Source organism: Cavia porcellus, unplaced genomic scaffold (assembly GCF_034190915.1).
Source record: "Cavia porcellus strain 051 isolate PalLab524CR breed Dunkin Hartley unplaced genomic scaffold, mCavPor4.1 scaffold_25, whole genome shotgun sequence".
NCBI classification, from domain to species: domain Eukaryota; kingdom Metazoa; phylum Chordata; class Mammalia; order Rodentia; family Caviidae; genus Cavia; species Cavia porcellus.
In genome coordinates, this window is record NW_026947508.1 from 6558239 (window position 1) to 7038146 (window position 479908).

Consider the following 479908-nt stretch of genomic DNA (forward strand, 5'->3'; position numbering starts at 1 on the left):
TTGTTTCTAATTCCAAATTTGGGGCTAGATGTGGTAGGCAGACCCCCTTTTAATCTTTAAATATAGTTCTGAATACAATTACATTTCTATGCAGCACCGAAACATCACATCCTGGTAACGGGGCATTCTTGCGCTATTAACATCTGAGTTAAATCTCCTTCCCGTCTGTCTTCTATTGCGGACAGTTAGGAAGTAGAAGATGAAAGTGATCAACATCATTTGTGAATTATGTGTATTTCCTTGTGCTGTACTGGAATGGGTTTTGCTCCTGGTGGTTTTGCACGTGTGAATACCAGGTTGTCTGGTAGCCCGGCTTTCACCAAAAACCCCTTTCAAGGCACGGTCCCAGCACAGAGCACAGGCCCCGTGTGGACAGCGAGGCTGTCTGGGGGATCAGAAATGAGTTCATTGTCTGGGGCTCCTGCTGAGGAGGCTGACCTGTCTCTTAAGCGACCTGAGGAGCAGAAGCCAGCAGAGAGAGAGCTGGACAGGTCCAAACAAACAATTTGCTTGGTGTTAGGCTCCCTCCAAGCCACCAACTCTGACACCACTGAATTTGTACTTTCCAGGCGTCAGCCCTGCAACCGAACATGAGAAAGCATCCCCGCCCCTACCGCCTCACGAGGTCCTGCAGCTGCCTAGGAGGACGACGTACATTGTCCCCTAGCCCGGAACTTTGACTCCAGAGTCAGGGACTGTGTCCCTGTGTCACTCTTGTCTTTATGCCCAAGCCAGCCAGTGTGGTTCGGCTGTAACCTCCCCGGTTGGATGTGGGGCCTCTCCAACCCAGGAACTCGGCATCATCCCAGAATAAAGGACTCCAAGGCCAGCGGAAGAGGACCTGGGCCCGTGTGACAGTCACACAGGGCGCCTCACTTACCCACGCACCGGAAGTAGTTCTCCACCGTCCAGAGCACTGCGGTAGCAGACTCAGCAAACTCCAGGCTCAGGTCCACGCTGTAGAAAGCCTGCTTTCCCGGGGCTCCTCCCGGCTCTTGGCACGGCTGTAAGTGCGTGGGATTAACTGCGAGTGTATTCCGTGTATTCGGTGCCTTGCAGCTGCCCTCCGTGGCACCAGTGCAGCCCTCTGCACTGCATAAGTGACCCAGACCCTTCCCAGCCACCCTTACGGAGCTGCTCTCCATAGCTCTGATTCCCCAAAGAAAAGGGCTCCGAAAGGGCAGGAAGCAATGTCACCCAGCATGCTGACCTGGACCTGGAGCAGTGCGGCCCCCGGTATGCGGACCACCAAGAAATCCCTGCTCTCCGTCACTGCGAAGGTGCCAACCTGGTGAACTCGGAGGGATTTGAGGCTCAGGGCTTCCTCAAAGTGGAAACCTCTTTTGACCAGGCCCAGGCTCTTCCTTGGGATGTGGACTAAGACCTCCGAGCCTGGCTGGGATGACACTGGAACAGGAAGCACATTCAATGCACACAAAGATACACTACAGCATGGCGAGGGGTGAGGAGGTGGCAGGGCACTGACCAAGGGCCTGTGGCCACCACTGTATACCACTGGGGTTGGAGACAGTGGATTCCTTGCTGTTTGGGGATCACTGCTGGGGCTTGAATTTAGCAGTGTGGATGAAGAAGGGAAGAAAAATAACCATCCAGAAGCACCTGGGAGATGCTGCTGTTCTAGAAGGCCCGTGAAAAGCAGATGCAGGAGCAGCTGCCCCTAGGGACCCACAGGAATGTCTCTGTAAGACTTCAGTTTCGGGGCCTAACTCAGCGTCCCGTCCGTTACCAAAGCTGCTCTTAGGAAACACGGCTCCTATCAGCTGTTTACACTGTAGCAAGAATTCCATTGTGTCAGCCCTCTCACGGGGACATTTTAAGGCAGCTCTGCAGTTGCTAAGGGAAAGCATTTGCCTCCAAATAAAGCAACTTCAAATGTCACGTACAGGGAAGGAGACGTCCGTGAACTCAGCAAGGCCATCCCTGTTGCCGAAAACTCCCCAGAGCCCCGGTGCTGAAGCTTGGTCTGTGATAAAATTCTACACAAATGTGAAGGGTTGGTCATCTCCAATCTACCCACACCGGGTGAAGACTTTGATCCACCTAACTTTGCATACTGAATTCTTTAGAATCTCAAATCCCTGAGGGAAGAAGTGGGCTTCTGGATTTCTGGCTTTTTTGTGTTCCACAAGGTGCATGGTAATGGGGTCACCCCAAGGTGAAGGAGATCAGCATCACATATGTGATCTGAAGCAAGGGGTCTCGCTGCCACCAGTACCCTGAGGCCCGCAGGGGCTCTGATGGAGGCTGCAGACCCTCTCTGGCTTTGTCCTCAGAGCCCGTGGGGCCTCCCACCCAAGAATCCCCCCGGCCCCACATCCCTCAGGAGATAACTGTTTCTCAAGCACCCCCGGCACACGGCACAGCCCAGGCACACGCACACACTCCTGAACTTTCTCTTTGTCTCAAATATTTCAGGAGTTCAAAGCCAAGGGTGGGCTAACAAGAGGAGAGAGGGGGATAAGATGTCTAGGGAAGAGAGGGAACCAGAGGGGACAGAGCGACAGAGTCAGAGAGGCAGGTGTCGGGGCGCTCCTGGGCCTTACCCGGTGGGCACACAGCCTCTAGGGAATAGGCACAGTGACTGCTCACCAGCCAGAGCGGCAGGAGCTGCACAGAGTTGTTCAGCACCTGGGGAGACAGGAGGGTCCCCGTGACTGCTTGCCTTCCCCCCAACCTCCTACCTAGTCTCTGGGCCAAACCCCCAAATGTTATGGAGCCCAGGTCAGGTTGATCGCTCCAGTGCAACCAGGAAATATTATTTAGCTGGATATTTTTAGCAAGAAGTGAGCTGGGAGCAAATGTCATGTGAGCCGTCTTCTCTTACACGGCAACTTTGGGCTATTTAAAGAGACGGTAATTACGCTCCTGCCACCATGATCAGGACGCGTTGAATACATGATTGCGGGAGCCCCTCAGCTGCCGAGCGGAGCGCTTTACGCTAATGGGGCCCAATTTTCAAGGCTGTTGCCTAAATCTGTCCAGTGCCACAGGTGGACATTTGAATTGGCACCGGAGGGGTGGCAGAGCGCTCATCTAGGGGCCAGGCTGCAGAGCCCCCTCTCCGCCCAGCCCGGCAGGGGCTGCTGCTTCCTACTGACCTGCTGTCCCTGAAGAAGGTCTTGTCTTGGGCTTTGGATGGTGACCATGGTGGCACTGATGTCCACATACAACCCCATCAGACTGGCATCCTCCAGAGAGGCCACCAGCTCCCCTTGAAGGGACAGCAGCCAGGGAGTCTGGAGAAACAGGACAGATGCACCAACCACATGGCCCAGGGCACACTGATGCCAGGAGTCAAGGAAAATGGAGACTTGGCGGGGCGGCGGGGGGACACCCAGGAAGATGACAAGGCCATGGAGAGTCCGGGCCGGCCCAGGGGCCAGCGCAGCAGCCACTCAGGAATCCCTGCAGACTGTACCCCGCTCCCTGGTGCTAGGGGAGCAGGTGCCTCTGTACCCTGACAGGAATCTCCGCCAGTCAGCTGTGGCCTGGTGCTGGTCACCACTCTTTAGTGGGACATTAGCCAGCAGGGCCTTTAATGAAGGTGACAGTGATGTGGCAAAGGGACAGGGAGGGACCTGGCCCCCCATCCCAGGACTGCAGCCCAGCTCCTCCCAGAGGCTGGGAAACACCTAGGACCAGAAAAAAGACGGGCTGACACCGTGCCAGGCAGAAGCAGGTGGCCTTGCAAAGGAAGGGCTCCTGCCACCGCAGACTTTGCCTAGAGAACCTCCACTCGGGAGGACTCCAGAGGCTTCCAGCCCAGCCTCTGCCCTGGCTGGACCCCGTGCTCGGTGACCTCAGGTGTCCTCAGGCACTGCCTGGAGGCCACCACGGGAAGCTTCCAATATCAGCCGCCGAGATCCAGAAAGGTTGGCGCTGCCCACAGCAAGACAGGGGAATCAAAACCTCCCCCACAGAGCATCCCCGAGCGCTGAGCCAGACAGAACCTTCCGGAAGGTTGCCCCGGCCCCACCTACCTGTGTACCGTCGCACATCGGGGGCAGAGGCCGGGAGACCTGCAGAACAGAGGGGCCAAGGTGGCAGGCACGCGTTTGTGCTGAGAACACCAGTGCTGGCAATCACCCCAGCAGGAGGCTGGCCAAAGCCAGGCAGCTGGGTGTTTGCTCATTAAGACAAGAAAATCATTTATGTTCTGGGACTCAAGTGTCAACAGAGCTGGGGCAATGTGGCCGCCGCCTCAGCTGCTGCCCTGGGCTGGGCCAAGGGGGCAACTGGGACATCAGGCACAGCTGGCACAGCCAAGGGTGGGTGTGAATGGCACAGATGGAGGGAGGGGTCCCCAGGCTTCCTCCAGGGCCTCCCATCTCCTCCCGTTCTGGGTTCACCCACTTCTTCCCGCCTTTTTCTTTCTACGAGATCCAGAAACAAAGGCCAGAAAGGGTGTCTGTGCCCACCCAGGGCATCGCACTTAGGTGCCCACCATGCTGGACTTCTGGGATTGAGTCCCCGTGTGGACTCACAGTGCTGAGCCCAGGACAGTCCAGGTCACATCAGGGCAGCCGCCCTGTCGGGTGACACCGTGTTCTGTCTCCCCGGCCCCCGCCGTGGCCAGTGCTCCTCCTGGCTCTCCACGCTCACCCCCAGGTGCCTTTGCTGCAGCCCTGGGCTGGGCGGGGAGGCTGAGGCACAGGACAGCGTCGCAGAGGAAGTCCCAGGTCACCCAGCCCTCTCCGGGCTCCGGGGCCGCTGTTCCCTGGCCCCGCAGAGCCCCCCGCCTACTGCCAGGCTTGAGACAACTTAGGGAAGCCCTGCAGCTGCCTTGTTCTCGAGGATGCCACCTTCACCTGGTGGGCAGAGGAGGTGCCTCAGGAGAGGGTAAGAGGGCTTGGTATTTCTGGGGTCCCCCAGGAAAGCACTCCTCTTGGCCCTCACCCCCAGGCCACAGCGGCAGGAAAGCAGGGCAGCCCCGGAGCTAGACTCTAAGAAAGGGGGCAGTGATTGTGCCAAGAGAAAGGAGAGATGGCCAGGTGCCCCTTCAGCCCCCACACAAGGCTATATTTAGGGCCTGCGGAGGAGCGCAGGACCTGGGCGGCCTTGGCCGGGAGCACACGCTCATCACCGCACCGAGTTTACGGGTGCCCCTGGGCACACTTAACCCAGGGCAATGAATAGTTATTGCTCGGCCTCCCGCTCGGGGCCTGTGGGCACACTTAAGCGAGCTGGCGGATCGCTGAGAGCAGGGTACACCCTTGGGCACCCTGCGCCATCGGCGGGGAAAGGCAGAGTATTAAATATCTCTGTGCCCTGTGCCCACAGCTGCGTTTAGCCAAGGGCAAGGCCGGCGAAACAGCTTTAATTAAAACTTAATGCAAGTTCAAGTTGCAGCAACGCAGACGGGGCTGCGGAAGTCACTGGGAATGAATCAGGACGAGGGTCCCCGAGCAGGGCAGCGGTGCAGGGAGGTGGGGTGGGCGGCAAGACCCTGTCCTCTACGCTGCCCACTTCTCTGTGACTGTCCCCGGAGCCCCGCGGATTCCCACACCTCGGCTGGGGGAGGACGGTGCTCATTAGGGTTCCCGGTGGCAAAGGCAGGTGGACAGCGACAGAGCAGCTGCCTGGCCCGATTCTGCCCAGCAAGCGTTCGGACCTCGGCCGCGCTGGCCCCCTAGCGACAGCTCTCAGAATTACAGGCCCGCTGCGGAGGGCCGGCGGCTGGCCAGCCCGGGAGGGGCACACAGATGGCCCCTCAGAGGTAACGCTCGAGGATCAGCGGCCTCTATACACGCAGGTGGGCAGAGATGGCGCCTCGGCCTCAGCCCCTGCTCCTGCAGTTCGAGAGCAACCTGGGCTCAAGGGGAGACAGCACCGGTCTCGATGTGGTCATTCCAGGGGACACATCACCTTTGAATATCTAGACCGGACTGAGAAAATAAATCTACACGCCTTTCTGGAGGCAAGGGTCTCTATTCTTGTCAAGTCTGTCCCTGTAGCAGCACCCTGATTGCAGCACATAGTGGGTCCATAAGTGTTTGTTGAATGACTGGTGGTTGTCACCAGCAGCCTTTTCACGGCAACCGCCGCTCATTTCTCCTTTCCTCTCCTCTTCCTTCTTCCTTCCTTTCTTGTACCGTCAGACTAAAACACCACGTTCTGAATTTTGTTTGCTCCTTTTTTTAAGTGCTTGCGGTCCAACCCAGAGTCCTGCACATGCTAGGCAAGTGGTTTACCCTGAGTCAACCTTTTAAAATGAGGAAATTTCATGTGTAACTACAGATCTCCTGTTTCTTTTTTATTTTTTTCCTCCAAGGCTGAGAGACATCCCTGGGCCTTATTTATTTACTGTTGTTCATTTATTTATTTTTATTATAAGATAGGATACCCCCGAGTCCCTAAATTGCCCAGGCTAGGCCTGATGCTTCTATTCCTTTACTTTTTTCCTGTCTTTTTACCTTTTTTGGGACAGGGTCTTGCTACGCAGTTCGGGCTGGCCTTGAGCTCATTTTGTAGCCAAGCCTGGTCTCAAATTTGCAATGATTCCCCTGCCTCAGCCTCCCGAGTGCTGGGGTTACAGCCATATCCAACCCCACATCTAAATTCCTGTGTCTCTTAAAAAGCTGGCGACGCAGGCACGGGGCAGAAGCCGAGCGGCACTGCTCCTTGTGGGACCACGGTTCGAGGCTGAGGCTGCCCCGGCCTCGCCGCAGGCCCCGCCATGCTGGTGGGTTCACAGCCCAGCTCGGCCGCCTGACCGCCGCAGACCCAGGCAGACCTCATCTCCTCTTGGCTCCTTCTGCAGCCGGATGGCGGCACCACCACCGCCTCCTCCCCGGACAGCCTGCCATCATGTCTCAGTCCTCTTTGCTCCACAGAAGCCTGGTGGACTTTGGCATGCAGCCAGCGCCCGTGGACATCTGCACCTCCAGCTGCCACCTCTGCGCTGCCACATCCCGAGGCTCAGGAGCCACAGCCACACCCTGGGCCTTTGGGGAGGAGCCCAGCCCGGACACCCTCTGAGCCCGTTACCCGGATGGATGTGGGGCCACACTGCACGCGCTGTCGGCCCAGCCTGGGCACGGTCGCTGGACACTTCATTATGTGGCCTTCGCTCCGCTGCAGCCCCTTCACCCCTCTGCGAAGTATTCTGATTTCCAACCTGTAATTTTCTTTCTGCAAATAAAGCACAAGTCATCCAGGCCAATGAAAGAAGGAAGCAGCTAATGGGGCTGCGACTATAGGTCAGGGACGGTGGCGGCAGTGTGATGGGCCTGGACGGGCTGGGGCTCATGGAACAGGGATGAGAAGAGAGACCTGGCCGGGCAGGATGAGGAGCCTGGTCCGGCCTCTGGGATCCGGCAACTCGGCCCCCATCAGGGAAGCCCTCCCTGTCCAGGGAGGACAGTGGAGGACTCAGGAAGGTCACCCTGAACTTCCAAGTCCCTTAACATTAGCAAACACTGGCTCAGCCCCCCTGTCCTTCGGCCCTCATGAAGGACCCAGGAGAGGGCCTCTGACTCCCATTTGACAGATGGGGCTGTGGAGGCTCAGCGGAAGTCAGTGACTGAAACAAGGCAGGCGGTCACTCCGAGTCCGGACACAGCGCCTGTGTGCTCCTCCCTGAGCTCTGCGTGCTTTGCAGACATCAAGCCGAGGAGTCCTCCCAGGTGCCCACGCTGGCCTCCTCCGGCCCCGGGAAAGCCAGGCGTGAACTCTGTGGGCACTGACATGGGTATGGACTGGGGTGGGGGGCCGGAGGGGGACGAGGACAAGAGGAGGAGGAGAAAGGGGGGCTGTCAGGCCCCCCAGGAGGGGCCTCAGCCCTTCGGGGAAAACAGGGCTCGGCCTAGCAGAAGACAAAGTGGTGACCCACAGTGGAAACAGAGGAGAGACAGAACAGGGGTGCGGGGCCTTTGTAAGGTGGAGCAACATGGTTCCGAATGTGGAACCATGTTGCTCCTGCAAAGGTGACCGAATCCTGGGGTCCTGCGAGGAGACGAGGGACCCGTGCAGGTGGGGGGTGCTGCAACCCCTCCGCACCGTCTGGCCCTTCCTGATGGCCAGCTGAGCGCCTGCTGGGTGCAGGCTCCCTGGCAGGAGACGGTGTGCCCTGGCACGGAAGATGCTTCTCTAGAGCCACCGCTGAGTCCCCCGAAGGCCAGGGCACCACTTGTGGGGCTGCGGGAGGCTCTGGGGTCCAGCCCAGTTAAGTGTCCCAGACGCACCTCTTTCCGCATGAAGCAGGCCGAGTATCGAGCTCGGAAAATGAAGTCACCGGCCGGCGTGGGATGCAAGAAGTAGCCACATTGGGCAAGAAGAGGATTCAGGTGACTGGGGACCCTCCAGGTGCCTGAGGTAAGAAAAAGACAGGCCCGAGGTGGAGCAGGGGAGGCTACATTCAACCTCCGGGGTCCCCACCGGTTCCCCACCTTTCTGATCTTCTCTCCCACTTCTCTGAACTTCCTTCCTTTGTTCCTGTCTGCTGTGTCCCAAACATCCCAGGCCCATTGCTGCCTCAGGGCCTTTGCACTGCCTATGCCCACTACCTGAATTTCTTTCATTCACTTTTCCTTCCTTCAAGGAAGGAATCAAACAAATTAGGGATCAAACACAAGACTCTGCACGTATCAGGCAAGCCCTCTACCACAGAGCTACATCCCAACCCTCTATTTTTAGTTTATTTTGCAACACAGTATGGGCCTGGGATAGAACTCAGCACCCAAGTGCCTGCCTGCCAAGCACAAGGTCCTGAGTTCAATTCCCAGTGCAAAAAAAAATAATAATAAAGTAAAATAAACCACAATCTGGCTACATTGCCCGGGCTGACTCCTACCTCAGCTCCAGAGTGGCTGGGATTACAGGTGTGTGCCACCATGCCAGGCTCGCCTGGATATCTGCACGGTTCACTCAACCTTTACAAAAGTCGCCTGCCTGAAGTTGGCATGCTGACCCACATCTGTAATCTTAGCACTCAGGAGGCTGAGGCAGGACAATCACCGTGAATTCAAGTCCAAGTTGAACTACATAATGTCTCAAAAAAAGAAGAAGTCACCTCCAGGAAGCCCACCCCGGCCACCTTCTTGTCCCCGTCACTTATTACCTGCCCAGTCTCCCATCTAAATGACTTCAGATTATAACGATCTTTTTTTTTTCCTTCTTCCCCAGCGTCCGCTCTGGGCGCCAGGAGTATTTGTCTGTTTTGTTCCCTCTGCATCCTACGACTAAGCCATGTCTGGCATATTTGTTGGATGAATGAAATATAAAAAGGGATCTCACTGAGAGAGCGATTGCGGGCAGTTTTATCATCTTCTTTGGATTTCCTCTGGTTCCCGTAATTATCTTGTAGTGCTTTTGTCATGGTTTTGTACAAAGCCCTTTCTTTCAAAGCCACAGTTTCATTTCCAAACCCTGCACCGAGTGGCGAGGGGAGATGAATTTGCTGCCGCAGACAGCGGCCGGGGCGGCCGTGGAGGACTCTCTGGTGACAGCTTCCCCTTTCCAGGCGCTGCCGTGCAGCTATCTTTAGCAGGAGATCAAGGCCGTGCCTGGGGCAGAGGCGCCCGGAAAGGAGCTCGCTGGGGAAATACAGCTGAGGCTGGATGTGCAAATTGACCCGGATCAGTTTAGTTTTGCGCTCACGTTTGCACTTTGTAAATATTTGCCTGGCTTCCCGCTGCTCACACCTGCTCGCTGTCCCTTCCAGTCTGTGGAAGGCGGCAGCACCGACCGTCACTCCTCCATCCCCACCTGGTGCCACCAGCTCCAGAGCCACAGGTGTCCCTGACAGCGCCTAAAACTAATGGCCCGTGGCTGGCTGCTGTGACTAATTCTCTGATTATTGACTTTATGATTTTACGCTTAAAACTTCTTGATAATAACACAGAAATGCTTAATGGGCTCTATCCAAAGCCATAAAAATTACTTATTGAACACGCGTTTTAAAACTATTAATCTATTGTTTTCCATTAATAATGGCTCTCCAAAGAACAGGGACAGTTTAATGTCTCCTCACCATTTCTCCTGGAAAAGGGGCCTTTTAGTACACAAATGCCACTCCAAGGTGTCGAGACTGGCTGGCCGGTTGAGCGGCCACTGACCCTCCCAAGATAGATTCAGGCCACACCAGACCCAAACGGTGCCATAAGAATTTCCAGACCGTGCTGGGCATAGTGGCCCTCACCTGTAATCCCAGCCCTCAAGAGGCTGAGGCAGGAGGGTTACCTCGGGTTCAAGGCCACCCTGGGCTATGTAGTGAGTTCAAGTCCAGCCCAAACTACATAGCAAGAACCCATCTTAAAACATCAAAACTCCAGAATGAACACAGTCCCTGGGTGGTTTTGCTAGACTTTGGGAGAAACAGGAAAGTCTCTCTCCTCAATTTCTCTCCTGCTGCACAAAGGAGAAGAAAAATTCTGAGAATTCACTTTTCAGCCTCCCAGATGGAAAACAGGAAGTGGGCCAGTGGTTCCAGAAGTTTCCAGAAGGTTCTGGGTAATCTCCTCATGAGGTCTGCCCTCTTTTCCTGTAGGCAAACTCTTGACTGAGGGTTTCAGAAAGTAACACTGGGCCCTTGGCTATTTTAGGGGTGCCATTCTCCCCTTTCTTCCCATCCATTTCTTTCCCTGGGAGGTTGAGGTTTTAGAGCATATCGCCCCAGATGGGAGCTTCTCTCCAGGCCTTAGCCGTCTGTTCCTGCAGGCCTGTGTATCACACGTGTCCTAAACATCAGCGGTGTCCCCGCTACACCAGCTGGAGACGAGGAATGCGTGGGCTGCCAGCTCCTTCTGGTGGCAGGGGCCCAGGTGACAGTGTGTGACCCACGAGGCTGCCCATGTGGAGAGCTGGAAAGCCCCGGGGAGGGGGCCTGAGCGGATCTGAGGCAGGAAGAGCCCCGCAGAGGAGGTGTGGGAGGAGCATCCGGGCATGCAGAGGCAACGCCAAGGGCCTGGGGCAGGCACGGGCGGCTCTTCCCGGACAATGGCTGTCCCTTACCTGGCAGCTGCAAGGTTCTGCCCAGCCACCGCCTCAAACCTTCCACGTGGCTCCTGGGGATCGGCAGGGTCATGTAGTCTGAGAAGCACTCCACCTTGGCTGTCGGACAGGAAGGCACTCTCAGCACTGTGTTTACAGGGGACGCTGGGACCGGGGGATGGAACCGTAAGGGTGGACACTGAGGGAGCACCTGGGCTGAGTCCCCTGTGTTGTGTGTGTGTGTGTGTGTGTGTGTGTGTGTGTGTGTGTGTGTGAGTGTGCGCACACTTTTCTTACATTATGAGGATGGTGGTGGTGGCGATGGCGATGGCGGTGATCTGACACTGATGATGGTCGTGCCTGTGATAGTGACACTTTACAGCATGATACGAAGCCTGAATGAGCTCCTGTGTCTAAAAGCCTTCACAGGTGCTCAGCACAGAGCTTGTGCCTCAGGATGACAGCTCTTGTCATGATGCTAGCTAACTTCACACAGAGAGAGAGAAGACTTGTCCTGGTCACAGAGCAGCAGGACCGAGGCCCTAAACGCTGCCTCGCCTGCCAGCTCATCACATAACCAGATAGATTAGAAACAGGGAAACTGAGTGATGACGCAGTGCCTATGACCCGAGTTGGTACTAACCCTGATACCACGGTCTGCTGCCAATCTGCACATTCCACACCCAATATCGTTCTGGAGTGGGGGCGTGCGGGTTGAGACAAAGTCTTGTTTTATAGTTCAGGCTGGCCGTGAACTCATTGTGTAGCCCAAGCAGGCCTCAAATTCACAGCAATCCTCCTGCCTCAGCCTCCCAAGTGCTGCATGATTACAGGCATGTACCACCCCCTCAGTTACCCAGTGCAATTTAAAAGATGTGAATAGCTGGGCATGCTGGCACAGCGCTTGGAGGCTGCTGTGCAGGAGGGTTGCTGTGAGTTCGAAGCCAGCCTGGGCTACAAAGTGAGTTCAAGGCCAGCCTGAACTGTGTAGTGAAACCCTGCCTCTAAAAGACAAGCAAACAAAGGAAAGGTCTGGACTTGACCCTTAAAAGCGGGGTGAGGTGGACAGCTCATCCTCGAAGCTCTGCAGCTGAGCTGAAGACTCCAGGCCAAGGTGGAGGCTCCACCCCCGGCCCTGCCAGGCCCCAGTCCATTCTCAACACACAGGGAGCTTCAGATGGCAACAACAGTGTGGCAGCCCCTCCTCAGAACCTTCAGTGGTTCCCCACCGTCCGTGCAGCCCCCCACCCCGTGGCTCTGTCCTCTGCCACCTCCACACTTCAGCTAAAGCGTTCTTTCCCACCTCACGGCCTCTGCATATGCTGTTCCAATTTCCTGAAACACCATTCCCAATGTGGGGGGGCTGCTCAGGGAGGTGGATACTCAGGGCTCAGATGTGGGGTGCAGCCATGTGACCAGGGTGAGTCCTCTCCCCTCTCCAAGGCCCCCACTACTCCCTCTTCTGCAAGATGGAACCCTTTGGCCCTGCCAGCCACGAAGACCATGGTAACCCCTGGGATGTTCTGCCAGTAAGAGTGACTTTGTTTACCCCGGGCGGCAGCATCATGATGCAGGCAGGAGGCCCCTGCACCTTGGGGCTCGGCTCAGCCCTGCGGTGCTCAGCCACTCCTAACCCAGACACCGAGGCTTAACGAGCGCCAGTCTATGTGAACCTCACACGTCAAGCTGGGCGAAGTCTGCCCTGTCCTCTGGAGGGGCTCAGGCCGGCCCCCTAGCAGCTGCCCCCGGGCACGCATTTCCTGTAGTGATTTTAATCTGTAGCCTTCCACTGGATGAACCATAAGCCTGAGCGTAACCCTTTTCAGAGGCCCGTGAGTCTCAGGTGAATTAATAAACCTGAGGGTAGCCAGGCGCACACCTGTGATCCCCGTTCCCCAGGAGACTGAGAAGATGCATATAATACCTGTATTTTATGTACATATTATTTCTTTTAGCATCGCACGCTAGGGAGACGGTAGGATGCTTTGCCATGTGCGCCTGATTTATTTCACTTCTGAGTACACTCTCAAGTTACATCCACGAACCTACAAAAGCCTCGAGTTTACCCTTCCAGATAGCTGAGTACCACTCCGTTGTATAAAAATACCACGTCTGTGTAATCCACTCCTCAGTTATGGGCATCTGGGTTGTTTCCAAGATCTGGCTGTTCCATGCCGGGAGGCTGCACACGGGCGCATACGCCGCCTGGCACCTCTCCTGGCGGGGATGTGAGCTGTGGAGGGAAGCTTCATGGCGGGCAGGCACCTGTCACTCCTCAGTGTCGCTGCAGGGTGGCTCTGAAGACACCGGGCCTCAACTGCCTCGGCAGAAGCCTACTCTGCTGCTGCAGGGCTGCAGGCTCCTCACTCACCCCGCAGGACCCCGGCCACAAATCCCCTGGACCTGACCTGGCCGGACACATGGCACGCCGGGTCTGCCCTGTTCTTGTGTGGCTCGGGTTTGAGCTTCACCTCCGCCTCTTATTTTATTTATTCTGAGTCAGGGTCTCCCTGAATCGCTAAATTGTCAAGCTGAGCTCAGGTTTGCCACCCTCCTGCCTCAGCCTCCAGAGTGCTGGACGCATAGCCCTGCACCACCACACCCAGCCCAACCCTATTCTGCCGCGGCCACCCACGTGCGCACAGCCTCTGAGCCCCAGAAACCCATCTCCTCGCTGGGAGGAGGACAGCCGACAGCAGGCTAGTGTTCCGGCTTGGTAACACTCCTCACTGCCGAGGTCACCGTGTCACCCAGCAGGTTGGTTACAGGTCCACACGGCCGGGAACGCCCAAGGCCTGACACCAGTGCCAAAGCGTGAGTTACCTGTCGAAACTCCAGGCGCAGGGCGTGGTCTGTCCCCACCTGCCCTGAGGAGGAGGATGTGTGGGCACACCAGGTGCTGAATGCAGGCGACACAGATGGCCCTGCAGGGGAGAGGGGCGGGGCGTGCATAGCTCAGCGGCTGCCCGGTCTACCTTCATACAGTCAATCGGTTGTAATTCATTCCATCAAATATCTGTATTTCCCCCCAGACTGAACAGTACGCATGCTAGGCAGGTGCTGCACCTCTGAGCCATATCTCCTGCCCCAATTTAGACATTTTTTAGCACTTTCCATAATGTGTAGTGCCCGAGGCACAGAAACAGCAACCACAAACCGGTAAGGAAATAAATGTGTGCCCGGGTTGGTGGTGCACAGCTGTCAGCCCAGCGCTCGGGAGGCTGAGGCAGGAGGATCATCGGGGGTTCAAGGCCAGCCTGTGCTGCACAGCGAGACATTATCAAGAAAGATGAAAGAAAGAAAGGAAGGAAGGAAGGAGGGAGGAAGGGAGGGAGGGAGGGAGGGAAGGAAAAGGAGGGCAGAGCAGCGTATCTGGAGATGAGAGGCGCTGGGAAAAGGAAACCCAGTGAGGTGCAGAGTCTGAGCCGGAGAGGAGGGCGAGACTGATGCTAAAAGACAATTTTCAAAAAAAGCTAACATCGTGTTTCTCATACAGATTTTTTTCTTTTTAAAAAAATGAGCCTCTGTTAAAGGTTTTATTAACTCATTATTAATGAGGAGCAGGCAGATGGCACGAGCAGTTCAGAGGAGAAAGAGCAGATACTTTTCCGCAGCGGCAATGTTGGAATGAATTTGCAAATAGACTTGGAACCGGCTTCCTCCCAGTGGAGCGGCCCGCGTGCCCGCCCCACGCGGTTTGTCTTCCTGTCCCCAGCAGGTGCCTTCTCCCTTGCCCCAGCACTGCAGACTGGCCCCAGGGCAGAGACGAGAGCTGGACCGCAAGACAGCAGCTGGTTGCCATCACAGGGAGCGAGGGCCTGACTTACTTCAGCCTTCTTAGGGGCGGTGAACCATCGCTGAGAGGTGATATGGGGCCACAGTAGGACGTCGAGGAGTTTCCTTCCCAGATCTGGGGAGGCGCATGCCACACAGTGGGACCCCCAAGTGCGGGGATAGTTCCATGAATTTAAGGAGCAGCAGCAGCCACAACAAAGATCAGTGGAGCCACAGTCGGTGGAAAAGGACAAGTAGTGGACATGGGGTAAGAGAGTGGAGACGGGCATGTGCCAGAATCAGGAGGGGCATGGAGCCCTGGTGCAGCTGGGGTTTTACCACAAAAATGATGAGAAATCTAAGCCCCGAAGGGGCGGGATCTCATATTTAAGTAGGGTCCTTCTGTCACTAGGGTTTGCAGCTACTTAGAAATAACTACAGAAGCCTGGTGTGGCGGCGCACACCCGCAATCCCAGCATATGGGAGGCTGAGGCAGGAGGATCAAGTTCAAGACCAAATTTAGCTCAGTGGTATAAGTGCCTGCCTTGCAAGCGCGTGGTCAGGTGTTTGGTCCCCAGTACCGATTAAAAAAAAAAAGTTCAAGACCAACCTGGGCTACAAAGTGTGCTCAAAGCCAGCCTGAACTGCACAGGGAGACTGTCTCAAAAGGACAAAAAACAAACAAACAAACAAACAAACGACACAGAGCTGCAGCACAGCGTGCAGCACAGCACTGACGCAGGTGACACCACAGGCCTAGCTCCAGCTCTGCAAGAGGATAGAACCAAGTGGCAGGCGGTGTGGCTCAGTGCAGCGTCTGCTCAGCACACGGGGGAGCTGGGGTTCCAGCCACAGGACCAAAGCAACAGACAAAGGAGCCGGGTGTGTGTGGCCGTGCACACCTGTAACCCCAGCACTCTGGGCGGCCGAGGCAGCGGGATGGCGGTTTGAGCACAGCCTGAGTGACCGAGTGACTTAGGGAGATCTCATCTCAAAAATTAAGATAATAATAATCTCCTGGAGACCAAACTGTTACATGACACAAAGCAGACACAGAAGTTGAAGTTTTTTTTTTGTTTTTTGTTTTTTTTTTTGTCTTTTTCCTTTTTATCGGTACCGGGGTTCGAACTCACGACTGCCTGCTTGCAAGGCAGGCGCTTATGCCACTGAGCTAAATCCCCAGCCCCAGAAGTTGAAGTATTGCGTGACTTCCCTTCCATGAGAAACCCAAAGTATAAATAAATTAAGGAACGAAATAAAAGATAAATAAGAAGCAGGGAAGTAGGTCTTTTGCAAATGGGAAGGGGACTGAGAGATGGAGGGAGGGAGGGGAGGAAGGAGAGGAATTAAGATGTGATGTGATAAGTGCCTGCCTTGCAAGCAGGCGGTCATGAGTTCGATCCCCGGTACAGGGGGCGGGAGAAGCTGGCCGGGAGCATTTGGGAATCTGGGAAGTGGGTCTAAATTTAGGGGAGGAAGACAATAACAAGCACTGATCGGGAAGACGCATCTGCAGTACTCACGGGGGGCGGGGTGCTTTGGAACGAGGATGAGCCTTAAAGCCAGGTGTGGTGGCAGATGCTCATCACCCCAGCACTTGGGAGGCTGAGGCGGGAGGTTGTCAGGGATTCAAGGCCAGCCTGCACAGTGAGTTCCAGGCCAGCCTGGGCTGCACAGAGAGACTGTCTCAGATGACAAACAAAAAATGATGTCTCTTGCACATGAGTCGATGGAGGAAGATGTGAAACCCTTTAAAGTGGCCCCAAATGACTAGGTTTCTTCAGTGAAAACCTGGATATGGTCTAGTGGGCTCTTAGGTTTATCTGATTCAATGTATCGCTGAGCAGCTATTTTGTAACTGTAGAACACTGTCCTGATAATAATGCCAACAATTCTACCCAGAAAGACATTAAACAAATGAACTCTCTGACGCACCTTCAGGGTTTGTTGGTTTAGTGTGGGGTTTTTGTGGCACTTCGGGGGCTGAATCAGGGCCTTACGTGGGATAACTCTCGTGCTAACCTGCATCTTCAGCCCGAGAATGCAACCTTTTTTAAAGTTATATTTCACAAAGTGGGAGAGCACGACATTCCCACCAAAGGCTGCGGTCACCGAGCCCTCAGCTCCTGGCTCGCCCTAAGGCTGAGCCTGGGGAAGGTCACTTGCCAAGGCCCACGGCTGCCCCATAATGGGTTTGGCTAAGAGGGACAGAGCCATTTCATCCGCCTGGAATCTGAGCCGAGCCCACAGCCTTAGTGCCGAGAGGAGCCGGGGGCCGCGTGGCACCTGTGCTGTGTCCACTGCCTCTGGACGGCAGGCTGGGGACCTTCTCCCAGGACACAGCCTGGTCTCCAATCCCTGCTCCTCCTGGCTCTGCTGCTGGAGGCTGCACCTCAGTCCCTGCCAATAATTAGTCAATTTGCAATACACAGCTGTGGCTGGGGCAACTGGTTTGCAGGAAGGCTCTCCAAGGGCGAATAAACCTGGGACCACGGCAGGGACAGACAGCGGGACACTCAGCACCATCCCTGGGCAGCTCTATAAAGAAAGTGCTCTGCCTCAGCCTCGCTAGGCACCAGGAGGCTCCCCCTCCTCCCGCATCTGCTCCTGAATCCTCCTCCAGCCTCTATTAGGAGCAACCCATCCTTCCCAGCCCTGGGGTAGACACTGTGTCCCCAAGGACGGCACCTGGGAGAAGTTAAGCAAGTCCTTGGCACAGGACCGGGCCTCCTCCTTCTCTGTCCCCTGACCCACTCAGCTCCTCCGTGGGTTCCTTGTGCACAGATGTGCAGAGTTCATAAAACAGAGACAGAGGTCCTCAGTGAATGTCCCCAGGGCAACAGCTGACCTTCAAGCTGGCTTCCGCCCCCAGGAGCTTGTCAAAGGCTTTCTTTCCTTCTCTCTTATTGGGGTTTGAACCCAGGGCCTTCACACTGAGCTACAGCCCCAGCCCTTTCAGGATCTCACAAGTTGCCTAGGCTGGGCTCCAATTTAGGATCCTCCTGCCTCAGCCTCCCACGGTGCTGGGATTACTCAGTGTATTCCTCCTGTTGGACCTGAGCTGGGGAAGGGAGCCTGCTGTTCCAAGGCTGAGGACAGTGAAGTTTCCTCCTTATCTTTCCCATTCACTGGACTCTTGTCACCTGAAAACTCCTTCAAATCATCACCTCCTGTTTACTTGAACCCTAACCTCCTTGAAGGACTCTGTTGGGACAGACAAAGACTCTTCTGTTTTCTCCCAGCCTTCTGGGAAGCTTCACAAGATGTCACACAAGCGTCACAACACCTATTCTAGAACAATGGCCCTGGAGAAGGTGGCAGTGACCCTGGCTAGTCCTCCCCAAGGAGGTCAGTGCTTGGCAAAGCCCTACAGGCCTGACCAGGCTCACCCATCAGCTCCTCTTCCCTCCAAGACAGAGGTTCCTGGGTGCTGATGGGAAATACCTGGTTTCTGCTCTGAGCACGTGGGAAGCGATGGTCAGCTCTTGCCCAGGTTCCCAAGGCCCAGAGTGACCTGGCTAAGAGCCACTCACCAGATGACTGCGGGGGACGCCTGCATCCTCAGGCTTGCTGGCTCTCTCCTGCGGTGCCAAACGCATCAATGAACGGTTGGTTTGTCCCCTGCCCCTCCAACTGCAGGAGTCTCACTCAGGTGGCAGAAAGCCCAGGGAGCTCAACTCCTCCCCGCCCTTCCATGAGGTTAATTGCTTTACCCTTAGGAGCTCAGGACCAGAAGGCTGATCAAAGGGGATGCACCATGGGGTGCAATGAGCCGCCCCACCTTGGGGTCAAAGGGAGTCTGGGAGGGGCCTCAGCCTGGGCAGGAGAAGGCTGCCTCTTTGGGGACCAGGAAAGACACAGAGATGCCGGGCTTAACTGGGAGGGACAGTCGGCTGCTGACCAGGCTTTCCAGATGCCTCCAGCAGAAGTCGAATTTTGCTGGCTGGACTTAGTGACACGCCCCTGCGATCCTAACATTCTGGGAAGCTGAGGCAGGAGGATCACAAAGTCAAACCCCAGCATAGGCAACTGCATGACTTCTTAGAAAGACCTGTCTCAAAATTTAAAAATAAAATAAAATAATAAAAAAGGGCCAAGGATGAAGCTCAGTGTAAAAGACCCAGATTCAATCCTTAGTGCCAAAAATAAAAAATAAAAAAGCTAGTTGACACTCAAAGCAAAGCTGCACGATACAGGTAAGAAGAAACCAACCAGATAGAGGTCAGGAAGAGGCCGGCCCGGGTCCTCCTCTACCAGCTCACACAAACCCTTCGCCTTCTGTGACCCCTGTTATGAGCCGAGTTGTGGCCCCCAAATTCCTATGTGGAGGTCCCGGCCTCAGCACGCCAGGGCACAGCTGGATTTGGATTGAAGGGCGGTGGGGAGTAACTAAATTAGAAACCGGCTGCTGGGGGGCGCCAACCCTGGTGTCCTCGTGAGAAGACAGGGGTACCCAGGGAGCATGGTCTCGTGGGGACCCCGGGAGAAGACGCCCTTGGAAAGCCAGGAGAGGGGTCTTGGGGGCCACCAGCCTGGGGACTTTGATCTTGGGCTTCCAGGTTCAGCACAGAGACAATACCTGGTGCCAAAGCCACTCCGCCACTGCCACTGCCACCTCGGGATCTTGTTAAAGCAAAACACCCCGCAAATGAACGGGAAGTTGGGAGCAGCTGGCTCCGAACAGCCCTTGAGAGAGAAAAAACTTTTTCTTTTCTCCCGCAGCTGCAACTTGGGTCCCCGTGTGGTGTGGGAAGCTGTTTCTCCGTGTCATTCACACACTCACAGGAGGTCTTTGTCACACCAACCTGCAACAAACACAAGCAGAACACACAGCTGGTTAAACCCACTTCGGGGGTCTCACACAGGGACGCAAGGCCAGGACAAAGGTCCTCAGTCCAGCGAGCCTGCAGGACCCCCGAGACCACTTGTAAAGCCTCAAAAACAGAGGAGGAGACAGATCAAAAAGCAGATTTTTCAGGGCTGGGGATTTAGCAAGCGCGTGGTCATGAGTTTGATCCCTGGTAACGATAAAAAAAAAAAAAAAAAAAAGCAGATTTTCTCCCCTAGTTTGGCAACTTTTTTCCCAGGCACTGAGCTACATACCAGCTCGTTTCTAATTTTTTTAATTTTGAAGCAGGGTCTCGCTGGGCTCTCATTTGCCATTCTCCTGCCTCAGCCTCCTACAGTGCCGGATTAAAGTGTGTGCTATCACACTCAGCTTCTATTTTGGCAATTTAAACCCCATTACACACACACACACACAGTAGGGCCTCCTGTCTTTATTGTTAGGAAAGCACTTTTTTCCAGGTGGTTTCAGTCAAGTTCAAATTTCACTTCTCCATTTGGGAACGCTGCTCCTTCCCAGACTGCTTTTACTCAACAGCTTTGAGCGTTGGCCAAGTCACAGCCCCACACGGCTTTCACCACAGCTTTATTTATTAACGCCCTCCCTCTCTGCAAATGACAAATGGTGAAATCCTTGCTAAACCAAATACTCTGCTTCCCACGGAGCTGGTTTTTCAAAAGCAGAAACCACTGACCCACTCACTGGCCTCCTTCGATACTTTGAGGTCAAGGATTCATCAATGAATTTTCAAAAAAAGATTCATTCTAGTCGCCAAGCTTGCCAGGCATTTGGAATTCCTCCACCTCTGAGGGACTCGGCACTATCTGCGCCACCACAGGGACCGACCCGAGCCTTTGCCTGCTGGGTCCGGCTCCTGTTGCTACACACAGCAGGCAGCTAAATGCGTCTTGGCCTGAGAAGCAGGAAATGAAGGTGACACAGAAACAAGGCTTCTTGCCTGCTCCGTGAGCTCAGTTTCCCCCAGGCCAGCGAGGGAGGTGCACCCCCGGAGCAGACAGCAAACCTGGCCGGTGTTTCTGCTGCTGAGAGCTGCATTTGTTGACAATGCCCCAAGTCACGCAGGGCTCTGAGCGCTTGACCGAGAGTCTCAGAGTTTTTCCTGAGGTCCACCCTCCAGGGCACAGGAGAATTCAGGGGCTTCCGGATCTTAGATGGGGAAAAAAAAAATCATATCTTTATTTTCACTAATTTTCTAACTGAAATTCAGCATTTGGTTCCGTTCTGAATATAATCAGTATGCCACAGGGCTACTGTGATTGTCCCCAGTAGAAACCACGGGTCGTTCCGTGTCCCGTGACTGTTGCTACAGAGATCTCAGATATCTTCTACATTCCTCATAATTTTGTTTTGCAGTACTGGAGATTGAACCCAGGACCTTCACACTGAACTACATCTTCAATATTCCCCCTTTTTTGGGAGGAGCTGTTTTGGTTTGGTTTGATTTGATTTGGTTTTTGGATTTTTTAAGACAGAGTCTCACTGTGTGGTACAGACCAGCCTTGAACTTACTTACGTAGGCCAGGCTGGCCTCAAACTCACAGCGATCCTCCTGTCTCAGCTTCTCAAGGGCTGAGATTATGGTCCTTCACCACCACACCAAGTGACCCCCCAATTTGAAACAGAGTCTCATTGTGTTGTTCAGGTGGCCTTGAATTCGCTGTAAACCCAGGCTGGCTTCAAACTCACTGAGATCCTCCTGCCTCGGCCTCCCAAGTGCTGGGATTACTGCATGTGCCACCATGCCCAGCTACAATTAGCTGGTCTTATTGCTCTCTACTCTTGGGGAAGAAGGCTCATGAAAAGGGAAAAGGGATACAAGAGGATGCTGTCAGAGAGCTGTAGTATGTCCCAGAGTCTCCTGTGACACCAGGTCTCAGAACTCAGCTTTTCCAGAGGGAAATTTTGCTCCATGAAGGCAAGCCCAGGACCCCCACGCTGGTGACACATGCAGCTGCACAGTAACTTTGCCCAGGACCTGGAGGTCACTGCCCTCTTGCTGCTATTGAAAACTGAGGGGAAGCCGAGTCCATTCAGGTGTGGGGTGTAGCCTGGAGGCCTCACTCCTGCTGTCTCAGGGGCGCTGTAGCAGGCAGGGGACCAGGGAGTCCTCCTGCCGCCCTCTCACACCTGGGGGTCCCCTTGGCTCTCACGGTTGTCTCCCTAGAGCACCCGGTGGATGCTGCCTGGGGAAGGGTGTGGAGTCAGGCCTGGTCCTTCCTATACACACTGACCCTGCCTGTGATTCTAGTACTGTACCTGGGAGGCAGAGGCAGGAGCGTCGCTGTGAATTTGAGACCAGCCTGGGTCTGAGGCGAGATTGAGTTACATGGCAAGACTCTGTCTTTAAACAAATAGACAAACAAAACAGAGTAGCTAATTCTGATGAGAATCTTGGTGCTGGCCCCTGTAGTTCTCCCAGAATCCTCCAGCCAGGGGCTGTTATTGGAGGAGAAAGCCCAGCTCCAAGTCGGAGTGATGGACCGGGAGGCCTGTGGGGGGCGAGGCGCCTAAACTTCACCTCAGGAGGTCTGGGCGAGGCTCCCCATGCCAAGATCTGCCTGACCCCCACTTCTAGAACACAGGCCCGGAGCTGGCTGTGGGAGGGTATCAACTGTGTCAGCAACAGGGCTTCTTTCGCCTTGTTTAGGAAAAAAAAAAAAAAAAACACCACTAGATTGATTTCAAGAAGCAAATTAACAGGTAGGAGCCTGGATCCTAGAAAGATTCAAACCTAGCCGACACCAGAGAGATGCAAATCAAAATGACATTAAGGGTGCATTTTACACTCATCAGAAGGGCAGAAATCAGAGCCGTGCAAATGAGGGAGGCGGGGTGCTGGCAGAGGGCACTGCAAGGTGGGAGAAACTGAGGGGAGGGTGCGGGCCCCCGGTGCAGGTGTCCTGAGCTCCCTGAGGGGAGGACTGTGGCCCCTTGGCTGAGCCCTGGTCTCTAGGCTGATGGAGCCCAAGGACCCGGGGGCACGTGAGGGACACCGTTGTGCAGCAGTGAGAAGCTACAGCCTGCCAGCCACGGTGGAGCACTCCTGTGATCCCAGCTCTCTAGGAGGCTGAGGCACGAGGGTTATAAGTTTAAGCCTCGCCTGGGCAATTTAGTGACTTAGTAAGACTCAGTCTCAAAATATAAAATAAAAAAGTGTTAGCAATGTAGCGCAGTGCAAATTCCTGGGTTCAAGCCCCAAAACACATGCACAAAAGAGAAGAAAGTCAGCCTAGGCAGGGGTTGGCCAAGTTTTCCGTAAAAAAACAGACAGTGGAACTGGGGTTATAGCTCAGTGACAAAAGCACCTGCCTGGCAAGCATGAGGTCATGAGTTCGATCCCCGGTACCAAAAAACCCCAAACCAGACGGTACATCTTTCAGGCTTTGCAGACTACAGTGTGAGGGTCGCCCTCAATGATACGCAAATGAGTGAAAGTAGCTGTGTTGGGGCTGGGGATTTAGCTCAGCGGCATAAGCGCCTGCCTTGCAAGCAGGCAGTCGTGAGTTCGATCCCCGGTACCGATAAAAAAAAAAAAAAAGAAAGAAAGAAAGAAAGTAGCTGTGTTGTGATAAAGCTCTCTCCCCCGCTTCCCTTCTTTCTTTCAACAGAGTCTCCCTAGAGAGCCCAGGCTGGCCTTGAACTCAGGGAAATCCTTCTGCCTCAGCCTCCCAAGTGCTGGGATCCCAGGCTTGGGCTACCATGCCTGGCTAAGCTTTATTTATAGACACACACACACACACACACACACACACCCCAATTTGGTTTTGGTGACACTGAGGATGGAAACCAGAGCTTCACACATGTGAGCACACGCTCTCCTGCTGAGCTACACTCCCAGCCCCAAATCTCTTCATCAGTTCATAACAATTGTGGATATTTATGGGACACGGTGTGATAATCTGATGCATGTATACAATGTGTAATAATCAGGTCAGGCGATCAGCATTTCCATCCTCAGTTACCAGTTACCTCAGTTACCAGCTCGGTATTGGGAGCCTTTGCAATCTTCTTTCCTTTTGTTTTTTATTTTGAAGGTAGTAAAAAAACAACGGAACAAAGCCCAGGTGACACTGGTACAGGACTTCAGAGCAGGTTACTGGGATCACAGTAATAGATGCCATGGCGTATCTCGTTATCTTCACGATAGTTGTCCTTTCAATCAGGTATAGCAAAAATCAAACCCAAAAGAGAACATTATAAAACCATCAAAACAGAATATTGAATAGAGCAAAACAATTGATCAGAACAAAGCAAACAGTGAAAACAATATTTGTCTTCAAAGAGAAGGTGAAAGGGATCCCCCACGTCTGCTATGTTGCATACGGTCACCCTCCCAAGAGGTGCTCCGACATCTGGCCCCGGGGGGAGGGACGGGATGTTGGATTCTCAGCCAGCGCATTGGTAGGCTCATGGCTGCTCACCAGGAAGGAAAGCACGTTTTTTTCTTGCTCAGCACCCTAAGTTCCTGTACTCTTTTCTAGTTCTTTATAAAATAAAAAATATAGCCAACTGGGTCTCATAGTGTAGCCCTATAATTCCCCGAACTCAGGAGGCTGATGCAGGACGTTTGCCGAGAGTTCAAGGGTAACCCGGAACACACAGTGAGATCCTGTCTCAAAACACTAAAAAAAAAATAACACAGTGTACTGTTGTAGACGGTGGTTACCGCGTGCTGTTATAGAACACCGTATTTTGGTTCCTGTCCTCCAGTCTCCCTGTTCCTCCTCCCCTTTCCAACCTGTAGTAATCACTATGTAAGTGAGACCCTGTCTCAGGCCTCCCTTCTCCCCCCCAAAAAAGAGGAAGAGACAAGGGAGAGTTTGGGGCGGCCTAGGCTACATAGTGAGATTTTGATCAGAAAACGAGACAAAAAAATTTATGCTACTAACACGGAAGGAAGTGATGGGGTGGGTTGGTAACCAGTAAGGTTGGTTCCAAGACTTAAGAGTTCATAATAAGGAACCACAGGATATTACCAAAATCTCAGTGTGTGGGCTCCGCCTTCCTGTTTGAAAATTGTGATGCATGATAAAAGCGTCCTCTTTCCTGAAAGGTTCTGTCTTGAGAGGATGGGTCTGGAGTCCAACATATGTCTTACTGTGGGTATTTTGCATCATGTTTGTTCCAAGGTAGCAAGTCACCGGGCATGGTAGCACACACCTGGTACCCTAGTCCTTGGGAGGCTGAGGCAGGTGGATTGCCACGAGTTCTAGGCTGACTTGGGCTCCATAACTAGACCTTCAAAAAACTCAATATGATTGAGTCTCAAAAAACAAATAAAATTAAACAATAGCAAAAACATAAATGTAGCAAGTAGTACGTTATAGATTAAAATTTCCACAAGTTTTAATAAAAGAAAAAAAAACCTCCTGAAGTCCAATTTGGGCCCTCAAATTATAGTTTGCTGAGCTCTAGACAAATTTTAAAAATACACAGAGTGCAGGGAAGGGAGGCTGAGGCAGAAGGATCCCCAAAATCTGAGGCCGATTTGGGCTCTGCAGTGATTTCAGGGCCACCTGAGCCCCATAGTGAAACCCTGACTCAAAAACTAAAAAAAAAATTTTAAAAGACAACTTGATAATTAAAAATGCTAATGCTTGTAGCCTAATGGAAAGTATTCGATAAAAATCCAGAAGTTCTTTTTCTGGGTGGGGAGGGGTGTGGGTAGGCCAGCTCAAGACCTCACAGGAGGCAGGTGCTGCCCCATGGAGCTAAGTCCCTGGCCCAGGACTTCAATGAGTTTGTTTGTTGCAGTACTGGAGACTTCCCACTGAGCTATCTTCACAGCTCTTTTTGTGTTTGTTTTAATTTTGAGCCTGGGACTTGCTAACTAGGCTCACACTTGCAATCCTCCTGCCTCAGGCCCTCAGAGTCCTGGGGCTATAGGAGTGTACAGGTACACCTGGCTTCTCTTGACTATTTTATTTATAATGAAAAAATTCATTTGTCACCCTTGGAGGTGATACGACCTCAGCCTATGCTGAAAATTGTCAAAAGATTAGGCGTATAGGGCTGAGTATGGTGCTGCTGACTGTAAACCCAGTGCTCAGGAAGCTGAGGCAGGAGGATTGCCAGAAGTTCAAGGCCAGCCTGGGCTGTCTAATGAGACCTGACTCAAAAACCCAATGAATAAACAAAAAAATAAATAAAACAAAAACGTTTAGGCATTTAAGAGTGCGTGCAATTCATCTCCAGTAGATGAGAGTAAATTTACAAAAGAATGTTGAACAAGAACATTGTTAAAATTCACCTTCTTATAACCCCCAGGGAAGACAGTAAAATACAGACCACCAAGAGATGCTAAAGCCATCAGGTGAAAGATAAACATAGATCTTTAGATCTAACTTCTGGTTATATGTGGGAAAAGGGTGGACAGAGAAACATACTAATACCCCAGAGGACAATCAGGTGAGCAACATTCTGTAAACTACCCCACCCTCTTCAGAAACTCCGGATCTGTAGAGCATGTTGCCACGCACCTATAATTCCACCTATAACTGGGAGGCTGAGGCAGAAGGATCTTGAACTTGAGGCCAGCCTGGGCTACAAGGCAAATTCAAGGCCAGCCTGGATTACAGGTCAACACCCTGTTTAAAAAAAAAAAAAAAAGAAAGAAATCTTGGAAAGATTATTCAGATTTAAAAAGACTTACAAGACATAATAAGCAAATACAATGCATGAGATTTAATTGGATCCTGGTTCGATGAAACAGCTATAAAGAAAACATTTTGGGGAACAATTATAGAAATCTGAATGCAGACCAGAGAGTAGATGATAATAAGAAATAACCTCATTTCCCCTTAGGTACCCTGGTGGTGGTGTGAGAGAGGAAGCCTCTGTTCTTGGCCCTTAGAACATACGCCTGGGTTCAGCAGGCCCATCCCTTACTTTGCTACTGTAAATTTGTACTTCAGCATAATATACCCAGTTGTGCATCTTAGTACCTTTCCCTGAGGGACACAGGAAGGGGTCCAGGGGCTGGGGATTTAGCTCAGCGGCATAAGTGCCTGCCTTGTAAGCAGGCAGTCATGAGTTCGATCCCCTGGTACCGATAAAAAGGAAAAAGACAAAAAAAAAAAAAAAAAAAAAAAAACAGGAAGGGGTCCAGGTGTTTACCTGTTGGGAGCCGCAGCCCCGAGCCCGGTCGCCTTACTTGGCGGACGTGAGGCCTGTAGGAAAGAGCAAAGCCTGAGTTAGATTACCCCTCCCATCGAGCACGTTAGTTTCCTGCTTACCGTAAACAACCCGCTCAATAATATGTTAGCCAATCAGCTTGCCTTGCTTACTTTAACATGATTGGACACTGTATCCGTATATATACTGGTGCCACCCCTGGGGGGAAGTAGAAGCCCGGAAGGAGCCGCGGAGAGCGGACCGGTAGAGGCTTCGGAGCGAAGCACGGAAGGAGCCGCGGGGAGCGGACCAGAGGAGGCTTCGGCTGGGAGCGATCCCAGGGCAGGCTGTACGGAGAGAAAATAAAAGGTTGTCCACTGCCAGACTTTGTCGTGTGTCCTTCCTGCCGGCCGGGAACGACATCGACATTTACCCACTTGGTGTGATGAATGGCAAGGAGGGCACATGTGCAAAAGTGTCAAAACAGGATTTGGACTCACCTTTGTGCTCCCGCTAGTTGGTTTTGTGAATGTTTACCTGAGCATCACAGAGGGTCCACTAGACCCACACCACTCCAGGATTTATTATTTTAAAAAAAGAGGCTTTCTTCAATTTTTTCTGGTAGAAGTATCCCAGTTCATTACAATGGCATGGAAAAAACCAGCTTTAGAAGTTTTGGAGGAAGTCAAAAGTGAATCATCAGATTACTCATGCATGGATAACGAAGATGGTCCAGTAGGTAAAACATGTGCTTCCGTAACAGAGACCGAGTGGGTGGAGGAGGAGGAGGAGGAGGACAATGGATTTGATGCTGGCCACGTGAGCCAAAGTCTCCGTGACAGCGAACAGGAGGAGGGACTCACTGATACATACACAGGGAATGCAGGCCTCCTTGGTTCAGATGACAAAGGAAGCAGCTTGGTGAGCGTATACTTGGCTAAGCAGAATGTTGCAAAATGGCCATGCAACCAAATGGAATGACCCAATGTTAGAGCAGGTCTGAGCTCTTGGCAGGGGTGGAACCTACTGGACAGAAGACCAGCGCTGCCGTTCAGTGCTGGACATTGTGACAAATGAGCTTGTGCTATGAAATACACAACGGCTGAAAGGCAAGGACAATGGTCAGTATGCACCAATAGCCATAATCGAAAATGTGTTTCTCATGACACCTCACTGGCTGAATTGCAAGCGTTCGTAGGTCTGCTGTACTTAGCAGATTTCTCAGGGTGATCTCAGGGAAGTAAAAGACTTATGGAAAAGCGATAGGTCAAAATACAGCATAAAAATTTATGCCCCTGTGGATACGAAGACTTATTATGCTTTCAATTCAGACATTTATCTTGGAACTCGGCCATCAAGTCCCTTAAGACGAATGATGTTGTGAGCAGATTGGGGATCCCCTCTCCCAAACTAAGTGGAGTGTGCCACTGGTTACCAGGTCCCAACCGAGGTTACATTTGCCGGCAGAGCAGGACTTGGCCAGCACAGGAGCTGTATAGAGCGACAAAGCAGAAATCCCAAACAAAATGTTGCAATTTCAAAACACAGAATCATACAGAAAAACGTTCGGATTTCTTGGCCTTGTATATGGCCAGGAAAAATAAACTGGTGATGCTGATGCCAACACTGCACCACGATGGAAATATTGATAAAGAAACCTGCAAGAAAGGGATGCCTGAGATGGAAAGTTACAACAACAACACAGGTGGAGCCGATGCTGTTGATGAGTTATGCAGTGACTGTGACGTCACTTGAAACACAAAGCGCTGGCCAATGATTGCGTTTTACCAATCTTCCATACGTGTGCTATAAAGAGTTGATAATATACAGAAACAAATAACGTGCAAAATATTACGGAGAAATTCTCTTAGAGGATTGGGACTGCAGCTCATAAGAGATCGTTTATAGGAGAAGAAAAACAAAATGCTTCTGCCCAGGGAACCACGCAAAAAAAAATTGGGGAGCACATTGGTGAGCTGACAGGTGAACGGGCAGGGGCAGCACCACAGAGACCTCCATGACAAGAGGAAAACCGCTCACAAGAAAGCTCAGGAAAGCAAAACACACGAGTTCTCAGTGGAAGAGACGCTTTCCATCTGGAGCACGAATTTGTCATGTGTGATGCCTGCCTCAGGTGTGATGGGTGAAGCAGAGCTTATTTCTGTGGGAGGGCTCTATTGGTATTTTCATTGTAGTTAATATAGTTTATACCTGATTATTTTTCAGGTTTTATAAGCAAGTACACAGCTAATGTGAAAATGATGTCAATCCTACTTGCGAAACACACATTAAGAATTTTATAATTTGATATTGTTCATATTACACACCACAAAAAGTAATAAGAATCTCCTGAAAAAATGCTAAGACTGCTAACGTGTCAAGTATGTGCTACAAAGAGACCAGGAAAGCAAAACACACGCGCTGTCGTGTAAGCAATGAGTGTCTATGGAAAGTGTTGTGTCGTCTGTAAACTACCTGAGGTGTGATAATTGAAGTAAAGGGCTTTTATTTTTTTTTTTTTGCAGAGTGCTATTGGTATTTTCATTGTAGCTCGTATGGGAATTCATTTCTGATGTTTTTTTTCAGATTTGCACACCAAAAACTCGTTGATGATGAAAATTTTGATGTTTTTGTAAACACTAAATATTAAAAATTCAATACTTGGGGCTGGGGATTTAGCTCAGCGGCGTAAGCACCTGCCTGGCAAGTGCAAGGTCGTGAGTTTGATCCCCAGTACCAAAAATTTAAATTTTAAAAAAACTGGGAATGTAGTTCAGTGAAAAAGCTCTAGAGTTCAGTACCAAAAGGAAAAAGTCATCATTGTATCTAAGTGGTGGCTATGATGATGTTCATTAAACTTTTGCTTTGACTTTTTTTCCCACATTTGAAATTTAAAAATTAAAAAAGATGGTGCCGGGGATTTAGCTCAGTGGCACAAGCACCTGCCTGGCAAGCATGAGGTCATGAATTTGATCCCCGGTACCAAAAACTAAAAACAAAAAGCTGAGCTCAGTGGCCCATGTCTGTCATTCTCGTTGCTTGGGAGGCCGAGGCAGGAAAATCACTTGAGCCAGGAGTTTGAGACTGCCTGGGCCACATAACGGGATTCCGTGCTGAAAAACAGGGCAAGAAAAGGAAGTTAAAATAGGAAGAAAATGTTCAGCTGCACCTCGTGGTGCCTGCCGATAACAGGAGCACTCGGGGCACTGAGGCAGGAGAGTCTCTCGGAGTTCAAGGCCAGCCTGAACCACGCAGTGAGGTCACGGCCAGCTTAGAATATGCAGAAAGAAAGAAAGAAAGAAAGAAAGAAAGAAAGAAAGAGGTGTTCAAATGGGAAGGAGAACAAGGAGGGAGGTGGGGAAAGGGAATAAATTTTAAAAAAAGGAAAAAATGGAAACAAAGCTTTCCTAAATAGGAAGGGGAGAGGGATTGAAGGGGAGATAATGGGGAAAAAGAAGAAGCAAAGTATACTATACACAAGTACGAATTCCCTATGATGAATGTGACCATTGTGTACATGAAAAGTGTATCATTATGTTAATTGTGCAAAGGAAAAGTAAAAAGTGTTGAAGTCATTATGGAATTAGCCACACAGGGTGGCACATGCCTGTAATCCCGGCACGAGGTAGGCTGATGCAGGAGGATCACCATAAATTCAAGGCCAGCTACACAGTGAGACTCTGTCTCAAAAAGAAAGGAAGGAAAAAAAGAAGAAGAAAAAAAAAAAAAAAAAGAAACAGAAAGCGAGAAAGAAAATTATGACACTAAAAAATTGCTGTTTTGCAACCATTAAAAAGTAATAATTAAGTGGCTCACGCCTGTAATCCCCGCACTCAGGAGGCTGAGGCAGGAGGATCGTTGTGAGTTCGAGACCAGCCTGGGCTACAAAGTGAGCTCAAGGCCAGCCTGAATTGCATAGCAAGACCCCGTCTCAAAAACAGACAAAAAAAAAAGTAATAATTAGGCAAGACTCATTATCAGAGCCTAAGGCTACTGGGTAAATTTCTGAAGATAATGAAAATATTTACAATCTCAGTGTGTCTACCCAGAGATAGTCAGTTCCAAAAGGCTACCATGGAGATTTTACTGTGAAGAACCCCAGCAGACCCCCAGGAGATCGGGGTTAACATCTCTGTGTATGCACAGGGACCCAGTGTGGCTTCATTGGTCTTCTGTTCAAGTGTTTATAACGTGAATCAATTCTCTGGCAACATCAGGTGAGCCAAATTAAGGGACATTCCACAATGCAGGCCAGAGACCCTCAAAAATGGCAGTGTAACCGGGCATGTTGGTGTACACCTGTAATGTCAGCTTCTCAGGAGGCTGAGGCGGGAGCCCAGGCAAGTGGAGCCCAGGCCAGGTAATAATTTAGGAAGATCTGCCTCAACCCCCCACTTCCCAAAACCCAAAAACCAGGAGAGCAGGAAGAGGGAAGGGTGTCTTTAGCACAGATCCTGTGTATCTTTAGCACAGCACCAGGTAAGGTGTAAAAGCTCAGCCAACTTTTTTTGTTTAATAAATGCTTAGAAGAGGGGAGATGGGGCTGACTAGATGCTTTCTGATCTTCTGACAATCCTCAGGCTAGATGTGTAAGGGATACAAATAACTTCTGGCAATCAGAGCTGTGATTTCAAGCCAAAATCCGGAGATAAACTAAGACCGGACCTGGAGGTTCTGCGGTCCAGCCTCCCTCCGGCCTCATTCTCCTCCTGATTGAGTTATTTGCCTTCAGGAAGGCATTTTCTGGGCTTCCCAACTTGCCTGGAAGTGTGTGTGTGTGTGTGTGTGTTTTATTGGGAATTGAACCCTTGTTCATGTCAGGGAAGTGCTCTAATCAGTGAACTACATCTCCAGCTCTCTTTAAAATGTTGAGTCAAGGTCTCACTAAATTGCCCTGGTCTGGCCTGGAACTTGGAATCTACCTGCCTCAGCCTCCCGAGTGGCTGGAATTAAAGGCATGTGTCACTACACCTGACTTGTCTGAGAATGTCCAGGGGGGGAAGGAGAGGCTTCAGGAACTGCCCTCAGGTGACCTCTCCCCAGCTTCTACACGCCCGGCTCTGCTCAGGTGCCCTAAATGTCCCAGGCTGGAGCTTGTCACAGAAAGTGGCCAGGGAGTTGGGCAGACTGCAAGTAGGGTCTGATAGGCCTGGGACAGCATGTTATGGACTGGCTGACACTTTTGATCAAGTGTCTGACTTCAAGCCAGTTCCACCGGTGGCTCTGGATCTCAATCTCTTCTTCTACAAAATATAAACCAGGTGTGGTGACCCATGCCTGTAATCCTAGCAGCCTGTAATCCCAGCACTCCTAAGGCTGAGATAAGAGGTTCACCCTAAGCCTGGGCTATGTAATGAAATCAAGGCTAGCCTGAACTACATAGGGAGACCCTGTCCCCGCCACCAAAAAAAAAAAAAAAAAACCTAAAAAAGTGGATAAAACTGACTCCTACGACCAGGAAGCCCTGGTTTCCAATCCTGCTCCACTATTTACTATCTTGAGAGCTTCAAACTGTTGCTTGGTCTCTGTGCCTAACAAGAGCTTACAGGTTTGCTGGGTGGATGAGTTAATTCAGAAACGTTGAGTACTTAGTCTATGTGACCCTTAGCTACGTAAATACATTCATGGATTGTTATTACTAGAGGGCTGGCCTGGAATATGCTAGTATTCTGCGCTTTAGGATTTGCTATTTAACTTCGTGCCTCAGTTTCTTCACCCGTAGCATGAGGATAGGTTCAGTAGTAACAGCCACACAGACTGTGGAGCCACCGAATACGTGAGCACTTCGAAAGCACCTGACACGTGGTAGTGCTACTACTGCTGCTATTCAAAATAGTTTTGCTTCCAGGTGTGGAGGTGGGATTGAGGAAGAAAGAGACGCATCCGGAGGAGTTTTTCAGTTAGAGACCCTGGCTTCCCGCTCGCGCCCAATCAGCGGGCTCGGGGAGAGCCCCGCCCCCGCATCGCCCCGCCCCTTCCCGCCCCCGCTGACCTGCCCTAATCTCGCGTATTTTCAAAATGCGCGAGCTCGGCCGGGAGCCGGGGCCGGCCGTTGGTTGGGTGAAACTATCTGTTACATTGGGTAGGGGGAGTTAAGAGCCTACGCATCCTCATTTTTCGCATCTTTAGCTTGCAAGTCCCACGTTCTGGTCTTCATGTAGCCTTACAGTTCTCTCTATATGTTCAGACTCCCAGAAGGGAGCTTCACAGATTGAGGAGACGGTCCCTGTTCCTCTGCGCGGCGGCCTCCCCCTCTGGATGGGAAACCAGTGGTAGGGGACGACGGCAGGCGGGGGGAAGAGGCGGCCCTAGCGCCATTTTGTGGGAACGAAGTGGCACCAGGGCTGTTCTGAGATCCCTCAGTGCTACCGTTTCCCTGTCGCGCTTTTTAGCAGCAGCCTAGAGGGTGAGTCGCGGGCGCTCCTCACTGAGACGCCCTAGGTGCGTCGGTTCTCGCACTGGGGACAGCCTAAGGCAGACGGAGCGGCTTCGGCCTCCGCCCGGGTAAGGGAGCCTTGGAGTCCGGCCTGGCTCGCGCGGCGGCGTTGCTGGGGCTAGGCGCGGGGCGGCGGCCGGCGCTGGAGCGGGGGCGCGGGGTCGTGGAGGCTCGGGGCCCGGCCGCGCTTCTGCCTTGCGGACTTCGCATCCCAAGCAGAGCGCGCCCAGTCGGGCCCTGGCCCCTCGGCGCTGCCCCGGGCCGCCCTGAGAACTCCTCCCTCGGCGGTCGCGCACGGGCTGCTGGGAGGTGGCGGTCCCCTTCGCGGGGACCTGTGGCCGCTGTCCGGCGGCCCCAAATGAGGAAGTGCCCCTCTTCTCTTGGCTCCCTGTTCCTCTTTCTACTCGTGTACTTTTTATATTACTAGTGCATGTTTGCAGATGCAATTTGCACTCGTTTTGGGGAGTGGTTTCATGTACATACCACAACTTCTTTTTTTTTTCTTTTTTTTACGGCCCCTTCCCATCCTCCTCCAATTCCCCAATGCCAGTTTTCATTCCTGTTCATACGATTAACCTAAAGGCGTGGCGTATAATGTTTACATTAATTTAACCGAGTTTATTCCCTGCTCTTCCTTAAAGAGATCTAGATAGACCCAGTCACAGTCTGTGACCAGGTTAGGGTTTCCCTGCTGCTCGGGATTATTTACTTTTGTGGTTGGAATTAAAGGGTTGCTTGTTTGCTATGGTTTTTTTGGACGTGGTAACCAGAGTGCCCAGGGAGATTTGGTTACGGTTGACAGCATTAAAGCCCTCAGTAAATACGTGTTGAATGAGTGAACTTAGTGAGACGTCACTTTTGATTAAGAAATCAGTATCCTTTGCCTTGGACTCTTCCTTTTTCAGAGACCAAAAAATGTAAGAATTCAGATGGCAAGAATTTTTTTTCTGATCTTGGATGAGGAGAGGGAAGAATGAGTGAAGAAAGGGAAGTAAAAATGGTCAGGATGTGATACATACCAGCTCCCCAAGACTGTAATTATTATGTATTGTAACCAGTGCAAAACATTTACATTTTTTCTCTGAAATTATCAGGTGACTTAAAGGAGACAGTTACTTTGACATGCCTGTTAATTATTCATCACTTTCTCTTCAGGAGAAGATAAAAGATGTCTGAATATATTCGGGTAACAGAAGATGAGAATGATGAACCCATTGAAATACCATCAGAAGATGATGGAACAGTGCTGCTGTCCACAGTTACAGCCCAGTTTCCAGGGGCATGTGGGCTGCGCTACAGGAATCCAGTGTCTCAGTGCATGAGGGGCGTCCGCCTAGTGGAAGGAATTCTACATGCCCCAGATGCCGGCTGGGGAAATCTGGTATATGTTGTCAACTATCCCAAAGGTTTGTTATTATTTGGCTTTGTGGTAAAGGTGTGTATGGTTGGGTTTGTGTCATAGTTCATGGCCTCGTTTCAAGGCAGAATAGCTCCTACTACCCAAGTAATTCCGTGAACTTTAATGTTAGACTGTTCACAAGACAACCTAGTGGTTCCCAGTTGATGGAAGTTGAAAGTTTTAAAGAGAAATGTATGTATTGAATAAATTATCTCAACAAACATTGCCAAATTAATATCAAATTTAGGAAATCACTAAGAATGCCTTGTGCTTATATCAGTCTGTAAATAGATTGTTTTGGAGTGTCCCACTATATTGATTTCCTTGCAGTGTCCTTGCAGTCTTAGTCACTAATTAACAACTTTTTTCTCTTAAAATGAACACGATGGTACCCCAAGTCCTCAGTAGTGTAGAAGGCTGGGAATGTGGCTCAGTGGTAGAGCATTTGCGTAGCATGTGTGACGCACTGTCAAAAAAAATCTTCAGTAGTATAATTCTTGTTAAAATTTTAATGTTTTGCTCTTTTTGTGCTGCCTCTTTTTTTTTTTTTTAAGACAGTAGGAAATCTGTAGTAGTTATTTTATTGTATATTGTTGTCCTTTAAATAGTTGCTCAACCTTAGGTTTGTAAAGTCAATTGAATAATACAGTTCCTTGCAATCAGTTGATTGCTGGGTGGGGCTAGGGGCTGTGCTACTTAGTTTCCTTCCTTGTTCTCCTCCATCTGTGCCTCGGCTGGCTCACAGGTGAGCTTGCCTTTTTTTTTTGTCTTTTTTGAGACAGGGTCTCTATGCAGTTCAGGCTGGCCTTGAGTTCACTTTGTAGCCCAGGCTGGTCTTGAACTCGCAACAATTCTCCTGCCTCAGCCTCCTGAGTGCTGGGATTACAGGCTGAGCCACCACGCCCAGCCTTAGTTTGCTTCTTTATTCTCCCCAATCTATGATCCATCTGGCTCATAGGAAGGGGCATAACTTTCTTTCTAATTTTCCCCGATCTGTGCTGCAGCTGGCTTTCAGTAAGTGGCTGAGCGTCCTTCCTTGTTCTGCCCCATCCAATCTTTGCTTCTGTGCTGCCTGTTACTGTTGACATGCTAAGTCTAAGAAAAGACCATGAAGGTTTAATTTTGTCTGTTTTTCAAGACAGCATCTCCCTATTACCAGTTTTCCTGGGATGGGCTTATATTGTTTTATTTTTGCTTTGCTTGCTTGCTTGCTTGTTTTTGAGACAGTCTAGCTGTGTAGTTCAGGCTGGCCTTGAACTATGTAGCCTAAGCTGACCTTCAACTAGAAGGTCCTATCTTAATCTTCCTCCTCACAGTTTATTGATGTGCACCTCCCTCTGCCTGGCTTCCATGTGCTATTTCTTAAACCATTGGCTATAGATTAATATTTATCCCTATGAGGTGACTCTGGCTGGAGAAGTAGTTAGTTGATCTGATTGCAGAGAGGAAGAGACTCCCTAGGGCCACAGCACACAGTTCCTGAAATGCATGGCTAAAGTTTACAGCTGGCCTGCGGGGCAGCGGCCGGGCAGGGTCAGAAACGGGCTCTCCTTAGATCCGCTCGCTCCAGCCCCTGTTCTCTGCTGTCCAGATGGCTCGCTCAGATTAGGTCAAAATGCGTCACATAGCACACTGCCCGTCCCCTGACATGAGTGCCTGTACAGATGTGTTTCCTCTTACACCTTGAGTTAAGAATAAAAGACCAGGGGTTCCTCAGCTGTGGGCTGCTTCCTGAGGCTTTCTCGCCCTGAGGAGCCTTGGCAGGACAGCCCCTCTGGGCCTCTTGGAGTTTGGACTGGACTTCGATTCCGAGTAATCTCTCATTCCCTGTGCTGCCACAGTCCTGTACAGCAACAAGTTGGTGCCCCCTGGTAGGTCTTTAGTGAAGCTCAGCATAGAGGACTGACCTCCTAAAGCCTGGAAAAGGAACAAGGGTGTCTGACTCTTCATCCTGGTAAGGGGACCTGGCCACGGAAGAGCCTGGCAGTCCGCGGCAAGGTCAGAGGCCAGGTTTTTTCAACTCAGGCTGCAGCCGTCCAGTGGCTGAGTGGGGTAGTGTCTCTCTGTACTCTTTTTTTCTTTTTTTCCTTAACTTTTGGCTTTGTTGTCTAACTTGTGTTACTATCATGGGCCAAATTCCAAAGAAGAAAAGGCAGTGCTGTTACCTCCTTTGCCCCCTTTGGGAGCCTCATTTGCTCTTCCACTTCCTCCTGTCATGGGGGCCCTCCTTTTTCATTTTAGATCCTCTATGGAGAAATTCCTAAAAGAGACCTAATGCTGATGGGGAGGAAGGAGCATAACCACTGTTAGGGGCTAGGGATCCTCACCATGAGCATCACCCCTACCTATTGTTTGAGGAGTTTAGAAACAGTATTGCTGTGAATGGCTTGCAGAGCCCTTTTACAAAGTGGATCCCAGAATCAGTTGACCACAGCTATGAAATGACCTTGAGATTGGAGATTTCTGATGAATTTTGCTCACTATCACTCAGTTCAGCATTTGGTTACAGGAATGCAGGGATATGGCACATACCTTGTCTATTGATAATTTATTTATTTTTTTTTTTTTTTTTCTATTGATAATTTAAACACCAGTGTACCCATCGGAGTTCAAATTCCCCGCTCAAGGGCGGGCACCTGTGCCGACCTTCAGGCTCAGTCACAAATGAATGCTTAGATCTTTCCTCGGGTTGTGTTGCCCTTAAGGCATGAGCAGAAGGCCCAGATTTAATCCCCCACAAGATTCTTGGTGCTATTAGATAAGGACCCATTGGAGTTTATATGGATTCTATAAATCATTTATAGAACACCATTGTGCGAAAGGTTGATAATCCTCAAGCCACAGATGTGCTTCCTCTCCAGTTAGCTATGCAGATTGTCAAAAGGTTTTGGCTTCTCTTAAAGGGAAAATGTTTAAATATTGTGGAAATGGTTAGGGCTTGTCAGAATGTAGGGATGGAATCCTATAAAGCCCAAGTTCTTGCCATTACTTTGCAGCCCCAGAAATGTTGTAACTTTGGCAACAAGGGTCACTTTCAAAAGCATTGTAGAAAGGAAAAAAAAACTACAAAAGCATTGTAGAAACAGAGAAGCAAAGCCAAAATGAAGTCCAGAATGTAGAAAAGGAAATCATTTGGCTAATCAGTGTCCCTCTAAATGTAACATAGATGGATAACCCTTCTTAAGAAATGGGGAAAAGGGCACACTTTCAGCACCCCTATGCAAGCAGGAAGCCAGTCATAGAGTGTTTACACCTGGAGATGGAAGCTGACCCAAAGCCACCACAGCCCCGTTAAAAGACACGTCACAAAGCCAAAAGTGAGTAGCACTGGTAGTGCCAGGCTTGCTCTCACCCTAGTGGAGGATGTGATGTTAAATGAGGCTGGCAGAGTCAGTCTTAGCCAGTGACATTTAAGGGCCTTTGTCATCAGGCCTGTGGGTCTGATCATGGCAGATCCAGTTATTATAGCAAGCGAGTCCAAGTTATTTCTGGTTTAATTGATTCAGAGTGTATGGACAAATGAAACTGAAGCAAGTTTAGGATATCACATTCTCCCCAAAGGAACCCAGCTTGTTCAACAACTTCTTTTTCTTCTGATTTTCACAGTACAGAACTAGGAAAATATGGATTGGGTGGTATAGAAGTCTTTTGAGCTACTAAACCATCTTCCGGAGCTGATGGTCCTATCTTTGCAAGCAGACTGGCCAAAAGCCTGGCCAATGGTTTCATTTTGGGGCTTGGCATTCAAAAACACTATACCAGCGCGTGTTTGCCTTTAATTTGCATCAGCCTGAAGAGACAAAATGCAATTATAGACCCTTTCATTCTTGATTTGCCTATAACCCTTTGGGGAAGGGATCTGCTTTCCCAGTGAAATATATACATCAGTATCTCTAAACCAAATTTACCTTAACAGCCAGTGCCATACTCCTACCTGTCAAGCTCCAGCGGGTTCCAGGGTCATCTGTTTGGGTGAGGCAGTGGCCTCTAAAAGAGGAGAAATTTAAGCTTGTATATTAGTGAAAACACAGCTACATGCTGACCATATTGAGCCCTTCTGTATCCCTTGGAACATGCCAGTTTTTTACATACCAAAAATATCAAACATAGAGGTTTGTGCATGACCTCTGTCAAGTGAATGCCCACATAATCCCTGTGGGAGCCCTACAACCTGGAATCGCTAACCCTGCTCTTATCTCTCAAACTTAACCATAATTGTAGATTGTAAAGATTATTTCTCTCCATAACGAAGATAGAAAAATGTACCTTCTGTCTCCCTATTATTCAAGAGCCCTTCTCCAAAATAGCAATGAAAAATTCTACCCCAAAACATGATATATATCCCTAGGATATGTCAGGATTTCATAGATTGTGTTCTAAACCCTCATGATATTCCCGGATGGTCTTACATCATTGCCTAGATGATATTTTGCTTGCACAAACCAGACTCAACTGTTCTTTCTTAACTTTTTACTCATACTCAGGCTGCAGGGTTACAAGTAGCCCCCGAAAAGCTTTTTAAAAAACTATCCCTTAGAAATACCTTGATTATCTTACAAACCAAAGAACTATTTGGCCTTTATGATTATCCTTTAACATGTCTTCTAAACTTTAATTCCAACCCCTACCCCCTTTTTTTGGAGACAGGGTCTCACTCTAAATTCTTTACAGGAGCTCCTAGCTTTGCCCCTCTGTGGGGACTCCCACTTACAGCTTACAGAACTTGTTTGACACCTCAAAGGAGAACCCTGATCTTCTCCAGTACACTGCTACCTCAAGCTAAACATTCAAAAACTGGCACAAATTGAGGCTTGGCTTCACCTTGGACAGCTTAATTCAGATAGACCTGAATAAAACTGTTCATCTGAAACCTCATAGTCCTGTTGTGCTCAGACCAATTCTGCCCATCTTTCAGAATTTTGGAGTGGGTTTTTCAACCTCACCATCCTAAAAAGAAACCTTGTACACAATTTGAATATAAAGAGTTCTTTGCCTTACAAGAGGAGACACTGATCTACACATTGATCAAACCACTTTGATAATGGTTGTTAGGTTTCACTGAAACATGTTTTTATGCTGTCCTTCAGTAATCTGAAATCATGTGGGTCATTTTGGCAGCAGAGCTTCTCAGAATTGTCTTTTCCTCACAATAAAGTCACTACCTTCTGCCCTATCCTCCACGCTGATGCTGCAGGCACTCATGGTCATCTTGGGTAGCGTGGGTCAGTCCAGCAGGGGTGAGTTTGTATGGAAAGGACACTGTTCTGGGAGACATTTCCTTACTGTCCCAGCATTCCTCCACAACAGAGTGGGAACTTGCCACTGCCCTGCTGCTTTCCGGTACTCCCACATTGTCCTGATATCATTGCTGACTCCCTTCTGTTGTAGGGAGCTTGCAGGTTATTGAAGCTGCCCTTTTTCATAATGCTAATGGTGAAATCCTCTTCACATGTTCAGATACTGTGCAACACCCTCTTAGGTCATTCACATGCTTGCACTGTAACCTCCCTGCAGGGCAGCACTCATGCTGGCACTGGTGGTTTCCCACCTCTTTAGAGGAGGCTCTTGCTTCACACCAATTTTTTTCTTACCAAAGGGCTAAAGTGCGTATTTGTTCCTTTAATCTTGTACATAAACAGGCCCAAGAAATTAATGTCACCTTCCTACTGTCAGAAATGATCTGCTCCTCAAGTAGATGTGATCCCTGTGGTTTAAAAACCAATGAAATTTGGCAAATGGGTATAATTCAACTATGGTATTTTTGGCATACGTACTCCAGTGCATGAACTTGATTTGTTTTACAGTTTTGGAGAAGATGGTCAGTATGTGTTTGTCACCTGATGTGGAGTTTGTGAATGGTAGCAAAATTTTGTCAAATACTTTTGTTTGTGAACAGAACCATTCATGACCTGAGGAATACATTGATGCTTCTTTACAGTTGGGTGAAGCACGTTAAATGCCAATGACTTTTACGCTTTTCTAACATGGGATCACCCTCACAAAGTAAAACGTAGTGGCCTTCTAACTGTTGAGACTTTCAACTCTGGCATAGTAAACATGGCATAGTAAACATGTCGGATATGCCTCATAGTCCTTCAGGTCAGACAGTGACAGGATAGCCTAATGAGTTCCTTAAGATTCGATTATTAAGACAAAAGGGAGAATATGATGGAGAAACTTCCCTCACAAAAACAAGTATGTAAATCACTGTTTACTTTAAATGTTTTAAATAGTGATTCCAACAACACCACAGTAATGAAAAACGTTTCATACTCAGTAAAGACAGCAAAGCAATTGGTCCTTTACCCTGCCCCATTGTTGGGAGCACAGTGGCTGGGCCCAGCAGAATTATGGACCCGGGGGAGGGGATATGCATCTGTTTTGTCACCCACAGGCCCTTCCCAGGTTCCCGAAAAGACTGTTCCTCTGTATTATGTGGGACCGGCTGGCAAGCAGCCTCATCCCCAAGCTGCAGAAGATGGCGCCTCCACTCTGGGAACAGGCAACAAGAGAAGGAAAAACAGTGTGCTACCATCCACCACACGAGCATCAGGACCCACCTGGGGAGAGATTAAACAGCTCACTGCTCAAGCTGAACAAATCCTGCAGAGCACTGGCGCACCTCACACGCTAGAAAACTTCTTTCTGGCAATGATAGCACAAGTCACCTATAACTCTAAGTTGGCAAAGGTAAAAGGGGTCCTTTTTATTCTGATTCTGCTTAGCTGTACACTGAAAGGCAGTGGCATGGTGTGTCAGGCACATATGCCTACACCTCCTGTGCTTGATGTCACTGGAGAAGACCCAAGGCTCCCCTGATTTCTGAGAGTACCACATCCTCCTGGCCCTCTAAGGGATTTTGGTAGGGATTGTGGCCAGTCTGCAGACTCTAAGTGACCTGCATTTACTACCACGTGAATGGTACTTTTTTGGATGAAGGTTTCCCCCTCTGTCTGTTCTTTGATGTCACTATTAGTTCTTACTGTGTGCCCTCTTGTCCCACGTGGTATATGAATCATATTTTTATTGTGCTGAGCCACACTAAGAGGGTCTTTATGAGTACCCCCTAAGTCCTCTGTCTGGTAGACACCTTCCAGCGTCCCTGTGTATTCTCGTCTGTGGGTGCCAGTAAGAGATGGCCTAGACGGAGTAGACTAAACATTGACATGGATTTCTCCATTATTTGTCTTGCTTCTAACTAGAAAATTGGGGACCTTATAATTTGATGGCATTGGAGTCTAATTCAGCCTGGAATTATGCTTTGCCTTTTATTTATGGTGGCAGCCACCTTCCTCTAGTGTTGGGCTTACTGGACTCCTACCATACCTCTCATCGGGTGCCCTACCTTTTCCCTGTGAAATCCTAGCATGCCTAGCCATTCTCATCTTGCCTCGAACTGTCCAAATTAGCCACTATTAGCAAGTGAGTAGCACTCACATGGATTGCTCATGGTGCCTCTGAGCGTGTCCTCTCTGTACTTCATGTCCATGCATTTTAGCTCTTGCCAATCGGAGACCCAGGATAATTGAATATAGCTGCTTTAACCACCAAAACAGTCCCTGAATCCCCTCCCCCCCACATGCCACCTGGTTGATTCCTCGTTACAAATACTTCTCAACTGAATGTTACACATATTGTGGTATTCAAGACAGCGAGACAGAGCGTGGCTCCCTGCCAGTCACTCAAGTGAGAAATTCCACTCTCAAACAAATCACCTTAACACTTGAATGTGCTGGATAAAAATACTTTCTGAGTATTTTGATTGCAGCTCTCATAGTGGCTACTGCATTGGCCCCAGAACATTACCTCAGAATTACTGACCCAAACTAACATTGAGAAGAGATCCTGTGAAGACTTGGCACCTTTGAGGCAGCTGTCAACAGCCCAGTGGGCACAGTAGTTGTGATACCAGGTGTTGCTCAGTGAGCGTTGGTCTATTCGTTTCAGTCATTCTAAACCTTGGGAGGAGGTCCAGAGCCTTCTCCTTCTCCATGGTGCTTTTCATACAAATCTAGATGGGGAAATGCTCTTGGTCTCAACCTTTGCAATTGAATTCTTTTGGATTTTTAGGGTCTTAACTGTAGTTCAGGCCGGCCTTGAAATCCTGTATAGTCCAGGTTGGCCTCAAGTTCGTGGCAGTCCTCCTGGTTCAGCCTCCTGCGTACTAAGATGGCAGACCTGTGCTACTATACAAGTACATTTAGATTCTGACACTTAGTGGAATGATTTTTTTTCTGCTCTTTCTTGCAGCCCTGAGAGTGTGCTCTGTAAGCTGTTCAATGGACCTTCCATGCAGAAGCCATGATGATCTTCCTATACCCAGCTCAATATCCCTCACCCTGTACTCTGCTTTCTGTTCAGTCTGGACAAAAACAAAAACGGGAAATTATGGGACGACTCTGGCTGGAGAAGTAGTTAGTTGATCTGATTGCAGAGAGGAAGAGACTCCCTAGGGCCACAGCACACAGTTCCTGAGATGCACGGCTAAAGTTTACAGCTGGCCTGCGGGGCAGCGGCCGGGCAGGGTCAGAAACGGGCTCTCCTTAGATCCGCTCGCTCCAGCCCCTGTTCTCTGCTGTCCAGATGGCTCGCTCAGATTAGGTCAAAATGCGTCACATAGCACACTGCCCATCCCCTGACATGAGTGCCTGTACAGATGTGTTTCCTCTTACACCTTGAGTTAAGAATAAAAGACCAGGGGTTCCTCAGCTGTGGGCTGCTTCCTGAGGCTTTCTCGCCCTGAGGAGCCTTGGCAGGACAGCCCCTCTGGGCCTCTTGGAGTTTGGACTGGACTTTGATTCCGAGTAATCTCTCATCCTCTGCGCCACTATGATTGGATACAGCGACATACTCCAATTTTTAAGATTTTTTTTTCTGGTCCTATGGTAATATGGAACCTAGAGCATTGGGAACACTAAGCAAGTATTCTTACAAAAATAATGTGTTTATTATTGAAAATTTGGGGAAAAAATTTGTATCACCCTTAAATCCGTGTGTCACAAATAAAAATTGTGGGTAGTCTTTAAGTTATACAAGAGCATTCCAATAATTAAGCAGTTATGTTTAATGGCTACTGTACTAAAATGTCGTTTTTGTGAGATGGGTAACGAGGGCAAACCCGAGGGTACTCTACCACTGAGCTACGTCCTAAGCCTGCATTTTTTCAGATGTCTAAGTTACTAGTTTGATGTCAAGTGTGGCAGTGCTCCTGCCTTCACCTCTTAAGTAACAGACTGCAAGCGTGTGCCACCATGCCCAGATGAAAAATTTCTTCTCCTCTGGAGAAGGGACACAGTTGACTATAATGTCAGAGGTTACAGAGCCGGAATTGGAAATCCAAAACTGCACCAGAAAATACGTGGGGCACTCAGGCCTTCGTTGTGTTCTTGTGAGGTATCGTGGCTCCTTGCCAAGTTAGTGCCTGTTCTCAAGAGTCTCCGCTTCTCGTTTCTAAATGTAGGGAATAATGTTTTTAAAGGAGTAATAAATGAAGATATTAAAAGACTCGTGCTCATTTTGTTTAGATAACAAAAGGAAAATGGATGAGACAGATGCTTCATCAGCGGTTAAAGTGAAAAGAGCAGTCCAGAAAACATCAGATTTGATAGTGTTGGGTCTTCCATGGAAAACTACTGAGCAAGATCTAAAAGAATATTTTAGTACCTTCGGAGAAGTCCTTATGGTGCAGGTAAATTTTACGTCATAGCAGTTGTGCCTGCCCGTGAGTAAGCACCGAGCCTTCCATGACTTCATTGAGCCTGTCCTCCGTGTTCAGGAGAGGAGTTGGAATGGTTGTTGCACAGTATTTGGAGAGAATACTGGAAAGTCGGTTTGACTGCATAAACACTGAGGTTGAAAGATAAGATTATCGCATGCAGGCTTAAGAGAAGGCGTCACCTTTTATAAGTCGGCTTAATATATCACTACTGTAAATGTGATCTAGATTTCCACTGGGTGCTTTTTTTTGTCAGGGTCTTACAGTGGCTCGGGTGGTGTAAGACTGGGTGTAGGAAGTGCTGTGATTACCACTCTGGGTGCCTCCTGTTGTTTTTCCTTGAATACTAAAGTTCTATTCAGTTGCTGTATGCAGTTGAAGCCTTTCCAATTCTATGTCAGGAAATTGATTTGTGATGTGTGTAGTGTTAGTAGAGTAATTTTATTCATGTCTTACAGGTCAAGAAAGATCTTAAAACCGGTCATTCAAAAGGGTTTGGCTTTGTTCGTTTTACGGAATATGAAACCCAGGTGAAAGTCATGTCACAACGACATATGATAGATGGGCGATGGTGTGACTGTAAACTTCCTAATTCTAAGGTACGTTGTTCCTTTTTATACTGTGGAAATTTTGCTGACAAACTTCTTAGGAGATACTAAAATAAAACATAACACTTAGGAAGCACAGTGGCATAATGTATTTGTGAAGCCTTTGATTTGTTTTTCTAGGGCCTTACTGCGTGCTGAATATTTTATGTTGATTTGAAATATTTAGTTTCTTACTCTCCCAAACTAAAACTCGGGTGTTTTGTTTCTTGCAGTGCTTGTGGTTGAACTTTTGCACACTATCTAGTGCACTACCACTTCAGCCACCGCCACCCACCCAAACTTCCTTGCATTCCTTTATTTCTGTTCACAGTTTGTTCCACAGTTATCTGTTAGAACAAAAAGGTGATCACAATCCGTTAATTCCAACCAGGCACGGTGGCACATGCCTATAATCTCAGCCCACTAGGAGACTGAAGAAAATCACAGTTCAGGGGGCTGGGGATTTAGCTCAGCGGCATAAGCACCTGCCTGGCAAGCAGGCCGTTGTGAGTTTGATCCCCGGTACCAATAAAAAAGAAAGAAAGAAAGAAAATCACAGTTCAAACCCAGCCTGGGCTACATGGTGACTGATTTAGCAAGACTCTGTTACAAAATAAGTTTTTAAACAGGAATGAGGGTTTAGCTTAGCATACCTTGGTTTTAACCTCTTAATACGCACTCACCAAAAAGGCCTGTTGTAAATAAAGGCCTAACTTGTTCCAAGGAGGCAGATAAGACTTGCTTAGTTGGAGCCTCACCGTGCTTGAATCTGGAGAACTTTTTAGTCTTTTTGATCTAAAGAAAGTGTACACCCTGTACTAGGGATTGAACCTGGGAGCGCTAAGCTACATCCCTCGTGGTGCCACCCCACACACAAACATGTCATAGTACCTCAGTGAGTTTGTCTGCTGGATCCTCCTGCCGTGGCCTCCTGAGTAAGGATTACAGGGATGTGTCACCGTGCCCTTCTTTAGAATGCTTCTGAAATTTAAAACTTCTTTATTAAAGGCCTACAAGATAGAGAAGTACAGATAAGAGTATGCGTGCTTCTTAGTGATTCACCCACTGTACGTGATAGATTCAGGGACTCCCTCCCGTGATGCTGTTTGTGTTGTTCATAATTTCCGATGTTTCTCCTTCCTTTTGGCGTGATCAGCAAAGCCCCGATGAGCCTTTGAGGAGCAGAAAGGTGTTCGTTGGGCGTTGTACGGACGACATGACTGCTGATGAGCTGCGGCAGTTCTTCAGTCAGTACGGAGAGGTGGTGGATGTCTTCATCCCCAAGCCGTTCAGGGCTTTTGCCTTTGTTACCTTTGCAGACGATCAGGTATTTTTCTTAGTCATTTGTCTCAGCTAATTAGGCAGTTTCTCTTGAACTTTTCCCATCCAGCTTTTCAAACCTTGTCATTTTGGCTAAGTATTCTTTCCTTTTTTGGCTAAGTTTTCTGACCTTGTAAGGTACAGGGTATGTGGGCCCGTATTTGTGGGGTACTCTTGATACATGTTTTTCAGGATGAGGCTTTTGGAGTGTCACGGATCTTTAGAAAAGGAACAGAAGTTTTACTGTTAATGTTACCAAAGCTAACGGTCATGTTGGAAGTTTAAATGAAATGAGCATTCACTGCTTTATTTTTCCTCCAAATTATGCTTAAACGCTAGGTCTTGTTGCTATTTTAGTACATCAATCAGTGGTTTAACCTTTTGTTTACACCCTTATTTCTTGCAGGTTGCCCAATCTCTTTGTGGAGAGGACTTGATCATTAAAGGAATCAGCGTGCACATATCCAATGCTGAACCTAAGCACAGTAGCAATAGACAGTTAGAAAGAAGTGGAAGATTTGGTGGTAATCCAGGTGGCTTTGGGAATCAGGGTGGGTTTGGAAACAGAGGGGGTGGAGCTGGCCTGGGAAACAATCAGGGTAGCAACATGGGTGGAGGGATGAATTTCGGGGCTTTCAGCATTAACCCAGCCATGATGGCTGCAGCCCAGGCGGCGCTGCAGAGCAGTTGGGGTATGATGGGCATGCTGGCCAGTCAGCAGAACCAGTCAGGCCCGTCGGGTAATAACCAAAGTCAAGGCAACATGCAGAGGGAGCCAAATCAGGCTTTCGGGTCCGGGAATAACTCTTACAGTGGTTCTAATTCTGGTGCTGCAATTGGCTGGGGGTCAGCATCGAATGCAGGCTCAGGCAGTGGTTTTAATGGAGGCTTTGGCTCAAGCATGGATTCCAAGTCTTCGGGCTGGGGAATGTAGACGGTGGGTTATGGGGAGTTGGTACAGAAAGGTGGGGATTTTTCTAAACTCATGGTAAGTATATTGTAAAATACATATGTACTAAGACTTTTCAGAATTGGTTTGTTCAGTGTGGAGTATATTCAGCAGTATTTTTGACATTTTTCTTTAGAGAAAAGAAAAGCTAAAGGAATTTTATAAGTTTTGTTACATAAAGGGTTGAAATATTGAGTGGTGGCTGAAAGTGAACTGCTGTTTGCCTGATTGGTAAACCAAGACACTACAATTGGTATCAAAAGGTTTCTCCTGTAATATTTTATCCCTGAACTTGTTATGTGAATTCTTTGCATGTTCAAAGTGTTAGCCATTGATTAGAAATACATTCTTTCTCCTTTTTAATTTGAGCCCCACCATATAGATTTTTTCCTTAGGAAATCTCCTTTTGGGAGATCATGCTGTCACCGTGTTTGGTTCTTTTGGTTTTGTTTTAGCACTTGTCTCCCCTCACATACAAAAGTACAATATGAAGCCTTCATTTAATCTCTGCAGTTCATCTCATTTCAAATGTTTATGGAAGAAGCACTTCATTGAAAGTAGTGCTGTAAATATTCCGCCATAGGATTACTTCTGTCTACATGCTTTCTCATTCAAGAACTCGTCATCACACTGCACGGGCCGCGTCTTTGACGGTGGGTGTCCCATTTTTATCCGCTACTCTTTATTTCATGGAGTCGTATCAACGCTGTGAACGCAAGGCTGTGATATGGAACCAGAAGGCTGTTTGAACTTTTGAAACCTTGTGTGGATTGATGGTGGTGCCGAGGCATGAAAGGCTAGTATGAGCGAGGAAAGGAGAGCGCGTGCAGAGACTTGGTGGTGCATAATGGATATTTTTTAACTGGCAAGCTGTGTCTCTCAATCCTGTGGCTTTGGTGAGAGTGTGCAGAGAGCAATGATAGCAAATAATGTACGAATGTTTTTGCATTCAAGGGACATCCACATCTGTTGGAAGACTTTGAGTTATGTTCTTAGATACCCACATTAGTTGAATGTGTTAAGTGAAATGATACTTGTACTTCCCTCCCCTTTGTCAACTGCTGTGAATGTGTATGGTGTGTGTTCTCCTCTGTTACTGACTTGTAAGTGTGGTAACGTGAACTGAAGCTGATGGGTTGAGAACATGGACTGAGCTTGTGATGTGCTTTGCAGGAGTACTTGGAAGCAGAGTTCACCAGTGAGCTCAGGTGTCTCAAAGAAGGGTGGAAGTTCTCATGTCTGTTAGCTCCCCATAAGAATGCTGTTTGCTGCAGTTCTGTGTCCTGTGCTTGGATGCTTTTATAAGAGTTGTCAATGTTGGAAATTCTTAAATAAAACTGATTTAAATAATATGTGTCTTTGTTTTGCAGCCCTGAATGCAAAGAATTCATAGCAGTTAATTCCCCTTTTTTGACCCTTTTGAGATGGAACTTTCATAAAGTTTCTTGGCAGTAGTTTATTTTGCTTCAAATAAACTTATTTGAAAAGTTGTCTCAAGTCAAATGGATTCATCACCTGTCATGCATTGACACCTGATACCCAGACTTAATTGCTATTTGTTCTTGCATTGTCCAAAGTGAAGTTTTTTCCTTTTTCTTTTTTTAAATCTAGTTTTGAATAAGTCTGGGTGACCACACGTAAAATGGTAAGCAGTACCCTCTAGCGTTTTCTTAGTGCCTCTGTGCATTTGGGTGATGTTCTGTTTACATGGCCTGTGTGAATCTCCATTGGGAAATCATGCCTTCTAAAAATATTCTCATTTGGAAGAGTGGGCAAACAGTGTTGATCATTTTCAAATGCTTTGTAGCAAAGCATATCAATAAAAAAGGGACCATAAGTATCTTTCTGCTGGGATCTGAAAAGTGGAATTAATTGCAATAGGGATAAAGTAGAAGAAACCACAAATTACCTTGTGCCTGAAGTCCATTAAGAAGCCCGATAGCTTTAAGAACGAGAAGGGTGGGTCGTCTGTCTGCAGAAGTGTTAAGTGGGCTTTGCCTTCCAAGGGGGAGGTATAGTAATGTTGGATAAACTCGCTTGCAGGACTCAGATCAGACTCATGATGCGTTGTTAAGATGTAAAAGCAATAAATTGGTTCTCTGTTGTACTGTATATATATATGTGTGTAACCACTGTGAGAACTGAGGAGTTTGTTTTCTAACTGGAAGGCTGTGCCTGCTCTTGTGTTGGTAGTTTATCTGATGCCCTTACCTACTTAAATTATGGTAAATAGGTTTGTCATTTTGCAAGTTGCGTGTTTTAAACATTTATAAACAAAGTCATTCTTTTGACCTGTGATTGCCACATTGTTTTGCTATTCAGTTTCTTCTGTAAAAGGATCTTGAGTTGTTCTAATATTTTTTTTTTTCCTGCATCTAAATCTGCATGATTTCCAAACCCTGTACCATCTGAATTTTGCATTTTAGCACTTGCACTGTTACTCAGCAGCAGTAACATGGTAACACTTAAAATGGTATTCGGGGACCTCCAAAGACTAAACTGACAAGCCGTCAAGGAGCCCAGGGGTAAGTTAACTCGTCAATGGCATGGTTTTAATCCCTTATTTACACTTGTTAAAAGTAGTTATTGGTCACACAAGGCTTTGATGAACATGTTGTGGTACTACATACCCATGGCTACTTATTCTGCCCTTAAAAAATTTTGGAGTTTAGAAGTATTTAAACTATTGGGCAAAGATTTGTTTTTGAAAGTCTTATTTGGTCATCTAAATGAATTCATTCTAAAAAAAATTTTTTTTTGAACCACAGTTGAATAAAAAGTTATGTTGCCACCACAGTTTAGTGTCTGGAGTCTTACTGGAAAAAACTTTCTTTTTCATGTGTGACAGTTACCTTTAAAAAGTTAATCTCAAGCAATTGTACTTTATATACACAAGAGAAATTAGACCTAAAACTTAGATTGAATTTTTATATATAATTACACTGTTTAGACTGAAACTCTATGAAAGGTTTACTGTTGAAACTCTTTAGGGACTAATAACCAACTAAAATCAAGTGAGATTCTAATGAATAGTATTAGGAAGAAGTAGGATGTTAGCTCCTGAGTAGCTGATTGGTGTGTGGTGCTTAGAACTGTCCTGCTGTTGCACGCTGGGGAGGTGGCTCTGCGCTGGGCGGGAGCTCTGCGCATCCTGTGGCTGTGGGTGGGCGTGTCCGCTGTTGGGCTTACCTTTGCCCTAGTACTTCATGCTCACTAAGCAGAAGGAAATCTCCAGATTGTTTCTAATAGTACCAGGTGGTTTTGGTTTTGCTGTGGGGCTTACTGGGAATCAAGCCATTTGTTTTAGTATATTTTATCATGTAAAAATAGTAGATTTCAGTCTGAAACACCAGTTTTTAGGCTGTGTCCAGTTCCCAGAAACATCTTTCCAGCTAAGTTAAATTCTTAGCACTGGGCTTAGTAAATCAAAGATTATGGGTGCTTTTAAGCTTTTTGAAATACGTTACCAAGTTGTCATTTATTAAGTTTGTATTGTCTTTGACAGTGTCCATGTTCTTTTGTCTGTTTGACAAGTGAAAAATGCTTTGCTTTTACTTTATTTTTTATTTGTCGGCAGTCTGAGGATTACACCAGGAGTCGCCCTCCTTTTTTGTTTTTGTTTTGGAGACAGGGTCTCACCATGGAATCTAGACTGGCCTGGGCTCCCTTACGTAGCTCAGGCTGGCCTTTAACTCATTGTGATCCTCCTGTCTCAGCCTCAGTGCTGGGATTACGGGTAGGCACCACCGTGCCCAGCATTCTTTCCTGACATTTTTTTGAGACAGGGTCTTGATAGGTTGTCCAAGGTAGAACTCAAACTTGGACTCCTGCCTCTTCAGTGCTAGGATTACAGGTTTGTGCCACTTTGCCCAGGTGTGGCATTTGTTTGTTTTTGTTGTTTGGTACCAGGAATTGAGGGACCTTGTGCTTGTCAGGCTGGCACTAATGCCGCTGAGCCCTGTGGCAGTGTTGGTTTTTGACATGGAAATTGGTGTGCTAATTCCTGAGCTAAGGAATTAATGTTTGCAATCCCACCACCTCAGAGTAAATTCTCAGATATTCCTGCACGTAGTACTGCTGTAATGTGTAAAGCGCTCTTAGAGATCGGTGAAGAACAGAAAGTGGAGCGTGGGTGTGCGGAAATGCCAGCGGTCACTCGGCGATGCAGCCTCGCGAGTGAGGCTGCACTGGCGAGGAGAGACAAGGATCACGGTGGTGATCGTGCGCCCCGGAGAGCAGCGCGGGTACGTGGGGGCGGAGAGCAGTGTTGATAGTTCTTGGGTTACACTGCCGCTGAACCTTTCACAGGTTCTTCTAAAATTCAGGAATCACTTACTGATTCAGACATGTAAACTAGAAGTTACTAATTATGTCTTTGATCCAGGGAATATAGTTAATGACTTTGGTGTATACCCCATACTGATCTGCTGCCCCGCATGTATTGGAGCCCCAGGACACAATCCCGCCCACAAACCATCTCTGTGTCTCATTGTCTAGAAACACTAATGCCCCTCCACTGTCGCCTCCACAGCTGTCCTTGCCCCCGGCTTCTAAGCCAGCGCACAGCATGTTGGCGGTCACTGTTCCCCCTGGGTGCTGCCGCTTGTCGTACACAGCAGTACATTTTTGGTGATCCACAATGGGCAGGTCCACAAACATTAGGTTTCTAGCAGGAAAACCTCTTTGGGTTAATCCCCATCCAGATGCAGTTCCAATGTCATTTGTCTTCATCAGGGATTCCGCTTCTTTTCTTGGCAGACAAATTGGCATGATGTTGCTGTTGATTACAACTTTATTCTTCAGTTTAATCAGTGCTATGTCATTGTCGAAACCAGCGTTGTGAATGTAACCTTCGTGGATAAACACAGCCTCGGCCCAGGCCCGTGTGTAATGAGGTGATAGTCTCTGCAGGGTGCCCATTCGAATGTCCAGGGAGGGTGCGTCATCTTTTTGCCCATAGACAGCATGAGCAGCTGTTAGGATCCAGTCATCAAATAAAAGTGCACCTGCTGCTGTAGTTTGGCCTAGTAGCAGGACTTGCCACGGAAAGTCACCAGGTTTTGCATTCTGCCCTCCAAATATACGTCCTCTGGTAGTAAGGTTCGATAGTCCACAGACTGGGAAAAGAAAAGATCACAGCTCAGTGATTTTTTTTTTTTTTTTTTTTTTTTTTTTTTTTTTTTTTTTTTCTTTTTGAGACAGGGGCTCACTGTTCAGTTTGGGCTGGGCTTGAGTTCACTTTGTAACCCTTCTCGAACTCGAAAGGATCCTCCTTCCTCAACCTCCTGGGATTACAAGTGTGCACCACCATGCCCAGCACTCAATGATTTTTTTTCTCACAAGTATTCTGCTCTGGCGGTGTGGGTATTTAGTCAACCAAAAATTACACCCCTTAAATTGGGTGGCCTCCATCCAGATAAGTGTGTCATCATTCAAGATCACATAAATGCATTTGGTATTTCTTACTCTTTAGAAAATGAATGAAAATTATCTCACAAAAATTACTTTGGCCCAAAACAGTTTTGAGTGCCCAGCTTGAGGTTAATACATAGAGCAGATGGGCATGCTCATGCTCAGGGCGGTGCGCTTACGGAGGCAAATGGACAGCACCCACCGCCACCACTTTTCTTCTGGACACTGGGTTATTTACATGAAGGTCTGGGAAAGTAGCAACTACAACGACGGTCCCTGAGGATTTGCAGAGTTACTTTCACGTTTGATCATACACACACAGAAATGAGAATGTTGCAGTTGTAGCCAGGACCCTTCAGGTTAAGGAATTCGTAATTTTGGACTGGTTTTGGTTCTTTGTGTATTTTGGTGATAGGTTCTCACTACATAGTTCAGGCTGACTTTAAATTCACAATGTAGGCTGGGCTTGAACTTGCATCAATCCTTCTGCCTCAGTCTCCTGAGTGCAGGGATTATCAGCATGTCCCACCATGCCTGGTTTTTGGTTCAAACACTGAAATGTCACTGTGTCCTTATTGCAAACTTAATTACACTCATTAATGGAGCATGTGTGTTTCCTGTTGTGGCAGTATACGTGCATTAAAACTTACAAACTTCAGCCAAGTATAGGTTTAAAAAAACTAAGCCAAATAGCACAGGAGTAATGAATATATTATTACTTTTAGTTTTTTTTTTTTAATCATTCTCAGCTGTTATTGTTGGAGCCAATTTGGGTAGAAAAAAATTTAAGTACTATTAAAAGGCATATTGCATTAATGTTTAAAAACCTAGATGTCATTGAAAACAATTGCTTAGGGAAATAATGAAGTTATTAGCTTTGGGTTTTAATAATAGCATTTTTACAGAGAAGAAAAGTAACTCAACAGAAGAACTGTTTATAAATGTATACATGGTTCGAGATAATTTTAAAAATCATTTAATTTTTTATGCTTGCCTAGTTACAAGGTCAGAAATAATCAAATGACTAAGGGCAGTCAGCACCTCCCAGCCTCTCCACACGGAAGGGGGTAATGAGAACGTGATCTCCGGGAATAATAACTTGGCCTGAGAGCCGAGCGCGCGAGGTAGGGGCCTGCCTCCCTGCCGCAGCGAAAGCTCCGCCTGTCGCCTCCCCCCCCCCCCCCCCCCCCCGTCAGTGCCGAATCTGTTGTGTGAATGTGTCCATTACCAGGCTCACAGACGGGCAGCGATTTTCCTCCTTGGGAGCTTGTCCAGAATCCGTCAGCCTCACACACATACTCACCTGCAAACCGTCGGATAAGCAAAACTGTAACTGCGTGTGCGGGTGCTGTCATGCGCGCGAATCCCCCTGGAAAAATGTTGATTCTCGGGCACCGGTGGGAGGTGAAGGTGCGTGGGAACCGTTTTACATGATTTCATAAATAGGAAGTCTGCATTACCATGTTTGCTTGCGAAGTGGAAACCTTTTAGATGTGTAACTTGAATATGTATCAAGATCTCAAGTGCTTAATGATAAGGTTTTGACTTGTTAAATTAAACCATTTGGAATATATTGTGTGTTTGTAGTAGTCATTTACTAGATAAGATCTGTTTTCAATTCTCACAAATTAACACCGAAGTCACTGTAGCTATAACATTCACTCAGTGGATGGGAGGAGCGCCTGTTAATCCTTTGTCCGTGTAGGCAGAAGTGTTTATTTTCAGGCCCCAAAGGCTCAGTGTGCAGGCGTCACCGGCCCCGTGTTAAAGCCCTGCTCACTTGCTCACCGTCACTGCCTCTCAGGGTGTAGAAGGGGGCTCTGCAGCCGTACTGGATCACCGCCGTGTAGGTGGTCACGTCGGGGCCTGTGATGTACTCCACTTGGCCGTTGGGTAGATCGTCAGGAGGGCCACAGTCAACAACTAGACAGGAAAGGGGGGGCGAGGGAGGGTCGCTTCGTCCCTGTGGGGCTCACCCTGGGCTGCCAGCATGCACGAGGCCCCGGCCCCCACCCCGCACTGCAGAGCAGCGAGCAGCGACCGAGCGGCACAGCCGAGCCTCATCCTGGTTCTCCTGCACACCGGACGTTCATTTCACCTCTAGGCAGGAGGTGGCGATCATTTTGGTGTGATTAAAGGGCCTTGCCCATCCTCATTCCACTAGATGGCTGGTGACAAGTGGGCGTCCCCCGAGGAAAAGGGTAGGATGTTCTCCCGAAGGAGGGGGCAGAATTTGAAAGATAGGGTGCTTAAGTCCCAGCACACTGGGAGGCTGAGGCAGGAGTACGGCCTGTTCTCAAAAGAACTAGCTGGAGATGCAGCAAGTGTGAAGGCCTCGAGGTCAGCTCTGGGAGCCAGAGGACCCCGTGCAGTTCTTAGCGCTCACGGAGCTAAAAGGGTCCAGGCCGCTACACACTGCAGGCTGCCGTTCTTTGCTACTGATAGGAAAAGGGGAACCCTCGAAGGCTGTGCAGTGGAGCCGCCACGCAGAAGAAAGCAGGTCTGGCTCCACGGGAGCTGGGCTGGAGGACTCTGTTCCTGAAGTCCTTTTCCTGAGTGGGGCCTTCAGAGAGCCGAAGCAGAGGGAGTGTGTTGATTGCACCTCCCTAGCAGGGGTCTGGACTGGAACTCGGCTCGCGTGAAATAGTTCCTGGCAGGAAAGCGGTCTTCAACACAGGCAAGCACGGGCTGGCTGGCTGGCTGGGTTTTGAGAGGGATCTTGCTGTGTAACCCAAGCTGGCCCTGCGTTCATTGCAGCGAGCCTCCTGCCCCAGCCTCCTGAGTGCTGGAATGCAAGCGTGCACCACCAAGCCCGACTGCTGTGGGTTTTCCTTAGGTGGTCTCAGAAACCCGGTGCAGTGCCTGGCCCTGGGGGAGCTCGCCTCCCCCAGCCTGCCTTCTTGCCAGAACTGCCAGACAATGCAGGAGGGGTGTCTGTCACAGGTGCACAGCTGAAACTGGAGAATTGGGGTTCCCCGTCACAGGTCCTGCACTGTGTGGGCGCCCGCTCCTGCTTACAGTAAGTCCCTGACAGGAATGTTACCGAGTTGCGAGCTTCCACAGAGATGAACGGGCCTCGCGTTACGAACACACATAGAAGCAAACAAGTTGCAGAAATAGCTCACGTGTCTGCTGGCCACTGTCAGCAGTGTGCGGCTGTGCACTCGGCAGCAGCGATGTGGGGGAGACGCTCGCTGTCGGGGTTACAAACCAAGCTGACTTACGACTGTTCTCCAGGAACAGAACTTGTTCAAAGTCAGAGACTCACTGTACTCTTGCTTTTCTAGTGCTGGGACTTGGGCCCGGGGAGCCCTAACCTACATCCACAAGTGGGCCTTTTTATCTTTAGACAATAACTTGCCCAGGGTGACAATGAACTTGGGATCCTCTTGCTTCAGCCTCCCAGGTAGCCAGGATTACCAGCATGCTCCATCACCAGCCTTTACTGTTCCATGACTAAAGGAATTAGTCTCATCGGCGGAGTGAAAACTTACAAAGCCTAAGCAAAGAAAATTCCACTAGGAACTTGCCAGGGAAAAGCCCTGCACAGCCTGTGCATCATGAAGTCAGGCGAGCATGCATAGCCACAGGCTGCCACGGCTGGGGGTGGGGCCGGGCAAGCAGGGTGTAACCCGTCCGCTTGCTTGTGGTACTAGGGATGGAACCCCGGGCTGCTTTACCACTGAGCTACCCCGCAGCCCCTTTTTAAAAAAAAAAAAAGTGTCCTGTAAAGTTTGAGATAAGGTCTACCAGGTCGGCAAGGCCCGGCTTGATTCTTTAAATAATGCACACGATCCTTAGTTCACAACGTGGTCGTTCCTGCCACTAACCTGGTTCGTGCAGAGGTGTATGTGTGTGGCGCTTACACACTCAGCACAAGCCACCCTCGCAACGTGGCACATGCCCACGCTCGCACACACAGTGTCTCACGGAGGGATACACACCAAAGCAGTGGTGGTGACTGCACTCTCCTAGGGTGGCGAGGTGACAATTAAAATGTATGTTTGCCTTTTTTTTTTTTTTTTTTTTTTGAGACAGGGTCCTGTTCGTTCTGACCTCGAGCTCAGGGCTATTTTCCTGCCTCAGCCTCCTGAGGGCTGGCATCAGAGTCGTGCCATCACACCAAGCCCTGTTTTCCATCTTTTCCAAGGAGACTACTTGTGTGGGTGGAAAAGATTTCCAGCGCACACTCCTGCTTTCCCGGGGAGCTTGGCTCTACTCTGCCCCGAGGACGCTGAGATGTGGAGGAAGAGAGCACATGGGACTTCCAGCCCTGGTAAATGGAGCCGCTTGGGGGCAGGGGCAGAGGGGGGCCAGGCAGCGACAGAAGCGCCAGGGTGGCAGCAGCGAGGGAGTGGTCACCGCGGGCCGGCCGTACTGCTGCACTCCGGCACTGGTCGGTCCCAGGAGCCGTCCTTTTGGCAGACCGCAGCAAAGGATTTCAGGGGCCGGGAGCCCTAAACGGATTCAGAAAGTTAACTCGTTCCATCAAGTCCCTCTCCAGAACCGGGCTCCCACCGCGCTTCCCGTGGCACTGCTACACGTGGGTCCCAAAGAGGGTGACGGCCACCAACTAGCCTCTGTGTCTGCGGGCACTCAGGAAGCCAGGACCTGGACACGCCCCAGCCAGCCCGGTGCAGAGCGATATCGGCCCGTTTGCTGCCCGAAGCCCAGCTGGTTTGGGCCACCCGTTACGTAGGTCAGCTGGCAAAGCGCCCTGGCACTTTCGGGATCAAAACTGCTCTTGGCAGCAATTTTGCTGCTTTTCACCGTGACCCAGGAACATGTCAGGTTTCAGGGTTCCTGCCTGTGCCCCGCTCGTTCTTTATAGAGTGCAGAGGGTGCGGGGTAGGTTTGGTAGAAGCCGTGCTGCATCAGCCTGCTTCTCTGTGGCCAGGGCCCTGAGCCAGAGGAAGCCACCAAAAATGCTCCGTGAGCATTTCCCATGTCTTCATCAGTTTTTTTGCTAATAGTGATTTATAGGAAAATTTTTTCTGATCCTGGTGGTAAGACCTTAGTACTATTATTATTACTATTTTGAGACAGGGTCTTGCTCAGTCACTGACTTGCCCAAGCTGGACTTGAACTCAAGATCCTCTTGTTTCAGCCCCCCAGAGTGCTGGGACTGGATGCATGCACTGCCATGCCCTGCTACAGAGAAACTATTCTCACTTCCTGAAAGTGTTTCTTTTTCTAAATTCAAACATTAAAAAATGAAAGAATATGATGGCGGCATTAGATTTATGCTTTAAAAGGAATCAAGATTTTTTTTTTTTAACTTGAGAATCTGAGCACATTTGCAATGGAAGGAGTTACGGTCGAGAGCCTGGCCAAAAAGTTTGCAAGGTGGGAAATTATTTTCCTGTTCTTGACCCTCCACAGGTCTGCGGACTGCATAGCCAGCTATCACTTCAATGTTATTACTTTTTACCTCTGGGATTCAGTGACAATTTTGAACAACATAAAGAGGACACGTTAATCTCTTACCTGTGCCCCCGAAGCAACGTGCTAAGCATTTTTAAAATTATCCTCCCTCTCCCTCAACAGCGATCACTATTTATAACTTTGCAGAACACACTCTTTCCCAAGGCCATCTCAGTTTTTGTGAGCCCAGGAGCTGTTTGGGGGAAGGGCACCAGGTGACCAGGGGGAGGCCTGTAATTGAACCCAAGGTGCTCTCCAAGCTCGCTGAAGAGGGTACTGTGCTGGAACCTGCCTTTCTGTTTCAGCTGCTGGAACGCGTGAACAGACGGAAAAGTTGCCCGTTTTAATCATACCGACTTCTACAACACGACGACAAGAAATAAAAAGGGCCCGGGGCCTGCGCTGGAGCGCGCTGGTACCGAGCATGCCTACACTAGTGCACCGAGGTCCTGGGCTCTGGAACCAGCATCAGAGTCTTGCTTTACAATTTTTTTAAAACAGAACCGATCTTTCCTTATTTCTTTGCTTTTTACCATTGAAAGTCTGGCGAGAAGCACCGTGCCTCCCCCCACCCCGTCCAGCAGAAACTCTGCACAGGAACACGACTCTGCGCCATTTGTTCCGTGGTCACTCACGTGTAGAAGCTCGTAGCCGACCTCGCAGACCACGGAGAAGCTGTCCCGGAAGACGTACTCGTCTTGCACGGGCGAAATGCGGCCGTTAGGTGGCGCCATCGGGTTGGGACACGGCTGCGCTGCGGAGAGCAAAGCAGGCCTTTTGGTTTGGACGTAGCCCGGGGCAGCCAGGGCTGGGCTGGCAAATCTGAAGTTCTTGGTTTGTGAATGAAACACTAGGAGAAGAGACCCTTGCACAAGTGCAGTGGCGTTGCTAACCCGGAAGGCAGGTTAACCTCAGCTGCTTCGGCTGGGACTCAGATGCGGGCAGCTGCAAAAGGCAGGTTTGCTGGAAGGTACAAGGCCTGAAAGCCAGAGCGAGGCTTCAAGGGAAAGAGGGAGACGCGGGAGAGGCACAGGTCTTGCAGTCAGAGGGCGTAGCTGCGTGGCTGAGTGGCAGAGCTCGAGGCCCTGGGTTCGATCCCCAGCATGAGAAAAAGAAGCCCCAGGCCGTGCTGGGCTGAGGACGGAGTGAGGGACGGCAGTGACGCTTCCCAGCGCCTTGCCGGACACCGCGTGGCACAGGGAGATGCCCAGGTCCAGACGCAGGAAACTGAAGATCCAGACAGACCCTGGGAGCCTGCAGCTTCCCCTCACCAGCGCCCCCACAGTGTGCAGGCCTCTGGGGAGACACTTCTGCTCTGGCCCCTTCCCGTGAGTCACCCCACATCTTTCTCCCCTGGGGTGGGGAAGCAACTTGCAGGCACAGCCTTGGTGGGAGTTTTGTGGGGGCCCCAGAGGACGGAACCAAGGCCAGGGTGGGGAGCAGCCTGAGAGGGAATTTGTGAGTCCCACACAGAGCCCCTGACCTGCTGTACCAGCCCCCTGCACCTGGACTCCCCGAACAGTGACGCCTCTGAGCTCATGCAGGGCTCTTCCCTCAGTCTGGAACACCCTTCCCTGCTCCACACCTGCTCGTCCTCTAGATCCAGCTTCGGGGCACCAGCTCCCCACAGGCTGTGCTTGCCACAGAGGTGGCTGTGGTGTGGTAACTCCCCCCCCCCGCTGGACTGGGGGCACAGGCCGTGGGGACGGTGGCTTCAGTGTTTCACATCCCTGTTACGCCTCCATGGGAAGGGAAGATGGGCGGTGGATGGATGGATGGACGGATGGACGGATGGGTGGAGGGATGAGCTGACGGAGAAGGGGTGCGTGGACCGGTGGGTGGTGGTGGATGGATGTCTCCATCTCCTGGGCACTGCGGGAGAGGCAGAGGCTCCTTCCCGCGTCTGTGCTCACCTGTGCTAGTGTAGTGGATCTTCCAGCCTGTGTTGTCCCCTGAGTCATCCGTGACAAAAGTGACATTCACCGTGTTGCTCTTTGTTTCGATCCTGCGGGGTGCCGTCTCCCCACACAGTGGGCCAGACTTCCCTGTGCCTGTTTGGATCTGAACCCCGAGGGCCCAAAGCTCTAGCACGCGCTGCCAGGCCCGGGCTGGGTGAGAGGGAGCCCCTCGGCGGCCCCTGTCTCCATGTGGAACCTGGTGGGGACCTCGCAGAGAGGCTGAGGGGCCCCGTAGGGTGCTGCGAGACGAGAGGACAGAGCCAGCGCCATACCTGGAGGGAGTCATAGGGACACTGGGTTTCGGGGTGCCACTCTACATCGAAGGGTCCCACGAAGTCCAGGACGACACTGAACCCCTCCTCCAGGCGGATGTGGTAAGTGCAGCTGGAGAGCTTGGGGTAGGGTCCTGGGTATTCGGGGCTGCTGAACTCCCCCGACCGCGCAGTGAAGACCTGGTCCGAGCACAGGGCTGGCGGGAGGAGGACAGGATGGTGGGGCTCACTCCCACCTGTCACCTTCTCTGTAAGCAGCAGGGGGCTGCTGCTGGGGACCGGGGCTTGTGGGCAGGACATCCTGGGGGTACCTGTGTCCTGACCTGCCATGCAGTCAGCCCCCGAGCCTTTGATACAGCCCCACTGCCCACCAAGGGCTGAGGGACTGAGAGGGTCGGGTCCTCTTGCTTGGGGGCTTTGGCTAAAGGGAGGGAGGCGCTGGACATAAAGGTTTCTGGCCGGGGACACAGCTCAGAGGTGGAGCTCATGCTTTACATGCACAAGGCTGGGGCTTGATTCTCAGCGTCACAATAAAGGAAAAAAAAATAGCTCCCCAGGGTCTCTGCCACCAGCAGAGTGGAGGACAGGGACACCCTGCGTCTGTGGCAGTCCAGAGGTGAAGGGAGGTGGGAGGGAGGGCCTGCCAGGTGAACTCACACAGGAGGAGGAGCAGGGTCCCCATGACCCCCGGGGGTTTGGGAAAGGGAGGAGGTGGCTCCTGGGGCCCAGGGTCCTTTCTGCTCCAGCCCGCCCCAGTGATTCCTGTTGCTGCATGGATAAGGGGTGTCCTTGGGTTCCTGGGGTGCTGTCTACCAGGGCCTCTGGGGCTCTTCCTGGGGATGGGCTTGGCACAGCAGTAGGAAGCTGGGTTCCACCCGCAAGGTGAGGGGGTGAGTGTGGCAGCCGAGGCCTGCAGGCTGCGAGGTCCTGCGGTGCCCAGGGAGTGGCCCCTGTGCAGTGGGGAGCCCAGAGTCCATCAGGGTGACACCTGCCAGGTCTCTCGGCCCCAGCCAGCTCTGAACCGAGCTGCTCCAAGAGTGCGCAGAGCTCAGTCTTTGGGGACCAGCAGGGCGCAGGAGCACTAGGTCCCATGTGAGCCCCATCTCAAGGGGGGCGGGGGACCCTCAGGCTGCTGAGAGAAGGAGCTGGGGTCCTCTGAGTCTTCCCCGACCTCCCATAGAGACAACAGGCGTGGTGCCGGGCCAGGTTTATTGGTGGGTGGAGGCAGGACAGTGGGGGGACCCCATGGGCAGCCAGGGTCTCTCCTGACTCAGTTGCAGCCCGCGGTGGCCCTGGCTTCTGACCCTTGGGCCAGGGCAAGCTGGAGTCAGGCAGATCAGGGGCTCTGCTCTGGAAGAGATAGGGGTCAGGGGACACCAAGCAGGGACACAGGTCAGGGCCAGTTCCCTGGGACACGGGCAGTCCAGGCGCCTGGTGGGGCTGCAGTGAGGGGCCAGTGTCCTGAGGCCGGGGCAGGTGGCTCCGAGCACAGCCTCCCCCTGTGTTCCCTGGGTGGGGGCAGGTGGGTCCCCCTCACCTGAGCAGGTGCGCTTATTCTGGTGTAGGACGTAGCCTGCCCGGCAGGAGCAGTAGAAGCCACCCAGGTAGTTGTGACAGTAGTGGTCGCAGGGCGGTGACTCCTCTGGGGACACCTGGCATTCGTCGATGTCTGGGAGAGAAGTGGGCAGGGAGTCAGGAGGAAGGGGCTGGACAGAAGCTGGCCTGGCCTGGGACTCTGGGGCCCTATGGTCTCAGTGGTGCTGGGCCGAGCCCCCTGGTCCTGGGATCCAGAGACAGAAGCACTCCTCTGTTTGCCTTTGTTTTTTAGGCATGGTCTCCCTGTGTAGGGAACACCGGCCTAGAATTTAAAATCCTCCTGCCGCAGCCTCCTGCGTGCTGGAATTACAGGCGTGCACCGCCACACCTGGTACAAGCACCTTTTTTAAACCAATGAGAGACCGACTGCCCTTCCTGAAACCACCAGCCGGTGAAGGAGCCGAGCAAGGTGCTGCGTGGCTCTTAGCCCACCACTCGGGAGGCTGAGGCAGGAGGGTCTTGAACTGAGGCTCTCCAGGGCTGCAGAGCAGGACTTTGCAGAGCAGGATAAGCAACAGAAAGAGAGCCTGCTGCCCCGGTCAGGCCTGGGCAGAGCTCAGGCTGGGGACCTCGCCTTGTCCCATGGTGCCGGGCCGTGGCCTTAGGCCTGAATCTCCAGAGGTGGGGGACCGAGCATGTGGTGGCCAGGGAGCCACCCAGCTGCAGACGGTGCGGCTCACCTTCGGCTGCATAGAAGGCTTCGAAGCCCTTGAACGGCTTCTCGTTGGAGTAGTCGGAGCGGAAGGTGATGTCCAGGCTGGGGCCCGGTGAGTAGAAGGTGTCATTGCCGGGTGCCCGCTCGGTGTCCGTGCTCTGGTGCCCACACAGTGTGGCCAGCACCTTGGTCCCCGAGCTCAGCTGTGGGGTCGGAGGTCACGGGGGGAAGGCAGGGCCCAGGCCCGTCCGGATGGGATGTCCCCAGCCCAGGAGGATTGGGAGGACCCCCCACCCCTCCCCGGCCCCTAGAGTCCGGCAGAGGTGGCACCTGGACGTAGTCGTACTCGCACAGGTAGGACAGCTCCAGATCGAAGTGGGTAAAGTAGAGGCGCAGGCGGTAGCCGGGGGGCGCGGCCAGGGCCCAGTGGCGCTCCTGGTGGTCTGCGTACTCACCCGGGAAGCCAGGGGACGCCAGGCGCCCAAACAGGGGCTCAGGCCACTTGGGGCCCATGGAGGCAGCCGCTGCCGAGCCCCACAGCAGCCCCAGGGGGACGAGCAGCCCGAGGGGTGACACGGTGGGCGCTGCCACCTGCCCCATGGCGAGCCGTCCAGAGGGCCTTGTGACTCTGAAGTGGCTCCTCACCTTTGCTCTGTTTGTCCAGCCCTGGCCCTGCCCCCTGGTTCTGGGAACGGACCCCGTGACTTCCTCCTGGCCCACTTCCGGGCAGGGCCAGGTCACTCCAGGACCAGGAGTGGCAGCAGCGTGGGGACAGTCTGGGGACGCGCCTGGATGTGCCTGTGCTGCCCTGCTCTTCGAGCTTCCTCCCCTAAAGTGGCCTGCGAGGTCAGAGGGAGCTGGGTCCCTCGGTGAGGTGGACAGCAAGGGCTCCTGGCGGAGATGTAGCCAGTACCAGTCGGGGTCTCCTCTCCATCACCCCAACTCCCCAGGGCCTAGGAAGAGAACGCAGGCGGCTGTGAGGATGGACGGCAGCGAGAGCGACTGTCCGTTGCCTGGAGAGAGGATCTTGCTATGTAGTCCAGGCTGGTCTTGAAGTTGAGGTGATCCTCCTGCCTCAGCCTCCCGAATGCTGGGATGGATGGGAAGGACGGATGGGTAGGTGGGAATAACGATCCCCTGGCCAGCAGTTCCCTTCCCTTCCTGGAAGGGAACCAGGCACTGGTGGCACTAGGTCCTTCTGGAAGTGGTTAAGGAACAGACCACCCCTCCTTCCTGCAGCTTGGAGATGTCTTCCTTGGAGATGTCTTATATAAAACATAAAACAGAGGCTCCCAGGCCCTGCTGGGGACAGGGGCGTTGCTGAGAGCCCAGCTGCCTCCCTGCCCGGCTCCTGGCACCCACCCGCCAGCTCTGCGGCTTTAGCTCAGTTTTGGGTGCTGGCTGAATCCAGGGCCTCATACTGAGCCACCTCTGGGCTTCACTAAGTCATCACGCTGCGTAACACACTGCCTGGCGCATCCAAGGCCTTGGGTTCCGGCCCCAGCAGCCCCTTTCTCCCGAGAGAGTGTCCAAAGTCAAACTGAAAAGTCACTCATGCCTTCCGAGGAAAGTGTGGTGCAGAGCCGGGCACTGCCTCCACCCCCAAGAGCGCTCTGCCCTGGAGGCTGAGGCAGGCAGAGCGTCCCAGGTCTGAGTTCAACCTGCAGAAGGGAGCAACTCTGTGTCAAAAAACATTGGGGGGAGGGTAAGTTGCTGGGGTTTGAACCCAGAGCTTTGCACTGAGCCTCATCCCAAACCATTCTTTTGGCCCTGGGTATTGAACTCAGGACCTCACAGGCAGGTACCAGGCAGGCACTGTGCCACTGAGCTAAATTCCTGACCACAAACCCTTTTATTGATTGATTGACTGATTTGTTCCTTTTGGCGCTAGGGATTGAACTCATGACCCGTGCGCTTGCCAGGCAGGTGCTGGCCAAATCCCCACCCTGATTATACTTTTTTTTTGAGACAGGGTCTTGCTATGGAGTTCAGGCAGGCTTTGAACTCACTAGGTAGTCCAGGTTGGCCACAAACGCATGCAGTTCCTTCACTTCAATCTCCCAAGTGGGATTATGGGCAGGTGGCACCACACCCAGCTTGACTGATTTTTGAGACAAGGTATCACTAAGTCACTGCATTGCCTGGGTTGGGTTTAAACTTGTTACCCTCCTGCATCGGCCTCCCACAGTGTTGGGACTGCAGCAATGCACCCTGAGTCCAGCCTCAAAAGACATTTTTTTCTGTAATCCCAGCACTCAGGAGGCTGAGGCAGGAGGATTGCCATGAGTTTGAAGGCAGCCTGCACTATATAGCCAGCCAGATCCTATTTCAAAAAACTACAATAAATAAACAGCATTTAAAGGGGTTTGGGATGCAGTGTAGTAATAGAGAGCTTGCATAAAGCCCTGGGTGTAATCCTTAGCACAAAAACAAGAAGAGCAGGGTATTATTATTATTATTATTATTTATTGTCTTTTTGAGACATAGTTTTGCTTTTGCAGTACAGGCTGGCCTTGAACTCACTTTGTAGCCCAGGCTGGTCTTGAACTTGTAATGATCCTCCTGTCTCAGCCTCCCAAGTGCTGGGATTACAGGTGTGAGCCACCACGCCTGGCCAGGATATTATTATTATTATTATTATTATTTTTGTCTTTTTCGTTTTTATCGGTACCGGGGATCGAACTCATGACTGCCTGCTTGCAAGGCAGGCAGCTTATGCTGCTGAGGGATTTAGCTCACCGGTATAAGCACCTGCCTTGCAAGCAGGCAGTCGTGAGTTCGATCCCTGGTACCGATAAAAACAAAACAGACAAAAAAAAAAAAAAAAAAAAACTATTCAAACTGAGGATTTTGATGCTCTCCTGTCTCTCAGCACTTTGGGAGGCTGAGGCAGGGAGATCACAAGTTCAAACTCATACCAAGACCTTGACGGGGGTGGGGGTGGGGGTGGGGAAGCACTTAGAGAACAGCAAAAAAGTCTCAAAAACTGAATATGTTAAACATGAAGTCTAAAAAATGTTTGAGAGGTACAACTGAAGAAATTTTCCAGAAGACAGATAACAAGAGAAAAGGACACGTGAACCTAAATAAAGACAGGCCTTCAGGGGTGGCAGTGCGGCTCAGTGGCGAGCGCCCAACTTGCACACCCGAGGGCCTGGGTTCCATCCCCAGCACTGGGAAAAAATCAGAGCGTGTTCAAGGGTTGGTCCAGCAAACACTGGATGCCTCTGAGGAAGCCTGACAAGTGGAAGTTTTAGAGACAATAGTGAGGACAGTTACGTCAGATCCTCGGAAACAGCAATCCCCGGCCACAGTGATTAATAAGCATGGCGTCAGCGTGAGCTGGAGAGTTGGCTTCTGGCCGGATATCCTGCGCTGAGTGCTTTCTGTGTAAACTTGCGGTGGCCCCATATTCGACTTGTGGTTTTGGCAGAGGGTTTGTGACAGTCGCTGTTAGGCAATCGTGTGTAAGAACCCTTCTTTGGTTTTGAGACAGGGTCTTGCTACGGAGCCCAGCTGGCCTAGAATTCTTGGGGACCCTCCTGCCTCAGCTTCCTGAGTCCCGGGATTATAGGCATGCACCACCATGCCTGGCACACATGACAGATTTTAGAAACCTTACTTTTGCTAGGTGTGGTTGTTAAAGACAGCTAAATTAGGAAAAGATATTACAGGCAGTCAGACAGGGGTGGGCCCTCAAGGGAGTCAGTGCAGAAGATGAGAACACAGCACATTGCAACGATGGCTGGAGGCTCAGCTATTGAGGGCCAGGCCTCAAGACCAGGGCGGGACGACCAGGCCTCCCTGCCTCCTCAGGGACAGGCAATATACTGCAATTGTCATCAGCTGGCCTAATAAATCTAGCCGGACATCAGTCACCCAGGTTGCGTGACCAGGACCTCCTGGCACATCTCTTCCAAAAACGGTCCTGGTTCTTTCTCTGCACACTTGCAACATGACCTAAGCACTGCTGGTCTTACTGGCTGGTCACAGCTTTGCCCTGCCTTGTACCCACTCGTGATTTTGTACCCACCTTGTGGTTTTGCTCTGTAGAACTTCTAAGTGGGGACCATGGCAACCACTGGATTCCCTCCCGTCTCTCAGGGTCTTTCTCTATAAAGTTTCCTGTCTGGACCACCGCTGTTCCTTACGGTTCATTTTTCAATCATGGGGAACACAGATTTGGTGTCTGGGACACGTAGCAGGTTAGGAGCCCCACTGTGTCCCTTACATCATGGAGAGGTCCTGTGGCAGGGTAAACTGCACAGCGAGGCTGCCCCACTCCAGAAAATTAAACACACAAAAGCTACCTCCCTGTCTTAGAGCAGCTGTTGTGGTCCTCACTACACCCAGAGAAGGGAAGCAAGAAGGGAAGACCTGGCTCCCGCTCAGCCGGGCAGCACAGCGTCCTGGACAGGTCACCCGCTTGCTGAGCAGAGGTTCACGGAGAAGCATCAGGCCAGGTGAAGCCTGTGATCCCAGCGCTCAGGAGACTGAGGCGGGAGGCTCAGAGTTGGAGGCCACCCTGGGCTGCAGTGACATCCTGCCTCAAAATAGTAAAGTTAAATAAAATAGGCTTCAGAGAGCTGGTGAAGAGTTCGGGTATAATCTGTGATTAATTTATTGAAAGCTAGGAAGATGAAACGACGAACACTCCAAGCCAGGACTGAATCCTGGAAGGCGGCCGCTGGGCAGCGGACACAAGTGGCCGTGGCCATGCAGCATGACAGTGTGAACCAAGTCACCAGCAGAGCCGGACTTGCTCACGGGTGGGCGAGGGGTGCAGGATGGGGGTGGAGCTAAACCCTCACTTTCTGGCAGAAAGGGCACAATAGGGACAGATGCAGCCCCTCAGGATGTGTGACCTCAGCGCAGGTGGCTGGAGCGGGCAGACACCAGCAGAGCAACTGCCGACCAAATCCTGAACCCTCTGCCCGGGAGGCAGGTCAGACTCCACAGCTGGCCCGAGTCATGTGGCTGAGAGGCAAGCGCCACAATGCCCCCTCCGCTCATTTTTGCCAGGGTGGTGGCGGTGGTGTTGAACCTGGGGCCTCTGCACTGAGCAGTTCCCAGAGCTTCTCAACATTCTGACAGTGTCGGCGAATACTCAGGCTGGGTTTGAGCTTGTGATCCTCCTGCTGCCTCAGCCTCCCAAGGAACTGGGATTGCAGAGTCAGCTCCCTCCCACAGGCTGCAAACCAGGACTTCCTGTCCCCTCCTGGGGCCTGAGCGCTCGCTAGGACAGCTCACGGGACCCTGGGAAACATGTTTACGGGCAGAGAAGGGCACAGGACAGGCACAGGATGCAGAGGCTGAGCCTCAGCGGCCGGGCCGGAGATCTCTGTGCAAAAGTACTCAGCAAGGTGAGGCAAAGGATGGGTATTTTTTGTGTGCTGGGGACGGAACTCACACCTGCACACTTACCACGCAGGTGCTTATGCCACTGAGCTAAGCCCCCAGCCTTTTTTTTCTTGAGGATAGACATTTCAAGGCCAGCAGTTCAGGGTGGCCTTAAGCTCACTTCGTAGCCAGCTTGCAATGATGCTCCTGCCTCAGCATCCCGGAGTGCTAGGATGCCCAGCTGGCTCAGCCTGGGGATTTACCAAGACGCCACCTTGAGGTGGAAATGCAGCAGGGCTGGACAGAGCTGTGCAGAAGCCCCGAGTTTTGCTATGGTGCGCACACACTCCCACGCACAAAGCTGCTTCTGTGTCAGTGGACCAGGTCACATCTGCACCATGGCCATCAGGACAGGGGCCCAGGACCACGCTCCCACGATGACCTTGCCATGTCTCTAGCCAAAGCTTTCTGGGAAGGCTCACTGTTCCTGCCTGGAAGATGGGCTGCTGGGCAGAGCCGAGTGGCCCAGGTCAGAGTGAGTGGGGGGCAGAGCCAGCCCAAGGCCCCCAGGCTGCCTCTACCTTCTGAGGTGACCCCTGACTGGGAACCCACTGTGCACCCTTCTGCTGGCTGTGCCCAGGGTGATGCCAGGACTGGGAGCCGTGGCAGCCCCGGGGTGGGGACCCTAGAAGGGCAGCCTCAGAAGGGTTGCATGGCTGGGCAGGCAGGCATCACCTACACGGTGATAACAGCACCTTCCTCAGTGGCTGGGGAGACGGAACCAAGGTTCACACCTGCAGCACATGGCACTGTTGGACTGAGACAAGGGGCATCCCGAGACTCCCTGTGCGCAGGGGCCAGGCCCTGCAGCCAGGCAGCTTTAGGACCTGCTGAAGTGCAGATCCCAGCCTGCCACCTACTGCCAAGGCTGCCCTCAGAGGGACTGGCCGAGCTCTTTGTCCCTGTGGCCAGGGACAAAGGGCTGAGGTACCTGGGCAGCAATGAGCAGAGGGCCAGCAGCTGCACCTGGCCTCCCCTCTCACTGCTCCTGGAGGCCCAGAACCAGCCCAAGTCTGAGAGTTCGAGGGGCTTCCTGTGGTCCTGAGCCAGGCGTAGCTGGAGCCCTTCCCTCCCATCTGCGCTGGGCCAGGGTACAACACTGAGCCAGTGTGCAAGGTCCAGGGACAGGGCGGGAGACACCTGGGAGACACCTGGAGTGGTGAGGCTGCAGGTTCAGCACCTTGGAGAGGGAACAGCCCTGAGCCCGGAGCACAGAGCTGGCTGCAGGCCTGAGCTCTCAGCAACTCCAGGGGACATGATGCGCGTGCGTGCGTGCCTCTGTCTGGACTCAGCAGAGCCCACTGCCTCCCAAGCTCCAGCCACACTCCAGCAGGCCCCAGGGACAGGGCTCTGGCCACACCATGGCCCCCCGGATGCTGTGTAAGGGCTCACTTCTCAGCCTCAATGGGCCCTGCAACACTGCCCTGGCCTGAGGGCACCAGGGGTGAGTGGCCACTTGGTTCTCAGGACAGATTAAGGTGACTGCTGTGTCCCTCTGGGCCCAAGGTCCAGGGCTGGCCCAGTGGGGCAGGAGGGGGGGCCATGCAGACCCTCACACCCTACACCCTGGTGATGGCTCAGGTGGCTCCTGCTGGGACCAGCGAAGGCCAGAGGACACGATGGTGAGCTTTGTTATAAATACGTGTTTGCTGAGGGGTGAGGGGCAGACGGTGCTGTACAGAGCTGGTACGGTTGGGTGTGGGGCACACGCAGAGCCGCCCAGCAGGGCTGGCAGGCGGCATCCTGGGGCCTGTCACACACGGCCGGCGGTGAGAGCTGAAGGGGTCGGTCCTGGCTGGGGGCCCGCCATCCCCTGAGGCTCCCCGGTCCAGCCCGAGGTCTCGGACAGTGGCACGGTGCGGCACCAGGGCTCAGCTTGCATCGTTCAGGGCCTGGCGGGACAGGAGGGCGGTGAGGAGGACGCTCCGGCCCCTGGGGGCCGAGCTGGCAGGGGAGCCCCGGGGCCGCCACACACCTTGCGGGCGAACTCGGGCAGCACGAAGGCGGCGCGGTGCACCTCGGCGTTGTAGTACCTCAGCTGCCGCTGCTCCACCTGCGCCTGCGTCAGCTGCTGGACGGGCTCCCGGAAGTTGGTGTTCTGGGGACCCGGGACGGGGTGGCATCAGGCAGGGCCGTCCGTGCCCGCCGTGCCCTGCCCCCTGGCAGCACCCAGCTCACCGGGTTCTTGCTGCACAGCATGAAGCCGATCTGGCCGCTGGGGTAGGTGGGGATGGTGCAGTAGGCGTAGCTCACCACGGGGAACAAGGACCGGCAGAACTGCCGCATCGACTTGATGAGGTCCAGGTGCAGCCACTGGCACTCACCTGGGGGCGGGCGGGCGGGCGGTGGCAGCACATGAGCCTCAGCTTCGGGCCGGTCACCTGCCCGCCCGCCCGCCCGCCCGGTGCTCACCCTGGCAGCAGAGGACGCCGTCCTCCTTCAGCGCCGTCTTCATGAGCTGGTAATAGGACTCCTTGAAGAGGCTCTCGGCAGGGCCTGCAGGGAGGGGATGATGAACGCGTCCCGGCGGGGACCTCAGGGACCAGCATCGCCCCTACACGGACACACGGCTGCCAAGCCCCGGCCATCCCCACCCCACCCCGCTGCATGCCCATGCTGGCTGGTGGGAGCAGAGCACACAGGGAGAGAAGGCAAACAGGCTCCAAAGGCCACGACCGCACCATGCTCCTGGGCACCCACGCTGATTTTCTTTTTCCCCTCTGCTGTTTTTGAGACAGGGTCTAGTTCTGTAGCCCAGACTGGCCTCCAACTCACAGCGACATGCCTGCCTCAGCCTCCCGAGCAGAGGGACACAGGTGTCCACCACCACACCACACTCCCATCTGTGGACTCGGGGCTGTGGCCTGGTATGGACCCTTCTGTCCCGAGTCTTGCTGGAGGCGGGGGCGCAGCTCTGGGTTGGGGGCCCCCTTCCTCTGCCCCGGAGAGCAGGCCCAGGGAGGCAGGCAGCCCCCGCTCACCCACGGGGTCCGAGGAGTCCGTGATGATGATGTCGAAGGCGTCCCGGTTCTGTTTCATGAACTCGAAGCCGTCGCCCACATGCAAGGTCAGCTTCGGGCTGGAGTAGCCGACGGCCATGCTTGGCAGGAACTTCTTAGAGACTTGGATGACGTCCTGGGGAGGGCACGGAGGACGAGGCTGGACCATGAGGGTCAGGGTCTCTCCTGGGGCCTGTGCCCCTTCCCTCCACTCTTCCCGGGGTGGCGGGAATGGAAGCCAGGGCCTTGCGCAGGACAGGCGAGCAGTCTGCGTCCTGTGCCGCCTGCCTCGTCCTTGAAAGTCTGCTGCTCCTCTCAAGCCTTCCTGAGTCACCTTGTGATTATGTCCTCAAATTTGGATCATCTCCTCCAAGGGCAGATGGATCTGTCTGCCCCCGTAACCCCCAGTCCCTTGACCAACACCTGCCACAGTAAACACGCCCTAAAAATGCTTAGGTGAGATAGGTGTGGGGCCAACGCCTGCAATTCCAGGTCCCTTGGAGGATGAGGCAGCAGCACAAGTTTGAGCTCAGCCCAGATAACTAAGTGATTTGGTGAGATCTTGTCTCAAAAAGTAAACTCAGGGCTTCCCCCTGAACTGCATCCTTGGGCCTTAACTCCCACTTACTGGGGAGAAAACTATCTTAGTGTAAAGGTAGATATTTTAGCAGTTGGAAATGTCCCTAAACCCTCCCTGGAGCTTAAAGCTAGTCGCTTTTTCTTACCAGGACCAGTGCCCACCTGCATTACATGCATGCTGGGCCTTCCACCATCCTGCTGTCCTGCTGGACTCTCCCAACGCTGTTTTTTCTTTGGAAAACTGCAGACTGCACCCAGAGCCTTTGTACACCTCCCTGGCCACTCCTCTATCCCCCCCTTTTTTTAAGTTTTCAGGTAATACCTTAATAAAACCAGACTGGGCTTGAATTTTTGATCTTCCTGCCTCAGCCTCCCAGAGTGCTGAGATTATAGGCCTGTACCACCTCACTGGGCTTCAGCACTGGTTTTTCAGATGAGCAGACAGACACCCAGGAGAGTCAAGCAGCTTGCCTCAGGTGCACGGGACAGGCAGGACAGGGCAGGATAGGGCAGGGCAGGGCAGGGCAGGGCTGGGCTGGGCTGTGCCCAGCCCTTGGCAGCAGGGCCACAGGCCTGGCACTCACCTCATCAATTTCGCACTGGACCACAGACTCCACCGAGGGGTGCTTCACCACCTCACGCAAGACACCCCCGTCTCCACCGCCGATGATCAGCACCTGAGGTGGGGACAGTCAGGTGCAGGTCCTGCCTGCCGCGAGCAGATCCCTCCCTAGGAGCCACCTGGGGCGATGCTGTCTCCCATCCCCAGCTTCCGGCCTGCTTACTTCGTTCTCGTCTCTCAGAGTAAAGACCTAGCCTGGGTTCCCTCTTCCTGGGAGCCCCTCCCCGGGCTGCTGGGCTTCCGGCCTGGCCGAGGAGAGGCTGTCAGGCCTCCCCTGGTTGGGACGGCTCCGCCAGGGTCGACCCTCGCCCCAAGTCCCTGCCAGCTCTGGCAGTCACCTGGCTGAGCCTGGCGGGTGCGCGGTACCTTGCGGGGATTGGGGTGGCTGCACAGCGGCAGGTTGGCGATCATCTCTTGGTAGGAGAACTCGTCCCGCTCCGTGCACTGGATGACGCCATCTAGCACCAGCACGTTGCCGTAGGTCTTGCTGCGGAGTGACAGTAGGGGACCTGGGTCCTTCGGAGTGGGGGGGACACACCGTGCCCCGCCCGGGATGGGGAGACGGGGTGACACGTGGCGGGAACCGGGGTGGGGCCCGGGGTCTCCGGCTGACGTGTCCAGGACTGACACGTGGAGCGCGGCGCACACTGCGGCCCAGCCCACGGCGCGGGGTGCAGGCGGCTCGGCCCCAATGTTTGCCGGGCCTGGTTCGCGGGAACCGGTGACAGCTGTGCCGCGGAAGCGTGCGGAGAGCGGCGTGCGGGGTCCAGCCGGGGAGGGCGCGGCCCGCGGGGTCAGGGGGCGCGGGCCGGGCGGTACCTGCGGAAGACGAGGATGTCCTGGTACCGAGAGCGCTGGTGGTGGAGCAGCTGCTCCACCTGCAGCGACAGGGCCTGGCCGGGCCACAGGCTGCATGTCTCGCGGAACCAGCCCTCGCGGATGGCGGCGGGACCGGGCGCAGTGGGGCCGTCGAGACCGGACTCCATGGCGGGCGGGCGGGCGGGCGGCGCGGGGTGCAGACCCGGGACTGCAGGCCGCGCGGAGCCGCAGCACAACGGGACCTGCTCCGCCAGCCGCCCGCGCCGCAACCTAACTAGGCCGGCGGGGCGGGACATGAAGGAGGGGCGGAGCCTCGGCTCTCCAATAGCGGCCAGGGAGCGCGCTTGCGTCGACTCGGCGGCGCGGCTTTTCCGGACGCTCATTGGCCACCGGACGGCAGCGAGGCGTCGATTGGCTGGGGCGTGCCGTCTGTCGGCGGCAGCAGGGTAGTGCGGACCGCGCGTGGGGCCACGTGGGGGCCCCCGGCGGCCGGGTTCCGGAGCGTATCGCGACGTCGGAAGGGGCCGCAGTGCCCACCTCCGGCGGTCGCACACCGGGTTCTGCTCCCTAGCTGGGATCCGAGGCGTGGAGAGCAGCCGTTGTGACCCGGCGAGGGGCTGCGGGTGGCTGCAGAGGAAGCGTGGTGACGTTGCGTCGGGCGCTGGCACGCGTTGGCCGGGCTGCAGAAGCGGGCCGCGGGCAGAACGTATCCCGCGCCGGCCTCGGACCGGGCTCCTCTGTGACCTGAACAAATTGCGTGGTTGGTCGGGGCGCGACGAGGACTTTTATTTCCCCGAGCGGGCGGCTGTGGAATAAGAAAGTTTTTTTGTAAACGAGTTCCTAAGTTTACCGGCAGCCGCTAGGAAGAGGCCCGCACATGCCCGTTCAGCACCAGAAAGACCGATTTTTTTCTTTTGACAGACTGCGCCTTGAGGAGTGGGCGGGAAATGTGCGGTTATGAAAATGTCAAGGAACTTTTCCGAGCCCCATTACGCAGTGCTAATTACAGAATGTGAAATATTAATTGCTAATCGCGCTACATGCAGTTGGAATGCCAAGGAAGGTGAAGCTGCGGAAGCTATTGGCGACAGTGGCAGGGAGGTTTCTGACGGTTCACAGCCTCACCTGGAGCAGAGGCTGCAGTGTGAGTGATTGGCAGGTGCAGCTGCCAGCCGGCTTGTAGGTGTCCTGGCTGATGGGAAGCTTTACTTATTTATTTATTTATTGAGACAGGGTCTCGCTATGCAATTCAGGCTGGCCTTGAGCTCACTTTGTAGCCCAGGCTGGTCTTGAATTCGCAATGAGAGTGCTGAGATTACAGGCGTGAGCCATCACGCTTGGTAAGCACCATTTAAAGAGTTGAGGTGGCTAGAGTATTGCTAGAAAATAGCTCCCTTGGAGTTGGGTCGCTGGGACCAGGGATGGTTCTCTAAAGGACCGCGGAGCGGCCAACTTGAGGGGCGTTGCGCAGTCCGGTTCGTACAGCTGGACCCGTCCAGGCCCTTAGGTCAAGGTGTTTGCCTCGTGCTCTAAACCGGACTGGAAGCCCCTTCCAGGGCTGGGGATGGCAACAGGGCAGGCCATTGTGATGGCTGAGGCCAGTGCCTTGTGGATCAGCTGTCTTGGCTTGCCTTCACCTTAGCGCCTGGCTACGTGGCGTCCTTTGGAGAAGCCCGGCCTTGGCTTACAGTGACAACGTGGCAGGCGTCACAGTACCTTTTCAGGTTCAGGAAAACAGCCCCAACAAAGACCAGCAAAAACATCCTGGGATGTACACTAACACAAGCCCAGAAATGCCAACCCAGCTTCAGATCATGAGAGGAAAAGTTGATTTTGCTGTAAGAAGCCTCCTAGCACTGCAAGATCAAAAGTCAGGAGGGCAGGAGCCTGGGTGCAGCATGAAAGGCTCCCCTGGATTTGAAGCGGTGCAGCTGGGGCCTCCATTGATGAAGCCCTGCAGGATGGGGCAGATGCCCAAGAGCAGTTTCCGTAAAGTGGAGGAGCAGAGGGTGATGGACTCAGCCAAGGTGAAGGTTTCAGTGGGACTGCCAGGTGTGGCTGTGTCCCTGGAGAGACCTGCTAGGCCCTCCTGTGAGCCCAGCAGGCAGGGGCGGAGTGGGAGCAGACCTGGTTGAAAGCCCTCACTGGCTGGGTGCTGCACTGATAGCAGCGAGCTGCCTCCCACCACCCACCCGGGAGCCCTGCGGGCTGCGGGTCCCGTGCAGCCTGGGCCTCCCCGGCTTAGCCCGTGAGCGGCTCTGAGTGGTGCAGGCACAGCTGGCCTCCCCGCACTGCTGGTCCTGGGTCAGGTGCTCCCAGCAACCCCTCTATGCTTCCATCTCCTGGGTGCCTGCCATGGGCCAGGGACACGGGACTGAGGTCTTCAGGTTGCCAACTTGATGTTGCAGAAAGGAGCGTTTATAAGACCTCATCTGAGCTGAGAATAGTAGCACACTCCTGTGATCCCAGCACTCTGGGAAGCTGGGGCAAGAGGCTCACAGATCCCAACCCAGCTTAGGCAACTGAGCAACTTAGTGAGACCCCGTTCTGAAATGTAATAAAAACAAAAGGTAACCGTGAAGGCCCTGGGTTCAATCCCCAGCACCACAGAAACAAAACCCCAAACCCAAATGCTCACAAAAATCAAACCCCAAGACAGCTTTTAAATAAAGCACAAGGATTTGCTTTAGTTCTGAGAAGCTTCACTCCTGGTCAGTGAGGCTCTGTGCGTGGTCCAGCTCTGCGGCTACTCCTGCCTGGCTGTTCAGGGTGGGGCAAGGCCAGTTTGACCAGACCTAGCGACCTCAGCAGCCAGGGTCATACACAGCTGGCCCTCCCGGGTGTGGTGCTGGTTTCCTCTGTGCTAACGGTACCTCCCTGGGGCAGGACTGCCGTGTCTCTGTGTGCACGCCGTGTAACCACTGTTCTCTCTCCTGCAGTCCTAAGGATGTGTGGCCGCATGTGTCCACCAGCGAGCCGCAGCCTAGGGCCAGTGTTTCGTGTTTTCTAATCAGCAAAGAACAGTTTGCCTTTTACAGGACGAGATAGGGAGCAGGGCCAGAACAAGCTGTGCACAGCCGCCGCGCCTGGTGCTGGCTCCTCCCCGCCGCTACAAGCTAGCTGAGGTCAGGGAGCCTGGAGCCCTAGATGCAGGCCGCGCACCTCTCCTGCAGTCCTCTAGAAAGCACAGGGGGCCCTCATCGAAGACCGTTACCTGACTGGGCGGGGGCCTGTCCTCCCCGACACAGCTGTGGTGGTGGCGAAAGACAAGCCCAGACCAGCTTTCTTCAGGAGGGGTTCGTTTTAATGATTTAAAAATCCGTCCGTACAAAACCAGCAGCACACGGGCGCCTCCAGGCCCGGTCGGTCCCGAGGTCCTACGGCACTATCTCTTCGGCCAGTTGTGCCTGAAGCCTCTGTGGGAACAGCACAAGATGAGTTATTCCCTGCCTGTGGCGGCGGCTTGCTCAGGGTCTGGAGGACCAAGCTGGACACTGGGGGTCAGGCCAGCGGCAGGGCCCGGCCAGGGGGTGGCGCAGTGCAGTGGCCTGCGGCGGTGCACAGCAGAGCAGCGTCTCCTGCGTGCCTGGGGCAGGCTCCACCTGGCTGCCCAGGTGTGAGCCTTTCATGCCTTCTGCTGCAACCTTCTTTAGCAACAATGACAACCCACACTGTTTGTTTTCTCATTCCTAAGGAACCGGCAGGCCTTCCAGGGAAACTGCACACCTGTGTGCTGTGAGGGACCCAGGAAACTACAGCATGAGGAAAGAGCTCGGGGATTTGATCTGCGACACAGTGCGTGGCCATGTGGTACATGGCTCAGAGCAAATCTGGTCCCCTCCCGAGGTTTCAGAATAAGAGGGTCTCTTCTGTGCTGCTGTACCCTGACGTGAGGGCGGCCCGCTGAGACCACGCACCTGTCCGACTTCCCGGTCGGGAAGGACACGCTTTTGGCCCCCGCTGACTGTTTGGGTTTTTTGGCTGCAGCGCATTTCTGAAACGAGAAGCCCCACGAAGCCGCTGAGAACCAGGCGGAAAGCCCCTGGGCTTCAGCTGCAGGGCCAGGAAGGGAACCCTGGAGTCACCCTGCAGAGGGAGTCACACAGGAGCAAGGCAGGCCTCGGCGGGGCTGGGAGCAGAGCGAGGCGCAGCTGCCCTCCGGCCCCAGCTGCATCTCCTACCTTGCCAGCTGCCGTCTGCTTGTTCGGGTCAAACTGGGAGGAAGGTCTGGATTTGCCATCTCCTGAAAGGTAAGCACAGGCCCGGAGGCCAGGGCCCTTGAGGTGACGCACAGCTGGCTCACAGTGTGACAGGAGCCCCACCCTGTGCCGTGACCCGCATTTCCGTTCGTCCTAGCCTCTCTGAGTAGCCGAGGCCAGGTCATCTCGCACAGGTGGCTGCTGAGGGCAGGTGACCACTTTCACATCAAGCAGCTCCACCGCCAGTGTGAGAGACCCGGCCCGACGCGCTGCCCGGGATGAGGGCCCCCGTGTGGACTGTCCTGACTGGCACCCTCAGGTCTCCACAGGCTGTGCCACTCTGCGGGCTGAGCCAGGGGTACCACGTGTGCCTGCAGGGCAGCCGGGCTCCCTGGCTGCAGCCCCAGGACTGGCCTCCAGGTGTTTGGCGATTTCAACACACAAGATCTTTGTGCTGGGGGTGCAGCACGGACGTTTCTAGGCAGTGACAAGGAAGGGGCCGAACCCACTGGCCATACAGCGGCCAGGGCCCTGTCCGTTCATCGGTGGGTGCCCGTGCTCTCCTGGCCCGTGGCCCCTCGGACAGTTCCTCACCAGTGAAAGCCTTGAAGTCCGACTGGCTGTAGTCATAAGGCGTGAACTCTTTCTCGGGTGGAGCCGGGGCCTTTGGCTTCCTGGCAGTCTTGAGTCGTTTCTCCTGCTTCTGCTCTGTGGCCCTCGGGTCACTTGTGGTTCGCTCCCTTTTCTTGGCGGCGTTTTCCAGCTGCAGGGAGTGTGGCCAGGGAGGGAAGCGCAGGGGCGCGTGAGAGGACGAGGCCCTGCTGCCTCCAGCACAGACAGAACTTGGTCTGAAAGGCTTGGGGTAACTGGGGCTGGATTGTGGGGGTTTGCGGATACTGTGTAACTGGAGGAATGCAGGGAGGGGCCGCGGCCTGGAGGCGGACATTCCGTTCTGCCTGCCCCCGTGGACCGCACACAGCAGCCGCAGGGCTGTACAAGCCTGTCCAGTGCTTCTGTGCGTGGCCGATGGTGCCGCCCTCCACCTGCAGGGCCGTGTTCAGATTCGGGGCATCACATGAGGGAGGCCTGTGTCACCTGAGCGTCATAAACTACAGTGTACAGAGGGGCTGGGGCCCAGCAAGCTGCAATTCAGGACAATCATGTGGCCGGTACCAGCTGGCCCAGTTCCTAACTGGATAGAGACAGCAGCCACTTAAAACAGCAGGGTTAGCAGGGTGCCCTCGTGTGGCCTGGCACTCCAGAGACAGAGGCAGGATGATTACTGGGCGAGTAAGGTCAGCTTGGGCTTCAGTGAGTCCCTGCCCCAGAAAACCCTGGGAACTCCTAAGCCTTCTGGCGAGGTGAGGATAAAGTGACCCCAGGGCACAGTGGCACAGGAAACGGGGGCTCTGCCTGGTGCTGCCATGCCAGTTAACAAACAGCAGAAGATAGTGTCAGGGAGAGACCCTCGAGGGCAGGGCAGGGTCAGCGAGGGCAGGGGAGGGGCAGAGGCTGGGTGGGGACAGTGAACTGGAGCCTGTGGGTGAGCTCTCCGCTAGGACAGTCCAGGAGTCCCGGACGTGGATGGAAGGAAACCAGCACGCACCACGGCCTGCTGTCGCACGGAGATGGCCTGCCCTGCGGTGGCTTTGTACTCTTCCTTTGCCTGCTCCCGGGCGGCTGCAAGGCAGAAGTGTCCATGGAACAGGCGCCGGCGCCCGGCACCTCTACCTCGACTTGGGCTCCTGCCCCACTCATCCTCTGCCGCAGGCTGTCTGGGTTCAGGACCGCCTGCACAAGGCTGACCTTGACTGTCACCTGTGGCTGCTCAGGACCCAACCCTCTGGCCGGGCCCCCTCCCCTCTCATCTGCGACACCCAGCTCCGTGCGGCTCCCGCTTCGGGAGGGGCTCTGCTCAACGTCATGCTGACCAGCCGCTTCCTCAGCACCACCTGGGGACAGTGGTCACAGCCCGCCCAGGCGCTCCGCACCCCTCTGCCGGCACCCCTCCCTTGGCTTCACGGCACAGGGCACAGTCCACCGCGCCCAGCAGGGGCCGAGCCCCACCGCCAGGGCGGCTCCTGCTGACTCTTGCCCGCAGTCCAGCGGCGCCGTCAGCAAGCGCTGCCCTGTATCAAGCACGCTGCCTTCGCAGGGAAGTCACGGCCACCTGTCTGCTCCGCCGCCTTCTTCTTGGCAGTTTCTTTAGCTTCTTTCTGTACTTGTACCTGGCTGGCCAGCTTCCAACGGTTGCTGATCTGCAATGCAAACAGAACAAAAACCTCCAGAGCTCTGCCACCCAGCCGCTCCTGAACGTGACCGGGCAGCAGAGGGCTCGAGGGCCACCTGCTCCAGACCTAAGGACACAAGAGCAAATCTGCTGGCTTCGTTTCTAAGACCCTCCGAGGAGAGCAAAGTACAGCGGTATTCTGGGCCCTGGGCCGGAGGCTCCCCCTGCCACTCCAGCCCCTCTGGAAACGGGGGACCCCGGCGCCACTGGCCCCTTCCTTTAGGAGACGGGGAGGCTGGGTGTGGTGACAGCGGCCTGGAGCAGGAAGCACGCAAGCAAGAAGCCTGGAGGTTGGGGCCCAGCCCAGGCAATTCAGCTGCCCGGTGAGACCTGCTCAGGGCAAAAAAAAGTAATAAAAGGGAGCGGCTCAGCCCCCACCAGCACTGCCAACTAAGAATAAAACCCAGAGGAGGGGATGGGCCCGGCTGGGGACTGCCCAGGGCACAGGGTCAGTGACAGCAGCCGGGGCTCCAGGCAGGACCTGCCCAGGCGGTGCGCTTCTCTGGCACCCACGCAGAACCGAGGCAGTGGAGGACACGGGCGACCCGCAAGGAGCGGGGAAGGACCAACAGCTGCCAGGTGCCTCCGGAGTGGCGGGGGGAGGCAGACCCTCAGCAACAGGGCCCGGGCCTGCCACGGTGTCGCTGAGTGACACCATACTTGCCACACTTGTCACCACCCTTCCTACGGAGAGGAGGGAGGCTTCCTGTCGCCATGCTGGCTCCCAGAACCAGGCAGAGACCAGGGTGAGGGCATTCGCATTCCCAGAGCTGCTGAAGGATGGAAGACCAGGTTCCAAACCTGGGCTGTCGGGGCCGGGTGTGATGTGCCTGCCCTAACCCCTGTGTTTGGAGGCCAGCCTGGGATACACAGTTCAAAAGCCAGCCTCAACTACATAGCAGGACCCTGCCTCAAAAAAACAAAATGAGGGGGCTGGGGGTTTAGCTCAGTGGCATAAGCGCCTGCCTTGCAAGTGTGTGGTCATGAGTTCAATCCCTGGTACCGATAAAAAGGAAAAAGACCAAAAAAAAAAAAAAAAAACCCCAAACAAAACGATATAAAACAAAACACTCAAACTGGTGGCTCGAGTTGCTCTGAGGTGACACACAGCAGAAACATATCAAGTCATGCATGTAGGGTTTGTGTACTGTATCACATAGAAACAAACCTCAATTAAAAACACAGAACAAACCTTTCTCTCCCGCATGCTGGGGATGGACCCCACATAGCCAGGCCCCAAACCTGTCTCCTGCGAGGCTTCCCAGCGCTCCTGGGAGCCTGGCCCAGGCCCTGCCCTTCCCTTAGTGTTGAAGGGGCCTTCTTTTGTGGTCAGGGGCCAGAGGGTCCCCACATGCAGCCTGGCTAAGGCAGGCACCTGGCTCAAAGAAGCAGGACGCCCCCCAGCACGTCACTCGTAGACAGGGTGTGGCGCCCACTTACCTCGTAGATTTTCGAGGAGGGATCGAACTTCGCTGCCTGGGAGATGTGGGCCCGGTGCTCTAGCGAAGGCAGGAACTGCACAAGGGACGCCAGGAAACAGCTGAGAGGTGCGCTGGGACCCTCGGTCGGGGCCCTCAGATGGCTGACCTGAGTCCCCCCTGGATGCCAGAGATGGGGGACCCACAGGACCCGCGCTAGCCCTCTGTAGAGCCCCATGGCCCCGCTGCAGCTACTCACCATCCTGAATGGGTTCTCAAAGGACTCCATGATGTTCCGGGCCCTTTTCTGTGCGGCTGTTAATGGAGTGTTTCCATTTTCCTCGGCACTGGGTTCCTGCAGGGACAGTCACGATCATGTGGTGACATCAGCATGCAGGCCAGGCCAGGAAGAGTAATGCTGACAGCAGTGGCTACGCTCTCTTAAACTCTGCTGGGGACAAGGTCCCTGCCTGTGAGCACACAGAGGGGTGCAGTGTGCACCTGCCAGTGCCGCCGCGCCGCGCCCTCGCCCTCTGACAGCCGCTCACGAGGCTTGCACAGGCCGTGCAGGTCTTTCACAGCCTTTTGGTTAATGTGGCAGCACAGGGATTTAAATGAGGTCTGCTTGAGGTCTTAACTGATGCCGGAAATTTAACAGTATAAATCTTTCTGGGGAATGAATGGAATTATGTAATGAATGTCCTTCCCTAAAATCTGCAAGGTGCTTTGCTTAACCTGTAGTGTCACTTTGTAACAGCCCAGACAGAGCACAGTCCCTCAGACGGAACACAGCACGGTTTATGCCTCTAGTCTGTACTAAGGCCCTCAGCCGCTACACCTCCTGAAGGCTCTGTTAACCCTGCGCTCACGAGGCTGAGGCAAGAAGACTGCAAGTTAGAGTTCAGCCTGGGCAACTCGGCATCTTGGTAAGACCCGGTCTCACAGTAAATAAAAAGGGCTGGGGTGTAGCCCAGCGCTAAGGCTCTGGGTTCAATCCCCAGTACCAGCAATAGGGAAACAAACCCTCACACCCTAAAGCTCCTACATGCTGCTGCTGCTGGTGACTGACCCCAGGGCTGCCCACGTTCTGGGCAGGCGCTCAGCCACTGACTGTCCCAGCCCGGGGTATCTGTTTCTGCAGTGCTGGGGACTGAGGCCAGGGCTAGGCATGTTGCAGCACTGAGCTAGCTCCCCATCTTTTCTCACGAACTGCTGCAACAAGACCCCATCTAAATTTAAGTGATTAAGTCGGAAGAGAGCATGAAGGGAGCAAGCAGGTGCATCCTGCAGGCGGCATCCCATGCCCCTGGCCTTACCACAACGTGGAATATACGGCTGTGATTGTAATCCTATTAACTTCTGTACTGCTGCTTTTGAAGACCACATGCTTCTGGCGTTGGGGTTTGACCTCACATTTTTATTTTTACCTTGAGACAAGGACTAAGGTACCCAGGCTGGCCTCGAACTTGTAATCTTCCTGCCTCAGCCTCCTAAATAGTGGGATTATTAGCCTGGCATCATGCAGCTCTATCATCTGGGCACTGAGCGCACTGGACACCGCTCCTCTCTCAGATGGGTAACACTCTTGTTTCTCCGCTCTTTCTGAGAATCACCTCCCCGCTCCCTGGCTGTCCGGAGTCCTTGGACCTTCATCTGTGCGCTCTCCCTTCATCTGCTTGCTTCAGCACGAAGCCATCCCGCCCAGGGTGCACTCAGGCCTTCTTTTGGCAAGGAGTCGAGAGGTTCGATCCCTGGTAGCCCAAGGGGGACCGACGGGAAGGCGGCCCCGTGCACATCCCAGGAGCCTGGCCCAGCCCGAGTGAACCATGCAGGTTCTCTGGGAAGGGCACAGTCACTAACAGTCGTGACTGCTGTCACCTCTTCTGGGGACAGGCAACAAGGCTCTGCCCACTCCCCACTGCCAGCACTGGCAGGCTACTTCCTAAGTGGTTCAAGCACAGAAAGGCATCCTAGTGTCCCCTTTCCCAGGCACCTGGAGGGGCGCTGGCTGCAGGCAGCAGACAGAGACGCGCTGCTCCTGCTGAGCCCCACGAAGGACCAACCCGCTGCTGCAGCTACCGCCTCACCCTGCACGCTCCTCCCTCCAAGCGACATCCCTGGAAGACTCCTCCACACACAGGGCTCAGCAGAGGAGCCTCCCGAGTGCTCGCTTCTCCACACCACTCCCCATGCTGTCAAGGTGTGTGCAACCCTCCAGCCAGAGGCCTTGTCCCGCTGTGGTCTGGGGCCAGCAAGCACGCCACTGAGCTGCAGTCCAGGCCTCGGCCTGCTGGCTAACCCGACAGACAGGGCCCAGGGTCTGTCTCTGCACTCCAGTGGGCTTCCCCACACTCACATCAAACACGGTGATGACAGCTGTGGCGAGAAGGCACTGGGTGTCCAGCAGAGTCTCCTCTCTCAGGTCAGCAAAGAGGCTTGCCTGCTTCCACGCTGGCACCGGCCCTGGGGGTGCGGGGATCAGCGAACTCAGGGCTGCAAGTTGTCAGCACAGGCAGGGGCCTGCCTTCTTGTGTGTCCATAGGGAGGCCCCCATCTTACCGGCAGTTGGGGTGACTGGGTAGCTGTCCGGAGGGGCATGGGAACAGTCGTGAGGTCCAAAGAGAACATTCTCCAACCTCTGTATTAGAGAGGAGCCAGTGGGCCACATGTGAAACTTGCATGCAGGCCACGAGTGCTCGGCCAGTGAGGCCAGCCTGGCTGGCAGGTCTGTCTGTGCCAGCTCTGACCCCCCACCCCTCAAGGGGACAGCAGGTGACACTGTACCTCAATATCCGGCAGCGGTCCGCTCTTCTTCACCCCGGCTGCAGTCTCAGACTAAGGAAAAAGGAGGCGGCAGAGGGAGTCTGTGCCAATTCGGTGACACACTGTTCCCCTGCAGACTGCATCTCGCCATGGGGAGCACCTCAGGGGCCCGAGACACCCTTTCCTCCCATCCTGGTCTCACTTCCGCAGCTGGCACGATATCTGTGCTCAGTCAGACACGCGCCGTGAGTGACAACCCGGAGGACTGCAGAGCCAGGGCCCACAGCTGCGGACTCTACCTGAACAATCCGCATGGCTACGGAGGGCCGGGCCTTGCTTTGCCGGGAGGGGAAGGGACTCCTCACTTCCTTGTACCAGAGCTGCCCCTCAGCCCCGGAAGTCCTGCCAGCACTGCTGTCTGTCTGACAGACGACAGATGTCTTTATGATCACACGACTCTCTAAGACACCCAGGCTTAAACTTACAGGGATCCGCCTGCTGTGGGCCCCCTGCTGTGGTGCTGGAGTTACAAGCATGCCCCACAATGCCTGGTTCTCACAGCACTCTTTGATTTTGGTTTCTGGGTCAATAACCTTTCAAAAAATTGTTAGCATGCCTTACCACCTACTAATACGGCTACTGAGCCGAACTACCTGGACTATTCATGAGCTCTGTGCATGAGGGGAGGTATTTAAAACTGTTGTAACAAGGGCTAAAGACATAACTCAGAGGCACAGCACCTACCTAGCAAGTGCAAGGTCCTGGGTTCAATCCCCGGCAGAACCTGCCCTGCAAAAGAACTGCCCTACTACAACACAAACCACGTAAACATTTATTTTATGGAATAAAAATGTTGCCTAATTGCATAATGGGGAAGTGAAGCCAACTAAGATATTTAAACAAAACAAAAAGATCTCAATGAAAGCACGCACACCTAGCACTAACGGCTGCACTGCCCACGCAGGTACCCACTTGTGGCCTCCCCATGCGTTACCCAGACACACATCTGCGTTTTCAGGGACCTGCCCCACTTTCACCTCAACTTGCCCAGACGTCGGCATCTCCTTCGCAAAGCCAGCCCTTTCTGAATTCCTGTCTCTGTCTGTGGTTCTCACAGCTTCCCTTTCCCCTAGGCCTTAAATTTGGAATGAGCTGGTGGGGCACGCTGGCACACGCCTGTAATCCCAGCAGCCCAGGGGAACTGTGAATTCAAGCCCTGCCCGGGCAAGCTAGCCAGACTCTGTCTTACAAACCAGGCTGGGGAAACTGTTTGGTGTTCAACGCTCAGCACCACAACACTAAGCCAAACCAAGTACGCCAAGTGGTCCTGGCCCCGCCTTCATCCCCCAAACTGGTCCGCTGCTGGGTGATGCCTCAGCAGCACTTAGTGCGCAGAGCCAGATGGCAGCCCTTGCCACCATCCGCGTCCAAGGCCCGCTTCTGATGCTCGCGGTACCGTCCCTTCCATTCTGTGACCACCATGTGCCCCGGCCACTTGCTTCCCTCGTGGACTGCCGACAGGCTCGGAGGCAGCCTCGCTGCATCTCACTCTGTCACGTGAACTGCTCTGTGGCAACAGCTCACTGGCCCAGTTACCAGATGTTCACACTTGCTGCCGGACCATCAACGACAAGGTCATAAAATAGGAAGGGTACGTTTTCGCCCCTGCCCACCATAAAGAAAATGAAGGCCCTTGGTCTAACCCCGGGACCACAGGCGCACACAAAGCTGATGGAGACCCACTCACTGGATTCCCCAATTCCTGCCTTCTCTGGGTTGTTTAGGTTGGACAGCAGCTCACGGACACAGGACACCATGAGTACTAGGCTGCTGGTCAGGGCCTTGGAGCGGGAGGGCTTACCTTGAGCAGGGGCATCTCTCGAGCCTGCTGGATTAGAAGGTGCATTTCATTGATCTGCTGCCGCACAAGAGGTGGAACCGGGTTGCAGCAAGCGATGATGCCCTGAGGTTCCCTGAGGACAAGCACACACCCACCTCACCACAGAAGCACGGCCCACAGGACTGAGCTCCTGAGAGGCTCAAGTACCATCGCAAGTGTGAGCTCAACCCAGGAATGTAGTGACTTGGTGAGATTCTGTTTCAAAACATGTAACAAAACAAAGAGGGCTGGGGATGCAGCTCAGTGTGAAGGCCTGCGTTCAGACCCAGAGGCGGGAGGCAGACAAGGAGTACGGCCCGGACAGTCAGAGCCCCACGGCCAAGCTGCAGGCCCGGGGCGCCACTGCGCGTGAGCTCTCGCTGCCCGGCTCTCAGCCTGACTCCAGCAGGCGGCCCCGGGGCCCGAAGACTGCAGATGCGCTTCCTGCCTATGCTTCAACTCACGTCCTAAAATGCTGACAACCCCAGGGCTCCGCTTGGAAGAAAGCACAGATGACAGGGTCGGGAGACTGACACTGAACTCGACTGATTAAGGCAGTCACTAGGACCTGCCCTTTGAAGGTGTCACTGCTCACACAGCAGTCCTCAGGCTACCATCTGGGACTCTTTGGGCTCCCACCTTCTGAGCCCGGAGGGCTGACACAGCCTGAGCAGGTCTGCAGGATGGGAGAGCTAGGATGGAGGTCGGACTCACTTGGGCAGCTCCTCAGCTATCTTGAGCATCATGTGGTTTGGCAGAACATATCTGGAACCAAACACAACAGCATCACGTGACGCTCAGCCAGCAAGTTCCATTCCGTGTCCCATTCCATTGTGGGGACAGCAGGCTTCGCGTCCACAGGGAAAGCGTCCCTTTCCCATTAGTCCCTTACCCGTAGCTCTCGTCCTCCCTGCGCGCTGTTTTGTCCCTCCAGGCAAACAGCAGCTGGAAAGCTGTCAGCTGCTGTGAGTTGAGATGCTTCTTTTGCTTCCGGTACAGTTCAAGATAGGACTCGTCTGTGAAGATAGGCTTGACAAATTTCTGCAGAACGCAAAGAACATCTGAGATCAGTGGAATCAAAATTGTGCCCGGGTTCTTGAGAACATTTGGCTCTCGTCACAGACCTAAGGAGTGAAGTGAGAGCCAGTGCCTAGTCAGACATGGCGAGCCTGCGTGCCAGCCTGCGTGCCCGCCTGCGGTGGCCCTGAGGCTGTACCTTGAGGCAGATGTCCCTGCTCCGCTGCCACACCACCTGCAGCTGGACAGGCTGCTCGTTGCCGCGCTCCCACAGGTCCAGCCTCATCTTGTCATAGATGTACAGCAGGTAGTGGGTGTCGTCCCGGGCGTAGCTGAGCATTTCCTCTGGCAGCGGCCTAAAATCCCAGGCCGGGACACGGTTTCAGTGACTGTCCCCCAGACAGCAGTTGCACTTGTGTACCTGTAGTCGCTAGGACCTTCTGGAGCCCTCTGACCTCAGTAATTCTTTCCCAGTTAGTGCTGTGGCTGCAGGAGCATTTATATACTACACCACTACTGCAGTGGCTGGCGGAGGGGGAGGCAGGATGACGATGTGGTTAGAATAAGACCATTGCAGTCGGGGCTGGGGATTTAGCTCAGCAGCGTAAGCGCCTGCCTTGCAAGTACCTGGTCATGACCCCTACCTAAAAAAAAAAAAAAAAAAAAAAAAAAAAAAAAAAAGACCACTGCAGTCCCGGGAGTGACTCTTAGATCCGTTCATCTATTCCTGGGTAGGTTCCTAACCTAAGTGTTACTGGCTTCCCCTGACACCGTGACAGGCACTTCACTGGCTGTTGTGAGGATGACACAGGAAACACCCCTGAAGAACCCAGTCCAAGAGAAGGGCTTGCTAGCTGGGACTGATTTTCAGGTAAGTAATACATTGTCGTCTTGTAGTTGGCCTCCCTCTACGTCCCCAGTTCTAGAGGTTAAACCTAGAACATGCTGAGTGATGTCCCCATCCCTTTAAAATTTTTAAAATTTTGAGACAAGGTCTCTCTAAGTTGACCAGAATGGGATAGAATTGTGATCTTCCTGCCTCAGCCTCCCAAGCAGCTGGGATTTCAAGTGCATCTGGCTATATTATACAGTTCCTCTTATTTTTATTATCATTAGCAGTTCTGAGCACTGAAGCTAGGCTTTTCACATTCAGCTACATCTCCAACCCCTTCAAAATGTTTTTATTTTATTTTTTTTGATACCGGGGATCAAACTCATGACCTAGCATTTGCCAGGCAGGCGCTTACACCACTAAGCTAAATCCCCGGCCCTAATGTTTTATTTTAATACAGGGTCTCACTAAGTCACAAAATTGCCCAGGCTGGGCTTGAACTCATGAACCTACGGCTGCAACCTCCTACAATGCTGGGATTACAGGCGTGTGCCACCCCATCTAGCTTGCTTATATTTCTATTTAGAAACCCTGGCTCGAAGAGATGGAGAAAAGCCCGTGTTCACACGACACCGCAGCCCAGGGAGGAAGCCAGGCCCTGAAGGTGCTCAGAGGGCAAGGCCTCCTGAGAATGTGACCAGCCTGTGCGACAGCAGACATGAATGCCACACTCAAGTCCCAGTGCACCCTCGGTTTCCCCCACAGGCGAGGACCCTGCCAGAGCTGGGTGGCCCACACACTGGACATGGCGCACCTTCCCAGAAGGCCGAGTACAACCATCAGCCCCACGTGAGCTCCGCACGACCATCCTAAAATTTCCTACCACTTCTGAGCCGCAGAGAGCACTAGCGCCACTCGTGCCCGTGCCCGGGTCTCCATGCTGGGAGATTACAGGACTGCCGGGCTTTCTTCTGCAACCCACACTCCCACATCGAGTGCAACTGACCGGACCCTCCAGTCTGCCAGCTGGTACTGCTTGTTGGACTCCACCCCGCAGTAGAGCCTCAGCAGGTGGTCGAGCGAGTGCCTGCCTAGGTTGAGAAGGCGTGCGGCCTGGTGGGTGTCAAACATGTTCACCACGTACAGCCCGAAGTCCTTCTGCAGCCACTCGATGTCAGAATCGGCACCGTGGAAGACCTGAAAGGACACCAGAGCCAGGTGGTACTGCGCAGGAGAAGGCGCCCGCCTCTGAGCTAACTCTGCCCCAGCTCACCCGAGCACTAGAAATGGAGGCGTGAGAGTGAGAAGTACACGGTCTTAAATGTTTCTTTTAATCTGGACCATAGCCTTCATCTGACCTCCTAAGTGCATATTGTTAAGGCCTCATGTCTGGGGAGGCAGTGCCATCCGCCCGAGGAGTGGCCACAAGCCCAAGCAACCCTCACGGCGGCAGTGGTCAGTGTGGTGACTTAACAGGTTTCCGGCGGTAAGGGTTAGGGTAAGGGCTGTACCGTGGCTGTTCCTACAGCGTTTAGAGACCAGCCCTAGTGTGTGGAACTTAGGGTAGATGGTAAGATCCTCCCGGCTCTACAGGTCTGGGTGAGAAGCAGGAGCCGTGTACTGCTGGGTTTGTGGCCCTGCCTCACGAGCAGGGGCTGGGAAGGGCTGGCTGACCTTCACGATGGCGGGGTTGGTGAGGCTCTCGTTGAGAATGTACATCTCGCTGCGGAGCTCCAGGGTGTCCACAAGGAAGTCTTCTGTGCGGGTGGAAATCTGCATCAGGCAGGTCAGGCCCAGGAAGCTTCTGTAGGAGTGGTGCTAGCGCGGGTACAGGAGGGGGTGGGAAAGGACATCACTAGGCTTTCCGTGACTGACCCGGAGGAGTCAGCCAGAGACCGGCTACACGGGGAACTACTAACAGAAACAGGTTAGTCACCCTTTTACACTTCTCAGGTAGGGAACTCAGAGCAAAGGCACAATTTCCAGGTCAACTGCGAGATACCTCCAAGTCCACAGCAAACTCTTCACAGCGCAGCAGCTTCTCGTTGAGTTCCACGAGTTCATCCAGGGAGGACACAAAGTGGCAGGGAGTTTCTTCTACAGGTCTGTACAGCTGCAGCACCAAAGTACATCACAGTGAGAGAAAGGCGACATTCACCCCCCCCCCCCCAAGTACACGGTGAGTCCCAGGCCGTTCTACTTTAAAGACACTCCACAAGTGTGTCCAAAGTCACAGCGAGTAAGCTACCGATTTCCTTCTTCAGGCTCCCTGGATAACCTCCAACCCCGGCCGGGGTGCTAACCTGGGGCTGCGGCTTCTGAAGCACTGACTCAGATGGAGTAAAGTGATCCAGTTCATACTGGTAAGGATGTGCAAACCTGATCGAAGAAATAAACAGACATCTTAATTGCATGATTCACAGGAAAAACAATTACCTGATCCAGTTTGTAAAAATAAGTGAGGAAAAACGGCTATTCTGCAAATCTCTTTATAGTATAAAGCATCACTACTGCAATGTTTATTTGAATGTGTCAAATAAATCAGCTGAAATCTGACTACGCCTGCAGTATAATAATTAGTCTATTCATCTAGAGACACTGAACACCCAGACAGCATTTTAAAGTTCTTTTTTAGATTTTTGTACCGGGGATTGAATTCACGACCTGGTGCTTGCCCGGCAGGTGCTTACATTGCTGAGCTAAATCCCAGGCCTTTTTTTTTTAGTTCTGAGACAGTGTTGTTCTATAGTTCACTGTGACCTTGAACTCACTATGCAGCCAGGCTGGCCTCAGACTTGCAGCAGTCCTTCTGCCTCAGCCTCCCGAGTGCTGGGATCATAAGCAAGTGCCACCACGGCTGGCCTGTGTTTGGTTTTTTTGAGAGAGGGTCTCCCTGAGATTCCGACTGGCCTGGAACTCTGGGGCCCTCCTGCTCAGCCTCCCGAGTGCTGGGATTCTTCACCAGTCTCTGAGTACCGGTGTGCTTCACCAGGCCTGCAGCTTTATAAACACTGGAATGGTTATTTGCAAAACTCCATGGCTGGTGCTGTGACTAACATAAAAATGATAAAGTAAGCCAGGCGTGGTGGTGCCCATCTACAATCCTAACACTCAGGAGGCTGAAGCAGGAGAACTGCCATGAGTTCAAGGCCAGCGCAGACTACAAAGTGAGTTCAAGGCCAGCTTGAACCATATAGTGAAACCCTACCTCAAAGAAGACCAAACAACAAACAAACAAAAAAAAGATACAGTGAGTTGGGCACAGAGTGCTCACCTGTAATGCCAGCACTTGGAAGGATCATTGTGAGGTAAAGGCCAGCCTGAACTACATAGCAAAACTCTGTCTTAAAAAAAAAAAAGATAAAAATGTCTAATGCTTGTGGTTTAGCGTATCAAATTTGTTAGGTTAGCAACACTAGTACAAATAATTCAGTTGGTCAGGAGCTACATGCTTTTTTTCTGTCCCTCTCTCCTTTATTTTCATAAAACCCTGTCTGAACCGGGTGCACTGGGGCATGCCTATTGCCCAGCACTCTAGGAGGCCGAGCCAGGAGAATTACAAGCTGGGGCGTGAGCAACTTGAGACCCTCTCTCAAAAAATGAAAATGTGCTTGGGATGTCAGAATAACGCAGAAGTCCTGAGTTCAATCTCCAGCACCACTAAAAGAGGAAAAACAACACACAAGCCCAATCCTGCCTCTTCAGTGAGTTCCAGGAGGGCGGCCCCTCTTCCACTGCCTTTCCTTTCCTAGCACTTGGCTGGCGGCATTTCGAGCTGAGCCAGGCTGAAGGAATGGATGCGCACACGGACGGACCAAGTGGGGAAACAGCCCCTCCGAGCAGTTCTCATCCGCCTGCACTGCTACTGAAGCCCCCTTTACTTTACCCGTGGTTCTGGGTGGCAAACCCAGGGCCCTGCACATGCTAAGCATACGTCCTGCCCACCCCAGTCTGCGTGTCTGTTTTAAGCAGTTTTTCCAGGATGCTTATGCTGCAGTGGAAAACCCTCTTCCTGTTGAATTTGTTAGTGAGCACCTCCTCCTGCCTGAGTTCCCACCTGAGCAGAAAGGCAGAGAAGCAGCATCAGAAGGTGGGTTTCGGAGAACTGGGGTCACACTTCTAGTGCTGTGGGAAGCGAGCACCTCTAACTGTGTTCTCACAGCGACAGAACGGGGACAGGCCGCCTGCCACCTCTGGGAACCGCTGTGAGGGTCACTCGAGATAGTGCTGTGTGGGCCGCCTGAGAGCCCCGCAGGAGGCTCAACCAGACCCAGGTGAGGAGGAGGTGAAATCCGCTGCTCCCCAGCTCCGTTGTGCACACGTGAGTGCAGATGGGATTGGAAAGGGGGAGAAAGCTGAGACACAGGCAGACACTCACATATCCTGCTCGATCTGCTGAGTCCGCTGCTGATGGATGAAATCCGCCAGGGCAGGGGGCACATCCAAGTCCTCAGGCCGGTCCTGGGGGCGTTCCCGCCTCTCCTTGGAGAGAACTGGAGACCCAAGCAAGGGGTGGAAATACATGGAGAAAGGACCGCACACCTTCCTGCCTTTTCTCCTCTAAGACAGGAAGTGGCAGAGACCTCCCCCGTTCAGGCTGGCGGCAGGACTCAAACTCAAACACAAGCAAGGTAGCACTGCTTACCCTGAGGGAGGGGCTTCTGGGCGTTGGGCTTGATGAAGATTTTAGGAAGAAATGGCGTGTTGGAATTGTCAATCTTCTCTCGGAACTTGAGCTGAGGCCGGATGATATTTTTTGCATGAAGCAGCCGGAAAGTTTCGGATTTGGCTTTTTTGCCATATTCGCCTGCCTAGGATCAATGTATACAAACACTCTTTAACACAGTAACCTGATGAATTAGAAAAGCAAACTGAATTTGTTTTCCAAGGAGACAACAGCCTCATTGCTAAGCTGCTCCCTGACTTGGAGAGCGCTGTGTTTATGAGAAGAGGTCAGAGCAGGCAGTGGCCAGTTGTGTCCAGGAGGTGAAAAAAGAAATGCAAATCACAACGGGCCGAAGCTCTGCTGCGGCGCTCACAACAGGGCTCTCGTGAGCCTGAAAGCCCCTCACCTTCCGGTTCCAGCTGGACACTATCGTTTTGGGGACCTGGAGGCCTGCGGGGAGGACAGGCTGCTGGTGCTTATTCAGCCCTGCGGCTTCGTCCAGTAAAATACCCTAAAAGGAGAGGAACCATTAGGAATGCGGCTCCGTGATAGAGCTCCTGGCCAGCAACACACAAGACCCCAGGATCCACTCCCGGCACTGGGGAAACCAAAGCGGTACAGTATCTGTAACGGAAGGGAGGTGTCCTGATGAGTCTACAGAGTATCAGTTTGGGCACTGCCTAGGGAAGTGCCCACAGGTGACAGATGGCAGCCCAGTGGGACTTGAAATCAGATGACAGGAGAGACCACTGAAAGAACATGCTGGGCATCAGACTAGGGCGAGGTGACTCCGTGAGACAGAAGGGCACAATCTCCCCACCTCCAGGACTGTCCCTGGGGGAAGGTGATTTATTCTGCAGGACTGCTGTGTAACTGTCACCGAGGCTTGGCTCTGGAGTCAGGAGTAAGCTGGCCATAAGTCAGGCAGGGTAATATACTACTCCTTCCGCCCTTAGGGCGGGGCCGGCAGCCTGCGTGTGAGTAACAGGAAGGATACACACAGAGCTGGCAGCTCAGGAAGTTGGTGTGTGAGCACAACCCTTAGGCTGGCTTCACCAGGAAGTAATTTTTTCTTCTTTTTTTGAAACAGCATCTTGTTATGTAGTTCAGGCTGGTCCTGATTCACTATGTAGCTAGGCTGGCCTTGAACTTGCAGCAATTCTCCTGCCTCAGCCTCCTGAGTGCTAGGATTACAGACGTGTGCCACAACACCCAGCTTTTGTTTTTAAGAACACTGAATTTTTTAACTATCTGAAGTGTAACTATACCCATATACACGTGTGTGTATATATATGGCTTAAGAGCAGGGATATTTTGAAGACAACTGTAGTTACTTTTAAGCAAAAAGATGCAGCCTTCAGTAGGGAATGTTATGACTGGTAAGAAATGTTAATAAACTAATTTCCTTTTTATTTTCTAAACTGCTTGATGATGCTCCAGTGACACAACCTGTTAGCGTGTGGAAACTGCCAGGGTTTCTCTGTACATTTTAATATAAAAAGATCTTTCCTCATCTGTTCATGTAAGTGTAGGTGAAATACTCACCACTCTCTCCAGAATCACATCATTGGTATCGACCAGTAAATCGAACTTGTCCTCCAACTCCGTCACTTTACTTCGGTCCTTAATGTTACTGCGACACCCGTGATACTGCATGACCCTACTCATGCTGGGAAAGGGAAACCAAGGTCAGTCTGGGCACCTTTATTACATTTGTTGACAGTATGGGAGAAAACGCAAACGGCTGGCTCAGGCCACTCCCGATATTTTTTGACCAAACTAATGAAACCTGTTTGCTTATAGCAACCTTTAGAAACCAATGTGCTTAGCACACCCAAGGCCCCAGCTCCATGCCCAGCACCAAAACCGAATGCTGCCTCCGTGGCCACGGCAGGGATGACTGTGAACAACAACAGACATGATTTGCGATTTTAAGTTTTTAAAAATAAGTAAGTAGGCAGGGTATGATGGTACACAGTGGTTCCAGCACTCGGGAGGCTGAGGCAGGAGGACTGTTGGGAGTTTGAGGCCAGCCTGGGCTACATAAGTGAGTTCAAGACCAGCCTGCGCTACACACTGAGACTCTGTCTCAAAAAAACCAAACCAAAACAAAAAAAAAGTAATCCCGCTGTGTGACCTTGTGCAATTCACATTTTACTAAGACTTGACTCATCTGTTAACTGAAGGGTGAAATTACCTCAAAGCTTCTTTAAATTCTAAAAATATGACACCATGTAAAAAATGGACTCTGCACTTCCCCCTAGTACCAGGGACTGAACCCACAGCTCTGTACTGAGCTACATCTGAGACCTTTTTTATTCTGAGGGAAGATTTCATTAAATGTCCACACTGAGCTCAAACTCTGGGTCTTCCTGCCTTAGCCTCCAGGAGGGCTGGGATTACAGGGCGCAGCACCATGCCCAGCTGCATTCCTCATGTAAGAGCTTCTCTAACTCTGTCATGTAACAGTTAAACAATCAATGTCTATGTATTTTCTGTCCAAATACTTTTATTTTCCTTTGTTTTGGCTTTTTGAGATAGGATCTTGCTATACAGTTCAGACCGGTCTTGAACTCATAGCAATCCTCCTGTCTCAGCCTCCTGAGTACTGCAGGAATACATCACCCCGAGACCACCTTTCCTCCCTCTCTCCCTTCCTTCCTTCCTTCCTTCCTTCCTTCCTTCCTTCCTTCCCTTTTTTGGTACTGGGTATTGAACTCACAATCTCATGCTTACCAGGTTTCAAAATAAAGTAAGAAAAGGGATGGGCTATACTTCAGTGGTAGAACCACTGCCTAGCATGTTTGAGGCCTTGGGTTCAATTCCACATGGCAAAAAAGGATTTTTTGCTGATAAATGCAAACACCAATGTATTTTTTAAAAAATTAAAAATTTGGGCTGGGGATTTAGCTCAGCGGCATAAGCGCCTGCCTTGCAAGCAGGCAGTCGATCCCCAGTACTGGTTAAAAAGGAAAAAGACAAAAAAAAAAAAAAAAAATTAAAAATTTACCAAGTAATATTTTCCTAACAATAATCTACTGCTTCATTTTCACATTTTCTTGTTCTTTTTTTTTTTTTTTTTTTTTTTTTTCTTTTTCATTTTTACCGGTACTGGGGATCGAACTCACGACCGCCTGCTTGCAAGGCAGGTGCTTATGTCGCTGAGCTAAATCCCCAGCCCCACATTTTCTTGTTCTTTATGGCACAGAAAATTACGACTGTGGAAAAACAAATTTCAGGAAAAATTATTCACCTCCATTTTTATTTCTTTCACTAACACAAGAAAAGGATCCGTAATACTTACCACTGCAGCAACCTGTCTCCTTGGGTTTCACAAAATGCCTGGAAGCCAGGAAAACTTCGGTAAAAGTCATACTCGTCACCAAACTGTGGCAGGCCCCCAGACGCTTTGGTGACTGCCACCACTGACCCAAGAGCAAACTGTTAAAACCAAGAAAAGATGGCATGTTTCAAACATGGGTCTTCATTCAGTAAATCACTGTCTTGAAGCCCATTATGCTGAGCATACAGCATATGTAATGCTGGATAATAAGGAACTCTATTCATCTGTCCAATGTCTTTCAATTCTCATCCGCAAGCTCTTTCTGGTCCTGAGGATTCAATGCTGAGTGCAAACCCAAGTTTGGGGCTTACATTCTTGGTAGAGTGGGGAAAGAGAAAACAAGCACAGACTACAATCCTGTGTCCCTTAGCAACCAGCACATGTTCTGAGAAATGCATCCTTAAGTGATTTGAAATCAGGTGAACACAGACGGTACATGTACCAAAATGGTTATGACATCATTGGCCATATGATCTTGTGGGACCAGCAACCTCTATGTGGTCTCTCGTTAACCAAAAACATCACTATGCAGTGCCTGACTACACAATACGACCAACATTTAAAGTGACCTGAATTCAAATCTGGGCTCTACCTAAGAACTCAAGACTCCATAGTGCTGAGAATTAAGTCCGGGGCCTCATGCATGCTAGGCAAAGTAATCCACCACTTGAGCTACATCTTCAGTTTTGAACTGATATTTTCAGTAAGCTGTTTAATTTCTTAGGACTTTAGTTTTTGCCTCTGAAAAAAGGGTGTAATATAAACTGCATAACACTGTGGCATTTCAATAAGGAAGCTGAATCACTTAGAAAGGTGCCTGTGACAGGAATGCTACTACTGTAACTCAAGTTCAGATCTTTGAGCTCTCTACAGAAATCTATTGTACCTTTGTGATTTTTTAAAAGTATTTTTTAAATTAAGAAAAACTTTTTTTGGGTACCGGGGATCAAAACCTTTGTGATTTTCGTGCACTTTTTTTTTTTTTTTTTTTTTGGTGAATTGGCTTGCACTTGCCAGGCAGGTGCTTATGCTGCTGAGCTAAATCCCTAGCCCCTGATTTTCATCTTAACACACATCTAAAAAGAATATGAGCATACTCTAAATACTTCAGATGACCAATTTATAATAGTGGACTCAGCTAATACCAAGTAGTTCTCTATTTAAACTGTGAGGCCACGAGAAAAACCAGAAGTAGCCTTCATTATAAAAGATGGCCGTTCACCCACAGGCCAAGTGACAGCATAGTCAGTTTTGTGAATGTTTCCCAAGAGCTGGGCATGGTGGTCCACACCTATAATTCCAACACTTGGGAGGCTGAGACAGGAGGATCTCTGAGAGTTTAAGGCCAGCCTGAACTGCATAGTGAAATCGTGTCACACCCCCCCCCAAAAAAAACCCAAACATTCCTCAGTTAAATGTTTCCCAAGGTGGGGGAACATGAAAAGAGAGGTAGGCAATTAAGTCATGTACAGTAACGTGGTGGCACAAAAGCATGAATATCTCTGCAATCACGGGTGACAGCTTGTTCACAAACTACTCAAAGTCAACTGAATACTACAACTGAGATACAATGTGAGTGGAGTTTTCAGAAATTTCTCACCGCTATTTATTTTTTGGGCTGGGTCTCCCTATGCAGTTCAGGCTGGCCTTGAACTTAAACCATGTAAAGGCTGGCCTTGAACTCACAGTAATGCTCCGGCCTCTGTCTTCCTAGTGCTGGGATTACAAGTCTGTGCCACCACGCCAGACTAAAGCTCGATTTACATTTGTTCATAATCTACGTCTTGCAAATAATTTAAATGCACCCTTAGAGTTTCAGCGAGGTAGTGATAAATGTGCTTTGACGCCTGGAGGGCAGGCACTCGGTGGCAGTGGTGGCAGGTGATGTTTAACCCAGAGGCCCAGAGGACCGGACTCCAGAGAGAAGCAGAGCTATTTTAGCGGGAAGGGCGCCGGCCAGACCCGGAGAGCATGAAGCAGCCGATCCCTGTTGACAGTTGGCAGGCACGCTCGTCGGAGATGAGGATGCTACAGCTGGGCACAAGCGGCGCCAAGGAAGCCCACCCCAGGACGCGGAGCGGCGGTCTTCACTGGAGGCTGCGCTGTCCTCGCCGGCGGCGGGGGTCCCCGAGCGCCAGTTCCGCGCGGTGGCCACCCTCGCCCTCGGCCGGGCCCAAGCTTTTGGGGTGAGCGGCGGCCGCCGAAGCCCCGATGCTCCCGGCCAGGCGGGGCCCTGGTGTCCCCGAGAACGAACTTACCTTCACGAAGCTGTCTGCGTCGGGGAAGCCCGGCAGTACCATCTCGCCGTCCGGTTTGGTGGCGCTGGGCACCGCCTGGCTCTTAAGCTCCTGGGGACTGGGGGCCGCCATCTTTCCGGCCCGCGCGGCTCTTCTCGCGAGAGTCTGAGGATCGCGCATGTGCGAGCCGCCGGGGCAGGAAGTGTAGTGAGCTGCGCAGCGGCTGCCTTACGTCTTCGTAGCCAGGTGTGGCGGCACACGCCTGTAATCCCAGCATTTGGGTGGCTAAGGCCGGAGGATCGCCGCGAGTGCCACGTCAGCTTGCGATCCAAAGTGAGTTCAAGACAAGCCTGAACAGGGGCTGGGGATTTAGCTCAGCGGCATAAGCACCTGCCTTGCAAGCAGGCGGTCGTGAGTTCGATCCCCGGTACCGATAAAAACGAAAAAGACAAAAAAAAAAAAAAAAAAAAAAGACAAAAAAAAAAAAAAAAAGACAAGCCTGAACTACATAGCAAGACCGTCTCAAGAAAACCTTTAAAAAAAAATCTGCAGCAATCTTGTGCGTCATCCTCCAATCCCGTGGGCAGGGATGGGAGGGCTCCTGTTTCCAAAAAGTCAAAACAAACGGAAATATTTGTTAGCAAGTAGGCGTGGCCCACAAGAATATTGAAAAATTACTTAAATAACTGAGAGGCATTTCCTTTGGAAGGATATGTTAGGCACGCCTTCTCTTTTGAAGGAACCCGCGGGTGGTAGAGCCCAACGTGTGTGAAGCCCTGGGTTCCATCCTCTGCATTGTGAAACACAAACTTCATGTTTAACCAATCAGCTATTCTCTACCTACCCCTTGGGGTTGACCCTACGGGGTGCTTACTCCCAGCTCCTCTGTTTCTTCTGCCTAAGTTTTTTTTCACTTGACACCAGTTGTTTTTCTTTCTTTCCTTTTTTTTTTTTTTTTTTTTTGGTACCAGGGATCGAACTCCTGCCTGCCAGGGAGGTGCTGTGTCCCTGAGCTGTACACCAGTTGTTTCCAAACACATGACTGTGTCAGAGCTTTGTGGTCATGGAACTGTGCAGGCCCTGCTGGACTTTTGAGCCTTCTGTTCCTGTTCTGTTCCCACTATTTCTTTTACTCCCCACTGGCCACTGAAACAGACATGCTGAATTGCAAAGTGTGGCCACAGGACACTGCCTGTGAGTCTGGGTAGGTGGGGACACCGCTGCCATAGACACCACGATGCTAACCTCAGTGCTGGGGCTTTCTTTGCTGCAGAGAATGTCCCTACCAGCTGCAGCTGACACCCCACCCTCCCACCCTGGGACCCTAAGTCCAGCCCATTGGTGGGTGCCCACCAGGGCAGCTCTTCTCCTCACTCCACAGGGCGGGGCTCAGCTCACTCTCCTGCTGGGCAGGCTCCGCTCTGCCTGGCTCAGGACCCCCAAAAAGGACTGTGACCCACACTGAGCATCTTTATGCCCTTCAGTCCCTAGTACCAAGTACTTAATAATCTTAAAGGAATAAATGCTCCCGTTACTATTTTTTACACTGCTGAGAATCAAGTCCATGGCCCTGTGCATTCAAGCCAAGTCTTGCTGAGCTGCACCCCTGGCCCAGGAGTTCCTTTTTGAGCTAATAATAATTATTATTATTATTTTGTCTTTTTTGAGAGGGGGTCTCACTATGCAGTTCAGGCTGGCCTTGAGCTCACTTTGCAGCCCAGGCTGGTCTCGAACTCGCAATGATCCTCCCACCTCAGCCTCCTGAGTGCTGGGATTACAGGCGTGAGCCACCAGGCCCGGCCAGAACTAATAATTATTAATAAAAAGGCACTCATATAAGTTTTTAAAATTCTGATGTCATTTATTGGCACAAAAATTGTTCAGGTACAACGTGTTGTCTACGTGTGGCTACACGGTATACTTTGTGCATTTAGCCAGATACTCTTTGCTCGATACCCAACGTGCCTAACCTGTCGCTCTGTGTTCAGCACCTCCGGGAGGGCGGCTGTGTGTGGAGCCCCTGCTCTCGGCACACATGCTCAGCCCTCACCGGGACACTGCCATGTCCCCTTAGTTCCTGTGTTGGCCAGGGCAGTTCAGGGCTCGGGCTGAAGTGTGAGCCACGGCATCACTGGGTCAGGTAATGACAGAGCGTGGCCACTGTCTTGGTCCACCCTGCGAATGCTGCCACTGCCGCAGTGGAGACCAGTGAGGTAACAGCGTGGACGGGTGGTGACATCAGCTCCTTCAGCCTCTTTCCGGCCAGGATCCTGAGGGACACATCCCCTTCCAGCCTACCTGACATGCCGTCTGCTGCTGCCACACTGACACTGAGAGGGGCGACCTGGTCATTTTTCCACCAGCAGACGCTCACCTCGAGGTCTGTGAGCAAAGTCAAAACCCGTATGTGTGGTTGTGGCTCTCCTGTTCCCAAAGTCAGCGGCTTGATCTGTGGGACGACTGTGTTTCTCTGGGGATCAAATCAAGCCTGTGTTTCTGACAAAATCTTCTTCAACAGCAGCTAGAAGGTTGGTTCAAGTCAACTGTCAAATACAGTAGTTCTTTTCCTTTACATCTCAAGATATGTGACAAAGTTGAACTCTCTGTCCATGGTTTCATTTCAGTGGAAGCATAGACCAAAATAGAAAGGCCGTGGAGAGACCCCTCAGCACGCCGGGGCTGCTGTTACCAGAAGGGACACCTAGGAAGGCGGACAGCAAAGAAACACTTAGTCGTCTGAGACTCTTGTGAGAACGGAGACCAAGGTCTGACCTCCCTGGGCACTTCCCGAGCTCTTCTCCAACAAATGCCTAATCTTGTGGAACACACAAGAGCTCCCGTCTGGGGTGATGCCACCCTGTCCCCAGGGATGCGTCCCTGCACCATTGCTCAGGCTGGTGCCTCTACGCATGCATCGGACAATCTATCTCGGCTACTTCTGCACTCACTCCCAGATCACGCATCTAAGGCTTTCATCTTCTCTGTCACTGCCCTGGCTTCTTTCTCCCTGCCCTTCCTGTATCTCTGCAGTGACGGCAAAAATCCAGCAGAAATCAGGGGTGGTGGCGCACACCTGTAATCCTGCACTCTGAGGCCGAGGCAGGAGGATCGCTGTGAGTTTAAGGCCAGCCTTGGTTACATTGTGAATTCAAGGCCGGCCTGAATTATATAGTGAGGCTCTGTCTCAAACAAAACAAACAGAAACAAAACAAAAAACCCCAGAAAACCAAAGCACCAGCAGAACCCTTCATGAGCAAATAGCCTGGACTCTTCTAAACACTGCTCTAAACGGAATCTGAACTTACCTCCAAACAGAAACCCCAAGAGAATGTGCAGTGAATATAAACTTCTCAAGAGGTTTGAACCTGCGAACCCTGAACTGCCCGTTATGGCTACTTGTTTCAATTTTTCTCGTGTTCTCTTGTGTTTAGAGCCTTGGGTGGGGTGCTCAATGATTTATTTTGCGGTGGGATTACATGTAGGGGTGCTTTACCACTGAGCCACATTCTAACCCTTTTAATTTACTTTTATTATTTTATTTTTGGTACCAGGAATCAAACTCAGGACCCTTGCGCTTGCCAGGCAGGTCTGTGCCACTGAGCTAAGTCCCCGGCCCTTTTAATTTATTTTGCGACAGAGCCTCAGTTGCCCATACTGGCCTTGAACTGTCAGTCTCCTGCCTCAGCCTCAGAGCTGCTGGGGTTGCAGGTGGCTCCCAGCGCTCACTGCGGTTCTAACCGTTTCTTTGTGATGCCCACTCACCAGCCGATGTAACACTGGCAGAGGTTCTCATGGGATGTGGCTTGTTTGATGAGCAGCTCCACTTGTGTTGGGACGTCCAAGGTATCGTCATGTGAGAAGTCCCGGCCTGGGGGGAGAACAGGAACACGGACTGTCAGCTGAGCCGGCACACGGCCACGGCCACGGCTCGGAGCTGAGGGGGGCTCTGGCTTCCCTGCCCAACCCCGTCCTCCCTCCTGACGAAGGCAGTCAGGGTGGGGTGCTCCTTCTTGCACCTTTTTCCCTCTCTCCGCCCTGTGGCATCTGAAGACAAGCGACAGTGTCCGGTCAGACGTGCTCTGCCATTGTGCCAAGAGGACAGAAGGCAGATGGACTTGGCTGGCACTGGAACCCATCAGCTCACCCACGAGTGCAGAAGGATTCAGTTAACTCTGGGTGGTGCCAGTGCCTTCAGCAAGAGGAGGCGGAGGTGCCCCGGTGCTGGCTCCAGGGGGCTCGGCAGCCGCAGGGCGCGGCTCAGGACTGAGCCTGCCGTGGACAGGACTGCTCTAAGCTCTGGGTCCCTTCCCACACACAGCACACTCACCGGTGAGCTTGTCTCGAACCCTGTTGATGATCTGAATAGCCTTCTTATTTAGGGCTTCTGGTTTCACCAAGCCGTCTCCAACTGTAACACGCACAGGAGCAAAAGTCATGGTAAGAACTGGATCACCACGGTGGGCTCAGTGCCACTACTGTCCACGCTGAGCAGCTCTTCCCTGGTGGTCATCTGTGTCCTCGGAGTATAACCAGGGATTCAGAGACCTCCCCTCTGAAAGGTGGTTCTGGGCTGGGTGTGGTGGCTCACACCTGTAATCCCAGCACTTGGGAGGCTGAGGCAGGAGGATTGCTGTAAGTTCAAGGCCAGCTTATGCTACAAAGTGAATTCAAGGCCAGCCTGAATGGCATAGTGAAACCCTGCCTCAAAAGACAAAAAAATAAAATCAAAGGTGGTCCTGTGGCCTCAGCTTGTCACCCTCTCATGGGGCCACACCACTGCTGTCTTCTTAGCGAGCAGGTCCCTTGCAGTTCCCCTGAGGGTGAACTTACTGAACGAGTGAATAGATTCTGGCACCGTGGTCCCCGTTTTCTTATGAGCTGGTTCCCCAAGTTCCACACCATCCAAAATTTCTAGGGGGAAAATTATCATTTAGGAGAAGTTCAAACGCCAAGACGCCGTTGCTGGCATGAGAGTCTGACTGCCCCAGTCCTGCTCCCTTAGCACCTGCACTGTCTGCCACTGAAGGGAAGGAAAGCGAAACTTTTTTTTGGTACCTGGAATCAAACTCAGGACCTTGTGCTTGCCAGGCAGGCACTGTGCTGCTGAGCTATATCCCTAGCCCAAAAGCAAACTTTCATGCTGCAGATAATGTATTTGCAAGTTTTTAAATCTGCAAAGCCATTTTCAAACAGGAGTCACTCTTATCAAAGACTACGGTGCCTAGCAGAATCAAAGTGGATTTTTCAGTGAGTAAAGAATGTTCTGGTGTAAAAGCCTGGCGGTTAAACCTGCATCTCCAGCTATTCAGAGGCGGAGGCGGGATGAATGAGTCCAGGACTCTGGGGGCAGCCCGGGCAACCCCAAGATCTCTCACCACTTTTTATTTATTTATTTTTTTGGCCATGTGAGGATGAACCAGGGCCTCAAGCACGTTAGGCAGGTGCTTACCACGGAGCTGCACCTCTAGCCCCAAGATTCGGTGTCTGTCTTAAAGAAGTTCTGACACAAAGAAAAGGCCTGTGACAAGTATACTTGGTTGAACATAGAGTGATGGTTGTATAAAGAAAATCCGCCTCACAGTGGGGCACACGTGATTGGGCGCCCCCCTCTGGAGAGTCTGTGTGCTGACTCAGGTAGAGTAGGTCCTCCACTGCTTACGGCTTCCGACAGAGGCGCACCGGGAGCCAGATCCTGGGGTCCGCTCAACACTGACCCGTGGCCACAGACCTCCCAAGCAAGGGTTGTGAACGGTGCTTTCGTTAGTGGCCCAGGCACTTCACTTTTAGGTTACGTGAAAACCACCAAGGGGTGCCCCCAGCAACCCTGACTCCCGGCACGCTGCCAGCAGCGATAGGGCTCGCCCAGTGATGGCCTTAGGAGGTGGACAGTGCACAAAGACCAGCCAGCAGCGGAGGGCTCAGTGGCCTGGGGACCCAGGGCACAGTGCTGTGGGCTTCTGCCACTGTGTCCTGGGCTGGGCCCGTGGGCGCACTGTGCAGTAGGCATGACCCTGAGTTCAATCCTGGGATGAGGGTGGAGATGACGACCTTGCATAGCCTGTCACAGTGTCCCACAGTCCCTGCCTGTGCCCGTGTGGCCCTGGAACCCAGGAAGCAGCCTCCGGATGCCTCATCCAGACAGGTACGGTGATGCTAAGAGACAGTAAACGTCCAGTCCAAGTGCCCCTTAATTGCCGTTTGGCATAAAAGCGCTTCCTGAGTTCTGAGTCGGTGCTCTTCTCCCACACCGCAGCACACACAGGTGCCTGACCCTGCGGTTGGGCTGTTCTTCCTGTTATCCTCAGCCAGGGGCTGAACCCTGGGCTGCCTGCGTGCTGGGCAAGCACGCGGCCCAGCCCAGGTCTCTTTCTGCGATCAGGTCAGTTCTAAAGGGAATTCTGTACTTCTGCAGGGTGACCTCTGTGCCTTACACACTGTTTCTTGGCTTTGAGTCAGCATCTGGCTTAGTTCAGTAACTGGACGCACATATTCTGTAAACATCTGTAGAGAACATTTACCGTCTTCTACCCAGCAGCATTTCCTCTGTGAGCTGTGTAGGATGTCGGAGGTTAGGGGGAGGAGGGCGACACTTCTGAGAGCTTTAATTAACAACGAGATGTCACTCCCGGGGAACAATGTCTCCCCGGGTGCTGCCCTGTGAAGGATGCTCCTCAAGATAACATTTTATGTGGTCTCAGGGCTCCTTCCAGCAAGATATCCTCTTTTGCCACTTCCCCTTTCCTGTTTCTGAGCTATTTGAAAGGCAGAGGGGTGGGATGCGGCTCCGTGGGGCAGTGTTTGCCGCTGTGTGCCAGGGCCAGGCTTCAATCCCCAGGACCCCAGAACAGTGAAATGCTCGAGGACAGAGGCAAAGTCTGCCCAGACAACGAAAGGGCAGGCTAGACATGGCTGATACTCAGACATACCCTGCACTGTCTTTTTGTAGACAGGTTTATGGTCAGATGGTTTGATAAAACTTTTGGAGCTTGAAGTATCCACTCCATCCTGCCAGACTGTGAATAAAAGCGTATTTTGGTACGTAGGCCTCAGTGTTTCGGGCCATGTTCTGAAGTTCAGCGTAGCCTCTCTGCCAGGCTGTTACCACCAAGAACCCGGAGGAAAACACGGGTATGGTGCTTCCTTCCTGCCCGGCAGCCAGAGCACTTCCCTTGGCTCCCGAGCACTCAAGGCTCCTACGCCTGCGTCCGTCCTAAGTGCACTCTAGCCCGGCTGTCTCCCTGGGATGCAGCACCCACCTACTGACTGGCCTGCAGAGTAGGAGTCTGTCCTTGTCCGGGATCTCTTGTTGCCTTTGGTATTTGCTAGGGAAAAAAAGAAATGCTATTAAAAAGTACTTCAGCTTTTCACTCGAAAGAAACCTGGTAGATAATGATACTTCACTGCAAGCATGAAATGTAATTTTTCCAAAAGCTGTACCCCTGAAGAGCGAAAAAAGCCATGCTGCTCAGGAGTACTCAGGTCTGCTCTGCGGACCCAGGGTTTAGACCAGTGATGGTGAACCTTTCAGAGCTTTCAACATGGTTGAAAAGAGCCCTCTGGGGCTGGGGATTTAGCTCAGCGGCATAAGCACCTGCCTTGCAAGCAGGCAGTCAGGAGTTTGATCCCTGGTACCGATAAAAAGGAAAAAGACAAAAAAAAAAAAAAAAAGCAAAGAGCCCTGTGTGGCATGCGTGCCACAGGTTCGCCACCGCTGATTTAGGCAATGTAATGAATAACATAGGATAGAAGTCTAATTTAACTGTGGTGGAGCAGAAGCTGCTTGTTTACAAACAGTAGATGAAGACATTGCTGTCTCAAACTTAAACTGTGTGTATTCTTGTTAAAATTCCAGTTTAGGTCCACCTATTTGGGACCCCTCCTAGAAATCCAGAAACTATTCTCTTCTTATTTCCAATAAAACTCTCTAACAAAAAAAAAAAAAAAAAAAAAAAAAAAAAATCCAGTTTAGTATTTATTATGAACCACAGACAAATAGTTACTAGGGTAGTTTATCCTGAAAGCTATCTTAATTAAGTCAACGGTGGGAGTTTATGTCCTACCTAATAAAAATACCTGAGATTCCTCTCCAGCCGCGGTGCTGCTGTGGGAATGCAAAGCGGCAGCGGGCAGGCGTCTCGGGCCCTGCTGCGAGGCAGCGGGCTGCTGGAACCTGGTGCTGACCTCTGTAGGGAAGGGCGCAAGCACGGCCCCGCACCACAGGGGATACTCACTGTCCATCAGCCTCCAGTTTAGCAAGGGGTCATAGACAAAGGCTTCCAGCACAGCCATGACGCTGTCCTTGTGTTCCCGAAGCACTTCCATCACGGTGTGGCAGGTGATTCTGTAGTTCCCATCCAGACCTGTTACCTGGGGAAGGCACAGAGCCACACGCCCTGGGATTTACCAACTGTGGTGCCTCGGCTCCTTGTGACCAGCAGCAAGAGAGAACCTGAAATCTGCACTCAGCTGGGACCCTCGTGGCAGGAGGCAGAGCAGGGCCTGAGACCTGGTCTGCTGTGAGGAGTAAGGTTTCTAAAACACTCCTGGAACAGTGGGAAAACCGGGGAGCTGCCACAGACACTGCATAGGGATTCTGGGGAACAACCAATTCTATCAGGCAAGCCTGTCCTCAGGGAAGCTAGCTGCTGTGTTGGCCCCGTGTCAAAGCAGCTTGTCTCCAATGCCCGCTCACCTCCATAGCATTGGTCAACATTCTTGTCAGTCTAAAGGGAATCTTCTCTGGAAACTTTTCTCTGGTCATAGCAACCTGCAGAGTAAGCAAGGGCAGACCAAACCTGTGGTTAAGTGTCTCCTTTAGCTAAAGCGAGCTGAAGACAGGCGGCTGCCCCCGTACCTCTCACAGTGATTCACACAACAGCACAGAAAGAAGTGCTTCAGTTCAGGAGAGGACTTGCAATTTGAAAAATGATTTTAAGAAACAAAAGAAATGAGAGAAGAAACAAGAACAAGCGTGCATGGCCTAGGCCCTGGGCTCGAATGCAGCGTGGAGCATGGGAATTCATCAGAGCATGGGAATTCATCGGCTCGGGTAGGTTATGTGCAGAGCAGGCCTTGCTGGGGAGTCAGGGTCCAACTACAAGCGCGGGCTTCATGGAGAGACTGACTGTCCATCTTGCAGGCAGGAAAGGTGGGGAGGGGAGGGCCTTTGGGCTCATGTTTGCCTAAACTATCAGAGGAGAGTGTGCTTTTGGTGGGTTCCTGGAATGTGTGCTCCCTGCAGAGCAGCCCCGGAGATCTGCAGCGCGTGCTCACCTCAAAGCAGTCCCCGAAGTCGATGTGCAGGATCTTCCCACTGAGCCGGTCGAGCATCAGGTTGGACGGGTGCCTGAGAAGAGGCAGACAGCCAGGGTTACCAGGGCAGCACTGGGGAATGAATCTGGGCTTGGACACTGGGCAAATGATAGCCCAGAGGTCAGCTTGCCCCACTCACAGTTGTGAATTGAAGTTGTTTTTAATTTTTTGGCACTGGGAATCAAACTCAGGCCTTCGCCCTTGCCAGGCAGGCGCCACTGCTGAGTTATATTCCCAGCCACCTGTGGGATGGAATCTCACATGCTGCAAAGGCCAGTCATGAACTCATATCAAGCAACACTCCTGCCTCAGCCTCTGGAGTGCAGGGACTACAGCCTCATGATGCCACCCAAGACCCTCAGCTGTTACTTGTGGTGACGGTCTTGTCCCGGCCTTCTGGTTGCTGGCATTACAGGTACGTGCTACCACGGGTGGCTGCTGAAATGAGGGTTTACCTGTGGGAGTCACAGGTCACCCCACCATCCAAGAGCTGGCTTTGCCTAGGACCTGGGTCACATGATAGCTTTTGGGGGTTACAAGGCTCTGTCACTGCTGTGGAGCAACTGTCACGGAGTCGCCTCTTTGAATCCCTGACCGATCGAGCAGCAGCGTCTGGCTTCTGTCATCAGGGATCCCACATGCCATCTGTCCTGAGACAGGCTCGGTTCAGTCACCAAGTTGCCCAGGCTGGGCTTGGGCTTGTGATGCATCTGCCTCAGGCCCCCAGAGTGCTGGGAGTACAAATAGGCACCCCCTCACCTGGCTAGGCTTTTGTTTATAAAGCAAAAATTTACTATTTTTAGAGAGTGAAGTTATTAAATTATTTTTACTCTCAGTCGCATGAGATAATTTCAAAAGAAAAACTGTGAATATCAGAGGACCAGTTTTCTGTATTTTATTTATTATTATTATTTTTTGGGTACTAGGGATTGAACTCATGACCTCCTGCTTGTCAAGCAGCTGCTAAGCTATATCCCCCGCCCTTTTTTTTCTTTTTTTTGGGGGGGGACAGGGTCTCACTATGTAGTTCAGGCCGGTCTTGAACACACAATGGAGTGCACACCAGACTTGAACTGATCATGGTCCTCCTGCCTCCACTTCCCAAGTGTGGGGATTATAGCCACGCACAATCATGACTGTTTTCTTTATGTTCTTGTGAGTCAATTTCTGAATATTTCTAAATTATTTTTTTAGCCAGGGTGCAGGGGCACACATCTGTAATTACAGCACTCAGGAGGCTGAGGCAAGAGGATTGCCATGAGTTCCAGGCTAGCCTGGGCTACAAAGTGAGTTCAAGATCAGCCTGAACCATATAGTGAAACCCTGCTTTAAAAAAGATGACAACAAAACCAAAACCAAAAATCTAAATTTTTTTTCACTCACCATACTTGGGTAAAATTATGCAAGAGTGCCATAAGGATCTATTTTGGTTGGTTTCAATTGAAGAAATAAAATTAATCTTTTTATCTTTGCACAGTGGGGACTGCAAAGTTGTTTGTGTTAGTTTGTTTTGTTGAGACAGGGTCTTGACAGGCCGTTCGTTCATGCTGGCCTTGACCTTACTCACATAGGCCAGGCTGGCCTCAGACTCTTGGCTCCTCCTGCCTTAACCTCTCCAGTGCCAGGATTACAGGAGTGGGGCACCACACCCATCTAAAAAATGCTTTTTAAATCAATAAAGTCAATCTGTTTCAACATGATTTTCAAAACACTGAATTGACTTATGAAGAAAGCACTGCCCTTAAACTAGGGTTTTTATCCCCTAAGAAAAGGTCCTCTGTATCGTCCAGGCTGGCTTCACACTTGTGACCCTTCTGCCTCAGCTTTCTGAGTGCTGGGTTACAAGTATGTGCCACTGTGCCCCGCTTAGGTACATGTTTTATTAGTGTGTATCAATTTTGTAAAATAAGGGGCTTCAATATGGTATTTCCCTTCACGCATGTAACACAGTTTGATCATCTCTTCCCTGCTCTCATCCCCCCATTTACTCCCTAAACTACAGCTTTGTTGCCTTCTATTATTCTGCCAGCACCGATAATAAAAGCCTAAGGTTGAGGCCGTGAAAGAGGCTTAGAGCACAAAACACAATATACAGTCCTGGGCATGGTAGTGCATACCTAAAATCCCAGCACTTGGGAGGCTGAGGCAGAAGGATCACCAAGTGTTTGAGGTCAGCCTGAACTATATATAGTGAGACCCTATCTCAAAAAAGAAAACAAAACAACCAACTACAAAAAACAAATAAACAAACAAACAATATATATATTTATCAGAGGTCATGAACTTCACTGGAAAACAAAGTGAAACCATTAAAAGAAACTACAAAGAAAAAAAAAAGACTAAAACAAATAGATTCACTCACCTATCTCCCAGGCCCAAAATATATCCAACCATGGACATGACTGCTAACGAACGAGTATAATTGGTTCTTCGGTCAAACCATACCTACAACACAGGCACACGCGTGAGCCAGGCTCTGGCCACCCAGCTGTCCCCTAGGCCATTGTTATGTTCCATGAACCACCAGCTAGGATGTGTAATGGGACAAACGCCCCTTTCATAATTATACTCCCAGCACTCGGGAGGCTGAGGCAGGAGGATCGTTGCAAGTTGAAGACCAACCTGGGCTACAAAGTGGCCCAAGGCCAGCCTGAACTGCATAGGGAGAGCCTGTCTCAAAACAACAACAAAAAGAATCCATGTAATTTGAATGTGCTGGGTTTAGATGATCAAAAAACTTTTCTCAGCAGTGTAAAGACTTGAGTAAAGGAAAATATGTATTCAGAACCAGGCATGCCTGTAATCAGCACTGGGAGGCTGAGGCAGGAGGATCACTGCGAGTTCAAGACCAGCCTGAACCACATAGTGAGACCCTCAAAAAAGAAAGAAAGGAAGAAAATATCTGTTTCAGAATATCCACTTGATTTTGAAGATGTAATATCCTCCCAAATTACCTGACAGTCTTACTGCAGTGCCAATAAAAGCCCAGTGGCTCTGTTTTAGGGATCCTAATGTGGAAGGAAACACGCAGGCACAGAGCCCCGTGCGAAGGCTCGCACTGCTGCCTGCTGCCTGAGGGGAAATGGCACAGAGAGCAGCGACAGAACAGAAGCCCCAGAAACACCCGAGGGCGCAGAAGGATTTAGTGCACAACGAAAATGCAATCTTTTCAGTGCTGGGGAAAGGGTAAGTCACTTGGTAAATAGTGTGGTGATAACGATTTATATTTAAAAAATTTACTTATGTCTGAGTCTTAAATTCTAATTTGGGTTAGGATTAAATGTTTAAGAAGTCTTATAATTATGTTTAAAAAATATACATAAAGGTACATAAGCTTGAGGTGGAAGGGCCTTTCTGAATGCAAACCAAAGGCAGAAACTTGAAAATTTGGTGTTTTCTTTTAGTTCAGTTGTTTTTTGGAGACGAGGTCTTGCTTGCAGTCCGGCCTGACTTTGACTTGCAGTGCTCCTGCCTCAACCTCTTGCACACTGTGATTACAGGTGTGCACCGCCACCCCTGCTGGGACCTTCTTTTTGAAAAATCTATTCTGCTGGGTGCGGTGGGACACACCTGTAATCCTAGCACTTGGGAGACTGGGACACAGGATTGGTGCAAATTTGAGGCAAGACCACATCTCAAAAAGAAAAAGTCTATTTCAAAAACATTAACATAATTAAAAAACCCCAAGTGAACATGAAATATACATCACATACAAAAAAAAAAACTATCAGTAATATACAAAGGATGTAAGTATTATCACAAACAGGAGGACATGGAACTGCTCACTCTCACGTGCCAAACCACAAAGCCACTCCTTGTTTTGTCATGAAGGAGCCTACCCACAAGGTCATCGCCCCATCAGTCACCCTACCTCCGAGCTGGGGCTCTTCAGCCACAGCAGCTTGGCCAGGTCATCACCCGCTGTGTTGTTGACAGCATGCTCGAACACCTCCACCTTCTGCATCAGCGTCAGGTGGTCATAGTCCGGAGCCATCTGCGTCACAACACAACCACGCAGTCAGAGCAGCTACAATCTAGGAGGAAACAGGCTCGGGGACAGGGAGAGCTGGGTTCTAACTTTGCCAAAGGACACAGCCGAAAGGACAAGAGAAATAAGAACACCGTGGTGGCCACGCTAACTGATGACCACGGGCACTCCCGGAGCACAGGGGAGTGGCTCCAGGACGCGCCTCCTGGTGTGGGGAATGCAAGGTTTGGGGTAACACACAGTTTTCTTTCCTGCCTCTTACAGGTCTCCCAGCAAGGTTCCCTAATTCGTCGTGCACATCAGGCTGATGTATCTCTGCAGGCTCCTCTGAGGTGACGGGACTTAATTTCTGGGCTTTACCGCCCTGCAGCGCCTTAGCGAAGGTCATCTGCTTTAGGGTTCACTCACTACGCCTTCTTCAACAGCAATCCCCTCACAGGTTTGTCAGCGATGCACACACATGGGTAGACGGGAAAAGCAGCCCTGTGCGGGTCCCTGCTGGTGCGTGGCCTCCGGGCCACTGCGGGGTTGGGACTGGCGGCTGGTCACGTACTCGCAGCATGATGCGATGCTCGATGTTGAGGAGGATCTTCTTCTTCTCGCGGTAGTCCCGGATGAGTGCGTGCAGCGTGTCACAGTGCGGCACCCAGCCGATGAGGCCCGAGTTAGTCGACAAAGGGATGACGGCGTACCTCTGGATGCTGGGTCACGGGACAGCAGCGGGAAAGGGAGAGCACACCTGTGGTCAGCTTGGGACACAGCAGACTGGCCCTGGCTGCAGCGAGGCGTGCAGTGTGTTAGTCTTGGGGACAATGAAGCTCCTCAGAGGGAAGGTGCCTGGGCCACGTGGAAGCCAGGACTTTCCAGCTTGCCTGACGTGCCCAGCTCAGGGGAAGCCCTGAGTGACTACCTCCGAGGCTAAGATAACCTCTCAGTGTGATGCCCACGGTCTCTCATTGTGTGTGTGTGTGGGGCGGGTACTGTGGATGAACTCATGACCTTGCTTGCCAGGCAGGCACTGTCCTACTGAGCTAAATCCCAGCCCTATGCATGGCCTTAATGTGAAGAGGTTCAGTGGTGCCGAGCACAGGAAAAGTTCGTCTGGGCCTCCATCCCACAAGGGGTAAAACACACCAAATCTGCACACTCTCCAGTCTAATTTCAAACCGCGCCCTTTCAGAGTCTTTGGAGATTACTAAAGGAATTTCCCATTGTGGCCACCCTAAAAATTCTGGAGAATTTTTTCTGTGTTAGGTACCTGGGTACTGAGAGCTTCCTGCCAGGTACCTACTTTTCTAACTGATTTGCTAAAGGCATGATTACACAGACAGCTATAGGCAAAACAAGACAGCCGACTCCTTGAAGCTTCACCACCTGCACAGCCTTTGAATACCTGAGGTTTTTGCGGAGGGACGTTGGGTCGTTGGCCAGGAGGGTGTTGACCAGGCCAAACAACTGCATCACTCGCTCATCCTGCCGCAGGTCTTCATGGCCTTTCAGGAGGAAGACAAACTCATGGCCGTTGCTGCCTGCAAGGAATTGTGGGAGCGGTGAGAGCAGAGCAGAGATTCTCCCACTGTTGGCTGGGGCTGCCTGTGCATGTCAAGGGTCCCGGGGCCTAGGAACAGCACACCTAACAAGTGTCCCACAGATAGAAAAACCTTTACCTAGAACTGAGGGAAAAGAGTAGCTCTGCCTTTCATGGTCCCTCATGACCAAAACTGTTCAAATAAAAATAAAGAAGCTATTTCTGAGGACCAGGAACAGTCATGCGCAGAGGTTCTCGCAGTCTCCCCTCCCCGATACTCTGTCTTGTCTCCAGAACCCTAACCCAGCAGCCACACCACTGCGGCCCAGCCGGACGGACCATGAGGGCCGGGCAGCAGGTCCGAGGCAGGAAGAAGGGGAGGTCAGGATATCTGTGCCCCACTTGCCCTGGCCACAGTTATAGCAGCGCCATGTCCCTCCTCTCTACCTGGACGGCCTCCTTCCAGGGGCCCCCTTGCCCTTGAAGGCCAGGGGAAACTTGCCAACGGGCTCGTTCCTGGGAGCTCCTGCCAGTTCTCCTAACTCTGCTCACTACTTCATTAAACTTCTTTAATTAGCCACCCTGCCAGCGGGGTGTAGGACAGCACGCCTGGGATCCCAGCACTCTGGTAGGCTGAGGCTGGAGGACTGAAAGTCTGAGCCTGTTCTGGGCATCTTAGTGAGACCTGTGTCAAAATAAAAAATAGGGGGCTGGGGATTTAGCTCAGCGGCGTAAGTGCCTGCCTTGCAAGCAGGCAGTCGTGAATTCGATCCCCGGTACTGACAAAAAAATAAAAAATAAAAAAAAAATAAATAAAATAAACAGGCTGCAGTAGCTCAGCCCCTGGGTTCCAACCCCAGTAATGGAAAACAACAAAACACCTGAGAACCTGAGAGACCAGGTTTGTGTGTTGGAAGACGTTGACGCCGGGGGACTATTACCTGGGCACCACAATTAATTGGCACTGGTGAGCAACTACTATGCTTAAGGAACAGCATTATTAAGGGCACGAAACCACAAGATGTCACCAGAGCACCCTGGTCTCCCTCAACCATCCCATGGAAGTAACAACGACCCTTAAGACAAATCCCCGAGGTAGTTTTTAACAACTCCCATTGGAGAATTCATTTCTATTTTAATTTTTTCATTTCATATAATCAGTTCCCACAAGGAGAGACTGCAGTGGTACAGGACTGTGTGAGAGCCCCGAAGCTCACGCATCACAGCAGCCTTTCACCCCCACATCTGTGCACCCCCACCGCTCATCACACAGCCACCGCTTCTCTTCCCCAACACAGCTCCGAGCAAACTAGGGGAGACTGCTCAGCCAGCATGGGAGGGAGAAGCAGGCGGCAGGTGCATGGTGCCCTTACCCATGAGAGTCAACTTCCGGGGTCTCTGCTTGGACGTGATGACTTGCAAAGATGGGGCGATGGACTGAATGCGAATGATTGGCTGGTTGGGGTCGTATGTTCCTGGTACAGCCAATTCAAGGTCCCGGCACATCAGAAGTTTGGGGGAAACATACTGCAGCTCTAAGGAAGTGAGCTGTGAATAATTACCAAATGATTACATTTCCTGCCTCCAGGGAGGAATTTCAATGCAGTTTAACTATTTTTTTTTTTTTTTTTTTTGTCTTTTTGAGACGGGGTCTTGCTATGCAGTTCAGGCTGGCCTTGAGCTCACTTTGTAGCCCAGGCTGGACTCGAACTCGCAAAGATCCTCCTGCCTCAGCCTCCTGAGTGTTGGGATTACAGGTGTGAGCCACCATGCCCGGCCACTTTAACTATTTTTCCTTTTTTTTAATCGGTACCGGGGATCGAACTCACGACCATGCACTTGCAAAGCAGGCACTTATGCCGCTGAGCTAAATCCCCAGACCCAGTTTAACTATTTTTCAATGGATTGCTCTAAGTGGTTACTTGTCCCAAAACCTGTGGGGAGGAATGGAACCGGATTCTTAGAAGGAAAGGCAGGAAGTCCACAGGCAGTAACAGAAAGGACTATGCTGACACTGAAGACCCTACCTGGGGCAGCTGCTTCGAGATCCGTCTGAACACGTGGTAGTAGAGGTCCCAGGCTTGAGTGAGGTCCTTGACATTCCCTGATTTCATGTACTTCCGGCACCACTCCTGAGCCTCCATCAAATCTCGGCCATATGCCTAAGAGTGAAAGCAGGGCAAATGTGCAAGTCGTCAAACACGGCCACCAAGGCAGGAGGCTAAATCCCTGGGGAGGCCCCGGCAGGAAACCTGGTGAGCAGGAGCAGCCATGCAGCCACCAGTCCTGGGGCTCCCAGACCACGGGGCTGCCTCGTTAGGCCAGGGGAAGCGGGAGGGAAGACGAGATGAACGCCTGAGGAAGCCTTGATTTTCTAGTACAATTTCAGGAGGTAGCTGAGTGGTAAAGCTTTGCCTGGTGCATGCAAGGCCCTGGGTTCAATCTTTAGCACGGTACAAGGAGACACCAAAAAAACCAGTTACAAAACCAAACCAAAATAAAAAGCAATTCAGGAGGGTTCCTTTTTGTGTGTATACCGGGGATCAAACTCAAAACAACCTCATGTTTGCCAAGCGGCACTTATGCTTCTTATAATTAATGAAAAGTACATTTCTAGTGTTTTTAATTCTATGATCTCCGTTGGGGGGTGTTTCACCAAAGATGGGAGAAAGATTAGAGGAAAGCAGGCTGATGAAGGCCCTGGTGGTACCCCTGGGTCCACCCGCCCCCTACCTGATTAAAGGACGTTTCCTTCAGCGTCTGGGGGCCCCGTTCCATCATCGCATGCAGGGGCTCCAGCACCTCAAACATGCCTTTCACATTCCTCTCCCCGAAGTACAAACGAGACGCCTCTTCCAGGCCTTCGTGCCACATCTCGTGCCAGAGGATGGCCACGCGGATCAGCTCCTCACTCACCTGGATCAGAGGGGCAGGAGGAGGAGAACTAGTGTGTGAGTTACACTCGGGGGACTCCTTGGCGGCCAGTGGGAGTGCGAGGAGTGCCGTGAGGAAGGGACGTCTCCCCAGAGCCTCGGGCGAGGCCACGCTGGCCCCACACTCACCATCATGGCCTGCTGGACCAGGGTGTTACTGTGCTCACACATGTTCTTCAGAATCTTGTTGGCCGCATTGTGACGGGCTGTCGTGGTAGACTTAGAAGCCACCGTCAAGGGGTAGATGAGGGCCTGAAGAAACAGCAATGTTCCAAAGGGCCGTGTGTTTCAAAGGGCCGTGTGAAAGAAGCCCACCCTGAGTTCCTGGAAGGACGGCAAAAGGGGTGGCGGGACCACATGAGTTCCCTGGGCAGGAAACACTGTCTTGGAGGGGACTCTTTGCAGGAGACCCCTCCTGGGCCGCTGGGACCGTGTCCTGGGCTGGGGTGGAGTGCCCGGCTCCCCATTCCTGCACTGTGTGTCTCAAAGGCTGCCCATCAAATCAAAGGTTAAGTGGCTCCAGATAAAGGCACCAGGCTTACCACGTACCTGGGGGTGGTACCGACCAATGTCAGTCAGAAGCTGGTGGATGAGCCGTCCGACCAAGGGCCTGGGTGTATCTATTCTTGCGATGAGCTGAGGAATAACCTAGTATTTAAAAAGATACAGTAAGCAGCATGCAAACAACTCTAGTTATTCTTCGAAAGATCAATCTGTGCAACTGGTTTGGGCCCTGAAACGATGCATTCCCTCCAGATTGCTAAAGGAACTGAGGAGAACACGGAGCCTGAGCTCTGCTTCCCTACCACTGTGAAACGTACACTGCCTTGGTGCGTGGCCCACAGCTTGATTCCTGGGGCACACTGACCCCACCAGGGAGGGGAACAAGCGGCCTCACCTGTAACCACGTATCAATCTGGATGGCTTTCACCCCTTCCACCAAGGCTTCATTGACATCCGGCCAGTGACCATAATCAAACCACAAGGTAAGGACTCTGGACAGAAAATGAGAAAGTCAGAAAGAAAATTCAGTTTCCCAGCTTTTGTCTGTTTTCATCTTTAAGGTTCTGGAGAAGAGAAACAGCAGCTGTCATGCATGGCAGAGGTCCTGACCGATCCATTAGGACCGCTACCAACGAGTGAGTGCTCCTTCCCAGTTCAGACAAGCCCCTGCCACCAAAGGGCACAGCAATCTGCACACCGGGACTAGTTGCCTGCAGAGCAGGGGCACTGAGCCGGTCAGAGACCAGAAAGGAGGGGCCGTCCTGATCACCTCCGGCCTCCTGGCTAGGGGGCTTGGGCTGTTGAGACCTCTCAAAGCTGCAGAGCGACTTTAGAAACACTACGACAGGGCCAGGATGTAGCTCACTGGCCTGGCGCCTACATGGCAAGTGTAAGGCCCCAGGTTTGATTCCCGGTACCAAAAACAAAAAACAAAGCAAAACAAAAAACCTCACTGTGACAAGCAGATGATAGTTATTCCTGACAAGACAGACCACACACGGAGAGCTCAGGCTCCGCCTTACGCTGTGGGTCTCTCGTGGCGGAGCGGAGTGGGGGTCTGGCCCGCAATCACCCCTCCAGGCAGGCTGAGAAAGGCCTGCAGGCTGAGCTCGGGGTGCTGACGGGGTGGGAAGGGGAAGAGCCGCATGCGCAGCTTCTGGGTCCTGCCCTGACGTGGCCCCCAGGGTTTCCTCTTCCTCTTCCCTCATACCTGAGAGTGTCCTGGAGGTTGTTGCCCCGAGACAAGGAGATAGAACGGAAGAAGCCTTGGACGGCGGGGACGGTGTAGAGCAAGAGGGTTTTGGACAAGTCCTGTTGGAACAGAGGTGTTAGCCGACATTCGTGCCTCGGCCTTCTTTATCTTCCCTGCTTTATTTTCTGTGGGGACTGAGCCAGGAACCTTACGCACGCGAGGCAGCCACTCCATCCCCCAGGCCTCTGCCTCACCGTTCTTACTTGTGGAATGGGAAGTGGGCACAGTTACAGACTAAGAGCACCTGCTTCAAAGGGCAGGGTTGGTTTTTTTTGAGACAGGGTCTTGCAGTTTTCCAGGCTGGCCTCAAACTCACAATGATTCCTTGACTCAGCCTCCTGAGTGCTGGGACTGCAGATGGTGCCACCATGCCCGGCTCCAAGGGGCAGTTCTGAGTGTTACACCACATATGTACTAAAAGCACTCAATAAATGGCAACTGAGTCACAACTGCCACTGTCCTGGGACGAGGGTGGCTTCCTGGAAGGGTGGCAGGAGGAGGGGGTTACTCTCTGGGCCGCTGCTTGCCAGGTGCACTCTGCACTGACAGCTTATGGGGAGCAGGAAGGGAAGAGAACAATGCAAGGCCCAGAGGACCCCCGAGGCTCCTGCCGGGGAGTGGCCTGGCCGACAGGGGGGCCGCCCACACCCTGCTACAACGCATTAGGAGGATGTGCTCATCAAGTGGGAAGCCGAGGCGCCTGCTTAGCCTAGCTGGCAACTCCTGGTTACAGGGAGCCAGCTCTGCAGCCCTGGACCCCGCAGTGGCAAACGGTATGCATCTGCACTGCAGAGTGAAGGGTCACCAGTATTGCACTGCTCTGCACGGGCCGTTCTTCCTGAGGCAGAGGGCACGTACCTCAGTGACCTTCTTCTGCAGAGGGGATGGGGTGGGGCTGTTCTCTGTGCTCTCGGCTTCACTCTCACTGTTGCTGCCCTCGGTGCTGGCGGTGGCAGTGGCAGTGGCAGCAGTGGTGGCAGCAGTGGTGGCGCTGGTGATGTTGGCGCCGCTGGCATGCCGCAGTTTCTTCTTCTCATCGCGGGCTTGGTTCTGATGTTTGTAGTGGAGCACAGCTTCGAAATTCATCACTGCCCATGCATGCCAGGCCTGGGAGGGACAGAGCCAAGGGCAGACACCAGGGCTGTGACCACGGCAGCTCAGAGGGGAGCGACGCTGTGCTGAGGAAGAGCCGGGACTGGCCCTGCTCTGCGGTCAGCAGGGTGAGACTTTCTAGAGGGAAGAACGGGAAGAGACCAGAATGGAAAGCGCCGAGCACCAGGCCACACCAGAGAAGGGATCCGCTCACGGCCTAGGCACACTCCAGAGCGGGTGGGGGAAGGACAGCAGAGAGCTGGGACAGATGACAGAGGCGCAGGCGTGCCTGGCAGGGGGCCCCACTTTATCTGTAGGAAAGCAGCCTTCCTGGGATTTAAAGTGTGTGGCACAGATTATCTAGAAAGCAGAAGTTATGGGCACATAGCCAGCTGTCATGGCGTGTCGGCAGAGTGATGGCAAGTCCTAACAGGTGAGAGTGGGCGACAGAAGGCAGAGACAACAAGGACAGTGAGGGAGGGTGAGCGGGTGGCCTGGCAGAGAACCAGCAACCAGTGGCCGCTCGAGGGGAGAAGGCCTGCCTGGCGCGTACCTGGACACAGGGGGACTGCCCACACCTCTGAGGTTTGGAGTGGCGGTGACTCACTGTGCACACTGTGTGCAGAGTTTGATTTGGGGCATGGGAACTTTGCACTGAGAGCAGGACATCAGGTAATTGACTAATGGCTGGACTTTCTGCGTAACTAGGAAATCCCCTTGTATGCCTTGCTAAAGACCAGCTACACGATGTGTCCAGTGTCACCTTCCCATCTAAGCAGCACAGATTGTCATAACTGCCCTTTACTGGATAAGTAAGAACCGTGGGACAGCCCAGTGCCATCTTCCCTACCTTCAGCTACCCAGCGAGAGCCCCTCACACGAGCACCAGGCGCTGGGTACGAGCTGGGATCGAGGAACCGAGACCAGCTGCGTTCGGAAGCCCTCAGTGCTGAGACTGCCGGCAGCAGACGGCATCCAGCCCAAGGCACCCGTGCTGGGAAAGGCTTTGACCAGCGAAAACGGAAGTCCCTGAAAGCAGGTTTTTTTTTTGGTGCTCTGCTTCTTTTGCAAAAGCTAAGTGAAGAAAAGTAACTCTGGTCTGGCAGGAGTGCCTGCCAATCAAGGGTTTGCTGGGCTCGTTTTCCAGTTTTGGAAGGGGAACGGTCTCTGACTATGCCCTTGTCACAAAATGGGTGTACTTCAGATTAACACCAAGCAGGCTGAAATGAGTAAGCTTTTTATTGTAAAGGCTCCTGTGGTTTTCAGATGCAAGTTTCATGCCAGAGGGATGAATTAATCAAGTATTAGCAAGATAAGCGGACTCTGGAAAGGTATCACTGATGTCTGCTATGCTGAGCGGCTGTTACTGGGAGGCCCCTCAGCAGAGACAGGAGGATGTGTGCTCTCTCTGATGACCCCTGCCGGCCAGTCCCACCTTTTGTGTATTTTCTATATTTCTTTTTGAAAAATTTCCTGTACTGTAACAGGATGTTACCTAGATCTTTCCAATAAAAACAAAGGAAGTTAACTTCTGAGCCAAGGAGGCACCAGAGACGGAGATCTGAAAGGAGCTGGGAAGACACAGATGCCCAAGGGAAGGTAAAGATCCAGACATCAACTCTGAGTCCAGACGCTCTGAGGAAAACAAGCAGCGCACAGGCTGCAGAATAATGGGAAGCAGTGTTTCTCCAACGAGAGGGCCAACTGCCCCGCATCAGTGAAGCAGAAGGAAAAGCGAGGGCCCCAGGACCGCAGGCGCAGGGCTGCAGCAGCAGAAAGGCCGCGGCGTCGCCCGACTCACCTTGTACCAGCTGCGGTCGTGCTCGGTGGCGGCGCTGTAGTACTGCAGCACCTTGGGGATGGTGCTCTCGTTGATGCCCTGCAGGTTCAGCTGCCACTCCCCAAGCTTCAGGAAACACCTGAGCAAAGGACAGAGCCCATGTTACTCCTTCCTCGAAGGGCCGCCGAAGCTGGACAGTGTGTGTGTCGGGGTGCTAAGGCTGTCTGTGCAGCGTGGGGAACCCGCAGGCTGCAGGAGGAAGGCAGGGCCTGGGGAAACATTTCTAAGGTATTGTCTTTCCTTTCTTTCTGGGAGTTACTTTTCGTAGTGGATGCGGTCTGGCTCCTCCCTTACCCTTCTCCCCTCCACCATGTACAGGGATAACATTAACAGCTAACACCCACCAGCCTCGGCTGGACTCCAGGAGCTGCTACGAACACCTGGTGCTCTGGAGCTTCCTGCTATCTCACACCACCTTCTATCTGATGAGGAAACTGAGGCACACAGGTGAAGCAACTTGTCTAAATCAGACTTATTTACACATCAGCTTGGCAGTGTATTTGGCACTGGAAAATGAGCTGAACCGCAAACCAGACACCAGGAGGAAGAGAGCACAGGGGTGCTTCTGAACTGCTAACCCCTGGCAAGACCAAAGGCGGGGATGGTGGAGCGGACAGCCCAGTGGCTGCCTGGAACACGGTGAGGGACATCATAATTAATCCCCTGCCCCTGCCCTAGAGCCCTGGGCTTCCTCTGCCATGGAAGCTGGCGCAGCCTCACCGGGCCATGAGCTTGTGCAGTTCTTGCTTGTGCTGCTGGTCCTCTGTGGCGACGGCGTGCTGGGCCTGCTGCTGCACCGTCTGCACGAAGTGCTGCATGTGCTGGAAAGCGTCGATCTGGAGCAGGGCAGAGGCACAGAGTCACCGTGGGTGTGACTGCCTGTCTAGCTAAGTCATGGAGAAGTCACAAGCGTGGCTACCTGACATGATTCATGAGAAGCGATGTGAAGAAGGGCTTTACAATTTTTTTTTTTTTATCAGTACCGGGGATCGAACTCACAACCGCATGCTTGCAAGGCAGGCATTTATGCCACTGAGCTAAATCCCTGGCCCAAGAAGGGCTTATTTCACTGCCTGTGTACTGCTGCAAGGAAATCAGGGCTATGGGGAACTGCTTCCAACCAGTAAAACTTTAGTATATGTTGGCAACACGATGGCACCATGGACATTCCAGCATAGCAAAAACAAATGTTTAAAATCAGATAGTTGGTTGTGGTGTCATACATCTGTAATCCCAGCACCTGAGAGGCTGAGGCAGGAGGATAGCAAGTTTGAGCCCAGCTCGCGTAACTTAGGAGACCATATCTCAAAAACACAAACAAACCCAAAGCCCTAACAACAGGACTGGCCGGGGATGTGGCTCAGTGATGAACAGCTTAGATGCAACAACTTCAGAGCACCCCAGCAGCTAGATCTCCGACCCGGTGCAGTCTGGTACAAGGTGAGCAGTGGTCATCTGTGTTAGGAGCAGATGGTTACACTCAGGAAGCGCACACAGTGTCATGGAGGGAAGCCCTGGGCCAGCCTGCCACATCCCCGGTACTCGGGGCCCACAGGGCTTTTAGAGGACTTTCAGGAAGGAGACTGAGTACACAAACACCTAAAGCTCAAGGGGAAAAATGGCAAAAAACCTAAATCCTCTAACACAGGGAAGGGAATCTTCACATGAGAAGACATGGAAAAAGGGCGATGTGCTCTCTGCTGCAGAAAGAGAGGGGAAGAAGTCAGCACTCCAACTAATTAACAGGTCTCTATGGTCAACTGCAGAAGACTTTTAAAAAATAGAAACCTGCTGTGAAGACCCTGAAGGAAAATGAAACTCCTTAGCTTGCAGGACAAAACCAACCTCAGATACTTTTCTTTCTTTTTATTTTTTGATATTTTGACACACCAGTTAAGCTGCTCAGGCTGGTCTCAAACTTGCAATCGACCTGCCTCGGTCTCCTGCGTACTAGGATACAAGTGTGCGCTACCACACCCAGCATGTAAGCATTTAACTGGCATCAAGAGATAGGGCTTGACTCAGAGCTGGGATGGCATAATAAACTCTCCTCAGGCCACTAATCCATGCGTGAGGATGGCGCAGACACGCCACGTCCCACAGCAAACACAGCATCTGTCTCCTACAGGCGTCTGTCCTCACAGCTCCATAGCTCACCAGCAGCTCTGACAACTCCAAGTATGGGGTGCTGGGTATTCATGGAGCGTGAAGCCGCCTTCGGTTGCCCCACACGGAAGAACTCTGTCTTTCTACTCTGGCATGAGGCAACTCATGTTCAAGGAATTGAAAATACTCTATTTGAAACTTTTCTCCATTCCCAACAAGAGAAAAGGAAGAAAGTGAATCTTCTTGCCAACGAAGGACTCATCATTTGGAAAAAAGGACTTCTCTCTCCCAGGCCCACAGAGCTGGGGATGGGGCCCTGCACTCTGGCTGTGAGTACTGTGCTGGGTACATGGGCAGCGATGACCTGCCTGCCAGGGCGCTCTCACGGAAGGCCCAGCCTGTCTCTAGATTCCATGGCTCCCACCTCTGAAAAGACCCTAAGAACATCCACGGCTGAGGCCTTCCTGCAGGATGTGCTCTGCGTTCCCCCACTTTCCTTTGTCTCAGATGAGGCAGGGAACATGGTCCTTGCTTATAGTGCAGAAGACACAGCTCAGACAGTGACTGCTCAGCAGCACACTTAGTACGGTATTTTCTCTGAGACGTTCCCAAACAAGGAAGATGTGGCGCCTCTAGCTCTGGGCTTGAGGTCCAAGCACCTACTGTTAAAGGCTCCCAAAGTTTTCAATCCCACCAGCATCTCGGCTCCTAAGAAAAAGAGCCCATTCTGCAGAGGTGCTGGGCTGTGGTCCTGGGCTGAGATACCACCCAGGAGGCTCCCTCTGCAGGCTCCACACAGAAGGAACCAGACAACACTGGCGTTCAGGGCCTTCAGCCGGGCTTTGGCTCAGAAACGCCCTGACCTGGGAGCTCACAGGGACTGAAAAACAAAACAATAAAAACAAACAGAATCCCTGATGCGCACCTGGGTCATCAGTGATGAGGTAAACCCCAGTCACAGGCCAAGCGCCTGGGGCAGGGCTGCTGATCCACTTTGGGTGGTACTGAAAGCCACCCTGTGTCGACCACCTACAAAACAAGTCCCAAGTCCCTATCCAAGGACTTTCAAGGATGCCCTTCCAGACAGAACTTCTATTTCAATGCCCGTCTTTTTTCTTTTCTTAGTCTTTTTTCCCCCATTAAAGAATTGAACCTAGGGCTGGGGATTTAGCTCAGCCACGTAAGCACCTGACTGGCAAGTGCGAGGTTTAAGTTCAATCCCTGGTACCAAAAAAAAGAGAACCGAACCTAGGGGTGCTCAATCACTGCGCCACACACTCAGCCCTTTAAAAGCTTTTTTGAAACAGGGTCCAAATTGCTTACTAAATTGGATTTGAATGTGTAACCCCTGCCTCAGCCTCCCAAGTACAGTGCCTGGTTTTCACTCTCACAGCTTGCACACCACCGTGGGGACCACAGCCACAGCTGGGACTCATGGGGAGCCAAAGCAGGCAGGAGTTTACCTTCAGGGCCTACGTTTTGATAATTACTACAATCACCCAGAGAGACTGTTTAAAAAAGCGAAACAAAACCAGAGAGCCACATCTGTTTCTCAAGGGCTTGTTTGTAAATAAAGAGGAATTCTACTTCGGCAGGAATTCTCTCCTTATTTCACCCTGCACAACGCTCTTGCTTTTGAATCTAAACTGTTGATAGGAAAGGAGACCAGAAGGCTGAGAAAACCAAATTGCTCTTGTAAAAGTTTTAGTCTGTTTTTACAAATATGTTCTTTTCTTTTTCTTATTTTTTCCGGCACTGGGGATGGAGCCCAGGCCCATCTCATCTGCCCACTGAGCTACATCCCCAGCCTGCTTATTTTGAATTTTGACACCACGTTCTGCTAAGTTTCCTCGACTAGGCTTGAATTTGAGATTCTTCAGCCTCAGTTTTTCAGAGTACTGAGATTATAGTACTGCGGCCCACGCCTGGCTGTGTATATGCTATCTTTGTGAACGCTCTGTTTTAAGGGGTGGTAACTGAACCTTTTCCAGATCCCAGCACTGTCTAGAAACCAATAAATCTAAGCACAATCATGCTCATTGGTTTGATCATGCGTGCATGTGCCTCTCCTTGACTGAGTCACCCTGCCGTGGTGGGCAGACAGTTTGGGGACCGTCTTCCTTCTGCAGTGCAAGCAGGTTAGGTGAGCACTCTGGAAAGGTGGTCTCTGCTGGACGGACATGGGTACAGACCTTCCGTGCACTCTTCCACATGTTTTTCATGTAGGCATAGGTCACCTGAGGGTGAACTGTGGGCAGAGGATGGTCAAGTTGCCGAGATGGATCAACACCCAGGAGCAACACCAAGGTTTTGTGAGCAAGAGCCTTAAAAACAAGAGCAGGCAGGTTATCGACAGGGCTGGACAGGAACCCCACCCTGCCACGAGCGGGGTCACTCGGCTACTCACCAGCCTGCCGCTCTTGCCACACAGGCTTGCGTACTTGAGCCACGTCCTCATGTCCTCATGAGGGTTGACCACAAGGGACCGCACCATTAGGATTTTCTGCCAGTCCTCCACGATCCGTTGGCAGCCCTGGAACAGTCAAAGGAGGGTTAGACAGGTCGTCTGCTCTATGTGAATTCCCCACAGAGAAATCCACTGCAGTAAAAGGCCATTCACCAACACAGCCGCCAAGGGTCTCTCAGGGGCTCTGAGGGAAACACCTCCTAGGGACTTCTCAGCAGCCCTCTGAGAAGCAGAGGTCAGGGGGCCTAGAGGTTACGTTCAGCTCTGCCACTTAGGATGTGACTTTGGGCAAATTACTTAATGTCTCTGCGACTGATCTATAAAGCAGAATAAAATAGTAACTTCTCAGGGCTATGCGGGGGATTCAGTGAGTGTAGTTACGCCAGATTCTTAGACTCATTCATCTTCATTTCTATTTGTCTCAAGTCAAAACTACATAGAGTAGGGAAAGTGCTTCATTAATTTATACACATGAACTCTTTGCAACTGGAGAAACTAGAGTGAATTAACTAGCAAAGGGGCAGGCTAGTTTTATATCACAATTCCTAAAAGGAAAGTGCACATCCTTTTCTTCCTTGCTCATACGAAGCTGGACTTGGTTTCCGAGATGTCCCCTTGTGGGGGAAGTTTATGGAGCTGTCCTCCAGAGAAGTCAAAGTGTAGTACCCGGCACCTCAGGCTTGCAGATGTGTGAGGTGAGTCTGAGCCAGGCACAGGAGCCCTAGGCAAGGCCGAGCGCGGCTCAGGCTGGCCTCCCACATGGCCCTGGGCAGACGCGGGCTGGGGATTTTAATTTAAATGACTCGGCCGCAGGGTGGCAGCCTTCCAGCCCAGGTGGCATTGGCCTTTTCCCATCAAGCCGCCCATGAGTGCCAACTTTCCACAGGAGCATAATGTTTTATTTTCAGCCTCAAATAACAGTTTTCTGACCCATGAAGTGTGACAACAATGATTTGGAGAATTAGAAAAACAGAAAAAAGTACATTGAGTGACTGTTTTGGTCTCACCAACGGTTCATTTCTCCCAGATGCTCAAACAATTTGGCTTCTTGTAAGCCCAAAAGCATCTTAACTGGCTTAACACAGAAAACTCACAAAAAGTTTAAGGTGGTGACAGTGTCTTGAACTCAGTTAGGTTCAGGTATGAGCCTCCTTCCCAGGACTCATGCAGCCCGCCCCTTCCAGCTCTATTTATAAGGCTTGCTGGTCAGAATGTCCAAAGACTCATTGGGTCTCCAATTTGGAAACCCTTTACCCCATTACCGGCACTTAAAAAAACCAGGGTGTGTACCAGTCTAATGGGAAATGCTTGCCTTGTGGAACCCTTTCTGGTGCCCAGTAGACAATTTCCATCAAAACATTCTCTGGGCACTTTCCAGTCCCTAATAAAACATGCAGAGGACTGTATGTGCTCAGTGCAGAGCCATGAGTGACTGTATCTGCTCCCTGTGTCCTCCTGGCCAGCGGAATGTTCCTGAGCTGCTGAGCCCGGAACGCGGCCTCCTGAAAAGCCTGGCAGGGCACACCTCCGGCGTCCGGGAGATGGGATTTAGAGCTGGATGGGGATTTAGCCAAGAGGAAATGGCTTATAACAGAGAGGTGACTGAGAAGCAGAAAGACCAGTGGCTTTCTTTTTACTTGGGGAACTTTAGCTTGGGGGCTAAACCCAGGGTCTTATACCTGCTAGACAAAGTATTTGCCCCCTAGCTCCACCCCTAGGCGGCTTTCTCCCTTTGCACATCGATCTCCTTCTCCTACTCAAGGGTGGTGAGGACTTCTGTCCTTTCTCAGACTGCTCTGACTACAGACCCAGATTTGCAGTTGACAGCTCCTCATGCTTTGGTGATCACAATGTGACACAGAACGTCTGACAGGGTCTTAAAAAGTTTCTCTACCAGGGGACTCCACAGAGGGAAATACCTAAATAGAGGTGCTGTCTGTCACCTGCAAAACTGGTAAATGACATCAGCCAACCCTGTTTAACAAGCTGAGTGCTGGGGGCCCATGAGCGTGTTCAGAGCAGTATTCCCAGCTTTGGTGGTACCCTGGAGTCTTCAAAGGGGCTGAAGACCCCAATCTGGGTCCACCTGTAGAAATGGCTGCAGATTTAACTGGCTACAGAGTGGCCTGGGCATCAGGATTTTTAAAAGCTCGCTAGGCCATTTTATTGCATAGCTGAGGGTGAGAACTACCAGTTGTGAGGTTCAGATTTCCAACTGCCTGGTGACAAGTGTCACTTATTAAACACATTATGTTGTTCCTAGAGAAGAGATGCAGTGACCGGACAGTTGGTGATTCTCTCGCATCTGAAGCTGAGGTGCCTGGTGTGCAGAGGAGGTATGAAAGTGACGAGTGGGAGCTCAAAGGTGGGGGCAAGGCACACAGCGCCCGGCAAGGCAGGGAGAACGGGGCTGTCTCCTAGGCTCACCTGCAGTCTCTCCCACCAGATCTGGCGGATGATCTCTCGTCGCTCGGGGACAAGTTTGTACTGGATAACCTCCTCCAGCTCGGACAGCATATGGCAAGAAACCATGGCCTGGTGAAGTAAATCACATTCCAACCTAATTACGAACACTCCAAAAGACAGAGCGGATTCAAAGCCTCCCTTTGTGTTATCTGCTGTGCCAAGGAAACAGGCACGTTTCCAGCAGCCCTAAACTCACAAAGGTCACCATGCGGAATACCGGGCACTCACCCCATACGCCCGACTGTAGCTCTCTCCTGCCATGGCAGTCAACTCAGCATCTAGCAGGTCCCTGGCCTTGTCGATGCACTAGGAGAGAAACAAAGGATCTGGCACAGGGCTCCGGGTTCTGGAGCCCAAGGTCCTTTTAGGGCTTCGCAACAAGCCAACTCGCTGCAGAACTTCATCTTACTAAATCCCAGTAATGCACAAAAACTCACCAAAGAGGGAAAGAAACCTTTTCCAAGTCTAAATGACTCAAGAGAGTACTATTCAGTTTCTCATCAAAGAAACGTATGGTATTTAAAAGCTTAAACTCAGCCAGGCACAGAGGTGCACGCCTGTAATCCCAGCACTCGGGAAGCTGATGCAGGAGAACTGCTGCAAATTTGAGACCAGCGTGGACTACAAAGTGAGCTCAAGGCCAGCCTGAACTGCACAGTGAGACCCTGTCTCAAAAAATAAAAACACCCCCAAAAACCAACCAAACAAAAACCAACAATGCTTAAACCCATCGTGGGCGATGAGGGAGAAGACAGCCCTGGGCCCTGCCTTCACTTAGCATGGCGCTAAGGGAGTGCCGTGATGACCCAAGAAGCTACTCCCAGGGCCATCACAGTTTTCCTGCTCAGCACGCAGCACATGGATGTGCTGGCACCCTCCTAGCATGTTCTGCACACCAAGGCCATTCTAATAAGCTCACAGAGCCCGGCGGACAGAGCTTCTGTGACAGGTATCACGTGCTCGGCGTCAGTAGCCCATGCACAATGCCTCACCTTTGCCGGAAGGTCTGGGTCTATGCAGACTTTACCTGCTGTGCCAAGGAGAAGAGGTCCTGATGTAACGCCAGAACGGCTCTGTAAAACGCCCCATCGTGGGTGTCCCGAGGTATCATACAGGTGTACTCTTCCATACTGTCCCACTGACCTAGGCACACACACGAGAGAGCAGAGCAGGCACTTTCATCAGCCTGGGGCACAGACAAGCCGAATGCCCCAGAGCCTCACGTACCCAGATCCGGCAGGGACCTCTCTAGCCTGTGGGAGTCGACTAGCCACATCTCCACTTACACAGGACTCACTGGCGCCTGTGGAGCACCACAAGGAGGAGAAAATGCAGGCAAAGCTGCATACCAGATGCTTTTAACCCAGGGAACTCACGCAGGCTCTCTTGATGAGAGGCAATCTGTCCTTCCCTATCAGTGCCGTGCCTCGCAGCTGAGTGGTGCACTGGGTGGGACATTACTTTTCCTCTCCACATGGCCTTGACACAGACAGGGGACAGGACTGGACAAACAGTTTGCCCAGTTCACTCTGACAGCATCTTTGCATCAGGAGGGAGGAGGTAAATTTTTTTTTTTGGTCTTTTTCCTTTTTATCGGTACCGGGGATCGAATTCACGACTGCCTGCTTGCAAGGCAGGCACTTATGCCACTGAGCTAAATCCCCAGCCCCAAGGAGGTAAATTTTAAGAGGCTCTTTTGTAACAGAAGGTGGGCTGGGTTACAGCACTGGGAGAACGGCTGTGAGGGAGACGAGGCCTTCCTTTCCCCTGGTGTGGTGAGCACGTGTGACCGTGAGGACTCCAAGGCCGTGTGCAGTAGAGGCATCGGCCTCATTAGCTACAAACCACAAGGCTGTTGATTTTACAAGGCATTTCCCTTCCTTTCTCTCCGGCCCAGTGCTCATCCATTCTCGGTGCCTCTGGGCAAAAGCAAATAGCAAAGCATGACTCTCAGGAAGCAATTTGTTTTGAAAGATGTTTGGGATTCGGCCCAGAGCTGATGACAGGAAAGGCTGTAAGCTCTGTGACTCAGGAGGGAGAGCTGGAGGTGGGAGCTTGGCTCATGTCCCTCTGGCCTCTGCAGGTGCAGCTTTCACCTGGCGCATCCCACATACCCTTTCTGCTCTTATCTGAGTGACCCCAGCACTCAGGAGGCTGAGGCAAGAGAACTGTGCCTTCAAGGACTACACAGTGAGATCGGTCTCAAAAAAAAAAAAAAAAGGATTACCTCTGAGACTCTGACTGAGATAGAAAAGTACCGCCAAGCCTCTCCTCTAGGCCTGGTGCCAGAACGCTACACATCTCAGGGACTGAGGGGAGGTCTCTGGGATGTGAGGGCGGTGAGTGAGGGCCAGACAGCAAGGCGAGCAGGAAAACGGTCACGGTGTTTGTAACTGTGAAGGGCAAGGAAAGGGGAAGGGCAGATGGGGCTTGCTGGACTCTCTTCATTTCTTTATGTATTGGGAAAGCCGCATTATAAACATTCAGAAAGACAAGAAGCCGGCAGTGGAGGCACAGGCTTGTAATCCCAGCCTGCTGGGAGGCAGGAGAATTGCTTAGAGAATTCAGTGACTTAGCAGTCGCTAACACCTTGTCTCAAAATTAAAAACTAAATAAAAAGGGTTGGGGATGTAGCTTAGTGTGAAGGCCCCGAGTTCAGGCCCCAGCACCTAAAAGAAAGGAGAAGGGAAGGGTCAAGGGAGGAGGGAAGGAGGGAAGGGGGGGAGGAGAGGGGGAGAATGTCTTCTCTCTACTCCCGTGTGGATAAAGGCATGATGGGTGGAGCCGACCGTGAGCTGGACTCAAAGCACACAAAGCAGAGCTACTGCCTGACAGTGGGGTCAAAATACCAGCCTGGGAAGGCCCACCTCTAGAGAAAATGTGACCAGTATTTTATTGATGACAGAAACAAACTCTGCTGTGGTATAGGAGGGCCCTGATCCCATGAAACTCACAGGGCAGGTGAATGCACCCACATCCTGGGGAGTGTGTGACAGTGCACCCCAACTCCTGTTTATCTGGCTCTTCCCCTGTACTCTTCCTACTTAGGCAGTGAACATAAGGGAAATGCTTCCCTGAGTTCCAAGAGGCTGCAGAACTGCCCAGGATGTCCACAGTGTCTCCCCACTGTGAGTGTGCGGGAACGGAGTTTCTCACCACAACTCAGGCTTGATGCTTGCTCACTATTTTCCCTGCCTCCCCACAAGCATCCACCTCCATGCAGGTCCAAAAAATAGGTTAGTACCATCATGCAGAAAGGATGGAAGGCGGGGAAGCTGGTGATTCACAGTTCTGCAGACTCACATCGCCCCCTAGCTCCTGGGAGGCAAGCCCCGACCTGGCTCTCCCCTCGAGGACTGGGGCACCCCAGGCAAGCCTCACCTAAGCCCCATGCAGCTGCAGCAGCCATCCGGGCCATCTTGGCTTGGGTCTCGTCATTCACCAGCGTCCATTTTTCACAGCACTGCTGGTGGAGCTGCCCCCTGGAGGAGAATGATCTGGTCAGGTTAACTGAAATTACCACCAGTCTTCTGCTCCGGCCCCTCGGCTCAGCTGCGGGCTGTAGAGGGGCTGGGAGGCTTTAAATAAAATTCCCAGTCTCCTGGGTCATAAAACAGTGAAGTGAATGGGCTAGTTCATGTCCTGGAGCTCCTAATTTGCCTAGAGTGAGTTGAGCAGCGGTAGGGACAGTGCCTAACTCCGTGTGATATGCAACATCCTGAACATCTGGTCCTTTCATGAATATTAAATAACTTCTCTCCCAGGCCAATGAACCCTTTGGCAGGTCCACAGAAAAAGCTGCAGAGACACAGCTGGACATTCTGGGCTCAAAGCTATAGGAAGAACGTGCTCTTTAAAGCACTGCATGAACTGTTTTAGACTCAGATAAAACTCAAATGAAATCTGTTTGTAGAGAAGAAATGCTCTACGATGGTCACATGTACCAGAAATCTAGAAAATGCTGCTTATTCTCAGAATTTTGTACAATTACCCACAGTGTGACAGGTAAGGGGTATATCTGGATGTAGGTGTCCAGAGACCACAACACACAAAACAAGTAGAACAGATACTTGCTTTTGATGTCAAAACTGCTGCTCTCCTTAAGACCTGAGGGTGTAGTTCAGTATAGAGAGCTTGCCTGCCAAGTGTGAGGGCCTGGGTTTGACCACTAGTTCTGCCAAAAAATAATAAGAAAAAAAAAGCAGGCAAGCAAGCAAAACACTGTTGTCCATCTATATCCTACTCATGAATTAAAGGAAATATTCCCTGCTACTCTGCAAAAGAAAAGCCCTGACTTCACAAGAACTTCAAAACGCAGCTGGGTAGGTGGGTGAGGTAGCACACACCTCCAGTTACCTAGTGGTTGAGACAGGATTACAAATTCAAGGCTCGCCTGGGCAATTTAGCAAGTTCCCTGTCTCTTAAAAAAGAGCCAAGCATGGTGACACACATTTGTACTCCCAGCATTCTGAGGCAGGAGGATCACAAATTCATGCCTAGCCTGGACAATTTAGTGATGCAGCAAAACCCGATGAGAAAGAAAAGATAAGAAGGAAGGAAGGAAGGAAGGAAGGAAGGAAGGAAGGAAGGAAGGAAGAAAGAAAGAAAGAAAGAAAAAGAGAAAGAAAGAAAGAAAGAAAGAAAGAAAGAAAGAAAGAAAGAAAGAAAGAAAGAAAAAAAGAAAGAAAGAAAGGGCTGGAGAGTAACTCAGCCCTCGCTGGGTTCCATCCTCAGTAGAGGAGGGGTAGGGGAAGCAGCTAGGGGAGTCCCTAATGTTCCTGCTTTTGCAAAGACAGGCTGCATGGTGTTTTAACTTGGCACCGGAAATGGAGTCAAGAGAAACAGCCTGAGTTCCAGGGGGCCTAGGCTGGAACTTCATGGGGCATGAAATGCACAGTATGCAATGACATGAGCAGAATGAGGACTGAAGTCAATCACTGCTGAAGGGATCACGGCTGAGCCCACCGAGAAGCGCACTGGGGACCACGTCCATGTGCTCAGGCCACCTGAGCATCCGGACCCGGCAGACAGTAACTCATCACCTCCTGCACTTGCTCAGGACAGCAGGGACAGAGTCTTCGGTTTGCACACGGCAGAGAACAAAAGGAGGCAGCGGGCAGCTCCTGTGCTCTGTGCACTTACTGAGGCCCAGTAACTTCCTTAGAAAGACTCATCCTGGGCCCTGCCAGGGACTGGTTCAGCGCACAGCTCTCCAGCTACCAATGCGTCAGAAGCCCCTGGGGCAGAGCAGAGTGGCTCCATCAGATGGCATGGTTGAATCCTGAGGTTTCTGGGTTTTGTTACTGAGACAGGGTCTCCCTATGCAATTCAGGCTGGCTTTGCATTCACTTTGTAGTCCAGGGTGGCCTCAAACTCATAGTGATCCTCCTGCCTCAGCCTAAGTGCTGGGAATACACAGGTTCACCACTATACCTGGCTAAGAATGCACATTTCTACTAAGTTTCTATGTGACATCAAAGCTGCTGGTCAAGAGGCCACAGTGTAAGAACCTCAGGCTCATCTGTCAGGTTTTTGTTGGGAGAGTCTTGCCTACAAACTCTGGGGGTCTCCTGGAAACAGGAGAGAAAGTGATGTGGTATCCAAGTGGTCCTTTGAAGTCTGCAGTTCAAATTTTCATGGCTGGTGTCACAAGCAAAGTCAGCTCCCTCTACTCGTTGGTCAGGACCACTTATTTCTATGCCTTGGGGGCCAGGAATTTAGCTCAGTAGCATAAGCCCCTGCCTGAATTCCATCCCTGATGCCAAAAAAAAAAAAAAAAAAAAAAAAAAGAAAGAAAGAAAGAAAGAAAGAAAGAAAAGAAAAGAAAATAAAAGAATCTATGTCTTGGATCTTGAGATGTAGCTTTTCCTCATCACGTGACAGGAAGCAAGCTGAGTGATTAAATTCTATGCTCAATTACCCAAGTGATAGGGCAGGGAACAGTGCAGGAGCAGTACTTCAGAAAGGTGAGCCCTGACAGTGCCAGACACTACACTCACCACGGCTGTGAACGGCTGTCAGAGCCCAGGGAGACACAGAGGCTCCCGTCTCCCACAAACATGTGGTACAATAAAGAATTCAGCTGTCTTGATTCTAACATGGGGAGGGGGATGTTGCAAATAATTGAGGATGGGATTGTGGGGCAACAGCTAGGCTACGGGTTCTCAGTCTCCTGCTGATGCTTGCTGACCGGGAAGACCGTGCTAAGGCCTCTGGACCAGGAGCAGCGGCAGGAAGCTCAGCGAAGTCTTTGTTTGGAATGCTTTCCTGGCTGGCTGCCTCTGCTCGCAGCACTGCGGAATCTGCTCTCAAAGGTCCAGAGGTGCTGCTGGAGTGGGCTAGGATGGGGTTCACCTGAGTTCACCTTGGCTGGGGTGCAGCTGCACGGGCCACGGGCTGGGGGCCGTAGCTGCTAGCAGGCAGATGAGCATGGGGCAAGGAGAGGCTCAACTCACTGGGAACCCCAGTGCCACCTCCAGTGAACACGTGTTGGGGGGGGGAAGCTCAAGATATATGCGCAAAGCAAAAGAAATTTAGAAATTGCACTCTATACAGAACTGAGTGAATAAACCATACTAAACCCGCACGTGACTGGGAGAGGAATTCTGCTTCTTTCATCTCTTTTCTCTTTCAGTCTCACGTTCTTAAAGCCCTTGGTCAGCATCACTAGCCACTTACACTTTATAGGTAATTATCAAGCTGGAACAAACCCAGAGCTCAGAGGTATCCGGGCTAAGAACGGCACAGCTGCGAGACGGGTGTCCCTGGGCTCTTGGGAGCCCTCAGGCAAGCTGCGTCAACCCTGTGAGCCTCAGTTTCCTCAACTGCAACACAAGCGCACCAGAGGAAATCACATCTCGAGTCTATTCCACCCACCCAAGCCATCCCAGGCAGGGAAAGCGGTCATCTTTCATTCAAAAAGGGAGAGTGAACCGAAGGAGAGGGCCAGGAGCGGTAGTAAGGAGAAGAAGCGGTGGGGAGGATGTAAAAACTTAGGAAAGGGCAGAAGAGGAGGAAGACAATCCAGGGACCTGAACAAACGCGTGCAGGGCTCGGAAATGGTGAATAATTAATTTGACTGAATCTCAGACAGAGATCAAGTCTGCCCACCAGAAATGGGCAGAGGAGTGGGCTGCAGTCACAGCGTGAAAGGTTCTGAAGCCAGGCCACGACACTTACACAAACCCAGGGTCACGGGGAAGCCCTGAGGCACTGCAGGGCGGGTTGCGGCTGCCTTTTACGAGGCACCTTGTCTCACCTTTCTCTTTAACAAGACATGGCCGCAAACTCTATGTTTTATCTTTTAACGTGACAGCACATTTTAGAGTAGGAAAATTGTTTTTAAAAAATGTGCTCCTTGCTTTGAGCGGGGCTGTCCAGCCACCTTCCCATGGGGTCAGAAATGCTGTGTGCTGTCTAAGGCCACAGCCACTGTCCACGTGTGGTTCCAGCACTTGTGTGCCCAGTGTGATAAGGAAGCAAATTTTTACTTCTATTTAATTTTAAAATATATATGCAGCGTGGCGCTACCTACTGGACAGTGCAGTGTTTGACACTCGCTGGACTCGGAATGAAGCAGGCTTGCTAGGACAGCCTCCCTCAGTTTATTGACAAGAATGAATGTGGGATGCTGATGTTTGCAATAAGCAAACATAACACTTTTGAATCTTCTTAATGGTTAAACTGGACAATTAGGTTGGTTTCAAATAGTTTTACACTATCTGCATCAAAGTCTGTTTGTGCCTCTGTGTTTGTGTGACTCAACGTCCATTACAGCTTCCTCTTTGCCAATTCCAGGAATCACACTTTGTGGGTAAGCACTGGATTGCCGACCTGTGTTCCTAGGCCTTAACTTGAGTTCTTTTTTCTTTTCTTCCTAGCCCTTTTTTCTTTTGTTACGATGCTCAGGATTGAACTCAGCCTCGCACATGGCAGTGCTCTCTAAATCACACTGCAGCCCCCTTTAATTTTGGGAATTAGTAGTAATTCCATATTGAGAAATAAAAGCAACAGTCAATTTACCAAAAGAATGTCTAATTTGAGACAAAAACAATGTGTACTGAAAGATCATTCTTTTAGATACCCTACTTTTTGTTCAATAATATTCTTTTTTTTCCTTTTTTGGTACCAGGGATTGAACTCACAACTGTGCGCCTGCAAGGCAGGTGCTTATGCTGCCGAGCTCAATCCCCAGCCCTATTCTTTAAACTTCTCTAGCTATAGAATTTCTAAACAAATGTTTGCCTCTATTAAAGCTATAGACTGGCCTATCCTATTTTAACTATTCAAAAAAAAAAAAAAAAAAAAGCCATCGCAGCTGGGGACCAGGCTGGGGCCACCCTTTCCTCCGGGCCCCCTAACAGCCTCCAGAGCCAGGCCTGCGGGCAGGCAGGCAGTACGACGCTGCTCCTTCCTGAAATGTCCGTTTCCCCTCCTTCTCCTCTGCCCACCTTCAAGCTTCCCCCCAGGAAGCACCTCGAGGCCACTCTGCCCCACTCGGGCTCGCGGCACGGGGTGCTCCCCGTCTGCAGGCCTCTCAGCCTTCACAGCCCCCTGCTCCTGTGTCCGGCCCGTGAGCCTCAGCCTGTCTACCCTTGATCGTGGCACAGTGCTGTGCAAGTAGAAAGGAGACTCTGAAAAAGGTGAGGCAACCTGCAGAGGGCAGTCACTGTTCCTCTTTCCCAAAAGCACTAGCAACGGCTGGGGACTTAGCTCAGTGGCACAGTGCTCGCCTGGCAAGCACGAGGTCCTGCGTTCGATTCCTGGTGCCTAAATAAATAAATGCACTAGCAAGAGCTAATTTAAAGAAAGTCAAGGTTTCAGAGTAAGCATATGAGACCTTCACTAGGTCAGTCAAGAGCAGATGGAAGGTATAGGCGCAGCTCCAAAGAGTACGTCCGTGAGTGGCCTGTCCCAAGCACTATGAAGTTTAAGTTAAAAAAAAATGCCTCGCTGTTTAACAGCGGAGACAGGGCAGGGCTAAAAAGAACCAAAGTGAGACATGATTCCTGCTAAAACATCCAGTGAAGCACAGGAGAGCCGCCTCTCAGCACTCACCACTCCCCCAAGGCTTCCAGGCAGCGCATGCGGCCCAGCATCAGCTCCGGGTCATCCTTGTTGGTGTCCATCTTCTTGTCATAGGCCACAAGAGCGTCCTCCCACTCATGCAGTTTCTCATACCACGTGGCCTGGATCTCCTGCCAAGTGGAAAAGAAAGGGGACTGCTGTGTGGCACAGAGAACCCGGGCCATGCTGCAAATCCACACAGCTTTGCTCAGGTGCTCAGCTGGTGACGTGACACCTCACCTGTCATAATACACCTGAGGCTGGGACTGAAGTAAAAAGAACTTCAGGGCTGGGATGCAGCTTGGTGATACAGTACCTGCCTGGCATGGACAAAAGCCCTGGGTTCTATTCCGACCAGAGCAAACAAACCAAAACAAAATCCCAAAAAGCAAAGAATTTTGGACATCTGGAGGTGAACTGGTTGGTGGAGGTGGAAACGCTGATTCCTGAGTGTGCTGATGGAACACCAGATCCTGGGATATTCTGAGGACAAGTGCCAGCCATGCTCCACCCCCATCACTGTCTACCTAGATACAAGGGTCACCAGAACCTCGGCATGTGCAGACACAAGGACAGGGAAATCACTAAGGGACAAAGGGCCTGAGCAGAGCTCCTCCACGAGTGCAAGGCCCCTGCTGCTCGGCTACGTGGCAGAGATGGCAGCTGCTTTCCTGATGGGGCCAGGCCACAGCTGCACATTGGCTGGAGGCAAACAGCTCTTCTGAAAGCTTCTGATTCTCAGGATTCTTAATGCATTTTTTTAAGGAAATAATAATTTAAAGTATGATAGAACATTACGACTTCAAATTCTCTGGTAAACCTTTCCTTCCTCCTAGTCTCCTGTCCAGTGTTCTCTCCTGTGTAGCACTTGGCAGCTTTAGCACTGCTGGGGCCAAACGAGAGATTCCATTGCCCTGGCAGACACAGTGCCACGCTGATGGCGAGTGTCGTCCATGTGAGGAAGAGGTGCCAGTCTGGGAGCTAAGAGAGCGGGGCTCTCCACACTGACCTGGAGACTAGGTTATGTGCTTCTGTCTGGGCTTCTTTATCCGCTCAGTAAGTGCCTACTTCTCTACCAGGCAGGGAAGTGGCTCTCCAAGGGGTTCTTTTTATTAAACAACAGAGTAATTCCCAGGTGGAATTCGTGTGACATTGCGAGGGCCTGCATTAGTTTCTGCATGACCCTCCTCCCTCCCTAAATCAAACTGATGTTTGTGTGGCACATTTGCTAGTGACGGCGCTGCTGTACCTGGAAGAACCTTCCCTTCCGAACCCTGGTGAGGAGTCACAGGCAGCCTGCACCTCCTCCTCGTTTGTTTTGGTAGTGCCAATGCCCCTTGCTGCCCCTGCTCTAACGGGCCACAGCAGCCTTTCTCCAGCGCCATAGGGTAGGCTCAAGAGCTCTGTCTGGCTCTATGCAAGGCAAAGGGTTGCGGCTTCCTTTTCTAAGCCTCTCTCTTAAGCTGAAACAAGAAAGAGCAAACTGGGGCCCGGGGTTTAGCTTAGCGACGTAAGAAAGAGAAAACAAAGAAGGCACCACAGAAGGCTGTTAGATGAAAAGTAGCACCGGGAAACTGCCCACGCCGGAATTGGATGCGAGCAGCCAGAGCCCAATGCGCGCACAGCCCGTGGACCAGCAGAAGGTTGCGGGAGCCGCATATACAGCAGGTCAAGCAGGGGGCAGGATATTCTGAATTGCAATGGATTGCAGAAACTGTAAGGTTTAAGCAATGAATCACACAAAATTCTAATGAGATTGCTGTTACATAAATTGTGCTGAGAAAGCACAGGCTCAGCCAAGAAAAAGCAAACCATTGTCAAGCTTAATATGATTCAGCTACCTAAATATAACAGAAAATCCACCATGGGTTAGCAATAATCCCGGAGCTAATGGCCACCTCTGGACGCTGAAGGTGGAGGAACTTCCATGTGGGCCTGGCATGCTAAGTACTGGGGTATAAGCCATCTGCTGGCAGATCACCTGCCACCAGATGTGTGTGGGGCCTTGTGCCAATCAGCACTCGCTGCAGGCTGAGCTCTAAGGACATCGAAGCAGAGTACAGCCTGGTCCACGTGGATGCCTCTCAATGCTCCCTCCGCCTGCTCTCTGTGCTCTGCAAGCAAGGACTGTGGTAAAGACGGAGAAGACGTAGCGCCATTCTTTTATCATCTAGAGTGCTGTCATGATCCCGTTACAGGCAGCATGTGTGAAAATGCACAAGGTTGTCTCGGAAGTTTCAGTTCAGTTTACTCGTCACTGTATGAGGCAGCATGCTGGCGGACATGTGAAAACCCGTGAGGTCTGCACAGTTTTCTTAATTCCAGTTCTCTGGCTCTTAATTAAGGCAAGTCAACAAAAGCGACTGGCTCTTCACCACACAGAGAGCAGAGTCTTGACCTTCCAGGAACTGAATGATAAACTGATTAAGTTGATCTCTTATATTTGGAGGTGAAGTACCCTCTCATCTCGAAGGGAATGGGAATGTTTTCCTACTTGTAGGGTAAAGATGACACCAAAGAACAGCTATGTAAGCAATAATGAAGTAGAAGCCCCTTCACTACCAGGCAGAAATGAGTACACCCTTTCTCTGGGGAACTGGCCATGGTTTGCTCCACAGTGCACACTCAGTGCGAGCCACGAGCCAGATCCCACACCACCTGCCACAGGAGACAGGACGATAACACAGGTCAGGTTAAATGATGGGCTTTGACACCAGACTGTCCTGGGCCACGTCTTGGTGCCACCACTTATTTGCCCTGTCAGCTTAGACAGGTTCGTAACCTTCTGGAACGACCGCTGCCGCCTCTGTAAAATGGGTCACAATGGCACGGTCACCACTGCATCGTGTCGCCGAGAGGACTGCATGAGACCAAGCGCACAGGCACTTAGCAGAGGGCCAGGCACATGCTGAGAGCTCGACACACGGCAGCAATTACTGGTTATTAGATTCCGCCCTCCCGCCTGTGAGCTCAGGGCATGCACACTCCCTACGGTCACTATCTTCTTCCATCTTAAGATACAGGCAAGTCAGCGCTGGTTTTTTTTTGTCTTTTTCCTTTTTATCGCTACCGGGGATGGAACTCACGACTGCCTGCTTGCAAGGCAGGCGCTTATGCCGCTGAGCTAAACCTCCAGCCCCTCAGCGCTGGTTTGTTACCAGCTGGGAAAGATAGGCAAGTAACCTTCTCAGGGTCTTGGCTGAGGGTCTGTTTGGCCAGGTCCCTCTTCTGAAAGGAAAAGGAGGCACTTACCAGCTCTCCAAAGTGTTTCATGGCATATTCTAACACCCCGGCGGCGGCCTCGGGCTGCTGCAGCTTATTATTAATGCTGAGGGAACAAAAGGGAGAAGAGGTTACACTCAAGGTGCCCGAGGGTGGGCAGTGTGGCGGTCATGTGCGGTCAGCGGCCAGCAGTGCACTGGGATGAGACGCAGGCACGGTATCAATCAGCTCTCAGCATGCAGAGAGCTGCGTGTGAATGATTTCATTTGCAAAAAGAGTTTTGACCCCCTCCCCTGTTTTGGGGACAGTAAAATCAATGTAGTATTTGGTGCTCTGAAGTCCTTCGCCACCAAGTACAGACCTGTTTCTTCTCAGACACTGCCACCTGTCTGTCCATCCGTTCTTCCTTCCTTTTTTCCTTGACACATGCTAGGCAAGTGCTCTACCACCAGGCTGCATCCCCAGCCCCCTTTTAAAACTGTAAACACTGGATCCAAAACCTTTCCTGCTGCAGTATGACGCAAGATCCAAATGAACTTATAACCCGTGATTCTCCTCATGAGCTGCCTTCAGCTAAGCAGATGACTGTAACCTCACAGCAGTAACACAGCAGTGGACCACGCACGTCAGAGATGAATCTGCGGCCGACTGCTCTCCTGGCAGAGCCTGTTCCTTCAAATCCAGCTGACCCCCTGGTCCCTCTATGGGGACGGACCACTTACTTCTGCGGCAGGAAGCTCTGTCCTCAGACCAGCCTCTGGGACAGAGGTGCTCTTCACGAGGACACTCTTGCTGTGCTGACGCCATGTGCAGGCTGCATGGGGCCTACGGGGTGGGGGACTATGACCACTCAGGAGGAGCTGTGCAGTGTCACTGCAGGCCTGGTGCCTGGGGGTGGTTAATAGAGAGGTGACAGGAGGCCCAGAAAGGGGAGAGCTATGGGGCTTAGACCTTTCCTTGTTCTAAGAGGACCTTGTGCAGTTAAAACCAACACTAAATACAGCCCGAGTTACGGAAGGCAGGGAAAGGGGGAGCGTGAAGGAGCAGGCTTGAGTCACCTCACAACAGGGCCTGCAACTGCTCACTGGGAGGGGGCTCGCCAAAAATGTGACACACAGCTTGGGAAGCTGGGCTGAGTCAACGAGCAGGGATCCAGTGTGCTGCCCTGAGGACCAGCGGTCTACTTGAAGTAATTTCTAAGTAGTTTTGGGAAATTCCAAGATTTGGGTTCAGTGTGGTAATATGGAAAAAGATTGCTGTAACAAATATTATTTTTTAAAATCCAATTCTATCACATTTTTCCTAATAAAATTGAGAAGAAATGGCCCAGAAGTCTGACGAATGAGGGATGTTACCACTGTGGAAGTGATGACCCGATGCCTCACGCCTACGAAGTGCATGTCAGGCTTCCCGAGTCGTTACTCCTCTGGCCTCGCTCGTCCTTGCAAGTGACGAGGAAAAGACCCTCCTTACTAATGGGGAAACTGAGGCCAGAGGTGGCCGTGACTTTTCCCAAGGCCACAGCTCAACAGGGATGGTCCCCAAGGAATCCAGCTCTGATGTGTCTGTTAAGAAGTGGCAGGTGACTTGGCTTTGGGTCTGGAGTCAAAGGCCTGAGCTTGCATCTCCAGGGGCTGAATTTTGCCATTTATAAACCAGTCACCTTTTTTGAATTTTAAATTCCTCATCTATAAAGTGTGGCTAACACAACCTCCTTCAGGGAACTAAATGGAACACCAGCTATGCACATGGTCAGTAGGTCCCTGAAAATACTAAGCAGGTCCTTCATCTCCTTGTCCAAGGGGAAGGAAATACATACACCTATGGCTGAATCTGAAGCCCACCCCAGGATTCAAATCTTCCTGAATAGGCTGTTAAAGCGTCAGGCGCAGGCTCTGCAGTCAGAGGTGAAGGTCTCTGTACAACATTCCCTTTCTTTGCTTACAAGGGTTAGATAGGAGACCTCTAGGGGGGGAACTGACTGAGTGGACCCATCAATGCTTCTTATACTGGTCCTAAGCAAAACAATAAACAGGAGTGTTCTCCATCAGTTGGTCTGTCATAGAACTCAAATATTTGAAATCTCAAAGGGAAATCATAGCATTCCAGTTTTCTTGAAGAAGTTTCTCTAAGCTGAGACTGAAAAGCAAATTTAAAGTCACGGACTCCACCACATGCTCACTGTGAAGTTGGTGCTAATGTCCCCTAGCCCCATCAGCCCTGTTCTGGACTCCAGACTGCTCACAAAGGTGAACTGTATTGATAATTGACATTACTAGATATGGATTTGTCATTAGCTAGTCCCTTGAATTCAGATAAAGACTTTGTAAGCGTAAGAAAATAGGAAAAAAGAAAGTCAGCGCAGTCCATGTACATGTAGTCGTGTGCTCTGTATCATGTTCAGTGGGCTCCTGGGAGGGCCTTCCGAGGACTGTATTCTTGGCAGGAAAGTAAAACTGTTCTGATGACGAAGATACAGTGCTCTCTGCCTGGCCAGAATAAAGGAACGCTAAGAAACAGACATACAAACCAGTTCTCACAACTATCTTCCAACCTTGTGTTTTGGAACACATTCTATTTCCAAGAACAGAATATAAACATTACCAAATATAAACATTACCCAAGCTTGACTCATTTTGAGGATAAACAACATAAAACTAAAACCAGATAAGAGATTCTACCTAATCTACTATCATGAATTATGCATAAAAAAGAATTTAACAACAACTGATCAAAATTAGGAAATAGTGATTCAAGATCAAAGGAGAACTCCAAATACTTCCATGGCTTTGATATATTTCTCTACAGACAGACCAGCATAGCACTGCAAATTAAGAATGAAACCTCAGCTGGGCTTGGGGGGACCTGCCTGTAATCCCAGGCAAGGCTGGAGGATCACAAGTTTGCTGGCAGCCTGGGCTACAGTGAGTTCCAGGGCACCCTGACTACACAGTGAGACCCTGTCTCAAAGTACAGAACCTTCCTAATATATTTTGAGTCCTTTGAGAGAAGGAATACATCATCCTTATCATGCCCCCTTCGGAGTGTGTACAGCCAAAGGGGCTGCGGCAGAGCTCAGCATGAACAGAAGGGAGCAGCAGGCTGCCACAGTGACGGGGCTGCTGACCGGGGTTCTGGTGACTGCCGCAGGCCTGGAGGTCCTCTTGAGACCCATGAGCAGCTCCTGTCTAGCAGTAACAATGGTCACTAAAAAACTGCAACTCCGACTGCACAGACTAAAACATCCCAGAGAACGGGTGAGCTCAGTGTGAGAATTAAATTCTTGGCCTGGCTTTGAGGGCCTTAAGAAAAGAAATAATTCTCACCTATCAAGTCTGGTTTGGGACCTTGATATTCACTTTTGGCTCTCCATCGTGGGAGGCAATGAATGGAGATACAAGGCCAAGAGCTGTTCACGCTGTATGTGGCCAGCCCTGTGTCCACTGCTCCTAACTAGAATCTCAACACCGGAACTGGACAGGTACTGATATCCTACCTTACGTGGCAAGACACTAGGCCCTAAGGCTACTGGATGTCACTAAAACCTTACCACTTAAACAGTATGTGAGGTAATAGCAAAGGGCACACTGCAAGCTCTCAGTGTTCTACTCTGGACGCAGCCGGGCACCCAACGGAGCTGTGAACAGTCCTGGCGGGAGAGAGACCTTCCAAATAGCCACCTCCATAACTTGCTGTGCAGGAGAAAGGCGTCCTCCTGGCCTTCGGACGCTGTGGCTAACCTTCCTTCCCAGGCCCAGCTCCCACACCACACTTGCTGTTTCCTTCCCAAGGCCCTTACGGCCTCCCTCACCAGCTGGCCTGCCACCCTGCTGCCAGGCTGAGCTGGTGCAGGATGCGCACGGCTCTGCGGAAGTGCAGGGTGCCTGCTGTTAGGGTCCCGCTTGTATGCGAGTGACAAGCTGAGCCTTTGAAATACTCCCCCTTTACACTCAGTCGTGGTTTTACGAGACCGAAGGGAGACTGCATGTTCAACGTGTGTGAAGAAGTCACCTTTGCTCACAGACCCCAAGTCTCATTTTTTACAGGGCAGCTGGGAGTTGTGGAAACACTCCCTGTGCGTCCCTCTGCCTTTCTGTTAACAGTGGGGGCTTACAGAGGACAAGCTGCTCAGAGCGCCAGCCCAGCAATGCAGGAGCACACAGGCCCCAGGTCACAGGTCGGGTGCAAAAGACCTGGCAGGAAACAGGTTTACAGAGACCGGGAGTGGGCAGCTACAGGCGTCCGATGACAGTGTGCAGAAATGACAGGTGTCACCCAGAGTTCCTGTCTCCATTCCCCCTGGGCGGTGCCCAGAAGGAGAAGGGGCTGCAGTGCACGACCTAATCCAGGTAATGTTACGTGATTATGAGTCTACAGGGCAAACACGAACTGCCCAAAGAGGAGAGACGAAGAGACAGGAGGGTGAAACAGGAAATCCGCAGGGAAGCGGCACGCTCATTTGCCCCAAAATGACGGCGATTTGCTGTAGTAGGGACTAAACCCAGGGCCACTGTGATAACTAAAGCCCCTCCCCTATTTTGAGGCAGGATCTCCCTAAGTTCCTAAACTGCCCAGACTGGGCTCCACCTTTTCAGCCTCCCGGGTACTGGATTATAGGTGCTTAGCACCACGCCTGGCTCCAGAATTGTATTTTTACCAAAGTAGGCTGAGTTGAAGAGTTGAAAGTTGGGAAAATTCTCGGTAACTGACGAAGATACTTTTCCAAGTTGGTCAGGATGAATAGTAAGGAGCTGCCTCAGCTCCCCCAAAGACAGCAGATTACAGTGAGCAGCTTTCTCCTCCCTGCTCAGAAGTCTGCTCTCGGCGGCGGGAGAGGGCGCAGGCCGTGTGAGTGGCTCAGGTGTGTGGGGGGCTGGACGCCCTGTTGATGGCAGCTAAGAAGCAGAGCTGGGAGCCAGACGTGTTGGCTTCTGTGATCCCCCTGCCCCTCCAAGCTGTCCCTAAGTGCTTTTCATGGGCACCTAGAGAAACAAGGGACTGACTGACTGGGAACGCTGGTCACCAGCTGCTTGAGGCCTCAGTGCTGACCCACAGCACTGCAGTCCCAATGCCATTCCTGCCACCTGGAGGACACCACAGTCCCCTGAAGGGGGTCTTCGTTGCTCACCGCTCCCCAAGCTCTGGACTGCAGGCAATACCATGGTCATTGGCTGGGTGGCTCCTCCGGCATGGCCTGTTAGGTTGCTGTCCTCATCCTAGCCTTGGTGACACGAGGTCTGTCACCCTGAACTCCAGTCGGGTGCAAGGTCCCCAGGCCATCAGTCCAGGGAGCAGCCGGCCACCTCTAGGGAGGGCCCACGCCTTCCCAGTGCTGCCTCCCATCAGGAACTGATGAAAACGTCCCGGCCAGCCTCTGGCCTCCTGCATGGCACCGGGCCCCCTTCCTCGGGGCTATTCCTAGTGCGGCCACCGTCTGCGCTCCTCTGGCTCCCTGGCCAGAAGAATTCTTTGCATTCTCTTGGTGCTTGGCTGGTGATGCCTGCACCGCAGTTGGCAGGGACTGTGGTAGTCCTGTGTGAGGCACCCTGGTCAGCCATGACGACACCTCACAGGACACTGCTGGGTCCCCACCGCCATCTCAGGCACAGCAGGGACTGCTTTCCCGGCGCTGAAGCTTAGCTCCGTGTCCAAAGCAAGACTGAAAACAGAAGCACCTGATGCCTGCACAGAAAACCAGGATGAGCTGGGCTCGACGGGGCCCTGATGTCTTCATCAGGCAGCTCGTGTGGAAGTCTGGGAACGCCAGCATATGGCGGCCTCTTTCTGAACAGGGGAATTTAGCAGCAGCAAAGCAGAAGGCAAAGTGAAAACATCTAAAATGTGAAGGGGACAGGAAGGAAGGTGTAAGAGGGAGGCGAAAGGCCAGAGTAAGGGGGCTGAGGGCAGCACCCCAGATCTGGCAGCAGCAAAAGTTGGGGAAAGTGGCTTTAGGCCTTTTCTATACTCTAAGAAAGAGAAGGCTGGTCCCACTGAGGGGTTTAAAACTGGGCCGCTTGCAGCTCTTGGGATCTAAGTCACCAAGATTAAAAAAAGGCATTTGGTGCCCGAGAGGTGGCTGCCTTTAACTCCTAACAGGTTCCTAATGTCTCAGACCCAGTGTGGCCTTAGGAAAAAAGAGCTCCTACTCTGTCCTCTTCCTTCCCTTTGGGGACAGTTTCAATAGCGTTTATGATAGTACCTACAGGACACCCTACATCTGCACTGGACAAGGTGTGGGCCCTTAAAGAATAAAAAAAGTACGGTACACCTAACTTAAGAGGGGGCAAAAAAATATGCTGCCTTTTCAAGATTGGTAAGGAAAAGTATGTCATCTTCCTTTTTTAATTAAGAAAAATCTGGGGCCTGGCATGCCAGTGAATGCCTGTAATCCCAGTTACTTGGAAAGCTAAAGCAGGAGAATTACAAATTCAAAGTCAGACTGGGCAACTTAGTAAGACCTTGCCTCGAAATACAAAGGGTTGGAGACACAGCTTAGTGGTAGAAAGCTTACACGGCATGTGTGATACAGTGGTTTGACCCCCAGTGGCATCAAAAGAAAAACAAGAAAAGAGGAATTCACTATAACATAACCATAATCTCCGAATCATTCTACCTGTTCATACTCTGTAATTAAACACATATTTTATACTTAGTGATGAACACAAATATATTTTGAATTTTATGTTCTGCTCTTTCACTGGCTGTGAGCGGCGCCTGCAGGATCCCAGGCCACACGGGTGCTGCTCCCGAGCTCCCACCCGGCACTCTGTCTGTTCCATGGGTGATCTGTCCCGTGCAAGCTTAGAGTGGGCCCAGAGTAAGTGTTTTCCGCCCCACCTCCAGGAACGCTGGCTGGACACAGGCTCCAGGCGCCCACGGCAGGACCCAGCAGGAAGCAGCGAGGTGCAGGCCCCAGTGTCAAAGCACACGGTCTGCGCTGGCCTGCCTTCTGACTGAGGGACCTGTCAGGGGTGCTGTAGAAATGATGACTGGCTGTCACATTTCCAAGGCTCTGGCTGATTTAGGGAGCCATCGGCAGGCGCATCGCTCCCAGCGTGTCAGCTAGTTAATTACTTCCAACTTTATCTTTCTTGTCAACACTTCTTGACAAATTGGCCATTATCTTTTTATTCTACAACACTGAGCACTGCTGCTTTGCTGGTGCTGCCTGGAGGATTTTCTCCCTTTTCTGCTTCCCCCCATCCAGAGCGGGATGAAGAGCTCTGGGAGGGACTATCAGAAAGAAGAAGCTGTCAGGAAAATGAGCAAAGGGGCGAAGGCTGGCAGACAGCACAGAGCTAATTTTCACCTACCTTGACTCACAGCAGAATGGGTAATTTGGGGGAGAAATGCTCATTTCTTGGATCCTGAATTTTTAAGAGCTCCTACTCAGTCTATTATGTGGATGAAGTTGAGAAACAAAAATGAAATGAGCTGGCACCTCAGGACCTGGCAGCTTCTAGCTCTCCAACTAACTGTATAAGCAGATGTGAGCTGGCCCGCCCCTGCAGTAAGGAGTCGGGCCGCGACGTAGGAATGCTGATGCCCACTATGGAACGGAAGAGAGAAAAATTATGCCTCCCTCCTCGGTAAGGAAAAACCTTACGGAAGAGCAGCATGACACACTCTAATTAGATTACCAGGATTCATAGGCAATGAGAGTCCAGAAGAAGGTGGAGGGACCAGTGGTGTCACCACTGACACACTGCCTTGTCACGGGGATGAATGTCAGAGGAAGCCGGGAGGCAGAGCCCGGCACTTGCTGTATTTCACTGATTCTAAGGTGCACACTCTTCATTCTTTAGCACCTCTAAAATTAGGATGCAGCATACAGCGGGAGGCTGCAACACTCTCCAACAGTTTCACTGCCAGCTGATCTCCTCCCTACCCTGAGCTTCATAAAAAGCAAAGCAGTTCCTCTAACTCACTGTAAGAGCAGCCAGTGAATCTCTAGGCATTCCTGAGGGTTGCTAGATGTGGAAGAAAAGCGAAGGTTTACTACTGACAGCAGAAGCTTCTTCTCCCTTTGCATGGCCCTGCACTGCATAGAGCACCCGTCCCTCTGGGTCCTTACGGACAGCCAGCTTTCTGTCTGGAAAAGCTGCACTGGGTGTCTAAGATGCGCTCCAAAGGCCCACAGTATACTGTGAGACCCTGGGGTGTCTCTAGAAAGTCAGAAGTGAGGTTATGGTCTCCTGATGCCTCAGCCTCATGTAAGGGGCTGAATCTAAAAGGGCACAGAAGAGACAGCCCATAGCCCGTGCTTCTGCTCCACAGGTGTCCTCTGTTCCCCAACTCCTGGCTGTGTGGGTCGCTGGTTCCGATGCTGGGGAAGGAAGCATGGTACACACACACACACTCTAACCCAGAGCTCCAGTCCAACCTTTCACGGGTTTTTTTCCCCACAAGGACACAGGCTCCCCGAGGCTCTATGGCACCTTGCAGTCAGCATGACTCTCTGAAGAGCACATCCCCACCTTTCTCATGGAGTGGTTTTTCTTCCAGCACAGGTGTGGAACCTCTTCCACACCTGCCTTTTCTGGAAGCCAGGAGACAACTATATTTCTGGCAGCACACACGACCGCCTTGGAGGCCCATGATCACAATGAAGACGTCTGTAGAGGGGGCTCTGTCCGCCCAGCCTGCCCCTCGGCTGCAGACTGGGAAGCGCAGCCACCCTGGCTGGCAACTTGTTGCTCAGCATGACTGGCACGCAGCTTCTGACATTCTTAAAGAATGACAGACCTGTTTTCCAGTTGCAGTGTCTCAGTCAGAGCGGCAGTGCAGCCCCAAGAGAAGCCCTGCAGGTCACGAACTGGTAATCTCGTCCCGCAACCCCTGACAGAATTCTCGTCTCTGGCTAAGAGTGATTTACTGAAACTGCAGTGTAATGGGATCGGGTTCCCCTTTGGGCCAGACAAGATGTCTTAGGTTCCTGGGTAAATTATGGGCAGTACAGCTGCCCAGGGAGAAGGCTGCTTTATGGGGAAATGTCACTTTCTTTGTCCTTTCCTCAGCGTTAGCAGCTGCGTGTGGACCCCAGGCTGACGCGGGCTGCAGTAGTCAGATGAGGCACATACATACGCCTCTAGAATGCGCAGGAGCGGCCGACCCTGCCTGAAAAGCTCTGCAGTCTCCCGTCAGTCTCCGCAATCTCCGAGAGGATAGAGGAGTGAGGCCAGGCTGGGGCTAACCAATGGTCTCAGCTCTTCTGTTCCCACTTTCTTTGATTCTATGACTAACACCAAAAGATTAACAACAGAGTTAAAGCAGGAAAGAACATGGTGACTGCACCATGACAAAACACTGGAAGTTACCACGGAGACAGGCTCTGAGTTTCTGGAGTAGGTAGAAGAAGACTTTCCACGTGGAGTTCCCCTTTCACTCGACCAGTTCCAGGGAAGTATCTGGAGTGGGCTTTGTCCTGAGTGCCAGGCAGAGCGGTGCTGCAAGCAGACGGGACCTGTGTTTTCAGTCTCGTTATTAGTTCAGGCTGGACTCGAACTCACTATGTAGCCAACCTGGCCTCAAACTCATTTAATCGTCCCCCTCAGCCTCCTGAGCGCTGGGTTGCAGGCGCGTGCCACCATGCCCACTAATTAATCCCCATTTTTATGGGCACTCTGCTCACTGAAAGGCAGAGGGAGGGATTAGAAGCTCTGAAGAAGGAAACCACTGGAGACTCCGGTATACTTCATGACATCGTCTGTGACCTCAGCTGTGCCCAAAGTAAGAGCTAATTTTTCCTTTAAGACATTCACAATCAGGGGTTAGGGCTATAGCTCAGTGGCATAAATGCGTACCTGGCAAGCACAAGGTCATGAGTTCCATTCTGAGTACCCAAAAAAGAAATTCAGATCAGAGAGTTGTGGATGTTTTAGAAATCAGGTAATCATCTAGCATGGGAAATACCCTTTAGTTATTTTTCTCAGAACTTGAGGAGATTTATTGCTACTTAAGAAACTTAAACCATTAAAGAAAATCTTCAAATAGGAAAAGCTTCTGTCTCCAAATTATCCCTTATGTTAGAAATAAATTTCCAGAAAATAAATGTCAAAGACCAGACCCTCATGCTGAGATGGATGCTTCTGATCCAAACTCACAAACTCTCTCCCACTTTTCCTAAAAAATGATGTGACATCGGTTGCAAATATGAATGATTCATTTTCTTCCAAATACGAAAACATTCCTTTTTGGGTTAGCAAAACAGCAACAGGGAGGAACAAATAAAAGCTGGCTGGGACCCCACGGTGCTGCAGGAGCCCCAGGGTCGTGTGGGTTATTTACGCATCTGCACGGTGTGTGGCATTTCCATGACCTGCAGTTTAAGCACAGTGCAGATCCCCACAGGGTCCAGCGGGCTCTGCAGGATGCTAACCAGCAGGACTAGGTTCTCCTCACAGAATCAACACCATGAAGCTAATGACGACTCGGCACTCAGCTGGGCTAGACATTTACAAAGAGAGAGCAGGGACCCAGAGACCACGCAACTCAACAGTCTCCGAGCAGAACAACAAGCTGCTGTTGAGTGCTAGCAATATCCCTACCCGAGGACACAAAGGAAACGAGCGATGCTAAGGAGACAAACCCCAGTCCACCTGAGCCCCTCCTGCTTTTCCACTGAAAAACAAAACTTGTTTGGTAATTCCAGATGTCTGCACAGCAATCACTAACCCAGGAGCCAGAGGCCCTGACTGGAAAAGGGCTCTGGGGGATTAAGGCCGGGAAGCTCTGCTGGACGCCAGGCTTGCGTGGGCAGGGACCATGCTGGGTATCAACAGACACGCACCTGCCCTGATGGTTTCTGACATGGAAATGGCCACCATGTTCCAGAGACAGAGCCTCTGTTTTAAGGACTCAGAGACCTCTGTGCACAGTCTTAGTAAGGAGCTCATCTTTAGGATATCTGTGGAAATTCCATGTTTTTGCTTTTTTTTGTCTTTTTGAGACAGGGTCTCGCTCGCTATGCAGTTCAGGCTGGCCTTGAGCTCACTTTGTAGCCCAGGCTGGTCTTGAACTCACAACGATCCTCCTGCCTCAGCCTCCCGAGTCTGGGATTACAGGCACGAGCCACCATGCCCAGCTTTGCATTTGTTTTTAAAATAGCAGTGTCCTCAGAGTATATGACAAATTGTGACATCCCTGTTTTTTAGATACAAAGTCATACTAGGTGGAAGGACACTAATTTCATATTGCACAGAAAGAGGCAATGAAACTCCGATCTGTCAGGTAACAGGGTCTTCCCCTCACACTTCAGTGTGTATATATTTCAAGTCTGGCCCACGGGCCGAGGGTGGGCTGCTCTCCACTCTGCATAGACACTGACGAATGTGGGTGACCGATCCTAGCTCCACTTCAGCAAGCTGAATTTTCATCTCTTCTGTAATTTTCTGACACTTTGTTGTCGAATATCAAGTGTGAAGCTCATGCTGGCCTGCTCTTTGTGCAAGGAGAAACTATGTGAAAGAAAGATGGGGACACAGCGCCTGGGCATCCCCTTCTGGCTCCCTGAGAGACTTGCTCTACCTGCCTATTTCTAGCACTTTTCTACGCTGGAAAATTCAAGTATGAGACCGTGTTATGCCCAGGTTGAATAAGGACTTTGTAAAACACTGAATGAGGCCCTCACAAAGGACCATCCAGCTAGTTAGAAGTATATTCAGCAGGATGCCAGATTGAACCCGGGGCTCGTATAAACTGCATGGACTACATTAACAGGTCTCTGTCAATCTCCGTGTTCCCATTTCCCTTTCTCCCGCCTCACCTTCATCCCACGGTTATATAACCTGGAGTCTGGAAATTCCTGTGATCCTGCCTGCTTGATGATACAGCTGAGCCAGTGGCTGGCAGGGGCATAATCTAATAGGCGAAACGGGAACACAAATTCAGTGCTCTTGTCTCAGCTCAGAGACGGAACAGACAAGGAAAGAAAGCCGCCCTGTCTCCCTCCTCCCCTCCTCTGGCCAAAGTTTATGCTGACTTCACCCAACAGGCACCTGACCCTCCCAGATGAGGTGGGAGGGGCGAAAGCCATGTGCAGGGCCATGGCAGGGGCGGAGGTGCCGGCACAGACAATATTTAAGATGCTGTCTTTGGAGAGCACTCAGGCTTGAGAAGCAAATCAACAGGGCATCCATTAAGCTCAACTTTCAGAAACTCAAGCTTTGAGGAAGGCTAAGGAAGAGCAAGGAAAGCAAGAAGTCAGAGGCGTGAGGCCACCCAGAGTGGGCAGAGGCTTGCCACAGCTCCACAGACCTCTGCCAGGCACAGCCAGACTCTCCTGAAGGACGATCGCCCTGACCCAGGCCCACAGAAGATGCTGACAAAGACCCTCTCCACTGTGACCTGGCTCAGTGTTTTCACCTTGGCCTTTGTCAGTCACCCAGTGTGGCTGCAAAAGCTCCCTAAGCGCAAGGCACCTGCACAGGCCAAAGTGGCCACCTGCTGCGAGGAGGTGAATGAGCTCAAGGCCCAGGTGGCTAACCTTAGTGGTCTACTGAGCGAACTGAGCCAGAAGCAGGAGAAGGACTGGGTCAGCGTGGTCATGCAGGTGATGGAGCTGGAGAGCACCAGCAAGCGCCTGGAGTCGCGGCTCACAGATGCCGAGAGCAAGTACTCAGAGATGAACAACCAGCTGGACATCATGCAGCTGCAAGCCGCGCAGACGCTCACGCAGACCTCGGCAGGTAAGGGCGCACGCGTCTGCACACCAATCATCAGTCCTGATGGATGCCAAAGGCACCGCAGCACTGCTTCAGATTCCCTGCCCCCCAGAATGGTTTTGGGGGCTCCTCCAGGCGTCCAGGCCTCTTACCAAAGGCTTTCCTTTCTAATGTTCTGTAAATCTGCCCACTACCTCCACAGTCCCTCATTCAAACAGTTTCACCAAACTGGGAAGGGACTAATTCCCCCCGTGGGCCCTGGGCCATATGGGCATGGCCAAAGTCATGAGCAAGTCACAGAGGTGGGTGGGGTTCCCATCTTTCTTCATACTTCTTACTGAACCCCTAACTAGAAGCAGGAATGGACACAAAACCATGATACCTGTTGCTCTGCTCACAAAGTTTTGTCCAAAAATAGTTCTTGGTGTCCCTAAAATGTGGCAGGAAAAGGCACTATGGGATTGTGTGTCCTGTCTCTGAAAACCAAACTCTGCTGCCTGGTGAGAATTAAGTGTGGAGACACTGCCCAGGGCCATCTGAAGAAGCCCTTTGCGCCAGCAAAGGATGGGCTCCTCAAGTCTGATATTTCCATTTGCCCCATGGTGTCAAGTGAAATTCTCCCAAGAAACCTAAGAAATAAGCAAGTGTAGAGCTGAAATATGGATTTTTAATGGCCAAAAATAACGTACATTTAATGTTTTCTTTTGCAAAATAACTTTGAGTTGCTGGTTAGCTTGGCACAGATGGGCCAACATGCATTTGGTTTAGAGATAAATTTGGTCTTCTGAAATGATCAAGGAATTAGTTGAAAAAGCATATCCTACAGATATGTCATTTCTTGCTAATATTAAAAACTATTGGCTGTGTTATAAAACAAATCAAGAGCAAAGCCATGAGCAGCTTCTAATCAGTGTCAGTGGGTGCTCCCTTTCAATCGAAGTAGAAAGGTATTCTTGGGCCTGTTTCCAGACAAATGAGCCCGGATTTGGCCTGGGAGATGAAACCAGACACGGGAAAGGCTGGGCCAGCTGGAGAAATCTGACTGTGCCACTGCCAGCGCCTCTGAGCAGGGCAGCTCCGAATGGCCCCCACAGGAGTCTCCTGGGGAGGACGCAGCCTCCTGCCCAGCCTGTCGCTCTTCCTGCCCAGGGTATTGTGCCTTGTTTTTCTCCCGTGCCCAGGGCTGTGTCGCCTCTGTACTCTCCAAGTCGGCAGCCTGATGGAGTAAACAGTGTGAGACTCACCTGCAGAGTGCAGAGGCTCAAGCGAGTGTGCCCCACTCCCCTAGCCCCTGATCGCTCTGCAAGGGAATCAAGGCACTTTGGACGATTTTCACGGTGGCACTGTTACCCTCTGCCATCTTTGTGCTTTTCTGTAAGACCCCAGATTAGTGGGGCCCAAGGAAAAAAATTCTAACGCAGGTAGGGCATAAGGCATCTCCTAGACTGGAAGCATTTTCTGATTCCTCCTGGAAAAGGCTCTTTTTTACAACCTGGTTTGCTGTTTAGTGCAGGAAGAAAACCCAACATAAAGCAGTAGCCCCAACAGCAGCAAAGGAAGCGTTTAAATTAATTCCAGAGGGGAAACGGGAAAATCTCCTTTCCTTATCTCGGGGGAAGACCTCAAAGGGTTCTTCCCATTTTTGGTTTGAGGATCTAGCACTGTCAGGTTAGGGCAGGGGGAAGGTAAGATCGCAGTGTCCATCTCCCTTCAGTAGGGCGCCAGTTGCAGTAGCCACTACTTCTGAGAGACAACAGAAACCAAGGAACAACAAACAGGCCCCTGAGATCCTCAGACATGTCCTGTAAGAGGCACCTGTCCAAGAAGTCCCAAGCTGCTCACATGGGCATGTGGCACGTGGCTCTCACACGCCAGACATTTCTAGAACTCACAGCCCCAAACTAGAGCAGGCTAATTGATTTTGACTCAACTACCGGTTTGTCCCATGTCCGGGGGGGGGGGGCGGGGGGGGCCCTCTCCTACTCTCTGCACGCCCACCCCCCAGAGAAGCCAAACATGTCCTCATTTATCTCCTTATGACCATTTCTCCAAATCCCAAGACAGCCTGGACAGACTGCCTGGGGCCGGGGTAGAGAGGAAGCCTCAGTCTTCAGTCGTTCAGCTCGGACGCAGTCTCTGCTCACCCCGCGCATGCTCTGTTTGCAGATGCCATCTATGACTGCTCTTCCCTCTACCAGAAGAACTACCACATCTCTGGGGTGTACAAGCTTCCTCCAGACGAGTTCCTGGGTAGTCCCGAGCTGGAGGTGAGCTCACTGCAGCCCACTCACTGCTGATGTTCTGCGGCCAGCACTCCATCCCTTAAGACATGAGGACCAGTCATGGGGCCAGTCATGGTCTACAGAGAGGAAACTCAGAGGAGCTGTGCAAACACTCGGTTTATGGGTTCCTACTCCCCAAAGCTGTGCATCTGTGTGGTCCCTTCACATCATTACCAATCAAACACCAGACCCTCTAACACAGATCAGATAATTCTTACAACACCACATCACTAGTTTAAAGCTTTGGCACTGTTCTAGAGTAGCTATTCTCTGGGAAGGGGGGCGGAATGTGAAGTGGGCATACTGGAAATACCCGGGCTGCCCCTCCAAGCTACATTATATGTATTTCCCCAACTCCAATTGGGCCAGTTCTCCTAAGCAAACCCACAGGCGCTGGCTCTCCAGTGACCCAGAGTGACTACAGGAGTACACACACGGCTGCCCTGTGGGGACAGGAGGAACCTGTCCTCCAGCCCTTGCCATCTGCCCTGACCGGAGACCTCTTTCTGCTGCAGGTGTTCTGTGACATGGAGACTTCGGGTGGAGGCTGGACCATCATCCAGAGACGGAGGAGTGGCCTTGTCCCCTTCTACCAAGACTGGAAGCAGTACAAGCAAGGCTTTGGCAGCATCCGTGGGGACTTCTGGCTGGGTAACGAGCACATCCACAGGCTCACCAGACAGCCCACCCGGCTCCGTGTGGAACTGGAGGTGAGCTCGGGGCCTGGGCCTGGAATTGATGCAGGTCTGCTACATGTGACAGCGCAGGCCTCTGTGGCTGACACCCCAATCTATACATTATAGATCTGCCTGTAGAGTCACTCTGGGGCTCTTAGTGAATTTGAGGTTGTAGCACAGATTAGAAAGAGGTTTTTGGATTTCTCTGCAGGAGGAGGTGCAGGACGAGGCAAACCCTGGCTGGGCCAACGCAAACCCAACAGGCAGCTGTCTCTGCTCAGGCCTGGGGCATAAGGGCTTTACACGCAAATCTCAGGGATACTCGTCAGCACCCTCCAGGGGGCGTTAGCATCCTCATGTTGCAAGTCCGATATTTCTGAGGGGGATTAGCAAATGGCGGTACCTACCCCTCAGCCAGGGCAGTGAGCAACACAGAAAGGTGAATCGCGCTACATGGCTAATACGGCAGAAGTCTGAGCAGGACCCCTGTGTGCTGCTCCCCAGCTAATATGGTAAACTACAGGCGACGAGCAATAGCAGCCTGCCACCTCCCTCCCGCCTGTAAACAGGTGTTTGGCTGAGGGCGGGGGAGGAGGGCCGGTGTGTGAAAGGGAGCCCTCTGCGGCCCCCACGGCTCCGTTTCTCTGCCAGGACTGGGAGGGCGAGGTGCGCTACGCTGAGTACAGCCGCTTCGCCGTGGCCAACGAGATGAACAGCTACCGCCTCTCCCTGGGGAACTACAGCGGGGACATGGGGAACAATGCCCTCCTCTATCACAACAACACGGCCTTCAGCACCAAGGACAAGGACAACGACAACTGCTTGGACAAGTGTGCACAGCTGCGCAAAGGTGAGATCCAGAGGGTGGGCAATGGGAGGTGTAACGAGCCCGTGACCTCAGTCAGGGCCACGCAGCTGTGTCCTTCCTGCTGTGGGCTCCAGCTGCTTCGCTGCGGCTATGGAGGGCAGGGCGCCCTCTCAGCTTACCAGCCGTGTTCTCTGTTTCTGACGCCAGGTGGGTACTGGTACAACTGCTGCACGGACTCCAACCTCAATGGGGTGTACTACCGCCAGGGCAACCACAAGGAGCACCTGGATGGCATCACCTGGTACGGCTGGCACGGTGCCAGCTACTCCCTCAAGCGGGTGGAGATGAAAATCCGCCCGGAAGGCTTCAGGCCCTGAAAGGAGGCTGCTGCAGGGCAGGGCTGCTGCAAGGGGGCGCCCGGTGTGGGGCAGGGAGAGGCAGGAGGAAGGCCTGCACGCTCCAAGGAGAGGGGAGCCCTCTGAGAAGCATAAAATATTTTAGCACGTGGGCTGCCGAAGCCAGCACATGCGCACAGTAACACCAAGGACGTCCCATAAACGGGATGAAGTACCTAAAGCCAGCGGTTCCTGCCACACCTGCTCCGGGGCTGAGCTGAGCGGGGCCACTCTGCCCCTCACCCCTGACGAAGCACCTGTTTATTCATCTTCTCTAAGCTATGTGAGGGTGGACAGCAAACACCTTTGCTAAAGAGGACTACACTATCTTGATTCCCAAAAGTGAGGCCTTGAGTGTTACAGAAAGGAGCCAAAAAGTGGGTGGAAGTGGAGAGGAAATTTTGCTTTTAAATCAAATGAAATCACATTTAGCCTACATGTTTTTTAAAAACACAAAAACTGTCAGGCTGGAGATGAGCTGCTGGAGTCTGCTGGGGAGACTCCAGGCCCTGGGCCTGGAGATCAGACCCGGGGAGCATCATGGGGCCACGTGGCCAGGAAACAGCACCCAGAGGTGCAGCAGGGACCATTGGGGGCAGCGGGGCGGAGGGCAGAGCGCTTGGAGCTCACGGGCCGAACCCAGGCAGCAGGGTTATTCACTTTGTAAGAAAGGAGCCCGGTGGCTTCCCTTTTATCTTGTCTATAAGAGATGGCCGAAAACTGAAGACAGGCAGTGCCAGGGTTAACAATTCCCTCTGTAAGTAAGCATCTTGCTTTGTACAAATAGAATGTTGCAGTGTGAGACCGAAATGTTAAAGGTCTCCTACCGGCACCATCCTACGTAAGACTTGAGTATTTTCTTTAATTCTTCTCATTACCACTTATAGTGTTGTAAAAAGTTCAAACAAACCAGAGTCTGTGGTGACAAGGAGACTCGGAGCTTGTTTCAGGCTTCAGAGACACCAAGCAGGAGCAAAAAGCCAAGAAAAGAAGAGCGCCAACAGGCAGCTGCCCCGGCGAGGTCCGAGCCAGGCCGCTCACTAACCCCACGCAGGCCAGTCACCGCGTCGCTTTAAAATGCTTTGCAAATGTTGCCCTGTTTTCTACTTAAAAACAAAGTAAAGATTATCTTTAACACAAGAGATGTCAAGTGGTTCTGACCTCTGGAAGCCCATGGGCGCACGCGCACACACACACACGCTCGTCAGTGTAAGGCACGCCACTCCTCTCCCAGCTCGGCCTGTTGTGCCCACAGCCCTCTGGTTATCGGGAGCCTACTTCAGCGTACAAACAAGGACCTCAAAGGCTTCAAAGCCATAAAGTGACTAAGAAAAACCTCACTGGACTAGGGCTTCCCCGAGAAAGACACTCGAGCAGGGGCTTCCTCAAGCAGGCGGGAGGATCGGGGCGCTCACCCCACACTGCTGGGAGAAATGGTCACAAGTGGGGAGCAAGAGGCCCATGGCAGAAACAGCAAATGTGTCCCATCTCCCGGAGGGCTTTAGGTTCCACCCAGCCCTGGTGGTCTCCTTCACCCTGAACCCAGGGACTGCTGCACGTGAGCCCGGCCTTTTGTTTTGTTCTGAGGTGGTCTCACAATGTAGAGCAGGCTGACTTTGAACTCATGGCAATCCCCCTGCCTCAGCCTGAGTGCTGGGATTACAGGCGCGTGCCATCACGCCTGGCACTCGGCCCTTTTTATTTTTCATTTTGAGATAGGATCTTGTTCAACTGCCCAGGCAGGCCTCAAACCCATGATCCTCCTGCCTCTGCCTCCCATACATTTGAAATTACAGACAACAGTTTATTTGAACAGTATTTTGGGAGAAACTTCTCAGAGAAAAGGGCAGAAGGAAAAGAGAAAGCGGTTGCACAGAACGTCCAGCCGCTCTCCCTGCGGAGGTGTGCATGCCGTGGCACCGTATTTCCCAAGCGCCTGTTCTGGCGCAGGCTGACAGTGGGTACTAATGATCTGGCCCACAGACTCTGAGCTGCGAGAGGACATCACCAGGAATCAACAGCACAGCTCGGTATCCCCTGGAGGCAAAGACCTCTGTTCTGACCAGGCCTTTAAGATCCTCCTCGTGAGAAGGAGGCACACAAAGGAACAGATATGTCCACCTGCGGGAGCACCAGCCTACTTTTTATTTTTAGTTTTGCAGTCTGCGTCAGAAACATTTTTTAAAGGGGGACTACAATCAGGGTTTGGGCAGTGAGATATCCACCTCTAATCAGACCCTGTGGTCTACTTGGGGTGGAAGAAGAGGGCCCAGCGGGCCTCTGGCTGACCAGGCAAAGGCCGCACAGTTTTGCAGGTGTGTACATTTCCTAATAATCCAGCCTCTCAATCCACTATCCCCCTAGGATGAACTGTGCTTCCGATGCCTGTGAGCTCTGAGGACAGCGGCGGCACTGTTTCTACTGTCTCAGTGTTGGGATTTCATACGTCCCGGAGCAGGCAGGAAGACAAGCGGACTGAGCCAGAAGCCAGGGAACAATACTGTCAGCAGAGCACAATTTTAAAGATCAAAAACAAAAAGCAAGAAATGGCTACACAAAGACATTTTTCTGTAGGGAGTACTCAACTGTTTCAAGAAGAAATGAAGGTAGCTGCCTTAAGTATAGCAACCTTTAAAAGAGTAAGCGGTAAAGGGAACATCAGAGGAGGAAAAATAAAACAGCGCAGCGGGGAGGTGGGGCTTAGCAATCACAGCGGGCACCTGTCTGCAGCCTCCTGGCGAGGGCAGGACTGCAGCTCTGAGCTCTCCAGAGCTTCCGTGAGGAGCACAATCCAATCTGTGACTGAAAAGCCACACTCCCAACACCAGACCAAAGCAGAGGCTCTCAGCTGGTCATACAGCCCCTTCTGGGGCTGGGCCTCACACTGAGATGAACCAGCTCAGTGAGCCTCGGGTGCTTAGAGCAAGCATGAAGTTAAAAAAAAAAAAAAAAAAAAAAAAAGTGGCCGAGCGTGGTAGCTCACGCCTGTAATCCCAGCACTCGGGAGGCTGAGGTGGGAGGATCGTTGCAAGTTCCAGACTAACCTGGACTACAAAGTGAGCTCAAGGCCAGCCTAAACTGCATAGCGAGACCCTGTCTCAAAAACACACACACAAAAAAGCCACAATTACATTTGTAGAGAGTTTTGTTTTTCTGAGACAGGGTTTCACTAGGTAGTTCAAACTGGTCTTGAATTCACTACGGAGCCCACAGTGGCCTTAAACTCACAGTAATCCTCCAGTCTCAGCCTGCCGAGTGCTGAGATTATAGGTGTGCAGCACTATGCCTGGGCTTGCAGAGAATTTTGATGACTTATGATCAGTTATATTGGCTTAAGACTAAGTGATGTTTTTATGAGCTTTTCTAGGACTGTACTTCTATCTACTAACAAACCTGCATTAACTTTAATGCCTCTATGACTGCCTCAAATATGGGGAAGACCAAGAGTGGGCTGGGGGAGCCTTCAGATGATGGGCCTTGAACAGAAGAGGGTCAGCAAGGACACTAATGCACAAACCTAGTTATCCAGCAGTGATGTTAGTTTCAAGTTAGCACATTTACTATTAGTTAGCACATGAACTTGTGCTGCCTAAGTCAGAGACAGGAGGAAGAGACATGGGTCTCCTCCGCCCCTGCTGTGTCTAATCTGACACTGAGGCATGCCTCAGTGGGTAGCATCTCTCCCTGTATGGCAGGTTAGGATCAGCACTGTTCAATGCCAATGTGTTTGGGCAGAAACGTGGTTTCATTGCTACTTTTTGGGTTACTTGTTAAAAAGAACACTTTTTAGCATCTGCTCAAAGGCGGAACCAGCAGAGAATATGGCTATTTGATTATCTGCTCAAACAGAGGAAGCACCGTGCTCAGCAGGCTCTGTGAGCCAACTGAGGGACTTATTAGCAGCTGGCTCTTCCCAAGTGTCTGCAATGAATTGATCGATGGTGTCAGCGTTTCCAGGAAGATAATGAGATTCAGAGTTAATATCCTCTGATAATCATTAGGGAATAAGAACAGTTTTCTATGAGCTAAAGCTAATGTTCTGGGCTGCTTTGAATCTCACAACAGCAGAAAATTTATTAAACAACCTCTTTACTCCATACCCAGAAGACTCAAAGCCATCGTGTGAGGGGACAGAATGCAACCCAATCCAGGGGCAAGCCCACCAGATCTCAGCCTTTGCTCTCCTTTTTATACTCATAGAACTCCACAGGAAGACAAGGCACCAACAGGGTTAGTTGCCAGGACAACCTAATCCTGCCCCGAGAGCAGCATGTCACTCAGACAGCACGGTTCTCTCTCCTAAGTTCCCGTGCTGCTAGGCTTGCTCAGCTCCTAGGCCAGGGCCACTGGGATAAGAAGGCATGGGCTGGCAAGCAGGGAGGGCTCAAGTCTGCGCAGTCAACAGAAGTAACAGTAAGGGACTACTGGGGAGAGCCATCTGCCACCGCATGTCACTGCAGAGTGCTGGCCAGGTGGCAGGCTTCACACCAGAAGTCTCTACGTGAAGCCAGTGCGGTGGCACCAGGAGAAGAGAGGTCACTCTGGATGGAGCAGAAGATAAAAAGGTTCAGGCCTACCTGATGAGGGACTCTAGGATGGCGGGCGTGGGACCCTTCTGGAACTCCAGCTCTTTGTAGTGCAGTGCTTTGGCATACGCGCGGCACTTGGCAGCTCTCTCACCCAGCAGGACAATGCCATTATCATCTCTCAATGGCAAGGGCCCCTAGAGGACAGCAGAATACCACAGCATAGGAAAATGGCAGATGGGACAAACAAGAGGGGGCCGTGAGGGTGCTTCCCCCTCCACCTGCTGGCACCTTGTCGGCCTCCATCTGGACACAGGCAGAGTCTCACCTTGTCACTGTGCTCCATGAACTCAGCCAGGTTTAAGAGGGTCTGCGTGACTTCAGCGATATCCTGAGAGGTGAGGGCCAGTTCGATGCTTCTGATGAGCTCATCCTGCTGGTCTTCATTCAATTCCGACCAACAGGACACAAACGCAGCATTGAAGAGGTCCCTGCAGGCACAGGAAGGACAGAAAAGGGTGGGATCCGCGCCCCTTGCACCCTCTCCTCTCCGCAGCGGCCTCTGGTTATACAGACCAGGGCTGTCCTGCGGAGCTTGCTAGACAAGATCTAAACCCTACCTGAAGGGTGCGCCAGCCACTGGTCACTAAGCATGTGGGCCGTGGCGAGTGGAAGTGAACAACTGACGCTTTACAGTGTATTTAGTTTTTTTTTTTTTTTTTTAAATCGGTACCGGGGATCGAACTCACGACCGCCTGCTTGCAAGGCAGGCGCTTATGCTGCTGAGCTAAATCCCCAGCCCCACACTGTATTTAGTTTTAATTAAGTTAAAATAACTGCACATGGCTAATGACGACTGTACTTTACACACTGTGGGGCGACCGTGGGAAGGTGGGATGGCAGAAGAGGGGAAGTATCGCATCTCCACGGTGTATTGCCTGGCAGTTCCTGTGCCAGTTCTTTAAAGCGGAGGGGACAAACAGGAAGGGGACTGGTAACATAGCTGGCATTAACACATTCAGAAAATCATGTTCAAATGATTCCTTTTTTAAAGAGCAGCACCCAAATTCCTAAGAGATGGCAAAGACAGCACCTGTTATCTAAATTTAGTTGAATAATGATTAAAAAATGACAATACTGTTTAAGAAATTAGAAGCATTAACACATCCAGCTTTTTCTCTCCCTCCTCCCTCCCTGTATCATATGTGTGTGTGTGTGTGTGTGTGTGTGTGTGTGTGTGTGTGTGATATCACAGACTGAACCCAAGGCTCTGAGCACAGTAGGCAAGCGTTCTATTTGAGTATACAGTAATGCCTCAGTTATGAACACTTCTGTTCACAATTTGCAGCAAAATTTTGCTTCTGTTTGCACACCCTGCATCAGGTGACAAACACGACCACAGCTCTTCCCCTACACAAAGACAAATGCAGCCATCTTTTCCAAAATCATAAAACACATTAAGTTTGTAAACTAAGGTACCACAGTACTTTGAGTCCCAACTCTACAAGCACTAAAAGATTCTGAGCCCATCTCAAATAACTGGAGCCCTACAAAGACCTGGAAATAGAGACGCCATCTCTGAGCTCACACAACTACTTGACTCACAGGGACGAACACATTCGCCATCCCTAACATCTCACTTTAATCTTGTCACCTGCCCTGCTGGTGACCGTGGGGGCATGGAGGTGGAAACAGCAGGACACGCCTGTAGTGGATGGGTTTAATATTTGATGCCTCTGCATTTACTTTTGTTCCACATCAAATAGTTACATTGGGGGTGGGGAGTTTAGTTCAGGGCGTTATACTTTCCTAGCATGTGTGAGGGCCTGGGTTTGAACCCCAGCACCACAAAAAAGGCTACATTAGACCAATGTGTAAAAATTTAGAATCCAATGGAAAACCCCTCAGTTCACCTACTTAAGTCTTTCTATGACTCTGGTTACAAACTGAGCCAGACAAGAACTGAATCAGATTCAGTGATGAGGTTCAATGTTGAACCTTGGAGGGAACTTTGATCCGGTTCTCATTCAACCCAGTTTGTGACCAGAATCACGGAAAGAAGCTTGTGAACAGAGCTACCACTACACAGGCTGTCAGCTGGCCACACACAGCTGCACACTGGGCACACAGGGACGTCCTGGAAGGGCCTTTGAAAGTGTTAAAGCACACTTGAGGCCAGGTGTGGTGGCACATGTCTGCAATCCTAGCACTTAGGAGGCTGAGGCAGGAGGATTCCAAGTGTGAGGTTAGCATGGGGCTCCAGAGTTCAAGGCCACTCCAGGCTACAGAAGAACCAGATCATGCTCTCCAGGCCATGGTGTCCTGAGCTATCACCACTGCCAAACACACACAGAAACCAGCTCCGCTAATGAAAGTGAAGGAGACGCCTTCCTTTCTGCTTCTTGCTAATGAAAAGGGTTGCTCACTAATTAAATCACCGTTTTATGTCTCATTATAAACAATAAATATCTATGGCAGAAAATTTTTTAAAATAGGGAAAAGAATAAAGTAGAAAGTAATCACTCCTTCAGCCACCCTACTCCTCGGCAGTCACCACTGCTGGATTACTTCATAGTCATTACCCAGCCACATACAGTAGCACCGGAAGTCATAAATATGCCATTTCATATTTCATTCTATTTATTTACATTAGACTGTAAGTCACAGGCATCAGGAATTTCTGTAAACCAAGGGCCGCGATGCTACCTCAGCAGCAGGCAGCACACATGGGTTTGATCCTCAGCATAATGAAAAAAAAGGAGTTTTTATAAACCGAATCTTTAATGTCTATTTAAGATTTACTGTTTAGAGCAGGCATGGTAGTGCATACCTATAATCCCAGTACTCTGCGAGACTGAGGCAGGAGGATTCCAAGCTCAAGCCCAGCCTGGGCAACTTAGTGAGACCCTGCCTCAAGATAAAAAAGAGGGCTAGGGACATAGATCAGTATGGAGATCGTGGACTCAATTCCTAGTAGCAAAGGGGGTGAAATTTAAAATGATTATCTTCCTTGCTATCCAAGCTTGGGCAGAGGTCAGTCCTGGCCTGTACACTTCTGGGTATCATAGCACGCTAGGATTTCCTTTAATACCAGTAAAGCTTGCCTGTGTGACAATTTGATAGACTTGCTGCCACGCACACTCAGTTTCATGGAAGACCACCCACGTGCACAGCCAAGTCAAGTGTCAAAAAACCTATCTGGTAACCCATGCAGTGGCGCATGCCTGTAATCACAACACTCAGGGGCTGAAGCAGCCGAGTCTGAGGCCAGCCTAGAATACATAGTGAGTTCAAGGCCAGGCTGCACTACAAAGTAAAACTCAGTCTCAACAAATTAAAAAAACCCAATACAGCCCCCCCCCCACACACACAAAACAAACCAAAAACCAAAACTTATCTGGGGCTTGCCTGAGGCCTGGGTTCAAACCCTGACACCAAAAACAGATTTTTTTCGACAAATTCTATTTTCCAAAGATGTTTACTGTAGTATCTTCTGTTTCTTCTGCCTTCTACAGTCTTGCCACTGCCCTAGCAAGAGGCGGCGTTTAGGTCTCCTTCCCTCGTGCCTGAGGGCCTTTGCACCCGCTGTGACAACTGAGTAAGGCAGAGGTAACACTATGCGGACGGACTTCCAAGGCGGTCACAGAAGTCCCTACCTGTACTTCCTTGCCTTGAGGGACACGTGCGAGTGCAGACACCTGCTGGGGAAAGCCCCAGAGGCCACGCAGTAACTCCGGCCTCTGCCGGAGCTGGGATCCCAGTCAGGGCCCCAGGCCTCCAGACAGGCCAGCACCCCGGCTCCGGTGGCTTCTCTAGCCCCACGTGAGCCACCTTCGCTGACCGGCTGGGGCGCACAGGCAAGTTGTCCTTGCAAGTTCTCCCAACTGCTGATTTACGAGCAAAACCCACGACAGTTTCGTTCATTTTTGTCGAAATGGATTGTCACTAAGTCTTAAACTTGTGTGATCCTCCTGCCTCAAATTCCAGCTGAGTGGGACCACAGGTGCACGCCACCGTCCCCAGCACACTTTTGTGAAACCTGTTCTGTGTTATGTTCACAGTGCTGGGGACGGGAGCCAGGCCTGACCTGCTAGGCGGGTGCGCTACCACGGGCCTATCTCCCTACGGACTGATGTCTTATTGTAACGTAGCAAAACAGCATCAGGCATCCTTAGGACTGGAAATAAGTTACAGTCACCTATTATATACCTGTTTTCATGGCTGTAAATAACTTTGTGATGAAAAGTGTGGACCCAAACCTACTAAGGAAAGGAACTGACTTGTGGTCTGCGAGGTTAGGATGGATGCTTTTCTTACAAGTTTATTCAATCGTCTTTTTCTTTTCTGTTTTCATTTCACAAGTTAGCAAAATTATACATACTAGCCCTTTTACTACTGTCTCTGAAAAACTACCTATCATCCTCTCTGCACTTATCCCAAAGAGAGGCGGGCAGAGGGCGCCTGCCCCGTACCTGGCCATTGGGTTATAGGCCTGCGCGAGGGCCCAGCAGGAGCGCAGCGAGGGGGAGGAGGAGTCCTTCAGCAGCTCCAGGCTCAGCCGTCTCAGCCACTCCAGCCAGTCATCTTTGGAGACCCTTCTGGCAGCTCCCCAGGCCTGTGACCCCACGGGTAACAATGGAAAACCATTAGCGTCAAGGACCACTTAAAGGCCCTCATCTATTTAATGATTATTCTACTTTGATTTGTAAAATTATACCTCTTAGGACCAAATTCCTCCAGAGCACAGGTATAAACCAAGAATGCAGTTTAACTAAAAGGTATAAAGTCTCTGGAATACAGCACACTATAGAAAAGGCCTGTACTACAGCTGGCTTGTGCTGGACTCTGACCATCAGCAAAGCAGAGATCTACAGAAACAGAGTGTATCTGAAAAGTCTGGTGGCCTCCAGCACTGTGTGAAGGGAGCTGGGTCCTGTATAACTGGGCCAGTCACCACCTCACCCACAGTGAGGGTCGCCCAGAAGAGGGAAATGTCAGGCCCATCAATCATGTTATGACTGGTGAGCAATGAGCTCAAAGCCATGGAGCTGTGGTGAACAAGAAAGGAGCGGACAGACTTCTCCTTCTTCCAAACTCAAGAGCACTACCTTCCCTGGCCCCACTGAGGTGCAGGCCTGTAATCCGAGCACTCAGAGGCTGAGTCCGAGGATCAAATGTTTGAGCTGAGGAAAAGGAATCCAGTGATTTAGTGAGACCCTGTCTCAAAAAAACAAAAAAAGCATTGAGTATTACTGGGGCAACTTAGGCAGTGGCTGCAAGGACCAGGCTCTCAAGAGGAAGAGGGTGGCCCAGTGCGGTGGCCAACAGGCCTGGAGCTCAGTAGCTGGGATTTAAATCCCAGCTGTTTAATGTGCTGGCCTCCGAGCCTCATGAGTTACACAGCTCCTCTACACCTGGTTTCTGCACCAGTAGAGTGAGAACCACAGCTTCTGCTTCAGGGTGGCTTAGGACTTGGTGAGTTAGCAAGGAAACAATGAACTGTAACAGCGCTTAGAACAGGAGTCATGAGGGCCTGTTCTTCTGAGGTTGGATCCTGGCCCGCACACCCAGCAGCTGCAATGTGCTGGGTAAACTACAGGTGTGCCGCATCTGGGCTTCAGGCTCTCACGGGAGGACAAGGTATCCAGAGGGCCCCCCGGAACAGACGAACAGAGTCTGGTGGAGAGCACCACAGGACATCTAAGCGAGCTGGCCTAGCTGACCTACTAAGTCCCTAACTTCTGAAATATGTTCTTCAAAGACTTTTCCAGCAGAACAGTCATGTCATTCTTCCCTAAACTGGGGAAATGATCTAAGTAGGAGCAGAAATTCTCAAACTCTAAATCAGGGAAAACATCAAGAGTGTGCAAAGACCACCAGGTGCTACATCCCCCGACCCACAGCGACATGACCATCATCTCCGGGATAAACCGCAGATGTGGGGCTGCTGCTAGGTACCAGTGAATGATACTGTATCCGATTAGCGTTTTAGTCAGCACTGAAGGTACGATTATAAGACACAGCAAAAAATTACTGCTTGACTTTATAGAGACTTTCTATGACTATAATTCTGGAAGGAAAAATCAAACTAGATAGCACTTCCTGACTCTGAAACCTTGCTCTGCTTGGTGACATAGAAACAAGTCCTTTTCTGTCCACAGATTTCTGGTTTCCCCACACAGCTGGTCTGTGCACAACTGCACTGTGTTACACAGCACCAAGCAAACGCCGATGTCTTTCTAACGAGGTAAGGTTGGGTGGAGGTAATGCAGACTGAGTTATTCCGCACCGGGATAGGAAAGCTGGCTGTGGGGTCAGACTACCTAGGTCAAAACCTGGCTCCATCATGTGCTTCTGGGTGAGGAACTGGGCACATGACTTAACTCCCACTTCCTCAAAGTCCACAGCTATAAAATGTGGACCACAATTGATTACTAGCAAGATTAACAGTAAATGACTAGTCAGATGCGATAACACAAGCCTGCAATCTCAGCTGCTGGGGAGACTGAGGCAGTAGTAACGCAATTTCAAGACCAGTTTGGGCAATTTACCAAGACTTGGTCTCAAAAAAAAAAGTAATGACTAATTACGTAAAGTAATCACAGCACTGCCTGACCCACGGAAAGCCATCAGAACTGTCAGCGGCTGCTACTGCTACCATTACATTACCATGGCTACTGTTTGATAAACGGCAGTAAAGAAGTCTTTAAAACCAAGTTTTAAAGGACCACCGCACACTACGGCAGCAAACAGGCCACACCACCTGTGGACCTTTCCTGCCTCTGCTTTAGTTCTCCAGGTTCTGCACCGACAGTGGCTATCCACCCAATGCTCACTGACTCGGCCCGGGGGCAAGGCCACCTGTGCAGGACCCAGCTGCCCCGCTGCAAAGGGCAGCTGCAGAGTCGCAGACTGTCAAGCTGCTGACGCTGGAGGGAACGCCCAGGGCCGCTCACAAATGGTGTTGATGTCTTCTAACTGAGGTGGGAAACTTGTTTTTGAAAGCTAGTTAAAAGTGATAAATACATGCATATGTGGAAGCACAATTTGCTTTTTAATGAAATGAATCCAAAAGTCAACTGGGAAGGATTTTGCCTAGGGCTTTAAAAATTGATCTGTTCTTTCAGGTTAAGGTCACCTAGAGAGTCCTTGTCTTTTTTGGTAAGGTTTATGCTTATTTTTCAAGTCCTGGGTAGAAATCAAACCTCTGTAAAGCATCAGACACACTGGCACACAGCTGAGGTCTCAGCTACTTGGCAAGAGTTGCTTGATCGCTTGAACCCAAGAGTTCAGGGCCAGCAATGGGGCATTGTAACAAGACCCTAATTCAAAACAAAAAGCAAGCAAAATAAGAAAAACTTTCTGGAAGCAAACTAAATTACCGGGGAATTTCCTAACGCAGAGAAAACAAAGCTCCAAAGCAGGGAGGACAGCTGCCTGGAAGAACATTCCGAACCCAGCAGGCGTGAACATCTGGGTGCAATTGTACATCTGGCCACTTTGCCCTGACCCTCCCTAAAGTGTGAGGTGTTGGCATCATGGCTTAGCAACGGCTTGGGAATGCCAGGGAGCTGAAGTGAAGACGGAAACCATGCTGAAATCCAAAGTGAGGACAGCGGACAGTCTCTAGAGACGCTGCATGTGGAAAATAAGTCAGCCAGAGCCTGTTTTAAAAGTTGGTGAAGCAACTATGAGGCTTTGAACTGCTCAGGTGGCGGGCTGGGGGCATATAAAGGCTGCTCAGACCTGTGGCTTCTGTCACAGAGCTCAGTACTGACAAAGGTCTAGAACCTTCCTCTCAGAAGCAGCACATGACCAGGGCGCTTGTTGGGATGCACAGTGTCAGGTCTGATCTCAGACAGCCTACATCGGAGTCAGCATTTTAATACGGGCCCCAGCAACTGGTAAGCCTGGGGAGCCCGAGAAGTTTGAACAGCACAGACTGAAGCACTGTAGTGATCAGTAGGAGGCTCACTAGCTTTGTTCTATTGATGTAAAAAATGAGAATGTTACATCTGAGCACGGTGGCACACACCTGTAATCCCAACACCCTGGGAGGCTGAGGCGGGAGGATCACAAGTGCAAGCCCAGCCTGGGTAACTCAGCAATTTAGAGAAAATCAGACTCAAAATAAAAAGTAAAAAGGGCTGGGATATATGTCAGTGTGAAAGTCCTGGGTTCAATCCACCAAAACCATAACAAATAAATAAATAAGGCTAGAGATGTAGCTGAGCGCCATGTACTTGCCTGGCATGTGTCAGGCTGCGTCCAATCTCCAGTACCAAAAAAGACAGAGAGAGGGAGGGGATGAGGGAGAATGAGAACCTTATTTCCAAAAAAGGTTCTACTGTCAAAGCTGCAAGGAAACATCAAAAGACACTTTTGTTCTCTACTTTTTCTCTATTAAAAACATTGTAAGTCAGACACCCAGAAAAAGATAAAATGGCCTAAGTTGATTTTATGGTATCTAGATTTTTGGAAAAATGTTGGGGCTGGCTGCTGGTTTGCTTAAATATGCGGTAGCAAAGCTAAATGTCTTGAATGAGATAGGAGAACAAACTGTTCTTCCCAAGTCCCCTGGAAGCCCTGGACCTGCCTTTTGGAGGTTGATGGTGCTGACGTGCAGTTTCTTCATGGGTCCCGTTTCAACTGGTCCACTGGCCAGTGCATCCCCCTGGCCACTCCTCAGCATCCGGTGCTGGTAAATCAGCGGGTCCTCCTCTTCATCAGCCAGGGTATATCCCTGCAAGCAGAGGTTTACAGAAAACAGCTCCAGGAATGTTCTGAGCTCAGAAAGCACGCACAAACCTCACGAGGGTCAGCCCTCCAGGACAGCCAAAATTTCAGTGAGCAGGGAAGACAAACTAAGACTAAGGATAAAAGTGGGGAAGTGTTTTGCAACAAGGGTGGCAAACAGCCTGCCACCTGCTTTTGTACCCTGAGAGCTATGAATGGTTTTTACTTATCGAACGGCTGAACAGTACCGAAAGACTTTGCCATTCAGGATGACACTGGGAGACTCAAGTCTCAACGTGCATTATCCAGTTTTATGGACTGCAGCCAGGCTCGCTGGCTTCCTTCAGAATGCAGCGGAGCTCTGCAGGTGCAACAGAGACCACCAGGCCTGCAGCACTGAAAGAACTCACTGTATTTTTCAAGGAAGTTCGCCAGAGCGAAAAAGCCACACACGTTCCTCAGCTAAGAGGACAGGAATACCAAGAGGAGAGAGTGCAGAGGACCCCAAGCAGAGCGGAAGTGCACTGACCTTGACAATTCTGCAGATGAGCACATCGTAGCGCTGGTGGTTGATTCGGTGACGCACCAGTACTTTGTTCACCATTGGAATGAAAATTTGGTACTGTGTGGGGCAGAGGAGAGATCAGGGAGTGGAAAGCAGGAAACGGCTGTCATGCACCTGCAGCGCAGCCAGTCCTCTGGGATGCTGGCTGGCTTGGTGCTGTTCTGAGGAACCCATGTTCACCACCCTGGCTAGAATCCTGTTCTGGTCCCCATCGTCTTCCATCTGGCTTCTTTGTTTTATTTTGTTTCTCGAGACAAGGTCTCACTATGTGATCCAGGCGGGCCTTAACTCACTGGCAATTGATCTTCCTGCCTCAGCCTCCCAAGTGCTGATAACTAAATGCCTGGTCCCATTTGGCCTCTCAGGTCTCTGCTTCCATCATGGCTTATTTTTCCATACAGGATTGAGAGTAATCATGCGACAATATTGAGTCCAGTGCATCTTTTCTATGTTAGCATCCTCCAAGGACTTGCAGTCTTGCATCATCAAGCACTCAGGATGGCCCACCACAGTGGGCTACTCATACACCTCAGTGTGGCAGTGGGCATCTGTATGCCCCAGAGGGCTGAGGAAACCAGACAAGCTGGGCTCCACAGCCCAGGCTTCTGATCCAGGAGATGCTGGGCAAGTTCTGGGCTCTGCATCCTGAGTGAGTTACGGACATGAGGAGGGCAATTTTGCTCCTCCAGGGGTCACATAGAAGGAAGACCCACGCTCTGCCTCACAGGAGCTAGTCTCTCCCTTACGTCACCCTGCCCTATCTTTATGACCTTAGCTCTAAGCCCTCCTCCCTGTTCATTCAAGTCGCACTGTTCAACAAACTTCTCACACCTGCGTGCACGTGGGCATTCTGCTCCTTCTGTCTGCAGACGGTCTCTAGGCCTGGCTGCGTCCGTGGGTCTCTGCTCACACAGCATCTCCCCAGAGGGTGCTCCCTAGCTACCCTGCTGCACCTGCACCATAACCCTTACAGTGTCTGGTTACTCTGTGGCATTGGAATAGAAGCACTACAAGAACACGGGCTTGGATTATTGTGCTCTCTTCAGCCTACGCAGGGAGCTTAACAAATACCTGATGGACCAATGAAGACAAACAACAGAAAAGCAAACAGCTCCATATTCCCTGATGGGGCCTGAGCCCTACAGACTAACAAAGGGAGAAGCTCACAGTCTTCCCGCATGAGACCGAAAGCAACCGTTTGCTTGGGCCTCCTGTCTTACCTTCTTTCCCAGCTGAAAGACAAGTGAAGACAGGGTGTCCATGGCTGTAGAACGCAGTTCTGGGCTCTGATCCAGGGTTCGAACAATTGGGTGAATGATCCGGGAGGCATAGTCCGTGAAATCCAGGGACTCGGTCAGGCGATCCACCGTCTCCAACGCTGCCCTGCAACAACCAAGAGCATATAGGAACCACGACACACAAACAGTCCGCGGCAGAGGCAGCTGGCTGAGGAAACAGGAAGCAGTTCTAAGGTGCTGCAGGTAACATGGGCCGCCACGTACTCCAGGGGGGCCAGCAAAAGCAAGATTTCTACAAATCTAAGGAATTTCTGCCCTTAAATAATGGGAATTTAAAAAAAATTAAGCAAACACAAAGATATCCTGGCAACTTAAAAAATGACATCTTTAGCCAGGCTCAGTGGCATACATCTATAATGCCAGCACGTGGGACGCTGAGGCAAGAGGATTATTGCCAATTTGAGGTCAGCCTGGAGTACATAGCTAGACTCTGCCTCAAAACAAAAACAAAAACAAAAAAGAAAATATCGTATTCAACAAAACACTAAAAGCTACTTAACAGTTGCGGATCCCAAGGTAGGTGCTTACTTTCGGGATGGGAGTGGGACTTCAGGGGCATCAAACAGCTTCACGATCGGAGGCAACAACAAGTGCAGGTAGTCGTCCAGGTTGGCACCAAACAGCTGGATTGCTGCCAGCAGCTGCAAAGGGAACGAGGGCGCTGAACAGTTGGCTAGGCAGCACCCAGCCAAGGGGTGGCAGGCAGAGTGTGGGTCACTCCCAGCTTGTGGGGACTCTGAAAGGCGCTCTCAGAACGGCCTTGAGTCTGTTCCTCTCCGCTCATGTGCTTACATCCTAATCTCCTTTCTCTGTGCTTATTTCAATGGATCAGCACCAGTTGCTGGATATCAGAGCAAACTGGCCTGGGATATAAAGCAACGTACTAAATCTAATCCACTAAAGAAGACAAAACATACTGAAATCAAGAGGAGCCTGCAAACGTCACATGGAATACAAATCGCACGCATCGGTATCAGTCTTCTTGGGATTGGCAGTGGGGAGCAGACATCAACTCGAGACTCAGAACAGGCGCCCCCTGGCTGACCACCCTGGACCCCACGACAGGAGGAGCCGGGCTGCTCACCTTGATAGAGACGCTGCGGCCCGGGCTGTTGTCGTGCATGAAGACGCGCAGCATGTGCGGGATCAGCTGGGGCAGGTAGAGCTTAAACTCGCCCCCAAGCGCTACCACGATTTGCTCGATGAGAAGGATGATCGTGCTCTGGATTGAGGTGTTCATGACCCAGAACTCCTATGAAAGGGGAGGCACAGAAAGGGTGCCAAGTGTCCCTCTACTGAACGGTGAACCAAGAAACACAGATGGGCAATGAGCAAAACTGGAGTGAGAGCGGTGGGCCAGGTAACCCCGGCCGCCCTCCTCACGGGCCCTCGGAGCCCCGTGTCGCAGCCACGCAGGGTGAAGGGAACTGCGCTTCCCCAGGGGCGGGCTCCTCACTCCCCTGGGCTTTGCTCTCCCTGCACCCTCTACCCAGAATTCCACTTCTTGCTCAGCTCAGCCCACCTGGCTGTCCAGCCCTGGCTCATGGCTCCCCTCATCCTGCTCCACCAACGTCCACTCTGGGTCCCTTTGCACTCCACCTCCCTAGGACCTGTGATCCTCAATTTGCTTAATATTCATCATACGATAGGCTATTTATGGGCAAGAAACTGCCCTGACTCATCTTCATATCCTCAGGATCTAGCATGTGGCATCCGCTAGCCATTCAAACACATTTGCAGAGTGAACAGATGCCTAACCGTGAGTCACTCAGAGAGCCTGGAGGTGGAGTAGGGCAGCTGGTCTACTTTGGTACCACCCGATCTCTACTCCAGGGCTACCAAGGTGTCCTGGCATTCGGGATTTACCTTTTGCTAGAGACTATCTGAAACCTGTTCTCTCCACTCCATCCATCAGCCCTGGATAGTGCCTCAACAAAATGAGCATTTTTCACATCCATGTAATTATAACCTATAAAAATTACTAAAATAAAAACCTGGCCAATGGACAGAGCCTGCCTTCAAACTGTAAGACAAAGTGGCCTGGGCCTCAGACTCCAAGAAAAACTGTCATTTCTAATCAACTGAAAGAGACAGGCACCTTCTGGAGATGACACAGGGCTCAGGGCTCCTAGATAATTAAGAACAGAAGTCAGTAAAGCCAGGACAATTTCCCAGATGGAAGGCTTTACACAAGGGTAAAGTATTTTTATTTAAAAAAATTTTAAGGTGTTAACAATTTAGAGAGTACAGACCAAATTAGAAGATGCTGGTAAAATTTATTCTCTCTCTGCTGGGAGAGAAATACTCGCTCTGAAAAAGCTATGTTCACTCTACATAAAAAGTGCTGCCAAAGAACTCCGCAGATCTCCATGGTTCCCTCTGCTTGGCCACCCTCGGGCTCCAGAGGAAGCCCGCCAGTCTCCCAGTGCAGTCCCACGGCTCCTCGCAGGGGCCCTCCGCTCAAAGGCCAGCAGCCTGCCGGGGACATCAGCAGCGCACTGCTCAGACTAGTCCCCTCTCAGGCTCCAGGGAGCTCGTTAAAATGCTCAGATCAACAGCCAAGGGAGGCGCTCCCGCTGCACCTTCTCCGTCCGGGATAGAATGAAATCCGCACTTGGCAGGTGAGGCTGCTGCCTCAAAGCCCCGCGTTTTAGTGATCCATCCTTCTCTCAGGAAACGTCTGACTTCCTGCCCCGACTGCACTGATTCCCTCCCCAGGCTCATCCATCCCGCTCTCAGAACCCGGCCTAAACCTTCCTTGCACAGAGGCCTCTGCTGTGGGAGGGGGAACAGCTGCTTTAATGATTTATACACGTAGGAGTTTTCAGTTCTGAGAGCCAGCGCTGGGAAGCTCCAGTTGGGACTTTGGCCATTTAGATCTGGGCCTGCGGTGTCCTCCAAGCTAACTACGAAAGTCTGGGATGGGAGAACACGGATCAGCTCTCTAAGGACACAGCCATCTCTACTCTACAAAGCCATCTTCCCAACAAAGCCATGAAAATTACACACAACAGCAGGAAAAACAGCAGGGCCATCAGTGGTGTCTTCCAGCACCTGCCTCTGCAAATCATACAGTCTGGCCCTGTGCCCTCTCTCACATGCCAAAGCAGCCAGAAGGTGACACTCGTGCTTTTGGAGGCAGCAGGGCAGAGCGTTCCCTTGTTCCTGAGAAAAGTCTGCAGTATGACAACCCCAGTCCCTTCCCCAGGCCAGTTTCATGGGCAGTAAGGGGAGGCTTTCTAGGGTACAGAAGAGCACTGTTACAGTATCAAAGTGTAATTGCTTTGTTGCGTGAGGCAAATAACAGTATTTCTGGCAGAACGATGACTTCAGGACTGCTCGGGCGACTCCATTCCCTGCTCTCACACCTGACAGCCAGGAGCAACGGCCCTTCCTCTTCCTCCTCCCAACCCAGGGGGCTACTTTGCTCCACTTTTTACATTCACGCTATAACAGCCCACGATGATCCGTGAAACACGTCTGAATTACCCAAACCTGCCTGAGCGTCCCTGGCCCTGAGCACGGCTAAGCAGGCCAGGCCTCACTTCTACTCACTCGCATGAGGGTGACGATCTCATCCATGTAAGGTCTGATGTGGCTCTTCACGAAGGACACCAACATGCCCAGCTGCTGGAACAGAAACTGAAAAGGACAGCAGGTCAGTGCGCTGGCAGGTGTGGACCCAGAACTCCCCGGCTCCCCCAGGTCCATGCGCAAGAAAGGAGGCAACTGTGCAGTCAGTCTGCAGCCCGCACCACCTGCGGACAGACTGAAACGTGCTCTGAAGACTCGGACTGCAGCCCTGCGTGGCAGTGGGCGGCTTTACACATCCGGTCTGCCGCGGCAGTGGTCCTGGCCCAGGCCAGCTGTTTAGAGCCACTCTGTCAACCTTTAGCTTTGTGACCTTCCCGTACCCCACCTCTGCACACTTGTTCTGAGTGTCACGTGGGACACACAGGTCAAGCACTAGAGCTAGAGCAGGGGCCTGAACACTGTGACTGTCATCCAGGATTGAAGGGTGTCTGGAGTCACTAGAAATGGGCGTGGGATTTGTAACCTTTTGCCTTAATTTATTGTAACTCATTTGCTGAAATAAATATAGATGTGTTTGTGGGGGGTACCCAGGCCTGAATTCACATGCTCCATCACTGAGTGAAGTTCAGCCACCTTCCAGGTTTTCTTGGTTTGTTTTGTTTTACTTTTGGTACTGTGAATTGAACTCAGGACCCTGTGCTTGCCAGGCAGGCAATTATGCCACTGAGCTACATACCCGGCCCCTTTCCATTTCTTTGAGTTAGGATCTCATTAAGTTGCTAAACTGCCCAGGCTGGGCTCAAACTTGTGATCTTCTTGCCTCAGCCTCCCAGAGTGCTGGAATTACGAGTGCGCCACACACCCGACTAATATAACCAACTCTTGATTATGGCTGTTACAGCTCATTAGAGTAATTGACTCAATTAAGCCTTGTGTCTCTACGAAATTATCAGCCAAAATAGCAAGCTTATTGGTGAAGGCGCGGATAAGGAAATCCTACTTAGGTTGGTGCTTTGTAACGGGAAGGGGGTTGCCATCCACTAAGTTAATGTGGTATCGGATAAGGCGCTCGGGCGAGGGAAGTCCCAGCCACTGTCCAGGTTAAGTTCCTGTCCTCAGGACTGGGGACACAGCGCAGTGCGGCGCTTGCCTAGGGTTCAGCGTGGGAGCCCTGGGCTCGGTCCCCGGTGCTGCAAAAGCCTTGTCTTCCAGGTTTACCTTCTAAGCCCTGCCTACCATTTCTACAGTTCTCTATGCCTTTGCCTCTCTTCACTAAAGACAATTCAGGATAAACACATGTTTTTACACCTACCCACATTTTGAAGTCTGGTCAGTGGGAGACAGAGTACTGTTTTACACAGTGAGTAATGAACTCTGGTGCTCATTACCTGACGAGGTGAGCTGCACATGAAGAAGCGGGATACGTACGGAACTGAGCTCAGCGGCAGGCTGGACTCTTTTGACATTGTTGTTTTCCCAGGCGGGGTCTTGCCATATATCCCAAAATGGCCTCTAACTCACAGCAACTCTCCTGCCTCAGCCTCCCAAGGGCTGGGATTACAGGCGTGAAGCAGCATGCCCAGCCTGTGGACCACTGTCTCAGAGTAACGGGGAGACATGTTCTAACTGCCTAAGGCAGTGAGAGCAGGGGCCACGGCACACCTGGCCCCTGGGGAGGCTCACCCTTCCTCCCCGCCTCCTGGGCCTCCTCACCCAAGCACTGCTGCTACCTTTTATGAAACTGTCCCAACCAAAGGATATGACAGAAACCAAGGGACACCAGACTACACATAATGGCTCTTCAGCTAAATGTGTTACGTGGGACTTGAAAGAAAGTAGTGAACTTGAACTGGAGGAAATGCAGAGCCCTGGGGTGGTCAGGAAGAACCAGGAGACAAGGCGGGCGTCAGACCCCTGGTCCCTGCTGCCATCTGGTCAGACACAAGCAGGAGCTCTGCTGGGCTGGGTCCTACGGGGTGGCCACGTAAGGACACAGACAGCAAGCACCGCACTCATAAGGCAGCGTCCTGAAGCCACTTTTCTTCTCTCTTAAATTCTTCCGCAAGCCTCTGCTCTGTTTAAATCCTGAAGGCTAGCATTTCAAAAGAACAGGTTTATTGCTGAAATATATGGTGGACTAGACCTGCTCCCAAGCCCTGCCCCTGCTGCAAAAAGCTTACAGTTAATGCACAGAAGGCAACAAATATGATTATTAGACTTTAGACCGGCACTCTATTGCATACAGTTAGACCTTCAATGTCTAGTCAGAATTCTGGAAGAATACAGGATAGAAGGACAGTATTAGAAGAAAGAAAAAGAAAAAACAGATGAGGAAAGAAGGAAAACAATGGAAACAAAGCTTCTGTAAATAAGGGAAACGCAGTTGAAGGAGAAAAAAGGAATCAAGTTATGTTATATACAGGTATGAATTCCCTACGATGAATGTGATCAATATGTGTACCTAAAATGTACTGATAATTAAATTTAAAAAAATAGATGAGAATTTCTTAAGAATTGGTAAAACATATCAATCCTAAAGTTTCAAGAGACCCAAAGCCTCAAGATACACAAAGGAATTTCACATCTAGACACAGAACAGTGAAACTGGGACACCAAAAGCAGTGAGACCTATTTTAGAAAAAGCTAGAGAAAAACAAGGGATTAAGAAAAAAGGAACCTTCGTTTCTTAACATAACAAATAAGAAGCCAGAAGGCGGTGGGCTAAGAGGTCCGGCTGGAGCAGAACCCAGAGTCAGAGCCTCAGCTGCAAGAAAAACGGCCTGAAATAAAAGACTTTTTCAGAAAAAAAAAAGTTTGTTTCAACAAACGCTCACAAGAGGAATCTGCCTTAGGAAGAAGGCAAATGCGTCCAGGACTAAGCTCTGAGATGCCGACGGCAGGGTGAGAACAGAAACCACGCGTGCCAGTGAGTGTAAACACAGTGCACACCACACTGGTGAGCATGTTTCATGTGTGGTAAAAAAAAAAGTAGAAGGCCAGAACCTGGGGTCTACAGGGGAGAAGATGGCTTGGGAAATTGCTGTGGTCTGTTTCCTGAGGCGGGATCTTTCTATGTAGGCCCAAATGGCCTCAAAGTCACAGCAACTCTCCCACTAAGCCTCCCAAGGGCTGGGATTATATATCCCTAGAAAGACAATGACTAATTTTACACTTAAATTAGGTAAGCAAATCAAAATTTTAAGGGTAAAAAAGATGAAGTTGGATCTATTCCACATACTGGGACATAGTCCAAAGTCTAATATAGAAAGTGAAACCCATCAAGTACAAGAAGAAAAACAGGTGAGCCTGGCGTGGTGGAGTATGCCTGTGCATGCTCACAATCCTAGCACTCGAGAGGCTGAGGCAGGAGGATGGCAAGTTTGAGTCCAGTCTGCAACTTAGCAATCTAGTGAGACTTGTCTCAAAAATAAAAAAACTAGAAACTAAACAAAAACCCAGCCAGGTGATTTGAGAAAATTAGAAAATTATATTGTGACCCAAACAGTACCCGTAATTACAGAAACATATATCAGATATACAAAGTGTGGTAGAGAAATATGGTATATCCTTAAATTTTTAAAAAACTTTACTGTGGTAAAAAACACATTGCTATTAATCCTCCCAATATTCTTCCTCACTTTCAAAATTTATCCTTCACTCGTTCACTGTCTAAAGTAATTCTAGAAGACTTCTTTCATGTGTCTGGTGGCACTGTTTGGCCGCCCTCATGTTACCTTTCCTGATCACCTTGATTTTGCGGGGCGCCAGACCCAGTGACGGGGGTGGGCGAGGGCTCCCCGCAGGGTTTTCACGAGCCTGCCTGTTGTGGGCTGGCACTCCCCAACAGCATTGGCCATATTTTTTACCACACCTTGGAAAGACTCACAAAAGAGGGCTCCCACAGTGGCAAGAATGACGAGATGATTATGGTCAAGAGGAGGACTGATAGGGGCTGGGGATTTAGCTCAGCGGCAAAAGCACCTGCCTCGCAAGCTGGCAGTTGTGAGTTCGATCCCTGGTACTGATAAAAACGAAAAAGACCAAAAAAAAAAAAGGGGGAGGGGACTGACGGCAATGTGTCTTTTCCTGTAACAATTTTTAAAAATTTAGTCATTCACTGACATACCTGATCACCCTGTGCACATACACGTTTATAACAATGAACGGAGGTGGGGTGGGGTGTGTGATGGTAGTTTCTAGGGTCTTGATTCATTATGTTGAAAACCTGAGACACTGATGAGTAAGGTAAAGAATGTGCATAAATGCCTTTGCTGCATGATCTATACTTTCAACCTAAATACTTGAGTACATAAAATTCTTGACACTGCACACTCTTCTTTTCTGTTTTTAGAACTGAAAATCGAATTCAGGCCCTTGAGCTCACCAGGCAGGCGCTTGTGCCGCTGAGCTACATCCCCAGCTCTCTCATAAAATTCTTAATAGGTGGTTCTAGCTGCTAAACCCCAAAAGGAACAGAATTCAAAAAAATCTCCATTTTGTGGTCACTAATCAAACAAGGGTCCCAGGAAACAACCACCTCCGAGCTCTGAAACACTCAGGGGAAGGGGTGACAGGGTCTCTGCAGTGGCCCATCAGGATCACAATGTGTGACCACCTGACTGCCCTTCACACGGGAAGCAGGGGATCATCCAGAACACACGTGTCCCCTGAGTGCTGGAGTAGTAGGCATACAATGCCACCGAGTAGGTATTTCTTAATAAAGGAATGGAATCTAGATTCACTCTAGCTTACAGCAAGTTAGGACAGTGTAAAGATACAGTCAGCCAAATCCTGAATGGGAACCTGGAACAGTGATGTGAACCTTTCAGAACTTTCAATGAAATAGCCCTGTGCAGCACGCATACCACAGGGTCACCACTGCTGCTCTACAGCACAAGCCACCTAATTTCTCTTGCCAACACGTCATTTAAAAAATGTGCAAGTGGGAAATAGGGAATTATATTAATCAGATGCCACATGCAGACTTTATGTGCATTCTGATTAGAATAAAACAAATTATCTACTTTATGATTGAGATAATTGCATTATAAAATGTTTTTAAAAATTAAAAGTGTCCCACGAATAGAGGCAAAAGATTGAAAAAAGAAACACCTCAATAAAGCTCAAGAATACCGAAAAGACAAAGCAGGACAAGAAGCACTAAACAAAATGGTAGCCAGGCATGGTGGTGCACGCTTGTCATCTCAGCACTTGAAGGCTGAGGCAGGAAGACTGCTGGGAGTTCAAGGCCAGCCTGAACCACATAATGAGACCCTGTTTAAAGAAAAAAAAAAAGAGATGGTAGAAGTAAACCCAAGTGTACTAGCAATTACAATAAATCTAACTGGACCAAATGACGGTTTTAAAATTGTATTAAAAAATTAAACAACTGAAAACTCATGCATACACATCATACATGCATGTATCTAAGAGTTCCAGTAATACTTTACAAACAACTCTAATGCTTGCCATTAGAAGATACAGGCAACTGATAGAGAACTGCTTAAAAACATGTAATCTAGCTGTAGTATACTCAGATTCATCCAAAACAAAGTCACAAGACAGTTAAAAAACAAAAACCATACATTCTTCCCCCAAACACTGGTATGGCTATATTCATATTAGGTAAATAGAGGAGGAGCTCAAGTTTAAGGCCAGCATGGGCAATGCAGGGAGACCTTCTTCCTCAAAAAAGGGTCATCTCACAATGACGAAAAATTCAATTTATCAAGAAGAGATAATTTTAAATTTGCATGCACCTAATAATATAACCTCAAAAATATATAAACAAAATAGACCAAACTATAAAAAATTAATAAATTTACCACTAGAGGATATTTAATCCACATCTCTCCATAATCAACAGATTACTAATTAACAGATTAAGCCAAAACCCCAAAATAACAAGGACACAGAGGATATGAACATAGTAACTAATAAATTCAATCTAACGACATACGGAGGACCCTGTGCATAACATTAGCAAACACGCACAGTTCCCAAGTACACAGGAAATTTAGGAAAATTGATCAAACACTAGACCATTACAGCAGTTTCAGTGAACATCAAAGAATCATAACCACAATGCAATTGAGTTAGAAATCAGTATCACAAAGAGAAATTGAAAACCTTCTAAGTTTGCAAATAAAATTCTCACTCCTAAGTAACTTAAGGGTGAAGCTAAGACCACAATAAACGATAGAAAATATTGGCTCCTGAACAATAATGGAAATACACTATTATTCAACAGTGAAAGAAGAAAATACTACTGACACGTGACACAGCAGGAGTAAATTCAAAAGCACTTCGTCAAGTGAGAAAGTCACACACAGAAGAAAACGTCCTCTACGATCCCAAATATTCGAAATGTTCATTGATGCAAACCTACAGCAGCGGAAAGCAGAGCGGCTCGCGCCACAGACGGCGGGAAGAAGAAAACAGGCAGCGGTTCCGGCTGCGGTGACAGAAATCTTCTAAAATTAGATTGTTAGTAATGATTGCTCAATATTGTACATGTGTTTAAAATCAATGAATTTTACGTTAAGGAAAGGTAAATCTATGATATGTAACTTTTACCTCAATCAAGTTTTTTAAAAGTTTGGAATGAAGCTTATAGTCCCAAAAGACTTCATTAGAAAAGATTGACATTTAATGACCTGATGTTTCCATAAAAGTTTTTTTTAAAGCAGAACAAAGAAAATGTGAGAAAATAATAAAGAGCGGGTTAATGAAATAGAAAACAAAGATACAAGAGAAAACAAAGGCAAAAGTTGATTCTCTGAAAAAAAAATTTCTGGCAAGAAATTAAGATATAAAGGAATAGTGTGCTATTCCTTTGTTAGCTTCATGACAATAAATTTTATCACAGATAAAATCAATAGTTCTGTAAAACAAGAAAAGCTAAGCAGATCTTTGAGCCTGTTAAAACCTACAGATAATTATGTTTGCGAACATAGTTGCAAAAATTCTAAATTATCAGATATAAAATCAATACTAAAAGTACACGATAACCAAGATGGTTTACATGCATCAAAGTGACACGATCTGTGAGCACACGGAGGGAGGAATCATCTCCTCAGAGGACGAGCTGTGTCCCAGGAGCTCTAAGAAGGCTGGCATGCACCTGTAATCCCCGCTACTTGGGAGGCTGAGGCAAGAGAAGCCCAAGCTTGAAGCCAGCCCGAGCAACTCAGGGAGAGCCGATCTCAAATAAAAGATAAAAAAGGGACGGAATGTAGCTCAGTGCAAAGGCCCAGGGCTTTATCCTCAGTACAATGAAAATTTAAAAATAAAAACATAATACAACTGGGGGTCTAACTGTGGTACGGTGCTTGCCCAGCGTATGTGAGGCCCTGGACTAAACCTCCTGGACTGCAAAGAAACAACACAGCCAACAGCAAGGTTAAGCTGTTCACTGCAGCTGCGTCTAACCAGCACTGGGACGGAGGCCCACGGTGTGCAGATTAGAGATCTGACAGGACAATGAAAACATCACACCACCTTTCTCCGTTTGCCCTTTGGTTAGACTATGAGACCACCTAGAGGGACAGTCTGGGAGAACTTATCCTAAATTATTATAACTGACATCAACTCAATGAGGTTGACAGGCACAAGTGTGCCATTTAAAATGAGCTGCAGGCCAGGTGTGGCGAGCCACAGTCCCTGACAGTTGGGAAGCTGAGGAAAGAGGATCCTTTAAGCCAGTGAGTTTCAGAGCAGCCGTGCAACACAGCAAGATCTTCCATTTTTAAAAAAATTATACTTCTGTATTCCAGACTCCAAGTCAGAAAACAGAATCTCTAAAAACATACTGTCTCCTCTCATGCACACCTTTCAGGTGCCCCAGGGGAGGAACCAGGAACTGGACTGAACCAACCATACACCTGCGAGTTGGGGGAGGGAAGGCACTGGGCTCAGCGGCCGGCAGAGGGCAGTTGTGGGGAGCTGAGGCCCAGGCCCAGGGCAGAGAGCAGAGCAGGATGGCGCTGGATGGACTTACTTCCCGGATGGCCCCGTCACAGACCCGGATGACATTAAGGAATGTAGGCATGACCTGGGGCAGGAACTGCACACACTTGAGCCCCAGGGACTTGAAGATGAAGGTGATGGCCTGGACAACCATGGTGTGATGGTGAGAGAGGGACTGGTCCCGGAAGATCCGCATCAGGGCCACCATGGACACGGCGGGGTAGAATTCATCCAGGGGCAGGTTTCCCATGTTGACCAGCATTTCACTGGTGCTGTAATCAGCTAGGACCAAGGGATAAGGTGAGTCATAAACTATTCTGGCATGATTCTCACATTAGGCAGGGCACGGTTAACAGCAAACAAAAACTCTCCTCAAGGTCACTAGCGTCCATCTGGTTCTCCCTCATCTGTTCTGGCCTCCCTGGGAGGACGAGCTCTGTTAGGAGCGCTGAACGGGCCCACCGGCTGAGACCAAACGCGCTTTGGCTTTTCTATGACCCAAACCACCGAAGCCTGAAAAGTACACTATGGGTTTTCCTTTAAATTGCTATGTTAAACTTAGCTTTGCACCACTTATAGTTCACAACTTTGTAGCTAAAACCATCAATAAAAATAATTACTTCCCCAAATGAAAGTAAAGGGAATTAAATTAGGCAAACATCTGTTTTGCAGCTGCCTGACCCCCTAGGGAGTTCAGATGAGCTAGCAGGCAAACGCTCCCTGACCGAAACAAGAGGATCTCAAGGTCTCCGCCTGGGAGTATGAACAGGAGGACAGAGAGGATCAGAGCAGGTCAAGAGAGGCCTGCTGGGGCCCAAGGAAGGCAGGACCCAGGCTTGGGTTCCACTCCTGACCACCTAGTGGACAACGTCAAAGGCACACTTCTCTAACACTCAGAAGAATGAATTAACTAACCATAGGTCAAACGCTCAAGGCATTTAGAAACAAATTATTTTCTTTTGAGAAAATAACATTGTGCTAGCATAGGTGGGACAGCCACTGTGGAGCCTTCACTTTGAGAACCAGGAGTGCCCTGGGGGACAGGGAGCAACCCAGGAGACTTGCTTATGTCCCACCCCTCGCCCCACTTTCTCAGACTACTGGTCAGTAACGAGGGGGTTCTGGGGCCAGATCTTACATAGGAAAGAAGAGCCCTGGATTTCTGAGAGCTAGGAGTTTTTCTATGCCCTGAGGCTTGCTTCAGGGCTCCCTATTAAGGTACACACAGTTTAATTATATTCTTTTCATTCTGTGGTGGGGGGAGCTACAGGAATAAAATCATCAAAGAGTGAGAGATGGTCGGAGGTGATGAGGCTATAATTCTTATCTTTTTTACTGACACCAAGGAAAGGTACAGACTCAGCCTGGACAGACGGGAGATGACTTCTCATTCAGAAGTTGCTAATGAGCCAGCATCCTGTAATTTTGCTATCCAGCCCAACACTTTCTCTAAGCATGGCCAGTAAGAGCCCTGAGTTAAACTTGGCAAGACTCTCTTGGTTCCCCCGACTTACAGGAGTCCTGACTTGACTTGGATTCAGACAGGCTGACAGCAGAGGCATCCCGGGACTGGTCAATCATGCCGATGTTCACTTTGTGCTTGTAGGGATCCAAAGCCCCTAACAGTCCTAACACACGGATAGCCTGATCGGAAAGGGGAGAAACACAATGTTTATCACACCATCTGGTTATGACGGGTTGCACAGAGACCCCTTTCATGTTCCGTAACCCCCAGTCGTCCCCAGCGGCCAGCCACACGAGCAACATGGAGAAGGAAGCCGAGCCTGTCCACTCCACGGCCTTCTCTCTCCGCTCACTTAGCGAAGTCTCTAAGGACCAGGTTCCCATGCTCCCTACCTCTCTCCGCGTGCCCTGGTTCTGCTCAGTCTTCAGAAAATTCAGCAGCACCTCTAGCAAGGTGGGGTACTTCCTGTAGGGCTCCACCACATAGCCAGTGCTGGCCACCAGTTGCCCCAGGGTCCACAAAGCCACCTGGACAGGCAAAAGACCACATGGTTCCCCAGGCCAGTAGGGAGAAAGACAGCATGGTTGTCTTCCTCATGTCAAGACTGTCAGGGGTTATTTAAGAAAAGACGTGTCTTACAGACAGTGACTATGAACAGAAACCCTGAGAACTGCCGCATGAAAACATGGCCTGTCAAGTGCCAACCTACAATCGCTGGGTCACGAGGAAGAATACCCTCGACTTTCTGAGAGGAAATACAAAGTTCTTTCATACCCCAAGTGGTTAACAGGAGACTCACAAGGAAATTAAAATTACTCTTAATTTTAGCCCAGCCGTCCAGTAATGTCCAATGACAGGGACTCGCGAGCTGGAGTTACTGGTCCTTGAGGTCTAGAGCCCCGGCTTTCTCTCTCCCTCCAGGAGCCTGATGCGTGGCTCTGATCAGATCACGGATGTGCGTTCTTTGGCACAGAGGACACGGCCTTGCTCGGCCCTGATTCTACTAACTTCAGGTCAAGATGACAGCTAACTTTGGTTCCAAGTTATTCTTCTGTTTACTTATTCAACAAATACTGTCAAGGACCTATCCTGTGCATGCGTTGGCTGGGCACAGTGACCTGAACAGAAGACCTAGGTCCTGGCTTCTGGGGTCTGTCCTGTTCCGTTCGCCAGCAGTGGCACTCACCTGCCTTTTGGCCAACAGAGAGGAATCCTGGAGCATGTCCATGATGATAATGAAAAGCTCATCAACCCACTTCCTCATTTCCAGACCACTAACCTGAGAGGAGAGAGGGAGGCGGGAGGTTAGAAATGATGGCGTTTAAGAAGTATTCTAACTTCCGCCAAGGTCAGAGTTTCTTTCCACACTGCAGGAAAAGCAGGTGTCACCTTACCTGGGCCAGTTCTCCTATTGTGGCCAGGACATTATTGATCACGCCAGGGTTCGGATCAGGGTCTGGATCTTTCAGTTTCAAAATTAAAGCCTACAGAAAGAAGGAATGGGAAAAGGAACACAGATTAGAATCTATGTGACATATTTCTTTTATTTAAGTAAAATTTCCCCAACAGGATTAATGACAAATAAATTAGTTTTAGGTTTTATGAATCTAGGACTTTCCTAAAATGTGGATCCCCAAACTTTCCTTCATTGAGTACCAGTTTAATACCTGGAGAGCTGGGGAACACCGTGACTTCAAGACACTTTCCGTCCCTCCTTTAAACTGCATCTCTACGGTCAATCACCTAGATCCCCAACTGTGTTAGAAGAACTTCCTGACTGGAATGCACTCAGACTGGAAGCTTGCTTCAGATTTGAAGACTCACTGTCCCTCCTGAGTGGGAGCTATTCTTCTCTCCCAGCACATTTAATGCTGTGCCTGAAGCATCCTATCTTGTCTGCTAGGGAGAGAGAACACCCTCCTGCAACTGGTGAGATTCTGGCACCCTTTCACTAGCTCCAAGAGCTGGGTGCAACTTTTAAAACGATCTCTGTTCAGTGTACCAGTGAACCAGTGCCACCTCCTAACCTCACGGAGACAGGACATCAGCACAGATTGTCGGTCTCCATCCAGTGTGTGTTACCTTCAGAATAGGCTCCATGTAGGGGCGGATGAGTCGGGGGGCATTGGAGACCAGGTGCCCCAGCATGCGGGCACTCTGTTCCTTGATTCTCCCGATGCCACTGTGCTCCAGCTCTGTCAAAATCTGTAGGGGAGAAAGGCTAACTGTGGTAGAGGGTGTTGCAGAGCGACTGTGTGTCAACACAGAAAATGTGTCAGAGAACTAGGGGAAGGAACCAGACAGCCCGGCGGACTGAATCACTGCTAGGCATTCAACAGCAAAGGACATAGTGCAGGAACACAGTAGGCTCGGAGACAGCTGTGCTGGAAGTGGTTTGAAACCAGCTCCTCCTCCTTCTACGACAGCGCCCAGAGGTTCCACAGTCCTCTCAAAAGCATGGCTTTCACCAGTGCAGCACAGGCACATAAAGCGGATTAGGGTTTGCCTAGAGGAGGAATGAAGAGAAGGCTCCCTGGGAGAAAACTCTGCGTGCGGACAGCAAATCAGTCGGAGGAGCAAGAAATCCTGACACAAGAATCGAAGTACATTTAGAACAGTCGTGAGGCTGAGAGAAAGGCCGACGCTCCGTAGCTGTTTAGGGCGCATCTAGATAAGTCCAGAGTTAAGGACTGCGCCAATACAGTCCCCTTGGGCCTCACTGAGCAGAAAGAACGCCTGTGTTCTGACGGGCGCCTGTGAACACCAGCGCAACGGCACACCTGTTCATGGCACACAGACAGAGCTAATTTGCTAGAGACAGGCTTACAGCCCGCTGAAGTCGCCAGAAGGAATCTGGGTGTCGAGAATGTGAACATCACAAAGCCCAGGTTAACCTGGCTTCCTGGAGCAGGCGTCTACAGGGCACCAGTATATTTTTATCTTTGCTTACTGATTTAATAACCCTGATTTTCTGGATCCTGTTGACAGCCTGTTGTTGCTCAGTCATAGGGGTGGCAGCAAAGAAAGGGCTGCCGGCAAGGAACCGCGCCCCAGGAGCAGAGCCCAGTCGGGGGGGGGGGGGGGGTGAAGGCCAGGCCCGAGGCCAGACCCGCAGCACCCTGACCAGCAGCAATGCCTCCCAGCAACCAAAGCCTTGAGAAAAGGCCACAGGCTTTCCCAACACCCCAAGCTGCACTACTTCATTCAAGAAAATCATTATCAAACTTAATTTTTAGCACTGAAGATGGAACCCAGGGATGCTCCCCAGCTGAGCTACATCCCCAGTCCACCTCCCTTCTTAAAACTTTTTATGTTGAGACAGGGTGTTGCTAAATTGCCCAAGATGGGCTTGAACTTGTAATCCTCCTGCCTAAAAATGAAAAACAAAAACAAAAAAGTTAAAATTTAGAGTTTCAAGGGCTAAACCCAGTATATAATAAATTCATTCAATGGCTCCTTAGAATCAGAAAAATGGGGCGTCCTGATAGCTGACTGCCAGCTCGAGGGGACAAGCGCCACGTCTGACCTACTCCCTGGGCACTTCCAGCACCAGCAGTCCTGGAGCATAGCGGAGCTCGGAAGCCAAGACAAGAAGCACTCTGACCTCTTCACCAAGAGATGCTGCAATACCAAGCTCATTAGCACAGTTTGCATTCAAAGGCTCAATGACGATTTCTTTCCTTCCCAAGGCTTTCGATATCTTTAAAAGACTTTGCCGCCCTAACATGGGCCAGCAGTTGAAAAATAAAATACTGGGCCAAAAACTAACTACCAACATAAATATAATTTTTTAATTTGTTGATTCAAAACATTTGCAGCCACTGTTAACCATGAAAATTATGTATCTAGTGTAAGTTATATGTATTAACGATTATCTATTCTTAAATTCTCTTTTTTTTTTTTTGGTATCGGAAATCAAACTCAGGGCCTAGCACTTGCCAGGCAGGTGCTGTGACACTCATGTGTATCCCCGGGCCTTAAGTTCTTTTATATTACAAGAATTGTATATTTTAAAAGAAGCCCTGGAAGACGGTCAGGAAGTGACGGCAAAGTGGGGACAGGGGATGACTGTGTCAGCTGTAGAGGCCCAGGAGAGGTAGATGGAAATAACTTGAGGCATGAAGGACTAGAGCAGAACCCCACTGACACTGAGCCAGCTTTCAGCAGGAACCGAACATCCTACTAGATCTAGAAGCAAGCAGGGCGTGGTGGCTCACGCCTGTAATCCCAGCACTCGGGAGGCTGAGGCAGGAGGATCCTTGGAGTTCGAGACCAGCCCGGGCTACAAAGGCCAACTTGACCTGCATAGTGAAAACCCGGTCTTAAAAAGGATGAGGAAAAAAAAAGCAGCAGCAGCAGCAGCAATGGCAACCTATCTCCTCCAGGCTACCGGGTAACCTGGCATGTCCTTATCTAAGAATGCAAGCTGGGGACCCCAGAGCAAGGACAATGACTATGGAAAAACCGCTGAGCCACATCCACATGTGTTAAGGCTAAGAACCACGGTCCCTGCGCTTGAGCCAGTGTGGTAAGAGGGGCAAGAGAGGAGGAGGGCAGATGCCAAAGCCTGGCACCACCTAGTAAGCGGGCACACAAGGAGGCCAGGAAAAGGGATTACTGGTGCCTTGCCAGGAAGAAGAAAGAGCTGCGTGACAGGTTGGCCTAGTGTCACATGGACAAGCCTCCTGAGCTGCCAGCCTCAGAACTGCAGCTGCAAGGCTAGGAAACAGGCGGACCCTGGCAGCCAAATGTGGCTTCATTCAGCAGGCACCGCAGTCTCTCTCCTCTTCCCCGTCCTCAGCTCTCCCTGTCCACAAAGGGCCCAGTGGGAGTCCTCCCCCGCCTGGCTGGGGGCCTGGAGGTCTCACCGCCGCCCGTTACCTGGATGAGCATCTTGCGCAGGAAGGGCATGACGAAGGCCGGGTTCATGCTGCTGAGCCTGCCCACGGTGCAGATGGCCAGCTCCCGGATCTCAAACACCTGATCGTTCAGGGCCACAAACAGCGCCTGCAAATTCTCTGCCTGGGCCAGGTGTGCATCAAAGCGCTCATCCAGGGACGCCAACACACAGTAGCGGATGTCGGGGTCTACAAAAGCAAGAGAGCCTTTGAAGCCATCGCTCCAGTCCTTTCCCAGCCTGCTGGGTGGCTTCCAGATCCCTTTCTCTCATCTAATGTCTTTTTCATCTCTTTGCACAGGACAGAAGGCAAAAGAATTAAAGACAGGGTATCTTATCTTAGAGTACGTGGACATCAGCTTTTATGGTCTATTTTTTTTGAGACAGCATCTACCTATGTAATTCAGGCTGGCTTTGAACTCACTACGTAGCCCTCGCTGGTCTTTAGCTCACAGCAATCCTCGTGCCTCAGCCTCCTGAGCACTGGCATTACAGGCATGCGATACCACACCTGCTGAACATCAGCTTTTTGAGGGTGAAGCTCTATAGAGAGGTCATATAATAAAACTGGCTGCTTCCCACTGCCCTGAACCTTCACTCCCTGTCATGACTGCTGTCTAGCTGTCCCCACAAGGCCTCATGCACCTTTAGACGGGGCTCTTTCAGAGGCAGCTAAATCTAGAGTGTGATGAACTCTTGGTTCAGTGCTGGCATTAAGGGTGGGTGACGCCCGCTTAGTCCACTGATTAGATTTGGCATCGCCCTGATCCCAGCAGTCTGGATAAAAGGGCAGAAAGAGGCTTGTTTCCCTCTCCCTTGCAGCTTTTGCTGTCTTCCACCACCATGAACGGCTGTCCCTGTCATGTGCCACCCTGCCTTGGAACCAGCTGAAGATGGACCGAAACCTCTGCAAACGGTAAGCTAAATAAACCTTTCCTCCTTTAACTTTGGGTGTCGGGGTATTTTTTCTCAGCAATGAGACACTCTACATCAGTCCGTAAACTTTACCGGGGTCGGTTATCCCAACCACGAGCAGCTTGCTGAGCACGTCGGCCACCACCTGCACTGCGGTCTGGCTCACCACGTGAGCGTGGCCGCTGATGAGGTGGATGGAGGGGGTGAGCAGGCGGGAGCAGGTGCGGGCGGCCTCCATGCGGATCTCCTTGTGCTCACTGTTCAGGAAATGATCCGCACAGTGGCGGACAAACTGGGTCAGGGAGTGGCCTGCATCCAAAACCAAAGAGAACAGGATAAACCCTGCTGCTCCAGCCAGGCAGGGCAGTAATTTGCTAGCTGGATTTTTCATTTGGTAGCTACTTGTTCATTTTCAACGAGGTGTTGATGGAACTTCAAACTCTTAACAGATGCCTTTCGGCAGCAAAAAGGCAGAAGGGGAGGATGAGGGGGACAGGGAGAGAAAAAAGCCACCTACTTCTCACACTTCCAAACCCTTTCTAAATCCCATTCAAAGAAATTTTTTTTTTTTTTGGTACCAGGGATCGAACTCATGACTTCATGCTTGCCAGGCAGGCGCTTATGCCACTGAGCTGTATCCCCAGTCCCAAACAATATATTTTTTGACCCAAACTCAAAACAATTCTAGATCAAGTTAACCTCATCCATTTTAGTTCTCAGTTTTAAACACCAAAAAGTGTCTGATGTAGACACTATTGATTAGGGATAAGTTATCGTAGGTATTAATCCACTTAAAAGGAGGAACTGTGCAAGAAGACCACAGGTGGCTTTAAATCTCCAGACAGCAGCGGGGTGTGGTGCGCATGCCCATAATTCCAGCACCTAGGAAGCCGAGGCAGAAGGATCGTTTGTAGTCAGCCTGGGACACATGGGAGTTTCAAAGCCAGCCTGAATTACACAGTGAGACTGTCTCAGAAAAACAAGGCAGAAGTCTCCAGGCTGCAGTTTGGGCTTTTTGTACTTGCTTATTTCCCAGCAGTCGTGACCAGCCTTAGTTATGCATCTTAAATTTCAAAAGTATCCATTTTTGCTCTCAAAATAGATCTCCCTTGTATGTTAATGTAGCTTTTTTTTTTTTTTGGTCTGTTTGAGACAGGGTCTCTCTATGCAGTTCAGGCTGGCCTTGAGCTCACTTTGTAGCCCAAGCTGGTCTTGAACTTGCAATGATCCTCCTGCCTCAGCCTCCTGACTACTGGGATTATAAGTATGTGCCACCACACCTGGTCTCAGTGTGGCTTTACCTACAGTTTAGAACTCCAAACTGAACTACATCATGTAACACTCTTGGACGTCACACCACCCTGGGAATGGAAACACCCTAAATCCTAGCTTATGCATTTTAAAGTATTAGATACCTCCTCAGCTAGAGGGAAGTGGGAAGCATCTCTGAAGTATTGTTTCCTTAGATCAATGCATACTTTCCCTGAACACCATCTGCCCCCAAACTCAGCATGAACAGAGAAGCAAGCAGCAGGCATTAACTGTGGAAAGAGCTTGGGAAGGAGGTGCCTACAGAATCCATGCCTGTCCTGAAGACACTGGGGAGATCCAGGAATCCTAGGTCCCCCATCCCTCTTCCCAGATGCCCAGTGTTAATCACTATCTTGGCAAGAGTCACTACAATCTCTTACCTTCAAATTCAAAGCTGCCAAGAGTTCGGAGGGCAAGAGTGATGCTGCCCACATCACTGGCCTCAGGGAGGGTGGCAAGGCCAGGGGAGGCCAGCTGGTGGGCCAGGCCCTTGGGCATGCCCGGGTGCCGGAGGGGTTTGTGCATAAGGACCAGGGACAGCATCTTCAGCAGCCCATCCTGGATGTCCTTCTTCAGCTGGGGAATCTGGCGGCTCAGGTCGTAGAGCACTGCGGTGAGGGCAGGGCTGAGGGGAAGGAGAGTGGTCACATGTGCGCCAGGGCAGGCTGCCCCTGCAGGGCTGGGGAACAAACAGCCCTTCCTGCCCAGCAAGGGGGTCTCAGGCCTCTCCACTGCTTGGTCTTTAAAGAATAAAGGGTGCTACAAAATAGTCATGAGGGGAACCCTCTTAGCATGGTCCCAGACGTCAGGCCCATCTGTGTCTAGTCTTTACCACAGGAGAAACCTGCTGATGTAATTCAGCCACTAGAGGAGGCTGAATCTCACCAATGTTAGAAAAAGATCAAGAACACCATCCTTGTTTAACTGATGAAGAACTAAAGCTTAGGGACTTAATTTCTATAAAACTATAGCTACAAACATTTATTAAATACTTCCTATAAACCCAGTTACATGAACTCTTTCGTTTAATCCTGAACACTACCCCACACGACAGGATTTTCTTTCTTTTTTTTTGTCTTTTTCGTTTTTATCAGTACCAGGGATGGAACCCACGACTGCCTGCTTACAAGGCAGGTGCTTATGCCGCTGAGCTAAATCCCCAGCCCCCAGGATTTTCTATCATGCCCACTTTCCAGATGAGAAATCAAGGCTCAAAGAAATAACTTAATCAAAACTGCAGAGCTAGGGCTGGGGATTTAGCTCAGTGGCATAAGCGCCTGCCTTGCAAGTGCATGGCCATGAGTTTGATCCCCGATACTGGGGGAAAAAAAAAAAAAAACTGCAGAGCTAGCCAGTGATGAGACTGGAATTCAAAATGAGCCCGTGTGTTCAGTCTGAGCTCTCCAGTCTCCAAATCAATATGCGAGCAGCCACACCTCGCTCCTCCAATGCGGTCACATCACTGTGGGCGACCTTGAGCTCAGTGAGACAGGACAGGCTTGGCTTTCTGTCACCCACCTCAGTCCCACTGCCAGCATGGGCTCCAGCAGCTCCTTGATGTCCTGCTGGATGCCTGGCCCCATTGCTCGCGCCAGCATGCTGATGCACGTGAACACTGTGGCATCCACCTGCATTGCCTTCTGCCTCCTGCACAGAAACAGAGTGGCTGGGTTAGACACAGTGACATTCTGTGATGTCCTACCAGGAGACCACCTTGGGCCAAGTAGGCAGGTTGCTCAGGCAGGGCCAGCACTGGTGGGAGCACAGGTCCTCCTTTAGAGACGTGCATGTTTATAACGACCGTCCAGCAGATGGCAGTAATGTGTCTCAGCTGTCTGCGAAAGGGCCCCTTTCTGAATTCAGACCGAAGTGCTACGTGAGGGACAGTGTACCTCTGACCAAGGTCCCCACTTAGGAAGCAAACTGGGCAATGCGCTCATCAGGGCTGAGAGGGCAACGCACAGCCATCACACTGCAAAGAAGCCCTTCTTCCCCTGATGAGATGGCTGGGCTGAGGGTGGTGGCGCCTCATTAGCTCCCCAGAGCAGTCCTTACCAGTAACACAGAGAAATATACACAACACTCAGCCCTGTTAACACTGACTTCCTAGCCTGAGCCAGGACACACTGGCCTCTCAATCTGGAAGGTGCTGACGGTTTTCTCATGTTTTATTCACTGAGAGGCTAAAGAGATGGAATAACTTCAACTTTAGTGATCAGGGTAAAGACACCCTGCGAGGTCCCTTTAGTTTGGGTCAACGATTCCTGCTTTAGTTCCAGCAAAAGCAGACCGCTGAGTGTCTGAAGGGTCCCTGTACACGTTAATGTTGAAAAGTCTTGGCACCCGACATGCCCTCAGGTCTTCAGCTTCCCCAAACATTTTCCCTGTCGTCATAAGGGAAGCGGGGAAGGGCAGAGGCTAGAAGCCAGCTGAGGACGTGCGGTTCCTCATGCAGTCTGCTATGCCGAAGCGTGAGGAAGCAGGGCTGGGCGTAAGCTCCATGGGGCTGGGCTGGAGCATCCCTGCTCTCCACTCGAGTGGAACGGAAGGAGAGGTCCCAACAGAGACACTCACTTGTGGGCAAAGTCCTTAGGAGGCAGCGCTGCTCGGATGATGTCCAGCACACGAGGCAGGTAGACCTTAAACTCTGACCTCACAGCCACAGAAAGCAGTCCCAGGGCTTGGAAAGCTGCAGTACGCTCCTTCTCCTTCTTGACACAGCTCAGGACATGGTTCATGGTATCCTGAAGGTACTGGGTATCTAAAAAGACAGATGAGTCAAGGTCAGAGCTCCCACAGAACACACAAATAATAGGAACAAATCAGCCAAGTATGGTAGTGTGCGCCTCTAATTCCAGCCGTTCAGGAGGCTGAGGCAGGAGGACTGTGAGACTGAGGACAGCTGGGCAATTAGCGAACCCTGTCTTAAAATAAAAAGGGCTGGGGGTGCTGCTCAATGATAGAGTACCCCTGGGTTCAGCAACACTGCCAAAGAAAAAAGGAAGAGAAGGAGAAGGAAGAGGAGGAGGGGAGATAAAGCCTTTTGGGAAAGATGTTAAGAGTTTACAGGATGTGCTTTAACGGATGTCATACGCTAGATGATCACTCCCTAGATATGTCTTTTGGAAATATGAGAAATATTTTGTGCTTCCCTTTAAAAACAATCCCCAAACTTACAAGGCCTCCCAACGAGTATCACATGATTATTCCATTAGGGTTGCTTCTCAGGAAAAGATAGAAATATATGAAATACATGTTTAGTCAGGTGTGGTGGCACATGCCTGTAATCCCAGGAGGCTCAGGCAGAAAGGCCCAAAGTTCAAGGCCTGCCTGGGCAATTTATCAAGAACCCATTTCAAAATTTTAAAAGGGCTGGGCGTGTAGCTCAGTGGTAGAACACCCCTATGTTCAAGCCCCAGTACTACAGAAGAAAAGAAGGGAGAGAGAGTGGGTTAAAAATGTAGCTGGTTTAAAAACAAAGGTATTGTCTAAATTATTTTGGTTTTGTATTATAATGAAGTTTAAAGGCACATGGTATACAATTTGCAACTAGGCCATTCCAGTCAGCTCAGGCCTGGAAATCACTCTGCTATTACCTAGAGGTTTTTGCTACACTTACAGTAAAGAGAGTGAGATTTAGTTTGCAATTTGGAAAGCCACACGTGTACACCAGCATGCCCCGAACAGGAGCGTTTCTCCCCTCCAGGCTGGTGCTCCCTGCTTCCTGTCCCCCTCGCGTCCCTTCTTGCCCACCCACACCTACGAACACTTATGTGACCGTGCGGGAGCCAAGGTCACACATCCACTGGGACGGCACCGGTGCGGAGGACTCCAGAACACACTCGGACAGTGCGCCAGACTCCCACCCAGCACATTCCTGCCTTTGCTCCTACGGAAGTGTCTCCTCCCACAGCCGTGGGCACACGGCAGGGCACACGCTGGGGCTGGGGAACAGAGGACCGAGCAGGGTAGAGCACACAATCAGTTCGATCCAACAGGGGAAATGAGTTCCTTACGTATATGGGTTGCATTTCTGCAGGAAAAGCTTGAGTCCAGATTATAATTCCCTTTTCTGGATTTAGCATCCTAAGTACAGGACAGGAATCTGACACTGAAGATTCCAACCCGGTCTTAGGTTCAAGCACTGACTTCGCACTGAAAGGTTTACACAAATGGCTCTTAGGTTCAAGCACTGACTTCGCACTGAAAGGTTTACACAAATGGCTCTTAGGTAATGAAGCATGGGAGGGGGGGTCTCCCCAGTCTAAACTCTGACATGTTATTTATTTATTTTTTTTTTAGCTTTTTCGTTTTTTTTTACCGGTACCAGGAATCGAACCCACGACTGCCTGCTTTCGAGGCAGGCGCTTATGCCACTGAGCTAAATCCCCAGCCCCTCTGACATGTTATTTAATAAAACAATAAACCCACATCAAAAGGACGGACCCAGGGGCCCTCTTGGTATCCTGCTGCTGTGCAGCCTTCTGAATGTTTCACGGTAACTGCTTCCACAACGTGCCAGGCTTTGATCAAATTTGGCCTAGTTATTAGTTCCTTTTGAACTACAGACTTGCAACCAAGATCATTTAAAGTGCTGCTGAGCAGGGGCAGGTCTGGCCGTTAAGAGCTGCTGGGTACCAGTTGGGAAGAATGGAAAACTGAAAAAAAAAAAAACTCCAGGTGACTTCCATTCTGTCACCTGTCCCTTGTCCAGTGATTTTATGTGACTGTCTCGTCTTTACCTAACATGGTCTGCTCCTTACACTCAGCCTGCTTAACAGCTCGCCAGGGGCTTCTCCCGTGACTTCATCTGGGCTGGGTGCTGTGAAGTGAATCTGTGCCAGGGAATGGTCGAGGGAATGCCTTCCCCTTGGGTGCCTGCTTCTCATTTGGTCCTGAATGCTTAGTAAGCACCATGGTGAAGTACAAAGATGTGTGAGATGGGGATGTCCCACACTCACCGAGTGCGACAAGAAGACATTAAATATGAACAGACAACTGGATATAACGCACGCTTCTACCTCATTTCCACAATAGGCTTGAAGAAGCTCCAGGAGGCACTAATAATGCAAGAATGGTTTCCACATATTGGTGCCCACTCTGCCACGCACTAGAGTAGGAACTCAGACAATCATGCCATGCATTGGACAGGCAGGGACTGTAATTGTAATTTTACAAGTCACAAAGTGGGGGCCAAGGAAGAGCAAATAACGTGTCCGAAACCTTGCAATTAAGGACTCAGGGAGGACTCACCCTAGATCTGATGCCAACACCCTTCTACACTGCAATGTTGCAGAGAACATTTGCAGCCGGAGCAATCTAGGCCTGGTCATGGGGAAGCAGGCAGCTGACTGGGCCAGATTCCACAGCTGTAATTCCCACTGCCACTGAGGACAGGCGAGAACATGGGAGTCCACAGCACAGTCTGCCTCTGGAACACCAGGCCTCCCTTCCTACTGGTGGCGAGGCAGCTGGGCGGTCACAGTGGCGGCGGCAGAAAGGTCACTGCCCCGCAGGCTGCTGTTGCACAGGCTCTGCCTGAAACTGCCCTCCTCGGGTCTCCACCTATGTACCCATTCACTGCCACACACACTGTGCTTGGCCTGGACCTGCCCCCCTCCCTTCCCACTCTGCGTGTCCTGTCTGACACCTCAGATGTTAACTGAAAACTACGCACACTGCAAAGAATCCAGACCCTGCACGTGCGGTCCTCGCAGTGTGAGACACAGTGTCCTGGATTTTCCTCAGACATCCTCACCTGTGAAGGCGGAAGGTCGGAATGCGGCCAGGCGGGGCAACAAATTAAGGATTGTCATTTGGATCAGCGAGTTCTTGCTGTTCCTGCATTTCAGCACCCACTGGCACACCTGGGGGAGGAAGGAGAACGGGTTGGCAGAGGAACCCAAGTGGGGAGCCCAGGGCGGGTGGAGGGACGCTGGCATTCACCTGGTCAAACTTCTCCTCCATCAGGTCCCGGCAACACCGGCTCTCCACCAGGGTGGGCTTGGCTGGGCTGGGGGAAGCCCCGAATCCCATGAGGCCCTGGTGCGAGCTGTACCCCAGCAGCCCCACCAGGGCGTTGGACTGCTGGGGCTGCACGGCCTGGAAACTGGTGAAGGGGGTGATGTGGCGAGGCTTCGTCCCGAAGCCCATGAGGTCCTTGCAGTACTTGTCGTGCACCAGCTGCTGCTGCGTGATCTCTTCCATTTCTTCTCTCAGACGCTACACGGGAGGAAGGAGGGGAAAAAAAAATAAAATCAACTTTACTTCCAGCTAACATTCGGCCAGGGCACTGCAGAGTGTACAGAACACTACTGTGCTTCACCTTGAGGTCTACTGGTCCCCAGCCTGGCAGGGGACCTGGTTTTGTTCTACAGCGGGCAGGAGAGCACCCCCACTGAACAATGAGGAAGCTGCATGGGGGCTGCAGCTGCCGGGAGCTCCGGCCTCCCTGCCAGGTGTCTATAGACCTAAGACCATGGCACGAGGGGGTGGCAGCCCCGTGCCAGCATCATCGTGTTAGGGAAATCCTGGTCTCTATCTTATCTCAGAACCCTAGCCCACAGGAGGGCAAGCTGCCTGGAGAACTGTGTCACCCTTTTCCCAAGGACGGCTTAATAACCCATCTTCCCACTAAGAAAAGCCTGAAACAGTCTTCTAAGCTTCCAAACATTTGGGTGGGTTTTTTTGTTTTGTTTTTTGGTGTTTTTTTGATGCTGGGGATCCAACTCACAACCTTGCATTTGCCGAGCAGGCACTTACGCCCCTGAGCTAAACCCCCAGCCCCCCAAACATTTGTTGACACACACGTACATTTTTCAGGAAGTCCTGCCCACCAGTCTCACCAATGTTACCAATGGCTTTCGGCCGCTAAATCCAAAGTTTCTGCCCTCATCTCATGGGACACATTCAGTGTTGCACCCCGCTGCTCTCTGCTCCCCCTGGAGACCCTTTCATTCGCGGCCTTCTCGACCCCAGCCTCTGGCTGCTTCTTCTCATCTCCCTCGGCTCCTCTTCATGTCCTGACCCCAGACTCACAGAGCCAGCTTTTCCCCCACCACACTGACTGCTTTGATTCTAAACCAGTTTTGTGACTTGAAACAACATCTATCTGCTAGTGACTCCTAAATCTGTGACCCTGTTGCCAGCCAACTCATACATTGAACAAGCAGCTCAAACCTAACGTTTTAGCCAGGTGTGGTGGTGCACATTTGAAATACCAGCACTCGGGGGGCTGAGGCAGGAGAACTACTGCAAGTTCAAGGCCAGCTTGGGCTACAAGATGAGTTCAAGGCCAGCCTGAACTGCATAGTGAGACCCTGTCTCAATGAAAGCAAAAAAAAAACCAAAACACATGTTCACAACCAAATCCTGACCTCGCCTCCAAACCTGCCTCCTCCATGTCAGCCTTTCTCTCCTAGCACATGGCAACTGCATCCTTCTGGCACTCAGACCAAACATCCTCACTGCCCCTTCTCGCCTCTCACTTCCCACCCATCGGCAAATCCGCGGGCCTGTGACCCGGCTGTATCAGCCCCATAGCACGCTCTTCCCCAGGCACTGGGGTGGCTTCCTGCCTATCCCGTCACGCCTGTGCTCAATGCTTGTCTGCACACATGCTGTGCCCCGGCCCTGCCCTGCCCTGCCCTGCCCTGCTGGTCTTCACGGCGCTGTTCACTGTATCACTGATCACAACAGGTTTTTCCTTATTTGAGTACGGGTCGCCTCCGCCTGCCAACATGGGACCTGCTTTGTTCAGTGCTGCCTTAGTCTGGCTCACAGAACATGTTCCAGATGCACAGTAGGTGCTCATTTGGAGAATGAATGAACACATCATGAAATTATAATTTTTACGTTTGAGTAGGTCCTCATGATTAAAGAAGCACCTTTCTGAGAACTACTTCACTTTTTTTTTTATTTTTGTCTTTTTCCTTTTTATCGGTACCAGGGATCGAACTCACTGCCTGCTTGCAAGACAGGCACTTATGCCGCTGAGCTAAATCCCCAGCCCCAAACTACTTCACTTAAATCTGATATGCTACGGTGTTAGGTGAGGTCATCCTGTCTTACTGGGAGGAAACAAAGCTGCCTGGGCTACAGCGGAAAGCACCATTTCAGTCTCAGGGAAGAAACTTCTGAGCATGGCAGCTTACAGGACGCTCACCAGGCAGACAGTGCTGAGCTGGGCACTTCATATACATTTAGGAGACCCCTAACAGCCCAACAAGGTGGGAGAGGGCCCTATGAAAAGGGAGAAAAGTGTGGCTAACGGGGTAGTCACCTGCCCGAGGCACACAGTGTACAGAGCAGGAGCAACGGGGACAAATGCCTCTCCATGTTGGGTGCACTGCCCCACCTCCAGAGCACAGCCCTGAGCAACGAGTGCTGCATCTGTTCAAGCAGAAGATGACCTGGGAAGAAATGCCACACTCAGGGGTCCTCGCAGAGGTCTCACAGGTGGAGCTCGGCCTCTCAGGCATTCTGAATCAGCCATCTCAGACCCTGCACTGCCACCCCAGTGAAGCCACCACTGTGCCCGCCTAGACTAGTGCTATAGCTTCCTGCGGCAACTATGACAATGCCACCTGGAACCAGAGCCCCGCTGCCCGGAGGCCTGGCTGCTGCTGACAGCTTGGCACCATGCACGAGGATGCTGCCACCCAGTGTCACTTCCCTCTCTTGTTCCCTCAAGGTCAGAGGCGCATTGCATGCTCAGCTCCCGGCTTCTCTCCCAGACCATCTCCTTCACCTTCGCAAGCTAACAGAACCTCAGTCCTCACACCCACTCCCACCTCGCCATGAGCTGTCCCCCAGCAGCCCTGGCTGTTGGAAACACAGGACGCCACACCAGTCCCCTGCGTGTGCAGCTCTGGTGCTTGGCCCTGCAGTCGGAGTGAACACTGGGGTTCACTGGGAACCCCCGAGGCCTGTTCACTCGCCCTCTCCCCCTCCCCCTGGCCGAGTGCCGCAGCTACAGCTCTCCTCTCTCCAGTTCAGCGTGTAAAGCTCTCTTCCACCCAGAGCCTCTGCCTAGTACTCAGCCCTGGTTAGCCACAAGGCAGCCCCTTGGGTCACATGGGTCTCACTCAGTGGCGCCACCTCAAGGGGTCCTGCCCTGACTCTCCATCTACCCACCTCTACCCCAAACACCCCCAATATTTTTCCTTGTTTTATTTCCTTCCGGGAACCGTTGCCACCTGCTGACTTGTTTCCTGTCCGTTTCCCCCTGCACACTAGCAACACCACGGGACAGGATCCCTCCATGCCTGCTCCGAGGGCACCTGCGGGCCTGGGCTCCCTCCGTGGCTTCTCACCTCTCCCTCCATGCTGCTGATGCGGACCAGCTCGTTGAGGATCAGCAAGGCGCCGTGGATGCGATCATCCCGATTCATGCCCTTCTCTTTGGCCAAGGTCTCGTCAAACCCTTTCTCTGCTTCTTCAAAGGTGTGCTGTGCCGAGAGACAGAGTGCCCTGATTACCCGCGGTCAAGGCGAGAGAGAACACGGGCCGAGCCTGCCCACCCCGGGTTCTGAGGCGTCACGGTGCCTGCTTGGTCTCCTGGGCAGCTTTAACAATGCTACCGAGCCCTCCTGTTCAGTTCCCCTGCAGCTCTCACAACAAGCCCGTCAGGCAGATATCACCACCATCTCTACTCATTAGCTAGACAGGACAGGCTGAAAGAATTAAGTGACTTGTCTAACACCACGTGGCCGGAAGAGAACCCAGGTCTCTCATCCCAGTATTCCAGGCTCCCATTAGGACACACACCTCATTCCTGAGTTCCGCAAGCAGCAGCCATCCGCACAGGACTCAGGATGCTAAATCAGTACTGACTGTATTTTACTGATTCTGAGACATCTATTTTTTCACGTTCTAACACCTCTGAAAGCAGACATCTGTGACTTGTTAATAAGAAAGTACTGGCTCACAGTTTAAGGGACATTTCTCCCTCTTAGTGATACATGGAACAACGGTGAGCTATCAACAGATCTTTAACCAAATGCAATAAAGTAACCGCTGATTCATACCAAACATGTAAAAAAATTAGTGAAGGCCAAAACCAACATGACACTAAGCCTCTGGAGCCAGGGATTGCTGCTACCCTTTAGACCAAGGGATTCTCTAAGCAAATGTGCGCTGCTGGCAGTGGGGAGGGAGCCAGGTCCTCACCCGGTACCACTGGGGCTTCTGCATCTCCTTGGGCTCCCGCTGGGTGGTGAGAATCAGACAGGCGCGAAGAGCGGCCACAGCTCCCTCCCGGATGGCCTGCTTGGGGTCCCACACGGCCACAAAAATGTTGTCAAAGAAGGGTTGCACTTGCTGGAAGAAGAAGGTGGGGACACTGATGGCCAGCTCGCGGAGGACCAGGACCTGGGAGAGACAGGCACAGTAAGAACAAGGTTTCTTCTCTCAGGAGGGCAGATTCCTGTCATCCCACAGCAGCCGCACAGGAGGAGGAGGAAGGCTCCTCGCCTGTCTATCTCAGACAGCCCGGGGCCAGATCACACATCTGGGTGTGCAGCACGCTAGGCTATGTACACAGCAGCGAAGGTGGAAGGGCAGACCTGTCTGATGCGTTCTGTGCCACTACACTGCAGCCGAGAACCAGGCCTAAAAGATAGCTTGTGTTCTATGCGTGTTTCTGGAGTGCAGAAACACATTTAACATTCAATCTTGTTATTTTCATTTCACAGAGGAAGACGCTAAAAGCTGGAGACTGCCAAGTTAAAGAGCTGTAAGTGGCAAAGCCAAGACTCAACCCAGAGCCCGAGTGCTGCTTCCTCCTCCCCATAGCGCCTCCTGCAGGGGCAGCGGACTATAAAGCATCAGCGGCGCTTCTTTTTCTTCTTTACTGTTTGTCTGAGGCAGGGTCTCACTGTGTAGTTTAGGCTGCTGTTGAACTCACTATGTGGCCCAGAACAGCCTCGATCGAACTCACAGTAACTCTGCTTCAGCCTCCGAGTGCTGGGATTACAGGTGCGCACCACCACACCCAGCTTGAGCTCATGTCTCCACGCCCTCCTGTCCCGCTCCTAAATCCTCTCCCTTACAGAGACCCTATCCCAGCTCACAGCCCGGAACCCTGGCCCCCCAGACCAGCATCTGACAGGGACAAGCCCCGGAAGGAAGAAGGGGGACCCCAGCACAGCACCAGGCTCCCTGCTGGCACTCACGGCTGCGTGTCTCCGGCCTTCGTTGCGGTCAGCACCCAGCCACTCCAGGGCTCGCTTCACCTCAAACTCCACGTATTCAGCAGTGAAAGTGTCCCCTGCCATGGCAAGACGCCCAATGGCCTTGGATGCCATTTCCATGACAACTGGGTCATTGGAGGGGAGCAGGTTACGAAGGTAGTTGGCAAACCTGCCGATACGTGTGGCATTCCCACCTTCTACTCCTATGAGGCTGGCTGCAAGAGAGAGGCGGAAGATGAGGACGGCACACGCGGCGGCCAGGAAGGTGTCTTGAATGAGAGCCTGGCAATGACACTTCTGTTCTACTTTGCCTACTTCTCCACATAATCAAGTTACTTTTCTTTTTTTAAATCGGTACCAGGGATCGAACTCACAACTCCCTGCCTACAAGGCAGGTGCTTAAGCCGCTGAGCTAAATCCCCAGCCCCTTTTTCTTTCCTTTTGAGACAGGGTCTCACTAGGTAGCCCAGGCTGGGGCCAAATTCACAGTAATCCCCCAATTCCTTCCTGAGAGCTCGGATTCCAGGAATGTACCACCATGCCTGACATGCTTCTCAGTTTAATCAATAGATATGTCAGAAACCTGCATAAAGCAAAATCACCTCACTTTAGTTTACATAGCTGTGTTTTCCCTACAAAAGAAAAAAAAAAAGAAAGCATACTTGGGTTAAATTCACAGTGCATTTATGAGTAGTATTTAGGAGCTGAAAATGACATTTACAAACTGTCCCCAATTCCACCAGCCCACATGCAAGCCCCGCGATGCCAAACCCTGCTCTACTTCGGAACCACAGCCTGCAAAATGGAATGTAGAGTATCGGAAAGAAAGCAGCTACTTAGCTCTGGAAAACTGTCTGCCTCTAAAAAGTCACTTAATGGCTCTAAGACTCAGTTTCCACGTCTAAAAATAATTGTTTTACTTTTTTTTTTTTTTTTTTTTTTTTTAGTATTGGTGACTTTGCAATGAGCTACATTCCCAGCCCATTTTTTACGTTGCTAGGTCACTAAGTGGCCCAAGTTGGGTTCAAACTTGTAGTCCACCTGCCACAGCCTCTCAGAGCGCTGGGATTGCAGGCATGCATGAGCACGCATGGCCTGTTATGCCTTTAACCCAGGACTGCTGCTGACTCACATCAGAACAAATGCACTGAGAGCTACCGGCTCCCGAGGATTCTTTCATGTGCGCGCACACGTACACCAAGAATCACACTCATGCATACCGAGAATCACACTCAGGACCTTGCGCTTGCCAGGCAGGTGCTGTGCTGCTGAGCTAAATCCCCAGTCCTTCTGATGAGTCTTTTTTTTGTTTTCTTGGTTTTTGGTGCCAGGGATCAAATTCACAACTTTGTGCTTACAGGCAGGTGCTTACAGGCCTGAGCTAAATCCCCAGCCTCCTGAAGAGTCTTGAAACAAAGATGGACTTGTAAGAGGCAGATAAGGGACACAATAGATATGACGGTGTGGCCCTTTATTCCTAGTTGTTATGGTTACCTGAGATCGTCCTTACCGATGGCCAAGATGCCACCTTTCCTCTCATTGGCATCGGAGCTAGAAACCAATTCAAAAATGTGATGGTTCAGCTGATCATAGAATCGAGTAGACTCCTCTTGACTCATCTGCAAAAGAGACACACTCAGGACGATTTCTAATGGCTCCTTGCTGGTGGTGGCAGTGGCGGGGGGCGGGAGGCACCTCAGGATTAGGAATCGAGAGGCAGCAGGTATAGCTCCAATCAAAGACAAAGCTACTGCCTGTTTCCATAATTCCAAAGTGTACAGCAGCAGAGCTCACAACACAGCCACTTAACAACTACAGTACTTACTAACTCTACTCCAGAGCAGACAAAGTGCTGTCTCAGGCTTTTCCTAGGACCAGGGACACAAGGATGGACAGGCCAGTGTCTCTCCCTTAAGTCTACTATTTAGAAGGTCTCCAGACACCAATCCTCCAAACACAACCCCATGACTGTTATCAGACAGAAAAAACTGGGGGGCTGGCGCACAGTGGAGATGAAAAGGAAAAAATTAAGAGAACAGCTGAGACTATGCTAACTCCTAAAATGTGACCACAAAGATGAGAAACAAAACAGAAATGCACAGCCACTGCAAAGCAACCTATGCCTTCTACAGACATGAGAAGATGTGTGCATTCTAAAAATCAAGCCCTCATTTAGCTGTCCAAAGGAATGTAAACCAGATATGGCACAGTTAGCTCAGACGTCCCCCAGTGGCTAGCCCCAGATCACGTAAGCACCTCGCGAAGCTCCATGGTGACATAGTGCTGGAGCTCCTTTGCAGCTTTGGCCCTGGTCTCCTCATTCCGGCTCTTCAGACCACTGGCAAACTGCTGCAGGACGCTCACGTTGCTGGAGGTGGCGGCAGCTGTGGTGGCAGCGGCGGGTCCTGTTCCCAGCATCTTGCCCTGAGGTTCTTTTGGAGAGAAGCTCTGTTTAGTATTTTGGGTAAAACATTACTGCGATACATTTACAGCCCTGGATCTTCAACACACATGGATCTCCACTCATCTCAGTCAAGCTGAGCAATCTCACTGGGAAGTCACAGGAAGTCTAGATTCATTCAATGATGACTGATATTGAAAACAGTCAGAGAGCTAGAGAGTCAAACTGTGGGCTGTGAAGCTAGATTGCTCAGGTTTTAATATTCCACAGTTGCATACTGTGAGCAAGAAAATTAAAAATCCTTACCTTCCTCAACTACAACAGGAGGATCCCAGTAACCTGTGGACTGAGGTGAGGTTGAAATGAACTGATGTAAGTTTGAAAATGTTTATATAGTATGGGGTACAGGTAAGTTCTCAATCACTGCTAGCTATTAATTACTGTAACTACCAGTATGTAACAGCTATGCCAGGCACCAGAGGTAGGAAAGTAGGGAGAGAATTAAAATGATTAAGACTGTTCCTTTCCTTGAGGAGCTCGACTTAAAGGGGGAGGTTTTTATTCTTCAGCATTGTGTAATCTAGACATATAATATAAACCACTGATATAATTTTAAATTTGCTCATAGCCATATTCAAGAAGATAAAAAGTCAGGTATGGTGGTGCATGCCTATAATCCCAGCATTCAAGAGGCTGAGGCAGGAGGATTGCAGTGAGTTTGATGGCAGCCTGGGCTACATAGTGAGTTCAAGCCCAGTCTGGAACATAGAGCAAGAAACCTGTCTCAAAAAACCATAAAAAGATTTTAAAAGAGGAAATTAATATATCTTATTGAATCCAATATATTCAAAAGATCATTCTACATATATCATTTAAAAAACTGATATATTGTCTTTTAGGGGCACAGTACTGGGGATTGAACCCAGGGCCTCAATCTTTCAGGTAACTGGGATTTTGGACATGCATTACCACCCCCAGCTAGTGTGCATTTTATATCTACAGCAATCTCAGATAGACAAGTCACACTTAAAATAGTCGACAGGAACATGCGGCTGCTAGTTACTGTTCTGGGCAGTACAGCTTTTTTGAATATTAATATAATCAGTCCTCCATATCTGTGGCTTCTGTACAACTGTTGAAAGAAAATATTTTGAGGGAAAAAATCTTTATACTGAACATATACAGACTCATCATTATTTGCTAAACAATACAGTAACTACTTACATAATATTTACATTGTATTAAGTATCACAAATAATCTAGAGATGACTGAAAGGACACAAGAAGACCTTTGTAGGTTATATCCAAGTTTTATAGCCAATTTACATGAGGAATTTAAGCATCTGCAGGTTTTGGTATAGGAGGCAAGACCTGGATTTTGCGGGGGTGGGGGGGTGGGGGGGTGGTTAGTTTTCTGAGACAAGGTCTTCCTGCATAGTTCAGGCAGGCCTTCAACTTGCTATGCATCCCAGGTTGGCCTCAAACTGGCAGTGATCCTCCTGGCTCAGCCACCCAAGTGTCAGGATCACAGGCATATGCCTCAATGCCCAGCTAGAGTCCTGAAACAAGTCTTCCACAGATATTAAGGGGTGCCTGTACTTCAAATATGAGCTACAAAGAGATCACTTCGTTCCTGAGATCATGAACTTCCTGTGTATTATTCCTTTCCTCAATGAGCCTAAGATACACAGGAAACAGGAATAGAGACAACCACCATAAAGTGGCCATAAAAGGGTTCAACTCACACTGCGAGTATGTTCAGAACACACTAAAAAACCAACTTCCCAAAACTCTTTTTTATGAATGAATTCGTGACAGTGGCATTAAACCAAGGAATAACTGGTTAGAAAAGTTTTAAATACTCCAGTGCTGAGAAAAACACGAAAGGGAAATGCCTCTTAGGAAGAGGAAACCAGAGATTCCCGTAGGAAAACTCCGTGTGCCTGTGTGTGTGTTTGTGTGTGCGTAGGACAGAAGGAGGCCGAAACAGGCCACCTATCTCCTTCAGGCTGAATTCAATGCAACCACTGGAAACCAAATATCCTGAGGGAGTTGCTAACAGCTTAAGGAAGTTAAAGCTGGGTGGCTCAAACCAGGGCCGTGGGCGTGGGACAGGCAGAGAAAGCGAACCCCAAGGATGGAAGCGAGCTCAGCCCCAGGCACTGGGTCTCTGCGAGGTCCCAAGGTGGAGCGCCGCCCAGTGTGGCGCCTTCGAGACGGGTCCACTATTACTAGGTGGCCCAGATAAAGGAAGGGGTGACTGTGACGGGGACGGGAGACCCCAAGGCGCCACAGCAGTTCGGGCGCCGAGGGGCTGGCCTTTAAGGTACCTAGGTCGCACGGCCAGCTGAAGGCCTGGGCGGGCCCCTGCGCTCGCGGGAGGTGGGCGTCACCTCTCGAGTGGGCGTCGCGGGCTCATCGGCGCCCAGGTCGTGGGACCGGTACCGCGGGGACACCACGTTCCAGACTGGCGGCTTCCCCGGGGTCCTCCCACCACGGACCAGGCTGCCCGTGAGTCTGGACATTCCGCCGCCTTGGAGGGGTCGGTGCCAGCTCCTAGACTCACCGTGCGGCTTCGGCCAACGCCTCAGCTGCCGCAGCCAGCGCCTTTACCACCGCTTCAGGGCCCCGGCCCCACCGCCCGCTTTCCCCGCTGTCCTCTAAGCCGGGCGGGAGATAGGGCGGGCTCCGAGACCTGAGGACCAATCACTGGACGTACTAAAAAGATGGACTGGAGGACAGACCAATAGTAGTGAAGGAGAAGTGAAGCTTTGGGACCCGGCTTCTCCAGAAGGCGGGGACTGTTCAAATAGACAAACCACGCGGCCAGTGGCAGGCGAAATAAGGCTTGCGTCCATTAGGGAGACCCAATCGGTCGTGAGTTGACTTCAGTCACTTCCACGCACACATCCGGTGCTACGCCACTATGATTCCCCGCAGCATCTGGGCGGTCCGCTGTCTGGGTACCCAGAATTGAGACCAGGAACGGTGAGCGTAGGTTTTTTGCGCCTGCTGTGATTCGACCGCGGTCTAGGCCTCGCTGGCACCTTCTAATTGTTGCTGAGAAAGTGTGCAGCAGTGGTCCGTGATTTTAATTTTGCATCTGAAATTATTTCTATTTGCATCTGAAAATGGGTAGCCTTCCCCAAAATTAGCTCAGGAGCTCATTTTTCGAGAAACCATCGCTGTATTTTAAATAAAAGAGCTACTTATAAATAAAACATTTCAAAGCAGCATCTTTAAAAAAAATCTTCCAGAAAATGAATAGCAAAATAGAATTTAGTTATGTCTCTGTTTTTACTACAGCGCAACTGTTATAATAACTGCAAACAATAAACATTGGACACTCCTAAATCTTGCATTAGGAATCTGAATAAAATATGATGTGGTCTTATTAAGGAAGCATATGTAGCCAGTAGTAACGATAATGTAAGGGAATATTTAAGAAATAAAAGAATATTTAAGAAAAGATTTGCAATTTGTTAAAAAGTTGAAAACTTTAAAAAATACAAGTGTACAACATAAGTATAACCCTTTAAAATATTTATACATTTATCATCTATTTAAATGCACAAAATATGAGATTTTAGAAAGACATTTTTCTTTAAATATTGTCATTGGTTACTAATACAATAAAAACAATGAGTTAAAATTTTACAGGTTTAAACTACCAATTTAGAGAGACCTCATAATAATTGGTAGTGCCTAACAACATACTTCAAGAGTTTGCTTTGCAGTAATGGGGATTGAAAGGTGTGAACTATATCTCGGGGCATTTATATGTATTTATTTATTGGTACCTGGGATCAAACTCACAACCTCACACTTAACAGTCAAGGGCTTGAGCCACTCAGCTAAGTACCTGGCCCTATTTTTATTTCTTTTTAAGGGAGTAAAACAGAACAGTAAAATAAAACAGTGATAGGACAGTGGGAAATTTGCAATTGTTACTACATTGCATACTGTTATCGTCTGACTAGTCGCTCAGACTGCTGGGCCCAGGCCTGCAGAGTCAGTCAAACAAGGTAAATGTCAGGTTGCTTCCCTACTTCAGTTAATAGCTGTCAGCCTGTGTCATGTCCGGTTCTTTGGGGAGGATGTGGCTTCCTTGCTGCTTCTCCCTGGCCAGCCTGGCCTCTGCTGGCACACAGGAGGCTGAACGGCTTCCTTGCTGCCTCTCCCCAGCCGGCAGGGCCTCTTAGGCCATTTATTTTGAGGCAAAGTTTTGATAAATTACAGCTTCAATATCTGTGTCTCCAGCTCTATTCTGTGGTATTGGGGACTGAACTCAGGGCCTTGGCACTGATATACAGTCGCAGCCCTTTTTTATTTTTTATTTTGAGACAGTCTTACCAAATTGCCCAGGCTGGGCTCCAGCTGATGATCCTGCTGCTTCAGCCTCTCTGAGTGCTGGGATTACAGGCATGGGTCACCACCTCTAACATTTATATCGTTAATCATTAAAATTTTTCTAAGCCTAAAGTTATAACTCAGTGGTAGAGCACTTGCCTAGGTCAGACACCTGGTACGCCCCCGTCCAAAAAGTAGTATATTCATTATCCAAGTCTCAAGGGCATTATATTTATTCACTCCTATCCCTTCACTACTTATTTTGTTTCATGTGTATCTCTAGTGCTTCTCTATGTAAATAAAAGCGAATATAAAAAATATTTTTATTTTCCTTTTTGTTATACTACATATATTGTTCTGCATTTTAAAAAATTTAACGTAATTTGGAGGTCTTTCTATATTCCTATACAGAGAGCTTCCTTGTTCTTTTGTTTTTGTGATAGCTACACAGTATTTCATCACGTAATTGAGCCATAATTTCTATTCCCAGCCCTCTGTTAATGGACTCTTTATAAATAATAATATATAATACTCTTTATTGTAAATAGAATTGTATAGAGCTGATTCTTACAGTATGCATTTGTATTATGTGGTCTTAGTATGACTGCACTTGGCCAATGAGTGCAGTTCAGACCCAAATGTTGGTTGTTATTTTCTTTTATGTTAATCAAGAGCGAAGTGAAACAATCAAAGGATATAGGACTTGGCTATTTTGTTAATACCATGAACAACAAATTTGCTGAACTAATAACTTCCCAAGCCTGGAGAAAGGATTCCTGCAAATGCTTAGCGCTATTAACAATGTCCTGAGCTGATGCACCTTTAGTTTCATCCCAATTATTAACATTTTCTTTGCCATCATCTCAAATCCAGACAGCACTAGAGCATTTGCTGATTTGAAGGCTATAAATATTTATCCCATCATGGCAGATTTCCAGCTACTGACAGGTGTCACTGAATGAAAAGTTAGGAAGCCAAGAGCACATTTTTTTTTTTTTTTTGGTCTTTTTCCTTTTTATTGGTACCGGGGATCGAACTCAAGATCGCCTGCTTCCAAGGTAGGCGCTTATGCCACTGAGCTAAATCCCCAGCCCCACCAAGAGCACATCTTTGTAGGGTACAACCAGCCCTCTTATTTGGACAGTTGAATTTATGATTTTTAAGCTTTGTGTTGGTGCACAACCCACACGATCATTTTGTTTTTCACTTTCACAGCACTGTAAGTTACATGAGCCATTCAACACTTTATGGTAAAATAGGCTTTGGGTTGGATGATTTTGCCCTACTTGCTCTGAGCGTTAAACACAGGCAAAGCTAAACTCAGGAGGCTACATATATTAATGCACTTTGAGGCACAATATATTCACTGTAGGGTGGATTTATTGGAGTAACCTTCCCAAAACAAGTCCAGCAGCATCTGTATTTCCACAGCAGATACAACAGACATCATCTGAGTAGTCTCTGCACACAGAAAGGGCTCAATAACTAATTGCTACGTGAATAAATTAGTGAATTCTAGCTGCTAGTGATGGATGCATGCTGCAATCCCAGCACCCTGGAAAGCTGAGGCAGGAGGATTGCAAACTGGAGCCAAGCCTGGGCAACTTCGAAAGATTTTGTCTCAGAAAAGAAAAAAAGACTGGGGATGTACTCAGTGCATACAGATCCCAGGAACGCGCACACGCACACACACACACACACACACACACACACACACACACACAGGCACCCACGCATAAAATTAATGATAATCTTGTGCCTGGTAAATCGCAAAGAACCCCGCCTTAGGGTTCTTGTTGGTATGCTAAATAAAGCTTTTCCCAAGAAGACTCTGAGAAGCTGCACAGCGCTGGGGCTGAAGCCCTAGGTCCAGGGGCGGGGTCCTGATGCGTGACCACGCCCACGAGGTCCCGCCCCTCACCAAAAGTCCCGCCCCTGGCCCCGCCTCTCCCTCAGGCAGTGCTGGGTGCGGCCCTGCCCTCGCCGTAGCCTGTGTTTCCGGGCGGCCTCCTGAGGCCGGCGCACAATATGGCAGCCTGTGGGAGGTGGCCGAGCTTGAGTATTGAATTCTAGCGTGGGGCTGGGAGTGGAGGCGGTTTTCATTCACTCCCCACCCAGGTGCCGGGCTGTTGGGGCGGCGCCGCCGGGCCTCTGGAGGTGTGAGGCTGGCTAGGTGCGGTTCCGGTCCCCACCGCCTCCCTAGCCCTGCCCTGGGGTGGAACCTAAGAAAGGTCAGGCCCCGCCGCCCAGCCTATCCTTGCTTCGGGGCGGTCTCTGTGAGTGGCTCGCTTTTAGAACAGACTTTCGCCACGTGCGGGTTCCATGGCTGCTTTGCAGTCAGCCGGGGAGAGGATTAACATCCAGGCGGGAGAGACAGCCAAGGTCGGTGACATGAATTCGCTGGGGAATGACTGGCCGGAGTCCGACAGGCCTCCCCAGCGCTCCCGCAGGCAAAAATGCGCTTCCTACGTGCTGGCCCTGAGGCCCTGGAGCTTCAGTGCCTCGCTCACCCCCGTAGCCCTGGGCAGCGCCTTGGCGTACAGATCCCAGGGCGTCCTGGATCCTAGGCTGCTGGTGGGTTGTGCCGTCGCTGTCCTGGCTGTGCACGGGGCCGGCAATTTGGTCAACACTTACTATGACTTTTCTAAGGGCATTGACCACAAGAAGAGTGATGACAGGACGCTGGTGGACCGAATCTTGGAGCCCCAGGACGTTGTTCGGTTCGGAGTCTTCCTTTACACCTTGGGCTGCGTCTGTGCTGCTTGCCTGTACTGTCTGTCCTCTCTGAAATTGGAGCACTTGGCTCTCATCTACTTTGGAGGACTGTCTGGCTCTTTTCTCTACACGGGAGGTAAGAACTGGCCTGTTTTCCTGTGCTGCGGGTCTCAGTTACATATGCAGGAAACTGCCGCTTCACTCAAGAATCCTAAAAATGTCAAAGCCCTTTCCAAAGTTAGGCCACTTTTCCTAAAATCTGTGATGTGTAGGCAGCAGATGTTCTGAAAACTGTTGTGAAGATGCTGCTGGCTTGGTTATCTATGTTGGATGCGACTCAAATACATGTTAGAGGCATTTTTATTTATTTATTTTTACAGACTTGAAGTGATTTTTATTAAATCAGAAGTTAGATGTGCAAAAAATGTAAAGCATTGCCACTTCCATTTGTGGAAAACATGGTGGTAGTGAGTGCAGGGTTTCCCAAGGTTTCCACTGTGCCTTCACTTACATGAAGCAAGCTGAGAACTTAAGACTTAAGTGCTTGAGAAGCAGGACGTAACCTGGCACTGTGGGAGGCTGAGGCAGGAGAGTTGCAAGTTCAAGCCAAGCCTGGCAGCTTAGTGAGACCCCGTCTCAAAGTAAAATTGGGGTCGGCTATGAGAATGCAGCTCAAAGCAAAGGTTTAGGGTTCATTTTCTAGTCTTTAAAAAAAAATTACTTGCGCTTCAAGATGAGGAAACAGAGGCACATAGCCATAAACAACAGCAAAAAGGAGGCAGAGGGTTAAGGAACTCACTAGCTGTCCAAAGCACGGTCTCCTGGCCCCTAAAGCAGTGATGGAACCTTTCAGAGCTTTCCTTGATACAGCCTGTTGTAGAATGCGTGCCACAGGTTTGCCCTACTCAGTTTTCCTGTATACTGTGCAGTGGTCTGACAAGCACTTATACTCAAACTTGACTGATCACCTATCAGTTATCAGCTTTATCTTTGAATAAAACCAATTATTACTAGTGTGAGCAGAGCCCTCACTATATTTCTATGGGAAGGAACCACACACACAGTTATCTTTGTTTCAGTTCATGAGTATGCCAGTTTTATGTGAATTGTTACATATATTTCATGTGCAATTTATTCATTTGAAAACAGCACTAGTTTTGTTTGGAAACCACTATGTCTTTGAAAATGATGGAAAGCTGGGGTGGTGCTTATAATTCCAGCACTTGGGAGGCTGAGGCAGGAGAATCACTGTGAGTTCAAGGCCAGCCTGAACTGTAGAGCTAGACCCTATCTCAAAAATGAAAAAAAGGGGCTGGGGATTTAGCTCAGCCGCATAAGTGCCTGCCTTGCAAGCAGGCAGTCGTGAGTTCAATCCCTGGTACCAATAAAAAGGAAAAAGACAAAAAAAAAAAAAAAGTGGAAAAAGTCAAATTTGTTTTGAGAAATTTCAACTTGGCAGGACTTTCTTTTTGAGGTGCTAGAGATTAAGGCCAATGCCAAGAGCTGTACTCCTACCATTTAATTGACCTGCCCGTTCCCAGTGCCTTAATTTTCTTGTAGGGGTCAATGGGCACCAAGCTGAGAGGCCCACTGACACTGGTGAAGGTATCTGGGGGTGACAAAAGAATGTACACATCTGAGTAATTCTTGGATGATTCCAGGCTTTGATATTGGAGGTTTCCAGGACTGTTGTGAAGCCATGCTGGGCGGGGCATGCCTGTAGTCCCACACTCTGGGAGGCTGAGGCAGGTAGATGGACCACGTACTCCAGCCCAGCCTGGGAACTTAGCGGGACCCTGAAAAGGTCCTGGTAGTCCATGTGTGACTTTAGTTGTTCTGTGGCGGCTACGTTGATAATCTGAATTTATCGAAAATGTTTACCTTTCATGATCCTCTTGACTTTGAGGAAGAGCAAGAATTTGCAACATTAGATCCAGCAATGTAGAAAATCACATTTTTAACAGGAATCACTGTATCCAGTGATGCATGACACAGACTTGTCATAATGGAAGATAAAACCGCCTGCCCATTTCTTAGGCTATTTTTTTTTCACACATCATTTCTCAAATGCTGTAATAAGCTCTTCTAATATTCAGGATTCCTGGTTACAAGCTCAACTCCCACAACCTCATCAAGGTCAGAAATCACAGGCTCATCTTTACACTGGATCCTGACTAATTTACTTTCCTCTCACAGGGCCAGTTGGATAATTTCCACTGAGAACTCTGAACCTTGGTCTCAGGAGCATAATCACTGACCCAAGTTTCTGCCCCCTCATGACGTTTACTAAAATCTGACGTGGCACAAGTGCGCAGCTCAAGGAAGTTACTGATGGGTGTTGCTTTTGTTCAGCAGTCAGATACGTGAGACGGATTTGATACTCAGCTCATGCTCACATCTGTTAAAATGCTCTGAATGGAACTGACCTTCGCATCCTCTGAAATGTCACTGAACTGTCTCTTTGATCCAATTATTTCACTTATTCTTTCAACCTTTTTTTTTTTTGTACACTTCTGATGTTGAAGGACATTCTTTTTGTCTTCAACTGACTCACAAACATTACAACATTGCTCACACCACTCGCAAACCGTCTCCATGGTCACTGCACCTTGACCATACACTAATTTTAACATTTGATGAGTCTCTGTAGCAGCTTTTTGCAGGTTGAAGCAAAATTCCACATTAATGGGGCTGGGGATTTAGCTCAGCGGCATAAGCACCTGCCTTGCAAGCAGGCGGTCATGAGTTCAATCCCCAGTACCGACAAAAAAAAAAAATTCCACATTAATGCACTATTCATGATCTAGTATTTGCAACAGAGTAGAAAATACCTCTCAGCAGCTCACAACCCACTGAGACCCCCGGGTTAAAAAGCTGTCACACTGTTGCTGAGGTTTAAGCTGCCGTTTGTGTTGAGGGTCCCTCCCTCTCTCTTCCATGGCTCTCGGCAGAAGCATCCCCTGTATTTTTAAACACATCCCACATGTGAATGGCCACATCCAGTGATGCTTTTCTAAGTTATCTGGAATCTTCAAAAAACTCAACGAGAAGCAGAAATGGGAGATACCCTTTCTCCGAAAGATCCACGTAGGGGCATTTTTTAAAATCTAGTTTTTTTTTTTTTCTTGTTAACCATATTTTATAATGCCATAGCTTCAAGTTTCAGTGGAATTAAATCTGAAGAGATTAAAATGGCTGTTAAATTTTTTGTTTTGCTTTGTTTTCTGAGGCAGGGTCTTGAAGTTCAGGCTGGTTTTGAACTCAATATGTAGCTTGGCCCAGCCTCAAACTCACTTCGAACCCCGTACCTCAGCCTCCCCAGGCCGGGATTACAGGTATATACTTCCGTGCTCTGCACCGTAGCTGTTAGCTTTCTAGGGCACTGTTAGCTTGCTAGGGCACATGGTGTAGCAGCTGGTTAAGGTGATGGCGAGGGTTAAGCCCTACTTACTGAGTAACCGTTGTGTACGGAGCACTGTTCTGTGTGCACACAGCAGACACAGACCTTGCCCTGTAATCCCAGCACCTGGGAGGCTGAGGAAGGATTAGGAGTGCAAAGCCAGCTTGAGCAACACAGCAAAGTGTCTCAAAAAATCCAATAAAATGATCGCAAAAAGTATAGTGCGGTAAACACATAAAGCACTAACATGGTCTTGTTTTATGTTACTGTTATAGGACCATCATATACTTGTTCCCTCATCGACCGCGGTACCCATTTTGCAGTGTATCACTGTATTTCAGAGTGAGGATTGTGATGGGGGCGGGGGAATGGACCGTAGAGAAGGGGGTTCGGGGGACTGTTTGTGAGTAGTTTGGTCACGGTAGGCCTCATGGGAAAGGTAATGCTTTGAGCTGGTCTGAAGGAGGTAAGAGATGGTGGACAAAGGTAGGCCCAGGAAAAGGGAAGAGTAGGGAACCCAGTGTCGGGCGGAAATGGACCTCGAGGACATGAGGGACAGTGAGGACCCTGGTGTGTGAGCGAGGAAGACAGTAGCGGGAAGCCCAGCGAGAGGACAGCCTGGGGCGGGGAGGGAGCACCCCATGAATGAGGCAGGCCTCACAGCCCACCCACTGGACCTCGCTCTGAGGAGGAAGACATGTGGGAGGGGACTGTGTTTTAACCAGTCACTGGCTGAGGTTTGAGGTGAAGGATAGAGGGCAGGGACGGGCCAAGATGACCAGGTCAGTATCCAGCGTGGTGTGGGCTCGGGTGAGGGTGGCAGGAGGGGTACGGCGTCGGGCTCAGGCTGCATCTGGAGGTCGGCAGGGTTTGCGACGGGTCGAATGTGAGCAGAGAAGCAGGACGAGCATAACCGAAAGTTTCCGTCTGGACACTGGACGGGTACAGCTGATGCCATCATGTGAGACGGAGAAAGGTGGGCAGAAGAGATTTGGGGCGGATCAGGAGATCGACTTGGAGCATCTCAGTGTCTGTTAGAGCTCCAGAGACGGCAGATGGTTAGCTGGATGTAGACAGATGCTGAGTTCAGGGGGCCACAGAGAGAGCTCAAAGGCTGAGGAGGACCAGGACTAAGCCCTGTGCCCTCCAGCTTACGAGGTGGTAGACATGAGGAGGACCAGGTAGGTACAGGGCGCTGTGGGTGAGCACCCAGAGGGGCGGGAGGAAGATCCAGAAACTGTAATGTTCTGGCAGTGAGCTGTAAATCTGGGACAATTTAAAAGTTCGGTAGCTGAGCGTGGTGGTTTACATCTCTAATCCCATACTCAGGAGGCTGAGGCAGGAAGACTGCTGTGAGTTTGGGGACAGCCTGGGTAACATAATGAATTCAAGGCCAGCCTGAACTACATAGTAAGATCCTATTTTAAACCAAAAAAAAGAAAAAGTTTTTTTAAATAAAGGAAATCAATAGATGAATAGGGTGCTAAAATAGAAAGTGTAAGATGCTAGTGGTAAACAAGCCATCTGTGTTTTAAATCACTTCCTGTTTCTGTAACAAAATACCTGAGGATAAATTTAGAAGAAGAAAGGTTTACTTGGCTCTTGGTTTTAGAGGTTTCAGTCCATGCTCAATTGACTTGTGGCCTTTTGGCCTCTAGCAAGACAGTCATGGAATGTGTGGTGGAGAGTCTGTTTACTTTAGGGCTGGGAATGGAAGAGTAAGGAAAAGGCTTTAAGGGTGCACCCCCAGTGACTGGAAGACCTACTGCGCCCCTCATACTGAAGGCTGGGACCCCGGCACCCTCTCTGTGTAGGTGACATTCGCACTAAGACTTGAAGGATAGGGAACTGGTCCTTCGGTAGAATTCGAAGCTAACTGTGGCGCTGAGTCCTTTGGGTTGAAGGGCCAACAAATGCAGATGTCCTGGGGAGGGGAGGGCTTGGCATGGTCTGGATCCAGAGGCCGCGAGAGCCCCTGGGATAGGACTGAGAGGGCGCAGGGGCGGATCGTTCCCATCAGCCGGCTCCTGCCGGCTCCTCCCTACTCCCCAGCCAACAAGGCTGTCTGTGGACCTCTTTTCTTTGTCTCCCCTTATTCTCTTGGCAGTGTTAGCCAGTCTCGGGGCTTCAGATTATTAAGTTGGCAACCCTCAAAGTCCAGACCCATCCAACTTGGTTTTGCGGGGAGGGAGCCAGGTCGGAAGCCGAGACTTGTGCTTACGGCGCACGAGCTTTGCCACTGAGTGTTCGCCTATCCAGCCCTTACCCACCTTTCTACTTGGTAACTTCTAGAGGTTTCGAAGGCACCTCAGGCTTACACAACTCAGGTCACATTCCGGATCTTCTGCCCCCACACTCCTGCCCTGTTCATGGCTTTCCCATTTCTTTCAGTGCTGGGGATCAGACTCGGCGCCCTGAGCATGCCAGGCAGGCCCTCTACCGCTGAGGTAGAGGTACCCTTTGCTCCCCCTTTGCTCTACCGCTGAGCCTCACCCCAGCCACTGCCTCCTTCTAGTTCTTCAAACCCAGAGTCAGCCTCCTCCTGGGGTCTTCTCACGCTCACCCCGCTCAGCAGCAAATCCTGCTTTCCTTCGGAGTACCTTCGGGACCCCTGACTGCGTCTGTTTGGAAGGCTCTTGCCCCGTCTGGCTGGAGGCTTCACTCTGACTTCTTCCCCCTTTGCTCAGGTGCCACCTGTGCCATGAGGCCTCGCCCTCTCCCTTGCTGGCATCACACGCCTTCCCCTGCATCCTTCCACCCTGTCCCGCTCCTCTTCTCTGCTTTATTTTCTGCACAGCACAGACTGCCCTCTGCTGCACCTGTGCCGGGTAAAAGGGCGGTGATTTGGGCAGTGATTGCCCGAGCCCTGAGCTCCCTGTGCTCAGGGATGCTTCTCTCTTTGTTCTCAGCTGACCCCGCAGTGCCCAGGCAGTGGCTGGTCGGTGGTGGTTCAAATACTCACGAATGAACACACTGGAAATGTGAAGCAGAGCAGCGATACACTCACATCTAGCTTCCGCGTGGATTCGTTACGCCTGTTCTAGAACATCGTACAGATGGAACTGTTTGCTGAGTGCCATATTTATTTCCCTCCAAACGCTTATGTCTGGCTTCCTTTGCACAGCATGATGTTTTCAAAACGTATCAAGTTGTTATGTGTGTCAGTAACTCCTTTTTACTGCTGAATAGCACTCCGTTGATGAATATACCACATTTTATTCTCCCGTGCAGGGACCTGTGTGTAGTTTGGCTATTTCTCTTGGGTCAATGCCTAGAAATGGAGCTGTCAGGGCACAGGATAGGTGATATTTCATTTTCTGCGAAACTGCCAGACCATTTTTGGAAGTGGTGATACTATTTCACATTCCCACCAGCAATAAATGAGCGTTCCAGTGGCTCCGCATCCTTGCCAACGCTTTGATTTATGTCTTCGCAGATTAATTCTGGCTGCTGTGTGGATGAGAGGCTGAGTGTTTCACCGAGCTGCTCATTCAGAAAATGGTGTTAAGGGGTTGGTATGTCTGGAAGGAAACTCCTGTGTGGAATGGGAAAGAAATTCACATATATGTTATATACACACATATATATGTTTTAAAAATTTATTTTTGGTACTGGGGATTGAGCCCCAGGCTTTCAAACTGATCTATATCTCTGGCCTTTTTTTTTTTTTTCATGTTGAGGCAAAATTGAGCTAAAGTGTCCTGGCTGGGCTTTAACTTGCAATCCTCCTACCTCAACCTTCCAAAATGCTAGGATTATAGCATCAAAAGAATGATAGAGCCCTTGGGGAGAGAGCTGTGTACCACCATGCCCTGTCCAGCCACATTTGTTTCGTTTTGTTCTGAGACAGAGTCTCGCTATGTAGTTCAGACTGGCTGAACTTACTATGTAGCCCAGGCTGACCTTGAACTCAGGATGACTCTCCTGCCTCAGCCTCGTGAGTACTGGAATTACAGCGTGGGCCAGCAGTAAGGCTAGGCTGCATTTCTGAATCACTTAGGTGGGCCGGGGGTTTAGCTCAGCGGCATAAGCACCTGAGTTCAATCCCAGGTACAAAAGAAAAAAGAAAAAAAAGAAACTGAATCACTTAGGCAACAGCTCTCTCCCCAAGGGCTTTTATTTTCTTTTTTTTCCCAGTGCCAGATAATCTCAAGAAGGTCATCAAATCTTTGTCTCCTTGAGTGCGTTTATGCTTGTTTTGGCATAGGACCTATTTAAGGTGGGGACCTGCATCTCTGTCCCACTTCACTGAAGCCAGTTTTTTGCAGTGATAAGAAGAGGTGTTCTTGGAGGATCTAGCCAAAGGTCAAGGCTGTCTTGTGTGTGTTTGCTTCCACACCAGAGCTCTGACTTTGGCTTGGGGAGTAGGAAATAAGCCAAAGAAGGGCAGCAGCTTGTTGTGGAGCTTGCTAGAACTGGCTGGGCGTATTCTGGCTGGAATCGTCACTGGGCAGGGAGTCCCCTACACGAGGGCCATATTGCAAGGGATTTCATTTTACTAATTCAAACCTGGAGCTGGCGTCCACTTGGAGAAACTTCCTGCTGAAGGCAGGTTGTCAGACAGCCAGGTGATGGTGAGCTGGGGGCTCAAGGCATAGGCCTCGCTCGCTGGCGTTTGGGGAGATTGGAGGCCGTGCCAGTGGTGCCCTTCTTGTGGATGCTTCTTTCTGAAGAAGCCAGCGGGGTCTTTTCAGTTCAGTGCACCTGGCTGCTACTGGGCAGGTAAACCTGGCCTCAGTCTTGGTCCTTGGCTCCTGTGATTTTTCAGACCGTTGTCACTATTTTAGAGTGATTAAAATGTGACTGGTCGGGGCTGAGGATTTAGCTCAGCGGCATACGTGCCTGCCTTGGAAGCAGGCAGTCGTAAGTTCGATCCCTGGTACCGTAAAAAGGAAAAAGACAAAAAAAAAAAAAAAAGATGTGACTGGTCACCTGAGAGCGCTCTTTGTGTTTGAACCCTGAGGCACCTTGTGGAACCCTTGTTTGAACCCTAGGCACCTCCTGTTGGGGGGCACCTCTCACCTATCCTGCCCGGAAACCATTCAGGAGAGGGTGTCTTCCGGGCATCCAGTGCCCTGACTTGGACTTGCGAACTGACTGAGGCAGGATGGCGTGGCTTTGGGAACAGAAGGCAGCAGCAGGTTTGAAAGATGTGGGCTGGACAGGTTTTGAAGGAAGGCAGCGGGCAGGAGTGGATGTCAGGGCTGGCTTCATCTAAACTTCCTGGGAACCAAGAGGGCAAGTGTGCTCATTTGCTGGCCTGGCTGTTTTACTCATACATGGGTGAAAGTTTCTTTACGTGGCGTTCAGGGACCTTGAACTGTCCCTACGATTCACTGGGGGTGTAGAGGAGGGGTGGGAAGGGGGCTGGGTGGACACCCCGTGGAGGGCGGATCTGACCGAGTCTCACAGGCTGGAGAAAGGGGAATTCAGGACTGGGTTGCAGGGCCTTTTTGCTCCACTGAACTGGGTGATGGGAGCCAGTGGGCTTTGCTGCGGAAGTTTGTTTTGGGTCCCAGTAGGCAGGCACTGGTGGGTGTGAATCCGCGCAGGTGGATTCTGAGACCTAACCGGGTTTCTCTCAGTCCTGGTGTCACTGGGGGCAAAGTCAGAGTTTGCGCTGGGGGACCGGATGAGTGCCTGCCACCCTCGCAGTCTGCGCCTGCCAGATGTGGCCCATCTTTGCTGCTGAGCAGCCCCCCATTTCAGCCATTGCTCTCACACCCCCTCTCTGGGTTTTCTGGCCGCAGGCATTGGATTCAAGTATGTGGCCCTGGGAGACCTCGTCATCCTCATCACTTTTGGCCCGCTGGCCGTGATGTTCGCCTACGCTGTCCAGGTGGGGTCGCTGGCAGTCTTCCCTCTGGTCTATGCCATCCCCCTGGCCCTCAGCACCGAGGCAATCCTCCATTCCAACAACTCCAGGGACATGGAGTCCGACCGGGAGGCCGGCATCGTCACGCTGGCCATCCTCATTGGCCCCACCTGCTCCTACGTGCTCTACAACACCCTGCTCTTCCTGCCCTACCTGATCTTCAGCATCCTGGCCACACACTGCAGTATCAGTCTGGCGCTGCCCCTGCTCACCATCCCCATGGCCTTCTCCCTGGAGAGGCAGTTCCGCAGCCAGGCCTTCAACAAACTGCCCCAGAGGACGGCCAAGCTTAACCTCCTACTGGGCCTTTTCTACGTCTTTGGCATCATCCTGGCCCCGGCGGGCAGTCTGCCCAAGCTCTGAGGGCACCGGCAGCTCCCTGCGTAGCAGCACTCCCCGCCTCCCTGGACTGAACTGAAGCCAGAGCTCCCATGAGGGAATGTGACGTGGCAGGGTGAGTCCCGTGGGCGCGAATCCTGCCTTTTATATTATTATTATGTTCTCTTTTTTTGGTACTGGGGATTGAACTCACAACCTCGCGTTTGCCAGGCAGAGGTTGAGCCGCTGAGCTGTATCCCCAGCCCCATTATTGTGTTCTTCAAGATCATCTGCTCTATTTCTGTTTTTCCATGATACGAAGAATCTTGAAACCACTCTGCAACCAGAAGGAACTGGATGCACGGGCCTCGTTTTATTTCTAATTTCCACTAGAGGGTGTTGTCAGGCCACTTTAGAGTGGAGTGGCCCCAGTGCCTGCTTGTTCCAGGCAGAATGTCTGGGGACTGTCCTCAAGTGTCACAGAGGAGCCACCAGTTGGCCTCCTGTTCTGAAGGAGCCATAGCGCGGTGTCATCCTGATGTTTTGGCCGAGTGGGCAAAAGTGGTCCTTGGTCCTGGGCCCCGTTACTCAGCACGGTGCCCTGGCAGATGCCGCCCCGAGAGGAAGCACCGGGCTTCTGCCGAGTTGTGATTCGGACCCCTGTGCCCTGCCTCTCCTTGCCCTTTTGCCGCAGTTGAGTGTCAGGTCACCCTGGGAGGAAGAAAACCCCACCCTGGAGGCAGCTGAGAGGACCACTTGCTTTTGGGTAGAAATGAGCGGAGGAGCGGTCTTCTGTTTGTGGGATCCGCTAGGCTGACGAGAAGCAGCCCGGCCCTTTCAGTAACGGTCAGGAGCCCCGAAGTCACAGGGGCACTGCTGTCCTCGAGGCCGCTTACAGTCCACAGGGCCGTTTCCTCCCAGCCGCCTGTCCTGGTGCTCCCCTCTGTCCACCCTGCGCCTGTGTCCCTCTGCCCTGTTCCCACGTGTGCTTCCTGTCATGGACACATCCACTTCCCACAGAGCCACCGAGTGGGCAGTGCAGAAACCCGGGGACGTACCAGCCAGGGCGACAGCCCCGCCAGTGGAGAAACCATAGTTGGCCTTGGAAACGGCCGTGCAGTATGGGCTGTGCCCTCGCTGGGCTGTGCCTTATGTGGACAGCTGAAGCCCTCGGCGAGGCTACACCCCGTGGGCGCAGCCTTGAGCGCACTGCTTTCCTCTGTGACGTCTGGGCTCCGACGGCTCAGCTGCTTGTGGCCCAGGACTGAACAGATGGTGTGATCGCCCTCCGTCTACTTCCTGTTGTGAGTGGCCGTCCCGGGGCGTGTTTCAAGGTCTTGGCCCACAGAACATGACATAAGAGCTCATTATTAGTCCTTCGTGTTCACGCCCCTTATGATTTGGCTCCTCAAGTTAGAACTGGTCAGCTTAACCTGAGAAAAGCAGTTGGAAATTACAAAAATTCCTCTAAATTGGAGTAATTTGTCCACCAGAGAGCAAGGCTCCGGGAATGATATTCAGAGCCCTGAAACCAAGTAAAGAAGACCAAACCTCCTGTCCTGCCCTTCTTCTGGCACCACTGCTCTTTCCTGCCAGGCTCGTGGCTCTTTGGTGCTCACGGGGGTCCTGCCTCTGGCCTCTGCTGGGAGCTGGCCACTCTCCTGTGGGGCTCGCCTGGAGGCTGGCCGAGCAGGGCCTCCCGCGTCCACTAGCCAGGCCTCCTCGAGGCTGCTTCCCTCAGAATCACCAGTCAGCGGCTACACGGGCTCCTGTGCAAATTTTAATGCGTATTTTTATATGAAATGATTCCAAAGGCCATATTTGATGCCAGGTTTTATATACAGGACACCATGATTTGTATTAGACCTCTGATTTCATGATTTCATGAAGGTTTTCTGTAGACTTGTTAATTAAAATATATATAAATACATATATATCATCAGTGGTCTGGTTTCCAGTTCTTCTTTGCTTCCCTCCTCTTGTGGTCGGATTGTGAACTCCGATGCATAAACCCACAGGACACTAGGGCAAGGACACCTGGCCATTCTGTGTGGGAGAGAGGTGCCTGAGCTCTGGTGATGGACTTGGGTATGGCTCGGCCGGATTTGAAGGCCTTTAGGAAGGCCACTCAGAGGCAGGCAGCGTCAGGCCACCTTGGCCTCTTTTCCTTCTTCCTGCCTGTGTTTTTCTTTCTTCTGATAGGGTCACTGTGCTGATAGATTGAGAACAAGGAGCAGATTGAGTACATCTGAGTTTCGGCTGGGCGCCTGACAGTATGTCCTTACGAACAGGGCAGAGATCTGTGGCGTGGATAGCAGTCCTTAGATAAATCCCCGGAGATGAATGAGCTGTGGCAGAGTGACAGCCAGCGAGGCAGGGAGCCTCCAGGCACGCAGGAGCTCTGCCCTCTGCCCTTGGCCAAGTGAGATTCGGCACCTTTTATTAAGGATGGGAATGAGGCAGCCCCAATTGCAGGCTTCATGAACCTTGGAGGAAGAGCTTATAAAATGACTGGCAATTAGGACGCTCATAAATCAGAAGGCTGCTTTGACAGGTCAGAGGGAAACAGCGAGCAGGAATAAATATAAAGTGGTATTCTTATGTTTCCAAAATCAGCAGTGTGCTTGAGAGGGGAGCCACTGGGGCTGGGGATTTAGCTCAGCGGCATAAGCACCTGCCTTGCAAGCAGGCGGTCGTGAGTATGGTCTCCGGTAATGGAAAAAAGAGGGGAGCTACTACTATGTGTGACAGCTCACTTTCTTTTCTCTGTCTGTCTGTCTGTTTGTCTCTCTCTCTCTTTTTGAGACAGGGTCTGGCTCTGTAGCCCAGGCTGGCCTTGAACTCACAATCCTATCAGCCTCCCAAGTACTGGGATTACCAGCATGCACTACCACACCTGGCTGTGTTCTTTTATTTCTGGAGTCAAATTTATTTGGCTGCTTTCTGGGGAGTCACTAGACATTAACCCTGCATCACCTTTTGGGTGTCCTCCCACCCCTCTGCTGTCCCCCAGGATCTGGGCTTCTGGGTCCAGAGGCCAGGGGTTTGGGCTGGGCTCTTGTTCCTTGCATTCATCACCTGGGATCTGCCCTTGTCTGACACTGCTGCCCTTGAAGGGTTCAGAAGGCCCCCTCCTGCTGACAGATGCTGTGGGCCTGCAGGGCACCTGTCCCTGCCACCCCCTTTTTTCTCTGTCAGTCCTAGCGAACTGCTCTTTGCTCTGTGATCGCCCCCACCTACCTCTCCTATTTAAAGCGTTACCTTTCTTCTCTACCCTTAGCTGTTCCTTTGCACAAAATCCCACCCAGAGGACACTGGAAGCCCACTGCTGGCCTCTTCACCACCCGGAGGGGAAAGAAGTCGTGGACACATCACACTAAATGGTCATCTTCCTGACTTCTCTGTTCCTTCTGTGCTAACACCAGAACCTTGTCTCTGCCTGGCCCATAGCTCAGCTGGAGGCCATAATGACCCCTATGAAGGTTAATGTCATCTGAGGCAGGTGAATAGGAGATCTGTGCGGAACAAGCATCCCCACACATGGGCTAGGAAGGGGCTGGTCCTGGGCACCCGCCTCCTGCTTTTCCTGTTTCTGGACAAAGTCAATCAAGAACACACCATGGATAGGATGTACTCGGACTTCAGGAAGGCGTTTAGTAATACGGTGAAATGCGGAATGGGTGAAAATACAATTAGGGGCGATGATTTCTACGTGTGCGAGTGTGCGTGTGCATATGCAGGTTGCTCTGGGAACAGTTGCAGCAGAGATTTTACATTTCTCAGTGTGGGAATCACATTTCGAAGATGCGATTAGCAGGCTGGATCTTGTCCAGAAAGCCGTTGGCAGACTGTGGGGCGCATTAGACCACGTCTGCATGGAAAGCAGATCCACAAAAGAGCCGTCTTGGGTAGAAAAGGATTGGGTTCTGTGCGTATGTGTGTGTGATTTCAAAGACAAAATATAGACGCAATAGATAAAAGTTACGTGGCCCCAGTTTAAGCTCTGGGTCAGGAAGAACAACATCCCGGTAGGTGGTGAGTTCCCAGGAACTGGGGCAGCGTCCTTGTCAGAGCACTGAAGGGAAGAGTCACAGTGGTTGTGCTTGGATGAAAAGACCGTGAAGGGTCATCCAGTCCTTCATGCAGTTGTTCTGTTTGTTCTCAGAGCTGCCCATAGGGGACAGGAGGACACAATACCAGCGGCTTGTTGACATTCCTTCCCCTGGGTTTCAGATTGCTGTCTGCTCCTTTCCACGGGGCATAGCTGCCACTGATACTCCTTTCTTGGTTAAAAAAAAAAAATTATATATATATATGAACAAACACACACGCACGTGCTCACACATTCCCGGTTGATTCCGCCCTCCAGAGCCCTTGGAGTGAGGTGGATGACAGCTCCTTCCCCAGGCCTGCCACCACTCCGCTGCTAATGGACTGTCAGCTTCTTTCATTACCGGCTCCAGACTGCGCAGGCTGGTGTAACAGTAGTGCCTCTGGCCAGAACCTGCGCTTGGGTCTCAGCCAGTTGACATTTGCAATTTGCCCTTTTTCAAATTGGGACAGTCCTCCCGTGGAGAGCCACTAAGCCAGGAGGCCACATAGTGGGGTAAACTCAGCCGGTGACCGGGGCTGAGCCTGGGCTCCTCAGGAAGCTCACAGACCATGGGGGACCTGTGGGAGCTCTGCTTGGGCACTGTGAGGGGCTTGGTCATGGGCTCCCAATCAGGCCTGGGGGTGGGAGGTGGCAGGAAGTTGGCCTGGGCCTGGGCTTGATGAGTTTGCATGGGGTGTGATTCAAGGGAGTGCCCCAGAGTCCACACTCCTGGGCTCCTGCCGCTGGCATCACTCCCTCAGGAGGACTCGGAATTGCCCACCGAGGAGCCACAAGTGGGTTTAACTGGAAAGGGATGTCGGCGGCACAGTGTGTGTTCTGTGTCTGTTCCTCGGTGTGTTTATTGTGGTTTCCCTCAGCGGGCGGGAGGGAGGGCTGCAGTAGCAAACATGCTCTGCTTCCCATGGGATCTCAGCACTGGCGCAGTCCCTCTGTGACTGAGCCCTCGGCTGCTGCTAAGTGACTCAGTGGCATGGGAGTGGCTCGGATCCGTGGGGCTCCTGAGGGGGTGAGAGCTCGGCTGACGCTTCACATGGCTGGTGGCCCTGAGCAGTCAGGACGAGTGATTCCACTTGGGATCTTAAGATTTTTCTGAGATCCTGTGCCCATTCCTGGTACTCGGAAGCCTCTAAATAATTAAGTATTGGATGAATGACACAGTGACAGTCATAAAGATGTCGTTCATCGCCTGCTCACCGTGTGCCAGGCACTGTTGTAAAGTTTAAGTACATTCTTTTAATGCTCATAGTGACCCCATGAATAGGGTAATGAGGTGTCTTTTTGAAAGACAGGAAGCTGAGGATCAGGGAGAGATTAATCTCATCCAGGGACTCCCTGGTAGTAAGCGACACAACCGTGCCTCAAATTTGGGCCTGTTTCAGTGCGAGTTCTGCTTCTCGGGTCAGTGCTTTGTGCATTTTGCCATGCAGTGCCTTGCACACGATGACTCGATCTGTTGGTCCATCCTTGGGAGTGGGAGGGCTCAAGGCGCGTGCCCAAGGGGGGCTTCAGAAGAATCAAAAGCCCTGCATGGCCTCACAGTCAGCTAAGGCTCTCAGAAGGCAAGGCTCCTAGAGTTGCTCCCAAATGTGTGGCTGCCCACTATGGCCTCAAGGTGGCCCAGGACCTGGCCTGGGGACAAGGTTCCATTAGGGTGGGCCAGCTGCCTCCTGGCTGGCACCTTCCAAGGTGGGAAATGGGAACCTGAGATCTGGTGGAAGAGGCCTGCAGGTGGGAGGAGAGGGAGTGTCGTAAGGCCCCTGTGCCATTTTCTGTCCTAACTCTGCTCTGCTGCATCCCAGTGTTCAAAGTGAGCTCCCCCATCTCTGTGGCCTGCTCCCCCAACCCAGGAGACCAGCTGTAGGGGGCTCCTGAAGCACCGTTGTCTGACCTGCTCTGGCTGTGGGGCTGAAGTCCCCAGTCAGTCTGCCCATCTTGGGCTGTGGACACTGCTGCCCACCCACAGTGACAGAGAGGCAGGTGTGTCCTCGGGTTACAGGTGTACCCCGTCCTCGTCTGCCTGCCTTTGGGAGCCTCTTCTCTTCCAGGTCTGGCCCAGTCACCAGATCCCAGGGCCGTACCACAGTGTGGGTGGGGCAGCCCAGCCTGACTCCTAGCAACTGGTCGGCAGCTCTGTCCAGGTGAAAGCCTGTGCACTGGGGGATACTGGACAGAGCCACTTCCCACCTTCAGTGTGAGCAGGACCTGGAGCTGGTTCTCATGTGAGTGCTGGGGACACTGAGACTCCCCCATGGGTTGCTGGGGACTTGGAATAAGAGAGAGGACTCGGGTGCGTGTCAGATGGAGAATAAGCACCAGCAGCCTCCGTGTGTTGAGGGTGGGTGGAGACAGGAAGGCTTCCAGGAAGAGGTGACAGCAGGGATCGAGGATTCCAGGAAGAAGTGGCCACGGGGGTGATGGTTCCGCTGGAAACCAAGGTGCTGGTGGGCCCCTGTCCCTGACCACCCCGCTGGAGAAAGCCCTGACTGCTGCCTGAGAGACAGCCAGAGCACTGAGGCAGGTGTGCCAAGGGCATTCCTGCCCCTCCAAGGTCAGAGCCTGGTAAGAATCAGCACCCTGATGCATCCTTGCTGAGGAACAAACAGGAGGGGCTGGCAGGGCTGCCCATACCTAATCCAGATGAACGGCCTGGGAGCTGAGGCCCAGGGAGCGCTGACGGGCGGCAGAGGTGCTGAGCCCTCAGCTCCCGCTGGTCAGAGGAGTCCCTGCGCCATGTGCACTGAGGCCAAGGGGAGCGTGGCTTAGGGGCTGCCATCACCCAGGGGCTTCTGGCTGGGAGCCTGCTGCATCCCAGGAAGACTTGAGGTGCACCGCATGGACCCCACCTGAGCAAGCAGAGAGGGGCTACCCAATGCCATCCAGAGCTGAGGGAGAGGCACAGAGGGCTGCCTATGCGTGTGTGTGTGTGTGTGTGTGTGTGTGTGTGTGTGTGTGTGTGTGTGTAAGTGATTGGTTTCTCTATGCTCCAGTGTTCAGACCCAGATGAGTCACTCCCTGTGACTGTCACCTAGCCTTTGATCTCCCCAGCGCCATTGTGTGAGGCTGCAAAATCAATCACAGGTTCACTGTGCAAGTATGTTATGGGCCCTCGACCAGGCTCTGAGGCATAAATGGTGACCAAGACCTGGCCCTGTTTCCAGGGAAAGACAGACAAGCAGGCACTCACTGTCTAGTGGGCTCCAGGAGCTTGATTGTCGAAGAGCAGAGAGCTTGGGCTTAGTTTATGGGACCTCCCTAAGCTCTGGCTCCTCCTGTGTGCCTTGCGGGGTAATTCTGAGGTTTAAATGACATAGCTAGATGTGGTGACACATGCTTGTAATCCCAGCCCTCGGGAAGCTGAGGCAGGGGGATTGCCATGAGCTCAAGGCCATTCTGGGCTACATAGAGAGACTTTATCTCAGGAAAACAAAAAAGAATCCCTTCTTTTCTCTTCTTGCTGATGGATGTGTTAGAATGCAACTATTTTTGTATAACTTCAGACTTCCCTACTAAAGGGCAGAGGATCAGGGTTGAGATGAGATGTTCCATACCGTTCTTAGCACAGGGCCTGGTATCTTCATTCATGCAGGCAACGAAGATTTACTGAGCATCTGATAAGTAGCAGGAGCTGTGTTAAAAACTAAAAACACCCTGGGAGGCTAAAGCAGGAGGGTCACAAGTTGGAACCCAACATGGGCAGCGTAGAGGCTTAGCCAGATCCTGCCTCAAAAGATTAAAAAAAAGACTGGGATGTAGCTCGGTGTGACAGCCCTGGGTTCAGTCCCTGGTCCTACAAAGACAGCAAAACCAACAAGAAGGTGCCGTCACCGTGGAGCTCATCAGATAGTGAGGGAGACACAGAAGGAGAGAAACAACTATTTGTGTGGAGACTTGTGCTGCGGGTGGGATGTTTGGGGGCCCTGCATTCCTGTGGAACCCTGATCCTCCAGTGTGGTGACAGCAGGAGGTGGTGCCTTGGGTAGGGTTTGGGTCTGGCCCTCCAAAACAGAGCCCTCAACAATGAGATTCCCGGTGGATGCGTTTTGAAATTTTTAGTTTTTTTTTTTTCTTTTTATCCTTGTAATAAAATGGATTTGGGGGGGAAAGGGATTAGTAATAATAAATTAAAGAATGTGATTAGTGCTCCTAGTACACAAAAGACCTCAGGGGGCTGCCCTAACTCTGTCACCACACGGCCACAGGTGCCATCTATGAACCAGGAGAAAGTTAGCCCTCACCACACACCAAGCTGGCCTCAGGCGTGGACTTCCACTCAGGCAAGCTGGAGAAACACATTTCTGTTACGTGGAAGTCACCTGCAGGGTGCTGCCGGGTGTGTGGAAGCCTGGGGGGTCTGCTCCAGCACCGCCCCGGGTTACACGCAGAAATGGAAAGGCCGCTCATTTGGAGCCTTTCTTTCAGGAGAGCCAGGTCCATTTTTGCTGACTTTGGAGTCCCAGTTGGGTGACTTGAAAAGTTGGGGTGCTGGCCTTGGCCAGAGCTGGTCAAGGCGGCTTCTCATCAGATGCTCCTCGGGGGGCCTGATGGGGCAGGCGGTGAGGGAGGGGCCTAGGGGGTCTCTGGCTTCAGGGCAGCGTCTCCTTGGGTTGTGGTCAGAGTTCAACGCAGGAAAACCATCTAGAAAACCCCAGAAGTCCACTTCACCAGCGCTGTTGGTGTATTTTTAAAAACTCGTCCCTCTGCACGTGTGTGCCCAGGTATGTGTGTCCGTGTGGGCCTGCAGGTGCCCTGGCCCTGGCCCTGGCAGTGACCCTGGTCGGTGAGTAGACACTGAAAATCACCAGGACCCAAGGCAGCCAGCCACACCTTGTAAAACAATCTCAATGACCAGACAACCAATCTCCGTGCGGTTCCGGAGAGGATGAAAGGGAACCACAGGGGCCGGGAGGAAATGGTAGCTTAGGGGGCTCCCTGCAGGGAGGGAGGGCTGGGAGATCCAGGACCTTCTTTACCTTGGACAAGGACCGTCCTTTCCTCGGAGGGAGGTGGCGCCAGCGGGGTTGGGGAGTGGAGACAAGCTGATCCCTCAGGCGTGGCAGAGCGCCGTGTAATCTATGACCCCCTAGCCGGTGGCTGCGGCTGAGCAGACTCCGGGTCCCCAGGAGGCCCTGCCCGGGACCCAACTGCCCGCCCAGGGTGGGGGGTGACAGCAGCTCCCCCAGGCCGCCTGCACATTTTGATGACAGCCACTGTGCTGAGATCTGGGCACACTTGGGGTTCGCCGTCCCTTCTCTGTGGCTCTCTCTCAAGGCCGCCCCATGTCCTGGGACGTCTGTGTGTGGCTCGCATCACAGGCTGAGGAGTTAGGTAACTCCCTCAAGGTCTCGCAGTGCAGGGGCAGCTCCACCAAGACCGCTCGCTTCTCATTCCACACGCAGTGTCTGCGGGGTTAGAAGTCATTTTCATTTTCACCTTCATGTGAAGTGGGAAGGGGAGGCATGATGGATTTTTTTTAGAAAAAATCTCATTTTCGATCTAAATCTCTTAAAATGTGAAGGGAGCCCCAGCCACCGCCTCTTGCCATTGTCCTCTCCCGTTCTCTTCCCTCCTCCTGAATTCTGGGGTTCCCCAGCTACCCCTGCAGCCTGTCTCAGGAGGAGAGGAGGTCGGAAGGGGCCTAGTGGTCCCACCTCAGGGGTGCAGAGGAGAGACACTGGGAAGGAGGTTCCTGCAGGCCAGAGGGGGGAAGAGGAAGCCGGCTCCCCAAAGCTGCCAAGAGTCCCCAGTTCTGACAGCTCCACCACAGCCAGGGAAGACCAGAGGGTGCGGGGGCCATGGGCTTCCCGGGAGCCCTCCCACCCCGAGATGAGCCCTCTAGGAACCACGAAGAGCACCCTCCTCTACCAAGTACCTCACACCGGGGAGCAGGCGCTACGGAATATTCTACTCAGATAGAATTCTCATCTCCATCGTGGCTTTGACCCCCTCCCCGTGGGCTTTGGGTGCCGTGACGGTTCCTCAAAGCTCCTCAGAGGGACAAAGCTCCCATTCCCACAGAAAGGCGAAGACCTGTCCCTGCTGGAGTGAACTGCCCGGCTGGATCAAAGCTGTGGAAGCCACATCGAGGTGCTGACACTGGCTAATAAATCTGTCCCTTCGCTTCTGCTTTTGTCCCTGCTCAGTTCTTTGTCTGGAACATGAAGAACTGGGACAGTGACCCCCCCCCATACACACACACAACAGCAGCCTGTAGAAGAAGCCAGCTCAGCTGTCCCTGAGATCTGGAGTCAGCTTTAGGTGACAGCGGCTGTAGATGGAGTCACCTACAGAAGCCCACGCTGCAGTGGCTCACCACCCTTGTGCTCACCTCCTCTGCCATCTGGCCTGAACCAGGGTCACGAAAGTGGGTTGTCACCGCTGAGACTCACAGCAATTCCATGATGGAGCTTTAAGAACTCCCATTTTATAGATAAGGAAACTGAGGCTCTTTCAGCAAGTTAACACCTTGCCGTTTCCAGACACAGCAACCCAAGGCCACAGGGCTGGTGGCAGAGGAAACTGCTCTTCTGACTGCTGGCCCGGTCTCCTCCTAAACCAGCGTTCTGTGGTGTGGACCGGGGCCTGATAGGGGGTTGGAGCCTTGTGAAGGCAGGACTGAGGCTGGGGGACTTGTGGCTCCTGGTTCTTCCTGAAACCAGGGCTGGCCCTCCAGAGATAAAGATACAAGCCAGAGGCTGCCCGATCTGCCTGGGCTGGCAGGCGTGCTCAAGATTCTCCCGGGGTGAGGATGACCCGCTGTTGGGAGATAATCTCCCTGAGAACTGAGGAGTGCCAGTTGCTGCTGTCTGGGCTCCAGCGCTCCACCCCTAGATCAGCACTGTCACCAGCTTGTTGGAAAAACAGATGTTATTGTCCTCTGTTCCTGTCCCTTTGTCCCTCATAGGCGCTTAAGTGCAGGAAGAGGAAAGAAAAATGGAGATAGAACCTCGGCTCTTTCTGGAAGTGGGAGGGGAAGTGTGTGGGTCTGCAGGACTTGGGGCTTGGGACAGGGTGGGTACAGAGAGGACCCCCTCCTGCCCTGAGGGCTCCTGGCACAGCCGTGGGAGAGGCTGTCCTGTCTGGATGCATGTGGCTGGGGGACTTCAGATCGTCACCCAGATCGGACCCCAAGCTGACTTCAAGGGAGAGGTGCTGGTCCCTCTGGCCTTCCACCTGGACTCCTGGAGGATTGGAAGGGTGAAGGGCATTCATTCATTCATTCACTGACTAAGGACGATCAGTACCGACAGCAGGGTGGTGGTTTGCAGGTAGAAGCCTTTCCTGGAAAGACAGTCCATCCTCTTGCTTCAGGTCAGCATGGCTATGATTTAGTGGGAGCTGAGGCCGGCCTGCCCCTAAATAGCTTTGCATCAACCTGCCTCGGTCCCGAAGCGTCCACCATTAGTCAGCCTCGGAATGAAGGCACTGTATTTCCCAACAGTCCTTGCTAAAATACTAGCACATAACTAAGGAGGTTTTCACAGAGGGGGAAAAAAAATAAAAGAATCCGCCTGTCACCACGGGGGACAGAGGGTCAGGATCTGAAAGGGATGCTATGAAAGACGGGTACAATTTGACGGAAGAAAACTGAGCAACAGCTGGCCTGTGGGCCACTGCCCTGGCAGGGGGGCCTGAGGGGCCGTGAATGAGGGTCTTGGAGCTGTGCTTAGGGGGACCGGACTGGCTGCCCCCTCCTGCTTTGAGAGAGCAGGGTGAATACAGCTGGCAAAGAACGGGCCCAGCTTCCCTGGGCCTGGCTGGAGGGGTGTGTGTGTGTGCGCGCACACACACGTAACTGACCCTCAAAACTGTCCCCGGGTACCTCCCTGCGTAGCTCAGAGGGGCAGAAGGGCGGCCCAGCATCCTCCCTCACCCGCGCCCTGCTGCCGCGTCACCCCACACCCTGGCTGAGCTGGGGTAGCCCGGGAAGTATGCAGACCCCTGGTCAGGCGTTTCCCAGGCAGAAGGTGCCCTGGTCCACCTGGAGAATTCTGAGGGGTACAGGGGCCCCTGTCCAGCCTCCCTTTCCTTGAGGAGGTAACTACTGGGGGAGGAGCCCACCAGGCAGAGATGCCCTTGTAACCCCTCGCTGCTTAACATTCAGAAGCTGTTCCACCTTCACGTAGCGGAGTGCCTGAAAAAGTCACAGCACGAGGCACATTAGCATTCACCTTAAATGATTTCCATAAAGACAATTATTATGAGCTGTGATAATTCCAGAGGGCAGGCGGGCTTCGGACTGCCGGAGCCAAAGGGGTGAGGAGAGGTGGATCCCTGTGGCCCTCCCTCCTGCTCCAGGAAGCACTGCGGGAGCACTTGCTGTCCCCACCAGCAAGCCTGATGGCGCCATCCAACGACCTGCTCCACACTCCTGAGACACGAGGGCTTCCATAAAGGCCGGGAGAAAAGGGAAGGAGCCTGGCGAGGCGCCTACCAGCCTGGCTGAGCCCTGGGCGGCCCTGTCTTCTCCTCCGCTCTTGGTCACATCCACCCACACTTGTCCATTCATGGCTCTGTAGAACCGAGGGCTTTGACCAAGGTGGACATGCAAGGACAGGATGGGGGAGCCCGCAAGTCCACTCCCTTTACCCTTGCAGGGACTCCTTATCCAACAGCCCTGTGCTGGATCACAGCTTACATCTGGGGCCTGGGCCGCAGGCTTCTTAACACACACTCCCTGCACGTACCGTGTGCTGTGAGATTAATCCGAGGCATCAGGAGAGAGGGCAGTAGGGGCCCTCACTGGGGAGCTCAAGCAGGGGCTGTGGACACCGATTGAACAGGTACACGTGCTCGTGGAGGTTCACCAGAGGATACCCCTTCAGTCCGTGCACTCTGCTGGATGTACATGCCACCAAAATGCAAAGTTCACCCCGAAGCCCGCCGTGAAGCAGAGACAGCTCCTGCTGCTGAAATATCACTGACGCTGAACGAGCGCCCTGAGCATGGGCTGGCACGGACAGGAGAATCGTGGGTAGTCCGTGCTGCTTTCTACCTGGACCTGAGGTCAGCGTGTTCTGATCCCCTTTTCCTTCCTGCCCCTTAGCTCGCGGTTGGATGGGGTCACTGCGATAACATTTCCCTCCTGCTTGCATGAGAACCAAGAACAGTCTTGAAGAACAGAACCTCCCTGTCTGCATACGAAGGATCCAAAAAGAAACTGCCCAAGGCAGGAGGCCCCAGAATCCCAGGCTGGTTATCATGGTGCCCTGTTTGGAAGAGCCCCTGCCACTGGGTTCACTCCCCAGCCATGTGCTCTCAGCCTGCTCTTTTTGTATAGAGGTAAAGTCTCCTTCCCTGTCCATTGCACCCAGATTGGTCTTTTGACTTATTGTGATCAGCAAGAAACAGCAAAGGGGTTACTGCCGCAGCCTCTTGGGACTCCTGAGACTGCTGTGCCATGGACTGCCTGCCCCACCCCCCTAAAGGACGAGAAGCCATGTGAAGTGCAGACGAGCCACCCCCACGGCTCCCTGGACCCCCTGCCTTGACCCACATCAAACACTGCATGTAAGTGAAGCCGATTTGAGACCTTCAGCCACCCCAGCCACCAGCTGGCTTCAGTGAGCCCAGCCTAATGGCCCGTGGGTAGGACCTGGGGTAAATAAACTGTTGCCAACCTAAGCCTTTGAGTCTTGGGCGGCTGTCGTGCAGCAGTTGGTAACTGAGAGTTACCAGCACCCTCACCTGAGCACCCTGGGTCAGTGCCACCTCCCTGCAGGACAGGACTGTGCCTTTGAGGGCTCTGTCCGTTCTTCCTACCTGGAAGCCTGAGAAGCAACTTCCTTCCCAAGCTCTGTTTCTTTTGCTTGTCCCCACCAGTTTCCAGAGCTGGCATGGCAGTGCCCATTGCTCTTTATTAGTTTAATATATGTTGAAGCCTCCGAATAGATGGTGGGGCCCAGGTAGAGCAGATGAAATGTGCCTGAGTTCTGGGGATGATTGATAATGAGGAGGGACTGGAAAATCAATTGTGTTAATTCCTGGTCTGTCACTGGGGCTGAGAATTAATGAGAAAATCTGTCTAACTTAATGGTATTTACACATTATACAGAGTGTGATAAAACTGTCTCAGCTGCTCCCTGGCATTCCAATTACACAGGGCTGGCGTGGGCGGGGCGGGCAGGATGAGCAGTCCGGGACCTGGGCCGGGCGTCTGCAGCCGCGCTCTCCTGAGTGGGTCCTGGGCCTCTCGTGGATCTAACTGCCGTGGCTGGGTCCTGTGGGCTGGGCCGGTGGCAGTGTCTCAGAGGCTGGCGGAAGAGCACATTCCGAGCCCACTTCCAGGATAACAACTCTGGAAGCCAGGGCAGCTGGACCATGGCCAAGGAGGGCTCGAACTTATGTGTCGGGGAGTCCTTGGTTCGGGGACACAGATAATCCTCCTGACCCCCAGACCCCTACTCAGAGGGGTCAGTACCAACTTGGCCCCACAGCGTGTCCTCTGGACCAGCACCATGGGAGGCTGCCTTGAAAAAGCATCCCAGAAACTGCTGGAAGAATTTGCCTTGAGGCCTCAGGCTTGCTTCCTTGAAACCGCAGGCTGGATCTTGTCCTGAGCAGGGTCCGCAGAAAGGTGGTGTGACAGCCAGCCTTCAGGTGGCCCCAGACATACCCAGCTCCTGGCACTCACACCCTCATGTGGCCTCTCCTGCTGCACTGGCGATTTGGGTGCCCATGAAAGATCACAGAAATAACTGGGTGGCTTCGGGGGTAGGTCAGAAGGCAGTGGGCAGCTCTGTGGGTGAGCCCGATCCTGGGGAGCCCCATGTGGGGGACTAAGTAAGAGCTCCTGTCAGCAGGCAGCTCCTCGTGGATGGACCACCTTGCAGGCAGAGCCTGGGGCCCTGGCACCCCAAGGGCCCCTGAGCTGACCTGTGCCCAAGTTCCCGCCCTGTAGAAGTGTTAGTAGCTACAGTTGGGGGTCATTTGCTATGTGGAGGGAGGTGGGCGGGGCCAGGCGACCTCACCCTGCAGCGTGGCACTCCTGGAAGATACCTGGGTGTCTTCCTCCACTTCTGCAGCAGTTTCTATCTAAGCCCACTTCTGTGTTTTGTCCCTTCTTGCTCTTCCTCCTCTGTGCCTTACCTGTGCTGCTTGTTCTGCTGGGAATGCCCTTCACCGCTTCCCCCTCTGTGTCTGTTCTTCCTGATATGAACTCCTATTCAGTCTTCAGGATCCACCTCAAACATGCCCTCCTCTGTGAAGGCTTTCCCAGGTTGTGTGGGGGAGTTTGGGTTCTTTTCTTTGGCACCCTTGTGATAGTCTGTCTATTCCTTAGGGAGCACTGGAGAGCAGCCTATGTGTGAGCTCTCCAGATTGGTCAGGAGTTTAGAACTTCATCAAGTCTGCCCTTTCCCTGTGAGCTCTGGCTCCCAGGACGTGCGCAGTGTGAGGATGCCGTGGCGTTCCTCTCTCCTGCGGTCCCAGAGCTTCCCTGGCTCCGGGGTGAGGGGCCCTCCGGAGGTCCCTGCCGCACCATTTTCCTGAAGCCTCCCAAGCCCGCTGCTTCCTGTGCCTGACAGGCAGCCCTCCAGGGTCCCCCTGCCCCCATCCCGAGCCTGGAGGCCGATGGGTAGCACTCAGACAAATTTGGTTTCTAAAAGAGGTTTAAAGGTCTTTTCCCAGGGACGCCGAGCTCATTCCTTCCAGCTATGTCTCCGAAGTGCCACGGCAGCCATTCAGATTCCAAATGCCCCGAACAAGTGCGGCTAACGTCTTTATTGCACAGAATGAATTTGTTACGTGGGGATTCTCAGCCCTGAAAGATGGCTTCATGTCCTGATGTCACCCGGCTTCCCAGCCTGGCCAGTGCCCAGAGCTGGACAGTGCTTTGCTGGCCTGTTTTCTGAGAGGAATGCTAAGGGGCTGCAGGCACCTGAGGTCAGATAGGTCTCCAGCAGGCTGCAGCCCTCTGGCCTGCGCTTCGTGAATATTTTGCAGGTTCAGTGATACCAAGTCATTTATCTGAGGTCGCACAGCCGGAAATGGCAGGACTGGGATTTGCTTCCAGGTCTACCTGACTTCAAGACCCTGCCCTTGACCATTGGGCCACACTGCCTAGACCTGCTGAGTCCCTGCTTGGCTGCTTGGGTAACGAGGTCCCCATGACTTAGTCCCCCCAGGAGCCTTTTAGGGTTCTAGCAGGGTTGAGCCAGAAGTTGAGGGAAACGACAGTCTGGGACCGAGGTTCCTGAGTCTGTGGTCCCCAGGCTGCTCCAGCTCCCAGAATCCAATCCGGGATCCTGAGACTCGCTGTTTAGCCAAATCCTACTTCTGTCAGAGGCAGAGGGAGGACAGGCTTGTGGGCTGTGGCTGTGGGGCTTTATCTCTTGAAACTCTGCAGTGCATGTGGGAACCTGTGAACCAAGGGCGGAGAAAGAAGATTAAAGAGAGAAAGGATTAAAATCTACAGGGCTTTCTGCTCCGCAGAGCCTCTCGCAGAAGCCACTGAGCGATCTCTATTACACAGCCTGGCAGCCACCGGCCCCCACCCCCGCCTTCAGACCCTGGAAAGCGGAGAGGGCAAGGCACAAGGGAGAAAGGGCAGGGCAAATGCAGGACGGAAACCCAGAAGTGTAGGAAGTCACCTGGGCATCTTCCATGAGGACCACGCTGCAGGGCGAGGTCACCCTGCCCCGCCCACCTTCTTCTTCCCCACCTGTATCAGCTCACTATTGCCACATAACAAATTAGCCCTGAATCTAGCAGCTAAGAGCAGCGATGCACAGCTCTTCCTGCCAGTTTCTGTTGGCCATGAACTCAGGAAGGGGTTAGCTCAGAGGTTGGGGTCTCCCACAGAGCATGAGGCAGAGTTACCCAGGTTCTATAGCTCTGAAGTCACTTTCAGTCCTGAAGACTGGCTGTCACTGCGCACAGCTTCCCCCACACTGCCAAGAATCACTGTTGGTAGCTGGGCTACCAGGGCAGCAGTACTTAGGGAGGCTGAGGCAGGAGGATCGCAAGTTTGAATCCCACCTGGGCAGTTTAGTGAGACCCTGTCTCAGTGTCCCTGGCTCTTTTTTCAGAAATGGCAGCTTTTGTGTGGAAAGGCAGACTTTCACTGCCTGCCCACCCCAAACTCTGCCACCCCCACCCCATCCTGCTGTACCCCTTTATTGTTTCATCTTTCATCTCCAAAGAGGGTGCTACCAACAGGGGTTGGGGTGCTGGGAATAAGAGCCCACCTTCTCAGAGCGCTCACTATACTCACTCTTTGTAGCTGCTTTATGAGGCAATGCCCCCATTTTACAGATGAGGAAACTGATGCATAGCAGGAGCTTGCTGAAGCCACAGAGCTCTTAAACGGCAGAGCAAGGGGCTGAGGCGCAGTGATCCTACTCCAGAGCCCAGGCTCCCAGCCTTAAATCTACTGCATCTCTGTTACAGAGCTAAATTGCCATGTCACGGGGAAGCCATACTCTTCAGATCGAGGGGTTCAGAGTATAGCAGAAAGAGGATAGACACTTGGAAGTCTTTCTGGGGGGCTCAGGTTAGGAGGACAGCTTTGTCCTGAGAGTGCTCAGAAAATGGGGACTCCCGGGCTGCAGCGATGGTGACCAGAGGGCCAGAGTGCTGTGGTCATTCTCCAGAATGGTGTTACTACTTCCGTAGTGAATTTCCTGCTTCTCCACTGTTTAGGGTCTCCACTCACCTCGCTTGCGGCTGTCACCTGCATCGTGCCCAGACTCTTCGGGGTGGTGTCTCCTGGGCCTGAGGACCCTGCCAGCCTGGACTCCCTCCTCCCTGAGTGTGGCGTGGCTGCAGGCTGGGGTGGGACAGCACGGGGAGCTGGGAGGCGGCAGCGTGCACACGCTTTCTTCCTCCTCCGAGAGGAGGTATTAAAATGATCCACCTTTGAGGTTTGCTGTCGGCTTCAAAGCCCCACAGCCGCTCTGCAGATGACGGGCTCTAACAGCGGCTTAAAAGGGGGTTTATCAGTAGAACCTGGAGCTCGGGAACTCATAAACCTTGCATTAGTTTTACACTGATGATGGCTCAAGTGTAGGAAGAAGGTTTGGGCTCGAAGATGGATGTCTCCACGAAGCATCATCTCTCGAAATTAGGGAAACGGAGGGAGCTGCTTTACAGGATTTCCCAGCCGCTTGCTAGGGAGCTCTGCTTTCTTGCTCCCGTCCTGAGCTGTCACCAGGACCTGAGCCTCATTTCCTGCGATGGAAACGTGTAGAAGGCTCAGAGAGGGGCCTCCAACGCTGCCCCTTCCCTTGGCACCTCCGAGCTGGGGCCTGCTTCTCTGGGCTTCTTGCCTGCCTTGTTATCTACAGAAGGAGCAGGGAACAGGTTTCTGGAGGATGTTTCTGTGGGAGAAAGACACAGAAGCCAGAGCAGCGGCAGGTGCCCCCCAAAGAGGGGAGCCTTTTGCTTGTTACTGAGAATAATATTAACAACATCATTTGGTGCCCACCGTGCGGACATTGGTTGTGTAGATTCCCATCATTTGGAACATTTTGTAGGTGCCAGGTACTTCATTGGTTTATCTTTTTATCATTCATACCAGCACGCAAGCAGCCTCTTTTTTTTTTTTTTCCACTGGTAGTGGGGATTGAACTCATGACTGTGTGCTTGCGAGGCAGGTGCTTATTCTGCTGAGCTAAATCCCCAGCCTGAGAGCGTCCTCTTTTTGACTTGCCCTCATCGGTCGCCTTCCCCACTTGGCTACTCCCTTAACCCTGAGGCAGGAAGATTGCAAGAGTGAGGCCTGCTGGCTACAACGCCAGTTCAAGGCTAATCTACAAGACCTTGGCTCACCTCCACCCCTAAAAAAAAGGAACCAAGAAAAAGTGAGACGTGGAGAATCAGCGTCAGCCCTCCTTGCACATGGCTCAGAGCTCTGGGGGAAGCCTGGCTCTGCCGAAGGTGGGATGGTGTCCACATCTGGGCTTCCTTGGAGCCTCGTGATACTGCAGAAGCCAACGTGGCAAATGTTGCTTGTTCCCATTTTGTAGATGTGGAAACTCACCCCTGGCACCTCCTCACCCTGAGCCTCAGTCGCAGCTGTAAACGGTCCACGCTGGCTGGCCGGCTGGCTGTGGGGCCTGGCTTGCGGCTGGAGTCCACGGCCAGCAGACAGCTCAGCTGGCTCGAAGGGTCCCTGAAGGCTGTCTCCCGGTCGGATGTCAGGCTGCTCCTCTTCTGGGGGCAGGGGTTGGGGCAGGTGCTTCCCTTCTGCTTTGCTCCCGGTCTCAGAGCTCCTGCCTCAGCCCCTCTCCCCCGGTGTCTCCGGGGCTGCCCTAAAAGCCCAGACAGACCAATTACAAGGAGCAGCAGAGGGAAGAGCAGTGCTGGGGACCTGGCAGAGTCACCTCAGGACACAGCCGTGTGCCCGCCGGCACCAGCAGGCTCCCTGACAAACCAAAGCCTTTCAGTTTCCTTCCCCTCCCCTTCGCTTGCCCCTGGAGAATAAACCAGCCAGGCAGCAGGCGGTGAGCAAGGAAGCCAGCAGCCAGAGGTGAGCCTCCTCCGAGCCCACGGAACTGGCTCTGCAAGAGCCGGGCCCTGGCTGGCACACAGCCTCCCAAGAGCACTGTTACCCAGGAATAATATGCATGCAGATTTATTTCCTCACCGCTGGGCTTCCAGCTGAAGTGCCTGTTTGGCTCTGCCCTGCGCTGGCAGGAGGAAAGCCTGGCATGAAGGTTTCAGCAAAGCTGTGAAGATTTAGGTTTTTGGGCTGCTGAGTGCCTACTGTGCCCAAGAAGCAGCCGGGACTTCCACGGCTCAAGACTTCCTGCATGCCTATGTGTGGATTGAGCCCGGGCCTTTGGGCTGAGCTACAGCCTCATTTCTTTTTAATTGTTTTAAATTTTAAGACAAGGTTTCATTAAGTCACTAAATTGCCTAGGTTCGTATCAAACTTGCAATCCTCCTGCCTCAGCCTTCCAGAGTGCTGGGATTACAGAGGGGCACCACCACATCCAGCTAGGTCCAAGATTCTTGTTCCTAGTCTCTAGAGGAGTGTCTGACCAGTAATAACGCTCCAAGCTGACATGGACACTGCATTTATTTTCCCTGGGATGATTTACATAGGAACTCGTTCAATTCTCTCAATAACCCTGTGAAGTAGATACTGCTCTTCGTCTCCATTTTACAGATGAGGACACTGAGGCCCGGTGGAGTCGAGGAATTGCAGGGGTTGTCAGGGATGAGGGAAGATCTAGAAATCAGGTCTGGTTGTCTGAACACAAGCCTGGTCTCCATAAACCACAGAGCTGTTCTTGGATGCCTTTCCTGTTCATGAAGCGGTGAGGCGCGGAGGGGCTGGGACAGACACCTGAGGATGTGGAACAAGGCAGAGACTTGGCTGTGGGTCCTGATCCGGAGATTCAGTGACAAGCTCCAGACCCCTCATGTCAGCGGCTGGGGCAGAAAAGTGATTTTACTGCCTTGCATGCTGGGAGTCCTGGTGTGGGTCTCGGGAATCAAACAATGTCACCAGGGCTTAGTTTCTCTTTTGGCCCTGCTCACCAGTAGCTTTTTGTCCTCGTGGCAGGAAGGGGGCACAGAAGTTGTCAACTTGGTCACTGCTCAAAGGGCGCCTGCTGAGACACCAGGTAGAGCTGAAAAACACCAAGTGCTCTGCTTGCGAGCTGTGCTTGCCAAGCTCTGTGCCTTGGTACATGACAGCCGTGACCCGGAGGGACATTTTTCATCTGCCGGGAGGAATCCCCGTTCCTTTACATACAGGAGACACTGTACAGGAGAGAATGGTAATCCAGGCTCCCGAGGCCAGGACCCCATCCCAACGCCTGGCAGATTCATCCCATCTACACATGAATATTTACAGAACCGCTATTCACGGAGTAATGCTGCAGACTCCCTGCCCTCCTGAAGGTTACATTCCATGAAAGCAGGGATTGGATTTGATTGGGCCTATGTTCATGCTTGAACCAATCATTGTTGCCAGAGGAGTGAGTGTATACTATGATTGGCCTAGCAAGGCCAGGGTCCCACCCATTTGATTAACTGACTCATCAGGACCAATTGGAACAGCTGAGGGCTTGGCTGCAGCAATCACTGCTGAGTGGGACCCTTAGGGAAACCATGATCCTCCCTTTCCTTGGCCAATAACTTTCCTTCAGGCCTTAGGAGACCCCTGGGCCCCAGAACACTTTCGGGAGAGGAACTGGGGTATCCGCAAAGAGCTCGGTCATTGGTTTATCACAGGTGGATCTCCCTCCTGTCCTGCAAGAGCGGGGTCAGAAGTGCCAGCATAACTTTCGGTTAGATGGCCCCACAGCTGTGAGGTGTAGGGCATTTTCCCATCTTGCTGGGCACACTGATTCCAAAGCACCCAAGCAGAGCCCACCATGCCCTGAACCAGAAAGGCGCACCCCACGCAGAGAGCACTGCCTGCACAGCCTCTCACCTGCCCAGCCTGGGGCATCATGGAGCCTCGATTTCCATCTCCCGATCCCTGGCCCTCCCGTGCCTGGAGGTCCCACCCGCCTCCTGCAGCCCTGTGCTGTGTCTCCTGGCTTCTCACGTCCGGTAGCAGCTTCCAGTTTCCCAAGTACTTCCAGGAAGTGTTGTTACCCTCAGTGGGTGGGTATCATCCGCTCCCTGGGGCTGTCCTTTGTCCTCGGGCATCACTGTCCGTGCTGCCCGAGGTCAAGCCCCAGGGCCTGGCTGCCTCTGGAGGGAGTCCCAACCTGGCCATGTGTCTGGGGCTGGGGAACAGGGCAGGAGTGGCCCTGGGATGCTCTGCTGACTGTGTGACCAGACCTAGGCACCCAGGACCTTCTAGTCTGTGAGCTCAGCATTTCACTGTTAAAACGCAGCTCTCTGCCTGTGGAGAGGAGGAGGCACATGCTTCACCTTGACCCCTCCGCTCACCTTTGTGGCTCAAGCCCAGCCCAGTGGAGGTCAGCAGAGCAGGTGTGACTCAGGCAGGCCAGCAGCTGGCTTCCCATTCCTCATTCACTGATCCAGTCAGGCAACGAAGATTTATTGAGCACCTACTTTCTACCAAACGCTGGGCTAAGCCTTGGGGATACTGTGGTCATCCCATAGGCTCTGCTCTCATGAAGCTTTCAATCTTATGGGCAGAGAGAGATGTACAAACATACAGTTGTAATGCTGCGTTTTAACATCTAGATGCAAAAGAGACCCCTCCCAATATCTATCTGGGGTTGGAAACAGAAGGCTGCCCGGTAGATGACATCCAAGCTGAGACCTAAAGATCCGAGGAAGAGCCAGGCAAAGCACAAAGTGTTTTGTGGGCAGAGGCGAGAGGACATTCATTCATCCAGTAATCATTCATTTAACAAATACTTTCCGGCCCCCACTACCTGTCAGGGCCTGTGTTCTGGACCCCGGGGCTGCTACACTGGCGATCCGGGCGGACAAAGGCCCTGGCTCACTGCGTGCAAGTGCTGGCGGAGCGTGGCCATTTGGGGAATCAAAGATGTTTGCAGGCCACCAGGAGATAGGACAAGGCGGTGGCCTCTCTCTTGCGAGAGTCCCCAGGTCTCAGCCTCCGTCCTCCTCCTGCGAGCCTGGCAGAGCCCCAAGCCTTCTCATGCCAGCCAGCTGTGGAGGTCACGAGGGGAGCTTGTGCTGTGTGTTAATAGCCAGGCCAAAGGCCTGTGGGCAGCGGTGCTAATTACAGTGACGAATGGCTTTAATTTACTTGGAAAGAGTAATTCGCATCACTGTGTAGTGACAGCGTGGCTCCAGCGGCTGCCCCCGCCCTCCTGTCTGGTGCCACCCAAGTCTTCAAAATCTCTCCGTGGGTCTTGGTCGTCTGGTCTCCTGGAGCCCAGCACCTTGACAGCCCATCCCCATGTCTGTGTGGGTCTCCCTGCCGCTCCCTGGGTCTGAAGGAGCCTTCACTACTCATGAGATGTGGGGCTGTGGCTGGTCAGGGCAGGGAGACCTTCCTGTCCCACTGAGTCACCTCTGCTGAAGCCTGTTGGGGTCTGTGCCTAGACCCCCAATCTCCCAAACAGGTGCACGGCAAAGGCTCAAAGGGATGAGACAGGCGGCATGATCTTCAGGGCTGCAGGAGGAGTGAAGTCCTTGGCAGAGCCCGGAACTCTGCCAGCCGCCCGCTGACTGACGCTGGGCGGCCCGTATTTACCCAGAACAAGCCAGGAGCTGAGTGGACAATGGCGGAAACCTGAGCGGGACCTCGGGAGGGGCTCAGGGACCCCTCAGAGCAACAGATGATGCTAAGTAAGGAAAACTATCCAGGACGTCTCCCGGTGGCCTCAGCTGTGGCCTGTCTTGCCCCCTGAGGTGTCCCTCGTTCTCAGTTCAGCCATGTCCAGGCCACGCCACAGCCCCTGCACGTGTATTCAGCCTCAGTGGCTCCAACAGAAGGACAGGGAACTCCTGATCCCTGGCTCTTGCCTCCTGCAGCCCTCGCCTCTAGCCAAAGTTATTTTGTGTGGCCGTTGCCTTCTGACCACCTTCCGACTCTGGAGCAGGACAGGGACCTTCCCGGGCTGTGTGGTGAGCGAATGGTTGGCTCTCACCCTCCACCCCGTGTGCCTCCATCCTCGTAACAAGGTGCATTTGGGTTTTGTGCTTTCCTCCCCCAGACCTTGAGCTTCTTTCTTTCTTTCCTCCCAGGCAGTGTCAGTAGGTGACAGGTGGCCAGTGTCTTCATTCTGCAGCCAGGGAAATGCAAGGCCACCTGCACAAGGCTGACTGGCTTCGAGGCCTGGCTGGCTGAGTCCAAGGTTGTCACACTGAAGCAAGGACATGGAGAACAGAGTGCTCCTGCTCTGGTGGCCACAGAAACCGGAGCCCTGGCTTTTAGGGCTGGTGGAAGCCTCCGACATGAGCCTCCCTGATTGCTGCCATCTCCCTGGTTCTCCCCGGAGGAGGGAGCAGGGAGTGACAGTCTTCCTGAAGTCTATACCCAGGGACGCTCCCTCTGCACCCAGACTGCTCCCCATAGGGCCATTGGGTGGGGAGCAGGGGCAGCTTCTCAGAAGTTCGCTCCGTCTGCCAGGCCCGATCTGGCGCACTCCCCAGACACCCTGGTCTCTCCTGGCACTGGGATCACCTTACTCAAGCCTGGCCCTGGCCTTGGGGAAGATGTGGTGTTTGCTTTGGCCACGCTGCCCTGTTGCATGCTTGCTGGGGCGGGCAGCCCCTGGGCAGCATGTCCTTGGGAGCTCTTTGCTCAGCAAGCTGAGTGTGAACTCTGCTGGGTGCAGAGCACAGGGGGTGGGGGTTGTTTTTGTTTTTGTTTTGTGTGGGGTGGAGTAGGCTGTGTTTTTTATTTATTCTTTTTGCAGGGGAGAAAAAGAGTACTCCGTGTACCAGTCCTTCAGCCCAATTAGGACAACAGGGATAATCAGGGAGGGAAGAGGCACTGTGACCAGACAGGGGAGGCAGTGAGCTAGGGGACCAGACTGTCACCGAGAGCAGTGGCCTCAGCTGTGTCATTGGCTGTTTAGGAGGAGGCAGCTCACATCTCTCCGAGCTCTGGTTCCTCTACTTACAATGTGGGAGAGGAAGGGACCCCCGGTCCTCTAACCCAGTCCTTTCCCTGTCTGGCTGAAGGATTAGCAGGTGGAGTCTTTTTTTCCTCGGTAGAGAAAAACCAAAGTCTCTCTGGTTCTGAGAATTAATTCCCAGCCAGGGGCACAGCCTAGAATGGGGCAGAGTGGTCCATGGGTTCTCAGGGGACGCCCAGCTTTTGCTAGAGGTGCTGGGGCCAGAGCCGGATGAGTTCTCATGACCAGCAAGTTGGTCCCCATCCCGGATCAGACCAGACACTGCGGTAATTGACACCTGCTGTGGGGGAGCAGGTGGCTTAATCAGTATGCAAGGCCGCTGTTGCAAAGTGCCTGAGAAAAACTTATTAATTTTCCCTCTACAAAGACCGAGAGTTCAACAGTAATCACAGTATCAAGTCCTAATAATAATAATTAAAAAATGCCGCCATTGGAAATAGTGGTTGGGACTCTGGAGAGTTCAGCGGGGAAGGATTGTATTAAGATAAAGGAGATTATAACCCTGGGGACATTAAAGGTTGTCATTGTCTAGTAAATCACATGGGGGGGGGGCTCTGCACTGCTACATTCCAGTGCGGGAGCTGGGACCAGGTGTGACCTCGCACCTGCCACCTGCATACTCTGCCTCCCTCTTGGAAACAGGTGGCTGGGGACAAACTCAGGACCAAGGTGCCCCTGCAGCCCAACCTGGCCTGAGGAGTAGGTGGGGACTGGGTACAGATTCTGCAGGACGGAGACCGGTGCTCTCAGCTGGATTCTTACAGAACGGGCTGACAGGGAGGCCCTGAAGCATTTGTCTTAGCCGAGTAAGGTGGTACACTCCTGTAATGCCAGCCCTCTGGGGAGGCTGAGACAGGAAGATTGCAAATTTGAGCCCAGACTGGGCAATTTAGTGACTTATTAAGAACTCATCAAAAATAAAATAAAATAAAAGGGCTGGGAATGTAGGTTAGTGTGAAGGTCCTGAGTTTAATCCCCAGTATTGAAAGAAACAAAGAACAAAAACCATGTGCCCAGCAGAAGATTTCTCTGGGAAACAGGTGGTGATTCCAGGTCTCTTGAGCTGCTGGCATCTTCGCAATAAGATGGAGTCCAGGGCTGAAGCCCTGCCCCGCCTGCCAGACAAGGCTGATCGGTGTCCCAACTGTCAGAGGGGGTCCCCCTCCTTGGGGACTTGCTTGGGGACTTGCAGTGAGGCATTGCTGAGACAAGCCACACGTCCACAGGGACAGACCCCCATGGCCCAGGCAGCTCTTGCCAAGCACTGATTGCTGAGTGCGGTGCAGGGCAAAGCCAGCGGGTGGAGTCCCTCTTATTTAGCATCTTCATTTGAGCCACAAGAGAAGTTGCGCCAGCCCTGAAGATGTGGTTGGATTTGAAAGTGCTACTGGCCCGGACCGGAAGACACAAGTTGTCAGTGACTGAGAGAGAGTTTATAATGGGCGTCCTTTGTCGTTATCGAGGGGCGGTGCAGCCTGCAGTGGCTCTTCTGTGTCTTAGCTGTGCGTCTGTATGCACATTTGTCTGTTTCTCTGTGCACTCACTTTGTTATTACAGAATGGTGGTAGGGGTATCCAGCCCATATGGTGGTGAGGATCAATTACAGCCTGTGCCTAAAGAGCTGTAAATGATAAAGACTCCCTTCTCTGGTGTCCTCTTTGCCCTGTCTAAAGTCACACAGTGAGTAGAGGCCCAAACTCCCAGCCGTCGCTGCTCCCTGCTGTCTGTCCCTCCACCAGTGCTGGGTGGTAGCTCAGAGCTTGGCCCCGGGCGGGAGAGCCTGGGGTTTTAATCTGTACTTCCCCCGCTCTGGGCTTCCTGCCTATAAACTGGACAGTCCCTCATCCAGGAGTGACTCTCCCACAGAGCAGCCAGGGCAGCAGCGTCCCGGGGGTCTGTGCGCCCCGACTCTGCCTGGGACTGCTCTGGAGTCGTCCAGCGGACGCTGAGAGGAGGCGAGAGGGTGCTAAGGGGAACGTGGCCGTGTGGAGATGAACATGGGGCGGTGAAGTCGCTGAGGTGGTGGCTTTGCCAATTAATATGCCCAGGTGGTGGGAATGTTTTAAAGTCTGCTAATCTCAGCAGCAGAGATAAATTCTGGGCATGGGAGCTCACAGAGGAGGGCAAAGGTGGGTGGCTCGGGGATGGAGGTGCCAGGTAGCCCGACTCAGAGGTCGGCTTCCCAGGGGAGGGTGGCCAGCAAGGTTGTCCCAAGGCTCTGTGCCCACCAGGAGACCCAAGGCAGAAACTGGTAGGAAGTGGGGACCCAGGGCTCAGTGCGGTGCTCAGCCGGGCTGGAACCTTCTGGAAGTGGGGTCCTTGTCTGCACTGTGTGGAGTAGACAGCAGAGGCTGCAGCTGGGGGGCTGCAGGGAGTGAGCTTGAATAACGGGGGGTGGGAAGTAGGGGGTGGCACCTGTGGCCTCTGCACTTTTCTTTCAGGAGGGAAAGATGCCTGTCACCAAGCTGGTGGCGTGGGGCGCCCCACAGAGGAGGTGAGCTCTGGGCCTCTTCTAACCAGCATCCAGGCGGCCTTTGGGACTCAAAGAGCAAGCAGGGCAGAGACGGCAGCCTGTCCTTCCAGGGGACTTCGGGAGCCTCCGTTTGGGCAAAGTGGATTCTCTGCTGCCTCATACTGCCAGTGGCCAGGCTGGGGGCCAGAGGAGGGCTTCACCTCTCCACCCTCCTGCCCGCCGTCTCATTGCCCAGCACCAAGGCCTGTGTCGCCCAGCTTCTCCCTGAGCTCTCCACTCAGCCTTTCCCTGTTGGCTCGTATCCGCCCCCAGGTAGGGGAGCCCATCCTCAGTGGCCATGTCCCTCCCGTCTCCCCCAGAGGCCCAGAGCTGAGAGTCCGTGCCTGTGAAGCCAGCCAAGATGAAAAGGCTTTCCAAGTGCCCAGCGTAGTTATTAATAATGTCTCTGGGCTCTGAATGCCTCTTTAATTCCTCTGCTTAAGCCACTCTGGAATCCATAACACTTGCCCCTTCGCCTGTGGTGATTCCACTCCCTTAATGGCCTTTTATGAAGGGACCTTATTGAAAGCTTCTCCCCAGCCTGAGTAAATCATGTCCTCCGGGCCATCCTTGCCTGCAGTTTTATTAACTTCTTACAAGAAGTCAGAGGAACCTGAGGGAGGCCAGTGTTTCCTTTTGTTCTGTCCTGCATGGTCCCAGCATTGCCCTTCAGCTGGCTGGGGTCACGGAGGAGGCGGCCGGGAACCTCGGAAATCAAGGGCACTGGCTGGTTACCTGATGCATTAGGAGTGAGCGTGGCACTTGGTGGCAGGGAAGCAGAATCAGAACCGGGCACTGGGCCCGGTACTGGGAACTGGCTGGAACGGAGGACACAGGAATGCAGGCTGTTAGTAGCCGGGGAGACTGCAGGGAGGTGGGCCATGTGGAAACTCTGTACTTTCTCTTCAGTTTCTCTATAAAGCTACAACATTCTACAAAAAAATGTTAATTTTAAAAAGGCAAAGGAGACCCCAGAACCTACAAGTGCCAGAAGAGAATCAAGAGATTTCTCCCCCCCCCGTATCTGGGAAATCAAAGGTGCACAGCTTTGGAATGGGGTTCAAGGGGCCTAGGAGGGGAGCAGATGGGAGCCGGGGAGGAGAGGGGATAGGGGATGGGTGTCCGGGGAGGAGGAGGGGGCTTCTTAAGGAATCCTGGACTGTCTCTGCCGCCAGCTCCCTGGGATTTACGCATGGAGGTCCCACAGAGGATTATGTCAGATTTCGCCCAACCCTGAACTCTCAAAAGTGCCAGCTTCTCTCAGGCTGGTCAGGGGAGGTCAGGAACTCAGGAGCTCTGCAGGGCCACGATGCATGTTTGTGACCACAGCACAACGCAGTGGGAAGGGCTGAGGGTCCCACAGGCATCTCCAGCCTCTGCACTGCTGACCGCAGAAGTTTTGCAAGTTAGTCTGGAGCTAGGAAGAGGACCCCACCACCACCATGCGTGGCTCTGGGAGGAGCTGCCATCCCTGAGTCCCACCAACCAGGCCATTGAAAGAGGAACCTGAGGGCCCCTCTCCTGCTCCCGCTCTGGGAAGTGGACTGAGCACCAGATCAGGAGTCCAGAGCAAGCTCCTCCCACCTCCCCTCGATGGGTTCCAGCCCTGCTTCTGACTGTGGCCAGGAGAAAGCAGCCCCAGCTAGGTGTGGGGGTGCACATCTGTAATCCTAGCACTCTGGGAGGCTAGGGCCGGAGGATCGCAAGGCAGAGCCCAGCCTGGACAAATTAGCCACAGTGAGACCCTGTCTCAATCAGCCAATCAACCTATAATTGATTCATTAGAAGGCTAGGGACACACAGTTCAGGGGGTAGGACCTGGCTTCAGTCCCCAATACCTGTAACAACATGGCTTCACCCTGTACCCCACCCCCCCATACATTCTCCCACATTAGATCTGGAGGCTAGTCTGACCCTCACCTCTTCCCCTGTCAGGGGTGGCACCAGCTGGTGCCAAGCCCTGGAACGGGGCTTTGCAGGGTACGCCTCACAGTGCCCCATCTGAATACAGCCCTCCTCTGCTTCCTGTCCCCTGCTCTGAGCAAGAGTCTGTTTGCTTATTTACATCACCGGTCCCCTCTCTGAGCCCCTGTGGATGGCGTTGACTTCAGCTGTTTTGACTTTGTGGTGGGGCAAAGCACAGCCTTATGATCATTTGGGATTTCACCTGCAGAGCAGTGTCAGCAAAGCACGGGACAGTCCACCTTTATTATAAAAAGGGCATTGTGCAGATGATCCTGCCCGGCCGTCAGCCAGCGTGTCAGCCTGTGACTGTTCCCAGCATGCCTAAGGCAGGCCCGGCCCGGCCATGTTTCTCGGTTGGCTCTGTTGATCATTTCCAGCTGACAACATTTCCAGCTTGCAAGTAAGGCTTGATGGCGCTGCGGTCCATCGGGGGTTGAGGAGCACGTGTGCGTTCCTGCTGTTTCCTACAGCAGCTCCGGATGCACTCCAAGGCCGGCACGCAGTGGATGTCGTTAAATAGCTGTTGAATGGGCGAAGGACTCAATCAGGTGAACAGGCTTGGAGGTGTCCGTCATTTCCCCAGCATCACGCAGCTCGAATCAGGTGGAGCTGCAGTTCATACCCAGCTCCCCTGCGCTGCCCGGTGTCGCTTGAAGATGCCGGAAGGAGCCAGTCTCAAGCTGAACCCTGTACCCGTCTCTTGCCCATGTGTTGGGACAAAATATCGGGGGCACACACACCCTACAGGAGAAAGGTTTCGGTCCAGGATCAGCTGGCTGCAAGGCACAAACATGGCAGAAGGGCGGAGGAAAGCTGCCCATCTTATGGCAGCCAGAAAGCAGGGAGAGGGAGAGGAGCACACCCCAGGTTACAGCCCAGTGACCCACTCATCTGGGGTCCCTAGCCATGAACTCATCTGTGGTTAGTCCCCTAGGAGCACAGCGCCCTGTGACCTTCCCAAAGCCCCGCCTCGGACACGGGAGCTTTCAGAGGAGTTTGAGCCCCAAACTAACAGCACAGATGCTGAGGACAGCTCCAGCCCTAGGGCCTTTGTGCTGCTGCCCCTGTAACACGGATTAAACTTCCCAGGGCATTGGGGCAGGTCGGAGTCGGTCTGGGGTGTGACCCTGGCTGGGGCACCCCCTCGGTGGCCTGGGCTCTCTCTTCTTCCCTGCTGGTAACCGCTGGCTGATCCGGTGGGCATGGACCACAGGTCAGCTCCTCAGCCCTGCTCAGAGGGAGCAAGCAGGGCAGGACAGTGCTTCCGCCTGCACTATCATCCATACTCGGGCAGGAGAGACCCTGAATCTCTACCCCCACCAGGCCTGTCCTGTGTTCAGTGGCTTCCGTTCTGCTCACAGATCTCTCTTCTGGACCTAACAAGATCCGCCCCTTCTTCCAGATCCTTCTCATCTGGAGACACCCTCCCGTGACCCCTGACCTCTGACCCTTTTGCCCCGTGCAGCCCAACCTCTGCCCAACCCTCCTCCCCTCCCCCACGCTGGGGATGGAGCCCAGAGCCCTGTTCTCACAGCTGGCACGTGCTGTCATCACAGCTCCTCAAGGTCCAGGTCTCAGTTCCACCGTCACCTCTTAGCCCTTTCCTGACACCTCCGCCCTGTTTTTCTCCTGCATTATCCTCATTCCTGAGTCTAAATCCAAGATTACCTCAGTTTCTTATAATGTATTCATTTCATGTCTGTCTCCCACCAGAATGTCAGGCAGCTCCAAGAGAGCAGGGACAGTGTTTGTCCTCTGCTCTGACCCCGGGATCCTGACTGGTGCATGCCTCAGAGTGGGTGCCCAATACACGTTTGTTGAATGAATGAATGAGTGAATGAACAGACGAATGCTTCATCTCATGATCTCAGGGACTTCCGGGGGCCTCCCGGCTGGGCAGTTCCTTGCCTCCTGTTCCAAGGCTCTGATGTGCCAATCCTGGGGAGGGAGGAGAAAGGGGGATGAGGTCACTCCCAGCCTGTGCTGAGCCTTGGGGTGACAGCCACTTGGAGGGAGATGGATGCACCTGCCCAGGGCAGCTGCCCCAGGAAGCAGCTTCCTATTAATAACAGCAGTAGCACCTGTCAGGGGCAGGAGTCAGCACACCGGAGACAGAAAGGCGCCCCCTCCACACTGAGCTGGAGCTCCCGATGGGGAAACGGTGCCCTGCTTTTAGGAAACAGTGTTGCTTTTTATTGGCATGACTGCTCAGTGGGTCTGGGGCAGGTCCCATGCATGAGGACTTCTGCCCTAGCTGGGTAGACCTGCCAGTCCCCAGCAGGTGCAGAAGGGTGTCCCCTCCCATCTCTCACCTTGACAGACAGGGCAGAGTCTGGGCCCTAAGGCTGCAGAGAAGTTCCCAGACTCCGCTTGCTCCTGCCTCTGGGGTGGTTACTGGGGACAAACCTAAAATGAGTTTGGGGGTGGGGAAATACAGGTGTGCGGCTGCACAGTGGCTGTTCCAGGTGGGGGCAGCGGGCCCATCCAGATGCTCCTGCCGCCTGGCTTAGCCTGGAGCTGGGGGCGGGGTGGTGGCGGACAGGGTTCTGAGGAGCTGGCAGAGCCTTGACAGGAGAAAGTGGAGCTGTTCTCTGTCCGGCAAGAAGCCCTGTCACACTGTTATTTTTAGGGAAAATGGCTGCTTGCCACCTGCTGGGACACCTTCTGCTCGCTGAACCCTGTGCCTCCCTGCAGCAGCCAGGGACACCCCCACATACACACTGCGCCCCACACCCCACTGTGCTCAGGTCTGGCACTCCAGCTGACCCACATACCACGGCCTGCCTGGAGCCTCACCCACCCCTCCAGCCCCTGCCCAGCCCTGCCTGTCTTTGTCCCTAAGCTAAGTCCTGAACCCCAGCCCTGAGCCCTTTGGTCCAGGCCTGTCTACACTGCATGATCCTGGGATATGCTAGCTCTCCAGGCGCTTTCCAACGACCCCAGCACATCCGCTCCGGCCTTACCCACGAGCCCCTCCCTGCCCCCAAAGCTCAGCCCAGCTTCCTAGTCCCTGGTATCCTCTGAGGGAAGCCCCGAGGGAGCTCAGCATTGGGGCTGGCATTGACCTGGAGTCTTCCTGCCAGTTGCATCCGAGCCGATAGAGAGCGCCATGACCAGGTCCCTAACACCCGTGCATCTGCGGCTGGCGGGACACCGTACACTGTGCGAGAGCCATGTCGCGCTCCTGCAAGGGGTGGCCCTGGGGTTCTTGGGTAGCCACCTCTGTGCTGGATGGGGTTCAGGGTGACTCCGCGAGGCCCCGAGTGTGACTGTTAGCACTCGCCCTGCTTTCCGTCCATCCCCCACGCAGGCCACTTCCCAGGACCTTGGAGCACAAGCCCAAGGCAGTACCCATCTCCTGGGCCGCTTCCCTGCCTCAGGCCCTGGGCTGAGCCCATACCTCCTGACCTCACCAGGTGGCCTGCCCACATCGTGCACAGGTCAGGCACACACCCTGCATAGAGGGTGCATGTGGTCCAGCTTGGTGCAGAGTTACAGCCCATGAAGCCTACTTAGCGCTCGAGTCACGCTCCTCCCACCCAGTGTGCAGGCTCAGGCGCTGCTATCTCCCCTCTGGCCTCCAGGGGGCGCGCCGCCCTCCCCGCCGGAGCCTTTCCCGGAGTAGTCCCAGCCCAGGCTCCCAACAAGCAGGTGGGAACTTTGCTTTATATTTAGACTGATTTATTATTGAAACGACTTGAATCCGTTTCAAAGTAAGTGAAATGCGAAGAGATCTTCAGCTCCAGGCTCATAAATCAAGGGAAACACAAAGAAAGGGGGAAACAAAGAAATCACAGCGGCTTGGAAAGAGACGGGCTTGTGTGGCCCGCATAGGAGAGCGCAGAGCCTGAGATCTGAGAGCTGGAGCCCAGAGCGGGCCCTGGAGTGAATCTCCTCTCCAGCGGCTGGGGAGCTCGGCCCAGGAGCTGTCCCTCCCCCTGCCGCCGTACTGGGTGAGAGGCTGGACTCTCTATAGCTTGGGGTGGATGACATCTGGACCTCTGTCCTTGTCCATGTTCCAGGCTTTCTGGCAACAGAAGGTGGGGATGTCTCGGTGGGATGTGTTCTAGAACTGGACACAGGGGCAGGGTCTCTGGATCCTGGTATCAGTGGACAGATGTGATTGTCGGTGTGGCTGGGAGGTCATGAGGCTGCTCAGAGCCCTGCTTTGTGTGTCCCTGTGCGTGCGTGCGAGCGTGCATGTGTGTATGTGCATGTGTGTGCCCAAGCGTCCAGCCAGGCCTGGCCTGGAATATCAAATCCAACCCAGATAAAAGGGAACTGCTGGCTGCCAGCTCTGTTACCCTGCAAGCTGGGCTGCTTCGCCCTGGTGCCCGGCTGCCCGCAGCTCTTAGCAACATGGAGGCTCCCTCTGCCGCCCCATAGCAGCACCTGCCCAGGCCACCCGCCTCCTGCCTCAGGACACAGGACCACTCCTGGGGCAGGGTGTCCCTCAGAGATGTAGGCCAATTGCCAGCTGCAAGGGACAGCTTGCCAGCACAGCCTGGGGGTGGAGCCCATGCCAGGACAGCAAGGACAGAGCACATCACGAAGGGTGGCAGATGCCAGGGGCAGAGGCAGAGAATCTGCCCAGCAACACCCAGGAGGTCAGAGGGAGGCAGCGCCCCATAGCCCAGGCAGGAAATCCAGGGGGTGCAGCTGTGCGACACCCACAGGTCAGAGGGACACGGCTGACGTCTCTGGTGGTGGTGGCGATCAGTGGCAGGAAAGGTGCTTCCAAGCTCGTGGCAAGCTGGCTCATTTGTGATTTCACCCAGGTCCTCTACCAGATCTGCAAAAAACCCACTAAACATCGCTCACCGTCTGTCATTTTCATTTTGCTTTTGTCTTCAGAATAAAGAGAACCAGAAACTCCTGAGGAGGTTTTTACACATCCGAATCTCAGTCTCTCCGCCCTTTCTTCATGACTCTGCCTCTGTCTTTGTCTCCTGGCCCTGCTGCAGGTCGGTGGCCGCCCACCTGGAGGTCCGGGTCTCTGCCACTCCCACGTGAGCCTCAGCTGCGCCTGAGTCTCCCACTTCCGCCTGCCTGGGCTCCAACAGCCTGCAGATGGACAGAATCCATAAATCACCGTGGCAAGGGGCCCTGGGCAGGGCAGGGCCAGGCCGGTGAGGCACTGACCCTGCACCTGCCTGGGAGTCGGGGTTCCATCCATGGGGCCCAGGGCTGCTCTCCCTGCCTGGTTCAGCAAAGCATCTGGGCTGCGGTGCCAGGGTTCCAGGCTCTCTCGGGTGAGTGTTGTCCAGTTCCACAGAAGGCGGGACAAGAAGAAATAAGCTGAAGCTAAAGCCAGTCGGATCGAGAGGAGGCCAGAGGAAGAACTTAGTGGCATGAGAACCAGTGCTCAAAGGAGAAGGCCCTTGGCTAGGAGAGAGGACAGCTGGGCGGACTGTCTGTGGGGTACACACAGGGCTGCCTGGAGGTGGGTGGACAAGGCTGTCCTCTGGGGACAGGAGTCTTTGCGTTGTCCCAGGGGATGGTGGAGTCAAGGGAGCACAGACGTCACCAGCCGCTTTGGACCCCTGAGCCTCCCTCTGCCAGGCTGTGTGATTTTGACCAAGACGCTCCGGCTGGCTGGTCTCCACCTGGCAAGCAGGATCTGTGCTTCTTCACCGATATCATGAGGTCTGGAGGGCTTGGCAAGGACTCGCCATCAAGCTGTCATTATCTGGCAGGACACTCAACCTACACCTCTGTGTCTGCAGCTGTAAGATCAAACACTTAGCTCTCGCTCATCCAGAACCCAGCCATCAGGCCCCTGATGTGTGCCAGGCTCAGCCGAGGCACCAGAGAGCAGCAGTTCACATGGCAGACACGATCCTGTCCTCAGGGAGCTCACATTCTAAAGGAGATGAGAGAGACAAACAGCAGACAGATGGGCTCTGAGAGATGCTAAAGGTGGGGTGCAGGGATGGGGTGGGAGAGGCTGCTGAGATGATGACAGGTGAACAGAGAACTTGATGACATGGAGGAGTGAGCTGCTCAGGTGTAGGGAAGGAACACAAGGCACCCGGCACAGCTGGTGCAAAGGCCCTGAGGCAAGCACTTGCAAGGTGAGTTTGAAGAGCAGCAGGGAGGTGTGTGGATGGATGGAAGAGGAACAGGAGGCTGGTTAGAGAGACTGTTGAGGAGGAAACGGGTAGTTCAGGTAAGTGCTTCATCTATCTGCAGGAAATCCAGTGTCCTGCAGAACAGTTCACCTGCAGGGGATGCTATTTGGTCACAACATTCTGGACCTTGAACTTCCAGCTGCGTCTACCTGTTCGGGGCCTGGAGACCGGCAAGCCTCCGGCATCATCCGCTTAGAGCTGCCTATTTCTGCCCTGTCTCTGATCCATGGCAGTCAGCCATGGCTTTTCAATGCAAAAACATTCTTTGTTGCTATAAATGGAGAGGAGTTTAATGCCTGCAATCTCGTCCCAGCCCACAGCTTTATCTTTGTTTTGTAAATGTGACAGTGAGCTCCCGGAGAGTCTATGGTTGCTGGCAGGACGCAGGCCATATGGTGCAGCGGAGAGGGATTGTGTTGACCCCTGCTTTGTGAGCAGTTTTGGACATGTGTGAGTTTCAAAATGAGTGACAGTCCTGGGGTCTTTCCCCTGAAGGCCATTGCCAGGGGTATTCGGAATGCCAAGGTGAACATGTAGCCTGTACACCCCTGCCTCCCTGACTGCAGCTGTGGCAGACATCACTGATCAATCACAGAGCTCCCTCATGCTGAGCACAGATGTAGCTTCAGTTCTGGAAAGCCAACATGGGGACGGTTTTATAAGAGGCAACGTTTGCCAGCTCAGCTGCAAGAACAAGTTGTCCTATGGACGACTCCTTGGGGGGTGGGGGGGCAGCAACAATAGCCTGATGTCTGGACTTGGAACCCTGTCCTTGACCCTTGGTAGCGCTCTCTGCCTGATTATAAATGCGCCGTTACTCTGGCACCTGAAACAAACTCGGTACAGCCCCGAGAGCTGGCTTCTGCTCGCTGCGTCACTTGTCTGGCCTGCAGGTGCTCAGAGCGGTCTGGTGTTTGATCCCTGGCAGGATTTGTTCCGGCTGCCAGCTATGGATCAGGCCCACGACTGGTGACCCACACAAGAGCTGGAGCCAGTCCCTTCCTGGGCTCCGGCGTGCAGGTCAGCTCGGTGATCGGAAAAGCTGCGTGCTGCACAGCCATGGGGCCGGGGACATAGCTCAGCAGCACAGAGCCGGCCTGGCAAGCACAAGGTCGTGAGTTCGATTCCCAGAACCAAAAAAGCAATCTGACGGAATTGAGATGGGTCTGAAAGCACAGGAAAGGATGGAGTGGGGAGAAGAGAGAGAGGAGGGAGGGGGGTCCCCTCTTTTCCTGTCCATGCCTTGCACTGGGGTCCTGAGGGTAGGTGTAGACTGGATACAGACCCTCGATTACGTCAGCCTCTTGTAAGAGCGGAGTAAGGAGCAGAGCCAGAGACTCGGTCCCACTCCCCGCCTCTCATCTCCATCTACCAATGAGCATCCCACTGCCCTGCAGCCTGGGCACTCCCAGCAGCTCCCCGCCCTGTCCCCTGTCCCCTGTCCCCTGTCGCAGTCAGCACCTGAGCTTCCAGCCAGGACCTGGCATTTCAGCCTCACTGTGGACTTTCTCAATTGGGTGTTCTCTCCAGCGGGGAGCTGAAGAGTGGATTCCTAGGAGCCCTGAATCTTTTTCTCCTGTCGCCTCCCCTCCCCTCCCCTCCCCTGCTCTCCTCTCCCCTCCCCTCCCCTCGTCTCCTCTTCTCTCCTCTCCTCTCTCCTTCCCTTCCGCCATCTCTCTCTTTCTTCCAGTGCTGGGGTTGAACCCAGGAGTGCTGAACTACACCCCCAGCTCTTTCTATTTTTTACCTTGAGACAGCGTCTTGTACGTTGCCTAGCTTGGTTCTGAACTTGAGACCTCCCACCTCAGCTTCCCGAGTGCTGACACCAGGCGGCCACTGCTGTATCTGCCCCCCCTCCGCCCCGTGAATCCTAAGAGTGTCAGCTCCCCGGGCTTAGTGTGAGCGCAGAACAGGAGGTAGTGTGTCCGATGGCTGTCTGTGTCGCCTACATCTAGGGAACTGCCCTTTCAGAATCTTCCTCTGATGCCACTGTGAGAGGGCCAGGGAGGTCCTGAGAGCAGTTCCCTGCCTTCCTGAAGAACAGGCCTGCCCTTGGCCTGGAGGGCCCCTCACCAGGAGGACAGGATGGGCAGGATAGCAACAAGCCCAGCAGCTTCCTGCCCCTGGCCACCACCAGGAATGTGCAACCAGCAATCTGCGCCCATGAGGGGGTGCCCAGGGCAAGGTTTCAACTCTGCCACTGCCACCAACACATGGAGTGACCTCAGGAAGTCAACAAGCTGGGCCTGGGGCTCAGGGCTCAGAGGACAGTGGCAGGGCACAGGTCAGGGAAGCAGGGGCCCCCACTGGCTCTCCAGTTGGCACCCAGTGTTTATGGAGCACTGTCCTCTACCAGACAGCTACCAAATAAGACTAGCACAATCTCGGGTCCCAGCCACTTCATTTGAGCGGAGAATACTGTCGGCTCCCTGTTCCTCCTAGACACCTTTGAGACCAGATGTGTTTCAGATGCTGAAAATTTTTTCTCAGGTTTTAGAAACATAATGTTCCCTGTATTTATGCTCTGCTCCAACATATCCACACCCCTGCAGGAAGTACATCTGGGTGACGCAGGTGACCCAGGCTCTCAGGCCAGCCCGGCTCCGGCTGTGCTGCCAAGCCTTCCTGCTCTTCAGAGCTTGGGGCATTGGCATCCTGGAGAAGGGACGAGGGACTGTCCATGCTGAGCTCTGGGCAGCACTGGGCCAAGCACTTTGGTTAGAGGAAGATATTACACTGTCCTCAAGCCCTGTGAGGTCGGTTCTATTTCTGTGCTCTTAACTTCACAGGGGAGGAGCTCCAGGCACAGGGAGGGGCAGTAACGAGCCCAGGACACCCAGCCAGTCAGGGGCCAGCTTGGGTTTAATCACGTGAGTGCGGAAGGCTGCCCTGGTCACACAGTTCACAGCCCGGGGCAGGGTGAGGGGCAGTGAGCTAGGATCCTCACCGCAGGGCAGAATTAGAGACGGGGCAGGAATGCCGGTCCCCAAAGCCTAGAGGAAGGGCCTCGAGTCGCTGCTCGATCTCCTCCCTCCCAGCTGGCCAGCACTGGTGAGCAGCCTTGGGGCGCTGAGAATGCACAAGCTGCTTCCCTGCCCGAGCCAGGCCCCTGCTGCCAGCGGAAATCTTTATCGCGATGGTTTTTATTTGGGACTTGTGTGTGTGTGTGTGCCTGGGTGCGTGCGAGCGAGCGCCCAAGCAGGCACATCTGGGACCCGAGTGGCCGCCGGTAACTCCGCGAATGTGGCTCATGAATATTCCACAGCGGTGCCTGCCACACTTTGCTGTCATCGATTATTTATACGTGAAATAATGAAAGCTTCATAAATAATGAAAGTGCCTGCGTCCCAGCTGGGTCTCTGCTTCCTCCGCCTGGCCCAGGTGAGGATGCGGCCCTGCGAGACCAGCATGGCCCCGGGGGTGGCCGTGGCCTTCATAGACCACCGTCTCCCCGGGGAGAGAGGCGTGCGTGGCTCAGGAGCATGCGTGCATGTGTGCGCGTGCACCTGAGTGTGTGCACCTGCTTGTGTGTGTGCGTGTGCATGTTCTCACCTGCCCACCCGGCTGTGCAGCCAGGGCTGTCTGCACCGGGAGCTGGACAGGATCATTCTGGTAGGCGGAGAGAAAAGCTTGCTTTTCTCCCAGGCCGGGGAAACAGAACACACCGCCTCGCTGAGCCCAGCGCCCACCTTGCCACGGTGGGAGGCCTTTCCTCTCTGCGTGTGACCTCTCCACATACACCGCAGCTCACGGGACTAGGAAACCTCAGACTCACCTTGTCCCCCGCTCCTGTGCCACGCAGACTGTGTCTCAGTCTTTAGAGGGGACATCGGCTGGGGGGGCAGGGAGGAGGTATGCCCGGTGGAGTGGAGCCAGGAGGGAAGGGGAGACCCACCCGCTTCTTCACTGCCCAGAAAGCCTTGCACGACAGCGGCTGCCAATGACAGCTTCTACCTCCAGCCGGCTGTCACCTCCGGGGTGGGCACAGGGCTCTGGTGACCGCTGGTGACCGCGTGTGCAGTTTGTCTGGGCCGGGAGAGGAGGAAGTGTGTGTTCATTGAGTGCGACATGAACTTGTTCACAGGAATTAAAAACTCAGGGAGGTTTTCCTAAAAGGAATTACAGTAGACATTTTTATTGCTGGTTCAACAGAACCACTTAGGGGAGCGACTGGGAAGTTTTTTAAATTAAATTTTTTCATTTCAAGATAATTATAGATTCACCTTCAGTTGTAAGAAATAAAAATAGAGAAAGAGCTCGTGTTTCCATCACCTAGAGTTTCCCAACACTGACGCCATGCAAACCTGTGGCATAATATCATGCCAAGAAACCGATAATAGAATCCACTGACCTTTGTCAATTTTCTTTCTTTCTTTCATTTATTTTGACATTGTCTGAGGTAGGATATTGCTATGTACTTCAGGCTGGTCTTGAATTCACTATGAAGCCCGGGCTGGCCTCAAGTGGTCCTCCTGCCTCAGCCTCCTGAGTGCTAGGATTACAGGCCTGCACCACCACGCCCAGCTGTTCTTGTTTCCTGTGCACGTGTGTGTGTGTGTGTGTGTGTGTGTGTGTGTGTGTGTTTATTACATGTGTAGGTTTGTGTGTCACGATGCAGAACGGTTCCTTCAGCCAAAGACCTCTGTGCTGTCCTCTCGTACCCCTCCTATGCTGGACCTCACCCCATACACCCCAATCCATCTCTGACCTTGACTGCCACCAGTCTGTTCTCCACCTCCACAGTTTTGCCATTTTGAGAACGCTGCGTAAGTGGGCCGTGCAGTTTGTAAACTTCTGGGGCTGGCTTTATTTGCTTCGGCATAATTCCCTTACAACTCTTCCTGATTGTTACCCATACTTTCTCTTTGTTTCCCGGTGAGGATATACTCCACCGTGTGGCTGTATTCTGCGCGTGGACGGCCCACAAGTCCGCTTACCCAATCACCCCGGAAGGATGTCTGGGTGGTTTCCTGTTAGAGCTATTATAAATAAACCTCCTCTGGGGTGCTTTTTAAAAACCCAGCTAGCCAGGCATGGTGGTGCACACCTGTTATCTCAACACTTGGGAGGCTGAGGCAGGAGGATTCCTGCAAGTTCACGGCCAGCCTGGTCTATGTAGTGAGTTCAAAGCTGGCCTGAAATATATAGCAAGACCCTGTCTCAGAACAACAAAACAAAACAAAGCTTAGCTGTCCAGATCACACCTGGGTGGTTCTGGCTCAACTGAGGGTGGGTCCAGGGTTGGACCTGGAAATATGTAAGAATATTTGAGCTCTCACGGACCGGGGTAGAATGGAGAGCTGGAGGCAACAGAGGTGGGCTTTGATACCCACCACACCCCGGAGGCATAGAACAAAAATATGTGTGTGACACTAAAGCTATGTGCCTTGTGCATACGGTCCCAGGTTCTCAGGGTTATTTCTGTCGTCGTTGTCTACGGGCAGAAGAGGGAATTTGGGTTTGAAGGGAAAGTTCTGGCCTGGATTGTGGAGGATGTGTGTGTCTCGCTGCTCTTTCTCTTTGTCCTGTCTCATGGCTATCTTACAACAGGCCTCAGTTTCTCCATCTGCAAATTGGGAACTGCAGTTTACTGCCCATCCTTCCTTTCCACCCTCCCTTCCTCTCTTCCCTCCCTTCTTTGCAGACTGAACCCAGGGCCTTCTCACCGAACCACATTCCAAGCCCTTTAAAAAGAAAATATTTTTTTAGAGACAGGGTCTTCCTAAATTGTCCAGGCTGAGCTCAAACTTGAGATCCTCCTGCCTCAGCCTCCCAAAGTGCAGAGATGACAGGCGTGCACCACAGTGCCTGGCCCTTGTGCTTATCTCTGAGAGAGAAACATTTGCCTCAATGAAGCTCTTGAGATTCCTCCAGCACAAAGGCCTCCTGGGGGTTGGGAACACCCTGGCACAGCTGCTCCCTGCTAGTGGCTCCCTCTGCAGCGACTCAGGTGTGAGAGTGTGTCACTGTCCTCTGGCTTTAGTGAAAAGGAGGCCCAGCCCTGGTCGTCCTGCCCTCGCCCTAGGGTCTCTCTCCCTGGGGAAAGGATGTGGGAGCCCTGCTGCTTCCAGACCTGGGCTGGAATTATTTAATGCCAAATCGGTGAGAGCGTCGGCAGCTTAACTGCTAGAGGAGTGATTCACGGCCCCTCGCCAGGCAGCCGCATCTCCTCCCTATCCCCGCGGCCACCCCGAAAGAGAAAGCAGATAAATTACTGTCACTGCTTTTTATGGTACATATAATCTGGTGGCAACATGGCGCCTCGACTCATCTCAAAGTCATTTACGATGAATTATTCATTTGCCTGAAAAAAGTCTCCACGCAGAGGGGACAGAGCCTCTCTCCTGCCCGGCTCTGGGGAGGCACCCTGATGCAGGCGATGCAGGGTCCCCACGTCCCCTCTGGGCCTGAGTCTGGGGTATGGCACAGGGCACAGGGGCTGGGTCCCAGCTGCTGGTGCCCAGGAGCCTCTTCTGCTCCCGGGGGCAGCGGGGTCCTGCAGAGTCTCTGTACCCTGCCCACTCGGGGCCGAGGGTCACGGGTCCTTGCTCACGGCGGTGACCCTTCCTGTGCTGACCCTTCCTCGGTTTCCTTCTGTAATATTTATCATCTGCATGTCTCTGCCCCTGCGCCAGGACTGTGTAGCAGACGGTGCTACAGTAACAAACACCCTCCTGGTTTCTTTCTTCTTCTTCTTCTTCTTCTTCCGTGCTGGGGATCGAATCCAGGCCTGCTACAGGCTGAGCACAGAGCCATCCCCGGCCTGGCCCGGCCTCCTCATTCCCAGGTCCCCACCCAGAGGCCTGCCCCTGCCGGGCCGGGGATGCAGCTCAGGGGCACAGCGCCTGCCTGGCAGTATGAGGTCCTGAGTTCGAGTCCCAGCACCAAAAACACAAAAACAAAACAAAAAATATCTCTGTCCCCCTCAATCTGGGAAGCAGTCCTCAGCCTAGAACTTTCTGTCACATGCCCTTCCTCTCAGAGAATCCACTCAGGAACCACATCTGTCTTTTTTTTTTTCTTTTTTTGAGGCAGGGTCTTGCTGTGTAGCTCAGGCTGGCCTTGAACTCACTTGGCAGCTCACGCTGGGGTCATACTTGTGATCCTCCGGCCTTGGCGTGCCGAGTGCTAGAATCACAGGTGTGTACCACCATGCCTGGTGACACCCATGACTTCTGCTTCCATGTGAGGGGCCAAAGCTGGCCACGTGGCCACACCTAACTCCGAGGGGGAGGAGAGCGCCACTGCTGTACCCTGAAGGAGGGACAAGCAGACGCGTGATCACCCTGAACATAGCTTGTTGCAGACACCACATCAGGCCCCGGAAGGCAACGGCAGGAGGGCCCTGTCTTTTCTCTGTGAACTTGGGGTACGGAGCACAGCAGATGGGAAAGGCAGGTGCACAGGAGCCGCTCCAGGATGCGGTGTGTGGGCGTCCGGGGGCAGGTGACCGGGACCTGGCATCTAGGGATCCAACCCCGGGGGCCCCCCAATGGTGAGAAGTGAGCTCATTTTTCCCAGCCTCAGCTTCTCCCGTCACTTGGGGGTGGCAGAGGCGTGACATTGGTACCTGCCGTGGGTGCCACCCGTGGGAAGTGCCTGAGCTGGGAAGGCGAGGTGTCAGCTGCTTTGCTGTGAATTCATGAGCAGGCTTTTCTCAGGTACCAGCCGTCCCTGGGAGTGGCCCCCTCCCTCCAGTCAGGGCTCAGCCCGAAAGGTCTGGCTTTCGGGGAGCTCCTCAAAGGGGCTCCTGAACTCTGTGAAGACAGAGCTATTCCTCTGGAGCACTCAGGAGTGGGCTGGGCAGGGGTGCCTCCCAAAGGCGGCCTGGGGGTGATAAGCGCCCCTCACCTGCTGATGCGGCCCCAGCGCCAGCTGGCTCTGAGGCCTCTGAGGCTCTGTGGGTTATTCTCTTATTCAGTGCGTACTTGTGGAGAGCTGGAACGTGTGAGTACAGTGCTGGCCTTTGTCACCGCACATGAGCAAAGGGACCAGCACCCCAGCAGCAGGACAGCTTACTCTGCAGGGAGGTGATACCTGAGAGTGTGACCCCAGGGCCTTTGCACTAAGCTGCTCTTGCAATACCACTTTTAAATTTTGAGATGGGATCTTGCTAAGGTGCCCAGCACAAGGCTGGGCTTGAACTTGTGATGCTCAGGCCCCCAGAGGGCTGGGATTACAGGCATGCACCATCACACCGGGCACAATCACTTCGCAGTGGACACTGTTGGTCGACCAGGTGCCCTGGGGTTCCTTTACCCTTTCCGTGTGTCCACGCCTCAGCTCCTGTGGGCTTCACCTCTTGAGCTGCTGCCTGGTGACTCTTCAGAGGCTGCCCCAGGCTATCTGAGCTGGTGGCCCAGGCACAGAGCACCGGAAGGGCTCGGTCTCCATCTGTCTCCTGCCAGCGGCAGCCTGGAGCCAGTGAGTGCTGGAGAGTGAGCCCCACCTTGCAGTGGCTCTTGGGTGCACGGGGGCCAGGCAGAGACTCCGCGCTGTCCTTTCCTGTGTCTTGCTGTCCTGTCCGCACCACTCCTCCGTCGGTGTCTTCCTGGCCATTTCCATGCATCAACAGCAGCGGAATCTCCCTCAGATTTGCTTCTCCAGGGCGCCTTGCTCAGATATCTGCCTGAACCCCACCCTTCCTTCCTCCCCGGCCATGCTGGTTTTGTCCCTGAGACCCTTCCCCTTCCCATGCAACTGCTTAGTCTGACTGCTCATATTTACCTTGCTCTGGGCTCAGGGAGCAGAGAGCAGGTGACCGAGACATGGCCAAGGACATAGGATGGGATATCCATTGGTGCTTCTGCGAATGGTTTTCTTAAAATGATACACAAGAGGTGAATCTGTTTCCCCCTACTGTTCACACAACTGCATGTGATGGCTGGAACCCTGGCAGCCACACTGAGAAAATAAATCTGACTAGCTAGTCCAACTAGCTCAAAAGGGAAAGGTCCCGTGCAGGTGACACTGACGTGGCTCAGGATTCACCAGCCCGGGGCACCTTACCCAGAATGCACTGTTCTCTAAAACAATAAATCCCCTATTTGGCAAAACCATTTTGATTCAGATCTGTTGCTGTTTGTAACTGACAATATCCCAACGAATGTAGTACTTTTTGAGACGGAGTCTCGAAGTTCAGGCTGGCTTTGAAGCCACTACCGAGCCCAGGCCGGCCTCGATCTCATGGTGATTCACCAGCCTCAGTCTCCTGAGTGCTGGGATTACAGGTGTGTGCCACCACGCCTGGCCCCAGTGGGCACAGTTTAAAATCCGAGGAGTTTGCCCTGTAGGACAGGATGCCACTGGGTGGATCCCACTGGGTTTATTCCGTGACTTTGGGATGAATTACATTCAATCACGCGGCACAGACAGATGAAAGAAAAGGCTGCAGAGAAACAGCGAAACTAACAACATGAGTCACTGAGCAAATCAAACTGAAGCCAGGTGAGAACTTCACGTTATTCTCCGCATGTCCATTGTGGTCTCTTTGCAGACTCTGTAAACCTCATTTCCTTCATTGCTATGGCCACTAGGAAGCTCAGAGTTGGGGCCGAGGCCCTTCTCACTTACTGTGAGTCCTGACTGTGTAGCATGCATGTCCGTGCCAACGGAATGCACACTCTTTGCCTCACTCTCCCTTTGCCCTAAGTGCATCTGTTTTGATTCTGCTGGGTTCTGTGTATTTCTGTAGTTTTGCTTCTGTTGATCACCAACCCACCCGTCTCCTGAAGCTGCTTGGAACCTCTTGGGCGGCTGCTAAGTGACTCAGGAGAGCTCCCCAGGCCCCTGGCAGGCTGGAGGGGGAAGCTGGGAAAGGGTTTTTCTCTGCAGCTCCCAGGAGGGCTTTACTGACTTCCTTTGAACTGCCGCCAAGGCTCTGTTGTCACCCAGTGTCCCCTTCTCTGGGCTACAGAGACTGATGGTTCTACCCCAATCTCCCAAATCCCAGGCATGGCCAAGGGAGTGGAAAATCCTTTGAAATTCCCAATAAATAAATAAAAATAACTTCGAGGCCTTGTCACCATGGAGACCAAGGCTTGGTTGGTCTCCATGGTGACCCTCGGGCAGGCTCTCTGCCTGAAATGATGGGCGTCCCTGAGAAAGAGGGGCCAAGAGGTGCAGAGCAGGACTGCGCCCACGGGATGAGAGCCGTGTCGTGTCCGGGTCAAGAGCAAGGGAGGGGAGCCAAGGGGACTGCGCTGCTTTCTGGAACTCTCTTGCCCTGGCAAGCTGCTGCTATTTCCTGCACAATGTTTGGAGAAGCTCTGGCGCCTTCCCCTCTGTGCCCTGTGCCCCTGCGGCCGAGAGGGGACCTGGGAGGCCTCCTCCTCCGTCGCAGAGCTGCCACGGAGTCTCCATGCCAACGGCAGCCCCTCCTTGGCTAGGACCTCAGAGAGTTGCCCGGGGTAACCAGACTCCTTTGCCCCAGTTCCTCGCCAACCAAACCTCCTCGGCCCTTCCCCCTCAGTGATGGGCGGGTGGGTAGACGGGTCACCATGGAGACCCGGAGACCCGGATCCCCTCCCACTGCCCCTTTCCAGAGCCCCTGTCTCAAGATGGCCATTGGGAGGGGGCCTGGGGACCAGGGATCTGCGGTACGAGGGGACAAGTTCCGGAGACCTCTCTCTGCTGTTCAAGGGCCAGGTGTCCCTGAAGCCACCTCCGTGGGACATCCTGGTCGCTGCGGGGCTGTCTGCCGCAGGTCGGAGGTCAGGAGTGTGGGCTCTCTGGGTGTCACCCTTTCCTGTTGTTCCCCAAGATCCCGAGCCAGAAACACCATGGCCCTGCTCAGCTCCAAGAACAGTTCAGGTGCTTAACGAGCAAGCGTTTATTTTCTGAGCAGACAGTTACATGATTAGTTGTTATTTTATCTTGCTAATGAAAATACATAAAAAACAAAATGGCCAATTAGCGAGGCCATTCATCGCTTGGTCTGGCTGTTTCTTTCTGGCTGGGAGGCCAAGCTGGGGCGGAGTGGGGGTGGCCCGGAGCCGCCTGCCGCACTGAGGTCCCTTCTCTCTCACCCCACCTGCCTCCAGCCTTCTGTCCCTGCCTGGTGATGTCAGCGTGCGGCGACCCCTGCTGTCGCTCCCCTCAGGGGCTTCTTTCCTCCCCAACCTGCTAGACTCGCTTGTTCTCTCTGCCCACCTCCATCTCTCACATCTGGTAAAACACCCCATTTTCTCCCCTTGCCCCCAGTCAGCCTTCCACGGGTCCCCACATTCATTTGAATCTATGAATCCCTCTTCACCCAGAAGCCCGCCCCGTGAGTGTCCGCGTCTTCCTGTGTGCTCAGACTGCCGGGCTGCCTGGAGCCTGGAGCTCTCACACAGTGTGACAGTGCCTAGGCCTGGGCGAGCGCTCGGGGCAGGGGACGAGCCAGCCATCAGACCCCCTCTGAGCGTGCCAAGTTGTCCCCTGCTGCCCGCAGAGCAGGATCACTGTGTTCTGTTTATGACTGCTGAGCTAAAGACAGACAGACACATGGCAGCCCCAGCAGCATCTGAAAGGGACCCCCAGCTGTGGTCCCTGCAGGGTGCTGGCCAGTGGGCAGGCTCCCACAGTGTCATTTCACTGGTTCTCGCTACACAAAGTGGCTGGGTCCCAGGGGATTGGTGGTGGCCCCCAGCAGCGAAAAGAAACAAAAGAAAACAGACCATAATATGCTCCCCCCCCCCAGAAGAGCAGGAAGCAGAGGGGCTGGGAGAGGATGGAGGGAGAAGCCAGCAAAGTGGCTTCGTGGGTGAAGCCTCAGGGCAGAAACCAGAGCACCGGAAAGCCACACGAGCCTGGGCTAACGTGTCCCAGTTATGTCCCCTGGCAGCCAGCGGGGAGCAGTTCTCTCACGCCTCAGCTTTGAGCTTCCCCAGGGACATTTCCTGCTGAGTGACATCACTGTGAGCATGGTTTCAGCCTCCGGCTTCCTGTCCTCTAATGTGGACTCAACGGTGATGATTTCACTCAGGGCTGTTATAAGAATAAGTGGGCAAGCAGATGCCGCAGGGCTTAGCACAGCACGCACACGCTGTGAGAGCTCAAATGGTAGTTATTATCACCGCGTGGCTCCTGGTCAGATCTCCTACCCACCCACCCCTCTACCCATCCACTCACCCCTCCACCCATCCACCCACCCATCTACCTAAGCACCTATCCAGCCACCCATCCGCCCACCCACTCATCCACTCACCCATCCATCCACCCATCCATCCATCCACTTATCCATCCATCCATCCACCCATCCACCCATCCATCCATCCAGTCACCCATCCATGGATCCATCCACCCATCTAACAGTCCATCCGCCCACCCCTCCATTCACTCACCCACCCATCCATCTTCCATTTATTTACCAAACTTTGATTGCCAAGTACCTGGCACAGAGGTGAGAGAGACCTAGGCCCCGAAACAAGGGGCTTGAGATGGACGCACAGACCTGTAGGCAATGAGGCAAGCGAGATGCTGAAGCAGAGCCCAGCGCAGGGCACAGGGTGCCCAGGTGGGTGGCCAGTTCTCCTTGCACAGGAGGGACAGAGGCTTGCAGCTGACCCACAGGCACCCCAGCGTTAGTGGCCCTCTGCAGGCAGGGGTGATGGGGGCTCTTCTCTCCACTGGCGCCATGGCTTCTGCAGGCTGTCAAAGCTTTGGCTCATTACTTGGAAGCAGGGCGCAGAGTTTATGAACCCCAAACTGGAGGGTGTTGCGTGTGGAGGATTTGTCGGCTGCACAGGACAGCAGGGTTGCCATGAACTACACACAGAGCGTGGGAGTTGTATCTGTGTGGTGTGAGGGAAGGGATGAGGTGACACATTCCCATAGCAACACACAGAGATGCACACACTCACACGCTCACACTCACACACACACAGTCCCCACACGCCGCCTTGCTCCCGATGCCTGGGATCTCACAGCCACCCTTTCACCCATTCTCTGCTGAATCCATCTGGCTCCCTGCCCACCTGCAAGGAATGGTCGAAATATAGGGGGAAAGTTTAAATTTGAAGAATGTATCACCGCGAAAGACCCCTTCCCATTAACTGCTCTCACCTCCCGCTTAGCCCACTGTTCCTACTACCCTTTTTCAAGTCCTCTTTTGTGAGTATCTTTACATGGGGTGATCAAAAACCTGGTAACTGCTGTCCCGGGCCACCCAATGGGAAAGCAGGCTGGTAAAGACACCACGGCGGGCCTCATCACCATAGTCACTGGGTCTGTTGTGGTGCAACTTCTGGCTCTTCCCCGAAGTCAGAGTGACCAGGAAGGGGAAACATTTTAAATCAACACAGGACGCAGAGGCAGCAGCCGCAGCCGCCACCTAAACACATGCCTGAAAGTACGCTTTGAATGCATTTCACACTTACACCAAGCATCGACTGGGCACCTCCGAGGCACCACGCCCTGTGCAGGCCTGGAGCTCCGGAAATGAACAAAGCCTCATTCCTCAGCTGGACTCGCCCTCAGCTGGAGAAGAGGACCACGCACAGGCTGTGGGATGGGCCTGGCCGAGGCTGCCTGACTTAGCCGAGGTTTGCTTTGAGGAGCGAGAGGACAGGAAAGGCTTCCCGGAGGTGGTGACTCCTCAGATGGGCATCAAGGTTTGAGTAGGAGCCGGCTTTGCACAGGGGCTGCGAGGACAGGGAGGAGACTGCAGGCCCTGGAGGCCTGGGAACGGTGCTGTCAGGTGCCCCGTGGCCGTCACTCCTTTCTGGGGTACCATGGAAGGTGGGGGCCGGTGGGGCGGCGCCGAGCCCTGTGTAGTATAAACAGCATGGTTAGAACACAAGAGCGTGGAGGGCCACTTCCCTGGGTGCCATGAGAGAGCACAAGGCTGGGGAAAAGGGAGAGAGGACCTGCCACCCGCAGTGTCTGGGTCCCCCATGTGCTGCTCGGACCCTTAACTGGAACTGCTCAGTGACACTACAGTCTTTGTGCCTTTGCTAGCGGGCGAGCTCCCTGAGCAGGGCCCAGTTCCGGAGTTTTCTGTTTTTTTATTTGAAACAAGGTCTTGCTAAATTACTACGTTGTCTAGGCTGGGTTGGAACTTGCGATCCTCCTGCCTCAGCCTCCCGAGTGCTGGTATTATAAGCATGTGCCCTTGTGCCGGGGAGAAAGCAGTTTCTCTTAATCAGCTCTTCAGGCTGCAGGTTTTGTCGAGTCTGCACCTGGGTGTGCCGAGGTTCCTCTCAGTCTCCAGTATCCTGTTGGTGGGGCAGAAGTCATTAGCATTAATCGGCGGGCTTGGCTGCTCTGTACATCTGGGGACAGATGTGGGGCTGCCACAGGGTGAGGGGACGGAGGGGGAGAGGATGTGGGATTAGGAGCAAGTGGGGCAGTCAGGGGCGTACAGGTGATCGGACAAGTCAGCCCCAAACCTTGTCTTCAGCCACCAAGGCTGGTATCTCATGTCGCGTGAGCTGGGAGGATGGGGGTCCCCTGCTCAGCACAGTGACGCAAGAGCCAGAGCCAAGCCCCGGGCCGCTTAGACCTCTGTCGTGTTGTGGCTGTCACACCTGGAGCTGGGGCTCTTCACTAACCCAGGCACAGAGGGATTAGGGCGGGTTCAGTGACAGCCCTTTGGCCACAAGTCACTGGGTCTTTCCTGCCATCAGGGCTCTGAAACCGCAGAGGAGGGTGGCACCTTGGTGGCCGGGACTGATCCACTGAGTGAAGAAGCACCACCAAGGTGCGGAGCAGAGAGTGGGCGACATTAGTGCCTGTCCCCTTCTCAGGCAGCCCTGGCCCAAGGTGCCTAGCAGCTGCAGGAGCCGTCCCTCCCACGGGGCTGTGCCAGCCATGGGCCAACTGTCACCACCGGGATTACATTTCAGAAACTCATTTAGAGAGAGACGAGCTGGGCCCAGGGGGGCCGTATCTCTGCATCCTTGTCCTTGGGAGGCGGAGAGGGGAGACGGGGAGGAGAGAAGGTGGGGCCTGGGAGGGACCTCAGGCTGCAGAAAGCAATCAGCGGAGAGAGGGAGAGAAATGACTTTTTCTCCATTTGTCTGTTCCCTGTTCCCTAGCGGGCTCCGGAGAGATGGGCTGAGGGCCTGGGCGGTGTGGCTGTGGCCGGGGAACCCCACTGGGATGTCACCCAGGACCTGGGGTGGGGACACAAGGGCCGGGTTGGACCCCTGGGTCCTCCCTGGAAGCCTTCGAGGCCCTGTGCTGTGACATCTTCCTGCCGATTGTCACCGGTGGCTTGATCTTCCCTGCTCCATCCCCAAAGTGCCAGCATAAGCTGCACCTGGTCCTCTTCATGGGCGTCCATCCCCGCCCAAAGCAGAGCCTGTGACGGGGACGGGCAGGGTCAGGGCAACTCAAGGGACAGGAAGAGACGGGAATCTGAGTGTGTCTCCCTGGCTTGAGGGCTGCCCTGGGCTCACTGCCCTGATTTCCAGCTGCCTTTGGAGGCCTCTGATCTGTAAGACGTGGCAGGGGAAGCTGCAGGCCACATCTGGGGTCCTGGGGTTGCCACAGTGGGTCCCCCAGGAGAGCGGCAATGGGAGCAGTGCTGGAGGAGTGTGCCTGGGGCTCCCCTGACTGATAGATGTTCCTCTGCCACTTTTTCTGTTCCCCACTCTTCCCTCAGGTGGTGGCTCCCGCACACAGGGACCCTGACTTTTCTCTCTGTGGCCCCAGTGTCTCGCCCAGAGGCCACCAGGTGGCGTAGCTCCAGAAACACACATCATGGGGAAAGCCAGAGGCGGGCCAGGGTCCGGATGTGTGCAGAGATGTGACCTTAGAAGGTTTCCCACCTGCTGGTCACCTATGGAGGCAAGTACAGGACACCCAGGAAACTCACTGAGATGTAACCTCCTGCAGCCCATCTCTGGCTCTGCGGGGCTCTCAAAGCACCCATGCCCAGTTGGCCTTGGCATGTGGAGAAAATGCCCCCCAAGCAAGAGCAGGGGTTGTAAGGGCCAAGGAATCTCTAGAAGGGTACAGTGGGGATCTGGGAGTTCTGGTTTGCATCCTGTCTCTTCCATACAAGGTCTCTCCTGATCCCTTTGGAGAATCACTCTGTGTTTCTGGAAGCACTGTCAATCACATTATATGAGGGACTCAAATAGCCACAGTGATTGGCCCAGGAATGGGCACATGACCCAAGCTGGGCCAATCAGAATTCTTCTTGGAGCATACACTCATTTTCCCTTTTGAACTTTGAGTGGGATGGTGGTTCTCAAGCCAGTGGGGTGGCTTCTGAGGTGAGTGGCCACCCAGGTAGCAGGTCAAGGGGACCAAGCTCTCAGGGGGCAGCTCCAGGTGTCTGGTGGCCCATCACTCCTGGATGGACCCAGGCGGAAGGCTTGTCCTGCTACCTGGAAGCCCCACCAGGGCAGCTGGCTTCCCAGGATGCTGATGGCAGCTGTGGGCTCCTGGGCCTTTTTAGCATGTCATCCTGACTGCTTGCCTGTCCCAGTTTAGGTGGTCTGGCTGCCTTAAACAAAACCTGCCTGCCTCCAACAGAGCCATCCTGGGGACTGTTTATTACCATGCCAGACAGCAATGGAGGGCCAGTGGCAAGTAGAAAGGTTCGATTTGCAGGGAACCACTGTGTAAATTCTACTTTTCTGGTTCCATCACTCGCCTCTGACACCACGGGTTTGGGCCTGGTTGAAGCACTGGCCACTGGCTGCCTGCATTGGCTCCTCCTGCGATCTCAAGGCCACCCTGTTCCCTAGACCTCCTCATGGGTGCTCCCCTGGCCTTCGAGCATTCCCTCCCTCAGGACCTGGTCACAGCGTGTGTGCAAGTGGAAATTCTCCAGCAGCCACATCAGAAAAGTAAAAAGAAACAGGTGACATTAATTTCATAATGTATTTTATTTACTCTGCTATATCTAAGCCATGAATCATTTCAATGTGTGAGAGCTGGTGTTAGAAATGACTAACAAGATACTTTGCATTCTGTTTTTTGCACTAAATTTACAGCGCCCCTCCATTTGGGTCACTATGTTTGGGAGTCACATGGGGCTGGTGGCCTCAGCTTTACAGATGCTTCTTTTCTGGCCATGAGCAAATTTTTTCAAATTATTCAGCTCTGCTTTTGGGTCCTGATTCTCACATGAAATCTGGTTGAAAGCAGCCAGTAGGACTCACCCACCAGATTAATTAGTCTCCAGCCTTAATGTCAGGCTCCTATGAAGTCTCAGGACATGAGGAAAATGAAAACAAACTCTCTGACAGCGTGCAACACACTCGGTCTCTGTTCCACCTCCCGACGAGATCCTGGCTCCCAACTGGAACCTGCCCAGCCCGGCCTTTACTGTCCACTTTCCTACTGGCCTTCTGCTCTCCACCCAGTGTCACTCTGAAACATTTCTAACATCTTCTCCAAACCTTTTCAAACTCCTTCTGCAAACCATACCCAAAAGTTTCTAAACCACACAATCGGGTCAATCATAATCAACAACCCCACTCCTGGTCACAATTTCCTAACTAGTCTCTTTCCCGTCGCTGCAGCCCAACATCTCCAGCTTAAAGGAAGAGAAGCTCATTTTGGCTCACGGTTTGAGTGCTTTCAGTCCATGGTCAGCTGACTGCAAGGCAGGATGCAAGACAGGGGAACAGGGATTGCCAAATGGTGGCCAGGGAGCAGACAAAGAAGGGCGGGGCTGGGGACAAGAATGCAGTCCTCCAAATCACGTCCTAGTGATCTGCCCTTCCAAACAGGCCTGACTTCTGAATGTGAGACTTTTGGGGGCAGATTTTTTATTTCAACTGTAACAAACACTTTCCATAATGAACATATTCACTTCTTAGAACGGCCTGTGCTAGATTTAGTGTTGACTGCCAATTCTCTACCCCTTGACTTAGAATTATGCCCCAACTTTCCTGCAATGTCAAAAGCTTGCTCTTGAGTAGGAGAGTATATTTTCCCGTCTGTTACACACTGAATTGTGTCCTCCCAAAATCTCCATGTGGAAGCTCTGGCCTCCAATGTGACTCCATTTGGAGATAAAGCCCTAACGGAAGTAATTGAGGTTGAGGTAATTATGGTGGGGCCTCCTATTAGTCAACTTTCTGTTACTATAGCAAATAACTGGGATCATAGACTTATATAAAGAGAAAAGGTTATTTGGCCTGTGGTGAGGCAGCACATCATAGTGGGAGGGCTTGGAAGAGTGAACACCAATCATTTCATGGCCAAGGAGCTAGAAAGAGGTTGAGGAGGGAAACAAAGCCCTGCTGCCTCCTCGTGAGCTAAAGACCTCCCGCGAGTCCCCGGTTTTTAAAGATTCTTCCACCTCGCCACACAGCCATCGTAGGGACTAAGTCTTTAGTACCATGCCAGACAGCACAAGGAGTGCCAGTGTCAGGGAGTAAATAGTGTTTACCAGCAGATGAGATCAGGGTACGCTATCAGGAGGGACTGTGGGTGCGTTTTCAAGACAGGAATCACGTAGGCACGGGAGGCCGGTGTGTCTATGAGGAGCAGGACACGGAGAGGGTGCAGAGTGGTGGCTCTGGAGACCTCAGGGTCAGCCTCCTCCGGGCTCCTGATTCGCATCAGTCCTTGAGCACGTGGCTGTTTCTGAAGTTCTACCAGACTTGTAAACTGTCAGGGCCTCGCCCAGGCCTCACAAAGGCCCTGCAAGCTTAGATAAGGATACCCGAGTGCTTTGAGCTTTGGGGAAGCCGCAGCACTGGCTCACTGGGAGGAAAGAGGGTTGGTTTTGTTTGTTTGTTTGTTTTTTTAACTTTTTATCAGTACTGGGGATCGAACTCACAACCACCTGCTTGCAAGGCAGGTGCTTATGCTGCTGAGCTAAATCCCCAGCCCCCAGAAAGAGGGTTTTTGTCTTCATTTTTATCTTGTGCCTTTCCTAGTCAGCTTCCCATAATGCTCTTGTCTGCCTGTGTGTTTGGGGCAGAACTAGGCTTCTCGGCGGAGAAATGGAGCCCTTCTGTCACCACACTGATCACACCAGGCTTTGTGGGCACTTGAGGTTTGTACTCTAGTGGACCCTAATCCAGTAGTATGGGTGGTCTCACAAGAAGGGGGAGAGCCACGAGGAGTGGACATTCAGAGGACCAGGAATATAGCCCTCACTGCCATCTGTCCCTCACTGCAATAAACTACTTCTGTTTTAACCCATACACCCACTGTATTTTTGACCACTATATATACTTTAGTGCTGGGGATGGAACGCAAGGCGAAGGGCCGATATTGAGAAGCAGGTGGCACGAGCCTCCTGGAAAGGCAGAAGGAGATGTGAAGAAGAGGAACAAAGCAGCATTATTCATAGAAAACATTCATCCTCACTGTAGTGTGCATCAGAATGCTATTCCTTTTTATGGCTGAGTAATATTCCATTGTCTGGAGCTATGTTTTTTGTTGTTGTTGTTTTGGGTTTTTTGCACTGGGAAGTGAATACAGGGCCTTTACACTGGACTGGATCCCTGATTTTTTTAATTTAATGTCTATTTTGAGGTCAAGAAGGTATTACTAAGTAGTTAAATTACCCAGGCTGGGCTCCAAATTGTGACCCTCCAGCCTCAGCCTCCCAGAAGACTGGATTATAGGCCTGCACCAGCACTTCCCGTTAGACCTCACACTTGGTTTACTCATTTATCTACTGATAGGCGCTTGGGCTGAGTCCCGCTTCTGATTCTTGGGATCACTGTTCCCGTATTAATTTGTTGTGTGCCTGGGTTTAGTCACTTCTACTCTTTGAAGCTATTTTTCCCCTCATGTTATTAAAATGTTGGTTTCTTTTGATTTGCTAGATTTACAAAGCCAGGCGGACAGCTGGCGGCTCTGAAAGATGAAACAGAGAGCCTTGCGAAGGGCTGGGGTGCGACGGGGAGCGGAGGAAAAAAGACGCGGTGGAGGAGGAGCAGCGGCGATGGCCCGGCCCAGGCTGGCCCGTCCATCTGATGAGTGAGGCGGGGCTCAGGGGCGAAGCCAGAGACTCATCCATGTCTCAGAATAAAAGGTGGGATGTAGCTCAGTGTGAAGGCCCAAGATTCAATTTCCAGGACTGTGCTAAAAATTAAAAAATGAGATTTATTTCTGGCAATTCTGGAGGCTGGGACGTCCGATATCATATGTGCCGATCAGAAGGTGGCGAGGGTGTCTCAGGGCCAGAAGGTGGGGAGGGGAGGAGGCCAGCTGAGGTCTCCCCAGTTTTTACAGCCATGAATCCCATTCTGGGGGCCCCACCCTCTTGATCCCGTCTGACCTTGAGGATCCCCAGAAGTCCTCTCCCAGTACCATCAGTAGATGAGTTCAGGGGTTATGTTCCTGAGCTGTGAAATTTGGGGGCACACCATAGCAGCACCCTGCCTGGTTCTCCACACAGTCTCAGGGGGACAGGTGTACCGGGTGATGAATGCTGTGTCCCGGGTGTGAAGAAAGGCTGTACAGAAGGTGGGCGTCCCCCCACCAGGGTGTTTAATAACTGCTGTCACTTACAGATCCGCTTGTCTATAGCCAGTCTTATCCTGGTTAATCTTCATCCCCACCTGAATAGGTATGGCCACCTTTCCTGGAGACCATTTTACAGAAGAGGAAACTGAGGCTTGGAAGCCAAAGACCACACTGGAGGAAGAGTGGATGGTGACTTGAACTCAGCCTGCTCCATCAAGAGTGCGAGGGAGCTTCGGCATTTTGGTATTTCTGGAACAGAGGCACAGGCAGCCGCTTTGGTCCCCACAGGCTCCTTCTGTCCCCCCAAGGAAGATGCCAAAGGCTGTGGGGGGCAGGGCTGTGGGGAGCGATGGTCCCTGGGCTCCCCCAGTCTTGCCATCTCCTTGGGCAACCATGTCCACAAGCCCTTCCCTTCCTGTGTGCCTTGTAGGAAGTGAAGCAGCGCTGGACAGGGGTCAGCGGCATCTGCTGGGTCACCTGAGCCAGCAGATTTCAGCCATTGCTTGGTCCTGCTCCATTTGCTCTCCAGACAAAAGCCGGAACTCAGAATGGCCTGAGGGAGAATTGCACATGTCCGTCTGTGCACCTCTGTCCTGTCCCCTTAGGTGGCTGACAATCCGGAGTGCATACTAGACCCGCAGCCACCCGAGGGCAGGGCAGGGGTCTTGGAGGGGTTCCTCCAGAGTGTGGCCAGGCCCCGCCCACTCGGCAGGGATTCCATGCTCACTGATCAGAGACTGTGGGAGCACCTGTCACGCTGCAGGGTGCAGAGGCTCAGAAGAAGCCCCAGGAGTTCTGGGATGGAGGCGATAGCCTGTCCCTGGCCTCTGCTGCTCTTATTCGTGGCAATGACTTAGTGAGTAACCACCACGTCACTGGGCAGCCACACCCTGTGCGCTGGTCCATGTGGTCCCCATGTGCCTTCTGGCTCTCTCACATCGGCATCATTCCCATTTTGCAGATGGGTAAGCAAAGCCCAGAGGAGTTTCCCCTCCCTTCTACCTCCCCCCACCCCCCAGCCCCCTCTGCTCTGCCTTGGAGCCAGCCCAGCATGGACAGCAACCCTGAACCAAAACAAGCCCCTCCACCTTGCTCAAGGCCTGTAGCTGGCAGAGTCAGAGTTTAACCCTTCTCGGCTGGATGCTTCTGACTCCTGGCACCTCCATTGCCAGCTCATGGGGACTGCCTCAGAACCCGGCAGCCACAGCCTCCCTCCCTCGGGCTTCCCGCGGTGGATTCCCCGTGATTTGGTCATGTCATACTCCAGACTGCACTGGCTCTCAAGGATGCTGGTAATTACACAGGCAGGTGTCATCTTCAGAGGCCGCCAGGCTCAGTGCCCTGACCCAGGAGGAACCACGGAAGTTGCCCTTCTGCCCATCCCTCTAGGGGTCAGCGAGAGAAGCCAGATGTGGAAACAGATCGGTGGGGCTAGGAGCCAAGCTCCCACTGGGCAAGGAGGAGCCTGCTCTGATGTCCTGGTCACTCCTGCTGTCCTCAGCGTGGGCCGAGGTGAACCTGCTGGCCCGTGGAGAGAGAGAGAAGACAGAGTTCCGTTTCTAAACCACTGGCAAGTGAAAGAGCCCTTGTCACTGCAGGGGCTGTAGGTCCCCTTAGAGAGAAGTCACTTTCTCTGGGACAAAGCACCCAACAGCCACAGTTTAAAGGAAGAGGCTTGTTTTGATTCATGGTTGCAGTTTGTGGTCAGCTGGCTCCAAGGCAGGAACAGGAGGGGAGAGGGGGCTGGTGAGGGAAACAGCTCCCTGTATGTCAGCCGGGAAGCAGAATGTGAAGGGAGGAGCCAGGGACAAGAACATAGCGTCCAGGTCACAGCCCCAGTGACCCGCCCCTTCCCACAGGCTCCACCTGCAAACGTGAGAATTTGGGGGAACTTTAGATCTAAACCATAACAGAACCTCAACTCACCCAAGGTGGGTTCTTTGTTTTTTTTTTAATGTCAGGAATCAAACCCAGGACTGTGTGCTTGCCAGGCAGGCGTTGTGCTGGTGAGCTACATGCTGGTCCCTCCCAGGGGAGTTCTTGCCTATCCTGACATAGAATCCTTTAGGATGCACCAGTGAGAGACAAAGAACACAGGTGCTCGAGTCCTGAGGTGTTTTGCAGCCTGGGGCTAGGGCCACTCATGTCTTTTTGGGGTGTTTTCAAGACAGATGATCCAGGATGCTTATGCTTTGGGTTATTTGTTATTTAATTAGCATCTGTCAAGTTACCCATTAGTGCTAAAAACTGACTTTGTCAACCAGGTTAAAACCTGAACTGCTGGCCTTTGTTTGAAGTTTAGGGGGACAGAGCCAATTACTAGTGCTGTTGCTTTGAAGGTGGGATTTGTGGATTGCCAGGATCAGAAGAAAAAGCCCAAGTCTATGGACTTTTTCTACCTTCAAGACTTAGGAATTTAGGAGCCTAGAGAAAAAGCATAGGCTTTGTGGTAAAGGAGGCACAGTGACCTTGAGTGTCTGATTATGTCTCGAAGCTACAATTTTCTCAAAGCTACAATTTTTAAAATCTTGTCTTCTTCCCACCTATCTGGAGTCCTTCTGTGTGACTCAGACTCCCACATCACCCCGGAAAATTCCTAAACTAGCCCTTCTTGTCTGTTTCAAAATCCCATTTAACAGATGCAGTCCTGGAGGCTGAGCTTGGAGGGTTCATGGCTCACGGTACCCAGGTTTGCCTTCAGAGGGAAATCTGGGTGTTGTTTTGAACTACAGTCGTACACAGCTGGTATATCTTGGAGGTGTGGTTTTGGGGTCTGTGTCCAGTCCCTGGCACTGTTCCCCTGTCCTGCTCTGTGCCTATTGTGACCTGATTGTCTTTGCCCCACCATGCCCTGCTGCCATGCCTCTCTCTGCGCTGGAGCAGCTGACCAGGGACTGTATCACCTGAAACCAGGAGCAAATTAAACCTCTCTTCCTTTAAGCTGGAGGTGTTAATGACTGTGTTCCAGCCATAGGAAAACGACCAATACACGCTGTGCGGGTGTTCATGCTGTCCCTAGGGAGTGATTTGGGCTGGAGGATGCAGAAGGGCTTACGCTGGCTGATATCATGTTTGAGAGACTTGGAGACACAGTCATTAAGGACTGCAGAGTCAGACAGTGATCACTGGGGGCCACCGATGCCCTGCAGAAGGGCTGAAATGCTGAGGGCGATTAATCACAATTTAAGTGAAGTGTGAAATCCAGATGGCCTCCTTGGCAGTGCGTATCAAGAGACTCTCGTCTCTTGTGGCTTGAAGACAGAAAAAACTGAGGCTCAGGCCCAGAACTTAATTATAAGCGGAGTTACAGAGAAGTTGGATTCCTGATTCTGGCGAGTCTGCTCCTCCAAGGTCAGAGCCTTTGGGTAAGGGTGGGACGCTGCCATTCGACATGTCAGTGACATCTGAGCTGATGCATTTGAGAACCTCGCAGCCCTACACTGTCCTAAACCCTCTGGGGCTGCAGTCATGGTCCACTCCCATTACAGGCAAGTGCTTCTGCCTGCTTGGTGATGCAGGAGCCCCTGACTTGCAAGAGAGCATGAGCCCATCTCAGCCGGTACCTTGACCTCCAGTTCTGTCCTCACCAGCAGCCACTAAAGTTGTCACAACACGATCCAGCTTTGTCAAGGGAAGAAAGGAACATGCTATGCCTTAGAGGCTTCAGGACCCAGCCACCACTCTGGGCAGAGAGTAAAAGGGTGTGCATGGGACCAGCTCACAAGGATGGGGATCAAAGGCAACAGAAGCTGGGCGGGGCGGTTCATCATCGAGGGCGCATCCTCCAGGACACAGGGGTTCAACACCCTGGAGGGCCCCGGGAGGTGGTGCCCACTGGCTGTCAGGGCGGCCTTTGGGAAGCTTGGAAAAATTCAGGGCTCATCTCAAATGAACTCAAAGTGCCAGAACTGGGGTGGCAGATGGTGGAGGGAGGAATCAAAGGGCTCAGAGAAACAGGTACACCATGATGGATATAATATAAAAAGCCAGATATCGGCCTGCTTAACTGAGCTCCAGGGAAGGGCTGGGGGAATATGTAAGTGGCAGCCCGGATGAAAAGCCTGCGGAGGGCCGTGTTCCATAAGCAAGGCCTGACGGGAGGAGATGCTGTGGTAGCACCGTCTCCACGGTAGCAATAAGACAGACGTGGTCCTGAGATAAGAGAGCCCGGTAGGGGAATTTAAACTCTATTAGCAAGGTGGCAAAAATTACTGTAAGGAGCGGAAGGGTCAGAGCGACAAGCAGGGAGCCTACAGAAAGCTCTAGAAACGGTCACGTGGTGTTCCCAGGGGCAGGTAGATAGCTGACAAAGAGTAGTGTGTCCTTTACATGGGTGGGAGAAGTCAAAGATGGGCGATTAGAAGGTCGTATCAGCTGCCCCAGGAAAAGGCTGTGGTCCCTTTGGAGCTAGAGCTCGGAGCCAGAAGGCAAGGCTGGATTCCCCAAGAAGGAGCCCGTAACCCGTGGCGAGTCTGTGTGGGAACAGTGACCCTGGCCTCCTGCAAAGGGACCTGCAGCCAGGTGCCCAGCGAAAGGAGAACGTTTCTAAGACTGAGGGACACAGGGTCTAAGACGACATTCATACATAAAGACCTGCAGCGTCCTCATGACTTCCATTACACCAGAAGCCGATGGGAGTCGGGAAATAAACAGAATCTGGCCAGGCTCGGACCACCGTGGATCCTGAGCCCACGAGCACATTCCATTTCCTGGTGGAAGTCCCTGATACGGTCTCCCATCCCCATCAAGTGCAAAGCACAGTCAACCAACCTTCCAACGTCACATAACAGAGAGATGGCAGCAGAAATTAGAATCCCCTTTATTTATCTCATATGGGTGGTGCTGAGGATTAAACCCAGGGCCTGGCACATACCGGGCAAGTGCTCTACCACGGTGCTATAGCCCCAGCCTCAGGGTCAAACTTTAGATACCCACGAGGCATGGATAGTTGTCTTTGCCTTCTTGTTTGCTAGTTTGATCCTTACTCCCCCCCCCCCCAAAAAAAAAGCATCGGCTGATGTCTGGAAGCCGAGAGTAGATGTTTGATTGCTGCTTAGCAGGGGTTTCAGCCATGGCTGCTGTGTGGCCTGAAGCATCTCTGCCAAGGTTGAGAAGCCCTAGACTGAAGCGGGCTGGACCATCTTGTGTCCCACGGAGCATCGCGCTGGTCCAGCTCATCTGCACCTTCATATTCATCGACGGATGAGAAGAGACCAGCACTTGGAGGCCTCCCTGAGGAAGACGTGCTTCAGGGGCCGGGACCAAACAGCAGTGACGTTCTAGGGGCGCAGTGGTCATAGGCATGTTGGGGGCCCCTCTCTCAGAGGACAAGATGAATTCTTGCATTGAACCTCCCAGGAGGCGGAAGGAAGCACAGCGTCTGTGAGTCTCTCTTGAGGGTTTTTCAGGCAATATTTTCCACACTTGACAAATGCGACTGCAAGACATTTTCCCGAGTGACATGCCCAAAGCAGGGGAGAGCTCGGCAGCCGCCCCAGGCTGTGGGACCAACAGTCTGGCGACTGGGGTCACGTGACCCAGCCAGCTCAGATTGACAGACGGCTCTGTGGCGGGAACAGACAGTGTGAGTTTATGGCAAGCCCTGAGCAGAGAGTAACAAGTTAGATCCCTGGAGTTCTGGAATAAGGCCAGGCCATCTGGAGCGGAAAATTATGCACAGTGTGGAAAACAGCTTTGGAGGCCTTCTGGGCCTTGATGGAGCTGGAGCCTGGGTTCAGCCCAATGGGGACAGCTTGGAGGTGACACCCTGTGAGCATAGACTGCCAGCCTCCAGGACATGACTCTCACTTGGTCCCCGAGACACTCACCCAAACTCATGACCTGTATGATGCTTTGTCCTCAGGAGGCAGATACATGGGTGTGGCACCTGTCACTCTCGGGGATCCCTCAGGAACCTTGTTCCTGTCCCTGAGACAGTAAGCTCCTCATGTCTAAGCTCTGCCCTGCTCCCCAGATTGGAAACACTTTCACCAGGGCACAGAGTAGAAGGCCCCTTGAAAGTCAGCCTGCAGTGCCACCTGGTCACTTCAGATGCCTGGGACCCAACAACCGGCAGGCCAGAAGGGAATCGCCACGTTGGCAGCGATCCTGTCCTGGCTGGCTGGCAGGAGAGAGAGGGTTGTAATTACACAGTGAGGGCGGGGGAGAGGCCAGTTTTAGTGTCCTTGTGACCCGTGAGGGAGGGAGTCACTTGGGGTTTTCTTGTTTTTGACAGTAAATAGGTAAGAGCAGCAGCCGGGGCTGAGCAGCATGGGGCCCAGGACCACTAGGGATGAGGGTCTCAGGGGTCCCACTAAGTAAAGCTGCTAGACCAGCTGGGGTCAAGGGGAGTGTCCTGGGGGCAATAGAGGAGGACACAAGGGCACCAGTCTTGGGACAAAAGACAGCATCAAGGAGCTGGGATTCAAGTCCCCTGCTGTCTCCTTTTTAAGGTTTTAGAGGGCAAGAGATCAGCCAGAATCCCGAAGGGCTGGCTCTGATGCCGCAAATCCCAGAGGGATCAGGGTGGACACTGTGGGAACTGCAGTCACCCATTCCCAGGGGTCCAAGATGCTTGTCCCCAAGCTGCTAAGAGTGCTGGCTGTGGATAACTCCATCTAAGTTCCTTCCCCACAGCGTCTGTCTGCCAGAGGGAGTTGTCTTGCCTTACAACAAGGGCACCCTGACCTGGGGACCCATCAGCATGGGGTGCAAGCTTCCAGCTCCTCTGCCTGGACTCCAGATGGACCCGAAAGGCCACTTAGCTCCAGGTCTCCCTGTGTGATAGGTGGAGGCCTCTCTTGCAGGTGCCTTGTTGTTGGGGTCTGCACCTAGACCCCCAGGCTCCCAAACAGGTACACAGCAAAGGCTCAAAGGGATGAGACCCGCGGCAGGGTCTTCAGGGCTGCAGGAGGAGTGAAGTCCTCGGCAGAGTCCGGAACTCTGCCAGCCGCCAGCTGACTGACGCTGGGCGGCCCGTATTTACCCAGAACAAGCCAGGAGCTGAGTGGACAATGGCGGAGACCTGAGCGGGACCTCGGGAGGGGCTCAGGGACCCCTCAGAGCAACAGACGATGCTAACTAAGGAAAACTATCCAGAACGTCTCCCGGTGGCCCCAGCTGTGGCCCATCTTGCCCCCTGAGGTGTTCTTCGTTCTCAATTCAATCTTGCCCAGGCCACAGACCTGCAGGTATATTCAGCTCAACTGCCCCAGCCCCTTGTGTTCAGCCTCCGCCCTGCCTGACCCTGCTTCCCAGACCCCGCTGGCGTTGCTGCTGTGATGGGACTTTCCCCCTAATCAACCTCCTGCGTGTAGGTCTTTGTTCCCTCGAAGCCAGCCTCAGAGAGGGCTTGTTTTGCTGGTCACTCGAGTAGCAGGGTTGTTCAGAGAAACAGAACCAAAAGCACGTACGCAGACACAGAAATTCATTACAAGGAGTGGGAGCTGAGAAATCCCACACGCTGCCCTTTGCAGGGGGAGGCAGGGAAACCCGTGGTGCAGCTCCAGTCCCGCTCTGGAGTCTCGGAACCCAAGGTTGTCCAGGTCCAGCAGAGGGCAGCTCTGCCCCGGGCACGTTGGCGTAAAAACTTACGCATCACACTGGCCGCTGGAATTGCGTGAGGCTGAGTCCTGGTGGTCACCTCGGGACCCAGACCAAAGAGGTCCATGGGTAGCTCCAGGGCTGTTGACCTTCTGCATCCTCTTGTGTGGACTGGGAATGAGCGTGGAATTTAGGTGGGTGGGGAGGAAGTGTGGGGGCCACAGATGGACAGTGCAGTCCAAGCACGGGGACGGGAAATTCAGGGGTGACTGTAGACCTCCGCTCCCCTCCTAGCTTCCAGACCACAGAGCGGTACATCAGCGAAGCTTGTTTTGTTCATAAAAGGAACCGCCCCTGGCTTCATTTATGGGGCTCCCCTCTAGCACATCTAGTGTGGATCAGTATGGTGACATACGGAAGGGGGTGGCAATGGGCGTCCCCCCATTTCCATCTTCCTCCTGGGTGCTCACAGGAGCAATACGAGGTCACTACTGCCATAATCATCTTCTTATGCAAGGGGAAACTGAGGTTCAGAGAGGGTGAGTGACGGGAAAGTGACAGAGGAGGCAGCAGAAGCAGGCACAAACTCAAGTCTGTGTGACCCAGAGGAGGCCCGGGGTGCTCTGGGAGCCCCCAGAGAAGGGTGGGATGGCTCTGGGTCCTCTTCTTGATCCGTCTGTGACATGCTGTCTCCTTCCCGGAAGAGGATGTTGCCCCAAGTCCAGTTCCGGGGTCTGATGAGGAAGACAGGTAGGAGGTCTCCGAGTGGGGTCCTGGGGCCCCAGCCCCTCCCCGCCTCCATCCCACCATCCATCCCTGGGCCTGTCTGCCTCTTGGGCTCTCCTGCCCTGGCAGTTGGAGCCAGTATGTGGCCTCAGAAACTCCTGGTCACTCCCTTCACTGAGCTTGCTAGGTGCCATTGAAGGGATCCAATTCTGTGAAATTCCAGATGGACCCACGTTCGTTAGTTCAGTATTCTGCGGGGAGGTGACCTCATGGCTCGTGGACTGTGTGACTGGGCAGAGAAGCCAACCCCGCTGAGCTTTACTTAGGGCGCCTCCTCTGGGAGTGGCGCATTAATTGGTGGACCCAGGAAAGCATATTCAGCTCTCACCTCTGTGTGTGTCTCTCTGTACCCCCGTTTCCACCGTCTCCTCCCACATGACTCAGGTGACTCCAGGCAGAAGGAACCTTCACTGATATTTCCAAAGAAATCTCCCTCGGCCTAGATGGCGCATCTCCCAGTTGCTGGGGCCCTTCTGTCCGCCCCTTTGGTGGCCTGTGCCCAGCCTCTCCTCCTCCCCTGCCCCTCTGCCCTTTCCTCCTCTCCCCACTCTCCCAGGCCTCTGCTCCTCTTAGGTCCTCCTCCACTCCCGGCCACCCGGGCGCCTCTCGGTTTCCAGCGTGCAGTTTGTTGTTGCTACTTTTGATTAAATTCCCCGTTTCTTTCCCAGATTATTTCCCCAGAGTCGCCCGGCTTGCTTGGAGCCAGGAGGATGCAGAGGTAGCTAAACCTGCGGGGCCAGGCTGAGCATCAGGCCATCCTGGATTGGGGGGCACCCCACGTCTTCCTGCCCTGTATTGGTGTTGGGGTGGGGGCCACTGAGCTGATGTGTGATCGTGGACCTTCTCCAACTTGTACTGGTTTCCTAGTGTCACAGTCTCATGAGTCCTGTCCTGTGTCATTTGCTTGTTCTGCCCAAAGTGCCGTAAAGGCACTATCGGGGTACGGCTCGGACAGCCCAGGCCACCTGCACTTTCCTTGCCAGCTCCTGCTCCGGGCTCCCCCAGATTTGAGACTGCTTCAGCCTCTCTTCCAATTGTCCTTCACGGCCTTCCTCCCCCTGCAGGATGGAAGGTCCCCACATGGGCCAGCAGGACAGAGCCAAGGCCTAGAACAGGGTGTCCTGTGGTCCAGCCTCACTGTCCCTCTGAGCAGCTGTGTGGCCTTGGGAAGTCTCATGATCTCTGGGTATGGAACATTTTTTGGCCAAGTTGGGTCTGTCTTTCTTTGGTACCAGGGATCAAACTCAGGGCCTCACATTTGCCAGGTAGGCCCTGTGCCACTGAGCTTCATCCCCAGCCCCCCTTTGTGGCCAAGTTGAAAAGCATCTAAAAAGACCCAGACAGGAACCCTCTCCACTTCCTTGCTGTGGATCCTGGGCTGGTTCATTGGCCACCTCCAGTCTCAAATTCCAGAGCCTCCCCCTTGGGGCTGGTGCCAACCCTCAGCACGGTGTGTACCATGACTGCCACTGACCCGGAGTGAGGGAGGGTCGCAGGACTCCTCAAGGAGTCAAGTGCAGATTGTGGGAGGTGGGTTTACAGGAGCAACCTGGGTGCCAACCTTGTGGAGGTGCCTTTGCTATTTAGCCCACCGGGGCTGGTGCCTTCGAACGTAGTGTCTTTACAGGGCAGAGCAGAGAGCAAGGGAACAGGAGGAGAGGAGGGAGAAGGAGACCGAAGGAAAAAACAGCTGTGCTGCGTGAGGCGGCCCATAAGTGCGAGTGTCATGACACCAAGGGACATTTCCAGCAGAGGAGCCAAATCCTCAGTTTTCTGAAGCGTCAGCCTCCTGCAGACCCGGGCTCTTGGCTCTTTCCTCCAGGGCCAGCCGAGGGGGTGTGGCTTGGCTGGTGGCCAGCCTGCCCCTCCCCCACATCGGCCACTGCTCCGAACTGAACTCCTGTAAATCTACTCGGGGTTTCTGGCATGAGTAGTGTGGATAGAGTGATTCTCAAAGGAAAGCTCTATAAATATTCAGAGCGGTTAGCACCGAAAAGCTCCAGAGCCCAGCACCTGGTAGAGTTGACTTACAGTGTCCAGCATCCAGTGGAGCTGACCTAGTGTCCGGCATGACAGCGGCAGCTGGCATCCAGCCTTACCCGGTGGCACCCAGCACTGCCCAGTGTCATTCGGTGAGGTCAGGATTGTAGGTAGAGTTATACTTTGCCGATTTATGGTTTCCGTCTGAATCAAGCCAAAGAATCCCAGGCCGACTGGAACTACCTGCACCCCAAACCTGCACTACACTTGCTCCCCACCATTAGGTGCCAGGGGAGGGCCTCCCTCTCCTGGTGGAGCCTGGGAAGGGGACGTGGCACGGTACGCCACACCCCATCTCCTATGCCCAAAGACCAAGTATGCCTGCCCAGGTGGGAGAGGGTGGGAGAGACCCCACCCCCAGCCATCCCTGGCTGCAGAAATACCCAGAAACATTGGGAAAGATCTGGAATCGTTTGAGTCCTCTTTGAAGAATCTTTTCTTCCAAGTGTTTGAGATTTTGAACATTTCAAACCTATAGAAAAGTTGAAAGCACAGTCCCTTGTATGTCTGTCCGTCCTTCACACAGATTTACCCACTGCTGGCGCGGGTGCCTTTCAGTTTCTCTCTTTTCTTTCTTCTGATCGTTTGAAAGTAGGTTGCAGCTATCAGACTCCGGGCTCCCAAATCATCAGCGCGGATCCCCGCGCAGAAGGACTGTCTGTCTCCCACATAAGCACAAAGAAGTAATTATCAGACTCAAGGACTCGAACACAGATCTGATAACGGTATCTGTTGTGCGGTTCGTATTCAGATTTCTCCAATTGTTCCAGAACCCTCTGGTGTAGCTGTTTTATCCCCTTGCAGATCCACTTAGGCTCGAGCGCTTTGCATTTAATTATCACGGTCCTTTAGCTTTCTTTAATCTTGCCTTTTGGTCTTTCTTGTAATTGACACTTTGAAGAGTCCATATCAGACATCTTGTAAAATGCCCCACAACCTGAATACATCTGATTGTTTCCTGCGGTTCCATTCAGTTGAAGTTTCTAGTGGGAATGCCAAGTAGGGTGCCGTGTCTAGGTTATTGCATTAAGGAAAGAGGCCTGCAGTGCCGGTTTGTCTTATTTTTGGTGACCTTACATTTGATCAGGTGGTTAAGGCGCTGTGTGCTGTATTTCTCCCTTGCAAAGTTATCTTTTCTTTTTTTCTTTCCTGTAAGTAGTAAGTCATCTTCACTGCATCTGCGGAAGAACTTGTCTGGGTCACTTTCTTGTGCTGAGAGTTTTGTCTCCTGGAACACCGGAGCTCCTGCCGGGATGTGGCTTCTATACACGGCTATGTGCTGGTCCAAGCGGGCGGCTTCAGGGGTGTGACAGTCAAGGGCCATCCTCGGTGACCTATCCTGGCCCCTTTGGATCGACCCTTTCTTTTGTGGTCTTTGACTGCAGAACAAGTGTCTCCGATCAGAGAACTAGCCTTTCGCTTACTGGTCCCAGTAAATTAGCTGGCGGATTGCTAGGAGTGTGTGTGTGTGTGTGTGTGTGTGTGTGTGTGTGTGTGCGCACATGCATGTGCACATGCATGTGCACGACATTTAGGGGCTTAGGACTTAGAGGCAGCACATTCCCCATCCCAGGAGCTGCAGGGTGCTGGGTTCCAGCCCTGGTTTCCATGGCAATGGGCAACCTCCTTCTGCAGTCTGCCTCCGTCTGGACCAGCTGACAATGGTGAGGCCAGGGACAATGGGACAGAGCCTGGAGATGAGGACGGAGCCCAGACAGACCCGCACTGAGTATCTTGCTGAGGAAAAGCACCAGGTGGCCCATGGGCGTCTCGGAGATGAGAACTTTGGAAAGAGTTCCGCTCACTGTTCTGTAGGGTGGATTTTTCCAGGGACCCCAGGGACCCCTCACTTACTGCAAGATGGACTCTTCCATTGGGAAGGGTCTGTGATAACACTGAGGACAGCGGTGGAGCCCAGCACCTCTCTTGTGAGTTTGACGCATGTTAAGCAGATTCAGGTCCTTATTTCTTGATCTGTTTCACAAGCAATCTTGACCTGTTTCCATGAATAATCTGTCTTGCTCCATATCCAGTCCCTTGAGGTGGCTGCTAATATTTTGCACACTTTATGGATATAGGATCTGAGGCTCAGAGGACTTTACCAGGATCACACGGCTGGTGAGATGTGAAATAGTGTGGTATAACCACAAAGGGCACAAGATACAGAGACTGGCAGGCTGGGCTCAAAGCCTGGCCGTTCACTCACAGCTGGTGATGTGAGCCAGAGTCACGGAGGGCTCCAGGGCCGGGACCTGCTATCCTCTGTCCAAGCTCGCCTGTTCCAGAACTGTCCTCAGCCCAATCAAAGCTCTCATGGGAACTTACTGTGACTAAGTTCTGGCTGCTGAAGTGTCTGCATAAGTGTCATATGAACTTCCAGAAAACCTTTTTTAAAGAGCATGGCCATTCATTTTTGTCTCTCCTCTTTCCCTTCCTTCTTCCTGCTGCCTAGATTGTAGCTGCAATAGATGGAGCATCAGCAACCTTCTTAAGCTAAGAGGTGACTTCCAGGATGGTGGAACAGAAACAGGAAGAAGCGTGGGTCCCTGAAGACCTGGTAGGAAGATCTTACCAGCCCTCTGAGGGCTACATCCGGACTTTGATGTGTAGGACACAAACACTTGTGGGTGTGAGTCACTAGATCATGGGGCCTGGTGCTGGCTTGAGTGCTAGGCTGTGTAAATTAAATTGGTCAAGTGATTGACTACAGTGAGGAAACAGCGTATCTGAGGACCCTGACTCCTGCCCATCCACCTCCCAGGACACCTGGAGTGAGGTCACCAGAAGGTGTGACAGCAGAATTGCTAGTCACGCGCTGCGGTGTGGCTGGCACTGGACAGAGCAGAGCCTGCTGTATCCATCTGCCCACCACAGGCTGCCCCTCTCTCCTAGGCCACCAGGGTGCTCATGTAGCCAGCCTCAGTGTCCCTCTTCCTCCGGACACGCTGCATGGAGCACAGAGGACAGAGCATGGTGGGTAGATCCAGCCCCCAAGCCTTGCTGCCTGGATGCAGTAGACACCTGTCCCGTCTTCCCTGCCTTTCCTAACGACGGTGTACCTGCCTGTTTTATGTGTCAGAGGTCACTCCTGCTGCCTCTGAAGGTGACATGCCCTGTCTAGGGCCAAGGGCTGTGAATAGGGACAGGGAGAGGCACCTTCCTTTCTGGTAAAAAAGGACAAAGGCCCTTACTGCAGGCACCGGAGGGCTGCAGAAGAGTGCAACTTCCCTCCGAGGCAGGCAGAGAAACTGAGGGCTTTTGTTAGGTTTGACAGGGGGAGGAGTTGGAAGGGGCGGGAAGAATGACGTATTGACAGCTGATTGGGGGATGTTGGCGCATGCGCAAAATCGGGACGTTCAATTTTGGTCTGAAAGAACGTGGAAGTCAACATGGGGAGGGACTCGCTGTCTGTCCCTCCAGGGTCCATGCCAAGTTGGGCAGGCGCCATGCTGAGCCTGGCAGGGCTTCACACGGGCAAACCCATCAGTCCCTTCTCCAACCCCACATGCCCTGTCCCAGTGGACAGGCTGGCTTGGCTAAATGATTTTTCTCACCCCGCTTCCTCCCGTGAGGGCCACCTGTCCTGATGGGAGGGCTGGACTTGGGGGCAGGACAGGAGGGTACTTGGGACTTGGTAGCCCAGAGGTGCCCATGAAGTACCTGAGTCAGGAGAGCCCTGGCTCCGCTCCTCCAGTGTAAGGCTGGCCGAACACCTGCTCTTGGCCCCGCTGATTAGAGGCCACCCAGGCTTTGTGACTTAATTTCTCTTTTTCTAATTGGCCATGGTAGTGAGGGGGACGCCTCTAATCTGCCAGGTCATATTTCTTCTCTTAAAAGCATCACAGGCCTGTGATCCTTCTGGGGTACAGCTTCCACCCCAGGGACTGCAGTGACCAGAACCTAGCAGGACCAGTGACAGCATGCGTGGCAGTGAAGGGCCTTGGAGCCGGGAGGGCGGTGCTGAGGTGTCCCTGGGTGGTGGTGGGGGGACAGAGCCAAGGGGTGACTGCGATGGATGGTCCAGGGCTGTGACTGTTTTCCTCGGGCCGCTCCCCACCTCCCCACCTCTCCTCATCCTGAGGACTCCAGCGCCTTCTCCAGGCCAGCTCGGGACACCGCCGGCGGTCTCCTGGGCATCCTGGGAGAGCCACATGGCTCCCTGCTGACAGCCAAGACATGGATGCCACCAGCCATGGCGCCACCTGCTCAGAGGGCTTTGTGCCTGTTTGTGTGCCCAGTGGCGGCCTCTGTCCCCAGTGCCACCTTTGGGGATTACTCAGGAGCTTCACAGGGGCCCCTTGCTGAGCTTCATGTGGTTGTCATCTGTCTCTGCCTTCTGAGCACAGCCAGACACCTCCTCCTGACGGGGACAGATAGATGCTATCCCCACATTTTGTGCTCAGAGTGCCTCCACTGCCCAGGCCTGGGCTCCCCAGCATCCTGGGCTTCCTGTCAAAGGTCCCCAGTCAGCTCTCCAAGCAGAACAGCTCCAAACTCAGTAGCGCCTTTGTGTCACCCCAGCCTCTGTTAGCTCAGCAGACAGCGTCCCCACTTCCAAGGTGCTCAGCCCCAAAACCTCGAACTTGTTGCTTGGATGACTGCCTGCTGTGGCCTCTCCTGAGAAATCCTGTCAGCTCTGATTCAAGAGCTAACAGACTCCAAAAAAAAAAAAAAAAAAGAGATAACAGACTCCAGCTACTTCTTACCAGGTCGGTGTCTGCCCAGGATGTGTTGGAGCCACCACCTTCTGCTCTCCTGCTTCCCTGGGCTCTCAGCTGTTCATTAAATCCAACAAATGTGTCCTACCTCAGGGCCTTTGCACCTGCTGCGCCCTCTGCTCTTCCTCTAGGTAGCTGCATGGCTCACTCCTGCCTTCTCTGTTCAAATTTTCGCACCACCCGCATCAGCATCCCCCACTGCATCTGCTACGGTTTGGATGTGTTTGTTCCCCAAAGGAGCAGGTGCCAGACTGTCTGTCACAGTGTTACTCTGCTCTCTCCCCTGTAGTCCCTTTGGAGCTCTGCCCTGCATTTGTTCCCCAGTCCTCGCCCATGCACCTAGGTGGTGTTTAGTCAGCAGTTTAATTTCCACTAAGTATAAATTAGTGAGAATAAAATAACAAATTCTGTTTCTCACCGTGTCAAGGGCAGCCACATGATCTCTAGTTTACAGGCAGGGAAATGGGCAGAGAGTCTAGTGATTTCTTTTCAATAGCTTGATTGAGATACAATTTACATACCGCCTAACACGCACAGTTTGGTGGTTTTCAGATGTTCACAGCTGTGCAGCATCGCTGTGGGCAGTTCTGGCTTTTCTCACCTTCTCCAAGGAGTCCTTCCCCGTCCTGCCTGAGCCCTGTCTCGGCTCCGCGCAGTCACTAATCTACTTTCTGTCTCTGTGGATTTCCTGTTCTGGATATTTCATATATATGGAAATCGCACCATCTCCGGAATTCTGTGACTGATTTACTTCACGAGTGCCCCAGATTTTACAACTCTGTGATCTCGTTATTAAATAACCAGTGGTGAGACCCACACTCTCAAGTGTATTAGACAGAAATGGTAGGAAATACTTGGGAGACGGCTGGGAGCGAGCTGTGAGATAGGCAGCAGGGTCCTGGGTTCCAGGTCAGGCCCTTAGATTCTAGTCCTGCCTGTGCCTTTGCTGTGTGACTCCTCCAGGCAGCAAGCTCTCCCAACCCTCAGTGCTTGTCCAAGTTACACAGCAACAGACAGAGAGGGTCCACAGCAGGGGCTGCTCTTCCTGTGGGACGGACTTGGGAGAGCGCCAGGTCCGGCCCCCAGTGGGCACTCGGAGGTGGCCACAGCTGGTCCTGCAGTGGCTCTGGCACTCCCACGGCCATCTGCCCCAAGGCTTCTGTAATGGTTGATACATTGTGTCAGCTTGAGTTTAGAAGCTTAACTAAATAACTAGCAGTCCCTAGGGTGCAGAGGACAGTTCTGGGACGGCTGTTTACACTCCGGGATGTTGGAATGGTTGATTCATCTGTCAGCTTGAGAAGTTTAGAAGTTTAAGTGACTCAGCAGGGAGCCAGGTCTGCACTGTGTAAACACCCTCAGCCTGTGCGAGATGGAGACACAGTCATGTGAGTGCTGCGCCTGCCCTAGGGCGGGTAGCCTGCATACCGTGTAAGGCAGGAAAAGAGGCTCCTTTCCTCATGTTGTTTTTTGTGCTTCTGCTGTGTTTTGCTGCCTTGAACTGTTGCCCCTCACCACGCCACCCCGCCTTGGAGCCAGCTGATTATGGACTGAAACCTCCACAGACTGTGAGCTCAATAAACCTTTCCTTCCTTAACTTTGGGTGTCAGGTATTTTGTCCTAGCAATGAGAGAAAAGTCACCAAGATGGCCCCTTTGTTTCTTTAGCTAGTTTCTTGCAAACTTCAGGGAAGCATGGTCAGGAGCACTGACTGGGTTCCAGCTTGGCCTCACCTGCTGCTGCTAACCTCCACGGAGAGGCCCGGGACCTCTCGTCGGAAAAATGGAAGGATGTGCCCATGTGTGTCACAGAGCTGCTGGGGATGACATTTGACAAGGCACAGAGCAGACAGACAGCAGGTGCCTGAGAAGCGTCTGTGCCATCTCAGGGGCAAGAAGTCTTTGAATAAAACGGGGAGCTGGGGAAAGGGCACGGCAGGCACTCTGGCCCTGGGCCCTGGAGCCACAGCCCGCGACTCCTGTGTGGGGACAGGGACCCTGTGGGGGGGGCAGAGTGGAGACAACTACTTGTTTATTCTCTCGTTCTCTGCTTGGAACACTGTGGTCCCCTGCCTGGACCATCCATCTCAGTGGGAGCCTTTGCTGAAATTTATCGTCCTGTTCCTACTGACTACAGACTGTGGGAAGGTAAAAAATGTCCTTTTTGAGGCCATAAACTATAAAACGGAACCCAATTTCTCTCCAGGGTAAGAATCATTATGTTTGACAATGGCTGTAAACTGTGTAACGGTGAAGGGCAGGAGAGGCGTGGGGAAGAGGAGGAGGGGAACGCGGTCCCAGAGTGGGCCTGGGAGGGGCCCCCGGGGCGAGGATGCGCAGGGACCCGAAGCTCTCCGCGCAGATCAGCACACGTTTATCAGGCCCGGCAGGAAGAGATGCTAAGCAGGGTGCCTTACCTTCTATCTCTGACAGGTTAGAGAGAGAATAAACATGCGCCCAATTGAAGTGAACTGAATTGAATTCAATTGAATTGTAAGAGATTTAGATTTTTTTTTATCAGTACCGAGGATGGAAGAGATTTAGATCTTCTTCAGGGAGTATCGAGAAACTCACTTTTAAGCAGGAGTGATGGCACATGCCTGGAATCCCTGCCTTCCAGGAGGCTGATGCGGGAGACCACAGGTTTAACCCCATCCCAGGCAATTCAGCAACTTAGCAAGACCCTGTTTGAAAAATATGTTTTTAAAGGGGCCGCAGCTCAGTGCGAAGGTCCTAGCTTAGATTGCCACTGTGGAAAGAAAGGAAGCAGGAGAAGAAGGAAGGAAGGAATCAAATGTAGTCAGTGCACACATGTGCTGGTAATTTTGGTGCACAGATCTGAAGTGTGATAATTTTCCTATGCACACATCTGTGTACCCAGCACCGAGATCAAGACGTAGAGCTTGTGTAGCACTCGGGAACCTTCCCTCATGTCCCCCTCCCCCCAGTCCTCTCTGTCCTTTAATTCCCGCTGCCGGGCCGTACAGTGAGCACCTGTTTGGGTTTCCCCTTCTTTCACGCACCATCATCAGTAAGACTCACTCATGGGCTGTGTGTACCAACCACTCATCTTCGTGGCTGTGTGGTATTCCACGGCAGGAATAGATCTCAACAGCTGTCTCCTGGCTGTGGTTAGTGGACATCGTGATTTGGGGCTTTGACTACTCGTTAAGCTGCAGTGAAGGCTCTGGTACGCGTATGCATGGAGGATCGACATGATTCTGTTGGCTTTTTAGAAAAGACTTTGTCCCTCTAACTTCCTTTTTGAGACATTTTTTTTAAGGGGAACTTTTAGGTTCACAGGAAAATTAAGAAGGCACTGAGACTCCGCATGCTCCTTGGCCCACACAGGGCGATCCGTTTGTAACTTTACCTTTAAAATGCTCTCAGCTCTGCGTGTGCACCCCTCCCGCCCCAGGACCACCCCTGACCTTACGGTTTCCATCCTGTGGCTTTTCAGAATGGTTGGGTTCTTTTCTGTAGTCACATGCATCTGAGGTTCCCCTGTCTCCTCCTCAGGACTCCGGCTGGTTTATTTTTAGCGCTGAATAATATTCCTTTGTCTGGATGTACCACAGCACATCCACTCATCTGAAGGACATCTTGGTTCCTTTCAAAGTTCTGACAGTCATGCAGGAACTTGCTATAAACAGCCATGTGCGGCTTTTTGTGCAGTTATACAATTTCAGTCCATCTGGACCAATCCCAAGGCGTGCGACGGCTGGATTTATGCGAAGAGAGTATTTGATTTTATGAGAACTTGCTTGCTAGCTGCCGAGGCACTGTTCCATTTTGCATCTCCACCCCCCCACCCCCGCCAGCAGAGGGAAATTTCTTGTTGCCTTAATCCTGGCCAGTGCTGGTGTCCTGTGCTTTGGCCATTCCAGTAGATGTGCAGTGGTATCATATCACTGTGTCACTGCTCTAACCCTGCTTTGAAAGATTTTATATTTATCTTTCAAAGAAGATACTTATGCAGTGTGGCCGGGTGATTGCATTCATGACCCTTGTCTTCCAGTGCCCCGCACTGACGCTGGGCTCGGCCATGTGCCCTGCTTTGGCCAACGGGATAGCAGCATATCACATGCAAGACACTGCTTAGAAACACTGCATCCCCTGGCCTTTTCCCCTCCTGGACCCCGCCACTGCCACGGGGACCTCCCAGGCCATCTCAGCCCAGGATGTTGAGGCCCATGAAGGAGAGCTGTGCTGTACAAGGAAGGGTCCCCCAAACCTCTGGGGTTTAGCCCACCTACCAGATGCTGATAGACCCCAAGCAAGCCCAGCTCTGGGCAATACCATGGGCTGGCAAGAGACTGTAAATAGGTCTCATTTTAAGTTTGTGGGTGGTTTGCTATTGATACCACCATAAGTGCCCACTTATCCCCTACGTAGGGTTCACTCTGTCAGGTCTGCTTCACTGCTCCGTGTGGACTTCATTCCTGGAAACACTGTAAATTCACCAACATCAGGATGTCTCTGCACGACACCCTTAAGCATCTGTCTCCCAAGGACACCCTCTTACATAACCCTAGCAGCGTGATCACATCAACACACAAAACAGCGCTACAATAATATAATCTAATACCGAGAACATATTCAAACTTCCCCCAAGCAGCCCAAAGCAGCCTTTATGGCTGCTTTATGCATTGTTCTGGATCCAGCTGTCATTGGGATCATCCCAGGACACTGCCTACTTCCACGAGACTCCTGGCAGCTGTGGGGAAGCGCAGACCAACATCCAGCCGGGAGAACCAAGGCGGCCCAGAGAGCGCCAGCCAGCACTGCCACTTCCCCGCTGCGTGTCCGGGTGACATGGGAAGGGGAGCTCCCCGTGCTGGGGGGCCGTGTCTACAGAAGGAGCACGTCACCAGCCCCAGGACAGAGTCACTGTGAGATTCGGGCGATCACGGCACGTAGGGGTGTTTATATTGTAGGTCACTGTGCTGGTATTTGTCATAGGGATGGTTACTGCTCTTTGTATCTGGGGATCTGTTTCCACTCTAGTTGGGAAGCCGGCCAGGGTTTAGATGGCTGCTCTCGGAACCCCCGTTAGACTGAGGGAGATGCTGGTTTGGGGCCGGAAAGTGCTGAGCTTGGAGTCAGGGAGTCTGACCCAGCCTCGAGGTGACTCTAGCTGGCTGCACGACCCTTGCTGAGGCTCTCTGGCCCCCATTTCCCCCTTCTCTCCGTTGCTTCCTCTTTTTCTTCCAGTGGTGTTGATTGACAGGGTCCCTTCATTCTGTCTTTCCCTATGAATGTGGAAGTTACAATAAACGCTGTTTCTATTCTGTTAGAGTCACCCCAGAATTTAACAAGTCCATTCAGCTCATCACTGTCCCCGGCGATCCTGCCTTTCCCCTCCTCCTGCACACCCCCATCCACCCTGGCCACATCCCTTCCACCTCGTATGCAGTGTGCCTATTCTGTCTTGTTCATTTGCCCTAATGCCTTAAACCAAACGTATCAAACAGTGTCCTCACTGGTCAGCCTTTCTTTGTCCACTCTCTTAGCATCTCTGACCTTCTAGCTGGGATCATATCCCTTCTTCCTGAAATGTATTTCTCAGAATTTCCTTTAGCAAGGGCCCTGGTTGTAAACTGACACTTTGTTTGTCCAAAAAACATCTTTATTTTTCTCTCATTCTTGAAAAAGAGTTTCAGAACATAACAGCATTCTCTGTGACAGTGATTTCCTCTTGGCTTTTTGAAGGTGTTATTCTCCCATCTTCTGGCTTCTGGAGCTTCTTTGAGATCCCCACTATCTGTCTATTTGACATTTCTTTTTAGATAACATCTCTTTTATCTCTGGCCACTTCTAAGACTTTCTCTTTGTCTATGACACAGTAGTTTGGCCATGGTGAGTGTGAGTGGAAATTTCTTTTTATTTAGCCTGCTCGGGTTTACTGAGCTTTCTGAATTTGAGGGCTGGAGCTTTTCACCAGTTCTGGGAGCCTTAGCTCTCCTCTCTGAACTCGATCCTCGCCTACCCTGATGCCTCCTCGGGCTGCCTGGTGACACACACACCAGGCCCCTCCTTTTGCCCGCATCTCGCTCGATTTTGCCTTGTAGTCTGCATTGCTTTGTCTCTCTCCACTGCCTCCGAGAAACGCATTTTTATCTCCTTTCCAGTTCACCAATTCTCTTCTCGGCCGTGTCTCATGATCTGTCTAATCCTAATTAGTTCATGTTAAGTCTTTCATTTCCGTGATGATACGTCTCCCTTGTAGATACTCTATTTGATCCTTGGTGAAGGCAGCCAGTCATCTCCCTTACTCTCGTTTTCCCTTGTCATACTTTTGATTCCCACTTCTCCAGCCAGAATACTTACATGTGCATTTTGTATCCTGTGCCTCAAAGTCCAGCGTTTGCCTCTTGGCAGGTCAGGCTGGTGGGGTTGTGGCTGCTGACTGTCGCTCAGAGCTGCTTGGTTCCGATGTGTTTCTGATGGCGCACCCAGCTGGGGGAAGGCTGGAGAAGGCCGGGTGGGGGCTCTTGGAGCCTGCTTTCTGGGCTCCATCTGAGGCATCAGGTACCAAGGAAACGGCTAGAGAGGAGAAGAGGACCCTCCTTGGAGCCGGCTTTCTGGGCCCAGATCTGCCCTCTGAGTTCAGCGTTAGCCCAGGACCAGGCTGCCCAGCATTAAATACAACAAGAAAAGGTAACAGGTAACTTGGCTTCCACACAAATCCCGGAATACAAGGGGGGTGGGGAGGGGTCTTCTGCAATCCTTGGCTGACCCAACCCTAATTACCGTGTCCTTAACTATGCAGACTTGACACCCCCACCCATTTGGACACTGTGATAATTCCTCTAAGGGCCATCAAAGGTCAAAAACTACACTGCCCAATGAGGGAGGCTGAGTCAAGCCAGTCCTTGGCAGGAGTTCTAATTCAGACTGAACTTTCAATCCCAGCCCAAGTCCTAAGACTTGAAGCCCCTGGGTCTGTGAGCCTTTCTCTCTGCCTGTTGCCATCCTGGGGGGCAGATCTCGGCTTTTCTCTTTCTAATAAACTGTCAATATTGCTGGTACCCTCGGGTGCCCAGCTCAGCTCTTTGTTTAGAACCTCAAGAATATGGACAAGACGCCCAACCCGGAACACGCCGACTGCATGCGTCTTGGAAGTCGTTTTCTACGGGATCCTTGGGGACTGGGTCAGGGGATGCTGCCTGAGACAGACCTGAGTGTACTCCCGCCAGGGGTCACTGCCCGTATTCTGCTTACAGCTTTCTAGGCCACGTGAGTAGAAGGGATTCTGGTGCTGAACTCACAAGGGACAGCGTCTGGTTGCGTTTCTCACAGAGGGCAAATTATGTTTTCCTGTTTCTTTCCTTGGGTCTTTTTTTTTCCTGTTCCTTTTTCCCTGCCCACCGGAGCCCAGCCGAGCTTTTCTCAGATCCTGTGTGGAGATTTTGCGACGTGCAGATGGGGGATGTGCCCTCCTGCCTTGTGCATCTTGCCCATCTAATGTGGCACATTAACGCCCAGGCTTCGGGGTGACCAGATGGCCCCGGGGAGGTGCCGGCTCCAGTGCCAGCTTATTCTCGTCTCTGGAATCGCATCTCTTGCCCTCTCCGACTGCTGAAGCTTTTCTTTACTGTCCCACCGGCCTGGCCAGGCGTTCAAAAGCATCCAGCAATTTCAGGTGTCCCTGGATTGGCACCCCAGAGGTCAGCTGTGCAGCCTGTTTTCTTTCTGCTTCATTTGTCCACAGAGTTGTGCCACGGACGCTTCCTCCAGAACCCACTGGGCCCCAAGTTCTGGCTTCAGCTAAAGGGAAAAAGGGAGCCTTGGATGCAGCCCTGGCTCTCGGGAGCCCCCCACAGATAAGGGTCCTTCAAAAGTGACCGCAGCTGGGCCCGGTTTTGTAGGCCTTACAGCACTCTGAGAGCCTGAGGAAGTTCAAGTCCAACCTGGGCAATTTGTGGAGACCTTGCCTCAAACTAAAAATAGAGCCAAGGGGATAGCTCGGAAGGAAGGTCCTGAGTTCAATTCCCAGTACTTAAAAATAAAATGAAAAGTGACTGGATGACATTTGGAGCCCTCTCGGGAGACCAGACCATCGGGCTCAGGATGTGGGGTCTCAGCCTCGGTTAGGGGGGCCTGTCCCCACCCCTGCACCTCGGCCTTGGGGACAGCCCTTCCTTGGCAGCCACCTGTGTACCTGGCACGATGAGGGGTCTCACGGCATCCTCCGTGAGGCATCAGGATGGGTGGAGTGATGGAGGCGCCCTCAGAAGGGGACCCCCAAAACAGAAGACAGGAGCTGATTAAGGGGAAGGGACTGGACCTTGCCCACCTAGGAAGGCAGAGCCAGGCCCCTGCCAGCCTTGGGCATTCTACACCAACAGCCATGTACTGTGTGTGAGCCCTCGTGTGCACATGTGTACATGCACACGTACACACACACGTGCACATGACTGGGCTCTTCCTTAGGGAACACTGGGTCTGCCTAGGTCACCTCTCTGTCCTTGTACACTTCGCACAGAGCCTGCCTCTCAGGCGTACACAGCTGTCGATAGTTAAATGTCCTTAATTAATTAACTGATATAAACTCATCTGCAGTGTGACTCTATGCCAAGGGAACTTATTACTAGCAGCAGTGAAACCCCCCTCATGGCTCCCATCCCTTCTCCCCCGCCAAGGTGGCCGCAGTTAGCAGTTTGGTGCGCCCCCTACCGATGGTCCTCCAGAACCTATGCACTGGGCCTCCCAGGGCACCTGCCCGTGTGCACACATCCCTCTCTGGTGCACACATGTGCACACATCCCTCTCTGGTGCACATATGTGCACACTCACACAGGATGCTAAGGGCTCCTCCACATCTCACTTGGCTTGGGTGCCCACAGATCTGGAAGGCCCCTCCTCCAAGCCCTCCCACAGGCCTGGGCTCAGCAGGAGTTTGGAGCAGGAGGGCAGATGATGCAGAAGGGGAGAAGGGGCCAGGGCAGGGATGGGAAGAGGCTGTGGGGGTTGGGAATCCTGGGAGAAGGATCCCCAAAGAGCAGGGCAGGTAATCAGAACTCCTCCCCTTCCTTTTCCCCTTCCTTCTCCTCTCCCTCCTCCCCTGCTTGCTCCTCCCCCTGTTCCTCCTTCCTTCTCTCCATCTTCCTCTCCCTGCCCATCTCCCGCCCAACAGGACCCGGGCTCTCATCTCCTGTCCTGAGATCAGAACCCTGCATGGAGGTCTCGTGTGCTCTGAAGTCTTGTCATGTCTCTGTTTAATGAAGTTTAATTACCTTCCAAGATTCAATGAATAATTATAAATCTTTTCAAGATGCAATCACACGGGCTCATGCTTCATTAGCGGTGGAAAATCAATTGTAATTCGTGTAATTCCTCTCTTCTGGAGATCAGTCTGTTTGTACACGTGCCCGCCTTCTTCCCCGCTTGGTCTCCCCGGGAAGTACATCTGATTCCTGGCTTTCTCTTTCCCAGGGGTGAGCTGGAGGGGTGCAGAGACTCTCTCCAAGGCTGTGGGAAGCGGGGCACTTTCTAAACTTTTCAGGGGGTCACAGATCCCTCTGAACATCCAAAGTAGCTGTTGGCACCCCTCAAAAGGTGCACACCCCAATGTCTTGTGACATTCAGGGTGTTGACGAGCTCCTTTCCCAGGATTTCTGGCATCCTGGAGGGTCCTGGAGGTGACTCAGAAGTGACGAATCTGCTTCTTAGTGGCGTGGGATACTCCTTTCTGTCTGAGAAACCGGGCTCCGCTGGGGTTGGGTCCATCTGGAGTCTGACCTAAGGGACTTGGTGGCCCGGGCTTTTGAGACAGCAGAGGCCCTGGTGCAGGGCGGCACTGCAGAGCTGCATCTTCGCTGAGCCGTTAGCTGCAGCCCCTCAGGCCAGCGCAACCTCCCTGCAGCTAAGACTTCGTGTCCTGGCTCTTGCTGGTACCAAGGTGCCCAGTTGTGGGGATGGCACTCCGTCAAGGCCAGAGCACTGGGAAGTCCTCACCTAATTAGCCAGACCCACAGACAAGCGGAGGACAGCGGGACATCTGGCCCTCAGGACCCCTCACGAACCTCACGCTTCGGCTCCAGGTTCTTCCCCAGGACTTCAGCTCTGAGTGCCCCAGGGCGCTGTTGGGGCAGAACTCGGTGCCATAGGGGAACCACCCGCCAGAAGTGCCTATTTCGATTTAAATTAAAATCAGAGAAAATGAAACGGTTCCGCAGCTGAGTCCACTCATTTCCAGTGTGCGACAGCTTCACAAGCTGGTGGCTTCCACTGGTCAGCACGGATGCAAAACATTCCCACCAGGGCAGGAAGCCTTCCGGACAGAGCAGGGTGGAGTCCCACCCCGAGCCATCCCCGAGTTAAACATCTCTGCATGGCGCGCTAACTTCCTACCACGGCTGTAACAAATGACCCAGTAGTGGCTCAGTGCACCAACTCTATCGCCCTGCATTTCGGGGGTCACGAGTCTCTGTGGGTTTTGCTGTTCTAACATTAGGGTGTTGTCTGCCTTTCTGGGACGACAGGGGGGAATCTTTTTGCTTTTCTGTATGCCTCAGCCCATTCTCCTGGTGCCTGTCTTCCAGGCCAGCAGGGCCATGTGTGTCTGGCCACAGCCTGGACAGGTCCTCCCATGCACTGGCCCACCTGGGAAATCCAGATAATCGCTCATCTTGAGATCCTTAATTGCATCCACACTCTGGCCACAGAAGGGAACCCAGTCCCAGGACTGGGTGTGATTCTGCCTACCGTAGGGCCCACACACCTATTTTTTCCAGATGGGAGCCTGGCGATCCAGCAAGGAGAAGGGACTTCTCCAAGGTCATTCAGAGTGTCCTGGGCCCTGCGGTGTCCTCCCAGACCCCTACGAGCTGCCCACAGTTCACCTTAGCAAGCTCCTGGAGCACTGTCCTGGGCCACACGGATCAAGATCACTCCCTCCCATCCACCCCATACAGGAAACGGCCTCTTTCCCCTGACTGCTTGAGGGGCAGGCTCGGCTCCTGGCTTCTCCCTTGGGCCTGGCCAGCTGTCCTCTCTGCCTGTGTAGTGGGTGGAAATCAAGTCCCTGAGCCACCATCTGTGGCACCGTGGGCTCAGTGGGTCCTAAGCCTCAGTCACCAGAGGTCACTTCCAGCTCCCTGAAAATCTCAGGCCCTTTAGAACTCCATGCCTGCACCCCTCTGGTCCTGACACTTGGGCCACCTTTCCTGGGGAGGTCAGGGTCCCAGGCTGCACTGTCTCGGGAGGGGCAGGACCTGGCCCTCGGTGGCCGGGAGCATTTTGCCTGCACAGGGCTCAGCCAGAGTCTGCAATCATTCCTGACCCTATGATGCCCCAGGTCTCCCTGGGAGCTCCTCTTCCCATGGGCGCAACACCATGCACCTTGCAGGGAGGCCATGGGGACAGCACAGAGTGTGCCAGGAGACCCACTGGGTGCTGAGCTGATGTACACGCATTCTGATGTGATGGTGATGCCCTGCATCTAAGATTGGTGCCAGGCCTTGTTCTGCATCCACTGTGCCACAGCGGCAATCAGGTGCCTGTATCCCCATTTTACAGATGAGGAGGTGGAGGCACAGAGAGGTTAGGTACCCTGCCCAGCACCACAGAGCAGGAGAAGATGGAGCTGTCTGTCTGTACAGCCCAGGCTTGTCATCTTCACAAGGCCACACTGACTCCTCTTTCATGTCACTTCCCTGGCACTCCCTAAGTGTCCCCGGTGTCCCCTGGACCTCAGACCTGCCAGCCTGAAGCTGAATCCTCAAGTATCTGTCTGGCCCTGGGGTCTGGGCGTGGCCTTTCTTGCTCTGGGGTCTGGTGGGTCTACTGGCAGGACAGCTTATGGGTTGTTGATGAGGCACACACTCTGAGTGTCAGTCATCAGAACCTATCTGGATTTGCAGGACAGAATCTAGAAGCTTCCCAGAACCCTCTTTACAGGGAAATGTGGGGAGCAGCACACGCCTGTAATCCCAGCACTCTGGGAAGCTGAGGCAGAAGGGTCTCTAGTCTCTGGGTAATTTAGTATGACTGGCAGAAAGTACATAATGCACAAAGGCCTGGGGATGTGGCGCGGTGCAGAGGCCCTGGGTTTAAACCCCCAGTGCTCGAAGTGGCTACCCGTCTGTGCGTTTTGTCGTGGTGACAGGAAGTTTATACACAGCGTTCCGTTTTTCTCTTTTGTAGTAGCTGGGATTGAACCCGGCCACAGCCCTGCTGCTCTTTGTCTTCTGTTCTGACCAATTTGGCCAGGCTGGGCTGGGCTGGACTTGCGATGCCCCTGCCTCAGCCTCCCGGAGTGCTGGGCCTGCAGGTCGGTGTCACCGTGCCTGGCTGACACATGGTTGCTGCCACGCGGTCCCTGCAGGTCCGGAACCCACATGCGGAAGTGGCGTCTGGCTCTGGACTCCCTTCAGCATCTGGGCACGGTCTCCTTCAGGCTCCGAGTCTCTGGATTTGTCTGCCCTGCGCCTCCCCCCATTCCTGGCCTGTGACACCAAGTGTGGCATGGCTGGAATTCAGTCCTGTGGGCTCTGCCTCTCTTTCCGAGTGTGACAGTGGACAGGCCACCGGATTCTCTGACCCTCATGACTGTCATCCATGAAGCTGGAGGAATCGACCCCGGCCCAGAATTTGTTGTGGGGGTGAGCAGGGTCCTGCGAGGCAAAGGCCCTGCCTGGAGCCCCTGGGGCCTGCACACAGGTGGCACTAGCTGAACGGTGTCCTCCATCACCGCCTCCTCCTCCGTGCCCTTCCCTCCTCCCAGCCTGGCCTGTGGGTTACCTGGAGGGAGCTTGGAATGAGGCTGGAACCATCTTCAAGCCACCGAGGGGCTGCCCCCCACAGGAAGCCCTCCTGCCCACCCTGGCTTATTTCTGGTGCTGGGCTCCTTGGTGTGGCAGCCCCAAGTGGCAGCTCGGCCGGTCCCCCGGAGTGCAGGGCAGCTGCGGTCTGCTCCAGCAGCTGGCCACTGATAATTACCACGCAGCAGCCCTCGTGAGCCATTTGCTTTGAAAAAAAAAGGCAAATGCAGCAGATTTAATGTTCCCTCGCTAATAAGGTCACTGCCACTCAGCCCTGCTTCCTCGCAGGGAAGAAGGGGCACCCTTCCCGGGAACAGCGCAGCCCCCCGGCGTCTCCTTGGCGGAGCCGCTGCGGGCCACAGCGATCAGGGCAATTATGAGCGATCGCGTTGCAATTTGATGGTGATGCCCACTGACTGCCCTTACGTGCCGGACTTTATTAGACTCCGGAGGAGCTGGGGGCAGGGATCGAACTGCTGATTATGAGGACAGTTGGCCCCTCCGGAGCTCTTCCCGCCGTCCTGGGCTGCATGATCAGAAAACTCAGACCCTCCGCTGACCGCCTGGCGTCCACGCCCTCAGCCTACACCCGCCCACTGCGCCTGCGCAGGATGTTCCCACGGTGCAGACACAGGGGACCCGCGCTGCAGCCCGGGGGTCCTGCTCCCCGGGGACACTGTCATCACCTCTGCCCTCTTCCTGTCCTCTTCCTACTGGGGTGGCCATTGTCTCCTCTTGCTCTTCTGAGGCGTCATCTGTTCTGCTCTCCACCGGCCGCTCCCAGCACCCCTGTCCCCCGAGTCCTCCTTCCGCGCCATGCTGTCACGTTGCCCCGTGGCTCTGCCCTCCAGGAGGTCCCGTGCTTGCCGTCCTAGGTCCTTTGCTCCCAGGAATTGTCCACCCCATTGGGCTCCCCGGGTCCCCCGCATGGGTCCACCGTCTCTGGTACTGTCCAGGTCACTGGTGGCTCCTTAATGTCCTGTGCCACACCCTGTCCCCTCCCAGCGTCCAGGACTCCTCTTCTTCTTTTGAGGCTGGTTGTTCTTTCTCTGTCTCTTTGTATCAGCGTGACCTTTAAACACCGTGGGCCCCTGGGCACCGTCCTTGGCCTCCTGGTCTCTTCCCAAACTCGCTCCCTAAATGATCTCCACACTCGGAGCTTCAGCACTGCTGACATCTGATGAGCTCAGGTTCCTGTCTTCAGCCCGCATGGTCCCCCTCAGCCTCCCAGAGTGCCGGGATTATAGGAATGCACCACCACGCCCGGCCTGCTCACCTTTCTTGGGTACCTGCTGCATGCACAGTGCATGCTGGGTGCTGGGGAAACAGCGATACACAAGGCCTGGGCTGTGGGCAGAGCTGGCTTTGTGATTCCGCTGGGTGTGGGGACTGCTGCTGGCACGACACGGTTTCCTGTGACTTCCACTGTCCCTATCGCGATGCCAGCTCTGCCCCAGCTGTGGGACAGCCGAGTTCCTAGAGGTTGGGGCCAGACCCCAAAGTTCTCTTTAGCTACAGAAGCTCACACCACGGATGTAGGCACTAAAGGTCAGAGAGGGGCAGGAAGTTGCCTGAGGTCACACAGCAGTTAGATAGAAGTGGGACTTAACTCCTCTGCAGTCCTAATCACAGCCGCACTCAACGTTTACTGAGTGCTTTTTTCTGTGTCCAGCGCAGTTTGCCTGTCAACAGCTCTGCCAACAAAATGTTGGGGTACCAACCTCCCCATCCCTGCTTAGGCATGGGGTGCCAAGGCCTGGAGAGGCCAGAGAACCTGCTCTGGGTCCTTTACAGTGACCCATGCCAGTCACCCCAGCTTCACTCTTAACCACCGAATCTCCCTGCCCCTAGCCAGCCCTCACCTGGGGCTCCAGTGTGGCTCTGGTGGGCGGGGAGGGAGGCGGGAAGCCCTGAACTCTTCAGCAGAGAGGCAACAGTGATAATCAGACTCTTGGAAAGGCCTAAGCCCTTCCCACACCGGGGGCTCGCTTTCTGCTGGCAGGGATTGACTGGGTGGGCTTAGCTAGGGGGTGCGTGTGTACGTGTGTGTGTGTGTGTGTGTGTGTGTGTGTGTGTGTGTACCTGTGTGTGTGCATGTGCGTGTGTGTACCCATGTGTGTGTGCGTGTGTACCCATGTATGCATGCTTGTGTATATCCAGGTGTGCATGCATGTGTACCTGTGTGTGCGTGCGTGCGTGTGTGTACCCATGTGTGCATTTGTGTTGCAAGTGCTAAAAAGCAGGGCTGGGGGCTGAGGGGTACCTGTTCTCCCCCTGTTCCTGTCTCTCCCCGGCTCCCGCCCATCCCCAGCCTCGTGTCAGCAGTCACCAAGGCCATCCCAGGCCCAGCTAGGCACACGCGTGTGCACCACCTGCTGCGGGCTGGACTCACCACTGGCCCCCACGCCATGTTCCATTTCTCCTCCGCCCATCAGCTGGGCCTCCCCAGGGCCCCGTCTCCGCGGCTGTTTCATGGAAGGTGTCAGCTCCCCGCTCCTCTCGCTGGCCTGATGTAGTTATTAGGAACAGCTACAAGATGAGACAGAACGCCCGACATGGAGCCCGGGGCCGGGCCCCCGCAGCAGCTGCCGGGCACGTGTAATCCCTCCTTCCCTGTGTCGCCGAGACAGGCGCTGCTCCTGCCGTCACCTCCTATTTAGAGCTGCATGATCACTGGGACGCGTATTTGGAAACAATTAAAAATAAGCCGTCAGCAGGTGGCTAATGCTGCTCAGGCGGCGTTGACAATATTAATCCAGAGGAGGAGGAGAGGGTGGGAGGCAGAGCCCAAGGCGGCAGTGGAGGCTGCTGGTCTTCATCCGAGAGGGCCTGGCCTGGGCCTGGGGCCTGGGGCTGGAGGAGGTGGAAGTGGCCTGGGCAGCTCCCTGGGGACCAAGGGCCCTGGCAGGGGGGACTGAGTCACTTCTGAGCGGTCTCCCTTGTTCCCCCTGCATGTGGCCCTCGGATACAAGGAGAAGACAGCCCCTGTCCTGCCCTTGACCAGCTCCCTGGTCCCCTCTGCCCTGGAACACAGCTCGCAGAACATCATGTCCACCTGAATGTGTGCTTTGTGAACACCAGGGTTTAAATCATCACTCTGCTTCCTGTTGTTCTGGGGGCCTCACCTGAGCACTTTCCTTCCCTTCCCCAGCTCTTCCTTCTCTCCAGAAACACCTGAGTCTCAGCCTTGGCCTGGCCTCATCAGCTCTGTGATTCTGAGCAAGCCTCAGTTTCTCTGTCTGCAGAATGGGTACATCAGTGCCTATGCTCTCTGGTTCTTATGTGCATGAAACATAGGCAGCAATGTGATGCAGAGCTGTGTGCTTCCTACTGAGCCCCGCATGTGGACCCCTGTCTGGCTCAGTCCCTTGTCATCCCTTTTCTGTGCTCTGTCCTGTACAGTGAGCTGTGGAGTGCAGGCCTGTCCTGGGGTGTCTGTCTCCCATAGTGCTTACCCAGGGCTGGCTTGGTAATGGACAAAGCCTCCTGACACTTCCGTCCGCCTCAGCCTTCCTGACTCAGCTGTGCCCAGTGCAGTGGCCAGGGACCCCCGTAGGACCCGGAGCAGCTTGCAGCTTCTCTGCACTTGGGTGCCTGCGGGAGGCTGTGAGCCCACACAGTGTCGGCAGGTGACTCCTAACGGGGCTGCAGGGACAGCTTTCCACCCATGTGGGAGGTGGAAAGAGCAGGGTGGGGAGGCCGGAGATGGGAAGCCAGGGTCAGCTGGGCCACATTTCAGGGGGACCCCTCCTGCCGCTCCGGCTTCCTGTGGCCCTCAGGGTTCCCTGCCTTGTGGCCACCTCCCCCTGTGTCTTCTGGTGGCCTTCTCTTCCCTGCATCTGTGTCTTCTCTGGAATGTCTACCTCTCTTTTATAGGGATTCAGGGCCCATTCAGCTAACCCAGGGTGATGTCGCCTAAAGATCATTAATTTAATTACATCTAAAAGATCCTGTAATGATATAGATCTAACATGTCTCCTCAATTCTCCTGTGTTCAGAAATGAGGCTTTTGCAAGGGGATTGGATCAGGGGGCCACCATGCTTGCCCATAAATGGATCCATTGATGAGCTGGTAGGTGCATGAGCTGTTAGGAGGCGGGGCCTGGTGGGAGGAGGTGAGAGCGGGCTGTGACTCCCCCCAGCTCCTCCCTTGTGTCTCTGCTGCCAGACTGCACGAGACAAGCACTTTCTCCTGCCGTGCCATTCCTGCCTTGCAGTCAACTAGCCATGAACTGAACCGTCTAAAACCGTAAGCCAAGTACAGCTCTCTGGCTTAAATCGTGGATGTCAGGTATTTTGTCCTCACGATGAGAAGTTAGCTGACACAGGCCGCCCTAGTGGCATCTGACCATCGCTCCTGTCATTCTCCTCTGTGTTGCTCTGTTTTGCTTGTTCATTCCTCCCACCATTCAAATGAAGCTCCACAAGGGCAGGGGTTCGGTCTGCTTTCTTCACTGACCTACCCTGAGGTCTAAAATAGAGCCTCGGCACACAGCAGGTGCTCAGCAAACACGTGTCACATAGAGGTGTGGAGAGGCCAGGTGCTGTGCCGTGCTGGGGGGACATGGTGGCCGGGGAAGCGTCACCCTGTGTCCTCAGAGCTCGCTGCGTGGCCCGGAGGCCGTGGCCCCCAGTAGCCGCCTTGCCCTGCTCCTCGGGTGCAGAACAGCAGCAACAGGGAGCTGAGAGATGAACTTTCACCCACTTGGAAAATTGGTTGGGAGCCACTTGTGGGTGCCCAGCCCTGCGACTACAGCGGGGTCCTCTCAGGAAATGAGAGGTGACCCAGGAGGGGCATAGCCCTGCGGCCAGCAGCACATCACAGTGGCTCGGCAAAGATTTGTTGAACGAATGAGTCACCTCTGCCTCTACTCTGGAACATTATAGTGGGGCCAGTCAGGGGCAGGCCTGCATGCGCTGGCCCAAGGCACAATCCCTGCCCTGCAACCCCAGCATGCCTGAGTGTGGGGTCCGGGGTCTATGGTAAGTCCCTCCCTGCCCTGGGTGTGTGATGGGACTGGGGCACACCAGGAGAAAACTCACTGATACTCGGCTCAGGGTCATCAGCTGAGGTCCCTGCTGGGGGTGCTTCCGGCCCCTGTCCAGCTCACACCCTTGGGCCTTGCTGACCTCCATTGCCCAGGCCATGATAGAGGTGGTCTGGCTGCAGCGTACCCATCCCTGTCCACGAAGGCCCTGGAACCGTCCCATACAGTGACGGAAACACCAGCCCAAGTTCACGAAGGGCTAAGCCTCTCACCCAGGCATGCACGGGTCACCAGGTCACCTGCCATCCTCTCTGCCTCCTGCAGCTCGAACCTGGCCCCGTGCCTGCTGCTGCCCACCTGCCTGCCAGGGGCAGCTCCCACAGCTCCCGGAGGCTTGGGGAGCCCATGCCAGCCCCCTGGAGAGAAGAGCAAACGGCTGAGGCAAGGCCACCGAGCTCCCCGAGGCTGCTTGTGCCTGGCAATATTTTCTGTCCCTTCCCAGGCTCCAGGTCAACACTGCTGCCCAGGAAACTTGAGACAGACCCATTTCTCAGGAGATCCCTGGGCTCACAAAGAAGGCGAGCACAGCCAAGGGCGCTCTGGCACCCGCAGCAGGGGCTGGGGGACCCCCTCAGGCCCGAGTGTGACGCAGGAAGTCAAGTCTAAGGTCCTTCTGGCTTCTTAGCAGCAGGCGGGCTTGCTCCGGCCGGCCTCGGGTGGTGGCTTGGGTGTCACACTCAGCTTGCCACTGCCACCTCCCGTCATCTGTCCTGCTCCCGAGGGAGGCCGGGCGCTGTGTCTCCTACAGGCAGGATGTGAAGGACACACTGCCCACCGCCTGGCCGCTGCAGCCCGGCACACTCGTCAAAGGCAGTAATTGTCGGGAGAAATTTGCTAGCTGAGTAAAATAAAGAGCCTTGGAGGGGGCGGGTGTCGGAGCTGCCGATAAGATGCTGTTTATATGGACTTTCATTCCCTAGATTGAGCGGAGAACAGAGGTTTTTTTTTTTTTTCCTTGTCATCTGAGCCAAAGCCTTTTTGTCCCAGGCAGGCCAGCATGAGTGTGAGAGAGATTGGCGGGGCTGCAGCCAGGGCTGGGGAGGGGCTGGCGGAGGGTCCTGAGCTGCTGCGTGAAGCCCCAGGGCTCTCCTGCAGCCCAGAGCTTTGGACCCGTGGGCCCTAGCTGTGCCCCTCCCACCAGGCTGCAGAATCAGGGCCAGGCCAGGCCGCCCCAAGGACTTGGCTTCCCCACCTCCCGCCAGGGCATGAGAGATGTCGCAGGGAGTTCTCTACTGGACCCCCATAGCTCTCTGGTTTTCCATCTTGCTGGTCTCCTCTTTCTATGTGATTCGGTTTAGGGACTGAGGCTCCGGGTCACAAAAGCAATGAGCACAAAGGGAAAAATGGATGGAGCTGCCTGCGGTCCCCTTGCTGGCTGTGGTCTGTCTCCTTTCGTGTTTGCAAACATGGGTTCCTGCCGAGCCGGCTTCTCTGAGAGCCGCCTTTCCCACCGCCTGACGCCGGCTATGAACATCTTCTCCAAAGCCTCATCCGTCCGCCTCCAGCTGGCCCGTGGGGTCCCACATGGCGCGGCTGTGATTTCTCACTCAGTGACTGGGAACATTCAACCCAACAGCGGGACTGTGAAGCCGGCCGGCGTGCATACACAGAGCTCCCCGCTACGAATCCCAGCCGCGTCTTTAGACCTCAGAGCTGGTCTTGGGTAGCGGGTGAGACACATCACTTACGCACTCTGCAGGCGATCGGGAGAGGGTGCGTGGACCCCTTGTGAACAATCGTGGGTGCCCGGGCTGGGAGGGGCTGGCTGGGGGTCCAGCGGTGTGTGGCGGGGTTCGGGGCGGGCTAGGTCTGGACCACAGTCCCTCCTCTCCTGCTCACCCCTTGCATGACCTGGGGCGGGTCAACGTTAGCGCCATCCACAGGGACATCAGGGAGGAGGCAGGACACACTCAAGGGCAGTTTGGGGGCTGAGCTGGAAAAGATGCAGGCCTCACGGGACGCCAGGGTCACCCGGGGTGGCGCTGGGAGGGAGCGTGGAAGGGAGCAGGAGGCTCCCCAGGCAGAAGTCTCCAGAAATGGATGTGGGGGCGACTGAGAGGCAGTCTCTTCCACCTGTGACCAGGATCCAGCAAGAGCAGACTCTGCGGTGAGCTTGGGAAATCCCACTGAGCACAGTCCAGTCTGGCACTGCTGAAGGAGCTTTCTAGAATCAGTCAGGCCCTGCTTGATGGCTTCCATGTCCCTCAGACTCAGACTCCTGACAATGGTCCAAAGACCCTCAAGATTTAGCCTCTTCCATCCCATTTTGTAGCTCTTTCCTCTTCCAAGCCCCAGCCCTGGTGTTTTCTTTGCTGATCCTGGAACACAACACAATCCTACCTCAGGGCCTTTGCACCGGCTGTTGCCATTGTTGAGATGGATCTTTCACTAGACCTTTGTATGGCTGCGTCCAGCCCATTACTCAGATATGTGCTACCATGTAGCTCCTCCTAAGGCCAAGTAGCCATCAAGTTCTTTTCTTTTTGCCTCACTTTTCACCCTTTCAGATGTTCTTAATTTTATAGTTGTATACATGTTTGTCATCTGTCTCTTTTCCTGGCTAAATGATACCATGCTCTTGGAACAGAACCCGGTACGTAGCAGGTGCTCAGTAAATAGCCTACAGCAGGTGCACAATAAGTACCCATTGTCTAAATGAACAAAGATGGGATTCTGCTTGAATCTTTGAGAAATTTCTGTTGTTAGAATGGACACACAGGAAATGGAGAGGATTCATTTTCCTGTTCCAGGGCCAATCAATTGATAGAGGCTTCTTGGAGCAGCACCAGGTTGAGAAAGGTATGAGGTCACAGAAAACTCTGTGGATTAGTAATGTCTACCACGGACACAGTAATAGGCAAGGCTTTGTGTGCCATGTATCTGCTGCACTTGGATTAGCCTGAAGGACCCTGGAAATAAGATGGGGCCTCTTTGGTTTCCTTTGAGGGTTTAGTATCCAATGCAGCTGGGTGCTTGGTTGTGGCAAATGCTGGCTGACTGGCCAATGGAGAATTCTTTAACTTGAGGCCCAGCCTCCTGAAGAGATCGGACAGAACATCTAAGCCAATGGCTTTCAAGTTTTTAGAAAAATCTGCCATGTTTTCTTCAAAGGCCAATTTACTTGAAGCCTGCTATATGAGGAGATGAAAGCAAAATCTCTCTGGCTGAAGGGGCTTGGGGCCTAGAGCCCCACCTGCCTGTACTCTGGTCCCCAAAGACATCCCTGAGACATCTTCCAGGAATCCGGTGGCTCCCTAGGACCCAGCATGAGAACCAGAGATGAGAAACCCGGGGTCCCAAGAGGAAATGACTTGTCCAGTGTCACCCTGGGGTGGCCTTAACTATGGAGGGCTTTGAAGCCAGACAGCACAGGTCTCATGTCCCTGGGGCCGCTGGACAGCTGAACAGCCTTTGCAAGCAGGCCCTGCAAGGGGCCACGGGGCCCTCCCTGGCACAGCCTTGGCAGGGGGCAGCGGCTTCTGCTCTGTTTATGCTGTTCTCGGAGCCCCGAGGCTCAGCATCAGAAAACAGCTTCCTCTCCCCGGCTGCGCTTTATTAATTAAAGCATTTCCCCTCTTTGGTAGCAGCTGCTTCGAAAGCTTGGCAAATGTTTAATTTATTCCGAGCCGCCCCCTCCTCGACTCCCCCAGTAGCTCGCTGCCTCAAAGCGTGCTCTGTTCCTGGGAAACCCGCCCAGTGGCAGCGGCAGGGTGAGCCCCGGTTCCCTACTTCTGTGGCATTTGTGTTGCAGCTGAAGAGCCCACAGGGAAGAGTGGGGCTGGGTGCGCTCCAGGTTCAGAAACTTGAGGTGCATCAAAGGCCGATTCCTTGAATGACTATGTGGGAATTTAAGGATCATCTTCAGAACCATTTAGAGTCAAAAAAGGAGGACTTTGCTTACCCAGTGATGCTAATTAGAGGCTTTGGCTTCCCAAGTTACGTGGTTGGGATGCTGCTGGCACGCAGCTTTCTCTGGGAGGAGGCCTGAACCCCATCCCCTTCACAGCTGCAGTCAGCAGGATAGAAGGACCTGTCGCCCAGTGTCTGACCACGAGCTGCCATGGACCAGTGACGGGTGATCCCTCCCTGAGGAACACCAGGTCCCCCCAGGCCTGAAGCTGGGTTCACAGAGCCCAGCCCACTGGTCCTGGACCCTCTTCCCAAGGGCATTTGAGAGCTCCCTCCCAATTCATGGCACCTCCTAACCAACCCAAGGTGTCCCTAAGCCTGCTGGGCTGGCCCCGTGGCCCTCAGTCAGGGAGGCCAGCGAGTGGCGGACACACTCACAGCATGAATGGAGCTCATCAGAGGTCTCAGAGCTGGTGCCCAGCTGGGCAGCATCACCACGGAGCACCTGCCAGTGTAGACGCCGGGCACAGTGGGCTACCACCATTTTCCAGAGTCCTCACATCCCTCCAAGGGGCAGGTGCCACTTCACAGATGAGTCAATTGAGGCAGGCCAAGCCTGTGTGCTTGCTTGATTGGTCGTTAAGAATGACAGGTCTCCATCCAGGCCGCAGGACACCAGCCCAACAGGGTGGCCCACACTTGCCATTCCTGGGCAGCACCCTGCCAGGTGAGAGGGCTCAGGCAGACTGGGCTCGAGCACATGTGGCCCAGGGCAGGTCACCAACTTCTTTCTGCCATGCGGGTTTTCCATCTGCCTCGTGAAGATTGGGTCTGTGCTTGCTCTCAAAGCTCACCGTGAGGACTCTTCTATTTGAAGAGCAAACATTCGTGGTCCAGACAGGTCCTGGCCTGGCCTAGGGAGTCGATGGTGTGGTGTTCGAGAAAGCCAAGAGGAAGTTCAGGACAGGAAGGGTCCTGCGAGTGCTGGTCCCCCACCCCGTGAGCTGCCAGGGTCACAGTGTCTAATGAGGGGGGGGGGGCAGAGTGGGTCTCACGGTGGGGGACAGGGCTGACCAGAGGGTGAGGCAGGGGTGTCTGTCCCCGAGGTCCTTCTGCAGACCCGGGCTGTCCTCGGAGTCTACAGGACGGGCAGTTAGTGCATGGGGTGTTACCCGCACAGCCGAGCACAGGCAGGGCCTGTCATGAGTTTGGTATTCCTTTAGAAGTCTTCCTTCTGCAGGCAGGCATGGTGGGGCCGTTGCAGTCTTTGGAGAAGCGGCCTTCTTGCTCCTGGATACAAACATCGCCTAATTAGATGCTTGTCTCTTAGTAGTCTGTAGTAGTCTCGGGAACTTCTTTCCGTCCTCCTGCCAGGAGTCGCTCCTGGGGCTGACTCCCCAGTGGGGAGGACCGGGAAGGGGTGAGTAAGGTGGGAGGAGAGAGGAGGGCGTCAGAGGAGACAGACGGAGCACCATTGGTGGGTGCAGCTGGGTTCACAGAGCCCAGCCCACTGGAGTGAGAGTCACTCAGCGCCCCTCCCTGGAGGCCCCGCCTGGCTCCCTCCTGGGAAGTGCTGCACAAGCTTCGAGAAGAAGCAGTTATTTTGGGTGGCAGTGTGACTGGGAGCTTGGAAAGCAGGAAATTGAGTGGTGATTAAGGTTGTAATAAGTTGACAACATCAAATATCATTACCCCTAGAACATGCAAATGATCACGGCTTTACCGGGATTTGCCATGCAAATGCCAATTAGCAGGGAAGGTATTTGCCTTGCTGGGGGGGGGCCTGCTTTCCTTCCCAGGCCCTCTACTGTCTCTGCAAGAGGGGAAACAAGCCAGAGGTGACCCTGCTGGGAAAGTCACCTGCATGGGCAGAGGAGGGGCAGGGCTCAGCCACCAGGGAGGGCGACCTTTGGCCTCCAGGAAGGTGCCAGACAAGTCCAGGCTTAGAACTCGCTGACCCGGGCTCCACCTTCCATTACCGGCCTCAAGGCTGCCGGGGACTTCTTGGACCAGGTAGTGACCAGTGACCATGCTGTGTCCTCACCCCAGTGGCCTTTGAGGCCTAGGGAGCCTGAACTATCAGAAACTCATCTCCTGAGGCTGGGGCTGCATAGGCCAGGGCACCTTCGGGGGGAAGAGCCTGTCATGAGAGCCACAGGACAATCTGGGGGCTGTGGTCTGTGTCCCCGCGCTGCTGTGCCTTGGAGGTGATCTCTGAAGGGTCTGGACGGAGCAGGGAAGAGCTGGAAATGAGTCCCTGGTGCTTCCTTCTCTTGGCCGGACCTTTATCCCTGTCCCACACACCTGGCACATGCAGCAGCTGGCGGAGACAGCAGGTGACAGGGTGCGCGATATCAGCCTGGTGGCCTAGGCCACCACAGAGTGAGCTTGCTCTTTTTATGGTGGCACGAGACATCGCGCAGAGTTTGGGCTGAGGCTCAGGTGGAAGGAGAGAAAGGAGGTGCTGGGTGGGAAGGAAGGTGAGAGATGAGATGTGGAAATCGGGGGTCCCAGCACCTGCCCACCCTTCCTAACCACCCAGCTACCCAGCCCTGACCCATTATCCCGTCCTCCAAAGCACACACCACCATGTCACCCAGCCATCAACATGACCCACCCTCAAGTCTACCAGCTTGTCACCTACACATCACTCAGCCCATCTGTCCACCTCCAGCCCAGAGCAACTCCGCAATCTGCCACCCACACCGCAGCCCAGGTCACAAGCACCGTCCCTCACCTGTCACCTTCTACTGTGACAGCTGTGACTCAGGGTCCTGGACTTTGGCATGAGGGTGGCGGTCCCATGTGAGAGCTGCTGGCATCGCGGGCTAATAATGCCTGGCACCGAGGGGTTGAGCCCTGGGCCCAGCACCTGCCAGTGCCCACATGCAAATCTGCAAGGGAAGAGACGGCTGTTCCGGGGCGGGGGGTGGGGGGTCTCCTCTTGTCCCACTCCATCCTGCCTCAGAGGAAGACCCACATGGAAAGCTGGGTGCCCCCACTGCTCAGCAGGGAGCGTGTCTCATTCCCAACAGCCCTACACCTGCTGCTGCGGCCACAGCCCCAGAGAGCTGGCCTCGGTCGGGCAGCGGGAGCAGTGTGCGTGAGTCTGTCTGTCTTTCTGCCTCCAGAGACTGCGGCTCACCCCGGGGGCTGCAGAGGGAAGGGAGGGCTTCCCACAGCGCCAGTCCAGCCAGGGGCCTTCCGCGGCTTCTAGGCAGTGACCTCAAGAGATACTTTTGATCGTCTGGATCCAGGTCTTATTAATGCACCAAATCCCTTAAATTCCCGGGGATTTGCTCGGATGTCTAAGGCCGGCCCCCGCCCCCACTCCTGGCGGTGCCTCAACCCCTCACCTGATGATCGGGTTGGGGTGCCCAGCTCAGGGCCCAGGCCGGGCGGGGCTGAGCGGGGCCCTTAGTGCAGCCACCCAGCTGGCGGAGCTATTACAAGGCCCTGTGCAATTTCACGCCCTGTTTCCTCCCTCCTTGGGCTGCTGTTTCCGCTCTGTTTGTCCAAAATGAACAGAGATGGAGTGAAACGAATTAGCTGCTCCCCGCTGCCCCCCTTTGCCTCTGGCTGCTGTCTTTGTGCTCTCTCCCCCCACTGCCCAGGGCTCTTAGGCGGGCCTCTGCTCTGCGCCCCCAATTCCATTTCTCTCTGTTTCATTAAAATCTGCATCTCTGAGCTGGTGGGTGCCTCGGTCCCAGCTCGTTGGAGGCTGAGGCTGGAAGATCTCATGAATCTAACAGTTTGAGACCATCAATAAACAAATGAGTGAAAGTCCACAGCTGCCCCTGGCACTTTCCCAGTCGCTCGTGCCACTGCCTAACAAATATTCCCTAGGCAGTGCACCAGGCAGGTGCCCTGTCATTCCTGGCCTCTCCCTGCGCCACCCCGCCTGGACAGGGGGTTCCTGTGCTTTGCTCAGAGCCCATTGTTTGCTGGGCAGGAGGGGCTACAGTCCCACTGGCCTAGAGTGTCCATTTCTGTCCCCATCCGGGTAGTTATGGCCAGACCGTGGCCCCAACACGCGCCCCTCGGTGTCAGGTGAAGCCGGCCCCGGGTAGTAACCCCAGCCTACCTGACCTGACCCAGCCACTGGCCAGCGAGGCCTTTGCGTCAGTGCCCAGCTCTTCTTTTCTGAAGACGGTGCTGCCTCCGAGTGCTGAGTCCCTGCACCCCAGTCCATGCGGCCACTGTGGCTGGTGGCAGGAAGGAGGCCGAGGTCCAGCCAGCGCCCAGCCTCTCCGCGGGCCCTGCATCCTCTCACCTCTGCTGGCAGGAGATCGAGCTAGGACCCGTGAGGAGGAGGCTTCCGGGGCCACCTTGGCCACTGAGTGGAACAAAGGGATGGCTGGTGTGCAAAAAAGGGACGTCCCAGGGCTGAAGAGATGGAGAACCAGGGGCACTGGAGGGACAGAGATGGGACACAGAAAGACAGAGGTCAGGAGACGGAGAGAGATGGAGAAGGAGAGACAGAGGGAGAAAGAGAGAGAGAGACAGCAACGGAGACAGAGACAGAGATGGAGAGACTTTATAGCCCACATTGGCCTTGAACTCAGAGAGATCCTCCTACCTCAGCCTCCCAAGTGCTGGGATTACAGGAGCATGCCATCAGGCCTGGCTTGCAGGAACCTCTAAAGTCACATACTATATCTCTCCTGCAGAGGTGAATCAGGGGGACTTCTGTCCCTGGCAATCACAGTGTCTCAGTGTGACCCTGTTTCCTCCGCACCAACAGGGAATGTAGGCTGGCGCCAGCTCACAGGGCCCCTCACCGTCCCCCTGTCCTCTCTGCCCCATCCACACCCCAGCCTGCATGTCTCCCCACCTGGGGGCCTGGTCTGGCAGCAGCTTGCCTCTGCTGACCTTAGTGGGCAGTCAGCTCTGTGGTGTCACTGAGTCCTGCCTGTGCCATGTGCCAGGCCCAGGGCTTCATCTGCTTCTTCCACAGCCCCGGGACATTGGCATCATCCCTGTCGCTTATGGACTAGAACAGGCTCTAGCTGGTGAAGGAAGAGGAGGAGATTCGATTTACATCCTCATTCAGACTCTAGAACCTTCTTTATTGTCCAAATTCAGCTGTTTCTGAAGGCGTCACAAGGTCCTCCTCTTAGGACCCACTGTGTGAATCCCTATCTGAACTACTTCCTTGTTTTGAGACTGGGTCTCACTGTGTAGCCAGACTGACCTCCAGCTCACAGCAGTTCTCCTGCCTCAGCCTCCCCAGTGCTGGGATTACAGGCATGGGCCACCACGCCCAGCATGAGCCACCTCTTGCTTCCCTGCATGGACAGCAAAACGGAGTTTGACACATGCAATCATCAAGATAGACAGAAGGTAGGATGGTCCCTGATCCTGCCCTGGTCGCCAACACCTGGGCTAGCTTGTGGCCATGCTTGTGACTCCAGGCTGCATGGAGAAGTTTCCCAACTCAATGCGGGTGCTGGCGAGTTGGGAACATCAGAACCCCGGCTGAGCCCAGCAAGGCCTGTGACTCTGGAGCCACCCTCTGGCAGGGGAGTCTTCATTTCCGGAGTAAGGGCACTTTCGGCAGTGACCAGGTCCTCGCCAAGGAGATCCGTGTTTGGGCAGAACAGGGGACGCCGAGCGCCTCCACCCAGGTGTCCCCTTCTCCCAGAGCAAGAGCAGCGGGCTCCTGGGTCCCCGTGCTTAGCTCTGGAGTTTTGTTTAACCTTTCTCATTTCTAGACATTCCAAATTCTAAACCACGCGTGGCCAACTCAGTCCTCCCAGGCCCAGAGGCACAAAGACAAAGTGTGGGCTGTGGGGGGCTCAGTGGAGAACAGCGAGCCCCCCAGTGGAGAACCTGCCATTCCTGGGGGACAGCACCCTGCCCAGTGCCGGTCACCACGTGGGCGGGCGCCAGCATGACAGAGTTTCCTCCTTGCTCAGGAGAAATGACAGACACGGGTTTTCATACAAATGTACTTTTTGTCAAACTATGTTTCAGGCCGGTGCTTTAAAACAGACCCTGTCGGCTGTCCATTGGGATCACTGTTCTAAACACCCCGAGTCTTAAATCTCTGGAACTCTCCAGAGTGCCAGGATCCCTGCTCATGGGCTGGGGTGGATCATGGGCTGAGACTATTTCTGAACCGCCGCCTTGGACAGGAGGAGTGGTGGCCACACTCTGACATTAATATTTAAACCACAAACAGAGTTGGCTAGCGTGGTAACGCCATCCCTGAAGGCTTCAGACTCGTTTAAGTTTTATCCTTGTGAGACCTAATTATCGTCAGCAATGAATCCTGGCCGACTGCAGGATTAGGGCCAGGAAAGAGGCAGGTGGATTACGGCGCTGGGATGCAGGGAGGCTGGAGGGTGAGGCTGATGCCCGCTGGGCACTCGGACATCTGAGAAATGGCTCAGCTGGGCAGTGGCTCAGCTGTGTCCTCCAGCCAAGCCCTGATGCTTCCTCCAGGAGGACCAGGCCACCTATGGCTCGTACTCTAGAAATCCATGGTGATCTCTCCTCCCTGTACACCTCCTGGTACTGGGCATTAAATCCAGTTTTAGTGTGTGCCAGGCAAGTGCTCTGCCCCGAGCTACAGCCCCAACATGTTTCATTTTTAGCTTGGGGCCAGGGTCTCTTTAAGCTGCCCAGCCTGGCCTCAGGCTTGGTATCCTCCTGCCTGAGCCCATGTAACTGGGATTGCCAGGTGTGCCCCACAGTGCTGGGCCAGCCTCTGACCTCTGAACTCTGACCCCTTGGTCCAGCTTCCTGAGAAACCCTCCAGTCCATCTGGGGAGACCCCAAGGGGGAAACTGGCAATTTGTGCTTTCCGTGTTTGTTTAGAAAGAAAAAAGCACCTTGTGTTGGATCCGTGAGGGGGAGAACAGGTGTATGCTGGGCAGAGGAGGCTGCCGGTCCCAGAGAATGGCTTCCAGAAGCTTCCATGACCCCCACCTTCTGCTGGATTGGTGGGTGGCATTGGACTGACGAGGCTTCTGCCTTGGTCACCAGATGGCAGCTGGGCCAAGGCTGGGACTCAGGGCCATGTGGCTGCCAAGCCAGGAGCCCTGGGGGACACAGTCCGCCTTATTTGTGGTCACTTGTCACCTGGGGAAGGCGTGGGGTTCAGGGGCCAAGGACTGAGGTCCGGAGCCCCGAGCAGGTGCCAAGGCTGATTTCCCAGGAGCAGGGCAAATGCACTGGGGTCCGTGTCCATCACAGCCCCTACCACCCCCCGACCCCCCCAGGCCTCTCCCATGCCCCAGGGCCTTGCTCCATGCCTGCAATGCTGCCCCCTCACACCCTGGAGAAAGGCAGGCTGTAAATTTCCTCAGTTCGTCTCGGGGAAAGAAAGGCCCAAGATCAGTGCCCTCGGAGGAATCTTCTAGAGGAACGAGGGCGCGGTAACTCAGCCAGGCCCTCCTTGGTGGCTCGGAGCTGTGAGCTGCAGCGGGGGTCACGGAGAGCTCTCAAGTCACCAGGCTGGGGGCTGAGCCTTCTGTGTGCCTGGACTTCTGAAGGCTTGGGGACCAGAACCTGAGAATGAAATCACATCACTGAGGACAGCAGACGGGGAGCTTCCCTCCAAAGCCTGCTTCCCTCTGAGCCAGGAAGAGGCTGTAAGAGCCTGAAGGAACAGCGCCTGCCCCATTCCTTGCTGGTGGCCCGGGGCACCTCCGGGCAGACAGGGCACAAACCCTCTGCACAGCAGTTCCCAGAGGCGCACCGTGCTTACCGGGAGCTGTGTGCAGGCTGGGTAGCATCGGTCACAGCGGCAGAGGGACAGGAGGTCACGTGATGCCTGTAAATGGGCACAGGTTAGAGAGACACTTCTGGCTGGCTGCATTAGGATGCAGTTAGGGGACAGGGGAGGTGGCCCACGGGCAAGTGGGGTCAGCACCAGGCTTCTCTGCCACAGAGACACAGAAGGACCTGGAAGAGTGCAGCCCTGAAGAGGGGAGGACAGATGCCACCTGACCCATTCGATGAGATGCCCAGAGTGGTCAGTCAGGGCCATGGGGACAGGAAGTAGCAGAGAGGCGGCCAGAGCTTGGGGGCAGGGCGAGGCGGCTGGTGTTTCACAAGGGCAGACAACGGTGATGCCAACGGGATTTAACGCCACTGCCCCGAACACTCAGAAATGGTTGGAATGGTAAATCTGACATTGTGTGCAGTTTACCACAATAAAAAGAAGAAAGTTAATCTTTGGTTCTGTTTGAATTTTTTAAAAATCACATACTTTATTGGTGCATTTTTCGGTTTTTTTTTTTTTTTTTTTTTGTCTTTTTGAGACAGGGTCTTACTATGCAGTTCAGGCTGGTCTTGAGCTCACTTTGTAGCCCAGGCTGGTCTCAAACTCCCAACGATCTTCCTGCCTCAGCCTCCAGAGTGCTGGGATTACAGAGGTGAGCCACCATGCTTGGTTTTATGTTTTTAAAAGCATACTTAAAACAGTCATGGCACGGAGATACTGCCCCAGCCACACTCGGCACAGCCCAGCTGGGCCGGGGGGCAGGAGAGACAGACAGGCCAGAGTCCCATGGTGGGTTTGACACCAGCACTCACAGTCCTGGCTCTCACAGTGTTTGCCGGGTGAGCTGGGACAGCTTCAGGCTTTAATCGGCGTCTCCCTGGCACAAGGAAGACCATGCCCCATCCCGCCCTAGCTGCCCTCTGACTTTCTGACCTCAATTAGCCAGTTGTTAGGCCATGCTGAGCAGGACGGAGGTCAGCGGGCAGCAGTCTGGCAGGCAGAGCATCCTCGGGATGGCTGCAGCGGCCCCTGCATTGGGGTCTGAGCGGCCCTGTAATGAGAGCAGAGCTCGGGCTGTGCCAGAAGCAGTTCCCCTGCTGCCCAAAGCAGCAACTGTGGTTCAAATGAGGCCATGAGCAGCGCACACAGCACCTTTGCACAAAGTGGGTACAACAGTCAAGCCTCATGCTGCTGCTGGGTAAGTCATCTCCATAGCAAAGAAGGGGTGTCCAGGGCCCTGAGAGTCAGAGAAGGCGCTGTACCCCCAGGCTGGAGTGTGGTCCCTGGGAGATATGAGCCAGATGGGGACAAGGGCAGGTTTTTCCCCCAGAGAAGCCCGAGAGCAGAGACTGGGAGAGGGGAGAGGGGGAGGGGAGGAAAGAGGGGAAAAATCACCAGCCGCACAGGAAAGGAGGCAGGGGAAGGCCCAGAGAGACCCCTGGTGGGGGGGAGGGCCAGGGCGGGAGCCGTTATTGCTGCCAGGGTCTTTGCTGGGGACAGTGGGCAGTTTCCACTGGAACTCCAGGAAGCCTAAGAAAGAGGAAGTGCAGGAGGGAAGAGCGGGCCGGGCGCTGGGCCCAGGGAGCCAGGTGGGACAGGGGCTGGCTTAGAGGGTGGCTCTGAACTTGACTCTGGATTCAAGATCACCGTCTGAGAAGTGGGACGGGGACCCCCCACATCCCTCGGGTGCCACCGCTGGTGTCCCGTGTGCAGCTCGGCCCGTCTGTCACCTCTTGCCCTGCTTTCTTCACGGCCGCTTTCCCCGCCTTCCCGGGTCCATCCGTTCACAGGAGATGGGCCTCACATTCCCTGAGAAGGCTTCAGACCGGAGCAAGAGTTAATTGCGAGGGGGAGACACTGTCCCTTGGGCTGTGGTTAGGCGATGCAATGACAGACAGATGGACGCTGGGTTCCTGCTCCACCCTGGGCCTGGCTGCCTTTGACCTCCTGACGTCCGTCATGCACTGCAAGGTCTTGTGTCAGATCCACAGCTGACCTCAGCCCCGCGTGTAGACCCAGTGCATCACGGGGGGATAAAGTCGAGCCCTGCCCAGGAGGCCCAGGCAGCACCCCGGCCCCTTCCTGCTGATCGACACCCTCACGAACGAGGGCAGGGCTGCCAGCTCGGTGCACTGAGATCACAAACTCCGAATGATCAGGAGACTCATGCCACCAACGGGCAGCCCTATCGCAAACCTCATCTCTGCCACCTGTGTCACGCCCTGGCTGGGCCACTTTGCATGGAGCTGGTCACCATCATCTTATGGATGAGAAAACAAAGCTCCAAGCATCGGACAGCTCATCCAGGGCCACTGTTACAGGGATTGTCTCACTCCCTGGTCCAACTGCCCCGTCCCTGAGGCCTGAAAGAAGCTGGGCATATCTGGCCCATCAAGAAAAGAGTGCATTTGGGGGCTGGGGATTTAGCTCGGCGGCATAAGCGCCTGCCTTGTAAGCAGGCAGTCGTGAGTTCGATCCCCGGTACCGATAAAAACGAAAAAGACAAAAAAAAAAAAAAAAAAAAAAAAAGAATGCGTTTGCCAGATTCTCCCCAAGACCGCAGCCAAATGATCATCACATCCCCAGCCCACCCCTGCCCTCCGGTCACGCCTGCTCCGTCCCAGCCCCAGCCGGCTTCTGTCTTCCCTCTGATGTGGAAAGAGATTTGGTAGGCAACAGACAGCAGTCTAGGTTCCCGGCGGCTGCCGCTGTGACCTTGGGCGAGCCACTCCCCTTTTCTGGCCTCAGTTTCCTCATCCATAACCTGGGGGTCCGGCCTCCCCTCGACTGGATTAGTGAACTTGGGTGCTTGGAAGGAAACTGACCAGCAGGTCCTCTGGCCTGAGCATGGGTAATGGCTGAGAAACTTCAAGGCCAGGCTGTGCGTGGTGAGAGGGGAGAAGGGGACACGCTGAGGGGCCCTCAACGCTGCCCTCTGGGAGGTGAGTTCGCACAGACCACACTCGAGGACCAGTCATTTTGGACACAGAGGAGGCCCAGTGGGCCCGGAGGAGAAACGTGAGCTCAGCTCAGTGCGGCCACCAATTTCCCCGAGCAGGCCTCTCCCCATCTGCTGTCCAGGCCTCCGTCGGGGCTCTGCCTGCCCTGCCCGCCCAGGCCCACACCCAGGCAGAGCCTGCGGGCAGCAGAGCCATTCGTGCCCAGCCCGCACGCGCCCTTGAGTGGCAGTGCCCAGGATGGAGCGAGCACCCCACAGGACAGTGACAGGGAAGGACCCGGCGACCTTACCCAGAGCATCGCAGGCTGCGGAGCCTTAATTTATTTAATCAATTCCGGCCCCTGGGCTGGGAAAGGAACCGTAGGATATTAAATCTGTCGCTCTCGACAATCTGTCACAGGGATGTCAGCGCGCATGGATTCTCCTCCCCCGCCTTTATTAACTGTCTCCTCTGAGGCTGGCGGCTCTGCCAGTGCCAGGCTGGGCCCTGCTGGGATCAGGGAGCAGATTGCAGGCAGAGGGAGGGGTAGGGGGTGCCCGGCAGGGGCGGGAGGACCTTTCAGGGGACAATTATAACAAGAAAACTTGTGGAGGTGCAGGCTGGGACCCCGGGATCGTTTGTAATCTGTGCTTTTCCATTTGCGAATGAGGACGCAGAGTTAGAGAGCAGCAGGGAACTGGCTCCATCGCGCAGCCCGTCAGGGGCAGGGTTGGAGCTACAATCCAGGATTCCCGATGCCAAGCAGGGTTGCTTTTATTCATTTAATCAACATATTTTCCTTGAATAACTACCAAGCAGTGATAAAAAATTTACCCCTCAGTGGTTGCCACATTAGGATTCTCTGGCAGCAGTGACAAATAGTCATTGTTTAGTGACTTAAACAACACAATTACACGGGGCACCATGGTACACAACTGTGATCCTACCTACTTGGGAAGCTGAGGCAGGAGGATTTCATGTCCAGACTAGCCTGGGCAATTTAATAAGATCTTGTCTGAGCACAAAAATTTGAAAAGGTCTGGGGGTGTAGTTCAGAATAGGAACACAAGCCTAGAACCCATGTTCAGTCCCCAGCATCAACACATAAGTAGATAAATCACAAAAGTTTTACCCAGAAGGTGTAGAGGTCAGAAGTCTGAAGTGAGTCTTGCTGGCCTAACATCAAGGTGTCAGTGGGACCCGGCTCCTCCTAGAGGCACCAGGGGAGAATCTGTCTCAGTAGGTTGGCCATTTACTACCTTGGTTTGTGGGCCTTTCCAAGTTCAAGCCAGCAAGGCTGATCAAGCCTCACATCGGACGCCGACTCCCTGCCTCTCTGTTCCTTTGTGATCACAGTGGCCTATCCAGATTATCTCCCCTCCTTGAGGTCAGCTGATCACTGACCTTAATTCCACAGGCAACTAGGATCCCCCTTTACCACTCTATCCACAGCTGCTGGTGATGAGGGCACACTCTGGACAGAGTTCTGCCCACATCCCGATACCTCCCACACCAGCGGCAAGCGCCTCACTTCATGTTTTTGACAACTCTGGGATGTAGTGCTCAGCCCATTATGCAGGTGAGAAAACTGAGCTCGCAGAAGCAGAGACTTGCAAAGTCATAGAATGGTATTGCTGGGACACAGATTCGGGGGCCCTGGATCCCAGAGGCCAAGCTCCTTTGACCACAGCCATCCAGGCAGGGGCAGCCTCGAATGGCCCGGCGTGGATCCAGGTGAGGAGGGTGAGATCCCGCAAGGATCTGCCCCAGCCTTGGCCCAAGAAACCACACTTTTGAAAAAGAAGAACCGAACATCTCCCCGGACTTTGGGAGACCCTTTTCTACTCTAAATAATCAAGCATCCTCCCCGCTCCCTCTCCCATCTCACTCTCCCTCGGAAGATTTATTTGCTCATAAAATTGAAGGCCTTCTTCTTTGGCACCATTTTCTGTTTGGCTTAGACAAATATTTAGCAGCAGACCTGACCTTAATTTCCTTAAATATCAGGGGGGTGAAAGATGGGGTGCCTGGGAGGACAACAGGCAGGACATGTGCTCTGAGTAGGGACAAGGACTGAGACGTGTACCCCTTTCCTTAGTGGGGACCACTTCTCCCCATGACCGTCCAGGTCCCGCTCCTGGGACAACTGGCCAGTGTCCCCTCCACCAAGGCTGCCAGAAGAGGAAGGTGCCCGTGGCGGGGTTCCAGCCACTCCGTGCCTGAAGGAGTGGCAGGGAGGTTACAGAGGCGTCGTTGAGCCCCACCACATCCTGAGGGCTGCCCTGGGGTACAGTGGGACTGCTCATGGGTAGAAGGTGAGGCAGGAGTGGCCAGCAAAAGGCGCTCGTGTGGGGCTGGTGGGGACTCCTGTGTTCCCTGTCCCACACACTCATCCATCAACTCCTTTAATTCATTGATTCATTGCAAAATGTCCAGTCCTGTGTTGGCCTCGGCAATCAGAAACCCAAGACCAGCGCAGCTCCTGGGAGCTCAGTGAGAGGCGTCCGTAAGGATGCGTTAAACAGGTTCCCTGCAAACGACTGGGCATCGTAAGGAGGACGAGGGTGTGCAGGAAGTGGAGCGGCCCGCCTGGGCCCTGTCCCCAGCTCTGCATCTTGTCCCTCCTTCCTGAGCTGTCCTGCCCTTTTACACTGTCTGTGGGTGGACGTGGGGCGCCAGGGTCCTCACAGCCACCCGAGTGGACACTCCCGTCGTCTCCTCCAGCAGCAGCGACACCAGCTACTACGCCTGGCGTTTTATGAGCATCGTCTCATTCTATTTTCCCTGCGGCCCCATGGGGGACAGCGTGATCTCTGCTTCACAGAAACTGAGGTCAAGAGAGGGAAAGTCACATCCCCAAGGTCACCCAAGCTGTGGGCACACTCCAGGCCAGGCCAGGCTCAGCCAGTGCAAAGGCCCTGGGTGGGAGGGAGCAGGGGATGGCAAGTGGCCAGTGCAGCCGGGATGTGCAGGGGTTGGGGGAGAGGTCGCACCCCGGGGTACAGAGCTGGTACATACGCACCCAGCCCTCACCCAGACCCGGAGCCCGCCCTTCCCTCCTGTAAAATAGCAGCTCCCTGCTCTCTGATCCCTCCCTCTGCCTCACCCAATGTCCCTACTGAATGTCCCGACTGCCTGCCGTTCAGCATCTCCAAGTCCCTGCTGTGACATCACTCTGCAGTGACTCTAGGTCTGAGTCTACATTTAGAGCCCAGATCCAGGTTTAGTGTGTGGTGAGGAGCTGCTTTGGGATTCAGGACGGCTGCTTCTAGATGTCGCCTCACAAGACAGAAGAGGTAAGATGTCTCTCCTGAGCTTGAGTAAGAGCGGTGATTCCCCGTGCGAGGACTCCATCCGCTTTTGCTCCGAGTTTCTGTCTAGGTAACAGTGTCTGCCTCAACTTTGTGCCGTGAAGATCTGACCAGCAAGCACGAGCAGCCCTAGCAGGGCGTGGGGGCCTCAGTAGATGGTGAGTGTGTGTTGATTCCCTCTTGGTTGTGGGGTGAATTGTGTACCCCAGGAAGCTGTGCGGGAGTCCGGGGTGCCCAGGAACTGTGAATGGGATGGTGTTTGGAAACAGGGCCTTTGCAGATGCACCCAGAGAGAGCACGCCATGCGGTGATGGAGACAGAGGGTGAAGAGGCACAGCCACAGGCCTGGGACGCCAAGCGCTGCCACTAGCAGAGGCTGGAGAGAGACACGGGACAGATTCTGCCCCAGAGCCTCTGGGAGCAGCATCCCTGTCCATACCTGCTTCCGGGCTCGTGGCCTACAGGAAACTCCTAGAAAAACTCACAGGAGCCAATTTCCGTGGCAGCTCCAGGAAATAAGTGCAGTCTTGTTGCAGGGCACAGTGCTGGGTACACAGTGCACCCCCAAAGCCCTGCTTCTTTTAGTCTCCTTGATGCCCGCCCCCCTTTCGCCATCTCCCCGCACCTGTGCTCCCTGTCCTCCTCCTTGGATTCTGGGGGCTGGGGGGTGACTTGGCCAGGGCAGGCGGCCAGAGCAGTCCCTGGTTCCCAGACGAGGCTTGCAACACCTCATTACCAGGCGGATATAACGCATTTTCACCCATGGACAGCACTGAAAGCCAGGCCTTCACGGGCCTAATGGATGGGGAGAAGCTGCTGTGGACGCCCCCACCCTCTCTCTCCCTGGCCTGGGAAGCTCTGAGGCGCCCAGAGAAGCTGGCACGCAGCAGGCTGAACAGCTGAGGCGCGAGATAAACCCTGCCAGAGCGCCGGCCCGCTGGTCCTGGAGCAAACATCAGGAAATGAATGGGTCTTCCAGAGGACGCGCCGTGCTGGCCCCCGACTCCGCTGGACGCCTCCCCCTCCGCCCTGCCTGCTGCCACCTCCCCGCTCCTGGGCTTTGTTCCCTTCCTCCTTTGTTTCCTGATTGTGGTAAACATGATTCATGCCAATCCAGCCGGGCCCTGTCACCAGCCCAAGGCCAGCTGTAGATCTCAGCAGTGAACCACAGGGCGCCAGGGCTGGGGCTCACGAGGGCTCGGGAGCAAGGGCCCAGCCGGAGGGCTAAGGCAGGTACAGACACGGTGATGCAGGGTCCTGGGCTGATAGCGGTGTCAGAGTCGTGATCGTGGTCGGACCCTGCAGTCCCAGCCAGCTTCCTGAGACAGCCTGGATGACACCCCTGTACCCGTAGCAGCTTAAACAGAAAAATGTGCCCTCCAGTTCTGGGGGCCGGAAGACAACAATGAAGGTGCCAGGAGCGCCTTGCTTGGTCTAAAGCACAAGGCAAAGTTTCTTCCTTGTCTCTTGTGGCATCTGGTGGTGGCCGGCAATTCTCAGGGCCCCAGCGCTGCCTTGCCCCCAGTCTCTGTCCCCACCCTCACACGGCCTGTCCCCACTTGTCTGTGCCCCCAGCAGACCTGCTCCTCCCTGGGTCTCTCTCCTCTTCCACGGACACCTGTCACCGCAGGTTAAGGGCCACCGACTCCAGCGTGACCTCATTTTAACTAATTACATTTGAAATGATCCCGTCTCCAAGTACAGTCACATGCATCGGCTCTAGGGTTTAGCAACTGGACGTATCTCGTTTTGGAGGACACTTGTCAGTCCCTAATAGTCCCCAAGCCTCCTGATGGCCTGGCCCTGCAATCGTGCCTCAGTGCCCAGCACACTTCTGGTCTCTGACCTTGCTGGGCACTTGGAAGGCCCTACACAGGGCATAGTTTTCCTCTTCTCTCTTCTGTTCCTCTTTCCTGGATGCCTGGCTCCCATCTACCTGTCCACTTGCCTCCAGTCCATGAATGACCCATTGTCCATCAAAATGAAGTCCCCCTGGCCTAGGCTCACTGAGTGGTCTATGCTCATATCTCACCCACTTTTTACTCCCGCTCAAACTTCAGCCCTGGACACCTGGCCACCAAGTGGGCAGGAGCTGTGTTTCTCCCCTGCATCTGCAGCATGGATGCCCACAAGTGCCCACTGAATGAATTCTAGAGTGAAGGGCACCAGCCAGTGCTTATGGAGCATTTACCATATCCTAACCCCAGGCCCCGTTCTAAGCCCCCTGTGTGGGCTAATTCATGTTGTGCCCGACCCCCAAATGAAGTTGGCGCTCGATAAACAATCTGAACCCTGAGTGCCCCTGTCCACGGACTGACAAGCTGCAGAGGCTGAGCCTGGCATCCAGGGAAGGGCCGCACGGCTGGGCAGCAGAGAGGGCTCCGTAGGCCCTGGGCACTTCCACCACAGGTCAGAGGAGAGGACCTGAGCCCAGTGCTGTGGGCTCACTCTCCTCGTGATGGAGACGGCTACAGGGGAGGCGGTGCCAGGCACACAGAGTGGGTCCAAAATGCCAGCGAGCAGTTGGGAGTGGCCCTATGCCCCCGTCTGTCCTGCCCTTCCTCCCTCTGCGGGGTGATGGCCAAAGCTTTGGTCTCCTTTGCCTTGACTTGACTCACTCAAATTTTAACAAATTTTTTAAAGAATTCAGGAAAAGGCAGATAAACAGCTCTTCAGAATCATGACTCCATAATCCAGGGTGCAATCTGTTCCACAGTCACTCCGGGCAGTGGGAGGGAGGGCGCCTCACAAAGGCACTGTGCAAATCCCAGGGGAGGTGGGAGCCAGGTCTCCAGATGGCTCTCCTTTCTCCACAAGTGACAGTGTGTCTCGGATGGGGGCTGTGCCACCCCCGGGCTCAGTGGGCTCTGGGGCGAAACCTCTACCTGCCAAGGCAAGAGCCTTGGGGAGCCAAGCCGGGGACAGGGCTGCAGCTGTTGTCCCGGAGCCAGCGTCCTGGATAAGGCTGGGTGCTCCCACAGTGGCCGTGGGAACATCTGGGCTCAGGGTCAGCTCTAGTTCTCCCACCTGCTGGCTGTGTGACTCAGTTTCTCCAACTGTACCATGGGTAACAGCAGTGTCTATCTAGCGTGGTATGGATGGGTGGCAGTGTGCAGCGCCACCTCTGGCCAGGATGGGTGTGAGCACAGGAATGGCTGCCGGTGGGAGGCGGTGCACCCCCGGAGCCTGTGTGTCAGCTCAGCTTTTGCAGAGGAAGAACCTGAACCCTGTGGGTGGGTGGGGAGGCAAAGGCACCAAAGGCCACTTCCTGCAGCTGCCTGGAGCCGAGGTGATGGGGCTGAAGAGCACATGAGGTTCTCACCCAGGGCCTGGCACTCGGCGTGCACGCGGTCCACAGCCTGCTCTCCAGGACCCGCTCTGCAGCTCTGAGGTGCTGCACCCACAGCCCCCAGCCCTGAGCCCAGTGCTTAGTGGGTCAGCAATCTCCATCCCGCTCACAGGGACCTGCATATACTAGGTGCTCTATAAATGCTCTTTCCCCCAAAGAACACTATGTGCCTAACGCACAGCCCACTTACCCAGGAAGGGATGCGTGGCTCAGGCCAGCGTACACCAGGGGCTTTCTCCCGCTTCTCTCCCTGAATGGCAGGGTCTGTGTCTTCACCTGGGTCCCCCACTGCATCCGCCCGCACCTCCATGGCTGGATAAGCAGCAGGCGTACAGGCCAAGTGGACTGAATGGACCCCAGCCCTACTCCTCCCTAGCCAGGATGGCACAGTGAGTGGGGGGCGCGCTGGCCAGCGGGGAGAGGGCAGCCGCCTTGTGTCCTTGAACTCGACCCAATGTGTGGGCTCAGTTACAGACCTAGTGCTGACAGCCAGCCCTCAGGCTCAGCCATCTGACTGCAGTTACCGCTCTCTAACCTGCTCGGCCCCTCTTCTCCTTACTGCTTCCCTGGGAAGGAGCCAGCCAGATGGGCTTTGTAGGGCACCCTGTGCCTGCCAGGTCCTGCCCCTCGCAGTCCATCCCAAGGCCAGTGCTGGACTCTGATGGAGATTGGCAAGCGAGAAGCCGGCCAATGTGCCACTTGGATGAGGTGTCCTGAGCAAGAGAGTCCTGGAGCCCAGGAGCTGTACTGGACACTGGGAGTCCACCTTCTTCACTGAAATGCGTTGTCTTAAAAAAAAAACTCCCTGCCTGGCTTGGAGCTCGGGACTCAGGATCCTGGTGCTCCCTGATCTCCAGGGGCTGAGCTGCATTGGGGCCAGCGGTGGGGAGCCAGCTGGCAAAGGGGGCGATCAGGAGCACAGAAGACAGAGGGCACAGGCTGGGCAAAGGTATGGGTGGTCACTGGCCCACTGTCACATTTCCCCTGTGCATGCATCAGCTTCTCCACTTGGGAAAGTGACCAAGTGCTGGCTCCGAGGCCCTGAGCCTATGCCTGCCACTGAAGTAAGAAGGTGATTCTCAGAGACTGTGACGTGGCTGGAGCTTTTGTCCCTGAACCACACAGGAGGCTGCATTCCCAGAGAGGGGCCACTCAGGAGGCTCCCACCCAATGCAAGGCTGTGTGGTGATGGATTAGCAATGTCTGCCAGGGGAACAGGATAGAGGGAGGAGTGCTGACCTGCTTCCTTACATCTCCCCCGTTTTACACTCATGGGGACTGAAGCCAGAGGGGACCAGGCACTCATCTAAGGATTCTCAGAGCCGGGGGAGGATGCAGAATCTCCCTTGACCCTAAGCTCTTCCATGTACCAGTGTTTCTCAAACTTGAACCTGCACCAGGATCACCCCAGTGAGTTTCTGATTTCCAGATATGCAGCTCTAATGAGCTTCAAGGGCTCGTTGCTGCTGCTGCTGGTCTAGGGAAGTGACCTGGAGAATTCCTTACTCTACACTGACCCAGGTGCAGAGAACCTTCATCTTCTTCCTTTTTTTTTTTTTTCATCTTCTTCCTTTTAAAAAAAAATTATCAGTATATGTTTGCCACACATGATAGATATATTCATTACAGGGAAGTGGTATATATACACATTGCATTTTTTTTTTTGTCTTTTTCTTTTTTATCGGTACCAGGGATCGAACTCACGACCGCCTGCTTGCAAGCCAGGCGCTTATGCCGCTGAGCTAAATCCCTGTAGGGAATCTGCATTTTTAACGCACAGCCAGGAGTGAGGCAGTGATGCTGGGCTGGGGACCAGACTCTGAGAAGCGAGGTCCCAGAGCGGGGAGGGTTGCTGTGTTACTTCCTGAGCTGGGCATACTGCAAGGTATTCAAGTCAGCAGTGAATGGTTTGTGCTAATTTTTGCAAACCTTCCCTTTGGTTCCCCTGCTCCAAGCACGTATCCCTGCTGCAACGTTCCCATCCTCGCCGAGCCCTGACTTGGGAGGGGGACGTGTGGGGCCACTCCAGAGCTTGCTGTCCAAGCACGGCCCCCAGAAGCCCCACACTGCTCTGCCAGGCAGGCGCCAAGCACACGAGCCATCACCGCTCATTCCCTTCTTCTCCGTTCTGGTCTTTAGCAAACAGTGTCCGATATGATAGATTTCTTGTTTGCAAACGCAGCCTCCAGGCTGGAAATAGACATCTCCCTCTCTCTTCTTGAATTCCGCTCATTCCCCTGTCATTTTGCCCACCATCCCTTCTTGTCAGTTGTCCATGAGGTATTTTAGGTAATTCATGCATTGATTGAGCACCTACTGTGTGCAAGGGGAATGATCATTTCCCTATGACCTTGGGCAAGTCATGTGAGGGTCAGGACCTTACTTAAACAACCTGTGGTCCTCAGAATTAGCTCACGCCTGGCAGATGGTAAGCTCCAAACTGGTATCCACTGAATGAATGAACTCATGAACTCGCGGAGCCTGGGTTTCCTTACCTGCCTGATACGGTGGTAAAGCTTGGCTCATGAGTGGGGTGTGGTGCGTCGTTACTGGGGAGACCTCTGGGCTCCAGATGAATAGCCCAAAGCCAGGATATATAGAAGTAACAGGTCATGGAATAACTAACTGGAAGCTGGGTCCGTCACACCTGGGAGCCTCCATTCAGGGCAAGAACCTTTTGCCTTTGGAGGAAGAGTGGCAGGGCCAGAGCAAAGCTGGGTCCAGGAACTGAGGCCAGCAGGGCTCCAGGGGCTGGAGGGAGCACAGCCAGCCGCAGCCCTGGCCTTGGAGAAGGAAGCGGCCCAGGAGCCAGGTCAGCCATTGGCACGTCTGATGTGGTCTGTGCAGGTGAGGAAGCCGGGGCGAGGTGTGAGCCTTCATGTCTGTTCTGAGCAGCCAGTCAGGGAGGGTGGGCGGCAGCACCGAGGCGGTCTGGCAGCTGGCTCAGAGGAGTCCAGTCTCGTTCTCCACACCCCGGGGATTAGGCTGGAGATAGAGGTAATCTCTAAGGATTTCAACGCTCTACAATATAGCAAATTTATGATTCTACACATTTTTAACTCAAGATACCCAAAGTTTTATGATTACAAAATTATGTAATCAGGGTTCTTTCAATTGCAAGTGACAGGAAACTTGTTCTTCCTGGCTTTATAGCCAGAGAGAAGTCCAGGAATTAAGACCTCAGGTATAGCTTGATCCAGGAGCACAAGCCTCGACTCTCCCTGTTCCTCGGTTCATGATGTCTTGGGATGGATGTCGTGGTAGGATGGTTGTAGATAACACAAAACCTATAACCCTTCAGGTTCAAGTTTTATGGGAAAATACAGTCTCCTTCCTAACAGTTTGACGAAAACTTCATGACTGAATTCCCATTTGCATGGGTTGCTATGAGGACCAGTCACCATGGTCACGGGGTCCCTGCCTGGCTTTAGCCTGAGTCGGGGTTGCTCCCTGTTCTAAGTCAGTGGCTGGCAATCCAAGGGGTTCTCCACCGGAAACAGGAGAGCCTCCACTGCAGACTCAGAACGGGGATTGTGGGTGGTGCTGGAGGACGGTGGGATGAAGGAAAATCCCCTCGATTCCTGCCTCCCCAGGGTCAAACCAAACAGCGCCCCTCCACTCCTGGGGGTCCCCTCTGCCTTTCCTCTCCCTTGCTGTTCTGCAACCTGCACGGCCAAGCTTGAGGTGGGGACAGCGGAGCGTGAGTCCAAGGCCCTGCAAGCAGCAGCTGAGGGAGGAGGCGGGGAGGCCGTGCCTAGGGCTTTGGGGCCCAGCGGGCTCACCTCAAACCGAAGCAGGAAGATGGAGGCACAAATGCAGGCCGCAAGCCTGAAGCGTTGGTCCCGGTCCTTTGCTCTCCTGGGGCAGCATCTGCAGGCACACGCTGGCCAAGGCCACGCAGGGAACGGAACCTATTTCCTCGCCTCTCCAATTTGGCCTCGGCCAGGGGGTTTGCTTGGGCCAAGGAGACGGGGAGCGGATGCAGGGAGAGAAGAGGCTCGAGCTGCGCTGCGTGGTCCCGCTCGCCCCCGCGCTGCTATTAGAGCGGGAAAGGAAGTAGCCAAGGTGGCTTTGACCCCTCTGTGACACCCGCAGCCTGCGGCACAGCCCCGGGAGCTGGAGACCTGGATGCAAAATACACGTCCTGCTGTCCAGGGTCACTGGGGCGGTGAAGAGGCTCACCCTGCAGCACCGCGGAGGCACAGGCTGACCTCCGGGGACTGGAGGCTCTGCTGTCCATTAGCCCAGCCCTGCACCGGGGCTGTGCAGCCCCCAGGGCGGGGAGTTGGAAACCTGGGTTCTGTAGTCCCCACCGGCACCACAGGATCCTGGGAAGGTCGTGCTTTACAGCAACCTTAGTAGTCTCATCTCCAAAACGAGGCCGTCTGCCTCCAACCTCTGGCCTTTGAGAGCTGCATGGCCCTCCAAGATCACAATCTGCCTGTCCCTTGGTCTGGGAAGTGGACGCCCCGAGAGACTTCCTGTGCCTTCACAATTACATGTGGTGGACTCCACGGAGCACAGGTCACCCTGTGATCCCACAGAAGCTGAAGTGGGAAGTCCTCTGGGAGCTGGGAGGAGGCGGGGTCACGGACCCTGGGGTGGGGGCGGGGTCCTGCTACACAGCAAGCAGAGAGGCGTCAGCAGCCAGCAGACAAGCAGCCGGGACTGAGAAGAGAAAAGGGGAGGCATGCATGGAGGAGGGGGCTGCTGGGGGGGAGGTGGGAGCTGTCAGATGAAGGGGTCTGGGGAAGTCACAAAGGAGGAGAGAAGCTGGAGAGTCCTGTCCGGGTCAGCGCTGTGTCCTGTGGGGCAGTGGGTGCGGGCCTGGAATGCTTGGAGCAGCCAACCTGTTCCAGGGGACAGCAAGAGGGGGCGGGCTTCCTGGGCCCCCCAACACCTCCTACCAGATCCTGGAAGAAAGCAAGGTCTGGATTCAGACTCTGTAGCCCCCACATCCTGGGGACCCTGCACAGCGGGCAGGTTTGGAGGTTAGAAAGACCAACCGGGCTACAATGCTTTGAACTGAGGAGTCAGTGGAAAGGGTGAGCTCCAGCTAAGGCAGGTGACGAGGGGGAGTGTGAGGGTGTGAAGGTGGGTTTTTCCCGAGTCACTGTGTTGGAGGGCACTGGCTGAGCCACAGACGGAGCCCACAGACCCCTTCCTCCTCTCACCTCTCAGACATGGCTGCAGAGGGGGATGCATTGGCCGGGACTCAGTCAGACCTGGCTGAAACATCTCCTCCACAAACTAGCTGTGTGACAGTGGCTTAACCTTTCTGTGACATCTTTTGTAAAACAAGGACTTTAATATCCACCTTATGAGGATGTAGCGAGATTAAATGTAACGACAGCTGGCATTTACTGAGCAGTTACACCTGCATGCTGATCTTGCCACTCCCTATGCACCCCAGATTCCTCAGCCCAGCCCCCGGAGGTAGGCACAGCTCTGAGCCCATTTCACAGATGAGGAAACCGATGCACAGCATGGTTCGGTGATTGCCCAAAGTCACAAAATCAGAAGCGACTTGGCTTTCAATACACTTGAGTCTGCCTGACTCCAACGGCTGACCTCTGGACCACCAGCTTCGTACACCCCTTCATTATTCATGGGATTTAAAGTGATTGCAATCATAGCCCGCAGTGGACAGGGGACATCTCCGTGTCCAGAACCCACTCGTGGTGATCTCATTGCATTTTCCTGCTTTCACATAATATCGAACACCTGATGGGCCTGGGCACCCAGTGCACAGAGGAGGAGCCGGGTGGTGCAGTCTGGGTGGGGAGGTGGCGTCAGCTTGACAACACCTCTGCCAAGAAGCCCACCCGAGCTGAAAGGGGGCATGCGTGGTGCAGTGCACAGGAAGTCAGCTGGGACTTACAAACACCTCCCTGAGCTACATTTCCTTGTCTGTTAAAGGTGATTATTCTCCAAGGGTGGCTGTGAGGTTAGAGGAGACGGTGCCTGGAGAATGTCAGCCAGGGTTCGCCCCACAGTAAGTGCTCAAAGATGTTTTCTGTGGTCTTTATCAAGGGAAGGCAAATGTGTAAGGGGGGAAGGGGGGAAGGTTTGCAAAGCATGGGGAGAAACAGAACGGCAAATGAGGAGGAGAAGAGGAGGACGAGGGGGAGAGGAGGAAGAAAAGAGTAAGTGGAAGCAGAAGAGACGAAATAGGAGGAGGAGGAGGAGGTGCCACTTGCCCGGCTCCCGGGCACAGACCGCCGTGCGGGCCTGGGCTGCTCCCCCATGTGGCCGGTAAGGCTGCTTGTGCATTGCTTCTGCATTCTGCTGCCACGTCTGCCAGATGTGGCCCTGGTTGCCAGCAAGAGCAGCTGTCCCTCGATGGGCTCATCTGCAAAATGAAGACCTGGGATGCTGGGAAGGACACAGAAGCTCAGGCAGAAGGACGGTGCACCAAGGAGGTGACCACGCCATCGAGATCACCTTCCTAGACCTCGGTCTCCTCGTTGGTGACGAGAGGCTAGGAGCTGACCTGACCGCACCTGGCAGTCTGACTCTGTGACACGCAGCCAGAAGCCTTGGCCCCTGCACCTAGTGCTGGACAGAGCAGGGAGCGTTGCCCTGCCCTGATACCCATCTGGTCTCCAAGGAGGAGCCTTACACCACAAAGCCAATTTCCACTTGCAGTGGGAGCTCTGCCTCGGTAGTGAGCTCTGCAGGGGGAACCGGGGAGATGAGTTTGGTTGTCTCTGATACCTCTGATGAGATCTGAGGACCACAGGCAGGAGCACAGAGAACCGGTGACAATTTCCGTTTATCAGGTAGCAAGGCGAATGGGACCTCCCTGGACTCAGGCAAACCTCGGTTCAACTCCTCCCCATCAGTGACTGTCTGTGACCCCATCTGAGCCCCTTCACTCCCTGACCCTTACAGTGTTCCATCTGCAGAATTCGAGGCAGTAGAATGTGCCGCCTGGGTTCATTCCCAGCACTCGCCTGCTGGCGACCTGAAGCACCTTCCTGAAGCTGAGTCTCGTTGCCCTCATACGGAAGTGAGGACAATGGCGGACTCAGCTGGATTGTGAGTTTGGATGAAACGGGCCTACACAAAGCCTGGCATCATACAGCTAGCATCCCTTGCTGCTCAAAAGGGTTTTAACTGCCCAGACCCCGACACTCTGCCTGCCAGCCCTTTGTTCCAGCTTGGGGGCCCTGACCGCAGTGTTTCTGGCACAGAGCATCCTCTGCCCTGCCCTCTGAGACAGGCAGGCGTAGGAGCTGGCGCCAGGCGGCCTGTCTGAGCCACATAGATCCTGCTGGGGAACTGCCAGAAAAACTCTCTCTGGTGATCAGGGTTCAAGCTGACCTGACTGCTGGCATCGGTGGACTAGCCAGGCTGGCAGGAGTGGTGAGGAGCTTCCAGTTTGTGCCAGGACACCAGGGCCAGAGGGAGCAGGGGAGGGTGGGGGAGATGGGGCTGGAGTTCCACATTGCTCTGACAGCTCGTGTACCTGTGCACCTGAGCCTTGGGCATTCTTGGGGAAGGGGAGGTACGGCGAGACCTGTGCAAGACCCCCTAAAGGCCCTGGCAGCCCCACCAGGCACTCAGGAGCCAGGGGGACCCTGCCCAGGTCACTCACTCTAACATTGTACCCTCCCCAAGCTTTCAGCTCAAGAGTCCGCCTGACTCTCATCTCTACTCTCTGCTAACTGGACTGGGCACTGGCCACTGGCCATCGTCCTGCCCAAAAGCGAGGCCCACACTGGGGTCTCATCTCCAGGGTCTCCCAGGACTTCTGAATGACAAGACTTTTGTTTTCTATCTTGACAAAGGGAATGTGATTTCTTTAGAACCAAGAGTCATGAAGTTGGCTTAACTATTTATGTACCTGGTCTCATGTCCTTTTGGTCAGTTTGCCACCACCTCTGCCATCTGACTCCGTGAAACCCTGGGATCCCGTAACCCCCCGGGCTCCTTACACAGCCCACTGTCCTCACTCTCCTGGGAGATCCCAGTCTGGGAGCCAATCTATTCTTACATCCTCACTTGACGGGAGGACAAGTGGAGAAACGGATCGGGGACAGAAAGGTATCAAGACCCGAGGACGGGAGAGCGAATCTCAGGTAGGCAGCCAGCTGTCCGGCCGCTCGTGTGTCTCCTCCTCCTCCACCCCACGCTTCTGTGGGCTCGTGGAATCTCCCTGCGGGTCTCTTTCTGGGTGGACACAAGCACGGTCACTCTGCACCACTCACCACGCCGTTTGTGTCCCCCATGGAGAGGTGTGGCCTCCGTCCCCAGGTGACAGGTAAGGAAATAAGCCCAGCGATGGGAAATGCTTTTCTCCAAACCATAAAGTTAGTATGTGACTGAGTTGGGATTAAACTCTAACTGTCAGGGGCATTTCTGACCTCCTCTGTAATGACAGTCCTCAAGAAACCCCCATACTCTCAACCTGGAGTCTGATCTCTCCCACGCAGAGGGACGGTCCTCGGTTAATGTCACCTTGTCCACATCTTTGGCGGGGCCTTGCTCCTCTGGGCTAGTGCCTTGACCCTTACAACAGAGAATGTGAGCCAGCGTTGACTTTTACTCCTGATGATCTCAGCGATATTTGGTCTTCTGCAGATATTGGGGTGAGAGCAAAGGCCGCTGGATACACAGATGGAGGCCAGAGGGCCACCTCCTCGGGAGAGGAGTGTGCACATTAAGCTGTAATTGGCTTCCCCTTTTAGAGCCTGGACGTCTGCAGGCCCGGGCGCTGGGGCTAATTGTTGCAGGCGATTAATAACTTGGATTCCGTTCACCCTGGCGCAGGCTGCCGCTTCCTTGGAGGAGGCGGGCGAGGCTGGGAAAGGAGAGCTGGGCCCAGGCTGCATGCAGAATGCCGGAGGAGGTGAGAGGGGAGGGCTGCCCATCTGTCGAGCCTCCCCCGGGGCCCGGCTACAGCGCCCCTAGCCCAGCCTAGCTGTCGCTCTTCCTCAAATTTCTCTCCCTTTGGAATTATTTGCCCCTGTATCCTCTCCCCCCACCCCGTGAGCTCACTGCACAGAGCTTCAGGAAGACAAGAGGGGCAGGGAAGGAAATGACGGGGTTTAAAGCTTCTGGAGCTCGGGAGGCCTGGCATCCCAGCCAAGCTCTTTTATAGCTTGCTATGTGACCTGAACTCAGAAACCCACTTATCATGAACTTGGACACATGTCCTGCTTTTGTATCTATTGTGTCACAGGAAGTACAAGCAACCCTAGAAACCACTGGCACATGACTGAGCATTCTGCCATCTGTCTTTCTAAGTCTGTATAATTATAATTATGCAGAGAACTTCTGATCAAACTGGTACTACGAATGCACCCCACCTCTGCAGAAAAGAGGATTCTAAGTGTATTTGAGCCAGTGATCTTTATTACTCCCGTTCTGCAGATGTGGAAACTGAGTCCCAAAGAAACAAAAGGACCTGGCCTAGGTCATACAGTTGATAAAAGACATACATAAAAGTCAGCTCTGGTTTCCTCACTCCTGAAATCTTTGCCACTCACCCCTGCTCGCCTGGCTCTACCCACTGGCTCCCCAGAGAAGGTGAGACTGGAGATGGAGATTAAAACCTTCAGAGCTGGTATTTGAGCAGATGGAGGAGGGAACCACTTAGAAAAATGGTCATTCTATTCGCCAGCGCTGGGACCATGTCTTCATCTGCCGTATTTTTAAAGATAAATACTCCCAACCCTTCCCATAAGCTCAACCTCAGTGCTTAGCCATCTGGTTGGGGAGAGGGATTGATTCACACACGACCCCCCACGGGAGGCAAAGGGGAGTACTGTCCTCAGCTCCTGCACAGCAGGTGCTAACGATACACAGAAAACGCTAATATTCACGCAAAACTTAGCGTGCACCAGGCATTGGGCTAAGTCCTGCTGTTTTACACAGAGCTGGTCTCATTTAATGAGATCCTTATTACCACGACTATGAGGCAGGTACTTTTCCTGTGCCCATTTCACAGATGAGACAACTGGGGCTTGGCGAGGTGAAGCAGAGACCCAGGGGCTGAGCTTGGAAGCCCTGCTCTCACATAGCTGGGGAGGAGACAAAGGGAGAAATGGAGGCACAGGAGAAGGGCTGTCAATTAGTTGTGAAGGCAGAGGGCAAGGGAAGTCACTTCCTGGAGCCATGAGGCACGTGAATCAGACCCGGGAAGAAGTGCCGTCCGTGAGGCATTCAGCTGGCCGCTGGAGTCAGTTCCGATGGTCACCTGGAGGTGACAGGGCTCAAAGTGCCTGGCTGAGTCCAGCATTCCCGGGCTCTGGAATGAGGTTTTGTAGGCTGAGCTGGCAGTGGGGTGGGGGGAACCCCAGGAGGATTCTCGTGGTTTTCTACACCCACGTGGCTGCCACAGCCAGCTCCCCTTTACGAGAGGGGGCGGGCTATTTCAAAGGCCTGGTTCCATTTGCATTTTTTATTTTTTTGAGACAAGGTCTCACTAAGCATTTCAGGCTGGTCTCAAGCTCACTTTGTAGATCAGACTGGTCTCAACTTGCAATAACTTTCCTGCCTCGGCCTCCCAAGTGCTGGGATGATAGTCACGGTCACGCCTGCCATTTGCATTTTTAAAACCCTGTTGATAGCCTGGGAAAATCCTTCTTAAATTCTTGGATACCAAGCTCCAACCCCACACCTACTCAATGAGTCTCTGCACCCTCCCTTCAAAGAAGGCCCCTTACCAGAGGCAGAGCAAGCCGCTCCCCTCTGGTCATTTAGGGCTCCCCAGGAGCCAGGGAAGACTCTCATTGGAGTGTGCCAAGGTAGCCACAGCCTGGGCAGCTGGCAGCAGGTCAGGCCCCCCTGGAAGGGGATCAGGGCCCTGATCAAGTCCACTAAAAGACTCCCCCATGGGAGTGGGGCTGGATCCCCAGGCACGGGCTGATGTTGGCACAGCACCACAAGGCCATGAACGAGGTGTCCAAGGAACAGCGTGAGTGCCTTGGGGAACTCTCAGGAGGTCCCGGAAGCAGCCTGAGAGCCCACTGAAATGAATAAGCCATTCACCCAGCGAAGCCAACCCTTTGCTCTCAGCTGGGCTTGGGAACACTTTGTGTCTCCCCATTGCTCTTTTAATAAATCTCCCCCTTGTTCCCCTCCCCCCACCCTCCCTCATGGCCCTTCTTTCTCTGCCTTCCTCTGGGGTATGGGATCTTCTGGATTCCAGTGTCATATCTGTGCTCTGCTTTGGGGTAGCAACACTATACCCTCCACCCTTGGCCTCTCTCTCTTCCTCTCCCTCCTTCTTTTGTAGCTCAGAATGGCACCCTTCATGCCAAGCACTGCCCCAGCCCCAGTGTCTTCAAAGCTGGATGAAGCCCAGGGGAAGTCTGCTGATAGACTTGGCCAGGCTGGCGATGGCTCCCCTGACAGTTGGAGCACATGGAAGTGAGTGCCAGGGCAGGGACACGTGCTCGGGCCATTTGCTTCTGCATAGATGAGCTCTCGAGGCACCCTGGGTCATAAATACCAATGTGTCTGCCTGCCAGCCAGCCGGTGAACAGCTCCAGGGACCATGCACCAAGGGACAGAGCCCGGGCTGCAGGTGAGCAGCAGAGCCAAAGCTCACAGGCACTCTGTGGCAACCCCACCTCAGTTTCTCTTTTAAAAATAAGGGCTGGGGGTTGGAAGAGGGGCTAGCATGGGCTGAGCCCCTGTGGGTGAGGATGGACCTTTGTGCCGTGTTTCACCACTGTCCTGTCTCCTCTCTCTCTGTGAGCTGGAAGCTTCCCTTACACAGAGATTAGGTCTCGCCCATCTCTGTCTCCCCATCCGCCCAGGCTCGGATGCTACGGGATCATTTCCTGGCTCCCCTCACCCAGCAGTGGCCTCTCCAGCACTAACGCCTCTCCTTCCTGCAGCCAGGAGCTGACAGCCAGTGCCTTCTGAGGTGGGTCCCTTTGGCTCGCCCTGGGTGATGCCAGTGCCAATGCTTCCCGAGCCCTGATGGGGAGGAATGGGCCACATCACGGGCCTTGGCTCCCAGGACACTTCTCCTTCGGGTCCTCCAGCCAGGGGTGTCGGGCAGACCGTGGGCAGCTGCTGGAGTGACGCCCGGCCCCAGTGGCTGGCAGGGCTTCCAGGGAAGCCAGAGAGGTGAATGGAGAAGGAGGGAGGAAGAGACGGCGCCAAGAGCCTGGGCTTGGCAGCTCCCTCAGGAGGGCACTCGGGGATGCCCTCGAGTCCAGAAGGCTGGTGACCTGCCAACGCCGGGCAGATGGGCTGAGGGGTGCAAAGCGGAGCAGGGAAGCGGGAGCGCAGGCGCCTGGGGGCGGGGTAGGGGGCATGGCCAGGACAGTTTGCAGAGGTGGGGACTGACCCCCAGGGGTCGCTGCGCCGCGCTCAGCCCCTCCCGCGGGCTCCGGTAGCTGGACTGTACCACTGCGCGGTTCGTACGGGGGAAGCAGCACCTGGAGCGGGGCCCGGCGTGGGGCTCCGGGGGCTACAGCGCTCTGAGGAGCGCAGGTCCTCGCCGGCCGGTGACGCGAGATCCGGGGGTGCGGAGACCCGAGGCGCCTGTGCCTGCGGGGCGGCGCTGCTTCCGAGCCTGTCCGGGATCCCCCCCGCACCCCATGGTAAGAGCCGGGACCCAAACAAAGGCGGGCGGCGAATAAAAGGCGGCGGAGTCGCGGAGCGCCGGGCTGCGAGCCGAGGACCGGGATCCGCAGGGAGCTGTCCGCGGTGCGCGCGCCGGAGCGGAGCGGGGCTCGCCGGCCTCCGAGGCTCCGAGGATATCGCTCCTGCGACAAGTCTGCGGAGGGCACACGAGTGCGCGGCGAGGTGGCCGCGGCCCTGGGTCCCTCGCGCTCGCGGCTCAGTGCGGCTCGGCCGGCCGAGGTGAGTCCGGCCGCGGGGCGCCATCGGGTCTCGGGCCGGGGGTGCAGCGCGCGCGGAGGAGCAGGGAACGGGTCCCCGCGCGCGGGCCTGAGAGGCCCGGGTGAAGTTCCCGGGCTCCTTCGCCAACCCTTGGGAGCGTGGCGGAGCGCCGAGCCCGGAGATTGGTCCCCCGGGGTGGGCCCCAGCTTGAACCAACTCCCGGTGGGGACAGCGCAGCCTCTGTGCGCCTGGGAGCGGGGGGGGGGGGACCTTAGATGCCTCGAAACCGCCAGGCTCGCGACCCCGGCCCCTTGCTGATCGGGCGGGTAAATGTGTGGGTCCATAAAAGTTGAGCGTCCTTCTGAATCCGTCCCCCGAGGGCTGTGGGCTGGGCTTGAGCAGAGGGAGGAGACGGGAAAGATTAATGACCTCTTCTCCACCCACCCCTTTCTCTGCGGGATCTGTCCAGAGTCCTGTGGCCCAAGGGACTTGGCTGCTAGCACAGTCGGTTGGGCGCACGGGAGCTCTGAGACCCGGGCAGGCGATGGAAGCTGAGCCCAGGAGGGTCCTCGGGCTCTGCGGAGAACGCTAGTGGGATGCAGGTGCGGTGGGCGGCGGGGGAGACCAGGGTTAAGAGAAGATTCCCAGCGAGAGCATCTCTGTCCCGAGAGCTAACGCTGCCTCTGGGAGAACTTTTCCCAACTCCCCCGGGGAGGCCCGCAGCCAGCTGGGAAGGCGTCTCTTTGGCCGGCTTCCTCTCCACCGCCGCCCTCTACTCCTCGGCCGGCGCCAGTTTCCCGCGATCCCTTCTGTGGCTCCACCCGGTTCCCTGTGGGCGTGCGCCCCGGGTCAGCACCGCGGACAGCGTAGGGGGCCGCCTCAGTGCACAGTAGCCCATGCTGGCGCCAGCCAACCCGCGTGCCCACAGGCCCACAGTGCACGCGTACTCACATCCATCCACGCGCGCGCGCACACACACACACGCACACCCCATCTACAAACCAGTTGCAAACATTCCATGCATGCAATCATAGTCCACTCGCGCAAAATACACAGCCACCCACAGCCTCCGGAGACGCAGATGCCAGGTTCTCCTGCACGTGGACTCCGGCGGATCTGTCCAGTGTGTGGACCCGGGAAGCACCTCACACCAGATCCTCATGACGCTGCTCTCTTTGGGCAATGAGGAAGCTTCAGACTCCAGAGACCATTCTGCAGGGCTCCCTCTGATCCCTATGACTCACAGAGAACACTCATGCTGCGCTGGAGCGCGGGGGGGGGGGGGGGGGGCATGCGCGGGCGCGCACGCGCGCGCACACACACACACACACACACACACACACACACGCACACACACGTAGTCCTCCTCCTAAGGGGCATGCAGCGGGACAGACGCCCAAACAACAGCTCCTTCAAGGCAGCTGCCCAAAGGAGGGAGGAGGTTGTGGCTCCAAGCAGCTCTGGGCAGGCGCCCAGCGCAGCGGACAGGCGCCTCGTCTACTTCTGATGCGAAGCTCAGAGCCCATTTTGCTCGGCTGCCTGCCCCTGTGTCTGCCACCGCGGCTGCATCCTCTGCTTGCACTGTCCCTCTGCTCTTCTTCCTCCCCTCTTTGTCTCCCTCCCCCCCATTTGGGGTCTTTCCAGGTGGTTCCCCAGCTGCCTGCACTTCTGTTCCCAGTTTCCTGAGCCTTCATCTGACCGTCCTCACCCCGGTGCTGGCACAGCTGGCCCCAGGGCAGCTGACTCCGTTCTCCCCCACTTGCCTCTCTGCCTGCAGACTTGACACCTTTATTCCTGTCTCTGGCACCCTGACCTTTCCCAGTCCCTGACCTCAGTAGCTCTGGCCTTCTTTCCCAGGGACTCTTCTAGGACTGGATGCCCCAGAGCCCCCACAGTCTCTCCAGGGGATCACTGCAAGCCCCAACCCCTGGAGATGTGGCCTTTAAAGAATCTTGTGCCCATGCCATGGCTTGCCCCTTGACACTCTCCTGCTGTTGCCACGAATTCCAAAAAATGGGTAGAAAGAGGCACAGACCTGGTGGGGAAAGGACCTCAGGTTTCCAGTGCAGCCTTGGGCGGACTACTTCCCTTCCCTGAGCTCCAGCCCACCCATGTGTGAAGGACAGGCCTGGCTGAGTTGACCTGTGGGGTGGGGTCCCTTTTGGGCCCCAGTAATCTGGAACATTGACTCTGTAGTGAGCCTCTTGATTTGGGTAGGATTGAAGACCACACGCATAACTCCAGATGTCATAGAACCCACTGCTTCCTTAAGAGCACCCATCACTGCTGAAATCATCCTGTTCTCTACGCTAGGGATATTCAGATGATTTCCTTAATAGGACCATAAAGAGCAAATAATTTTCCTAGGGTGACACTGCTGAAGTGCAGTCTCCATGGAGGCAGACAATATCTTCTGTGTGAACCGTCGATTCTTCTGGTAGATGCTTGGTAGTGACTAAGGAATGCGTGGAGAGCGGAAGCTAAAGTCAGCTCTCTGAGCTGAAGGTCCTTGGGACCGTGATCTAAGCCCTTCTCTCTGGCAGTTTAGACGGCTTTCTGGTATCCCCGGTCCCCACCCCCACACCTAGTCACCCAAAGGCAGGTAAGACGGTCTGAGATAAGATCCTCCTAAGAGAGAGACTCAGTTTCCCCAGAGAAGGGCTGGTAAAGTGAAGCCTTGGAGATCCCACCAGGGAAGGGGCTTAGAAATTAACCCCTGGTCCCTAAGGCTCTGCCAAGCACACAGCTCATGAGGCGTTCGTTGGTTGTTGGCTAGGGTCTGTGCTAGGGGAGAAAACATTAATTATCGCAGTATGGCCTGGTGGCTTCTCACAGCCCCGTGAGCTGTGAGCTGCACAAGTGGCCTCTGCAGATGAGCAAATCGAGATGTCAGAAGCAGAAGTGGTTTTCTGAAGGAAATTCCCAGCCCGCTATTGGTCATGATGATACGATAAGCACCCCAAAAATGGTGGTCTGGTGATGGCAGCTGGGGTCATTGGTCAAACTATTACTGGTGCAGATAATGACATTAGCGTTATTTTAATTGAAAGCTCAGTGATTTGTATGTTTGGTCCCCTTCCTCCTTTTTGAAATGGTTCCCTCACCTGAACCCCATTTGTACTCCTGTCTGCACCCAAATGTGGAGAAACTGAGGTGCTATCAGGGAGGCAGAGGGTCAGATTGTCCATCTTCTAGGCAAAGAGGAAGGCCTTTGCTACTGGGGATCCTCCTCCCACTGCCCATCCCCTCCTCCACCAAAGCCTGTTTCCAGCCAGAGGAGCCCAGAGAGATGTCAAAGTCTGTCAAAACACCCTTCCAAGCTGGATTCCAAAGTGCCAGGGCTCAGGGAAAATAAATAAAGAGAGCAGTGTCGGCCCAAAATAGAACCATGCACCGGAGCACAGATCTGTACGGTTTCCACAAGCTGCGTCTCCCGTGAAGGGAGTGCAGCTCATGCTCCAGCTGCTTGACAAAGGCCAGAGGCAGGGACACTGCCCAGACTGGTGCCGGAAGGCGACAGAACCTCCCTCAGTAAGCTCACTCCTTGCCGGGCCTCCAGGAGACCAGATGGCTGTGATCCACTGCTGCCCCGAGGGTGGTGAACACTGTTAGTCCAAGCTCCCTGTCCCCACCTCATGACCAGCTGAGGGACTACGTGTGTCGTGTGCCAGGCATTCACACCAGTCTTCTCATGTAAGCCTTGCAGACATCTCATGGCATAAGAATTGTCATCCTCACCGAGTGCATGGAAAAACAGGGTTCAGAGGAGCGGAAGGATTTGCCTAACGTCACACAGCTGGTGGAGCCAGGTTCAGAGTCTGACCTGATTGAAGCAGAAGTCCCCACTTTTGACCGGAGCCGCGGGAGACAGGAGACCAAACTCGAGCAGGATCAGCTCTCAAACTTTATTACGTACAGCGAACCGGACCTAACAAGGTCCGCCACCCTCAACGTTGGTTCCTCTTCCGCCGTTGGGGGCAAGAACAACCTCTTATAAGGGGAAGCAGTATCCAATCACAGAGAAGCGCGCCTAACAAGCTGATAGGCTAGCGTCACGGGTAACTGGGCAGATATGACAATTTGGCGGGCTTGTTCAGGCCGGGAAGAACCCGGAAGCAGGAAATGGGCGCCATCATAGGCGGCTTCCCACACACTTTGACAATACCCAGCTTCATTTCTAGCTATTCATTCGTTCATTCAGTATTTTTTATCAGGGAGCCACCATGAGATGGTTGCAGAGAATGCTCATACCTCCTCCAGCAGAGTTGAGGATGAGGGTTAGCACTGTCGCCTGAGTTTGTCTCCCCCATGGCCTGGCTCGGGTGTCCAGGCTTCTGAGCTGGGGCTGGGCTGGGCTGGATGCCTCACGTTGGCATCTCACCCTCTGTCCATAACCCTGAGAGCCTGACCTGTCTCCTGGAACCTGCCCCCAAACCGTGGTGAAGATTGCACTTTGGAAAACAGTTTAACTCTGAAGAGGCCAGAGCTGTGAGATGCCTCTGCAGTGGGGAAGTGGCCAGTGAGCTGGCCAGCATCACACAGCACGCGGGCGCCCCACCGGCGAAGAGCCCGACCTGGTGCGGTGGTAGACCTGAGATGTCCCTTCCAAGGGTGGAGGTGAAATGCTGTCCCTGTCCCTCTCGGGTCCTCTCTTGCATGTCCCCTCTGGCATGAACCACAGCTCCCCCCGCCCCGTCATGGTGATGGTCAGTAACGGTAGCAAACACAGGACAAGAGCCACATGCTTAGCGCTGACGTCACCCCCAACCTCCCCAAAGCAGGCAGGTGTTTTTATTCCTTTGCACAGTGGTTGTGGGGGAGGACTGAGACGAGGGAGGTTGAGTCACCTGCCCAAGGTCACACAGCTAGAAGAGGGCAGGTGGAGACCTTGCCAGCAGCTTCAGCCTAGGCTCGAGGAAAAGCAAGGCTTGGACCCAAAGCCAAGGGGGTGGAGGAGCTGACGGGCAGCCCCAGGCTATTTATATAACACCTCCAGCCTCATTGTGCTCGCTGGCATGGGTGCAGCAGCATCTGTGTCTGTGCCAAATCCTGGAAGGAGGAAGCCCGGTTTAGCGGCTTGGGAGCAGCCACTGGAGGACACTGTGGAGCTCAGGTGTGGGAATGTCTGCCGCAGACCCGGGGAGAGACGCCACCAGGGAAACAGCGCTGTGTGCAGCCCTGTGAGCCCGCGGTTCTGACATCTCATCTCCTCCTTCGATTCTTCCTTCCCGGGGAACCAGCCTGGGCACCTGGCAGTTTGGCACTGGCTGTTAATGGTCTTGGTGTGTGCAGCAAGCAGAGCTCTGGGGGATGAGGAGCTGGTGGGGCCAACAGGAAGGCTCTGTTGTGCATTTAGAGGCTCGCAGGTGCCATGCAGGTGCCTCAGAGAGGGCTCCCTTGGGAACCAGGCAGTGACATCCTGGCAAGTGGGTTCCCAGGGCCTTAAACCTTGTCTTGCAGGAAAAGTCCTCTCTTGAGAGTCCCATCCAGGCATCTGCCTGAGCAGCCCTACTGTGTGCCAGGAACTGGGCGTGTGAAGTGGAGGAGGCTGTCGCTGTCCTAGCAGAGGTGACAGAGGATGAGTGACAGCTCCTCTTGGTCCCCAGCTGCAAGTGGAAGGGGACCCCACTAATGTCTGGGGCCAAGAGGACGTGATCCAGGGAAGCGATGACTCCAGGGCTCCCGTGGTGTGGCCCCAGTACAATGCGACACACTTCTCTTTGTGTGGCCAAAGCAGGTACGGCAGGGAAGGCTCACCCCCGCCCTGCCATCTGCTCAAGGTGTCCACCACACGCTGGCACCTGGACAGAGCTTCCTTTGCCAAAGCTTGTTAAGAGAGGTGACGTGCCTGCCACGGGAAGCCATCTCTGTCGTGAGGGAGAAGGTGGCGATCTGCTGTGCTTCAGAGAAAGTGGCTTAGGCAGAGCTGGGGGGGGGGTGTGCCAAATGGTCCTTCTGAGGTCCTTCTGAAAATGATGACCTGCCCCTTTTGAATATTGGCTCCCTGGGCTTAGAGTCAAAGAGATATTATCACACTCCGTCCCTCCATCTGCCTGCCAAGGGGGTGGTGTTAGTGCCCCCATCATAAGGCTGGGAAAGATAAAATGCAGACAGACCAAGACCCGGCCAGACAGGATTGAAGCCCAGTCCAGCCGGCCACAGGTGTCACGAGCATGATGGTGAAGGCCTACGTGTCCTAAAGGATGACTATCATTGAAACCAAAGTAGCATTTGAATCGTTTGATAATCTGGATAATTTGTACCTGTGGACTTGGGTTCTGTCCTGGGTGACGGGGACTGGCCATTTGCTTCTCAACTGGTGAGCAACCAGAGAGATCGTTTCTCAGCTGTCCAGATGTGGGCAGCATCTGGCAGGCTGGCAGGCTTTGCTGGCTTCTGTCCAGATGTTTCCCCTTTTCATCTTGGGTAGACACAGCTGGGACTTGATCCCTGTGGATGGGACTGCATGTGGGGTTTCCTGGGTGAAGTGTTCCTGGTGTTAAGTGTTGCCTCGAGACTTCCCAGAGGCAGGATGCTGGTTCTGGTTCCTCCCTGCAGTCCAGACCTAAAAGACATTAGGCTGAGCTGAGAGGAAATCGGGCTTTGGGAAATTATCAGCCAGCCCAGTAGATGACCCCTACTGGCCTCGAGGGGGATAACCGGACACTGAGCTGAGTGGGTGCTAGTCCCTGTAAGGCCCTGACTTTCCCACCGGGGTCTTCCCAAGGGAGACTCAGAGCAAAGAGTAACAGAGTAACAGAGCCGTGAATCTGTGATGAACAGGGACGTGTCAGCCAAGAGGCGTGTGTGGGCATTAGAGAGCCTGAGAATGGATCTGGGAACAGAGTTCATGGAACCTTCAGGAAGAAGTGTCCAAGACATCAAAATGTTAAGACTAGAATGACTGGATAGAGTGGCAGTTCTTATTTTATGTTGTAAGCACCCACGAGGGAGTGAAGGGAGGCGTGGGCAGGTGGGAAGGTGATTTCATGGATCGATGTGTGCGTGTCTGGATAGATGAGTGCATGGGTGGTTGGCTGGGTGGATGCGTGGCGGTTAGATGGATAGGCGCACGGATGGATGGGTGATGAATTCACTAACAGGGCTGAGGGACTCTGACGGTCAGGACTTTGATTTGGCAAAGGCCTCACTCCAAGTACTGACTAAGAAAAGGCCTTGTTCCTGTGCTGACCCCAATCTTGAAAGAGTGTCCCTCACCCTGGAAGAAGCTGAGGAGCTACCCTGCTCCTTAGTGGAGGCCTGTGGGTATGAGAAGCTTGGGAAGGAGGAGCTTTGGCCCTGGACTGAGCTCCCGGATGTGTCCCCTTTTGGAGGGACGGTGGGGAAGAGGCAGCTGAGGCCTGGGCTGATGGCGGAGGCCTCCCCAGCTCAGGGTCACACTCTTCTCCCTTCCTGGAGCCAGAGTTGCGCCAGAGCTGTGTCTAGACTGTGGCCAGGATGCCTTGGGGACCGGTGCCGAGTGGACGTGTGCGTGGGCATGCGTGCACACAAACCAGTGGGGTTCGGGCGAGCTGACTCCAGGACCGAGCGTTTTCAAACATATAAGATTCAAATAAACCTAATCTAGTGAGAAGAGTACTGAGCTTATCAGAAGTCAAGTTCAAATAAATCTTTTACTTCTCCAGCCTCTATTTTCGTGTTTGCAAATTGGAAATCGTTCTAGGAGTAGACACCCTCGGAGAAAAGGGCTGCGGGCGGGAAGTTGCTGCAGAGCTGCGATATCACTCAGTCCCTGGGTTGAAAGGATCAGGGACAGGAGAAGAAATGGCCCTGGTTGGGCACGCGGGGCCTGAGGCTGCCTCCGCTAACTCGGCACAGAGGCTCTCATCTGGCGCTGGCTTTCCCAGCGCAGCAGCAGGTGGGGTGCCGCTTCCTCAGGGGCAGAGGGATTTGCCCTCAGGTTCTCTCTCCCTGCGTGACCAGGGGCGGTTTGAGCAGGGTGAGCCTTAGGTGCCCTTTTAATCATGTAGCTGTACCGGCTTGCCCTCCAGCGTCTCCCCAGGAGGAAAGGGGCCGAAAGAGTCCTGTGGCCTACTGGACTACAGGGCTGTGTGGAATGGGCAGTGAGGGTGGCATTGCAGTCCCTGAGGGCTCCCCCAGAGCTAGCAAGTGGCAAATGTTCCCTGGCTGTGTCCCAGGGAGGCTGGTGGCACCCAGCACAGCGCTCTTGGCTACTTGTTTGTTTGTGCTATCTGGCAGATGCCACAGCAGGACCCTCATGTGCCACCCCCCCCCGACCCAAAAGCTTCTGTGCAGGGTGAAGGATGCCCTCCCCAGCACCCAGCTTCCCTTCCTCTGCGGGAGGATTGGGGCAACTCTTCCTGCCGCCGTCTGGCAGGTGGAAGAACCCAGAGATGCTGAGTGACTTGTTCTAAGTCACACTGCTGGCTGGTGGCAGGGCAAACCGCACTCTGCACCCCTGAGCCACCCATCTGCTTGCTTCCTGTCCCTTGCTTGAGCTGGGAGCTCACAGACAGAGCAAGCAGGAGCCAGAGATTCAAGGCGAATTGTTTTACATATTTGCTAATCGAGTCTCCAAGAGAGAGAAGGGCCCTGAGCTCATCAGCCAGGAAGGAATCCAATTTGGCTTTTATAGCCATGGTTATTGGTCATATATTGTGAGATCTTTTTATTTTTTATTAACCCAGCAGTCTGGGGGCTGGGAGCTGGACCGGCTACTGGGCCTCATGAGTCCCCTGGGCTCCATAGCCGCAGTCTGCAGCCCTGTATGTCCAGGCCAGGACATGGGACTGAGGGTGGAGAGATGGGGTTGGAGGGGTAGCCTGGGTGGGTGGGCCAAGGCACACGGGGAAGGAGGCTTGTTTTGTGACCCGTCAGGCCGGGCATCCGGAGCCTGCTCGTTCCCAGGTTCTTTATGCATTACTGGTTTTATTAAGCTTTTATTGTCCTTTTTCCCTGTACTGTGGAGGCTGCTGTGAGAATCCAGGAGCCAGGGCCCCTGGGCCTCAAAGCCTGTGTCTTGCAGGAGGTGGGAGGTGGGAGGTGGGCGGGGTGGGGCCGGAGCTGGGGGGTGGGGAGGGCTGGAAATACTTTTAGCATGTAGGCTAAGAGGATGGACCCTGGCTGTGGCCCAGCCTCACCCCTGCCAGCAGCCCTGTGGAGCTGAGTTTGGAGTCTAGAGGACCCGCATCGGGAAAGTACCTAGCACATTGGGTGCACAGTAGGTCGTGGTAAAGGTGGGCTTTCTGCCCGAGTCCCTGGCACCCTTTGGCCTTCTTTTTCCTTTCCTGAAGAGCTGCTTAGCATCCTAGGTGGCCTGTCTGCGTCCCCATCCCTGGTCACAGAGTCATTCTTCTAGCCCATATGCCACCATTTTCCCCCTCCATGGCTGGGAGGAGAGATGCTGTGAAAAGTGAGCCCTGGCTGGAATCTGAAGAGGCTGAGTCTGACCCCAAAGCTCCCAGAGGGCACGTAGCCCTGCAGGGTGTGTGTGAGGAGGGGATGGTAGATGTCATCTTCTACTGGAGGGAGCTGGGGAGCGTGACCAGGGCCACAGGGTGACGTCCTGAGCCATCTGCACCAAATCACCTAGGAAAGTGGGCCCCAGCCCTAAGCGTGATCTGGCCCTGAAATCTGCATTTTAAGGAGTAGCTCTGACTCACCTTAAAGGTCAGGGACCTCTGTGGCAGAGAAGCGGAGTCCCTTCCAGCCAGCGGTGGACCTGCCCTCAAGCAGGGGCCAGATTTGGGCTTTTGCTCCCTGAGAAGTTTGTGATAATCACACTAGATGCATGGTCCCACCAGGGCGGGAGGAATCGCTGTCTGCTTTACAGATGGGGACAGTGAGGCATGTGGGTTTGACCAGGTCTGGCCACATTCTACACTGTCTGGCTCACCACCCCCATCTCTCCCTCCCCCAATCAGGCCCTACAACCTCTTAGTGTCGGGGGACCAAGTCACCCCTCATCCTGCTGAGCCCCTGTAGGCAACATGCTGCGGTGCCCACTGCACTGCTGCAAGATCCCCCCGCCCCCGGCTGCCTGGGACGCTCCCCCAACTGATGTATGCCCGCAGCAGAGCTTGTTTGGCTGATGCATGTTGAGCTGTCGGGCTTCCTCACCAGCTGTCAGCCCGGAGAGGCCAGCCGTCCCTCATCCCGGGCTTCTCCAGCCCCCAGGCCTCCAGCTTCAGCAGACCTGCAGCCCAGCCCCGTGCAGTCCCTTCCCTCCCTGCTCCACCTGGGCTCCTGGACCTTCCGTGCAGAGCGGAAGAGCCGTGTGCCTCCCTCCGGCTTCCCTGCTGACAAATAGATGATGTTCCCTGACAGGAGGGGGCACGGGTGCCTCCCTCAGCTGCAGCCACAGAGCCAGCCATGCCCGGGGCTGGGCAGGGAGGATGGGGGTGGTAGGTGCAGGGCGTTCTTGCTGGGAAGAGGCTGAGACCAGGGCTCACCCCTTCCTCTGTGGGTCTAGAGAGAATTCCTTGGCTTCCAAGCTGTTTCCATTTCCATCTGAGATCCCGAGCGGGACCTGGGACTTCTTGAGATGACTCTAACCACCAGTTGCTAGGATGCGGCTCCCCACTTCATCCCTACGTTCTCTCTGGGATGCTTCATGCCCTCCTGTAGTAGGTTCTACAAGGAAACAGACCCACTGACTTATGATGCAGTGTAGGATGTTGAGAAGTCCCAAGATGTACAGCTGGCAGATTGGAGACCCAAGAGAGCTAATGTTTTTAGTTCCAAAGATCTGAGGACCAGGGGCCAGTGGACCACGTTCTAGGCCACAAGCCACGGGCTCAAGACCCAAGAGGATCCAGTGTTTCAGCTTGAGTCAAAGGCCAGGAAGGACCAGCACTGCAGCTCCCACGGTCCGTGGAAAGTTTCTTTGTCTCAGCCTTTCCTCTGCGGTCAGCTCCTGAGAGGACAGGCCGGAGCCCGGCCACAGGACAAGGGTGTATGCTTCACTCAGGCTGCTCATTCAGCTGTGGCATGTCCTTCCAAAGCACCCTTTGGACTCACCCAGGATCCCGTATAATCCAAATACTAGGCACCCTGTGACGTAAAGCATCGTGAACTTAAAGCATCAGTGAAATTACGCATCATACTCACGCTCCCACGACTGCTGGCTACTCACTTTCCGTCATGCCCTGGGTCGTCACCTGCTGGACGCAGAATTGCTGAGACCTGGGTGATTTCATGCCTCATGGGGATGGCACAGACTTGCCAGACAGCAATAGGTTCCTCCATCCTGGACATTCCAGTTCAGTCCTCCAGTACCTCAAGAGCTGCTGGAAATTCAGAAAGATTCTGGGTTTGGGGGACAGGAGAGGTGAGACTTACACTATGGTTCTACCATCTTAGCTGTGTGGCCACGAGAGAGTTGGTTAACCTCTCTGATTTTGATTTTATGGAAGAATTTTCTTTCATAGAATGGAGATGCTCAAACACCAGCCTTGCAAAGCTGCTGTGAGGGTGACAGATGGTAGATAAAGCACACTGGCCACGTGGTGGGTGCTAGGTGTCACACTGTGATGATCCCCAGGGGTGTCGGTTGCTGCACCGAGCTCACTGGGCTTTGGGGATCAAACTCTCACCCAGTGTTATTTTGCAGTAATTCTGCCATCTTGCTCCTGACATTTCTGCAAGTCTCATGGCCTGAGACTGAGTAGTGAAGTCTCGGGGAAGGGTTTGGGATTCTGGGTGAGAGACACAGAGCCAGGATGGGCATCTGGAGGATGGCAGATCCTCAGGAGATGGAGGACTTAGGACAGAGAGGACTTCCTCCCTCTCATCACCACCTCGGATGACTGGAATTCCACAGTGTAACCGGGGGGCAGAGGCCCAGCATCCCCCATCCTCCAGCACATCACGGGTAAATGGAGTTGTTCAACTCAAAATACTTCACTGGAGGCTTCTGTCCAAATCCCTCAACCCAATGGGAAGAAAATCAAAGACCCCAAGGTGTTCCAAGACCTGAGCTGAACCAGGGAGGCAACACACCCCAAGTCAGGAAGAAAACCCTGATGAGCTCTTAATTGCTGTTAAATTATATATACGTATACGTATTTTAAGTTGAATCTGCATGTCTGATGTGAGTTTTTGATTACATTTTAATAGTCTGGCTGGGATGGAGGAATGGAGGAGGAAGAGTCTGGCATCCTTTTCCGAAGGAGGGAATATAAACCGGGCACCAGAGAGGCTCTGGCTAGGGCCACATCTGGGGCAGCCACTCGGGAAAAGAACGATGTCCCCGTGACCTGGGTGGTATTGAACCACCGCCCACCAGAGCCCCATCTGTCCGGATGGGCCAGTCCCTGTGCCTGGTGACTTCAAGAATGTTAAGAATAGCTTTCCTGTTTTGGCTCTCAGGATCCACGTGCTGTCTTCTCCCTGGGCCCGGTCACAGCCCCCCTAGAATCTGGTGCTGGAGGAAGATGCCAGCCCAGAGCCCCGGCCCTGCCTCTGCAGTACCACCTTGCATATTCCGCCCTCCTCCCCACTGGGTCTCCGAAGCCCTGTGTGTGCAGCGAGGGCATTGGACTGGATAGGCCTCAAGTCCCTTTTGGGTCCGATGGGCCATGATCTGCTTCCGGCTCTTTCCAGACCCCTCTCCCATGTCGGGACCAGGAGGCGCCACCGTCCTTGGCCTGCTGATGCTGTCTCCACATCTTCCTCCTGCTCCACCCCAGGACTCTCTCCTTGGACTTTCTCCGCAGAGGACAGGATCCTCCTCCCGTGCCCGTTATAGTAACTCCTCCAAGAGGAGAAGGCTGCTAGCAAATCCCTTCTACACACACATTCTATTTTTAAATAACATTTATTTCTGATTTTCAAAGTAAGTCTGTACCTGATCATTGCAGGAAAATTGGAAACAGACAAGTATAAAAGAAAAATGAAAATCACCCATAATCCTTCCAAACAGCGATAACCACTACTAATGGGTTTTATTTAAATACACACATACTTTTTTTTCTTCCTGTCACAGCTGTAGATGCAGCTTCAGGCCACCCCAAGACTGGCCTTGAAGCTGGGTGAAGTTCTGGCTCCCCAGGCCTGCTGTTCCATGGCAGGCCCACTTGGGTTTGTGGGCCCTGGGCACCCCCAGAGTTTAAATTATGACTCTGTGTGTGTGTGTGTGTGTGTGTGTGTGTGTGTGTGTGTGTAAGAAGGAGACAGACACAGAGGCAGCATAGAAGAGAAGCAGGAAAGACAGAAGTACAGAGAGAGACAGATGGCGGGACAGAGGCGCAAAGGGTAGGAATCTCAGCCCACCCGCACCGAGACCGGCGCCCTCCCTGCGTGGCTGTGCGGCAGCGCTGCCCTCCTTCCTAACATGGAGCAGCTGGGGCGCCTCGCTAAGCTAATCCGTTCCCATCACTCGAGAAAGGAAAGTGTATTTATAATCTGTTTGCCTGCCTGCAGGAGCCCGTGGTTGCAGCTGGGGCACAGTAACAGAGCCCTTCGTGGGGGGCTGGGGGCCTCCGAGATGACACCTGCCCTTTTTGACCCGTGGACTGGGGAGAGACGATGCTGGGAGTCTGGGGCTTCCTGCAGACCGGGGAGTGTCACAGCAGGTTGGGAACAGGCCCGCCTGCCACCTTCGCACTTGGAGATGAAGGAAACAGGACCCTAAGAGCATACCAGGACTCCACAGCAAGTTGCACAGAGGCGGGCTGGGGGATGTGTCAGGACCTGATGTGGTGAGACTCCCCACATGGCAGCTTTGCATTTTGGGGGTGTATATACTAGAGAAACAGATACAGCACAAGATATACAAATATTCAAGACTCTCCAGGGGCCGGCTGCAGAGTCGATGAGGACGCATGCAGAGGGTGTCAGGACCTGGAGGCGGAAGAGTCAATGCCAGAAGCCCGAAGGATCCGCACCAGAAGCCAGAGAGTCTGTGCTGGAAGCCAGGAGATGACATCCAAGGTGAAGCGGAGACTGGAGCTCCTCTTCCTCTGAAGAAGGGAACGGATCCATCCTTCCCCATTTCCCCTGTGCCATCCAGGCCATGGGCCCGGGTGTGGGATCCTGAGCTAACTTAGTTGCTCTTCTCTTCCTTGACTTGATACAATCGATTATCGGCCATCGCAGGGGTGACTGAGAAGGCAGGCACGAGGGTGACAGGCTGAGAACTCATCGGGACACCTCATATGCTTCCAGATTCCTCCAAACCCAGAGGAGCTGGCCCCTGTGTGACACTGTCCCTTCTGTCCAGGGACGAGTTTTGAGGGTGCCTAACCCAAGATCATTGGACTCCTTTCCTTCATTCCACACCTACCTGCCAAGCATTGCCCCCCCCCCCAGGTTTTGTTTTCTGGTACTGGGGATTGAACTCAGGACCTTTGCATTCAATTATATCCACAGCCCTTTTTATTTTAAGTTTCTCCATAAATTACCAAATTGCCCAGGCTGGGCTAGAACTTGTGACCCTCCCGCCTCAGCCTCCCAGAATGCTGAGATTACAGGTGTGCACCACCACACCCAGCTCCCAGGAGTTTTTAAGACCACATCCTGCTCCTTTGGAGCTCTGGTCCTCTGGCTGTGGCACTCACTGGAAGATGGCATGGCTGTGCCTAAGGTGCTGCTCATGGGAGTCCCCGCAGGTGCTTCTGCAGGGCCTGACACTGCTCACATGGACCAGGGCTCCTCGCAGCCGCCCCAGACACTGCTGCTGTGTGCCCGCTGCAGTGATGTGTGCTCCACAGCTCAGGAGGGGACTCCGCGGTACCTAGGTCCTAGATCCTGCCTACCAGGGCTGAGGCCACCCACAGGTGGCATCACTTATGTGGTCACACCCCGGGTGGTTGACAATGGCTGTCGGCAGGGATGCTGCAGGTGGTCTCCGCACAGGCTTCCCCACAGCTTGGCACAGGGTTCCACGCCTCGGTGCCTCCAGAAAGCCCGCATCTCTCTTTACTCCCTATTCTTGAGGTCTTGGGGCACCACACCAGCTGTAGACTTACCCTGCCCACCCAGATCGGAGGAGAAATGCACAAAAATCTTGGCAGGAAATAGCATGTGACACGGGAGACATGGGCATAGCATCTTTGGAAAAAGTAATCTGCTGTGTGAATCCCTTTGGAGTTTATAGCCTTTGGAAGCAGAAGTAGAAGAGAGAAGCATAAATGCTACCCTTCCTCATGCATAGACCTGCCAGGCACACCACATTCAGTCTACTAGCTACACCAGCCTTCCAACATGGGTACTGTTGTCCCCCTTTTACAGATAGGAAGACTGAGGCTCAGAAAGTTTACACTGCCTGCCTTAAATCACACTGGAGGGATTTGTATCCAAGTCTGCTTACCTCCAAAACCATAGCCCTTAACATCCTGCTGCCCTCCTTTCCCAAAGGAATTTTACCCCTAGGTGAAGTGTGGTAAGGGAGGTAAGAAGCTTAGGGAGCTGGAGGTGGGGGTGCGCCCTGAGATCTGGGAAGCCTTCCTGGCAGAAGTGATGCTGACCAAAGCCTTGAAAGATGAATTAGATTTGGCAGAATCTGGAGAAGTAGCAGTAGGGTACTCACATTGCCCAGGGAAGGTTGCTGTGACCTGGACTCCTGACCTTTGACCCCTCAAACACTGACACCTAGATTATGCTCCCTACAGGCAGGCGGAAGTGGGGGCTAGATGGGTGCAGTGGGTCCCTGGAGAAGTGGCCCCTGCCTCTCTTGCACCCTGTCACCATCAGCTTCCTGCCTCAGGGAGGAGCCTCCCACCCCTGGCCTTCCCTTTGGCGATGGGCTGAGCCTGAGCTGCCTCCTGCGCTAAGCTACACTGAGCATCCTGCCTCTGTCCCCTCCATCCCCGTTCCCTGTGCAGGCGCTCACTGGCAGGCTGGTGGGCTCGCCTTGGGGCACTGTAAATAGGAAGTTAATTATCTCATTGATAAGACTCTTGCAAATCACAGGGGCAGTCCCTGCCCTTCCAGGCCTGTCTTTCAAGTGCAGCCCTCTCTCACCCGCCCTGGGAAACCCCTTTTAGCCACTGTCTCTCTCTTGTTTTTTGTTCCCCTCCTTGCATCTGTCTCTGTCCATCCCCCAGCTACCCCACTCTCATCTGTCTCTCTCCTCTGTCCATCTGTCCCTGTCCCGCATCTCTGCGATGACTGTCCCTGTTCCCTGCCTCCCTTCTGCCTCTCTTCCTCACTTTCTCTGGACAGCAGCCCCCTCTCTTCCAGGACAGACCGTCTAATTGAAATGGAGCACCCCAGAGCATGTTAATAGGAAAGGCAGCATTAATTAGCCAGCTCTGGCATAATTAGCTCCCTCCTCTCACTGCCTGGCATCTAACTGGATAATAAGCCTCTCTCTGTCCAAACAGAAGGCAGGCAGGACAAGGGGATAGGCCATGCTGGAGATGCCAGAAGGTGTCCTGTCTTTGGGCCACCCCACTGGGGTCCTCAGACTGCCTGGCCCTGCCCTCTCCTGCCAGGATCCCCCTGCTGCTTGAGCTCAAATCTCAGATGCCCGGCCCCTGCCCATGCCCAAAGGTTTGACGTTACTAGAGCTGAATATTAAGTGGTCTGAGTCCAACAGGGGCTGCAGCTGCAGCGTCCAGAAGGGGAGGGGAGCTACTGAGGGCTGGAGGCAAGCTCGGACTGGCACCTCGCCCTGGCACAGCCCCCTGCGCAAAGGCTGAGCACGTTACAGTCCCCAAAGGGGGAGAAAGAAATCTGCTTCTGTGGCAGCCAGTACCTAATGTACTGGAGACGTAAGGCACCTCTACCTTCGACCCCACGATTGCACAGGGAGAGAATGGCCACCTCCACACTGCCAGGACCCAAATGCAAGTCTGTTACATTCCAAATTCCATGCCCTGTTCCTTCTGCACGATATCTACTTCCTGAAGGTACTCTACAGCTGCTCACTGAATAAAAACAGTTGCCGTGGAATAACAGTGGCCTTGACTTCTAAAGTGAGAATGCAGCACACACTGGAAAGTCATCTGTAGCAAATTCTCAACTATTTCTTACAAGGGCAAAAACAGTTGTGTGTGTGTGTGTGTTTGCAATTGGGCTGTCATGCTGCTTCTGTGGCCTTGAAAAGCCAGTATCTAGTTGGGGGAGGGGATGGGCAAATACCAGGATTTCTCTTTCAGTTTGGTGCACACGTGGTCCAATTTAGTAGCGTTTGGTGCTTGTGTGGTGCCGTCCCAGCACTATGTTAGTGTTTGTTAGAATGGGCAGCGTTGGCCGCCAGGGTTGGTGCCACAGGCTCCTCCCTGCTCTCTCTCCAGGCTGTGACCCTTTCCCTCTCCTGTAGGTTATGGACTCAGAGGATGACCCCTTGCTGCAGGACTTGTGGCTAGAGGAAGAGCAGGAGGAGGAAGAAGCCACAGGGGAGCCCGTTAGGGGGGCCCAGATGTCAGGGCCCCGGCCCCGGGCAGGCGGCCAGTGTTGCTGGCGGCGCTGGACTCTTCCGTCCCGGCCCCCAGACTCTGGTTTCTGGAGCACCCTGGGCTGGGCCTTCACCAACCCGTGCTGCGCCGGGCTAGTGCTCTTTCTGGGCTGCAGCATCCCCATGGCCTTGTCGGCTTTCATGTTCCTCTATTACCCACCGCTGGACATTGACATCTCTTACAACGCCTTTGAGATCCGCAACCACGAGGCCTCCCAACGCTTCGACGCCCTAGCGTTGGCGCTCAAATCTCAGTTTGGATCCTGGGGTCGCAACCGGCGGGACTTGGCAGACTTTACATCTGAGACGCTTCAGCGCCTCATCTCGGAGCAACTACAGCAGCTCCATCTCGGAAATCGCTCGCGCCAGGCTTCCAGAGCTCCGCGCGCTGTCCCGGCGGCCACCTGGAACACCTATGTAAGGCAAAAGCCAATAGCCAATCAGGGTGGGCGTCTTAGGCGTGAGGCCCCGCCCCCGAAGGATCTAGCAGCCAACCAGAGTGGCCCTTCAGAGGATCCGCCCACGGGCAACAGTGGGCGGTACCAGCCTAGTGTTCCGCCCCCCACGACTGCAGCGACCAATCAGAGCCGTGCCCGCCGGGGCGCCTCGCGCTGGGACTACTCAAGGGCCTATGTGAGCGCCAACACCCAGACCCATGCGCACTGGCGCATCGAGCTTATCTTCCTTGCTCGCGGTGACGCGGAGCGCAATATTTTCACCAGTGAGAGACTGGTCACGATCCACGAGATTGAGCGCAAGATCATGGACCACCCGGGTTTCCGGGAGTTCTGCTGGAAGCCCCACGAGGTGCTCAAAGACCTGCCCCTCGGCTCCTACTCCTACTGCTCCCCGCCCAGCTCGCTCATGACCTACTTCTTCCCTACCGAGAGGGGCGGCAAGATCTACTATGATGGCATGGGCCAGGACCTGGCGGACATCCGGGGTAAGCAGACCCGGGTGTATGAGGGAAAGCGTGGGGTGGGGATTGGGCACATGGTCAGCTAGTGGAAGAACCCGGGACCTGGTAGGAGGGAGATACGGGAGAGACTGGGGTTGAAGGAGGACGGGTTAGTTGCGGGTACATGACAGATGGGACTTGGGGGAATGATGGGTCAGGGTCAGAGAACAGTTGTGGGAGCTGGGACAAGGTTCGGTGACCTTTTAGGGGAGGACGTGTGCAGGGCAGAACCCTAGAAACCGGATACAGAAAGTGGAGGTACAGAAGCGCAGAGACCGGGACTCAGGTGGGGTTCAAACTGGAATGAAAGTTTAAATGTAGAAACTGGAAAGCTGTAGGTTCTTTAAACTATCCCTCTGCCCCAGTGAGGAGCCTCAGGCAGCCTGAGTGGGAGTTTCCAAGCACCTTCGTTAGGGATAAGGTGGTGGGAAAGGGTGGCACTGAGCTCTCTGGGCCCTCCCGTGCCCCTGCAGGCTCCCTAGAGCTGGCCATGACTCACCCGGAGTTCTACTGGTACGTGGATGAGGGCCTCTCCGCTGACAATCTGAAGAGCTCCCTGCTGCGCAGTGAGATCCTGTTTGGGGCGCCTCTGCCCAACTACTACTCAGTGGACGACCGCTGGGAGGAGCAGCGGGCCAAGTTTCAGAGCTTCGTGGTCACCTACGTGGCCATGCTGGCCAAGCAGTCCACTAGGTAGGAAGTGCAGCCCTGCCCCAGGTGCCCGCCCCTGTGGGTACCAGAACAGAGTTGACTGTGGCTTAGATGCCTCTTCTTCATGATCTCCTTATCCACAGTGTTTCCCCTAGGAAATCTTTCTTCCCAATCAAGGCCAGAGCCAGGTAAAGCCACACTTTCCATCCTGAGAAGCGAAAGGCCCCTTTTTTTGATCAGTGCTAATAGCAACTATGATAACTTTAAGGGAAGTTGGGGTGGGGGATATAGCTCAGTGGCACAGTGCCTGCCTGGCCAAAAAAACAAGCATTAAAGGGAGGTTCGTAATTCCCCAGCTCTCACCTTGGTGTGCTTGAATATTGATTTTCTCCTGAGGTGGAGAAATCTTTCTTGAGATCTTTCTGGAAAAATGTTTGCTCAAGGAGAAAGTATTTTCTCTGCCTCTAATGTCCAGGGAAGCACTGGACAAGTCACTTCATTTCCCTTGGCATCAATGTCCCTACTGGTGGAATGGGGACCATGAAACCCGATAACCTCGTGGAAGAGATGAGCTAACAGGTGCTTTGGGAGGTTGCATCTGGGAACACAGTCCGGTCATCCCCTCCGGGACAGTCCGGCTGGGTTATAACTGCAATGTGTTCCAGTCCTAGCCCTGACAGGCTGGCCCAGGAGAGATCATTCTGCCTGAAATACCCTCATCCCCTTCACTGCTCATCCATTATTCTGAACAACCGCTATCATAATCCCAGCCGTTTACCGAGCACTTATGCTAGACTTACGCTAGATTCACAGCCCTTTCTATACCCCCTATCATTCAACTTCAACCCCAGCCCAAGGAGATGGTTGCTATTATGATGATCTCTGCATGAGCACTGAGGTACAGCACAATTAAATTGTCCAAAACTGTCGAGCTCATCAGTGGTGGAATGGGATTCATGCAGGCTTTCTAATCCTGAGCCCTCACCCACTGAGTTTTTCTGCCAGTTGATGCATTAGGAGCCTTCACCCTGTCCTGCTTCTTTGACGGTAAATGCCTGTTTACCCATTAAGACCCAGCTTTGGGTTGTTTTTCCCCGAGGCTGGATTAAATGCTCACCCTTCCTGTGTTCACTGCCCCCTCCTACTCTAAGAGAGACAAGGAAGAGCACACACAGATGCTGGAGCTAGATGTCTCTGGGGTGAGATCCCAGTTATGCCTTTCTTAGTTGTGGACATTTCTGTGAGCAGTGTTGCTCCTCCGTGCTACAGTTTCATCCTAGCATTTGTCATGCTGTATTTTAGCCGTAACTCGGAGAGCAGGCCTTAAATCAGCAACAGCAGCATTACCTGCAGGATTGGTAGGAGTGCAGAATCACACAACCCTTCCCAGGCCCGCAGAACCTCCAAGCTGTTTGTTTGCAAGTTAAAGATTGAGACGGGCCTGGTTTAGAATGTGAGTTTGTTGAGATCTGGGATTGTTTCTGGCTCATTTCCATAGGTCTCGACTCAGTACAGCTCCAGGTACCCGTAGCCAGGATTTATCTGGTAATGGATGGGTAGAGGTGCCTCAGGGAGAGACAGCTGAGAGGCTCTGATGGTGGAGGGATCTTCAAGGTTTTAGATATTGGCGATTATTTCTGCCTTAAATGTTCAGCTTCTGAAGCAACATCTCTGCCCTTAGGAAAAAAAAAAGCCAGTCTTTCCGTTTTCCTTCTCCTGGAGCTTCCTAACAGTAGTGACAGCCAGGGCCCTTAGGGATTGGATGTTAATGCTGCCTTCTGGAGTAACACAGTCTTTTTTTATTATCCTATTATCAATGGCCCAGGAGATGGCAACACATTCTTGACTTAATATAAAATAATCCAAGTTATTGTTTTTATATTTCTCTGATAATGCTAGAATCCTAGGTCACTTTCTCTGCATTTATTCTTGTTCAACCTGTTGTATTTTTGTTGCATGTGTCTTAATCTGATATACACCGGAAACCCCAAAAGACATTGTGTGATTGTAGATAGTCTATTTATTTGTTTTTATTCTCATATTTACCTTTCTTACTGTTCTTCGTCATTTTGTACAATTTTACACTTCCCTCTGGGATCATTTTCCTTGTGTCTGAAAAATTCTCTTTAGAATTTTTTAGTGCAGGGTTGCTGCTGATGAGCTCTGTTTTATTTGCCTAGAGAGCATTTTTATTTCTGCTTTTGAAGTCTGTTTCTGCTGTACTGAGTTACAGATTGACAGTCATTTTCTTTTAATATTTTAAAGACGTCCCAGTGTCTTCTGACTCCCATCATCTCTGTTGAAAAATCAGTGGAGAATCTTCCTGTTGCTGTTTTAAATGATTATCTTTTTTACTCTAGTTTAAGACTTCTGTGTCTTCAGGCTCACCAGTCTTGGTATGAGGAATGTTGGTGTAGTTTTCTTTGTATTTCTTCTGCCTGAGTCACAGAATATTTTGAGCCTCTAAGCTGATTGTAATCACTTTTAGAAACTTGTGTCATTTCAAGTATTACTTCTCTCTTGTTCTTGGTAACTTTTTAGGACTCGCCTGTCAACGTTCTTTTCTAGGTGTTATCTATTTTTTTCTAGCTTTTGGTTTAAGTGTTCCAGATCACTAATCCTGTACTTTATGGGTCTAATCTATCATTTAATGTCTGTGGATTTTTTGTTGCTAATGGCTTTGTCTTTTTGTCAAAAATTTCCACTTGGTTCTTTGTTCCAGATCTGCATCACTGCTGAAATTTTTCATATTTTGCTTGTATGGACATAGCCTCTTCTCTGTTCTTAAGAATACCAATTATAGTTGCTTTAAATTTCTTTTCAGGTAGCTTTGCCATATGAGTTAACCTGTGGATTTTTTTCTGTGGTCTGTTCTCTCACCTGTTTTTTGGCCATGTTTTCCTGCCTGTGGTAGTTTTTATTGCATATTGAACATTTTTATGAAAAACAGAGATCTAAGTGATGTTCTTTCCTCCACAGCAGTTTATCCTTCCCTGCTCTCAGTTGGTAGCTGTGTGAGTAATCTCCTTCACTAATCAGTGACTACAGCGGTCAAGGATGTTTCGTAGACCTAAAAGTTCTCAGTGTACCTGTAGTTTGTTGTGGTTCTCCAGCATTTTACCTGAAAGCCTGGGGTATTTTGCAGAGTCCTCTCCCATGATACGTCACAAACTTACTTTTTATTTCTCAAAGCTACTTATAAAACTCCACTCTGCTTTTTTTTTCCTGAGACTTTCTGCTTAGGTATTTTTAGCCACATGCCACATGCAACCTCGTCTTTCCAACAGAAGTGTTGAGGGGAAAACTAGCTGTGTGTCCTGCTAGTTTCCGTGTCTCTGCCCAAATCTTTGCTGATTTATTTGACTCACAGCTATGATTTTTCATCCTTTTCCCATGTTCAGAAGCAGCAGATGCCTCCAGGGTTAAATGACCACGCAAGGACAGCTTCCCTTTCTTTTTTTTTTTTTTTTTTTTTTGTATTTTTACCGGTATCGGGGATCGAACTCACGACCACAGGCTTATGAGGCAGGCATTCATGTTGCTGAGCTAAATCCCCAGCCCCTAGCTTCCCTTTCTTAGATTCTTCACTTCCTGGAGACTTAGCCTCCCAGTGCTTAGTACTTCAACAGCTCTGCTGTCATGACACAAATGATTTCTGAGTTTTAGCTGACTTTTTGGTAACATCACTCCTCAAGTTCTGTATCCTCAGATTCAATAAATCATGGCTTGAAAATGTTAAGGAAAAACGTATTGTACTGAACATGTGCACACTTTTCTTGTTGTTCCCTAACTAATTCACCCTAATAATTATTTACATAGTGTTTATAAGTTCTTAGGCATTGTAAGTGATCTGCAGATGATACAATGGTGTAAAGTATATGGAAAAATAGAAGTAGTTTATATGCAGAAATGACACCATTTTATACAAAGGCATTGAGAGCCATGGATTTTAGTACTAGGGGAAGTTCTGGTCCAATGCTCCATTAATAGGAAGTGACAACTGTGGTTCTAGACACAGATGCTGACCTTCCGTGAGCTGTCCTTTTCTACTTGAAAGTAAACGTTTGGGCTTGTGTATTTTTATAGCTGACAGCTAAGACAAGACTTGGAACCTGGACAGCGCTCTATAAAGCTTCACAAATTAATGGGTAAATGAATAATGATTGATTTAACTCGCAGTTTTCTACTCGAATGAAAGAACAATTAAGCTGTTTAATTCAACAAAGTGAGTAATCCAGAGATCTTTTCTACTTGGCTTTTGTATGTCTTGTTCACGCTTTTACAACCTTATTGAGGTATAATCAACACACAACCAACTGCAAATACTTAGCTTTACAATTTTATTAGATTTGACACATGTACATACCACCACACTGTCAATGCAATCACGACCGTGAACATACCCAGCTGGTGCAGTGGTACACGTCTGCAATCCCAGCTCTGATTGAGAGGTTGAGGCAGGAAGATCACAAGTGCAGACCTAGTGTGGGCAACTTAGCAAGACTGTCTCAAAAGTTTAAAAACTTAGGAGCTGGGGATTTAGCCCAGCGGCATAAGCGCCTGCCTTGCAAGCAGGCAGTTGTGAGTTTGATCCCTGGTACCGGTAAAAAGGAAAAAGACAAAAAAAAAAAGGTTTAAAAACTTAAAAAAGGGGACTCCATGCCTACCATATACAAGGCTCTGGGTTCAGTCTGCAGGAACACACACACACACACACACACACACAAGATCGTATCCATCATCTCCACGTTCCCTCCTGTCACCCTGTAATGGCTCATCTTCCCTCCCCGTACCCACCCTAAGCTGCCACTCTCAGTTTTCTTTCATTATATGTTGCTTGTCATTTTCTACAGTTTAGTGTCCTTGGCATGATGCAGCATGTACTTTTGATTGGCCTCTTTTATTCCACCTAATTACTTTGATGTGGTTGCACGTAGCAATGGCTTACTTTTATTCTTTTTAAATTCTGAATATATTCCATTATATGGTGATGCTGTGTTTTGTTCACCTGTTGGTGGCTAGCTGGGCTGTTTCCAGGTTTAGCTATTATGGATAAACCTGCAGAGAACATTCACACACAAGCCTTTGTGTGGACATGTGATTTCATTTTTCTTAGGGACCTAGAAATGAAATAAGTCATAGAGTAGATACATGTTCAGCACTCTAAGAACCTGCAAACTCGTTTCCAAGTTGGTTGTTTTAGTTTGTATTCCCAGTAGTAGTATATGACAGTAACATGTATGCATGCTAAAGCGTGGATCAGTGTAACACATCGTAGGTATTCTGTTAGATATATAACATACAATAGTGTCTTGCTGGTTGCAGTTTGTGCTTTCCTAATTACTAGTGATGCCGAATATTTTTTACAGGCTCATTTACATCCATATATCTTCTTTGGTGAACTGTCTTTACAAATTTTTAAATCATTTTTATGTATGAGTCAGATTAAATTCAGTTAGATACTTTCTTTTTTTGAGTCAGATTAAATTCAAGGCCTTCACACTGAACCACATCTCAACCCTCTTTTTGTGTTTTTTGTTTCGAGACAAGGTCTTGCCAGGTTGCTAAAATGCCCAGGCTGAGTTCAAACTTGTGGTCCTCTTGTTTCAGCTTTGAATTTTCTCATGCTGGATTTACAGGATTTACAGGATGCACCACCTTGCCTGGCTGTCTGGGCCTGTTTTTAAATCGAGTTTTACAGTTAGTAAAACTATCATTTCAGGTTAATCTTTTTATATAGTACAAGATATGCACTGAGGCTTATTATTGTTATATGAATATTATAAGTATTTCAGTAGCATTTGTTGAAAATACTATTCTCTTTCTACTGAATTTCCTTTATACCTTAGATGTACCTTGTCATCTATGTGTGAATTCATTCTGGACTTTCTGTTCTGTTGATCTGTTTCCATCTGCACGCTATAATAACATGACCTTGATTAGTATAACTTTATATAAGCTCTTGAAATCAATGTTAGTCCTCCAACTTTGTTCTTTTTTTGAAATTGTTTTAGTTATTTTAGGCCCTTCGTATTTTCATATGAATTTTAGAATCAGCTTAGTTCTACTAAAAAAAAAAAAAAGAACAGAAGTCTGCTGGGATCTTGGAGATGATTGTGTGTAATCCCTAGATCAATTTGAAAAGTGATATCTTAATAATGAGTCTTTGGACACATGACCATTGTGTATCTGACATTTTTGTCAGGTTATCCCTAAGCATTTAATACTTTTATGTTATTGTAAATGTAAATTTTAATTTCAGCTTCAACCTGTTAATTCTTACTATGTAGGAATATAATTTATTTAGAGTTGTACAACCTGGCTAATTTATTTACAGTTCTAGTGGGTTTCTTGTTTGTTTTGCTTTGTTTTTGCTTTTGTAGATTCCTTTGGGCTTTTTTACATAGAATCGTGTCTTCTGCTCTTGCTTTCTGACTTAGATGCTTCTTATTACTTTTCTTGTCTGATTGTGCTCGCCGGCACCTCCAGGACCATGTTGAATGAACTAAGCTTTGATGATTCAAGTCCTTTATGGAATTGCTCATTTCATTTGTATTAAAAATTTTGATATAAAACATTCATAATATTCTATCTTCTCAATATTTGTAGAAACTAGTGATTTCACCGCTGGCGTGTGTGTTTTCTGGTTTTGTTTTGTTTTCCCTTTTTACCGTCTTCTCATTTTTATCAATCTTCTCAGAACACTACATTTTTATTTAACGTTTTTCCTCTGTTGCGTTTGTTTCATTGATTTTTACTCTAATCTTCAGTGTTTCCTTTCTTCTGCCTACGTTGCACTTAATTTCCTCTTGTTCTGCTGTCTTAAAGCAGAAGCTCACCTTGGTGATTTGAAGCCTTTCTTACATTTATTTATTTGGCTGGTTGGTTTTTCTGGTGCTGGCGATTGACCCCAGGCCTTGGGCACAGTATGAAAACTCTACCACACAGCCACATCCCCAGCCCTCTTTTGTTCTAGTATAGATATTTAGTGCTATAAAATTTCCTCTAAGAAGAACTGCTCTAACACTTCCCACAAATTTTGTGTTTTCATTTTCATTCAGTTAAAAATATTTCCTGTTTCTCCCTTTAAGCTCTTCATTGACTCGTGTGCTATTTAAAGCGTGTTGTAAAGTTTCCAGATATTTGCGTGTTTTCCCGATGCCTGTCATGTGTCTCCTTCCCTGCCTCTGTCTCTCTTGCTCATGCTGATGCTAAATTGAATTTCATCGCGGTCAGAAAACATACTGCGTGTGATTTAAGTCCTTTTCCATTTATGCAGTCTGGTTTTATGGTCCGTTTTAAGGCCTGTCCTGCCAAGTGTTCCCTGTGCCCTTGGGAAGAGTGTATTGGTCTCTCATTTGGTGGAGTGGTCTATTCGTGTTAAGCAGATTGAGTTGATTGTGTTACTCGAGTATTCCAGATTCTTACTGGCTTTGTCTTATTGTTCTAGCAGTTATTATAAGAAGGGTATTGAAATGTTCAGTTATAATTGTGGATTTATCTGTTCAGTTTTTCTGTGCTTTCAGCTTTTGCTTCATGTATGAAAAACCTCTGTTATTAGGTGCACAAACATTAAAACTGCTGTATTCTTTTGACGCAGTGACCTATTTATAATTTGGAAATTACCTTCTTTATCCCTGGTAATATTCTTTGCACTAAAATATGTCACAACCTAATCACTCTTTTGATAATATTAGCATGGTATATCTTTTTTTCTTCTCTACTTTCAATCAATTTCTATCTTTATAGTCAAAGTGATATTCTCAGACCTGGGGATGTAGCTTAGTAATAGAACACTTGCCTAGCATGTGCAAAGCCATCAGTTTAATCCCCAACACTAACTTAATTAATTCAAGTTTAGTCTTCATTTTTAAAAGTCTGACAGTCTCTGCTTTTTAGTTGATGTGTTTCTGTTTATTCCTGGAGCTTTTTGTTCCTTTATGTAAATTCACGTTTTGGCTGGACTTCCTTTAACTTTGTGTGTGTGTGTGTGTGTGTGTGTGTGTGTGTGTGTGTGCCAGGAGCCAAACTCTGGGCCTTACACTTGCCAGGCAGGCGCTATGCCACTGAGCCACACCCCCGGCCCAACATTTTTTGTAGTGAGGGTTTCCTAGAGATTATTTCAACTTTGATATATCTGGAAAAAAATATTTTGCCCTTGTTTATGTTGGCTAGATCTAGAATTTGGGGATGTTTTCCCAGAATCTAAAATACCGCTCCAGTATTTTCTCACTTGCATTGCTCCCGTGAGAAGTCCGCCACTGGCCTTACCTTTGTGCCTCCGTCTGATAAGTCTCTTTTTCCCAGACTGCCTTTAAGACTTTTCTCTTGGCCCACATTTTGAACAATTCAATTACGACGTGCATCTTTGTGCTTTGATCCCTGTCCTCTTTCTGTGTCCTCCCTCCTGCCAGCAAAGTCCAGGTCCTCTATGGCGGGACCGACCTCTTTGACTATGAGGTGCGCAGGACCTTCAACAACGACATGCTCTTGGCCTTCATCAGCAGCAGCTGCATTGCCGCCCTTGTCTACATCCTCACCTCCTGCTCAGGTAAGCCCTGCTGAGCCCGTGGAGCGGCCCCCTTCTCTCCTTCCAGTGCGCTCCTGTCTAGAAAGCCTGCATTCGGAAGGATGTCAGCATAGTCTGAAATACGGCTGGACAGAGCTGGCCACAGGGCAGCAGGGGTTGCTCACGGATCACCCTACAGTGCTAGGCAAGCAGGCCTGGAGGCGGTTCTTGAGAGGCGCCTCCCAGGACCTTTTATCTTTGGCCGTTTTTCCCATTGCTAACCTTGTACTGATGAGCTGGACTCTGTTACAGATTAATCGGCAGCCTGTTTAGATCCCCAGTCAGCTGCCCTTACCCTCCAGTTTACTTCCCACCTCCACCGCCCTCCCTGGGCACCCTAGCAGCTCCTTACTGGTTTCTGCATGTACTTGGCACATTCTGTTGCTCGAGTGAACAAGATAAAGTAATGCCTTTAAAAATGGAAAAGCCACTCAGCCATCCATGCAGCAAACCCTAATTGGACACCAACCACACACCTGGTGCTTCAGGACCAGGATCCAGCAGTGACCGTAACACAGTTCCTTCCCGTGGAACTGCTGGCCACTTGCAGGTGGCAGACGCTGCACACATACTGGTCACAGTTCCCTGCTTGTAGTAAATGTAAGTTCTCAAAGATGAGGTGCCATGGGCGCTCTCAGAAGTGGCTTCGTGTGCCACTCAGACTTCCGGGCTGGCTCCTTCCTTTGGAAAGCTGAGGACTGCTCTAGGCCTGTGCCAGAGGGTGCCCAGGCTGGCTCGGGGAATGAAGGGGTCTGTGTTCTGCATAAATCCGCCCCGCAGCAGGGCCCGTGCCCCTTCCTTCCCGCAGTGTTCCTGTCCTTCTTCGGGATTGCCAGCATCGGCCTCAGCTGCCTGGTGGCACTCTTCCTGTACCATGTGGTCTTTGGCATCCAGTACTTGGGCATCCTCAACGGTGTGGCTGCCTTTGTGATAGTGGGCATCGGTGAGTTACCTCCTGGACATCAGAGCTCAGAGGGGTTAGCGAGGAAATGGGGGAAGGCTGAGGAGGCGTAGGCAGGAGGGTGAGATCTGGGAAGGGGCGGCGGCTGCTCAGGTGGGTTTGTCCACGTCGTGAGCTGCGCAGCTGGCTCTCTTGGTGTGTGACCTCGCGGGCTCCTGCAGGTGTGGATGATGTGTTCGTGTTCATCAACACGTACCGCCAGGCCGTGCACCTGGAGGACCCACAGCTGCGCATGATCCATACCATCCAGACGGCGGGCAAGGCCACCTTCTTCACCTCCCTGACCACGGCCGCTGCCTATGCTGCCAACGTATTCTCCCAGGTCAGAGCCGCCCTTGCTCCGAGCTGCTCCCCGCCTCTGTGATCCCCAGTTCCTCTGCCCACCCTGCTGTGGCCACTCCAGGTACCTGCTGGGCCTCCTCAGAGCCCAGTTTGATGCCGTCACCGTCACCAAAGCCTAACAAGAAGGAAAGGATAGTAAAATGATATTATTAACTCTCCCTTTACCCTTGGCATGGATAGTTTCCAAAACTCCTTCACATCTAACCTTTCCTACTCAAGGATTTATTACAGTACCATCCCAATTTTCTAGTACAAAAACGGGCCAGAGAGCTAAAGAGACTTCCTCAAGGTCACTCAGCCAGCAGATAGGAACCTGGCCTCATCTCCTGCCCCTGGCCATTTGCTCCTCTTTTTCCACCTCCTCTCACTGACGTTGGCCTCTGGCTGTGGCTCAAGAAAACGGCTGCGTGTGGGCTGGGTCCTTGGTACTGAAAAAATCGGACACACAGTGGGCCAGCCCTCATCTCTGAGATGTTTGTGACCCGAGCCCAGCAGCCCACCGGGAAAGCATTGGGTGCTGAGACGATCCAGGCCTGTCTTGGGGAGCTACCCCCAGGAAACAGGCAGGGCGGGTTCAGGTCCTGCTGTGTGACTCTGGGCAGGTTCTCAGCCCCCATCTCGCTTGCTCACACGTGGATTATTCTGCCAATCACGGTGCAGGTATTCCACAACAGTGCATGCTTGTCTGCTCATTGGTCCCATGTCCTTCCCACTGGCACATCCCTGGGGAGGTCCATGTGGTCCCCAGGCTCCTTGCTTCTGTCATGCGGTGTCATCCTCTCCCTTTCCCCTGAAAACACACCTTCTGGTCAGCCTGGTCAAGCAGGATGTATCTTCCCTGTCCCCATTCCTTTCAAGTGACGCCCACCCATGAGCCCCATCTCTGGTCAGGGTGGGGAGAGTGCATCCTCGCTGCAGTGCTGCAGCTTCTGGTGGTGCCCTGGGCCCATGCTGGGGTCCAGCAGCCCTGGCCTCCCCGTCCTGCCTCAGTCTGGAGCAGCCTGGGGTTCCTGAGCATCCCTGGCCACAGAGGGGCCTGGGCCTGAGCAGCCCCTCCCCTTCCCGCCTCCAGATCCCGGCCGTGCACGACTTCGGGCTCTTCATGGCGCTCATTGTGTCCTGCTGCTGGCTGGCCGTGCTCTTTACCATGCCCGCCGCGCTGGGCCTCTGGAGCCTCTACCTGGCGCCGCTGGAGGGCTCCTGCCGGGCTAGGTGAGCCGGGTCGCTGCTGCTCAGAAAAGCGGGCTGCTTGCTCAAGGTTGCCTGCTGGGTAGGCGGCAGAGCCGGGGCTTGACCCAGGAACACCTGGTGCGGGCTCTCGTGCTCTCTGCCTCAGGCGACATCCTTGGCTTCTTGGTGGTGGAGATGAGACGGCCCCTCTCCCTGGGCAGCCCCAAATGCAGCGGGCCATGTGTGGGGATGGATGGGCCCAGAGTTGTTGCTGGAGGTCAAGAGAGGCAGCCTGGAAGAGGGGCAGCGGGCAGTCGAGTGGGTCAGACCTGGCTGCCCACCTGGGGCTGGGGGAGCAAGGGCCTTCGAGGAGCTCAGACTTGGGCCTGCGGCAGGCTCCTTCAGGACACCACGTATAGTGGTACAGGCTGGGCACCGTGTGAGGCTGGCCTGGCCAGGCTCGGCTGCCTGCACCATTCAGAGGGGTTATTTCTAGAACAGTCTCATGACGCAGAGTGTTTTGGGAGAAGGGCACTTTTTTATTCTCTCCAGAAAGACCCCCGCCTGGGCCCACCTTGCCAGTAGTCCTAAGACACGGAGGCCTCTGGGTTGCCTTTTCTGTGAAGAGGGTGTCATCACTGCGGGTGTTGGTGTTGTCCTTGGCCCCTGAGTGACCTCTCAGTCCCAGCGCTCACTCTTGTCCCCTCCTGTCTCTGTAGCTGCCACCAGAAGTGTGGCCGCAAGAGCTCCTTGCACTTCCCGGGGGATGTGTTTGCCACCGCTGAGCGGGCTGGGGACAGCCCTGCCCAGGGCCCCATACCCTACCTGGATGACGACATCCCCCTGCTGCATGTGGACGAGGAGCCCGGTGAGAGCTGGCCTCCAGCGCCCTGCATGGGGCTTCCTCGGAGAGGGTGCAGACCAGGCTGGCTTGTCACCACCTCTGACCAGCTGCCGCACTACCCCTGCAGTGTCACTGGAGCTGGGAGATGTGTCCCTCGTGTCTGTGCCCGCCCTTGGCCTGCAGCCAGCCCCCGACACAGACAGCCGGGGCCAGCTTCTCGGACAGCTGCAGGAACTGCTACACCACTGGGTCCTGTGGTCAGCAGTCAAGAGCCGCTGGGTCATCGTGGGTGAGTGCATGCCCCTGGGCCACCCCTGCACCCCTCTCCACCCCAGGACAGGGAGGACAGTGATCTGAGAGCCCTGGGCCAGGGCCTCCCTCTGCACGTCACCTTCTTCCTGTGGAGACAGAGCTGGCCCTGACCGCCCAGGCCGTCGCTTAGTGAGCACCTGCTGTATACCCATCCTGCTGCTGGGCAGCAGAGCAGAGTGCAAGGGCTGAGTCTGGAGACCAGTTTGAGGGACTGGAACCCCAGTCTGCTCTGGGCCGTCTGTGACCCTGTCTAAGCCAGCCTGGCGCTGGGCTTCCTGTTCTGTAGCGGAGGACAGAGAACAGTACTGTGGCTCAGAGGTCACCTTCAGCTAGCACACAGGACGCTTGGCTTCTGGGCGCGACACGCAGACTGTGCCCAGTAAGGGTTTGGTGCATCGTCATCTGCTGTGGTGTCAGAGCCGGGTCTCCCGGAGCTGCTGCTGTGTGCTCAAGACACTGACTGGTCCCAGTCCAGGAAGCAGGGCAGAGGGCGCTGGGGGCAAAATACAGCCCCTAAGGACCCAGCTGCCACCCCAACAGCGTCCGCAGCCAGGGCTGAGCCTTTTAACATACTTTCGGGGCCACTTAGGATCTAAGCCGGAGCTATCAGCTCGTAGCTTCTAATCAGACCCCCCTGGCATCTCGGCTCCTGGACGGAGCAGGCTGGGCCATGTGGACCCTCCCTGGTCCCCAGCACAGTGTCATCCTCCGCAGGGCTCTTCGTGTCCACCCTCATCCTGTCCCTGGTGTTCGCCAGCCGGCTCCGCCCTGCCAGCCGAGCACCACTGCTCTTCCGGCCCGATACGAACATCCAGGTGCTGCTGGACCTCAAGTACAACCTGAGCGCCGAGGGCATCTCCTGCATCACCTGTTCAGGTGAGGGTCCAGTGAGCAGCGCTCCCGACCACTGTGTGACTGCAGGCCGCTGTGTCCCCACATTCCGGTAATCAAATACCCCTGGGTTCGTGCTGCATACTGGCTCTGGGGAAACAGGCAGAAGAGACCAGCTTCCGCTGCTAGGGACAGGCCATTGTAACAGAAGGTTCGGGCTCTGGAGGAAGACAGGGGGCCTTGGGGCAGGATATCATAGAGGGCTTCCTGGTGGAGGCGGCATCTGCCCTGAGACTGGAAGTTCAAGGCCAAGAGGGGAGGGGACAAGAGCTGGACAGGACCAGCCATGTGATGGTGTGGTGGGATCCAGAGGCGAGAGGCGTTCTGGGTGATGTGACTTGCAGAGCGCGTGGCAGGCGGGAATGGGGATGGCAAGGAGGAGGCCTGAGCCCCATGGGCCCCCTCCCCCGTGTGGCCGCCAGAAGGGCTTCAGCTTGGACAGGGCAGCCTCGGCCTTCGCTCCTGCCCTGGGCGGGTCACTCACCACCCTCGTCCAACGCTTCAGGGGGTCGACAGTGATGGTCTCCCAGATTGCACTGAGGGCTGGCACTTTGAACATGGAAGGAGTCTGTCGTCTGAGACACACAGAAGCCGTGTTCCTGCACCCGAGCCTGAGCAGGCCGTCTCCTACCACCTCTGCGGGGTCGGGGCTGAGCTGTTTTCCCAACTCAGGGCCAACTTGAGGGGCGACTTCCTGTTCCGTTCTTGGCCCTGCAGGTGGGAGGTTCGGCCTTGTTCAGCTGACAGGGAGAGAGACTCAGAGGAGACAGGCGGGGTGCCTGCCTCCAGGTCCCCTCAAGATGGGCCTGGCCAGGGTCAAAATCCACCCTCCCATGTGTTTGTCAGTTCAGCCAAGACCCTTCGGTCCCTGACACCCCTGGCCCCCGAGCCCGGCCAGGGAAGCCTGCTGGCCCTGATGCGGTGGGGGACAGGTCTGTTCCAGGAGAAGCCTCACAGCCTGCAGAGCAACATCGGGACATCGCTGGAGAAAAGGAAGCGAGGCTCTGGGGCTCCCTGGGCCGGCCGACCTGAGGCCACCCCACAGGGTAAGGACTGGGGACAGGTATGCGGACCTGCAGGGCAGGGCAGGGTGTGAAATTCATCCTGATTCTCCCACAGGCTTGAGCACCTAAGTTCCCGGGACCACTGGGAGCTGGACGTGTGGGGGACTTGGGGCCCCATCGTAGCAGCTGCCCCAGGCCTGAGCACTGGGCTTTCCTTACTGTGGCTCAGCCTGGCCCGGAGTGCCCAGGAACCTGCCACCCCGAGCGTCTGGAGGGGCGCCTGAGCCCTGGAGGCTGGCTGAGCCCTGCAGGGGTGGCCATCAGGACAAGGGAGATGCCGCGGGAAGGACCATCTATGGGCAGTTCCATTGCATCCCTGCCACCCTGTGGCACTGTCGCCATGTCTGCCCTGCCCTCCGTGGTCATTACCGCCAGTCCAAGGCCCGGGCTTCCCTCATCGGTGCACAGAGCTGACGTGGGGCTGCTCCCGAGCACACAGGCTGTCCAGGTGACTGTCCGCTCCTCTCCATCCTGTTTGTCCCCAGACATGGCAAGCACTGTGTACATCTCCAAGGTGAAGAATAAAGGTCGCCCAGCTGTCTACAGGCTGTCCCTCAATGCCAGCACACCCGCCCCGTGGCAGGCCGTGGCCCCTGGGGACGGAGAGGTGCCCTCCTTCCAGGTAAGCTCGGGCTGTCGTCAAGTGAGCCGTTGCCGTCGCCACTGCTGCCACTGAGAAGGGCACCTCAGTGCCACCCTGGTGGGCATGGGCCACACTGGAGGGGGAGCCAGGGTCCTTAGGCAGCAGTGCCAGCCTTTTTGGATCCAGGAACTGGTTTAGGAGAAGACAGTTTTCCACAGACCCAGGAGGGGAAGATAATTTCCGTCCAGATGCTTCAAGCCCGTTGAATTCAGTGCACGCTTTATTTCTGTTGTTGTGACATTAGATTCTCACAGGGAGGCACTACCTGTGACCCTCGCACACGGGTGCCTGTAGGGTCTGCTCCGATGAGAATCTAACGCCCGCTGGTCTGTGAGGAGGCTGCATGCAGGCAATGGATGGAGCCAGGGGCCGGGGCCGGGCTGGCTACCCTGTCCTCAAGGATGGGGCGGCCACTAGCAGAGCAGGACACGCCCAGCCCCTTGTCATCCAGGCCTGTCACAGCCACCTGCAGAGTGGCAGCAGCCAGGAGTTCCAGATCAGCCTGGTCTGGGTTCGAGTCCTGGCTCTGCCTTGCACAGCCTCTCTGTCTCTGGGCAGATTACCTCATCTCTCTGAGCCTCAGTTTCCGCTTCTGGGGAATGGGGATATAAACAGCACCAGCTGGCCTCGCTGGAGGGTATGGTGCACACGGGGACACGACAGATGCCCGGCAGGTAGAGGCCATCAGCGTGTCTTCATGTTCTTGGCAGCAGCTGCAGCACCCTAAGGAGCTCCCCAGGACAGCCCAGATCCCTCTTTCCCTTCACAGGGACCCTGTGTTCCTTGAACATGTCACACCCTGGGTGACGGCCACACATGCCCCCCACCGGTTCAAGGTCTATGTTTCTCTTGCTGTTCCAAGTTGCCCTTCACTGCATGACCTCTGCCCGAGAGTCTCCTACAGCCCCACGGGTGGCTGCCACCTGAGTCCTCACCCGGGCTGTGGCACAGGTGTCACCTCCCCTACTGCCCTGTCGTGCCTGGCCCCCTCCTGGGTGCCCTCCTCTTCCCTGCCTTTCGTCTTCTGAATGTCTCAATTGTCTAAACCCAGCCCTGGCCAGAATCAGGTCAGGTCTCTGCCCATCCTAACTCCCAGAGGAGAGGGACCTGCGCGTGCCACTCACCGCTGTGTCCTTAGAGCCTGACCCTTTGCCTGGCACAGAGTTGATGCCCAGCGAGCATTTGGTGAAGGAAGAAATGAGGCTCAGAAGGAGGAAAGGATTTGCCCAGTTTGCAGACTCAAACCCAGGCGCCCTCAGCCTCTGCCCAGAGCGCTGACCCCACTCTGGGCTGGGGCAGGTGGGATCAAGCGAGGAGGGAGGGGACCGACCCGAGGCCTGGCGGGCCAAGGCCGCCTCCCCGAGTCACGTGTCTTGTCTCTGTCGATCCACTGCTTAGGTGTATAGAGCGCCTTTTGGTGACTTCACCAAGAAGCTGACCGCTTGTATGTCTACAGTAGGGCTGGTCCAGGCCGCGAGCCCCGCCCGCAAGTGGATGCTGACGACCTTGGCCTGTGACGCCAGGCGGGGCTGGAAGTTTGACTTCAGCTTTTACGTGGCCGCCCAGGAGCAGCAGCACACCCGGTAACAGCCTCGCGGATGGTGGCGCTGAGCTCTCTCCTCTCTCCCTCCCTCCGTCTCTCTCCTTCTCTCTCTGTTTCACATGACAGATGCCACCAGGCACTTTCAGGAAGCTGCTGTCCATCTCCACGTACTTCTTCAGACGTCTTTGTGCCCAGGGCTGGGGCGGGTGACACTGGCAAAGGGGACAGGCCCGTCATCTGCCCACCCACTCCCCTGCTGTCCCCCACAAGGGCTGTGCTGCCCGTGTCACCCTGTACTCAGGGTTCCACCCCCAGGCCTTTGCATGTGCCGTCTCTTTGGCCCAGAATGCTCTTCCAGTTCCCATGGGGTTGGCTTCCCAAGATTCAGGCATCACCCAAACCTCACCTCCTGGGAGAGGCCGCCCCGAGCAGAGCTCCCTCATCCAGAATCACCTGCCCGAGAGCATCGTCCACTGCTCCCCCTGGCCCTGTCACAGTTGTGACCTGTCTGTCCCCAGAACTGGTCCCCATCCTGCAGAGCACGTTTGCCCCTTATGTGTCCCCAGCACTTGGGCAGGAGCTGGCACCCAGCAGGCCCTCGGTGAACCCTTGCCCAGTGAGGAAGCAAGTTCCTTCCGCACTTCCTCCGAGGGTGGACCCACGCTCTACCTGTTGTTTAATGTGGAAAGTGTCCCTGTCCTCTGGGCTGCAGTACAGTGAGGGGCTGTGTCACACTCACCATTGGTCTTTTCACTGGCTCCGTGTGGGGCTGGGGGACAGGGATGAGCCACACACATGCGGCTGCTGCCTGTGGGCACCCACGGGAGACGGGCAGCTAACGAGTGAACAGCAGTATGAACACAGCACCGTGCGTGCTAGGGGAGAGACACACGGGACACACGGGGCCCAGGGCGTCTGACGAGACTGGCTTCAGGCCGTCAGGGTCCCACACAAGGTCCCTGAACGTGGAGGGTAGAGGAGACAGCTTGCGGTCAGGGTGGCTGAGATGGCTCGGACCACGTCCCTTCCAGGGCTGGGCAGGCTCTGCACACGTGCAGGGCGGCCTGAGCTGCCTGGGTGAGTGTGAAACTTTCTAGAAAGAGCCCTGAGCTCCATCAGGTCCGGCAGTCTAGCCTGCTTGCCATGGAGCCCTTTTTCAGACAGCTTCTAATTGAGCTCAGGCTGGGATCTGCACCCTTGTGCCACCCCCGCCCCACCCCCACCAGGGGGCAATCCGAGCACGCGGCTTCCCCTCCCCGGGCAGGCTGGGATGAGATGGGTCTGTAGGCCCTGGCACTGCTTGCAGCCTCAGCCCCGCCTCCCTTGCCTCCCACAGGAAGCTGTACTTTGCCCAATCCCACAAGCCCCCCTTCCACGGGCGCGTGTGCACGGCACCCCCCGGCTGCCTGCTCAGCTCCAGCCCTGACGGGCCAACCAAAGGCTTCTTCTACGTGCCCAGCGAGAAAGGTACCCACAGACCACTCCTGTGGGGCTGGGGACCCGGGGAACCCGGCCTGCCCTCCTTACAGCCCTGGCTCCTGCTGCAGTGCCCAGGGCCCGCCCCTCGGCCACATTTGGCTTCAACCCCTGCGTGAACACGGGCTGCGGGAAGCCGGCGGTGCGGCCTCTGGTGGACACCGGGGCCATGGTCTTCGTGGTCTTTGGCATTCTTGGCATCAACCGCACCCACCAGCTGGACAACCACGTCCTTGGAGAGCCGGTACGCTGGCCGCCAGCCCAGCCCCTCACAACCCAGACAGACGGGATGCTGGAGAGCCCTGTCCAAGCCCCGATGCTCAGGCAGGGCTGACTCAGACTCTCCTGGGAGCCCGGGGCCCCTGAGGGGTGGGACAGAGAGGCGGGGTACACACAGAGAACCCCTGCCTCGTCCTGCGCCTGGAGGGTGGGCAGCTTCACCCTGCCCTTCCTCCATGCTCCCCGCCCCACAGTGTCCCCTTGGCTCTGGGACTGAGCTCGGGGCAGAAGCTCCGGAAACCATGGGTTAAGCCAGGACCATCGACTAGTACTGAGGCTTCGTGGTACACGAGCCCAGGGACATGCCGGCCACAGTCGAGCCAGGGGCACAGGACGGCCACTGTGGCCTTGGTCAGGGGCAGGGTGGGGAAAGGAAGGTGGATCTGCCCGTGCTGAGAGCAGGAACCCACCCTGGAGGGGAGGAGGGCAGGTGCTGCTGGCCCAGGAGGCTGTAGCCGCCCCAAGGGAGGAAAGGCAGGGGCCCAGCAATGGGGAAAGGTGCTGTGTGGGGGGCAGAGCGAGATGGACAGGGTCGGCGGGCGACCGTGTGATACTGATGGCTGTAGCCGGGAGCCACTGGAGGCTCTGACCGGGCTGGGTGGTGGAGGTGGAGCCCTGGACCGAGTCCCCGACTCACTGAGGAGCCCGGGCCATCTGTGTCTCCTTCGGAAAGGGCAGCGTCATCTACGACAGCAGCTTTGACCTCTTCAAAGAAATCGGGCACCTGTGTCACCTCTGCAAGGCCATCGCTGGCAACTCAGAGCTGGTGAAGCCCGGCGGGGCCCAGTGCCTGCCCTCAGGTGCGTAGATGTGGTCCGGGAACCCAGAGCCGGGGCTCATGGCCCTGCAGACGGGGTACTGCAGGGAGGGTTCGGAAGTCGGGCCTGGGGCTGAGCCCTCGGGGCTGTCCTTGGAGAGCCCCGAATGTCACCGTCCACCCCGCCCGCTCCTCACCAGCACCCCTGTCCCCGTCCCCAAAGGCTACAGCATCTCCACCTTCCTGCGGATGCTGCACCCAGCGTGCAAGGAGCTGCCTGAGCCCAACCTTCTGCCCGGGCAGCTGTCCCACGGGGCGGTGGGCGTCAAGGAGGGCCGCGTGCAGTGGATCTCCATGGCCTTCGAGTCGGTGAGCCCGAGCACCCCGCTGGGCGCCACACACAGTGACTGTCTTGAACTGGTGCCACCTCAGAGTCGCAAGGGGCACTGAGGACTTTGCCCGGGGACGCAGGGTTAGTGGGTGCCAGCATCAAGTGACAGACAGTCCTGCCCTGGACTGCAGAGCTCCACCCTTCCTGCCCCAGGCCACTAGCCCACACCCCTGTCCCCGCTGACCAGGTTTGTGTCATGAACAGCCACCAAGCTGGAGGCTGCTGGAGCCTGGGGCGCTGCCCCTGCCACTGTGAGGTCAAGGTCAAGGCCACAGATGTGCTGGGCCTCACCGGTGGCCACAGAGGACTTGTCAGAGCAGCCGCCTACATGTCCCCCCCCCCCCCGCCTCCTATGTCACCTCTGGACACTCGAGTGCCATGGAGGGGCAGGCACACTCACATGCACTCACACACGCGTGCACCCCTCAGACCTGGGCCCTGAGGCTTGGTAAGGGTCCAGCCCAGACCTCCCCGGAACCGAAGGAGCTCAGTGTCCTCACGCAAGTCACCTGTCGCCCTGACCCCAAGTGCCTCACCTGCAGAACAGGTCTGAAGGCCCCTCCCCACAAGCACAGGAAATAAAGGGGGTGCTCAAGGGGTGAGAAGACTGGTGATCAGATGACAAGCAGCAGGCAGTGATGCCTCTCTCCAGCCCTCCCTTCTAGGCAGGGGAGCCTCTGGGCATTGGACAGAAGCACCCCAAGACCCTCGCACCTCTCTTGAGCCCCATGCTAACACAGAGGCCAGGACAGAGCCCCAGACAGCCTGTCCTGTACAGTTGTCTGTTCATTTACTGAGGCAAAACAGGTATTATCAGACCGACCAACCTACGTGGCCAGTTTTTAACATGGTTCAGTGACACAAAGAACTCTCTGGTGACCGTCATCGCCGTCCACCCCTAAGGCTTTTCCTCTTCCCCAGCTGAAACTGTCCCATCTCTCCTCCCAGCCCCGGTACCCCAGTTCCACACTCTCTGTATTTACTCTAAATATTTCACACAGCTGGAACCACAGAGACTCGTCCTGTTCATCAACCTCAAGTACCCAGGTCACTCTGGGCTCATGGCACCCAGGGCAGGGCGTCCACCTCCACGCTGACCCCAGCAATGCTCACAGACGCACACAGACACACATACGCACACATGGGAGGCTGGTTCATGTTTAGCCAGGGCAGAGCTCTCTCTGCTGTGCGGGTGGGGAGCGCAGGGGCTTCTGGGAGCTGAAGTGGCTTTTCCACTGGGAAAGGTCAGGGCCATCCGTCCTGCCACTGTGAGACTCAGGTGCTGTGTCCAGAGGCCAGAGCGGCTCTCGGGCTGGGTCATTGCTCAGTCCCATAGTCCACGGGCTCTGTAGGGGCCCAGCGTGGGAGGGCAGGCAGGCCACAGCCCTGCCTTCTCACCAGCCCTGTCTCTGCAGACCACCTACAAGGGCAAGTCCTCCTTCCAGACCTACTCGGACTACCTGCGCTGGGAGAGCTTTCTCCAGCAGCAACTGCAGGCCCTCCCGGAGAGCTCAGCCCTGCACCACGGCTTCCAGACCTGCGAGCACTGGAAACAGATCTTCATGGAGATCATAGGTGAGCACAGGAAGGGCGGGCACGGGGCGGGCTGGGGCGGTCTCCTGGAGCCGTGCTCTTGTCACTAGTCCTGGCCAAGGGCCTGGGAGACATCACATAGCAGCTGGCACCTTATCAGAGGCCAGGGCTGGGTCCACCCTGCTTAGAGGCTTCTGGCCACATAGTCTGGTCTTGAATTTGGCCACCTACAAGGTAACAGTCGTGCCCATGGGCAGCTGGTGTTATAGGCCCTTTTGAGCTGCCAGATCTCGTGTTAGCTCTTGAATTTCAAGTGAGCCCCTTCGGTGGGAGAGGGCTGGTCCTGTCACTGGACAAAGCTCACATGGCCTACAGTAGCACCACTGGCTGTGGCCGCCCATCTGTGAACTCCTGCAATGTCGAGGCCAGGGGCCGGGGGCCACAGGCTCCTCGCCCTGCAGCCCCTAAGGGCACCCTCTCCCTTCCCAGGAGTGCAGAGCGCCCTGTACGGCCTGGTCCTCTCCCTGCTCATCTGTGTGGCCGCGGTGGCCGTGTTCACCACCCATATCCTGCTCCTGCTGCCCGTGCTTCTGAGCATCCTAGGTAGGTGGGTGAGGGGGTGACGGGCTGGACCAGGGGAGCAGGAACAGGCAGGGTCTCCCTGTTGGCCTCGGGTCAGCCAGTTGCTCTCATGACCGCCTCCACCCAGGCAAGCAGTCCCTTGGGGACCTGTACCTCTAGAGGAAGCAGGTGTCCCTCTGGAGCAGCGTTCAGCTCGGTACTGCAATTGTCCCCTCCCTCCAGCCCGGGCTCTTGCCTTTCCTGCCACCCAGGGTGGAGGCTTAGCTGTAGCTGTGCCCACTCCCCAGGGGCGCTCCAGGGTCTTGCGGCAGGGCCGGTCCCAGCTGCCACCCGCCACCCCGCAGGCATCGTCTGCCTGGTGGTGACCATCATGTACTGGAGTGGCTGGGAGCTGGGCGCCGTGGAAGCCATCTCGCTGTCCATCCTGGTGGGCTCCTCCGTGGATTACTGCGTGCACCTGGTGGAGGGCTACCTGCTGGCTGGAGAGAACCTGCCCCCCCACCAGGCCGAGGTGAGCACCCTCCTTCTCCCCCAGGACAGCTGTGTCCTAAGCAGGCCGTGTTCTAGGACTGGGGGCTCCCAGTGCTGGCCTGCATGGCCCTGAGACCCACATACTGCCCATGCAGCTGGAGGGCACTTTGGGGCTCCAGCCTGGATCTCCCCAGTGGACAGAGGCCCTTCCTGCCCTTCCAGCTGGGCCCCAAGGCCACAAACTCCCTTCCAGCTCTCTCTGGCTCATGGACTCAGCTAAAACCAGCTCAGGCCTGGTGAAGTTGTTCGTGCATTTGCTTTTTTTCCTAGGTTGAGATTGAATTGGTTTCAAGACATTCATAAACATGTAAAAACGAAGTTATATATTAATTACTTTCAGCCAAAAGAACAAATTGAGCCAAGTGTGGTACCACGCACCTATCATCCCACCTACCAGGAGGCTGAGGCAGGAGGATCACAAATTCAAGGCCAACTTAGAGAGGACCTGCCTCAAAATATATATAAAGGGCTGGGGGTGTAGCTCAGAATGCTTGCCTAGCATGCAGAAGGCCTGGGATTCCATCCCCGGAACCACCAAAAAAATGTTCAAACCAGGACCCCCATTTCTGCAGATCCCCTAGCCCCTGACAGCGTCACTGCACCCGTGAAGTCACTCGGCTGTCATTCACTTAGATGGCAGGAATCGGGGCCTGGGGACGGGCTGGCCTTGGGTGGGAGGGTCCCCCAGTGGGCGGAGCTTCAGCTGTTACTCTGCCGTCCCAGGACCCCTGCGCACAGCGCCAGTGGCGGACACTGGAGGCCGTGCGGCACGTGGGCGTGGCCATCGTGTCCAGCGCCCTCACCACCGTCATCGCCACCGTGCCGCTCTTCTTCTGCATCATCGCCCCCTTCGCCAAATTCGGCAAGATCGTGGCACTCAACACGGGCGTGTCCATCCTCTACACGCTCACCGTCAGCACTGCCCTGCTGGGCGTCATGGCCCCCGGCTCCTTCACCCGGACCAGGACTTCCTTCCTCAAGGCCCTGGGCGCTGTGCTGCTGGCGGGGGCCCTGGGGCTGGGCACCTGCCTCGCGCTCCTCCACAGTGGCTATAAGATCCCCTTGCCCAGTGGGGCAGCCCTATAGCCCCGCTGGGTCCTGACTGATGCACCTCGGCCTGGAGGGTAGGGCCCAGCCCGCCCAGAGACCCTGGAGTCCCAGCCTGGCCACCCTGGAGTCCACACCACGTGCCTACATTGTAGGCGTCACAGCTAGAGCTGAGCTGGGGCTGATGGCAGCTGCCACCATGCCCAGCTGAGCCTCAGGCAGCCTTGCTAGGCTCTGTCCACAGTGCCCCGGTCCAGCCCTCCTCCTGTGCCCAGTCACCAGGGGGCAGGTGATCACCTTGGGGGCTCTCCCCTCACATGTCCAGTGCTCACAGCCTGCAGGAGTAGGGGTTTTGAGTGCCCCATTCTACAGACGTGGAAACTGAGGCACCGGGGAGCACAGTGACGGTCCTGGGGCTGGATTAGCACAGAGCCAGCAGTGCCACCAAGGCCAGACTTCTGCAGGAAGAGCACAGAAGGTTCAAGTGGGGACCTCACGTGTCTGCTCCTTGTCCTCTCCCCTCATCTTTGGCCACTGCTGGGTGACACCTGCATCCTCTGTAGGCCGTTTGTTGCAGGCCATGAGGGCAGGGGCACCAGCCTGGGGTTGTGCATGTCCCAGTCCTGGCCCCGAGCTGGGGCTGCCTCCCGAGGCCCTCCTGGGCTGAGGTTCAGCATGACTTTCCGCACAAGCCCAAGCCCCATCTCCCCTGACGCGGCTCCGAGGGTGATTTGTGGGGGCAGCCTGGTGGGGAGAGCTGGCAGGGCCCGGCGCCCGCTCATGGCAGATGGTTCCTATTAAAGCGAAATGAAACTGCAGACCGCCGCTGTTAACACGAGCATTTGAAGCTCGCTGGCTCCATCCCATTCGTCACACCGAAAGAGCTGCGTGCTCGCCGTGCCCGCCCGAGCCTCAGACGGAGCTGGCCTGGCCCTGGACGCACTCGGAGGGGGCGTGTGTCCAGGCCTCCTGGGAACAAGGTTGCGTGTGTCCCGGGGACCTCTGCCCTGGGAGGAGGGCCCAGCTGGCTCATCGGGTGGGCCGTTCATGAGCCTCCTGAATGCCTGGCTGTCTTTCTTGGGAGTACCTGATGCCCTCTGAGTGTTGTGGCACTGGACACTGAGCTGGGCCTAATCCCTGAAGGTGAGAAAGGAAGCTAGAGTGGTCTCCAGGACAGATGTGCACCACTGTCCCCACCTTCTGCCCGCCTGGTGGGGAGCAGTGCTTGGTGTTCGTTGAAGGAATATCAGACCTACGGACCCACCCTCTATGGCGAGGAAATCAAACAAGCCATTAGCGGTACCCCCTGGCACCCAGCACTGGGTCCTCTTCTCTGGGTTGGTTTTTGTTCTCTAGCTGCCAGGATAAAGCACCAGCTGTTGGCTCACAGCAGAAGTGGGTCCTCTCCCAGTTCGGAGGCTGCATCTCCGAAATGAAGGTGTTGGCAGGGCCGGTTCCTTCTGGAGGTTCTGGGCCTCTCCTGCCTCTGCTGGTGGCACCATCGGCTCGAGGAGACGGCACTGTAGACTGCCCTCACCTTCGCATCCGTCCTGATTCTCTCCACAGCTGCTTCGTTATGATAGGGACCTCAGCCACGCTGGGTCAGGTCCCACCCTATTTCATTTTAGCCTGGTCAGCAGCAAAGACCATGTTTCTGAACAACTCGCGTCCAGCAGTGCCAGGGTCAGAGCTTAGGTGTCCTTTGGGGGAGGGGATGTCCTTTATTGCGCAGCAGATTCGAGGCACAGTCACACCCGTCCCACACGTGGGGAAGCCAAGGCCCCGAGGTGCTGACTTGCCTGGATGTGCAGCTAGGCACTTGGGAAGCCATGCTTGGTCTCCGGTGTACATAGCCACTCACTACAATCGTCACCAAGGCTGGCCCAGGGATGTAGCTCAGTGGCACAGCATCCTCCTGGCAAACACGAGGTTGTGAGTTCGATTGCTGGTACCAAAAAAAATCATCGTGAATGGTAGTTACAGGGGGGTCTAAGGCTGGCGGTGACAAGGAGAAGCCTGTTCTCCAAATGCCCCTTGTGTTTGTGAAAGGCTGTAGGGTGGTTTTCCCTGACCTCTCCCTGCAGAGTGCGGAGCTTATGGGAGGAGGCATGGGGAGCTGGGAGGGGCCTGCAAACTGACAGGGCACCCAGAAAGAGCTTGGAGAAAGGGCTGTTGTCTCAAGGCCTTGTCCGAGACAGCTCTGCTGCAGAAGTGGGTCCTTGTGCATATCATTTGCATGCAGCCTGCGTGAAGCTGCTCCGTAAACTGCCCTCTCCTGGCTCATTCACTTTTAAGGACAGCTCTGTCTCCTTCCCTCTGGCTTCTACCTTTTCCGTGCCATGGCGGGTTGGGGGATTAGGCGGTCAGAAGTGGAGGAGCCCACACCATCTGCCACTGCCCCCCCTCCAGGGTGGCCAGGGCTCCCTGGCAGCTGCTGTGACCCTCAGGACTCCTGAATATTGGGTGCCCTTTGGGACACAGCAAGGGGACACTGCTCAACTTCCCATCTGCATCCCCCCACCTGGGCACGCGTGTCCTTGTCTCTCAGGCCCTGAGAGGGGACTGCTCTGTCCCACTCCCCACATCCCAGAGCAGGATGAGCCAAGCCTGGGGGAAGGACCCAAGTGACAACTGGGCACTCCAGGGAACTCTGGCCACACAGCTGGCTGCCTCCTCACCTGCGGAGAGGTCAGCCATCATCTGGTTAGTGACAGTTGATGCCACAGAGTCCCAGAGGCACCAACTCCCACGCAGAGAAGCTTGACCTTCGATTGCTGCGGCTGCGGTCCTAATGAGCTTTGCCAAGCTTAATGAGATGCTCTGTGCTCCCCGGGGTACAGCAGCCAGCCGGGATGTGAGTGCCAAGGTGGCACGGCCCTGCGGGGGGGAGGGGCTGGGTGCGCTAGGGAAGCCCAGGGAGTGGACCCGCTGCCTGTCACCAGGAGATGTCCGAGAAAGGCAGTTTTTCTGGGTCCCATCTTGCTGGGCCCTGTCCGTCACTCTCGGGGACCCTCAGCCTGCCAGGGGGAGGGCCTTGTGTTGTTGCTGCCGCTAAGGCTGAAGCCGCAGAGCCAAGCTATGTTCCTGTCCTCCTCCTCGGTTGCCATGAGCCTTGAGAAAGGATGGGGCTGTGCCCACCCCAAGCCTGGGGAAGCGGACATTTACCCTGAAGAGATTGGAGAGACGGTAAAGGGGTGTTAAAGGCAGAAGGCCCTTTCCTACCTGGTTGGTAGGAAGCTGGGTTTGCCGGGGTGGTGCAGGGAAACAGCTTCTCTCGTGCGGTGCCCATGGGACCCTAACTGGTTCAGCCGCGGACGGAGACTCAGCAGTCACTACCACAGTGACCATGGCATGGCCCTTGTGACTCAGCAGTCCAGCTTCTGAGGACTCAGCCTGCAGGTGGCCAAGAACAGAAGCTGCTTACTGAAGACTTGTGGGATAGCACAGAACTGCAGTCCCCAAATGTCCCTCGGCTCAGGGACCCATAAAGTGACAGCCCACTCAGACAGTGAGGTACTCTGCAGCCATGAATGGCTAACGAGGGAGTTTTCCTTGTGCCAAGATGGAGAAATTGCCAAGGTGCATTAACTGGGGGAGAAGAGCTTGGACAGCCGTGTAAAATACGCTCGATGGGCTGGGGATTTAGCTCAGCGGCATAAGAGCCTGCCTTGCAAGCAGGCAGTCGTGAGTTCAATCCCCAGTACTGATAAAAAGGAAAAAGACAACAACAACAACAAAAAATACGCTCGATGACGCATTTAGGAAGAAACCTGCAGGCAGAAGAATCTATATTCATTTTTGCTTGTATATCCATAAAGTCACTCTGAAGAAAATACAAGAAAAATGTGAAGCATGGTCGTGTGTGTGTCGCGGGTCTGCAGGGGCGGGGCGGGGCGGGAGCCTGTCCAGTGGCAGCGCGCAGCCAGGGAGGCCTTTGTCCTAACTGCGGGGGTGTGTGTGGAGCAGCAGCGGTGACTGCTTAGAACTTTCCATGAGACACACAGCCCGAGATGCTGTCGGCAGCAGGGGAGGGAGGTGGCTGTCATTTGCTCCTTGGAAAGCTCACCCTGGAGGGGAGCAGGGGGTGGGGGGAGAGAAGGGCTGCACCCCCAAATATCAGCTCCGAGCCCTCAGCACCAGAGCTGCTGGGAGCAGCACTTCTCTGAATACCTTTTCTGAGCAGAGACTCTTACGTCGAGGGCCCTCAGAGCCAGAGACTGGCTTTGCCCAGGGCCGAAGTCGGGCCCTCGGCTGGCGAGCAGGCAGGGGGGTGCTTAGAACCCGGGGGACAGGAGGCTGGAGCTGGCTCCGTAGCCCCCTGCTGCGATGGCACACACAGAGCTGCCCCCGCCACATGCTTGGGCGAGTCACGGATCTGTCTTTTCCTGTTTGCTCATCCATTAAATAGAACAGTACTGCCCGTGCACGGTGATGGCATTTTAATGAGATGACGCTTGTCCGGGCCTTGGCCACAGAGATGCCTGCTGTCCTCACCACCATCTTCAAACAGGTTTCTCCTGACCCAGGGTGGCGTGTGTGTGCTTGGAGTCGAACGCTCTTCAGTAAACACAGATGGTGTCCTTTTCCATTAGGCGGAATGCGTTCTTGTCCTATTGAGAGTGGGTCTGCACAGGGGAACCTTGTCGCCCCCTGCGATTTGGCAATTGTGAAGCAAGCAAAGGCTTGAAAAGGGCCATGTCAAAACTGCCCCTCTGTTTCTGTCCCCCCAGGGGGAGGACATGTCCCCATGTCCCCTAGTTTCAAAAGGTCAAGGACCCATGGAACTGCCTTCACTTCTGGAATCATCCTAGCATAGACCAGCCAACCCCCAGTTGACAAGAGTTGATTGTATGCAGCCATTGCTCTTGTGCATGCTTGTTATGCAGCACTGTTGTAGCAGTAGCTGACTGACACTTGCCTGTCACCTCCAGCATATGAGGTGAAGCTTCACAGTGCCTTCAGAGACCTGCAGGGCCTCACTGACTATGCCCCATTTTCATCTCATGCCTCAGCATCCACTCTGCACCTCAGGGCTCCACTGAACCCAATTTCCAGCAGCTTCGTGTGGCTTCTCCCCCCTCTGCCTCCTGTGTTCCTGCACCTGCTCCTCCTCATCCTTCAGGACTCGGCTTGCTTCCTTCCTTTGTGAGTGCCCACCTGTGAAATGAGGATGATCTAGGCAGGGCGTGGTGGCACACGCCTGTAATCCCAGCATTCGGGAGGCTGAGGCAGGAGAGTTGCCTCGAGTTTGAGGCCAGCTTTGGCTACATAGTGAGTTCAAGGCCAGCTTGGTCTCCACGGGGAAACCCTGTCTCAAAAAGACAAAAAAAGAAAGAAAGAAAGAATCTCATCAGCACTGAGCAGAGGGGCCCCCCAGCTGAGGGGAATGTGTTATGATGGTGCCTTTGATCTTCTGCCCTTCCCCTCCTGCTCCTCATCCACGTTCCCTGCCTGTGAGTGTTTTTGCAGAACGTGACACCTGTCCTGTCCCCGGTTGGGGTTGCCATGGCAGCTATGCGACCTTGCACATGCCTTCTAATCCAGTTTATCCAGTTCCATCTGCTTAACAAACCCCTTCAAGGCCCAGTCTCTCAAAACAGTCTTGTGTCCATCTCATAATTCATTTGGGTCCCAAAATTAAGCTGGGCTCATCCGGGTCATCTTTCTGATGCTGGCGGAACTCCCGCATATAAGCTGCAGCCGGCTGTCTGCAGGTTAGCTGGTACCTCTGCTTTGGGGGGCCTTGGCTGTCGGTCAGGGAAACTGGGGTCACAGGGCCGAGTATCGCTTGCCTTGCATGGGCTAGCTTGGGCTTGTTCGCAGTGTTGGGGTGCCTAGGGAATGTGTGACAGTTCATATTCAATATGCGGTGTCCCCAAAAAAGGATATGTTGAAGTCCTAACCTTTGAGGTCTCAGAATGTGACCTTACTTAGAAATATGATTTTTACAGACTTGATCAAGTTAAGATGAGGTCATTAGAGAGGGCCCTAGTCCAGTGTGACTAGTGTTACGAGCTGACCTGCCCCTCCTCGTGTTGGTCACTATCTTATCCTGGAGGAAAAGTACAGTATCTGCCACCCACAGAGGAGTGGTGGAAAGGAGGGAACATTTGGCTCGCGGTGACAGTGGGTCCAGTCAAGGTGGCCAGCCTTAGGGCAGAAACAGAGTGATGAGAGGGGCTGGTGGAGGAAAGCTTTTCAACCTTTGATACTTGGAAGCAGAGAGAGAAGGCAGGTGACAGGGACAAGAATACACCCTTTCAGTTCACACCAGCTCTTGGGACCAGGTCTTGCCTCCTAACAGCGTGTTCAGTTATGAACTCATCGGTGGGTGAATCCATCGAGTCTAGCGCTCCGTGGTCCAACCCTTCCTGCATCCCCACCTCTGAGCATGTGAGACTTTCGGGGGGACATTCTAGTTATCACACGCACTCCCACCCCAAATCCCTGTGTCAAAGGTCTAACTCCTGGTACCTCAGGTTAGTGACTGTTGGGGGAAGAGGGCTTGAAAAAGCTGATAAGAGGCCATCAGGGTGGCCCTGAACCAGTCCAGATGCTGTCCTCATAAGAAGACATCAGGACACACGTGATGCCGAGGGCACGGAAGCCCAGAGGGACTGTGTGAGGACACAGGCGGAAACAGCCGCATGCCAGCCCAGGGGAGAACGCAGCTCCGGCAGCACCGTGATCTTGGACTTCAGTCTCCAGAGCTGTGGGAAAATAAATCTCGGTCACCAGTTATGCCATTTTGTCACTGCAGCCCAAGGGAACCAAGACCCAGGCCTAGCATCAGAACTGGCACCTCTGTCATGTTGTGGTGTCACTGTGGCCCCGGGTCAGCCCAGGTTCCAGTAGTCGGGGCAGCCCCTACCTCCCACCAAGAGGGACCCCATAATCATGTTGCAGAGGGCAGCGGTCACAGGGAGAGGACTGTGGTGGCCACTCAGAGAACTTCACCTGTCGAATGGGGCGGAGGGTTTGTCTCCGTCAGTATTGCAGTGGGGGCTTTAGGAAGCCCTGGCACAGAGCAGGGCACATACGGCTCCATAAAAGCAGGTGATAACTTGCCTGGGTGGATGTCTTTGAGGGCAGGTTTCTCTAGCACAGTGCCAGGCCTGGGACACAAGCTCTGGAAGAGTCTAACAACTTCTGATTGGTTGGATACAGAGATCCTTTCCTGCCCAAAAGGGCCCACCCAGTGCCACTTCAGTCTGAAGATGAAGGTGTCCCATCCACAGGGAGAAAGCTGTCACTGCAGACAGCAGCATGGCTCCCCAGACACCTGGCGTGGGGAACATACGAGCCCTCGGCCACCAACACTCACTCTGGGAAGCTTCTCCCCGTGCCATGCTCCTGTTTCGTAGCCCAGACAGGGGCAGTGACCCACAGAGACGAGGGCACGGCCACCTCCCTGCTGCGAGGCAGGAGGCGGCAGCTTAGGAGGTCAGCTCTTCAGGGCTCCCTGCTCTGTCCCCTCCTGCTCCTCAATCCACTCCTGTCACCAAGCCAGGGGTGGGTCAGGGCTGCTAGCTCCTCCCAGCATCTTTCTCTGCCCTGTCTCAGATTCAGAAGATCTGAAGTTTGCAAGCTCGGCCCACAGGCAGGAAGATGGAGATTCCTTTCACAAGAGCGACGACCACAGGGAGAGGGAAGGCCACCCACACTCACAATGGCCCAGCCCAAAAGCGCAATTTGTAAAATGAAAATCTAGTGTGACATTCCACTAAATTAACAATTTATAGATAATTCTCAATGCTCATACCATTAAGCAAATGTGCTTTAAATTGATTTCAAATTAGTGGGGTAATGATTTCCCCCAGGACCTGTCTGGTCGGCCCCCGCCCTCCCCCTCCTGCAGTGTTTCTGGAAGAGGGAGGTGCGTGATAACAGCCCTTTATTCCATAATTGAAGCCATAATTGAACTTGAGGTCATCTCCAAGGGCCCTATCGATCTGCACAGGAGGGAAAGTGCTGACAGCCACCGACTGTCCTCAGGCCCGAGAGGCGGGCTGGGCCGGAGAGGCTCCTGCAGCAGAGCGGATTCGGAGATGGTTTCCTGTGTGACCGCAGGTGGCCCTGATGGCCGGCAGGGAAACTGACTCACCTTGGCCAGGCAGCGCTTCCAAGCCCGTGCTCCCCGGGCCGCTCTAATGTTCCCAGAGTCCTGGGTGTGCACTGGACCTTTTCATGTCCCATGGTGCCTGTCTGGCCTCTGCTGTCCAGGCCAAGGGAAGCCATGCCAAGGCCACCTCTAGTGTAACTTCCCCCCATCTCCTACGCTCTGATTCTTTATCCATCAGCCCAGCCAAGAGCTCTCTCGACTGCAACTCAGAGAGGCAGAGTGGGACAGGGTCCCACTGTCACAGCCGGATTGCACTCACCTTTCACACAGGACACCTCTCTGCTGCCTCCAGCGGGGCCAGGGAACCTTGAGCTCTTCTCAGGAGCACACCAGGGCTCACTGCATTGTGCACCAGCCGCTCTAGACATTCAGAATTCAGAGCTCTTTTCTCCAAAGAGCAGAGGAAGGGGGAGGAGAAGCAGTGGAGAGGGACCAGAGGGAAGGGAGGAAGGCACGCCAGAAATTACACGTTAGAGAGGAAGACAGAGGCAAAGAGAGACAGGGAGGAGTCACAGAGGAGTAACTGTGGCGGAAAATCTCATGACTCTGATGTCAGGGAAGAGTCAGTGAGGTGAAGGCAGCTTCCTTATTCTGGTCTCTAGCACAGTGAATTAACGTCTCACCAACAACCTGGGAAGTTTTCTACATGCCTGAAGGTTGTCGCACTATCTAAACAGAACTGGTTAAACCTTAAAATCACCTAACCACTGTGCATTAGCTGAGAAATCTTGCTCCTGGGTCACGTCAGATCTGGGGCAAAGGTGAGAAGTGAGGAGAACAGAGAAGAGAGCTGGCTTCTGCTACCTGTCTGTCCCCATCAGGTTCGCGCAGCAGAAATCTCCCTGCAGGCATCTAATCATCTCGGAGCCCCTGGGGCCACCAGGACTCCTCCAGGGCTGGGCTGGAGCTCCTCCAGCTCCTTGGCTGGCTTCTTCCCTCAGGCATGTTCTAGCCCGGGGGGTGGAGGAAGAGGAAGAAGTTATTCATCATAAGCTCTGCCTCATCTCAGATGCTCTGCGAAGTCAGCCATGGCAATAATCTAAGCGAGGGCAAGTGGAGAAGAAGAATGTCCCTGGATTCTAGGCAGAGATTAGTGGAGAAAAGTGGTTTAATCAATATCAGTCAATACAGTGCCTTAGAAAACTAAAGCCACAAGTATTTCAACAAAGCCTTTCCCGAGAACCTCCTTCCCCACTGATTCAGAGGAAAGGCAAAATCGAGAGGGAGAAATTAATGTTTTAATCAGTGTTATCTTTTAGATCTAAAATGCTCCCCCTACACCAGGCAATCTTGTGGGCTTTCGGGAGATGATTCGGTCATGAGGGCTCTAAGTTCACCAAGTGCAGTAACCCACTGATGGCACCATCGAGAGGGGATGGGAATGGGTGATGGGACCTAGTTGAAGGGAACAGATTGCGCTTGAGGGTCTGTATGTCATCTCCAGCTCTTCACCTCTGACTCCTTCACCCCTCTGCCTCCTCCGCCATGAGGTGAGCAGCCCTCCCTGCCTTTTGGGTGGTGTTTCTACTTCACCAGGGACCCAAAAGTAACTGAACAAAGTGACCATGAACTGAAACCTGTGAAGCCATAAGCCAAAATAACCCTTCCTTCCCTTTCAATTCTTTATTTCAAGCATCCCATGACAGTAATGCAAAGCTGGTGACCACAGACCGTAAACTGATACAACCACATTGAAAAGTTATTTATACACTGTGGTCCTGCAATTCCCCTCCTTGGTATGTATGCAGAAATAAATGAGTGTTTTATTCATCCAAAGACATGCATAGGGTGTGTACAGCTTTATTCAAAGGAGCTTAAGGTTGGAGACATCCCCAGCGTCCATCAGCAGAATGGATAAATAAACCATGCTTATTCACAGAAGAGTATTATACAGTAAGTAATTACAAGGAAAGACACAGCAGCAGGCAACAACATGGGGGAATTTGAAGACACTGAACGGAAGAAGTCAATTTCAGAATGAGGCGTACTGAATAAGCTCAATTACATGAAATCCAAGAACAAGAAGAACTACTTTGTGATGACAGGTGGAAAAGTGACTTTCGGTGGGGTCAGCACAGAAGAGCAGGACGGGTTGGAAATGTGGGGTTTTACCTGAATGGTGCACAAACACCCACAAAAGCACACATGTGCACATTTTAAAGCTGTATATTTAAAATCGACGTGTTTTGTATTATACTTCCAAAATTTTAACAAATGTCTTTAAATGGTCACTCTGTCAGTCCGAAGTTTAAAACATCACTCGCCACTCTTTGCAAGCCACAAGATTCACAGAGTATGCTCCTTCTTTTCCACCTGGATGCAAAGGGACCGGGTCCATCACTGCACACGTGGGAGTGCTCAGGCACGCTTCCTGGGGCACGCGGGGCACTATGCACCATGCAGGTTAGGGTTGGACGGGCAGGTGTTGTGGTAGGTGGCGTCTGTGACGCTCCCGCCCTTTACTGTGGCATTGTCGGAGGCAGTCTGCAACCCCGGAGGCTGACGCAGACCCAGGCCATTCACATTCCTTCGGCCCTGCCTCTCTCCCCGGAGCAGAGTAGGAGGCGGCAGCACCTCCTGGATGAGTTCCAAGCGATGCCAAACGACAGTGGGATTTTATTCTCTCCTGCGATTTCCAGCAGCTATGACTACAGTGTGACACAACAGCGGTGGGGCAGGGTGACCACACAGCTCCGGCTACGGAGGTGGAAAGCGTGAGGTTTCAGCACGCTAGACAGAGGCGGCACCCTGGAGCCAGAGAGCCCGGGTGGGGCCTTGTTTCAGCACCATGGACAGCAGGCCGCACCTCACCTCTGCACAGAGATGAGGTGGTTTTGCAGACAATCTTTCCACGGTTAGCAATTTACCCACAATGCCACTGTTCTCAGCTTTGTGCAACAAATTAAGTTCTGCAAACATTAAAATGTACGTGTGATGCATCGTTTGGAAAACATCTGATACTTATAACCCGTTGCTGTCACCTTCCTCCAATCCAGGTTCTTCCTTAGGGACCTTCAGGGGAAGAGCCCAAGTCCACGGGGGCTTTTTTCCTAGTTGTAAATGCCACCAGAGTGAGTGGAAAAAGAACAGAGCCCCTGGGACCCACCTTATTCTCCAAAAACTAGACTCAAGGATACTCTCTAAGGTAATGGCCAAAAGAGGCCGTTTTTAATTTTTTTCTTTAAAATATTTGTCACCATGTAGTCATTCACTCAACAGTGTCAGGTGATAGAAATACAGTATGAATCAAAGAAGTCTCTTCCCTCATGGAATTACCTTCTATGAGAAGGGGAAGCAAAAGTGATCCCTGGGGAAAACAAACACCACCACCGAGGGTCATTTGAGCTAGAAAGTGCTAGGAAAAAAATAAACAGGAGAATAAGCTGCCCAGTCCCTGAGTAGTGGCCTGGGGAGGCCTTTCGGAGGAGGTGATGACCTTGAGAATTAACCCATACAAAGCAGCCAGACTTTTGGAGATCAAGCAGAAATGCATTCTAGGGAAAGGTCACAGAGACTGCAGGGGTGCTGAAGTGGGAATCCGTAGTGTGTCCCAGATGTGGGCAGGAGACCAGCATGTGTGGAATAGGTGGGCGAGAGGAGGCAGCCTGCTCACACTGGACCCTGTATGACCTGATTTACGTTTATGACAACCTGTATTTTAAGCTGCTGCTAGGGTTCATTTTATGGGTCTACAAGTAAAACTGATCACAAGGTTCGCAGGTATTGGCCAGATTTTATTCTGCATGTGTCCTGGGTGAGGCTTGCATTCGGATTATAGACATGGTAAAGCGGATTACCTGCCCTCATGTGAGCCGGCTCTGTCCAACCTGCTGAAGGCCTGAACAACAGAAAAAGGAGAAAACACCTCCTGCCCACTGCTTCCCGCTAGAACCTCAGTTATTCCTTGCTGTGGGCTCAAACTGAAATGTTAGCTCTTGGGGCTCTCAAGCCTACTGGCCTTCAGGCCGGACTTTGCCCCTGGCCTTTCCTGAGGCCTTTGGCTGGTACTGGGACTACACCATCAGCTCTCCTGGGGGCCTTGGCATGCACCTGCAGCTTGTGGACATTTTAGCCACACTCATGGGAGTTAATTTCTTACCATACTGGATTCTTTCTACTACATAAGCTTCTGGTTTTCTGGAGAAATGTCATGTGAGGAGTAGCTGGAGTGCAGGTAGGGAGGCCCGGCGGCCACGCGGGGCTGCTCAGTGACCCTCTGTGCTGGCTAACACCCTTCCTGCCTCCCACCAATGCGATCTGCTCTCCAAGGTTATTAAAGTTGCGCTTCTCTGAGTCACCCGGCTCCCTTCCTCCAGACCAGCGCCATGCGCTCACAGGATGCCAGAGGACACGCAGAGGGTCTTCCCGCTGAGAGGATGAATGAATGGTGGCTTCGGAGCCACGTGGCTCACCTAGAAATAGAATCGATTTCCTTCCGTTCCGCCGTTCTCAAACTCTTAGCTCACGGCCTCGCACACCGGGAGGAGCGATATCCAGGGCAATTAATCCACTCCTCGGGGCTCTTCATCTGAGAAATGAGCCTCGCCACAGCCAGGAGGAAGTATGAGCTCAGACTATGCATTATTGGTGATGCAGGGAACAAAGGGGCAAACGGAAGGTGTTTAGAGCTTTGTCCCAGCCTTCCAGGGCCAGCCTCAGAGCCCAGGGAGACCGCAGACGCAGGAGCCAACCCACGCTCCACCCCACCCGGTGCCCCCATCACTGGCACCCGAGAGCTTAGCCCAGGAAGGGCAGAAACTGAATAATGAGGGGAAACAAAACACGTGGCTTAGCACGGCAGCCCCAGCATCTGGTTTCCATCAGACCAAAGTCACGCAGGGATCTCAGGCCAATTCTTTCCTCTTGCTTATTCTTCTTACTGGTAGAAAAAAGGAGGTTTGTGCTCCAAGATCCTCCAGCTCCAGCAGCTTGTGAGTCCCCCCCCAACCAGGATAGAAGTCCCGTACTGCTGTGCCCATTTTTCAGGGTGGAGTACTGAGACCTCAGACAAATTTGCAAACTGCTTGAACTAGAGGAGGTTTAGCTCCCCAGAGGGGGCTGGCAAGGCCACAGGCTGCAAGGCCCTGCTCACCTCAAGCTCCAGACACCTCCTGCCCCTGCTCCCAAGCCCTCAGGTCCCCACTGGGCCCCAGCTCTCCTGCAAACCCTGGACATCTCGGGAGGTGTGTGGAGCTATGGAGATGCCTGGGCTCCCTCCTGCCTCTTTCGAAGCTTTGCTGTTCCGGTTTCAGGGTGCTGTCAAAGCCCATCGTGCTGGCCCTACCATGGGGTTTGTAATTGGAATCTGTCAGCTCATTAGCATGGGGAGGAGAGGAGGACACCGGCGGGCTGTGTGCAGCCATCCTGATTTCCAAGGTGTTCCCTCCACAGCATCTGGGCCTTGGAGGAATCTGCACCCTGCCTGTGGAGCCCGCCGTGTTTGCTATGGAAATTACACTCACCCCTACACATAAATCTACAAGGCAGCCTCTTGTCATTCCGCAGTTCCCCAGGCTGCGCCCGGAGAAGCCAGAGCGGAGCGGAGGCTGTTTTGGAGACGCGGAGACTTTCATCTTTGGGTTAACACGAGAAGGCTCCGGGAGCCCCACAGAGCACGTGTGACGATTTCCAGCCCCCAGTGCCCTTCACAGGCGCCAGCCCGTCTCTTCCTCGGTCACCAGGTCTCCACAGTTCTCGAGCCCAGGCGCTGTGGGAGATTTAAGTGACGTGCTCATCACCGGAGAGAAAGCGGCTCCGTCCACTGCCCTGCTTCTAGGTCACCTCCGTGGTTCCCTGGGGACAGGAAGGGGTGGGGATGACATACGCCTGGGGGTGGGTACACCCCCAAGTGTTTCCCCAGTTTCTCCCCCGGCTGTGAGCCTCCCCTGCAGGGAGGAGTCTCTCCTGAAGAATGGGCACCGGGGCTCCACACCTTGGTCTCCCTGGTGAACGGTGCCCCGAGCTGGGCCCTGCCCCTGGCCTTGGCTTGGGCAGCCCTCTTGCCCTCCAGACCCACAGCAGTCCTCTGAGCTGCCGCTGGGCTCTTTTCCCCTGCGCCCTGTCCCCCTACCTCCCGCAGGCTCCTGGACCCTGACCTGGGGACACTCGAGTCACGGGCTCTTCTGTGTGTTCCCGCCCTGCCCCCAGCCTCCCTGGACCTGCCCTCCTCGCCTCTAAATGTTTCAGTTCTGCAGCCCCCTCCGCGCCCCATTTCCTCATCCTCCCCTTCCCAGAGCCAGTGACCCACAGTGAGAGGCACAAAGCCTCCTTCCCAGGAGCACTGCGTGGCCTTGACGCAGGCAACTCTGCCTGCTGATGGTACAGGGTCTCGCATCCCAGCACTGGGAGGCTGAGGCAGGAGGGTAGCAAGTTCCAGCCCCAGCCTGAGCAATTTAGTGACTTAGTGAGACCCTGTCTCAAAATTAAAAAAAATTTAAAAGGGCTGGAGATGTAGCTCAGTGCAAAGGCCCTGGGTTCAATCCCCACCACGGCAAATAGATAAACAAGGCAGCGCTGCCAGGCCCCTGGGCTCTCCACCTGCCAGCTGCCTCTGGTGTTCCTGGAAGCCTCCCTGTCCATACAGGAGAGATGACAACAGCACACACCCTGCAGGTGGCTGGAAGGGTTACACGGGTCACCAGGTGAGGGGTCCTGCACCTGGCTCCTGTTCACAGGGTGAGACCAGGGCTCTGTGGCACCTTGTGGAAGTAAGAATCGCAGCAGAGCCTGGGTTTGGGTTCAGGCACGCCCTGCCTGTCATCACCTTTCCGAGGATTTAGACCTTTCGGAAAGCAGGAACATCACTGACACATTATTACGGGAGGGTCAGACAGTCAATCAGCGATCATCGGGCTTGAAGAGCTAAGTCTTTGATTCTCTGCAGGGAGGTGCTTTCCTGAGAAATACCGTTTGCAAGGCTGGATTTTTTGATGCTGAGGAGAATCTGCTTTCCAATAGCTGCAGGGAGAGTGGAGGCTTTTTCTTTTTTTACAGCTTATCTTGCTGAAATCTCTCTTACCAGCCATTCTGAGGGCCCACAGTGTCAAGACCAGATATTGGAATTCTATTAGCGCTGAGAGGGAAAATGGCCCGAGGAGGTCAGATCTCACACTCTGAAAGAGGGAAAGGCAGATGCCGTTACTCAATGAAATGCTAGTTGTTTAATAATTTTTATTCGTGCAGCGCACAGCACAACATTCGGTATCTATTGAGCACCATTTTTGCCAACACCACACGGCCAGCATTGCCACAACGGTCCAGCTGCCCAAACGTGACCAGAAAGTATTTTAAAGTCCCTTTGATTTTTCTCCTGCCTTCTTCTTCCAAAATCCGCCACACTCTGCAGCTCAGACTCCGGCTGGCTGGCTCCTCTGGGTTTCCCTGCGGTGACCCCAAGTCTCCTTGACTCTATCCCAGGGCGCCAGGACCCCAAAGGGAGGTCTGAGGAGGTGGGGGAGGGGAGGCAGCGAGGACAGAACCCTGGTGAGCACGCGGGGCGCAGAGCAGGCCGGAGCACGGGCAGAGGAGCCCTCAGGTCCTGCCACACACCGCCCAGGGCAGTCAGGACGCACGGCCGGCGCCTCTCGGTCCCAGCAGCACAAGCTCCCAGCCTGGACACTGCCATCCATCACCCGCACCGCCCTGCTCCGCCCCGGGACTGCAGCAGAACGCAGAGCTGGGAGCAGGAACCAGGGGAGGTGCCGGGCTTCTGTGTCAGCCACCGACTGCGGGCACACAGGACAAGTCCCTGGAGTGCCCTCTCCCTCACCTGCCAGCCCTCTTCCCTTTTCCCGCCCACAGAGCTCTCCTGTGCCCCTGGCCGCCCAGTGTCCAGGCAGGTCCGGGTTGCAGCAGCCCCTGGGAGCTGGCTGCGAGTGTCCTACCCGCAGGGACTTGATCCAGCGCCTCACAGACGCTCCCTGGGTGCATACCGGTCGGGGAGGAGATCAGCCCCCACGAAGAGAGCCCAGAGCGCAGCCTGAGCTGTGCAGGAGGCACCAGAGCACGGAAGCCACTTCTGCATCAAGGTGCCCAGCGCTGTGCTGGGGAGCTGTCGCTGTCCTTGGGAGGGTGAAAGGACACTGGGACATGGCACCCCAGAACGGACCTCACATGGCCCCCAAACCTCTTCTCCAGGTTCCCCAGCCAACCCTCACCCCAGGACCTCACAAAGGGTTGGACAGTTGGGAGCCACTGAAAATGGCCAGGACCCAGTCAGACGAGTTGCAGGGCCATGGCCAGCACTGCCCACGCCAAGCAACCAATTTAGCAGCCCTGAGAAAACCTGATCTATTTCATTTCGCCTTGCAGCTCTTCCTTGGCCCACTTCACACCCCCTGCCTCCGAGAAGGTCCCCACGGGAAGGAGACAGCTGGGCCCTGAGCTGCCAGCCCTTCTGCAGAAGGGCACCCCACACCTTCACGCCCCACCCTCCACCCACGCCTCCAGGGACCCAGAGCTTGGCGGGGCACAGACTGGTGAGGTCAGCAAATCTGCACAGAGGGGTGCGCTGCCCCACCCCCGCGGGCAGATCTGGGAGGAGAGTCCAAGCAGGACAAGAATTTGTGAGACAGCTGCAGGGCTCGACTGACCTGGTGACAGCTGAGAACAGGGGGATCAGGATGAATGCACACAGGACAGGCTCGGGGACCCTTGTTCCCCTCAGCTCTTCTCGACTCCTCCTGTCTCTGGGCTGCAACTTCCTCCTCTGTGAAGAGCAGGAATCAGGTTAAATCAACTCATTTCTCAAACTCTTCTTTTAAGTCACTCATCCCTCGATAGACACTGACTTCAGTGAAAGTCCCATCTGTGAAGTGGGTCTCACAGGTGGTGGTTGGGAAGGAAGCCCATCCCAGACTGTGGCAGTGCAAAGGCCCTGGGGCAGGACATGGGTGGTGTGTGTAAGGGCCATACTGGCACAGAGGAGACCCCTGGGGACTTAGGATCAAAGTCAGAAGGTCATGTGGAGCCATTGTGGGGAATTGGCTTTGGGTTTGTCATGCTGACATCAATCATCCTGTGTCCCAAGAGCAGTGCCCTCCCCCCAGCTTGTCACCTTTCCTGCAGGACCTCAGAGAGCTGGGTAGTGGGACCCACGCATAAGGTGACAAGGCACTGAAGGACTTGCACCCCCTTCCTGCTCCAGACGGAGCCTTCGGTGACAGTGGAGGGCGTTTCCAGCTGTGGTGCAGGGACAGCCGGACAGGGGCTGCCTCCTCAAGCCACACACAGAAAAGAACCCCAGGTGACTCACAGACCGAAATGTAAAGCTGGACTGCAGAACTGCTGGAGGAAACGCAGGGCTACAGCTGCATGGCCCTGAGTTAGACAGCCTTCTCAGAGGCACCTCCGGAAGTCCAAGGAATAAAACTTCTAAAGAGAGGTCACTGCAGCCAGGTGTGGCAGTGCAGAGCTGTAATCCACACTCAGGAGGCTGAGGCAGGAGGATCATTGCCTGAGCTACAAGCAAGACCCTGTCTCAAAAAAAAAAGATAAATTGCATTTTTTCAAAATTAAAACCTTTTGAGACTCAAAAGACACCATCAGGAAATTTAAAAAGAAACTTACAGAAAGGGAAAAAATAATTGCAGATTATATATTTGATAAGGGACTCATATCCAGAATTTATAAGTTGACAATATTGTACTCTAGCATTCAAAAATGACCCAACTTTTAAACAAGCACAGAATCTAAATAGATATTTTCCAAAATTTAAATGCCAAGGATCAATAAGCACAGGAAAAGGTGCTCAAGGTGATTCATGATCAAGAAAAGAGGAGAGATCACTTCACCTCCACTCGCATGGCTGTTACCAAAGACAGAGAAACAGCGAGTGTGGGTGAAGCTGTGGAGGCACAGGAATGCTCACGCACCGCCAGTGGAAATGGAAAGGCGTGTGGCCACTCTGAACAGCAGTTCTTTAAAATATTAAACATCAAAGATCCCGAATAGCCACTCCTGGTGCACATACAAAAGAAAAGAAAACAGACTTTGCTCAAAAACTTGTGCATGAATCAATGATCACAGCAGCACTAATCGCAAAAGCCCCCAGGCGTGAAAACCCAAATGCCCGCCAACTGCTGACTGATAAGAAATACATACATTCCACTGTATGTGCAATGGAATATTACTCAGCAACGAAGAGGCGTGAAGTGCCAACTCCTTGTAAACATGAGTGACCTTCAAAACCCTGAAAGCATCCAGCCCACAAAGACCGTGTGCTATACAATCCTCCTTATGTGAAATATCCAGATGAGATAAATCCATAGAGACAGGAAATAGGGTACTGGTTGCCAGTGACTGGGGGGTGACCACTACAGGACTGAGGTTTCTTTGGTGGGGGGCAGTGAAAATGGTCTGAAAGTGGCTGGTGGGAGGCGTCACGCTGAATCCTGCACGCCGAATGTGTTGAATGATACAGGAGTCAAATCTCAGTAAAGCCGTTCAAAGAAGCAAAAGAAATAAGCCCCGCGGTCACTGCTGGTGTCTTTGGGTCACTTGCCCTCCAGAGAAGCAGTTGAAGGAGAGGTTGGAGTTTGTGACCCCTTTCACAGGTTCTGGGGAGTTATGGGACCTCGCCAGGCCTCAGTGGCCCCATCTGTAAACTGGGGGTAAATGCAGGGCCCCAGGCCTGAGGGAGCTGCGGGGCTGAGCAGGTGTGGGGCACTAGGCCTGGTCCGGGCGGCAGGCTGCCACCCCTGCTGCTACCCGGGTTCTGCAGAGGGACACCCCACCCCAGAGAGGAGCCCCATGAGCTTCAGCTGAGGAGGGAGCTTCAGTACAGAGCTCTGGGATGCCCCCAGCCCAGCCCAGTGCTCCCCAAAGCAGCCCGGTCCTCTAATCATGCTTCCCAGTCTTTCGCTTGGAGCCGAGGAGTCTGTTTCCCAAAAGCAGCCCCCTCCTGGTCCAGCAATGGGATTTGGGGGAGCCGGGTCACTCAGAAGGCGGGGAGGGAACCCCTGGGGGCTGCTAACACAAGGCGCTGTCCCTGTGTCCTCAGCACAAGGGCAGCGCTGCGCCTGTCCCAGGGGCTCTGCCAGCACCAGAGTGTCCACTCACAGCCCATTAGCTGTGTGACAGACAGGCTCAGGGGGCAGGTGGCACAGCACAGGTGGCCAGTGAGCATGGCTCAGCCAGCCCTGGCTGATGGCCTGAGACGCATGCCTGATACCCGGCTGCCTGCAGCAGCCTGGATGCCCATCAGGAGGGCCCGGCCAGGGGCCAGGGCCATGAGCCAACCTGCCCTCTGGGGAGTATTTCTGGCCACTGAAATGACATTGCAGAGGCTTTTTCACGCATAAGGAACCCTGATACACGATTAAGAGTAAGCAGGCGCCAGGGACAGAGCTCAGCCGCACGGTGCCGGCCTGGCAAGCGCAAGGCCCTGAATTCAATTCTTGGTACAAAAAACTGGGTGGCCCGATACTCAGGGACACACAGGAGAAGAAGGTCATGGGGAGACAGAGACAGAGCCCCATCCCGCAATGACCAGTGGGGGGACCTCCAGAAGGGGGCCTCACCTTGACTGCAGAACCCAAAGAATAAATCTCCTGCTGCAGACCCTCTGGGTTGTGGGGATTGATGACTGACGGCGGCCGGTAGCTTTGTCTGAGGAGACAGCGCTGTCATCTGTGCCGTCTCACAGCTGAGGAGAACCAGGTTCAGAGAGGTTCAGAGCCGCTCCAAGGTCACACAGCAGCAGCTGGTCAGATGGGGCCTGGAGTGTCAGCTTTCAGGCTCCTTTACAGGCTGTGTGACTACACACAACTCACTGGATGTCTCTGAGCCTCAGTTTCCCCATTGACAAATTGGAGACAATCGCAGAAACTGCCTCCAGGGCTGTGTTGGGGATTTGAGAACGGGGGCAACCTGGTACCAGGGCACCTTCCTGGAGTGGGCATTCTCAGTGGTCAGCTTTGACCAAGGGGCGGGGCGGGGGCAGCACAGCACCTCCACCTGCAGGACCAGCACTGCAGGGTGCAGCCCTGCCCTGACCCTAAGCACCATGGCTGACCCCTGCACTCTCCCTCACCCGTTCTCTCAGCTTCCACGGTTTCCTGTTGCCCACAGTCAACTACAGCCCAAGAATCATAATGGAAACTTCCAGAAATAAATTAAGGCTGGGGCAGAGGAACACATCCGGGTCCCAGCTACTTGTGGGAGGCTGAGTCAGGAAGATCACTTGAATTCAGGAGTAGAAGACCGGCCTGAGCAACAGAGGCAGATCTTGTCTCAGAAAAAACACAGACAGATAGATTGTTATTGCAGCATAAGTTCTATTTTTTAATTATTATTATTCATCACTTATTGTGCTTAATTTTGGAATTAAACTCTCTCACCTGAGTTATGTTCTCATGGATGGGGGGTGCCTACGTGCGTGGTACCACACACTCGGCTTCCCTCACCCCGTCCTCACACAATCCTGTCCATTCTCTGGAGGGGGAAACTGAGGCACAAAGCTGTTATGCAATCTGCCCAGGATCTGCTAGCACGTGAGGAAACTAGATCCAAACCCAGATGCCCTGTACCAGGGCCGGCGCCTCCCAATGTCTCCCTGATCGACCTTCAAGTCAGGTGGCCTGGGCCATGGACAACAGATGTGCCTCACCTTGCTTTTGTAAATAAAGTTTTATTGGAACGCAAACTTGGGTGCAGCAGGTCCGCCTCCTGCCCAGTGTTGTAATAAGTTTTACTGGAAGCCAGACCCACCTGGTTTTGTAAGTGAAGTCTCACTGGCACACAATTGTTACACTCGCTCACCTACACCTAGCAGAGAGCTAGACCTGCAGAGCCTCAATCACCTAGCTTCGAGCACCTTGTAGAAAATGTGTGCAGAGCCGCGGCCCTGACCTCTGAGTTTCACCTGTCCGACAGCTCCTGCCTCCGATATGCCTCAGTGGAACCAGATCGCCTGTGCACAGGCCTGGGGAATGCCCTGACCATGGCCAGCCACCATCACCTGCCCCCGGCCCATCTGCCCCCCACCCTGGACCACTGTGTTCCCTCCCAGATCCTCATCCAGCACCAGGGTCCAAGACAGAGCTTCCCCCGGCCTGGTCCCATGGCAGGGAGGCCAGGGCGCCCCGAGTCACCAGGAGACCCCACCAGGAGCCCTGCTGGCCCCCTCCGGCCCATCCCCTCCAGCCCAGGCCCCAGTGCAGCAGAAATCGTTTCCCTTTAAGAAAGAAAAAATTTAGTTTTAAGAAGGAATTTTATTATTTTATTGAAACTCAATCTTCAAATGAGTTCACATCTCCGACTGTGCAGCCACACACACTGGAGCAAACGGGCTAAGTAAACAGTAACTAATTTGCACAGGACCGAGCCCTGACCCACTTATGGGTCTCGCCTTTCTAAACAGCCTCTTTGCGTTTGCCTATTTATCCCTGGCTCCGCTCCTTCCCTTCACACCAAAGGCTGGACTCGCTCCTGCCCCAAGCAGAAACTCAGTTTGATGCATACATTATTAGAGCATGTGATTACTTTTTATAGTCAGTTAATAAACGTGAGCTACCTGAGGGTCATCCCAGGAGCTCTATAGGCTGTGCACAGGGCACGTGGTGGGCGCAGTGCCCAGGTGTGTTTAGAGGTTCAGGTGTGAGTTAGGACAGCTGCACTAAATTACCTTGAGAAAGGAATTTGGAGTTGCACCAAGGCCCTGGGCGCTGGCCAGGGTCACAAGTAGTGGCTGTGCCTTGGTGGTGGCCACTGGGGCCCTGGCCACCAAGGCCTTGTGTGGCTGTGGGGTGTCCTGCTCTAGTGTTCCCAGCACAGCTGCCACAGAGCTGGGGGCCCCCAAGGAAAAGAGCTCTGGAACTAGAGATCCTCACCCCGATGACCAGGGTGTAGAGGAAGGGAAGGACGGAGGGAACCTGCTCCTCCACTGAGCCACAGCGGCTGGGGCAGAGGCAGGGAGCCGGCCTGGGCCACCGGCGTCACCTCCGACCGGGACACTGGTGTCCTGGAACCAGTGTCACCTGAACCCACTCAGATGTGATATACCTAAGCCGGCTGAGGGTACATGAAACCCAAGTCAATCCTTCTGTTAGAACCAGGATTTAAACTTTTTCTCCTTGCCTAAGCAGTTTGTTTCTGCTATTTTAAAATAATCATCACTAACACAGTAGAGCGCCTACCCCTGCACTAGGAACTTGGAAATAGTAGTCCTTGGAAGCCTCACTGCAAGGCCCTGTAGGTTCCGTAAGGACCGGGCTTGGCGGCTCAGAGACGCTGAATAGCTCGCCTGGGGTCACGCAGCAAGGAGGTGACACAGACTCAGAAGAGAACCCTGGTCTCTGGCCCTGCTCCCCGCTGCCTGGCAAACAGGTGACTGCCTGTCTCGGAGCTTTGCACTTGGGGAATCACTGTTTGCAGCCACCTGTCACCTTGTCCCCTCTGATGCATCTGATGCACAGGTCAGAGACTCCCCGCCACCCCTGGGGCTCCGGAAAGCTCGGCAGGAGAGGAGTCTACATGGGTCATGTTCTCCGGAGAAGCAAAGCAAGTGAGCGGACAGACACCAGCAGCCCAGCTGGTCACTGTGCAAACACCAGCAGGACGGGCTGCACAAACACGGGATCAGCTTGAGCGAGCACAAGATGCAGATGAGGCAGGCTGCCCCAGGCTGCAGCCAGCCGGCCCTGCTGCCTGTCCGCGGCCCCACAAATGGAAGCGAAGGGGCTCGCTCAAAACAGCAGTGACCGTGCAGCGCAGTGGCCTGGTTGTGTGTCACCATTGCCAAGTGTGACGGGCCATGCACCGTCGTAGGAGCTGGAACGGAATCCAGGGCCTCACAAATCCCCGAGGCAGGAAGGTCCCCACCTCAGCCACATGCCAGCCCAGGACTACTCTTTAAATGGACCGTGTGGCTTTGTTTACACCAGCACTGACCCAAGCACGTGAGGAATGGGCATCCTTCTGAAACAGAGCCACTAGGTTACAGGGAATCACACTGTAATCCTCTAGCCCTTGAGCCTTCCACTGGCTGGACAAGGCCCACCGTGCCAGACGGGTCGTTTGCTTTCCTTGCAGTCAGGTGACTGTCAGTGAGAACACAGCTGTAGACACCTTCCCAGGCACTGCCAGGTGTGGGTCTGAGCGGACCACTGGGCACACAGCCTGGCCGAGGAGACACATGGAACTGGCCAGCGCAGGACCCAGGAGAGGAGGGATCCTTCCAGGGCGTGGCCAGCTCTGCCACTGGGTCTGCCCAAAGCCCAGCACCTTGCCTGCGTCCTCCTGGGCACCCCGTACTCACGCCCTGCACATCCTGCTTCCCAGCTGCAGACCCTTGGCCTCAGACTCCAGCCTCCGGTGCTGTCCCCCTGTCCCATCTGCAGCCCTGGTGACAGCAGCCCTGGGACACCAACCTCACCCCTGTCAGTAGCCCTCCTGACTCACCCACAGCAGCCAGGGAATCCTGTGAATCCCTGAGTCAGATCACCCCGGCTCTGCTGCACCCTCTGCCTGGCACATGCAGAGCCAAAGCCACGGTGCAGGCTGCTCACCTGCTCCAGCTACAGGGGACACCTGAGGTCCCTCAAAGGCACCCCCCTGCTCCATCTGTCCACCTAGTGTGCTTGCCCCCTGCAGCCCCACATGGCTCCCACTCACCCCTGCTTCAGGTTTTAAGTGAATCCAGAGCTGGGGAGCAGTTTCATGTCACCATGGCGCTGGTGAGCAGCCATTCAGACCCACGACAGGCCACGTTACGGTTTGCGTTTAGATCTGTGGTCCAAGTGGTGGGCCGCTGACCATTGAGCCGCCGCCCCATTGCCAGGCACATCCAGGGACCTGGAGTTGTGACACAGGGCACAGGGTCCAGTCCTGCAGGAGTGGACAGAAGGTGGCCATGGCCGTGTCCACCAATACAACAAGAACTTCCTAAATGAGGTTGTAATGCATGAAGGTGGAACCAGAGGTCCCCAGGCTGGGTACGAGAATAAACTCCAGAAATCTTAGCGGCTGAAGTTTGTCGTGGGGTCCTCCAAAGTCACAGCATATTCACTGTCCCTTGCAGTGGTCACTGTCCCTGTGTGGCAACCAGGCACCTGAAATGTCATTAGTCCCTCTCTAGAGATGCTGTAAGCACAAGTAAAATAGACCCTGGACTCCAAAACCTGGCACAAAAAAAGAGAGAGAATGGAAGAGCCCACTGGTAATTTTCACATCGATTGAATGTTACATGTTGGAATGATAATTGGGTTAAATCAAACATGCTATGAAAATTCATTTTGCCTGCTTTTTGCTTTTGAATGGTTATGAGAGAGTTTTAAATTTCATGCATGGCTTGAATTCTCTTCCTGCCCTATGGGATGCCCTAGAGTCTCACCCTGAGGCCAGGCAGGGGCAAGAGCCTAAATTTGGGGATCAGAAAATAAATACCAGAAAAGAAGACCACGGGAACCGTGGGAGAGAGGCAGAAAGAAGATAGTTTTTTGGGGTTTTTTTCTTAGTAAATTTTATTTTATTTTATGTTTTTGGTACTGGGGATCAGATTCATGACCTTGCACTTGCTAAGCAGGCGCTTATGCCACTGAGCTAAATCCCCAGCCTCTTAGTAAATTTTAAAAAGAAGCCAAGCACAGTGATAAAAGTCTGTAACTCTGGGAGGCTGAGGCAGGAGGATCACAAGTTCAAGCCAACCTTGGCAAGTTAACAATTGATCAAGATTCTGTCTCAGAAGAAAAAAAATAAAATAAAAAATTTTATTTTTTATTAAAAAAATAAAATAAAATAAAATGAGCAGCTCTGGTCTACATACAACGGAGTAGAAAGGCCCCGAGAGGGAAATCACCAGCACACAAGCGCTCCTCCGGGAGCCGGCATTCTGTTTCCCTCCATGGGTGTTCTGTCTTTCTTCAAAGCCTCCCACATCACGAAGCTATCGATCTCCTAGTTAGAAAAGCAAATAAATTCTCTTAAGGCTCAAGGAGGCCAGGAAAACTGTGGATTGGAGAAGGACACAAAGAAAGCCGGGATTCCGGTCTACCAGGGTCCCCCAGGCCCCAGCATAGGCTTCTGGGATGGAATCTCGGGGTCGGTGGCCCCAGGCCCTGTGCCTTTCTGTCCCTGGCCCCAGGCCACGTGCCGTTGGTCTCCTACGTGCATGGCCTTTCCAGGTCCCTGGGTCAGCAGCCAGCTCTCTTGGTCAGTGAAGCAGTCCACAAGGGCTGCTGGGGTCAGCTGAGCCTGGAGCCTCCCAGCCAGACGAGGCCAGGGGAGCCACACCCCTCAGGGCCTGATCACCTGCTGCTCCGTCCTTTCTGGCATCTCTGATCTCTCTCACCTCCCCTTGGCAGGGATGCCTCTGGATCATCATGTCCTGCCTTGAGGTCTGTTACGGATTAAAAACTGGTGATCAGCTTAACACCAGCTGAATTAAATCAGCATGGTGCTGAGTGTAGATGGCCCCCTGAGGAAAGCTGCCAGCATAAATAGAGACATGGAGAAGAAGAGTGAGGCATTGTGAGTTTTCCTGTGTGGTTTGGAGCCATGCGTTCTCCTGGAGGAGCTCATCATGCTGGCTTCCCTGATATGAGTTCAGCCATTCCCACTGGAGGAGCTCGGGACCTTGTTGCTGAGCGAAGCTTGGGCTCACTTTGGGGGAGCTCTGCTCCTTGCATTGAGCATCGCTTCCTGGCTCCGGAGGGGAAGATATGGGCCTTCCCAGCACAGATCCATAAAACAGACTGCTGTGAGTCCTTCTCATGAGCTCTAGACCTCCGGATGGACTCCTGGCCGGCATTGCGTTGGGCTCTGGGTCTTCAGCTGGACTCATGCTGGGCATTGCTGGGGGATCGAGGCTCTTGGCTGAATACTCTGGGTCTCTCATGTTGTGGACAGTCTCATAGCAGCAGGAAAGAACAGCATGACCAGTCAGCATGCAGGCGTCTGGGCTGGCCTCCCAGAGACGGAGGCTCGGGGACGCCCCTTTGGAAGGAACCCCCGGAGACGAGGTCCAGATGGTACCATATTCAACATGCATCACTTTCAAACTTGTCACAACTTGCCAGATGAATTACAAAATAAAGCACCGAAGGACAGACTAATGAGGGATTCATTTGGAATGTAAAACAAACAGGTCGCTCTCTGGTGAGCAGGCAGAATAAATGGCATTTGGATGGCATTTGGGGATTAAATTAAATAGTAATGAACCCACGGATAATGGACCCGGGGACGGCTGGGAAGGCTCGCTTCTCCCCTGAGCTCAGGCCTCAGAGGTCCAGCCGCTGGCAGCTGTCCTGAGTCGGAGCCTCGGTGCAGGCTCTGTGGTTAAAGCCAAGCAACTGGTCCACCGGGCACCCCAGTTGCCCAGGCTGGAGCGGAGGGTCGACCGTGGACCAGGCCATGGTCCGGCAGTGTCCCTTCATGACAATCTGACTCCATCCTCTCATTTTGCGTGTTGGGTAGCTGAGACCCAGGAAGGCCAAGAGACTTTACCCAAGGTATCAGCACCTGGACTGGGACCGGGTCTTCTGACCCCAGAACAAAGACTGTCTCCTACCCCTCGCCCCTGGGGTGGTCTCTGGAGATGATCCTCAAGAACCTGCCTCCTGACACCCACACACTCTCGTGGTCCCCTTCCCTTGTCGAGGTTCTCCGTGACTTGATGCTGACCGACAGAATGTACCAGAAATGGTGCCAGCTGCCGATCCAGGCCAGGTCACAGAAACCTGGCATCTTGGACATAGGCATCCCGGCTCATGCCCTGGGGACAGTGGCCTCCCTGGAAAAGCCTAAGCATCCTTTGTGCCATGCAGAAGCCCAGGGCAGCCATGCAGGAGGCTGCGGGGAGGGATGGCCAGCCGGGTAGCCCCCGCTGTCCTCTATCTCAGATGAAGGGCCAGGTATTCGTAGGAGGAAATTTTCCTGGGCACCGTGGCAGGTGAATCTTTTGTCCTGGCCAAGAGAGACACCCCCGCTGAGCCCACATCGGTGTGAGAATTCATAGTAGGTTGTTTTTGTGAGTGGGGAACCCTTGGGTGCTGAGTGGGGAGCCCTTGGGTGCTGAGCGGGGAACTCTTGGGTGGTCTACCTCACAGCAGTCAGTGATCAGAACACAAGTGGCTTTCAAAGACAGGACTGGTGTTGGGCAGGTATTGCAGGGCTGCCAGGCTTTCTAGGGCCTTGCTTCCAAATTCAGTGTGAGTTAAACCTGAACTCGGTCCCTGGGTGAGGACCACCGCTCCCAGGTCCAAGGGAACGTGGTGTGTTAGGAGGCCTGGAGAAATCAACCCTTCGGGATCCATCTACTCAACAAATCCAAAGTGAGTTCTACATGAGCACAGTTAAGACACAATTCTGAGAAAACCAGATGCTGATTTCAATCCCTGACCCCCGATCCCTGAGGCAGAAACACAGCCAGCCAGGCATCTCCCCGAGGGTCAGTGACACAGAGCTGAGCACAGGACAGGCCCTCCCACACCCTGCTCAGCCCTGAGCGCCTGGACGGAGGTTGCCCCATGAGGACCCCTGTGCCTCACCCGAGGCCTTTGGGGGGTGACGAGCTTTAACAGAATATTTATAAAGTACTCACGGCAAGTGGTTCCTCGGTAGGGCCATCTGCTGTTTTTACACGTATTTTTAGCATCCTCACTAATAAAAGCAGAGAGGTTTTAAAGCCTTCTTCTGTTTCCAAATCAATGGAGAATCTGGGGGCCATTTCTCACTGCCTGTTTTGAGACCTGTCTACAACTGGATGCTTCCCTCAGCCCCAAAACTTAATGACTCTGACCTCCAACCCCCTCCTCTCTGATGCCGGCTTCCTGGCTCCATCCTTGGTTTAAGGAGCAGACCATGGCTGAATGAGCTCAGGGAAGCCTGGGAGTCCACGGACCAAAGGGGAGGAGGTTTCAATTCAAGCCAAGAAAGGCTGGGCACCCCATATCCCCAGCCCTTCTGGCTTCTGAGCACCCACCTCTCTTCCCCCTCCCAAATGCACACAAAAAGTTGCTTGCTTTTAAAGATATAATAGCTCCCTTATCCACAGGTGACACATTCCAACCTCCCCACGAGACACCTGAGCTTCACCCCTACACTATGAATATCTGTGATAATAATAGCCCGGGCCAGGTCCCTTTCCAGTGAAGCTGCTCTTTTTGGAGCGCACTATTGTCTCAATAAAATTTGTTTGCTTTGCTGTTCTGTATGGGTGTGACTTGTCCAATTCTCTAATTGTGACACACAAGAACCTGGACCCTCGGGACCCACAAGCACCCTGACAATCTACACTGCGGTAACACTCCTGCTTCAGCCTCCCAAGTAGCTGGGATTATATGTGTGCTCCCACAAGCCCAGCACACGCGGAGCTGTGTAATGAAATCACGGTTTCCATCAAAATGTCTTTGGACGAGCTGTGTCATGTTGGCTTTCTTGCAAATCCCCACTCCAGCCTGGCTAAGTATATGCTAAGCAGCCATCTCTGCTTCTTTCTGAGGGCAAGGCGAGCTCCTGTCAGTTTTTAAAAGTGGGCATGGCTCAAGAGAGCACCCTGAGTGGAAGGGCGGGGTGTCCAGGGCACACACCTCTCTCACGCTGATTTTGCAGCAGCGAGCTTCGAACACCTAAGAACTCCCACTGACCTTGATCCTGACACAGCTTCCAGGACTTCCAGGGATGGAAACTAACGCAGGCTGAAACATGGGACTGCAGGACCTCAAACGTCTCGCAGGATGAGCCCGAGGAGCTGCTTCCCAGGCTGTGCCCCAAGGGCTGGGGCGCTGCTTTTGCTTCTGCCTCTGCAGGGAGCAAGCCGGGACCCCGGAGGGCTGTCCTCGGTGCAGAGGAAACTTCAGGAAGCGAAGGACTCAGGAAATGAAAGACAATATAAATGCGGAAACTGGCAAGACGCGGTCACTTGTGGACTGCGGGCCCTGCAGGAAGGGACGGTCCAAGCTGGGTGTCAGAAGATCCAGTGATCGCTCTGTGAAAGAACAGACTCGGTGCCAGGGCAAAAGCCTGGCCAGTGTACCCAGAGGTCAGTTCATGGTGCATAACTCAACCTCAAAGGCTGAGCAGCCCCAGCACACAGTGGCAGGGCTCAGGGACGGGCCAGTCACTGTGGGAGCCATGCCGAGGCAGGTAAAGGATGATGCACTTGGTGGTGGCCATCATGGCATGCCTGTGGCACCCCGGAGAGTGGAGATCTCTGCCCTGGGGGGTGCCGGGGCCTTCACCTCAAGCCAACATGACCAGGAGGTAGCCGGGGCCGAGGCTGCCAACTAGATTCTGAGCGTCTGTAAAGTCACATTGACTGAGGTATTGATTCCCACGATGAATTTCTCCTGCCTTCATCGAAGAGAAACATCTCTATAACCCCCACACACCCCATTCTTAGCCTGCTATGTACGAAGGCCTCGGGGTGAGGGCAGGGTCTCTGACAATGAAAACGAGGGTTTCTGGGGTGATTCCTGTGGTCCCCATAGACGGCTGCCTGCTTCTGTTTCTCTTCCCCTTCACCGGCTTCCCTCTGCCTTGATTGCCCACGAAAACTCACGAGGAACCACTGGTGGATCCCGTGTCTGAGCACACAGCGCTCCCGAGACCCCAGTGTCAGGCAACAGGTCTGAGCCTGAGTCCTGTGGCTGCACGGTCACTTAAGGGACATAAATACTTCAGGATGAAAATTGGATGCCACGTTGAATGTACAAGTTTGCATATTAAATTTAATTTTAAACAAGTGCTATGTAACTGTCATAAAGTAATTCCTAATCAGGCACTCTAAGAGATTAACCACAATGTCTATTAATAAAATGGAACGATTTAACAATATACTGTGACAAAATTGCCAGCATCACTGTTTGTTATGGCTTGTATCTAGACGTCCCCCAAAGCCTCGGGGGTCATAGGGGAGCGGTTTTTGAAGGATTGGGGTGTGTGAGTGTGGATTAGGGGTGTGATGCTGGGATTAGGGGTGTGATGCTGGGATTAGGGGTGTGATGCTGGGATTGGGGGTGTGAATATGAAGCCCCACCCTGGGTGTGGCCTGGATGGGACAGAAGAAGGCCGCCCTGCTGCTCCTGAGCCTGGGCCTACCGCTGCTCCCGCCTCCCGCCTCCCACCCGCCTGCCATGGACTGTCTCTCCTCTGCGATGTCCCTCTGTCCGGCCACCTTGCCTTGGAGCCGGCTGATGGTGGACTGAAACCTCTATAAAGTATGAGCTAAACAAACCCGTCCTCCCTTAACTTGTAGGTGTTTTCTCCCAGTAACAACAACCAAAACTAAATAAATAAATAGACACTATTCCAGGGCTTTGGGGCCAACATTAAGTAAAATAAAGGTCACCTGAGTGGGTGCCCCTGTGAGCCAGCCACCTTGTAAACAAGGGGAACTTGGGGAGGAGGGGATTTTTAATCTAACTATGACAACTGTGCTTTCCGCTGTCCCCCAGAGGCAAAGTGGCGGGACTGGTCACCTGCTCCCTTTCCACCTCTGGAGGACCAGGCTCTCCCCTAAGGACGATCTCACCTGTCTTCCCAGGGGGGCTGTGGGCATCACTGCCCTCCCTGACTGGGAAAGAGTGCTGGGAACCGAGACCTCCCAGAGTGTGAATATGAAGCCCCACCCTGGGTGTGGCCTGGATGGGACAGAAGAAGGCCGCCCTGCTGCTCCTGAGCCTGGTCGGGCTATGACCTCCCTGCCTCCCAGGGAAGGGGCTGAGTCTCTCGGGTCTGAGAAGCCAAGAGGGAGGTGCAGGTGGAGAACGGGACCCTGAGGGGCTCCCCGGCCCCCCATGAATGTCCGATATCCCACCTGACTTCCTGCCCAGCACTGGCATGCAGGGTACGCCTCCCTCCTCTGCTGTGGCTCTCGGGCAGGGCTTGTGCACGGGACAGGTATTTCCAGCACCCAGGGGGAGGGAGGCAGCCCCTGGCTCTGGGCCCCGCCTTGCTGCCCGGGCGGCAGGAGAGGCCATGCCCAGCAGGGCCCTATCAGAGCGGCCACATCCTGAGGTGGCTGAAGAAGAGGCAGCAGCCAGAGCCCCAGGGAGTGGCCAGGCCAGGTGTGTGGACACAGCCAGCAGTGCGGTCAGCCAGGTGAGGGTTCGAGTCCCTCCTCTGCCTCTTCCTGCCCGGGGACCTTAGTGACTCCCTCGGCCTCTCTGAGCTGGTTTCCAGCTCTGCTCTGCCGAGGGATTGGGGGCCACCTTCCTACTGCTCCCCAGGCTTGGGAAACAGGGGGACCCTCCTCAGGAAGCCAGAGCCTCGGCCCTCAGCCCTTCCCCCACGGTATCACGTCTCCTGTCCCTTCCGGGCCAGACCAGCCACCCCAGCCAGCATGGGCTGAGGGCACATGAGGGCCACCCCGCCAGCGCCCCACTGAGACACCAGGACAGCAGTGCGATGATTTCCCCCCATTGCTGGGGAAGGGGGCGCCAGTGCGGGGCTTGGGGATTGGAAGCCTGAGTCCTCGGGTCTGTTCCCTCCCAGAAATCAGCATCGTTAAACTGGGGTCACTGCTCCTGCTGTCCCCACTCCCACAGGGAACATCTTGGAGCTGAAGGAGTGCAATCTAAGTGAAAGCTTTCTGGGGTGGACGCCCAGAGCCGGGAAAACCAGAGCCTCCCCTGAGGAGGGATCAGAGCTCCCCAGCATCGAGCTGCACACGGACCGCATCGCTACCAAGGCCCCCCGGGCCCCACCACGCCCTCCTCCACGGCCGTGGAGGTGGCTTTCCTCTTCCCTAACAGAGCCTTGACCGCTCTCCCCAGGGGGCACTGGCACACGAAGTTCCCAGGAAGGAAACTGAGTCTCCTGCTAGCAGATTTCCAAGCCTCCCCGTGGAGCCCCGGCAGGGAGGGGGGAGCTGCACAGGGGTGGAGCTGGGAGACCCTGGTCCCCCACCTGTGCGTCTGTCCCTCTCTCCTGCCCTGATGGCGCAGGTTCCTCCTCCTATCCCTTCCAGCAGGACCCTGACCCCGTCCTCCAAGCATGGTGAGCCATCTGAGCTGGCCTCGGGGCCTCTGTACATGCCGACCTTCCACCTGCCTGCTGGTCCCCAGAACAACCTCACCCCATCCGCTCACCTCTGTACTCAGGCGGCCTCTGCTGGGAGCGGTCCTGAACTGGCTGTGTCGGTGCACACCTGCAATCCCAGCACTGGAAGCTGAGGCAGGAGGATCATCACAAATTCACACAGTGAGCCCAAGGCCAGCCCAAACTGCACAGTGAGACCCTGTCTCAAAAAGACAAGGAAGGAAGGAAGAAGAAAAGAAAGAAACAAAGAAAGTGTCCTCGGCAGCCTCTCTTGCTCCATTTCCTGTCTCCCTTACTCCTCATCTGTTCAGTTCTGGGCCACGTCACCCTCTGTGGTCCAAACTGCAGGAACTCGTTATGTCTGCATTCACTGGGTGATGGGAAAGGGTCACCAGGTAGGGACCTGGGGCAAAGGAAACCACACCTGGGGAGTGTGAGTGGCCTGTGGCTGTGCCCTGTGCTCCTGAGGGCCTGGGGCATCCTCCTGGAGACACCCACTATGCAGGAGCCTGAGAGTTTGAACCTGATGGTTTCAGGGTTCCAGGTGAGAAGCAGCTAAGCTCCGTGGGTACAGCGTGAAGGGAAAGAAGATATAAATTATCCCAAGAGGCAGCTGGGAGCCACAGCAGGTCCTGGGCAGGAGGCAGGGAAACGGAGAAGGGTCTAATGGCCAGTGCCAGGTGGACGCTGCCCTAACGGTCCTCACCACTTTCTGGAGTCCTCTCTCGTGAGTGTCTTTAGCAGCTATGGTCAAAAACCAGTGTTGCCACTGAGTGCCATCCGATAGAAGGGCAGGGGTAAACAGAGTGTCCCTGTCTACCTCAGTCACCAGATCTGGCACCGTGCACCTTCTGTCCCTGCCTCCAAGTCAAAATGACCACAGAAGGTAAACATTCGGGATCAAGTCTGGACATGGAGGCAGGCAGAACCACACGACCAAAGACATTCGTGAAAGAGGACTTCAAACCCCTTCAGAGCTGGGTGTGGTGGTGCATGCTTGTAATCCCAACACTCAGGAGCTGAGGCAGGAGGATCGCTTGAGTTCGAGGCCAGGCTGAATTACAGAGCAAGACTCTGTCTCAAAACAAAACAAAACAAAGCTGCTTCTTGGCGAAAACCAGGGAAGGCCTGCCCTCTCTCCCACCCTATCTCCCCCTGAGACCCCAGACAGACGCCTTCCCTCCCTGAGCCTGGCTTTTGCTGTGACCCTCGAGTTGTCAGGAGAAGTGTGGAGAAGGAAAAGGCTTTGCCCGGCTGGATTTCTGCACCCCGCAGCAGGACACGAGTTTGCAGCAGATTCCCAGACCCCCAGGAGCTTTTCCTAATGGGGCGATGGCCGCCAGCCCTGCAGAGGGACCTCGGTGACCAAGCCTGGGGCAGGCGGCTCCTTCCCCTCTGCAGGGTCACCGAGGAGACCAAAGGTGTCAGAAGGGCTCTGCCTGCCCTGGGCAAACCCAGGACAGCCACAGCCCTGCACTGGGGCACGGGGTGCCGGTGCCCACGGTGGTTTAAAGGGTTTTTCTAACTTTGCTCTCGGAATTGCCTGGCTCCCGGGCAGCGAGCTAATTGCAAATTGGCTGCAGCTGCTCCTGGGTGCCCCTTGCCTGCTACAGAATTCTCACCCAGTGAGAAAGCGTGGCTGACAAATTGCTTCTGCGTGGAATGACACATTTATGAATACCAAATGTAGTAATTAATGCCGTTGACCTAACGTTCCATTTTTGTAGACATTTAACATTTATTAATTTCAATTTTGCAGTTTTCTTTTCCCATTTGGTGGCCAATAAATATTTTAAGGCCTTTGAATATTACTGCAGGATCCTTAAAAGCTCCGACACCCCAAGTCCTACCGCGACCTTGAAGAAGAGGTGGAAGCTGTCTGGGCCTCAGTTTCTCCATCTTGCTCTCCAGCCCTGGTTTGAACCTACAGGGTTGACCTCACCCCAGCAGGGACCTTGAAACCCACACAGCTCAGGCCAAGGCCAAGGGGCTTCTGGTCACGTCCACGCCAAGAGGGGGCCCCCAAAGACCCCTGCACCCCTGAAGAACAAAGCAGCAAAAACCTTTGCGTGGCCAGCGGGTGGCGTCTCACCCGAGAGGGTGGGGCGCATACTGCACCTGCCACAGCCATGACCTGGCTTTCCCAGCTCAGCGGGGACAAAGGGACAAGAGCCAAGGAGAAGGGAGCCACGCTTCCGGGACAGGGCTCAGGGGGGCCTGAGGGTGTGGTCAGGCCCAGAAAGCGGGTGAGTGGCGGTGCGCTCTGGGGCAGCCTGGGGAGCCCCCGGCACAGGGCGCTGGCACGGCACAGGGCACTGGCACCGGGGAACCAAAGGGCCCCGCGCAGCCCCACCATCACCTCCGAGGATCTGCAGGCAGAGGTGACTCTGTTGCCACCCTCCTCGGCTGGGCAGACCTGGAGGGCACAGTGAGCAGCTGCTGGGTTCAAACCCCAGGACCAGAGAGACAGAGAGACAACAGACTGCATCAGGACGTAGGAGACACAGGAACAACCACGGTGCTCCAGACACCAAAAACACGCGCAGGAGCGAAGGTGGGGGGCGTGGATGGGAGGGAATACAGCCCGGATAGACCCATCCTAGGCGGAAACACCTTAAATCAGAAATGCACCCACAACATCAAACCCATCTCTCACCCAGCTTAGCCCCAAACATTTCCTTAAACATTTATATCAGTTGGGCAGAAAAACACCGCCACCAAGCCCGTGGTATAATGAAATGTCAGACATTGCTTGTAACTCTGAACACCTGGATAAAAAATAATAAAAATAAAAAGCCAGAGCACAGAAGAGGCATCGCTGGTGATGTGACCTGGCATTCGTGGGACCTGCTCCTGCCACGACCTAGAAGGAGAGAGAGGGTATGATTACCTGAGGTTGAAAATGCTCCCCCGGCTGTCACAGATGTGCGGAAGGGGACCAGATCTCGGAAGTGCTGGAGCCAGCTGCTGCCAGGGGTGGGGCTCGGTCAGAAGTGGGTCCCTGAGGGTGTGACCTGGAACCTCTATGCCACTCAGGCTGAGCTTGAACTCACTATGTGGCCCATGCTGGTCTCGAACTTGCAGCAATCCTCCTGCCTCAGCCTCCTGAATGCTGGGACTACAGACGTGGAAGAGCGTATCCTAGTCCCTGGCTCCACCTCTCTCTGTCTCTCTCTGTCTCTCTGTCTCTCTCTGTCTCTCTCTGTCTCTCTCTCTGTCTCTCTCTCTCTCTCTCTCTCTCTCTCTCTCTCTCTCTCTCTCTCTCTCTCTGACTGCCACGGGTTGAGCACCTTTTCCTCCACCAAGTCCCTCTGCCTCCCCGTTTCTGCCTTGGAGCTGGCCAGCTGTGGGCTAAAACCATGAGCCAAAATAATCCTCTGCTCCTTCAGGCAGTGGCCGCTGGGAATTTGGTCCTCGCAGCAAGCCAGGATCCAGCCACATTTCCCTGGCCCAGGGGAAGAGTCACACTCAGAGTTCAAAATTCAAGCTGTAGTTTCCAGGGAATGTGTATCACTTGCAAACCACAGTAAAGTCCAAAACTCGTGAGCCAAGTTATCAAAAGGCAGGGGCCGTGGGTACCGCAGGTGGCACAGAGCTGAGCCCCAGAGAAGCTCTCCTGGCCTGCAGGGGACAGAACAGAAGAGAGCAAAGGACCAGTGACAACACAGATTGTTAGGACTTGAATTTACATAAATGTGTGTTCTCAAAGAAAGCAGGACAGGCGGGCTGAAGCCATAAAAGGGTAAAATTTTAAAAATTTTTTAAAACACCAACATTGAATTAAGAAGCTACCTGCAGGCCAGGGGCACACCTCAATCGCCCAGCTCCTATCTGGCAAGTTCAAGGTCCTGTGTTCGATTCCTGGTACCCATACACACACAAAAGCTACCTGCCTCTGACGGAGCCCAGAGCGTTCCAGATAAATATTCAATAAAAATAAATTGAAACTTTAGCATCAAAACACAAAATATGAGCCAACAGGGAGAACTTGAACGCTGAGTAAATCTTGGTGATCTTCAGGGAATTTATTTGTTACATTGGCTAAAAGCAGGGCAGTTACGGTTTAGAGAAGAGTGATATCTTTTAGAGATCATGCTAAAATATCTCCCGGTTAAGTGACGAGACGTCTGTTTTGCTCCACAACAGTGCGGTGGGGGAGCGTGCCAGGCTATAAATAAAGCCGGATTGATTGGCCTGAGTTAAGAATTGTCAGTGCTGCTTGATGGAGAGAGCTGATTCATTATTACATTGTCTTCTCTATTGAGTCTCTTTGAAAGTTTTCCATAATAAAAAATGAAAAGCAAAATAGGGTTTGGACGAGGATTTCTGGGCTGGAGTGTCAGCCTTTGGAAACTTCCCAAGGCAGGGCCGGTTGGACCGGCATGGCCATGGCAGGAGAGGAGGCCAAGGAGGTTGGAGGCCAGGGCGGCTGAAGACGTCCAGGGCGCTGGGCCCGGGACGGGATGAGGCCGGCGTTTATGCCGATGGCCCTCAGAGCCCTCGGAGAGCTGGGGGCCAGCACAGGTTCGGACCCGATCCTGCTGTTAAAAGATGACACCTTGAGACTATAATTCACAACAAAGATCAGACACACAAGCTTCAGTGTCGCCTGGCTTCTCTTACATGAGACGTGCAAACTGCAAATGATTGCAGGGAAAAATACAAGATCACAGGAAAAGGGGAGAGAGGTCTTTTGCAAATGAGAAGAGAGATGGAGGTGGGGGAAAGAAGGAGGGAAAAGGGTTTTAAAAGAATTACAATGCATTATGCGTGTGCATCAGCTTTCCACAGTGAATGTCATCTTTATGTACAGCAAACATGGACCAATGAAAATAAACTTCTAAAAAATATCCCAACTGGTCCATTACTATAACAAAATACCTGAGGCTGCTCATGAGAAACGGATGGATGGTCAGCTAGGACACCAGAGAGGCTGACAGCCCGTGACACAGCCTTCGCCCCATCCAAGGGCCGGCTCCCCTGACACACACAGCTTTCTCCACAGTGCAGGGGCAGCATGGGAAACCTAGTTTGGGGCCACCAAGAGCCACCCCCAGCTCATGACTAGGAGACTAAGTCTTGTCCCTGATCCCTCCGCCTTGATGCCACGCTCCTGCCATCATGAGCTAAGCTGTGCTCCACCAGACGCCTGCACCATGCAGATGCTGCCTTGGGGCCAGCTGACCACGGACGGAGCTCCTGGCATCCCCGAGCCAAGTTAAACCTCATCCTTACATTCCAGGTGTTGGCCCTGTGTCTCCTCGGTGAAAAAGCTGGCTAGACACAGAAGAATGGAAATCCCAGGGAGAAGTCCGCTTGGCCCAGCCCGGATCTCAGGGCCTTTTATGCAAGCATTGGGGTACAGGGCGACGAGATCCCCAAGGCCAAAGGAATGGCAAGGAGGGGGTACCCCGAAGAAGAGGTCTCTAAATAGAGAAGGGACGAGGACAGGGGTGGGTACAGACCACACGGATATGCCCGGCTTCCCAGACGGCTGGGTGTGTGCTCACAGAGGAGGGGCAGGAAAGAGGGAGACCCTTGTGTGGGGGGGGACACACACAGCTGCCACGTGGCAGCCACCCCATTTGTGTGGGGTCCGGGCCACTCCAACCCAGTAGCCCTTGCCACCAGGCTTTTAAAGTCAATCAAACAATACAAGCCTCAGGTTGTTTCTTTACTTCAGTTGTTACCGTCTCGGCCTGTGTTCCTCCGAATCAGCTGGTTGCTTGGGGGTGGAGGGTTCTTCCCTGCTAGTCCGAGCGCCCTGGCTCACAGGGGTGGGGTGTTGGGTATCTGGCCTCCCTCCTGCTTCTCCCCGCCAGTGTGGCCACACTGGGCCACAGGAGGCTGTGTAGCTTCCTTCCTGGTTCTCCCTGGCTGGCAGGACCACTATTGTATAAGACAATAAAACAAACTTTAAAGAAATGAAGATATAGCTCAGTAAGAAGACCCTGGGTTCAACTCCCAGTATAAATAAACAAACTGGGTCTGAGCTGACCTGTTCATACCCTTCCTACAGTCATAGGCATCAGCTCTGAAGTGGCATCTCAGGGCCAATGACTTCTGCTAGGATTCTGGGGACCCAGACACCTCTGTTCTATTGGACTAGAAAGTGTGGCTGGAACTGTGCAGCCCTTTTGTCACCATGAGGGAAACTATCCACCCATCAACATTAATATCAGGAGCACAACACAGTAGAAAAATGGATAAATAATTAGGGCCTCACTGGCACTCATGAGCTGCTGAGTCAAACAGCCCTAGAGGCTGACTTACCGCCAGACTCAGAGCTGCGTGCTGATAAATCCGCTCCACGGTGAAGCCACTTTGAGCTGAGTTTTCCTGTTACATTTCTGCGGGGACAGGAGACAAGCTGAGAGAAATGAAGAGCAGCTCTCATCCTCTCCCCCGAGGCAGCTGCTACCAAAAGACCCAGTGGCTGAGGCGCCAGGCTTTCCAGAGAACAGGGTAGAAAGCTGCGCAGGCACAAAGAGACAGAGACTGATGTAAGGAATCACTGTGCCCAAAACTGGCAGCTTTCAACCTTCATCACATGCAAAACAGTCTTGCAGGAAAATCCATAATGTTACGTAGCCCCATATCTGAGCACCCCGCCCAGCCAGGCTGGCACATAAATTTCATGAGGACAAAGAGACAGAGGTCGGAGAGGTCCAGAGAGGCCGGGGGTCTGCCCAGGGTCACACAGCCCCCTGGCTCAGGCTGTGAATTCTGGGGACACTGAGGGATAGAGGAGACCAGCTAGACGAGGGTGGGGAATGCACATCATCCATGCATCTGTCCCCAGCCTGCAAAAGATCCGGGCCCCCGCCCCCTTCCTGTGGCCTCGGCTGCGTCCCTCCAGAAGGACCTCAGGCAGTGATGAGCCCTGGTCCCCCAGGCTGGCCACCAGCTCGGTGTGCCCTGCCCCCCACCCGGCCCAAATGCCCACACCTGGCTCGCGCTGCCCGGCCCACGCAGGGGCTGCTTTGAATGGCGTACATTTTTATTTTAACAGCCACGTACTCATGTTTACGCTGCTTTGAATTTATGGCTAGGGATGCTGGTCCCCACGTACGGCTAGATATAAAGTTTCCCTTTGAACTAAATTGCAGGGGGTTTCGTTTGGTTGGTTTTTGGTGATTCAATGGAAATAAAAATAGTAAATAATAGAGCAGGCAGCGGTCGGGTACGGCACAGACAGGAATGAAGTGAGAGGTTTGGAAGCACTCACCAAACGCTCTCCCTCCGCCAGGTCAGCCCAGCTCCACTGCACCTGCAGTCAGCAGAGGTGAAGCACCTCGAACTCCTGTCTGAGCTGGGTGGGCTTGCTTTCTCTCTTTCTCTATTTTGGTTTTTTGAGACATGGTCTCACTATGTAATCCAGGCTGGTCTTGAACTCACACGTACCCCAAACTGGCCTTGAACTTGCAGCAATCCTCCTGCCTCAGCCTCCTGGGTGCTGGGATCACAGGCGTGCACCACTGTGCTCACTTCGTTTTTATTTTTTAGTGCATGTTTGTAATGCAAAAGCACGTTGCCTGCCTTAGGAGCTGGCACACACAAACAGCGTATCTTGATTGTTAGTCCTCACCCCTTCCCCCTCCTCCTAATTCCCTTCCCTTTCTATAAAAATCCGCCTTCTTGTTTCCAACCATCTCTTCGTCATTTCATTCTTTCAATTATATTTCATATGAGAAATGCTACAGCGTTTAATTTTCCCTTAACGGTATGGCCTAAGGTCCATCCATTTTCCTATAAATCACATGACTCCACTCTTTTTGTGCCTGAATAATATTCCACTGCGTGTATAGACCACAATTTCTTCGTCTGTTGATGGGCAGCTAGGCCGTTTCCCGGGCTTAGCTATTGTGAATGGTGCCGCTGGAGACCCAATATCTTGTAGCATGATGTCTTTAAAGACTTCAGTCGCTGGGGCTGCAGATTTAGCTCAGTGGCATAAGTGCCTGCCTGGCAAGCATGAGGTCATGAGTTCGATCCCTGGTACAAAACAAAACAAAAAAAAGATTTCAGGAAGATACCAAGGAGAGGTAAACCAGCACCTCCAACCTGAGCTTCCTGAGCAGCCTCCATGCTGAACGCCATGGCGACTGTCCCCAGTGGTGACATGGAAGGCTCCTTCTCCCCAGATCCTGGCGGGGACAGACATTCTACCTGAGGCAAGCAGGAATCTCAGAGCTGCTTAGAACCGCATTTCCCGCCCGGCTCGAGATGGCGATCACACCTCCAGGTATTCGTGTGTCATTGGGACTTCTCTTGAGAAACATCTCTTGGGCTTATTTGCTCATTTTTGACTGGCTCACTCGTCTCGGGGGCTTGCCTTGAGGGGTCTTTATATATTCCAGAGGTTCGTGCTCCAGCGGAAGGATGCCGTCCACAGTTTCCCTCCCGCTGTGGTCTCTGCACTCTGCTGATTGCCCCTCTGATGTCCCCCACCTGTGGTTTCAGCGTTGCTTCCGGTCCGCTGGGTTCTCACCCAGGAAACCCCAGCCTGTGCCTCCAGCCTCACGCTGCATCCTCTAGGTTCTCTTCCAGTTTTTATACCCGTGACTTGGATCAGTTTTTTAGGAGATTTTTTTTCTTCTTGGCACGTGGGGATCGAACTCATGACCTCCTGCTTCTCAGGCAGGCACTCGTGCCGCTGAGCTAAACCCCCGGCCCTTGGCCCAGTTCCGATTCTAGCTTTCTTTGTGACACACAGTAGCTGCACATATCACGGGCACAGTGTGGCAATGTGACACACGCACACATTGTGCAGCGATCCAGTGGGGGGCTCCCAGCTCCCTCGCTTGGTGCACAGATCGTTTCTTTAGGGTGACAGCATTCACTGCCCTGGCCTGAGTCCCCAGCCCTGTGCATGCCGCATCTCACGGGGACCTGCTTTCTCCCCGTCGCCAGGGGGACCCGTGTCTGCCACCTGGACCTCCACCAGCTCGGACCTGCAGAAGCCCGAGAGGTGATTAACACCCCGCCGTTCAGCTGGGGTGTTAATCAGCTGGCTAAGGACCCCTCTTGAAATTAATAACTTCGCAAGACCCGGGTTCCATACCTTCTTTTTCTTTTTCATGAAACAAACACACATGCACTCACCAAATTTAAATAGAAAAGCAATTTTCATTTATGAGCCAGTATCATTATTCATGACTGGAGAATTGTAGGGAGTAAAAAAAGCTCTTTCCACTTAATTAGAGCAGTGAACATCACGGGGGAAGCGGGAGGCCGGGGAGCCAGCGGCGCAAATGAAAGGGAAAAAATCCCTCTGGGTGGCTGTGGGTCTGCACCGCCAGCGAAGAGCCCAGCCAGCTGCTGTCCCCGGGGGCAGAGGATCTGCAGACATGCCAGGGTGGTACAGAAAGCAAGTCTGGTCTAAACTATAAGGCAGGAGGAGGCAGCGGACGGGCAGGGTCCAGGAGGACAGGAGGACAGGAGGACAGGAGGACAGGAGGTCCCAGGGTCAGAAGAGAGATCCGAAGGCCGCCCTGGGGACCCCTACTCTCGTTCTGAGCCTCATGATGACAGCCTGTGAGAGTCCCAGGTGTCCGTGTTTGGTACAGACGAGGGGCAGTGCTCAGAGAGGTGAGGGACTTGCGTGGAAGGCCCAGCAGTGACGGACAGAGTCAAGAAACAAATGCAGGTCCCTTGTGGTGGGTAAGTCCGCCTTGCAGGCACAGCTGGCTTTTCTGGCTCACACTTTCTCTGTCTCCCTTCAGACCTGGGGACCAAACTGGGACTTTCACGCTGAGCTATACCCCCAGCCCCCGTTTATATATTTTTTTAATATATAACAGGCTGAGTTTGAATTTGTGATCCTCCTGCCTCAGCCTCCCAGATTACTGGAATTATAGACACATGCCACCAAACTCAGCTTGGCCTCTGTTTTAAACCTCTCAGCATCCTGATGTGTCCTCATACTTCACATGTGTGGAAACTGAGGCTCAGTGTCCTGGCCAGGGCTGGGTGGACCCTTGAACTCAGGACTCGGGACCAAAAGGCCAGTGCTCACTCACTTCAGGCCAGAGATTTGGGAAGATGATGGTTGAAGCCAAACCACAGGTCCAGCAGAGCCCTGGGGCGGTGTCTGCATCTGGGGCCTGGGGCCCCCTGGCCGGCTGCAACCTCATCACCCCAAGGCCCTCACGCAGCCCCGGCACCTTGCAGGAAAGCACAGTGTCTGGATCCCAGGTCTCCTGTGTGAGTCACAACACACGCAGTGACACTGGCTCTTTCGGGTTGTCCTGGAAGCAGACACAGTGCTGAGCCCTTGCCCAGGTCACTCTCATAAAGCAAAGGCGTAAACAGCTGGTGAGGTGCTGCACATCTGTGATCCCAGTTCTCCTGGAGGCTGAGGGAGGAGAATCACAGGTTTAAAAGCCTTGCCTGGGCAATTTAGCAATTTAGCTAGAGCCTGTCTCAAATTTTTAAAAGGGAGAGCAGCCCTAAGTTCAAACCTCAGTACCGCAAAAAAATAAACAGCAAGAAATGGGCACAGTGAAATCAGACCACAGGGATGCGGGCTCAGCCCCACAGCCTTGCTCGAACACTGTGGCTGCTGCCACCGTGGGAACGGGTTTAAGAGCCACCTACCTCTATCTCACCCTTTAGGAGTCACATGGGCCCCCAGAGGTACCATTAGGAAACAGCACTGAGGGGTCCCGGGGTGTGCACAAGGTCACAGAGCTGGACCTGCCCAGGGCCACCTGCAGCTCCTGCTCCCTGCGTAGCCCAAGCTGCCTGTCCCCAGCCTCCCGGTGCCACTCCAAGCTGGCATCCTCATCTCTCACAAACCTGGCAGGCCGCAAGGCTCTGCCAACACCCAGGAAACCTCCCAGCTCTAAGATGCTGCACCAGCTGGCAGGACCAGAGCCCACGAGGACACAGGACAGTCGCCACCAGGGGGCTCTGGGTCCACCGGGGACTCGGTAGCTGGTGTGGTGCCAACCATACCACACCCTTAGCTTTGGGCTGGCAGAGGAGGTCAGCCCCAAATCCACAAGCAGGAAGCTAGCCATGACCCTTTGAGGCACCAGATCTGTGAGCTGCTGGTCCTGAGTGCCAGCTTCCACCAGCTGTACCATGATTGTATGTTCAAAGACCCACTTCCTGGCTCTGTATGACCCCACAGCTGGAGGACAGGGCCAGGAATCAGCATATTCAAACACTCAGGCCCCACCCAGGTCACTGGCAATCAAGCTCAGAGCTTTTCACCAGCATGGGGTCAGATAGGCACCATAGTGAGCTTCTCACCCAGCCTGCCCATTGTACAGAAGGGAATACTGAGGCCCTGAGCTCATCCTGGCCACAGGATGACTCATTCCCAGAGCATCCAGGACCTGGACCAAAATGTTTGTTCTCTGTGATGCCACAGAGATGGTCCCCAGCCAGAGTGGGCCAGGCTTGACCCTGAGCAGGACCTTCCCAGGACGTGGTTAGATAAGGATGAGAGACACTTGCCTAGGACAGGTACAGTTCTTTCCACCAGGCCCTGGAACACCTGCCCAGCACACGCACAGGATCGTGCAAGTACCACACATGCTGGGTGGGCATGTGACAGCTCCAGGCGCCCTAGTCTTGTCCCCCCAGTGGCACTGGCTCAGGCACCAGCGGAAGCCCATGCTGCAGAAGCCGGCGTCCCCAGAGCCCCGCACTGGGAACGGGCTCCATCCCAGCACCGCAGGGCTGGGCGGCTAATTAGGCCCCGAGGGCTCTGTCCTCATGCGTGGGCCAGTGCTGCTGTCCCAGAACTGGGTGGGAGTGAGCGCCTTTCCCTCCCCCACACGTGTGCCAGCGCCCTGCCCGCTCCCGCACTCTGGGAGGCTGAGGCAGGAGAACCGCAAGTTCCAGCCCAGCCTAGACAAGGTGCTGCCTCAAAATAAATCTAAAAGCAGGGGCCGCGGGGTTAAGGAGGTAGCTCAGTGCAAAGGGCCTGAGTGCAATTCCTGGTACTGCAGGAAGGGAAAGAAACAGGAAAAGGCAGGGAAGACGAGGTGGGGGAGGGAATAAACACAGAACTGAACAGATCTATGTAAAAGAAGAAAGTAGAAAACGCAGGATCGTGGGAAAAGCAACCTGCAGCCAGGAGCCTCGGCCCAGGTGACGCACCACAGCGCCGGATTCCTGCAGCCTGACGCTGGATTCCTGCACTCCCGGCTCCGATGGATCTTTACCGTCTGTCCCATGCTCTGCCGTGCAGGGCGGTGTGGACTCTGAGGGCTGATTATTCCTAGGGGAAGGAAACATTCCCCGGGTGCAAACCCAGCCGTCCTGAGCCTACTCCCCAAAACCCTCTGCCTCCGGCATCAGCGCTCACACGGGGCCCAGCCCCACTCCACTATCAAACGTCTACTTGGGTTAGTACAACTCTGTCACTGGATTGTTCAAATGAACAGAAAGTACAGTGCTTCACCTAGAAAACATTTAGCGTGAAATATAAACTAGACTGATGCTGTTTTTATGGAGAATTCTTTTACAAAACCGTGGACCCTACGGTATTTCATGTTTTCTTTGACATTTCTGTATATTTTGAATGCTTGCTTATTAAACCAATTCATTTCGATATCCTCAGAATGCGACCTTTACTGGAGATGGCCGGACAGAAGGAAATGCGATCTACGATCTGTCATTAACTGGAACTACTTTGTCTTCAATGATTTCCTTTTTTCTTTAACTGATTCTTTTCAAATTCCATCTTTTTATCATTCAATAAAACAGACAAAACTGGAACAGACAAAACAGAACTGGATAGAAATGGGTTTAGGAAGGAGAGAAACAGTTTTAAAGGACGTGCTGTGGATTTATGTGTTTTCGTGTGAGGGTCTGAGGCGGAACCCTTCCACAAAGGTGTGCAAATCTCAGAGTCAGGCGTGCAACTCTCAGAGCACAGCCCCCATGGCACGGCCTGGAGCCCTCCCTTGGGGTCTGTGACTCCTGACCCGGTGGCCTTGCCAAGCATCTTAATAACAGACCTGTACTTTAAAACCCTCTGTGAGTCTCAGAGCCCCCTCTTATAACCAAGGGTGTAGCCTCCATCACCTCGAGGGGTCTCGCAGGCCCTGGATGTGACTGCAGGGTGAAAACCCTCAGAACTCTGAGCCCCAGGGGATGAGGGAGGCCTGGTCACACCTAGAGAGCCCCTAGAGGACACCGCCTCAGACGGTCTTCAGACCAGGAGGGCCAGAATGACCATCCCGCCCTGCAGAAGGGTAAACGGAGGCCCAGCTGGGTGTCCAAAAATCCAGTACCAGAAATCAAGGAAAGGGTTAAAACATAATCCAGGCTTGCTGCGATTAAGCTAGGAGAGGCTCCTGAAGGACAGGAGCAGCAGGTCCCAGCCCCACACCACCCGCACGCCACCCACACCATCTTGCTGCCAGCCTGTGTGGATCTCAGCACCCGCGTGGCGTGTGCCTGGTCCCGCCGTTTCCTGGTCATTCCCGCTCCCGCTTCGCCCTCTCCATCCCCAGCCAGGATCGGGAACCTCTTTAGCTCACAGTCAGGCCCCTTCTCCGGCTGGCATTGTTCCTGCACCCTGACAGCCACGTGACCCCCCTATCCTGAGGTCTTCAGTCTCTCAGCCCAGCGGAGCCTGACAGATCCTCCTGCCAGCGCCGCCCCAAATGAAATCAAAACCCCTAAGGAGCGATTCCAGGTGATGCAAAGTCTTCGGCAGTGTTTCTGACATTGGCTTTCTCCCTGATCCAAATTATTCTCTGTGGCAGCCCGTTCAGGCCAAGTCTGGGCTTCGGGGGTACAGGAGAGCCGGGGAGGGCCACCATTCCAAAGACCACAGACATCGGAGCCCCGTGCTCAGATGCCAGCCCTTGAGGGTGGAGAGGGAAGACATCTGGTCTCCCGTAGATGGGTGGGGAATGGCTGCTCCTTTACACTGGCCCCTGTCACTGATGTCACCTCTGTGCTCCTGCAGCTGTTGGGGTTTCAAGCCCTCTGCACCCCTGCTGTTTCTGGATCTTAAGCAGCAGGACACGAGGCCCCCAGCTTGGCAGAAGCTCCCATCTCCCCCTTTCCTTTAGACGGCTTGGGTCTTGCCTGCTGACCACTTGGGCTGCTGCCCACTGGGGCCCTCACCGACTGCTCCGTGCTCCTTCCTGCAAGGGGAGCTGGCTGAGGTGGGCCTCGGGCCTGTTTTACAAAGGTGAGACTCTGAGTCTCCTTCCCGTCTCGAGGCCGCTTCACGTCCTGGGTCTCCCTGACCACAGCACAGCTCTCTCCCCTTCTGGGCCTCCCGACCCTCCCCTGAGTCCCAGAGCCCCTTGGCTGCCCACTGAGCTTCCCTACGCAGTCGCCAGGCCTTTGATCTCCTCCTTGGTCCCACACAATACCTCAGCTGCAAGCTGCTTTCCGAACTTGATGGAACCAGGGGCCCCCAATCCTCCATCTGGAGAAGGAGCACCCCGGAGAGGCCAGATGTGACCGGGGACTCCTGACCCCAGCGTTGCATGCTTTCTTCACCATTCTGCTGAGATGGGACCTGGGGCCACCCCTGTGACTGCCTTGGGCACCCCAGGGAGACATCCTCTGTCCCAGGGTAGGCGGAAGAGTCTCTCCCCCTTCCCAAGTGACCCGTTTTCTCAGTGCCACTGATCCCCACTGCCCTGGCGGGCCCCTGAGCCCCCTCCCTCCTTCTCTCCCAAGACCCTGTGATCGCAAGACCCCACCTGCCCAGGCCTGCCGAACAGCAGCCCAGGCTGCACACTGCGCACTGCAGTCTCATTGTTACACACTAAGCATCACCGCGCGTGCTGGCAGGAGCAGTCTCAGCTGCAGGGAGCCTGCAGTACTCGCCCCTCCTGCCGCAGCCACACCTGCCCCTCCGCTGCAGATGCCCCGGACCACCAGAGATCCTCAAGCAACCCGGGGAGGGGCCACCGGGTGACAGGAAAGGTCCCCTGGGCAGGGAAACCCTTCGCTTGACCGTAATTAAACTCTGCTGTGGTGCAGACTACAGACAAAAGGGAGCCCATAATAGGATTAGAATTGTCATAAATTAAAGTCATAAATTCAATAAGCGCCTTGTTGGTCTCCCTCCGGCGAGGCCGGCCCACAGCAGCTGCTTCGGGAGGCGCGCTGACGGGCTGTGGAAGGCAGCGGTGCCGCCAGGCGGCTGCCAGTTGGGCTGAGGCCACACTGACCAGGCCCAGGCCAGGCACCCTCCCCCAGAGCACTGTCGGGGCAGGCCATGACCGCCAGCGGTGCTCCAGAGCAAGCTGAGGCTCCCCAGCGCCCTAGGATTGAATTCAGCCTAGTTTTTCACCAACTTCCTGCCTGGGATTTTTTTTGGTTTTTTTTTTCCCAGTATCGGGGATCAAACTTGGGATCGCATGCTTGCCACACAGGTGCTTTCTCCACTGAGCGAAATCCCCGGCCTCTCTGCCTTGGAATTTGCTGATACACATTCAGCCCCCCCCCCGGGCACCCATTAAACAGCTTCCGGCCTCAACTGCGTGGTGGTCCCTTTGCCGGGGAGAGTTCTGGCTTAGAATCCCAGGCCCAGCACAAGATCTTGCTCAGGGATCTGCATTCAGCAGCAACCTCTCCCTCCCATTCTGCGTGCATTTATTGAGTGCCAACTGTGTACCAGGTTCTGCACTGATCACGTTAGGCAGCATCAGGCAGCAAGTCAGGCGGGCCACGGTGAGGCTGGGAGAGGGGCATTGCTGAGGGGCAGAGGCCCAGCCAGGGGGTGTGGGAAGCTGTGACGGTGGAAGCCTTTGGGAAGAACTAAGTACAAGCTGAAATCTAACGGGGGAGCCACGTGGGAGGGGTGCAAGGGCACTGGGGTGCAGAGAGGCCCCTTGTTCAGGGGGACCTGAATTTATGCAACACAGATGAGGAGAGGGGTGAGGGGTCAAAGTGAAGCAGCTCAGTGGCACGGGCACCACTGCCTGCAAGTGAAGGTCCTGCGTTGGATTCCAGGCACCCCCGACCCCCCAAAACAAAATGAAGCAGAAGACATGAAAGTGGGTGTTCGCTGGTGGAAGTCACAACTTCCACATTTTCAGATGCTGACAAATACCACAAGCATCACAAAATACAAAGAAACTATTTGTATTAGCTGCCTGGCTCATGTTTTTGAACCCAGAGAGCACAGTTACACTCCCAGAACAGCCCATCTATCACTGTCTGTCTGTCTGTCTGTCTAGAAGACTATCTATCTATCTGTCCCTCTAACTTTGAGACAGGGAGTCTCACTAAGCTGCCCAGGCTGGGCTCAGACTCGCCATCCTCCTGCCTCAGCCTTCCAAGTAGCTGGGGTGCCAGCTGTGCACCCCACGCCCGGTGGGTTCACTCTTGTATGATTTTGTCTAATTACATGTCTGGAGGCTCTTGGATGCCTGCTTCCACCACGTCAAGATTTTGTGACTTCGGGGCTGGGGATTTAGCTCAGCGGCATAAGCGCCTGCCTTGTAAGCAGGCAGTCGTGAGTTCGATCCCTGGTACCGATAAAAACGAAAAAGACAAAAAAAAAAGATTTTGTGACTTCATTTTCCGAGAGCTAACTGCAGAACTCAGTGCAGTGAAGCCACGTGCACCAACACACACGGCACAATAAATACAGTGGGCTATGGGAGACACGCGGCTTGTTTTGTGCAGTGTTGTGTGGGTTTGTGTAACCACCCTGTCCAAAGATCATGGCCCCTCAGATGTCACACACTGATCCCCAGGACCTGGAAGCCACCGAACTTCCATGTCAACAGGGAATTTAGACTGCGAACCCCATGCCCATAAAAAAGGGAGACTCTCCCACATTCTCCCAAAGGCCCCAACAGCAGACAGGAAGAGAGGGACAGCCAGGCGGTCGGATGGCAGCGTGAGGAGGACTCAGCCTAGGTTGGAGGAGCTGGGTACATGGAGGCCCTCTAGGCGGGGGACACAAGGGGAGGTGGGGTCCCCTCACACCTTGGATGGTCACTGCCCCAAGAGAGCCACTTTGGACTGCTGACCTCAACAGCAGTGAGTCTATAATTTGCACTGACTGAGTCACACATGGTGGCACACGCCTGCAATCCCAGCACTTGGGAGGCTGAGTCAGGAGGATCACAGCAAGTTCGAGGTCAGCCTGGGCTATAGAGTGAGACCTTGACTCAAAAAAAAAATTTTCCCGCTGTGGAAGGCCCTGGGCGGATGGGCACCACGCCAGCCCAGGGGACGGACACCTGGAGGAGTCCCGGGGACACGGCTTGACCTCATCCGGTTCCCAGCTTTGAGCTGCACAGGGCAGGGGTAGCAGATGCCAGATGGGGAGTGGCAGGCGAACAAGGTGTGGCCTGCACTGGCCTCACTGGCCTGGCAGGTGCCCAGGAGGACGTGGTGAGGGCATCGAAGCTGGGGCCACCAGACCAGGTGACAGGCTGGAGGTGGGGCTTGGGAAGGGGCGCCATCAGGGCTGGACTGGGTGGGGGGACTCGACGGAATCTGTGGGAGCTGTGAGGGACAGGAGGACCTCGTGAGGACAGAGGACGGCAGGTCCCTCCCCACACATCCCACTGCCCCAGGACAACCCCAGACCCTGAAGACCCCCAAGGTCACTAGGGGCAAACACCAGCCCCACAGGGTCCTGCAGACCGGGTCCTCGCAGCCCCCCCCCCCAGCTCTGGGCTCAGCCCACCCCCGCCCTCTGGGGGCCCCCACCCACTCCCAGGCCCAAGGCCCGCCCGGAGTCCTCCTCGCTAGCACTTATTAAGCCACTAATTAATTGAATTTTTCTCCCTCATTGCATGCTGTTAATTAGTTTCTTGTAGTAACAGACAACTATTATTCTTGGAAGCAATAACTTGGTCGGAGGCGGTTTTAATGCTGCTTCTAATTACCGCAGGAGGCGGGGTCTCCCGCGCAGGTAGGCAGGGCTAACAGGAAAAGCAAAGCGTGGTGTCAGCCCTCACTTCCACTCCAGGGTGACTTTGGGGGACCCGAGAGAGAGAGAGAGAGAGAGAGAGAGAGAGAGAGAGAGAGAGAGAGAGAGAGAGGGAAGGGGGCCAAGGGGAGGGCGGTGAGAGTGTAATAGGAAGGGGGGTACAGTCAGAGGGTGTTACCCGCACATGTGGGATCGCCACCACGAAAACCACTATTTTGCACCATGTATGTGAGCTAATAATATGATTTTAAAAGTCAAAAATTAAAAGAGGCCTTATATCTTTGTCTTACTATTCCTCTGCATTTCCCCAAATCTCCTCCAGTGTGAAAATCATTTTTCCTGAGCGCAGTGGTACATACCCGTAATCCCAGCATTGGGAGGCTGAGGCAGGAGGGTTACAGTGAATTCAAAGGCAGCCCATGCCACAGAGACCCTGGCTCCATTATTTTTATAATATTGAAAGTAAATTACTTTTTCAAGGCAGGGAAGGCCTTGGAGCATCTAGGGAAATTTTCTTTGGAGAACAGGACTACAGGGAACTGGGTCAGGAGCCAGTGGAGAGGAGATCCATTTTATCAGCCGCTTCTGTTCCAGGCCCCCCTTTCTGCCCCCTCCCTGGGACCTGCAACTAGTGAGCACCAACACCAGGGACCTGGTGACTCTGACCTGCCACCGCCTCATCCTGGCACTCGGGCTTGGGGACCAGCAGCAGGAGTTAGACAGTCTTCCCCACGTCGGGGACTGGCTTAGCCTGATCTTGGTCCTCTGGGTCACATCCCTAAACCTCCCCCTCCCACACTGCAACAGAGCCCCGGCTTGCGGCACGTGCATCTTGGGGAGACCCTCAAGGCACATCCGAGCCACGGCAGGGGTTAGGAGGCCACAGGGAAGGACAAGAAGCCCCGGAAATTACAAAGCTAGCCAGGTGTGGCAGTGCGTGCCTGTGATTTCAGCACTCTAGGAGGCTGAGGCAGGAGGATCACCTATTTCAGCCTTGCCTGAGCAACTGAGACGCTTTCAAAATCATAAATCTGGAGGCTGGGGATTTAGCTCAGCGGCATAAGCGCCTGCCTTGTAAGCAGGCAGTCATGAGTTCGATCTCCGGTACCGATAAAATGGAAAAAGACAAAAAAAAAAAAAAAAAAATCATAAATCTGTCTCCAGGGCTACAGTTCAGTGTGAAGGCCCGGGTTCAATTCCCCACCCTGAGAAAGGAGACAAGGAAAGAAGGAAAGAGAAGACGCCAGCCAGGGCGAGGCTCATCGGGGGAGAACTTGCCTGGCACATGTGAGGCCCGGCACTCCAACCCTCGTGCTGCAAAGAAAACAGAAAGCGAGATTTGACCAGGAGTGGGGGCACATGCATGTAACGCCAGCACTCAGGAGGCTGAGGCAGGAGGATTGCCACCAGTTTAAAAGACCAACCTGGCTACACAATGAATTCAAGGCCAGCCTGAACTGCATAGTGAGCCCTGTCTCAGAAACAAACAAATACGAATTGCTAAACCCTCGAGGAGCTTGCAGTCCAAGGACAGAAACAGAGAAAGAAATCAGAAAACAAAGAGAAAGAAAAATGGAGGAGGGGGCAAACATGGTAGATGGTGAGAGGAGACATTAAGCTGAAATAAAAAAAAAGCCACATCCATGTCTGCTGCCCCAGGGCCTTGTGCTCTGCCTGGGGTGGGGGAGGGATGGGGAGGGGAGGCTCCTCTCAGTCCTGCAACCACTGTGATGCATTTGGACAACTGGTCTGGCCAGGCTGCAACACCCAGCGCCTCCAGGGCGTCCCCTTCCCTCATCATCCCTCTAGTGTTGGATCAGCCACTTGCCAGCCAGTGGGCTGGGTATCCTCAGCTGCCCAAGGCCCAAGGGCTTCCTGCCTCTGCCTAAGGAAAACAGAGGTCCAGGACAGAGCTGGGAAGCAGAGCATTGTGGGAGTGAACAATCTGGGCAGGGACAGAGACCTGGGAATCTGTCCCCAGGGCGGAAAAATGTCCTGCACATCCAGGACAGGCCGCTGAATCAGGAGCTGAGCTGAGCTCCTGGACACATCACCAGGCAAGCTGGCCCAGGGACGCTGGAAATGCATCTCCGGGCCTGCGGGCTCTGACAACCCAGGTTAGGGACAGCCCTGTGATTCATGGTCGCAAATGCCCAGGAAATAAATATCACGCTGCCCCAGCCCTCCCCGCCCCAGCCTGTGGTACCCTTTCCCGGGAAGAGGCCTTATTATTCAGCGCTGGTAGAGACAGCCAACAAGTAAATCAGTGGCCAGCAGATTGCTCCCCGGGGAAATCAGATGTGGCTTTGGGGGAGGGCCGCTCTGCCTCTGTGTGTGGGAGGAGTAAAGGTCTCGGGGCAGGCCTGTGGGCGGCTGGGGGGCCAGAGTCTCCACTCATCTCCCTGCTTCCTGCCAAGCTCACTGATGAGGTGCCCCACTCCGTGCGGCGAGGTCATCGTGAAGGGGATGTTCCACCCCGCCTCCTGGGACAGAAGCAGCCCCAGCTCCGGACAATTCCCAGCCACATCCCAGCACGGTGGCACATGCCAGCATTCCTGAGGCTGAGGCAGGAGGATCGCTGCGAGTTCGAAGCCACTCTGGGCTACATAGTGAGTGCAAGCCCAGCTTGAAATACATATCGAGTTCTTTGCAGAGGGCTTTCTGTGCATCCATAATGTCTTGGTGCATCCTTTGCTCCACCCACCCTGCTCTGCTAGACCAAGAAGGGCAGGGAAGCCAAATCCACCCGTAATAACCGTAATGGATCACATCTGTTCTCTCAATGGTAACACCTAATTCTTTCCTATTTACCTGGCACATAATAGCCCCTCAATAAATATTTGTTGAATGAATGGAAGAATAAATAAAGGCTGGAGAAACAGCAGAGCAGAGAGCAGGCGGGCATGCGTTTCTCATCTCCTCCGCCCATTATGTTCCCAGGCTCCCTGAGGATGATCTACCACTCTTGAACTTGGCAGCGATATAATTCACCGGGTCACGCTAATTTCTAGTCGCCTGCTTCAAGCCCTGCTTAGTTTTTCTTGCTTTCCTCCTGCTGTCAAAATGACACTAGTCTGAAGTCCTCTTCCCTGCTCCAGATGGTAGCATCACAAACAAGGTGACCCCTGCGGCCCAGCGGAATGTCCACTATGTCCTTTCACATCCCAGCAGGGCCCTGGGATAGCGTGCGGTGAGGATGCCAGGTGCTGGCCGGGCAGGATGCTGGGGGCCAGAGGGCTTCGATGTTGCCTGGAAACTGCAAAGACAGGAGCGGGGGCCCCAGAGGAGGAGGAGGAGGAGTCAGGTCCTGGGCACTGATGGCCACAGGGCTGTGCAGGAGAAGGGAGCTGCCAACTTGGCAAGAGATAAAGTCCCCGCTCCAAACTCTCCCCAAGGTCAGCGGATATGGCACAGCCAGCCCGCTGCCGTCCACGGAGGCAAACCTTTCTCCTAATTATATCTGAATTATGCAAATCGATACCTTTGTCGATATACAATTTCCTCTAACAAGTCAGCAGCCTGCAGGCAGCGAGCACTGGGGAGATGGAGTCCACCTAATTAGGAGCCAGCGTCACTGGCTTCCTCTCAGCCGAGGGCATAAGTGACTGGGTGACACCTTCAGAAGAGAAGACAGGGACAGAGCGGAGCAAGGGCGTGGACAGGACACAAGGTGGGTGAGGGTCAGAGGTCATTGGTGCAGGGCCAGATGCAGAACAAAACTGGTCTTGGAGGCCCTCTTTACACACCCCGAGCTGGAATGTGGGGACCCAGGAATCAGAGCAGGCAGAGCCCCTGACCCCTGGAGGTGCACTCACGAATCAAAAATGAATGAATGGGGGGCTGGGGATTTAGCTCAGCGGCATAAGCGCCTGCCTTGCAAGCAGGCAGTCGTGAGTTCGATCCCCGGTACCGATAAAAAGGAAAAAGAAAAAAAAAAAGTATGAATGAATGAATATTAGGGCTCCCCTAAATTAAGCCTCTGCCAGGCTCTGTACCTCTGTACTGACCCGCCTGGCTCCGGGTGAAGCACTAGGAGAGACGCTGTGCTCTCAGAGGTGGAACAGCCCTGCCCAAGGCCCCGTGGCTCTGATCAGACACCTCCCGCACCCCTGTGCAGCTGGGGGTGCTAGGCAGTGCACAGCCAGCAGAGAGCTATCAGGGATGCTTGGAGAGGGGACAGGGACCCCTCTTGAAGCCCGGAGGCCTTGGGGATCCGCCTCACTTTTTTTTTTTCTACTAGTAATTATTAATTAGTTTTTCATGGTCATAAGCTTGGTTTTGCAATCCAGGTAGGCTTGGAGAGGCACAAGGACGACGGGGACCTAAAAAGCCACAGCAAGGGGGGCTGGGGATTTAGCTCAGCAGCATAAGCACCTGCCTTGCAAGCAGGCAGTCGTGAGTTCGATCCCCGGTACCGATAAAAAGAAAAAAGACAAAAAAAAAAGAGCCACAGCAAGAGCTCAGAGATTACAGGACATTGGGGAGGGGGGTCCCAAGATGCGGAAGGAACGGCTGGTGCCAACACGAGGTGCCTGCGGTGCCCACGGAGGGGCCTTACCATTAATGGGCCCAGTGCATTCTGTGGCTTCCCTGGTGCCCAGGCCCTCTGTCACCTTCCCAGAGATCACACACTTGCCATCCTGCCCCTCTGCTGGCCGTGCAGATCACGGCGCTGTGTCCTACATTTACCATGGACAAGATGCCACTTCTGGCTGCCTCCTGATGAAGTCCCCGTGGCCACGTCTCTCCCACAGATGGACTGGTGGCCAGTGTTACCACCGCCCACTCTGGCCCACACACCCTGGAATAATTCCGAGACAGTGCAAATCCTTTCCCTCCAGTGCTCAGGACACGAAAGTCTCCTGCTGGCTTTGCAACTTCGTGTGCAAACAGCTCTGCCCACGGGCTCATGTCAGTGGCCATGCCAAAGAACACAGTGCGCTTGGCCACAGCTGCAGGTGGCATCCGAACAGCTGGAGCCCCTCTTACGGTTTCCTCCTGTGGGGAGGAAGTGCCCGGTCGGAGGACCCTGGAGCAGGAAGGGCCTCGGGTGTCAGTGTAACCTCCCTGCAGTCCTGCCCATTGCTTTGTTCTGGCATCTCCTCTCCAGGCGGGACCAGAACACAACTGAGCAATCCTCTCTGTATTAACCAAACAAATATTTCTAAGCTTCAGTGAGGCTGGAAATGAGCCTGGCTATTAGACTCCTGCAGGCCACTGGTCCCTGTATAGTTTATGACAAGTTACCATGCCTCAGTCTTCTCATCTGTAAAATGTGCCAATAATATCTAGTAGATGCTCAATGATCGTTGCTTCTGGGATTGACCAGCACAGCACTGGGTCTCAAAAAGAACAAGGACAGATATGCCACGGTGAGCCCACTGTGGAGATGAAGGAGGGTCCAAGGAAGACCGGGAAGGAAGCATGTAACCCGGTCTGGATCAGCGATGGGAGGCCGGAGGCACTCGGGGAAGGCTTCCAGGAGGTAACCCTGCGGCTGGGTTTAAATGACTGGTGCTCACCAGAGGGACCTGGAAAGAGCTGGACAGGGAGCCAGAGCCCTGAGTACTGGGCTAAGAGGTTGGGATTTCAGCCCAGAAGTGGCAGGGGGGCCAGGGAGTGGAGCAGAGGTGTTGAGGGGTGATGCAGAAGGCTGAATGCTGGAGCCCAGACCCCAGCTCCCAGCTCCCAGCTCGGCCCCTCCTCAGAGCCGCAGCAGGAGCTCAGACTCAGTGGGACAGGGAAGTTATTACTCGCTCCACAACCTGCAGGCCACGGTCCATTTGCTGCTTTTCCTGGTCTGTTTTGAAACTGTGAAATGAGCCCGAGCCTTCAATGCAGCCGTAATAACCAACCCGCTTCTGACATTTAAATTACAGATGGCATTTTCAATTAAACAGGCGCTCTCAGCAGGTTTAATTTAGCTATCAGTTCTGGTCTGTTCTTTAAGTGCTTAAGGAAAAAGAAAACACAGAGCAGTGAATTCTAGGTTTCCTTCCGGGAGCAGAAAGACCTCTTCTGCAGGTTCACCTCCACCTCCTGTGGACAGCCTCACGCCTGGCCTCGCCCTCGGTGCAGGTCCAGCCTGCCCACTCTGGTGGGGTGGTCACTGTCATGGGGCAGGGGGATGCCTGTGCCTCGAGTCTGAGGAAAAAAAGGGAGCTAAGGAAAGCTGGATCCAGGCACACTTTGTTCCCCCACAAGCTGTGTGACATGCACAGCCTGGCCAACCTTGCTGAGCCTGGCTGGGAAGCGAGAGTACAGATGAGGTGAAACAGACAGCCAGTGTGTGTCCTGGCTGATGGAGCGTGGCCAGTCCACAGGCTTTCTCTCTCCTTCTGGGGCAGGGACTGTCACACCTGTCCCGGAGGCACTCTGCCTGTGCTCTAGACCTCGACCCCTCCCACTTTGGCTAAGCCAAAGGACCCCTGGGGGGCTTCTGCAGGGTGATTTCTGAGCTTTGGTTGGGTCCTGGTCTTCCTTCTGGGCTCTGCACCCAAGGGTGCAGATCAGCCACTGTGTGCGCTTGGTGAAGCCGCCTGTGGCCCCATGGCATGGGTCCAAGAGGCCACCTTCCACTCAGGGAGTGGGGGCTGAGGGAAGAAGGCGGGGCTTATCACCCCGCATTACAGGGTCACACAGGACAAAAGCAAACCAGAAACCCACGCTGTGTCTCGGGTCAGGTTCACTCCAGTCTCCCCCAGGCTGGCGGGCTGGGTGAAGGTTCTCTCAAAGGCTTTAGAAATTGGAAGGAGAACCAGCTATGGTAGGCGATGCCTGTAATCCCAGCACTCAGGGAGGCTGAGGCAGGAGGATTGTGAGTTCACACTCAGCTTAGGCAACTTACTGAGCCCCCATCTCAAAGTAAAATAAATTGGGCCAAGGGATCGGCTCAGTGCAAAGAGCCTGGGTTCAGTCCTTGGGGTACAAGGCAGGGGGCTTGGATTTGAGACTCTGAGAGGTAGACAGCTTACCCAAAGCCTCCCAGCTTGCTGGTGCTGGAAAGTGCTGGAAGGCTGCCCCACTGCCCCAGGCTGATGGTGGCTTCGAGGTAGAAGTGCACAGAGGGGTCGAGGGAAATCCAGAAAGGCTCCCTGGAGGCGGCACACTCCTAACTCCCCCCCCCCCCCGCCCGCCTGGGCCTCCTCCATCTGCACCAAGGCCACAGATGCTGCCGGCAAGTCCTCCATCTCCCACGAGCCCACGCAGCTGCTGCTGCTAAGGAGGAGGCTGGGGAGCGACAGGAGGGGCCAGAGAGGCCGCTGGCGTGGGCGGCGCTGGGGAGGGTGGGTCACCAGCCCTCAGATGGGGACTGTCACACCAAGGCCACCGAGGCCACCCTAGCATGTAACATGACCTCATACTGGGGAGCAGTGGATCGATTCCCAGGATTACACAGCGCACCAGAGACTAGAGCTGGCAAGGTCGCCCTGAACTGGGAGATGTGTCCCCCCCAGGGCAGGTCAGCTGAGGGACATGTGAGGGTGCACAGCCCCCCACCACCCTCTTCCTTCCCCAGGCCACTCCTGTGCCCTGGCCAGACCACTCAAGCCCGGAAGGCGGCTCAAACTCGGGGTAGGGGAGGACTTCCAGGCTTTGGTCCCCTCTTCCACACATCCCTGGGGACCCTGCAGCCAGTCAGGGAGAGCAGGCTGATGGGGGCCAGATGGAGGAGGCTGGCGGCCACCGAGAGCCCCTCCCCCTGCTCAGGAGGGAGCTGCACCCCTCAGTGAAGACAGCCTGGTCCCTGCTGGCAGAGCCCTGGGTGGTGAGCACCGACGGTGGGTGTGAGGACAGTGGGGGGCTCCTGGGCAGTGTCCTGACGGATTGTCCAACTAACCCCACTTTTTGGATCAGGAAAGAAGCCAATTAAGCGACCTGCCCCAGGTCACATGGCTATAAATGAACGGAACCAGTGCTCCAGGGCGGGAAGCCCCAACCCTAACTTGTCCAACCGGGGGTTCCTGGGGAGGGTGAAGATCTCGGGGAGCAGCAACGGGAGGGAAGGTGGCAGGTTGCCACGGTTACCAGCTGCTGTGCGGCTCTAGACAGGTGGCCTGGCCTCTCTGAGCTCCGGCTGGAAACTAATCCGCTCCCCTGCGGCAGGCAGGGGCCCCAGGCCAGGCAGGCAGAGTGACTGGCTCAGGCCCCACCCCAAGGGCCCCTCCCAGGAAACCCCGTGGCTGCCAGGCCCCCTCCCCCACCCCCACGCACACCTGCGCTCCAAGACCAAATTGAATTTGGAAAGCACGCAGGCCTGTGAAGACGCGGGGGGTGGGGGGAGCCTGCTTCTCGGGGAATAATTCATTTCCCGGCCTCGGAGAGGAGAGGAATCGATCGGGGAGCACCGCCGCCCTCCTTCCGGCACCCCAACTCTGCGGGTCTGCTTCCCTGGCAGCCCCGAGACTGCTGGGTCAAAGACATGTGGGGGGGGGGGCTCTGCCTTAATGGATCGGATTGTTCCGCTCGGCGTTGACGAGGAACAAAATCCCATTCCCGGAAACGCCAGCCAAGGAATCACTTTCTGTCTGCTTCTCCTAATTTTTTTCTTTTCCTTTTTTTCCCCCTCTCGGACATCTTTGTCTTTCTGCAGCTTTGAAGGAGCCTGTCCACACCCCACCCCGCTCACCCCACCCTGCCCACCGTTTGGGGTCTGCCCTCCATCCCTCAGTCGGGTCCCTGAGGACAATTTCTATTTAAATCCAGAGGCCGCGAGCGTGCGCCTAGGGCGCTGATCAGTAGCGACCCCTGAAGGAGAGACCCGGAGTGTGGGAGTGTGTGGCGGAGGCCGGGTCGGCTAGAAAGCCCTGCGTCCTCCGCTGGGGGTCAGGCCAAGGCGGCTGACCACCTCCTCCTCCAGGAAGCCCTCCCAGACCAGGCTCCAGGCTCCAAATTGAGGGTTCCTCCTCTGGGCTCCCAAAACACAATGCGCCTCCCCTCTGACCCCTGTATCACAGGACAGTCACTAGACTTAATGCTTGTTTACTTCACACTGGTACCTAGCTCTTTTTTGGTGCAGCCGCTGACCTCAGCACCCCATGGATATTAACCCACCTGTTCTTCATCACAGCCCTAAGACTGTACCGATTTACAGATAAAGACACAGAGGCGGTGTCCGGTGAAGGGACGGCTTGGGTCACGCAGCTAGCGAGGTTGGAGCAGGGAGCCCTGGTGGTCTCCACCTTCGGGAGGTGTGAGCGCCCCCTGGGACAGGGATGATGGTGGCTCAGGCATGTGTCCTCAAGGTGCCTGCACACAGAAGGTGCCTGGTAAATGCTTCAGTGCCAAATGCATCCACATAGGAACCCGAGGCCGAGCCCAGGATGGTCTGTGGGACACAGAAGCCTCCACTGTCTCCATCGAGCTCACCAAGCCCCTTCCCCACATGGCCGGCATCAGCCCTGAGGGTCCCTGGAGAGGCCCCTGAGTCCCAGATCTCAGCGGGGTCCTGCCTTGATGAAGCCCTGGCTACTGGATCCAGGGTCCTCTCAGCCTCTAAAAGGAGTGAAGTGGGTGTTATGACAGTGTCAGTTCTCAGGAGGCTGGAGCAGGAGGGTTACTGCGAGTTTAAGGCCAGCCTGAAATGGTATCAGTAAAAACAATGGGAAAGAAATATTATGTAGGGGAGCTCAGGGGATGTGTAACGGCACCCATGAACCGTGATGTGAACGCACCACACAGGGCTGCGTCATAGCACAGGCTGCAACAGGGAACTCGGGATGTTTCTGGGTTGCTCAAAAAATAACCAAATGGGGGGCTGGGGATTTAGCTCTGCGGCATAAGCGCCTGCCTTGCAAGCAGGCAATCGTGAGTTCGATCTCTGGTACCGATAAAAATGAAAAAGACAAACAAAAGAAAGAAAATAACCAAATGGTATGGGCCTAGGAAAGTGAAGCAGGCGGAGACCTGGCTGGCAGCGGCTTTCTGAACGGCACTAAGATAGGTGAGCTGTCAAGAATCTCAATCAGGGACTTACTGGACCGGAAGTAACACTGGCTGAGGGTTTCATTCATTCTGCAACCAAGTACTGACGTCTTCCATGTGAATGTGGAGACAGGAAAGGGCACGGCTTTGGGGACCCCTGGAGCCCCATCCCAGCCAGCCTAGGATCTCAGGCACCTGCCCCTAGGAGCCTCTGTCTCCTCTGTGATAAACTGGGAAGACAGGGTGGGGAGTCCTGCTTCCCGTTGAAGACCAGATGAAGCCCACTGAGGCCCAAGTGTTGCTGTTTGCAAATGGGGGGGGGGGCCTGTAGGGTTTAGTGGTTATTATTACTGTTTCTGTACTAGAGATTGAACCCAGGGTCTCCCAAGCCCCTTAATTGCCCAGACCAGGCTCCAGCTTGCAACCCTCCTGCCTCAGTCTCCCAGAGCACTGGGATCACATGCATGCACCACCACACCTGATTTGCAGATCTGTGTCCTTGGGCCTGGATGGGGGCCCCCTGATTCCTGGGAGAGGAAAGGGGAAGTAGACTGGGGAGGAGGCTGGAGACACCGAGTGCAGTTTGTTTATAAAAGGTAAGCCCCAAAAGGACAGGGGAGGGTCTCAGGAGGTCTGGCATGGACAGGATCGGGTAGTCTGGGACTTCAGGAGCTGCTGCTGGGTGTGTGTGCAGGCATCTGGCAGCCTGCGTGGTCCTCCCTCCATACCTTACAAACACCACCTACCTGGCGACTCCGTGCTGTCCGAATCCCCCTCCTGGCTGCAGACCCTGCTCGTGGGGCAGTTCACCCCCACACCTAACTGAAATCTCCCCTGCTGCGTCAGCCCAGCCCTGCCCTCCTCAGCTGCAGAGCTGATAGTAGCTCTGGCTCAGGGCGATAACCCTGCTGACAATTAATTGGCTTTTGTTGGAGGAGAATGAATACCATCTCATCTTAATCTTCATTATTCTCCCTGTTCAGCAGAGTCAACACGAGATTAGGTTTAATTTATGGGGAAAAATAGCAAGTCATTACCCACCAGGAGATCAGCCAGGGATCTGCCCGAGTGTTCTGTGTTCACTGCGGTGGGTTGTGGGGGGAGCATGGGAGCCCCAGGATGAGAGCCTGGCTGGTCCACTTGGGACAACATCCCTAACGACCACCAGCCTTGCTTCAACCTATAGGACTCAGGCCTCGGAGACCCCAGGCTCCTAACTGTTCCTTGGGGCCCCTGTGTTAAGAGCATCTGCAAAGCCCATTCCCGGAGGACCCGGACTCAGCCCCTAGCAATGGAGAGGCACTGGGTTTGGATTCAAATTCCAACTCAGGATTGTCCGGCCCGTTGGCACTGGTTTGACAATGCTGACACCTAGTGGTGGGTGGAGGAACTGGCTCTTTCCCTCTCTCTGCGTCCACCCCTGAGTAGAGCAGGGCACCAAAGTCCAGATTTTACAAGGCAGTAAATCAGAAGGGGGGAAGGAACGTTTTCCACAGTAAACTGTATGCAGAAGTGTGCACCAAGAAATCTAACAGAAATTCACTATACTTCCAAGACCTCCTAACCAAAATAGCCCAGACACCCCAGCACCCTTCCCTCCGCTGGAGGTGATACCTGGCATAGACCGATGCCCTGCAGCACAGCCTTGGCCTCTCCTCCTCACCGTGAAGCCCTGTGCCCAGCCTGTGACCCTGTCTGATCCTGCACGGCGGTGACCTGGCTCATCACTCTGAACACCAAGCCCCTTGGACCAGGGAGTGGGGACCTGTGTGTGTGCCAGGGTGGGCCGCTGAACAGTCTGAATGAGATTTTGGCTTGGCACGGGAGCAGGTGCCTGGAAGTCCCCAGCAAACCACTGTCCTCACTGTCACCAGCAGGGTCATCATCAGCTTCATCCTGTTCCTCCGCTTACTCTGGGAACCAGTTTCATCACCCAAACTGGGAGCTGCCAATGTCTAATGCCCACCCCAGCTCCTGCAGGCAGAGCAATGCCTTATGGGATTGATTCACAACCCGTGGGACAGATCACACAGCCACTGAGCTAAATCCCTGCCTCACAGTAAATTGGGGGGGGGTAACCTGGGCTCAAACTCACCACCTTGCACTTACCAGGCAAGCACTTAAGCCACTGAGCTAAACCCCCAACCCCTACCATGAATTTTTTAAAGAACTTATTACAGTAAGAGACACAGGGCCACGGATGCTGGCGTGTGTTGGAAGCACGGGGAGGTTAGCAGTTGTGTATTTTACTGTAATATTTTTTTATTTAAACATTTGCCATGGTTTTCATTGTACTTCCTTGATTGAATTATTCACAGCAGCTTCTGTTGGATAGAAACATGAGTGAGTCCCGTCCACTTTATTCCCGGGTCCTGCACGGGGCGGCCTCCAGCTAGTCCCCAAAGTGGTGATGACCTTATGTACATGTTCGGAATCCACTCAAGGCACAGCGACTCAAAAATCAGCAAAGGGGCTTCTGGAACTGCTCGGGGAAAGTGGCAGGGACGATGGGCCTAGTGTACCCCACTGAGGGGAGGAACGTGAGGGGGGTTCTGGCAACACGGGTTCCACTGCGTGGTTGTTTAAAGGTTCGCCAGGCTTCTCCATGGAGACTGACTATTCCAGGGCAGCGGGGACCTGAGCTGTCTTACTCCTGACCGACCCATAGGGGGCGCTCCACAAATGCTGGTTAAGTAGAAGAGAACCTGGGCGGTACTTGGCCCTGTGTGCAGTCTTTGGCTTTGACTATCCCAGAGGCCGAGAGCCGGGAGTGCCCCCCCTCACGCTGACCCTGCACACTGGTGTGTCCACTCTGCCCTCGGGGGACAGCTCAGAGAAAGGGCTGAGCACCGGGAGCCGATGCTCCTGGGCCGGAACTTGCGCTGTCCTTTCAGCCTGTGTCACGTGTCAGACTCTTGTAGCACAGAAATGATGACCACTGCCCCGTCCCCGTCCCCATCCCCACCTGTGCCCTGGCAGGAAGTGCCTCATGTCTGTGCAGCCCCAGCCCCTGGGCAGCTCAGAGGTAGCTGTCTCGTCTCCCTGAGCTAAAACCACCATGGGGTCCAACTCCCCCTCCCCTGGGATGACACTGCCTCGGGTCTAGGACCCCCCACCACCCAAGCCCCTCGGGTCTTTTCCGTGGACTCCGTGGCCTGGGTGTGGAATGTAGCCTCTGAGCTTCTGGCTCCTTCCCGAGGCCAGGCCATTGCTGGAGGTGGCCTCCCTGGGTGGCAGTGCCCGTCCACTCCTGCCCGGCCTGCCCACTGGGACCCCAGAGGCCCTCTGCCTCCCTCCACACTTGCTCTTGCAAACCCTCGGCTTTGGCCACTAACCAGAGCCCAGCCCTCAGGGGCCTCTCTTCTGAGAGGCCCTAGCCCCCAAAATCAGGAACCCCCCACTTACAACACTTGCCCTATTCCTGCCCGGACTGCTGGCCGCACTTGCCTGCCATCCATGTGTCGCCATCCACCCTCTTCTGGGGACCCCAGTACGAGCTCTGGTCCTCTGCATACCCCCAACCCGCCCTCACCACAACAGACTGCCTGCCACATGCATATCTCAACATGGGAGCTCACGGGGGGCTCCTTCGTCCCTACTCAGCACCCTGGGCCAGGCGTTGGGACATAGTGGTCACAAAATATGCCCCCCTTCAGACTGAGACCCCCCTAGCAAGGACCAAGGTACCCCTGGAGCTGGCGCCGAGCCTCCTCCTCCACACCACATGTTCCCTCAGGTCACGGTTGTGGCATCTCCCCACTCAGACTGAGGCTGCCCCCAAGCAGGGACTGTGTCCCCCGTTAGACCGGAGGGCCGCAGGGAGACCCGTCCTCCATGCGATCAGATTCGGATTCTTCCCAGGATGGTTTTCAATCCAGAGCCACACCCAGCCCCTGGCCCGTGCTGGGCTCCGAAACTGAGCAAATCAGCCAGCGAAGGAAGCAGCCTGGACAGTGGGCAGCATCCCAGCTGGACCTGCAGTCCCACCTGTGTCCACCCGCGCTCGGGGTCTTGGTGATGTTACCAGGCAGGACAGGAGAGGTGTCCAGCCCTTCCTTGCCCCAGGCGGTTGCCCAGAGGCCTGAGGGCCAGTAGGGCACACAGTATACACACACACACACACACACACACACACACACACACAAACACGCCTGCCTCGGAACCAGGGCACGGTTTGGAAAACGAACCCCAAGACCAGAGGCCAATGACGCCTGTCCAGTCCACAACCAGGCAACCAGGACGAGACGGGCAGCATGGAGTACGCATGGTGAGAGGGTCCTGTGCCCCATCGCTTCTACCCCAGCCACTCCGGGGCCCAGAAGCAGTCCCCAGCCCCGGAGCAGCAGCTGCCACCATCTTGCCTCCAAAAGAGTGAAACAGGGGTGCAGCGCAGCCTGAGATCATCACGAGACTGCCAGAGGCCGGAGGACAGCCACCACCCCCAGCCCTGTGCCGGCCTCGGGCAGCTTGGGTGTCGGCCAGGCGCCAGGCCCATCCCTGGCCTCCTCCGCCTCATAATTCCAGCCTTTGTCTGCCTGGTGGCCCGGCCCGGCTGGCTCCACACGGGCCAAAGGGCCTGGAAACCGGATCAGCTGGAGCACAACCAAGTATTTTTCCAAGCTGGGCCCAGGGCTCTTGGGAGACCAGTGAGGACCAGGGAGAGAGAGGTGGCCATTCATCCGCTACGTATTCATTCTTTCCCTGGACAAATCACATTTATTGCGTGCCCGCCGAGTGGCAGGCCCTGCCTAGGAAGGTGCGGGGTAGGCACTGCCGGCGCGCTCGGGCGCGCATCCTACAAGCGGTGCCCACGCGCGCAGGATGCACACGCGGCACGGGCGAGCAAGGCGAGGGTGCTACCATCTACGCTAAGGCCTGTCCATCCCGGCCCGGGAGGGGACGACAGGCCTCTCAGGGTTCCACCCACACGCTACTGTTGGTCACTCGGGCTCCGAACCAGCCCTTCCAGTAGACAGCGTCCTGCCCGCCGTGCTCAAAGCGCACAAAGCGCACGCCTGGCCCGTAGTCGGTGAAGGTGTGAGAGATCTGCAGGGCGAAGGGGAAACGAGTCAGCCTGGGTGGGGGGACTTGAGCTTCCTTTGCTACACCTCTCCGGTGCAGGGAGCTGGCTGCAGCCGGAGTTCCGAGTCTGCTCCGTGCACGCTCCCAGCACCCGTCCAGTACCAGCTTCGCCCCGCCCTCCTACCTGAGCGCCTGCCAATCTCCACGCGCCCCGCCCCCCGCCCGGTCCCGCCCCTCCGCCCGGCCCCGCCCCTCAGGCTCAGGCCCAGGCTCACCTCGGTCCAGCCGCCTTCCTCGCTGTCCGGGGACACCGGCACCTGCCCGGTGTTGAACTCGGCCAGTACATCCTCATGCTCGGACAGCAGCTTCACGCTGAGTTCGTACAGACAGCCGGCGTCGGAGCGGCCCGAGTACCTGTCGGAAGCAGTCGATGGGGACCTTGTTTCTGCCCAAGCCCCACCCAACCTACCAGTGTCCCCAGTTCACAGACGAGAACAGCGAACCAGGGACGGCAAACACCAGGTCGGCCAGACTCAGCTTTGGAGCCAAAGCCGCCCACAGTCGCAGCAAGGGTTTTGTTTGGGTTTTTGTTGTTTTATTTCCCTGGAGGATGGACCCAGGGGCTTCACCCTGAGCTCCTTCCCCAGTCCCTTTTTTATTTTGTTTTCAGACCACACGGCCTCACGAAGTCACTAGTGATTAAATTGCAATCCCCCTGCCTCAGCCTCCCAGCGTGCAGGAATTACAGGCATGCACCACCACAAGTGGCCACAGATGGGCTCTGTCCTGAAGCGTGGACCCACTGGTCTTGCACATCTTTCAAACTCAGGACAGGAGACAGGTGAACACCCGGAAGCCATCAGGCCTGGGACCAAGGCTCGGGTGCCATAGCACTCATGGATTCCTGTCGTCCCCTGGCTTCCCCCCAGCCCACCCCGCCCTGGCCCTCACCAGTCCTTTGCCACGATGGCCGGCTGGGTGGTGTCCAGCAGCTCCTCCCAGTAGCCCTCGGCCTGCAGGTCAACAACTTGTGCCTTGCGACACCACCTGGGAGAAGAGGGTTAAGACTGGGCAGGGGTCCCTGCCTCCCCTCCCCCTCCTCCCTCCGCCCCGCCCCCTCCCCTTACTCGAAAGAGGACGCGAAGTACTTCCTGACGCTGTCATCCTGGGGGAATTCCACCCCACTGTCTCCGGGTATCTCCTCCACCCTCCAGCCGTCCCCGCCATGTTCCACGTCACACCAGCCCTCCAAGTCCTCTGTAGGGACAGGGACAGCCCCAGTCTGGCCACCCAGTCCTTGCTGAAGCTGCAGCTTTTCCGGGGATTGAATCCAGGGCCTTCCCCTGGACTACATCCCCAACCCTTTTCATGTTTTATCTTGAAACAAGGTCTTGCCAAACTGCCCAGGCTGGACTCCAACTTGCAATCCTTCTGCCTCAGCCTCCTAGAGGGCTGCGAGGACAGGCGTATGTGTCACCATGCCCAGCTAGGACTGGCTCAACAGAGCAGTGGGCTGCAGTGACCACTTCCGGCCTCTCCTGGGCAACGGTGCACAGGGGCATCGGGCCCAGGCTCACTGAGGCCGGACACCTGGGAAAGAGACCCAGGCAGCAGGTGGCGGCCAGGCAGAGCGACAGAATTGTCAGGGTGGCTCCCGGCCGCCCCTGCCCACCCCCAGCCCCGCGACCCGGTCTCACCTTCCCCGCACGGGTTGCGCAGCAGGTTGCGCCTACGCTTGCTGAGGAAATAGAACCGCTGCCAGTGGTCGCGCTCTTCCTCTTCGCCGCAGCCCTCGGGCACCAGCCCCTCCTGCTGGCACTTGAGCAGCCACAGCGGGGCGCCGTCCACCAGCTCCTTCCAGCGCAGGCACACTAGGCGGCAGGCCTGCACCAGCTCGGCGGCCGGCAGCTGGGCCAGCACGCGCAGCAGCAGCGCCTCCGGCAGCTCAGCGAGGTACGCAGCCTCCTCCAGCTCCTCCTGCTCCTCCTCCTCCTCCTCCCCCGGCCGATCCCCCTCGGCGCAGGCCTCCTCAGCGCAGGCCTCCTCCGGGCTCACCTCCTCCGGCTGGCCCACGCTCTCTGCAGACAGACAGACAGACAGGGGAGTGGATCTGCCCCCAGCCCCAGGCAACCACAGCCACCATGAGAGAGTCTGACTCCCCATGGGTGCCCAGGGAGGAGGCTGAGCCACAGACGGGCCCAAGAACTGCTTGGGTACCCTGTGTCCCCCAAAGGTATACCCCATTCCTGAGCACACGCAAGTCCTGGGCTTCATAGGGAGCACTGTTAATCCTCCTCTCCCCTCCTCCGGAAGCCTTCCTGGGCCTTCCCTTCTGATGCCTTCTAGAGCTTCCTAGAATTTGCACTGAGATGTGGTCAGCTTTTTGGGGGGTTGGTTTGGTTTTGCTTTGCTTTGCTTTATTTTGTTGAGACAGGGTCTCCATATGTAGTTCAGGCAGGCCTGGAACTCCCAGCAGTCCTCCTGCCTCAGCCTCCAGAGCGATGAGATTACGGGCATGCACCACAATGCCTGGCTAGTGATGGCTTTTTTCTTCACCAGACTGACCTCATGAAGCCCGAAACCCAGTGCCTGGCACCGATGTGTCCAGAGCTCCTATTTACTGGCCACTTAGCAAGCACCAGAACTGTGGGTGCATTCGTCTGTGTCTTAAAGCCTCCCACCACCCTCTTGGAGGTTTCCATGATGAGGAAACCGAAGCACAGACAGAAGCAATGGCCTGGGTCACGCGGCTCAGAGGTAACCAGAGCCTGCATCTGCACTGAGTCTGCTTCCTGCGTCACCAGATCATTGAAAAAGAGTGGGCTGAATCTGTAGATGTGGCGATGATTTTGAGTTTGCAGAGGAATGTGCATAGGCCCAGAAATGGGATGTGATTTTTCCAGGTCACACTGGTAGCCTTAGGGTAAGGGACCTAGGGACCTGGAGACCTGAAGATGATGGCTGGAGACTCAGCTGTCCCCAATGAGCCACCAGAGTGTGACTTAAAGGTGGGAAGCAGTCTGCTGTCAAACAGGGAGGTGGGCTTGGTGTGTCTTTTCTAATCCTTGGGCCTCAGTTTCCTCATCTCATGAAATGGGGTGATCATTGTGCCTGGCCAGCTAACGGTGCTGAGGTTCAGATCCCCTGAGGAGGGACGAGAACAACAAGAGTCCGAAGGCAGTGGGCAGGTGGCACTCCGATGCCAGCTCTCCTCACTGGGCCACTGAAGCTTATGCAAGCAGATACCAAGAGCCCAGTGTCTCTGGAGAGGGCACAGTGGTGGGGAGGAGACAGGGCCACTCTGGGTGTAGGGAAGCCACTGCTCAAAGACCCGTAACAAGGCATTTCTGGGCCCTGGGCCCTGCAGAGGTGGAAAGAGGCCTAGCACTGGGGAGAGGGACAGGTGGCAGGGTCTAGGACCAGAGTCTGGGCCTGAACTTGCACACATGCACACATGCACACACGCACATACACACCACCAGGCACTCACTCCGGTGGACCTGACTGGACCCCTTCCTCCAAGCCCAGGGTACTCAGGGTACCCTCAACAAACCTTAGTGAATGTCACAACCTGAAAATGGTGTGGGGCTCACCACTCCCTAGGGGCAAAGAGGAAACCGAGGCCTAGTGACACTCATGAGCTTGCCTCGGATCAGCTCGCACACCGTGGGGAAGGCGGAGAGGAAAATAAATGTCCATCCGTCCCGCAGCCCGCAGGTCCCTGGGGAGCCTGGCCAGTGTCCTCTCCTCTCCACACCCCGCCCTGCCATGGCCCCAGCGGACACCTGATGCTCCCCCAAAGGTGCCCTCATGGCCCAGTCCCCTCTGCTGGCCCCCAGGCCTGGCGCTGAGGCCCCAGATCCAATTACGCACCCCCCTCCCTTGGACACAACTCCCCACATTGTTGCTGAAGAAAGTTATCTGGGCCCTGGAAGCCGCCTCCTGGCTGAATCACTCAGCCAGGTTGGGCCCTGGAGCCCAGGGAATAGCCAGGCCCTGGGGAAAGTCAGGAGCCGATTCTAGGCTCTCTCAGGGGTGTGGCATGCAGGCCACAGGTTGGGAGCAGGGGTTGCGGGATCCGGGGCTCAGGGCTGGGAGAGTGGGGGGCCCTGGCTACTCCTGTTTCCCATGCCTCCTTGAGCACTGCCCACCCGAACTGGGCCAGGAGAGGCAGGGAGGGACAAGCGCCCTGCAGACAGGTCTCTGTCCCACCCTGACTCAGCAGGCCACCCTGACAGGAAGCTGGAGGGCCTGGGAGGTCTTCAGTGCCAGAAAAATGACTGAGCAGTCTCAGAGGACCCCAAGCAACAGCAGGCCGGACTTTTCTCCAGGGCTGAAGCGGCGCCCAGGTGAAGCGCAGCTCCTCTGGAGGAAGGCAGGGGTGCGGGGAGCGAGGCCCATAACCCCAAGAAACCCACAGGCCAGAGCTGACCAGTGCAGAAGTGGACACTGGAGAAGGCTGCAGCCACCTCGCTCCTGCCCCTGGGTCCACTGGGGCGGGGGTCGGTCAAGGTCTATTTTGGGACCAGGAGTTCCCCTCCCTGCGTGTCACCTCGCCTCGCAGTAGCCCCTGACAGCGGACACCCTTGCTCCGTGTTGAGACTGACCCAAGGGCTCTCTGCTCGCTGGAAAGTTTGTGCGCGGATCGGGGTGGGGGTCGGGGGGCTTCGCCCACCTGGGACCCCCTCCAGCCGGTGGCACTCTGACCGCCTCCCCTCCCGACTGTGGCCCGTGCGTCCCGGCGGCGGCTACCTGGGTCCCCGTCTCCGTCCATCGCTGCGGAGCGCGGTCGCGGGAGGCGGCGGAGGAGGAGTCGGGGCGCCGCAGGCTGCGAGTGGGAGCGCTGCCCGCGTCTGGGGCGGCCCGGGCGGCCTCGCCTCTTAAAGGCCCCGCGCCGCCCCGCCCCGCCCGAGGTGCCGGGCTGCGCCTGCGAAGGTCAGGAGTCGGGTTTTGGTTACTTGCAGATCCGATGAAGGGGGGCTCCCAGCTCCCCGGGAGTGGGGGATGGGGGCGTGCACGGAGGAGGCGGCGCGGGGCCGGGGCGATCGGGGGGTATTTCCTAGGCGAGGTGCGGGGCGCAGCCCCCGGCGGGCTGGGGCGGGAGGCGCCTTCGGCCTCCCCAGGTGATTTCCTAGGCGCAGCGCTGGGCCAGGAGCGGGCGGGACCTGGCGGGCCAGGGTGGGGCCACGGCCTCGGGGGCAATCGCGGGCTCGGGCTGCCGAGCCCCGGGGACCGAGCGGGGTCGGGCGGCGCTGGCCGAGCGCAGGTGACCGCGGGGCGCGCGGGGAGGGGCGGGCGCGCTCGCTGTCCCCGTGCGCCGCAGTGCGCCCAGCGCCGACCAGGCCCAGGCTTCTTCCAGCGGCGGGCCCCGGGCTGCGGTCGCCAACGGGGCGCGGGGCCCTGCCTTGGGGAGCCTTTAGAGCCACAGTGTGGGAGTGGGAGGCCGCAGGCGCGCTGGGGGCCCGGGATGGAGTCGGGGTGCGATGGGGGTAGGAAGGGGGTCCCCGTCTGTCGCCCGCCTCTCTCCAGGCCCTGCTAGGCCCTCGCTGTCTGTGATCAGGAGAGAGCTGCTGAGCCCTTTGGGGTTCTGTCCCCTTGTGTCGCTGGCCCGTCACCACAGTGGAGGCTGGGAGAGCTGAATACGGAGCACGGCCAGGCTGCCTTTATTTCCTCCTCTCAAAACCCAGGCTACTGAAAAGGGTGCGCTGGGATCCGAGAGGACAGGGCTCCTCAACCCTGCTCTGTCCCTGTGCGCGACCTTGGACAGCTGCTCCGACCTCTCCCGGCCTCCTTGGCCTCCTTGAGGCTAGGAAGGGCCTGGAATTCCCCTGTGTGGCACCCGATGTGGGCCATTGCCCCAGTGACCCTGGAGGGAAGCCCTATGCCTCGTCCCTGGTAGAGAGGACAGACCTGAAGCCCAGAGAGGCATGGCCGCACCGCTCAGAGGGGACCCTGCACCCCCACCCAGAGCTGCAAATACCAGGTTCTGGGGGGGCAGGCCAGAGGAGCAGTGTGTGTCCCCATAACCACAGGAGGTGACCCGAAGCCACCGTCATGGCCGTGGGGAACATCAACGAGCTGCCCGAGAGCATCCTGCTGGAGCTCTTCACCCACGTGCCCGCCCGCCACCTGCTGCTGCACTGCCGCCCCGTCTGCAGCCTCTGGCGGGACCTCATCGACCTCGTGACCCTCTGGAAGCACAAGTGCCTTCGAGAGGGCTTTGTCACCCAGGACTGGGACCAGCCCGTGGCCGACTGGAAGGTCTTCTACTTCCTGTGCAGCCTCCGCAGGAACCTCCTGCACAACCCCTGTGCTGAAGGTGGGCCGAGGCAGGGTCTGGTGAACCCCAGCACAAATACCAGCTCTTGTTTACTGAGCACTTAATACAGGCCATGTCCTTTGGCTGGTTTAATGCCCTCCAGCCTCTTGCAACAACAACCCTTTCAGGTGTAGACTGCCAGTATACCCAGACTCCGGATGGGCAGACTGAGGCCAAGGGTAGTATTTCTTATTCCACTTCTCTGATTACTTCTTCGATGACCTTTCCTAGGAAAGGGATTGTTAGCTACCTGGAAACATTTGTGCACAGGAGACCAGTCACAGCCATAGTTCATTGGCCTTGTTCCCAGACTCCTGGGCTGAGTCTACCATGACTCTCTCAGAAGACAGGTAGGGATGGGGCGTGGCTGTGCTTATGGAAGAAGGATCGATCTTTCCAGAGAGAAGCATCAACAGGCAAAATAAGGCCCATGTGTCACCCGGAACCCCAGCTTCCCCTGGGGACACATCAGCTGGCCTGGGACAGAACAGCTGACACCCACCAGTTTAAAGGACAGGCTTGTTGGTTCATGCTGTCAGAGGCTTAGTCCATGGTCAGTGGACTCCGAGGCAGGAGCGTCATGGTGGAGGGTGTGACAGAGGGAAGCTGCTCACTTGATGGTGACCGGGAAGCACAGCATAGGGGAAGAGAACCACAAAGAAGTAAGGGACAGAGAGAGACCTCAGGGTCACGTCACCAAGACCCACCTAGACGGGGCACCCCCAGAAGTGTGCTTCCTCACCCCCAGGTGGCCCTGGAGTAAACCAAGTTGACATCAAGATCAACCATCCTACTCACTATGTTGTCACTTGTCAGGGGGACTCGAGTGGAATCTGGACATTGCCTTCGGTGGTGTGGTCAGATCAGGAGCCAAATGATGAAAGGGCCCTTCGGACTGTCAGGTCCTGCCTCCTCTGAGACCTTGACAGCTGGACACTTGGCCAGCGTTTAGCAAACTATAGGCCACAAGTAAAGCTGGGCAAGGAGTTGGGGATATCTTCTTGTTTTGTTCTCTCTCTCTCTCTCTCTCTCTCTCTCTCTCTCTCTCTCTCTCTCCTCTGTCTGCATGTGTTGTTTTGTTTTTGTGTATCTGTTTGAGGCAGGGTCTCCATATGCGGTTCAGGCTGGCCTTTGACCTCACTTTGTGGTCCAGGCTGGCCTCAAACTCACAGCAATCCTCCTGCCTCAGCCTCCAGCGTAGCTGGCACTACAGGCATGGGCCACCACACCTGGCTTTTATACCCTTTAAAGGCAACTATACTTGCTGGGCATGATGGTCTGAGCCTGTAGTCCCAGGAAGACTGAGTGGGACAGATTGAAAGCTTGGCATCTTAGGAACTTAATGAGACCCTGTCTCAAAAAGGGGAGGGGGGCTGGTGGCATAGCTCAGTGTGAAGGTTCAATCCTTAGGACCCACACATACACAAAGGGAGAAAAGGAAACCAGAAACAATGCGGTGGGGACAAGGGACAGTGGGTGGCCCCCAAAAAGTAAAATTCCGGTCGCCCTTCACGTAAAGTTTCCCAGCTGGCTCTTAAGTACAGTTCTAGGGAGACCGAGGCTCAGAGAGGGAGGCACCTTGTCACAGCTCACACAGCCAAGGTCTGGCAGAGCTGGTGTAGAACTTGGATCTGTCTGGCCCATGACAGCACTTTCCCTGTCACAGAAGGGGTCTGTTTGCTCACATCATCTTTTGTCCAAAATTCTCAGTGGAATCACTCGCCTGTGCCTGGCACCCAGAAGGCACCAAACGTGAGGAGGACACTGCTGGGCTGGTGTGACCCCAACTCTGGACAGAGTCAGCTGCAGAGTTCAGGGAGGGAGGGGCAGGTGGGGGGGGTGAGCACCAGGGGCTCCCACCACCCACCAAGCACCAAGCACCTGCTCTCCCTCCAGAGGGGTTTGAGTTCTGGAGCCTGGATGTGAACGGCGGGGATGAGTGGAAAGTGGAGGACCTGTCCCAGGAGCAGAGGAAAGAGTTTCCCAACGACCAGGTCAAAAAATACTTCGTGACTTCGTATTAGTAAGATCGGGCTCTCCGGGCAGGGGGGAAACCCAGGTTCATGCCCACCTTGGGTCCGAGGCCCTGAGTCTTGGGGGTGACCCCAGCCCCTCTCCACCTGCTCCCAGCACCTGCCTCAAGTCCCAAGTGGTGGACCTCAAGGCCGAAGGGTACTGGGAGGAGCTCATGGACACTACAAGGCCGGACATTGAGGTCAAGGACTGGTGAGTGCCAGGGCGAAGGTCTGGAGGGAGGCTGCCTGCCTCTCGGGCCCCCACCCACTCTGCCCCATCCCTCAGGCCCTGACCGGGTCCCCCAACCCTGCAGGTTTGCAGCCAGGCCAGACTGCGGGTCAAAGTACCAGCTGTGCGTCCAGCTGCTGTCGTCTGCACACGCACCTCTGGGGACCTTCCAGCCAGACCCGGCGACGATCCAGCAGAAGAGTGATGCCAGGTGGAGAGAGGTGCGGGGCCTCGTGGGGCAGGGGCGGCATCTCCCGGGAAGACAGCTGTCAGGGGGCCTGGGGTCCGGTCCAAGCTCTGCCCCTCTCCCAGGGGCTTCCGCTCCCCTGAGTGTCACCTGCTTCATCCATGCAGCGCGAGTAACGATGCTCCCCTCGAAGCACACGATGCCAGAGCCAAAACCCCTTCAGGAAGTGGGGGCTGAGGTGTGGCTCGGTGGTTGAGCACCCACCTAGAACCGCCTGGGGGGCCCTGGGTTCTGTCCCAGCACCACACACGCACGCAGGTGGATTTTTATTGATTACTAATATTGATTACTACCACAGAGGGCGGCCACCCTCCAATAGCTTCACTTACTGCTTTTTGACTTTGCAATGGACTTTTGGGTAAGATCCCACCTTATGTCTAGGAGCGTCTGGATGCGCCAGGGATTCACTTAGGATTCTGAGAAAGTCAGATTTGTCTATCAGGGCGTTGAACGCACTGCTATGTTCAACATACACCAGGTTGACCTGCATTCCATTCAGTTGTGATTGGACCAACATCTGCGTTAACCAAACTGGGGTCACCAATATCGTCTTTTAGGGCTACAGACACAAGGGCCAGGGATACAGCCCAGCAGCACAGCACCTGCCTGGCAAATGCAACGTCCCGAGTTCAATTCCCAGCGTCAATAAATAAATAAAATAAAGTTTAAAAATGTTTAAAGGCTAGACATGCCAGGAATTTAGCTCAGCAGCATAAGCACCTGCCTAGCAAGCACAAGACTGTGAGTTCGATCCCTGGTACCAAAAAAAGGTAGATACACACATCTTAGGATTTGCAGGCTGTCTTATCTCGGCCTTCGCCTGTGCTGTGAAAGTGCATGTAGCTGTGGTACAGTGAAACTTTATAAAAATAGACAGTGGAAAGCCGGGGGATTTAGCTCAGCGGTGTAAGCGCCTGCCTGGCAAGTGTGAGGTCCAGAGTTCAATCCCTGGTATGAAAAGAAATAGGCAGTGGGCCTGTTAGGTAGTTTGCCAAGCTCTGCCCTGGACCAGCACTGTCCTATAGAGCTTTGTGGGGTGACAAAAATGGCCTGCATCTGCCATGTCCAGCCAGTAGCCGGTACAGAGCACAGAGCCCTTAGTAAGAACCAGGTCCTAGTGGGCCAGGCAGGGTTTTTGCTCTTTAGGACAGATGTGGAAACTGAGGCACATAGAGGGTGGGTGCTCGGGTCCTTAGAACGCAGCAGCTGCCCTGCTCCCGGGCCCCTCTCAGGCAGTGCCACCCTCATGATCAGCCCCCTTGACCTCTCCCTGTCCTCTTGCCTACCCCCAGGTCTCCCACACGTTCTCCAACTACCCACCTGGCGTCCGCTACATCTGGTTCCAGCATGGCGGCGTGGACACCCACTACTGGGCCGGCTGGTACGGCCCGAGGGTCACCAACAGCAGCATCACCATCGGGCCCGCGCTGCCCTGACATCCCACCCCCATCCCCGGCTACAGAACCCTAGTGGGTAAACTGCTCTCAGAGAAGGGTGGGGCCAGGGACGGGAAAAGGGTGTGCAAGCCAGGTGTGCCCAGACTTTGCCCCTAACTGCCACTTCCTCGACAGCCACACAGCAGGGCAGTGCTCCTCTGATGCCAACCTGAGGGATTATGTGGCAGGCCTTGGGGGGCCTCTAGAGATGGAGCATCCAGGTTAAGAGAGTGCAGGGGCTCCCCCAGGCTCTGGGGGGGGGCCTCCAAATTTAGACAGCAGCCCATCACAGACCAGACCTGTGCCTCTGCTTGCACATGCCCAGAGATCTTCACCCTGAGTTCTCTGGGGCCCTTAGAGCAGGCTCAGGCAAGACGGTGCGGCTGCCTCTGACAGTGTCCATGCTGGGCTGCAACCAGGACAGATGTGGGAGGGAGAAGGAGAGGCCTCGGGTGTCCCCCACCCCGATCCGCTGTGCTATTCCTAAGTGTCCGCTGCACTCCTGTCTGCCTGGAAGAGGAGGCCGTGGTGCAGAGCCTCAGGCCTGGTCTGTGATGGACCGGGTGGATTCAGAGTGGGTGTGTCCAGAGGGATACAGGTGGTTCCGAAGCCAGATGGGCATCAGGCGGGGCAGTGTTCTCTGGAGGGCATGGGAGCCCTGCACAGGGTGTTCCTGGGAATCTGGGCTGAGGATCAGGCCCCAGTTCTGAGGGCAGGGATGTGGGAGCCCAAAGTGAGGGGGGTGGAGGATTTTCTGGGGCCGCCTGTCCAGCTCTGTGCCCTGATCAGAAGCACCATTCCCAGGATTTCCCAGCCACCTACCTGGGTTCTGCCTCCCTCCCAGGGGAAGGACCAAACCCTACTGCATGCGGTCAAATAAAGGTGTTCTCAGCCCTGCTGCCCCGTGGACAGGCAGGGACAGGTCCAAAGCTCCAAGGTGTGGCATCTGTTGAGAGGGGGCTGAGGCTCAGGAGCCAGATCATCCCCCACTGAGCCTGGTCACAGTGAGGCTGCTCGCTCTCCCCACACCTCGGTAAAAGCCCATGGGTGGGCGGTGCCACCCGGGCTCAATCTCCTGTGGTCATTATCTGCCATGAGCTCTACTGACCTTGGACGCAGCTGAAGTCATAGGAATGGGTCCTTGCATACAGTAGGTGCTCAATAAGTGCTCTCGCGTCAAGCAGTGGATCAAGGCCCAGTCAGGGAAAAAGCCAGTCTTCCCATGAAGAAGACGCAGCCCTGAATCCCTTAATGCGGCAGGGCAGAGCCTGGACGACCCTCACTGATTGCGGGACGTGACTCTATAACCCTTGCACAGTGAAGGCCTTCATGAACTGAGGCCCGACCAAACCGGGCAGAGAGGGTTTTCCCGGCTCTTGGGCCGCCCGGCTCTCGGGAGGGGTCCGTGGGTGGTCCCAGCGCAGGGACCGCCCAGCGCCAGCTCCGCGTGGGAGGACGGAGGGGATCCGCGGCGGGCGAGGCAGGCCCGGGCTGCAGGAGGACGAGGAGGAGGAGGGAGAGGTCGGCGCTGCGGCCGCGGGGGGGCGCTGTGGCCCGCGGCGCGTGACGCGGAAGGACCGGCGGGCGGGGCGGGGCGAGCCGGGGCGGGGCGGGGCGAGAGGGCCGGAGCCGCCCCGCAGCGCAGCCGAGCCGAGCCGAGGCCGGAGCCCGGGCCCCTGCACGGACGCCGGCCCGGCGGTCCCAGCGCCCAGGTCTGACCCCGCGGGGCACCGGCGGGGCGGGCGGGCGGGCGGGGCAGGCGCGCCTCGCTGCGGAGCGTCCCCGGCGGTGAGGGCCTGGTCGGGAACCGGGGCAGGGGGAGCGGGCCTGTCACCCGGGGACAGGCTGGACCTCACAGCGGAGTCACTGGTGCTCGGCCGCTCCACCGCGGAGCCCGGTGACTTCATTTGATCTGCAGTGCTTTTAGAGGTTATGGGCATTTTTAAATGGACCGAGTTTTTTCCTGTCCTGTCCTGGAGATTGAACCCAGAGCCTTTGCATTGAGCTACATGCCCGCTCTTTTTATTTTTTCCAGATAGGGTCTGTGTAGGACCGGCTGGCCTCAAACTAGTGAGGATCTGATCTTCCTGCCTCAGCCTCCCTGGCTTCCAGGCATGCCCCACCCGGCCAGCCAGAGCTCACGTTTTTTAAAAGCTGCTTATTCGGAGACCTGGCCACAAGGGCTGCAGGGAAAAGGGGGCTCCAGCCGTCTCCCACAGGACACAGGTACCGTGCTCAGCCGCCCTGTCCTTTTTTCTCCGCTGAAAGCCAGTGTGTGCACCCAGCCCTGTTTCCTGGGGTTTCTCAGGAAACTGAACTGCTTTTTGGGCGGCATCTCAGTGGAAAAGCTGAGGAGACCACGGGCTTCCTGTTACTCTGTAGGAGGAGCACAGCCTGGCCTCTGGGTGTGAACAGATAAGGCCCTTCTGTGACAGCCCAGAGCCCCCCTCAGCCAAAACCAGAAGGCATCTGGGCATGTTCTGGTATGAGAGGTCAAACTCCTGACCTCACGCTTACTAGGCAAGTGCTTGAGCTGCTGATCCAAATCCCCAGCCAGGTTTATATTCTAATGGCAAATTCAAGGCATTAAAAGAACAGGCCGGCAAGCCCGGTTATGGTGGCTCATACCTGTAATCCCAGCACTCGGGAGGCTGAGGCAGGAGGATCATTGCGAGTTCAAGACCAGGCTAGGCTACAAAGTGAGCTCAAGGCCAGCCTGAACTGCACATCGAGACCCTGTCTCAAAAAGAAAAAAGAACAGGCTGGTCACTCAGACCCTCACAGAATCCACAGGCAACAGCAGAATCTTACAGGTTACCTACCGGACCAGCTTCTGGTGAAGCAATGTTGGCAGTCCATGGTGGTGCATTCCTGTAATTCCTAGCATTGTGAGAGGCTGAGGCAGGAGGGCTGCAAGTCTGAGCCCAGCCTGGAAATTTAATAAGAACTGGTGTCCAGATTTAAAAATGTAAAGAGTTAGGGATGTAGCTCAGGACAGCCCTGGGTTCAACCTCCGTACTGGGGGAAAAAAGGCAGTTTTTTTTTTTTTTCTTTTAATGGAAGTGGAGAGCTTCAAAAAATGTCTCTAGATTTTAAATTTTTTTCCTTTTTGCAGTGGGGCATCAACTCTCCGGCCTCAGCTCCTCACATGACACACACTCACTGTCCCTTAGGACTTTAATAATTGCACTCTTAAATATGCACGGCTCGGGAACACTCCTGCCTATCAGAAGGGTCCTCAGAGGCGCCCTCTATCACTTCATCTTCCCAACAGGTGACACAGGAATAGAGGCGTCTGTTCCAGGGGACCTGCTGGGCCCCCTCTCTGCCTGAGGCTCATCACCGTCGTCCCCCACACAGGCCTGTGCCCCCCACCCCACCATGGCCCTGGCCAGCATCAACGAGCTGCCCGAGAGCATCCTGCTGGAGCTCTTCACCCACGTGCCCGCCCGCCACCTGTTGCTGCACTGCCGCCCCGTCTGCAGCCTCTGGCGGGACCTCATCGACCTCGTGACCCTCTGGAAGCGCAAGTGCCTTCGAGAGGGCTTTGTCACCCGGGACTGGGACCAGCCCGTGGCCGACTGGAAGGTCTTCTACTTCCTGTGCAGCCTCCGCAGGAACCTCCTGCACAACCCCTGTGCTGAAGGTGGGCTGGGGTGGGTGGGGGGCTGCTTCTGTAGCTGTTCCTTCCTTTTCCTGGACCTCAGGGCCTTTGCACTTGCTATTCCCACACTGCCTGTTATACTCTCTGTTCCCTAACACCTTCCACGTGCCCTGCTTCTTCAGCACTCTGTGCTGGGCTCCTTCGGCTCCAGCTGCCATTAAGTGTCTTGTCTGTGCACTCAGAGCCCCTGCATCATGCGTTTCCTCTGCAGCCTCACTAGGATGCAAAGTTTGTCAGCTGTGTTGCATTTGCTAGGTGAGGCACCTTGGTCCCCAGGTGCATGGCTTGCCCAGAGACCCTGCCTGCCGTCTTTAAGGTCTGGCTGATGAAGCCTCAGGGCCTCTTGGAAGCCCCACAGGTGACACCAGACACAATCTCCCTGCCTGTCCTAGATCTGTTCTGAAGCTGCCCAGCCAGGCCACCTCCAGCACCAGCAGCCTGCATCTGGCCTGGTGTCAGGCTGCTCAGGCCACCATGCCCAGGCCTAAGCTCAGCCCCAACCCAGATCCCAGAATCCCCCAGAAGTGGGGGGAGCAAGAGGCAGTTTGGAACAGGTCTTTCTGCAGTGGTTCTGGACAGCCTTACAGGGGAGCACAGTGCCCTTCCTAAGTCCTGGGAGCTCAGTCTGAATGGGAGACCCCCCTGTGTCCCCACCTGATACCCTGGCCCCGGATACTGGGTATGAGAGTCATGTCCCAATAGTGGGCTTCTCCAACCCACTGACAAACCCGCAGGGCAGGCCTCTCTCCCGTCGCCTAGGGTCTTGTCCAGTGGTTGAAGTCCCACCAGCTCCCAGGGCAGCACTGTGCAGGCCCTTTCTGATGCAGTTGAGGAACTGAAGCGTGGGTACTGGCGCCCCACAGCCACACGGGTGTGAGGAAAGGGTGGGTTGAGAATTTGTGTCCTTTCCATACCACTCCAGGCGGCAGGCCGGCTGGGGACGGAGTGGGAGGGCAGCCCAGGCCAAAGCCAATCCTGGGGAGTATAGGGGAGCTCCGAGGCCCTTGAGCAAGTGGGGTGCTGACCTTGGCTGCACAGTGCCCTTGGCCAGGAACAAGCTGATGAACCCTTGGTGTCTGCAGCCCCAGCAAGCTGAGCACAGCCGGCCTCCCTCCCAGGCTGGGGCTTCGGATTTACATGGGCTGAGGTGTACTTGTCCCCATGTGCCTGCATGCAGTCCCCAGCCACATAAGAAACACAAAAACCAGGTGGTGCGGGAGCTCTCACTGTGGCTTCTGCTTTTTTTTTTTTTTTTTTTTTTCCATACTGGGAATCAAACTCAGGACCTCGTGCTTGCCAGGCAGGCGCTGTGCCCCTGAGCTCTATCCCCACCCCTGCTTTTCCTAGAGGACATGACAGGGTGGAAACTTGATGCCAATGGGGGGGACCGCTGGAAGGTGGAGAGCCTCCCTGGAGAACATGGTACAAACTTTCCTGACCCCGAAGTCAAGAAGTACTTTGTCACATCCTACGAGTAAGAGGGCCTGAGCCAAGCAGGCCTGTGTGGAGGGAGGGGGTGGAACACCTTTGTAGGCGAGGGTCTCTGGCAGCCGGAGGGTGGTGGTACCCAAAAGCACCCTGGAGAGCTCCCCAGCTTCCTAAGTGCCGGGAGTGGGTGGATAGATAGGTTTCAGGCAGCTGGAACCCCACTGGGCAGGGAAGGCCTAGGTGTGTCCTAGGCGTGGCCAGTCTGGGATTGAGTCACAGCTGGACTGGCATGGTGCCCTGGAGATGGGTCCTTTGCACCAGGACTAGACCCTGCCCAGCCACAAGAACCTGTACTCCCTGACCCGCACTGCCTGTGCTGGGGTACTCGGGGTGCCCTAGGGTCCCTTTGACCTCCCTAGACCATTGGGGGCTGATAGAGCCACAAAGGAGGGCCTTGCACAGCACCCCTGAAACACAGTCCTGCCTCCCATCCCCCAGCCTGTGCCTCAAGTCCCAGCTGGTGGACCTCAAGGCCAAGGGCTACTGGGAAGACCTGTTGGACAGGATTCGGCCCGACATCGTGGTGAAGGACTGGTGAGTGTCTTGCCCTCTCTTGCCACAACTGCTGGCTCTGAGAACCCACAGCAATCTCCCACCATGCTCAGCCTGTCTTCGGGCTGGGTGGACTCGGCCTGCTCTCTACAAGACACACAGTACCCATGAGGGCCCCAGCAGGATATGCTGCCCCAGTGTGCAGATGGGGAGACTGAGGCTGACCAGGACACTGCTAACAGGAACAGAGTGCCCCAGGCCTCTCTGGACTTCCAGAAACTCATGTGCCTACTTGCTTGTCTCTCCTGCCCCAGCCATGATGTTCTGTTGCTGTGCAGTCACACGGACTGACCCCAGGGCCCTGAGTGTGCCGAGCGCCCAGCTGCCAGAACCACCCCTTACTCAGCTTTCCTCAAGCTCCTATTCGGGGCACAGAGCCAGCTGAGAGGCTCTGGCTTGGCCCAGCCAGGCCCCAGGCAGCACTGGAGAAAAGAGGGGCGAGGCTGGAGGGGCAGAGGAGCAGGCTGATCGCAGAGGTTCCCTACCCGGAAATGTCCCCTCCCCTGCCATGCACAGGGACAGACAGGGCTGTGCTCTTCACGGTCACCTCGTCAGTAGAATTCCCTGCAAGATGCCCTTGTAGGTCAGCATGGATAAACGGTCTTCCCTGAGACATGGCAGGGCAGACGGGGGACTGAAGCCGGCTGGGCCTTGTCAGCAGAGGGAGACAGGTCAGGAAATGTAGCGCTCTGGTGTGTGGCCTTGGCGCCTGTGTCCGTCCCCAGGGCCAGCCAGGGGGCTCAACACACAGCTCTCATCACCTCCCCCAGGTTCGCAGCCAGAAGAGACTGTGGCTGCACCTACCAGATCCAAGTCCAGCTGGTCTCGGCCGACTACATCTGCCTGGCCTCCTTCCGGCCTCCGCCTGTGACTATGCACCAGTGGAACGATGCCTCGTGGACAGAGGTAAGGCAGCGTCTGCCCACCTGCTGCCAGCATCTCCCAGCCCGGCCAGCTCCTCCCTCCTGTCTCAGTGGCCACCTCTCCACCTCTCCCCAGGTCTCTCACACCTTCTCGGACTACCCGCCAGGAGTCCGTCACATCCTCTTCCAACATGGGGGCCAGGACACCCAATACTGGGCAGGCTGGTACGGGCCCCGGGTCACCAACAGCAGCATCATTGTTAGCAACAAGATGACCAGGAAGCCAGCCCCATCCACTACTCTGTCCGACAAAGCAGGGGCGGAGGAAGCTGCCCCGTCACCTTCCCGCCTGTCTTCACCAACCTGATGATGGCCACCTGGCCACCATCCATCCGTCCTCTATCCAGGTCTGCCAGAGGTCCCACCAGGGAGAGCTGGGCCAGCACTGGGCGGAGCTCCCAACAGTGCTGGAAACTTAGGGTCACACTGGCTCCAGCATTTTATCGGAATAAAGGTTATCAGTGAAAGCAGCCTGAGGTTGGGTGTGTGGATGGTGACGGTGCCGCTCTGCTAGAGAAGCAGCCTGCCCAGGTTTCCCTGGCAGCACCTGCCCTTCCACTCGAGAGGGACATCTCAGCCAGCCCTTGGGGCACTTTATTGAATAAACAGTTCACAGTATCTGAGACAGACAGTGTTAGCCGGGAACACTGGCTAGTTAGATGGGAAACTGAGGTCCCAGCGTCCCTCACTGCCTTCCTGGGGACACCTCCCTCCTCCACGATACCAAGCAGACTTGAGCTGCCCGGGCAGAGGCGCGCGCCTGCAAGGAGCAGTGAGAGCACTTGGAGGCGGGGCCCTCAGCGCTGCCTGCAGCTGGGTCCCTAGAGTATGACAGTCGTGGCCTGATCGGTGGGTGCGGGCTCATCCTCAGCTGCTTTTATGAGCTCGCTCCTCCACGTAGAGCTGCATCTGATAGAAAGGAAGTGTGCCGTGAGGGGACCAGCCAGAGGGGGGGAAGGGAGGGATGGGAGCGCCTCCCACCAGACATCCCCAGCCCTGTCCTCCAAGCCTTGAATGTGGGGCCCCAGCTTTGGGCTCCTCCTCCTCCTAAATAAAGCTTCCTTGGTCCCCTGCAGCTCACCTTTAAAATGTCTGATGTCATGGTTTTTAGGGGTATCAGCCGGGGGTCATGCATGTGGACGTCCTGTTCATCTGCCAGGATCCAGGGGAAGTCCTAGGGAAGGGACCACAGTGAGGGGATGTTTGGCTCTCCCCCGCCCCCAGAGCTGGAGTCCTTGGAATCCCCAGGGAGCTGCCCGCAAGGCAGACTCAGGCTCCTCCACCACGGTGGCCAGGGACCTGAGTGAGGCAAGAGCCTCCGACACCAATCCAGAAACCAGCAGGCAAGGACCCCAACCTTGAGAACCCAACCTAGGAAGAGCCGGGATGACCTCTGGGTAGCCACAGGGAATAGTGACCAGGTGTGTGTCCATTGTGGTTGACCCCCGGAAGCTGGTGGGTGCCAGACACTACCATAAGGAACACACACAAGCACTGGCCACGGGCAGCGCCCTGCCCTACTGGAACGGTGGCTCCCAACTCTTGCCCTGTCTACCCCCAGAGCAATCTCATCTCACCTTGATGACCTGGATCTTCTCCATGTTTCGAGTGGCAGCTTCTCTTGTGTGCACCAGGACGGTGAAGGTGCAGCCTGGAGAGGCAGGAGTGGAGTCAGTGAAGGCCAGGCTGCCCAAGCCTGCCCTGGGCTGGCCTGCTCCCAACCCTCACTGCCTTGGCAGCCCTGCAGTGCAGCATTTTTCTAGCCCATGCTGAGAAAGGACACAGGCAGCGGGAGCTTTAAGTCAGAGGGACTCTGGTAGGCGTCCTAGAATAGGTGGTTCTGAGGAGCAGCGAGGGAGAAGAGCTTGGCACAGCCCAAGGTAACAGTGCAAGGAAGGCGGGCACACCTGGGGGATTGTGGTCCAGGACAGCGTCGCAAACACTGATCTTCAGGATGAAGGCTCGGAGCAGCTGCTCCACATGGGACAGCAAAGAGTCAGAGCTGGGGACAAGGAAGTAGGTCTTAATCTTGCAGGTGCCCTTGGCCACCCACGGGCATCCCCACCTTGCCAAAGCTGAGCTGGCCCTAGGACCCGCAGTGCCTCTGAAGGTGCCAACCGGCCCAGTCCAGATGCACAAGGCAGGCAGGCACAGCAGGCCTAGGAGGTTCTGTGTGCAGCTAGGGGACAGAAGCAGGACGCAGCTCAAGCCTCCTCACACACCAGGAGGCCACACAGCCCGGGGAATGGGCTGGTGCCAGGTTCCCGTGCCCTAGCCTCACAGGAATTGCACAGCTGGCCAGCATGCATGTACCAAGGTCAACTTCTAGGGCATCATGGACTGCACACCTTTGCCCTGCTCTTTACCACTGGGGTGATGCTGGGTGGCATGTCATTCTCTGGACCATGGTTTTTCCTCCATACAGCGTGAGGCTGGGCTAGTATTCATCAATGCCAAGACACTGTGCTGTGTCCAGGAAGTTATCTGTGTCACCTGTGAGCCTCTACAGAAGCGTGGCCAGCCAGGGCTCAGCCACTAATGGCACAGGTCTCCCAGTCCTTCATTAGGTGTCAGGACCTGCCTTAGTGTTAGGGGTTCTCTAGCAGCAGGGTCGCTGCTGGAGCGCACACCCCAGCCAGCGGATGGCACAGGCCAGCTCACCTGATAGACAGCAGGGGAGGCTGAGTGATCTCGAAGACGAACTTCTCCACCGGCCGATGCTCTTTATCCAAAATCACCACCACTACTTTTTCCACATCATTCTGCAAGGACAGGAGGCCCCTTCCAGACAGAGCCCTACAATCCCACTTCTGGCCCTCAGCTGCTTAAGACTCAGAGAGCAGGTAGGAGAAGCTGGAGTCAGCACCCTTGGGCAGAGCAGTTCAGGTTGGGAGGAGAGGTCCCCATCCAGGTCCCAAGAGATCTCAAAGAGCAGGTCAGGGCAGCAAGAGAAACCCTGATGGCACACTCAGAGCAGAACTCCAGGGAGGGGGTGAGCATGAGAAAATTCTGGAACCCTAGGCAGCCCTCGCTAAGAGTCACCCCACTAACCTAGAAGCTCCCCCAAATATGGCCCACCTGATGGGTAGCTGTGGTCTCCAGAGTGTGGGTTTCTCAGTATTAGAGCTAGGGAACCCCACGCAGGTCCAGCATCCCAGAGTGAACCCATAGATGTAGTGGAACAGATTGTGGGTGACATGGCTGGAAGACACTGGTGGCCCCTCACCTTCTCCAGGAGTGGCTTGACGCAGTGCAGTGTGTCCTGGATGTACTGATTCAGCTCTGGATGGCAGGACATCTGTCACAACCACACGGGGGCATCGATGTCAGAAGCACAGACACAAAAACATCAACACTCCTCCACAGCAGCTCTACCTAGGGCTTCCTGCCTGGGGACCCCATTTCCCATTAGGGAGCTAAGAACTGTAACTATTCCCATGCTGCAGAGAAGTCCAAAGTCCAGATTTCAACTTCGACATTAGCATTTAACATAGTGTTAAGGGGCTTCTGCTGTAAGGCCCGTAGGTTCCCTAAAATCTTAAAAGTCCCACAGGAGTACAAAGTTGTGTGTATGGGATGCATGCATGTGGGCTATTTTTTGAGAAAGGATCTCAGAAATTTAATCAAAGTTCAAAAATTAAGCACCTATAGAACTGTGTGGTTTCCAGCAAATTATTTAACCTTTCTGAGCTTCAATTACTTTACCTGTGAAGATCTCATAAAGAGAAAGGATTAAATGAGATAAGCAAATAGTACAGGATAGATGTTTAATAGCTATCAGTCCGTTTTTCCTTTTCCCAGAGTAGCCTTTAAGCCTCTTGGACCTTCTAGGATTCATTTACTCCAGTGTTTACTGAGCGCCTTCTCCAGGCCCGGCACTTCCAAGGGCAGGGAAATAGCTTCCCGTTCACTGTTTTGTCTGCCTCTTAATTGTAAGCCCCGCCTCCATCGGATAAGGGTTCAGAAAAAGCACTGGAAGTGTGTGGGAATCTTCTCCTCTGCAACTAATTTCCAGGCTGCAGGAGCTCTTAAAGTACAGCTCGACCCGGGGCAACTTGAGATGTGGGTCTCTAACTACGGATCAGGGGATTCCCTTCTATGGGAAGGTGTGAGACGCTGCCCAGCCCTCTGGTGGCTGCTGGGAAGTGAGCGGCCCTGAAAGTAAAAAACAAATTTTAAACATCCGCCTTTTATCCATGCTGATTGTGAGGCGACCACTGGCCCTGGCCTGACCTCTTGGAACCCACACAGCACTGGGGCTCAAAACTAGGCAGGTGGGGCTCACCTGCACCGGCACGTTGTACTTCTTCCGCTTCTGGAAGATGCCCACCGGGTAGACCTCGCGCACGTACAGGATCAGGTGCACCGCCACCTCCAGGAACTCGCAGAGCACGTCGGCCACCACTGCGAAGGGCAGGCCGGGTGCTCGGGGAAGCCCGCGCGGCCCAACCCACCCAACACACGCACACCCCTGCCCGCAGGTGCAGCCGCTCTACCTTGGCCAAAGTTGAGGTCCTGTCGCGTAAGCGTGGTCATCCTTCCTGCCGCGACCTGCAGTCGGGGGTCAGTGTGATTCGCCTCGGCTGCGGAGGCCGGAGCAGGGCGACCTCTCTGCCCCGATCAGGGCAGCTGCAGAGGACCCTCCCGCGTCCGTGTCACGGCCTAGGGGGCACCGCTGCGGCCCCCGCCTCGTCCCACCGGGGCTGGTGCAGGAAAAACCCCGGCTGTGCGCGCCGGCCGCGGAGGCGGAGGCAACCACCTGGCGGCGCAGGCCGGGAGCGCCGAGCCGGACAGGCGGGAAGCGAAGCCCGGTGGGGGAAGCCCCGCCCCCGACCAGCCGGACCCCTCGGCTGAAGCCCCGCCCCTCTCCCCTCCCCCAGGACGGGCTCCGGCCTACGTCCCCGTCTGGGTCCGATGCCAAGCCCCAGCGCCGGGAGCCTCCGAACCGACCGCTCCCGCCTCCCGCTCAACCCGCGCGCTATCTCGGCGCCGCTCGGTGACGTCCGCTGCGCCGCGCGGGTCCTAGCGCCGCCATCGCCACGCCCACTCCTGGAGCCACCCAACCAGGGCCTCGATGGGCGGGGACTAATGCGGGAGGGCGAGGACCTAGCTCTGCGGCGGGGCGGGGCAGGGCCGGGGGCGGGGCGGGGCAGGGCTGGGCCTGTGGGGTGGGGTCCCGCGTGGCCAGTTTCAGTCCCAGAGCCCCTAAATGGGCTGAGACCTCCCTTCGACTTTTTAGGTGGGTGCAACAGGACAAATAGTTGTCCACACCACATTACTGTGCCTTTTCCCTGCACTGCTTGTCTCTCGCTGTAGCAGGCCTTAAGGGGGTGGTACCCACGGCTGGGGATGGGCGGCGACACCTGCTGACTTCCTCAGCCCCTCCCTCACCTGCTAAACCGAAAGGGAACCCGATAGCTTGTGGGGCGTGGGGAGGAGAGGTACCCTCGGGTTACCCCTACCCCCACTCCACCCCCATCCGGAACCGAGTGTGGTCTGGCCACACCGCCCAAGACAGTAAAATTTCCCTGCTTCAGATTATCTGACTGTGGTGCGCACACCTGTCATCTCAGCACTCGGCGAGGCTGAGACAAGAGAATCATCAGGCATTCAAGGCCAGCCTAACCTATTTAATGAAACATATCTCAGGAAACCAACCAAAACAAAACCTTTTCCTTTTTGTAGTGCTAGGCACAGGGCTGTGTCCGTGGGTTATCTTGTTAAATCCTCAGGATAACTCCACGCAAAAGTGGCTACGATTGTCCCTTCCCCTATTTTGTCCCTTTTTGTGTGTGTGCGTTTTTCTTTCTTTTTTTTTTTTTCTCGGTACCGGGGATGGCTCACGACCATACACTTGCAAGGCAGGCGCTTATGCCACTGAGCTAAATCCCCAGCCCCAATTGTCCCCTTTTTGAAGAAGACCCAAATGAAGAGACCTGGCCACTCTCCCCAAAGACACCTACCCAAGTCAGTACAAGAACTGGAAGGGATAATGACAAGAGCCTCCCAGATAATAATATTAATATTACAATAATTACTACCCTGATGGTCAAACTGATTTCGTTCATTTTTTTCATTAGCCTTAGGAAATAAATTCCATTTTACAGCCTTGTTTTGTTGTTGGTTTGTGTTTTTTGTTTTTTTTTTGTTTGTTTGTTTGTTTTGTTTTTTTGAGACAGGGTCTCACTATGCGACCTCTCTGGCTGGCCTCCAGCTCACTTTGTACCCCACGCTGGTCTCAAACTTGCAGTGATCCTCCTGCCCTGCTTTACAGATGGTAAAACGGCGCCCAGAGATGTTCCCACTTTCACTAAGGTCACACAGGAGGATACAAGCCCAGCTCCTAGCCCTATTGAGACCCTGGGGTGTCAGTTTATTTGTAGCCCCCATTTTTGACAGATGGGAGATACAAGATCCAGGAGTGGGCGTAAAGTCCTGGCAGCAGGTCAGGACCAGAAGGCTTTGTCTGTCAGCTCCAGGGACTTAAGAGCTCGTTAAGAGTCCTGTTGGGCTGTTTGTACACAGATGCAGCCAGGAATGTGGACCGTTTGCAGCTCATTATTGGGCCTGTAGCCTGCCTCCCCCCACATGCCTGCAAAACTCCATCCACGGACTTTTAATGGGAAGGGGATAAGTAACCTGGCCCACAAAGCCAGGAATGTCCTGGACTGTCGCTCAAAATGCAGGAAATCTGCATGGCCTCCCCAGGGAACCTATTAAACACCAGGCTGAAAAAAAAAAAAAAAAAAAAAAACACCAGGCTGGCCCTACCTGATCAGAGTGCACAGCCGGGCACTGGCCCTTTTAACAAGCTCCCTTGGGGCCTGGATGCCCAAGAAAGTATAGGAAACACCACAGCAATTTGCATTTTGCAACACTGCCATGCCAAGCCCGAAGGGATGCTGGTTTTGTCTCAGAAATGGACGTAATTGAAGGGTTGCTGGCAGCAAATTTGGGGCACAGCAGCCTTTCTCTGGAAATGGGGATCCTATCCAGATCATGCCACATAGGAGAGGCCTATTATCCTACAAGGCCAGCTAACAGCTCAGCAGCTTGTGGGCCTGGGCTTCTAGGGACTTCCTTCTTAATGCCTGGTTACCGGAAAAATGAAAGTCCCTTTCTGCCCTCTCTGGAGGCTGCTAAAGCAGTGGCAGTCTGGGATACGGGGGCGTGGGGGCAGCAAATCCTTGGGGAAGGGGAAGTTCAAAGACACAGGGCCCCACCAGCACAAGGTCAGGAAGGAGGCTTGCGCTCAGCTCTGTGACATCTGGGTTTTCGTATCTTAACCACATCAGCATGATGGATGGCTGTGGGGCCCGGATTTTATGATGGGGTTAATTTATTATATTGTTGAATTTCCATGTCCTGGGAGGCTGTTTTTCCAAGTTATTTGCATGTCTCCATCATCCTGACAATACATAGGGGCCTGGCTGGGAAGGGAAGGATGCGTTTGAAGGAGGAGGAAGGAGCTTATTTGCCAACTGGAGCAGGTCCCTGAGGCCTGCAAGGAGAATGAAGGGAAGGTCACTCCGGGAGACACCAAATGGGAAAGAGACGGCGGTGTGTGAGAGCACCAGCCCAGCTCAGACCTGGGGGGCTCTGGGGCGCACTGAGCAAAGCCACAGTGAGAGAACTGGGTATAGCAATGGGCGAAGGGGCCAGCCAGCCCCCTAAGACGCTTCCCAGCACCCTCCCTGCCTAAGGTTCCCAGGACACCAGGGACTGGGGATGGGACCCAGACAGACAAAGTGAGTCATGCAGCCTGATGACGATCCCATGAGACCTGGACGCTCTGGGGACCAGCCAGCTAGAATCCACTGAATAGGGACCCAGTTTCCTTCATTCTTTGAGTTCAACACCTTAACCAGGGCCTGGCCAACTCAGGTGGTCAGACAGGTTGTGTTAGATGAGTGAATAAAAGCACGACAGAGGAAGAAGGTAATGCCAGCCTTGGCTAACTGTCACCTGCCCAACTCGAACTGCAGTTGGGCCTGCGCTGTAGGTGGCGTCTCCAGAAGCAAATCAAGGGCCAGGTGTGGTGGTGCGCACTTGTTCTCACAGCACTGTGGGAGGCTGAGGTCCAACCTGGTTAATTTATAAACTTAGCAAGACCCTAACTTAAAAGAGGGGGTGCGTAGAATCAGACGTGGTGGCACACACTTGTAATCCCACCACTCAGGAGGCTGAGGCAGGAGGATCCTTGCAAATTTGAGACCAGCCTGGGCTACAAAGTGAGTCCAAGGCCAGCCTGAACTATATAGCAAGACCCTGTCTCAAAAAAGTCCAAAAAAATGGTGGGAGATATAGCTCAGTAGCACAGCACCTGCCTGGCAAGCTCAAGGTCATGAGTTCAACTCTTGGTACCAGGAAAAAAAAAAAAACACCTGGCTCCCTTGCCTGACCTCCTGGCATAAGCCCTGCACAACTGCCCAGACCCTGGGGTCCACTGCTGACCTCGGCAGAGCCCTGGCCTTAGGGCATCAACACTGGGCGGCTCTCACCATCTCAGCCAAAGCAAAGCCCGAATGGACCGTTCCCCTCATGTGGTCCCACAGGCCTCCCTGTGTGGCGACTCCTCAGCGGCCAGAGACCCTGCAGGATGCTAAGCATCTCACACAATTTCAGGAGCGCTCAGGTCCTCTGCAGCCATTCTGGACCACAAGGACCTCTGGCCCAATCCAACTGCCCCTTGTGTTTTTTTTTCTTTGTTTTGTTTTGCTTTTGAGACAGGGTCTCTGTGCAGTTCAGAGTGGTCTTGATCTTACTATGTAGCCCAGGCTGGCCTTGAACACACAGCGATCCTCCTGCCTCAGCCTCCCGAGTGCTGGGCTTACAGGTGTGCTGGGATTGCAGACATGAGACACTATGCTCAAATTTTTGGTTTTACTTTTGTTTTCTTTGTTTTTTGGCATAGAGTCTCATTTTGTAGCCCAGGCTGACCTTGAACTAGCAAAGATCCTCCTGCCTCAGCCTCCTGAGTGCTGGGATAACAGGCACCACCACACTGAGCTTTCAATTGCCATTTTTAAAAATAGCTTCTTTTGGGAGCTGGGGATTTAGCTCAGTGGCATAAGCGCCTGCTTTGTAAGCAGTAAGCAGGCAGTCATGAGTTCCATCCCCGCTACCGATTAAAATGAAAAAAGACCAAAAAAAAGCTTCTTTTCTTTGCCAAATGTGGTTATACACACACACTTAAAATTCCAGCACTCAACACAGTGAGGCAGGGGGACTCTCCTAAGTTCCAGGGCAGCCTGAGATCCTGTCTCAAACAAACAAACTAACAAAGAGGACTGGGTGCATAACTCGCTGGCACAATGCCTGGCGGGCAAGCATGAGGTCATGAGTTCGATTCAAGGTACCCCTCCCGCCAAAAAAGGCAAAATCATTGTTTAAAAAGACCTTCTGCACTGAGAGAGAATTCACGAACCTCCAAGTTTATGCTTCTGCTGTGCACGCTGGTTTCTAGTAGTCTCCAAACCATGTACTACTCTTCCAAACAGCCGCACCACTCCAAGAGGAAAACCCCAAGTCAGCACCAGTCACTCCCATCACCCCTTCCCCTGGCCGCGGCAACCTGGAATTCTTTCTGTCTCTGGTCTTGCCTGTTCCTGAATGCATCGTATAAACATCATTGAAAACCGTGCCCTTTATTTCTGCTTATTTCATTTAGCATACTGTGTTTAATGGGGTTGTGGCACATTCTGTTCTTCATTCTTGAAGGCCACAAAACATCTTTTCTGGGGCTGTACCACAAGAGTTTAACTTCTCACCTGTTGGCCATGCAACTCTCCCATTTCACAGATGGGGACATCAAGGCCTAAAGTCACCATAACTGGATGGGACAGGAATCTGGCCTCTCCTAACATCCTACCATCTACCTTTCTCCACCCTATCACTCTGGAAGAACCCAGAACACAGAGTCCAAGCTTGTCAAAAGATCACCCAGCTGGGCAACAGCCCCAGCAGCTCCTGAGCCAGGGTCGCCAAAGTTTATCTCCCCAGTTTCTGTTTGTTTGTTTAGTTGACTGGAGTTTTGTTTTGTTTTGCTCAAACTTGCCATCCTCCTGCCTCAGCCTCCCAGAGTGCTGGGATAACAACATGTGCCACCAGGCCCACCCTTTTCTGGACTTTGATGTCAGGCCATGTCTTTGTCACTGAAAGGAAGACGCACACCCCCGTCCCTATTGCTCCCTGTTATGGTTTAGATCGAGGCTGCTGGCAAGGTCTCACCAGAGACTGTTCAGAGCCAGCAGCGAGTGAGTGGTTACCAGTGGGAGAGGCCGGGCTCGGGGTCAGAAGAGGTGGCTCCCTGGGGTCCTGGCCGCCTCGTCCCTTCACGGGCTGCTTCCTGGGATGAGCAGCTGTCCTCCTCCCTCCACCCAGGCACTTCCCCCCGCCAGCCACTTCTGGCCAATAATGGAGTGAATATATGAACCAAAACAAACCTCTCCTGCAAACTGCGGGCATGGGGCATTCAGTTCCAGCAAGGGAAAAATAATGGGGGCACCCCTCCCAGGCCTAGACCATGATCCCCTTTTCCCTGCCACAGTCCCAACTGGTACCCCTGATTTTTTTTTTAGTCTCAACTCCACCACTACTTGTTCTGCAGCTCAGAAATAAGAAGGAATCTCTTAAAACCTCAGTTGAATCTCTGCTCTGCCCACAGCCTCTCACTGCCTCCCAGTCCAAGACAAAAACCGGTGGGCCTTGCAGCCAAAGGAGCTCCGAGCTCCTCTGCCAGCCCCTCTTTGACTTTATCATACTCCCTTCCTGCCTCACTCATGCCGAGCACTCTCCTGCCTCAGGACCTTTGCATGGGCCCTTCCCTTTAACTGCATCATTCTCCCCACACTAAAACAGCCATTAAAACAGCAACAAATCCTGCCCTGTTAAAGAGTCTCTCCGTCCTGAGGGTCTCATGGAAAGCCGTATCTCTTCCCCTTGATGTTTTCTGTCCTGAGTGTGCTTTATTTTTCTGCATAGCATTAATTGCCTCCTGCCTTAAATTTGTTAACCTGTTATCTTGGGTCTCCCCTAAAATGTAAGCTCCACCGAGCAGGCATCCAGGGTTTTGGCTTGAGCAGCAATGCAAAAGGATTCAAGTTTTCCAGTGCACAAGCCGCTGTCTTTTCTCCAAGCCATGCTGGTGCCCACCGCACTGATAATCCTACAGTGAGGACGGCAGCTAATTTCTCTGGAGCACTGCCTAGGGGGTACGGACTTAGGGGACATCATCGCGGGCCCAGGCCACTGCCTTTAACCCTGTGAGTCTAGGAGAGCAGGACGAGGAGCAGCTCTAGTCCAGCAACTTGCCCAAAGCCACGCAGGATGGACGGCACCAGAGAAGCCATTCAGGCCGCTCGCCTGACTGCAGGGCAGCGCGCTCCTAAAGCTCTGCGCCCTGTGTCACAGGGAAAAATAAAATACCACTGGAGATGCACGCCCCCCGGGGAGCTCTGGGCGCCAGGCTTGACCGCGGCCTCCCACGTGCCGGTGCCCCGCCCCGCTGGGCTTTGATCTTGGCGGTGCCGATGCCCCCCCCCACCCGCTAGTGAGTTATGGGGGCCGCGGGACCCATAACCCTGCATTCCCGGACTCCCGGGGTCGCCAGGACGCGGCGCCCCGCGAGGTGATGGATGAGCCTGCCCCAAAGCGCTGGCTTTGTCGCGATTGGGCTGAGGCGCTCCAGGCCGGCTTTGGACGGGGCGTGGCAACAAGCAGCCGCGTGTGCGTGCGAGTGTGTGTGTGTGTGTGTGTGTGTGTGTGTGTGTGTGTGTAATCTTTCCTCCCAGTGGGAGAGGGGAGGGGCTGCCGCAGGTGCGCCGTCGGAGGCCAGGTGAGGCGGTGGCGCTTTGGAGACCCCAGTGCACCCCCATATCCGAGGGCGACTTCTCGGAGGACCACCCCCACTCGGCGCGCTTTGGGAAGCTACAAAGCCCTGGCCGCCGCTCCCCGCCCGGGACATTTCTTCCGTCCCATTTGACAGCCTAGGCGGAATAATCCTTTTGGGGACCGGCCGGCCCCTGCCGGGTCAGACGCGGCAGCAGCTGAGCGCGCAGCCTCGATCCATTGTCGGGGTCCGCCAGGGACCCCCCGCCGCGCCTTCTGTCGTGCGCTCCCCGCGGGGCAGCTCCAGATGCGCCACCGCTGCGCGCG

General features: G+C 53.7%; 13 protein-coding genes and 1 long non-coding RNA gene across 42 annotated transcripts in view; 7 read left to right on the top strand and 7 right to left on the bottom strand.

Annotated features, from left to right (window-relative positions):
* Positions 1-18283, bottom strand: part of CUNH1orf127 (chromosome unknown C1orf127 homolog) — a 22438-nt gene extending 4155 nt beyond the window's left edge. The window contains exons 1-10 of the mRNA XM_023565612.2: positions 18258-18283; positions 13774-13874; positions 10972-11070; positions 8205-8329; positions 7009-7152; positions 4002-4040; positions 3120-3257; positions 2565-2649; positions 1211-1407; positions 881-1004 (exon numbers count right to left, since the gene is read on the bottom strand). Of these exons, the coding sequence (XP_023421380.1) occupies positions 881-1004; positions 1211-1407; positions 2565-2649; positions 3120-3257; positions 4002-4040; positions 7009-7152; positions 8205-8329; positions 10972-11070; positions 13774-13874; positions 18258-18283 (1078 nt within the window). The remainder of the gene's footprint in view (positions 1-880; positions 1005-1210; positions 1408-2564; positions 2650-3119; positions 3258-4001; positions 4041-7008; positions 7153-8204; positions 8330-10971; positions 11071-13773; positions 13875-18257) is intronic.
* Positions 18284-32906: 14623 nt separating this feature from the next.
* On the top strand, positions 32907-54095 carry Tardbp (TAR DNA binding protein). 9 transcript variants are annotated; one of them, XR_010042930.1, is made up of 8 exons: positions 33004-33208; positions 34296-34546; positions 44064-44227; positions 44713-44853; positions 45998-46168; positions 46568-46712; positions 47624-47763; positions 48481-54095. XR_010042930.1 is itself a non-coding variant. In XM_063235509.1 (7 exons), exons 2-7 carry the CDS (start codon positions 34309-34311, stop codon positions 47677-47679), a joined length of 915 nt encoding a protein of 304 aa, XP_063091579.1. In that variant the 5' UTR covers positions 33004-33208; positions 34296-34308; the 3' UTR covers positions 47680-48460. The 9 variants fall into 9 exon arrangements, 4 of the variants coding, with proteins under 4 accessions (XP_003471482.1, XP_063091579.1, XP_013009344.1 ...); XR_010042932.1 differs by having other exon boundaries at positions 46568-46694; XR_010042933.1 differs by having other exon boundaries at positions 46568-46685.
* Positions 51464-63090, bottom strand: Masp2 (MBL associated serine protease 2). Of its 5 annotated transcripts, XM_003471207.5 has the most exons (10): positions 62758-63090; positions 62453-62630; positions 61714-61845; positions 60177-60373; positions 59860-60007; positions 58582-58700; positions 56901-56979; positions 54311-54445; positions 53751-53825; positions 51464-52227 (listed from the first exon to the last, which is right to left on the bottom strand). In XM_003471207.5, the coding sequence occupies exons 1-10, from the start codon at positions 63025-63027 to the stop codon at positions 51464-51466; spliced, it is 2097 nt and encodes a 698-aa protein (XP_003471255.2). In that variant the 5' UTR covers positions 63028-63090. The 5 variants fall into 5 exon arrangements, 3 of the variants coding, with proteins under 3 accessions (XP_003471255.2, XP_013009340.1, XP_013009342.1); XR_010042926.1 differs by lacking the exon at positions 56901-56979 and having other exon boundaries at positions 52117-52227; positions 62758-63088; XR_010042927.1 differs by lacking the exons at positions 51464-52227; positions 53751-53825 and having other exon boundaries at positions 54335-54445; positions 58582-58695; positions 62758-63087.
* Positions 63091-69450: 6360 nt separating this feature from the next.
* Srm (spermidine synthase) lies at positions 69451-73113 on the bottom strand. The gene is made up of 8 exons (XM_003471205.5): positions 72847-73113; positions 72394-72514; positions 71990-72082; positions 70809-70962; positions 70240-70323; positions 70006-70151; positions 69803-69925; positions 69451-69719 (listed from the first exon to the last, which is right to left on the bottom strand). The coding sequence occupies exons 1-8, from the start codon at positions 73011-73013 to the stop codon at positions 69699-69701; spliced, it is 909 nt and encodes a 302-aa protein (XP_003471253.2). The 5' UTR covers positions 73014-73113; the 3' UTR covers positions 69451-69698.
* Positions 73114-73148: 35 nt separating this feature from the next.
* LOC106027984 (uncharacterized) lies at positions 73149-89800 on the top strand. 4 transcript variants are annotated; one of them, XR_010042938.1, is made up of 4 exons: positions 73149-73990; positions 76541-82953; positions 83653-87283; positions 87705-89800. It is a non-coding gene; the product is annotated as an uncharacterized LOC106027984 (long non-coding RNA). The 4 variants fall into 4 exon arrangements; XR_010042937.1 differs by lacking the exon at positions 73149-73990 and having other exon boundaries at positions 81102-82953; positions 87705-89423; positions 89509-89800; XR_010042936.1 differs by lacking the exon at positions 73149-73990 and having other exon boundaries at positions 81102-82495; positions 82743-82953.
* Exosc10 (exosome component 10) lies at positions 76129-97673 on the bottom strand. Its single transcript, XM_003471432.5, has 25 exons — positions 97512-97673; positions 95215-95351; positions 93456-93579; positions 92317-92421; positions 91890-92055; positions 91623-91737; positions 89548-89623; positions 89247-89357; positions 88919-89062; positions 88251-88441; positions 86612-86768; positions 86288-86436; positions 86110-86160; positions 85378-85489; positions 83538-83588; positions 83313-83391; positions 83110-83216; positions 81013-81108; positions 80776-80850; positions 79216-79303; positions 78652-78725; positions 77640-77808; positions 77028-77089; positions 76764-76840; positions 76129-76262 (listed from the first exon to the last, which is right to left on the bottom strand). Exons 1-25 carry the CDS (start codon positions 97668-97670, stop codon positions 76232-76234), a joined length of 2706 nt encoding a protein of 901 aa, XP_003471480.2. The 5' UTR covers positions 97671-97673; the 3' UTR covers positions 76129-76231.
* A 1657-nt stretch (positions 97674-99330) lies between these two features.
* On the bottom strand, positions 99331-207587 carry Mtor (mechanistic target of rapamycin kinase). Of its 3 annotated transcripts, XM_023565752.2 has the most exons (59): positions 207465-207559; positions 205205-205244; positions 204754-204929; positions 204008-204116; positions 202480-202712; positions 201476-201676; positions 200620-200754; positions 197252-197527; positions 197064-197172; positions 193880-194066; positions 192824-192952; positions 191686-191930; positions 190088-190303; positions 189064-189269; positions 186265-186387; positions 185577-185666; positions 185369-185461; positions 184575-184709; positions 184232-184361; positions 182749-182999; positions 174771-174857; positions 172300-172467; positions 171744-171856; positions 171138-171300; positions 169882-169974; positions 169213-169359; positions 165089-165231; positions 160945-161107; positions 160668-160813; positions 139297-139372; positions 136036-136175; positions 130360-130460; positions 128006-128121; positions 127207-127284; positions 126940-127047; positions 124453-124578; positions 124238-124369; positions 120660-120775; positions 119901-120018; positions 117866-118114; positions 116966-117066; positions 116150-116246; positions 115801-115899; positions 115381-115503; positions 115052-115234; positions 114346-114480; positions 113692-113866; positions 112184-112319; positions 111344-111491; positions 110674-110796; positions 109165-109247; positions 106764-106836; positions 106183-106257; positions 105722-105857; positions 104747-104812; positions 102321-102401; positions 101818-101898; positions 101253-101358; positions 99331-100191 (listed from the first exon to the last, which is right to left on the bottom strand). In XM_023565752.2, the coding sequence occupies exons 3-59, from the start codon at positions 204913-204915 to the stop codon at positions 100176-100178; spliced, it is 7650 nt and encodes a 2549-aa protein (XP_023421520.1). In that variant the 5' UTR covers positions 204916-204929; positions 205205-205244; positions 207465-207559; the 3' UTR covers positions 99331-100175. The 3 variants fall into 3 exon arrangements, with proteins under 3 accessions (XP_023421520.1, XP_003471252.2, XP_063091581.1); XM_003471204.5 differs by lacking the exon at positions 205205-205244 and having other exon boundaries at positions 207465-207587; XM_063235511.1 differs by lacking the exon at positions 106183-106257.
* Angptl7 (angiopoietin like 7) lies at positions 151283-157230 on the top strand. Its single transcript, XM_003471431.5, has 5 exons — positions 151283-151952; positions 154095-154195; positions 154726-154920; positions 155539-155737; positions 155903-157230. Exons 1-5 carry the CDS (start codon positions 151583-151585, stop codon positions 156070-156072), a joined length of 1035 nt encoding a protein of 344 aa, XP_003471479.2. The 5' UTR covers positions 151283-151582; the 3' UTR covers positions 156073-157230.
* Positions 207588-211231: 3644 nt separating the features above from the next.
* Ubiad1 (UbiA prenyltransferase domain containing 1) lies at positions 211232-293820 on the top strand. 4 transcript variants are annotated; one of them, XR_010042939.1, is made up of 4 exons: positions 211238-212099; positions 221114-221692; positions 276495-276703; positions 277241-293820. XR_010042939.1 is itself a non-coding variant. In XM_023565751.2 (2 exons), exons 1-2 carry the CDS (start codon positions 211571-211573, stop codon positions 214171-214173), a joined length of 543 nt encoding a protein of 180 aa, XP_023421519.1. In that variant the 5' UTR covers positions 211232-211570; the 3' UTR covers positions 214174-215609. The 4 variants fall into 4 exon arrangements, 2 of the variants coding, with proteins under 2 accessions (XP_023421519.1, XP_003471478.1); XR_010042940.1 differs by lacking the exons at positions 276495-276703; positions 277241-293820 and adding an exon at positions 224837-235291; XM_023565751.2 differs by lacking the exons at positions 221114-221692; positions 276495-276703; positions 277241-293820 and adding an exon at positions 214160-215609 and having other exon boundaries at positions 211232-212099.
* A 49078-nt stretch (positions 293821-342898) lies between these two features.
* Disp3 (dispatched RND transporter family member 3) lies at positions 342899-386769 on the top strand. Of its 2 annotated transcripts, none has more exons than XM_063235512.1 (21): positions 342899-343098; positions 361273-362350; positions 362839-363058; positions 371431-371567; positions 372394-372528; positions 372708-372868; positions 373961-374100; positions 374778-374926; positions 375030-375191; positions 375929-376090; positions 377038-377151; positions 377655-377791; positions 379211-379395; positions 380692-380822; positions 380903-381075; positions 381784-381910; positions 382091-382236; positions 383674-383833; positions 384281-384394; positions 384718-384884; positions 385628-386769. In XM_063235512.1, exons 2-21 carry the CDS (start codon positions 361276-361278, stop codon positions 385988-385990), a joined length of 4158 nt encoding a protein of 1385 aa, XP_063091582.1. In that variant the 5' UTR covers positions 342899-343098; positions 361273-361275; the 3' UTR covers positions 385991-386769. The 2 variants fall into 2 exon arrangements, with proteins under 2 accessions (XP_063091582.1, XP_003471477.2); XM_003471429.5 differs by lacking the exon at positions 342899-343098 and adding an exon at positions 343835-344045.
* Positions 386770-450561: 63792 nt separating this feature from the next.
* Positions 450562-455720, bottom strand: Fbxo2 (F-box protein 2). Its single transcript, NM_001173089.1, is given in 6 exon segments — positions 450562-450903; positions 451155-451293; positions 451831-451926; positions 452007-452136; positions 452577-452957; positions 455632-455720. Coding segments are annotated over 6 exon segments (903 nt in total). The 5' UTR covers positions 455654-455720; the 3' UTR covers positions 450562-450768.
* Positions 455675-462054, top strand: Fbxo44 (F-box protein 44). Of its 7 annotated transcripts, none has more exons than XM_063235520.1 (6): positions 455675-455814; positions 456912-457198; positions 459095-459221; positions 459308-459424; positions 459528-459663; positions 460982-462054. In XM_063235520.1, exons 2-6 carry the CDS (start codon positions 456934-456936, stop codon positions 461123-461125), a joined length of 789 nt encoding a protein of 262 aa, XP_063091590.1. In that variant the 5' UTR covers positions 455675-455814; positions 456912-456933; the 3' UTR covers positions 461126-462054. The 7 variants fall into 7 exon arrangements, with proteins under 7 accessions (XP_063091590.1, XP_063091585.1, XP_063091591.1 ...); XM_063235515.1 differs by having other exon boundaries at positions 459528-459653; XM_063235521.1 differs by having other exon boundaries at positions 459329-459424.
* A 652-nt stretch (positions 462055-462706) lies between these two features.
* Fbxo6 (F-box protein 6) lies at positions 462707-468222 on the top strand. Of its 2 annotated transcripts, none has more exons than XM_063235513.1 (6): positions 462707-462837; positions 464400-464771; positions 466137-466263; positions 466716-466811; positions 467600-467735; positions 467829-468222. In XM_063235513.1, exons 2-6 carry the CDS (start codon positions 464507-464509, stop codon positions 468057-468059), a joined length of 855 nt encoding a protein of 284 aa, XP_063091583.1. In that variant the 5' UTR covers positions 462707-462837; positions 464400-464506; the 3' UTR covers positions 468060-468222. The 2 variants fall into 2 exon arrangements, with proteins under 2 accessions (XP_063091583.1, XP_063091584.1); XM_063235514.1 differs by having other exon boundaries at positions 462709-462837; positions 464486-464771.
* A 101-nt stretch (positions 468223-468323) lies between these two features.
* Mad2l2 (mitotic arrest deficient 2 like 2) lies at positions 468324-472556 on the bottom strand. The gene is made up of 8 exons (XM_003471427.5): positions 472249-472556; positions 472038-472156; positions 470979-471050; positions 470414-470514; positions 469660-469754; positions 469330-469403; positions 468834-468926; positions 468324-468661 (listed from the first exon to the last, which is right to left on the bottom strand). The coding sequence occupies exons 1-8, from the start codon at positions 472286-472288 to the stop codon at positions 468620-468622; spliced, it is 636 nt and encodes a 211-aa protein (XP_003471475.1). The 5' UTR covers positions 472289-472556; the 3' UTR covers positions 468324-468619.
* Positions 472557-479908: the final 7352 nt, after the last annotated feature.

Excerpts from the sequence above, each read along its gene's own strand:
- Tardbp (XM_003471434.5), top strand. The coding sequence starts at position 34,309 with ATGTCTGAATATATTCGGGTAACAGAAGATGAGAATGATGAACCCATT. Across the intron at positions 34,547-44,063 it reads TGTTGTCAACTATCCCAAAG|ATAACAAAAGGAAAATGGAT; the intron begins GTTTGTTATTAT and ends CATTTTGTTTAG. Across the intron at positions 44,854-45,997 it reads GTAAACTTCCTAATTCTAAG|CAAAGCCCCGATGAGCCTTT; the intron begins GTACGTTGTTCC and ends TGGCGTGATCAG.
- Masp2 (XM_003471207.5), bottom strand. The coding sequence starts at position 63,027 with ATGGGGCAGGTGGCAGCGCCCACCGTGTCACCCCTCGGGCTGCTCGTC. Across the intron at positions 60,008-60,176 it reads GTCCCTATGACTCCCTCCAG|ATCCAAACAGGCACAGGGAA; the intron begins GTATGGCGCTGG and ends CTCGGGGTTCAG. Across the intron at positions 53,826-54,310 it reads CACCCTGAGAGGCAGTGACG|GTGAGTATGTGTGTGAGGCT; the intron begins GTGAGCAAGTGA and ends GACGGTTTGCAG.
- Srm (XM_003471205.5), bottom strand. The coding sequence starts at position 73,013 with ATGGAGTCCGGTCTCGACGGCCCCACTGCGCCCGGTCCCGCCGCCATC. Across the intron at positions 72,515-72,846 it reads GACATCCTCGTCTTCCGCAG|CAAGACCTACGGCAACGTGC; the intron begins GTACCGCCCGGC and ends GTCACTCCGCAG. Across the intron at positions 70,152-70,239 it reads CGGCGTCCTCTGCTGCCAGG|GTGAGTGCCAGTGGCTGCAC; the intron begins GTGAGCACCGGG and ends GCCCGCCCCCAG.
- Exosc10 (XM_003471432.5), bottom strand. The coding sequence starts at position 97,670 with ATGCGCGATCCTCAGACTCTCGCGAGAAGAGCCGCGCGGGCCGGAAAG. Across the intron at positions 81,109-83,109 it reads CTGTCATCACCGTGTTTGAT|GAACCCAGTGCCGAGGAAAA; the intron begins GTGAGTGTGGGG and ends CTGTCCCTGCAG. Across the intron at positions 80,851-81,012 it reads TTGAGAACCCATTCAGGATG|TTCCTGCCTTCGCTAGAGCA; the intron begins GTGAGTAGCTGC and ends TCCCTTGTGCAG.
- Angptl7 (XM_003471431.5), top strand. The coding sequence starts at position 151,583 with ATGCTGACAAAGACCCTCTCCACTGTGACCTGGCTCAGTGTTTTCACC. Across the intron at positions 154,921-155,538 it reads GGCTCCGTGTGGAACTGGAG|GACTGGGAGGGCGAGGTGCG; the intron begins GTGAGCTCGGGG and ends TTTCTCTGCCAG. Across the intron at positions 155,738-155,902 it reads GTGTGCACAGCTGCGCAAAG|GTGGGTACTGGTACAACTGC; the intron begins GTGAGATCCAGA and ends TTCTGACGCCAG.
- Mtor (XM_003471204.5), bottom strand. The coding sequence starts at position 204,915 with ATGCTGGGAACAGGACCCGCCGCTGCCACCACAGCTGCCGCCACCTCC. Across the intron at positions 169,975-171,137 it reads TCTTTCAGCTGGGAAAGAAG|TACCAAATTTTCATTCCAAT; the intron begins GTAAGACAGGAG and ends TGCCCCACACAG. Across the intron at positions 124,370-124,452 it reads GTGGCAAGAGCGGCAGGCTG|GCTCTTGCTCACAAAACCTT; the intron begins GTGAGTAGCCGA and ends CTTGTTTTTAAG.
- Ubiad1 (XM_003471430.5), top strand. The coding sequence starts at position 211,571 with ATGGCTGCTTTGCAGTCAGCCGGGGAGAGGATTAACATCCAGGCGGGA. Across the intron at positions 212,100-221,113 it reads CTCTTTTCTCTACACGGGAG|GCATTGGATTCAAGTATGTG; the intron begins GTAAGAACTGGC and ends TTCTGGCCGCAG.
- Disp3 (XM_063235512.1), top strand. The coding sequence starts at position 361,276 with ATGGACTCAGAGGATGACCCCTTGCTGCAGGACTTGTGGCTAGAGGAA. Across the intron at positions 376,091-377,037 it reads CTCCTGCATCACCTGTTCAG|GTCTGTTCCAGGAGAAGCCT; the intron begins GTGAGGGTCCAG and ends GGTGGGGGACAG. Across the intron at positions 377,792-379,210 it reads GAGAGGTGCCCTCCTTCCAG|GTGTATAGAGCGCCTTTTGG; the intron begins GTAAGCTCGGGC and ends TCCACTGCTTAG.
- Fbxo44 (XM_063235515.1), top strand. The coding sequence starts at position 456,934 with ATGGCCGTGGGGAACATCAACGAGCTGCCCGAGAGCATCCTGCTGGAG. Across the intron at positions 457,199-459,094 it reads GCACAACCCCTGTGCTGAAG|AGGGGTTTGAGTTCTGGAGC; the intron begins GTGGGCCGAGGC and ends CTCTCCCTCCAG. Across the intron at positions 459,654-460,981 it reads CAGCAGAAGAGTGATGCCAG|GTCTCCCACACGTTCTCCAA; the intron begins GTGGAGAGAGGT and ends GCCTACCCCCAG.
- Fbxo6 (XM_063235513.1), top strand. The coding sequence starts at position 464,507 with ATGGCCCTGGCCAGCATCAACGAGCTGCCCGAGAGCATCCTGCTGGAG. Across the intron at positions 466,264-466,715 it reads TACTTTGTCACATCCTACGA|CCTGTGCCTCAAGTCCCAGC; the intron begins GTAAGAGGGCCT and ends CCCATCCCCCAG. Across the intron at positions 466,812-467,599 it reads GACATCGTGGTGAAGGACTG|GTTCGCAGCCAGAAGAGACT; the intron begins GTGAGTGTCTTG and ends CACCTCCCCCAG.
- Mad2l2 (XM_003471427.5), bottom strand. The coding sequence starts at position 472,288 with ATGACCACGCTTACGCGACAGGACCTCAACTTTGGCCAAG. Across the intron at positions 470,515-470,978 it reads TCAAGCCACTCCTGGAGAAG|AATGATGTGGAAAAAGTAGT; the intron begins GTGAGGGGCCAC and ends CTGTCCTTGCAG. Across the intron at positions 468,927-469,329 it reads AGAAGATCCAGGTCATCAAG|GACTTCCCCTGGATCCTGGC; the intron begins GTGAGATGAGAT and ends TCCCTTCCCTAG.